At 41.4% G+C, this 427,471-nt stretch overlaps 6 protein-coding genes, 3 non-coding genes and 3 pseudogenes across 28 annotated transcripts in view; 4 read left to right on the plus strand and 8 right to left on the minus strand.

Annotated features, from left to right (window-relative positions):
* KIAA2026 (KIAA2026 ortholog) overlaps positions 1-56,694 on the plus strand; it is a 108,855-nt gene extending 52,161 nt beyond the window's left edge. The window contains exons 5-10 of the mRNA XM_059658715.1: positions 2,687-4,113; positions 15,993-16,072; positions 23,934-24,023; positions 38,567-38,682; positions 50,948-51,135; positions 52,415-56,694. Of these exons, the coding sequence (XP_059514698.1) occupies positions 2,687-4,113; positions 15,993-16,072; positions 23,934-24,023; positions 38,567-38,682; positions 50,948-51,135; positions 52,415-56,043 (5,530 nt within the window). The 3' untranslated portion in view covers positions 56,044-56,694. The remainder of the gene's footprint in view (positions 1-2,686; positions 4,114-15,992; positions 16,073-23,933; positions 24,024-38,566; positions 38,683-50,947; positions 51,136-52,414) is intronic.
* On the minus strand, positions 15,161-15,263 carry LOC132212862 (U6 spliceosomal RNA). The gene has a single exon (XR_009447808.1). It is a non-coding gene; the product is annotated as a U6 spliceosomal RNA (small nuclear RNA).
* Positions 56,695-63,756: 7,062 nt separating the features above from the next.
* Positions 63,757-78,012, minus strand: MLANA (melan-A). Its single transcript, XM_059656714.1, has 5 exons — positions 77,961-78,012; positions 76,268-76,367; positions 71,960-72,056; positions 65,142-65,255; positions 63,757-64,057 (listed from the first exon to the last, which is right to left on the minus strand). Exons 2-5 carry the CDS (start codon positions 76,342-76,344, stop codon positions 63,989-63,991), a joined length of 357 nt encoding a protein of 118 aa, XP_059512697.1. The 5' UTR covers positions 76,345-76,367; positions 77,961-78,012; the 3' UTR covers positions 63,757-63,988.
* A 51,148-nt stretch (positions 78,013-129,160) lies between these two features.
* On the plus strand, positions 129,161-161,868 carry ERMP1 (endoplasmic reticulum metallopeptidase 1). Of its 3 annotated transcripts, none has more exons than XM_059656740.1 (15): positions 129,161-129,625; positions 131,320-131,621; positions 136,571-136,698; positions 137,521-137,626; positions 140,394-140,540; positions 141,187-141,279; positions 143,679-143,891; positions 144,755-144,975; positions 147,212-147,386; positions 148,012-148,202; positions 151,155-151,307; positions 154,147-154,349; positions 155,300-155,415; positions 158,740-158,903; positions 159,030-161,868. In XM_059656740.1, the coding sequence occupies exons 1-15, from the start codon at positions 129,282-129,284 to the stop codon at positions 159,192-159,194; spliced, it is 2,721 nt and encodes a 906-aa protein (XP_059512723.1). In that variant the 5' UTR covers positions 129,161-129,281; the 3' UTR covers positions 159,195-161,868. The 3 variants fall into 3 exon arrangements, with proteins under 3 accessions (XP_059512723.1, XP_059512724.1, XP_059512725.1); XM_059656741.1 differs by having other exon boundaries at positions 144,758-144,975; XM_059656742.1 differs by lacking the exon at positions 129,161-129,625 and adding an exon at positions 129,831-129,992 and having other exon boundaries at positions 159,030-160,426.
* RIC1 (RIC1 homolog, RAB6A GEF complex partner 1) lies at positions 135,733-279,716 on the minus strand. Of its 12 annotated transcripts, none has more exons than XR_009447599.1 (27): positions 279,304-279,713; positions 250,712-250,819; positions 239,114-239,193; positions 229,682-229,789; positions 224,234-224,376; positions 223,833-223,969; positions 214,453-214,544; positions 208,106-208,194; positions 199,744-199,888; positions 197,091-197,139; positions 195,160-195,312; positions 191,318-191,503; positions 186,279-186,317; positions 185,862-185,972; positions 184,960-185,049; positions 183,703-183,863; positions 182,626-182,764; positions 179,560-179,676; positions 178,368-179,096; positions 176,368-176,526; positions 176,146-176,282; positions 174,280-174,587; positions 173,264-173,455; positions 169,451-169,628; positions 169,103-169,291; positions 166,830-167,232; positions 135,733-136,678 (listed from the first exon to the last, which is right to left on the minus strand). XR_009447599.1 is itself a non-coding variant. In XM_059656726.1 (26 exons), the coding sequence occupies exons 1-26, from the start codon at positions 279,445-279,447 to the stop codon at positions 136,636-136,638; spliced, it is 4,026 nt and encodes a 1,341-aa protein (XP_059512709.1). In that variant the 5' UTR covers positions 279,448-279,715; the 3' UTR covers positions 135,733-136,635. The 12 variants fall into 12 exon arrangements, 10 of the variants coding, with proteins under 10 accessions (XP_059512709.1, XP_059512705.1, XP_059512703.1 ...); XR_009447598.1 differs by lacking the exon at positions 135,733-136,678 and adding an exon at positions 165,148-166,520; XM_059656726.1 differs by lacking the exon at positions 166,830-167,232 and having other exon boundaries at positions 279,304-279,715.
* LOC132211936 (small ribosomal subunit protein eS26-like) lies at positions 247,110-247,463 on the plus strand (annotated as a pseudogene).
* Positions 268,561-268,853, plus strand: LOC132212654 (U6 snRNA-associated Sm-like protein LSm5; annotated as a pseudogene).
* A 1,065-nt stretch (positions 279,717-280,781) lies between the features above and the next one.
* Positions 280,782-378,740, minus strand: PDCD1LG2 (programmed cell death 1 ligand 2). 6 transcript variants are annotated; one of them, XR_009447601.1, is made up of 8 exons: positions 377,821-378,740; positions 364,869-364,937; positions 354,596-354,895; positions 346,057-346,326; positions 339,187-339,321; positions 284,196-284,261; positions 282,726-282,824; positions 280,782-281,894 (listed from the first exon to the last, which is right to left on the minus strand). XR_009447601.1 is itself a non-coding variant. In XM_059656743.1 (7 exons), exons 2-7 carry the CDS (start codon positions 364,921-364,923, stop codon positions 282,808-282,810), a joined length of 843 nt encoding a protein of 280 aa, XP_059512726.1. In that variant the 5' UTR covers positions 364,924-365,026; positions 377,821-378,737; the 3' UTR covers positions 282,617-282,807. The 6 variants fall into 6 exon arrangements, 4 of the variants coding, with proteins under 4 accessions (XP_059512726.1, XP_059512727.1, XP_059512728.1 ...); XR_009447600.1 differs by having other exon boundaries at positions 280,786-281,894; positions 364,869-365,026; positions 377,821-378,737; XM_059656743.1 differs by lacking the exon at positions 280,782-281,894 and having other exon boundaries at positions 282,617-282,824; positions 364,869-365,026; positions 377,821-378,737.
* On the minus strand, positions 311,137-311,242 carry LOC132212853 (U6 spliceosomal RNA). Its single transcript, XR_009447799.1, has one exon. It is a non-coding gene; the product is annotated as a U6 spliceosomal RNA (small nuclear RNA).
* LOC132211927 (S-phase kinase-associated protein 1-like) lies at positions 351,942-354,011 on the minus strand (annotated as a pseudogene).
* A 9,115-nt stretch (positions 378,741-387,855) lies between the features above and the next one.
* LOC132212892 (small nucleolar RNA SNORD50) lies at positions 387,856-387,926 on the minus strand. The gene has a single exon (XR_009447831.1). It is a non-coding gene; the product is annotated as a small nucleolar RNA SNORD50 (small nucleolar RNA).
* Positions 387,927-419,769: 31,843 nt separating this feature from the next.
* CD274 (CD274 molecule) overlaps positions 419,770-427,471 on the minus strand; it is a 15,399-nt gene continuing 7,697 nt past the window's right edge. The window contains exons 4-7 of one of the 2 annotated variants that reach the window (XM_059656717.1): positions 425,929-426,213; positions 423,977-424,081; positions 422,405-422,464; positions 419,770-421,244 (exon numbers count right to left, since the gene is read on the minus strand). In XM_059656717.1, the coding sequence (XP_059512700.1) occupies positions 421,216-421,244; positions 422,405-422,464; positions 423,977-424,081; positions 425,929-426,213 (479 nt within the window). In that variant the 3' untranslated portion in view covers positions 419,770-421,215. Of the gene's footprint in view, positions 421,330-422,404; positions 422,465-423,976; positions 424,082-425,928; positions 426,214-427,471 lie in introns of both variants that reach the window. The other variant, XM_059656718.1, reaches the window with a different exon arrangement.

Below are 427,471 nucleotides of genomic sequence, written 5' to 3' on the forward strand. Positions count from 1 at the left end.
GCCTCCTACACTGGTGATTGAGCCTGCAACCCAGGCATATGTCCTGACTGGAACAGAACTGTGACCTTCTGATTCATAAGTCGACACTCAACCACTGAGCCATGCTGGCCAGGCGTAAATTCTTGAGATTTTTTTCCCTTCCATTTACCACTTCTATTTGAAAACAATTTTCCTTGCAGTTCCCTAATTGGGGACAGGGGAAGAGACTAATGTTTCTAGTATACTTTTCTACTGATTATGTGGGCTTTTGAGTCCCAGCTTTGTATCAGGAAGCTTGATTCTGTCAGCTCACCTTAACTAACCCCCATTCAATGAGAAATTAAAACTCTTCAAAATTATAAGTACATTTGAAGAAAATTAAATTTTATTAAATGTAGCATTGTTTGGGTGTTCAGATGTCATCATATATGTAAATGTCAAATCACAAGTGACAGTTAATATTTTTAATGAACTAGGACCATTTGATCAAATAATTTGTTGTATCTATTATAGCAATGTAGTTGTAATGTGACCTCTCAGCCAAAAAGGTAAATGTAGGCATGTTCAGTGAAAGAAATCACTCTGATAATGCTAAAATAGTGTCTTCCTGTGTATTTGTTTTAACAAATTACAATATGATAGTATAAAAAATAGCCAGTGTCAGACATTATACCTGGGTTTTCATATAAAGCCCAAGAATTAGTCACATGTCAGTGTTTTTATACATCATTTCTAGAGGAAGCATTCTCACTTTTCAAAATCAAGAATAAGATAAATTATTATATTTCCCCTCATTTGTTGTTGTATCCTAATCCCCCCCCAAAACTTCATATGATTTAATTTATCTTATACAGCTTTCTTGAAATAAAATTTATACACCATGCAATTTACCTATTTAAAGTGTTAAAATCAGTTATTCTTAGTATATTCACAAAGTTGTACAGTCATCACTTCAATCAGTTTTAAAACATTTCATCACTCTAAAAAGATTGTTAACTGTCACTCTCAATTATCCCTAACTTCCCTAATCCTAGGAAACTACTAATCTACTTTCTGTCTCTATAGACTTCTGGACATTGTATAGAAATGTAGTTACACAATATGTGGTCTTTGTGGATGTCTTCTTTCACTTAGTATCATGTTTTCAAGGTTATCCATGTTCAGTAGCATGTATCAGCACTTCGTTTGCTTTATTGCCAAATAATATTTCATTGTGTGGATATACCACATTTTATTTATCCACTCAGGAGTTGACAGACATTTGGCGTGTTTCCACTCTGGCTATTATGAATAATGCTACTATGAACATTTACATACAAGTTTTTATATGGACATAACTTTTCATTTCTTTTGGGTATAAACCTAGGAGTAGAATTGCTGGATCACATGGTAATCTTAAACTTCTGAGGAAGTTTACAGTGTTTTCCAAAGCAGCTGAACCCTTTACATTGTATAAAGTTTCCAATTTCTCTACCTTTTTACCAATACTTATCTCTCTTATTATAGTCATCTTGGTGGGTATGAATTGGTATCTTATTGTGGTTTTGATATACATTTCTCTAATGGATAACAATGTTGAGCATCTTTTCATGTGCTTATTGTTCTTTTGTATACCTTCTTTGGAGAAATGTCTGTTGAGATCCTTTGCCTTTTTTTTAATCCAGTTATTTATCTTTTTATTATTGAGTTGTAAGTGTTCCTTATATTTTCTAAATACAAATCTCTTATTAGGTATATGGTTTACAAAAATTTTCGCCTGTGGGTTGTCTTTTCACAGTACAGAAGCTTTTAGTTTTGATGATGTCCCCTTTATTTTTTCTTTTATTGCTTGTGCTTTTGGTGTTATGTCTATAAGAACACACTGCCTAATACAGTATCAAAAAAGATTTACATCTGTCTTTTCACATAATTTAAAATTTTTAAATAAAATTTTGTAGCAGTATCAGTAAAGAGATGTTTTTAAGGGGGAAAAAACACCCATAATCAATCTAGGAGTCATTTATTTTTGAAATGCTATAATGCCCTTGTCCATTGTATGCATATTTTTATTTTTATTTTTTGCATATTTTTATTATTGCTATTGTTCATTAAGTACTATGTTGTGTTCTGATACTCTTGTGTTTATATGTCATAGTCATAATTCTAATTTTAAGGCTACATAATATAGCCAGTTTATTTTCTAGTTGTGTAATGCAACTTCTTTATATTATATGATATAATATATTTATGATATATTTATTATATGATAAAAGTGATCAACACAGACACATAACTTTTTGCTTGTACTGAATTATTTTCTTCATATAACTTTTTAGAAATGGAATTATAGGCTCAAAGGATGTAAACATCTTTACAGCTCCTATATGATGTCACATTACTTCTAGAAAGCACTAAAATTCTTTTGTTTAGAAGACATGCTTTAATTTTTTTTTCATATATTTTAAAGTTGATGTACATTATAAGAGTTTTACTTTGAGTGGCAATATTGTCAGTGATAATCCTCTATCAAGAAAACTCATGATGAAGTTAAATGTGTATTTCTTCATCTGAAAAAAAAATGATATAGGCAATGGAACACTTTGTACTGATACTTTAAACTGGACCAGCCAGTTGCCTTGTTGACTGAAGATAAATATGACAAAATTTGTTATTTTATGGCATCTTCTACTTTAAGCAATAATAGTATATTTTGTTAAATTTCCTTTAGGCTTCGGGAGCAGGAGAGAAAAGAAGCAGAAGAAGCTAGTCAAAAGGAAATAGAAGAATGGGAAAGAAGACTTCTAGCTCAAGCAGCTCCAACTTGTATGGAGACCATGTGGGAAATTCCAGCTATTGGGCATTTCCTTTGCTTAGCCCAGCAAATTCTAAACTTGCCCGAAATAGTCTTCTACGAATTGGAACGTTGTCTTCTGATGCCTCAGTGTAATGCTTTTTTATCTAAAATAATGACTTCTCTATTAAGTCCTCCTCATCGCAGACCTACCTTACATCGAAGACCTACTTTGCCTTATAGGACCTGGGAGGCAGCACTGAGACAGAAAGTACACCAGTGGTACACTGCTGTAGGGCAGACTGAAAATCCCAATAACTGTGCTGAGAAACTTGGGTTGTGTCCTCAGTTTTTTAAAGTTCTTGGAGAAGTTAATCCATTGGAAGAAAAACCTTTTCATGAACTACCTTTCCACCAAAAAGTGTGGTTACTTAAGGGTCTTTGTGACTTTGTGTATGAAACACAAAAAGAAGTTCAAGATGCTGTACTTGGACAGCCTATTCATGAATGCAGGGAAGTTATACTTGGTTATGATTATTTGGAGAATGCATACGTACATTTCCCACAGTTCTGTGGTGCAGATGTACGGATTTACAAGCAGAGACCTTTTCAGGCCCCAGAATTTCCAATTCCACCCATTAAAATACAAAGAGTACCTCGGATTAAACTGGAGAAATTGAAGTGTGACTATTTTAGTACAAGTAATGGAGAACATAGGTGTGGTAGATGTGGTAGAGAAGGCCTGCCCTCTGCCTTCAAAAAAGAGAAAGAAATTAATTTGGATCCAACTTGCTGCCATGCTAAAATGAACTTGGATAATCATGACATCTCTGATGAAATGGAAGTGAAATCGAACTGTGAAATTAGAATTCGCAGACCCTGCGAAATTAAGAAAACTGATTGCTGTAAAGAAAATTTAGAGAAACCAGGAAGTCCAGGTGAAGTTACTGGCTTTGGAGAGCCTCTTAGTCCAGGTGAAATAAGGTTTATAGAAAATCACGAAAGATATGGTGAAGCTTCTAGAGTAAAGCCTGAACCCAGTCCATTAAAAGAAAATGCTCTGAAATCTTGCCAAATACATGTAAATGGAAGTCACAATGATCACGCAGAAATTAGCTGCCCCAAAGTTGTAAGGGATATTTTATTAGAGCAGTCATTGCAGAGCCACAAGAAACTCAAGCTAACTAAAATGAGGGCAAAAAAGAAGAAAAAGAAAAAAAAGAAATTAAAAGATGCTTTGAATGAAAACTTACAGAGAAAGCGTGAAGGTCTTCATTCTCTTGCATTCAAGTCTTACAAACCTGAGATCCAGAATAAGTTATTGATCATCAAAAAGAAGGCAAAACACAAGAAGCACAAATCTGGTAAGCTAACACAAATCAGTGAGAATTACATTTATGCATACTTCAAGTTCTTTCAATTAGGCATCTTAACAATGAAATGAACACGTATGTATGCGTGTTGGCAGAACAGAAGAGGTTTTATTATTAACAACAACAATAACAACAAAATACCGGTACAATACATTTGAATTTAATTTTCTTCTGACAGTCTTTGGACATTATGTGTTTACATTTCTTTGGACCAGTTTCTCCATAAGTGACACTTTCCATCACTGATGAGAAGTCTTTATTTTCCTTGGGTAAGGGCAGTTACAATGCAGTGGAAAAAGCACTGATATCAGGGGATTGCATTCCCAGGACTAAAGTTCATAGCAACTAGCTTCTTAAACCAAGGCAGGCCAGATTATCTTTCTGGGTATCAGTTTTTCCCCACATCATACATTTTTCAGTACTCTTTTCAGTTTGTATTTGCATATCCAGAAAAATGTTGTGAAATATAAGGAAAGAGCTATATCAACTAATAAGACAGGAATCATTTTTATAACAGAATTTGTAAGTTTGTCTTATACCTAATGTAAATAATGTATTTGTCACAAGCCTATTTAAAAATTAAAGCAAAAAAATCCGATAAATATGCAGGGTGTTCCCCCAAAATGTGTATGCACTTTGAATGATTATAAAGTCAGTGTTTATTAACATATAGTTCATTTTCAAAATTTAAAAGAGTCTACAGAAATGAATAATTTTTTTTTGTAATTGCCTGTTTTCAAACTGATGACAATTCTTGTCCAGGCACTGGTGATAACACAAAGCCATGGGATCTCAAACATCAAGAATCCTTTCTTTGGTATTTGTGTGCCCTCAATTCATTGACTTTTTTATACTGTAAACTTTATTTTTTATGTATCCCCAAAACAAAAAGTCTAGTGGCACTTTAGGATAAATTTTCTTTGTTCAAAGCTTCGTCTGGCTTCACCCATTTCAAATCAGTTAAACCTGAAAAGAAGTGAAAACTAAGTGTGTTATTAGCTGTTAAAGTGTGTATGCATACCTTATAGTATTCAGTGGTTGATTGCTCTGTTTTTTAATTGCTTTTGCTTTTCCTAATCTTTGCCATTTAATCAGCTTAAATGTCTCATTTATTGAGAGGATAGGCGAGATGAAAGCAGATGATTTAACTTCATTTATTAATCCTAATAAAAAGTTGCCTGATTGGGAAAACCTTGAATTGTTTACTAAAATAAATTGTGGTTTATTGTCTTTATTTGTGGATTTCAGTTTTTTTCATTCCCTCAGTTACAAAGATAATTAAGATTTGGCGATAATTTGATAATGAATTGGCAAATGAGGGAATGAATTTAGTTTAACTGCTATAGTAGGTGTTATACCATAGTTATTTAAATCATTAAATACAATTAAATGTATTTTTAAATGTATATGTAATGTATCATTGATAAAGAAGTAGTATAAAATTTACTATCAAGAACAGGTTTAATTTGTTGAACTGAAAATTGCAAAGTGGTCCACATTGAGCCAAGCAATGAAAAGCTACAATATTTTAAAGTAACTTTCAGCAATAAACCTTTTAAATTTTACAAGCAATCCATTAGGCTATATAAATTAAGTTTGACTTGAGTTCTCTGAAATCTTGGCCTCTGAAATATTAAATATTTTTAAATTTGAAAATGTTTCCAGTTCTAAAATATGTAATACTATTTTATTAATACCATTATTTCCTAAAACCTTTTATTAAGTTTTTATTTATGACTTACTATTCATGTATTCAAAGTTAATTATGAATTAAAGTGGTTTAGAAAATAACATAGTTATTAATGTAGCAGAATAAAAATATTAGTTGATGAGGATTAGTATAAAATGAATTTGTATTGTAAGCAAATGAAGTGTTCCATTTTTGAAATATAAGTTCAGAATGTAGATCAGAGAGAACATTTGAGAACTTCATGTCCAGTTCTAGACAAGTGAATGAAAAAAAGTCAGAAGCAAATTCAGCTAGTACTTGTGTATCTTCTGTGTGCCTTTTTAATTAAGGAGAGAAGTCTTACAGGCATGAAATAGGAGAAAATTATGCACTTGCCTATATACTGTTTTGGTTTTTATGTTTCGAGCAAATTTTAGAGAGTCAAGTCTTCAGTAACAATAATACTTGGATTTGGCAAATACTGTTCTGTTGTTAGCACTGGGTAAGCATAGACCAGCTCTCTTTCATCATCAGTCACTAAGCTTCTTACTGTTTTACATTGTTACATAAAATGTTTTACTAACAACAGAAATTTATTGTACATCATTTTGCCCTGGGCTTCTTTAATAGGTATGAGCTATTATGTGGCCTTTTATCATTAGTTTTGGGCATACTCTAATCCAGTATTTCCTTTCTCTTTTTAAGAGTGAGCTCCATGGTCCCAAGTTTGGGAGCTGTTCCTCTTATAGAGTCACATTATGCATTAGTACAGGTCCACAATGCATTTTATGAAACTCTTGTACCATTTATGTTTGGGGATTCAGAAATCTTCAGATTTTAGAAGGGTGTTAATGATGTATATAGTATTTTCAAAGGAACATCCTCAGTAGAGTTTGGAGCAGCCCTGTAATCAAATACATAATTTCTACAGAAAAGAAAAATGTATTAATTATCAGGCTAAATGAGATGAAGACTATAAAGAACCTCTTAACAGTTCAGGTCAGATTTTGCTACCATATAAATTATTTTTTTAATAAACTTTATTTTTCAGAATCTTTTAGACTTTAGAATTGTGAATAATTGATTCTGTGCCTGTATATTAAGGCCGCTGCAAGGTCTTGAAGAAAATAACATTGTTTTGTTTCTTTAACTTAGTAATTTTCAAGTTTATTTGAACACAGGGCTTTTTTTCCTTTTTCCAAATAATAGTATTGTGTAGAATATGCTTTGGGATAAGCTGTGTCATCCATGACTGATTATTAACCTTAATTTAGGGTAGACTAAATTCTACATGTGGTTAAACTGGTTCCTTTTATGTTTTAATTTTTGGTTCCATCTACAAATTTAGTAAACCTTCCTATTATGAGGGGAGATGGTTTTTAATAGAAGGCACAAAGGCAGATTGGTTTAAAATGATTTGATAATTTTAGTGCACTATAAGAGAATTTTGTAACGTTAAGCATTTTTATCTATTTTTCAGAATGGGAGTGTTCTTTCTGCCTTTTAAAATTTTGAATTCATTTTTAGTTAATTTAAGCCTGTTCCTTACTTTTGGAAACATTATAGAATAGAAAAACATTGGAATTTTCCTTAATGTGCATAATTATAGCATCAGATACTTCTCCTTCAGTATACTTATTTTATTAAATCTGTTCATAACAGTTATATTTTTTCTAGGTTATTTTGGTTATTATCTACACTCTGTTCTATAACATTCTTTTTTAGCCTTGATTAAAATTAAGGATTAAAATTATTAAACTATCAGGAAGTTTAATAATTTCCATAGCAGTAAATCTGAAAAGAATCGTAAGTTGTCAGTGAAAGTGCTTTTGAGAAGGCAAGCATTGCTTTACATAGATTAGGAAGATTAAAAAATATTTATATACCAGTCAAAAAAATGAGGTCAAACTTTTTTTTTTGTAACTTATTTTTAATGTATTTTGTCATCATTGAGTTGATTTTAAGGCTAAGTCCGTTTTCTGAAAAGGCAGTTTCCTATAAAAGTTAAAAGTTTATTTAATGTAAACCTTGGAAAGACCATTGACAGGTAACTTTGAGACCATTAGTTTGTGTTAGAATGCACTACATTTATTTGTTAGAGTATTTATTATAGAGAGCAGAGTTTAATCACTTAAGTTGTAAACTGTATTTGCCACTGGAGGTTAGGTTTATTGCCAACCTTGGGATTATTGATTCTTTGTTTATGACCTTTTTTTTTATTTCAAGAAAAACGATTTTAAATATAATAATATTACATGCAATAAACCCCAATTATTGAAGAAAAATGATCTTATATATAATAATATTTCAAGCAATAAACATTAATATTTCAAGAATCAAAAGGATTTTAAGTATAGTAATATTACCAAAACCTGTACTAACAATATAATATCACAAAAGTTGTAGGAAATATTAAAAATCTGCAAATAACAGGATTACTTTTATTATATTCTAGTATAACCCCCCCCCCCCTTTGGCTCTATTTTTGTTCATCAGTTTATGTTGTTCATTATATTCCACAAATGAGTGAGATCATATATTTATCTTTGTCCGACTGGGTTATTTCACTTAGCATGATGCTTTTAAAGTCTATTTTGTTGGATATGAGTATTGCTACTCCCGCTTTTTTTTACTTTTCCATTAGCATGGAAAATTTTTTTCCATCCCTTCACTTTCATCCTGAGTGTGTCTTTTGCTTTGACGTGGGTCTCTTGTGGACAGCATACAGTTAAGTTATGTTTTTGTTTCCATTCAGCTACCCTACACCTTTTGATTGGAGCATTTAATCCATTTACATTTAGGGTTATTATTGAGAAGTACTTATTTATAGCCATTTTAAATCTGTATGGCTAAGTTTCTCTCTCTGTTTCTTCTCAACAATCCCGTAAAGCAATCCCTTTAGCATCCTGTCTAATAAAAGAGAAACATGGTAATTAGCGTATGACCGCTACCCTTCCCATTGGCTAATCAGGGCAATATGCAAATTAACTGCCAGCCAAGATGGTGGCCGGCAGCCAGGCAGATGGAAACTAACATGAGGCTTGCTTGCTTCAGTGACGGAGGACTCCAACGTTCCCTGCCAGCCCCGCCGGCCTCTGAGCTTGCACTTTGAAACATTGTAACAAATATAGAAGCTAAACAAAACCCCAGTGTGGTCCCTCTGCCTGGTCTGTGGGATCTGGCCAAAACCAGCTCCAACATCCCCTGAGGGGTCCCGGATTGCGAGAGGGTGCAGGCCAGGCCGAGGAACCCCACCAGTGCATGATCGGGGCCGGGGAGGAACTGTGGGAAGACTCCAGGGTGTGTCCAGTCTGTCTCACTCAGTCCTGATCGGCTGGACCTCAGCAGCAAGCTAATCTACCAGTTCCGTGGTCGGCAAACTATGGCTCGCGAGCCACATGCGGCTCTTTGGCCCCTTGAGTGTGGCTCTTCCTAAGCTTTAGGAGTACCCTTATTAAGATAATAACAATGTACCTACCTATATAGTTTAAGTTTTAAAAATTTGGCTCTCAAAAGAAATTTCAGTCGTTGTACTGTTGATATTTGGTTCTGTTGACTAATGAGTTTGCCGACCACTGTATCAGTTGGAGCGTCTGCCCCCTGGTGGTCAGTGCAGGTTCAGCAGCCTTAGCATATCATTAGCATATTACACTTTGATTGGTTGAATGGATGACTGGAAGACTGGACACTTAGCATATTAGGCTTTTATTATAGAGGATTGTTACGTTTCATATTGTCCCACAGTTCCCTTAAGCTGTCTTCCTGTTTTTTCATTGTTTTTTTCTTTTTGGTTCTCTAGTTGAGTGATATTTCCGACTATCTTCTGATTCACTGATTCAATCCTCAGCTTCCCCTAATCAGCTGTGTATTCCTTCCAATGTGTTATTTATTTGTGTTATGTCATTCTTTATCTCAGACTGTTCTTTTTTCGTAGTTACTGTATCTTTTTTCATACTGTTGTGCTATTTTAAATAATCGAATCAGGATCCCAGTACAAGGAAATGAGCACTAAATAAGATCTATCAAATGTGTAAAAAACAGTATATTGGTTTATAGGGAATAACAGAGAAAGTAATGTAATCTACAATATTTGGTTACATCCAGACCGATATTTGTAAAAAAGATTGTATAGTTCTGTGTTGATAGCACTATTATAGCACTTACCTATGTGTGTCTTTATGGGGAAAACTTTTAGAGGACCAACTCAAGATGCCACGGTCAAAGAGAGTAAAAGGATAAACTGTACTCCATATCCTTTTATTTTATTGCCTTCTACTCTCCCACCCTATCCCACCCCCACAAAAGTGAACACTTGTCTATTGTTTAATGTATGCCAGGCACTGTTCTAAGCCTTTATACAAATTGTCTCATTGAACCTTCATAAAAACTCCATGAAGTAGATACTATTGTTATTTCCTATTATATAGATGTTATAGATTAAAAAACTGAAGCACAGAGAAGTTTATTCTGTGTCCAAGGTAACACAGCTGGTAAGTGGCAGGATTAGGAGAAAGGATCTTGCAAGGTAATTAGGACATCATTAAATAGCTATAAAAAGAAACTGACAAGATTTAGATGAAGGAGGTAACTTCAGAAAGAGGAAATTCTAAATCCAGATAAGAATTATTACATGACTTTTCTATCACATTGGCAGGAAAGAAAAAACATTTTGAGAAATATATTGCAATAAGAAGGAGAATTTGACAAACTGACTCAGTATTCTAAATTAAAGGAGAAAAAAAGAAATAGGCGTTCAGCAGTTATTGAATTATATGATAGGGTTAAAAAATGACCAGTATGATGAAAAATTTGCTCAAGAGAATAGGAGGAAATCAGCTGTTTTGTTAAGGCCAAATTGCTTACTTAGAGAACATTCCAGAAATTTCTGTAAAATATATTCATTCAAAACATGCACTTTTAGTAAATAAAGGTCAAGTTTAGAATCCAGTTGTGGCCTCACATTCTAAGTACTTCCCAGATTTGGTATTTAATAATAAAAATGCCCTTTTAACAGTGATTAATGTCTTATTGTCCATTCATTTAAGGTTCCTAAAATGAAAACACTAAGAGAGTAGTGAATGTGTTGGGAGAATTCTTATACATGGGAAGGCCAAATCTAGGAGGGCATTGGAGTGAAAGTGGAAGGCCAAGGGGTAAAGACAGGCAGGGCAGCCAAGTGAATGAGAGGGATAAAGATGAGTAATGAGAGACTGAGGAAAGAGGAGTTGGAGTAGGGATGATAATCATCTTCATTTTTCTAGTAAGTGTATCTGCATATTCTAGAAGACTAGAGTTTTGTGCCTATATTTATAGTGTAAAATATATTTTTAGTTACATTTTTCCTCTCATGCTGGGCTTTCTTTTCTTGAGCTGTTCTAAGCATAGTTTTAAAAAGCTTCATTAGGCTGCACTTGTAACATTAATTACTAGACTATATTAAGGTTTTTATTCATTTTCTTGGTACAAGTTGAGATTCAACTTTTTGCCCATGTCTATGTTTTAAGCCCAAGAATTAGAGTTGAAATTCCGTGTGTGTGTGTGTGTGTGTGTGTGTGTTTAAATGCTTCTTTATTTTTATTTTTTCTTAATATATTTTTACTGATTTCAGAGTGGAAGGAAGAGGGAGAGATAGAAACATCAATGATGAGAGAGAATCATTGATCCGCTGCCTCCTGCATGCCCCCCATTGGGGATGGAGCCTGCAACCCAGGCATGTGCCCTTGACTGGAATCGAATCCAGGACACTTCAGTACGCAGGCTGATGCTCTAACCACTGAGCACTCGGCTAGGGCATTTTTGTGTGTGTTTTAACTGTTCCTGGCTTCAGCACAGTCCTAGATCTGAGAATTACATTCTATTTTGTGGTAACAGGTGACTTAGGGCAGTGGAAGCCCACTGAGAGGCAGTATGTAACTTGCCCTGTATATATCATGCCCTGAAACAAAAACAGATTAGTAAGTAAAGACTGTGAGGTTTTATAGTACACAATGCTCTCTTTTAAAAGTAAGTATTTAATTAAAAGGAAGAACTAATTTTTATTAAAGATACAGGAAATTTTTTGTTTAGATTGTTTTTATGAGTATTATGTAATAGTGAATATGTGAATCTTCCCCTAGTGTAAAGGAATGCTCAGAAATATGTCAAAAGCATATTATATTGCTGAGAAAGTTAGAAAGAACACAGTATTTTATCATTAAAAAGAGCACAGCTTTAACCCTGGCTGGATGCTCAGTTGGTTAGAGCATCATCCCAATATCCAAAGGTTGCAGGTTCAATCCTCAGTTAGGTCACATAAAAGAATCAACCCATGAAGGCATAAATAAGTGGAACAACAAATCAATCTCTCTTTCTCTTTCTCTCTCTCTCTCTCTCTCTCTCTCTCTCTCTCTCTCTCTCTCTCAAAAGTAAATAAAATAACGTGCTTTAAAAAAGGAAAGAGCACAGCTTTGATGTGAGACAAGTCTAGTACAGATACATGCTCCAGTTCACGTTAGCTATAAGTCCTCCATCCATTTATTTGCCTGTTTATAGCGAGTTTGTTTATGTTTTAAAAAATGAGGTAATACCTACCTTGCTGTAGCATTACACAGATTAATTTGAATAGCAAAGCATAGTACCTAACATGGTGCTTGGCAGATTGTAAGAATCAATAAATGGTAACTATGATTTTTGAGAGGTTAGCATTGCATAATGGACCTTGGACTTAGGCGGTAGAATCCCTAGCTGTGGTGCTTACTTACAGTGTAACACTTGAGTAAGTAATCTTTTTTCTCTTCAGTTAGCTCACATTAAAATGAGGAATTGCCTACCTTGGAGGGTTTTTTTGTGTGTTTGTGTTTTTGTTTTTGTTAAGAATTAACGAGATAATTTATATAAATCATGTTTGCTTATTACCACTCCTAGGTCATGTTGTGAAGCTCTTTGGTAAATTGCGTTATTTATTTAAAGTCATTGTCAATGTTTTCCTCAGCCAATATCATATTCAATGGTGAAAAACTGAAAGCTTTTTCTCTAAAGTCAGGAACAAGAAAAGGATGTCCATTCTCACCACTATTATTCAGCATAATTCTAGAAGTCCTAGCCAGAGCAGTCAGGCAAGTGAAATAAATAGAAGTAGATGCAGATGACATGATTCTGTATATAGAAAACCCTAAAGACTACCAAAAATATTTGAAACAATAAACAAATATAGTAAAGTTGCAGGATACAAAATAAATGTACAAAAATCCACTGCTTTACTATATACTAGCAATGAAACTTCAGAAAAATAAATGGGGGGAAAAATACCAATTTCATTTGCAATTGCAACCAAAAGAATAAAATACCTAGGAATAAACTTAAAGGATGTGAAGGACCTATATACCGAAAACTACAAAACTATTAAAGATTAAAAAAGGCACAATGAAATGAAAAGATATTCTGTGTTCATGGATTGGAAAAATCAATATAGTTTAAATGGCTATATTACCCAAAGATTTAATGCAATTCCCCATCAAAATCCCAATGCCATTAAAAAAAAAAAAGAGCAAAAAAAATCATCAGATTTGTACGGAACCAAAAAGACCCTAAATAGCCAAAGCAATCCTGAGAAAAAAGAACGAAGCCAGAAATATCACACTACCTGACTTGCAAATTATACTATAGAGCTATGATAATCATAACACCATGGTATTGGCAGAAAAACAGACACATAGAAGAATGGAATAGGATTGAGAGCCCAGAAATAAAACCACATGTATATGGGCAAATAATTTTTGATAACCCAAAAATACACAATGGAGAAAAGAAAGCCTTTTAAAAAATGGCAGTAGGAAAATTGGAAAGCCACATGCAAAAGAATGAAACCAGAAGCAGTTTGTCCCCATGTACAAAAAATAATTCAAAATGGATCAAAGGCCTAAATATAAGATCTGGAACAATAAATTACATAGAAGAAAACATAGGTACTAAACTTACGGACCTTGGTCTTAGAGAAGATTTTATGAACTTGACCCCAAAGGCAAGGGGAGTAAAGGCAAAAATAAATGAGTGGGACTATATCAAACTAAAAAGCTTCTGCACAGCAAAAGAAACCAGTAAAACAAAAAGGCAATCAACTGAATGGGAGATGATATGTACAAACAACAGCTCAGACAAGGATTTTTAATATCCAAAATATATATAAAGAACTCATACAACTCAACACCAGACAAATAATTCAATTAAAAAATGGGCAGAGAACCTGAACAGCCACCTCTTCCAAGAAGACATACAAATGGCCATCAGATATGAAAAAATGTTCAACTTCACTAGCTATTGGGGAAATGAAAATCAAAACTACAATGAGATACCACCTCACACCTGTTAGAATGGTTCTTATCAACAAGACAGGTAATAAGAGTTGGAAAGGTTGTGGAGAAAAAGGAACCCTATTCATTGCTGGTTGGAATATAAACTGGTACAGCCACTATGGAAAACAGTATGGTGGTTCCTCAAAAAATTAAGAATAGGGTTACTGTATGACCCAGCAATCCCTCTTCTGGGTATCTACTTGAAAAACTCAAACATTTCATTTGCAAAGATATATATACTCCTATGTTTATTGCAGCATTATTCATGGAGGCCAAGATATGGAGATAACCATAGTGTCCTTTGATAGAGGATTGGATAAAGAAGATGTACATATATACTATGGAATACTGTTCATTTGTAATAACATGGATGGACCTTGAGAATATTATGCTAAGTGAAGTGAATCAGTCAGAAAAAGCTAAGAACCATATGATTTCACTCCCATGTGGGATATAAAACTGAAACTGATAGGCACAGACAACATTGTGGTTGTTACCAGTGTTAAGAGGGGATGGCGGCAGGTAGTAAAGGGGGCTAAATATATGATGATGGAAGATGATTTGACTTTGGTTGGTGGGCACACAATGCAATATACAGGTCATGTATTGTAAAAATGTACACTTGAAATCTATATGATCCTATTAATGTCACCCCTATAAATTTATTTTTTTTAATTGTTTTCATGCAAGATCTTACCTGCATAGGATAATGTTTAAAAAGAAGCAATAGGGTGTATGTAGAGCAAAGTTACTTTATTTACTTAAACTCATTTTTCCTTTTGAAAAAAACAGTAACTTTTAATTTTCCCCTACAAATGATTGAGAATTAAATTAACTTTTAAGTATTTACAATTAATTTTTATCCCATTACATAGATTGTAAGCTCCTGAAGGACAGTTTCCATTTTATAATTCTTTGTTATTCCCATAAATTGTATAATGCCCTATATCTCTTGTTGGATAATTAACAATCAACTTATTATTAGTTGATTTTGTTAATTACAAGTGGGGAGAAAACATATTTACTTTTTTCTTTTTTAAAAAATATGGAACGCTTTATGAATTTTGCATGTCATCCTTGTGCAAGGGCCACGCTAATCTCTATCATTCCAATGTTAGTATATGTGCTGCTGAAGTGAGCACAAAACATACTTACTTTTAACATGATCTGAACTATGTCTCATGTCAGGTTAGATACACAGATATACTTCAATCTATGCTATGAATTTTATTTAAGAATATAAATTTATATTTCCCGGTGATTTTTGATTACACAAATGATTAGGTAGGTGCACTTTAAAGAGAGATGTTTACTTTGCTTTACAACTGGTCATTGAATACTGCCAAAGTCAGCACTTGAGGAAAGATTAGATGAGTGAAGAGCTAAAGGGATAGAAAAACTTTGTTTTCTGAGCTATTGAGAGGATTTTTACATTGGGTTGGCTAAATAGGCAATAGTCTTCAGAGTATAATTCTATGCAGGTTCCTGACTATGTAAGTTATTGTTAAAGGTAAGATTTTTTTTTCCTTATGTGACCTCATTTTAAGTTGTGAATTAAATTTTAACTGAGTTGTAGTAATGTGACTCTTTTGATAAATCTTATTACAGTAAATTCTGATACTGTGCAGCACATTGGAGATTGTAATAATTTGGTTCTTATATAAAGAATTATGGCATTTGTTTATGTGTCTGTTATAGGTAGTTATAGTTGAATGTTTGCTGTTACTAGGACTTGTTTTGATTCATCATTTTTATTGGACTCAGTGGAATCCATCTGTTATAATTTAACTTTCAAGGTTCTATGTAATATTTTTGTTAATGAAGGGTAATATTAACAGCATTATGAAGTTTTTCTCTTTTAATCTTGAAAGGAAAAAAATCCATATCTAAAAAAGCAATCACAAAGAAGAGGAAAACTGTCACAAAGTTACCTACTGTACCAGAATTTCAGGTAAGTGTTTTAGTTTTCTCTCAACATTTTTTTTAAAGTTTTGTTTCAGTGTTTGTATTGTTTGTAAAGAAATTAGCTAAATTCCACGTAGCACACACATACTTTCAAAGAAATGTTTCCAACTGTGACTTTTTTCCCTACAAGTACAGACATAGCTGGTACTTATGAGTTAATCTGCTAGTATTTCAAACAAATTTTTATCTCTTACTTTTTTCTGATAGAAATTTCTTTTTTATATACTATACTGTTTTGTAGAGGTAGTTTAATAGAACTATATATAAAAGTAAACGTGTAAATGAAAGTCTTCCAAGAACAAGCCATATATGTGCATGGAAATATTGCCAAGGTAATCCATTTTTATTTATTTTGGCACTGTAGAAATGGTTGAATTGTTAATATGAAAAACAAATCTTTTAACTCTTAGTTATTTATAAACTTTAGAAAGAATATTAAGTAAAGGTTAATTCAATTGTCTTTAAACATTTCTGCAAGAAGAAAAATAATTATATGACAACCATGTGACTATATGAAGAGTTTTTTGTTTGAAGCTGATACTAGAATAAGCAGAATCTCACCCTAATTAAATATTTTTATTTTCTGTTTTATAAAAGATGTTTTCTTCAACAAATGATTCTTTCTTTAAAAATTTCTTTGTATTGGTGTGTCCAGTTCATTTCCAAAAGTTCTATAACCTAATACTTCATTGCCACAAATAAAAATGATGTTAAAATGAGTTTCTATGAGTCAATTTAAGTAAAGAAAAAAATAAAGGCGTAATTTTGAAAATATTGATAGTATGTAAAGTGAGTTTAACAGTTACATATATCCAAAAATGTATACATCTACTTTTCAGTAAAAGTTCTGTTTTTGGGAGTATTTCTTTGAAAGTTATTATTTGGTAAAGTTACTAATTGTTCTTGGAAGACTTTCATTTACACATTTTCTTTTATATATAGTTCCATTAAATTAATATTTTTAAATGAACAAAGAAAGAAACATGTTTTTCTCTTGGTATTTTAAAATAGAGTATTAAAATGTTTTTTTAAAACATAAAGTAACTTGATTCTAGCCTATTCAGTAAAATGTGTATTTACTTTTTATTTAGAGGCCTTTCTATCATTGTTTGTACATGTTTTTAAATGCTATAATAGTATATTATCATTTTTCCATTGTTGTCATACTAGCCTTTGCTATTTCTTTTACTCATTTTTCCCGTAATCCTTCAAAGTATTCTGGCCTGATGTTGGTATTTGTCTCCATTCCTATCTTTAGTGGATGGACTTCTATATGTAATGACTGACATAGACCGAGTTTTAAAATAAGCAGGTGGTATTCATTAGTAAACCATGAAATCAGTGGATTGCATGACCAGCATTTCTTTTATAAGTTAACAAAGTTAAAATAGAAATTAAAAGAGTGTGTTCAATATAATAAGGGTAATATGGTTTCATGAAACTTTGATTTTAATCGTGTGTGTGTGTGTGTGTAACACTGACATGCAATGTATTTTTTACCATGGGTTGTAAGCAAAAGAGTTTTAAAAACACTGTCTTAAGTTAGGCTTTTAGTCAGTTACTAACTATGTACTTACCACTCTCAGAAATTTAAGGTCAAAAGTACATGTTTTGCTAGATTGTGCTATTTTAAATAAATGAGTGAAGGAAGAAAGGGAGGGAGAGGAGAGAGAAAGGGGAATGAGGGGTGGGGGCTAAAGATGGGAAATAGACTATGACAATAGTGGTTCTTATGTCTAGTTTACAGTTTGAATACCATGGTATTATTCATAAAGGAAATTGACACCTGTCTCCCAGGAAATAGGTCATTTGCTTCAAATAAGCAAAGAATAGTAGATAGTATTAGTCAGTAGTAAACTTCGTTAGAGTTTTGCCTCAAAATAATTTTATGTAAAGTTTGTTTTTTTAATTATTTGGAAGTTCCCCAATGTAAGAAGACTGATCACTATTTACTAAAGAAGTGAATTTATTTCCTTCACAAAAGTTCTAGCATTGTGACACCTAACACCTCAGATTCTGCAAATTTTTTTATCCAAGTTGTTTTAAGTATCACATTTCTAATATTAAACATAAAAATACTATATAGAAATGGTTAGCTGGAAGATTTGCTTCATGGTATTTATTCTAAAATGCCTTCTTGTAAGTCCTAATGAATTAAAGTGAATCCTATTTTGACGTCAACGAAACTAGAAATCAAACTTGTCTGCCTGTTTGTGTCCAGAAGAATCCAGGTTTATTTATATACCTACTTAATATCTATATCTCAGTTTAAGAAAATAATTATCCCATCCCTGTTTAAAGTTTACACTGTAGATATTCAAATGGTGGATTGGATTTATTCTTTTGTGTGTACTGTAAAAGAACTAACCATATCTATGCCACTTTTTCCTAAGTGATGTCAGTGGTTCTCAAACTTTAGATAGTATAAAAATAATCTGATACCTTTATTAAAAATGAAAGCTTTTGGGTTTCATCCTTGATTCAGTGAGTTTACCAGTAATCTGCATAGTGGTTAATTATATGGATTCTGGAACCAGGCTGTTTGGGTTTGAATGCCAACTTTACCATTAACTCTGAAACTTAGGTAAGTTACTGAACCTCTTTGTAATTTCAATTCCTCATCTGTACAATGGATAATAATAGTACCTACCTCAAAGGGTTGTTGTGAGGATTAAATGATAGAGCTTACTATTTTCTCTCTTGGTATTATTATTTTTTTTTTTCAAATAAACATGCCATATGCTTTAGACAAAAAAAAAAAAAAAAATACTGTGTTATGAGTAGGAAAATCAATTAGGAATTGGCTCAAGAGCATGTATTAATTATTAGACCTTTACCACTTTTCCAGCTGCTTAAGTCCTTGAAAGAAATCTTAGATTTGGTCATGTTTCATAAGTCATGAAATCTCATGATTAAGCTTATAAGAATTTGAAAAGTGAAAAGAACCAAGTAATATTATTTGCATCATTATATTTAACCAGAAGAAAAAACTTATGCTTAGCCCTACTCTAGTGTTGAGTTATACATTTGGTATATAGGGGAACTTGTCAAATTTTTTTTAGTCAAATGGTTGCAAAAAATTAGGAAATATATTTATTTTAATAAAATTTTTACCAAAAGCCTTTTACTTTAATTTGTGTAATTGAGAAAGAAATCTTATATATGAATTCTCATTTTGTACATAATTATAACAAAGTCAGAAAGTATTTTATTTTTTAGAAAGTATTTTAAAACCTTAGTGTGTCAAGCCAAAATAAGTTTAAACTTATTTTAAAACAAGTTCTTAAAATAGCTTAAAAGCCTTAGTTACCATGACTCTGCTTTTTATTGGTAATCAAAATCTTTCATATAATGCACACTTGCTCCTGTTCTGTATGTCATTTATCCTAAAGGCTGCTTTGCAGAGGAAATTCAGAATCCAGCTAAGACTTTAAGTAAAAGTATTGTTTTAAAATGTAAGCATAAACTCACTGAACCTTAATACCTCTAAAACAACAACAACTGTGTTTCTCCATTTAACCAATGAAGAAACTAAGGAATATGAAATAAAGTACTGCCCTAATGTAAAAATTGGGACCAAAATTAAAATTAGAGTTTTAAGTGCTTCACTATGTTAAGGATCTTTTGATTACATTATTATTTTGAATTGCTACCTCTTAAGATAAGTATTTCTAACTTCAGCTTTTTGTTTCACTTTTAACAGCATGGGTTTTTACTTATACCTTAAAATTATTTTAATTTTTAAATATATATAGTACATTGGGAGAAACATCTGTTTTTAATCATATAGTAGTAAAAAATATTTTAACTTGTTAATCAGATTTATTTTTTACGTCACACAAGATATTCTTATTTGCAAGTTTTAAAGAACTCATTATTGCTGGTATGGTGATCATAAGAAGTGAGAAGGAATTTTCCTGTCAGTTTTAACAGATAGTAATATAATTTTAGCTTAAGTACAGTATAAATTTTTAATTTACAGCATGCATGTAGTGTTTTGCTCACAATTTTCATAATAAGTTATATAAGAATGTTTTATTAGAATGGTAGTGAACATGATCCATTTCATTTGGACCTGTTCATTTTGACTTTTCTGCCTTGTATCCCTTTGTTTTTTTAATATAATTTACTATATTCTTTTATTTTTGTATGCTACCTTACTCCTTTTGGATATATAAAATACATATCTCTCAAACCTACTGAGTTTATAACCCAAAGGGCAAAATTTTTAACTTGAAGTAGTAATAAAGTAAGGAATGAATTATTTTGTAATTTTTCTGAGATGGGGTAATGGGGTTCTTTTGATCTCTGTGGGACTTCTCCTCTACTACGCACACACATTTCTGCTGCTTGAGTTGAAGCGCGGGCCTTTTAATATTTGCCATTTAATAGAAATAAAAGGTTAGATATAGTAAATTAAATCCTAAAACTATAATACATTTCCAGTTGTTAGATTTTGTTTTGTTTTGTTTTGTTTTGTTTTGTTTTGTTTTGTTTTGTTCTGTTTAGAAAGACCCTTTAAAGAACATGGTATAATAGAAGAAGGATGAATCCCAGGTTCTGTGGTTTTCCCTACCAGTGTGTTATCTTAGGTTAGTAACTATTAGTTTTAACTAGCATGTATACACCTTTTTAGCCTAGGCCAAGGTTTGGACCAAATTACATATTTTTGGTCCGTTTAGCTTGTGGTTGTGTCATGGATTGCATCAAGTGAAAGGTTAACTTGAGGGGAGATTGGGACTGCCTTAAAGAGGTTCTTCTTGGGGGATAAAACTCTTCTTGTAACCCCTGCAGTGTGACTGAAAACTGTCATGAATCTTGGCAATGCAGTCCAACTGTAATCTGAGCTGCTGTGGAGCTTTTCCCCAGCCCCTCCGAGGCCCTGAGCCTCAGATATGTTTTTCAAATTCAAGGTAATGAGAAAGAGGTTTTAATAAGGTGTTTTGCTTCATTCAAGAAATGCATCTGTTTTCCTCATTAAGGCGAATTTTAGTTATTGGATTGGTTGTATTTTTAAAAGCATCATTTGAAGTTGAGTTGAGTTTAAATAAAGGCCACAGATATGCCTTACTTTATAAATCAGAAGAACTATAACAGTTGCATAAATCAAATTATTTTTTTTTCAATATTAGTAACAAAATTAGAATTATATTCCTATACAAGAATTTGTAATAGTTTAATTTTACCCTATTTTCGGTATGTTACGTATGTAATACAAATTTATGTAGAGAGAGGTATGTATTAATATACTAGAGGCCCGGTGCACGCTGCAGCAACCACCTCTGCCTCGGCCCCCGCCGCCATGGTGGCTGCCTCTGCCTCTGCCCCCTGCCACTGCTGCTTCATCCAGAAGGTCATCCAGAAGGACGTCCACTCTAGTTAGCATATTACGCTTTTATTATTATAGATAAAGGGTATAAATTGTTATGGAGATATTAAGTCATTTTAAGATAATATAAAAGTAAATATTACTAAAACTTTTGACTCTCAAATTCAACAAAATTTATGTTTAAAAGTCATGTCAGTTATTTTAAGAAACAGTTGTCTTCTCATTGTGCATTTAATTCAGTATTCCATCCCCTGTTTGGAAATTTATCTTTATGAATGTCCATAGTCATTAGTCCTTAGTACCATAGGTTTCAGTGGCTATGCAGTTTTGTAATTCATAATCATTAAATATCTTCCTGTTCAAAAGTGTGATCTGAAGACCATACCTGGGAACTTGTTAGAAATGCAGAATCCTAGGTCCCACCTCAGACCTCATCAAAAACCACATTTTAATAAGATTCCCGGGTGATTCTTATGCACATTAAAGTTTGAGGAGCACTAATTTAGTACAACTAAATAACTGGGTAAGCCACTTGAAAGTGTTATTTTATATAGCTCGTAGACTGTGGAAATCATTCATGGTTTGACTTCAGAACTGTTATTTATTCCTTTAAATTGAATATAAATATTTGTTGACCTCATGGCTAATTGTTAATTAAAAGATCTTTACTTTTTTTAGGGAATGTTTAGTTGTAGGAATATATGTTTTCATTGTAATTATAAGTTTCTAAAAACTATATGCAAAATATGCTATTATTTTTTTTTGTAAAATAAGACAGCTAAGATGCAAGTGAAAATTCTTCTGAGCTTTGCTATCTGTGCAAATTAGAAATCTTTGCTATGATATGAACTAGTATACCAAGTTCAGTGAAAAGGGGTGTAACCAACCATCTGTAAGCTGTGGGCCAAATTTTACATGAGAGTCATAATAGCAGATTATATAGTGGGAAGTTTAGTTTCCACTGAATTCTCACTAAAAATCTGGTGTAGGGCCAACATTGTTCTTAGGCTTTAATAGAAATTGAAGACAATTTTGTTCTTGAGGCACTTACATGGTTAACCACTCCATTGCTTGACTATCAACATTTCTTCCATAACTCTAGACTGGCAAATGGGAATGTGTAGTTTGTAATAAATATTAGTTGTACTGTTTTGCTAATATATTATGTACTGTTTTCTACTCTGGAATTGTTTTGAGTTACTTAATTGTATAATCTTACCTGCTTTGTCAGTTCTGTGAGTTTGAAATTATATAGCTATTTCTAATAATGGTATTTTAATACTAATTATAATTTATATCTTTGATAAATTTTCCTTAGTCTATTAGGTTGAGCCATATTGCCATTTTTGTAGATCAAAGGCATTTCAGCAATTTCATATAATTCAGTCTAATAATAAAGGAAGTTTAAGGGGCTCCTAGTCTCCCATTTTAGTTATTCATTAGTCACTAGGAATAATCTTATTGTAACACTTTTCCTTTTGTCATTTTTGTTTATTTGTTTCTTTTAAAAGAAAGTATGCCTTTTAGGAAAACAATATTCTTACACATAAATTAATGAATAAACAAGGGCTGAAAAATCAGTGAATTAATAGCTTTATAAGTATAGTATATTTTTAAAATTATCACACAGTATAAACATTACAGCGAGACTTTGATTAATCTAAAACTTTTCCTCTGTAGGTGGTTGTAGTTTTGTTTTAAAATATGAGCTTAAATTATTTTAGGAAAAATGTTAAGTATATTAAACGAATTGGAAAAACTCAGTATAATTTTACAAGAACTAAAATGTAGTTACTAATATTTTGTTGCTGACACTTTACAGTTTAAAACTTTAGTAATTAAGTCAAACTAGTTTGATTATTAATAATTAAAAACCAATTATTTTGGCCATTTTTTTAATATTACCAAGTGAAATAAAATGAGCCACACAATTATGAAAGGAAATGTGTGGAGATGGTCTTACTAAAGAACTACTAAGATCATATTAAGAATGTGTACTTAATTTCATTTTTATCTTTGAATATATCACGTGTAGTTGAAGTCCTTAATTAGCAATCCCAACACCAATAATACCGCTTGTTTAATTGTGTAGTTAGCAAACCAAAGCAAAGGTATGACAGTTCTCCAGGGGTGCATTTATTCACCTACTAGGAGACTGCCTGGTGAAGTATTTCTTAAAAGGTGATTCAGTAACCAGTGAAATCTAGGGTGAGTTTCCAGATCTTTGTCATTCTGGGCTGAAAGTTAAGAATGTTAAAGCTACGTGTATTTTAAAGCAAACTGAGGGATAGGGAAGAGGGGTGAAACCACCGATGTTGAAATTTCAGCTATTTTTATACTAAGCCTGAAGTTCATACATCATAAAAATATATTTTAAAGTATAAACTGCAGAGCTTTCTTTGGTTTTAGCTATTACAAATAATTGTGAATTCAGTGTGTGTTGAAACAACTTCTGTTACCACATTTTGGGTGTTTTATATTATGTGTTATCAAGCTGTGTTTTTGTGTTTTATTTTAGCTTATTTGCACTAATCTTGATGAACTCAGGGACTTAATCACAAAAATCGAGAATGAACTCAAAGATCTGGAAAACAGTAGAAAAAAATCGGTAGGTGTTGATCCAAAAGTTCTATCTATTATTGTCAGCATAAAAATTTATTCCTTTTTTCTAAAGCCTTTTTTATCTTGTTCTCCTGGATGACATAAAAATTTGCAATGAACAATAGAAACATTGTTTCTTTTATTCCTCCTGTGTGGTCTGCTTTTTATTTTTAATAGATAAAAATTGTGCCGGAGCAAGTAAATTAATTTTGTTTGCCTGGTTTATATCAGGTATAATTTTAGATATTTCCCAATATACTGGTTGGTCGTTGTCTGACTGGTTGTTTTTTGGGTAATGCTTACCTTGGAAATATTCTTAATAATTATGTGCTTTCTATGAAAGTTTATTGCTTAGTAACATAAAATTTTAATTAGCTGTGACATAAATAACAGATGTAAATTGTTTAATCTTGCCCCAGATGTTTTGGATACATGCCTAAAAATGTCTTAAGAATCTTTGCCAGCTAAAGGTCTTCTTTTAACTTTCACTATATATTCTAAATTCTAAATTAATCCTTATTTCGTATTGTTCTTGAGAATAGAGTATAGGGGCATTATATTTATTCACTCAATACTTGGTAAAACACTCATTTATTTAATCAGTACTACCTATTTAACTGGCATTCATAGTTCGGTAATTTCACAAATTTAAAAATCAATCATCATTTTAAAAAATCGCTTTGTTTTATCCCTTAGGAATGTCATGAAGCCCTTTTTAGGTCTTTGCTCAGAACCTGTTAATCTAGAATTATGTATAAAATAAAGTTAGTGATATAGCAAGCTTTATATCAACAGATTTATAGTAGTCATTTTATATGCTGTTTAGAAAAGACATATTGGTAGCATTCTGAAGGGAGGAGACTGAAGTATCATAAAATTACAACCTTCCAAGATTATTTTAATATAGAAGTGAAACAGCTTTAAGCATATCTGAAGTCCCTCATGTGATACCCCTGAGAATATCGCTATAATCTAACAGAATAATGTTCATAATGATAGTCATCAATTAACAAGAAAATATTATGTTCAATGTATAATCTGAGAATGCAAAAATATATATTATAAAAGTATTTCATTAAAAATTATTTATACCCTTATTAGAATCTTTTATTTTCATATATACACACATACACTTTTTGGTATATGGACATTCTCTTGATTTGGAACACCAAATGGTGCTTTAAAATTTACTTCTGTGATATATTTCACAAACAACATTTATATTAGACTATTTTCTCCTCAGCCAAAGTTTTCAAAAATATATTTGATGTTATATGCTCATAAAGGACTGATGTTCTGTAATAAGAAGAAATAATATTTTAATCAGGGTGTTACAGGTTTTTTGCAGAAGCTGTTTATTTTAGTGTTTATTATTTTCTATACTTTATGACTCCAAACAGAATTTTGTTAAGTTAATTTGCTAATTGGTTTTTATGCTTTAGTAAAACATAATATATCTTAATTTGTTCCCATATTATAAATCAGGGTTTTGTTTTTAAGCATAATTGATTTATGTACTTATTTATATCATGTATTGTAAGAGAAAAAGACTTCTGCACACATCCTAGAGTTTTTCTATGAAGCCATCTACCTCACTTCCATGTGGTATTATGAGATACTAGGGGCCTGGTGCACGAAATTCGTGCACTGGGTGTGTGTGTGTGGGGGGGGAGTGTCCCTCAGCCCAGCCTGCCCCCTCTCACATACTGGGAGCCCTCAGGCGTTGACCCCCATCACCCTCCAATCGCAGGATCGGCCCCTTGCCCAGGCCTGCCGCCTCTGGCCTAGGCGTTCGGCCCGGGCAGCGGGGACCCGCAGCTGCAGCGGCCCCACAATCGTGGGCTTCGCTTTAGGCCCAGGCAAGGGACCCCTAGCTCCTGGGACTGCCAGCTTCGACCGTGCCCAGCTCCCATCGCTGGCTCCACCCCTACTTCCTGCTATCACTGGCCAGGGCGGCAAAGGCACCTGATTCTCCGATCATGGCTGGGGGGCAGGACAAAGGCGGCCCCAGGGCCGCCTTTGCCCTGCCCCCCAGCTCTTAGCTCCCCCCTGGGTTTCCGATCACTGTCAGTGGCAGGGGGCTTCTTCCTGCTTTCCCTTTGGCCTCCCTGCATTGTGCCTACATATGCAAATTAACCGCCATCTTGTTGGCAGTTAACTGCCATCTCAGTTGGCAGTTAATTTGCATATAGCCCTGATTAGCCAATGAAAAGGGTAGCTCGTACACCAATTACCATTTTTCTCTTTTATTAGTGTTGATAAGCATATTGCCTACCTTCACAGGAACAAGTAGAAGAGTGAAAAAAAACTATAAATTACAAATACTTAGCACTCTAGTCCTTGGGGACATGTAGGTTTTAATTGATTAGATTTCATGTCTCTAAATTTTTAGCTTGTCCATGACTCCTGGTATTTGCATATCAGTTTTAAAATATGATTTCTGTTCTTCAAGAAATAGAAGTTCTTGGAATTGTACTTAGTAGGGATAATCTTATTGAGATTACCAACGTATAGGCTGCCTAAAAGGTTTTCATGAACAGCTTATCCCAACCACTTAAATGGCCACGTAGCGTTCTAAAGGAAATATACAGTTAAAAGTTGGCATTTCAGTATCATTTCTTTTTCTTTCTTTCTTTCTTTTTTTTTTTTTTTGCAAAAGCTAATACTGAGTGTGATAAATATTAGTTGCAGGAATTAACTTTATTGAATGTTTATGTTAATATTGAATACCAGTTTATTTGTCTGGTATCATTTGAAATACACTATTCCACATAACTGAATTTTCTACATAACTGAAATTCATCATTCAATGGAAAATTTCCTACCTCCTTGTACTGTGTTGAACACAATTTAACCCTTTCTTGATTATTCAAGTATCATTATGAATACCCATAATTGTACTAATACCCTAAAAATCTGTTAATATCAATAACTAAACATATACCAAAAGGCCTTTATGCTATGTATTATGAAGGTTTTTGTTTGTTTGTATTTTTGCTTTTGTTCTGTCTCTTCATTGTCAGTCTGTCATTTCTTGTGTGTGTCCATGTACTTGCCCTGCCTGATCTATACTGTGGATTACAAAGCAAGTAACGACATTTATTGGAAGTGGGTTCATGGTAAGGACCTGAGGGACTTTCTTAATAATGAAATGCCTGAACTTGGTGATGGTAATAACCATTTTGACTGATTCTTTGCCTCAAGAGCTTCCTTCACTATTGACAGATGAATAAAGTATTAATATTGGTCTTCATAAGAGGATATCACTGCCAAAACTAAAATAATATTTAGAGTCAAAACAGCTTATTATCATAAACTTTCCTATTTACAGTAATGGCTCCAATAACAAAGAGGGTATATTCTTTTTTTTTTTTAATATATTTTATTGATTTTTTACAGAGAGGAAGGGAGAGAGATAGAGAGTTAGAAACATCGATGAGAGAGAAACATCGATCAGCCGCCTCCTGCACATCTCCTACTAGGGATGTGCCCGCAACCCAAGTACATGCCCTTGACCGGAATCGAACCTGGGACCTTTCAGTCCGCAGGCCGACGCTCTATCCACTGAGCCAAACCGGTTTTGGCACAAAGAGGGTATATTCTATATAAACATTCAGTTGTCATAAATGCCATTACTAAAGGTAGAAATTATATGTGTGAGAGAGGATTTAAAATGGATTCATATAAACACTTGGCTCCTTTAGGGAGCTTCTCTGCAAGGCCTTTCCAGACACTTTTTTTACCAAAGCAATAAGGAAGAATTATCCCATTTCCTCGCCCTAGCTCAACATCCCATTAAAAAAAACTTTTTTCCTTGGCTGCGTCGCACAGTTGATTAGAGCATCATCCCAATATCCAAGGTTGTGGGTTTCATCCTGGACAGGGCTCATAAAACAATCAAACAATGAATGCATAAATAAGTGCAACAACAAATGGATATTTCTCTCTCTCTTTCCCCTCCCCCTTCCAAAATTATTTTAAAAATAATTTTTAAAAATCCTCACCCAAGGGTTTTGAGAGAGAGAGGAACATTGATGTGAGAGGGAAACATTGATCACTTGCATCCTGTATATAACCTGACCGAAGATCAAACCTGCAACCTTTTGGTGTGCGGGACAACGCTCCAACCAACTGATCCACTTGGCCAGGGCAATGAAATTATATATATATATATATATATATATATATATATATATATATATATATATGTCTTAACCACTTAGAGGCTTTGCTATTTGCTATTGAGGTACTCCTCGTATTAGAAGATGTACAGTCTTTTAAAATCTAGATTGAGCTACTCGTTCTTGCAAGACAACTAGTTCTATTTATGGTTAATAATGTGAGGAGAGAAAAATGCTTTAAATTTCTTGAGTTTGCTCTAGTTCACTTGATCCCATATTTAATTTAGTAGCTTTTTCAAAAAAAGGCTTAACATCCTGGAGAGATGCTATACCTAATTACCAGAGATTCGTTTAAAGTCAAACAACTGGTTGAGGTAGAGATATGTAGTCAGACAAAGTCCTCTAATTTTTTCTTTCTCATTATCTAGATCATAGGATTCTTTAGTGAGCTAAAGGAAAAATCATAACATTTTATTATTATTACTAGAGGCCCGGTGCACAAAAATTTGTGCACTCGGGGAGGGAGGGGGGGGGTCCCTCAGCCCGGCCTGTGCCCTCTCCCAATCTGGGACCCCTCGGGAGATAACGACCTGCTGGCTTAGACCTACTGCCGGGTGGCAGAGGGCAGGCCCAATCCCTAGGTGCAGCCCCTGGTCGGGCTCAGGGCAGGGCCATTTGGGGAGTTGGGGCACCACCCCATGTCATGCACAGAGCAGGGAGGATCAGGAGGTTGCGATGCCACCCTCAGTCACGCTCAGGGTAGGGCCGATTGGGGGGTTGGGGCACCGCCCCCTGTCACACTCAAGGCAGGGTCGATGGGGAGGTTGCGGCGCAACCCCCTGTCACGCACAGAGCAGGGCCAATCAAGGGGTTAGGGCACTGGCCCCTGTCACTCACAGAGCAGAGCCCATCAGAGGGGTTGGGGCGCCGCCACTCACACTCAGGGCAGGGCCGAAGGGGAGGTTATGGCTCTACCCCGTCACACACAGAGCAGGACCCGTTGGGGGGGGCGGGGGGGGAGGGGGTTGGGGCACCACACCCTGTCACACACAGAGCAGGGCCGATCAGGGGGTTGGGGCACTGCACCCTGTCACACACAGAGCCACAGAGCGATCAGGGGGTTGGGGAGCTCCCCCCTATCAGGCACAGAGCAGGGCTGATCAGGGGGTTGGGGCGCCTTCCCCTGTCCCGAACAGAGCAGGGCGGATAGGGAGGTTGTGGCCCCGCCCCCTGTCGCACACAGAGCCGCAGGGCTATCAGGGGGTTCAGGGGCTTTGGGCACTGCCCCCTGTCACACTGATGCCGGTGCCGGGAGGCCTCGCGGCTCCGCTGATCCCCTTGCACTGGGTGTGTGTCGGGGGGGGGGGGAAGGGGGGAGTGTCCCTCAGCCCAGCCTGCCCCCTCTCACATACTGGGAGCCCTCAGGCGTTGACCCCCATCACCCTCCAATCGCAGGATCGGCCCCTTGCCCAGGCCTGCCGCCTCTGGCCTAGGCGTTCGGCCCGGGCAGTGAGGACCTGCAGCTGCAGCGGCCCCACGATCGTGGGCTTCGCTTTAGGCCCAGGCAAGGGACCCCTAGCTCCTGGGACTGCCAGCTTCGACCGTGCCCAGCTCCCATCGCTGGCTCCACCCCTACTTCCTGCTATCACTGGCCAGGGCGGCAAAGGCACCTGATTCTCCGATCATGGCTGGGGGGCAGGACAAAGGCGGCCCCAGGGCCGCCTTTGCCCTGCCCCCCAGCTCTTAGCTCCCCCCTGGGTTTCTGATCACTGTCAGTGGCAGGGGGCTTCTTCCTGCTTTCCCTTTCACCTCCCTGCATTGTGCCTACATATGCAAATTAACCGCCATCTTGTTGGCAGTTAACTGCCATCTCAGTTGGCAGTTAATTTGCATATAGCCCTGATTAGCCAATGAAAAAGGTAGCTCGTACGCCAATTACCATTTTTCTCTTTTATTAGTGTTGATTATAGTTTTAGTTGAGATATAGTTTGCATTTTGCTTAATTAATATGGAAAATACCATTTTTCTATCTAGGAAGTTTATTAGTTTTCCAGAAAGATAGAATAAAGGTATTAATGAATTTGTCTGATCCTATTGTATTTTAAATTTATTCAACATTATTGCTTTCTAAATCAAAATTAGGAAGATTTTGCCAAGCTTATACAGAAATGGTTATATTTCTGGGTGTTTCATGTGACCCTTTTTTTTCATATTGGCTTTATTTCCTTTTTTAGAAAAATATATTGATTTCAGAGAGGAAGGAAGAGGAAGAGAGAGAGAGAAACATCAGTAATGAGAGGGAATCATTGATTGGCTGCCTCCCGCACATTGGACCTAGCCACAACCCAGACATGTGCCCTTGACCAGAATCAAACCCGGGATCCTTGGGTCTGCTCTATTCACTGAGCCAAACTGGCTAGGGCATTGGCTTTATTTCCTTATGTTTTATGTAATTTATATTTTCAAAGAGGTTTCCATCTTTTTAAATAAGCAAAGATCTGTGTAAAGATTGGGTATAAGCGGGTAGGGGAGGCCGGGGGAATGTCAAGGGAGAAAAAAAAAGGAGACATATGTAATACTCTTTGTAATACTTTAAGAAATAAAATTTTAAAAAAAAGGATATATAAAAAAAAGATTGGGTATAAGGGAAAATTAACATTTGGCAAAAAAAAAAAAAAATCTTATAAGAAAAGAAACCTTGTCTGGATTATATTATGACAAATGATGGAATGCTAGTCTTATCAAATAGATAAACTAAAATTAAAATATAAGAGCACATCTTTTCTAATACACCTTTTAGCAATTAAGCACTTCTGCACTGAGCAGGATTTAATACTTCTAAATATCATAATCAGTATATTAAAAAGCTATAAAATTGTCTATGCTCTTCAATCCTATAGTCCTATTTGGGATTTAACATTTATACCCATTTCACCCTTACCCACCCCCAAAAAAAGTAGTTTACACAATGGTGTGTTCCACAGACTACCTCTAATATTGGAAATTTGGAAAAAGCTCGTATGTCCAACAGTAGGGAGATGACTAACCAAACAGTAATACTAACACAATGGTATATCATATAGCTAGTAAAAGAAAATATCTGTAGATCATTGTTACTACATGGAAATATTTGTGAAATGTTAAATTTTTTAAAACATAAAAATTAATATGTGCGTAATGGTTACAATATATAAAAAGATATGTTAAAAGGAATTAGGAATTTCAAGTAATGAATGAAATTTTTATATGTTCTTACGATCATTTAAATTCATAATACAATAATACTTCTCCTGCCTAATCAAAGTCTATACGTTAGCTAGACAATGTTTTGGGGTCACAGAGTTCTTTATAAGCCAGTGGTTATCAAATCAGGGATAATTATGCACCCCCACCACCCAACCCCTGAGACTTTTTGGTTGTCATAGTTGAAGATGTGGTACTGGCACTTAATGGATAGAGGCCAGTGATACTGCTAAAAATATGCTACATTTTAATGATCCTATAATGCACAGGATAGCCCTCCCGCCCATAACAAAGAATTATCTGGTCTCACATGTTAGATGTGTGGCCATTGCAAAACCCTGGCGGTAAACCCATATTTGTTAAGGACTCTAACCTCTAATTTTGTCTGCTGCTGCCAATTTATTATGGTGATATTTTGAAAATTAGGTAAAAGTCAATAAAATCATATATCATATACCATAATTGAGAATATTTTATTGCGTCATTTACTCCTAATTCAGGCCTGTATTTGATAGAACTTGTGACTATCAATGTTAACATTTACCCTTTATGATTCCATCAGATAATTTTAAAATATTCTTTTTTTCCACTTAAAAATGTTTTTATTAAGATATAATTGAAAAAATTAAAAAAAGATATAATTGACATTAAAACTAAATTTGAGGTGTGCAGTGTGTTGATTTGATACATTTATATATTGCTAAATGTTTAGCTTTAGATCCATCTCAGCTGTCTTCATTATGATTTATGGCCTCCCTTAAGTTTGTTCACCATTTACCTTTTACCTTCCTTAGGAAATGAAGAAGTTACAGATAACATGCTTGTATATTTTCTTTATTCATTTTTAGAAATATGATGTAATATATTTTTAAAAGTGAAGATACAGTAAGGAATGAGAAGCACAGGTAAATGGAAAAATAAAGTCAAATTATGCATAAAATTTCACTTATTATATGAATTTATTTGGACCCAAAAAACATATGGTAAAAGTTTAATATAAGGCAAAGCAGTTATTATACATTCACCTTATTTTCTAAGACCTATAACAAATTTTACTCTATTATAGTGAAAGGTTATGGGACTTTTTCCTCCTCCTTTCCATTTCATATCCCATTTGCTCCCAGTGAGGGAGGCATCAAATCAAAATTATCTTTATAGTTATATGTTTAGAGTACAAATCTATTTTATTAGAGTGTGTAATGAACTTTAGGTATATTCAGAGTTCTGAATATGCCCTAATTTTATTTAATGACTTTAGTTGTAGATATGGTTGCAGTAATCTCTAAATTGTCCTTAAGATTAGTATTAAGTTTTGACAATTGAGTCATTATCTGTATTGTTTTTTTATTCTAGATCTCCTGGTAAACTATTTAATGGTTAACAAAACTGAAAACTATCTCAACTGTTGGGGGATTACTTTGTCTTTAAATAGTTATATTTAAAGCTTTTTAAAAAATTAAAGTGACCTTTTGGAAAACTTGCACAACAGATAAGTTTCTTTACTAATTTACAGATTCCAGTCTTATTAATTAATTAGGAAAATACTAGAGGCCCAGTGCACAAAATTCGTGCATGGGTAGGGTCCCTAGCATCTGCTGGCTGCTGGCTGCTGGCCAGGGCCTCCCTTCATTCCGTTCCACCCCCTGGTGGTCAGCGCACATCCAACTCCCGGTTGGTCAAACTCCTGCCCTTGGGGACAATTTGCATATTAGCCTTTTATTATATAGGATTTTCTCAACATCTTTTGTGTCCTATGCATACTACCAGGAACTTGGTAGGGATCTAGAGATTGAAATTAAGTTCTTGTTCTCAAGGAAATTACTTGTAGAGCTTAAGATTCTATCCCCAAGCCCTGGGAATAAATTATTAACTTTAATCAAGGGTTGGACTAGCTCCAATTTTTTTAAATAAAAGATTTAATCTTTTATTGTCAAGCTGTGTTTATTCAGAAGTCACCATGCACTTGGCTCACTTTCATTAATTGCATGTTTATATGTTATCTGACATGTTCAAAATAATAGTAAGAAAATAAAGCTAGATGACAGGAAATGTGAACCAGAACAATACATGACTGGTAAGACTATAGTCATTGAATTGTCTGAGAATGCATTTTCATTTATCTATGGTAAGTCTACTCTGCTCAACTAAGAAGGATTTGAACCCTTATTAAGAGTGTTCACTATTTCTCCTTACTGCAATTTGGCATAGTTTGAATCCCATCAGGGAAACTTCCATAAAAACAATATTTGAAACCCTCTTTTCTTCCAAAGAAAGTTCTAATTACAAGGGGAAAGGGCTGTTTGGTATTTTTAAATTAGGCAAAGAATTAATGCTATATATTTCCAGAATGGAGTGAGCTTAAAGCAAGGGTTAAACTGGGTAATATATCCTTCTATAGTTAGAGCTTCATAGTGTGGCTTGTATAATATGCCTTAACCTTTTGAATTACATATCTCACATGCTTATTCAAATATGAATAACATTTTAAATATCATATTTTTTCAAAGCCCCAAGTAAATTTATATTATCTTCTATTTAGTAGTGATTTTGCCACCTTTCAATGTCCAGAGTTCTGAACAATTGAATTTAAATCCTGGAGGTGCTTATAAATTAATTAACTTAAAATCAATCAATCAATCCTGGAGGTGCTTACGGCCAAAACTATGAGCTTCATCAATCTGGTAATATTAGATTCCCTTTTCCAATAATAACTCTCTCACTAAGAATGTAATATGTCATACAGTTTTTATTCTACAAATCCAAATGACACCAAAACTTGCAGTTTTATTGTTGATGTAGTTATCTTCCTGTTTTCTAGTTAAATGTTAATTTAGAAATGTAATGGAAATTGCACATATGTTGTTCAATATGGGATTTCTTTAAAATAAAGTACAAATGTTTTCCTTCTCTATTAAATTAGTCATAGGTGAAAATGTGTAAGAGTACCTCAAGAGAAAATACTAGCATGTGATAGCTCATATTAGAACTTCTGGCAATGTTAAAGTACTTTTTAACTTTTTCCATATTATATGCAGACATTTCACTATACCGCCAAACTAGCACTGTTTCAAGGGTCTTTATCAAGATAAATGTGATGTTTTACCCACAAACACATTGGGATTATCTTAGAAAATATTTTTTATCCCTGAAAATAGTGAGAATTCTAATTTTGAGAACAATTTATTTATCCTTATTTATATACCTGTTTATGAAGAAAAGTAAGGGCTAAATTTATATACATAAAGCTTATTAAATATATTTTATTAGAGAAACAGTTATAGCTCTGTTCCACAAATGACCTTTTATTAATCCTTCTACCTACCATCTTTATCTTTGATTCTATATTAATCAGTGCTGACAAAAGATTGTAAGAGTCTTCTAATTTTTATTACATCCATATTCTGTCTTACATGTTTGAAAATAGGGGAACTTGCTGTTTTCCTTATTTTTTAATTCACTTTTAAACTTTAGTTCACTATAATTTTAAGTACTGTTGTAATTAAACAATACATATGAGATTTTAATTTTGCATTACAGAGATACCTACCTGTATATACAGGTGCTTACAACAAGATAGTCTCTTTCTTCTTTAGGAATTGCCTTTGTATAGGCCAAGAAAAATAGCATTATATTATCTGCATATGTAAATCAAGTTGATCAGTCAGCAAAGCTATTGCCTGTGTTTAGTTAATGACCTGACTTAAAGTTCTGGCAATATTTGTTTGATTTTAATATTAGACCCAAGTTAAGGTAAATTGTCACCATCTCTGACTAACTTTTAAAATTTTGTAACTTTTCTTCTCCTTACATTAGTCCCATTGTATACTGTGACACTCTGAGATCATCTCTTATTAGAAAGGGACATATTATTTTAATTCCATTTGGTTTTATTGACCAAAGATGATAAATGAAACAAGCAGGGTGAGTTTCTCTTTTACTACCAAGTAGTTAAAATACCTTGCCTCAAATACCAATCCCAGAGCAGTGATTCTGAACTTGTTAAAACCTGTGTCCCCTTTTAATCAACTTAAAAACTATGGACACCCATACCCCATGGCAGGGTATAGGAATGCCTTTTGTCAGGGTCATATTGTATTCTTTATATGTATCTTATAGTCAAATCATTTTATCAGTCTTTCTATAATTTGTGTTATGTATGTAATAAACTTTTTGTTTGCTTCCCAAATACAGAATGGTTAAATATGCATTTTCAAATGTAAATGAAATATTCCATCACTATCTCAATTTGGGAATATGCAATATAAAGAAAGGAAAGAAGGCAAAAATATGTATATAAAGTTAGAAGGCCATAGACATTCCCAAACAGGTCAGTGGGTAAGACAGAATTATATTGAAGTTAGAAATCTATTCTCTGATTAATATTTACTGACTCCTTCCTGTGTCCATCAGCTAGTTCAGAAGTTTATTTCTGGGCATTGGATTAATTAAAATTTAATAAACCAAAATAAAACCAAAAGATAAAATCTTCCTAATATTTAAAAAATTCTTTTATATAAAAATTAATGTTGCAGTTTAGTAAAGACACAAACACAGGTGACAAATGTCTTGCAATAATGACATCCAGTTACACAGTCTTCCCTTCTTGTGCCTCACTTACCTAGTTCTAAGGTCCCATAATACTAGTAGTCTTTCTGCATTCCCCATCCCATCCCATCACACTAATCCAGACAGCAGCCATACTACCCAAGTTAATTCTGATCTGCCATTCTGCCCCATGTGACCCCCCAGTTAAAAGGAATTCAGCATGCTTGGTGTTCCCTGGCCTTTTCACAGTTTTTCAATTAATTATACCCAAAGAGTATATTCTTTCCACCTTCATTCCTCATTTCTGTTTTCTCTCTGCTATCTTTAACTTAGGAAAAGTTTACTTCTACTCTCACCATTTTATTTTTAAGCCAAATGATAGTTAAGTAGAAAAATAACATTGTTGACATGCCCTGTTAAAGGGAAAAGTCTCCACCTTTCCTATTTTTTTTTAAATTTTCTATTTTTTTTATTGAAATAAAAACCTATCTCATTCCTCAAAGGATTTATGGCAGCTGTCATTTGCCTTTGTACCTTCCTCAGTTAGCTTTCCCTAGATGAAAGTTTCTTCTGGTCAGTTTTATTGTTTATAATTTAACTAGAGGCCTAGTGCACGAATTCGTGCATGGGTGGGGTCTGGCCCGCCCGGCCCCCATCGGGGCAGATGGGGGCTGGGCCTGTTGGGAGGAGAATATGATGGGAGGTTGGCTGGCCGACCTGCCCCAATCGGGGCTGATCAGGGGCAAGCTGATTGGGGGGAGGGGCTGATTGGGGGTGGGGCTGGTCCGGGGGGTGGGGAGGAGGGAAGGGGCATTTGGTTGGAGGCCCACTCTTGATCAGGTGGGAGAGTCTGATCAGGGGCAGGCCGGCAGTGGGGAGGGGCTGCGAGGTTGGCCGGCCTGCCCCACCCCCTGATCTGGCCAGGTTTGCTGGCCACAGTGGTTGTCGTAGCAATCGGTCCTTATGGTTGTTATGGCCATTATGGTCACTGGATTTTTATATATATAGTTTGTTTTCATGAGTTAGAATAAGCACTTCATACTATTTCATAACATTTCTTTTGAGGGCAACTTTTGCGGTATTAATTATTATTAACTTGAAAGTATTTGACAAGAGGGAAGATATATCTACATTAGCATATTATGAAATAAAGTAATTTTTTTGAATTTTTGTCATAATGCTATGATTTATCATGCCACTAAGAAGACACAAGAATGAGTGAGCCTGTTTATGTGCACGTGCACATAAAATCCAACATCTTCCTATTTTTGATAAACAGGAAGATTAATTTTTTAAGATTAAAAAAACCTCAGTGGTAAAAATGTACTGTAGTTATTTAATATTTTTATGTACATAGACATTCTGTTGGTTTAAAATACAAAAATTTTTGAGAATAGGAACTGTGCACTTAATCTCTTAGGTTTATGTGCGACTAAAATTTCCATGACTGAAATCTTGAAGGTTTAGATACATACACAATTGGGAAATTTATGTACAGATTTGGAATACATTTTGCTTTAGGGAGTGGTAATTTTTCTGCCTTAATGTTCTACAAATGTGCAATTGGCTCAACGGTTGCTATGGGATGAAATCTAATTCTTTACATGCTAAATATGATCCATAACATATATAGTAGTGAGTATTTTGTTATTTAAAAAAATAAAACAAATGGGCTATATGGTATGTGAATTATATCTCAAAGCTGTTACCCTCCGCGCCCCGCCCCCCCCCAAAAAAAGAAAAGAAAATACAGTCTTTTTAAAAGAATATATTTTATTGATTTTTTACAGAGAGGAAGGGAGAGGGATAGAGAGTTAGAAACATCGATGAGAGAGAAACATCTATCAGCTGCCTCCTGCACACCCCCTAATGGAGATGTGCCCACAACCAAGGTACATGCCCTTGACCAAAATCGAACCTGGGACCTTTCAGTCCGCAGGCCGATGCTCTATCCACTGAGCCAAACCGGTTAGGGCGAAAATAACAGTCTTTTATATAACAGTAAATGATGATGATGGCGGTGGTGATGTTGATAAATGTATACTAACATTATGGAGAATAGGGTATAAGCTACCTAGAGATATAACTTGAATAATTCTATGGGTACTATTAAAACATATCTTTATTAGAGGTTTTTATAACCTATGTCAGATTGAATTTATATGATACAGTTTTTAAGAGATAGTGATGTAATTTTAAGAACTTGAACTTCAGCATCAGGCTGATGTGAGTTCACCTTATAGGACCTTAAAAACATTTATTATTTGTTAAGTGAGACTAAAGTGCACATACCTCAGAAGGGTTTTCATACAGCTACAGTGCATATGCGCTGTCATACTCACTCCATCTGTCCCTTCTTCCCACCCCCCCCCCCATATATGAATGAAATGCTTTTGAGTAATGCTTATTAGCAAATGGAGGGGTGTCATTAATTACTAAGTCAGTGTAGCATTGCAGTATTGAAAATGATGACAATATATCAAATAAGGTTTATTACAGGATATATCCCCCTTTCTGCAATCTTCTAGAAGAGATACTTATTTCATGGATATTGGTATTTTGGTTTTTACTCAGAACATAAGGGTTGACATTCATTTTTAGATTAAATCTAAGGGATTTACTTTTAAAATTGTGTTTTTAGGGTAAATGGTATCATCGGAGGCAAGCTGTAAAAGAATTGCATAGTACATTGATACGTCTTTTAAATGAACTGCTGCCATGGGAACCAAAATTAATGAAAGCTTTTCAAAGAAACAGGTAACTCAAGCTTTATAATTTGTTTTATTTACTTTAGGGCTCTTAATTTAGGACTTATGAGAAGATGTCCTGGAATATTTAGTAGTTTTTATTGATTTATAATTTAGCAGCTATTTTGAGTGTCTCCTATATACAAGAGACTTCCCAAGCCCTGAAAAAATAATGTTAACAAAACCCTTTCTCTGTGTCTTACATTCTTTTTCTTTATTGTGGTAAAATGCACAGAATTTACCATCTTAACCAGGTTTAAGTGTGCAGTTCAGTGATTTAAATACATTAATAATGTTTTGTTACTATTATCCATCCATCTCAAGAACTGAAACTCTATACCTATTAACTCTGCATTTTCCCTGCTCCCTAGCCCCTGGTAACCACCATTCTATATTTTGTCTCTATAATTTTGACTATTATAAGTCCTTATATAATATACAATATTTGTCTTTTTGTGACTTGCTTATAGAATAATGTTCTCAAGGTTCATTCATGTTGCAGCATATGTCAGAATTTTCCTCCTTTTGAAAGCTGAATAATACTCCATTGTTTGCATTTATCACATTTCCTTAGGTAACAATTTTCATGTTATTTATGAATAAATTGTTATGCACATAGGTGTACAAATATCTGCTTTTAATTCTTCGTTTATATACCCCGAGATGGGATTGCCAGATCATATGGTAATTCTACTTTCAATATTTTGAGGAATCACCATATTGTTTTCCACAATGACTATGCAATTTTACATTCCCTACAAACTGTGTATAATGGTTCCATTTTATCACCAACATCTGCTATTTTCTATTTTTTTATAGTAGCTATCTTAATGAGTATGAAGTGGGTGGTATATTGTAGTTTTGATTTGCATTTTTCTAATGATTAGTGCTATTGAATATCTTTTTATTTATTTTTAAAAAATATTTTTATTGATTTCAGAGAGGAAGGGAGGAGGGAGGGAGATAGAAACATCAATGATGAGAGAGACTCATTGATTGGTTGCCTCCTACACGCCCCCTACTGGGGATCGAGCTTGCAACCTGGACATGTGCCCTTGACCGGAATCGAACCTGGGACCCTTCAGTCCACAGGTCGACACTCTATCCACTGAGCCAAACCAGCTAGGGCTTGACATCTTTAAATATTAAGTCTTCCCACTACAAAAAAAATTAGAGGCCAATATCCCTGATGGACATAGATGAAAAAATGCTCAATATTTAGCATTTTTTCAATCTGAATTGAATATTAGCAATCTGAATTCAGTAATACATTAAAAAGAACATACACTATGATCAAGTGGGATTTCTTCCTGGGATGCAAGGTTGATACAATATTCACAAATCAATTAACGTGTTATACCAAATAAACAAAATGAAGGATAAAAATTATATGTTCAGCCCAGCCAACGTGGCTCAGTGATTGAGCATTGACCTATGAACCAGGAGGTCACGGTTTGATTCCTGGTCAGGGCACATTCTCGGGTTGCTGGTTGGATCCCCAGTCGTGGGTGTGCAAGAAGCAGCCAATCAATGATTCTTTCTCATCATTGGTGTTTCTATCTCTCCCTCTCCCTTTCTCTCTGAAATCAATAAAAATATATTAAAAACAAAAAACAAACCAAAAAAAATGACAGCATGGTCTGTAAGATGGTACAATCCCCATTAAAAAAAATTACATGATCATATCAATAGATGCTGGAAAAGCGTTTTAGAAGATCCAATACTCACCCTATATAATAAAAAGGTAATAGGCAAATTGTCCCTTCAACCAGAGTTTGACCAGGGTGTGGGGGCGGCCCACCGACTGCTGGAGTCCCTGCCCCCAGCCGGCCCCACCCCTGATCGACCCCCACACACACTGACCGGGGGCGGGGCTGGCCAGACCCCACCCATGCACAAATTCATGCACCAGGCCTGTAGTTTATGATAAACTCTCTCGGCACAGTGGGAATAGAGGGAACATACCTCAACATAATACAGGCCATGTATGAATATATGACAAACCTACAGCCAACATCATACTTAATGGGAAAACTAAAAGTGTTTTCCTTAAAATCAGGAACAAGACAGGGCTGTCCACTTTCTCTACTCTTATTCAGCATTACTGGAAGTTCTAGCTACAGCAGTCAGACAAGAAGAAGAAATAAAAGGCATCCAAATTGAAAAGGAAGAAGAAAAACTGTTGTTATATTCAGATGGCATGATACTGTATATAAAGAACCCCAAAGTTTCCACTAAAAAACTACTAGAACTGATAAATGAATTCAGTGAAGTAGTAGAATACAAAATAAATATTCAGAAATCAATTACACTTTAATACACCAATAATGAACTAGCAGAAAGGGAAACTAAGAAAACGATCCCATTTATAATTGCATTAAAAATATGTAGGAAATTTTTAATCAAGGAGGTAAAAGACCTATACTCAGAAAATTATAAGACAGTGGAGCACAAAATTGAAAGAAGATACAAATAAATGGAAGTATGTACTGTGCTCATGGATGGGAAGAATAACATCATTAAAATGTAAAATACTGCTCAAAGTAATCTGTAGATTCATTGCAGTTTCTATCTTAATACTTAATAGCGTATTTCACAGAATTAAAAGAAGTAATCCAAAAATTTATTTTTATTTTGTGTGTGTGTGTGTGACTTTTACACTGCTGAGCCGTGTCCAGCCCTAAAAGTGTTGTTTCCATCTTTCCCTCTGAGTCTCACCTCCTGCATCTCTTTGATGCACTAAGAATGCTCTCTGTGAATCAATGAAGAGATGCAGCCCCCCAGGCATAGAGCTATGACAGAAAATCAATGTACAGTGTGGACAGTTGAGGAGAACCTTAAAAAATGTCTTAAACAAGTCCGCACTCTTCAGTCCCCCACTGCCAGTGATGGAGACAGCTGGCGGGGGGGCGGGGGGTCATACCTGCTAATCGGCACATTCTTTTTTAGTGTCTGGAGGTTTAGCAAAACCAGCAGATGAAAACTATAGTCAACATCATAATTAGAAAACATGTAGATTCACAGATGATTCTGATACTTTTCCCCTCCTGTCCCTATGGTGAGTCTATTTTAAAAATACTGAACTCAGCACTTTGCTTAAATCATGCTGAGACCTAATGTGCATTTTATTTTCTCTCTAAAAGCAACACTTAGCAACTTTTACTTGCTGGCATCATCTGGTACCAAGAACAATGAGAGTAATCCCAAAATTTATATGGAATCACAAAAGACCCTGAATAGCCACAGCAATCTTAAGAAAGAAGAATAAAGTTGGACGTTATTATGCTATCTGATATAAAACTATACTACAAAGCTATAATAATCAAAACAGCATGGTACTGGTATATAAACAGACATATAGATCAATGGAACAGAAATAAACCCATGCCTATTATGGTTAGTAAATATAGGGTTCTCAAAAATGTATACACACATTTTGAAAAATTACAAAGGCAGTGTTTATTAAAATACATTTCATTTTCAAAATTGAGCTATCAGCTGTTAAAGTGTGTATACATTTTTGGGGGACACCCTGTATTTGACAGAGGAGACAAGAACATACAATGGGATAAAGACAGTCTATTCAATAAAGGGTGTTGGTAAAATTGGACAAATAGATGCAAAAAAAAAAAAATGAAACTAGACCACCTTTTACACCATATATAAAAATAAACTCAAGATGGATTAAAGACTTAAATATAAGACTCGAAACCATAAAACTCCTAGAAGAAAACATAGGCAGTAAAATCTCTGACATTTCTCTTGGCAATATTTTTTCTGATAAATCTTCTCATGCAAGGGAAACAAAAGAAAAATAAACAAATGAAACTACAGTGGGGCCTTGATTTGTTCTGTGACTGAGCTCGTAACTCAGATTACTCGTACATGTCAAATCATTAAAGTGAACGAGTGAGACACGTGATGCTGGGCTGATGTTGTGGCGTTCACTGTGACGTTGGCTGCGCCAACTAGCGGTGTGGTATCTGAAGCTGGCTCGTAACCCGAATTTTAGCCCGCAACTCAAAGCAAAAAATCGGCCGAGAGACAGCTCATATCTCGAAAAACTCGTTAGTCGGGACACTCATAAGTCAAGGCCCCACTGTACATGTTTTGCAGAGCAAAGGAAACCATCAACAAAACAAAAAGACAACCTACTAAATGGAAGATATTCACCAGTATACATCCAATAAGGGGTTAATATTTAAAATTTATAAAGCACTCATACAATCCAACACACACACAGACAAAATAAAACAATCCAATTTATAAATGGGCAGCCCTGGCCAATATGATGCAGTGGTTAGTGTCGGCCTGTATACGGAAGGGTCATGGGTTCAATTTTGGTCAAGGACACATGTACCTAGGTTGCAGGTTCCATCCTCGTTCCGGTCAGGGCACATGCAGGAGGCAACCATTCGATGTGTCTCTCTCACATTGATGTTTTTCTCTCTCTCCCTCCCACTTCTTCCCCCCTCCTTCTCATTCTTTCTGAAAATCAATGGAAAAAAATATCCTCAGGTGAAGATTTTTTAAAAAAATATTAAAAACGGGCAAAGAGGGCCCTGGCTGGGTGGCTCAATTGGTTAGAGCATCGTCCCATACACCAAAAGGTTGCAGGTTCCATTCCTGGTCAGGGAACGTACCTAGGTTCCAGGTGCATACCTCCTGATCACATTGCATTCAGGAGGCAACCAATCAGTGTTTCTCTCTTCATAGCGATGTTTCTTTCTCCCTCCCTCCCTCCCTTCCTATCTCTCTAAAACCAATAAAAAATATCCTCGGGTGAGTATTAAAAAAATAATTATTAAAGTACCAATTGCAACAGTATGGACATACCTAGAAGGTACTATCCTAAGTGAAATAAGTCAGTCAGAGAAGGACAAATTTCATATGATTTCACTTATTTGTGGAATCTAAAGAAAAAAATAAATAGAAATAGACTCATAGATAGAGATCAAATTGATGGTCACCAGAGGGGAGGGTGTTTGGGGGCCTGGGTGAAAAAGGTGAAGGGTCTAAGAAGTACAAATTGGTAATCACAAAATAGTCATGGGAATGTAAAGTACAGCATAGGGAATCTATGTATATATCTATGTATATAAAAGCCGAAGTGATCGTTATGACTGGTCGCTATGACATGCACTGACCACCAGGGGGAAGATGCTCAACGCAGGAGCTGCTCCCTGGTGGTCAGTGTGCTTCCCACAGCAGGAGCACCTCTCAGCCAGAAGCCGGGCTCACAGCTGGTGAGTGCAGCTGCAGCGGCGGGAGCTTCTCCCACCTCCATGGCAGCGCTACCAAGCAGCAGGTACAGTGGGGCTGGGATGAGCAGGAGTGGCGAGGCGCCAGCCCTGGCTCAGGCTCCTCCTTGGCTGCTTGCCACTTCATGCACTGCTACATCCCCCAAGTGGTCCCAGATTGTGAGAGGGTGTAGGTCAGGCTGAGGGACCCACCAGTGCACGAATGCCTGCACCGGGCCTCTAGTATAGTCAATAATATTGTAGTAACTATGTATGGTGCCAGATGAGTACTTAAAATATTGGGAGGACCACTTTGTAAAGTATGATTGTATAACCATAATTACTGTACTAGAGGCCTGGTGCACGAATTTGTGCATGGTTGGAGTCCCTCAGCCTGGCTGGCGATTGGGGCAGGCTGGCGGGGGGGGGGGGGGGGGGGACTGCAGGAGGTTGGCCAGCCGCGGGAGGTTGGCTGTGGGATCGCACTGACCACCAGGGGGCAGCTCCTGCGTTGAGCATCTGCCCCCTGGTGGTCAGTGCACGTCATAGCTTCCAGCCCATCATCTGGTCGTAATGATCTTTAGGCTTTCATATAGAGAGATAGCTGAAACTAATACTGTACAAAATAATATCGAATGTAAACTATAATTGAAAAAATACACTGAGTGGCCAGATTATTATGACCACCTGACGTTTGTAGGCAAATTAGCTATTATCTCGCGCTGAAGTTGCTAGAGAGCCAGACCATTATAAATAGGGAAGCAGGTTGTTTACCACAACAGTAGAAGTGATTTTTTTCTGAAGATACGGGTAAACAATGCGGTTTAACAGCCTTTGAATGTGGGGTGATTGTTGGTGCTCGGAGCCATGGAGCAAGTATCAGCAAAACAGCTGAATTCGTTAAATGTTCAAGAGCAGCTGTTGCTAAAGTGTTTAAAGACTGGACTGTCAGCTGAAAATCTGGGTCTGAACATGCCAATTGTGGCCGTCAGTGAATAGTCAATGTTAGGGCAGAACGGAGAGTGGCAACACTGGTACAAGACAACAGAAGGGCAACAGTGCATCAAATTATTGCAGATCTTAATCAGGGATCCTCTCAAATGACGCACTGTTCGCCATACACTGCATCGTATGGGATATGGAAGCTGAAGGCCTGTTCGAACACCTTTGCTGTCGGCAGTTACCAAGATAAAACATCTCCAATTCGCACAGAAACACAAGGATTAGACAGTCGAGCATTGGAAAAAAGTCATGTGGTCCGATGAATCACGTTTCCAGTTGCATCATGCAGATGGCAGAGTGAGAATTTGGCGGAAACAGCATGAAAGCATGCACCTCACATGCATGAGTACAACCCTTCAAGCTAGTGGGGGCAGTGTTATGGTTTGGGGCATGTTTTCCTGGCATGACTTGGGCCTTTTAATTCATGTGGAACAAAGTTTGAATAGCACAACATACCTAAGTATCAATTCTGATCAAGTTCATCCTATCATGTTGATGGTGTATCCCAATGGAGATGGCTTCTTCCAACAAGACAATGCGCCATGCCACGGTGCTCGTATTGTACAGGAGTGGTTTCAAGAACATGAGGGAGACTTTAGACTTTACTTTGCTTAGGTGGCCCCCACAATCACCAGGTCTCAATCCAATTGAGCATTTGTGGGACGAAGTTAAAAGAGCCACCAGGCAGCTGCTTCCACAACCATCAAATCTCACAGAACTGGACAGTGCTATTCATCAGGCATGGTGTCAGATTCCTCGCATCACCTTTCAACATCTCATGGAGTCAATGCCAAGAAGAATCGCTGCAGTATTGAAGGCAAAAGGTGGCCCAACAAAGTACTGATGGGGTGGTCATAATAATCTGGCCACTCAATGTATATCATCTTCCAATACGTGAATATGGTGTGTTTCTATTTACCTATGTCTTCTTTTAATTTCCTTCTTCAATTTTTCTTTTTTAATTTTCATTGTACAGGTCTTTCACATTCTTGATTAATTCCTAAGTATTTTAATTTTCACTTTGATCATTGGCAGTCTATAAAAATACAACTGATTCTTGTGTACTGACTTAATATCTTCCTACTTTGCTCAATTTATTAGTTCTAGCAAATTTTTTAGTTCTTAGTGTTTTTTTACATATAATATCTGTGAACAGAGATCATTTTACTTCTTCCTTTCTAACTTGAATGCCTTTGTTTCTTTTTCTTGCCTAATTGCTCTGGCTAGAATATCTAGTACTGTGTTGAATAGAAGTAGCAAAAGCAAGCATCCTTGTTCCTGTGCTTAGAGGAAAACCTTTCAGTCTTTTACCATTGAGTATGATGTTGGCTGCGGGTTTTTCATGTATGGTGTGTGTTTTTTTAATGTTGAAGTAGTTTCCTTCTGTTTCTCATGTGTTGAGTGTTTTTATTATGAAAGGATGTTGACTTTTGTCAAATGCTTTTTTTGCAATAATTGAGATGATCATGCAGTTTCTTTTCTTCATTCTGTTAATGTGGTGTATTACATTAACCAGTTTTTGTATGTTGAACCATCATGGCATTTCAGGAATAAATCCCATTTGGCCGTGGTGTGTAATTCTTTCCATATGCTGCTGGATTTCATTTGCTTGTATTTTGTTGAGAATTTTTGCATTAATGTTTATAAGAGATAGCAGTCTGTAGTTTTCTTTTCCTGTAGTGTCTTTACCAGGATTTGGCATCAAGATAATGCTGGCTTCAAAGAAAGAGTTAAGAAATGTTTTATCCTTTTGAGATTTTTTGGAAAAGTTTGGAAAGGATTGGTATTAGTTCTTCTTAGATGTTTGGTAAACTTCACTGGTGAAGTAGTCAGGTCTGGGGCTTTTCTTTGTCAAGAGATTTTTTTTGTTAGTGATGTGATCTCCTTACTAGTTATAGATTTAGTCAGATTTTCTATTCATGATTTAGCTTTGGTAAGTTTTATGTTTTTAGGAATTTGTTCATTTCATCTAGTTACTCAATTTATTGGCATACAATTATTCATAGTACTCTGAATAATCCTTTTAGAATTGGTACTAATTGCCCCACTTTCATTTCTGATTTAGTAATTTGAGTCTTCTCTTTTTTTTTTTTTCTAAGTCTAACTAAAGGTCTGTCAGTTTTGTTGATCCTTCAAAGAACTAACTTGATTTTTCTCTGCATTTCTATTCTCTATTTTATTTAATCTTTATTATTTCTGTACTGCTAGCTTTGGGTTTCTTTGTTCTTTTTTTTCTAGGTTCTTATGTTATAAAGTTAGGTGGTTGATTTGAGATCTTTCTTGTTTTTTAATGTAAGCGTTTGTAGCTTTAAATTTTCCCCTTAGCACTGCTTTCATTGTTCCATACTTTTGATATGTTGTGTTTTTATTTTCATTCATTTGTATTTTCCAACTTCCCTTATGATTTCTTCTTTTATCCCTTGGTTATTTAACAGTGTTGTTTAATTTTCACAAAATTGTAAATTTTCCAGTTTTCCTTTTATTGATTTCTAGCTTCATCTGTGGCTTATATTCTAATGAAAGAAAGGGACCAAGTCAAATGTTAGATGATGATAAGTGCTGTAAAGGAAAATAGAGCAGGGTAAAGGGGGATAGGAAATGCCTGGTTTGAATGATGATTGCTCTTTTACCAGGGTGTTGGAGAAATTCCCTGATAAGGTGATGTTTGGACAGAGATCTAAAGGAAATGAGGGCCCTGACCAGTTTGGCTCAGTGGCTAGAGCAGCAGTGGGCAAACTACGGCCCGTGGGCCGGATCCAGCCCGTTTGAAATGAATAAAACTATTGAAATAAAAGACCGTACCCTTTTATGTAATGATGTTTACTTTGAATTTATATTAGTTCACACAAACACTCCATCCATGCTTTTGTTCCGGCCCTCCGGTCCAGTTTAAGAACCCATTGTGGCCCTCGAGTCAAAAAAAAAAAAAGTTTGCCCACCCCTGGGCTAGAGCATCGGCCTGTGGACTGAAGAGTCCCAGGTTCGATTCCGGTCAAGGGCATGTACCTTAGTTGCAGGCACATCCCCAGTAGGGGGTGTGCAGGAGGCAGCTGATCGATGTTTCTCTCTCATCGATGTTTCTAACTCTCTATCCCTCTCCCTTCCTCTTTGTAAAAAATCAATAAAATATATTTTTAAAAATTAAAATTAAAAAAAGGAAATGAGGGAGAGAGCCATGTAGATATCTGAAGAAAAAGAAGATGCAGAAACTCTAAGTTTGGAAGCATGTTTGGCATTTAGAGGAAATGCAAAGGAGCAAGTGTAGCCAGAGTGAGTGACTGAGTGAGGAGGAAAGTGGTAAGACTCAAGAGTGAGAGAAGTAAAGATCATGTAGGTCTTTAAGGACTTTGGTTTTCACTCTGACTGAGATGAGAAGCCTTTGTAGGGTTTAAAGAAGAGGCAGGACATGTGCTTTAAAACTTAATGTTTAAACTCACTCTGCCTTTTGTGTTGAGTTTAGTATGTAGAGGGACAACGATGAAAGTAGGGAAATCAGCTACAGTCTAGCAGTAATCCAAGCAAAAGATGATAGTGGCTTAGATCAGGATAGTAGCAGTGCTAATCACAAGGAGTGGATGGATTCTGGATATATCTTGAAGGTAGGATTTTTTTTTTTTTAATTCTCACCTGAGGATATGTTTCTATTGATTTTTTACAGAGAAAGAGAGGAAGAGAGAGAAACATTGATCAGTTGCCTCCTATATGTGTCCTGACTGGGAATCAAACTTGTGACCCTTCGGTACAGAGGACAACAATTCCAACCAGCTGAGCCATACCAGCCAGGGCAGGATTGGTAGAATTTGCTTAGGGATTTGAATATGAAGTGACAGAAAAAAATGAGAATAAAAAGATGATCCTCAGTGTTTTGGGTCTAAACAACTGGAATAATGGAATTGCTGTTAGCTGAGATGATGGGAACTGAAGGAATAACAAGTTTGGGGCAGAGGAAGAAAGAGATTCAGAGTTTGGATTTCAACATTTGAAGTTTGATATGCTTTTTAGACATCTAATTGGAGTTATTGAGTAGGCAGTTTAGTATAAGTTCCCAGTCTAAGGGAGTAAGCCAGATTTAAGTTTGGAAGTTGTCTGGATATAGATTATATTTAGGCTGTGAAACTGGTAGAAATTACCTTGTATGTGAACATAGATAAGAAGAGATACTGAACCCTGTGGCCTTCAGAGATGGTGGAGATGAGTACTCAGCAGAAGAGACTGAGAAGGTGAGTGTTTAGTAAGATAGGAGGAAACCCAAGAGAAAGAGTAGTGTCTTGGAAACCAGGGGAAGAAAATGTCCATGAGGCCTACTCATGATACATTGAGGAATATGAGGACTGAGGATTTATTATTTAATTTTGACAACATGAGATCATTGATGACCTTGATGAGCTGTGTTAGTAGAGAAGTGGGTAAAAGTTAGGAGTCTGTTCAAGAGAATTAGAGTAGAAGAATTAGAGTTTTGCTATAAAGTAAAGCAGAGAAATAGGGCAGTACCTAGAAGGACAATTGGAGTCAAGCGAAGTAATGCTTTGTGTTTTGTTTTTATTTTAATGAGAGAAATAACATGGTTGTATACTGGTTGAAATTATCTGATACAGAGATAAAAATGGACTCAGGCAAAGGAAGGTAGAATGGTAGAATGATATTCTTGAAGAGGTGAGACAGGATGCTTAAGTAGAGGAGTCAGCTTAGATACGAAGACAGAAAATATGAGTACAAATGAATGTCTGCAGTTGCAAATGAGGTATGAACATATGAAGGTTCTTGTCTGATTACTTCTATTTTCCCTGAAATAAGAAGCAAAGTCACTAGCTAAGATTGAGAAGGAGGGAAATTATAAATCCCATGTAGATATTTCTAAAATGAAATTAATTTTACAGTTACCCTTTGGTAACCCATTCTAGTATCTTACAACCCTTACCTACTTCATAAAACCTTAAGTATTAATTTAAAACTGATAAATTGAGAGTTATTATTAACTAACATTTATTGAATATTTATGTGCCACACATACTATGAGGTAAGCAGTTATTATTCTTATTGTACAAAGACATAAACTGATGCTTAGGAAGTCTTGCCCAAAGTCTTATAGCTATTAAATGACAGAAGTGAGACCTAAACTTCAATATGCAAATATAAGAACTTGTAGCAAAAATACATTAGAGAATGTATGTTCAGATTCTTTTTAAAAACAAAAAAAATAAAGGGTAAAGGTTAGGGGGTAGAACATAGAAACTCAGTTGAAAGCAAAAATGATAATAAATACAATATAATCATTTGGAAATGTTTCCATTTCTCCATAGTTTCATTAAAACATAGCTGTTACATTTTAATGTGAAAAGGATCTCTGGAAGATCACCTTTCTGCTTTGTTTTCTTATGCTTAATAAAGATTTCTTTCTAGTAGACCCAAAAGTTTAGAAAAATTTACTCTCAGGATTAAATGATGGATATTTATTTTGTTTGTTAATCTCTGTAGATAGTTACTGTTTCTTAGAATTTCTTGATTAACTTTTTAATGAACTTTTAAAATATTATAATTAGTCATTTTAAGACTATCTAAAATCAATATTCTTAGAATTACCTTTTTCTCTACCAGTAGCATTTAGAAAGACAAATGGGTGGAATGTTCAAACAATTTATTTTGTTTTTTTGTTTGTTTATTTTGTTTGTTTTAATATATTTTATTGATTTTTTTACAGAGAGGAAGGGAGAGAGATAGAGAGTTAGAAACATCGATGAGAGAGAAACATCGATCAGCCGCCTCCTGCACATCCCCCACTGGGGATGTGCCCGCAACCGAGGTACATGCCCTTGACCGGAATCGAACCTGGGACTCTTCAGTCCACAGGCCAACGCTCTATCCACTGAGCCAAACCGGTTTTGGCAAAAACACTTTATTTTGAAGTTGCAGATATAGTCTTTTCAATTCCTTATGCTATACCCTGGGTTTTGTCTTCTTAAATAATAATCATTGAAAAGACTGAACTAAACATGGGTATTTTGTTTGTTTGTTATCTTGGGCATTCTATTTCAGGAGCCGCCTAAAGAAAGACTATGATGATTTCAGAAGACAGCCTGATCATGATAAATTTACTAGAGAACTATGGACTACTGAAGAAGGTGAAGGAGACCCTGGAAAGGAATCTCCTAAAGTTGAAATCAGTAAGTCTATAGACTCAACAGAACCTCTAGATATCCTGGAGAAAGATCACTTTGATTCAGGTATGCATTGAAAAAACATCAACTATGCATTACACATCTGTAATTCAGTCCCCATTGTTACTTTCAGAATATGGCTATTTAATTATTATCATGGAATTATAATAAATCAAAGACTATTACTTCAGTACTAATCAAAGAAGTCATAAATTTAATAAAAGTTTAATAAAAAACACTTTTTCTTTTAAATCAACACTAAAAGCTCTGAGAAGTTTTAGTATATTATATGGAGATAAAATATCATCTAGTTAATGACATGTATTGATTGGGGAAATCTGATGTTTTGAAGGTGTACTGTGTCCTTAATAAAAGGTTCTTTGAATTTATTACATTTCTGGGAGTTTCTGGAGCCAGTGCTTGACTCCAAACTATATGTGTGTCACTGCTCATTACAGACCACACATTCTTGATCTGCACCTTCTTTGAAATAGGTTCAGCCTCTTCTTATCACTGTGTTTGAAGCACTATTTCTAATGTTTACTTTAAATGGGAACTTGGAAAAAGTCCCTAATACTGTGAAGATTATTTGTTAATAAGGAATGACCAAGATTGATGGCCTAATGATAACTGAGTGGACACACTATTCTTATATTAAAGGCTGGATTAGATTATCTGTAATTCATTTCAACTCATCAGATTATATTATTATATAAATCTAATTAAATTACTTTCTTTAGTTATATGAGGATTAGTATGAAAATTTGTGGTTAGAAATGAATTAACCTGTTGTATTTTATGTCTTTAGTAAATTGAAAAAGAGTAACTTCTTATCAACCCAGTTTGACCAGACATGAACATAAATTTTTTACTGTAGGGGTAATTAAACACCAGTAAAAGCTGGACACTTTTCATCCTTTAGAGTCTCTAAAATTAGATTAGTATGGAGAACCATCTCTCTTTGACATCAAGCTTTTCCTGTGAAGAAGAGAACTAGACTAGATTCCTTTCCAAATCTAAATTCTTAGCCTTTAATTGCTGGCTTAATCTCTTTAAAAGATGTAAAATTTCCTTTTGCACTTACATGGTCAGCAGAATTAGAGAAGTTAACCAAAAATAATTTTCTTGTTAATAATAGGATGTTCTTGAAAATGTTTATTATATCAAGATTACTATGTCAAAGGTCATCTTACCTTAATTCCCATCAGTGGTGCTAAGACTTGAATCACCTTATAAATTTCTTAATAAATCGTCAATTCAAAGATTGACTTTTTAAGAAATAATTGGTCTTATTACTATTCACTTGCAATTTATATTAACAAAATGCTTGTTTTATAATTTTCAGATGATATGAAATTGTCAGAAATAGAGTTTCCTATGGCCAGAAGCAAGTTGTTGAAAAAGGAATTGCCTTCTAAAGATATACTGAAGACACTGCCTAAAACACTTAAGCGACAGTCCAAACAAACTAGTCATCTGGATGATAGCACAAAAGAACTTTCTCCAAGGAAGAAAGCAAAGTTAAGCACAAATGAGACAACAGTTGAGAATGCAGAAGATGATATGCAGATGGACTATTTGGATGAATCAAAGCATACAGAGCCACTGTTTCCAGAGTCATTTGCCTCAGTGGATTCAACACCAGTGTCTACTCTCCAGAAAGGGACCAAACCTATTCAGGCCTTGCTTGCAACGAATATTGGGAACAAAGTGACCTTAACAAATCAACTGCCCCCTTCCACAGGTAAAAGTGCTTCTGTTGTGGAAAAGCCAGTTATATCTCCTCCAGAAGCAAGCCCCATAAAGCCAGCGTTGACCTGCCACACCAGTACAAAAGGTCCTTTACAGATGGTGTACAAAATGCCCTGTGGCCAGTGGTTGCCCATAGATCTTCATAATAGCTCGGTAAAGATTCAAATGCAACCTATGCTGGATCCTAAGACAGGAGAAAAAATCATGCAGCAGGTCCTCATTCTGCCTAAGAATTTTGTGATTCAGCATAAGGAAGGAAAAGCAGTTGCAAAAGAAATACCACCACTTCAACAAAAAGGTACAGAACAACATGGTTTATCTTTCCAGCAGACAGCAAATGTAAACTCTTCTTCAGCAACAGTTCTTGTCAAGTCAGCAGGAGCTGTTTCTTCTACCCATCTACCTAATGCAGTTTTGAACAAGACGATTACACCTTTGTCAAATGTGAATAGTGCTAGACCACAGTCTTTGTCACCTGTAACCTCCATAAGTAATTTATTAACACCATCAGTTAAGAATAGCCAGAGTGAAGTAGGAAAAGTCAAAAATGCAGTTTCAGCAACCACATTCCCCCATCCCGTTGCTTCACCCACCATTTCTTCCATAGTTCAGCCTCTATTATCAGCAACAACACTAAGTGGATCTACAAATCCTGGTAACTCCCTCAACAGTTTTGCACAACAAACTTCTGATTTTTCTGAAGCAAAGCAAGAATTGAAAACTGTGTGTATCAGAGATTCACAGTCAATTCTTGTAAGGACACGAGGTGGGAACACTGGAGTTGTGAAAGTACAAACAAATACAGATCAAAATTCACCCAACAGTTTATCTTCAAGTTCAGTTTTCACTTTTGCTCCTCAGCTTCAGGCATTTCTGGTGCCAAAATCAACAACTTCATCATCCTCTGCTTTTTCACCAGTAGCTGGAATGACTACTACATCTAGTCTTCCACCTTTTGGCCAAACACCAACTTCTGCTTCCATTCCAGCTGGCTTTAATCCATCCATGGGGAAAAATCTCAAACTTACATTAGGACAACCTCTTGTAAGTGATAATTTGGGCCACATAGTAGAGAAGACTTCACACATGCCCTCTTCTCCCTTAAAGTCCTCTATTTCTTCTAGTACTCCGCTATCATCAACAGCAAATAGTTCAGTAAGTGTAATTAGCCTTCCACCAGGAAATTTTGGACAAACCAACGCAAATGCTATTCATACTACAACTAAACAGCAACAAGCAGATTATATCACCAAAAGTTACCCTGTTACAAGATCAGAAGCAACAGTGGCAACAAATGGAGATGTGATCAGTGGGACTACAGTTCAAAAAGTTATGTTGGTATCAGCTCCATCTGTTCTTTCTTCTGGCAGTGGAACTCCAATTAATGTGACAGCTGCACCAACACCTACAGGTGTGTCTGCCCAGAAATTAGTTTTTATTAATGCTCCAATATCCAGTGGCACTTCTACTATTGTGGCAGAACCATTAAAACAAACTCCCCCCTTGAATAAAACATATGTTAAGACTCCAGAGCAGCCTCAGATAGTACTAATTCCATCTACAGTGGGAGCACCAATGAAAATAAATTCATCAACAACTGTGTCTCAGATAAAAGATGTGAAAATTGGTCTAAACATAGGTCAAGCAATTGTAAATACTTCAGGGAGTGTGCCGGCTATACCATCAATTAACATACTGCAAAATGTAACCCCAAAAGGAGAAGAAAAAAGTACCAAGGGCTATGTTTTGCCATTGTCAACAAGTGGTAATTCAATTCCAGTAAGCTCAAATTTTGTGAGTCAAAATATTACTCCTGTTAATGAATCAGTGGTTTCTGCAGCAAGAGCAGTAAACATGTTTTCAGTAACAGGAGCAAATGTATCTTTAGGTTCTCTTTCAGTGACCTCAACCTCTGCTTCAGTTGGGACACGACCTCCTGTTTTAGTCAGTGGAAATGATACCTCTTCAAGAATTATGCCTGTTTTGTCAAATAGACTTTGCACATCAAATCTCGGAAACACTGTGGCGATATCAACTGTGAAAACAGGACATCTTGCATCATCTGTTCTGATTTCAACTACACAACCAACAGTGTCTCCTAAATGTTTAACATCAGCTTTGCAAATCCCTGTTAATGTTGCCTTGCCTACACCTGTGACTATATCCCCTAAAATCAACACAGTCCCACAAGTGGCAACAGTATCAGGAGCCACACGTTCTGTATCTCTTTCTAAAAGACAATCTCAGACTTCTGTCCAGTTTCAATCACCAGGGATTTCAGCTACAGTGCCAACAAATATGAACACAAATAAACCTCAAACTGAATTGCCATCCCTTTCACCGAGTCCAAGTAAAATAGTTAATATTTCCAATGTTGCTTCTCTGCCAAACCAGCCAATATCCCCTGCTTTAATAAAGTCATCCTCCAGTTGCAGTTCTACTCCAGGTGGCTCTGCCATTCACACTGCTACAGCACCATCACATGTAACTAGTGTGGTAGAAAGTCAGTTCAGTGAACCTTGTATTCAGCAAAAAATAGTCATCAACACCAGTACGCCTTTGGCACCTGGTACTCAGATCATGATCAATGGAACCCGGTTTATTGTTCCACCGCAAGGTCTTGGAGCTGGCAGCCATGTTCTCCTTATATCTACTAATCCAAAATATGGACCTCCCTTAGTGCTTAACAGTGGCCAAAGCATTCAGCCTATACCAGTAGATAATCCTGTCCAAAAGACCACACTAACATCTAATAATTTAAGTGGGCAACCGGTAAAACAATCTCTAAGAACCTCTACAAAAATTGTAAACTCTCTTGGGAATGCAAGTTCTCTACCCACAGTGCATACACAACCACAAATCATAAACACAACTGCTCAAGTTTCTGTTCCACCTCCTGTACCAACGGTGTCATTGACTTCAGTAATTAAGTCTCCTCCAAGTACTCTTTTAGCCAAGACATCTTTGGTTTCTGCCATTTGCTCTAGTAATTCTCCACTGCCAAGTAGTACTTCAGTATTTCATTTGGACACATCAGTCAAAAAATTGTTGGTTAGCCCAGAAGGAGCCATTTTGAATACCATAAGTACTCCAGCATCTAAGGTTTCTTCACTCTCTTCATCTCTCTCTCAAATTGTTGTATCTGCCAGTCGAAAGCCTGCCTCTGTCTTCCCTGCGTTTCAGTCATCTGGCTTAGAGAAGCCTGACACAGCTGCATCTTGAATTTAGACTAAACGAGCCAGTTTTTAAATAATGGGGCATTGTTTTGATTCCCATATAAATTTTAACTGTTTATTATACTGTTGAAAACATACTATACTGTGTGTGTGTGTGTGTGTGTGTGTGTGTGTGTGAATGTAGCTTTTCATTAGCTTGCAACAGGCTTTGTTTTCTTGGGGAGGGAAATACCTGTTCCATTTCACTCATTGGTATATGTTCTCTGAGGTTGGTTGTTTAAAGTAGACAGGCTTTTACCTGTCTGTATAACAAATTGAACAAAGTCAAGTTTGACTAGTTTGGATTAAGCTAGCCTTTTGCGCACTTGCATTGACATGTTTCCTCTTGATTTTGGACTATTGCAGCGTGTATCTACAATATGGTATTTTGTGTCATTAGTGAAATCTTATTTTTGTTTCTGTAAAAATATATATATATATATTTATGCATTGTGAAAATGCAGTCCATGGTGTAAAATTGTACATATTCCTAAATTCCTAACAACCTGTACTAAACTATATGTACAAAGAACTATGCTGTCTTATTTATGTTTTGTTTACATAATGTATAGTTTTTTAAGTATTTTAGTAATTTTGGACCAGTGAACTGTTAGCAACAATGCAGAAGAATCTGCATGTAATAAACTGAGTTGCTGTATTTGTTTGTTTGAATACCATTTTTTTAAATTGCGTTCTTGTTCCATTGGGAGAATATATGATAGAAAATGGAGATAGTCCTTTACAAAAAAGAATTGAGGCTGGGAAATTTGAACTAATAGCTAGCATTTGTATAGGCTTTACAGTTTACAAACTGTACTTCCACATCTCATTTGATTTTCACGGTATTCTTGAGAAGGTTAAGTGATGTGTCCAAAGTCACCCAGCTAGTAGGTGGTAGAGTCAGGTTTTGAACGTGATGCTTTACATCCTTTTTCCATGATTTTACACTATTTCTGTTATAAAATTTTACTCTAGATTTCATTATTTTAACTTTTTTCTGTAAGTCCACCACCAAATTCTACATTAATCAAAATAAGTAATCTTTCAGACCAATGTATTTGCTGTCTGTTTATACACTCCAGATAAGTTTTTATAAGCTTTTTATTTTTAAATAACTTTAGATTCACAGAAAGTTAAAATGATAGCACAGAGAGGTCCCTTGAATCCTTTAACAAGTACCCCGCCCCCCCCCCCCCATAGGTTTATTTTTATATTGAGGTGTTGGTTCATAGTGACTAATTTTCCAATTTGGTATTTTTTAAAACATGATTTTTTAGTTTAGAATAACAAATGTAGACACTTCAATTACTTGTAAGTACTCTTTGCTTTTTATTTGTTTTTGTCAACTACAGAGCAGTTACTTAAATTCCATTATAAAGCAATTTTTATTGGTCATTTTATTCTCAGGGTTTTACATTGTGGTATTTCAGGATATGCCTCATTTTACCACTGAGCCAAACCGGTTAGGCTTAGGATATGCCTCATTTTAAATAAAAGATTTTATACTTATTGGATCTTTATATCCATTATCTTATTTGGGACATTGTATATTCATCCACATTCCATTTATTATAATATTGTTAACCTGTGGTTGAAATGGTAGGGAAGAATAGGCCTACAGACTTATTTTGAAACTACATTTAAACTTATTGGTTATCAAAGTGGGCAGTGAGGGTGGATATTCCTGGGAAGTTGCTAAGGGTTCTCAGAAACCTGTATTTGTGTTCTAAGAGCACTTTTACCATGTCTATGTTCAACTCTGTAGTCACCTTCCCTTTCCCTGTCAGTTTAGAAAGACCATGGATTTCAGGGGGAAGTGGGTGATGTTGAAATGCATTACATTCTACATAGGTGGTCCTCAATAAATGAATGTATGTATTTAACTATATTAAGTATGTTTTTTTTAATTAATTTGAGAGAGGGAGAGAAATACAGATGTGAAGAGAAACGTCAATCAGTTGCCTCCTGTCTGGGAACTGAACCCACAACCTGGGTGTGTGTCCTGACTGGGATTGGAACCAGCAACCTTTCAGTGCTTGGGACAACGCTCAACCAAATGAGCCACCCGGCCAGGGCCATGTGCTTAACTTTTAAAGTAAAACCACCCAAAACTGTTTGTCTTTTGTTGAAAATAATTATCTAAGCCACTTCCAGAAATAACTGAATTACCTATTGGTCCCATTTAATCTCAGTGAGGGACCTAAATAATTTATTAACCACTAATTCTTTTCTAACTCCTAAATTCAAAATTCTGATAATGACCTTCGAAGCTCTGTGTGATCTGTTGAACCTTTCAGAGTGAAGTGCTCCCCTCCTCCTCCTCAGGGCTTGAAAGACTCTCCTGTCTTTTAAGTTTCTGCTTACCTCTCCAGCTTCATTTCAACCTACTCTTGCTCAGTGTGCTCTAGTTTTTTTGTTTGTTTGGTTGGTTGGTTTAGTTTTTGGTCCTAGAAAGTTTGAGACACCTCAAGGTCTTCCCAGATGTTTTCTTTGACTTAATGTTCCATTATAGGTTCTCATCACATCCTATATAATAAAGATGTAATATGCACATGGTCATTAGGCTGTGAAGGGACCGACCCTGTAAGGACTGGATCACAGATCAGCAGGAGGGTCGGGCAGCGAGCTACAAGCGGGCAGGCGTTGGACAGCTACAGGAGGGGGAGCAGGGCAGCAAGCTATGGGGGGGGGGGGGGCGGAGCTACAGGAGGGCAGCAGCGAGCTACTTATTCGTAGGACTACTACTATTACATAACTTCCTCTCCTTACCATACCCGAGCCAGCATCATATTGCAGTTACAGATTGAGGTCATAGATTGAGAAGGACAGATCACTCCCTCACAACTGTAATAAAAGCACTTGTATGCACTTATGTAATGCCAGCCCTAGCTGGTTTGGCTCATTGGATAGAGCATCGGCCTTCAGACCAAAAGGTCCTGGGTTCGATTCCGGTCAAAGGCACTTACCTCGGCTGCAGGCTCCTCCCTGGCCCAGGCCCTGGTCAGGGCTCATGCAGGAGGTAACCAGTTGATGTGTTTCTCACATCAATATTTCTCTCTGTCTTTCCCTCTCCCACTCTCTGTAAAAATGGGAAAATATCCTCGGGTGAGGATTAAATACAATGTTTATATGGATCTAATTCTAGAACATTCATGAAATGGTCTAGAATTTTAATAAAACCATCTAGAGCAGGGGTGGGCAAACTTTTTGACTCGAGGGCCACAATGGGTTCTTAAACTGGACTGGAGGGCCGGGACGAAAGTATGGATGGAGTGTTTGTGTGAACTAATATAAATTCAAAGTAAACATCATTACATAAAAGGGTACGGTCTTTTTTTTTTTTTTTTTTTTTTTAGTTTTATTCATTTCAAACGGGCCGGATTCAGCCCGCGGGCCGTAGTTTGCCCACGGCTGATCTAGATCCTCAAAACGCTATCTTAATAATGATTCCATCAAACTTCAATTTGAGCAAATGTAGCATCAAGTAAGTAAAATCAAACTGAAAGAATTATTATCTAAAAATTATTTTTAAAGAGAAAACACGTCCTTTAGAAATTGAGTTGTCTGCTGTAAACCTGAATCAAACCTGCAGATGGCTCAGATACCTGAGTCCTCACAGCTTGGCCTCTCCTCTGGGGACCTGATGATTTAGGGAGTCACCTGATGCTTCCTGGCCTCTGCTGGAAAAGCTGGAATTCAAACTTCTTCAGCCAATATTTTGTCTGTTGTGATCCTTTTCTTTTCTTGTCTCAGTGAGCTTTCTCTCCGCCAAGCTGCCATCCACCTTACTTGAGCTTTTTTCTCATAGGAGGCAATCCAGCTGATCTTCAAGGAAGTGCTTCTTTCCAACTGTCAAACCCATCTTCTTGTAGGAGCCGTGCTTCTAATGTATATGTATTTTCATATACTTCGGGAACTTTCTTCCAGATTGCTAAGCAGTAAATTCTTTCCTCAATTGATTTTTTGCAAATCTGCATTGCACATGTTGTTGACTAGTCCAGCAATATTTGAAGTTTTTGAGTCTCACTTGCAAACTATTTTCAGACTGCAAAGATGTTTGTTTGGACACTGTTCATTTGAACTGTAAGTATTTGTTAATTTAAATTTCTTAACTTTTTAAATAGTCCTTAATCTTTCTCCTTCAAGTCTTTTCAAAGGAACACTTAACAGGATTGGTATATCCCTTCAAATTGACGTCTCATTGACAGTGGAGGGGTTCTCATTTGTTTAATTTTCTCTGTCTGATTTCAGATAGCCATCAACCAGGTAATCATTTCTGAAGAAAGCAGGCAGACTTATCTTTATCACCTTTTCAGAGATTTTAATGGGCTCTCTTTATCATTTAACGCCTCTCTCATTGGTGTTTTCAAGTTGTCAGCTTTTTTTTTCTTTTTTTCTTTTTTCTGTTTCTTCATTTCCCACACTTTCTTTCATCTTACAGCTTCTTGGGATAGCAGTTTTGGGCATTCTTCAAAATGAGTGTTTTTATCCAAGCCATCCGTGACTTCCCTCCGAACTTGCTCGGCATTCCTCAGAGATGATTTTATGATGTTTCGTCATCAGTCACCTGAGATAGAGGAATTTCCATGCATTTTCAGGTGACACTGTCAGTCCTTAAAGCCATGAAATGAAAGTGTAGCCAAAACCGGTTTGGTTCAGTGGATAGAGCGTCGGCCTGTGGACTGAAAGGTCCCAGGTTTGATTCCAGTCAAGGGCATGTACCTTGGTTGCATGCATATCCCCAGTGGGAGATGTGCAGGAGGCAGCTGATCGATGTTTCTCTCTCATCGATGTTTCTAACTATTTCTCTCCCTTCCTCTCTGCAAAAAATCAATAAAATATGTTTTTAAAAAGAAGAAAGAAAGTGTAGGGGGCTTCCTGTTTCCTGTCCTTTTTTGGAAAAGTGCTGTAATATTCTCAAGTGATGACCGGAGCTACCAAACTCAGTACTTGTAGCTGCAGAGGACCGGTCTCCACTAGAGGTGACTTGGGGCTTCATTGGTTTGCCAGCTCCTCACGAACTTGAACCCAGGCGGAGAATATTTTGGCTAGCTCTTTTTCCCTCAAGTTCGCCTGCTCTTTACTCCCTTTACAATCAGAGAATCCGTATCAGAATCTCCTAGGGAAACCATAGAGACTTGGGCCTTGAATCAAACATCAGACAACACCCGGGGGCTGAAGCGGGGCCAGGAGAAGGAGGGAAGACCAGGTTCTGTAAAACAGACTCACTACACAAAGGGGAAGTGATATTATTTATCCAGCACATCTGGACACAGAAAACAAGGCTTGCACCCAGGGGAGATCATCCATGATCTCTGGCTGCTCTAGTCCTGACCTGTTCCTGCAGGAAACCTAGGAGATCAAAGTCATGCCATGCCATTACCCACTAGGCCCACAAGGCAGTTGGGCGAGGGGGGAGAGGGGAGCACGCTGCAGTAGAGGACCCCTGTGCACAGGACCCTGGATGAGGCTTATGCTCTTGTGTTCAAGTTTCCTTGGGCAGCAGGGAAGCCTGATCCTGCCTGCAGAGGTCACAGGGACCTAGCTCCCCAGGGGGCACCCGTCTAGCCCTCATTTGTGTGTGTTCCATCCAGGTGTGCAGGGGCAGAGCAGTGAAGGGCCTCAACAAAGGTATTACTGCCATCCCTGGATTTCAATGTCAGATTTGGCAAAGCCTTAACAGTTCACGGATTTTCTGTGGAGCCAATTTGTCCTCATTCAATCCAAGCGTTCCTAGGTGAGGGAGACTCTTCACTGGTGTCTGTGACCCAGGCTCCTCCCATCATGTGACCCTGCAATCTCCAGCTCCTGGCTCCCAAAATTGTCCCACAATTGGCCCTCAATCCAGGGAGTCGTTTTCAAAAGTGTGGCTGCCTCTGTGTAGGGGGCAGGTCCTTTTGGCTGAGCCTGGCACCCCATATCTATTCCTTGAAACAAAATCTCACTCTTCTAGTTTCTCTCTGGCAGACAGCTCAACCCCCTTGCCCATTGCCTCGGACACTGAGGGACTCTGGGAAAAGAGCCATTTTTCCACAGGGAAAGGAGAGAATGCTCAGCGGATGGTAGATGGGCTGGAGATCTTGGAGGGGTCCAGGGAGCAAGCCATAGGCTATTCTATGAATGTGCAGGTTAGGGCTCAAACTAGGCCTTTCAATGAGGAAAGGAGCTGCCCAAATGCCTGATGGTATTTACTTTGTTTAGAACTCTTTTGTTGTTGTTGTTGGAAAAGGGTGTCGGGGGCGGGGACGACAGGGATGGGGACAGGGCTTATTTTAAGTGGTAAGACTGGACAGTCAGAAAGGGCAGGGAAGTATTTTAGTATTTTGTTGAATGACTTATAGATATAGATATAGATGTAGATGTAGATATAGATATAGATATAAAGTGAATTTTAAAAAAATATATTTGTATTGATTTCAGAGAGGAAGGGAGAGGGAGAGAGAAAAACATCAATGATGCGTGAGAATCATTGATCTGCTGCCTCCTGCACACCCCACACTGGGGATCCAGCCCACAACTCAGGCAAGTGCCCTGACTGAGGATCAAACTGTGACCTCCTGGTTCATAGGTCAACGCTCAACCACTGAGCCACACTGGCCGGGTGAATGACTTTTTTTCAATGTGTGTAATAAGTCTCTTTATTCTGTGTTTTTTTCTCTTCCGTACAATTCGGTCTTTTGTAGGAAATGATGCAGTTCAGCTGCACTGGTGTTTCCAATGACACAAGACGATTTTAGGTGTTTTGGTGACTCAGCACTAGGTAACACTGAGTCACATAGTGAGAAAGTCATTTCTTTCTCCTGCAAGCCTTTTCATTATGTTAAAAGCTTTTCTCCAGCTCTTGCTAATCTCCCTCATTAATAAAGAGAGCAGGTCTCAGGTTGACAACCTTCTGCAACCATTAGTATCTTCCTGGGTTTTAATAAGAATAATTTGCTTTCATTATCTTCATGTTTATAGTTATCCTCTACTTATGAAAAAAGATACTATTTTCCACTTAGGGTGGAAATTTGAGCCAATCATTTTAATGAGCTGGCTGAAAAAAATATTAGATAAATAATAGTATACATGATATGTAGATGTCAACAACAAAAAAATTGTAGTGTTGCCAGTAAATAACGACACTATTCCAGAACCTCTGAGTCTTTGTGATTTCTTCTATATGCTCCTTTAAGAGGAATTTAGGAGCCCAAAGGAACTGAATTGCCATTGGGACATTTAAGGAGGTAAGATGTCAGCCAAACTACAGTGGCTTTTACTTATTTAAATTCTGACACCACCTTCTAGAATAACAGGAAATTCTTGTCATTAATTATTATACCATTGAGCGCTGAAATGAAATGAGATTAGGACTGTGTTTATGTGTTACTTAGGAAAGAGGACCTCCGCACTGCACTGCTGCAGCATCTTGGAATCTCAGCAAACAGAGACATTGCTGACACCTTCCTGATCAGATGAGGCTGCCTGTGTCATCTGGAAGGTCAACCAGCTCTTGGCCTTAAACCTGTAAAGGTATCCTTTGCGAGCACTCCATAACACAAACTCACCTGCTAGAGTTCAGTTCAAGAGGTTGCTTCTTGAAAAATCAGAATAGTACTTGGTTAGTTATTAGCCAAATTTCAACTGAAAAGAAATTGAATGGTCCCAGAACACACATTTAAATTCTGTCCCTCCAGAAATAACACCATAGATGTATTAGCATTACTACTGGCACAGATAGTATCATGCCTCAAAATGTTTATTGACAACATTTTTCCATTTTACTATTTTTCATCATTTCCTCAATTAGTATTGCTAGTTTCCCTACTAAGAATTTAGCACTAAGCTTATTGTTAGTGATGATGGACACTGTTTCTACCGCATCCCGAAGCAGGACATTAAATGTCCACATTCAGTGTAATCCAAAGTGTGAGGCGAATCATTTCAGCATCTCTCAGGGGCCTCGCTGGCTCTCACGGAGAGTAAGGTGGTGGGGACTGCTGAGCGGAGAGTTTCTCGTAGGCAGGTGGGGCATTGGGAACCTGGGAGGATGAGAAAGGGAGAATAGGGCGTTGACCACAGTGCATGTTTCTGGGACAGCCATTAAGTAACATAACTCTACTTTTTCTCTGGACTGAACCTTTACGTGTCCACATCTAATTTCCATCCAACAAGGTAATCATAGTTAAATTTCACAAGCGTGCATGTTGAAACATTGTTGGGGCAAGAGTAGAGAAAAATAGGGCTAAGGGCTTTCCAAAACCTCAAAAACTTATATACAGGGCATCTCCCCAAAATGTATGCACACTTTAGTAGCTGATGGCTCAATTTTGAAAATGTATTTTAATAAACACTGCCTTTATAATCATTCAAAGTGTGTGTATAGTTTTTTGGGGACACCCTATATACCTAGAATATCCTTATCAGTAGAAGTCCCAAGCCCTAACTAATGAATTATTGAACCCTGTTTGCAGGTACTAAATACATTGCATTTTTACTGCAGGTAAAATTAATCTTAATATATTTCATTTAAACCCACATATCAAAATATTATTTCAACATGTAACTGATATAAAAATGATTAATGAATTATCTGTGTTCTTTCCTCATACTAAGTCTTTGAAATCTGATATGTAGTAAAGTGCATCTTAATTCAAACTGCTGTGTTTTAAGTGCTCAATAGCTACATGTGGCTAGTGGCTACCCTATTGTGTAGCACAGCTCTATAAAAATAATAACAGGTCTTTTATTTTCTCCCTCAAATATATCTATGTTCAGGACATAGGACATAGACAAGTATACTAAAAACATAAGACAAAAGGATATTGTATCCAGAACCAAGTTCTTCCTTTGGCTTCTACATGTGAAGCTGTCATTGTTGATCCTGGAAAATCGGTATGAGCGAACACAGTCTAAGAACATTTCTGTGCTTCCCTTGTTTTTTACCTTTCTTATTTTTCATTATGGTAAAATAGACAAAATTCACTATTTTAACTTTTTAGGTGTACTGTTCAGTAGTATTAAATACATTCACCTTGTCCTGGCTTTTAAAATAGGAATAATTTTATTCATTTGAGTTAAAAGCAGCCATACACGAAAACACCAACATGCAGGATCTCAACTTACCACAGGTTCATAATTGTTCTCCAGAAAAGGCAGCTTGCTGTCCTGGTGACCAAGTCCCTCACGTAGGCCTCTTCCTGTAAAGGTACCTTGAGTACCAACGTAACGGCTTTTGCCCTGAAATGTGAATTCACGAAGATCAGTGGGTGAGAAGAAAAGATGGAGCCCATTAAAGAAATGAGAAAGAAGGTGACGTTTTAAGATTGGCTTTTAGTCCTGGTTGTGCCACATACTGTGTCTCCCCTCAGAACTCCAGTTTTTGCATCTGTAATATGAAAATAACATCATCCACCTCTCACAGCTGTTGCAGGAGTTAACTAAAGGTAGAGCACCCAGTGCAGTGCCTGGTACCCAGTTGTCAATGGCTTTTGTAAAAATATTTTTTCTTTTTTTCAGAGAGGAAGGGAGAAGGAGAGATAGGAATATCAATGATGATAGAGAATCATTGATCAGCTGCCTCCTACATGTCCCCCACTGGGGATCAAGCCCACAACCCAGGCATGTGCCCTGACCAGGAATCAAACCGTGACCTCCTGGTTCATAGGTCGACGCTCAACCACTGGGCCACACAGGCCAGGCTCAATGACTATTTTTAAAGGGAAGGGAAAAAGAGTGAATCTAAAAAAATGAACTTCAGAATGAATGCAAGTGGAGTAGAGGCAGGGGCTGGTATGACAGTGAGGACACGCATCTGACCACATGCCAGCAGGGACACACTCTGTGTCTGCCTTTTGCATAATGACAGCAAAATATCTTAAACACTCCGAACGCACGTACTGTGATAGAAATGCTGAGGCTGTGGCCCTGAGCTTCCAAGTCAAGTTGCAACAATGACGACAAGTCAGTCTATGGCTAAGTGATGCACCCTGAGGTTTGGGGGGCGGGGGGAGGGGGGTGGCTAAGAGCTTAGTGCTTTGCATAGGGTTAGAGGGTGATGCTCTTCACCCCTAGAATAGAATGACAACAGTTTGTACAAGACAGAGAGACACAAACTAAAGTAGAGACTGCAGGAGCGGTCCACCCTGGTGAGGTAGAGTCTTTAATCACTGATAATGTTAAAAATTGCTGGCATTTTGTGATAATAAAAAACAGACTAACTTTTAGTTGCTTTTATTATTGTTAAAGTCTCTACAACAATGGTTCTCAAACATGAGCGTGCATCAGCATTCCCTGGAGGGCCTGCTAAACACATTGCTGGGCCACACCCAGAATTTCTGACTCAGTCAGCCTGGGGTGAGGCCCACGAATTTGCATTTCTAATAAGTTCCCAGGAGATATTGCTGGGCCAGGACCACACCAAGAACTACTGCTCCACAGACAATGCGCCTTCTTATTGCCTGTGCCTCATGCAACTCAGCTATACTCAGCGGGACCAGGCAGGTGATGAAGGGGGTCAGGTGAGGCCATAGGAAAGGAGGGAGTGTCTGTCCCATCTGAAGGGATAGCCACTGCCAGTTTTTCCCAGATCTTTTGATTTTTTTTTAAAGAAACTAGAAATCAAGATTTTTGTGTAAAATGTTACTTCAATTTTTAAAAAGACAGGCCCAAACCTATCTGTGGGCCAAATCCAGCCAGCGGGGTGTTAGCAGCGTGCTCTGTGGCTGAGGGAGGCTGGGACGGGGAGGTGTGCAGGGGATCTCTGTGGGCCGAGGAAGACCACGGGGGCGGGGGGGGGGGGGGGGGTCTGTCTGCCAGGTTGCATGAGAAAGGCATCCAGGCAGGTTTCCCAGGGAGGAGTGTTAGGAGCATCAAATTGGACGAGGCCAGAACCCTAATCTTTTTTATATGTATTATTTTGTCTCTCTCTCTTTTTTTAATCCTCCCCTAAGGAATGAGGGTATTTTTTCCCCATTGATTTTTAGAGAGTGAAAGGAAGGGGGAGGGAGAGAAGAGGAGAAACATCGATGTGAGAGAAACACACCGATTGCCTCCTCAAAGAGCCCGGACCTGAGGGGAGGGAGCAAACCTGCAACCCAGGTACGTGTGCCGGTGGCCAAGAATGGAACCCACGCCCCTCCGGTGTGCGGGCTGACACTCTAACACCTTACCATGCCTGCCAGGCTCTTTTTAATCGAATGTTAAAGAAAAAATAATGTCAAACTTATCCCGATGCTTTCAGAAACTAGGGAAAAAAGGAACACACCCCAGCTCCTTTTTTAAAGGGTTGTATAATGTTGATATGAAAAGCAGACAAGGACAGTGGAAAAGATGAGAAAATATAATCTAATCTTCCTTCTGAAAGTGTGTGCAGAAATCCTAAAGAAAACATAAGCAAATTAAGGCAAATACCCTATGTCAGCTGTCTATCATTACACAGTAAACGTCCCTAAATTCAGTGGCTTAAAGCAATCACCCCAAGGGCCCTAATGACATGACCACACAGGGAGGTTCTGCTCCCCCACCCCCCCACCCCCGTCAGCCCAGACCCCAGAGCTACACCTCAGAAAAGCAAAGTAATATTTAATGTGTCTCTCCCTTTACTCAATAATTGCTTTTCTTCTTTTTCTTTGCTTTTCAGATCTCTCACCTGCCATGGTGTGCATGTTAAAATGAGGGTTTCTGGGTCTCGCCACCAGAGCTGGCCCCAGAATCTGAATTTCAGCAAGAAACCCCCAGTGGTGGGCGTGCAGGAGCCCCCGGCCATGCACAGAGAAACAGACACCACAAGACATGGGCGCAAACTCCGCTGTCAGCAGGGGCCTCAAAATGCTCTCCAAGGATCTCAAGGATTGTGCACTAAACTTCCAGGTGAAAGAGTAAAATTGGTAAATACAAAAACCAAGTTCCAGCGCCTTACAAATCATTTTCCCGAAGAAACACACTGCTGCAAAAAGCAGTCTTTCCTTTCAAAGGATGTGTTCCAGGTCTAAGGGAATTGTTTAGCCAAGGAAGAAATTTTAGATCTTAATTCCAACCAACCTGGCTACCATTCTGTGTTCAGGGAAAGTGGACATTCCCAAGCTCAATGAAGGTTGCTAAAGGTGGAGTCACTCCAGACACCCACAGTTTGCATTTATTGTCATGTATGTACTTCTGTTTTAAAATGAAAATGGAATCACCAGAGAGAGACAGGGAGGTGATTATGTAATTAAATGCATTACCTAATGCCCTATTTTACATCATTTTGCCTACATTTCTTAGACTGCTGGTTCCCAACCTAGCATTTCAGGAGTTATAAAAGTCTCAAAACAATATTTTAATATTAATTTTAAAAAATATATGACAGGGAGCATTTTTAGACAGTTGGGAAGCAGGGAATATAAACACATAGAAATTCCAGAAAGCTCAGAGCACCAAAGAAGGCCCAGAGTGATGGAGGCACCGCCGGCTGGACTTGGCCTCACCGAGCAAAAGGCTCCCAGTGCCCGAGCCCACATGTTAAGACTCTCCTACCCTCAAGGTGAGTGAGTTCAAGATGAGAGTGTTGAAGCAGAAAGGAAATAAAAAAAAATTAAAAAGAAAAAACATTGTCTTCTTGCCCAGAATCATCTAGCTAGCAACTGTGGACAGCTAAGAAATGAATACCAACATACTGAGTTTGTAGAACTTTGACTCCTTGAAAAACTAAACCATTGTGATTTTTAATGTACAAACAAAATGAATAAAAACTATATAGAAAAGATATCCTATCTAATGATAGACAAACATGGTAATTAACCATACCTCTGCTACGCTTCCCATTGGCTAATCGGGGTGATATGCAAATTAACTGCCAACCAAGATGGCGGCCGGCAGCCACGCAGCTGAAGCGAACATGAGGTTTGCTTGCTCCAGTGATGGAGGAAGCCAAGGTTCCCGGCCTGCCACGGCCCGGCTCTGAGCTCCGGAAGCAACAATGTTTCAATTATAGAAGCTAAACAAACCCCAGAAACCTGCTTTCAGCCAGCTGGCCTCGGAGCTGGAGCCGCAACAAAGTTTCAATTACAGAAGGTAAATAAATCTCAGAATTAAAAAGAAAAAGAAAAAAAGGAGAGACTGGGAACTTCAGTTGCAGGCTTGGCCCGCCTGAAAACAGCCATCAGCCCCTCACCGAGGCTGGCCAGGCACCCAAGCGGGACCCCCACCCTGATCTGGGACACCATTCAGGGCAAACCAGCCGGCCCCCACCCATGCACCAGGCCTCTATCTTATATAGTTAAAGGGCAATATGCAAACTGACCCTAACAGCAGAAAGACTGGGAATGACTGGTCACTATGACACACACTGACCACCAGGGGGCAGACGCTCAATGCAGGAGCTTCCCTCTGGTGGTCAGTGAGCTCCCACATGGAGGAGCTCTGCTCAGCCACAAGTCAGGTTGATGGCTGCCAGTACAGCGGTGGTGGTGGGAGCCTCTCCTGCCTCCTCAGCAGCACTAAGGATGTCCGACTGCAGCTTAGGTCTGCTCCCCACTGGCAAGTGGACATCCCCCGAGGGCTGCCGGGCTGCCAGAGGGATGTCTGATTGCCAGCTTAGGCCCAATCCCCTGGGTAGCAGGCTTCAGCCAGCAGATGGTCATCCCCCAAGGGGTCCCAGACTGTGAGAGGGCACAGGCCCGGCTGAGGGACCTTCCCCCCACCGTGCATAAATTTTTGTGCACCGGGCCTCTAGTATATTAAATAAAAACAGAGGGGGAAGGAATGGGGTGGGGGAAGGGGACATCTATAATACTTTCAACAATAAAGGTAAATAAAATAAAAACAGATATAGGTCATCTTATATCATGTGTCTAGGTATAGAACAGATCACATGGGGTTTAGAGGAGTTTCAAAGCTAAGGTCACCTCGCAAGTCAATGGCAGACAATGAGGCCAAACCCAATTCCACACAATTGGGTGATTGCTGCGTGTCAGGCACTGTGCTGGTCACAAGGTACAAAGATGAATAAAACAATATTCTCTCCCAGCCTGTGTAGTTCAGTGATTGGACAACCCATGCACCAAGGGGTCCCTGATTCAATTCAGGTCAGGGCACATGCCCAGATCTCAGGCTCAATCCCCAGTAGGGGGCATGCAGGTGGCAGCCAATAGATGTATCTCTCTCCCTTCTTCTTCCTCCCTCCCTCTCTCTCTAAAAAAAATAAAATAAAAAATCAATAAGAACATACTAAAAAAGAAAGAAATATTCTCCATTCCAGTTCATACATGAGAGAAAGAGAAGGGATGGGAGAGGCAAAAAGTAAATAGCCAGTTGCAAGGCAATGTCATAACGGTGTGCTAGAGGCGCCATGGAGCTCTGTGGCAGGAAGCAAAGGCTCCCTCGCTCCCCTTAACGAACCTGCTGTGGCCAGCCGCAGAGAGGTGTCATCCCTGACCCACCCAAGGCTTTCCTAGGGTACTTGGCTTTGGAGTCTTATTCAAACTCAGCAACTTCTCCTCCTTCCCCCGAAATGTCAACACACTGAAGGGCTGCTGCTCGATGGATGTGTCAGCCCCCAAGCTCCCCTGGCTTCATGTTGTATTTGGGACACTCTGGCAAGATGCATATTAAGAAAAGGGGTACATGGAACTGCCCAAGCTTCCTGGCAAGGAGGAGAATTCGAAGCTACAGCCCTCACCTTCCCCTCTGCACCTATGTTTGCCAAGCCACGGCCTGCCACCCACCCCGCTCCTCCCCTCTATCGATTACAGAACCTTTTCCTCGGAGTGAGGAATCCGACTTCCCAACATCTTTTATAAAGATAAATGTTTTCCATTACGTATCAGCCTCAGAAGCCTTCGAATCTGTAATAACAAGAAAGAGACAGGAGAGGGAGCGAGAGAAGAGAAGACAAGAGGGGAGAAGGGAAGAGAAGGGAAGAAAGGAGCAAGGAGCAAATACAGCTCTCCTTCTATTCCATTGCTCACTGCGGATAATGCCTTTGGATGCTTAGGTGCTAGGGTGCTCCCTGGCTTTGAAGCCAGCTTTCTGAAACCTGTAGTTTTTATAGTTTCAAGACTCAGTTGATGGTTTTCATTTGTGGAATATCTTGCGGTCCCAAGACTGAACTGTGCCACTTGCTAGCTTCCTGATCATAAAGGTAAAGAGGGAAAAATCCTACTGGCACCACATCGGCCATCAAAGGAAGATGGAGCCTGTTAAACACCTCGTGGGCCTTTGTGCTGCTGAGGAGGGAATGGCTACCTCGCTGCACTGATGGCTAGGTGGGTTCTGGGTATACGGGGTTGCTTGGTAGAGCGGAGTTAGAATTCCCAGGCAACCGGAGAGGAAAGGGGTGAAGACAGGGAGAGAGGGGCGGCCCCTAAGTGGAGCAGCAGACGCAGTGAGGATCCCCAGGCGGATTGGTAGGACCTGGAGTGTCTCCTTGCTGCTGTTTGCTGTGTAAGAGGACCACAAGCCCTAACCGGTTTGGCTCAGTGGATAGAGCGTTGGTCTGCGGACTGAAGGGTCCCAGGTTCGATTCCAGTCAAGGGCATGTACCTTGGTTGTGGGCACATCCTCAGTAGGGGGTGTGCAGGAGGCAGCTGATCGATGTTTCTCTCTCATTGATGTTTCTGACTCTATCCCTCTCCCTTCCTCTCTGTAAAAAATCAATAAAATATATTTTTTTAAAAAGAGGACCACAAAGCTGCCCTGTGCCCCCCAAACTATCAGTGCTCAGCACACACACGGCCAGCACGCGTTTGTTCTGAGTGGAACCAAAGAGCGGCCAAGTTCCTGGTTGGGGTTGATGTGGGCAGAGGCCATGGAAGCGTTGTAAGAAATACAATGTAGAGAAAGGGCCGGGAACCAGAGCTAGGTGTGATCATGAGAATGTTACCCCATCGCCCAGAAGTTCAGAGGAAGAAGGGGAAGCAGGGCCCCGGCCCTGGATGGGTCCCAGCAGTGGGAGCTTTACCAACCTTCAGGCTCCCGTATCCGTTTCGTCTTCTACAATACCAGCAGCCGAGGAACAGCACAAGTCCCAGGATCACCGTCAGGACGCCAATCCCTGCGATCCTGGCCCAAGAGACAGACAGATCCAGCTTGGTACTTCCTCCACACTGTGACCCCCTGTTCCTCTCTTCACAGGGACTTGCCAGCCCAGCACAGCACCACCCAGTCCCCAAGTAATTTCCCGCCACATGGCACACCGGGCAGCCACCAGGCCTCCAGCACTTGCATCCAGGGGCAGCGCCTCCTCTGGGAGCCTCTCAGGTATGTGCCAACAGGAGCCCTGCTACCCGGAATGGGCACGAGCACCCAAGTTCCTGGTGCAGGAGGTGCAGTAGCAACTGACCCTCATGTGGACAATATATTTTTTGAGGCTGAATTATCTTTTCATTGGGGCTGGTTTAAATCATTTCCCCCACCTATCAGCCCACAAAAAGGAAATGGAAATTAGCATTGACTGACCATCCACTATTAGCCAGGTGCCATGCTAAACATTTCAGCGGTCGCCAACCGGTGGTCCGCGGGCCGCTGGTGGTCCGTGAGGTCCGAAAGGCTGGCAACCACTGTACTAGATACATTAGCTTATTTAATTCTCACAACAGCCCTGGAGGGCAGGCACCGCTTATTGTCCCCATTTCACAGATGAGGAAATACACGCAGAGGTTAAGTGCCTTGCTGATGGTCCCACAAAGATAGCATGGGATTTGAACTTGACTCCCTTGTGCCCTCTCAACCCTATCCGTCCCCCACACCTCGCTCCTTACCCATGTCCTCTCTCCCTTCCTGCCTTGACTAACACATTCTCCTAGACTCAGCATCATTCCTCCCAGTGTGATGGCAACCCATGCTGCCTTCTCTCACAGGCCTCCCTGTGGGTGATCACTGTGTGCTCACCTGTGTCTTCTAGACATGGCAAGAGCTCCCAGAGGCGTTTTGTGTGTGTGTGTGTGTGTGTGTGTGTGTGTGTGTGTGTGTGGTGTGTGTGTGTCTTCAATGTCCAAAACAAGTCAGACACATAGGTGTTTCAAGAAATATTTCTTGAAGCTGGGTGGATGGATGAATGGATGGCCAAACAAATTAATAAAAAAATGAACAAATTCATAATCCATAACAAAACCCATAATCCATAACAAACTCAAATCTATAACACCACTCTCTCTGAAAAATGAATGAACAATTTAATGTCTTCTTAACTATCTAAAATTATGTGGATTTGTGACAAAATGTGACTTTAACCTCTTGTGAGTCAATGGCACTCTGGTGAGAATACAAGGATCAGCAACATACCACAGAGCAGGTTTGGCTTTGGGATGGAGAGAGTTAATAAAGAGACAGAGAGAGCTCAGAAACCGGGCCCTGAGGGCTTAGAACTGGGGCATTCTGTTGTAGGACCGAGAGGACCAGGAGACTATAAGTGTCACAGGGATGCCAGGGCCCAGCCCAGCCAGGACACGTGTCCTGTGTGTGCTCGGCGAGGCAAGCTGCTGTCGGGCCTCCACTTGCTCCAGGAATCCAGGGCAGGTGCTTGCTGCTTCCTCTGGTCCCCCCTGAGGGACTAGAAGGGGCATCTGAGAACGGAGCTGGCGGGAGGCCCCTGGAGCAGCTGAGATGAGAGGTCTGACCTCTCAGCCGGCCTGGCTGCCAAGTCAGAGAGGCCAGATGACCCCTGGAGCCAGGTGCTCTGTGGGTACTGGGTAAGCGCCTCCCAGCTGGCCGGCCGGGCGGGGATCACTGAACAACACAGCCCTGGGCCCAGCCCTGGGAGCAGCGTCCGGCTGCACCTGGAGCAAAGCCGCAGCCTCGCTGAGAAGGGGCAGGAGCCACGCCCGCCTCCTGGGCCCTGTGTCCAGTGTCCCTCTCCAGGCCCCGGGGCTCTGCTTCCTCGGCGTAACATGGCCAGCTCACGGGCACCTGCCTGCCTTTCCACTTCACAGCATGAGCAACGGCAACAAACTGGAGAGTGCAGAGTCCTTTACCTGCGACCCACTAGCAGCGGTGCTCAACCTTCCTAACGCCGCGACCCTCTAATACAGGTCCTCATGTTGTGGTGACCCCCAACCATAAAATTATTTTCGTTGCTGCTTCATAACTGTAATGTAGCTACTGTTATGAATCGTAATGTAAATATCTGATATGCAGGATGTACAGTGGGGCCTTGACTTACGAGTGTCCCGACTAACGAGTTTTTTGAGATTCCAGCTGTCTCTCGGCCGATTTTTTGCATTGAGTTGATAGAGTAATTTGAGTTAACGAGCTCCTTAACGAGCTCGGTCTTGGAACGAATTAAACTCGTAAGTCAAGGCCCCACTGTATTTAGGCGACCCCAGTGAAGGGATCGTTCGACCCCCAGGTTGAGAACCGCTGTTAGAGAAAGGCTCCGCAGAGCTGGGCGGTGATGAGACGGAGCAGCTGCAGGAGAAACAGGGTCTGACTGAGAGACCTTTGCCCAGCGCCACCTGCTGCACCATCACCATCTCAAGTCCACCGAGGGGCCAGGGCCCACCTCCCAGGGGGGTGGCAGGGCAGGATACACTCTGACCTGATGCTGCAGGCCAGTCCCCCACATGCAGCCGAAACCACCACAACTCATCATCTCCACCACCTTCGGGGCTACTCCCTGAGCACCAGTCTGCGCCAAGCCCCCCACATACGGGCTTTTATTCCATCTTCGTGCCAACCTCTGAGGTAGGTGGGATGTTCGTTCCGCAGCTGACACCCCAAGACTTCAGGCTGGTACAGTGCCTCGGGTTGCACACAGGTCAGTGGCAGAACCAGCTTCCACAGCGACTGGCCCCATGGACCCAGCGCGCACGTCTAGAATGTGGGCAGACCCAGCCCGCTCGCCTGGGCCGGTGCTCTGCCGATCACCCTTCGGGAATGGAACTGCCCCATGGAGCGAGCCGTGGGCCCCGTGACGAAGGCAGCTGACTCCATTCCCAGCGGCTGCGCTGGTTCCACTCGCTCTGTGCCCGCTCTTCACACACAGTCACGTTGCACTCACACCCCCAGGGACTGACCGAGAGCGGAAATCACCAGCCTATGCCGCACACCAGGAAAACCCACCCCCAGCTGGGCTGGGCCTCAGAGTGTCACCCCAATACCTCTGCAGAGGAGTCGCCTGAGATGTGGGAAAGTGCAGAACCTGCATCCCACCCAAATGCCCCCCCACCGCCCCCGCCCCCCCCCCCCCTCTCTCTCTCTCTCTCTCACACACACACACACACACACACACACACACACACACACCCGTCCAACCGAATCAGCCTCTCCGGTGGTGTGGCAGTGCCTAGGAAACCGTATCTCTTCAAGCTCATGTGACCTGTGCCCTCACGCCTGCCGCTACGGAGCCTGTTGAGTCATCATGCAGAAGCCGAAACAGCATCCTACTTAATACCATGTGCAATGTAGCCCCCAAAGAGTATCCTTTAGCTCTTGGGACAATTTTTCAGAACATCTGCCCACCCACCCCGATGACCATGCGGGACGTTAGGAAACCCACGGGGCCTTGGGGAGATGCTCCCTCGGTGTCTGGCTGGGTCTGACACTTGCTGGCCCTGCTAGTTCACTCTAGGAAGGATTTGTCAACAGCTCTTTCCCCGAGGGCGAGCCGGCTGGCAGGAGCTGAAGAGAGGATTCCTTGTCTGTCTTGTTGGAACCCCCACTCAGAGGGCTGGCTCCCCTCCTGCCACCACACCCAGACCCGCCCAGCGTCCCTGCAGCCAGTGTTCCCATGACAGCACTTGCTCTTGTGAAATCGTCCTCGTGCCTAACTCTCCCACGAGATCATAAGACTTTTTTCAAGGGAAGCATAGCATCTTGGGCAGGTTATACAGTGCTTAGCTCTTAGAAACGCTTCGTGGATTCAAAATACCGAATGCCTTTCCAGAGGATAGTCATGAAGCAAAGGTGGAATCACAGACCTGCCCTTCATCCTCACTTGCTCTTTGGCAACTCACCTTTGTTCTGTCTGCAGACCACCTTCCGGAGCCTGAGGAAAGAGGCAACTTGCTTCCAGACATGTTTTTTGGCCTGGGAACCCACAGCAAAGGCTGAAGAGCCAAGAATGCAGACCAAAATGGCCAGATCCAACTCTTTACCAATCCTGTCCCCTTGCCTGTTCAGCCTCAGAGAAGCTGGTGTGAGCCCCTTGTGGGACCACAGGCCTCCTCGCTTCATTGCCACCGTTTCACTCTGGAGAAATAAGCACTGGAGAGATTCACGGACAGGCCTGTGCCGGCGGAATTCAGAAGCTGTGTGAGCAAAAGCTTTGAACTTACTCTTTAGCTGTGATGTAGGAGTGGCCGTGCCCTCTCCTGGGGTGCCCATAGACGAGCTGGGCCTCTTCACTGGGCATCTTCACTAGGGACCACAGGACACCTAACAGAGAGGCACACGGGCATCATGTAATGCACCCAGAGCACCCTCCTCCTCACCCCATAAAGACCCCACAGACACTCCCACTCGGTGAGCAGGAACGACAGCTGGGACCTGGTCTCTTTGTGAGAGGATGTGTACCTGCTTCCGTCCTTGCTACCAAGTGGAAATGGCCCAGGTTTCTAACCCCTTCCACCAACTGAAAATTAAGTTCAAAGAAGAAACAAAAGCAAAATGCTTTCAAATTAAGTTATTATTTGGGGGGGGGGGATGTTCTTTATTTGCCTTCAATTTGACTCTATGCAGCGGTTCTCAACCTTCCTAATGCTGCGACCCTTTAATACAGTTCCTCGTGTTGTGGTGACCCCCAACCATAAAATTATTTTCGTTGCTACTTCATAACTGTAATGTTGCTACTGTTATGAATCGTAATGTAAATATCTGATATGCAGGATGTATTTTCATTGTTCGCGACCCACAGGTTGAGAACCGCTGCTAGAGAAACAAGCAAAATGTATTTTTATTATTCCTTCCTTTCCTTGGCCCAAGACTGTGGTTAATAACAGGAGTTATTTCTCTCTAGCGGTATTATTTGATATCAATCCTTGGACAAATAGGAGGCTATGGTGACCTACTGCGTGTGGCCATGCACAGCACCCTCCCAGCCCACTTTTCAACAAAGAAAACCACCCCCTACAGGTGCCTGGTCTAATCCACATTCACCCCCCAAAATGGGCTGAAGAAGCCCATAGCTTGACTTTCATAAAAATTTCTTGTCCCTCCCGCTGAAATCAATTGCTGCTTCTCCCTTGTTCAAGTCTCATGACTGGGATTTAAAGTGTGTGTGTGTGTGTGTGTGAAATTTAATCTATAATTTAATAAAAAATTTAATCTATAATACAAATAGACAAAAAGCTCATGAACGGCAGTGGGCGTGATTAAAGTGTGCTTGTTAAAACCCAACAGCGGTTTCTCTTCTCCCCTTGCTATTATGTATTTTTCTTTCCTCTTATTGTTCTCATGCATTTTAAAGGTCTGGTCCCCACAGAATTATATTAATGAGCCTGTTTGGAACAGCGGGAGAGAAGTGGAGGCAGAGTGGAGAATTCACCACATGACCCCTTCCACAGGGCAGTCCCTGTATAATTAGCCCTTCCCAGGGGTAAAAAAGACATTACAGCTGAGCTCACTGATCAGCTCAGGGGAATAATGTCGGGGTGAGCCCCGTGTTCAAAATGACAGACACGGCACTCCATCCATTCTGGGTTAACTTGTGGTGAAGCTCTGCCTCCAGTTCAGAGCCGTGGGGCAGGGGGCAGGGACAGCAATGCCCCTCCCAGGAGAAGCAGTCCTTCCAGCGACAGACGCTGCTGCTCACAGTGGGCTCTCCCGGGGCCTCTGCTCTGCTGCTTGGCAGTCTCCAGAGAGCATCGAGGAGACTTTATGAACCTTCCGAAGTTGGAGAATGACAAACACGGAGGAGTTCTGTGATGGCCAAGCATCAGGGAGGCGATGAGGGAGGGTGGGGGGTCACCAGGCCCCTGGCCCTGCCCTGAAGGAACAGGCTCCCTGTGCATGAGAAGGCAATGCTCTTACCTTCTGGATGGGGTCGTCCTCCGACTGCAGCTGCCCTGTGTGTGAAGACTGCTTCTCCTCTCTTAATCTTTCTGTTTTTCCCCCTGGTCTTGAGTCCCATGTTAGTCATGAGTTTGGATTTCTGAGGGGGTCATCTGTGATTGCTTAATTGGCGTGAATGGAACCAATTTCATTTCTCCCCTCAAAAAGTCATGGCTCACTATGGCTTCTGTTTTCCTTCATCTTGGGGAAGCCATTTATTTTCAATGCTGGTCCCTCCTCTGTAGGGTCGCTGGTTAAAATACAGGATGATAGTTGCGTTTGAATTTCAGAAGAACAATAATTTTAGTACTTTAGAAGTGATGAACTGTGGCTCATTTATTAGTATAAATATGTCCCTTTTACTGCACGAGACCTATTTTCACTGAAGAGATTATATTTATTTATCTAACATTTCGATGGAACTGGGCCCCTCACAGCCGCCCTCATGCAGCCTCCAAGGGTTGAAGAGCCTCCGGGCTTAGACCTAGAGCCCATCGAGGCCCACCCCCTTCCAGTCAAGAAGAGGAAATAGAACACCCCTAAGACTTCCGAAGCTGAGCTCCCTGATTTCGTTGTGATGTTCTCAGAGATAACTGTCCCCCGGGGAGAGGCAGATAAGATTTTCTCTTTGAAGGTAGAATCTAACGGAAAGCAGGGCTGATTGAACCTGATTATCAAATGTGTAGATGCCAGAGCGTTTCCATGGGACAGACTGCTACCTCTGCTCACCAGCTCTCCGTAACTATCGTGAACAAACCAAACAAAACACCATCAGAATCAGTCAATCTGAGCCTTCTCAACCCTGAGCTCGTAGACTAAATGGCCACTAAGTTCTCCTTCCTCATAACATATGAGGGCCCCACTCCTGCCAAATCCTGTGGGTGTCCAGTGACCATGTGAGATTGTCCTGTGTGAGGACATACTGAACCAAGGCATCACTGGAAATGGCCCGGGAGAGACAGAACAGAAAGAGGGGTGTTCATCCTATTAGGTGAGACAGAGAAAGCCTTTCTGGAAAGGAGAGAAAACGTAAATTGAGATCTACATGAGAAGGAGTCAGCCATAGGAAGACGGAGGAAGAGATTGCAGATGGAGAGAAGAAGCAGTGCAAAGGCCCTGAGGCAGGATAATAGAACATGACTTGGTCTGGGTTCCCAGGACTGAGGCTGATTCAGGAGATTTTGCTCAGAAGTCCGGAAGGATACAAGCTCTCGGTGTCCACGGATTTGGGGAAAGCAGTTTCAAGCTGAACCTTGGGGCAATGCCCAGTAACTCTCACAAAGGCCTGTGGCAGGTACTGTTCTGAGCCAAGAAGCCACAGGTCTGTGTGAACCGGGGCTGGACAGCTAGGCCCCTAGATGATTGGCAGCAAGACCAGTGAGGAGGGAGGTACTGGCCTGGATCTCGGGGAAGGGGAAGCGTCCAGTCTCACTCCAGTCCCCGGGTGCCGGGTGGTCATTCAGGGGCCTTGCGTGCGGGCATTGTTCCAGCATGGAGACTGCAGAGCCGCTGGCATCTTCCCCTCCCCCAGAGGGCGCTACAGGGCCAGACCCAGCACACTGGGGACACTGTGACCTGTCTGGGGCATGCTCTCCAGTGCCTCTGCTCTTCAGAGTTCAGCAAGTAAGGCCGGCTCAGACTGTACAAGGGCTTCTCTTTGGGCCTTTGAGTGGTTTGCAGCTTCTGAGGTACCCAGTCCTGTCAGGGTTAGGTGCCCAGGATTGGCTGGTGGGGCTTCCTCGAATAGGGTTCCCAAGGAACCTCCGCCTGAAAATCCCACCACATCCTGTTTCCTGGAAGTGCCCCCCAAGTTCCCTTTGACTAGGCTCCTAGGCACTGTCCTTGGACTGGCCTAGACTCAGGCTCTATTCTAGGACCAGGCCAGGCCCTGCCTGCCCTCACCCTCCACACTTCCTAGTGACTTGTGACAGCATTGCGCCCCCACCCCCACACCCCCACACCCCAGGCTGACAGCAGGGGCTCCAGAGTCCCAACTGCCTGCACATCATCTCTTCACTCTGTGTCACTTTGGGCAAATCATAAATCCCTTGGAGCCCCGTTGCCTGCATCTAGAAAGTGGGGCTCATAAAAGTACCCACTCCGGAGGTTAGCGGTGTGAGTTCAAAGAGATCCTGCTCACCACGTGTTGGCACAGTGGCTGGCACAGAATAAGTTCAGCAACATCGTGTGAACTGTACCAGGAGGCTGCCTGACCCATTACCCCGTTGGCCCAGCTCAACCTGCCTTGAGTTTAGAAGCGGCCGCCACCTCCCCTGTCCCAGCTCCTGGTTAGAGCTTGTGCCAAGTCACACCTTGCTGGCCACTGCCTGGCGCTCTGCTGCCACCTGGTGGGCCTGGCCTTGCACCACAAGCCCACCTGATGAAGCCGCGCTGAGGGCGGGCACTGATTGCAGAAATGCCTCTTCGATCTTTTCAAAACCTTCTGCTCACAGTGCTCAGGGCCAGGACCCACTGTACTCATCTTCCTTGGGACTTAGAACCTTCTTCAGTGCTGGTCACTGTTCTTAGATCGCCATAGCCTCGGGCTCCGCCCCCGAGAAGCCAGGCCAGGCCCTACTGCCCTCACTGTGTCCCCTTCCAGGGACTTCCTCTTCTCCATCCCCACTCCCCCTCCTCCAGGGGCTCTGGAGTCCAAACTGCCTGCAGTTCATCTTTTCAATCTGTGTGACTTTGGGGTGTGAGTGTCAGGGTCTCCTGGGAGGAATGCAGAGGCCAACAGTGCTAAGGGATTATAAATGTACTAGGGGCCCGGTGCACGAAATTCGTGCACTGGGTGTGTGTGTGTGGGGGAGTGTCCCTCAGCCCAGCCTGCCCCCTCTCACATACTGGGAGCCCTCAGGCGTTGACCCCCATCACCCTCCAATCGCAGGATCGGCCCCTTGCCCAGGCCTGACGCCTCTGACAGAGGTGTCAGGCCTGGGCAGGGGACCCTCATTTCCCCCCATCACTGGTTCTGCCCCCAGCCCAGGTCTGATGCCTCTGGCCCAGGCATCAGGCCTGGGCAGGGGACCCCCAGACCCCTCCGATTGCTGGCTCTGCCCCTTGCCCAAGCCTGATGCCTCAGCCAGAGGCGTAGACCCCCATCACCCTCTGATCACCTGATCAGCCCCTTGCCCAGGCCTGACGCCTCTGCCAGAGGTGTCAGTCTTGGACAGGGGACCCGCATCTCCCCCCGATCACTGACTCTGGCCCCCGCCCAGGCCTGAGGCCTCTGGCCCAGGAATCATGCCTCGGCAGGGGACCCCCATCTCCCTCTGATCGCTTGTTCCACCCCCCGCCCAAGCCTGACGCCTCTGACCCAGGCTTCAGGCCTGGGCAAGGGGACCATCATATCCCCCCAATCCCTGGCTCAGCCCCCCGCCCAGGCCTGATGCCTCGGCCAGAGGAGTTGACCCTCATCACCCTCCAATCACCAATCACCGGATCGGCCCCTTGACCAGGCCTGAGGCCTCCGGCAGAGGTGTCAGGCCTGGGCAGGGGACCCCCAGCTCCCCACGGTTGCAGGCTCCGCCCCTGCCCAGGTCTAATGCCTCTGGCCTAGGCGTCCGGCCCGGGCAGCGGGGACCCGCAGCTGCAGCGGCCCCGCGATCATGGGCTTTGCTTTAGGCCCAGGCAAGGGATCCCTAGCTCCCGGGACTGCCAGCTTCGACCGTGCCCAGCTCCCATCGCTGGCTCCACCCCTACTTCCTGCTATCACTGGCCAGGGCGGCAAAGGCACCTGATTCTCCGATCATGGCTGGGGGGCAGGGCAAAGGCGGCCCCAGGGCCGCCTTTGCCCTGCCCCCCAGCTCTTAGCTCCCCCCTGGGTTTCCGATCACTGTCAGTGGCAGGGGGCTTCTTCCTGCTTTCCCTTTCGCCTCCCTGCATTGTGCCTACATATGCAAATTAACCGCCATCTTGTTGGCAGTTAACTGCCAATCATAGTTGGCAGTTAATTTGCATATAGCCCTGATTAGCCAATGAAAAGGGTATCGTCGTACGCCAATTACCATTTTTCTCTTTTATTAGTGTAGATTATGTCATCTGGAGACCAGGTGGGCTGAGCCCCCAAATGACGCCAGCACCCAGCGATGGGGAGTCAGAGATCTTAAAGGACTCTAGGCGGCTTTTCCGGGCAGGCGGAAAGTTCTCTGGGTGGTCAGGGTCCCGGGAATCCTGGGAAGGTCGGGAAAGGAAGGAGAATGGTCTTAGCAAGTGGACTGTGACCGAAGCGAAAGGGAATGTCCATTGTGAGGTGGCCTAGAGGTCCGTTCCCAGGGGAGGGGGTATCGATTCAACTATTTGATCAGACCTAACAGTTGGTTCTTGCTCCCTCACACACACCCCAGCAGAAAATTCTAGACTGCGATCACTGAAGGACATCGCTGTGAGTGGGTCTGATGCTGCTGCCCTTTCGTAGGAGACGTGGAACAAACAGAACTGGCTGTGTAGGAGGCCGCGAGGACAGGCAGGCACACCTGCGGCGGCCGCAGGGTCCTGGGCCGACCAAACGGCCTTCAGCCCCAGCTCCTGTTACACCTGTGTGATCCTGGGCACGTTACTTAACCTCTCTGAGCGTCAGCAATCCCATCTACAAAATGGCAATAAATACAAATTACAAAATTGCTGTAAAAATTAAATGAGAAAAGCATCCAGCACAGACCGTGGCAAGTTGCTGACGTTTGAGAAAAGCGGATGCCACTGGGACTCTCCTGCAAACGTGCCAACAGCCTTGCGAGGGAGGGATAGCGGCTCATCCCCTCAACTCCCGGTCAGCTGTGGCCTGAGCGCGGCTGCTGCTCATCAGCTGAGTTACTGCCTGCGGAGCCCAGGGCGTGGGGCCGAGCAGCTCCGAAGGTGGAGGCCGTGGTGAGACGGAGACAGACAGAATGAAGTCTGTGCCCATGGGCGCCCCCCAGGAAAGCCCAGCAGCCTGGGGGCACCTGGAGGACAACCGGAGCCCCTCCTCCCTGAGACACAAGAGCAGGAGTGGCCGCTGCTGCCTCAGGCTGGACTTCCGGGAAGGAGCTGGGGGGACGCCGTCACTTTCCACCCCAGTAGGGAAGTCGTCCCAGGAGAACTAGCATGGTCCCCCACACAGGCACAGACGCTGGGGCGGGGTGAGCACCGTGGCCCAGGTCCCCACGCTCCGGTGGCAGAGAGGAGCCCAGTAAATCAGAGACGGGACTTAAACACCCCTGGCCGCTCTGACCAGTGTCCCTGAAGAAGGGTGGGCTTGCAGGGCTGGATTGGAATGACTTTTGAGGTGGAAAGTAGTGAGGGGTCAACCTCAGTGTCCACTGCGATGTCACCCCGGATTCCTGCCCAGGACACAGCGGGAGTATTGGCTCTTCTCGGGGCAGGAGGCACAGGAGAGGGTTCTCGGAGGAAGAAGAGCTTCGTTGGAGTCTGGAAAGGTAAGCAGGGTTCACAGGTGTGAGGTGGGAGGGGGTCAGTCTAGTCAGGACTCAGGGTGCCAGGGGAAGGTGACATCCAGGTGGAGGGGGGACGGCTCAGAGGCTCCAAACAGCCTGGCAGGTTTGGGGAACGGCCAATAGCTCTATCCTGGCTGGAGCGCAAAGTACCAGAAAGAAAGTGCTGCCCCGAGGCCTGGGGCCTGAATCTCAAGGCTCCGGGAGCCCATGCTGAGGCTGACGGACTTACTCTGCAGGCTGTGTTGGGTCACAGAAAGGTTTTTAGCAAGGGAAAAAAAAAATGGGGCTGACCAGACTTGGGGTCATGAAAATATCTTCCTCCCAGGTGGCTGCGAGGCTTACACGTGTTGTTGTGTGTGAACACATTTTGTAAACGGAACACCATGCTAACAGGCGCTCTAGGACAGCAGCTTGTGCTCAAACGCAGGGCGTTGGGCTGGTGGCATGGAGCGGCGGACGGGAGAAAGCCCGGGCTTTGGATTCTGGTTCAAATGCTGGCTACAGCAAGGACTGGTTGTGTGCCCTAAATTACCCAAGACACTCAGCCTCAGTTTCTTCATCTGCAGAATGGGAACACATTAGCTGCGTCTCGGGGAGGCTGTGGGGTGAGGGTTCATGCGTCTGGCAGGGAGTAAGCTCTTGTGTCAGGGTTCTTTGGTTGCTAGCAACAGAAGCTCAACTCAGGCTGCTTAAGGATATAAGGGAGGTTGTGAAGGTGTCCCACAGAACCAACAAAAAGTCTGAGCAAAGCAGGTCTGTAGAAGGAACTGAGCAGCCCCGTGAACACAGGTAGAAGGAATTAATGGGTGATCTTTCCAGTTGTTGCCATTAGGAGGTAATCAGCGCTAACCACGTTCATCCTTGTTTGTCTGCGCACAGTAATTAGATTCCTTGGAGGATCTTGTTTGGGTGGCTGGGGTCTCGTGCCAAATCCGTGCCCGGGCAGGGAATGGTCTGGAGCAGGGGTGCAGGGAGTGTGCTATTTAACACTCCCTCCAGGATGATGAAACAGGGAAGGGGAAATTTCCAGAGGGAATAAGAAGGAAGGGATGCGAGAGAGACAGAGACAGAGCTGTCCCCTACAGCGTTCGGCAAAGGGTGGCCAGCGAGTTACATGGGGCTCAGGCTCGGCTTTCTCCCTGAGCTTCTCCCTGGTCTTTGCTGCATTCTGAGAGAGGAAATCCTGCAGGAGCCTGTGCAAGGCTGCCAGGTGTGCCTAGGGAGCACTGACCGAAGTGCAGGAGGCTGACAGCAGAACCCACCTACCCCAAGCGTCTCTACTTGGGCCTTTCCCATGAGAGATACAGGGGAAAATAGAAGCAGGGTGAATACAGGGGTAAATAGAAGCAGGGGTGAATACAGGGGGTAAACTAGAAGCAGGGTGAATACAGGGGTAAATAGAAGCAGGGGTGAACACAGTGGTAAACTAGAAGCCAGGGTTCAAGTCCTATCCTTGCAGGTTTTGGTTTTGTGCTATGTGACCTTGGACAAGTTACCTAACCTTTTTGAGCCTCAGTTGGCTCGACTGTAAAATGGGGATAATGATTTTTTAAGTTTAGGATTATCCTTATTTGCTTAGTTTCTTCCAGATTGCAATAAGAGACCCAACGTGGCTTCAGATGAGGCAGAGAAAGGTATTCACAGGAAGAACAGGACATTTTCTAGGCTGAGCTTGTCGCTGCTTCGTGGAGGCCCGGGCCAAGCCCGTCTTCATTAAGGAGGTGGTGGTCGCTGTAGCGACGAGTCAGCAAAGGGCACCTCTGCTCCTTCTGAGACTTGCTGTGTCTCACACAGTTAACAGCCTCATTGGGCTGGTTTGTCCCATCCCGAATGGGACACACCCGTCAGACAATGTAGCACCTGCTTGGTGGCTTAAACTCCAGTATTTTATTGTCCCGCAGTCTGGGAGCTACGCCTCTGAAAGCAAGGTGCCACCCGAGCTCCCTCTGAGCCCTGGGAGAACCCTTCCCGGCTTCTCCAGCGTCTGGTGTTGGCTGGGAGTCCCTGCCTCCCTTGACTTGCAAATGCATCGCTCCAGCCTCTGCCTCGGTTGTCCCACGTCTGTCTTCTCTGTGTCCGTCTTCACATGGTGTTGACCTCTGTCCGTGTGTCTGTCTCTCCTTATCAGGACACCTGTCACATCAGATTAAAGACTGACCCTTCTTCAGTAGGACCTCATCTTAACTAACTACGTCTGCCATGATCCTGTTTCCAAGGTCACGTTCCAAGGTGCTGGGGGTTAGGATTTCAAGTGTGTTTTGGGCGATACAATTCCATACAGAACAGAGAGTCTCACAGGCTGCCCAGCGGGGATGTGGTGAGTGTTACATGAGGTGCTATACATACAGTGTCTACCATGATGTCGCAGAAAATAAAGTGGTTTTCCCATAGTTCAGTGGTCCTCACAGTGCAGTCTGAACAAGCAGCCTCAACACTCTCCAGCGCCACCCCCCCCTCGCCTGCCCCTCCTCTCCCCAGACCTGCTGAATCAGAAACTCAGGACAGGAGGCCCCCATCTGCTTTAACAAGTCCTCCGGGTGATGCTCACACAAACGAACGTTGGAGAACCATTGGTTTTATTCAGTTATCTGGCCCGGGCAGAAGTGAGGCTGATGAGGAGAAGCCCTGGGAAAACCCCTCCCAGCTCTGGAGCCATCCTCAGCTTCCCAGGAAAGCCATCCGAGCTGCCCGGCCTGGACCTCCTATTCCTTAGAGCCAGGGTGTCCCTTAGGCTGCCCCTCCCTGGCCTTGGGCCTGTCCACCCGGCGTGTTGAGCCCTCGGTGTTGGGCCAGGTGTGGTCTGCTAGACGGTGTCTTGGTGGGAACATGCCCGACCTCACAATCTGGGGGCAGTAGCTCTAAGGACAGGGGCACGCCCGCCCTTCCACCAGACGTCACCCAGCCCTGCCCGCTGCTCTCTGCAGGACGACGGGGCTGGGCTCAGTGAGTTCTAGGTGATAAGTCCTCTCCTACTAGGGCAGCGGCAGAGACACAGGAGTGAGAGACCCGCCCGGGCCACACAGAGGTCTGTGGCAAAGCCCAGCCCAGAGCCCAGTGTGCCTGGTGCCTCCAAAGAGTTCTTCCCACTCATGTTGCAAGGCCCACCCTGGCCGTGCATTTGCTGGTCCCCTGACATGCTTAGGCAAGTAACCGACATGTTGGTTCTGAACTAAGCAGTGCCACCATCTTTGACGGAAAACGACTGAACAGGAGCTGTCTTTTGGCACCAGAATCGGTGGCAGGAGGGACCCAGCTCTGAGGGCAGAGTGTGTCCAAGGGTGGACCTAGCAGGCCCTCCAGGCTCCCTTTCCCATCCCACCCCCCATGACAGCCTGTGTCCTCTGGCTCCATCTCAGTTCTCCTGACCATGGGACTTTGAAGTTCTAATCTCCAGCCTGGAATTTCCCTGTCTGTGGCGAACAGAGCACAGACATAAAGAAGAAAGCCATGAATCCTTCCCCTATCCCCCCCCTCCCCCTCCCTTCCAGGCTGCTTCAAGCAGGAAAGGCAGGGACAGATGGTGGCGGTCTGGGGCTGCAGCATCTGGTCCAGGGCTCTGGTGCAGCGCCACCTGCGGGGCGTCTGGGACATCAGCACCTCCCGTGCCCTGGGGCCCTGGTGGCTGCTGGCTCCTTGCCTTGGAGTTGATGCTTCCTGTGATCAAAGGCCTCCCTCACTCCCTCACTCGGTCTCTCCTGCTTTTTTCTTTCCTCCGGCCTCCCTGAGAGCTACACACCCACCTTCTGGACAGGATGCTGTTTCATGGGCAGGTGTGGGCCTTCCCCTTCTCCTCTCCCCACCCCGGGGAGTGCCAGGCCTGGGTGCCCTCACAACGCTTAGTGTAAAAGCATGTGACACGGGGACTGTGTGTGAGTGTGAGAGTGTGGGTTTTACTTCAGGAATCCGAAATTTTACCTTCGTTTATCCCTTTTCTAACACTCTTCCTTTCTTTCGATCTGCATTTCTTACCTATGTCATTTTGATTCTCTCTGAAGAACCTCTTTTAACATTCTGTGCCAGGTCTACTGGCAACACATCCAATTTCTGTTTGTCTGAGGAAGTCATTTCTCCTTCACCTTTGCAGGATCATTTCACAGACACAGAATTCCAAGTTGGTTTTTTGTTCTCAGCACTTTAAATGTGTCACTCCACTCTCTTCTTGCTGTCACGGTTTCTGAGAAGATGGATGTGATTCCTGTCTTTGACCCTCTATCGGTCAGGTGTTTTTTTTCCCCTCTGGCTTCTTTCAAGATTTTTTCTTAATCTTTTATGTTCTGCAGTCTGCATATGATATTTGCCTGGGTATAGGGTTTTTATGTTGCTTTCTGATTGGTTGGTTTGGGCTAGGTTTTTATCTGTTTGTTTGTTGCATTTATCCTGCTTGGTGTTATTCTCCGAGCTTCTTGGATCTGTTGTTAATTTGGGGAAATTCTGTCATATTTCTTCAAATACTTTTTCTGTTCCCTTTATCTCTTTCTTCCCCTGCTGGTGATATTTTTAAGAATAACGTAAGAGGTCTTTTCCCCCTTTAAAATGTTGTACTGATGGATGAGTTACTGTGTGTCCAACGTGAAAAGGACTGTTAGGCTTCCAAGCACCATTCCAGCCTCCGCCGCCCTCACACAGGTAGCCTCCCCTCGGCCTTCGCCCGTAGAATGCAGTGGGCACCTGGGCGGGGGGGGGGGGAGACCCTCATTCTCCCACGAAGACATGGTTAAACTTGTCTCCAAGTCCAGCGTCTGGCCTCGTGGGAAACCAGCCCCTCCCCAGGTTTTAGCTCTCCCCGCATCACCTTCATGCTTCTGCCTGTGCTCTCCACACCCGCTGCCTGATTCGTCCTCACTTCGCTTCGGAAGCAAAGACAAGCACCTTCCGTGGTTCTCACCAGTCAGAGCACCACATGCTAACGGTGCTTAGGAGCAAAGGACGCTGATGTCTGCCATTTAGTAAAAAATGTGCCAAAAGTAAGATGGGTTGATGGATGAATACAAGAATACACAGATGATTACATGTGGAATACGTTTAGTAAGGTGTAGTTGGCACATTGAGGTAGTGGGTAGATGAGTGATGGCTGGTTAACGTTTTCAGCTTCCCTGTATATTTGAAAATGTTCACGATCAGATTTGGGGGCGGGGGAGTCCCATACACCAAGCATCTTATGATGTTTGTAACCTGAATGAAAATGGAAGGGGTTGGGAGAAAGGGCTCACAGGCACCCAGCCTTCTGGAAATTTGCTCATTCTGTTCCCTTCCTTCTCCCTGATCCCTCACTTGCAGTAAAACCAACAAAATCCTGCCCCTCTTCTAGCAGGGTAGCTCCATCAACCCCACTCCCTCCTTTTTGTAGACTCGCTAAAGAAACAACGTGTGTTGCCTGAAAGGCACTTGAGAGCAGCCTTCTCTGTCTCCTGTGAGGAACTGTGTCAACCCATCTCCGTAAGCCACCTCAGCTCTGAACTTGACCCACCTGCCTGGAGCAGAACCAGACTTCTAAATCTCGCCTCTGCTTCTCTCTGAACACTGGCTAGCAGGGAGCATGGGGATTTACACTTTTCTCACTTTCGTGGGACTGTTAGACATTGGCAAAGTCTAAGACATCACGAGACCTGTACTTCAAACAATCTTTTCTGTCTCAATGGGATCTACGTCAGTTTCCTAGGGCTGCTGTAACAAATTACCATAAACTTGGGGGCTTAAAACAACAGAAATTCTCTCAGAGGTCTGCAGGCCAAAAGTCCAAAACCAGTTTTGTTGGGTTGAAATCCAAATGTTGGCAGGGCCACCCTCCCACTGGAGGCTCCAGGGAGCACTCCCTCCCTTGCCTTTTCCATCCTCTGGTGGCTGCCAGCATTCTTTGGCTTGTGGCTTCATCACTCCCATATCTGCCTCCGTGACCACGCTGCCCTGTCTTCCATCTATAGTCTAATCTCCCTCGCCTCCCTCTTACATGGGTATTCCTGATTGCATTTAGGGCCTTCCTAGATAATCCATGATAAGCTAGCCATCTCAAAATCTTTTATTTCACACATCTACAGACACCCTTTTTACACATATGGTAAGATTCATAGGTTCCAGGAACTAGGACTAGGATATCTTTTGGGAGCAATGGTTTAGCTACCCCAAGACTGTACACATTCATTATTATTATTATTATTATTATTATTATTATTATTATTATTATTATTATTCACCTCTGAGGCAAGCATTATTATTCCCACACTAAAGATGAGAAAACTGAGGCTCAGAGAAGTCATTATCTAAGGTCACATAATTACCAGAGAAGTAGACATTGAATTGAACTCAGTCTTGTGGCCTTGAACTTAGCATCCTTGACTTATACAGGATGCATTTGCGCCAGTAGCCACTAATGAAGGATGATCATTAACAAATACTATAATCAGACGTGTGTTTGCACTGGCGTGGTTACCATTGGGCTTTCGTAGCTTCACTTCTTCTCACTACGTCTTGGAGTCCTGGAATTGGAAAATATTTGAATATAGGTCTTTCAGAGATCTATTGGGCTTGACTCACTGACCATTCTTTTTATTTTTTTTCAGTTACAGTTTACATTTAATATTATTTTGTATTAGTTTCAGGTATATAGCACAGTGGTTAAACAATCATCTACTTCACAAATTGGTCCACCCAATATTTCAAGTATCCACCTGGCACCATGCAGTTATCACAATACTATTGACTACATTCCCTATGCTGTACTTTACGTCCCCGTCACTATTTTGTAAGTACCAATTTGTACTTCTTAATCCCTTCACCTTTCACCCAGTCCCCCCTCCCCTATGGCAACTATAGTCTGTTCTCTGTAGAGTCTATTTGTTCCTTTATATTGTCCTTTAGAGTTCACATATAAGTGAAATCATATGGTATTTGTCTTTCTCTGACTGATTTATTTCACTTAGCAGAATACCCTCTAGGTACATAGATGATAAGATTTCATTTTTTATAGCCAAGTAATATGCCACTTTATATATATACCACCACTTTTGTATCCATTTGTCTATTGGTGGGCACTTGAGTTGCTTCCATATCTTGGCTATGGTAAATTATGCTGCAATGAACATAGGGGTGCATATATTCCTTTGAATTAGTGTTTTGAGTTTCTTTGAATGTTTACCCAGAAGTAGAATCACTGGGTCATAAGGCAATTTTATTTTTTACTTTTTCAGGACCCTTAATACTGTCTCCATAGTTGCTGCACCAATCTGTGTTTCCACCGATGGTGCAAAAGGGTCTCCTTTTCTTTATATCCTCACCATCGCTGTTGTTTGTTGATTTATTGATGATAGTCATTCTGATAGGTGTAAAGTAATATCTCAGTGTGGTTTTAATTTGCATTCCTCTGATAATTGGGGACATTGAGCATCTTTGCCTATATCTATTGGCCATCTGTATGTCCTTTTAGAAAAAGTGTCTATTTAGGTTTTCTGTCCATTTATAAATTGGGTTGTTTGGTTTTTTTGGTATTGAATTGTATGAGTTCTTTATAACTTTTGAATATTAACCCTTTATCAGATGTATCATTGGCGAATATTCTCTTCCATTCAGTAGGTTGTACAGTGGGGCCTTGACTTACTAGTGTCCCGACTAATGAGTTTTTTTGAGATACCAGCTGTCTCTCCGCCGATTTTTTAGAGTAATTTGAGTTAACGAGCTCCTTAACGAGCTCGGTCTCAGAATGAATTAAATTCATAAGTCAAGGCCCCACTGTATTTTCGTTTTGTACATGGTTTCATTTGCTGTGCAAAATTTTTTAGTTTGATATAGTCCCCTTTGTTTATTTTTTATTTTGTTTCCCTTGCCCCAGGCAATATGTCAGAAAAAACATTGCTACGAAAGTGTCCAAGATTTTACTGCCTATGTTTTCTTCTTGGAGTATTATGGTTTTTGAGTCTTACAATTTAAGTCTTTAATTCATTTTGAGTTTATTCTTGTATTTGATATAAGATTTCTTTTTCATAAAGTTTTGTTATTTTGTATGTATTTGTTCAATTTTCCCAACACCATTTATTGAATAGACTGTTTTATCTCATTGTATGTTCTTACCTCATTTGTCAAATATTAATTGACCATATATGCATGGGCTTTTTTCTGAGCTCTCTATTCTGTTTCATCCATCTGTTTTTATGCCAGTGCCATGCTGTTTTTATTACTATAGCCTTGTAGTATAGTTTGATATCAAGTAGTGTAATACTTCCAATGTGGTTCTTCTTTTTCAAGATTGCTGTGGCTACTTGGAGTCTTTTGTGAGTTCATACACTTTTTTTATTATTCTAGTCCTGCGAAAAACTTCATAGGCATTTTGAAAGGAATTGCATTGTCTATAGATTGCTTTGAGTAGTATGGACATTTTAATGATGTTAATTCTTTCTATCCATGAGCACGGTATATGCTTCCATTTATCTGTATCTTCTTCAATTCTGTTTTTCACTATCTTATAATTTTTTAAGTACAGGTTAAATTTAATTTTAGGTATTTTTTTTTTTTACTTTTGATGCAATTGTAAATGGGATTGTTTTCTTAGTTTCCCTTCCTGATACTTAATTATTGCTGTATGAAAATGCAACTGATCTCTGAATGCTTATTTTGTATCCTGCCACTTTAGTGAATTCATTTACCAGTTCTAGTAGTTTTGTAGTGGAATCTTTAGGGCTCTCTATATACAATATTACACCTTCTAGAAGTAATAACAGTTTTACTTCTTCCTTTCCGTTTTGGAGGCCTTTTATTTCTTCTTCTCTGATTGGTGTGGCTAGGCCTTCCAGTACTATGTTGAATAAGAGTGGTGAAAGTGAACCTCTCTCTCTTGTTTCTAATCTTCAGGAAGATGCTTTTAGTTTTTCCTTATTGAGTATGATGTTGGCTGAGGGTTTGTCATATATGGCATTTAGTATGTTGAGGTATGCTTCCTCTATTTCCACTTTGCTGAGAGTTTTTATCATAAATGGGTCCTGGATTTTATCAAATGCTTTTCTGAATCTATTGAGATAATCGTATGATTTTTATCCTTCATTTTGTTTATGTGGTATATCGCATTAATTGATTTGCACATATAGTACTAATCTTGTATCCCAGGGATAAAAAAAAAAAAAAAACCCTATTGATCGTGGTGTATTTCTGCTGAATTCAGTTTGCTAATATTTTGCTGAGAATTTTTTCATCTATGCTCATCAGGGATATTGACCTATAATTTTCTTTCTTTGTAGTGTCTTTACTTGGCTTTGGAAATAGGATAATGTTGGCCTCATTAAATGAGCCTGGGAGTCTTCTCTCCTTTTTAATTTTTTGGAGTCCTTTGAGAATAACAGGTGTTATTTTTCTTTGAATGTTTGGTAAAATTTACCTGTGAAGTCCTTGAGTCCAGGACTTTTGTTTGTTGGAAGTTTTTTTTTATTATTACTGCTCGATTTTATTAGTTGTAATGGGTCTGTTCAGGCTTTCTGCTTTTTTCAGATTTGGTTTTGGAAGATTATATGTTTCTAGGAATATGTTTATTTGTTCTAGATTGTGCAGTTTGTTGACATGTAGTTGTTAATAATATTTTCTTATAATCTTTTGTGTTTCTGTGATGTCAGTTTTATTTCTCCTCTTTCATATCTGATTTTATTTATTTGAGTCCTCTTTCTTTTTCTTCCTGATGAGTCAGGTTAACGGTTTATCATCTTGTTTATCTTTTCAAAGAACCAGCTCTTGGTTTTATTATTTTCTCTTATATTATTTTTTAAAAATATATTTTATTGATTTTTTTACAGAGAGGAAGGGAGAGAGATAGAGAGTTAGAAACATCGATGAGAGAGAAACATCGATCAGCCACCTCCTGTACATCTCCCACTGGGGATGTGCCCGCAACCCAGGTACATGCCCTTGACCGGAATCGAACCTGGGACCTTTCAGTCCGCAGGCCGACGCTCTATCCACTGAGCCAAACCGGTTTCGGCTATTTTTTATTTTTTTAAATATATTTTTCTTGATTTCAGAGAGGAAAGGAGAGGGAGAGATAGAAACATCAATGATGAGAGAGTATTCTTGATCGTCTGCCTCCAGCACACCCCCCACTAGGGATCGAGCCCGCAACCTGGGCATGTGCCCTTGACCAGAATCAAACCCGAGACCCTTCAGTCCACAGGCTGATGCTCTATCCACTGAGCCAAACCAGCTATGGCTATATTATTATTTTTAAAATATATTTTATTGATTTTTTACAGAGAGGAAGGGAGAGGGATAGAGTTAGAAACATCGATGAGAGAGAAACATCGATCAGCTGCCTCCTGCACATCTCCTACTGGGGATGTGCCTGCAACCAAGGTACATGCCCTTGACCGGAATCGAACCTGGGACCTTTCAGTCCACAGACCGATGCTCTATCCACTGAGCCAAACCGATTAGGACATGCTATATTGTTTTTTTTAGACTCTATTTTGTTTATTTCTGCTCTGTTCTTTATTATTTCATTTCTTCTACTCAGGGCTTTGTTTGTTGTTCTTTTCCTAGTTCCTTTAGGTGTAAGGTTAGATTGTTTACTTGAGATTTTTGAGGTAGGCCTGCAATGCTATGAAAGCAGTCTTCTTAGTACTGCTTTCGCTGTGTCCCATAGATTTTCTGTTCTTGTATTTTCATTTTTTCTCAAGGTATCTTTTGGTTTCCTCCTTAATATCATTGTTAACCCAGTCACTGTTTAGTAACATGTTATTTAGTCTCCATGTGTTTGTGTTTTTTAGTTTTTCTCTTACAATTGATTTCTAGTTTCATACCATTGTGGTTAGAGAAGATGTTTGATATGATTTAAAGCTTCTTAAATTTGTTGAGACTTGTTTTGCAACCCAACATCTGGTTTATCCTAGAAAACGTTCCTTGTGCACTTGAAGAGAATGTATAATTGGCTGCTTTGGAGAGAAATGCTCCGAAAACATCAATTAAACCCATCTGGTCTAATGTGTCTGTGAAGGCGCTGTTTTTTATTTTCTGACTGAAAGATCTATCCATTGATGTCAATAGGGTGTTAAAATTCACTACTATGGCTGCATTACTGTCAGTTCCTGCCTTTACGTCCATCAAGATTTGCTTTATATATTTAGGTGCTCCTACGTTGGGTGCATAAATGTTCACAAGGGTTATATCCTCTTGTTGGCTTGATTCCTTGAGCATTATGTGATGTCCTTCTTTGACTCTTATTATAGCTTTGTTTTAAAGTCTATTTTGTCTGATACAAGTATTGCTCCTTCAGCCTTTTTTTTTTCCATTTGCATGAAATACCTTATTCCATCCTTTTACTTTCAGTCTGTGTGTACCTTTCATTCACAGTCGACAATGACAGATTGAAACACACGCGTGCTATTGGCGCCAGCGAGAGCTTTATATGTATCGCACATGCGTGAGTCCACTTAGCCTTTTATAGATATAGAATAAACTTGTTTAATTAGACCTGCTTTCTGATGTAGCTAAACTTTTTCCAGCCCAGTGAAGCACCCCAACTTCTCTTTCAGGTAATTTGTCAGCAACACAGCAGTAAATATCAACACGAAGCAGACCATTATTGTAGATCACGCAGGGAGAACAAAGGGTAAAATATTTAACTGCAGCAGTGTTTGACTATATTCTGCGCAGTGAGAAAAACCTGAAGTCATTTTTCAAGGTCCACCATTTCTTACTTCTTTTCAGTCGGGTCAAGTTTCTAAACTTTCTAAATCTCTGTTTTCCAGCTAATGAAAAGAAAATAGGATTCTACTGTGTCTCCTATCTACCTACTCCAGAACTACTGTGAGGACCAAATGAGATGAGGCATGGGAAAATGCTTCACAGACATTTGGTTAAAGTGTAAAATGTTTGCACTTGGCTATAAAGCTAGTCCTGTTCCTGGGCTGAAGAATCTCCAAGGAGGCTAGTCGCTAGGGAGAGGAAGCCAGGCGTTGCTACGTGATGTCATTACCGGGCACCCACAGCGACTGTTTCTGGGCTGGGCTGTGGGCCGCATTTTGCACCATGGGGTCTTGGCAGTGTTGGCTGTGATTTGGTGGGGTGTCGCTCTGGGGTGGTGGCGGGGCCTGTGTTCCACTTGGGGGAAGCTGAGTGTTGCTTTGTCGGCACCAGGTCCATGGTGCCATTTCTTTGTAAATGGCCAGTGCGCATCACAGCAGCTCCTGCATTGAGCATCTGCTCCCCTGGTGGTCAGTGCATGTCATAGCAACCGGTTGGACGGTTGGAGGGATATTTAGCATATAAGCCTTTTATATATATAGATGAGTCTTATTTTCTTACCCATCTTGCTACCCTATGCCTTTTGATTTACATTTAAAGTGATTTTTAAATATATATATACTAGAGGCCTGGTGCACAAAAATTTGGGAGGTCCCTCAGCCCGGGCTGTGCCCTCTCACAGTCTGGGACCCCTCGGGAGATGACCACCTGCTGGCTTAGGCCTGCTCCCCAGGGGATTGGGCCTAAGATGGCAATCAGACATCCCTCTGGCAGCCCGGCAGCCCTCAGGGGATGTTCACTTGCCAGTGGGGAGCAGACCTAAGCTGCAGTCGGACATCTTTAGCACTGCTGAGGAGGCAAAAGAGGCTCCCACCACCACTGCTGTACTGGCAGCCATCAGCCTGGCTTGTGGCTGAGCAGAGCTCCCCCATGTGGGAGCGCATTGACCACCAGAGGGCAGCTCCTGCATTGGGCGTCTGCCCCCTGGTGGTCAGTTTGTGTCATAGTGACCAGTCATTCCCAGTCTTTCTGCTGTTAGGGTCAGTTTTCATATTACCCTTTTACTATATAAGATAGAGGCCTGGTGCACGGGTGGGGGCCGGCTGTTTTGCCTTGAAGGGTGTCCTGGATCAGGGTGGGGGTCCCTCTTGGGTGCCTGGCCAGCCTGGGTGAGGGGCTGATGGCTGTTTGAAGCTGGTCACACCCCCTTCAGGGTGGGTGGGGGTCCCCACTGGTGTGCCTGGCCAGCCTGGATGAGGGGCTGATGGCTGTTTTCAGGCTGGCCACCTTCAGGGTGGGGGTCCACACCGGGGTGCCTGGCCAGTCTGGGTGAGGGGCTGAGGGCCGTTTTCAGGCTGGCCTGTGACTGAAGCTCCCAGCCTCTCCTTTTTTTCTTTATTTTTTATTCTGGGATTTATTTACCTTCTATAATTGAAACTCTGTTGCCTTCACTGGCACTCCCAGCTCTGAGGCCTCGGCCAGCTGAAAGCAGGTATCTGGGGTTTGTTTAGTCTCTATAATTGAAACATTGTTGCTTTCGGAGCTCAGAGCTGGGCCATGGCAGGCAGGGAACCTTGGCTTTCTCCATCACTGGAGCAAGCAAACCTGCTGCTTGCTTTAGCTTGCATGGCTGCCGGCCGCCATCTTTGTTGGCCATTAATTTGCATATCTCACTGATTAGCCAATGGGAAGCATAGCGGAGGTATGGTTAATTACCCTTTTTGTCTTTTATTAGATAGGATATATATATATTGATTTTAGAGAGGGAGAGGGAGAGAGAGCTAGAAACATCAATGATGAGAGAGAATCATTGATCAGCTGCCTCCTGCACACCCACTATTGGGGATTGAGCCCACAACCCAGGCATGTGCCTTTGATGAGAATCAAAACCAGGACCCTTCAGTCCACAGGCTAATGTTTTATCCACTGAGCCAAACTGATTTTTGACAGGTATATATTTCTTGCCATTTTATGCTTTATAACCATGTTCCTCTTTTTCTTTTCTTTCTTCTTCTTAAAGAAGTCTCTTTAACATTTTTTGTAATACTGGTTTGGTGATAATTAATTCCTTTAGCTTTTATTTGTCTGGGAAGCTCTTTATTTCTCATTCAATTTTAAATGATAGCCTTGCTGAGTAGAATAGTCTTGGTTGTAGGTCCATGCTTTTCATCACTTTAATATTTTGTGCCAATCTCTTGTGGCCTGAAGTGTTTCTGTTGAAAAATCAACCGACAGTTTTATGGTAGCTCCCTTTTAGGTAACTGTCTTTCTCTTGCTGCTTTTAAGGTTCTATCTTTGTCTTTAACTTTTGCCATTGTAATTTTGATGTATCTTGTTTTGTTTTGTTTTTAATATTTTTATTAATTTTTTTACAGAGAGGAAGGGAGAGGGATCGAGAGTTAGAAACATTGATGAGAGAGAAACATCGATCAGCTGCCTCCTGCACGCCCCCTACTGGGGATGATTCCACAACCAAGGTACAAGCCCTTGACCAGAATCGAACCTGTGACCCTTCAGTCCACAGGCCAGCGCTCTATCCACTGAGCCAAACTGATTAGGGCTGATGTGTCTTGTTTTGAGCCTCATTGGGATCATCTTGTTTTGGACTCTCTGCACTTCTTGGACTTTTGTATCTTTTTTCTTTACTAAGTTTGGAGTAGATTTTAGTCATTATTTCTTCAAATAGGTCCTCAATCCCTTGCTTTCTCCTCCTTCTGGTACCACTATGATGAGGATGTTGTTAAAATTGATGTCCCAGAGGTCCCTTAAACTATCTTCATTTTTAAAAATTCTTTTTATTAAAAATTATTTTATTTTGCCGAAACCGGTTTGGCTCAGTGGATAGAGCGTCGGCTTGCGGACTGAAGGGTCCCAGGTTCGATTCCGGTCAAGGGCATGTACCTGGGTTGCGGGCGCATCCCCAGTAGGGGACGTGCAGGAGGCAGCTGATCGATGTTTCTCTCTCATCGATGTTTCTAACTCTCTATCTCTCTCCCTTCCTCTCTGTAAAAAATCAATAAAATATATTTTTAAAAAAATTATTTTATTTTATTAAAATTCTCTCTTTGTTGCTCTGATTGGGTGTTTTCTGCTACCTTGTCTCCCAAATCTCTGATTTGATCCTGTGCTTCATCTAACCTGAGGTGTATTCCTTCTTGTGTATTCTTTATTTCAGATATATTCTTCTTTTCTGACTGATTTTTTTAATGGTTTCTATGTCCTTTTTTTATGTTTACTATCTCTTTGTTTAAGGTTTTACTGAGTACATCCATTCTTCCCCTAAGTTCCTTGAGTATCCTTATAATCATTGTTTTGAACTCTATCTGATAGGTTGCTTACCTTCATTTCATTTAGTTAGAGATTTCTCCTGTTCCTTTATTTGGGGCATGCTTCTTTGTCTCTCCATTTTGGCTGCTTCTCTAATTGTTTCTGTGGATTAAGTATGTCTGCTTTGCGCCCCCCTCCCCCCCAGTCTTTCTATGGTGGCCTTTTGTAGTAGGTGTCTTATGGGACTGGCACAGTCTCTCTAATCATCTTCTAGGTCAGTAGTTCTCAACCTGTGGGTTGTGACCCCTTTGGGGGTCGAATGACCCTTTCACAGGGGTCGCCTAAGACCATCGGAAAACACATATATAATTACTTATTGTTTTTGTGATTAATCACTATGTTTTAATTATGTTCAATTTGTAAAAATGAAAATACATCCTGCATATCAGATATTTACATTACGATTCATAACAGTAGCAACATTACAGTTATGAAGTAGCAACAAAAATAATTTTATGGTTGGGGGTCACCACAACATGAGGAACTGTATTAAAGGGTTGCAGCATTAGGAAGGGTGAGAACCACTCTTCTATGTGATCCAGGAATGTTTCTTGTGTGGGTCATGTCAACCCTCCTGTTATAGTTGAATCTTGGTTTCTATTTGCCCATGTGTAGGTGGGGTTAATCCTTGGCAGGCTGCTGACTATGAGGATCAACTTTGATCACAGTGTATAACAGTGATGGCGAACCTATGACACTCATTTTTTGGTTGATTTTTCTTTGTTAAATGGCATTTAAATATATAAAATAAATATCAAAAATATGTCTTTGTTTTACTATGGTTGCAAATATCAAAAAATTTCTCTATGTGACACGGCACCAGAGTTAAGTTAGGGTTTTTCAAAATGCTGACACGCCGAGCTCAAAAGTTTTGCCATCACTGGTGTATAAGCTACTGTGTGGGGCGACCCCATGAAACAGGATTTGCCCCAGCAGTGTCTGGTGCCTGTTGAGATCTCTTTTGAGGTGTGCTGCTTGTGGAGCTAATTGGGTTGTGCTCTGATGTGGTGTGAATCTCACCCCAAAATATGTTGATTGTGTGTCCCCTGGAGAGGAACTCAGGTGCAGGTCCATGTCAGACACCACCTGTGAACAGCCCTGGGCTACCTGCTTGTAGCTACAGAGCAATGCACAGGTTGAGAACCGCTGACCTAGAAGGTGATTGGAGAGACTGTGCTGGGTGTGCATGGGATTGGCCAAGTGGCACACCAGCGCTGGCTTCTACCGGCACCAAGCCTCAGGCCAGGTCAGGAAAAGGCCCAAGATACCCCAAGAACCCCCTCCGCTTGCTGGCTTCCTGTTAGGCTCAGTCACTGCAAGAGCCTCTGGGAGCATGTGAGTTGCGTGAAGTAGGTTCTCGGTGAATCACTAGTTTGGGCTGAGTGGTGCTCACCACATTGGTACACACTCAAACTTCACGCCAGTGCCTGAACTGAGGCCACTCAACAAATGTCTCAGGGTGCACCAAGGCCGGCTGCTACCTGCTGGGTACCTGCAGACCTTTGTGGTGGGGTGGGGTTTCTCAGTCTTCAGGGTGAGGCCAGCAGAGTTTACCAGGCCCAAACAGTTCAAGATTTGGCCATGTGAAGGGAGGGCTCTGCACAAGTACCGGTCATTGTGCAGGGGGAAAATGGCCCTCACCCTAGAGCCCAACGACTCATTCTCTCCCTCCTTTTTTTTTTTTTTTAATATATTTTTATTGATTTCAGAGAGGAAGGAAGGAAGAGAGAGATAGAGATAGAAACATCAATGATGAGAGAGAACCATTGATCGGCTGCCTCCAGCATGCCCCACACTGGAGATCGAGCCTGCAACCCGGGCATGTGCCCTGATCAGGAATCAAACCATGACCTCTGGTTCATAGCTCAATGCTCAACCACTGAGCAATATTGGCCAGGCTCTCTCCCTCCTTAAGAGCCTTCCAAGAGAGGCTGCCTAGAGGGCTCAATTTGGCCATAAACAGCTGCCTTCTATGCAGGGCTCAAGCTTGACAAGGGGTGCCACCAGGAGTTGGGAGGGTGGAGCTAGTGGCTCTCCTGTTGGGTGGCAGCACTGGTCAGCCAGGTGAGCTAGGGGTTGGAAATGGCTCTGCCCCAGAGCCACAGAACTCAGTCTCTGACACCTTCTGAGTTCTCCCTCCAGAGGCCTCCAAGAAAGTCTTCACCACGGGCCCAGGCAGCTAACTCCTTTGCAAGGTGTGAGCTCAGCAGGGTGGGTTGACAGGGAGTCAGGAGGGTGGGGCTAGTGCATTCCTCCAGGCTGATGCCACGTGGAGCGGAGTGCTCCACCCAGGAAAGATGATGTCTGTGGTGGTGTGGGAGACGAACTCAGCACAGGGACCCTGATTGCTGTCCCTTCCGTTTTTTCCCTGGAAACACACCACTCAGTCCTTCCTCGCATGACTCCAGTCAGCTCCATCCATCCCCTCTCGGTTGGAGCCAGGGTGAGTGGCCATGAATGAGATGTTGTGTGCTAGTCTTTTAAGAGAGTGCCTGGTTTTCTAGCAGACTCCTATCTCTCCCTGGAAGACAGAATCCCTGCTGATTTTCACAGCCGGATGTTATGTGGGCTTCTCTTTTTGGCTCTGGGGCTCTAGGTTGGGGAGCCCATGCTCCCCAGGGAGGAAGTTTGAAGCTGAGATACTCCTCCAAATTCTCAGCCTCCACCCATGGGTGCAGGGCCAGCTCTTATCATATCTACGCCCTTCCTACCAGCCTTGAAGTGGCTTCTTCGTGATCCTTGGTTATACCACTTCTGTTCAGGCAGTCTTCATTTGGTTATTCAGGTTGATTGTTCTCTAGTTTTAGTTTTGACCTGGGAGGAGGTGAGTGTTACTTCCACCTACTCCACTGCCGTCTTGGATTCAGAACCCTCACCACTCTTGGTGTGTATTAAAATCTTTGTACATAAGCGACACAAAACGTAAATTCCTTTTTAAATGCATATTCAACTTTTTAAATGTTTCTTAATTGATTTTTTAGAGCGAGAGAAAGTGAGAGAGAGCAAGAGAAACATCAGTGTGAGAGAGAAACATTGGTTGCCTCCTGTACCCACCCCGACTGGGGATTGAACCTGCCACCTGGGCACGTGCCTGGACTATGAACCGAAACTGCTACCTTTCGGTGTAAGGGATGATGCTCCAACCGACTGAGCCACTCTGGTTAGGGAGGAAGGAGGAGACCCAGATCTTATTCTTGACTGATTATTCTGCATTTGTAACCATGGGCAAGCCACTTCCATTCCCACAATCTCAGTTCCCTCATTTGTAAGGTGCATAGATTCTGGTGGAAATGGTCAGAATAGATGGTCTCCAGGTCTTCCAGCTCCATTACGCCCTCATTCAATCATGCAGCTGCAAACAGGATGTCCCAGCTAATACACCTGTGCTTACTGGCGTGAGCAGTAGCCCACTGCCAACCATATCATTTTTGCTTAGGGAAGTCATGGCAGGCAGCACTTGGCAAGGAGGTGTCATTCACATTTGTTCAGTCTTCAAACAATGGATCTCAACCCCCGAAGAAGCAGAAAAACTACATCCCAAATGCTAATGCCTGTGCTCATAGAAGACTTCTGTGTGAGAAAAAAGCACACAGAACAAGGTCTCCCAAAGAAACACTTCTGAATGCTACACCATATGAAAATACTCTAGTCCCTTCACAATTTCTTATTTTTAAAAAACTGGAAAAATGGTATAAGAACTTTGCATCGAAGAAACCAATACAATATTTTGTTAGGTGCCACTGTATAATTGTGACGGTCATATTTGATTGATGGATTCTAAGGAAAACTCTATCTCGCGCAGAACACCGGGGTGCGATTTGTAGCTGATTGAGATGGGTCCAGGATTCTCAAGAGATCCCTGGCCTGGCCTGGACTCTTTCCCTTGCTACCAGACAGGGTGTAAATGGGTGCAATTTTCAGGACAGCAATCTGACAGTGTCTCAAAAACCCTAGAGATCTGCTTCCCTTTTTGTTAGTCATGAAGTGATGAACAGATATTTGGCCCAGGCTCCTAATCCCCACATCCTCAGCTTTCTGCTACTGTAGGTGCCGGAGGGAGATACACACGGGGGACACTTACCGTTGACTAGTTTTAGATCTCAAAGCCCCGTGTGGATCCCCCAGGGCTGGAACTTATGGGAGCCCTGAGCACTAATTTTATGCTTGATCTAAGGCTTAGCACCTCTACTGATGGCCTTCACCGCTGTCCTCAAGGCCCATGCCCTAATCTTGGTCCTAGAGGACTCACCACCTGAGAGCAGGAAGAAGCAGGGAAAGACAACACAAAAGAACAGAGATGCTCCTCCCTGAGGCCTTGAGCAAAAATGGACTTAGTCCCCTCCACCCCCACTCCCAACTCCCAGACTTTTCTAGGGCCTGGCCCAGGTCCATGGTGCCACCTCAACCTCTTGGGGAAAAGAGACCCCGAAGGCCATTACCCTTCTCTTTCTCCGTGGAATAGCATGTCCTTCTTCTGAGATCCACCCCTCCGCCCTACCCCAACTCCACAAGGCACATGTGGGAATTTTCATGTTCTTATAGAACCTTCCCTCCTGGCTTGGTGGGTTGGTCCAGGAGCAGGTACCTGATAAGGGAGGTGCTGCTATCCCTGGACATCCTGGTGCCTGTTTCCTGAGACCCAGATCTCTCCCTGCCCTCTCATGCATATTAACTCATTTGGTTTCCTAAAACAACCCATCCTTATTACTAGCCCCATTTTACAGATGAGGACAATGAGGCTTAGGGAGCATGTGCAACTTCGCCTGCAGGCCCACAGCTAGAAAGGGAACAGGAAACACTGTACAAGTTCATGCACCGTGTTCTCTCTACCCACACTGGTCATCTCATCTCCCCCGATTTTCTCATCACCGTCTGACCTGTGGAAAAGAGCCTTTAATAACATTATTAACTCAAAGCAAGTATTGTGGGTTTCAGTACCTTCTTTTCAAATTTGATTGCAGTTTGCCTTAATGTTTCCATGTCTCCAGTTCTGCGAAATGAAAAGTTCAACCATCCCCAAATTAGTCTTTTGAAGTGGTGGAGAGAGAGGTGAGGTAATATATGTGCAGATGATTTCAAAAGCATCAAATTATCCACCGATTCTGGGCTATTATTTCATTTTCATCTTTATTAATAGCATCTGGCACAGTTTCCAGGCCGTGTGGAGGAGCAGCTAGCTCTGTGAAACCCCAGAGCAGAGCCAATTTCATCCAACCTGATATGTTCTATTCAACCTAGAAATCGCAAAGGCGCCTGGGAACCGTTCTACAAATAGCATACTCCTGAGACAGGCCAGTAAGCCAGGACAAGTGGAACAGGGAAACTGAGACCCACAGCTGAACAAACTGGCAGAGCGATTTACAGCAGGGAAAGACTCCTGGAGGCCTCCCTGGAGATAACGTCTAGGCCTCCCCTGTATTTCAGCTCCAGACTCAGAAAAGCAGCAAAACCATGTGGTGACAGCAGGCCCAGCTGCAATGACTAACGGCCCCTGACACTGACCAATCAGTGGAGGCCATGGCCCTGGAGGAGCACACCTAGAACACTGCTGAATACTCTGCCGAAACCCCTCCCCGACCTCCCCTGAGATTCCCGCCTGCAAGAGAGAGAGAAAAGCCTCGAGACAAAGAGCTCATGCCTGCTCTCCTTCCCAGGAGCATGCCGCCCCCACCCCCTTCCCAACAGTCACGCTGCTCCCAAATTCTAAGGAACCCCATGAGGCTCGTAATCAGGGCAGCAATGGGCAGCAGCAGTTCGTCCCAGACAAACCCCCTGAATCTGTCCTCAAGGCCCCCTTTTCTCTGACTTCTTAGCGAGCCAAAGCCGATCCGCCTGGGCTCGATTCCCCAGCCCTTCCTTTTTCATGTCCCCAGCTTTAATAAACGTCCTCTAAAATGCACCTGGGCCCTGGCCAGTTTGGCTCACTAGATAAGAGCGTCAACCTGGGGACTGGAGGGCCCCGGGTTCGATTCTGCTCAAGGGCATGTACCTTGGTTGCAGGCACATCCCCAGTGGGGAGTGTGCATGAGGCAGCTGATCAATGCTTCTCTCTCATCGATGTTTCTAACTCTCTATCCCTTTCTCTTCCTGTCTGTAAAAAATCAATAAAATATATTTTAAAATAAATAAATAAATAAAATGCACCTGGACCCATGCTGTGAAACTTTCCCTGCAGGAAGTCAGGAGCCCACACACTAGTGGCTGACCCTAGGGCTAGGCAGACCCACTCCAGGCCGGGTTCCCTTTCTGGTAACAGTCCCAACACAACTACAAGCGGGTGTAAAAAAATGTTCACCCAAATCAGCCCCTAACTAAAGGGCTTTCCTTTCCATGAGCTCCCTTTGAGCCTTTCCCATGTGTAATGAATACACGTATGTAGAGTGGCATGACTAAGTTTTTAAAAGCTGCTTTTATTTCTATTCTACCACTTACACAGTCACATAATAATTTAAATGTTTATATTTTTTGAAAAAGAAACATTATTCTAAAAGCAATACTTATTGGCAAAAACTTGAAAGATGCAAAAAGAATAAGGAAGAAAATTCAATACTAACTCCAGAACCCAAATATAACCCCTGCTATCTTTGTTTTATAACCTTCTAGGCTCTTCCATTTGTATATATACTTTAAAGGATAATTAGCCATCATACTATGTGTGTGTATATATATATATATATATATACTAGCCATCATTATATATATATATTTTCATTTAGTTTTATATAAAGGAATAGTCAGTGATGGTCATTTTTAATAGTTGCATAACTTTCCCCCAGCTTCATTGAAATTTTATTGACATATAATATGTAAGTTATAGTGTAATGGTAATATATATGTATATATTATTGCAAAATGATTAGGACAATTAAGTTAGTTAACATTTCTACCCCTTTGCATAATTATGATTTGTATGTGTGCATGTGGTGATAAGGTTTAAGACCTACTCTCTTAAAATTTTTCAGGGTATTTAATGTAGTATTGATGGTTATAGTCACCTCACTGTGCATTAGATCCCCACATCTCATTTATCTTATAAATAGAAATTTGTACCCTTTGACCAACATCTCCCCATTTCTCCCACCCTCTGGCCCTTGGCAACCCCCATTCTACTCTCTATTTCTACGAGTTTGACTTTTTTAGAGACCCCACATAAGTGAGACGGTGCAGCATTTGTTTTTCTCTGACTTATCACATGTAGCATGCTGTCCTGCAGGTCTATCTTTGTTGTCTTTAAAGACAGATTTCCTCCTTTTTATGGCTGAATCATATTCGTGTGTGTGTAATCACAGTGATTGCCTAACTTTTAATCCAGCAGTTGTACCATAATGCACTATCCCATTTCCAAGTGGTTGGCCAGTTGTGTTCCCATAAACATCTTCATGAAAATAGATTGTTTTCCCCACAGTAATGTTTTCCCTTGAAACAACTCCCAGGAGAGATGTTGAGTCGAAGATTTGAGCCCATGTTATATATGAAGCAGCGTGACATCTTTCAGCTTATTCATTTTATTTTATTTTTTTTAAATATATTTTATTGATTTTTTACAGAGAGGAAGGGAGAGGAATGGAGAGTTAGAAACATCAATGAGAGAGAAACATCGATCAGCTGCCTCCTGCACGCCCCCCCTCCCCACTGGGGATGTGCCTGCAACCAAGGTACATGCCCTTGACTGGAATCGAACCCGGGACCCTTCAGTCCCTAGGCCGACGCTGAGCCAAACCAGTTAGCAGCTTATTCATTTTAATAACATGTTATTGCACTGGACCCCGGCATCCACACACACATTAGGCACCGACAGTCTCACGGAACTGCAGGGCACCTGCTCACAGACACTCAGAATGGAGGCTCTGAGGGAGGGAACAGAGGTTAATACGGAAACACAGCCTTCCGTCCAACGCCACCCTCTCCTAGCAGGTCAGATCGCCTCCTGGTAAAAAGGGGGCTAAGATTCTTGAGCCTGGAAAGAATAGCTTCTTCCCACCAACAGCTTAAGGTTGGTTGTTAGATTGAATATGCCCGGGCAGGTGGCTCAGCAGAACTGTCAGTCTCGTCTATAAAGCAGCTCTCAGGTGTGTGTTTTTGACAGTGGGTTTTGATGGGCGAGGAAGGGGGCCGTGGAACCTGAGGTGGGAGGATGTTTTGTCTCTTAGTGGAGACGTGTCTGCTCTACGGTGTCCCCAGTAGCCCTTTCCTGCCTGAGTGACGCTGAGTGTCAGCAGAGGCTAGAGGAATGGAACAACTCTCAGAGGTTCTGCTCCCTTTTGAGATGGCCTCAGAGGACAAAGCTATGAGGAGACATGATACTTCACTACTAGTAAAAACGTACGGTACTAGAAGTATATATTCTGGAAGTCAACTTGGTAATAGCTATCATAAATTGTCTTTTTATTTTTTTAATCCTCACCCAGAGGATATAGTTTTTATTGATTTTAGAGAGAGTGGAAGGGAGAGAGAGAGGGAGAAACATCGATATGAGAGAGAGACATCGATCGGTTGCCTCCCATATGCACCCAGACTGGGGATCCAATCCATAACCTAGGTATGTGCCCTGACTGGGAATCGAACCTGCAACCTGTTGGTGTATGGGATGATGCTCCAAACAACTGAGCCCCCTGGCCAGGGCTATCATAAATTTTTTTAATGGGTGTAGACAACAGAAATGCATTTTGCAAGGCTGTTATTTGTAAAAGTGAAAAATTGGAATGTTCAAATTACTTGATAAAAGATTTCAGGTGAAGTATAATAGATCTACATTACTAGACTATTACTCAGTCACAAAAAATGATGTAGGTAAATATTTGTTGATACAAAAAAAGTGCCCATACTGCATTGTTAGGTGAAAGGTACAAGTTATAGAATGATCCCATTTCTGTAAAAAGAGAGAGAGAGAGAGAGAGAGAGAGAGAGAGAGAGAGAGAGAGAGAGAGAAGGCACGTATATGTCTGGAAAGCTATAAATAATTTGCTAAATTTTGATAATGAATAGGTCTGGCTTCTGAGATAAGGAAATTGTGCTTGAGATTATTTTTTGGAGGCTCTGAACATCTCTGCTTGACTTTCAAAGGGCAGGTATGCCCTTGATATTCTCCGGGGCCTTGCACAATGTGTCAACAAGGAGACTTGGGAGGGGGACCTGTATCAGCCCGGAGAAGGTCATGGAGAAGGTCATCTGGGCACGCTGCCCTTGGCACAGCTCAACACACCCTCAACCTCACATAATCCCTGCTGGGTTCATTATCACTGCTGGGTTCATTATCACCACGGTTCTTATCGCTTTCACTTTCTCACCCCAGGAAAAACAACCGCAGTCTTGAAGGGAACTTGCAAGGAGTAAAAATGGAAAATTGATTTGGTCATCCTTGGTGGTGAGGGAGGGGGCGGGGTGAAATGAAATGGGATTACGCAGTGCTAGCTGGTAGTTACAAAACAGGCCCAGGGATGTAGGAGACACAGTCAGGGATAGCGTAATAACCACGTACGGTGCAGATGGGAGCACTCGGGAACCCATCTGCCTGCCCCTCCCCGCACTGCACACCTGAGACTAATACAGAGTAGTGTTGAATGCAAACTGTAATCAAAAACTAAAAATATTAAATGTGGTGGAGATGGAAAAGCAATTCTTGGAATTTGCTGACTCTGATTATAACACAGTGTATTCCCCACCCCCACCCCCCCACCTCCCGCCTTTTAATCTTTATTGTTGAAATATCCTGTATCTTTAAGTCATCGGGTGGCAACATTTGCAGAGGCTCCAGTCTTTACACTCTGCCGCAGCTGCAATAAAGTGCAAATGCGACGCAGAAACGCGGCATGACTACCACTGTGTGTCTCGGGGCCTTTCCCGGGCCTGAGCCTACGGAAGCAGGGTCCTGGTCCTCCCGTCGGAGCACTGAACCCTAACTAAGGGAGTGAGAATTGCCATTGCTCCAGGAGCTGTTTCCAAACTCAAAGCAGAAATTCTCTCAAAAGCATTTTTCTCTGAATCCCTGTACTACCAGAAACAGTGTTTCGACCTCTTCCTCCCGTTTGAGTCTCTTCCTCTTGTACACAAACTCTTGCTCCATCAACCTGCCACATTTAAGGGAAACATGGATTCGGGCTTTCCTGTTGTATTTCACTGGGTTGTCACTGTTTTGGTTCGGGTGCCTGGGGCAAGTCCCTTTATGGAGCCTGAGATCCGTCCCAGGGTCCCAAGTAAATACCCCTCTGTGATGAGATCTTGCTTTGGTGATTGGCCTGTACCCTGAAATAGTGACAGCCGTTGGCCTTAAAGATGATGACGCTGGCCGATGACCCTTGATTTTAAGGTAGGAGTTTCATTTTAGGCACCAATGCTATATGTGAAATGAACGGTGTGGTTGTCTTCTAGGTCTATGTTTAAAAAAAAAAAAAAAAGTAAAAAATCAAGAAGTACAATTGTAAAGACTCAGTCATACACCCTCCCTAGATGTCCCATTTTTACTCAAACCCAGCACAGCCTGTAAGGACATCCTGGGATAGTACTTTGAGTTATTAACTGATTTTTTTCCCCTCCCTGGTAGTTTATTTTCCCTTGGATTTCAACACACACACACACACACACACACACACACACACACACACAGGCTATCCTGTGTTTACTGTCTCTCAGGAATGCAGAAACACCAGACGGAGATCACAGCTTCTTACCAAACCCCTCCCCATCCCCCCCCCCCCCCCCCACTGCAAGAGATTCCCTGACTTAAAATGGGGGCCAAACAACAGAAGCGAAGGATAAAGTTGGTGGGGCCCTGCGCTCTGCTCCCCTGGCCAGACCTCCGCTAGGGGACCGGCCCAGGGGCTCAGGCTGGCAGGCCTTCAAGGGTGTCCTAGGGGCACGAGAAAGCAGAATGACTCCCGGGTGCCCAGCTGGCAGCCTGGGGCAGAAACATCCCCAGCTGAAGGTGCCAGGAAGTCAGAACCCAGACATCTCAGCAGGGATTGGCAGAGACAACGAGCATTGGCCAGTCGAGCCACTGGAGTGAGATCTGTCTCCAGTGCTCAGGGAATTGGGCCCTTGACAAGCAATTGAATGGAGAAACTGAAGACTAGAGCAGGTGTCTGGGCCTGAACTCCCGGCCCCACGCTCTCTCTTCTCCCCCCTGAGCAGGTCGTCCCAGGGTCACGAGCAGAGGCTGAGAAGCAGGTGGTATTGGGATGAGGAACAGGCTCCCGCCGTCCAGACTTCCCATGAGCAGAGTTGGGATGTTCCTCTTCTTGTTGCTCTCGCCAAGCGAGACTCACGCTTTGGAATCTGTCTCTCAGGCAGGATGCTCCTCGCTTGCCCACACCTGAAACCTTGGCCAGACGTAGACCCCACACTTTCTCTCCCTGCCTCTCCCCCAGGGCAGAGCCTGTTGTCCCCAAGGCAACTCAGGGGTCCCAATGCTGGAAGGTCACCCTGACTTGGTCCTTGGTATTCGCCACCGCATTTGCACATGTCCACATACACACAGGAAGTGATCACCAGTGACCTGAGAGGTCCAGAGTGTTCATATGAAGAGCATTTAAGAGCCCAGCCAGCGTGGCTCCGTGGTTGAGCATTGACCTATAAACCAGGAAGTCACGCATGGTTCAATTCCCAGTCATGCCCAGTGTGCAGGAGGCAGCTGATCAATGATTCTTTCTCCTCATTGATGTTTCTATCTCTCTCTCCCTTCCTCTCTGAAATCAATAAAAATGTATTGGGGGAAAAAAACATTTAAGAGAAAATGCAGGCAGAGAGTAGGAATTGTCCTGGCAACTTTCACGGCCACTAGAGGGAGGAGATGTGACGTGTCACTGGTTAAATGGTCAGCAAATGGCTCCCAGCTTCATGCATTCTCTCGGACACCCAAGGTAGCCCAGACATTGGAGACATGACATGAACAGAACACAGCTCCAGCACCCTTGCTCCCTGGCGGTAACACCCACACCCGGAATGCTGGCGGTATCTAAGTGCTGTCTGTACACACTTCGTCTAAGCCCATTAGGTGCCTGGGGAAGCTTTGTGAGGGTTCTTTTCATCCTGACTTTGGAATCTGTACACAAGAGTCGTGTTTTTCTAAGCTATATCTAAGGCTGTGTGTGACAAAGAGACCTTCGGTCTTTTCCCCTGGTTCATGGCACACAGCTCCTAAAACCCTTGGGGTCACCAGAGGAGAGTCTTTTGTATGCTAATGAGATGCCTGGGGGCCCAGGGCCCCTAGAAGGCACAGCATGGGTGTCATCTCCAGAAAGACCAAGGCTTGGCTAGGAAGTGGAACTTTCACCACCCCACCCCCAACCACCTGGGACGGGGGAAGGTCTGGAGATGAGATCATCAGCAGTGGGTGGTAACTTAATCCATCTTGCCTCCTAACACACCTCCATAAAAACACTAAATGCTGGGTTTCAAGGGCTTTGGGGTTGGTGCTGGGAGAGTGACACGCCCAAAGAGGACAGCACTCCTAGGAGGGCCTGGCAGCTCCATGCAGGCCCCTGGCTCTCCCCCCCCCACCCCCCCACCCCCCCAACACACACACCTTACCCTAGGAATCTCAATTTTTGGCTATTCTGGAGTTGTATCCTTTATTTTAAAAACTAGTAAATGTGAGTTAAGTGTTTTTCTGACTTCTGTGAGCTATTCTGGTAAATGATCAAACCAGAGGAGGGGTTCTTGGGACCCCAAACTATAGCCAGTCCGTCAGAAGTGCCGGTGGCAACCTGGGACTTGCGGCTGGTGTCTTATGAGGAGGCAGTGTTATAGGACTGAGCCCTTAACCTTTGGGGTCTCCACTAACTCTGGGTAGTTAGTGTCAGAATGGAATTGAATTGTTGGGCACCCAGATGGCGTCCAGAGAGCTACAGTGTCTGTGGGTGTTGGGGAAAACACCACCGATTTGGTTAGAAGAACTGGGAGTGTAAACAGCTCACCAAGTTTAAATTTAGCTGAATCTGGATGTATATCTGTGATCAAGTTGAATGGCTGTAAATGTGGCTCTGTCGCCTGGCCCAGGGCCTGAGGAATAGTCGTCACCCCATAGATGATCGTAGCTCTCTGTACTGAGCATTGACTATGTGCCAGGCTAATGGAATTAACAAAGTCCTTCATTAAGGTAAGACACAACATAAGGCTTTGAAATAGTTATTACAAGTCAGGATAGTGTCTCCCTTTAACTCTTTCCCTACCCATGGCAGACATTGCTAATCGACTGCAGGTCTCTTCCATTGAGCCTGAACTCAGCTTCATAATCCTTCTCTCAGTGAAAGTTCTATATCCCGTTTGCCATTCCTAAGCCAGGGGAAAGAAACTGGGAGTCGAACAGTCCTTTCTTATTTTCTCTCAAGGTCAAGGGTGCATGACTTTGAGATAAGTCACTAAATTCCTCTGAGCATGTTTTTGCTTATCTGTAAAATGGAGATCATAACTTCCCCTAACTATTCCCATACAACCCTTAGGAGATTTAAATGGTATGAGGGGTGGGAAATGCTTGAAAGATGAAAAGAGCAAGGCACTCCCAAGAGGGTAGCAGGAGCTCCCAGAATTCACAAAAACAAACCGGCATCTTTGCCAGATGACCCCGCTCCACGAAGGCCTGCTCAGAACAGAGAAGATACTGTTTCCAGAGGACTTCCTTCTGACTAATGAAAAAGGAAAAGAAAAGAGGAAGCAAAATGAAAAAGAAGCAAAGGGAGAGAGAAGACACAAGTTAGAGGCAGAGGCTTAGATTCAGCCTCAGATCTGCCTCTGGCCAGACATGCCGTAGAAATTGGTTACTAAGCTTCTCTGGGCCTCATGCTCCTCACCCATTCGGTGGAACGTCCACCTCTCAGGGTTATGTTATTGGAAATGTGAAATGATTTCATGTCTGTGAGAGGGTCTAGGGCCGAGTCCGGCACACAGTAGGGACATGGTGAACTCCCCGTCTTGGTGTGTAGAGGAAACCACAGCTAGGAGCCAGCCCAGTCTCACACAGTGAAGTGAATGTAGGTTTGCTATGTCCCTTCCCTCTCCTTCCCTTCTCTTCCCTTTCCCCCTCCCCTTCCCATTTTCCCTCCCCTTCCGTTCCCCCTCCCCCTTCCCCTCCCCCTCCCATCCCTTCCCTTTCTCCCCCCTCCTCTTCCCTTCCCAGTTCTACTGTGTGTCCACTTGATGTTGAGCTGGGAAAGCCTGTGCCATGATTTCTCTGATCTCAAGGCCACAGTGAGGGTGAAGAGGGCCACTTTGCATGACATGATTGGAACAGCTCCCCAGTATTCCTATTGTCCCACAATTTTACCCTTTTTAAACTTTTGAGTTTCTCTTTAGGGAACTTTGCTTTCAACTCAGAATCTTGAGCTCACGACCGGAGGGTGGGCAATCGAAGGCAGCTGTCGGTTAGAAGCATGAGCTCAGGCAGTGGGAAGCCCCAGTAGATTAGAAGAAAGGGTGGCACCCCGTGGGGCAAGCACAGAGGATGGGGAGCGGTGGAGTGAGTCCAGTCTTCAGGTGCTCCGGGAGCCCTGAAATACCTTGTCTGGCCCTTCTCTACATGTCTGAGTCCTTTTCATCCTTAGGGCCAGTTCCATGTGGCCTTACCCTCCTGGGAGCTCCTACCGTGCTCTATCTGTTCCTCTCATTGGCACTTCTCAGCATTTGAACACATGACATAATCACATTTGTGCACAAACATGGCGTCATCCCTTGCCATTTTTACTTCCCCTTTCCTGGGTTCCAGACACTGACTCAGAGTCCTTCACACCACTAGATAGCCCTCCCTGATAACCCCATGGTCACCCTCCCAGCCCTGATTAGATGTGGGCCCCCTCATTGTTCCCCTGGCGAGTCCCATTTGCCATCCGAGGGCAAGGTCCTTCACTCACTCATCTTTTTCTGCTCTGGTCTGTGCATTCTGTCAGGGCAGGGACATTTCTTTGGGTCTTGACTTTTCCTGGGCACCCAAAACATCAGTAGCAGGTGCTTAGATATCTCCATGGGGACTCTAGCTTCTAACTTTGTAACCCTCTACTACACATCATAGTGTATAGTCTAGTGCTAAGTGCTCAAGAAATGCTTGGTGAATGAATGGGAGAGGGAATGAATGAATGAATGAATGAATGAATGAATGATGAAATGGGCAGATCTCCAAGGTATCTCATGCAAGGCTACGAATAACAAGGGATGACATGCCGCTGCCTCTGGTTGGGCTGATAAAGCAGGTTACGGTGGGGGCTCTGGGATGGAGCTGGCATCAGCAGGGTCCAGATGGACAGCATGCTCTGTTCTCAGGCCAGGATGCGGCCATATCTAGAACAGACTTCGAGCTGGGTGGGGTGAGTGGTGGAAATTTACTGTGGCTTAAGTTAAAGGTCTGTGGTTTTAAAGAGGTCATAGGTCAGGGCTGTCAGCTATGTCATAACATGGAGCCACTCCAGAGGCTTTGCCTGATACCAGCACAGTGAGGCGTCTCCTGAGGGGCCCCAAGGAGTCTTTGGTGTAAGTCATTTGGGGAGGATGCCAGGGTTTGGGCAGTTTCTTTCTCACTGATTTGTGGATGAGGTTGCTGATCCAAAGCCCTGGGTTGTCAGGGGACCCAACCTTGCTCCTCGTTTCTTCTCCGTTCTCCCCTACGCTCTCTACTTCCTCCTGGGAGCCTGCAAGCTAGGGTACAGCCAGAAAAATAGGTTGATTTACTTGGGGGCGGTTACTCTGACTTTGGGATCTAGTATTACCACTGTTCACAGGATTGTGGGTTTCCAACTCTGCACATTAGAATCATGTGGGCAACTTCCCAAAATTACATAATTGCCTGGGCACCACCCAGATTAATTGAATGCATATATCTCTGGGAACAGGCCCAGGAAATGATATATTTTTTTTAATGCTTCAGCTAATTTTTACATACAGATGGGTGGAGACCCATTGACAACTGGATCTACTCAGAGGTTTACAGTGTATATCAGTCACCAGAGGAGCTCATTAAACGTTCAGATTCTCCAGCCATACTCTTCCTCCCAATACCCTAACCTGCCTCTCCAAAGGCCAGAAAATTCCATATTTTAAACAAGAACCCCAGGAAATTCTGATGCAGCCCATCCACAGATTCCACTAGTCCACAAAGCTTGAAGGGGAAGAGACCTGGGCTGTAGTCTGCTCAGAGAACAAACAGCAGGCTGTGTCTCCTTGGGCCTACTACTTAAGCACCCTGGCTCTGTTCCCTCGGTGGTCAAATTTCCAAGGGCTCCCAACTAGAGTGGGAGTTCCTCCACCCACCCAGGAACTGCGATCTATTCATTATGTATTCCCAGTACCTAGATCAATGCCTGGCACATAGTAAGCATTCAAGTAAATTAAAAATGAACTCATATTTTGGAAAGCAGATTAGAAAGAATTAAGTATATCTGTGGTCACCAGGTAGCAGTGTGTGTGTGAGTGTGTGTGTGTGTGTGTGTGTAGGGGGCTGGGAATCCACAAGCCCAGGTGGATATCCTGGGTCTCTGGCTTCATTCATTCCAAGCCTTTATGTGTACGTTTGGAGGCTTGGGTAAAGGACTGACCTAGTTTGGCCTAGTTTCGTTTATCTTGTGTCAAAATGTGGGTGAATTTATATATGTCCCAACAGGCAGATGATTAAGTTTGCCACTGACATGCCAAAGATGAGCTACAACAGAATGATTTATGTTATAGCACTGGGGGGTGGTTCTGAATAAGCTTGTGGCTCTCAATAAACTTGTTATAGCAGCAGGGGTTTCCTTGGCCAAGTGTGAACATTTCTTGGTGGTCTGAGAGAGTGTCAACAAATATCACCTTCAGTGACCAGACCAAAACCATGACCTTGTTTATGTGAAATGCCCAATTAGTGAACACAAAACACACCAAGTGCCAAGAGGAGGGAAGCGGGTGGAGCAGGGAAACAGGGATCAGAGTCCCAGTCTGGGTCCTGGTTCTGGCCCAGGACTCACTGTGTGTCTTAGACCACGTTCCTCATCTGAAAAATGAAGGGGCTGAATCATCTCGGGAGTCCCTTCTGCTCCCCACAGGCTATGGCCACCTGATTGCAAGACTGAAGCTCAGAAAGGCTTCTTCTTCTTTTTTTTTTTTTTTCTTTCTGGTTTTTTTTTTTTTTATTATTATTGCTTAAAGTATTACAAAGGGTATTACATATGTATCCATTTTATCCCCCCGCCCTAGACAGTCCCCTAGCCTCCCCTATCACCCAGTGTCTTATGTCCATTGGTTATGCTTATATGCATGCATACAAGTCCTTTAGTTGATCTCTTACCCCCCTACCTCCTGCCCCCCAACCCTCCCCGGCCTTCCCGCTGCAGTTTGACAATCTGTTTGAGGCAGTTCTGCCTCTGTATCTATTATTGTTCAAAAGTTTATAATGGTCTCTATTGTCCACGAATGAGTGAGATCATGTGGTATTTTTCCTTTATTGACTGGCTTATTTCACTCAGAAAGGCTTCTTCATTCATTTTCTCTGCGAGGTCAGAATGGCCTCTTCTGACCATGGTTAGTCACGTGGGTCCCAGCTTCTCTTTCTGGCACCACCTGCACTCAAATGGATACCCCTGTAAACCCGTCTATTCACTCTTGGAAAGGAGATATTCTAAGTAGTCTCACCAATAATTTCCAATACAGTGGGGCCTTGACTTACGAGTTTAATTCATTCCGTGACGGAGCTCATAACTCAAATTACTCGTATGTCAAATCAATTTTCACCATTACAATGACACGTGATGCTGGGCTGATGTTGTGGCATTCACTGTGACGTTCGCTGCGCCAACTAGTGGTGGGGTATCTGAAGCTGGCTGGTAATCCGAATTTTAGCTCGAAGCTCAAAGCAAAAAATCGGCCGAGAGACGGCTCATATCTCGAAAAACTCGTTAGTCGGGACACTCGTAAGTCAAGGCCCCACTGTACAAATAAAGTTTGTAGACCTCTATGTAGCAATCCCTATTAAACCAGAATTCTAGCTACAAACAACCTTCAAACAACAAGGGGCTTTGGGGAACACAGGTGGGGAAAGGCCATCAGCTCAGTCGTTAAGAGTTCAGGCTCTGAGCATTAAAAAATGTTTGATTCCCTAAATCTATATGGAAATGTCTAACAGCAACATATATATGGCTCATAGACAAACAAAACCAGACTCTTCCCTCCCCATTAGTTCTCACATCAGTAGGTGTATTAGTTTCCTATTTCTGCTGTAAGAAATCATCACAACTTTAGTGACATAAGTCAACCCACATTTATAACTTACAGTAATGGAGGTCAGAAGTCCAAGGTGGCCTGGCTGGGCCGTGTTCCTCCTGGAGGTCCTGGGGGACTCCACTTCCTTGCCTTTCCAGCTCTGAGGGGCTGTTTCCTTGGCGTGTGGCCCCACACCCGCTGACCTGTGCTTCCATCATCACTTTTCTGATCCTCCCGTCTCCCACTTTTTCTTATAAGGACCCTTGTGTTTATATTGAGCCCATCCAGATAACCCAGCATAATCGCCTCATCTCCAGGTCCTTCATTTAAGCACATCTGCAAAGCCCTTTTGTCATATAAGTCAAATAGTCACAGGTTCCGGGTTGAAAGTGTGGACATCCTTAGGGGGCTGTTATTTTGCTTAGCACGCAGACTGACCTTCAAATCCTACCACGGCCATTTATTGTGGGCGTGGCCTTTGGTAGATTATGTCGTTTCCTCTTCAATAAAAGTAGGTCCCTGGCTGGGTGGCTCAGTTGGTTGGAGCTCCATCCCTTACACCAAAAGGTTGCGGGTTGGATCCCCAGTCAGGGCGTGTGTAGGAGACAACTGATTGATGTTTCTCTCTCACATGGATGTGTCTCTCTCTTTCTCCTTCCCTCCTTTCCCCCTTCTCTCTATCTAAAATCGATGAACATATCCTCAGATGAGGATTTTAAAAGATGTTGGAAGAGAATTATTTAAAGCCTACCAATCTCTCTCTATATATAAAGCAAGTGTCCGTAATGACCAGGACGACCAAATGACCGGTCACCATGAGGTGCATTGAGCACCTCTTGGTCCCTCCCCCATGGCCCACAGGCTCCAATCACAGCAAGGCGGGCAGGGTAGTGAGCATGGCGAGCAGCGGTGGGCTGGTGGGCGGGGCTGCGAGCGAGGCAGGCTACTGTGTGCGATATCGAGTGCTGGGCCTCTAGTTCTATATAAAGCTAATCTATCCATAAAGAATAAGAGTAAAAGTGGGTTAATAACAAATCAACCTCAAAGGTTTTTTCTTTTGTTGTGATTGGTTGGTGTTTTGAGGATTAAATAAGGTAATGCTTGTTAAGCATGTGTCATACTGCTTGCCTGGTATGTGTTACACATAGAGGAGAAAAAGTTGGGCTTTAGGTGAAAAACCAACCTGTCTACAGTCATCTACATCTCAGCATCACCGTACAATCAGTGATGATATTCAGGATGATGACTCAGATGTTACAAAATCCTAATCTTCAAAAAGCTTTCATTGTTTGGGTAGTAAATCAGAGAGCTGCTTAGAGAGATTTTTAATTACAAGAATGGGGGAAGTTGCATATTCTCTAGAAATAACAGTGAGTTAAACAGAAATTTTCATTTGCCAGGATTCCCTCCCCCACCGCCCTCCACTCCCCTGGATGATCAAGGTCATGGAGACACAGTAGGGAACGTACTGAGCCTAGTGGGAGGGACGCTATCAGGCTCTCTGTCAAACTTGAGGGGAAACGAGCCCTCTTTTCAGGGGAAGGCATCTGCAACAGTCTTTGCAGCCTACCCATCGGAGTTCCCTAAAGAAAGGGCCTCTGGTTCCATGTCAAACAGGAAAATCAACAATTCTGCCTGAGTGTAGGTGAAATGTGAGATAGTCCAAAATAGAAAAGAGTTTCCATCAACACAAACGGGTTCTGCATTCTTTTAAAAAGGAATGATCGTCCATTAAACAAGAAAAATGATTGATCTTGAGCCAGAGAGATGGGAAAGACATGGGGCAAGGACTAGGGTGTGTGTGTGTGTGTGTGTGTGTGTGTGTGTGTGTGTGTGTGTGTGAAAGAGAGAGAGAGAGAGAGAGAGAGAGAGAGAGACAGAGAGACAGAGAGGCGATGAGACAGACAGGAGCTGCTCCTCTGCACCCTCACCCAGTCCTCTGAGAAATGTGGTTAGATGTGGCTATTACTCATATACGGGTGAAACTTTGCAATGTTACGACATAATCATAGATTACATTTGCAAAGTGCTTTGGCATCTAAAAAAGCTTTCTCATATTTATTTCATCTAATCCTTAGAGTAAGCCCATGAAGTGGCCCAAGGGGGGTTTAACACTCCTGTTTTTACAGATGAAGAAACTACGGCTCAGAGGGTTGAAATAAGTTCCTTAAGTCACACAGTAAATTAGTGACAGATTCTGGATTGGAACCCAGATCCATCCACCCCAGGGGAGGGAGGGTGCAGGGGTGGGGGTTGTCTGATTCTACTCTTGGCTGCCTTCCTATAAGACGATCCCTCTGTTGCCTTCGTGGTGAGTGCAGACTGCTTTGCGGCTCTCTCCTGCCCCTCGCCTCGCCTGCTGTCTCTAGCTTACAAAATACTCTACCATTTTGCCTCACAAAGTGTGGTTCACCAGCATGGTCAAGGCAGCCCCAGCATTATTAGGGAACCTGTCACAAATGCAGGATCTCGCCTACCCCAGGCCTTCAGACCCAGATCCGGGAAGCTCCTATATGTGGTCAAGTTCACATCTGCCCACCCAGGCCTGCCTGGCACTCATAATGGCTTCTCTTCCCTTCTCCCGGACCCAGACAGTGGAGTTGCACTTACTTCCCCTCTCCCTCTGGAACTTCCCCCCATACAGTCAATGGCTTGAGGACCTCAAAAGAACTTGTCCGCCCACTGAGCCCAGCGACCTTGGAGTCCTGGCTCACTCTGGCAAGCAGTTCGCTCAAGGAAGTGTCCTCACAGAAGCACCCAGCGCGCGCTCAGCAAGGTGTGCTCTCCGGGAGGAGAGCACTGAGCCCGTTGTTTGTTCCAGGAAGGACGAGATAAGAATTGGACCTACTACCCTCCCTGGTACAATAAAAGAGAACTAATTTGAGGGTTTTTTTTTCCTTCCCTCCCCTGTGGCAGAGATAACAACAACAACAAAAACTTGGCAGCAAAGAGAGGAGAGATGAGAAGGGGTATGATTAACCCACAGGCAGGCCGCGTCCAAATAATCAATTAATTGGGAGTTAGTTTTGGGAGAGAGAGAAGACAGAAGATAAATGACTTGAACAAAGTTATTCTTTCGTTCTCATGGTTTCTCGCTTTCCTCCCTACTTCCCCAAGCTTTAAGAAACTTTTTTTAAGAGCACAAATAATTGTCAAATCCTCTCAGGGTCACAGGCCAGGGGCATTACAGTTTAAAAATAAACAATAATTTCTTTTTTTAAAAGCCAACACAAAAAGGACACTGAAGCTTGCCCGGTGAAAACAGAAACATGTAAAACTCCACAACACAGGCTTTAGGCTCAGCAAGTCTGAGTGTTAAGCTTCAAAGGCCCAACACTGTCCCCAGGAAGGGGCCGGACAACATAGAGGGGCACATTTTCCTGTTTGTGTCAGCAGGAAACCCAGCTCAACCACCTGTGAGGCCAGGACATACCTGTATTCTGGAGAAAACCAGAAGGCCGACATGCTCCATGTAGCCATAATTTATGGTGGACTGGTTGGAAAGAATGTGGTATTTGTTGATCTTTATCTCTACAGCCAGGATGGCGTCTCTGGAAGGAAGAACTGGGGTTGACATAACCAGAGAGTATGAATGTCAACTGGGAATCTATGTATGGTTTCTTAAAAGGCTGATAAAGAGGGGGAAAAATCTGCCCCTATGTAAACAATGGGGGTGGGCAGGGATGCAGGTAGCACGCCCAGGATTCTTTCAGGGCGGCTCCTTTTAGTCTGACCCCAGGGGCTCCTTGTCAGGTCTCAGCAAAGTGGACTGTAGAGGCTTCTCTTTAGTTTTCACAAAAAAACAAATTTAATCTCTCCTGCTGGCTCCCTGCAGCTACTTGGCCACTGTGTCTGAGCCTGGGTAGAAAGAGCTCGAAGGCTGCAGGGAGGGAGGCTCAGGATTTAGGATGCCAGGGTTTGCCAAGACACGGTATCTAATTTTCAGAACAAGGCATCTTCCTTAATATCAGAACCAATGCGTAGGTTTGACTAAGTCTCAACTCCTGGGAACGCCGTCACAGTTAACAGAAGATTACACTTTATTTTATTTTTATTTTTTAAATATATTTTATTGATTTTTTACAGAGAGGAAGGGAGAGAGATAGAGAGTCAGAAACATCGATGAGAGAGAAACATCGGCCAGCCGCCTCCTGCACATCCCCCACCGGGGATGTGCCCGCAACCCAGGTACATGCCCTTGACCGGAATCGAACCCAGGACCTTTCAGTCCGCAGGCCGACACTCTATCCACTGAGCCAAACCGGTTTCGGCCAGAAGATTACACTTTAAATTAAGAATCTAAGCCGGACTCTGGGGTTGAGCATCGACCTATGAACCAGGATGTCACGGTTTGATTCTAGGTCAGGGCACATACCTGGGTTTGCGGCCTCTAATCCCAATGTGTGGGGCATGCAGGAGGCAGCTGATCAATGATTCTCTCTCATCATTGATGTTTCTATATCCTTCCTCCCTGAAATCAATGAAAATATATTTTAAAAAAGAAAAAGAAAATCTGTGCTGCTGGCACTGGCCGCTGTGTGGAGGAATGCTTGTTGTTTTCCATCGCCCTGAGTTTACTGTAGGCCCACTCACTCCCGGCTTGCTCCCCATAGGACACACAGGAAGAGTAAATACAGCTGCGTAGCCCCAGGGTTGGTCCAAAACCCAGGAGGGTGGAACAGGGGTTTAACTACACAGTTCAGTTTCATGCTTCAGTGCATTTGAAAATTGTACTGTGTTACAGGATGGGAGTGAGAGGGACTAATCCAGTTCAGAACCTTCCGATCTGCATCGGCAGAAGTTTCGGAAAGGGTTCTCCTACTTCTTCCTCGGTTAGTGCCAAATAAACAGAGCAGTGGCTAGAACGGGGTCAGGGAGGGAAGCTTTCGACAAGACTCACCTTTTCTCTGAGAGAGACAGAAAGAGGCCTGGCTAGCTAGATCTGATCCACTCTAGCCCAGTGCACTTTCCCCTGAATCGAGGGGGAAGAATTCCATCTGCAGCCTGATTGTCAGGGAAATACTTTATCTGTAGCAAGTGTGTCCTTGAGGGCTTAAAGGCGAGGGCTCAGAGGCTCCTAACTGGCAGCAGGTGGGAGGAATCCAGTTTCCAGACCTGTTTTGTTTGGCACATGCTACTGTCTCCTCTTTGTAAAATCAGTTTCGAGCATTAACAGAGATAAAGGTAGCATCTGAACTTCTGCCATTTTTTGAAAAAATTAGAAGGTCTGGCTATGCTGAGTCCCAAATTCCTCCTGGGGGTGGGGCTCGGGGTTGCAGGTTACCCCAATCCCCACAATCCTGATCTGGTCTGTTTGATTATTACCTTCTCCTCCCCTGTCAGGAAGTGGTTTGTAAACACTCTGCTCTGTCACTCCTGTAAGTCACAGCCATCTTGCTGTCACAATGGCCCATGTGAGTCAGGAAGGTCTGTTCTTCATTTGGGTTTTAATCCCCGAGTCTCTCCTGCTCCCAGCCTCGCAGGAGACCCTGAAACATTAGCCCAACCTCTGGCTAGGATGTTTGGGTGGCTCCTTGTGGTAAGAGCAATTAGAACCACAGAGTAATCGGGAGCATGCGTTTATTCTTCCTTTGTCCAGTCCCTTCCTCCAGGTTCTTTGGGAACAGGCTCCGAGAGTGTTAAGCTGCAGCGTCCTGGCACAAATGGCAAGCCTGTATCATCTGGCCTCCCCTTTGCTCCTTTCCAGCTATTCATAACGCGTCAAGTACACTGGTCTCACTGCCTCCAGAGTCAGAGGCAGTGGGTGGGTAGGGAACAGAAAGATGAGTTTGGAAGGTCCCCAGGTGATGCCCATGCTACCCGGTCCTCAGAATGAATGCTGAGAGAGATTTGTCATTCTCATCCAAGATCCATTGTTGTCCCTATTCTCCTTTGAGCATCTTGGAAAAGCAGCAGTTGCAGAAGCTATTTTCAGCCCGTAAGGACCCGATGAAGGTCACTGGCTCACAGGCCACGTGAAACAGGTCCAGGACAGAGCCTGCAAGAGGAGTTCGGGGGCTGCAGGAGGAGATAGATCCTCAGCGTGGGGCTCGGGCAGAGAGATGGGGGGGTCTCTGGACACGTGCTTCTAAATGCCCCAAGCCCTGCCAGTGCACACGCACATACTAGTTTTTTAGTAGAGGCAAACAACCGAGCTTCAGCATGGAGTCAGCCTCCCGCAGCCCCTAAACTGCTGAGTCACCCCCTCTGTCTTGGCTCACCTGCCGTGCAGCCCAGGGAGAAATGCAAAGCCCTGGGTAAGTGATCCTCAAATAAATCCCTAGAGATTTTTGGCTTCCTGGGTTTCCCCCCTTTAATCCAAGGAATGTGCTATGAAGGAGGGAAAAGAAAATTCAAAAAAACCACTTAAAAGTATCAGTTCTTCTGCACCACAGGCTGAATTTAAAGAATAATTATGTGAGCATTTTCTCAGAAAATTTTTATTGCTTTAGCAATTGAACCTTCACCCTAAACTTTTTAGTCTAGAAATGTGCTTGAGGAGCACAGGCCAGGAATGAGCTTTTTGACATTGTGTTCCCTTGTTGGATTACATCCATGTTGGAATCAGTTTATAAACTACCTTCCTCAGGATCAAAATGCAGTAGATTTTAAGTGTCTTCCCGGGCACAGGGCTGAGGAGCCTGAGGCTCTTAAAGGGAACACAGCTCATGGTAGAAAAGTTGGAAAATAGAGAAATGAATAAGGAAGAAAAAAAAATTACCCGTAGAGAACGGCTGTCGTTGCCTCAGTGTACTTCCTTCCATCTATTTACTATTCATGCAATATATTCTTTATTCAATCTTGTATCTTTATTTTTTTCTTTCTATTATAACATGAGCATTTTCCCCAACTTATTGAATAGACATTGGTAATGTTGTATTTAACTACATGATGTTTCATACCCTGGATGTACTATAATTTTTTTGACCTTTATATTTACATGTTGATGCAGTTTCCACACATTTGATTTTTATAGATGAACATTCTTTTGCAGTTTTTGTCTTATCACATCTTCAATAGATTACTATATGTGAGAATACTATGTTAAAAAATGTGAATTTTCTTAAAGGCTCCAGGTAGATCTTGTCAAATTGCTTTCCAGAAGGGTCCTTTCAAAATGTACCCCACCTGCATCATATCAAAGTACCTATTAAATAAAATTGTCAGCAGGGCATAGATAACTTAAAACAAAAAACTTTTTCAATGTGATGAGTTAAAAGTCCACATTTTCACGTGGTTCCTTTAATACAAAGGGTAAATGTATCACATATTTTTCTATTGAAGCACTGGTATTTTTCTTATTGATTTTTAATGTATATTAAATTAAATATATCTATTACATTATAATAAACTAGAGGCCCGGTGCACGAATTCGGACACTGGTGGGGTCCAGTTGGCCCACTCCGATCAGTGCTGGGGGACGGGGGGCCCAGTCGAACTCCCAGTTGAGGGGTCAATTTGCATATTAGACTTTTATTATATAGGATTATATAATATATAAATTAAACCTATATGTAGGCAGAGAGAGAGAGAGAGGGACAGTGGCAGAGAGAGTATAAATTATTATTCCCTTATTTTTAAAATTTGTTGAAAAGAATGTTCCAAGTTTGTCATTAGGCTTTTCATTTTTTTTTTTGGCAAATAGAATTTTTTAATTTTGTTTAGTCAACATGTGATTTTTCCCTTTATGATTTAGGACTCTCTTCCATAGAGTCCTTGTCCATTTTGTGTCTTAATTATTATAATTAATTATATTTACCTTATTTCTTATCGGTTAAAAAAAAGTTGTTTAATTCTGAATTCTACTTGATTTGGGAGGGAGGGTAATATGTATTTCTCTCTTTTGGACTGCGACCAGCACAGCTAGAGAGCGGATGACAAGTCCTGAGTAGGAGCAACGGGGGATTGAGAAAAAGGAAGAGACAGACAGACAGAGGCAGTAGGGAAAGCTGGGACCCGGTGGGACAGCTGCCCTCTGATGGAGAGATAGTGACCCAAAGCTGGTGCAGCACGTTTATTTTATACAGTATGATTCCAGGAAGTTTTACTAGAATTTAAGACAAAGGAAATTATGTGAAATCATGGTTAAAGATCAAGCTGCAATCCTTCATTCTTGTAGCTTCTTTGTAATTGTCACTCCTGGCTGAGCCCACATAATTGTGTCAGTTCCTTGCACCTGGCTGAACTTAGATAATGAAACCCACCCCGTGGCACCTGAGCTAAGGGTCAGGCTGACAACATAACTGCCTCTGGCACGGTATGTTTCCAGGACGTGGCTGTCGACACCATTGGACTCAGCTGACTATCAGCTCATGTGCCTTCCCTGGCGCTCTCTACAAATATGGAGGTTCAAATTTGATTTTCTTTCCCCCAAAGAGCTAATTCTCTTCACTCTATTTGTTTCCAAAAGGGCTCTTTAGCTAGAAACAGGTTACTCAAAAACTGAGAGGATCTCCTTTCTAACTGGCCATGGAGAAGGGTAATCTGACATGTGGTTTCAATTAGTAATGCAGCTGGGCTGGTTTTCTAACTCCTATGGGGCCACCAGCTACAGGGAGCTAGGGAGCAGGAGGTAGGACCTGAGATTGAAAGGGAGGTAACAGTGGGGTGCCATCATGCTCTCCCAGGCTCTGCAGGAAAGGGGGATTTACAGATGTGGCCTGAGTACCTTTTAGATGCCCCTTCCTGCCAGGCTGCCTGGCTTATGGGAGGTGCTCCCTGTAGCTGACCGTGGTCTCTAGCTCCTGAATATTCCATTGCAGACCTTTGTAGTTAGGAAGCCCCAGCTTCAGCCCGCAGGGATCTCAAGAACAGCAACAAAAACACCCCAAAAACAACAACAAAAAACGAACCTAAGGCTGATCCCAAAGCATGGTCGTGAGCCTTCGTTGCTGGCCCTTTAAACACAGCTGGCCACCTCAATAAGCACAGAAAACAGAGCTGTAGGCGACAGTACCTGTCTACAATATTTATCCAAGATTTATTTGTCCTTTTGAATCTTTGTTCTTTATTTTTGAATCTTCGGCTCGCTCTGCCCGTCAGTTCTGGACACCTGCTTCTGTTTTCTACAACTGATTTGAATTCCCTTGTTACCTCTTGGTGCGGCATCTCCCTTGATTTTAATGTCACTGTAACATCAGATAAAAGGCATGCTGCCGGCCTCCGCCACAGAGAACTTTCACCAAGCGCCACAGTAGCCCCCGCTTCTGAGGAAAGGTGCACTTAGGCGTGGGCGTGACCTCTGTGGAAGACAGAGACTAACAGTTCACCCGAATCCTGACACCTCACATGCCCTTCCACTCACCTTAGCCAGTTCACTAGGAAATACCAGAGAGACGGCAAAACAGAGGAGACGTGGACATCTCTATGCCCGGAAGGTAGGCCTGGCTTTCACTTTGTCCTAAAGGGATGGACACACAAGGAAAACACAATTCCTTGCCAGGTCGGATGAATTGATCAGTGATCAGTCGCTCACCCGATGGGGCAGCCGAAGCCTTTTCCCATCTTGTTCTGTCCTCATCAGCACTTTGATACGTGGGAACTAGAGCATGTGTTTCAATTCACTGTGCCGTAGTTCCCACATAAATAAAATTACAGCTCAACCGCCTCCAACACTTCAAAGGCCAGATATTAGCCACGCCTTTTATTAGCCTCTATGATCTAGGTGTGGTCATTGTGCTGCTCTGCCCGATAGCAAGACTCTGAGCGATATCATAAAACAAAACTTGAGAGTGAGCTTTTACTGTTTAAAACAGCCCTGGTGTCCTTGAGGTGACCCAGGAGGGCCTCCTGCCCAGGCCCCTGCCTGCCTCTCTGTCCGCACCTCGGTCACTGCCCCCTCGCTCAGTCTGCTTCAGCCACGTGCCCTGAACACCCCATTTCATTTCTCTCTGCCCGGGGCAGTCTCGCCTCAGGTTTCCAGGCCCCATTCCTCACTTCATTCAGGTCACTTCAAATGTCCTCTCCTCAGAGAGCGCTTCTTTGATTAGCCTACTTAAAATAGCAGCCTTGGTCATTCTCAATTCCTTGCTTTATTTTTCTTTGTAGCACTTTATGTGACATTTTATTCACCTGCAAATACACACACACACACACACACACACACACACACACACGTTTATTGTCTCCCAGCTAGAATATAAGGTCTGTGAAGGCAGAAACATTGATTTGTTCTTCTGTGTGTTTTCCCTCCTTGATTGATCAGTATCTGACACAGAGTAGATGTCCAACAACTGGCAGCTTAAAAATATCCAAATGTGACTACCATAGTTTACACAAACCTAGAGAAAATCTGCCTTCCAAGACTCCAATTATAATAACTCATTTTCTCCCACCTTGGGCTCTATGATCATCATGATAGGAAAATGGCTTTTATTCCCATCAGCAAATGATTGTATAAGGAAAGAATTTCTGGAAAATGGTATTTAATGAGTCTCCCGTGTGAAGACCTTTCACAAGTACCAGCAGATGAACCCTCATGGAAGCCCTGTAAGGCAGGCATTATCTCCACTATCACAGATAAGGGCACTGCAACTCTGAGACTCACTTGCATAATGCCATGTGTGCTGAAGGTTCCTGAGTCAGGGACTCAGACTAGCTGGCTCCAGCAGCTGGGCTTTCATTCTACTGCTGATAGTATTCCGTGAGAGGTACACTGCCGGAATATTGTCAGAGATCCTTAACTTACATTATCCATCCAGAAAGAGAGCTCAATGATTTAACCAATAACCCAGCTCCTGGTAGGTGCACCTGGTCTCTAGGTTTTCTGACATCCACCAGGCCCAGCAAGTGACAGCATAAAATAAGTAAAACCTAAAAAAACCCATGAGACACTTGTGCCCGTTGCCTAGGAACTACAGACCCCCATACCTTGTTTTGCTCTGATGGACAGTTGTTTCTGAGCTGCTATTTTCCAAAGATGGTGCGGGCGATAGAGTTTTTGGAAAGAATAGCAAGACAGCCAGTACCGGTTTGGCTCAGTGGATACAGCGTCGGCCTGCGGACTGAAAGGTCCCAGGTTTGATTCCAGTCAAGGGCATGTACCTTGGTTGCGGGCACATCCCCAGCAGGGAGTGTGCAGGAGGCGGCTGATCGATGTTTCTCTCTCATCGATGTTTCTAACTCTCTATCCCTCTCCCTTCCTCTCTGTAAAACATCAATAAAATATATTTTTTAAAAAAGAGCAGCAAGATAGCTGGTTCCTATAAAAGACAATATATATTCATTTGCTAGGCACAGGGCTAGGCACTGGGGACATAGTGATGAATAAGTAAGATAGACATTGTCTTTGGTCTTACTTATCTTACCGGCTAAAAAGGATCTTACTGAGTTAACTTGTGCTGCTGCCGTAACATTGTTACGCTTTCATTTATTTAACCAACAGCTGTTTATGGATTACATGCTGCATGCCATGCTTTGTGTTAAGAGGAGGGAATAAAATGATGAGCAAAGCCAGACATGATTCTTGCCTTCATGGAGCTTACCGTCTAACGAGGAAAACATTAAATAATTCCATAGCATACATGGTGCTGTGAGAGCCTCCCAATAGGGGAGACCGGCTTCCTTAGGTGAGGAGATTCTTGCTTGAGGAAGTACCACTTAAGCTGACATGAAGGTTAACTAGGAGTTAACTCGGCAATGAGGGGAGGGAAGAACATTCCAGGCTGCTCGAACAGCATGTGAGAAGATCCTGGTGGAGAAGGAGAGATGGGTGAGCAGGAAGGATTTTGAAAGAGGCCAGCTGGAGAGCTGAGAATAAGGAGCGCCCTGCTGTCAGGTGGGCCTGAGCAGTAGGTAGGGCAGGCAGGTAGGGTAGTGCACCTTCCCAGTTGGTCTCCAGTTAATGGTCATGGTGCTCCTGCGAGTCCATGCTGGAGACACGGAACTTTGAAGCAGAGAGGCGGCTGCATGGGCGGCAGAAAGACTAGGTGGTCGCTTGTCAGTGCCCCTTCAGTACCCGGATAGAGTGCTGTCGGAGAGCCCACTGATTTAAAGTTCTTCAGCGGTTACTTGTAAGTTTCTCAGCTATTGTGGGAATAGAAGTATTTCCCTTTCATGGTTCTTCATGAGACTCGACTGAGTTAATCTATTAAATCATTTAGCACAGTGCGTGGCTCATGGCAGGTGATCCACAGATAATAGCTATTCTTTTTCTTCAGCTGTTCATGGAGGCAGTGATAGTGCTGGTTTCCTCCCACGGTTAAGATATGTGGAAGCATGAGGCTAGGCCTCCTTTGCGCGGTCCTATTTTTTTTTTTCTTCACTTTAAGAGCCTACAATGTCCAGAGCCGGTTCTGACGCTCCTTAGGAGAGCTGGGCCATTGTCTTCTTCACCTGCCTGGTGCACCACGTGCATTCTTTTAAAAGCCATCTCTCGCTTTCCTCACCTTTGTAGGTGGATGGGTATCTTTCCATTTGGAAATCTCCATCCCACACCCGGCAGGGAAGCCCGGCAGGAGAAAGGCACACCCACCACGCCCAGCCCGGGCCCGCCCTGCCGCGGCGCCCACCGAGGTCCTGCCCGCAGAGCCCGGGTCTCCGCGCGGCGGGACGGGCCAATCAGAAGAAGTTTGGCCCTCTGCAGTTTCCGTCCGCTCACTAGGCGGCGCTGCGGCGGCCCCGGCTGCTCCCGGGCTGTCGCGGGCTGGGGCTGTGGGGCTGGCGGCTGAGGCTCGTGGCCATGGAGTGGGTTTCGGAGTCGGCGGCCGTGAGGCGGCACCGCGTCGGAGGCGAGCGCCGGGACGGCCCGGCCGCCGCGCCGCCACCGGAGCGGGAGGCCCGGGCGCTGGAGACCTTGGTGGACGCGCGCGGCGGCAGCGGCAGCGCGAGGACGCGGAAGCGGAGCGGGGCGGGCAGCGGCGGCGCGAGCGGGGCTGCGCGGACCGGGCTGTCCGAGGCGCGCGCCGCGCTGGGGCTGGCGCTCTACTTGCTCGCGCTGCGGACGCTCGTGCAGTTGTCGCTGCAGCAGCTCGTGCTGCACGGGGCCCCGGGCCACCCCCGGGAGTTCAACGCGCGCCAAGCCAGGTACTGGCCGCCGTCCCGCCCGCGCGTCCCCTCGCCGGAGCCCGGGCACCTCACCTGGTGCACCCACCCCTGCGGGACCGCCCGGGCTCGCCGGCGCCTCCTGACTCCGCGTGGGGTGGGGTGTGGGGTGGGGTGCCCTTGCGCGTCCCTCTCCTGGAGACCCCGTTTCCAGGACGCGCGGCCGGCTTGCATCGCCCCTGAGAAGCTGGTGGTGCAGGTGGGGTGGCCGAGGGGCCGCGCCGGCACGCCGCTCGCTGTGTGCCCCACCTGCAGCCGGTTTGCTGGTTAGCCGTCCCTCATCTTCTGGAGCAGCTTTCACTTCTTACGAACCCCTCTGCTTTCCAAACGAGATGCAGGAGCGTGAAATGTGTGTACCTTGCCGGTTTTGTAAATTCGGTTCCCGGGGAGGTGTCGGAAGGGGACCATGCAGTCAGGGGTCCAACTTTTTTGAGGGTCACAGTCCTCACGTCTGAAAGCCATGGAGGCGCAGCCTGGAAAACTGCACTTCAAACTTTGACAATTTCAGAAGTTCTCAGATTTCCGGCGATTATCCTTGGGTCCCTGCTGTGTAAGGTTTAACTTTTTTTTTTTTTTTTTTTTAAATTAAAAGACACCATTAAGGCCCTGACCGGTTTGGCTCAGTGGACAGAGCATCGGCCTGCGGACTAAAGGGTCCCAGGTTCGATTCCGGCCAAGGGCATGTACCTTGGCTGCAGGCACATCCCCAGTTGGGGATGTGCAGGAGGCAGCTGATCGATGTTTCTCTCTCACTGATGTTTCTAACTCTCTATCCCTCTCCCTTCCTCTCTGTAAAAAATCAATAAAATATATTTAAAAAAATAAAATAAAAGACACCATTAAGTGTGCTAGAAAGGTGATTAAGTCACATGTATTGTAGCATAAATGTAAGCTCAGAATCTTCAGCTAGCTGAGTTTTCAACAACCACTGTGATTTTAAAAACTTTTTTTTTTTGAATACAATGTGCTGGAAGCTTATTAAGGACTTTCCGGAACACCCTGCTCCCCCTCTTCCTTTCTCCCCACTTGGAATGCAGCGAAAAGACAAAACATTTTTTTGTTTGTGTGTTTTAGGAGTAGAGTTAGTTTTGGCCTGAATTGAAGGTATTAGGCCTTGTGTGCACAATCGGAGGGCTGAGTCCATTCCTTACAATAAAAAAAGTTTTGTTTGTTTGTTTATTTAACCTCTTGTCTTAATTGTCTTTGCTCACTGGTTTCCCCAGCCCAGAATCAGTAGCCCTCCAGAGTGTGGCACAATGAAGTTGCACTCTGTGCTGTATCGTCTTCAGCATTTACACATTTTGAATAGAATCTCTAGCCTTTGTATTGAGAGGATTTGCGAGTGGGTGGGTAGAGAAAACTCTGAAGGGATGCATTCGTGGGAGATGAAACGATGGAACGTTCCTGAAATAATAAAAGGCAACCTTTTTATAAAATTATGTTTTATTTTAAAATTAAATTTATTTTTTCCAATTGCCGACATTCAATATTCTTTTGTATTAGTTTTGGGTATACAGCAGAGTGATTAGACATCATCTACTTCAAGTGTTTCCCCCAGAAAGGTACCCCTTTTTTATGTGAGAAGTGAAAGAATGTGTTTTGTGGGGTGAGGGGAATTGTAGAGGAGAAATTGTTCTGTGCTAAGTGTTAATCATCATTCTTTTGGTGACTTCCAGGGATCATCTTGAACACATAACATCCATTGGCCCCAGGACTACAGGAAGTCCAGAAAATGAAATTCTGACCGTGCATTACCTTTTGGAACAGATTAAACTGATTGAAGTTCAAAGCAGCAGCCTTCACAAGATTTCCGTCGATGTACAACGGCCCACAGGCTCCTTTAGCATTGACTTTTTGGGAGGTTTTACAAGCTACTACGACAACATCACCAACGTTGTGGTAAAGCTGGAACCCAGAGATGGAGCCCAGCATGCTGTTCTGGCTAATTGTCATTTTGACTCTGTGGCAAACTCACCAGGTATGGACCTGCTTTTCAGTCTACTTGAAGTCATCCCAGCCCAGAAAGTTTATGAATGCCAAGCTGCTTGGCAGTTCTGGAATATCATTTTCTTGGACAAACCTTTTTAGTTTTGGCAGGTAGGATAATTAGAATAGTGTCGTTTAGTTTAAGATCTAACCCCCTCACTATTCTCTCAAGTGCTTTATTGTTATTATTATTAAACACTAGAGGCCCAGTGCATGGATTTGTGCACTGGTGGGGTCCCTCAGCCTGGCCTGTGCCCTCTTGCAGTCCAGGATCCCTCGGGGGATGTCAGAGGCCAGGTGTGTGGATTCCCCACAGGCCAGGGGGAGGGACCCCACGGTTGCATGAATCCGTGCACTGGGCCGGTTTCGGCCCCATCCCTGCAGGCCAGGCTGGCCTCTAGTATGCATATAAGATCTTTGGTTAATCTCTTCCCACCTTCCCCCTTCCCCACTTCACTCTGAGAATCATCAGTCTGTTCCATGTTTCCATGCCTGTTGTGTTGAGCGTCTGCCCCCTGGTGGTCAGTGCGCATCATAGCTACCGGTCGAATGGTCGCTTAGGCTTTTATATATAGAGATTAGTGCCAGCAGCCCAAGGACAGGACATGGCATGTTGGTGGTAGACTAAAGCAGCTTTATCAGTGTTACCAGTATGTGTCCCTGAGTCCTGGAGTTAGGTTCTGCCTTTTCAAGTGTTTACTCACCTAGGCATTGTACTAAGCTTTGGGGACATGGGATAAAGGGGCAGTTCTTGCCTTCACAGACACAGGGTTTGGAGGACATCTTTCCTAGCAGTTTCTGTCAACCTGTAAAGTGACAGCCCATGGGGATGCCATTCTGTTAGAATACCTCATTAATCCATAAATCTTCCTCTGGAAATACTTTGTCAAAATAGGATACTTGATTTTACGACAGTGCCTGACACAATATTTTGAATGAATGAGAATCCCCTAAATTGAACTTTCATTTAAAAATGTAAGATTCATGAGAAAAATGTTTTTAGTGATTGTGAAAGAGATTGTAAGCAGGGAGGAATAGAAAATTGTAGCATCTTACAATGGAATCATAGCAGGTTAGAGGTAGACAAGACCTGAGATGGCATCTGGTACAAACTCTGCCTCCCTCCGCCCTTCATTTGACACAGGAATAAACAACTGATCAACCAACACTGATCAGAGACAGAGGTAGGACCAGTTGCTGGGTTTCCTGGCCAGTCCTTTCATCTACATTTGAAAGGAAGGAGAGGTAATGCTACCTTTGGCAATCTACTTAACCTCTTCTCTCCTCAATTTCTAATCTGTGAAATGGAGATAATAGTGCTTTTCTATTAGCATTTCCCCCACTATTAATTGTTATTTAATATTAACATTTCTGGGTTGCTTGAACCTACAGCAGGCCCAATAGGATAATCTAGAACTACACAAAATATAAAATAACATTTATTTGCTTGATTCATCCTAGGACATCTTTAATCAGGAAGCCTGCCAATTGCATTTAGAATGTAGCATGCTTTTTTAATTTAATGTTTTTATTGATTTTTTTTTTTGAGAGAGAGAGAATGGAAGGAAGAGGGATAGAGAGAGAGAAACATCAATGAATATCGATTGGCTGCCTCCTGCCCCCCCCCCTACCCCCCCGGCCCCCCCCTCCCCCGCCCAATTGGGGATTAAGCCAGCAACCTGGGCATGTGCTCTGACCAGGAATCGAACTGGTGACCTCTTGGTTCATGGGTCATGCTCAACCACTGAGCAATACTGGCCAGGCTGTAACATACTTTTTAAAAAATCATATATTTCCAAGAAGTTTACCTGATAAAAGCAACTAGATTTGAAAAGAATTTTTTTTGAGTTTTCAACAAAACAGTTGAGCACATTGAGTACAGAATGATCTGGTGAAAAAAGGTGAATTATTGGCTGTCAATAGAGAGGTCAGCAGGACCAATGTGAATTGCTTAGGGTAGGAGAGATTCACATGCATTTGTAGCACGAGAGGAAATGGACATCATCCCTCACTTCCATATTGGCACAATGTCCCAATGACATGTTTATTATGGAATTGTCTTGTTTCTATCAAGTATTTTTTCAAATGTTAAAAAAGTCAGTATATACCCATTTGTTTTTATAAAGTCAGAAAGATCTTTGTGTGCACCATAGAAACCAGTGGTCTTTTATGCCTGTTTCAAAGCAGTAATAAGTGTCACCTTGTCCCCACTATTATGCTTAAATTCTAGGAAGGGACAAATTAACATCAAGGTTATTTAAGAGCATTATATAAAAAAAGATGTGCATACAAATATCAGAAACATAGTGCCAAATGTTATAAATTATATATATGGAGTCCAATAATGAAAGGATGGCATTTTTGTGAGTCATTGGAACTCATTTTAAATTAAAATTTTATAAGATCATCTATACCAACGGTCCCAAGGACATTTCTGCCAATAATAGATTGTTAAAAATAGTTTTAAAAAACACACTCATAAAATAGATGATCACCTACATCCTTTCAGTGGGTGAACTGTTTGAAACATGGGCATTCTTTTAAGTTGTTCTCAGCAACATATCTGGACCTTCAGGATCATTACCAATTAGAAGTAATGTTACCCACAGAAAGGACTTAAATGTCTTCTTGGGTTTGCTGCGTGGTTCCAGGTTGTTGATAGAAGAGACATTGAGTTATTTTAGGGGTGGCTTCAATTTCTGGGTTAATTCTAAATAGAAAGAGATGTTGGTTATCCACTCAGCCGTTATGGATACTGCTCTCTAACTTGCCTTCACTTTCTTAAAGATATTTGACCCTCTCTGGTTCTGTTCTCGGACAACAGAACTATTAAAATGAAGGAAGATAAATGGACAGTTTAACTTTTGAATCAACCCTGTATAGATATGTCTCTTTCAGTTTCCCTTTCTCTTTGAATAAAGAACATTTTTATGGCTTGATTTTTATTTTAAAGTAACTCACAGTCTCAGAGTGTAAAAACCATTAATTTCATTTGGGTCCTGGAAGGTGGCACTTTTTACTGACTGCTACATAGACTTCTGGTTTGATAGCAGTTAGGTAGTCATTACTTAGTTTCACTTGGATTTAAAATGCAATTCAGTATTCACTGCCAAGACAAGTAATAGTAGGTAATAAGTAGTTTCTTCTTGAGTAGGAGTGGAGTCTGGAATTTAACGACCCCACAAGCGTGTTAGCTAGCTGCAGAGCCTGCCTTAAGTTTGCAAAGAGAAGGAAAGCCCAACACTGAATGCAGGCCACAGTATTTTGTAACCCTCACAACACAGCTGTGAGGTAGAGAGCATTAGCCTGCTCTCTAGACCAGGAAGTTGTAGGGTAAACGACAGAGCTAGAATTTATTTCCAAGTCTTTCTTACTTTAACACCCATACTAAATTGCCCAGCCAGGGTAGCTCAGTTGGTTGAGCGTCATCCTGTGCACACGTAGGGAAGGCAACGTATGGAAGGCAACGGATCGCTGTTTCTCTCACACAGCTGTTTCCCTCCCTTTCTCCGTCCAAGCATGACCCTTTGGTAAGAATTGAAAAACAGAACAAAACCCATGCTAAACTCTGTAGTGCTCTGTCTCCCGGTGGGTGAACCTGAAGATGCTATTGTCTGGCTTATTACTGTGCGTATTTGCTTCGATTACGCTTTAAACTTTTTATTATGGAAAATTTCAAATAGGTATAAAAACAGAATTGTTTAATGAACCTGTTTAATGTCACCCAGCTTCGACAGTCTCATCTTGTTTCTTTACCTCCACCCCTGCCACTCTTAATTATTTTGAAGCAGATCTCGGCTGTATCGGTTTCTCTGTATTTCAGTCTAATTCACTGAAAGATAAGGACTCTTTTTTGACATGCTCATAATACTATGAATTACCTCATTAAAAAAAATAATAATTCCTTAATATCATCAAGTGTCTAATCAGTTACTTTACCTCTTATAGTGCTTTAAAAAAAACAAGGCACTAAAGCCATCTTTATAGTCACCTTTAATTCATACGTAAAGCTTCTGAATCAAGTAGTGAAGTAATTTGATGAAGTCCTCTGCTTTATCAGTGTTGGGACTAGGGATACTACTCAATTCATTAGTCTCCTTTCCTTTCCTGTCTTATTAGATTTGGTGTCTTCTTTGTACTTTTTTTTTTTTTTTTTTATCACATCTCCTTGAGGAAATCTTAAAAAATGCTACACCATCCCAACTGACCCCTCTGTAAATGCGAGTGATCTGAAGATTTTATGATTTTGGCAGGAAAACAGGCAGGAAAGGAGTGGGTGGCAGGGGGAGATGATCTAGGAAGCTGTGAGCACTAGAAGTGAGAATATTATAGAGGATGTGGAATAAGGATAAAGAAGGGAATAAAGTACTTGGGGTTGATGAGAATATCAGATTTTATTTTATTTTAATCCTCACCCAAGGACATGCTTTTATTGATTTTAGAGAGAGAGGAAGGGAGATGGAGAAAGAGAGGAACATCTGTGTGCGAGTGAGCATTGATTGGTTGCTTCCTGCAGGCGAACAACCAGGATAGAACAGAAACCTGGGTTGTGCCCTGACGGGGAATCGAACCTTTGACCTTTCTTTGTATAGGATGATGCTACAACCAACTGAGCCACAACAGCTAGAGCAGAGAATGCCAGATTTTAGTATTAATTTAGGTCCAATCTGGTTGGTTATTCAACAGACATTAATATTCTGGCCTAGGTATAGGTCTAGACATTGAGATTAAGTCAGCCAGCAAACCAGACAAAGATCCCTGTTCTCGTGGCGTTTACTGCTGGTGGGTATGCTTGTCACCTGATGGTGACAGGCGGAGCTGTGCTTCTGGCCTTGTGGCTGTGTGATGCTCCCCGATGAGAAAACCCCATTCCTTGCCCTGCTGCTTCATACTGTAAAGATTTTAAAATCTGAGGAGCAAGTCTGCTTTTTTTATTTAAAGGTGCCAGTGATGATGCTGTTAGCTGTTCGGTGATGCTGGAAGTCCTCCATGTCTTGTCAACGTCTTCAGAAGCCTTGCATCATGCTGTCATATTTCTCTTTAATGGTGCTGAGGAAAATGTTTTGCAGGTGAGATTTTACTGTTGTAAGTACTAGGCTTGGATAATAATGATAGTAATAATAATAAACTTATGCATTTATCATAAAATCATATACAGAAGAAATATTGTACCTGGAAGTACTATAAAAATTCTAGTCACTTATATATACATATGAGAGGCCCAGTGCACGAAATTGATGCACTGGAAGGGCCCCTAGTGGCTGCTGGCTGCTGGCACCGGCTGAGCATTCCCTCCCTTCCCTGGTCACCTGCTGCCGCCGGCCAGGGCCTCCCTCCCTTCCCTCAGCCAGCCCCGCCCCCTGGTCGAACTCCCGGGCAAGGGGACAATTTGCATACTATGCTTTTATTATATAGGATGTTCAGCATTTGCAAACTCAACTTAGAACAGGTCATCTTGTCAGAGTTTGGCTCATGTCAGTGTGATGGCATAATTATCACCTCAGGTTTTCTTTGACTGGAGTTTCAGAGGTGTTTTGAGGCAGGCACGCAGCATGAGTACCCAGCCATGGGGATCGTCCCTTCTCACATTTGTTTGTTTTTTGTTCTTTCCTTTGCGTAGCCTCACACTTACTGAGGATGTTGTTTGGCGCCACTCACGGAAACCAGGATGTTTTCTGTGGTGGTGACTTTCCACTCAGCAAACTGCACACAGCCATTATGCATTGAGAGAGAAACAGATGTGTGTCTTTAGATATATTGCCTTTGAAAAAAATGATTATTTTCCTGTTCTTCCCCTTGTCGGCATAGACGTTCTGTTTTTAAGATAACCAAAATAGAGACTTTGATAATCTCAAATTGTTTAACATATATTTGTTTTCTTTCTCATTCAGGCCAGTCATGGTTTCATTACTCAGCACTCCTGGGCCAACTCAATTCGTGCATTTATTAACCTGGAGGCAGCAGGTGTAGGAGGGAAAGAACTTGTATTCCAAACGGGTATGTGAGACTATACAGGGTGGGACAAAGTAGGTTTACAGTTGTGAGTACATGAAACACAGACTGTATTCTTGTATTATTACTTATTAATTATTGTATTATTTCCCATATGAACAACTGTAAATCTACATTTGCCACACCCTGTATTTTATATTTGAATGCAGTTGCATTGTATACTTTAATGTAATTCTTGTTTTTATAAAAATGGAAAGTGTGTGAAAATAAGTTATTTCTCTAATGAAATGAACATTCTTTTTAAAGCATAAGATAGGTTTACCTTGTCTTTGTTAAAATTCTTAACCAAATATTAATAGCACATAATGCTTATATAGTGCTTATTATATGCCAAATGTTCAAAGTACTTCATATATATATATATATATATATATATATATACACATATATTAGAGGCCCAGTGCATGAAATGCATGCACTGGGGGAGGGGAGTCCCCCTCAGGCTGGCCTGCACCCTCTCGCAGTCCAGGACCCCTTGGGGGATGTCCGCCTGTGGGCTTAGGCCCGATTCCCCTGGGGATCGGGCCTAAGCTGGCACTCAGACATCCCTCTCGCATTCCGGGGCTCGCTCAGTCCAGGACCCCTTGCTCCTTACTGCCCGCCTGCTGTGGAGGTGGGAGAGGCTCCCGCTATCGCCAGCTGTGAGCCCGGCTTCTGGCTGAGCAGCGGGGAGCACCGCTCAACCAGAAGCTGGGCTCATTGCTCCTTAGAGCTGGCCCCGCACCCTGCCCACTGGTGTGGGTGGGGTGGGGGGGGAGAGGCGCGATCGAGGACTGGGCTAGCTGGGGTAATGGCCAAGGGAGGTTGAAGCGCCACAGTCACGTCCCATCCCGCCTCTGCGGAGGCACGGGGACCATGCTGCCCCCTCTCCCACTGCCTTTGCAGAAGGGGTGGTGCCAGGACCGGGACCGGGCCCATGCTGCCACCTCTCCTGCCACCTCTGTGAAAGGGGGCGCACCGGGACATGGCTGGCCTAGTAGCACAGGCTCGCTGCCCCCGCCCACTGCTCCTGCCCCCTGGCCACTGGTTGTTCCGGAAGGACTTTCTGCTGTCTGGTCTAATTAGCATATTAGCTCTTTATTATATAGGAGGTATATATATATGCCACTTAATCCTCAAAACACCATGAAAAAAATGAAGGCTAGAAACAGAAAAAAGAAAATGATAAAAGCAAAAACCATGTGATTATCACTTTGTTGAACTTGTAATATGGAATTGTATGCCTCTAAATAAAATTAAATGCATCTTAAAAAACAAAACAAAACCAAAACCCCCCCAGAATACCCAAAATAAAAAATACAAATAAAAAAATAAAAAACTGACTCATGCCATGGAGCAAAGAAACACATAAGAAAGAAAGAAAATAAAAGGTCAATGAGTGGTGGTAAAACAAGTTTCTCTGATGGGGGAGAGCGAGCACATTCAACAAGCAAATCTAGAGCTGGCATACAATTACTTTATCTGTCAACATTAGTCAGCTTTTTGCTAAGTTTTATTGTAACAAACAACCCTGAATCTCAGTGGGTTACAATAAATAGCAAAGGCTTATTTCTTCCTCGTGTTACATTTTGGTTCCTGGATAAGCGAAGTTACGTTTCATGGCTATGATGTCCCATGTGGCTTACTCATTCTGAGATCCAGGCTGAAGGAGACGCCCCAGTCAGGGATGAATTGATCTCGTGGCCAAAGGGATGGACCATGTGATGTCTCTCGGTTAAATTTCATGTCTCTCCCATTCAAGATTAATTTGCCACAGCAATTCATGTGGCTGAGCCTGCAATTAATAGGGTGAAGAAATGTATGTGCTGCTTCCACAGGGAGGCATTATAAGTTACATGGGAGGGAGGCGTGAGTAACTGGGAACAAAAATACATTTTCTCTCACGATCCTAAAGAGAAAACTGCCACATTGGAAAAAAAGTTGTATATGCATGAAGATATGAGTGCAGAATTATTAATAATGATAAAAATTATAAATAGTAATAAGGAACTTTGTGGTATATTCAGTGTTTTGCAGTTATTGAAATGACCATTGTAATATCTAGCAACACAGGAAAAGCATTGAACATGATGTTTAGTGAAAGAGCAATTTACAATTATATATACCCGTGAGTATAGCTACATACACACAATCATACATTTTTTTAAAAAATTGAAGATATGACCCTTGCCGGTTTGGCTCAGTGGATAGAACATCGGCCTGTGGACTGAAGGGTCCTAGGTTCGATTCCGGTCAAGGGCACATGCCTGGGTTGTGGGCTTGACTCCTGGTAGGGGGCATGCAGAAGGCAACTGATCAGTGATTCTCACTCATCCTTGATGTTTCTATCTCTCTCTCCCTCTCCCTTCCTCTCTGAAATCAAAAAAATATTTTTTAAAAATTGAAGATATGAAAATAAGTTATCTTAGGATGATGGACTTTTGAGTGATTTTTAATTTTTAGACAAAAACTTTTTATAGCCATAATCGGTTTGGCTCAGTGGATAGAACGTCGGCCTGCGGACTGAAGGGTCCCAGGTGTTGGATTCCAGTCAAGGGCATGTACCTTGGTTGCAGGTACATACCCACTAGGGGGCGTGCAGGAGGCAGCTGATCGATGTTTCTCTCTCATTGATGTTTCTAACTCTCTATTCCTCTCTCTTCCTCTCTGTAAAAAATCAATAAAATATATTTTAAAAAAACTTTTTAGTGTTATTTTATAATTAAAAATAATTTTATTTTCTGAAATTTTATGTTGTCATGTTTCATTTCAGGTCCTGAAAATCCTTGGTTGGTCCAGGCTTACGTTTCCGAAGCCAAACATCCTTTTGCGTCTGTGGTGGCTCAGGAGGTTTTTCAGAGTGGCATCATTCCTTCCGATACTGACTTCCGCATCTACAGGGACTTTGGGAACATTCCAGGTATTTTGTCAGTTGTGGGCCGCAGTGTGACGATGCTTAATTAATAGCAAGTTTTACATTTTGGAGTAAACAGCATTTTCTGGGAGCACATTCTCTGAGAGCCGTGTATTCTGACTCAGCTCCTGATATTTTCCTTTTCTTTTAAATTCTGCTCCAGTTAAAATGCTTGCCTTTTTTAGAACATGTCATGTCACCTTGCCCCACCGTGTGACAGAAGGACCGAGGAGAACTGTTCAGCAGTTCATTCCCAAAAGATGGTGATAGATCTTCGGGGACTTTCGACTTTCATTGCTGTTTTGCTTTGCCAGCAGCATTGGTGACTGTACAGCTTATTTGACGTTAAATTTGGCTCTGGCCTGGCAAGGCTGTAGATGGCAGAGTTTCGAGGATGTCCCAAGCTCAGCATTCCTGCTCCTTGCTGTGGGACTTGTAATGTGCAGTCGTGTGCCCCCTCACTCGTGTATTGATTACATACCACAGCTATAGATTCTGTAAGCATTTGGAAGGGAATGTCATCCGTAAATGTGACAAAGCAATCATGCTGCTGCTTTGACATTTTGTCTTTTAGGAATTTAATACATTAAACAAATAGGCCTAAAACAAGTGGATCTTTACAGAAAAATGACCCTTCTTGTGTATGTTTTAGGAATAGACTTGGCTTTTATTGAGAACGGATACATTTATCACACCAAGTATGACACAGCGGACAGAATTCTAACAGATTCCATTCAGAGAGCAGGTTGGTATTCTAATTTAGACTTTTTATACGTGTTAAGATGGAATATTAGGGATGACCTATAAATCTATAAATATTTCGTGGCCTGAGCATTAGGGAGGCAGTGTATGGTGTGACTGAACTGGGGCTTTGGAATTAGAGATCTGAGGACTTAAATTTAGCCTTGAAGACTAGTTTAGCAATTAAGAGCATAAGACTCTTCATTGTGGGGAATTGGAAAGGGGTTGACCCAGGGTTATGGTAGGGCTGCTGAGTGATGACAGTCTAGCCAAAATGGAAGCTGTGCATTGGAGGTGGCACCAACACATTTGGGCGGCTTGCCCAGGTGCAAAAAAGTTAGATTGATCCGAGGTTGGGTGGTGAGGGCAGGTGAGAGGGTTATAGGCCACGTGTCAGGAGGACCAGGACAAGGGAGTTCAAGTGCTCCCCCGAGAGATGTGGGGTGGTGAGGGCAGGTAAGTCTGATACTGAGCCTTAAAGAGTTGTTGGGATTTGGCCTAGTGGGGATTACATTCCAGGTAAGAGCACAGCATGGGGTAGGATGTGCTTGTGTGTGGGGTTGTTGGTGAGTAGATTGTCAGATTACAGTCTAAGGCAGTGGCCGGCAAACTGTGGCTCTCGAACCACATGCGGCTCTTTGGCCCCTTGAGTGTGGCTCTTCCACAAAATACTGACTTCTGCACATGGACCATGAGGTTTCAGTCACACTGTACGTGCATGCCCGCATGTGGTATTTTGTGGAAGAGCCACACTGAAGGGGCCAAAGAGCCGCATGTGGCTCGTGAGCCACAGTTTGCCCACCACTGGTCTAAGGGAAGCTGTACTTTCAGCAATAAAGGGAAACGAGGTAGAAGTGTGAGGGTAGAGAAAATTGCAGAAAGCTTTACAAATCATCCAGAAGATGCTGTAGAAATAAGGGGTAATGAAAGGCCTGAGTACATGAATGAATGATGGCTTTAAATGCTGTTAGTCTCATGATGCTATCTGGAGTGGATGGTGGAGAGTGGGGAGAGCCATGAATGAGGTAATTTAAGCCAGGAGACAATAACTTAAGTGTGGAATAATGAAGATCTAGACTGTGGTGCTGACAAAAGATAGAAAGGAAAGGGGAGGGGTAGAAAAGTAGATTCATTTTTAATGTAAATTCAACAAGACTTGACAGGTTAGATAGAAGGGATGAATCAGATGGACGGCAGCAAAGATGATGCCATGGACTGTAATAGGGATGTGGGAAGGTGAGCCTCATCCGGGGCAGGAACAGAGAAGGGAAGGACACCATGAACCTGTGAGACCCACAGGAAGGGGGGGGTGGGGGGGGTGTCTGTGAACCGGCCAGATGAAAATACAGGTACAGTTTAGAGATCTGGGAGGAACTTGGTATATGGGTTTGGGTGTGAAAGGCGTAGAAAATACCACAAAAAGTATGGAGAATGGAAATGTTATTTTGGAAGAGCAAAGCGAAGGTAGAGGACTACACTTGAGCTTTTAAAGTCCCATTAGCACGTTTTTAGGGAGCCAGGAGAGCCAGTATAAGAAACACTGTGGTACGACAGTGTGGAGTCTTAAGTGAAAAGAAGAGAAAGTTAAGGATGGGATGGGTAAGCGGAAGAAATGCCAGTCACTCAGGCTTTTTATTACTCCCGTGTTAAAGCTCAAACTCATTCATCTTTTCATCGACATAACAAACATTCGCTACCTCTGATGTGCCGGGTTCTGCATGATCATGAATCTCCCCGTCATCGCTGAGCAGTCTCTCTCCTCATCCAGGGCTCCTGTTTCTGTGTTTGGAACTCGCCCTCCTCAGGGCCTGCATCTTCACAGTTCTCAGCCTGGACAGTCTCCCCACTGTGCGAGCTATAAATACCACTTCCTCGGGGCTGCTTCTCTGACCGCTCAGACTCCATTAGTCTCCCGTGATATGTTTCTAGGGACCTCTAATACCTCTCCTTATTAATTATTTTTATTCAGATACAATGGACATTGCTTATGAATTCTTAATAACTTGTACACTCACTTGTGGTTTGGTGTCTGTGAGCTTCACGAGAGGTTTTGTCTCTTGGCTCACCACTGAATTGTGTCTAGAGCAGCGTTTGCTGCATTACACATATAGTAAATGAACAGGCACTAAGAAACAGCTATTGAGTTTGTCAGCAGCAAGGGTACAGCTGATCGCAGTAAATACAGTTCTAATAGATGGGAAAGGATGAAGGCCATTTGGCTGAGTTTGTAGGTGGAGAGGAAACGGAGTATGAGCTTGTAGCTTATTTGAAAAATTTAATAAGAAAGTGGGGTCGAGCAATAAGATGGTAGAAAGCTATTTCTTATCACATTCTTGCTAGGTGTTTCTTTACTCGGATACTGGATGGTTTATTCAACTTTGTCTTTCTTTTCTTTACTAATAGGTGACAACATTTTAGCAGTTCTTAAATATCTAGCTACATCTGATGTGTTGGTTTCTTCTTCTAAGTACCGGCATGGGAACATGGTCTTCTTTGATGTGCTCGGCCTATTTGTCATTGCCTACCCCTCTCGTGTTGGCTCCATAATTAACTGCATGGTGGTAATGGCTGCTGTTCTGTACCTGGGCAAAAAGTTGTTGCAGCCCAAACATAACAGTGAGTATTTCCCCCTAAAACTACAATCCTGGCATGGGTGTAGAATTTGCCTGAAGTTTTTTAGTCAGTTTGCTTATATCTTTCCAAGACATTAAAAATCCTAAGAAAAATAATATTTGATTTGTAATGTAAGAAATTTCTTAATGAGTATCAGATTAATGTGTGCATTATATTTTTAGTCTTGGTGAAGCAGACAGTTTTTATGTACTAATGCCCTCCTTAGAAGTACCACATTGGAGCTCTTGAAAAACGGTTTGTACAGATTGACTTTTACTGAAAAGTCCCACTGAAACATCAGGTCTACACTGCGGACCACTAGCACAGTGTTCTGACATATGAATGAGCTGCTGGCAGTTAAATTGGTCCCCTTCCGCTTGAAATGTTTTACAGTCGAAGCTGCTATCTGCTGTTATGAGATAAAATATTCAGCAGCTAATTTAAATAATCCTTAACCACCAGTTATGTTCTGTGCTGCTTCTTTTCCTGTGATAGCTTCTTTTAGCAAAATTTTAGGTGGAACTTTGTTTTCCATTCTTGCTGATAGTTCGACACACAAAGCAACCCAAACGGATGAAGAGCAAGACGACCCATTTTCCCAGTTAGGAATGAATCTGAAGTAGTCCTGAAAGACTTATCTCTGAGTCTTTAATACCCACAAAACTCTCCGTCAGTGTTACTTGAATATTATTATTTTCTACCTTCCCTGTTCTAGTGTTTAACAAATCTTATCCCTGGGTCGTTTCAATACTTTTCAATTACATGGCAAGTTTTCTGATTTAACGCTTGCCCCTTTAACTCTACTGATTGGTTATGAAATTGTCCAATAAAGATGGTGGTCTCCACACTGCGTTTCTCTTCATTAGCAGCTAACTACACGAAGGACTTCTTCTGTGGGTTTGGCATCACTCTGGCAGGCTGGTTCACTAGCCTGGTGACCGTCCTCATCATAGCCGTGTTCGTCTCTCTGATTGGACAGTCTCTCTCATGGTACAACCACTTCTATGTCTCCGTTTGTCTTTATGGAACTGCTGCTGCAGCCAAGATAATATTCATACATACACTTGCAAAAAGATTTTATTATGTGGTAAGTGTTAAGCGCATTTATTGATTTCTTTTGGCTGCCTTCAAGGATTGAAGACAAACTCAGTGGGATTCATTGTACAGTCATGTGCCACTTAGCCATGGGAGGCATTCCAGAGAAGGTCATTAGGCGATTCGATCATTGTGTAAACCTCACCCAGCGCACGCACACAAGCCTAGATGGCATAGCTGCTGCTGTAGCTGCATGTGCTGTGCGCGCACAGAATGGCTGTGCCGCGTTACCACAAACGCTGGGCGGTGCATTGCGATGTCACTAGGCTACAGGAAATTCTCGGCTCCATTATAATGGCGATGGAACTGCCATCATACTGTGGTCTGTCCTTGAATTCCTCATGTGGCTTTTCCCCGGTGGAGGAAGAGCACAGATTATATACATGGCTGATTTGCCTTTCGAGCTATCAAAAACTGTATGGCATGGTCATAGAAAACTGGCTCCCAGAGCTGTGTTAAATTTCTGAAAGGCTTCTTATTGTGAGGTTTTCTTGCAGACTTCAAATGAGGTGACAAAGCTGTAAGTGGTGTTAGGGGTGATAGTTAGCACTGCTGCATCTGCCTCGGTTTTTGTAACCGTGCTCTTGAATCTGCCAGCCCTCCCTGGGCTCACCTAATTGCTTATCTATACTCATAAAAGGGTAATATGCTAATTAGACCAGATGTCTTCTGGATGACCATCTGGACGTCCTTCCTGACAAAGTCGGCCCAGGTGAAGTCACACGCCTCACGGTCCTGGGCACCTTAGGCTACGGCCTGGGCGAAGCCACCCACCCACGGTCACCTGCAGCTGCAGCCAGCCAGGGTGAAGCTGGCCCGGGTCCTGGGTGCCTGTGGCCAGCCAGAAGGAGGGAAACCCGGGTCCTGGGTGCCTGCGGCTGGCCAGAGGAGGGAATCCTGGGTCCCAGGTGCGGGGCTGAGGCAGAGGCAGTTAGGGGTGATCAGGCTGGTAGTGGAGCAGTTAGGGGGCAATCAGGCAGGCAGGCAGAGGGGGTTAGGGGAGATTAGGCAGGCAGGCAGGCGAACAGTCCCAGATTAGGAGCCAGCGGTCCCAGATTGCGAGAGGCATGTCCGACTGCCGGCAGTCGGACATCCCCCGTGGGGTACTGGATTGGAGAGGGTGCAGGTTGGGCTGAGGGACCCTCTCTCCCGTGCACGAATTTCGTGCACTGGGCCTCTAGTGTTTGAATAACTCTGTTCCCCACTGGGCTGTAGGCTGCATGAGGGCAGGGATTGTTTTGTCCTTTATCCCCTGGGCTGAGGCAGGGTCTGACACAGCACTAACACAGTGTTTGCTGCCTGCAAGAATAATGCACTTACAGCTGCACTTAAAGTTTTCTCCTTGGTTTCCTTCGCTTTTTTTAACCTGTATGTTGTTGATGTAGAGTCTGACAGTTTCCCTGGTGTGCTGTTGGGGGCACTGCAGCATCCTATACAGTCATCCCTCAGTGTCCCTGGGGGATTGGTTTCCGGGGGGCGCCCCCTGGGATATAAAAATCCTCAGATACTCAAGTCCCTTATATAAAATGGTGAAGTATTTCACATAAACCAACTAAGCACATTCTCCTTGATACTTTAAATCAGCGGTCGCCAACCTTTTGGACCTCACGGACCACCACTGGTTGGCGACCGCTGCTTTAAATCATCTCTGACTTTACTTACAATGCCTAATACAATGTAAATGTTATGTCAACAGTTGCTGTATTGTTTAGGGAAAAGTGACAAAGAAAAAAGTCAGCGGCATGCTCAGTACACTTCAGCAACAATGTAATATTTAACGGAATTTTTCAATCCGTTGTTGGTTGAATCCACTTAATGCAGTACCCGAAGATACGGAGGGTTGACGGTACCGTCCTTCACAGGTCACTTCTCTAGTTTGCCTGAAATTCTTTGGAAGTTGTGTAAATAGGAAAGCTTCCAGAGGTGAATGTTTTTAGCAGACTCCTTTTTCTATTTTATAACATTTTCAAAGTTTACTTGTAGCCCGGTGGAGGAAAAGCAGAGATTATATACAAGTAATGATGTTTTTTTACCCCATCTTGTTAAACTCCCCTTTCCTGTGCAGCAACTTGAATTTATTGCTTCATGAAAGGAGGTAGCTTTGTTTATAAAGGCTAGATCCCCACTTAAAATGTGTAGCGTCTCTGAGCAGTGGGAACTGTGTTACAATAGAGTATCTTTATGAGTGGCCCATGAATACGACTCTTGAGTATTTTTCTTTCTTTCAGAACGCCAGTGACCAGTATCTGGGAGAAGTGTTTTTTGACATCGCGCTGTTTGTGAATTGTGGTTCCCTTATAGCTCTCATTTATGGAGGATTTTGCTCGGCATTTATCAGTGCTGTCTGGGTGGCGTTTCCATTGCTCACAAAGTTTTGCGTGCACAAGGACTTCAAGCAGCACGGTACAGTGTTTTTGGTTTGGGTACAAATGGGAAAATACCTTTAAATACGTAAGATAAGGCTTTCTGGGACTGTTTCTTTTTTTGATCTCTTTGGGAAGGTTTTTGAAATTGTTGTTTTTTTAATTTTCACATCACGCAGATTTTTCTCTCATACCTCATACCCTATCCCATTTTTACGTTTACGAACACATGCTAATATATTATGTATTTTTTAAAAATATATTTTATTGATTTTTTTACACAGAGGAAGGGAGGAGGGATAGAGAGTTAGAAACATCGATGAGAGAAACATCGATCAGCTGCCTCCTGCACGACCCCCAATGGGGATGTGCCAGCAACCAAGCAAGGTACATGCCCTTGACCAGAATTGAACCTGGGACCCTTCAGTCCGCAGGCCGATGCTCTGTCCACTGAGCCAAACCGGTTAGGGCTGTATTTTGTTTCTTAATTGTACTTTAGCCTCTCTGAGTGACAGTGCTTTATCTCACTGGATAACATGAACCAAAAGGGCATGAGTCACATCTAGCCCAGTTTCTGATAGGTGCCGAGGTACACCAGCACTGTAAAAATCCTTATCGCACCGCCGCGTTTCGGAGATCTGTCATTTCTTTCTCTTTTTCCCTAGGTGCCCGAGGAAAATTCATTGCCTTTTACCTCCTGGGGATGTTTATTCCTTATCTCTATGCGTTATACCTCATCTGGGCGGTGTTTGAGATGTTTACCCCCATCCTGGGGAGGAGTGGTTCGGAAATCCCACCGGATGTTGTGCTGGCTTCCATTTTGGCTGGCTGTACAATGATTCTCTCCTCTTATTTTGTAAGAAAATTTTTCTTCTTTTTTTAAAAAAATATAGATATGTGATGAGTTTAGCCATGCCAAACTGTAAAATAGTGTTGCTGATAATTTATTGAGAAATTCTTAAGCAAAAGAAATAGTGAATGGCTGTGCATAGTGTGGGTTTGGTGTGGTAAGAAAATGCAGAATGGGTTTTTGTTGTTATTTTTGCCCCTCATCTGATTATATCGCTTTTCAAATAACTTTTCAAACTGCCTGAACGTGAATTTTCAGGGTGCGTACCAAGTGAGGACTGGTAGGGTGGCTTAGTGGTGAATTTTTAGAATGATTCCTAATAGTGTGCTTTGAACTTACTCATTGGAGGCTAGTGATAATACATAGCAGTTCTATTGGTGCTTGTCAGAGCGAGTGAAGGAAGACTAATCCGGATGAGGCTCTCTCCGTGACCAGCCGGCTTACAGTTGAGTCTTGTCTCCTCGAGGGATGCACACCGAGGACACCCACAGTGCCTTTGCTTAGCAGTGATGAAAAAGTATCGCAGGCTTGTCCTTTTGCTTGGTCAGAGTTCTGCCCTCGGCGAGAGTCCCGCCCTTGCCACCCGTTTCCCTTCCCGGGACTCTCCAGCGGGAAGAAAGGACATGAGCAGAGTTGATGGCTGGACCCCGTTGGTTAGAACAGGCTCCATGTTGAGTTCTGCCCTGTGAGGTGCAGACACCGTCCAGGACTCCGGATGCTGGCCTGGCCCCGCCAGGGGAGGCAGGTCTCTGTGTGGCACTTCTCGTCGGAGTTCCTAAGAACAAGAAGTACTTACTGAATACCTGTGGGCACACTCTGAAATGTGGGGCTAGGGGACCAAATAGAAAAAGTGATTGTGGCTTTACTGTGTTCTTTCCTCTGTGGAGATGATAGTGAGCTTTTTCATATTTGATTCAGTAAAGGGCTTCTGTGTGGAGGATGTTAGGATCTAGCCACAGCAGGCCAGCATGCCACATGCCGGACCAGCATTACCCACGCAAGTCCCTTAAGTAGCCAGTAAGTAGCTGTATATGCAACAGCATACACAGTCCTGTAGATTCCTATGCACAGTGTTGTTTGCAGTCGTTGTACTAGTCCTAAAAAAAATCTGAGCCAGTTTCAGCCATTTTACCTTTGATATAATGATCAAGTCCTTATTGGTATTTGCAGAGATGGATGGGAAATCCTAAAATGTTTCTTGTTACCTTCAGGGTTTACGTATTTTGGTTTTAATATTAAGCCTTTAAATCCTCTGTACATATTACTAGAGAGGTTTGCTGTTGTGAGGATTAAAGATGGTGGAACATTGTCTTGTAGAGAAGTTCTGATCTAGAGTCAGCTGACTTATGAACTGGATCCCTCAGAGTATTAAGTCGTAGTCAGTGACTGGATATTCAGTTCTTTTCCACATGGAAGGGTTCAAAGTGAACTCTGAGAACCTCACTGTGGAAACTGAAAATGACCCCAAAGCATGGAATCTTGGAAACCATAAGAAAGGGGATTAAAGTATATTATCTTCTAAATTATATTTTCTTAGGAAAGCTTTGATTTTATTAAAAGTGCCTCTTGGCACTAACCAGTTTGGCTCAGTGGATAGAGCGTTGGCCTGTGGACTGAAGGGTCCCGGGTTTGATTCTGGTCTAGGGATATGCCTGAGTTGCGGGCTCGATCCCCAGTAGGGGGTGTGCAGGAGGCAGCTGATCAATGATTCTCTCATTGATGTTTCTCTCTCTCTCCCTCTCTGAAATCAATAAGAATATATTTTTAAAAAGTGCCTCTCGGAATACTTTAAAACCTCATATAATTTTCATTACGTGAAACAGGCCTGCTGCTCTTTGACGCTGCGGGTTGTCATTCCCATTATTTCCTTGTGTGTTGAGTGTTAAGGATAGTGGCTTATTAATAGGGTGAGCCGTTCTCTTTGGTAATGGGAAATGGAAGCAGAAAGCATACTTTGGAGAGCTTTTCTTCCAGTCCTTAGGGATTTATTAAATGTATTTGCTAGAAAGCAGTTGAATTCCTGTCAAGTGATCAGTTAGCAGGTCTCCGGGGATTCTGGCGTGCTGCGGCTGTCATGGTTATGTGGGTTAAATGGGGTAGCAGATTGTTTTGCTAACTCACTGCTTTGAGGCCTGGGGAACTTAGTTCTGTGCTCACAGTAGTAAAAACATAAGATCCTTTATCTAAGACCAGTATTGTTCTGCTGGAGATTACACTGGATGGGATATTGGTACACTGTAGATATAAAGTTCTTTAATTTTATGTAGTAGAGTATATGGTAGGTTATGAATATTTGCTTAATTTTCTGAGTCGTGTGTCCCCAATAACTTTTAATGCAGTGATTTCATTACAGTTAATAAGCTTAGTTAGGATTTTGGCTGCCGCATTGAGATTGAGACACCCGTGCCATTTGGAGGGACACTGTTACTTTGTGTTGTAGTTTTTCCTCACGTGCAGGAGCCAGGCAGAGTCCTGAAAGCCCATCCAGAGGGATCCCACACCTGGGCATTCTATACAGGCATGATGAGTGAAGTGTGAGTCTTGTTGGAATAGGCCTGAAAGCTTACCCCCGTTTCTTTAATAAAGGCCTGATGTCACGAAGTGCTGGTAGTTAAGTCATCTGTGTTAACAGCACGTTGACAGAACAGGAAATAAAATGAGGTCATGGTTTGGTGATGGAGCTACGTCCTCCCGTCTCGGGGCCAACTGAGCAGACACACGGATTGCTGTCTGTCGGGAAGGCTCCGCCGTGGCCGCGGGCGTTCTCCCTCATCCAGGTTCTGACGTGCGATGGGAATCCCTTATAACCAGTGCTGAGTTTACTGGGAGTGTGTTAGCGTGTGTTAGCACCTGCTGATACATTTTCTTCATGATCTGTCGTATAGCTCCTGTCATAAAATAGTTAAAGCCACCTTTCTGCCAGTGGTAATTTTTCCTTTTTTGTGTTTTGTGTTTTAGATTAACTTCATCTACCTTGCCAAAAGCACACAAAAAACCATGCTCACTTTAGCTCTGGTGTGCACAATTACATTCCTCCTTGTTTGCAGTGGAACTTTTTTCCCATACAGCTCCAATCCTGCCAGCCCAAAGCCAAAGAGAGTGTTTCTTCAGGTAAGAGCAGTTTTGCGTGAGCTATTTGAAATTCTGGAGAGGAAAGCCTTGTGTGTTTTGAGCTTCACTAGTCAACAGGAAAACCAACTGACATTCCTACTGTTGACCTATTGGGTTGTACTTGACTATTCTGGGTAAGACAGTGAGGAAAAGACTGACCATCAGGAGGCATTCTTACCAGCTGGATACTTCCCAAGAGACCAAATTGGAAATATCTGCTCGTTGTTTTATCACTGTTCAAATTGTAAAAATGCACCCACTTTGAAAAATAAGAGCAAATATATATCATGGCGTAATGAGCTTTTAGAAGTACAGATTGTAAGAATTCCTGCAGGCCAGTAAAAATCTAAACTATCAACTGGCAAAATAAAATAGGTATTATATTTACTTACTCAATTTATTGATTTTTAGAGAGGGAGGGAGGGAGGGAGGAAGGGTGGAGGTAGGGAGGAAGAGAGAAACATTGATTTGTTGTTCCGCTTATTTTGCATTCATTGGTTGATTCTTTTATGTGCCCTGACCAGGGATTGAATTCACAGTCTTGGTTTATGGGGACGATGCTCTAACCCAGCAGTCGCCAACCTTTCGGACCTCACAGACCGCTGGTTGGTGACTGCTGCTCGAACCAACTGAGCTGCTTGGCAGGGGCCTAAAATAGATATTTTTAAATGCTAGTAAAATTGATCTTAGTTAACACTCAAAGTAATATGTGACAGTGAAAATATAGTGACTTAGAAAGGGTTTAATAAAATGAAATTTAGAATTTTCTTATATTTCAAGTTTTCCTGCAAACGTTTAGAACTGGCTCTATAAAGCAGGAAGAAGGACTAAGTTGCTTTATTTACAGTCATCTCTGTAGGAGGCTGTGGAGAGGCCCAACAGAAAAGCTGAGTCACAACCTAGATAATGATTCAAGGACTCGCATAAGTAATAATATTTGAACTTAAATATCTGAGAGATTTTGAAAAAGGGCCAACCAGTCCTTGTTTATATACTGGAGGACATAGTGATACATTTTATGTGACATTCTTTTTTTTAAATATATTTATTGATTTTTTTTTACAGAGAGGAAGGGAGAGGGATAGAGAGTTAGAAACATCGATGAGAGAGAAACATCAATCAGCTGCCTCCTGCACATCCCCTACTGGGGATGTGCCCACAACCAAGGTACGTGCCCACAACCAAGGTACATGCCCTTGACTGGAATTGAACCCAGGACCTTTCAGTCCTCAGGCTGACACTCTACCCACTGAGCCAAACTGGCTAGGGCTTATGTGACATTTTATAGTTTGCAAAAAACCTTTGGTGAAGAACAGCTAATTAAAAAAAAAAGTTTTTATTGATTTCAGAGAGGAAGGGAGAGATAAATAGAAACATTGATGATGAGAGAGAATCATTGATTGGCTACCTCATGCATGGACCCTACTGGGGATTGAGCTGGCAACCCCGGGCATGTGCCCTGACCAGGAATCGAACCGTGACCTCCTGGTTCATAGGTTGACACTCAACCACTGAGCCACACCAGCTGGGTGAGAACAGCTAATTTTTAGGAGATTTAATATTATCTGTGACTTGCTAAATGTTTTCAATTTAAAAGTATAGTTAACATACAATATTAGTTTCAGGTATACAACAGCATGTCTAATTTTTATAATTAAATCAGTACTGTTTAGGACAAACCATATTTTTATTTTTAAAAACTCCTGTTCTGATTGGAATTGGGGTTTGCGTCAGTGCCAGAAGTTGGTGAACTTTTCCTGTGAGGGGCCAGATAATATTTGAAGATCTTCCAGCTGCTGTTTTTTTTAGAGTGAAAGCAGCCACAGACAGCACCGAAGCCCTCTGCAACCCTTTTTCTTCTCCCGTATGATACTCTTCAGGCTGCTTTCTGCTGTTAATAAAGCTATTCCAGAAGGAACTTGGTGTCCTTTCCCAGAATTCTGTTAAGCACAAGTCCGTCACCTCTTGGTGAGCTCTGATTCCCACTTTTCTCTGCACATGAATTAGTCTCAGGTAACACTGAAAGGTAGATGTGTGTGTACTACATAGGTCCTTATCTAAAAGGAGTTCTAGTGTCCATGGTTTTCAGAATTTATATGAAATTTAAATATATAAATATATTTGTAAGAAAAAAGCGAAAAAAAGTCAAAATGTATTTGTAAGAAATAATAAAACAACCCATCTTTGAGTTTAAAAGAAAGAACATCAACAGTCCTTAAGAAAACCCAGTTGACCCTTATTGATCCAACTCTTTCTCCATCTCTCCCTCTTCCCAGCCCCTAAAGTACTCACCCAACATCTTGAAGTGTGGAGCTAATCATTACCTTAGTTTTCTTTATTTTACCACACATGTATAAATCCCGAAACAACAACACATAGTTTTGCCTGCTTTTGAATTTCTTGCAGGTAAAGCCATTCCACAAACATTCTTCTGCCCCAGAGCACGTGAGAATCTTCCACGTTGATTTGTGTCGCTGTCGTGCGTTGGTTTTCCTTGCTGAGCAGACTTCTGTTGCAGGATGACTCCCCAGTTTGCTCACTTTACTTTTAATAGGCATCTGGGTTGTTTCTGGGTTTTGCTAAGGTGGGCAGTGCAAAGGCTTCTCTAAGGTGCATATTCAGGAGTGGGATTGCTGGCTTGAAGGGTAGGCGCGTGTTCCCTTTGTTAGGCAATGCTAAACCGGTTCCTAAGGTGATCGTGCCAGCACACACTCCCTCCGGCAGTGTGCAAGGTGCCTGGTGCTGCTCCACAGCCACCTCATTTCTGGTATTGTCTGCGGTGGGGATATGGGTGAAGGAATTGAAACAGTAGTTTTCTCATTAGTCTTGTTCTCTTCAGCATATGACAAGGACATTTCATGACTTGGATGGAAAAGTAGTTAAACGGGACTCTGGAATATGGATCAATGGGTTTGATTACACTGGAATGTCTCACATCACCCCCCACGTCCCGGAGATCAACGACACCATCCGGGCGCACTGCGAGGAGAGGGCCCCCCTCTGCGGTTTCCCGTGGTACCTCCCAGTGCACTTTCTCATCAGGTGGGTTCACTGCTCCTCTGCTTCAGTTGGAGGTGGGTTGGTTCTCAGGTCCTATCACTGTATCCACAACGTTATTATTTACACTGGTTTACACCGAAGTCAAGTCCGTTCACACTGCTTTTCCTGTCACTGCAACGGTTCTGTTTAGTGGGATGAAGCACTCAGAAGAGTGGGTTTGCTTTTTTTTCAAATTTAGAAAGTCCTCTAGAAATCTCAGTAGTTAGAAAGGGCAGCCTCCTTCACTGAGCTACTGGACAGCAGTTAAGCATCAAGTTCAAATCACGTATTTCATTTCTGGGGAAAAATTTTGTTGTTGTTAATCCTCACCTGAGGATATTTTTTTTCCATTGCTTTTCAGAGAATGGGAGGGAGGGGGAAACATTGATGTGAGAGAAACACATCGATGGGTTGCCTTCTGCACATATCCCAACCTGGGACAGGGAGCAAACCCATAACTGAGGTATGTGCCCTTGACCAGGAATCCAATCTACAACACTAACCATTGTACTGCACTGGCCAGGGCCATTTCTGGGAAAGTTCTAGTGTTTGGCAGTGGAGGATTAGATGAGAAGAAATAGTTTAGGTAGTGGAATCAAGATCACCTACAATCCTCTGTTCTTAACTTTGGGAAAGTTTTATTCTGCAATAACCTGGGCTTCAGCGGAATTCGCATTATTTATTACTAGAGGCCTGGTGCACGAATTCGTGCACAGGTGGGGGGGTCTGGCTGGCCTGCCCAGATCAGGGGGAGGGGATACAGGAGGTTGGCTGGCTGCCCCTGCCCCCTGGTCAAACTCCCAGTGGAGGGGACAATTTGCATATTAGCCTTTCATTATATAGGATTATATTCATCAGTTTATTTTCATGCCCCAAAATCTGTTTCAAATATTCTGAACACAAGCATCCTAAATATTTTTGAAATAGTGAATATCGAATTCCTTTCCAAATAGGAAAAACTGGTATCTTCCTGCCTCGGAAGTTTCTCCCAGAGAACATGTTCATTTCAGACTTGTATCCAAAGAGCAGACCCCCTGGGATTCTGTAAAGCTGACCTTTGAAGCGTCAGGTAAGTCACACGGCAGTTCCCTTCTTGTCTGTAGTTCTTTAAAATTTTAAGCATGAATGTTTTTTCCTTAGGTTTATAATAGTGACCAGTAGCTTAATGTTTTTAAAAGCAACTGTAGTTGATGATTTTTTAAAAGAAAATTTAACAGGCAGCACTAAAAAATACCCAAACCTTCCTCCATCCTTTATGCACAATTTGGAGAATTTCAGTAAAGGCACGTTCCTGGCAGGCAAGCTGTACATCACCCACCCTATGTTTTGTGATTACAGATGTCAAGAAATCAGAAACTTTTTTTTGACTGTTTATATGTAGGTCTGTCTGTGTACCAGTTACCACACTTTAAATTATAGAAGCTTATAAGTAATGATTGGGAGAGTTAAGATCCTTTGTAGTTTTTTTCATTGTTTTGCAGTTACTTTGAGTTTCCTTATCCATGAACCTGGAATGTCCTTTTATTTGTTCAAACCTACTTTTTTGTCTCTCAAAAGTGTTAATAGAATTTTTCTCTACCTGTATGTCTTTTAACTGGTTATAATTTGTATGTGTGAAGACAATTGACTTCTGTATGTCAATTTTTTATCTTGCTACCTCATTGGATCTTTTATTTTTTTTACTCTTGAAACTTAAGGGTTCTCCAGGTATACCAGGAATTGCCAAACTTTAAAGGGCCAGATAGTAAATATTTTAGGCTTTCCCATAATTGTAAGCCTGACGGAGTGGTTCAGTTGGTTGGAGCATCGTCCTGTACACCAAAAAGGTTGCAGGTTTAATTCCCGGTCAGCATATACCAAGGCTGTGGGTTCAGTCCCTGGTTGGGGTGTGTTCGGGATGCAACCGATGCTTCTCTCTCTAAATTTAATTTTAAAAAATCCTCAGGTGAGAATTGAAAAAAAAATAGATTAATAAAAAACCCCAAAAACATAAACCATTTTTAGCCTGAGAGCTATACAAAAGCAGACCTCAGGCATAGCTTGTTGACTACTGCATATCATCTGCAAATGCAGTATTTCTCCTTTACCAATTCTAAGTGGTTAATACTTCCAGCATTGTGTAGAACAGCTGTGAGATGGTGGCATTCTTGCCTTGTTCTTATACAAAGTCTGTAGTGTTTTCCCAGGATAGATGATTTTTTATCATGTTAAGCATTCATCAGTTGGCACTTCTTGAAATCTTTTTTAAAATAGGGAGTTATTTAAATTTTGTGAAAGGCCTTTTTTTTTTAGTCATCTGTAAAGATGATCATAGGTCTTTTCTTCCTTGGATATTTTGATATGACATATTCCATCAGGTTGTGGCCTGTTATTTTCTTAATGTGATCTTGGATGTTTGCTAATATTTTCTTTAGAAATTTTGCATCATATCTCATGAATTATATTGGTCCGTGTGTGTGTGTGTGTGTGTTTTACATTCTATCGGGTTTAAGTACCAGTGTTATGCATTATAAATGTAAAAACATCATAAATGTGACACATCATGAAAACAGTTGGTAAGTTTTCCTTATTTTCAATGCTTTGGAAGTTTATGGAGCATTGGAACCACTTGGTTGAAAAGTTGGCTTGAATTCCTCTCTGAAACCACCTATGTCTTTTTTTGTGGAGTAGCTTCATAATTTTTCTAGGGTAATTGGTCTACTTAAGCTTTATGGCTGTGTTCATTTTTGGTCGCCTATATTTTTCTAGAGAAATCTCCATTTCATCTGGGTTTTCAGTTATTAGTGTAGAGGTCTTCAAAGCAGTCATGTGATTTACAAACTTCTGTTTATTTTTATTTCTCTTTCTGCATACTTGTTTTTGCTCCACTTCCCTCCCCCCCATGCCTCTTTCCTAATCAAGTTAGCTAGTGGTTGTCTTGTTAATTTAAAATAGTAACAGACTTTTGTTTAAGGTGGATCTGTTTTGTTCTCTTCTCCAGTTCATTGATTTCTGCTTTTATCTATAGTATTTCCTAACTTGTGCTTTCTTTTTATTTTGTCCTTTTACCCATTTTATTGAAAACAATGTTTATTGCTATGAATTCTTCTCTTATCATTGATTTACCTGTATCCAGTAGTTTCTGATATATGTAGTTATTTTCATTATTTAGAAAAATTTCCATAATTATTCTATTTCCTTTTACCCATGAGTCTTTTAAATAGGACACCCTTAATTTCCAGGTAGAAGGCTGTTTTGTTGATAATTTCAAGCTTTGATTTATGATCAGTGTCATTTGTAATCTCAATTTTATAGAATTTTGCTATTTTAATGATCTAATATTTTACTCTTATGAATATTTTATGCTCACCCAAGATGATATATATCCGTATTATCAGCATGTAAAATTTGATACAGATTTCATATGGTCTATTTGACGGATCATTTTGTTTAGGTCTTTTATATAATGTTTTGTTCAATTGGTGTCTTAGAGTGAAATATTATAGTCTTATATACATTTTGCATCCCTTGTGTAGTTTTGCTTCATTAAATAGTTGCTATTTTGTGTACAGAATTAACAGTTTTTATGTGAACTTGCAGCTTTGAGTATCAAAGTACCTTTACTTTTAATGCTTTTTGTCTTGAATTCTATTTTCTCCTGACATCAAAGAGCTCTTTGTAACATTGTGTCCACTTGCCTATAATACCTTTGTTCATACCTTTATTTTCACCCTTTCTGAATCTCTTTAAGTATATTCCTTGAAAATTGTTTATGATTGGTCTGGCTTTGTAAGCCAAGCTGAAAACTTTTCTTTTAGGGGCCGTGTTAGATCTAGTCACATTTTATGACTGATGCTTTCCGTCTTTGTCAGTGTTTTGTAATTACGTGTGTAATACTCCTTTTCCTTTGATGTCTTCTTTGCTCTTTAATTATCTGGCACTTAAGGAGGTTTATATTTTCGAGTGTCGGGGGTGGGGTGTGGGGGTGTAGGGTGTGTGCTTACTGGACTTAGCTCTTCCCTCTCTGGTTTGCTACATGCAGCACTTACACAGTGGCTTCCCACCCCGGTCTGTTTTAGTAAAACCCTCAGTGCCAGTTCTTTTGCTATGGCTGCTGCAGTTAAAACTTGGTCTGATGACGCGTATTCTCTAGATTTCTGAAGAAAGGCTCTCGTGAGTGCTAGAATGTTTCAACGACAGGACTGAGACTTGAGCCCAGGTTTCTGCTGCACCTCATTACTTACCTTATTGATCTACACAGATTGGCAAACCTCCTTTCGGTTTGCAGTGAGTGTCTTTAAAGTGATAAAAGGCATGAACTTCGTAGTCTGGTTTGATGGTGGCTTAACTGCTTTTCTTGCAGATGCTGTTTTAAAGATAGTTATAACGGACCTTTCTTCCTCTTATGTTACAGGACCAAGCCATATGTCATTGTATGTTCGACCCCACAAAGGCTCCACACTTTCTCAGTGGTCTCTCGGCAATGGCACCCCGGTCACAAGTAAAGGAGGGGACTACTTTGTATTTTACTCCCATGGACTCCAAGCCTCTGCGTGGCAGTTCTGGATAGAAGTACAGGTGGGATCTCCCAGCACTGCTGGTGTCACTGGTCAGGTTCCCCGGTGGCAGTTGGCAAGTATCAAATACTCGGGCTCAGTGTGCTGCCTTCACAGAGCTAGAAAACTAACGGCTTTTCTCTGCCAGGTCCTGGAAGAGCAGCCCGAGGGAGCCGTCACCGTGGCCATCGCTGCCCACTACTTCTCTGGGGAAGACAAGCGGTCCCCCCAGCTGGACGCCCTGAAAGAGAAGTTCCCGGACTGGACCTTCCCGTCTGCCTGGGTGTGCACCTACGACCTCTACGCGTTTTAATATTGTGAATGGGCTGAACCAATGCCCTGTGGGATGCTTCAGGGGACATGGTCTCCTTAAGCTACATGGATATTTGTAATGTAAGGCAATGAATTTTAGCGAGTTTTGTGGGCTAGCCCTCTCGGGGCCAAGCACTGTAGTGGTTGTGCTGTGGGGTAGTGACACATGGCCTTTTTAAAACTTGAAAATGCCAGCTTTCTGGCACTTAAGCACACGTGGGTACTACCACTACACTAACATGTCATTTTATACGACCTTACGGACAAAAGCCAACAGACCACTTCAACAGCTGTCCCCGGAGAGTCATGAAAGATGCTGAAAGTACTACAAGACCATTGTTAATGAGACAAATGACATTTCCAATGAAAGCCCAAGACCATTGTTGTGTCATGGATGTGGGTAAATTGCCAGTCACTGGAGTAATGATTCCCCTGGAGGCCTACTGTAGGTCACTAGGAAACTATTACAAAAGGACGGGAAGCAGCTTTGGGCTTTTGAGGCCCCAGCCTGTGCTGGGAGAAGTGTCTGCAGGCAGCTTCTAGGGTGTGCGCTGGAGCCCAGGACCCCTGGTGTGGAAGCCGGTGTTCAGCTGGTGGCTCCTCGCCTTCTGAGGAGTGGTCAGTGCAATCCTTGTTGCAATGCTCGTTTCCCTCTGGAATATCTGTCCCCCCTCCCCACCTTATCGATGCTCTACCCCCTCCTGTTTTCACAGGTTCTCTTGGTCCAGAATGTCAGTTGTTTGTGCAAGTACAGGACTTTCACTTCCTGCCCCAGAGCCGGGTTGCCATGGCGTCTGTTCTGGGGAGGGAGGGTGGGTAATAGTGACTGAGCATTTTATACATACTTATTCTCTTTGTTTTGTAGAAGGGAATTTTCCAAGGTTAATCCTTAAGGGCATAATTTTATTGATGCATGGGGTCCTTATTTTTGTCTGTTTTCTAACCAGCTGAACAGATTGGTTTCTCAGTAACTTAGTCCAGCAGAACTGGCTTCCCTGTAGCTGCTGGGGTTCAGACCCTGCATAATGGCAACCCTAGGACTTAAGAGTGCTTTTTGTTTTGAAGAAGGTGACTGTGAGCATATCACAGCAGTGCCCCTGGGTTCCTGGCGCCAGCAGTGGAAGGGCTTGGTGAGATCCCTGGCAAATTTTGCTAGCTTTCTTTTTTCTGTTAAGAGATGTAAAAAGTTGGACTAATTCTGCATTTACTAAGCATAGGCTCTCCCCCCGCCCCCCCCCCCCCCCACACACATACACAAAACATTTTAAAGAAAAGCTACAATAAGAATTGGCACTTGGACCCATTTGAACAGAAAGATTATAGTAAGTGTGCATCACGGGAGAAAATTCTTCTTGAAACACGATGGGATTTCTGATCATGCTCCTCATATTGCCTGCCTAATTTGTGGCTCTTTAAAACTCACTGGGCCCACAAACAGGGCTGCAGCCACAGCTGAGTGATGACATGCTGGCTGTGACATGCATGGGCACTAGAGCCATTGCTTTTTTTTGACTTTGTAGAAACCACATATTTCTAGCCTCAAGTGCCTGACTCCTGCCACATTTATCTGTCAGGCGGTAATTAAGTGTTTATAGCTTGTATGAAATCACAGTTGTGGAGGAAAAGTTAGAAACTTAATAGCTCAATGAATTTTAAAATACAGTCAGTCCTCCATATTTGAAGGTTCCACAGATGGAAAATATGCAGGAAAAAAAAGTTACATTATTGTTGACATGGACTAGTTAGGCCTACAGTGGTTGTGTCAGTAGTAAACATGTAGACTTTTTTCCTTATCCTTAAAAAATACAGTATAACTGCTGCTTACATTAGGTATTACCAGTATAAGTAATGTAGAGATGATTTAAAGTATATGGGAGGATGTACGTAGGCTATATGCAAATACTATGCTATTTTATATATGGGACTTAAGCATCTATGGATTTGGGTATCCAAGAGGGTGGTTCTAAGGGATGACTGTACAAGCATATTTTTGTGAGTAATCTGAAATTATTTTTAGGTAAAAAAGGCAAAACCCCAAATGTGTTACTTGTGATTAGTTTCCTTTGGGAAGGATGTTACTCCTTTTTTCAGTAACAATCATGGTTTTAGGCTTTCTTTAGTATTATAAAGCTTCCACATTATGCAAGGTTGGTAACAAATCTCTGGGCATGCTTAATCTTCTGGGATGTTGATTTAATGGCAGAAATGGTTAAATAATTCCAATATTCATGGCTCTATTAATAAGCACACCACTGTTAGAACCCCTCTGAAATGAAAGAATTTTGTTTTTAAGTATCTGATCATTTGAATAACCTTTAAAAAAAAGTCTTTGCAAATTCTAAAATACATGATTTCCTACAGAATTTAAATGTAAGTAGCACATTCAGGGAAAGTGTAAATAATTGTGATTTCGAAGGAATTATTTCTTAAAATTTACTGTGTTGTCCTGAAAAAAAATTATTGTTGCATGAAGTATCTGTTTACAGCATGCTAGGATTCTTAAAATGTTGCCGAGGGGGCCATAACCCAGCTTGCTGACTCAGGAAGCTACAGAAAAAATGATTATGTCTGTCCATTACTTTTCACTGGTTTCACTTGAGAATTAATTGTTGCCTTACAATGTTACTGAAATAAACTTTAATATACTAGTTAGTATATTAAAATAGAAAAATATATCTTTATTGTATTCTGTATCCCCATATTTGAAATTTTTTAAAGTCTTATTCTTTTTAATAGCTGTTAGAAGGCCTAGACCGGTGGTCTGTGAGGTTGGTGACCACTGGCCAGGATGGTTCCTGTGGTTATGGTTATAACTGCTATTTTAATGGGCCATGTGAGCAAAGAACTCAAGATGGAAATGTTAGTTTTACTTCAACTGGTATCCTTTTGGCTGTGGAATGAGGCTGTGCATCTGAATTTCACAGAAATTAATGACCAGCTACTTGGTAAATGTTGAGTTTCAGCATATTTAGCAGTTTTAAATCATATCTATTGGCAAAGGAAATCACTGAAGGGCTAATGAAAATGGTATTTTGTTGGATAGAGCTCATTCTAATCTCCACACAAGAAAAGGACATCACTACTCAAAACAGTCCAGTAGAAGGTGTAATAATAGCAGAATGACATTCCTAATACAGTTTACAGAAATTTATGGCCAATAGAGCAAAAATGTACTTAATACCTCTTTATTTAAAAAGCCTAGCCAATTTGGAAGTACATCAATATATATTTTTGATACTACTACATTATTTGATTTGTAAAAATATAACATGTTGATACTTTCATTTATCCCAAGAATGCAAAGTTGGTTTAATACCTGAAAAATCAATGCAATATACCATATTCATAAAATAAAGGACAACTACCATATAATCATCTCAATAGATGACCAATTATTTGGTAAATATTGACAAAGCCTAACACCTTTTCATGATGAAAAATAAACTAATAGATGGGAACTTCCTCAACCTAATAAAGAAAGTAATTTGTGGTTAAAGACTGAATATAATGCTTTCCACCTAAGTTCAGAAAGAAGACAAAGATGTACACTACTCATTTCTGTTGAATACTGTGCTGGAGGGTCTAGCAAGAGGCATCCAGATTAGCTGCAGATGACATGATCTTTAAAGAAAACCCTATGGAAGCCACAAAAACTATTACAGTTAACTAATGAATCCAGCAGTGTTGTAGGATCTAATTTCAACATACTAACAAAGAGTAATTCTATTTGCAATAGCATGGAAAACAATAAAATACTTAGGAATAAGCTTACAAAAGTACAAGATTTTTATAATGCTAACTATATAAAACACTGCTGAAAGGAATTAAAGACATGTCCTAAGACCGACAAACTTATTAAGATGGCAATATTCTCCAAATGATCTATAGATTGAGTTCATATCATATCCCAGCTGCTTCTTGTGTGCACACACATAACTTGACAAGCTGATCCTGCAAGGGACCCAGAACAGCCAAAACATTCTTGAGAAAAACTTAGGACTCACACTTTCAAAACTTCCTACAAAGTAGCAACAGTAATCAAGACAGTGTGGTACTAGCAGAAACAGACACAGATCAGTGCAATCAGCCAGAAATAGACCCATACACTCACTCACAGTCTACTGAGTTTTGACAATGGGAGAAAAACTTCAGTAAATGGTCTGGGACACTGAATCGTCACATATAAAAGAACAAAGTTAGACCCCCTCAGGACATAAATAAAATGAACTCAAATAGATCAAAGACTAACATGTGGAAACTAAAAATCATGAAACCCTTAGAAGAAAACATTGGCATTAGTACCTGCTGTTGCTAACTGAAAGAGAGGATTTTCACTTTTTTGAAAAAAGCTGTTACCGTACTAACGTAGGTCTTTCAAAAAAGCCGAGTGCCACAGCACAAACTTTCAAAAAGCAGGAACACGCTACTCTTGGATAGTGGGGGAATGAAACCTGTATCTGATAACCATCTAGTATCCAAAAGATAGAAAAACTCTTGCAAACCAACGATAGAAAGATAAATGACCCAAATATGAAGTGAGCAAAGGATGTGAACTTTTTTATCCAAAGATACACAAATGGCTAATAATCATGAAAAGACAGTCATAAGGGAGATGCAAATCTATAATGAGATACCACCACTTATTATATTAACGCAGATGGCTATAACCAAAAATACAACAAGTGTAGACTGGAGCCCTCCTCCACTGCTAATGGGAATTAAAAAAAAAAAAAAAAAATAGCCCAGGCACTCTGGGAATATGGTTAGACATTTCCTCAAAGAATTAACTCACATCACATGACTCAGCATTTCCACTCCTAGACAGAACTGAAAACATGTCCACACATGAATGTTCATAGTAGCATTATTCATGATAGTCAAAACGTGGAAACCACCCAATTCCTTAAATAACTAGATAAACAAATATAGTATGTCTATAAAATGGAGTATTATCCAGCCTTGAAAAGGAATGAAGCATTGATACAAAGATGAACATCATGCTCAGTGAAAGAAGCCAGACAGAAAAAAGCCACATATAACATTATTCCATTTATATGAAATGTCCAGAATAGGCAAATCCGTAGACACAGCAGATTTAGGAATATAGGACAACAGGAAAAAGTAATCAAATTGTTAATCTCACCTATTAGAGATGATGCCTGGTGTCCTCTACACTTTTGTATATAAAGTTTTGCTTGGTGGAAATCATATGGTATGCATGATTTTGTATCATTTTTCATGGTAGTTTAAAACATTTTCCATGCCATCAACATGAATCATTTGTTCCAATCTTGCATTGTCAAGTATCTAGGATGCCACCAACTCTTGAGGCTCCTATCCTAAAAAATTCTGCATATAAATAAATATTAAGTCTGCTGAATTTCTAAGTTATTTCATAAGAAAAATTCTAAGAGGTGGAATTATATGATCAAAAGAATATTTATGTGGCTTTTAATACATATACTTTTTGCTGTTACCCTGAGATGGTGAGCAAACAAAAGTTAATGTAATGGTTTTATGGCCCTTTACCAAGTACACATTACAGAAGTAGCAGCAACTTTAATTCAAGCAAAGGTTGACTTTATATCCCCAAATGACTTCTTGTTTTGGTATTAGCAAATAATTTAAACCTCGAATAGTTATACTGAATATTTAAATTCACTGGTTAAAAATATGGCTTAAACAGTTGATACCTGAACCAAACAAGGCAAAAAAAGATTGAGTTTTTAAATATTAAATTGTATTAACAAATTATCAGATAAATTTCCTATAAATTTTTTTTTTTTTTTTTTTTTGCCTTGGGGCCACCCATTCCTATTAGTTGAAAAACAAGTATTTTCTAGAGGACTCATTTATGGCATTAACCCTAGGAATATAGCTCTTATTGACGCCTGCTTGGGACAGTGCAAGATGAACCCAGCAGCTCATTAGGATATTTGAAAAAATGACAGCTGTTTAAATGGTAAATCATTTTTATTGATGGAATATTCACACCAAGCACAAAAGTAATGCTAGGTCTTCTCCTAGTGGACTAGGGCAGAAGAAATTTCAGTTTAGTTTCTTGCTGAGCTCATGATGTACTCACCTGGGAAACAGTTCTATCTTAAGATTCAGGGAAAGGTGGTTTAAAACAAAGGCTTAAATAAAAGTAGCACCAGAAGGACCAGGTCAGGTACCAATAATCACATATTCCACCCATTCAGGAGTTTCTGTATGTGAAATTATTGCACTTGTAAAAAGTAAATGATAGTAAATTACCAAACCCAATAATTTAAAACAGTTTGATGAATTCTGAACTAAGCAATTTCAAAATAGTCTTGAGTTTCCCATCAAAGGAAACTTGGCTAGGACAACTAAATCTAGCCACTTACTTTTAAAAACAAGGATAGAGGACCAAGTTTTATTTCTAAACTCTAATTGCACTAAGAGGAGAGAGGCTGTTTTACATAGTGGTATGAATTTGGTCCACATGAAATACATTGTTGTTATAAAAATAAACAAGTTTGTTTTTGTAAAAAATAACATTGCATTCCTTTGTTCAAATTGCACAATACAAACAAGCTATCTAAATTAATACTGTTATAAGGTAATTAGAAGTACATACACAGGGTATGTGTTTAATCTGAAGCAATTAAGGAGTATGCAGTTTTCATAATGTATGAAAACTAAAATTAAGTCATATCTAGAAATACATAAAATATTTTAAAAATTACAATGAAGAATGCATTCTTTACATACTAATTTTTAGTTAGCCGTGATAATACAGGATTCAGTATATTTACATAAAACTCCATTTTTACTCAATTTACAAAAGCAATAAATAAGAAACTACATTAATTTGCACAAAACCTGTTTCATTTCATGATTGGTGTGACCATTTCTGTTATTTTATGACCAAGCCAATACAATAAACATGTCTTCCTCTATGAAGACTGCTCATATTTGGAAAGAAGAGCAAGCCCTCTCTTTATTCCAAGAGTGACTATAAATGGCCATGCAGAATCCAGCATAAAACCTTACAAATTATAATAATACAAGCCCTAAAAATATGAACAGTGCCTTTGAGTATATTTATACAAGAGTATTCACAAAAAGATAAAATTCTTGATACAAAATAGTTTAGTGGTATCTAACACATAATTAGACAAGAACCCCTCCGACCTCCGGTTCAGCAGGAATGCAGCTGGCACACTGCCTCACAGGTATAGCGCTCCCATCATTCAGGACTGGCATGTGCTGTGCCAGGGCAGACATCTGCTCAGGAGGCCCAGTCAGAGTCCAGTGCTCTCAATCTAGGGCATTCCAGGTAGCTCAGGTACCTGACAAGCTACAGCAAGCACATGAGCATTTATTTTTAAAAAAGCAGTCTGGACACACGCTGAACCAGAAAACGTAAGAAGCTATATGTAGTGAAAAAGCAAGCTCATCTGGGGCAAAACAATCCCTATGGTTTAAGAGCTACCAATCTTAAGAATAAAACCAAAATATTCTCATGTACATCTGTACAGTATTCTTTATTACTTTCCACCAAAGCTTTAAATTTTTTTTTTTAAATGAAAGATGATTTATTCTGATATATTTTTCTGGAGTCAAGGAGATTTCTTAGAGAAGAGTTAGTTAAAATTTAATACCTTACCAGAGTCTCTGAGCTGAGCTCCCTGGTTAAATCATCCAATGAGGTCACAGTGTCCTCAGTTGCACGCACGCTGCTGCTAATTAATACTGCCGTGGTGACGGCACCTCACCGTTGTTAGGACACACAACAGTCGTAAGTCCCATCCTGAAAAGTTTCCTCCTCCTCTGCGCGGGTTGTGTTCTCCTCTTTCCCGCTGACCATACCGCTACCTCCGACCTCGCCCTGGGGGATGCTTCCATGGCCTGAGGAGCCCCTGCTCTCCTCTGCCCGAGGACTAGTCTGTTCAGGAGTCTTACCCACAGTTACTGGCTGGAAAGCTTCAGGATGGACCTGCTCTTCTGTTATCTCACTGAGCTTCTGTAGTTGTGGCTTAATGATGTTCAAAAATGGCTTATATCCAGGACTAAGTAAAGGAAAGAGGAAATTAGTTCACCTGCCATATTCAAAAGGCTCCACAGAGTGTTATATATATACTAGAGGCCCAGTGCACAAAATTTGTGCATGGGTAGGATCTCTAGGCCTGGCCCATGATTAGGATCGATCAGGGCATTCCGCTGTTGGCCAGGGCCTTCCTTCATTCTGTGCCGCCCCCCAGTGGTCAGCGCATGTTATAGCGAGTGATCGAATTCCTGGTGGAACTCCTGAGGGAACACTTTGCATATTAGCCTTTTGTATATGCAAATATACTTTTTCTATTGATTTCAGAAAGGGAGAGATAGAAACATAATGATGAGAAAGAATCATTGATTGGCTGCCTCCTACATGCCCCCAACTGGGGATTGCGCTCGCATCCCGGGAATGTGCCCTGACAGGGAATCGAACCATGACCTCCTGGTTCATAGGTTGATGCTCCACCACTGAGCTACACTGTCCGGGCATTACAGTGTTATGGAAAAATTCGTACTAAACACAGATACAGTAAGGTCAGTGACTGATTATGAGGGGAGAGGAGGCAGCACAGGGAGGTAGGAAGGGAAGGTTTCTTAGGTGCCCTGGCCAGCATAGCATTAGCATGAGTCTTAAATTTCGGCACACTAGGAGCAAATTATCTAATATTACAATTAAAAATCATATTCCACAGTGTAAGGACCAACAGGATTTCATACCTGAAAAAGAACTTGCAGAGAACCTGAATGAATTTTCCAATTAAGGAAAAGTAGATCCAAGTAAGGCAAGCCCCCAAATCCACACATAATTGGTGAGTAAGGGCTAGAACCCCAGATGCCTAACTTCTATCCACTTTTTTTTTTTTTAAACTAAAGTGTCCTTTATTGTATATGTCCTAATAGAGTTTTATTAGCATCCACTACTATCTTTTAAAAAAATATGTTCTTATTGATTTGTAGAGAGAGGAAGGGAGAGGGACAGGGAGATAGAAACATTGATGAGAGAGAAACATAGATCAGCTGCCTTCTGCATGCCCCCTCCTGGGGATCCAGCCCGCAACCCAGGCATGTGCCCTGATCTGGAATCAAACTGGTGACCTCTTTGTTCATGGGTTGATGCCCAACCACTGAGCCACACTGGCCGGGCCATCCACTACTCTTAATTTGGTTTGCTAGTAACTGCCATGGAATTTGGTAAATTCATACAGACTAAGCTTTTATTTTTTCAAGTAGAAATTTTTAGATTATTTTATTCCACAGAACCACAAACCCTAAGTTCCAGTCTTAATGCATAAGCCAGTCAGAAAAAGATAAATATCACATGATCTCACTCATTTGTGGAATATAATGAACAATATAAACTGATGAACAAAAACAGATCCAGAGACAGAGAAGCATTGATCAGACGGTCAAACCTCAGAGGGAAGGTAGGGGAGGGTGGGGGTAAGGGGGAGAGGTCAACCAAAGGACTTGTATGCATGCATATGAGCCTAACCAATGGACACAGACACCAGGGGAATGAGGGCATCAGTGGGGGTGGGTGGGTGGGGGGAGCAATGGGGGGATAAGGACACATATGTAATATCTTAATCAATAATGAAAAAGAAAAAGAAAAACAAAAAAACATCATTTGTGCTGCATCAATTTTAAGTCAGTGATATGCATTCCATTTTAAAACGACCAGCCATCTCACTGGACATCACTCATCTAAATGTTTGGTACAGAACAGTAACTAAAGAACACAGCATTAAAATGAACATATTAAAGCATTTTTATATTGACCAACCTAAAATCTCTAAATAAGTAAACCAGAGCTAAGCCTTAATGGGAAAGGACAGGGTTCACCAATGAACAGCAGAGAAACAAGCTGACAGAACCAGCACTTACCAGTCTGCAGAGGCCCATCGGTCCACCGCATGCAGCCCTGTCTTTATGTTCTGTAACATCTCTCCATCTACCTCTGTCGTCTGTATAATCACCAAAATCTGGTTGATTATTGAGGATTCTCTAAGAATCAAGCCTATGACAATGCACCAGTCCAGACATCCTGCCTCCATGAAGATGTGTAGCAAATACCTGTACAGAAACAGAAACAGAGTAACTGGGAAGGAAATATGGAGCTAAGAAGAATCTAGATGTCAGAGGGGCAATCTACCAGGAAAGTAGCCCCTGCACCTTATTTGCCCAAATATCCCAAGTAGGGATTCTGTACTTTCAGAAGGCCGAGAAACTCACCGCAGCTGGACCTGGGATTTGTGAGGCCCTTTACTGGCCAACTCCATGGAGATGTGCTCTAGCTCTGACTGCGTTAAACTGAGTGTGGAGAAGCTTTCATCCACCACTGTCCAGTCCCCATCCACCATGGAGCTGCTTTCAGTCAAGTCTGTGGCTGAACCAATACTGCATTCATCACCTGATGAAGAAGTGCCAACAGTTATAAACTAACTTCATATGGAAAATGTTTTAACTTTAGTTTTAAATATTGGCTGTTTCTTAGATGTTGATTTCTCTTGAAGAGTTTGAAACTAAAACATAAATCCATTGCTAAAATTCCCAAGCTAGATTAACAGTAGGTATTTTCAATTTATTTTTCTTTTTTTTATTTTTTAAATATATATTTTATTGATTTTTTACAGAGAGGAAGGGAGAGGGATAGAGAGTTAGAAACATCGATGAGAGAGAAACATCGATCAGCTGCCTCCTGCACACTCCCTACGGGGGATGTGCCTGCAACCAAGATACATGCCTTTGACCGGAATCAAACCTGGGACCCTTAGAGTCCGCAGACCGACACTCTATCCACTGAGCCAAACCAGTCAGGGCAAACAGTAGGTATTTTTTAAAAAGCCATTAGAGTTTGGCCAGTGTGGCTCAGTGGTTGAACACTGACCTATGAACCACGAGATCATGGTTCGATTCCTGACCAGGGCACATGCCTGAGTTGTCGGCTCAATCCCCATTGAGGGGTGTGCAGGAGACAACCAATGATTCTCTCTCATCATTGATGTTTCTATCTCACTCCCTCTCCCTCCCTCTGAAATCAATAAAAACGTGTAATTTTAAAAAGCCAGTAGAGAGGTAACCAGGCATTATGTGCCTTCACATGGAAAAACATGCTACTACCTATTAAAAAAAAAAGCTATAATCTGATCAAGTCTTTATTTTTATTTTTTTTTAAAATATATTTTATTGACTTTCTACAGAGAAGAAGGGAGAGGGACAGAGAGTTAGAAACATCAATGAGAGAGATCAATCAGGCGCCTCCCGCACACCCCCCACTGGGGATGTGCCCACAATCTAGGTACATGCCCTTGACCGGAATCGAACCCGGGACCCTTGAGCCCGCAGGCCGACGCTCTATCCGCTGAGCCAAACCGGTTCGGCTGATCAAGTCTTTAGATTCAATTACCAATTGGCAAGAAAAACAGAGGAAACAAACTAAATCATCAAGATGTAATCACCAAAATCCACATTAAGGAAAAATCCATGAAGCAGGTTTCTTCAATGAATAAGTAGAAAGAAAAAAAAAAAAAAGCTGGGGAGGGGAATAATCACTAAAAAGAGAATTAAAAACATAACAATCACAATGTATCAACCTTATTTAGACCTTGAGTCAAGCCATAAAAGACAATTATGAATTAGAAATAATTGGACTCTGAAAGCTTACTGGATATTTGATGGGTTAAAATTTTAGAAGGATGATATGGTATTATGGCTAATTTTTAAAGTGTCCTTTTAGATATAAATACTGAAATATTCACAAAATACATGTTTTGGACTTGGTTAAAAAAATACCAAAAGTGGATGAAACAAATTTGGTCATGAGTTGGTAATTGAAGCTGGGTGATGGATACGTGGATCCATTATCTCAACCTTCATGTCTGAAATGATCTCTAAAAAGTTTCTTAAAAAAAAAAAAAGCAATGGGCCCTGGCCAGTTAGAGTGTCCGGGTTTGATTCAGGTCAAGAGCATGTACCTCATTTGCAGGCTCCTCCCTGGTCCAGGGAGCATACGCAGGAGGCAACCAATCGATGTATTTCTCTCACATGGATGTTTCTCTCTGTCTTTTCCTCTCTCCCCCACTCCCCCCCCCCCCAAAAAAAAAATCAATGGAAAAATATCCTTGGTCGAGGATTAAGAAAAAAGAGCAATGGTACCACCTCATGTCCATTATGATGGCTAATATTAAAAAAACAAACAGCAAATAAGTGTGGGCAAGGATGTGGAGAAACCTCAACACCCTTGTCAACATTGGTGGGAATGTAAAATGGTATAGCTGCTATGGAAATATGATGGTTCCTCAAAAAAAAAAATTAAAAACAGAATTATCATATGATCTGGAAATCCCACTTTTGGATATATACCCCAAAGAATTGAAAACAGTGTCAAAAAGATATATACTTTCATGTTCACTACCACATTATTCATAATAATCAAACGTGGAAGCAACCCAACTATACATCAGTAGATGGATGAACAACATGTGGTATATACATACAATGAGATATTACTCTACCTAATAAAGGAAGTTCTCATGCATGCTACAACAGGGATGAACTTTGAGAATGTTATGCTGAGTGAAATAAGCCAATTACAAAAAGACAAATACTGCATGATTCCACTTACATGAGGTACCTAAGGTAGTGAAATTCATAGAGATAGAAAATAGAATGGCCCTGACCGGTTTGGCTCAGTGGATAGAGCGTCGGCCTGCGGACTCTGGGGTCCCAGGTTCGATTCCAGTCAAGGGCATGTACCCTGGTTGCAGGCACATCCCCAGTAGGGAGTGTGCAGGAGGCAGCTGATTGATGTTTCTCTCTCATCGATGTTTCTAACTCTCTATCCCTCTCCCTTCCTCTCTGTAAAAAATCAATAAAATATATATTAAAAAAAGAAAAGAAAAGAGAATGGTATTTGCCAGCAGTTGGGGAGTGAGGAATGGGAAGTTGTTATGAATAGGTATAGGGTTTTAGTTTGTAAAATGAAAGAGTTCTGGATACTGGTAGAACAATGTGAATGGGAACTGTAAACACTACTGAACTGTATACTTAAAAATGGTTAAGAAGGTAAATTTTTTATGTATTCTACCACACTTGAAAAAAAATAATGGCATCTATAAGCCTACCCACATAGCAGAAGCTCAGCTTATAGTGATGACAGATGAATACCTGGCCATTAAGAAAACTGCAGAAAATCAGATTAGTTACTACTAGTTGCTCCTAATTATATAAACCTAAGCAACATAAATCACTTTAAAAATTCCTCAAATTTTATCTTACCCATTTCTTTCTTTAATTTTTCCCTTTATTGATTTTTAGAGAGAAAGCGAGAGGGAGAGATAGGAGCACCATTGGTGAGAATCACTGATTGGCTGCCTCCTGCATGCCCCCTACTGGGAATTGAGCCCACAACTTGGGCATGTGTCTAGATAGGGAATCAAACTGGTGACCACTTAGTTTCTAGGTTGACGCTCAATCGCTGAGCCACACCGGCCAGGGCTTACCCATTACTTTAAGAGCAGAGGTTGGCATACATATTTTGGTAAAGGGCAAGAATAGTAAATATTTTAGGGTTTAAAGTCTAAGAGGCAAAGTTAAGGATATTATGTAGGAAGTTAAAAGAAAAAAAGAAAATGTCCACATTTTAAAATAAACGAAATAAGAAAGATAAGTGAGTACAATTTTTTATGATACAGGTATACTTATGAGAAAAATGGAATTCTTATATGGGGATAGATAACATTCTGCTTACATGAGATTCAAAGTCAGTGTTTCTGTACATTAAAATCTACTGCAAAAGTTCAATTATTAGTGCTGATTTGTAATAAGATTCTGCCTATTTCATTTTACCTAAAATAAACATGGTGGCCTATAGCCAAGGCCAACTGGCCTTGTTCTAGTGACCCTCACCTGCCTGGCAGATGCTAATGGGTAATCCTCAAGGAAGCATCTTCAGAGAAGAATGAAACTCTCTCTCTGAAGTGCTGCAGCACCTCAACTCCCTCCCAAAGGAACTGAAGAAGAGCTAGGCCTTAAAGTGACACTCACCTTTGTTAGATAAAGGTGACAGGAAGGCGTCTTGCATTTGTGGTCCCTGGGATGAGGCTGTGTCTATCTCATGGTGGGTAGGGCCAATGTTGCTGAGCCAGCTCTGACTTCGCTGGACATTAGAGAGGCCAGCATCTATCTCAAGGTTTATGAAACGGTCAGCTGATTGAGATTTTAACAGCTGCTCTCCCACTGCAAGGCAGGTCCAAAAACAAAAAAATGGAAATTCAACAAGCACACACTGCCATTTCCAATTCAGTCCTTTCAGCTTCTCTTTCCACACTCGCTCAATATTAGAAGTTAAAAGCCAATTACTGTCCTGCACTGCATCCCCCACCCATAAACCAGGGCTATGGGGCTGTAACAAAATGGACTGACTATATAATGCCACCCAAGAGTCATCTAACATCATCATATCTTACTAGAACTAGGCAAAATTTTACTCTGTTCATCTTTGATGTGATTTTCCTTGGTTCTAAGATGACATGAAGTTTCCAAATGCCATAATTAAAGGCTTTTGTTTCAATTTTCTTAAGTGACAATTAGAACAGTCTTCCTTAAAAAGACCTGAACTAAAAAACTTTATCTCTTAACTTTTCTTTCACCAAAGTGCAGTTTCACTTTGCCCTCTCCTAGTTTAGAAGATGGGCTCTCAAAGATGCATTTTTACCATTTCTCTGGAATGAGCTGTCAGGTAAGGAACAATTTAGCTTATTTTGATTAACCAATTCCAAAACTCCTTCCCATAGTAAGTGTGGTAGTTCTATATTCAGTCAGTTCTCAACTTGATAATATGAGATAACAATGGCTATATTTATACATCGGACTTCGAGGTCACAGTCTCTGAGACATAGGCTCTACTTTATTCACATCCTTGATCAAAATGGTGGATGATCTGACTGATGTACGAAAACTTGGCTTTTATGTCTTCCTGAGTTTGGAATGAAAAGACTTCTTTGAATATCAACTAACTGCAAAACGTCTAAGTTCCTGGAGTTAAATACACTCGCCTGTACCTTGACACAAGCTTGCACTACCTGTTCGGAGTTTGCCGTTCTTGAAAGGAGAACTGAGAGAAGAGGCTGGGATGATGGGAAGTGGCCACAGGAAATCTTTGTGGAGTCTCTTCAGGGCTATCACAAAGTTGTCCACCCGGGCAGCTCGGGTACGCTCCTTGCAGAGCCAACTAATGAGTTCAAAGCCCAACTGGGCTGCAAAGCAACCCAGGTCCTTGAGCCGAACTTCTTCTAAGAGACGCCGAGCGTGTCTCCAGAGCATCATGTCAATATACATGTTCTCTGCACAGTCGCTGTCTTTACTCCATCTGTACGTGGGAACACAAGGAAGCTACAGAAAAACCTTTACTGGAAGGCTTCACATACTTTTACGTAGTAGCACTGAGTGTGCTGATAGGGAGGTGAGAGATCCAAGATCTAATTCTGATTGAAGAGGAGGATAAAGTATTAGGTCTTCTCCTCCCTGTGATACCACAACCCGCTGAACAATGCCTGGAACTCAGCAGGCTTTTACAACGTAATTGTAGAATGAATACATGGAATAGGAGAAAACAGGAGGCAAAGCCAAACGAGGCAAGAGGAAAGAAAGGGAGGACATAAATGCTATATTTAATTTAAAGACCAAGGAAAAGAGGGGAGGAAATCAGATCATAGAAACTAATGAGAAGAAAGGTGAAATGCAGTCTCATAATGTGAGTTATGTAGACAACTTAAAAAATACAAATAAAAAAATAATTAAAAAAATTAACTTCACTAAATCCAGTCTATCTCCCCTTCCCCGTGGGCGCTGGTGTGCCCACCCAGTCTGTAACAGTATGTGGTGCTTCCGTGAGAGGCAGCACTGGAGCAGGCGGCCTGGACTCAAGTCCAGCTCTGCACTCACTAGTTGTGTGAACATAACCAAGTTTATGTTCTGGACTCTGTTTCTTCACCTGAATCGTGTGGGTAACAACAGTACCTACCCTTATGTACCCTTAACCGTTGTTGAGAGGATTAAAGACCTACAATGTAAATGCCAGAACCATGCTTGCTTAGCACATAGTGAGCACTGAGTCTGCGTTCGTATTTAAACTCAGGGTATGGCTGAGAAGCTTCTGTTTGCCTGACAGTTGTTTTTAGGTTGCATTTCACGTGTATATAGCCCAAGACTGTGTGTATGTTGCACGTGGGGGTGATATTAATGGCTGAGATAAGAAAAAGCAGTAAACATCACAATAAAAGAAGTTCAGTAAGCTCTGTGTGTCAGGCACTGCACACATACGAACAATATGAAAGGATTAGGGAAGAGAAAAAAATAGGAGCCGAGAACATGCAACACAAGAAGGAATCATGGATCTCACAAACGGGGAAATTCTATTTTATAATGTTCAGTGTGAGTCCGCAGCTGACCTCTCAGAAGCAACAGCCCACCCATGGGGGATGGAGGTTCCCATCTCCAGATGCACTTCCTTGTTGCTCTCCCACTGTTTTAATGACCTCTCCAATCAGAGTCACAGGACAGTCAAGCAAAGGAGGACTGAATTTTATTTATTTTTGTCAAGTAGTACAGTTAGAAAGGAGGATAAAACTGCTGACTGTACGAAGACTTTTGGATTACCTGCAGCTTTATTATCTTCCTTTTTATCCTATAATCAAGTAATTTAAAGGTAATTACATTCAGAACAGGTATATCGAGACCTCTAATACAAGTGGCAGAAAACTGTAGAAGTGAACTTTGGAGGAAGAAGGAAGGGAAGTTTTTTGAGAATTGCAAAAGGAAGTGCAAGTAGATCAAGCAGTTGTTTTCATGAGATCTGACTTTACAAATGCCCTGAAATGCAATGTCACTCAACGCCCTAAAAGCATAATGGCTTTTCATCCTTTTACCTTTTTCCCGAAGGCCCAGATGGCATACTTAGTGTTTTCTGTAAGCTGAATTTACTAGCAGGTACGTTGTCAGCTGACTGGGACAAACTGATGCTGCGATTCCTGAAGAACTCAAATCCTCCGCTTGAACTGGGTTCCTGCGAGAGCACGCAACGTGCAGTGCGGTTAGAGGGGATGCCACACGGGTATATGCCCAGAGAAGCTGCCAAATTTGCAACTAACCTGAGCTGTAGGTGTGGATGGAGGTGTCTCAGATTCTCCAGAGCCAATGGCTTTAAGAAATCGAATCATGTGCCGACATAAGTCCCACTTGCCTTGCTCTAGGGCTGTGTTGAACAGAAGGGTGGCATGTTGCCTGCTTACTGCTGGGACTTCCATATTCTACAAAAACAACCAAGGAAGACAAGCATTCCTTTTATGCTGCAAATAATTTGGGAAAAGATGAGCAACTCTTTATCTCCATGGTTCCCTAAACCCAGATGAGAGATGCAGCTGCAACGCTGCAGTCCCAGTTTAACAGCGAAATTAAAGGAGCACTAGAGGTATCAGACAAGAGCTGAGGTGCATACTGTGCTGCGTAACATAAACTGTGAATATTAAACTCCCACTACATGCCAGAGCGTTATATAAACCTCACACACTCTCTTTCATTTCTCCTAGTGAACCGGCAATATGGGTACGTCATTCCTATTTTACAGATGAGAAAACTGAGTTAAGTAACTTGTTGAAGCAAGAATAAAAATCCAGATTTGCCAGACTCCCAAAAAGCCCAGGTCTGTTCTCCTGGGACAGCTTTCTGAGGATGGGACTTAAAAATCGTTGCTTTGGGCAGTAGTATGTAGTACTGTTACACAAACAGCATCCTAAATAATTCTTTCACAAGTTTATTTATTTGTTATCCTCACCCAAGGACATGTTTATTGATTTTAGAGAAAGAGGAAGGGAAAGAGAGAGCAAGAAAAACATCGATTTGAGAGACATGGATCAGTTGCCTCCTGTACTCGCCCTGACTGGAGATAGAACCTGCAACCTAAGTAAGTATGTGCCTTGACCAGGAGTCAAACCTGCAAACTTTTGGTGTGTGGGACACCACTAGAAACCAACTAACCCACATGGCCAGGGCTCTTCCGCAAATTTAACCTTACTGCCTGCTCTGCCCTTCATGGAATGGTGACTGATAGATAAGTTTAACTGTAATTAATCCACAGCAACTTAGGGATTCTGATAGAACAGAAGTTTCCAATTCCATTGCTTCAGAGATCACTGAAAGTCTAAGGAGTGACCTAAAAAACAACACCTGCATTAATTTGTTTCTAATTTTATGATTCTGTGGCTCTTTCTTTAATCAAGGAATCAGAATTTCATGGCCGTCCAGCCTCTGCTGGAGTATCTCTGGTTTCAATCAGTTGTCACTGTAGACAGGAAATCTGCTTCAGGCAGTTTGAAACCAGGTTTATGGTTAGCTTCTTATATCAGCAACAGAACTTTGCAGTCACTGAAACTTTAGTGCAGCCTGTCAAATCCACATCAGACACACAGGAACAACAAACTATCAAGCAGCCTTGTCAAATATATAATGAAGCAAATTTTCAAGAGTCTCAAAGGACACATTATTTTGAGAAGAACTGCAATGAGAGTCATTACTGCGGCAAGCCTGAGTCCTCTTAACTCACTGTGGGGAGCCTCAGATAAGGTGCTCTGCTATGACCCAGCTCTAACCAGAATCCCTGCATCAAGTCCACACTACAAGGAAACACCTATTATGTATGCTGGGGCGGCTCAAACCCAATAATATTCATGTTATATGTACTATAATACATATGATACTTCTTCAGTATTACTCAAAATAGTATTATAAACTCATCAGTCTGTTTTAGGCCTAATTATGGACAAACAGGATTTTTAAAACTCTGCAATGTTACTATCAAGCAATGAATACATAAGTAAGTGGAACAACACATTGATGTTTCACTCTCTGTCTCCCTTCTCTCTCTGAAAATAAATAAAATTAAAAAACCTGCAATGTTCCTTTTTAATATTCAAAGAAATTTTCTGTTATTTGATAAAAATAAGTTCTTCAAAAGCAAAGATATAAAATGAATAGAAAACAGGACTGAATTAATTCCTTAAACACAATCACAGTGTCAAAACAGGACATTTCTTTTTCCCCCAGAAGTTTAAGATCATTAATTCTTGTACCTTTATAAGAAGAGAGCTGTTACCTGTAAGATAATAAGGTAAGAGGCAGCTGTGTCCAAATCCTGAGCCATCAAACATTCCTCAAACAAGTCCTTGGGGTTTCCGACAGCTGCAAAAAGGTAGTTCCACAGGGCATACTCGGTCTTCCTGGCACAATGCACAACGGTCTGCAGGAAGAGGGGGAACTCGGTGATAAACTTTGCCACCGTGGGAAGCAGAGGGTCGGGAATGGGCTCCCGTGAGGTAGCTTCCTCTTCCAGCACTTCGTGGAGCATGAGCTCCAGCACGTGAGGGAAGTAGGGTAACGCGGAGCAGGACTGGGCCAGGAGCAAGGCCTGCTCCCCGAGGTTCCTGACCAGCAGCTGACGTAGGATGTGGTGGAGGTAGATCTGCGAGGTTCTCTCCACGACACAGAAGGGGAAGAGCACCTCCAGCTGCTCCCTAGCACTGCTTCGAGTGTACAGAGAGTCGTAGAGCACAGTGTCATTGACAGCACCGAGGACTAACGCATCTTCAAACAGAACCGCCAGCGGGTAAATGTTGATGTGGAAAGGCAGCATGATCCGCTGGGACAAGAAGGAATGGGGCTTGCGATGGTCCCTCGGGAAGAGAGGGAGCCAAACTTTCATCCCTGCCCCTCCACAGCTCAGCCAGAGGGCCTCCAGGAGGTGCCGCTTTTGTTTATTTGCTCGACACGTAGTCCATACATTTTCAACAGACTGAGCTAGTACAACAGGAGCACAGAATGGCAGCTGGAAAAGGAGACAAGAATCAGTTTTTTTTCCTATTAAATCTGTAGGTTAAGTTCCTAGGCACTAATTTCCCAAGACTTTCAAAATGTGAGTGCAACTTTTTAGGAAAATTACGGTAACTTATTTAGAATTAGAGTTAATAATAGTCCCCTGGCCTTTCAGAGTATGTGTATTTAAATCTAAAAACCAAAACCTATGAACTTCACCAGTTTATACTATTTTCCCATTAGAATTTGGAAATAATGCCTTAGCAATAACATCTGGAGTATGGAACATTTTATTATTATTTCGGGACCTTATCCTTCACCCTTCACAAATTGTTTTATTCCCTGAGGCTTACGACTATTTTCACGTACTTTCTCAGTGTCCAAATCACAAGACAATACTCTCCTCTTAAATTATTTTATTCCCTCATCCTGATGCCATACATTCTTAACGTTCTAGACGATGTGTATTCACTTACCAGTTTCCTCTGGTTCGGGTTACTGTCCTTCTCCCGGATCTGCGGGCCTGACCGGTCTCTCTGCATCATGATGAGCTGCCCTGCAAGATTCAGCATAATGCTCTCTGCATCACGAGCCTGAAGAAAAAGAAATTGAATCCATACTAAATTTTAGGTATGTTTTCAGCATTTTCTCCCCAATCCCTAAGGTTTACAGTTTAAACGACCAACAATATTTATTGAGTGTGTACCCTGTGTAGCTATTCTGTTAGGCTCTGTGGGTATGTACAAGGAGATTTGACTAGGCTAGGAAATGCTTAACACAATGTAATTAATGAACATGCAAATCAATATAAAATTGAGGGCTGAGCTGAATTATCTTGGAAAAATTGAGACCTTCAGAAGTTCATGAAAATGAGAGTTCAATTCAGTGATCTAGGTGGCATAGCTAGAGAAAGCTTGAAGGATGAGGAAGACATACATGGGTAGGTGGGAAAGGTTTGGTACTCTAATTGAAGAACAAATGTAAATTACATGGATAGGCTGGAACAATTCTTTTGGGAAAGTGAGAACAATCTGTCTAGATTAGGGGTATTATGAGAAAAACAGTGGGTGGTAACAAACCTTCAGTTGTAAAAAGGAAGAGTAATTTGACTAAAAAAACCCCCACAAAACGAAAGCTTACTGATATCCTACACATAAAGGGTAGAAAAAGAGGACTGAAGCAAATTCTTTTTTCTTCAGTTGGACCCATGCATTCAACATTTTCTAATGATAATATTACAATATGTAAGAACAGGTGACCACAACAGCATTTTCAGGCAATTTTAATGAACTCTTCAGAAACCTATAACCCAAAAGAAGGGACAACCTGTATCCTTTAAACCTTAAATCTAAAGGAACCCTACACACCATCTCTTACCTCCCCAAATCCCTGAAAGATTATTCTCATTGGGGTTTCAGAGATAAAAGCTCCCTCTCATGAGGGAGGCATTTGACTGTTGACTTGTTCTCACTGCTAGCTTTTTAAAAATCTTTAATATTAATGAAGCCATGCTTTGCTGTAGCAATCTTGGTCTTCCCTCTGTGAAAGATGTATTCCATCTATTTCCTATTATACAGTTTGAACTCAATCTGTTCTTTACCAAGTTAGGTATCTCCTCGTTGTGAAATGCCCTCCTGAAGCAGGGCACCCAGCACTACTCATGCTGATTGCCTATTGTATCTGAGGTATCAGGAGTCCTTTTTTTTTCCTAATATGAAAATGGCAAACATAATTAAAAGTATGGAGAATAGTATAATGAACCCCATATTCCAATCATCCTAATCCACAATTATCAAGAGTTTGTTGTATTTGTTCTATTGATCCCTATTTTAAAATTTATTTTGCCGAAGTATTTTAAAGATAGCATGGCATTTTATTCCTATACACTTAATCTGCATCTCTAAAATGTATGAATGTTTGCTTATATAATCATAATGCCAATATCACATCTAATAAAATTTACAATTCTTCCTTAGTGTCATCTCTCAGTCCATATTTAAATATCTTTATTTGTTTTAACAGTGTCTCTTTATAGTTAGTCTGACTCAGGATACAAATGAACTTATGCATTACATTACCTGTTATGGCTCGAACGCCTTATTTAGAAGTCTCCTCTTACTATACTTTTCTCTCCCATGTCATTAACTTGTTCTAGCTGTTCTACATTGTGTTTCCTGTGGTGTTAAACTAAAATTCCCTGTATTTCCTGTGAATGGAAGATGACTTTATTCAATTTGGGTTCAATGTTTTTGGTAGTAACTCGTCATGTTGCATCATCCAGGAAGCATGCCACACCTCACTCTCCCACTCTAGTGATAAGACTTATTAAGACTAAGGTATGACCACCTCATTCTTTCACTATAAAGCCACCACCAACCTTTCGTCAGATGATTTCACCTAATAACCATTGCCTGAATCAGTTATTTCCTTCGGCGACTCTTTAATTCTTACATTCCTCCCACATCTTTTACCTAGAATTCTTCTGTAAAACAGAACTTTTCCTTATCAACTAGGACTATCTGGTTACCATGACATATTTTGCAGAGGAAATGGGATCTTTATTTTAAAGGAGTTTCATGAAAGTGCCTTAATAGGAAGCAAAAGACAGACTGAGCAGACAGGGATGACAAATCTACATGGAATTTTTCTATGAAAATGGGTTCCACATTGACATGAAGTTTGGAAACCATTGGTTTGATGTAAGGAGCCTTGGAATAGAAGGTATGCAACCTGGGTCTTGGTGGCACCACTACATGCTTTTACCATAAAACATAGCATTCTCCTTCCTCTTTCCTCATCATTAACTGATGGGAGTCCTCCAGACTTAAATCCATGCTACTTCTTTCCATCTTCTTTGTCATTGCCCAAGTTTGGGCCACTAAATGCAACTCACCTAGATCATTACAATGCTTCCCAGAGACTCTCCCTTCATCCTGTTTTGTCCTACTCTAGTTCATTTCCTCCTTAGAGTACATTTTATAAAGTTTACATGTAGTAATATCCAGCTTAAAATTAAGATAAAGTCTGAAGTCTGTATCAACAACAGGACTCATGTTCTGACATTCTATGCTTCAGTCACCCTGAAACTCTTCCAATTCCCTGCACGTGTCATGTTCTCTCTTATCTATGGGTCTTTGCTCTGCTGTTCCTTCTGCCTCAACTGCCCGCCGCCCCCTCCCCATGCCCCCCCCCCACCCCCCCACTTTACTTAGATAACCATCACTTGTTCTTCAGGTCTCCACGTGAATGGTACAGAAATCTCTGATTGTTCAGACTACTCCGCGTTTTTGTTACACACTCTTAGAGTAACCTGTACTACTTTTGGTATACACCTTACAATTATAATTACTTATGTAATTAGTTCTTTATTATTGAGCAGAAACCATGTTTATTTAGCTTGTCACTGTAACTCAGCATCTACATATAAGGCATATACTAGACACTTAGTATTTATTTAGTGAACAAATAAACAGTTCCCAATATCAACTTAAAAAACTAAATACTGAGATGACAATTCTAAAGAGCTCATAACAGAATGATACCTGCTGTGGCATTTTCAAGGTGATTCCATTCTCTGTACTCACTGATGTCAGAGTGACAGATACTACCAGGAAAGGGTGAGGAATGTAGCGTGACATGGAGACTTCCTGAAGAACTTGGATACCAGCAGTAGTATTTGGACTGTAACAACAAAAGAGAAACCCACACACCTCAAAAACAATGCTAGCAAGGTTGCTCCCCCCATGCCCCGCTATTAAAAGTATTAGTTTTCATACTATGGATGACCCGGATTCCTTCTATCTATTGTTCCCTCTTCCCCAAGTATCCTTTAAGCAGCAGACTGACAAGGTTGAGTCATCCGCAGGGAGATGAGGGAGAAAGAAAGGAAGATGTAAAAGGGAAGAAGAGCTAGGGAATAATGTATAAAAACAGCTTAGCTGGTTGAGAAAGAATATAAGTTCTATCTAGACTAGTAAGATTTCTTAATTTTTATCTTTACATTACTCCTCAATCACTATGCTACTTTACCAAATACACACTTCATGGCTGCTTAAAAAAAGAAACAAACAAATAAAAAACCTGAGAGCAACACAAAACTCGAGAGGCATGATCTAAATGCTGCAAGCCAACCAGATGCCAAGAGGAATGCAGGCAACACACAGCAGCAACAGGACTGCCCGCTTCTCCTGCCCAGACCACAGCCACCAGCTCAGGGGAAAAGGTGCGTCTGCTGAGGACATGCCTCCTAATGCCTTCAGGCTGCGGAGTCCTTAACTTTCCCCACGTGTCCGGGATACTCGGGTAGTGATTGACCACTGCTTTCAAGGTTGTGAAAAAATTAGTATCTGAAAGGTTTACTCCATCACACACTAGATATTTTTTTCAAACGAATCCAGTAAAATTACCCGAAGAAGTTAATGCAGGCTTATTTATTTATTTACTTGTCTTGGTAGCTAAAAAATACTGTATGAATATCACTAATTAAAACTCCTTGTTTTTAAAACAAACAAAAACCCCACTAAATATGAAATTAGAGAAACTGTTTTAAAAAATAAAAACTACAGAGGAAACATGATACACAGGAGCAAAGAGTGACTTGTCATATGCTCTGGACTTACCCCTCAGACTTCTTCTCAATACTGTAAAGGCATATTGAGCAGTCAGCTCTAAACACTACCACCATGTCCCGGAAGACACTAAGCAGTAAGCTCTCTGCTTGTGCTTTGGTGATGTGAGCAAAGGCATTGTCCAGATTCGATGTTCGCAAATAAACTCTCAGCTGCAGAAAACAGAAATAAAGAAAACTGGAAAAACAAGATGCCTACTGGAGATGCTTAAATCCATGCTCTTTATCTACTGATGTTTTTCAAGTAAGAGAAGTTAAAAGGCTAATGTGAGCATTAATAATAAATGGATAATGTTTATATTTTGACAGGGAAGGCTCATTCTACAAATAATCAAAAGATGAAGTGATCAAAACTGAGACTGTACTATTAGATACTCCTTTTAGATCTGAATATTTAGACCTGATTTAAGGAGACAAACAATTTCTCAAAAATAAACACACAAATCAATAAACAACCTTTACAAACTTTTCTTCTTTTAATTTATTTTTTAACTATTTACAAACTTTATAGAGAATGTTTAACAGATAAAAATCATTAGAAAAAGTATCTAGAACTCCTTATTATCCCTTTAAATTTTTTTAAAAGCAGTAACCTGATAAAGGAATACACTATTGATAAACTCCAACATCGAGGAATCTCAAAATAATTATGAGTGAAAGAGGACCAAAAAAAGAGTATGATTCTGTTCATAAACATTTCTAGAAAAATGTAAACTAATCCAAAGTATGAGGAACAAGGTTGCCAGACAATGAGGTGATGGGGAATTGTAGTTGGGTATGTGGGACAGAAAGAAAAATTATAAGGAACCCAAAGGAAACTGTTAGGGGTAATGGATATATTGTCTCGACTTTGGTGATTGTTTCTTGGTGTGTAAATGTTATTACATCCTATATAATAAAAAGCTAATATGCAAATTGTCCCCTCAACCAGGAGATCAACCAGGGGGCTAGGCTGGCCAGCCAACTGTCTGCGGCCCCTTCCCCTGGCCAGCTAGCCCCAGTTGGGGTGGGTGGGCTGGCTGGACCCCACCAGTGCATGAATTCATGCACCGAGCCTCTAGTTAAATTATATACTTAAAAAAAAAAAAGTTGTAACCTGAAATGAAAATGCCATGATTTAAAAACTAATTCTTGATTAAAAAATAAAAAGTTTTATTTATTTTCCAATAAATTACTTTTATATAAAACACAATAGTGCTTAGTATCTTTAAAAATATAACAATGCTATTTTTTGAGAGAAAAAACTTACCTCTTCTTGACGGTCACTTATGTTATAACATGCAAGGACAATAAAATCATTCCACCAGGCTAAGCCTCCTGTCACAATCATATTTTGCTCCTTAAAAGAAAAAAGAAAAATTACCTTTATTTATGCTGCCAGAAATTACATTAATACACTAATAACATATTCTAAACAAATAATGAAAGCTGAAGTTATTTCTGCTCTAGTCTCATATTCCCAATTAAACATTACTCTAGGGCCTTTATTACTGATTCATATTCTATTGAAAAATATGAACATTTCTGTATGACAGAAAATACATCATTCAAAATTATGGGAATAATGCAGCATCATTATTACCACATTCAAAGACCCTCGTTTAAATTCTGGCTTTATCATTTATTAGCTGCTTGATTCTGAATCCTAATTTCTTCTATAAAATGGTAAGTAACAATAGTGCTCTCATTGGGTTGATATGAGGATCAATGCACTAACATATATGAAAGCATCTTAAAGTGCCTGATATTAAATATTAATTTCCGATTTGTTCATGCAAAATTCAACTGCATTTGTATGCTACCCAAATATTCATATCACATGCACATAAGACAAGCAGAAAAATGATCTCAAATTTTGTGGAAATATATCCTGATGATATCTGATGAACTCAATCTAGGATGTAAAAGTAAATCCTCAAGTTAAAAAGTTATAGTCTCTGATCTTAAAGAAAATGAAAGACAAACCAACTATCTCAACACAAAATCATAAAGTATCAAATACTTTATCAGAATTGACTCATACATAATCCAACATCACTTAATATTTGATTTGATTTCTAAATAAGCCAACAGTGATTTACATTGTAGTTATTTCATACTGTAGTCTTCTTTTACTTTAAGAAATCAATTTTTAATTTAAAAAAGACTAACCTGGGTAATGTTTCCAAAAAGTTTCCATTTTTTGGTGAGTAAAGAGTAATGTGCAAAACCAAACTTGCCAACCACAGCAATATTCTGTCCAAGCTTATCAATCGCTGAAAACTGATTAAAGAAGAATAATTAAAAACTCTTCTTTACAAACCTATATTCGTTATTATATATAAAGAGCTTAGCATTGCACCAGGCAAATTGACTATTAATAAATGAAATGTAAAATTTAAAGATCTATGTATTTATATACAACTTACATTTAAGTAAATTATAGACGTTATACACTAACAATGTAAAAAGGATCAAGTATTGAAATCTTTACTTTTATTAATGCACTTAGTGAAAGGGTCAGTTCCCAGAATGCCTCTTAACAGCAAATGCTATCCAATGAAAGTTAACACCAACAAAGTAACTTACCCGTATAGGCCAATTGGTCTCTAGATAGGTGCTGGAAATCTAAAGAAAATAACACATTAGTTTGGTAAGACTTATGAAATGAATTTAAACCTTAAAGCATTAACATTACAATATGAGATTCATTTTCTTATACAATGTTTAAAGAGTGTCCAAATATGGGTATTACTAGCAGAGTACTTGGCATTTACCATTTGTATACCAGCCAATATTTCACATCTTTTCTCTCAGTCATTTCATTCTAAGTTTCTAGACACCAGGCTTTTCTTTATCTTTTGACTCTACAGTTTTTGCTTGTTTTAAATATTCAATACTCAGCAAACACGGACTGACAAAAGATTTTTAGAGATGCACCCACAGGGCCACCAAGCATTGTGTAGATGTTATCTACAGTTTGGGCTTGCTGATTGGACCTGCCCTCAAAACAACCTTACCTAATAAAATTAGAGCCCCTGCAAGAGCTCTGTTTTCATTATTTTTATATTTTTTCATTTCTGAATAAAAAAGCAATGCATGCTTATAAAAGAAATGCTCCTGTTATATCATTGCTCAGGGCTAACCACTGGGTAGTTTTTACTCTATCTCTAAACAAACATCCATGTACACGTAATATTGTGTGTAAGCTACCATTTATTATTGAGGTGTTCAACTTACTCATTTATAAGAACTTTTAGTATATTACCCATATTAACTCTTTATCTGCAACCTAAACAGTAAAAATGCCTCATGTTGTCTTTCTGACATCTGTGTACATGGGGTCTTTGTATCACTCCAATAAGAATTTTAAACTTAACGAATTCTCTATGAGCTATCAATGTAGATTAAGTAAATTATAGCTTTACAGAGACTGTGATGTTTTTCACTAGCCTATTGATTAAGACATTTTCATGAGCATGTGGTGAATAGTGGTGAAAATTAACAGAATGAGAGAACAAGGAAAGAATCTTCTGATCTTGGAAAAAGAGAACCTTCAATTTATTTAAATTTATATCCATTTTACTCAAAGAAAAAGTATTACATATTCAAAAAAAAGAAAGCCAAATTAAAAAGCCAAGAAAATGTCATCAATCCAGTGGGATTCTTTGCATGATATGAAGATAAAACGAAACCAAGTAAAAATAATATGCTGAAAACATCTGCATTAACGTGGACAAAGTTTATTTATAAAACCACTTGTCAGACTTCACTTGTTATCTAGTAAGCCAACCTATATTCTAAATAAATTACTAGCTGTTTGTACATTAGAAAAATTTAACTCCAGTGCTGGAATTAAAGATAACGGTGTCAGCCCTAACTGGTTTGGCTCAGTGGATAGAGAGTAGGCTTGCGGACTAAGGGGTCCCAGGTTCAATTCTGGTCAAGGGCATGTGCCTTGGTTGCGGGCACATCCCCAGTGGAGGGTGTGCAGGAGGCAGCTGACCGATGTTTCTCTCTCATCGATGTCTCTAGCTCTCTTTCTTCTCCCTTCCTCTCTGTGAAAAAATCAATGGAATATATTACACACAAAAAAAGATAAAAGTGTCACAATATATGCTTGAAGAATGCTTAACTTGTATCTTAACGGATATGCCATACTATTCAGCCCAATAATAAAACTCATTTGATAGATGAAATTAGTTCAGAATAATGATAATCTAAGGTCATGAACAGGTGGCAAAATAAAAGATGAAAGTAGTTTTGTAGGAGGCTGTAAGCAAAATTCTTTTTTTTTTTTTTTTTTTTTGATGAAGAAAACAGTCACCTGAAGGATGTATCTGGAATATAAGTGGGCCAGCCACCAATGACACTAAAAGGACCCCCTTCCCCAATATCTTGGTATTTCATAAGCATTTATGAAATGTGTGGGTGGGTAGAGCGCGAGGTGGGTGCCAACACGAGGAGTTTCTAATCATGGGAACCTAGGTTAAATCTTTTATGATCACACTCTGATGAATATCTGTAAGAAACAGTTTATTCTTTTAAACCTCAAAAGTCTCTGAGGTGCCACAAGTGGTTTATTTTCAAAACTCAAAGTGCTTTATTACTCATGTAGTTTTGTATCTGAAGATGTCATAAAATAATAAAAACTTCTATTTTTACCCCAGTAGGTCACCTTTACTGATCTGTGCCACCTGAACTTTGAGCTCTGCCCCTAATAGTGAGAACAAAAAAATGGCAGAAGTAAGGAAAAGCAGCAGCTAACAAAAACTGCAGAAACTCAGGTCAGGATTCCATACTCAGGCCCAAAGTCATGCCCGACCACTGAGAAACTGAGTGCTGGGGTACAGAATCTCTACTCCTAAATTCTTAGGATTCTCTTCAGTCTCAAAGAACCTAATTTTTTCCCCTTAAAGTCATTCTGCTAAAACCCTGTCTCCTGCCTAGACCCACTTCTGTCTGTAACTGGTGAGACTGTGAGAGCCCTCTTCCTAGAAGATTTGATCCGTGCCAACACCACACCTGGTACAGAGGAATGAGAGTAAATCATTTATAAATAAAATAGCCTTTAGAATCCTCGCTGCTGACATGCTTAACACACTGTAGGTGTTTATCTCCCACATTTCATTAAGCTTACTCTTTCCAAATAGTTAGCCAGGTTAACTAGAAAACCAACATTTCAGAACACTGGATGGTAATGATTCGTGCACCTTTCAGAAATAAACATTTATATTACACGAAATGCTGAGTATTAAAATAAATGGCAATCAAAGAAGGAACATACCCTAATACCACAAGCATACTGCTATTTTTGTTTTTAATTTCATATTATTTGTGCTCCATCTGTCAACAAACTACTTCCAAATTTTTAAAAAATGTGTAGCTAGGGAAACTAAATTAAAATAAACAAACACCATCTCTACCAGCAACTAACAACCCTGTTTCTTATAAGTATCTGTGATGTTTTAGTTAAAGGAAAAAACATAACATAGAATCTTCTGATCAGGAAACTAACAAACACAAGGGAAAAAACTTAAACAAAACACCCAGGAATCTAGATGAGGAACAGACAGAGCAGCAGAATTAGCTGGAGCCTATTAGATGAACTCTAGCTGTACAAAAAGCATACAAACAAAGCCACTCTGATGGAGTATGCGGGCATTTATCCTAGACAAGAGCATATGTTGAAGGGGAGAATGTTGTCTTGACCTCTGCTTCTTCAGAAAATCATTACTAATGGCTAAGGAGCTGAAAAGTAAAGCATGAAATTACATGAACATTGTAAAACACCCCACCAAAACATCACCACACTGCACTGACTCATGTAGCTGGAGTGCCAGCAAACAAAATACAGGGTAAATCCAAGTAAAAACATTGCCAAAAAGGCACATTCTAGGTTTTAGCTCAAGGTCAGCAACATATTACATGATTCAGTATTTAGTACCTAGGTTTTGAAATAGGTTAGACTATTACTTTAGCTTACATTATGGTAAGAACAAGTCTGACACTACTCTGCTGTGTGACCTTTGGCAACTCACCTAACTTCCCTGAGCCTCAGTTTCCTCATGTATAAAATCCAGTTGGACTACATGATCTCTGAGGTCCTCCCAGCTCTAAAAATTCTATGAGTCTATTATAACTTAATTGTTGTGGGAGTACAACCCTGGCATTATTTTCATGAATTTTAAGGAACTGAAAGAAATTAGGTAAAGCTAGAGTTAAACGAGTTCGTTTTTCCAAATACTATCGGTATCTGAAGAATAGAATGACAAGAATCTTGCTAGTACCTACTTTGTCTAAAGTTGTAAAATCAGTGTTAAAGGATTCTAATATGGGATACTTCATAGATGGTTAAGAATCACAGAATCACTGAATTTTTGAGCTGGAAGGAAATTCAATTTTTGTTATTGCCTGAGGGATTTTTGAGTTCCAGACCTACCTTCTTTGATCCTCTGCTCTACTTGGCTCTCTGGCAACACAGACCTGGCTAGGCAGAACTGGCATTGATGCTAGGTCAGTGTAGAATGAATAGTTCAAAGTATGGGGAAATGAAAATAGCAGAGAAATGGCTATAGGAGAGAAGGGAGCAGTGGAAAATTTTAGTCAAGGAAGTAGCTGATGCAGTTTTATTTAAAAATTGTTACTAATTATAAAATGGTATGCACAATGTTTGATTTTACTAATGTAAGTTAAATACACTTCATATTTTAGTGTATACCACATGTCAATGTAGGAGATTTTCTTCCTTTAATTTTTCACCTGACCATTCTTCTATCTCTCATCTCTATTCAGAGTCAACTGAAAGTGACATGGGAGCTGAAGTAAGCTAGTGAGGGAAGAGTACAGAATATAGAAGGCAAAGAACTGTGGAAAGAGAAACTGACTAAAACCATAATTCAAGAGTAGGCACTGATGTACCTAAGGCATTTTGATATCAAAAGGTGAAAGAACACTCTCAGGTCTGAAATTGTATATTAAAGTTTCTTTCAAGAAACTTCAATTTATTGATAAAACTAATTTTATTTGGTATCAAAATTCAAAATTTTCATATTAAATGCCAATTTATCACAATTACTATAAGAAACTAATTTAAAGTTGTAGAATGAGTAAATAATTTGGAATAAGATTAAGTAATAACAAAATTAGTAACAATAAAGTTCTATACTGACCAGAAGTCTGCAAATTTGGTTTAAAGTCAAACAATTAACCTCAATATGTCCCAAGGACTACAAGGTCAGCTGCTGCACAGGGTACTAATCAATACTGTTAGTTTCCGTGAAATTACTACATTTTTGCCTATGCAAATTTACAGAGCTAAATTTATATCCCCCAAAAAGTTTGGAAGTAAAACAGTTTTGCTCAGTAAGAGGGCAAAATATAAACTTCCTATTTTTGAAACTGCTTACTGTTAAAGGACTTAAAGAGGGTGGTAATATGCTCTATGTCAAGTGGAAAGAAAGGAAGCAGAAGACAAGAAAACAAGAACATGGAAAAGCAAAAGAGAGACATGACAATCAAAAAGGTCAAAAAAGTTCTCTGTTTTCTAAAGCAACAGAGGAAATATTTAAAAATCTGCTCCAGGTGCTGTCTTACCAAGGATAAGTCAACAGCCAATGAAGACTTACTTGGACCACATGCCAATGTCGATGTCCGAGTAAAGTGCTTAAACTCTGAGACTCAAAACCGCCCTCTGCCAACGAGCTGGGCTTATAGTGAACTGAAGAACTCCTGGGGTTCTGAGTTTGTGAGGCCTCTCCACAGTTCAAGTACAATCGATCCTCCCCCTGAAGCAACACCTGCTCTTGGTTACTCTAGATGAGGGGGGAAAAAGGAAGCAGCAGGGCAAAGAAGGAAATAAAAACAACTCAGTATTAGGTAGGGGGAAGTAAGTAAGTACGTAAATTCAGTTTTATTACAGGAAATGTACCATATATCTTAATGGTCATTTTCCTCACAGAAGACACGACTACAAAATGATCTAATGTACTGTTATATTTCAATACTTACTTCCCAGTGTAAATGAAAATTTTAAGTCCTTTTGTCATATAGATTCCAAAACATGCTCAGGTTTGCAACTGCTATAGCAGTATCTTTGATTACTACTCCAACACGGCAATGCTATGAGACTGTCCATCTGAAAACTAAACCTAACTACTCATTATCTAAGTTTATGAGTTAGTTTCATATAAAATGCCTCATGAACGGTGGTAAGAGAACATGTCTGGTTGAACAGCTTGTGTGTGTGCTCACTTGTGCCCACATGGCAGGAAGGGGTGGGTTGGGGATGGGGTAACATGATGCTGGAGGATCTTTTAGCCACGGGAGGAGGAAGGACAGGCTAAGTCCGTGGTCCTGGTTTGGAACAATTCAATGATCACTTGGTAAATGCTTGGTTAGTGCCAAGGACTGTGTCAATTTCCGAGGATATTTAGACAAATAAGACAGTTTCTTTTCTTAATGATTATGCCCTGGTTTTCAATCAAAGACCAGTGTTCTCCAACACAGGCAAGATTCTTCACTGGCTATTCAAATCAGACAGATTAGTGCCCCAGAGATCCTCACTGTCCCCTTGTAGTACAAATGTCTTGACATAAAGCTCAAGGGTGCTTTTAAATTATTATTTGGGATGGGGAGAACAAGAAATACTCTGTTTTTCTGGGCATCCTTATTCTTTAACTATAGTAGTAAGATAAAAGATTCAGGCTATGTCCACATTCTTTGTCCATGTATTGTAAATTTTAGCTGCACCAAATATTTTAAAACCCATTGGTGGCAGATATTTAGATATGCACTCCTAACATGTAATATATACTATTATAACATATTAACAATCTATCTAATAAAAGAGAAACATGGTAATTGGCATACGACCGCTACCCTTCCCATTGGCTAATCAGCAAGATATGCAAATTAACTGCCAGCCAAGATGGCGGCCGGCAGCCAGGCAGCTTGAAACTAACAAGAAGCTTGCTTGCTTCGGTGACGGAGGAAACCAACGTTCCCTGCCTGCCACTGCAGGCCTCTGAGCCTGCCACTGCAGGCCTCTGAGCCTGCAGTTTGAAACATAGTTACAAATATAGAAGCTAAACAAAACCCCAGAAACCTGCTTTCATCCCGCCGGGATCTCAGAGCTGGAGTTGATACAGAGTTTCGATTATAGAACCTAAACAAACCAGATACCTGTTTTCAGGAGCGGAGGCCTAAGAGCTGGAGCCAGAGCTAAAGCTGGCCCAGAATAAAAAAAGAAAAAGAAAAAAAGGAGCAGTTGGGAGCTTCAGTCCCAGCCTGAAAATAGCCCTCAGCCCCTCACCCAGACTGGCCAGGCACCCCAGTGGGGATCCCCACCCTGAAGGGTGTGTGACCAGCTGCAAACAGCCATCATCCCCTCATCCAGGCTGGCCAGGCACCTCAGTGGGGACCCCCACCCTGATCCAGGACACCCTATCAGGGCAAACCAGCCAGCCCCCACCCACGCACCAGGCCTCTATCCTATATAGTAAAAGGGTAATATGCCTCCCAGCACCGGGATCAGCGGAGCCGCAAGGCCTCCCGGCACCAGGATCAGCATGACAGGGGCAGTGCCCAAACCCCCTGATCGCCCTGCAGCTCTGTGTGTGACAGGGGGCGGGGCCACAACCTCCCTATCAGCCCTGCTCTGTTCTTGACAGGGGAAGGCGCCCAAACCCCCTGATCGGCCCTGCTCTGTGCCTGATATGGGGAGCTCCCCAACCCCCTGATCACCCTGCGGCTCTGTGTGTGACAGGGTGCCGCGTCCCAACCCCCCCACCCCACGGGCCCTGCTGTGTGTGTGACAGGGTAGAGCCATAACCTCCCCATCGCCCTGCCCTGAGTATGAGAGTGGTGGCGCCCAACCCCCCCGCCCCCCCCACGGGCCCTGCTCTGTGTGTGATGGGGTAGGGCCATAACCTCTCCATCGGCCCTGCCCTGAGTGTGACAGTGGCGGCGCCCCAATCCCCTGATTGGCCCTGCTCTGTGGGTGATAGAGGGCGGCGCCCCAAACCCCTGATCCGCCCTGCTGTGTGTGTGATAGGGGGCGGTGCCCCAACTCCCCTATCAGCCCTACTCTGTGAGTGACAGGGGGGAGCTCCCCAACCCCCTGATTGGCCCTGCTCTGTGCGTGACAGGGTACGGAGCCCCAACCCCCCCGATGGGCCCTGCTCTGTGCGTGACAGGGGGCAGCGCCCCAACCCCCTGATTGGCCCTGCTCTGTGCGTGACAGAGGGTGGCGCCACAACCTCCCCATCGACCCTGCCTTGAGTGTGACAGGGGGCGGTGCCCAAACCCCCCTATCGGCCCTACACTGAGCGTGACTGAGGGTGGCATCGCAACCTCCCAATCCGCCCTGCTCTGTGCATGATGGGGGTGGCACCCCAACTCCCCAATCGGCCCTGCTCTGAGCCTGACCAGGGGCTGCATCTAGGGATTAGGCCTGCCCTCTGCCACCTGGGAGCAGGCCTAAGCCAGCAGGGCGTTATCTCCCGAGGGGTCCCAGACTGCAAGAGGACACAGGCCGGGCTGAGGGACACCCCCCTCCCCCCGAGTGCACAAATTTTTGTGCACCGGGCCTCTAGTATATAATATTAATATATGTTGCCGAAACCAGTTTGGCTCAGTGGATAGAGCGTCGGCCTGCGGACTGAAAGGTCCCAGGTTCGATTCCGGTCAAGGGCATGTACCTGGGTTGCGGGCACATCCCCAGTAGGAGATGTGCAGGAGGCAGCTGATCAATGTTTCTCTCTCATCGATGTTTCTAACTCTCTATCTCTCTCCCTTCCTCTCTGTAAAAAATCAATAAAATATATTAAAAAAAATATATATGTTATTTCAGACTGGTAAAACATGAAGAATTTACATTATAATTTGGGGGAATATTTCGCAAAACAGGTTCCTAGGCATATTTTCTTCAATGTATTCCTTAACATTTCATAATTACCTAAGCTTGGGAACTGGTTTTTATACACCAGCTCCTGGACTTGCATAATGTCCACTAGCATGGAAAGGCCCTGGAGACCCACAATGAAGAAATCGCTACAGCTTTAATTCCCTTATTTCACACATAACATAACCTTTTCTTATCCTGTGTAATTGCTATGGGTATTTCTCATAAAGCCTGCTGGAACACACTTTGGGAAATGCTACTGAGATAAAGACTAAATTTTATTCAAGTTATTTAAGTAAATCTGTAAACACTGCTTTTCCTCAAGTTGCTTGTGACCCTTTCTTTTAAAAAAAACAACAGTAGCTCAAAAATAAAATTTTGGTGTAAATTTAATAGCAATTTAAAAAAAACAATACAGAACCACAGAAAATATACAAAAGAAGATAATATGCCAATTTTAAGAGTATACTCAACACGTGTGTGTCCTAGGAAAAGTCTGATTCTAATATAAAAGCCACTAAAAAAAAACAACAACACCCAAAAACAGTTATAATTAAATAAACTTACCATACAAGGGTTTATGGTGAGTGCACTCTTGATAAACTGAAACAGCAGAATGCCAGGCTGTTTAACTATACTCTTGGGCTCAGGCTCAATTTCAGTATTTTGAGAGCCAAATCCGCTGATTACCCATAGGTGATAGCCTTCTGCACCCCAGCTCTGAGGGAGAGGAGGAGGAAGAAAGAGAAGGAAAACGGGGGAAAATCAAAACACTAAAAAGTTTGTTGTCCTTTCTTAGCTTCAAATATTCAAATTCTGAAATAACCAACAGCAGCATGATTAATGACTTTTGAAGGTTAGAGAAACTATGACAAACAACCCAGACAAGAATCTGCATCCACTACAAATACCTACATCGACCACATGCCAGCTGTCTCAGTGGAAACCCCCAACCCTGCTCTCTACCTACAATAGTGAAAACACTACACATCAATCTTAACTCTTCTCCATTAATTTAACTGATTCTCAAATACAAAGACATTCTTTACAGAGGAAGACCCAGTTGCCTATCAGTGGTCGGCAAACTGCGGCTCGTGAGCCACATGCGGCTCTTTGGCCCCCTGAGTGTGGGTCTTCCACAAAATACCACGTGCGGGCGCGCACGTACAGTGCGATTGAAACTTCGTGGCCCATGCGCAGAAGTCGGTATTTTGTGGAAGAGCCACACTCAAGGGGCCAAACAGCCGCATGTGGCTCGCAAGCCGCAGTTTGCCGACCACTGGCCTAGCTGAAGCTTAACCTAAAAAAAAAAAAAAAAAAAAAAAAAGCATCCAAAACAGGTGCAGTTTGTATGGAGTAAAGAAGGATATGGAAGCAAGGTGTAGGGTTTTCACTCCACCTTGGCCAATCTATTTGGTTTTTCAGAGTATAAGTTTCTTCCTCTGTAAAATGGAAACGTTCAAATAAATTCTCCAGGCCCAGCAAATTGTAATATTCTATAAACTCCATGGTAGTAAAAAACAACAACAACAAAAACCAACAACAAAAGAAAATCAGTGATTTCCAATCTGCAAGGCCAAGAAAACAGTAATGGTAAGTCCAAGAATTGTTACAAAATTTCAAAAGTGTAATAGTTTTGCTTTCCTGTGATAAAAGTTGCACAAGCTAGCTAAAATGCTTATTAAGGTCTTAGTTTGTGACTGAACTAACTTAGTGAGGCTGATAACACTGGCTGTTGCATGCCATTCAGAAGCACTGACTGGCAGTTACAGAAATGGCATTTGTTCAAAACCTATTTTAAAATATGGAGGTAGGACTAGACATCAACTGGGGTTCTTGGTTGTGAAAGGTTAGGAACCACTATTCAAGTCCCATGGGGATTTTAATTATTTAAGAAACAGAAGGTCAGGAAACTTCTTCCCATGTAGAGCACTCATAGCACTAACATCACAGAGATGGTACGCAGAGGGACCGCAGTGAGACACTGCTTTTATGTAAAGATGGGTTACACCTCACTCTTTCTAAAGAAACATATGAAAATACTGTTGTGAAAGCAACTACAATTCTCTTGATATACATTTATGGAAAGTTCTAAAACTATGCTCAAATAATGCACAAGAGCATGTCCTCCAGGAAAAATAGTCAATGAGCATTTCATTTCATGTTAAAAGGAGGTCATGAGAAGTGGGTGCTAGTGAGCCACATAAGAAATGGAGGTATATTTAGGAAATAGAGTGGTCTCATTTCACTATGGCACTATGTTCTCAATGATGATGGGGCTTGCTAAGAAAAACCAAAATTGAATACTGAAAGTTGAACAGCTTCCTGATTAAAACAACAAACAAAAACAACCTTTTTTTTTCAAAGCAAGAACTGCATGAAAAGAGTTTGCTGAGACTAAAATAGCTTTATAATTTTATCAGACCAATGTGAGGAGGAAAAAAGAAGAAAAATCCAAGTTTTCCACACTATATCAGTATTTCATAGACAGTACTTACCATAGAATTGATCTTAAGGGGATCTTTTTTGGTACCATCAGACCTATAACTAAAAGAGAATAGAAACTTAATTAAAAAGAGTCATCTAATTATATATAACTAGTGGCCGGGTGCACGAATTCATGCACATTGTAATTAATTAGAAGAAATATTTTAATATTGCTATTTGCTCTTTCTCTATAATAGAAATGTCAACCGAATTCACAATTGACAATGACAGATTGAAACACGTGTGCGATTGGCACCAGCAAGAGCTTTATATGTATCGTGCATGCATGAATCAACTTAGACTTTTATATATATAGAATAAACTTGCTTAATTAGACCTGCTTTCTGATGTAGCTAAACATTTTCCAGCCCCAACTTCTCTTACAGGTAACTGTCAGCAACACAGCAGTAAATATCAACATGAAACAGATTATTATTGCAGATAAAGCAGGGAGAACAAAGGGTAAAATATTTAACTGCAGCAGTGCTTGACTATATTCTGTGCAGTGAGAAAACCTAGTCATTTTTAAGGTCCACCATTTCTTTCTTCTTTTCAGTCGGGTCAAGTTTCTAAATTTTTTAAATCTCTGTTTTCCGGCTAATGAAAAGAAGATAGGATTCCACCAAGTCTCCAATCTACCTTCTCCAGGACTTCTGTGAGGATCAAATGAGATGAGGCACAGGAAAACGCCTCACAGACATTTGGTTAAAGTGTAAAATGTTTGCACTTGGCTAAAAAGCAAGTCGTTTTCTTGGGCTGAAGAAATACTGGGCATTGCTACGTGAAGTCATTACCCGGCGCCCATAGTCGTTTCTGGGCTGGCCTGTGGGCCACATTTTGCGCCATGGGGTCTCAGCAGCATCGGCTGTGATTTGGTGGGGTGTCGCTCTGGGGTGGTGGTGGGGCCTGTGTGTGACTTGGGAGAAGCCGAATGTTGCTTTGCCAGTGCCAGGCTATGGTGCCGTTTCTGTGTAAATAACCCATGGTCAGAGGGATACTTAGCTTATTAACACACACACATACTAGAGGCCCGGTGCATGAAATTCATGGACTGGGGTGGGAGGGGGCGTTCCTCAGTCCCGCCTGCGCCCTCTCGCAGCCCAGGACCCCTCGGGGGATGTCTGATTTTTGGTAACAGGCCTAAGCCGGCAGTCAGACATCCCTCTTGCAATCCAGAACCCCTCACTCCTTACCACCCACATGCTCGCTGCTCCTTACCGTTTGGCTTGCTGCTCCTTAGCGCTGCTGTGGAGGTGGGAGAGGCTCCCGCTACCACCGCTGCACTCACCAGCCGTGAGCCCAGCTTCTGGCTGAGTGGTACTCCCCTTGTGGGAGCACACTGACCACCAGGGGGCAGCTCCTGCCTTTAGCGTCTGCCCCCTGGTGGTCGGTGCACATCATAGCAACTGGTCATTCTGGTCTAATGGTCGCTTAGGCTTTTATTATATAGATACTAATAAAAGGGTAATATGCTAATTAGACTGGACATCTTCCGGATGTCCTTCCTGACAAAGCTGGGGGCTTGGCCGGCCTGCACCCACCCCTGGCCCCTCACCCAGGCTACCCCACCCCCCAGTGGAGGCCCACCACTTCAATCAGGGGTGTGACCGGCCTATAAACCGCCCCAGACCCCTCGCCCAGGCCAGCACCGTCCTCCAGTGGGGAACCTCACCCTCATTGGGGTTGTGGCTGGCCTGTAAACCCTGCAGCCCCTGCCCCAGCGGTCCCGCCCCACCCCTCAGCGAGTTCCCCCCACCCCATCTGGTACCCCCTTCAGGCAGGCCAGCTGGCCCCCACTCATGCACCAGGCCTCTATCCTCCTATATAATAAAAGGGTAATATGCAAATTGACCCTAAAAGTAGAACAACCACTGGACCAGTCACTATGAGGTGCACTGACCACCTCTTGGTATCTTTCCCCAGCCAGCAGGCTCCAATCGCCTGATGGTCACCACTGCAGGGCTGGGGCTGGTGAGCGGGCAGGAACAGCTGACCTCTCGGTCCCTTCCCCCAGCCATCAAGCACCGATCACCCAACGGTGAACGGGGAACTGGGGTTGGGTGGTGGCGGGGGACAGAGCCAGCTGTGGAAGATGGCCCTGATCACAGGCCTAGGGACTGTACCCATACACAAATTTCATGCACTGGGCCTCTAGTATAGGATATCAAAGCCTAATATGCAAATTGTCCCCGCGGGAGTTTGACCGGAAGACCGATCGCTTGCTATGACATGCACTGACCATCAAGGAACTATACGGAACGAAGGGAGGACCTGGCCGGCAGCTGGCAGGCCCTAATCAGCCCTGATTGCTGGTTAGGCCTAGGGATTCTACCCATGTATGAATTTTGTGCACGGGGCCTCTAATTAAATAATAAGCTACTTGAAGAGAACCATATTCAACCTTGAATCTAACATGCTATCACATACACAAAGAGGTTCAATAAATAACTACATTTTTACTGAATAAACAGGAAGTTTTAAGAGGATGGATATTTGCAGTACCAATACATTCTGAACAAATTAATTCTGAACCTTACAAATTGTTTTGGGGTTAATAGTCAAGGCAAAATGGTAGCTATATGACAAAGTTTCTGAGTGTGTGTGTGTGTACTGTCTGAGAGATAGTAGAGTTATTTTATCTAAAATTTGTCTTTATTGACTCACGCAAAATCTCCTCCAAGTGTACAAATCAGTTGAGCTCCAAACACACTCCATAAAGAAAAGCCTCCGCATTCCCAGGTCACCATTACAACACTATTGTCAGGAGACCACCTGACCAATTTAACTGCTCCTGTTTTGTTCCAAATATCTGTTAAGAAATTGTGAGAAGAATTCAAAATAAATGATTGCTTCAGAAATACGTATTTTTTAGTCGGTATTTTCAAGTTGAAATAAACAGAAAGGCATGCCTGCTTCAAATAATGAGATGAATCTGCTCATTTAGGGTTAAAGACTGTAAGGACATTAGCCTTGACCTGACCCCTGACCTAAGCAGAACTAACTCAGTGCCCACGTTATTTATAAGGTTTGGCATAGTATCAGCTTGAATAACTACAACTGTGTATATAGAGTTAAAAGTGTTTGGATTTGGCCCTGGCTGGTATGGCTCAGTTGGTTGAGCATTGTCCTGTGCACTTGAAATGTTGCTGGTTCGATCCCCGAGTGGGGTGTGTGCAGGAGGTCACCAATGTTTCTCTCTCTTTCTCTCAAATCAATAAAAAAACATTTTTTTAAAGGTCTTTGGCTTTGGGTGAATCAGTTTCTATAAAATTGGGATAAGCCCTTCCTTGAATGATTTAACATAAATGTGAAAGTACTTTGTAAAACATAAGGTATCTTAAAATGTAAAATACTTTCCCTGCTATCTTCATGCTCCATTGACAATATCAGAGGGATCCAAGTTAAAACACAACTGAAGTTTAATCTTACATTAGAATTAAGTAATCTCCAGTTTGGATACTCCAGGTGCTCAAATTATCCTTTAATTAACAATTGTTCTTTCACCCTCATATATAGCTACTAAAGGAGAAAATTCCAATGTGTAGTAAATTCCAAATTTTGTTACTGTAAAGTCAAATAAAACATGCCAGCATTTCCATCAGCAAGTCAAGAATATCTATAGTATCAGCTGCTTTAAAATTAAGTTTTTCCACCCTAGCTGGTTTGGCTCAGTGGATAGAGCGTCAGCCTGCGAACTGAAGGGTCCCAGGTTCGAATCTGGCCAAGGGCACATGCCTGGGTTGCAGGCTCCATCCCCAGTAGGGGACCTGCTGGAGGCAGCCAATCAATGATTCTCATCATTGATGTTTCTCTCTCTCTCCCCTTCTCCCTTTCTCTCTGAAATCAATAAAGAAATATATATATATTTAAAAAAAATTAAGTTTTTCCATTTGCAGTATTAATACATTTTTGTTATAAGTACATGTGCTACAAAGCGGAGGTATATAGATTTTAGCCTTATAGAAGACAGGCTCTGTTAACAGAGTAAGAACTTTTTCCCTCTGCCTCACATTAGCAATTCCCAATAAAATCTACATATATAAAACACTAATACGCAAACAGACCGAACGGCAGAACAACCAAACCACCAAACAATGGGTTGCTATGATGTGCGCTGACCACCAAGGGGCACACATGGAACATGGCAGGCATCGGCCGCAGTGGGATGGTAGAGTAGGTGAGGGGGGCGTCAGACCAAGGTGGGGCGCCAGTTGCTGTCACCGGAGAGAGCCTCTGGTAGTTACTGAAAATTCTTTGCTCCCATGCACCATGGTCCTGCCGGGCATTTGCACCTGCTGCTGGCGGCGGCTCCACTCGCACCCATGGTTGGCACCAGAGCTGCCGCTTGCACCCGCTGCCAGTGCCCAGTGCCGGCCCCGATTGCTTGATACCATCAGTGGGTGCGAGCAGTGGGTGCGAGCAGTGGCTGCCGGCCCTGATTGCCCCTCAGGGCTTCTCCAACTCACCCTGCTTCTGAGGGGAGATCAGGGCTGGCAACCGCCAATCGCACCTGCTGCCTGCAATGGCCCTGCCTGCACCCACTGCCAGCGCCAGAGCTGCTGTTCACATCTGATGTTGGCACCCAGTGCTGGTCCCAATTGCTTGGCACTGTCAGCAGGTGGAAGCAGTGGCTGCTGGCCCCAAATGCCCGAGGGCTTCTCCACCTTCCACTGCTCCTGAGGGGCAATCGGGGCAGCAGTCGCCGCTCGCCCTGCTTGCACCCGCTGCTGGCGCCGGCCCCAATCGCTCCATACCAGCAGCAGGTGCGAGCAGGGCTGGTGCCATTAGCATGTGGGAGCGGCGGCGACGGGAGAGGGATTGCCGACAGGTGCCCGGGGACCCGTGGTGGGAGGGGCCAGGCGAGGGCGTGGAGGATGGGCCAAGACCCGCCCCTGTGCCCACCCTAGCCTTGTGGCCCACAGTCCCTTTCAAAGTGCACTGGGCCCCTAATTCATGTATACGAATAACTATGTTATTTATGTAGATGAAAAATAAATGGGAACAAACAAAAGAAACATAATACTTTATTAGTATACTTTACACTTGTCCAGGAGAAACTGAAAACCAAACCAAGAAACATACGAAATCAAACCAAAGATTACAAAATGAAAGTAATCCAAAGTGCAAGAAAAAATAAGGTTTAAATGTGTTCACTGTCACGAAAAGATGTTAATGTTCACAGAAAAGGACAGGTTAGACAGTATTCCTATTATCCTACATAAAAAGAAATATACACACATATGTACCTAATATGTTTATCCATTTCTAAGTTTATGCACATATTAAAATATAGTAGAGATATTAAAAAATGTTAATGGTAGTTAACCTAATTTTTGGGTGGCAGGACTATGAAAAATTTATCTAGCTGGTAACCTACAATGACACAGATTATGAGAATGAGAAAAATGTTAAAAGTAGTTCAGTGGGACAATGGAGAACATCTGTAATACCACCAACAATAAAATAAAAAATAAAAAAGAGTAACACTAAGACTTTTTGTTAACAGGATTGAACTTCCAAGAAAGAAAGAAAGATCTCCAGGAACACAAAGAAAAGAGAAAACTGCCTAGGGTGGGTGGTGGAAGGTGGGGAGAAAGGCTAGAAATACAGGAATAGGAGAAGGTTGGGATGAGACCTAGCAATGACTAGGGAGTTGGAATCCACATTCCATATACAAAAAGCAAAAAGGGTCTCAGGCCAGTACGAGTCTGGGAATCAGAATGGCAGCTGCTACATCATATAAGAACTCTCGAAGCAACATAACTTGTAAAAATCAGCCAGTGGAACCAGAAAAAAAACAAGGATGGCTGTCTCTGTTTAAAATGCAGGACAATACAAATCTCCCTACATCTTACACAGGTTTATAGCCCAAAGTTATAAAGCTCAGGGAGGCAGAGTTCTCCCACAAGAAAGACCACAAGAGTGAGAGCCAGTAGAAACCAAAGGTACAACTGGCACTCCAAGAACCCAAGTAAAGAGAACAATCTAAAAAACACAGTACAGTGTTGCCCAACAGAAGCAATCAACACAATTTCCTGCAGTGACATAAATGTTCTACATCTGCTTGGTCTAAAAGCCACTAGCCACAAGTGGCTCTGGAACATTTAGATGTGACTATGCAACTAAGGAAATAATATTTTCATTTTCTTTAATTTCAATTAGACTAATTTAAGTAGCCACATTTGGCTGGTAGCTACTACACGGGATAGCACAATGTAAGTATGGATTAAAAAAATAAAAACCCTTTCAAGGGCCAAAACCACAATCAAAATATACATTGCTCTGTTCTTGTAAATTGCTGCAAAACTGTCCTCAGAGAAAAATACTACATGTAAGTCTCGGACTGTGCGACCCTCCTGCCAAGCCTGCTGTTTCAACACTGGGCCCCGCGCCTCCCAGCGACTGGGCTCACCAGCGAGTCTCAGACTGCGTGATCCGCCCACTAGGCCCACTGCTTCAACCACAGACCCTGTGCAACTCAGTGCCTAGACCAGGGGTGGGCAAACTTCTTGACTCGAGGGCCACAATAGGTTCTTAAACTGGACCGGAGAGCCGGAACAAAAGCATGGATGGAGTGTTTGTGTGAACTAATATAAATTCAAAGTAAACATCATTACATAAAAGGGTACCATCTTTTTTTTTTTTTTTTTTAGTTTTATTCATTTCAAACGGGCCGGATCCGGCCCACGGGCCGTAGTTTGCCCATGGCTGGCCTAGACCCTTTGGTGAGAGCAAAAAATGGGGAGACAAAGAAACAACTCCCAAAGTAAAGAAAAGGAGGAATCACCAGAAAAGGAACTAAATGAAATGGAGGCATTCAACATGTCAGAAAAATAATTCAGAGTAAGGGTCATACAGTTTCTAAACCAGCTGGATGAGAAAATCAACAACTTATGCAAGAATCAAGAGGAAATAAAGAATGATATAGCTACAATAAAAAACAAGATGGAAGGTTTCAATATTAGATTAGAACGTAGGACCGAATTAGCGAATTAGAAGACAGGACAGAAAAATACACCCACTATAAACAGCAATTGGAGAAAAAAAATTAGAAAGCCAGAGGAGAGCCTAAGTGAGCTTTGGGACAACATGAAACAAGTAATATACACATAACAGGGGTTCCAAAATGACAAGAAGAGGAGCAAGGATTAGAAAACCTATTTGAAGAAATAATGACAGAAAACTTCCCTGATTTGGGAAAGAAAAAAGTCACACAAGCACAGAGAATTCCAAACAAGAAGAACCCAAAAAGACCCACACCAAGACATGTTGTAATTGCATTGGCAAATGTTAATGACAAAGAGAGAATCTTAAAGGCTGCAAGAGAGAGACAGAGAGTTAACTACAAGGGATCTCCATTAGATTATCAAATGATTTCTCAACAAAAACACATCAGACCAGAAGGGAATGGAATGAAGTATACAAAGTGATGCAAAGCAAGGGACTGAATCTAAGAATACTCTATCCAGTAAGGCTATCATTCAAAATTAAAGGGGAAATCAGGAGCTTCACAAACAAAAAAAGGCTAAGGGGGTTTATCACTACCAAGCCAGCAATACAAGAAATGCTAAAGGGACTGTCATTAAAAAAGAAAAAAAAAGAATTATAAATAGAAAAGAAATACAAGGAACACAAGCACAAAGAATAAAAATGGCTACAAACAAATACCTACCAGAAATAACCTTAAACATAAATGGATAAGAAAACATGACCCATATATATGATGTCTACAAGAGACCCATCTCAGAACAAGGGACTCACTCAGACTGAAAAATGCACGGAAAAATATCTTTCAGGCAAATGGAAATGAAGAAAAGGCTGGGGTAGCAATACTTATATCTGACAAAATAGACCTCAAAGTGAAGGCCATAATAAGGAAGGCCTTCATAATACTAAAGGGAGAGATACAACAAGAGGCTATAACTCTAGTAAACATATATGCAACCAATGCAGGAGCACCCAAATAAATAAAAAAAACTCCTGGAAGAGACTGACAGCAATACAAACATAGTAGGGGACTTTAATACTGCATTGATATCACTGGATAAATCCTCTAGACCAGCGGTTCTCAACCTGTGGGTCACGACCCCTTTGGGGGTCAAACGACCCTTTCACAGGGGTCACCTAAGACCATCGGAAAACACATATATAATTACATATTGTTTTTGTGATTAGTCACTATGCTTTATGTTCAATTTGTAACAATGAAAATGCATCCTGCATATCAGATATTTACATTACGATTCATAACAGTAGCAAAATTACAGTTATGAAGTAGCAACGAAAATAATTTTATGGTTGGGGGTCACCACCACATGAGGAACTGTATTAAAGGGTCGCGGCATTAGGAAGGTTGAGAACCACTGCTCTAGACAAACATCAACAAAGCAGCAGCAATCCTAAATGACTCACTAGATCAGATGGACTTAACTGACATCTTCAGAACATTTCACCCCAAAGCTATGAAATATACATTCTTCTCAAGTGCATGTGGGACATTTTCAAAGACAGAGCACATAATGGGACACAGGCAAAGTCTCTCCAAATTCAAGAAGACTGAAATCATATCAAGCACCTTCTCAGATCACAGTGGCGTAATACTAGAAATCAACTACACTAAAAACAATCAAAAAAATTCAAACACTTGGAGGCTGTATAGCATGCTATTAAACAATGATTGGGTTACCAAAGAGGTCAAAAAAGAAATTAAAAACGTCCTGGAAACAAATGACAATGAAAACACAACAATCCAAAATTTATGGGACACAGTGAAAGCAGTACTGGGAGGGGAAGTTCATAGCATTACAGGCCTACCTCAAAAAACAAGAAAAACTGGTAAGAGATTATATAACTCTACAACTTAAAGAATTAGAGAGCAACAAGAAAAGCCCAGAGTGAGCAGAAGGAAGGAGATAATAAAGATCAGAGCAAAAATAAATGTCATAGAGACCAAAAAAACAATATAAAAGATCAATAAAACCAAGAGCTACTTCTTTGAAAGGATAAACAAGATTGATGAACCTCTAGCCAGGCTCAACAAGAAGCAAGAGAGAGGACCCAAAGAAACAAAATCAGAAATGAAAGAGGCAAAATAACAATAGACCCCACAGAAATACAAAGGATTGTAAAAAAACCACTATGAACAACTCTATTACAACAAACTGGTCAACCTAGAAGAAATGGACATATTCCTAGAAAAATATGACCTTCCAAAACTCAATCAGGAAAAATAAAATCTGAATAGGCTGATAACTATGGATAAAATTGAAGCAGTAATCAAAAAACTTCCAGCAAACAAAAGCCCTGGGCCAGACGGCTTTACAGGGGAATTTTACCAAATATTCAAAGAAGAACTAAAACCTATCCTCCTCAGACTATTCCAAAAAATTCAAGAGGAAGGAACATTTCCAAGCTCTTTCTATGAAGCCAGCATTACCCTAATCCCCAAACCAGATAGACACTACAAAGAAAGAGAACTACAGGCCAATATCCCTGCTGAACAAAGATGCTAAAATCCTCAAAAAAACTCTAGCAAATCAGATCCGACGTTACATTAGAAAGATCATACACCATGACCAAGTGGGATTTATTCCGGGGATGCAAGGCTGGTACAATATTTGCAAATCAATAAAAATGATACATCATATAAACAAATTGAAAGACAAAAATCACATAATCATATCAATTGATGCAGAAAAAGCATTTGACAACATCCAATACCCTTTCTTGATAAAAACTCTCAGCAAAGTGGGAATAGAGGGATCATACCTCAACATAATAAAAACCTTACATGACAAACCTATAGCTAACATCCAAGAGATACAAATCAAAACAACGAAGAGGTATCATCTCACACCTATCAGAAAGGCTATCAACAAATCAACATATGACAAGTGCTGGTGAGGATGCGGAGAAAAAGGAACCCTCGTGCACGGCTGGTTGGAATGCAGACTGGTGCAGCCACTATGGACAATAATATGGAGTTTCCTCAAAAAATTAAAAATGCAACTCCCATTTGACCCAGTAATCCCACTTCTAGGAATATATTCAAAGAAACCAGAAACACCAATCAGAAAGGATATATGCACCCATAGTTCACAGTAGCGCAATTTACAATAGCTAAGATTTGGAAATAGCCTAAGTGCTCATCAGCAGATGAGTGGATTCGAAAACTGTGGTACAGCTACACAATGGAATACTACATTGCTGTAAAAAAGAAGGAACTCTTACCACTCAAAATAGCATGGATGGACATGGAGAGCATTATGCTAAGTGAAATAAGCCAGTTGGAGAAAGATAAATATCATGTGATCTCACTCATTTGTGGAATATAATCAACAACATAAACTGATGAACAAAAATAGATCCAGAAACAGAGAAGCATCAGAACAGACCGTCAATTCTCAGAGGGAAGGCAGGGGAATGTGTGTGTGTGTATGTAGGGGGGGAAAGGTCGGGGGGGAGATAAGAGATCAACCAAAGGATTTGTATGCATACCCAGAAGCACAACCAATGGACAAACACTAGGGAGTGAGAGCATGTGCTGGAGGGTGAGAGTGGCCGGGGAGAGGTCAATGGGGGAAAAAGGAGACATATGTAATACTTTAATCAATAAAGAATAAATTTTAAAAAATGCTACATGCTGACCTTTAAAGTCTATACAAAAAGAATGATAAAAAACTGAAGGAGCAATGGAGCATAAGAGGGAATAGTATTCTAACCAGTTCATTAAAAAATTTTTTCCATTGGAGCTGTAACTTGGAAGATGAAAATGTACCCTCCATGTAGAAATATGGGGCATTTCAGGTAAAGAATAGGTGAGACAAAAGCTGACTCTCAAGGACCTGCAGGTATTTTCACAATTAAATGAACCGTAAGACTGCAGTTCCCATCCTGTGCCAAAGTATCCCACAGTGGAAAACTCACAAGGGGTTCCAGGAGATAATTTTCAATCATCTGAAATTAGCATTCACTACACATATCTGTACATTAAAATGTTAAAATCAGAAGAACAAAGAAAACTCACCAGGATACTGTTTTGCTGTTAACTCTAGTTTATGAGACAGCAGCATAGCTCCAGTGGTGTTATCTATTGTATAAACCTGTACAGAACCACTGTAAAAAACAAACAAACTTCAGTGAAAAAAGATAAATGCAAATATAAAAAGCATTATTATGGGAATGCTTATGTACTGCTGGTAAGTATGTAAACTAGAACAAAATGAAACTGTAAATAAGTTGTAGTCATCTCATAAGTTTGATCAGATACATATTCTGTAATCTAGCAACTTCACCTCTAGCTATACCAGAACATCCTTGGCATGTATAATGTTCATCATCGTATTCTGTAAAGTGCAAAACATGGAAATCTGAATGTTCAACAACAGAAAGGAAAATGAACTGTGGTGTAATCATACAGTAATATACCACATAGTCTTAAAAAGAAATAAAATTTAGTTACATGCACTAAAATAGGTAGCATAGGTATACAGTATAATTCTGTTTCTAATAGTAAAAAGCATTCAAAACATAGTAGTTAAATATACTGTGGTAAAAATGCAGCAAAGTCCTAAGGTACACTAACTGCAGACCAGTGACTGCGCTTGTGGAGAAGGGGGCAGGCAGGGCTTCATCAGCTTTGGTAATGTGCTTTCTCATGTTAGATGGTAATTTATATAAATTTTCATTTTATTATTGTTACATCTCATTATTTTTAAAATCTATACACATGATACACGCTCTTTTGGGTATAAAGTATATGTAATTATTTCATTTAAAACATCTTTACAGCCCGGCTGGTGTGGCTCAGTTGGTTGTCATCCCATGCACCAAGAGGTTGCTGGTTCTATTTCTGGTCAGGGTATATGCCTAGGTTATGGGCTTGATCCCCAGTAGGAGGCATGCAGGAGACAGCCAATCGATGCTTCTCTCTCCATTTCCTTTTCTTTCCCCCCTCTCTAAAATCAATAAAAATATATTTAAAAAACAAACATCTTTAAAAGGGTCAAATTTATGAAGGACTAGAAAGCAAAAGAAAATATGTTACTTCTAAAGTACATTTCAAAACTAAACTTAATGATCATTTAAAAAAACATTTCTGCTTATGAAGTTTTTAAAAAATTTTTTAACACAAATATTGTTTGGGGCTGCCAGAATATCCTGGCACTTATGCATGCTTCTCTGTGGCAGGAGAAGTCAGATGGTTCCCACAGCAGCTCTGATCCACTTCCATCCAGGTCCAACTTCCCTCAAGGGTTAGGAATGGGGCAAAATAAAACACCTGCAATAACGGCCCACCTGCAGCTACCTCACAGCTCATTAATGCTCTATTTTTCTCTCTATTTATTTAAAATAATTTCTCTTGCCACATCCTTCAAGTTAACATTAATCTGTTTTTGATTTGGGTCTTTTTTGTATCTTTGATGCCTCAGTTTAATACTCAAATGGGACCCTCTACAGATCTCTGGAGTTCTCTACTTGTGCCACTCTCTCTTTGGTGTCTGTCCTGTGAGTCTCAGGTGCTTTGGTCTCCCCAAACTCTCATTTCCAGGTACTCAACTCAGGGAATCTGCCAGGCTCTATCTTCCAACCTCATGCTATGCCCTGGAAATTCTCAAAGTAATTAAAGCTGGGGCATTTGTAGAGTTTTCTTATTTTGTTTCTCATCTTTCAGGGATTGCTGTCTTTAGTTACCTGATGTCCTATTTCTTGAATTCAAAATGCCTGTTTCATATTTTTGTCCATTCTCTTATTTTAATTTCAGGTGGCAGAGGAAATTTGATCTGTTATTCCATCTCAGTCAGAAGCCAAATGCCTAAATGTATCTTTCCAGACCACCTATCCAAACACCTGGCTGAAAGACAACACTAAGTAGCTAGCAGGTTTCTGCTTTGCAACTGACACACTGTCAAGTGCTAACTCTGGGTTGCTGAGCTCTAACACGTCAGTGAGGAGTTCAAATATTTCTAATTTAAGTAGTAGGTATTAAGTCACTACTTAAAAAGACTGAAAATTAACCCTTTAAGTATTCTATAGTGCCTATACTCTTTAAATTATTTTTCTTTCCATTTCTCAGCCCATTGTAAGAGAACATTTTTTCATTAAAAGATACTATTTACTAATCTTAAAGCAAAAACATCCTATATAATAAACAGGTAATATGCAAACTAACTCTCACGCTCTCACAAGATGGCTGCCTATGACAGATTGGCAGGGGGGTTAGTGAGGGACAACCAAACGACTGAACAAGCAGGCTGTGTGGGGCAACCAGGCCAGCAGGGGGTTAGTGAGGGATGACCAAACGACTGAACAGCAGGCTGCGTGGGGTGACCAGGCCAGCAGGGGGGGCTGTGAGGGGCAACCAGGCTGGCAAGGGGGGCAGTTGGGGGCGACCAGGCTGGTAAGGGGGGCAGTTGGGGGCGACCAGGTCAGCAGGGGGGGGCAGTTGGGAGCAACCGGTCAGCAGAGGGGGTCAGTCGGGGGTGACTAGGCTGGCGGGGGGGGGGGGGGGCAATTAGGAGCAACCAGGCCGGCAGGGAGGGGGCAGTGGAGGCAACCTGGCCAGCAGCAGAGGGCAGTGAGGGGCGATCAGGCCGGTGGGGGGGGGCAGTTAGGGGCGATCAGAATGGCATCAGAGGCAGCGAGGGGCGATTAGGCCGGCAGGGGGAGGGTAGTTAGGGATGACCAGGCAGGTGAGCGATTATGAGCCAGTGGTCCAGGATTGTGAGAGGGATGTCCGACTGCCGGTTTAGGCCCGATCGTGGGGGTTGGGCCTAAACCGGCAGTCAGACATCCCCCAAGGGGTCCCAGATTGGAGAGGGTGCAGGCTGGGCCTCTAGTCTTTCTATAACAGAGATATGGCTACTACCACCATAGGTGATCAAAGTTAGCAGTATTAATACTAGGACAACTCGACATTACTATTACACAATGCCATAGGAAGTACACAACATCATGAATGGCAAAAATGTTTAGCGGAATCTAAACAAACCTTTAAATATAAAGGTAAATGTTAGGTTGTAAGGCTGATCCCCTGAAAATTGGCATCCTAAAAGAAAGATGTCTTCTTACAGGATTCTACAGGAAAACCAATTCCTAGAAAAATACAGCTACAGTCTAGTGCTCAAGGCAATTAATCCTGGTAAGTGATGGCAGATCAGAGCTAAAAGACACTAGGCTGCAATGTCACACAGCTATAACCACAAAACTTACACCCCAGCCCATGATCATGACAGATGGGTTGGTACTCTCCCAACCAATGAACACTTTGTACACCGTAAGAGTCTACAGACACTAAATTCAAAATATCGTGGCATGTGGGGATGGTTTCCCTTTTGGGTGTGTGGCGGTTAACTGGTGAAAACTGAGACGAATGAAAAGCTGAAGGCCAAGACTCTACCTTCATTACCCTGGGGAGAGCTAGAGCACCCCTCCTGGATTCTCACATCGGCCTTGCTAGACCTTTGGGTGCCAGCCCTGAATGTAGGTGATGTGAAACTGTATCTGCCACTGCTCATGTCTCTGAGTTCCCTCTAAATGATGACATGTGAGCTTCCTAGTCATTAACTATATTGGCTCAATGAGAACCAGCTTCAAAGTTCCAGTCAATTCAGGTGTTAGAAAAACTAATTAAATGGCATTATGAAGAAAGAATAGAAATTTAGAATGTGAGACATTCTATAAACAACTGACATGGACTCTTAAAAAAAGTTTATGTCATACAAATAAGAAAAAGAGGTGTAAGGATTGTTATAGGCAAAAGGTGACTAAAGAGAAATAATAATCAAATATAATTCATGAATTTTGCTTGATTATGGTTGGAACAAAGAAGCTATAAAAAAAACCACCTTGGTTAATTTCAGCAAGGCCCTGATCGGTTTTCCCAGTAGTTAGAGCATCGGCCCGTGGGTATTGGGTCATGGGTCCAATTCCCAGTCAAGGGCATCTACCTCAGTTACAGGTTCGATACCCAGCCCCAGTCTGACGAGTGTGGGAGGCAAACAATTGATGTGTCTCTTTCAAATCAATGTGTGTTTTTTTCTCTCTCTCTCTCTCTGCTCCTTCATTCTTTCTAAAAAATAAAATCAATGGGAAAAATATCCTTGGGTGAGGATAAAAAGAAAAATAATTTCAACATGAATTGAGTATCAGATCTTAGTAGGGGTTTATTAATTTTCTCATATGTGATAAAGTTATTGGGTTTTTATAAGAGAATGTCTCTCTCTCTTTTTTTTTTGGGGAAACCAAGAAATAATATAAATGTCCACTAACAGCAAAAGCAGATAAATTATGGTATATTCATACACTGTAACATTATTTATAAATAAATCAAAAACTATTTCAGCTACAGGCAAAGAACTTGGATAAATTTTACAATATTGACTGAAAGAGTAAGACATGTAACATAGAATATAATTCTATTCATATAAAGTTCAAAATCAGGTGAAACTAAATTATGTTCTTTAAGAACACATACATGGGTGATAAAACTACAGAGATAAAGAAATGATTATCACAAAAGACAGAAAATTGGTTACCTTTAAGTGAGTCGGGGAAGGGACAAAAGTTGTGATTAGGATGTAGCCAGGGTAAAACTTGTATTGGCTGACAATGTTCTATTTCTTGGCCCACTTGTGAATAGATATGTGTTTGTATTAAATATATTTGTAAAATGGAATATTTGCAGTATGCACTTTCCTGAAAGTATATTTTTATTTTACAATATGAAAATTTAAAAGGATATTACAAACTTTATGCCAATAAATTTAACAGTGCATATGAAAAAAAAACAATTTTCAGAAAAATATAAATTGCCAAAATTACTTAGGAAGAGATAGACAATCTGAATCTTCTTAAATCTATTCTTAAAACTGAATTAAACCAGTAACACAAAAAATTCCCATACAGATAATTCTAGGTTCAGATGGCTTCATTGACAAATCTGACCACAGAGAAGAGAATGAGAAGGACAAACCCTCCTCAACTTGTTTTATAAGGCAAGAGAGTTACAAACTAGGAGAGTAAGAAAAATTATAGGCAAATGTACTCATGAACATAGACTTTAAAATTCTAAACAAAATATGACCAAATCAAATTTGTGAATATGAAAAAAAAACGCTTTTTCTTCTTTCTTGTACTAAGTTTACTTATATTTCTACATTTACCTCTTTAATAAAAAGCAGTGTGAGAGGATGAAGATTCCTCACTTTACAAAGAGATTATTGAGAGTGTAATGAAGGTGGTGATGAATTATACATGTGAATTATTTATACTAAAAAGATACTTTGACACTTGTACCTGGAGATTATACCAGATGTATGTTCTACAGAAACATTAAGTCTCATTTTTAGGGCAAATGGAATTTTATATTTAAGAAAGTTTTAAAGACTAACGAGCAATATACATACTGTAAGGGATTACTGTAAGTATCTGATACAGGGTGGGACAAATAGGTTGCCAGTTATTCATATGGAAAATACATGTTAATAAACAATAATACAAGAATAAACTGTATTTTGTGAACTCATAACTGTAAGCCTACATCGCCCATCATGTATAATCTTTTTAATTGAGCTAAAATAGCCTGACAGTCAGATATCATTGCTGTTTTCTAATGTATCCCAAGTGCTAATAACTGTGCCTGGTACATGATAGACACACAGATATGTACTGAATAACTGTATTATATTTTACTTCTAAAACATGCATTATTTGTACTAAAACAAGAAACTGATTTTATCTATGAGCTTTAAATTTGCTCCTCACTAAAGCATATCCACTGATTCAAAGACAATGTCAACACTGATGTCTTAAAAAGAAAAGATTATATAAAAAAAGGAAAAAGTATCTTCCTGATCCTGTTAATAAAGAACCTACATTTTAACTGATTAAATTTTTTAAACTTGTAACTCAATTTCTTACCACTGAAGAAAAGCTCACTTTTACAAATTAAGATAATCTCCAAAATCTGCCCTTTACATTGGTTGTTCCAACCTAAAATACTGTTAGATTTGCCCTAGCTGGTTTGGTTCAGTGGATAGAGCATTGGCCTGTGGACTAAAGGGCCCTGGTTTGATTCCTGGTCAGGGCACATGCCCAGGTTGCAGGCTCAATCCCCAGTAGGGGGTGCACAGGAGGCAGCCGATCAGTGATTCTATCTCATCACTGATATTTCTGTCTCTCTCTCCCTCTCCCTTCATCGCTGAAATCAATGAAAATATATTAAAAATAAAATAAAATACTGTTATAGTTTATATTAAGGCTGATTCATAAATTATAATGGGATGACAAACTTGACAACTATATTAGGAACATCTGATGTTTTAAAAAACATTTTTTGCAATAACACTTAAATTGCAGAAGTCTATATATTACCTCGCACAACCAAATGCCATTAGTCGATACTTGTTATTTACAGCTACACAAGTTCCGTCAACAACATCTTGTGGCCAAACTCCATGAAGCTGCTATAATAAAGGAAAGCAGTTAAGGTTTAAAAAGTGTTCTCCAAAACACAATGTAATCAATATAATTCTCCTTCAATAAATGTAGTTCCATAAGGTTTTATCTTATTTGGTTTCAACTGGATAGAAAAATATTCCATCAGAACTACTATCTGAATTTTCTCCCTTAAAACATCAATTTCATTAGTTGTTTCAATAAATATTCCCCAAATGAGCTCAGTCCAATGCTGATCTATTTACAGAACACTAAAAACTGGATATTTGATCTCTAAATTCAAATTAAATGATGATGACTTTCCTGTTAGGATATAAACCTCTTGACAGCACAAACTGCTAACTTGTTCACTATTATTATTCTTATAGTCAACTAGCACATAGCTCTAAGTACACAGCATAATGGTTAGACAATCATACACTTCACAAAGTGTTCCTCCTGATACTTCCAGCACCCACCTGGCACCATACATAACTATTACAATACTGTTGATTGTATTTCCTATGCTGTACTTCACATCCACATTATTTGGTATATTCTTACCAGCAATTCATAATTTGTCAATTGCTGACTATTCTCTATTATTCCTTTGCTTTATGGAATAATGGTTAATAGCATGGTATCCGGCAGCCTGATATCTTAGGTCTACCACTCATTTGCTGAAATGATTATTTCACCTTTCCAAGCTTTGGTTTTTTTTTTTATCTGTAAATTCCTTACCTCTTAGAGTGTTTTAAAGATTAAATGAGAGTGTACACACATGTAAACCACTTAATACAATGGCTAGCATTAAATAAATGAATGTCACTATTATTAAATTTATATGCTATTTTATTCTGAATAAGAAATATAATAGGCTCAGCTCCATTGTGCTTGTCAAATCAAGGACATCTTAGATTATAAATTCTAAGGCAAAGCTCATCATGACAGTTTAGTAAGCACACAAAAATAGCACACTACAATATACACTTTACTTTTAGATGATCCCAATAATAAACATTAGAAGACTCAATATAATTATGACTTTTTTGAAAACATACTACTACTACAGACTTTATTTAATTACTAAATGAGCTTTATAACGTACTATCTAAACATGGAATATTTGCTTCTTTTTGTAGAAATTTAATTTTAAATTTTAATAATAAAACTGGCATTATTTTAGGTTACAAAAAATGGTAACGATTGCATTGAGCATTATTTCTTTGGATGACTGCTTACTGAAATTCATTCCTGCAACAAGTATTTTTCAGATGCCCATTATTCACCAGGCACTGCTCTAGGTGCTGAGGAAACGGCAGGTATTTAAGCACACCTAAATCCCGACTTGTATTCTGCCTTACATTTGTTAAGAGGCTGACAAATTAAAATAATTATCCAGTATATTGGAAGTTGGCAAATGCTACAGAAATAACTAATAAAGCAATTATGTGGAAGAGGGAGTATGGGGGAAGGATGTAATATTAAACGGATTTGTCTGTGAACATGTGTTTTAAGGCAAGTACGGAAGGAGATATATCAAGTACAAAGGCCCTATCAGAGATTGCATTTCTGGTATGTTCAAAGAACATCAAAGAGGCCTGTGCAGAAGGGGTGGAGTGAGGGAAGAGGAAGTAGAAGATGAGGTAACAGCTTTTTCTCCAATTTATATATTGGGAATCATTGGAGTGCCTTTATTTTTTAACCTTTTCAATTATGAATTATAAATACATTAGAGAAAAATACACAAAACAAAAATGTACATCTCAATAACATCACCAAGTAAACACTTGTAGAATTACCACTCTACAAGTGGTAATTGTGAGTACCTAAAGGTCTCCAACAGTGTCCTTTCTGATCAATATACCCTTGCCCCATCACAAAAGTAAGCAATACCCAGACTTAGATGGGAATCACTTCCTTCTTTCTCTTTAAACCATTACCACTTAAACATGCATCCATACAAACTGTTCTTATTTTTCCTTTAAATTTACATACAATAGACTCATAGCACGTATCCTTTTGTGTCTAGCTGCTCTCACCCAATGTTTGTGAGATCCATCCACATTGTTGCACACAGTCTTGTTTGTTCATGCCCACTGTTACCTCAAACACTGGGCTTAGCTCACTAGGCCTCTGGCCTCGTCCAGCCTGGTATTCTTTATTGTCTAATTAGCTCTCCAAAACCTTTAAGCACTTTTAAAAAATATTTTTTCTTCAGCTTTTCTAGTTGCCCTCAGCAGGTTTTGTCCTAATTATACTAGGTGTACCAGTTAATAATGCAGATATTTTTCAATAGATGGAGTTACACATATGTTGATTTGATATGTATGCTATTTTGTTGTATTGACAGCAAGCTTCAAAACTCCATATGTGAAATTTGCTGAAAGTGTTAACATCATAGATATTTTTGCACTTAAAAATGTCGAATTTCATGCCAAAAAAAGAGCACTTGTGGGAAGTTTTAATTCATTACTTCATTTTGAAGAAAAGTGCTGCTGAATACTTTGGGAAGCTTATGGTGAACATGCTCCATCTCAAGATACTTGTGAACGCTGGTTTAAATGCTTTAAAGTGATGATTTCGATGTGAAAGACAAAGAACATCCAGGTCAACTGAAAAAGTTTGAAGACCAACAATTACAAGCATTATTGGATGAAGATGCGTGTCAAACTCAAAAACAACTTGCAGAAAGATTAAACACTGCTCAGCAAACAATTTCCAATCGTTTACAAGTAATGGGAAAAATTTTAAGGGAAGGAAAATGGGTGCCACATCAACTGAACGAAAGACAAATGGAAAACTGAAAAGTCATCATCAGTAAAATGTTGCTTCAACGGCACGAAAGAAAGTCTTTTGTGCATCAAATTGTGACTGGCGATGAAAAGTGGATTTATTTTGGGAATCTCAAACGCACAAAATCATGGGTTGGTCCAGGTCAACCATCAACATTGACTGCAAGGCCAAATCACTTTGGAAAGAAGACACTGCTCTGCGTTTGGTGGGATCAGGAAGATGTGGTGTATTATGAGCTTCTAAAACCAGGTGAAACCATTAATATTGATTGCTACCAACAACAAATAATCAATTTGAACCACACTTTGATTGTGAAATGACCAGAATGTGCCAGAAGACACGACAAAGTAATTTTGCTTCATGATGACACACCATCACACACTTCAAAACCAGTTAAAGACACGTTAAAAGATCTTGCCTGAGAAGTATTAACCCACCCGCTGTATTCACCAGACCTTGCTCCTTCAGATTACCACTTGTTCCGATCGATGGCACACGCACTTTCTGAGCAGCACTTCAAAATGTACGAAGTGGAAAATTGGGTCTCTGAATGGTTTGCCTCAAAACAAGAAAAGTTCTATTGGGACAATATCCACAAATTACCTGAAAGATGGGGAAAATGTGTAGCTAGCAATGGACATTACTCTGAATAAAAGCACTTGTAATGTTTCTCTTGAAATTATCGTGTTTTCTTTGATTACAAAATCTGCCATTAGTAACCAATATACCTCGTACAGTCCTACTGAAGGGGTTTTGAGCAGAGGCGTGGCATAATCTGACATATTTTAATTTATTTGTTAAATATATTAAACAATGCTGAACAGAATTTTTATAAAGCATTTAAATAATATCTAATATAGCCTGGTCGGTGTGGCTTAGTGGTTGGGCATCAACCTATGAACCAGGAGGTCATGGTCCAATTGCCATATGACTGGGTTGCAGACTCGATCCCCAGTAGGGGGTATGCAGGAGGCAGCTGATTAATAATTCTCTCTCATCATTGATGTTTCTATTTCTCTTTCCCTCTCCCTTCCTCTCTGAAATTAATAAAAATATATTTAAAAATGAATAATGTCAAATATAAAGATGCCAATGTGTTTCCTAACTACCGGTAATACATATGTATTGTTTTCTTCTAATTTATATTTTCTATTTATAACATCTATATATAAAGAGCCGGGTTCCATAACTTCCAAAATGACCAAACAGACAACAGAACATTGGAAGTCAGTCCTGAAGTCAGTGCTGGGTCGCCACTGCCAAGGGGGCTGCGGATCAGGCCCAGAGAGAGGCCCAGAGACAGAAGCAGGGTCTGATCCGCAGCCTCCATAGCAGTTATTGATGAGCCCTTGCCTCTCTCTCTCTCCAGGCCTCGACAGCAGCCGTGCCTTTCTTTCTCTCTGGGCCTTGCCAGCAGCTGCGGGGGCTGCTGATCAGCCCCGCCTCTCTGACTTGATACTCAAATCTGGGTGAATTGCGAGGAGCCAATGGCTGCCTAGGAGGCAGAGCTTTTGATGTTGACTGGCATAGAAACCAACCAATCAGAATCTAATCTAGGTGAACTGCAAAGGCAGAACTAAGGTGGGGGCTGAGGAGGGGTTTTAAGGGCAACAGCTGTTTGGTGTAAGGTGTAAGAAAGTGGTTCCATTTTTTAATGACCGCTTTGGCAGTATAGTGCATATGGCTGGCTATCAATCCAGACATAGGGATTATGTATTTTTGTCTGCTAAGAGCATCTCCTCCTGCTGAAAAAGGCTTTTTCTCCCCCATTTAAGCAAGCCTATCCTATATAATCTATCTATACTAATAAAAGGGTAATATGCTAATTAGACTAGGTTGACCGGACAACCGACTTCCTTCTGGTCAAAGCCATGGTGGTGAGAGCTGAGGCAGAGGCAGTTGGGGTCAAGATCAGGCCGGCAGGGGTTAGGGGCAATCAGGCCGGCAGAGGAGGGCAGTTGGGAGCAAGATCAGGCCAGCAGGGGAGGGCAGTTGGGAGCGAGATCAGGCCTGCAGGGGAGGGCAGTTGGGGGTGAGATGAGGCCGGCAGGCAGAGGCAGTTAGGGGCGATCAGGCAGGCAGGCAGGTGAGCGGTTAGGAGCCAGCGGTCCCAGATTGCAAGAGGGATGTCTGACTGCCAGTTTAGGCCCGATCTCACAGTCGGACATACCCCAAGGAGTCCCCAGTTGGAGAGGTGCAGGCTGGGCTGAGAGAAACCCCCTCTCCCCCGCACGAATTTCATACAGCGGGCCACTAGTTTAATAATGCCCATCTATTTTCCATTATATTTTAAACCTTAATTGACTAGAAAAATTTCTTTAACCAAATACTAACAAAAATTGATACTCAGGAAAGTCATTTTCAGCTCTAATATTTTTGTTTTCAGTAAAAAACATTTAAATCCCAACATAATTACAAATATATTTGTACCTTGTAAAAAAAAAAGGTTCTTCAAAAGCTTATTTTTAGTCTAATTTACATACTGATATGTTATTACAAATGTATTAGTTAGTACCTTACTACCTGAATAAAGTCGGTAATGAAAAATAGTTATTAGAAACCTTAAAGCTGATACCATGTAGAAAAAACATACCCTCAAAAACAAGCAATCAAAAACACACCTTAAAATCCTTTCCAGTTAAAAAGAGCACACTGACCACTAATATTTATCTTCTCTGACTACTGGAACAGAAAAGATTTTTTCAAAAGCATTAACAGCAAGAACAAAAAATGGGAGATGAAGTAGTATCAGAAAATCCTGGAAGCTGGAAAGTATAAGGAAGGGTAGAATCCTTAACTGGCAGTAAAGAATGTTGAGAAGAAGCTAAGTTTACATTATAGGGCACACAAAGGCTTGGGAAGTTAGATGTCTCTGAAAGGCTGTACTGAAAGCAGGACTGGTTCAAAGACTGTGTAAGCAGCAGCTGGGTCTTTAAGGAGTACCTCCCCAATTTGAGCTGCTAAGAAACATTCCACCTCCACTCTAACAGAAAACTGGAGGCTTTTCTTTGAAGAAAAATAAACAAACAAACAACCTCCAGTGATCTCTGGACCACAATGAAAACAGGGATAAGTAAAAGTTTACATTCTGAATCTGGACCCTCCAGTCTAACTCTTCCACAACTCAAATCCTAGAATACTTGGTCAGCCAGGTATATACTTTCTGGAAAGGACTGCAGGACTCTCCTCAAATGCACTTTAGATACAGAGATGGGAAAAAAGGAAATAATCCAGTTAGCTCACCATATAGTAAAGATCATAGTCAACCAAACCCCACAGAGCTTATCAACAAACCCAACATTTTATTTTGGGTCTCTACACAGCAACCAAATTCATAAATTAACTGATCATATATGAATTAACCATTCATTGTGAAATAATAACCATTCACATAGAAATAAAGGAGTAAAGGATCCTCTGGATGATGATGGAGAGCCTCAATACACCTGTGTTAAAGGCATGTATAGTGAGCAACACTCCAGACTAGAGCAGGTCAGAGGCTCCAAGAGAAATTTCTTCAAGAATATGAAATGAGAGAAACCAAGATGGCGGCATAGGTAAACACCAGAGTTTGCTGCCTCGAACAACCACTTCAAAAATACAACTAAAAGATGGAACGGACATCATCCAGAACCACAGGAAGGCTGGCTGAGTGGAAGTTCTACAACTAGGAGGAAAGAGAAAAGCATACCGAGACTCAGAGGAGGCGCAGTGCTGAAGTAAAATACTAAGGTGCGGAGTGCATGCGGAGCGGACTGGCAGCTGAGGGCGTGGTTGTTGTTTTCAATCGGGAGGGAGTCTCAGGCTCTGAGCTCCACTTCCGGGCGAGTCTCTAGGGACTCAGACTCATACGGGAGAAGCGGGACTGTCTGGCATCGCTCAGAACCCTAGGGCAGCTTTCTCTCTGTGGGGCTTGTAGCGATTACTGGGACACTGAGAAACAGAGCCTCTGAGGGCAAGACTGAGAGCAGCCATAACTGCTAACCCCGCCCTGTTAATCCCGTGGGACCCGCTCCGCCCAAGCCCTGCAGGGAAACTTTTGCTGGATAGCCTCAGGCAAAGGCTAGATTAGCACCTCCCTAGAGATCCAGGAGCCAGGAAGCCCAGAGGTCAGAGTGGGACCATCCAGTTTGCAACTCCGTGGAACCATAAAAGACACACTCAGGGGGCAGACTCAGTGAGCACCAAAGCCCCATTGAAGCAAGTCTAGCCCCAGAGGGGTGTCTACAGCACAGAAGTTCTCCCACTGCAGACACAGCTGATTCTCACAGCCAATTGGCCCGGAGGTCAATTCCTCACAGTGATAACTACAACAATCAAGGCTTAATTACAACAAGACTGTGCACAAAGCCCACAAGGGGGTGCACCAAGAGTGTCTACCTCAGGTAATTGGGACACTTAGCACAGAAAGGCACTCTATTGACACAGCGAAGCATAAAAAATGCCGAGACAAAGAAACAGGACACAAACGACAGAATCGGAGGAAAGCAAACTGCTGGATATAGAGTTCAAAACCACACTTTTAAGGTCTTTAAAGAACTGTCTAGAAGCCGCCGATAAATTTAATAAGGCCCTCGAAAAGACTGGTGAGACCGCCGATAAATGTAGTGAGATCTTCAAGAAGACTGGTGAGACCACTGATAAATGTAGTGAGATCCAGAAGAAATCTAATGAGACCCTCGATGTTGTGATAAAGGACCAATTAGAAATTAAGCATACACTGACTGAAATAAAGAACATTATACAGACTCCCAACAGCAGACCAGAGGAGCGCAAGAATCAAGTCAAAGATCTGAAATAGGAAGAAGAAAAAAAACACCCAACTGGAAAAGCAAAATGAAAAAAGAATCCAAAAATACGAAGATAGTGTAAGGAGCCTCTGGGACAGCTTCAAGCGTACCAACATCAGAATTATAGGGGTGCCAGAAGAAGAGAGAGACCAAGATATTGAAAACCTCTTTGAAGAAATAATGACAGAAAACTTCCCCCACCTGGTGAAAGAAATAGACTTACAAGTACAGGAAGTGCAGAGAACCCCAAACAAAAGGAACCCAAAGAGGACCACACCAAGACACATCATAATTAAAATGCCAAGAGCAAAAGACAAAGAGAGAATCCTAAAAGCAGCAAGAGAAAGAAAACCAGTTACCTACAAGCGAGTACCCATACGACTGTCAGCTGATTTCTCAACAGAAACTTTGCAGGCCAGAAGGGAGTGGCTAGAAATATTCAAAGTGATGAATACCAAGAACCTACAACCAAGACTACTTTATCCAGCAAAGCTATCATTCAGAAGTGAAGGCCAGATAAAGAGCTTCACAGATAAGAAAAAGCTAAAGGAGTTCATCACCACCAAACCAGTATTATATGAAATGCTGAAAGATATCCTTTAAGAAGAGGAAGAAGAAAAAGGTAAAGATACAAATTATGAACAACAAATACACGTCTATCAACAAGTGAATCTAAAAATCAAGTGAATAAATAATCTGATGAACAGTATGAACTGGTGACTGTAATGGAATCAGGGACATAGAAAAGGAATGGACTGACTATTCTTGGGGGGGGGGGAAGGGGTGTGGGGTGAGGGAAGAGATTGGACAATAATCGTGCACCTATGGATGAGGACAGTGGGTGGGGAGTCAGGGCAGAGGGTGGGGTGGGAACTGGGTGGAGGGGAGTTATGGTGGGAAAAAAGAGTAACTAATGTAATAATCTGAACAATAAAGATTTAATTAAAAAAAAAAAGAATATGAAATGAAAGAACACTTACCTATGTGCTTGAAAAAACAGAGAGGAAATTTACACAACCAGCAGACAGTCTGGGGTTGAGTTAGTGGTAAATACATAGAAACTAAGCAAAGTAAAAGAACTAAGAATTATTAATTCCAAGTGGAAGAAAAAATCTACAGGAAAAGAAAAGTATAGCATCTCACATGGGGCAGGTACTAATATAAGTGTACAAAGCAATATCAATGTAAACAATGAATAGTAATCTAATCAAAACACAACAGCTATGCTGGAAAGTATGTGGTGGAAGCTAGGGAGAGGGAAGTATGTGGTCATTTTCCACAGTTGGAGGTACATAAACACAGCCTAAAAACTAAAAATTAAAGAAAATACACAGAGTAGTGAAGATGAACAGCAAAATACACTGTAAAGGAACAAAAAGTAGTTGCCTACAAGAATGAAAATTGGGTGTGAAGAGAGCAGGGAGGGCAGGAAATCTCATTTTTCTTTAGCGTGTCTAATAGACAATTATTGGTCTACTTATACTATATATATGTGTGTGTATATATACATAGTTTTTATTTTAAAAATTAATTCACAGGTGAATGGGGTGGAGGAGGTTGGGGGGGAAGGGGATCTCTGTAATACTTTCAATAAAGATACTAAATAAATAAAATTAATTAACAATAACCCATAAAATCATAAATTAAAAAATGGGGGAGGGACTTAGTAACAGACTAAAATTACTCAATACACAATAAATAAAATAAACATTCAAAGTAAGCCAGTCATACCTCTGAAGTAAATCTACTGGACATTGGTGTAATAAATCCCACTTTACCATCGTTAAACACCACAGCAAACCCATCAAGTGTGGCACAGTATTCCATGTCTCTGATGTGCACATCTGCAAAGCCCAGGAATGAACCTGCTGATAAAATAAGTACATGAAATATAATAAATAATTCCCTCAATTTTTCCTTAAAAACCCTGTAAGGATAGTTAAAAAGGCAAAAATAATGACCTAAAAACATTAAACAATGCAACCACTCCTTCCTACTGAGACACACACAAACAACTCCCTTGCATAATTAATTCCAAAGTAGAAAAATCAATGTTCATCCACTGCAATATCTAACTAGGTTATATAAAATATTAATCATCTGGTTCTTCCCCATGCAGAAAGTATAACTACCTCTAGATGACTGTAGATCTAATGAAAAGGGTACTGTGGAAAGATTAATAGCTTTCTTTCCATTTGTCATTCCTTCCCAGTGAATAAGATGAAGCTGTCCATCAGAAGTAGCAACCAGGAGATCTTCCAGCACAGACTGCAAACTGTAGGGAAGTAAGCAATTTGTTATCAGTTACCTTTTAAGAGAGTAAACTGGGAAATCAATGAGTATGAATATAATTGCCCTAGAGAATATATTCATTCAGAAAAGATAATGAAACCACTTACAAAACTGTCATTTATTTACAATTTAGTTATATAGTAACTTTATGTGTAATTTAATCTAGAATCAGAAATTCTGGAAGAAATGGAAGACTATGAGCAGCCATAGTCACAATTTGATGAACTCAGTTAAAAACTAGAAATACTGGAACAACAAATTAGAAGATGGAAGGAAGAGTGGTAGCTGACAAAAGGCAGAGAAAATATAAAAAGAACAACCAATGAAAAGATGATGATCTGGAGCCATTGAGCATAGAGTAACACTCCGCTCACCCTATCCAACAGAACTTTCACCAGTGATAAAGTGTTCTGTATCTGCACTGTCGAGCACAGTAGCCACTAGCTACACATGATAACTGCACTCTTGAAATATGGCTAGTGTGACAGAACTGAATTTTAAATTTTGCTTACTTTTAACTAATTTAAACTGAAATGAATTCATTTCATTAGTGGCTACTGTACTGGAGAGCAGTTTTAGACCACTGTGTTTCCAAGGTTATCATGAGTCTCAATTTGTTCATCTACTGAACAAATATTTACTAAGCCTATGCTCTGTAGCAGGTGCTATGCTCTCTGTTGGAGATTCCAAGGTCAATAAAATAAGTTTCTCCCTTTAGAAGAACTCTCAGTTGATTAAGTATTAAAAAGTAATTACAGACAATCCGCGGGTGACGTTGGACTCGACGTACGTCGTTTCGCGGTTACTACATCGCCATTCCCCATCATTTCGACGTATGTACATATGTGCTTTATGTCTTTTATTATTTACTTACCACAAGGAAAGGTCAGGAATTGTTATCTTTCTTTTACTTTTTTTTTTTTTTTTTTACTGTTTTCACTTCATTACTGCTGTGTATGTGCTCCATGTGAGTGATGCAGGTGCTTATGTAGGTGGGTTCCGACTATGGCAAAAATCAAGTTACCAACATAACCCGAGGACCTACTGTATGTAGTATAATCTCAGCACTTATTTATATTTGCAAAGAGATTTATTTATTTTTTTTTCCTAAAATATATTTTTATTGATTTCACAGAGAGGGGACGAGGGAGAGAGATAGAAACATCAATGATGAGAGAGAATCATTGATTGGCTGCCTCCTGCATGCCCCACACTCGGGATCTAGCAGGCATATGCCCTGGCCAGGGATCGAACCGTGACTTTCTGGTTCACAGGTCGCACTCAACCACTAAGTCACACTGGCCAGGCTGCAAAGAGATTTAACATTTACTTACCGAGTGGCAAATAAATGCCTACTTGATTTACTCTTACATGTCCAGGCCCTAGGGCAGTGCTAGTTATATTTGGCAATAAATGTTTGTGGAAGGAGGGAAAAAAGGGGGAATCCATAAAGGAAACTGCAAAAGTACTGGCAGGGAGAAAGAAAAAGAGAATAGGGGAAGAAACAGCAGAAATTAGTACCAAGAAAGCCTAGGAAATAAGATAAATTTAAGAAAGAAAACTCAAGAGTATCAAAGTAGAAACAAGAATGATAAAATGTTGTGTGTCTATAATATATACTCTAATATACACTATTAAAAAAGAGTATAATTCATAAACATTTAAATCTGTAATGGTAAAAAAATGTTTTAATTCTTAAATTAAACCTTCAATTCTTTGGAAAGTTGAGTTCAGTGACTCATTCCCCAAGGATTTGAGACAATACTGAAACAGAGTAGAACATGTCCCCACAACCCAGATCCATCTTTTGAACACGAGAGCATTTGTAATCAAGTAAAATTCCCAGTTTTAACTTTCACCTTTTAAAGTATTATACGTGTTCTTTCATTTCAAATTTATATATTTTTGTGATAAAGTTTATATGTAGCATGTGTTGAGCAGAATACAAAAACTTAAATTTTTAGATCTGCTACTACATGTGAAAAGAGGCGAATGAGCAGAACAGTCATTATTTTACCAGTGATTTTCATTCAGCATAACTCAGCCTAGGTTTTTTTCAAACTATATTTTCTCTCTCTCCCCTGCTCCTATCTTCCTAGAATTACTGCATATGACCAGGTTATCCTGCAGCATTTTAACTGCCTGCTAGGCAAAACTCTTCTGACAAAGTTAACGTAATTAAGAATCTCTACATCATCACCCACAGTGCTGTGAAAAAATATGACCACACATGTGAGTAAACAGGAAAATGTGACCAAGAGTCAAGAGGAAAAAAATCAACCATAAACAGACACACACAAAATCCTGATGTTGGAATTAAAAGATAACGACTTTAAAATAATTGTGATAATGATTTTAAAATGATTTTAAAAATGAGGAAAAGATATATAGCCTCATTTCATTAAAACTAAACAAACTCATTAAACAAAGGCTGAAGTCAGCTGTTAAAGTACTGAATAGTTCCAAAGAAGTTAAACAGGCCTTGTTCCAAGCCATTCAAGTGCCTGTCCATCACTGATTGCCTCACTCACAAAGATCTAACTACTAAAGGATTAATGCTTGGCATCACGGGATATCAGGACCCTGTACCAGTAACCAATACCCCATGTCTTTTCATTTATACTGGTTTTTTTAATATTTTGAAACCACATAAATATACTCTATATCCTCAGTGAGCCTCTCTAATTACTAACTTCATCATGGGCTTTATAACAACTACCTGATATTCCAGAGGTGTTTTTAAAAAAAATATAATTCATAATTATCAATTCTCAAATATGCAAATATATTTAATACCTAATTAATATTAAATACTATATACTACATAGGGCTTTCTTAAGTGCCTAGGATGGAACAAGATATGGAATAAACTATGGTATTTATTATCATTTATTGTGTGGTAATGGTTAGTACTTTTAGCTTTCTATCCTCAATTAATAACAAAATTTGGATGCTTAACATTAATCCCATACTTTTTTTTTCAACAAAAAATTAAAAGATGGCAATAATGTTTGGGGAAAACAAATTTAAAAACACTCAGAAAATAAAAAATAAATTAATTTAAAAAAAAGATAGCAGTACTTTTGCCATCTTATGCCTATAAGCAACAGTGTAACCATTACCCATAACTTTATATGACATATTTTTGGTAGTGGGAAGGATAATTTGTACAAGATGGCAGAAATTCTTTGTTTTAAAGGCTTTTTTTCTATCCCATTTCCATGAACCACACAATTGTTACCACGAGGTGGAGGTAGAACACCATGCTGTACAGTTCCACCCTGTTTGGTACTCACAGACATTCAAAATCCCTTTGCAACAAATTACATTCTTGAAAAGAAATCTATATGCTGAAATAAAATCTGAAGTAAAGAGCAACTTTTTGACCAAGGTGATGAATAATGTGTACTCAATATTTTATAACCCTGATCACATTTAAGCAAACAAAAACCAAACGCATTTTTTTTCTATAAGAAGAATATATAAAAAGATAGATTAAACAAGCCTGTATACAATTTCACTTAATATGGACCAGTATCTGTACTATATTCTAACAAAACAGTGAAAGAAGCTGTTTATTAGAACTGTGAATCAGAAGAATTTTAAAAACATAGGTATTACATTTTTATAGTTCAATATATTTATACTAGAGGTCGTGTGAATAAAAATTCATGCACTGGCGCGGGAGGAGTCCCTCAGCCCAGCCTGCCCCCTCTCATTGCCCGGGAGCCCTCAGGGGATGTCCCACTGATGGTTTAGGCCCGCAGTCTGGCCTCCCTCTGTGGGAGGCAACTGGGCCAATCAGGGAAAGGCGCTGCCCCCATCACCCCGCTGCTGCTGCTGCCACTGCTGCAGCTTTGTCCAGAAGGACATCCTGAAGACATTTGGTTTATATGATCTAATTAGCATAACACCCTTTTATTAGTATAGATATTACATCCATATAGTTCAGTATTTATTAACAGTTTATAGTAAAAAGTCTTTTTCCCAAAACTGTCCTCCAGCCACTCAGTTCTCATGCCCAGTCTTATGTATTCTTCCAGAACAATACAAAGTCTACCACCACGTGCTCCTTTTAAAAAACAAATAATAGCATTCTTGTATAGAGCACACCTTGCTTTTTCTCCCAAAAAACATATTTGGGAAGTTTTTGTCAGTAAAGAATACCCTCACTGGTTTTACAGGTGCATCTTAGTCCCACTGTACAGATATAAGAAAATGTATTTAAACAGATCCCTACTGATAGATATTTAGGTAGTTTTCAACCTTTTACTACTGTTAACAATCCTATATAATAAATCCTATATAATAAAAGGTTAATATGCAAGTTGACCAGTGAAACGACCGGTTGCTATGACATGCACTGACCACCAGGGGGCAGAAGCTCGATGCAGGAGCTGTCCCCTGCTGGTCAGTGCACTCCCACAGGGGGAACACCACTTAAAAGCTGGGCGGTGGTGGTGGCAGGAGCCTCTCCAGCCTCTATGGCAGCGCTAAGGATCCACCAAGGGGTCCTGGACTGCGAGAAGGTGCAGGCCCGGCTGAGGGACCTCCCCCACCCCAGAGCACAAGTGTCGTGTACCAGGCCTCTAGTGTACAATAAAAAACCCTGTATGTCATTCAAAATATGTATTATTATATGTGCAAGATTAATTCCTAGAAGTAGAAATGTGAGGCAAAGGCCATGAACATTTCTAACTTTAATAGATATTGCTTAATCAACTTCCATAGAAATAACATGTCAAATGTGAAGCAAATAAGAAAATAAAATTAAATTATAGGTACAGTAATTTGTTTTTCTATCAATGAATGTAAAATAATTTTTGCTATTTTGGTACTCTGGTCTTCTTATTACAAAACCCTACTGACACTTGGATCAGAAAGCTCAACCTTCTCCCAAGTACAGACATAATTCTCCAAAAGTTATAAAAGCTATAGAAACAAAGGCACTTTCTTTTTCTCAACCTTTACTCATCAGTATCTTTTAAGTAATATGGACTACGTCATATCATTCAAACAACTTATGGATCTTACCATAAATACAAATTTCTAAAATAACATTATAGTTAGTATACCAAATTTATGGGCTTTATTATAATAATTTAAGTATAATAATGTACCATCTATAAATTTTCACATTTTCATAAGGGTTAATCAAGAATTTCTAGGGTTAAAAAAGTTATCCTCAATGAAAAGAAATGAAATCAATCTTCTTATTGATAGTATGATTAACCAACTACATCGCCTACTGTCATCACAAAATGCTATAGTTAACCAAAGTACTGTACCTTGTAATGGGTGCTTGCAAATCCAATACTTTCCTCATCTCTAAAGTTAATGCGGGAGCACACTGTTCTTCCTTAAAATGGGGTGTCCCCTTCATTTGTGGGCTTCCTCTAAAGCATAGCAAAGATAAAGAATTAAAGAAAAAGAAATTGAATTCTTATTCACTAATATATACCCAATTAAATAAAGTAAACTTAATCAGACTTTTAAATCAGGTGTTCATTCTGTAGGTTCTCAGTTGAAAAGTAGACCTACATTCTACTATAGCAGACATATCTGTTTATCAATTAGAAACAAATGCGTTTGACTGATGTAAGTTGTGTTGGAGAGGTGGGAGTGAAGGGAGAACAAAGAATCTAAAGAACAAACACAAGATAAAAGTGAACTCACAAGAGAACAGAGATTTTGTTTTAATTATCTGATAGCCCTTACTGAGATGAGCAACTATGGGAAGACATACACCATTCTATATAGTGCATGTCCAAAGTGATCCAAATCCTTGCCTCATCTTACCTTACTCCATACCTCATCCTTCATTTCTATCCTTTGGGTATGTATTAGAATTCAGTTCAATTCAGGGATGCAATTAGATGTTTCACAAAACACTTGGTAATAAATAGCAAAATGGCTAAATTTGAAAATTTTGTGGCATTAAATGACTGCAACTAGAGTGCTGAATCAATGTCAACATAACCAAGCTGTTCCATGCAGCCACTTAACAGGATTATAAAACTGCCCTGGAATCCTTATCTCCACATGGCATAGGACCATCTTTCTCAATGCCTGTGCTGGAATTTAATAGCTGTCTCTTTTCTTACTATCAGCTATCACATACTCTTGGCAACAATTAGCCTGCCTAAGTCATCTCTCTTTTTCTAGTCATCGATAATCCTGGAAACCAATTTGTTAATACTGTTAAAACTATGTGCAAGGAATCTAACAAGAGCAATAGTTTCCAAAGTACTTCACTTTGTGAAAATTACTTTGATGCTCAGAAAGCTTCTTGCTTACTTTTTGAACTCAGATTATTTTCCATATAGAAGCTTGGTGACAATCTAATGACTGATGTGCTTAGTTTAGGTCTGGAAAATGTATGTTTTATTTCCTTAATATACTAATGAGGTTCTCCAGTTCTGTTCTCTTATTCTGGAACTCCTATTAGGTTAGATATTGAAGCTTAAATTAACTTCTAATTTTCCCTTGACTTTGTCTTTTGTTCTATATCCTGAACTATTTTTTCCAATTCTTTTATATTTGCTTATTATACTTTTTATTCCAGGAACTCTCTCACCCACCTCCCCTTTTTACTTATAGCACCCATGGTTTTCTGCTGTTTTAATTAGTATCTGAGGTTGTTTATCATTTCCTCAAAGTGTTTTTGTTTCCTGCATTGCCTATTTTCTTTGAGTTTCCCTTTTTTCTAATGCCTCTTTTTTAAATTGGCCACTTCCCTAAAATGACTAACAATCTTTGGCCATTAGTTAACAAGAACAAGTTAACAAGAACAAGCTAATTATAAGCTCTGTGTGTTCAAGCTGGGTTTGAAATTTAAAGCAAATTTAGGTAAACTCTGGCTTTTCAATTTTAGAAAAGCAATAGCATGTTTGGGTTGGTAGAAAGGAAATGAGTTAGGTTTAGACGTGATGAACTTGACATTGCCTAGAGATACATCTAAATGGATATAGCCTGCAAGGTGGGCCTGAAGCTCAAGAAAGTGGTACTGCATTAAGGAAAAATTAAAATGTAGAACAGAAGAGAACAAATAACAAAACCCTAGGGAATAAAGCATAATTTAGGTACTATATAGTAATCTAAGGTTTTGATTTATACTTAATGAATAACATCTTTATGAAGTAGATGAAATTACTCCAGTTTTCAGATGAGTAAAATAAAACTCAAATGAAAGACAGCAACATGATTAATCCTGAAAGCTAAGGAAAGCCACTGAAACATTTTATGTACGGAAATGGCATGTAAATTTTATGTCAGCAAATTCATTTAGGGGAAAACTATAAAGATGGTTTAAGAAGATATTACAGCAATCCAAGAGAAAGCTAAAACGAAAGTAGTGTTGCTAGGAGAAGGAAACACCATACAGATTACATCCAAGGAAAAACACACAGGATGCACAGAAGATGGAATAGAGGGGACTTGCTACACACTGGCTAGTAGAGCCATGAGGCAGACAGACAAATAAAATCAAGTAAATGGTGGTGTCATTTACAGAAAAAGGAAAACTGGCCATAGGCTTTCCTGGGATTAAGTTACTTAAAAATAAGAATGAATTTTTTTTTACACTTAAAAAATTTCTCCCTTCTGATTTTTCAACTATAATAGACAGACCTAAAACTTATTTCAATAATATCTTTCAGAATACTCTTCCCTGGGTGTATGTTTTATTTCCTCACCTCTGAGATCTTTTTAAATGTTATGTTCTCAGTGAAGATCCTGACCGCTCTATTTCGAGTTGTGTCCCCACTCACTATCCCTTGCCCTGCTTTATTTTTCTTCATAGAATGTATCTCATTTTCAATTTATTTTACTTATTTGTCCCTGTCTACTAGAAGAACACAGCTCTCTGCATAGTTTTTGCCATCCCCACCCACTTTGTTTCACTGCTGCATCCCTAGCACCTATAATAGTCATGGAGCTTGGAAAAAATTCCATACTTAAACAGAGATGGATGCATGACAATAAGTTTTCAGAAAGAGATAGGCACCCTTATCACCAGGCCTTTATATATTATGTGTGTGTTTTTAAAAAAGCTTTTTGTTTATATTATTACACATCCAGACAGCCTTCAATCTGATAAGAACCATGTGCAGGGCTCTCTGAAGTGGGCAGATCTTTGAACACTTCTATCATTCTTTGGGTTTAGGTGCCAGTCTCTCTTTTTTTTTTTTTAAATATATTTTATTGATTCCTTCACAGAGAGGAAGGGAGAGGGATAGAGAGTTAGAAACATTGATGAGAGAGAAACATCGATCAGCTGCCTCCTGCACACTCCCCACTGGGGATATGCCCGCAACCAAGGCACATGCCCTTGACCGGAATCGAACCTGGGACCCTTCAGTCCTTAGGCTGACGCTCTATCCATTGAGCCAAACCGGCTAGGGCTTAGGTGCCAGTCTTATATCTGTGGTCAACAGGGTATTTATACAATAACATCCCTAACAATATTATTAGTAAGTTCTCATGCAATTATGAGGTAAGCTAATGGATACATAAAATGTACAAAGTTCAGCTAATGGTTGCACATGTACATTAACAGAATACATACATATTGAAATCAAAGTACATTTTGATGTTTTGATAAGATCAAGGAAATAAAAGAAAAGCAGTTATATTCGCCAGAAAATTAACACTAAAAAAAAAAAAAATGTTGAGGGAAACTTTCACATTTATAACTAATTCATACCTCCTTTCTCCTCTAAACTTGATGTAATTTAGTACGTTTCTGGATTTTTGAAAAAGCTGTGTTAAGGTTAGAAACCTCAAGCCTTGATTAGTTATCCTTTTCTTGCTTTCCACCTAGCACTAATTCATTAACAGTCTGCTAAATTCTCAAAATCTAATGAAATATACTGGAGTGGGGGACAGGAAGTTTTGATAGTTGTTTTAGAGATAATATCTACATTTTAAATATTTGATAATTAAATGTACTGAAGTTTAGAATGTACAATTTTTTTTAAAAAGAACTTTGGCATCAATAGGCTAGTCTTTTAAAAATATGAGGTTAACAGTAGAAGTGGAAAGATGAATAAGGGGGGAAATATCTGCATTCATGCAGATAACATATTTGTTGAAATTATTTTCATTATAATGAAATACATTTGATTTGCAGTTTCAAGATCTACTAAACTCATATTTAAGGATAAGTACATCAATATATTCTAAAGCTAAACACACATTTATTTTCTGATTTATCCCTGGCAATTTCTTTTATTAATTTCACTGCAAGTTGCAAGATACAACAAAGAAGCCAGACGACTTTCAGTAGATAAGTCTATCCATAGTCTTAAGGGATAGTTTAATATACAGCAGAATTTATAAAGACACAAAAGATAACAGCGAAACATTCATTAATCAAAGAATAAATGAACTTTGAGGCATAAAAAGTCATTTAATAAGACTGCTATCATTGTTGAAGGCTGACTCCCAACTCTTGCTGGAAACAGCACTCTGGAAACTACGAAAAGATCACGGAGGCATCTGACCTGTCTCAGGTGGAGCACACTGGAAAATGACATGCGGTCTGAGTTAAGATGCTGTCACATAATACTGGGAAGCGGAGGTACTCTAGAAAAACTCGAGTGATGGACTCATAAGATTTAGAGCACAGAAACAAGAGACAATAGTTTCTATAACTGAGAAGACAACTACTAACTATTGGCCTCGATTATGATGCTTCTATTCTTCAGAACTATAATAAACCATTCCAGATCATTTCTCCTCTTTTTTATTCCCTATTTTCCAAATAAATCCTAAAGTAGACAGTTAGATAGGCATAAATATAGTTTAGGCAATGTAGTATTAGTAATAAAGAGCACAGACTTTGAAGATACAACAATTATGTCTGAGTCCTGTGCCACTTCGTAGTGTGACTATGAATGAGTCACTTGGCCTCTCTCTCCATCTCTGCTGTGGTTTGCAGAGTAACTGTACCTAACTACCTTGCAAGATTGTTACAGGGATTAAATGAACTTGAAAAAGTGTGTAGAATAGCATCTTGAACTGCATAAATATTTACAATGACACAAATGATGACAATGATACACTGTCAAAAGTAAAACATTTCTGCCTGGCTTGAATGGCTCAGTGGTTGAGCATCGACCTATGAACCAGGAGGTCATGGTTCGATTCCCAGTTAGGGCACATGCCCAGGTTGCAGGCTCCATCCCCAGTAGGGGGTGTGCAGGAGGCAGCCTATCAATGATTCTCTCTCATCAATGATGTTTCTATCTCTCTCTCCCTCTCTCCTTCCTCTCTGAAATCAATGAAAATATTTTTTTTAAAGTAAAACATTTCTAAAACCCTCCTTAAACCAATATATGAGCCACCATTTTCCAGGCTTTAAAAACCTGAACTTATGTAATCCTCCAAACAATTGAAGAAGAAAGTATTTTTATTTCAATTTTACAAATAGGTTCTGCAGAAAAACTACCAACTCAGACTAAGTAACTCAACTAAAAAAGTGGTTTAAAACACAAATACACAACAGGCTGACTCTAAGTCCTCGCATTCACTTTGCTCTGCAAAACTGTTTCCCTGTAAGAGATTTTTAGAAAGTTTATGCAGCAGTTACTAAGAGTATAACTCTGGGGAAAAAGTACCTTATTATCCAGCCAAATATAAAAAAATAAACAATTACTTAATACATGGTATATATTATATAAAACCACTTAAAATATCAGAAATGAAGTAAGAATTTGGTGAAGGAAAAATACATTAGTGATAACAGCAGCTATCCTTTATTAATTTTCCCATGAGCAGGGCACTTATCTGAACATTTAATATGCATGATCTCACTTAATCCTCGGAAATAATTACTACTGTGATCTCGTTCTATGGATGAGGAAACAGGTTTTGGAGGTATTAAATAACCAAATAGAAGTCATACAGCTGAACAGAGGCAGAGCTGACATTTAATTCCAGGTCTATCTGATGCCAAAGCCTGTTCCTTTAACCACTGGTGATTCATGCTGCTCTAAGGTTATACACATTTTATTGAGCTCATGTACTCAAACTGAAAATCCCAATATGATATGTGAAAGAACACTCAAATGAAAACTAAAAACAATGCTCTTTATTAGTTCTCTAGCCCAACATACACAGTCAAATACAGCCAAGTTCATGCACTGTCAGGACTACTAATTAGTTAAGTGGCCTCCCCCCAAGTCTCAGAAACAGAACGCAAGAAATTCTAAAACTTTTCTGGAACACAAAAGTGATTTTTAAAATACTATTCCAAAACACTGTATATGTATATATGTAAGTCATGTTTGTGAGTTGGAATAAAGAAAACAGTATTTTTCACTGTTTCAAGACCCAGCCCAATTATCCTATCTAATAAAGAGTGAATATGCTAATTGACCCTCACACCACTGCAAAGATGGAGGCACCCACAGCCAATTAGGAGGGAATATGCTAATTTACTGCCCCGCCCTCAAAGATGACAGCACCCACTCCCCTCAGCCCTGCCAGGGCACCTGCCTCCGGAGTCCCCCAGCCCCCTCAGCACCCCAGGGCCAGCCCGAGGTGCAGGCAAGCCTCAAATATTGGCTGTCCAGCCGCCCAGGGCTGCCCGAAGTGCAGGTAACCAGGGCCGGCCAAGGCCTGAGCTACCAGCAGTGGCAGCAGCAGAGGTGAGATGGGGCATCGACTTCCCCTCACCGCCAGGTCACCTCCTGCCCCTGAGGGCTCCTGGACTGTGAGAAGGGGCAGGTCAGGCTGAGGGACACCTCCCTCCAGTGCATGAATGTTCATGCACCGGGTCTCTAGTAATAGTATAAATGACTAGAGACCTGGTGCACAAAGTTCATGCACAGGGAACGGGTCCCCTCAGCCCAGCCTGCATTCTCTCCAATCCGGGACCCTTCAGGGGATGTCCGACTGCCTTCAGGGGATGTCCTGGGGATCGGGCCTAAACCGGCAGTCAGACATCCCTCTCACAATCCTCGACCGCTGGCTCCTAACTGCTCACCTGCCTGCCTACCCTGTTGCCCCTAACTGCCCCCCCACCGCCAGCCTGGTCACCCTTTACTGCTCCCCCTGCTGGCCTGGTCGCCCCCAACTGCCTCCCTCTGCCAGCCTGGTCACCTCACACAGCCTGCTGTTCAATCATTTGGTTGTCCCTCACTAACCCCCCTGCCAGCCCGGTCACCTGACATAGCCTGCTTGTTCAGTTGTTTGGTTGTCCCTCACTAACCCCCCTGCCGGCCTGGTTGCCCCACGCAGCTTGCTTATTAAGTCGTTTGGTCGTCCCTCACTATCCCCACTGTTGGCTTGGTCGTAAGCAGCCATCTTGTGAGTGTGTGAGGATTAATTTGCATATAACCTCTTTAATATATAGGATTACAGTTAAGTTCAGATTATCCTGATTATTGCTTTTTATTGACAGGAGCATGTCTAAAGTGGACTTGGATGCAGTAGCTTAAAATGCACAAGTAAATGACATGTTAGACACTGATTACAAGTTTTTCCTAAAATTCACAAAATTACTACTTAGAATGAAAAAATAATAAGCTTTATATTTAAAATTTCTAAATATATCAACTACCTATTACAATGTCCATCTTAACATACTTTTTCTGCCAAAGGGTCTTTGCATTGAAGATTTTTATTGAAAAATAATCAAATTAAATTCCATCATCAAAAGAATTTGTTCTTTTCAAAAGATTTCCAAAACTCAGAAAAGCTCAATTAACACTACATTTCTTACAAAAAGAAGTGACTAACAGCATCAAGAAAAATCTAATTTCCTAAAACCTATGAGCTACATGATGTATGTTAGCCTTTCCCAAAACGTATTCTCAAGAATATTAACAAATGTTATTTGAACAAACACTTTCACAATGCCATTTTTTAAAAATTGTGGCCTTTTTGTTTTAGATTTTCAAATACATGGATTATTATTATTTTTTACCACAGTAAATATAAAAAATTTTGGAAAGTTCTTATTTTTTTTTTTTTACCACAGTAAATATAAAAAATTTTGGAAAGTTCAAGAGTTGAAAGAAGCTGGAAAATCACTATAGTTTTACCATTTAGGAGCAATAACAATATATGTATTGTTCCAGCATTTTTCTTTAGATGATTTTTTATGTTTTTTTTTTTTTTCAAAGTAGTGGTCATATTACGTATATAATTTTGTATGACTTGTTTCTTCACTAGGTATTATATGATCAGATTCTCAAGTTTTAAGTTTTTCTGAGACATTATATTTAATGATGCATATTATTTTAGAAGAATGTACCACAGTTGACTCCCACCTTTGTGTATATCTACTAAAAGCGTGCAAAATACATTTTACCATTCTTCCACAACTATTTTTATATACTGAAGTGTGTCTTTTAAAACTGTTATAATAATGTTTTGCTTTGAGTTATTGTTTAGAGTAACTAATGCAGGTTAATTATATTTTCCCTTTTGAGATTGCTTTTGCTTATTTATCTTTCGAAACTCTGTGTTACTTAGCAATTTATATGGCTCCTTTATAAAAAGAGTAAGCTTTGGTCCTATTTACTGCAAAATTTTTCAGTTTGTTACTTGCCCTTTTAATGTTCTTTTTCCCCCTATTCTCAGAAATGTAAATTTTCACATAATAAAATCAATTTTCCCTTTAATTTCTTACATGCACGATAAACTTTGGCTATCTTCCACCACTTAGAAATGAGATATTTATCTATATTTTCATACACATTAATGATTTGATCTTTTTTAAAAGATATTTTCTTTAAAATTATATGTTCTTTTATTTCTAAAGTTCTTTCAATAAAACATTCTTTCACTTCAAAAGTAAGGTTAAAAAAAGGTAAGAAGCCCTAACCCAGCCGTGGGCAAACTACGGCCCGCGGGCCGGATCCGGCCTGTTTGAAATGAATAAAACTAAAAAAAAAAAAAAAAGACCATACCCTTTTATGTAATGATGTTTACTTTGAATTTATATTAGTTCACACAAACACTCCATCCATGCTTTTGTTCCAGCCCTCCGGTCCAGTTTAAGAACCCATTGTGGCCCTCAAGTCAAAAAGTTTGCCCACCCCTGCAATCGGTTTGGCTCAGTGGATAGAGCGTTGGCCTATGGACTGAAAGGTCCCAGGTTCGATTCCGGTCAAGGGCATGTACCTTGGTTGCAGGCACATCCCCAGTGGGGGGTGTCCTGGAGGCAGCTGATCGATGTTTCTCTCTCATCGATATTTCTAACTCTCTATCCCTCTCCCTTCCTCTCTGTAAAATATCAATAAGATATATTAAAAAAAGAAAAGGTAAGAAAACAATGCAAAATATACAGAATAACATAGTTTAAAGATCAAAGTCCACGTTCCCTCAAATTCTTTTCTATTCATATACAAAAATATATACACAAGAAAAAGTGCCCTTTCAACTTACTTAAAACATTTCACCTTTCTCCCTATGGTCTCTTAGCAGCTCCTTGATAAGGATGGGAGAATGCTAGAACTGGAGTATATTAATAGTAATTCTGATTGTCTTAAGAAGGGATACGGTACATTCACCCAAGGTTCTCAGACTTATTTAACTACAGAATTCTTTATTCAAGTAATGACAGTTCAAAGACCTGATAATTTTTTAAACACTATTTTGGAAATACTAGCTTAGCTTATTTTAATCACTTTAGACAACCCAGAATTGTAATGTTTTTGAAAATTCAAAGTGTACATATCAAATATTAAAAGAGTGAAAGATGAACTTACTTGGGATACACTGGTTCATAAAGGTATTTGTCCCCTCTTGTAGATGTAATATGAAAAAACAAGATGTAGCCATTTGCCGTCTGAAAGATAAATTTTATTTAAGACTATGAGAACCAGGAGAATCACACAATAATCACTTCCGAAACAGTTCTGTCATACCAAGATGAAGGGAAATAATGAGATGAATGTGTACTGGGTACAGAATTGCACTGCTCTGCAAGTTGCTATATTCCACTCCTTTAGAAAAGTGCTCTCAGCTGTTATTTGGTGATTCAATACTTTAACGTGCTGGGAGGGAAAAATATCACAATGAAACAAAGAAATTCTAAAGTAAACTGACATCTTTCCTTTATTCCCAAACAAATTACATTCTAATTCATGTTACAGTGACTCTCAAGTTGCAGTGGAACAGACTTCCATTTAGAAGGGTGTGAAGGGGAGTATTAAAGGTAGCAGTGGGAAACAGAGTTGGAATGGCAGGTTGGGGCCAGATCACAGGAGACCCTGAATACTAGGCTAAGCAGTTTGCAACGTATTTTGTATGCAATCAGAAGCCAATGCAAGATTTGAAAATAATAATGTAAGAGCTGTGACTTAGCTATACATAATTAAGATGCATTTCAAGTGGAGAAAAACACTAGCTAAAAGTTTTGAGTTCTAGGCAATCTACACAAAATATAAAAACGGCCTCTATTAAGGTCATGGCAATGAGAATAAAGAGAAAAGGATGATAGTAAACTAGAGATAGGACTTAACAGCATATTGGTGACTAGATGGGAATGCAGAATCAAAAGATGCCAGAGTTTTTTCCTATTATAAGCAAGGTTACAATGAAAATACACATATGCCTAAATACACCAGTGCTATTCTGGCTGGTATGGCTCAGACAGTTGGAGTGTTGTCCCATACACCAAAAGGTGGTGGGTTTGATTCCTGGTCAGGGCACATACCTCAGTATCTGGTTTGATTCCCATCAGTGTGGGTATAGGAGGCAACCGATTGATGTTTCTCACCCACATCAATGTCTGTCTCAATCTCTCTCAAATAAAAAAAACACAAAATAAAATAAATAGATAAATACAATGGTGTTAGTATTTGTCAGATATAATCATAGAAATGAAGAGAGTACTTAAAATTGATTTCAATGCTCTTTGTGCCTGAATATCTATTCGTTGTTTAAAATTTAGAAAAACTGCCCTAGCTGGTTTGGCTCAGTGGATCAAACGTCGGCCTGTGGATTGAAGGGTCCCGAGTTCGATTCTAGTCAAGGGCACAAGCCCGGGTTGTGGGTTCGATCCCTAATGGGGAGTGTGCAGGAAGCAGCCAATCAATGATTCTCTCTCATCATTGATGTTTCTATCTCTCTCTCCCTATCCCTTCCTCTCTGAAATCAATAAAAATATATTTTTTAAAAGTTTAGAAAAACATTAGGAATAATTATGGCCCGCCGTAATAACTTGGAACCCTCAAGTAAACAGTTAATTCATAATGTATACTTCATGTCAAAGATTAAGAAAATGTACAATACATTTGAGGAAAAAGGACCATTAAAATTAGTAAAGCTTCAGAATCCAATTACACTTTGGTTACCAGGAAAGTTCACTTATCCAATACCCATTCCATGGTAACATTTATTTTTATTATACCTTGATAGATTATTTTTTAGTATAAATGGCTATTTGCAAAAAGTGGCTGCTTTGCTGAACGGGTAATACAAAAATATCAGCGAACCTTCTCAATTATTACCATACTAGAGGCCCAGTGCACGACATTCGTGCACTGGGGAGTGTGGGGGTCCCTCAGCCCAACCTGTACCTTCTCCAATCTGGGAGCCCTCAGGGGAGCCCTCTCCAATCTGGGAGTTTCTGTCTGTCTTTGCAATCATATGAACAAATTGTCTGAGACCCCAACTCAGTTTGGTCTGTTGCTCACAGAATAATAGAGGCATTTTTTTTTTCTCTGCTTCATTGGTGGAGATTTCCTGGAAGTTTTAGGATATCTTCCCTTTAATTTTTCCTAGACACTGTGACTTTACTTATGTCTCTCACCTTTGCTTTCCCTCCATCCCCCACCGCAACAGTAACTTGCTCCAGGCTCACTTTCTCTAGAGTCTAGGACAGTGGTTCTCAACCTTCCTAATGCTGCGACCCTTTAATACGCCCGGTACTCGTATGTGGGCGTATCTGCATGTGGGCAGACTCGCCTGGAGATGGATAGAGGAGCGGTGTCTTGGTTCCTAAGACCATCAAAAATGTTTTCCGATGGTCTTAGGCGACTCCTGTGAAAGGGTCGTTCAACCCCCAAAGGGGTCGCGACCCACAGGTTGAAAACCGCTGGTCTAGGAGCTCCACGTGCCACCAGAACTATGATTCCCAGCATTCCTGGTGCTACCTGTGCTCTAGGCTTCTGCTTCAGGTCCTGGGGCTGCCACCAGAACTACTATTCCCAGAATTCCTGGTGCTCCCCACACTCTTGGCTTTCCTTCCTGCTCTGTCTCCGTCCCATGGCCTCCCATTCTGCCAAGTCCTCCAAGCCGCTCCACTCTCTGCCGGCTCTCCCGCTCTGCTCTCCAACCGGTAGCTTGGGGGGAGTGACCAAGAAAGCCACGTCCCCACAAGCCACCAGCTCTCTCGCTCTGCTCTCCACCCAGTGCTGTGTATGCAAATTAACCCACCATCTTTGTTGGGTTAATATGCATACTCACTCCTGATTGGCTGATGAGCGTAGGAGAGATGGTCAATTTACATGTTTCTCTTTTATTATATAGGACTAGAGGCCCAGCGCATGAAATCGTGTGGGTAGGGTCCCTAGGCCTAGCCTCCTGTGATCAGGGCCATCTTCTGCCCGTTCGCCAGTCCCCAGGCCAAATGCCACCTCCGCCACAGGGCTGTCAGGCCAGTGGGATCACCAGTTCATCCCTGGCTGCTCGGGGGCTCAGGCCTGCAGGAAAGCGTGTGCCGGTGACTTCACCTCCATGTGTGTGCGCCGGGCCGGCCGCTGATGGAAAGCGCTGCCTGCTCGGGGCAGCTCACACGGGTACCGCTGCTGCTGGAGCTTGAGGTGCTGATGGAAGCTGCGGGGCGCGCCTGCGACCTACCCACCCTGGCGTGAGCAGCCAGCCCTGAGCAGGCAGCACGTTCCATCAGCAGCCAGCCAGTGCACGTGCATGGAGGTGAAGTTGCCGGCACCTGCTTTCCTGCAGGCCTGAGCCTCTGAGCAGCCAGGGATGAACTAGTGATCCCAACAGCCTGACAGCCAGCCCAGTCCTCACGCCACCTACCCCGATTCCCCCGTTCACCATCACTGATCCATCAGAGCCTGCCAGCCGAGGTAGGGACCAAGAGATCAGCCAGTCAGCCAGCTCACCAGTCCCCAGTCCCGCCCCATCCGTCACTTGTGGGATGGGGGGTAAGGACTGCGAAGTGGTCAATGCCACCTCATGGCAACTGGTCGAGCAGTCGTTCCGGTCATGACGCTTATGGCCTCTGGCCTTTTATTATATAGATAGATAATGATTCTTCTGCATTAGTCTACATTATAATGTAAGAAATAAAAACTTAACAATCTCTTTTGTAGGCAGAGGCAAATAAGTTGAACAGGTAAAAATGGTTTACTTTAAGTTAAGTTTCTGGGTTCTGGTGAGATGGAAAGACAGTGGACACATTTTTAACCTTTTCCTTCTCAGAGTACATTTACCAAAATGTGTGTGGATGGGCCTGGAGGATGCTCTTGAGTTCCCGTGGGGTGCTGAGGGACCAGGATGAGGGAAAGTTCTGCTTTGCCACTCCTCGAGGCTCTGGTTCCCTAAGTAAGCCTTAAAAGCAGAAGCCCAGGGCTGAATGTGACTGCTCCCAGAAGTGGATATTGACAGAGCTGTCCACATAATCCCATGACTCCAGCCAGCATAGAGGTTGCACTGGTGAACCACATTGCTCTCAGACCTCAGGGTCTGGAGGAGCCTTCCGTTTAAGGTCCTTCAACTAGGAGAAACTGCCTGAGAATAGAGGAGACTCATCCTAAGCTTCAACACAGGAGAAGAGTTTGTAAGCTGTCTGCCTCTGCAAACTGAAATCTGAGCTAACACCTGCTGGTTTGCATGGCCAGAGAGACCCACAGGAAAGCCTGACCTCTATGGGTGGCAAACAGAATGCAAGAAAGGAAAATTCCGCTTTATGAGAGCTCAGTAACTTTATAATGGAAGACCTAACTACATGGCTAAAATATATGGATCCCACTAATGAGTTACATAGATGAGAGAGAAAAATGCAAGTAAATTAAGAAAAAATATATTTAGGATTTTCAAGAGATATTATTAGAAGATAAGAGTTTTCAGAGCTAAATATTTCCTAATAGAAAAATTCAACAGATGAACTGAAAAAGAGTAATTATTTCTGTGGGAGATGAACCTTTTACTCCAGAAGATTAAATGGAAACAATCTCAGAATATATAAAGATGAAATAATTACTGAAAGTTTAGAGACTTGGAGGGGAAATTTGGGAGGTTTGCAAATAGTGAGTAAAAAATCAAGAAATAACATAGGACACGGCAAATCTTGTTTTATTCTTCTATTATTTTAAAAAAAATAGAAGAAAAATTGCCTATCTGCAGGAACAGTTGAGTCTTCAGAGAGAAGAGGCTGAGATTCAGTTTTAAGGGGGGGGAGGGGGAGGCTGTAGAAGGAGACAGAGGGAGATAGTTTAATTAAAAAAATCTATTGATAATAAGCAGAGATGACTAAATTTTAATGATAAAGAGAAAAATCATTCAGAAAAAAAGAACAGGTTGCCTGCAAAAGAAAAAGAATCAGATTAGCACTAGACCTATCATCACTAACACTGGAAAAGAGAGGGCATTAGAACAGTATCTCATGGCTGGAAAAAAAGAATCTCAATCTAAGAATCTTATACTGAGACAGGATATCCTTTACCATGGTTGAAGAATGGTATGTTTAGACATTACTTATTTCATTTAATCTGTGAAGGGCTACCATATGTGCAGAAAATGCTCCTGGCACTGGAGCCACAATGAAGAAACCTAACATGGAACTAGGTTTGAAAAATAAACAAACACAGGCAACCTGCAGAAGAACAACTGCAAAAGGCCAATAAACATGTGAAAAATACCAAACCTCACTAGCAATAAAACAAAAGAAAATTAAAATGACAAGACCATTTTTTATCAATCTAATGCAGGCATAAATGCAGGGTAATGGGAATCTTAAAAACATGGAAGGAGTAATTCTGGAACTGATACAATTTTATTGAAAAATAATTTGGCAATATTTATTAAAAAGGAGATACACATATACTTTGCCCCAGCAATCCCACATAGGGGTAAGTGCACTAAAGAAATAAATGCACTAATATAAAAGGATACATGTATAATAATGTTTACTGTAGCACTGTGCATAGTTGCCAAATTTTTAGCAAGTAAAAAGTAGCAAAGTTAAATAAGAAACTTCCATACTATAGATTACAAATACTAAAATTAAATTAGAAGTATATATATTAATTTATATAGTCATAGTATACTAAGGATAGTCATAGTATACTAAGTAAAAAAATGAAGTTGCAGAGTAATGTGTAAATTAAGATCCCAATTTTGTGTGAAAAATGATAAAAATTCCTGTGTCTATTTATCAATTTAAAAATACACTCATCTGTAAGTCAGAATCCTATGAAGACATTCAAAATCAAGTGACAGAAGAATGTTGAAATGAAACAATGTTCACAATATGTCAAAAAAGCAGATTATCAGAAAGGATATATGCACCCATATGTTCATAGCAGCACAATTCACCATAGCTAAGATCTGGAAACAGCCTAAGTGCCCATCAGTAGATGAATGGATTAGAAAACTGTGGTACATCTACACAATGGAACACTATGCTGCTGTAAAAAAGAAGGAACTCTTACCATTTGCAATGGCATGGATGGAACTGGAGAGCATTATGCTAAGTGAAATAAGCCAGTCAATGAAGGAAAAATACCACATGATCTCACTCATTCATGGATAATAGAGACCATTATAAACTTATGAACAATAATAGATACAGAGGCAGAGCTGCCTCAAAGATTGTCAAACTGCAGCGGGAAGACCGGGGAGGGTTGGGGGGCAAGAGGGAGGGGGGTAAGAGATCAACCGAAGGACTTGTATGCATGCATATAAGCTTATCAATGGACATAAGACACTGGGGGGTAGGGGAGGCCAGGGGATTGTCAAGGGCAGGAAAAAAAAAGGAGACATATGTAATACTCTTTGTAATACTTTAAGCAATGAAACAATAAAAAAAAATAAAAAAATAAAAAAATGAAATAAAATCACTAAGCCAAAAAAAATAAAAATAAAAAAAATAAAAATCAATAAAAACATTAAAAAAAGCAAAAAAAAGCAGTTTATACAATTTTGTGAGAGCTTTCTATAAAGAAAAAAATTATCTACACTAATAAAAGAGAAACATGGAAATTAACCATCACTCCATCACTCCACCACACCCACCAGCCAATCAGGAGCGAACATGCAAATTAACCCAACTAAGATGGCGGCGACCACGGAGCTGGAGTGAGCAGGAGGCTTAGGTTGCCCCTGGCGATGGAGGAAGCCAAGCTTCCTGCCTGCCCTGGCTGGACCTGGCCTCCGCTCAAAGCTACAAAGTTTCAATTATAGAAGATAAATAAATCCCAGATACCTGCTTCATTCCATTCAAAGAGGCACTGAAAAAAAAAAAAAAAGGAGAGGCTGGGAGCTTGGGTTGCCGGGGGGTGTGGCCAGTCTGAAAACGGCCATCAGCCCCTAACCCAGGCTGGCCAGGCACCCCAGTGGGACCCCACCACCCTGAAGGGGCTGAGGTCAGCCTGAAAACGGCCCTCAGCCCTCACCCAGGCTGGTCACACCCCAATGGGGTGAGGGTCCCCACTGGGAGGCTTGACCAGCCTGCAAACAGCCATCAGCCCCTCACCCAGACTGGCCAGGCACCCCAGTAGAGACCCCCACCTTGAAGGGGGTTTGGCCAGCCTGAAAATGGCCCTCAGCCCCTCACCCAGGCTGGCCAGGCACCCCAGCGGGACCCCCCACCCTGGTCCGGGACACCCTTTAGGGAAAACCCACTGGCCCCCACCTGTGCACCAGGACTCTATCTATACTAATAAAAGGGTAATATGCTAATTAGACTGGGAGACCTTCCAGACGTTATTTTGAACAAAGCCGTGGTGACGGGGCCCTGGTAGAGGCGGTTAGAGGCTAAGAGGGAGGGCAGCTGTGAGCGATCAGGCCAGGATGGGACAGCAGCTGTGGGTGATTAGGCTAATGGGGGGCGGGGCCTTTGGGTGTAAGCAGACCCGCGGGGGGGCCAGTTGGGCACGAGCAGGCCATCAGTGGGGGTCAGTTGGAGGTGATCAGGACAGCAGGGGGGTAATTTGGAGTAAGCAGGCCAGCAGGGGAGCAGTTGGGGGCGAGAAGGCCAGTGGGGAGGGAAGGGGCAAGCAGGCCAGCAGAGGGGACAGTTGGGGGCAAGAAGGCCAGCGGGGGGGGGGGGGGGGCAGTTGGGGGCGAGCACACTGGCACGGGGAGCAGTTGGGGGTGATCAGGCTGGCGGGGGCATTTGGGGGCAAGTAGGCTGGCGGTGGGGTGCAGTTGAGTCGAGCAGGCTGGTAGGCAGAGTTGTTAGGGGCAGAGTGGAAAGGGTGCAGGCCGGGCGAAGGAACACTCCCCCCCCCACCCCCCTGCATGCACGAATTTCGTGAACTGGGCCACTAGTGTTTCAGATAATCTACTTATAAAACTCACAGATTTACCAAATCTGTTCCCCATCAAACATGACATTACCAGTCACTTATAGTAGTATCACTTTGCATTTGAAAACAAATAGACTTCGCCTTAGCCAGTTTTGCTCAGTGGATAGAGCTTTGGCCTGTGGACTAACGGGTCCTGGGTTCGATTCTGGTCAAGGGCACATACCTCGGATGCAGGCTGGATCCCTGGCCCTGGTTGGGGTGCATGACCAAGAAAAGAAGGAATAACAGTCATGCCAAAAAAGGCCGAGGCCATGTGCAGCCTATTCGTTGCACCAACTGCACCCAGTGCGTGCCCAAGGGCACGGCCATTAAGAAGTTTGTCATGGGAAACATAGTAGAGGCTGCAGCCATTTGGGACATCTCCGAAGTGAGTGTCTTCGACGCCAATGTGCTTCCCAAGCTGTACTAGTATGTGAAGCTGCATTACTGTGTGAGCTGTGCCATTCACAGCAAGGTAGTCAGGAATCATTCTCGTGAAGCCCGGAAGGACCAAACATGCCCACCCCGATTTAGACCTGTGGGTGCTGCCCCATGATCTCCACCAAAGCCCATGTAAGGAGCTAAGTCTTTTAAGGAGTGAAGAAAAGTTCTCCGGGGGAAAAATAAATGGAAATTGTACTTCAAAATAAAAAAGGAAAGAAAATTGAGTACGATTTTTCTCTGTAATACACATGCACTACAGAGAATGAAATTAATTTATGGGAATAACATTTTTGTTTAATTGGGATTTAAAGTTGGTGTTCCCTATCATCAAAATAGACTGCAAAGTTTCCTCTATTAATTCTGGTCTGTAATGAAATTTTACATACTTCATATTTGAAAACGTCTTTTCACACAAGTCCTGTCAAATACTGATATCAATCTATGAGCCTATTATTTTAATTGACTATATATAGCAATAGGTAGGCAATTATAGAAGTCGAATAGTTTCCTCTCCTGATGTTTGCCTTTTAACATGTCCTTACCTTGTAGATTAATTACTTCCAGTTGAAGGTGAGGTGGAACACTCCTCGTTTTCATGATTAAATGGATTTTGAAATACGAAAATTTCCTTTGCGATTGCAACAAGGTCTGAAAAATTGTATAATTTGGACTCAGGAAATATATCTACTGCTAATTTTTGTTGAAATAGAAATAGTACTTCTTTCGTTTGAACTTTTGAAAACTGTGGGAGTATGAAAAGCAGTCTGACATTACTTGCGATTCAAAAATCAGTTGTCATCAAATGACTTTACCATATATACATTTCACATACAAGCACTGTTTTGCTTTGTAGTTTTAGATTGAAGACATTAGACAGTAACACCAAGAATGCAGCAAAAGCTATCTTCCAAAGTAATTCAGTGTCTGATAATTATCTGCAGGTGGTTCTTCAAGTTAAAAAAAATTTCTATCTCAGCCCCAGAGCTCAAAAAATTCACAATAAACCTTCACCACTGACTGCTAAGCCATCAAATAGCTGTGGGGTTGAGCAAATCGGGATAGCTTGTATTTCTGAAAAAAAAAAAACCTAAAGTAACCATAGGCTTTAAGTGCTTACATGTGCACAAACTTTGTAAATCTGTCCAACAAAATAATAAGTTTTTTTCTGTCCCACACATATTTTTGCCATCATCAGTTAAAACACACCTTAGTGAATTCTACTTCAGCTTATCCTGAATTAGTGTTTTCTTAACTTCTTTGAAAATCTTTACACCTGATGTGTTCTACCCATGCTATATTCATAGGGAGCGATTCTGTGTCACTGTACACTCTACATTGATTATTCACATAAAAAATTGAGCAGTACTGGAACATTTGTCACTTTATCAAGAACCAAGAAAACTTACTTTGGTTGCACTTCCTTTTTCATTTTGGTGAAGAATTGCTGGTATGATGAGATATTTTTTTCCCTTATTAAATTTCCCTAAAATTTTCTAACTATTAATTTCACTGTGTTGGAAATACTGTGATTAGTACTTAATTAAGTACTAAGTTGGATAATGTTAACTTATATTCTTTTGGCTTCACTCCAGTGTTACTGCATAATAATATTTTGCCATCTAATTCAATAATAAAATAATCCACACTCCAAAGTCTATTTTCCCCTTCTTCTGACATAATAAGTATGCACTAGTAATAAAAATAATTTTTAAAAAGTCACAGTATGGAGATATGCATGGCACTTGAAACACTGAATTTATAAATGTGTTCCTATAATTTACTAGAGTCCCGGTGCACGAATTGTGCACCAGTGGGGTCCCTGGGCCTGGCCTGTGGGATTGGGCTGAAACTGGCTCTCCAACATCCCCCGAGGATTCCTGGATTGCGAGAGGGAACAGGCCAGGCCGAGGGACACCACCGGTGCATGATCCAGGCCTGGAAGGGATGCAGGTTGGCCAGCAGGGGAGGGACAGCGGGAGGGCTCCAGGGAATGTCCGGCCCATCTCGCTCAGTCCCAATCGGCCAGATCCAGCAGCAAGCTAACCTACCAGTCAGAGTGTCTGCCTCCTGGTGGTCAGTGCACATCATAGTGAGCAGTTGAGCAGCTTTAGCATATCATTAGCATATTATGCTTTGATTGGTTGAATGGATGACCGGACACTTAGCATGTTATGATAGTAAGTGCTGAGCAGGAGAGTGAAGAATGGAAGTGTCATCACATGTGGTCACTGTCAGGACTACTCAAGTCAGTTGTTGCAGTTTAAAAACAGTCATAGACAACATGTAAATAAATATTTTTATGCTCCAAGAAACATATTTATAAACAATGAAATTTAAACTTCATGTAATTTCCAAGTGCCAAAAATATTATCCCTCTTTGATTTTTATCAATCATTTAAATTCATAAAAATATTCTTAGTTCATGGTTCATACACAAACAGGCTGCAGGGTAGACCTGGTGTATGGTTGGTAGTCTGCAAAACTCCTACTGTAGGAAGTGAGAAACTAGTCAATTATTTTTGACCATGTGGATCATTTTCAGATGATCAGTCACCAGTATATAGCATGGACTAGAAAAGGACATAAAGTAGAGAGATAAGTCAGTGTAGTAGTTAAGAGTACAGTAAATGGAATCTGAGCACCTAAGTTTAAATTCCTTCTCTTCAATATACACTGTCTATATATAACTTTGGATAAAACTTATTTTCTCAGAGCCTCAATATACTTATCTACTATAAAGTATAATTATATCTACTTTGAAGTGTTGACTTAAAGATTAAAGGAGATGATCCACATAAACTAGTTATAAAAGTACTTATGTAGGAGCTGCTCAATAAATATTTAACTATTTACATTATTGCTAATTCAAATTTGGTAGTGATGACAGTCCAAGAGATGACAGTGACAAAACATAAACTAAAAAGGTAAAGTTAACCAAATTTAAAAAAAATAGAAAAAAAATGCAGAAATAGATCCAAATGCAAATGAGAACTCAGTATGACATAAACGCAAAGTTTACCATTTTTATGAGACATCTTTGGGAATAGAGGGAAGAACTTGTATAAATTTGGGAGTACTGTGTGAATATAGATAAAAGCTTTAAAAATCTGAATTAAATAGACTTCAAGGACAAAATAGGAGTTAGAAGAATAAAAAGAAAAGGATATGGGCACTACATTTAAAATGAGAGGAAGTAGAAGAATCAAGAAAGAAGATATAATAAAAATAATCTGAATAGAAGATTTGGTTCAGCAATTTCTATCACAGAAGATAAACACTAATGGGTATAAAGACTGAAAGGAAGTCACCTAAGAGAATCAAGTTTAATGCAATGTAATAATTTCATAAGAAAACACTGTTAAAGTTGAAAAACCTACTTACTGACACAGCTATCATTGTACTATCTGGCCTCCATTCAGCTTGCTTGTAGGATCCAAACTGAGAAGATGATTTTGCAGGTTCCTTGTAGGTTACGATTAACACACTAGGCTGGAAGAAGAGAGTTGTGTTTTATTAATGTTTTATAAGAATATATACAAACAAATTTAAGAAAATTTATCATGAAGTACTCAAAATATTTTAATGATTCTAAAAGTATAAGACATAACAATCAAATACTAAATCATTAATTACCTTAAATTAGTCCAAGAAAGTCAACTAAAAATAACCAAAAAGAAAGGTAATCTAAATAGGCCTATATTTATTAAAGAAATTGAATGTCTAATTAATAATCATAAAAAAATAAAAAACAGAAATAAGCCCAGATGTGCTTACTGGTGAATTCTACCAAATACTTAAGGAAGAAATTTAAGGAACAAATTCTCCACAATATCTTCCAGAAGACTGAAGCAGAGAGAATACTTCCTAACTCTTTCTACAAGGACAGCATCACCCTAATACTGAAACCTGACAAAACCATTACAAGAATGGAAAACAACAGTCCGATATCACTCATGAACACAGCTGCAAAAATTCTTAACAAAATATTATCAACTCTAATCCAACACTGTATAAGAAGAATTATAAAATACAAACAAGTGGGATTTATTCCAGGTATGCAAGGCTGAATCAACATTTGAATATCAATTAGTGTAACCCATCACAACGAGATAATAGAGAAGCAAAATACCCCAAAATGGCCAATTCAATGTTGAAGGAAAAGAACTAAGTCGGAGGGCTGACATTATCCAACTTCAAGACTTACTATCCTAATATATAAAGAGCCAGGGTCCGTCACGACCTAAATGACTGGACGGGCGACTGAACAGAAGGCTAGGGTCCCAGCCAGAGTGGCGGGAGTTAGTACTGGGTCCCGGCCACCCATGGTGCGGCAGTGGGAGGGAGCTGTGGGAACTGAGCCATGCTGCCATCATCAGGCCTCTGGGTCCCTCCCCCAGCCCGGAGGCTCCGGGGAACCAGAGCCATGCTGCCATTGGACTGGCCTCTTGGTCCCTCCCCCCCGGCCTGCAGAACCAGAGCCATGCTGTGATGGGACTGAACCCTACCCGAGGGGTCCTAGATTGTGAGAGCCTCTAGGCCAGTGGTTCTCAACCTTCCTAATGCCACGACCCTTTAATACAGTTCCTCACGTTGTGGTGACCCCCAACCATACAATTATTTTTGTTGCTACTTCATAACTGTAATTTTGCTACTGTTATGAATCATAATGTAAATATCTGATATGCAGGATGTATTTTCATTGTTAGAAATTGAACATAATTAAAGCATAGTGATTAATCACAAAAACAATATGTAATTATATATGTGTTTTCCGATGGTCTTAGGCGACCCCTGTGAAAGGGTCGTTCAATCCCCAAAGGGGTTGCGACCCACAGGTTGAGAACCGCTGCTCTAGTCTATAATAAAAGCATAATATGCTAATTAGACCAGACATCCTTCTGGACGAAGCCAGGGCTGTGAGGGAAGCTCAGGTCCCGGGTGCCTGCTGGTGGCCGGAGGGAAGCCTGGGTCCCCGGTGCCGGAGGGATGCCGGTGCTGGCAGCCAGGGGAAGGAAGGCCTACTCTTGCATGAATTTCATGCATCAGACCTCCAGTAAAGATATACTGGCAAAAAAAAAAAAAAAAAAAAGAAAAAGAAAATATAGCAATCGAACAAAATAGAGAGTCCAGAAATAGACCCATATAAATATAGTCAAGTGACTTTTAATAAAAGAACAAAGATAACACAATAGAAATTGGATGATCATTTCAACAATGGTGTTGGAATAACTGGACATCCACTTTCTGCACACAAGAAGGTTCCACAGGGTTATCTTGTACTTTCTCTGCTCTTGCATTAGAATTAGCCATTTTTTTCTAGGCAATCCTGTTTCTCTTTTTTTCTGTTAATTCTCACCCAAGGATACTTTCTCCATTGACTTTTAGAGAGAGTGGCAGGGAGGGATGGAGAGAAAGAAACATTGATGTATGAGGGACACATAGATTGGTTGCCTTCCACAGGTGCCCTGACCAGGAGTAGGGATTGAACCTGCAACTCAGGTATGTGCCCTTAACCCAGAATCAAACCACTGAACAACACTGGCCAGGGCTCCTCTTTCTTTTTATTAGAGACCTAGGGGCCCAGTGCACGAAGATTCATGCACTGGGGGTGGGTCCCTCAACCCGACCTGCACCCTCTCCAATCTGGGAGCCCTCAGGGGAGCCCTCTCCAATCCGGGAGTTTCTGTCTGTCCTTGCAATCATATGAACAAATTGTCTGAGATCCCAACCCAGTTTGGTTTGTTGCTCACAGAATAATAGAGGCTTCTTTTTTTTTCTTTGCTTCATTGGTGGAGATTTCCTGGAAATTTTAGAATATTTTCCCTTTAATGTTTCCTAGACACTCTGACTTTACTTACATCTCTCACCTTTGCTTTCCCTCCATCCCCCACCGCAATAGTAACTTGCTCCAGGCTCACTCTGCTCTAGTGTCTAGGACAGTGGTTCTCAACCTTCTGGCCCTTTAAATACAGTTCCTCAAGTTGTGACCCAACCATAAAATTATTTTCGTTGCTACTTCATAACTGTAATGTTGCTACTGTTATGAACTGTAATGTAAATATCTGATATGCAGGATGGTCTTAGGCGACCTCTGTGAAAGGGTTGTTCGGCCGCCAAAGGGGTCATGACCCACAGGTTGAGAACCAGGGGTCTAGGAGATCCGTCTGCCACCAGAACGTTTCCCAGCATTCCTGGTGTTCCCGCGGTCTGGGCTTCCGCTTCAGGTCCTGGGGCTGCCACCAGAACTATTATTCCAAGAATTCCTGATGCTCCACGCGCTCTTGGTTTTCCCTTCCTGCTCTGTCTCTGTCCCATGGCCTCCCACTCTGCCAAGTCCTCCACACCGCCAGCTCTCCTTCTCTGCTCTCCATCTGGTGGCTTGGGGAGCCAAGTTCCCCAAGCCACTCCACTCTCTGCTGGCTCTCCTGCTCTGCTCTCTTCCCGGTGGCTTGGGGGAGCGACTGAGGGAGCCATGTCCCCCATGCTTCCGGCTCTCCCGCTCTGCTCTCCACCAGGCACCTGTGTATGCAAATTAACCCACCATCTTTGTTGGGTTAATTTGCATACTCACTCCTGATTGGTTAGTGGGCGTATCAGAGGGATGGCCAATTTACATGTTTCTCTTTTATTATATAGGATTGTATTTAGAAAACAAGATCTGGAAACAAGATACTTGTTGCTAGTGAGATGTCTTCTAGGTCAGTGATGGTGAACCTTTTGAGCTCGGTGTGTCAGCATTTAGAAAAACCCTAACTTAACTCTGGTGCCGTGTCACATACAGAAATTTTTTGATATTTGCAACCATAGTAAAACAAAGACTTATATTTTTTGATATTTATTTTATATATTTAAATGCCATTTAACAAAGAAAAGTCAACCAAAAAAATGAGTTCGCGTGTCACCTCTGACACGTGTGTCATAGGTTTGCCATCACTGTTCTAGGTCCTCTCAGAAAACACATTGTAAAATACATGTACCTATACTATCCCATATATACACATATACTTCTTTATATTTCTCTCTATATATACAGTATATGCATGTTGTTATACACAGAAATACATGTGGTTATAATCAAGCACAAGGTGGTTCACGCCAGTCTTCTCCCTTACTTACTTTTAACTTTTTTAAGACAGGGAGAAACCTGGCTATTATTTCGTACAATTAATTTAGTTCTATGTTTAACCCTACTATCCTATCTAATAATAGACAGTCAGGGTAACTGACATTACCTTCACTACACCTCCCACTGGCTAATCAGTGTGATATGCAAATTAACTGCCAACAAAGATGGCGGTTAATTTGCACACGTAGGCTCCAAGCGGAGGAGCGAAGACTGAAGGTGAGCCAGAGCAGCGGAGACGGAAGGCGGCTCCAGCCGGGGTGAAGACGGAGGATGGAAGGTGGCTCCAGCCAGAGCGAAGGCCTGGGTCCTGGGTGCTGGAGGAAAACCGGTGCCCGCAGCCAGGAGAAGGGAAGGCCTATTGCATGAATCTCTTCGTGCAACAGGCCTCTAGTCCTATATAATAAAAGCCTAATATGCTAAGTGTCAGGTCGACCGATCAGCCTTTCAACCAATCAAAGCATAATATGCTAATGATATGCTAAAGCTGCTCAACCACTCACTATGACATGCACGGACCACCAGGGGGCAGACACTCCGACTGGTGGGTTAGCTTGCTGCTGGGGTCCAGCCGATCAGGTCTGAGCAAGATGGGCCAGATAAGCCCTGGAGCCTTCCCGCAATCCCTCCCCAGCTGGCCAACCTCCCATACACCTCCCCAGCCCCGATAGTGCACCAGTGGGGTCCCTCGGCCTGGCCTGCTCCCTCTCACAATTCGGGACCCCTCAGGGGATGCCAGAAAGCCAGTTTGGGACCAATCCCGCAGGCCAGGCCGAGGGACCCCACTGGTTCATGAATTTGTGCACTGGGCCTCTAGCATATATAGAATAGTTTGGAATTGTTATCTCTAACCCTATAAGAAACTAATTTACAACCAGAATAGTTTTTATGAATAGCTTTTAGTTTAACCTTAGGATAACCAGTTAAAACACTGTTTTCCAAAGTTATATAGGCCATCTCCTTAACACATTGTGTACCACACAGAAATTTCTAAGACATACGCCAGGGACCGCACGTTTTTGGGCAAACTGCACCTTATTTAAATCATCATAATGCACTTTAGGTGTTGTTTTTCAATAATTATAACATTCTTATTTACAAAAACAATTAAACAATTAAAGTTCCTAGTACTTTTTTAACGTATGGTACTGCGTAAAACATTTTCCTCTATGAAGAGGGACCAAACAAAATTTACATAAGTATCTAGATTCGCTCCTTTTTCCATGGGCATGAAAAACGAGAACACTCATGAGCGGTCCTTAACAGATGGCGCGCGAAACACGAGAAAACTCCTGAGCGGTACAAAATGTGTTAAAAGCTTTCTTTAATGTCTAAAAATGAAATACAAAAGTTTCTAAGAAGCTAACAATACTCCAAACACATTAAAACTCTAGGCATTAGTTGTTTTTACTTCAAATATCAACTAAAAGTTAAAAACAAGTACCTTGGGAGTAGTGACATCAGCAAGATGGCAGAATAGAAAACCTGGACTCTGTCCCCCACACACAGACAGATTCAGCAACAATTCACAGAAAAAAAATCTGCTTCTGAGTAATCCAGAAACTAGTTGAAAGGCACCTGAATGCTGGGTACACATGAAATTACTCATCAACACAGGCCGTGTGGTCCAGGGGGAAGAGCACTGATCTCAGAGGAAATTACTCATCAAACTTGGTAGGGAGATTCAGAACATCCCTGACAGAATTCCTACTCCAAACATAGTGCCAAGAAATCCTCCAATTCCCAGCTAATCCCCAAGGAGCAAAAGACGTAAGCTGCATGTCAAATGCCCCCACCTTTCCACTGGCTTCTGTCTTGCCAGTCTTGGAAGGCTGACAGCACCAGCATAATCTAGCCACTCGAGGGAGAATAGAGACAGTGGCGTGGACGGATAGTCATCATGTCTCATCAGCACTGAGAGAACAGAGAAAAGATTCACAGCTCTTTCCTGGGCAAAGAAATCATTCGTGCACAAACTTCTATGGAGGCTACCCAAAGGAATGACTTCTGTCTTGCTGTTATTAGAGTGCTGATGAGATCTAGAAAAGCCTAGCTGTCTGTGGGGGAAGTGAGAATAGAAACAGAAATTTAGGCAGGCAGTTGCCATAGCCCTTCCTCCTGGCTTAGCACAGAACAAGTAGACAATAAACCCCAGCTCCAAACTTATCTCTGGAGAACAAGATAGTCCACAGCTTCAATGCCCAAACTTTTCTGGGGGCTGCCCAAAGTGGGAGGTGTTTCGGCCTTGTCTTTCACAGGGCACTGATGAAACCTGCCCAATCTAGTGAGAATAGAGACAGAGGTGTACAAGTTGCCACAGCCCCTGCCCAGCTCAGCACAGAGCATGGGGGGAAAACTTCAGGTCCCAGCTTACCCCTAGGGAGGGAAAGAGTTGGATCCAACTTTTCAGGATGCCTGATGAACCATTTCAGTCTCACTTGCTTTAGTGCATTTAGGAAATCCAGCATACCCTAGACACCAGAGAACTGCAAAGAATAAAGGAAGCGCGTTGGATTAACAAGAGGCTTGAGAGGCTATAAGAAATCTCTGGCTGGCTGATGGTGGGAGACATTTAATATATGAGGCTAGTTTCTGAAGAATGGGAGAGGTGGCTGCTCTAACACACAGTCACCAACACAGAGAGTTAATGAAGATGAAAAAAACAAGCATGTTCCAAACAAAGGAAAGAAATCTCCAGAAACAAACTCCAATGAAACAGAGATACATGATTTACCAGACGGGTAATTCAAAATAACCAGCAGAAAGATACTAATAACTAAGGTCAGGAGAACAATGGATGAACAAGGTGAATTTCAACAAAGAGATAGAAAATTTTAAAAAGTTAACAAACAGAAATCATGGAGCTAAAGATAATTATCTCGAGTTCAACAAAAGACTAGATCACGCATAAAAAAAGGATGCGCAAACTCTAAGAAAGGTCATTTGAAATCATTAAATCTTAAGAGTGAATCAAGTTTAAGGGACCAACAAACAGACTAATATACACATAGAAGAGAGAAAAATGACCAGAAAGCTTATTCAAAGAAATAATGACTGAAAACAGAAATGGACATCCAAATCAAAGCCCTCTAAAAAGAACTCAAATCCGCACTGAGAGAAATTATAAACTGTCAAAAGTAAAAGCAAAGAGAATATTTTGAAAACAGAATAAAAAGGCAACTTGTCATCAGGGAATCCTCATAAAACTGTAAGTGGATTTCTGAGCAGAAACCTTGCAGGCCAGAGAGGAGTGAAATGATATATTCAAAGTGCTAAAAGAAAAAAGCTGCCAAACAAGAATATTATTACACCTGGCAAAAATGTCCTTCAAAAATAAAAGATAGTCTTTCCTAAACAAACAAAAACTCAGGAGGTTTTAGACCTACTTACCAGAAATGCTAAAGGGGGTTCTTTATGTTGACATAAAAGGTCACTAAACAGCAATACAAGAGCATAAACAAGTATAAAAGTGGTTGGTATAGGTCACTAGGTAGACAAATGATAGAATATTGTAATACTGTAATGGTTAGGTCACAAAACAAGTCTTAACAAATTTCAGAAGATTGAGATCATATCAACCATCTTTTCTGACCACAATGGAATGCTACTTGAAGCCAACAGCAAAAAACTAGAAAAATTCACAAACATGTGGAAATTAAATATGCTCTTGAACAACAAAGGGATCAAAGAAAAAATCAAAAGGAAACTTAGAAATTATCTTGAAATACAGACTAAAATGCAATATACCAAAATCTATGGGATGCAGCAAAAGCAGTACTAAGAAGAAAGCTTATAGTGGTAAACATCTACATTTAAAAAGATCTCAAACAACCTGATTTTATACCTCAAGGAACTAGAAAAAGAACGAGTCCAAAGTTAAATAAAACTAGAGTAGAAATAAGTAAATAGAGAATACTAAAACAATATAGAAATAACAAAAAAGTCGGTTTTTAAAAAGATAAAATTGAGGAACCTTCAGTTAGACTTGAGGCAGGATGGATAGTCAGATGTTAGGGACATTTGTTGGGAAAAGGGAAACTGTGGCAAATGGTTAGACAAATAGAGCCAAACAAGTCAAGCAATTTGCAACCAGATAGTAAATCATAAGCGCTTATTCTCCCTAACCAAGGTCACTTGAAAACAAATAGTTTACACCTCTCCTCCCCAACCAAAGAGTTAATAGCTTAAATCACCCTGGTCAGGGAGATAGAAAATAGAGGCCCAATTAGAGCATTACTGTCAGCCAAATGCAAAGACCAATGGAGTCCAGGGAGTAAGTAACAAAAAACTCAATGAGAGAGTCAAACAAACCCAAGATAGAGGCAAAGCTGACCAGAAATGACCCTAGTCTCTCTATGGTGTGGCTCAGTTGGTTGGGTGTTGTTTTGTATAACAAAACAAAAGGTGGCGGGGCATGTAAGGAAGGCAACATAATGATGTTTCTCTCATTGATGTTTCTCTCTTTCTCCCTCCTACCCTTTGTCTCTCTTCCCCTCCCCCTTCCTCTCTCTCAAATCAATAAACATATCCTCAGGTAAGGATTAAAAAAAAAACCACAATAAATACCAAAATCTGAGTGGCTTAAAACAACCAAAATTTATATTGTCCCAGTTTGGAAACAAGAAGTCCAAAATCAAAGTATCAACAGGGCCAGGACAGCTCTATGGGAAAATTCTTCCTTACTTTGTGTAGCTTCTTGTGTTTCTTGGCTTATATAAAAACTAGGGGCCCGGTGCACGAAATTCGTGCACTGTGTGTGTGTGTGGGGGGGGGGGGGGGGAGTGTCCCTCAGCCCAGCCTGCTCCCTCTCACATACTGGGAGCCCTCAGGCGTTGACCCCCATCACCCTCCAATCACAGGATCGGCCCCTTGCCCAGGCCTGACGCCTCTGGCCTAGGTGTCCGGCCCGGGCAGCAGGGACCTGCAGTGGCAGCGGGGGCGGGGGGGGTTGGGGGGGGCCCGAGATCGCGTGGGCTCCGCCCTTGCCCCTGCAGGATGCCTCTGGCCTAGGCGTCCAGCCCGGGCAGCGGGGACCCACAGCTGCAGCGGCCCCGCGATCGTGGGCTCCGCTTTAGGCCCAGGCAAGGGGCCCCTAGCTCCTGGGACTGCCAGCTTCGACCGTGCCCAGCTCCCATCGCTGGCTCCACCCCTACTTCCTGCTATCACTGGCCAGGGCGGAAAAGGCACCTGATTCTCGGATCATGGCTGGGGGGCAGGGCAAAGGCGGCCCCAGGGCCGCCTTTGCCCTGCCCCCCAGCTCTTAGCTCCCCCCTGGGTTTCCGATCACTGTCAGTGGCAGGGGGCTTCTTCCTGCTTTCCCTTTCGCCTCCCTGCATTGTGCCTACATATGCAAATTAACCGCCATCTTGTTGGCAGTTAACTGCCAATCTTAGTTGGCAGTTAACTGCCAATCATAGTTGGCAGTTAACTGCCAATCTTAGTTGGCAGTTAATTTGCATATAGCCCTGATTAGCCAATGAAAAGGGTAGCTCGTACGCCAATTACCATTTTTCTCTTTTATTAGTGTTGATATCACTCCAATCACAAGGCAATCTTCTCCCTGTGTGTCTTCACAAATGTCTTCCCCCTGTGCATGTCTTTTTCTGTGTTCAAATTTCCCCTTTTTATAAAGACAATGTCATATTGAATTAGAGCCTAATCTAATGAACTCATTTTAACTTCACTGCCTTTATAGAAAGCTCTGTAGAAAGCTCTGTATGCGAAGGAACCGCTGAGCTAAAGCCAGCCCATCACTGCCTTTATAAATAGGAGCACATTCCTGTACTGGGGGTAGAATTTCAACATATCTTTATGGGGGAACATGCCTCAACCTTTAACATTCCCTCTTTGTAAATGCTCCATAATATTGAGAAGTAGGATGCTAAGAGTAAATAAAAATATCTTATGACTGTATGTCAAACTTTCTGCAATGAGAAAAATGTTTTATATCTGAACTATCTATAGAGTACATGGTTGTCCCATATGACTACTGAGCACCTGCAATGTGGCTGGTGTAAGAAACTGATTTTTTTACTTATTAATAAATTAAAATTTGTAGTAACATGTGACTATTGGTGTCCATATTGGATAGACCAAAGTAGGTTCTAGAGAACTGATGATTATTTACTTAAATAAAAAGACTGAAGACCAATTCAGCCTCAAATATGCTGTGCTAAAGTTCAACAAGTCTCTTCATTACAGAAGTTTAGGAAATTTTGGTGGGCTGATGTACTCTGTAAATCCTCAATAGAATACAGTATGTATCATTTCCCAAGCTTACATGGTTAAACAACTCATCCTTCCCCTAGATTTATCACATAGTATCAAGAGTTCCTGCCTGGCCAGTGTGGGTCAATGGTGAGCATCAACTAATGAACCGGGAGGTCACTGTTCAATTCCTGGTCAGGGCATCTGCTCGGGTTATGGGCTTGACCCCCAAAAGGTGGAAACAACCCAAATGTCCATCAGCAGGTGAATGGATAAATACAAAGTGATATATCCATACAAAGGAATATTATTCACTCATGAAAGGAATGAAGTACTGATACATGCTACAACATGGATGAATCTTAAAGCATTAGGCTAAGTGAAAAAAAGCCAGACACAAAAGGCCACATATTGTATGATTTTGTTTACATGAAATCTCCAGAATAGGCAAATTATAGACACAGTGGGGCAAAAGTAGTTTATATGGAACATAATATAGTAATTAATAAATAATACAGTAAATCCTAAAGATCATTTGTTACAGTACAGTTTCAATAGTTTAAGTCTCAGGATCACATAATTTAAAATACTATAAAACAGAGGTGAAGGAATTAAGACAAAAAACCTCACAGATAAGAGTCTAATGATTACCAGAGAGAAAGGGGGTGGGGGTAGAAGAGGATAAATGAGAGGGATAAATGGTGATGGAAGGAGACCTGATTTGAGGTGATGAACACACAATACAATATACAGATGATGTATTATAGAATTGTACACCTGAAACCTATTTAATTTTATTAACCAACTAGAGACCCAATGCACAAAATTCGTGCAAAGGTCTTGGCCCTCGCAGCCCCAGCTTCATTCAGAAGGTCGTCCGGAAAGTCATTCTGCTGTTTGGTCTAATTAGCATATTAGCTCTTTATTATATAGGATGTCACCCCAATAAATTCAATTAAAATACTATAAAACAAAACTCCCAACTGCTTCTTTGAAATAATTTATTCAAAAGCTCCTACTTAAGATAACAGTAATATATCACTTCCTACTATATATAGCTTAGTCATTGATGACAAGAACTGCAGAACATTCTGGAAGGACAGGGCTTGGACCAAGGCCAACCACTATATAGGGGAAAAGGGCAGCAGACCAATTGGAAGTGGGCATACAGGACTTACTGGAGTGATGGAAATGTCCTGAATCTTGATGGGAATAGTGGTTAGCCAAGTATATACACTTTCCCAGCAAACAAAAGCCCAGGTCCAGAGAACTTCACATGGGAGTTTTACCAAACATTCAAAGAAGAACTAACACCTATACTCCTCAAACTATTCAAAAAATTCAAGAGGAAGGAATACTACCGAACTCTTTTTAAGGGGCCAGCATTATCCTAATTCAAAAACCAATTAAGACACCACAAAGAAAAGAGAATTACAGGCCAATATCCTGATGAACATAGATGCTAAAATCCTCAATAAAATATTAGCAAATTGGACCCAGCAATATATTACAAAAAAAATCATACACCATGACCAAGTGGTATGTATTCCAGGGATGCAAGGCTGGTACAACATTCACAAATCAATAAACGTGATACATCACATACACAAATTGAAAGATAAAAATCACATGACCATATCAATAAATGCAGAAAAGGCAGTTGACGAAGTCCAACACCCATTTCTGATAAAAACTCTCAGCAAAGTGGGAATTGAGGGAGCAAATCTCAACATAATAAAGGCCATATATAACAAACCTACAGTGAACATCATACTTAACAGGTAAAAACTAAAACCATTTCCCCTAAAAACAGGAACAAGAAAGGGATGTCCACTTTCACCACTCTTATTCAACACTAGAGGCTGGGTGCACAAATTTGTGCACGGGTGGGGTCTGGCCGGCCCACCCCAATTGGGGCCGATTTGGCTGGGCTGGCCAGGGGGAGAGGCTGTGGGCAGTTGGCGGGCCGGCCCTACTCCTGGTCGAACTCCCAGTTGAACTCTCAGTTGAACTCCCAGTTAAGGGAACAATCTGCATATTAGCCTTTTATTAGATAGGATAGTACTAGAAGTCCTAGCCACAGCGATCAGACAAGAAGAAATTAAAGGCATCCAAATTGGAAAGGAGGAAGTAAAACTCATTATTTGCAGATGACATGATATTGAATATAAAAAACAGTAAAGACTCCTCAAAAAAAACTACTAGATTTAATACATGAATTTGGCAATGTAGCAGGATACAAAATCAACACCCAAAAATCGATGGCATTTTTATACACTAACTAGAGGCCTGGTGCTTTGTGCACCACTGGGGTCCCTAAGCCTGGCCTGCAGGATCAGGCCAAAACTGGCTCTCCGACATCCCTCAAGGGGTCCCGGATTGCCAGAGGGCACAGGCCAGGCCGAGGGACCCTACTGATGCATGATCAGGGCCAGGGGGACGGGGAGGACACGAGAGGTTGGCCAGCTGGGGAGGGACTGCAGGAAGGCTCCAGTGCGTGTCCAGCCCATCTCGCTCAGTCCAAATCAGCTGAACCTCAGCAGCAAGCTAACCTACCACTCAGAGTGTCTGGCCCCTGGTGGTCAGTGCACATCATAGCGACTGGTCAACCGGTTGACTCTGCCCCCAGGTGGTCAGTGCACATCATAGCAAGTGGTTGAGCAGCCTTAGCATATCATTAGCATATTATGCTTTGACTAGCTGAATGGACAACCAGATGACCGGACACTTAACATATTAGGTTTTTATTATACAGGATAGTGAAATCTTAGAAAGAGAAAGTAAACAAGCAATCCCATTAACCATTGCTGCAACAAAACAATTATAATACAGTGGGACCTTGACTTACGAGTTTAATTCATTCAGAGACCAAGCTCGTTAACTCAAATTATTCTGTCAACTCAATGCAAAAAAATCGGCCGATAGACAGCTGGTATCTCAAAAAACTCGTTAGTCGGGACTTTCATAAGTCAAGGCCCCCCTGTACTTAGGAATAAACTTAACCAAGGAGGCAAAAGATGTGTACTCGAAAAATTACAGGACGTTGAAAAAAGAGGTAGAGGAAGACATAAACAAGTGGAAGACTATATTGTGTTCATGGATTGGTAGAATCAGCATCATTAAAATGTCAATGCTACCCAAGGCAATCTGCAGATTCAATGAAATACCTATTAAAATACCAACAGCATATTTCAGATCTAGAACAAATACTCCAAAAATTTATATGGAACTCAACAAAGACCCCAAATAGCCATAGCAATCTTGAGGGGGGAAAAAAAAAAAGTTGGAGGAATCATAATACCGGATTTCAAGTTATACCACAGAGCCACCATAATCAAAACAGCCTGGTACTGGCACAAGAACAGGCATATAGATCAATGGAATAGAACAGAGACCCCAGAAATCAACCCAAGCCATTAATATTTAATGGTGTTGGGAAACATAGACAGATAAGCATTTCAGTCCAGTGCTATGTATGTACAAAATTGGACATAATTAGAGGTGGAAATTTCTACACACAAATTCTATATAGAGCTGAAGGTAAATAATCTCTATAATTTTTCTCAATTTCGTACCATATAGTTAAATGTCAACTCTGGGTCAGAAGACAATATACCTCAACATCATGATATTAATAATGCAGACTCTAAGTATTACTATATGGCTCACAGTCTTCACTATTACATATTATTTACATGCTATATAAAGAAAAATACATTAATAGGCTTCAGAAAGAGTTTTGTAAAAACTGGGTACTTTTTAAAGTGGACTTAAAAGTTTATTTAACAGAGACTGTTCACTGAAAAATTAACTTAGAGAAGATTACCTAATTTTCATATTCCAGAAAAATAAACATTTTAAAATATACTAAATAGTACACATTATTCTAGTTTGAAATATACATCCATGTTGAAAGAATTTTCTTCTTCCTATATATACTCTTCCCAATGCAGTTTCATAAGTTTTCCCTAATTCAACACAATAACGGTAAAACCCAGACTGAACCTGCCTTAAAGCCTCATTTTCCTCATTTATAAAATGAAAAGGAAATGTATATAATGGGAAGAAAACCATTCCAGTTCAGAGTATCCTTTCATTTAAAGGACATCTATAATAATAAAAGCGTAATATGCAAATCAACTGAACAGCAGAACAACTGTTTGGACAACCTTCTGGACGACCATGCTATGACATGCACTGGCACCAGGCCAGCCAAGGCAGGTGGAATGTGATTGGTCAGGAGGGGGCCTCCGCCATCGCCCCACGATTGATTGCCCTGCAGAGGGAGGCCCAGGCCACCCGACTGGCAGCGCTGCAGTGGGTGGGGGGACCTCTCGCTGTGAGGCAATCAATCTGGGGGCCCTGCGATTGATCGCCCCACAGAGGGAGGTCCAGGCCACTGGCCAGTGACGCTGTGGCGGGTGTGCAGGGCCGGCCAGTGATAGCCCTGCAGAGGGAGGCCCAGGTCAGCCAAGCAATCATACCCCACGCCTGTCGCCCACAGAGGGAGGCAACCGGTGGCAGGGGAAGGGGAAGCAGCACCGCACAGGTGGCAAGCAGTGGCAGCAGCGGGGGCAGGCCAGCTGCCGGCAGCCAGGGGAAGGAAAGCCCTGATCACCAGCCAGGCCTAGGGACCCTACCCAAGGTGTCCCAGATTGCAAGAGGGCACAGGCCGTGCTAAGGGATTACCGCCCACCCCCCCGCAGAATTTCGTGCACCAGGCCTCTAGTAATATACTAAAAGGTTCTGAGTATTGTGCTTGGAATTTAGTGAGCATTTCTTAAACAATCTTTCATGTGAATATAACTATTTGAATATGTTTTTTAAAGTCAGCTGTTGCTAAGACAGCTTTCAAAGAGATTTTTTTTCAAGTTGTATCATTCCTACTTTATATGAGAAACTAGAGGCCCAGTGCACAAAAATTTGTGCACTGGGGGGGGGTCCCTCAGCCTGGCCTGTCCCCTCTCGCAGTCTGGGACCCCTCGGGGGATGACCACCTGCTGGCTTAGGCCCGATCCCCAGGGGATTGGGCCTAGGATGGCAATCAGACATCCCTCTGGCAGCCCAGCAGCCCTCAGGGGATGTCCACTTGCCAGCGGGGAGCAAGCCTAAGCTGCAGCTGGACATCCTTAGCGCTGCGGAGGAGGCGGGAGAGGCTCCCACCACCACTGCTGTACTGGCAGCCATCAGCCTGGCTTGTGGCTGAGCAGAGCTCCCCCTGTGGGAGCGCACTGACCACCAGGGGGCAGCTCCTGCATTGAGCGTCTGCCCCCTGGTGGTCAGTGTGTGTCATAGTGACCAGTCATTCCCAGTCGTTCTGCTGTTAGGGTCAGTTTGCATATTACCCTTTTATTATATAGGATAGAGACCTGGTGCATGGGTGGGGGCCGGCTGGTTTGCCCTGAAGGGTGTCCCAGGTCAGGGTGGGGGTCCCGCTGGGGTGCCTGGCCAGCCTGGGTGAGGAGCTGATGGGTGTTTGTAGGCGGGTCACATCCCCTTCAGGGTGGGGATGCCCACTGGGGTGCCTGGCCAGCCTGGGTGAGGGGCTGATGGCTGTTTTCAGCTGGTCACACCCCCTTTAGGGTGGAGGGTCCCCACTGGGGTGCCTGGCCAGTCTGGGTGAGGGGCTGAGGGCCGTTCTCAGGCCAGCCAAGCCCCCTGGCAACCCAAGCTCCCAGCCTCTCCTTCTTTTCTTTTTTTTTATTCTGGAGTTTATTTACCTTCTATAATTGAAACTTTGTAGCCTTGAGTGGAGCTCAGAGCTGGCCAGGGCGGGTGGGAAGCTTGGCTTCCTCCATCGCCAGAGGCAACCCAAGTCTCCTGCTCGCTCCAGCTCCGTGGCCACAGCCGGCTGAAAGCAGGTATCTGGGGTTTATTTATCTTCTATAATTGAAACTTTGTTGCCTTGAGTGGAGCTCAGAGCCAGCCCCGGCAAGCAGGAAGCTTGGCTTCCTCCATCACTGGGGCAACCAAGCCTCCTGCTTGCTCCAGCTCCACGGCTGCTGGCCGCCATCTTGGTTGGGTTAATTTGCATATAGTTGCTCTGATGGGTTGGTGGGCATGGCTTATGGTGCCGTGAAGGTACGGTCAATTTGCATGTTTGCATTTTATTAGTGTAGATAGCACAGAACAACCTCCACAAAATAAGCTTTAGCATTAAATGTGGATTTGTATCTCAGCTCTGCCACTTACTAAATAATTTCTCCTATCATAAAATTATTTAAGTCTCACTTTTTCTATTCAGAAATAAAATTAAGACCAAACACCAGCCCTAACTGGTTTGGCTCAGTGGATAGAGTGTCGGCCTGAAGGGTCCCAGGTTCGATTCCGGTCAAGGGCATGTACCTTGGTTGTGGGCACATCCCCAGTAGGGGGTGTGCAGGAGGCAGCTTATCGATGTTTCTCTCTCATCGATGCTTCTAACTCTCTATACCTCTCCCTTCTTCTCTGTAAAAAATCAATAAAAATTAAAAAAAAGACCAAACTCCAAAAGTTACTGTAAGAAGTACATTAAATAAGATATATGATTGATAGTGAACAAAAATTGTATCATCCTTGTGCTTCAAAAACAAGTGATACTGCAGATGTAAAGGATATGATAACGATCATAGCAATGGCAAACAAATGAGACCTAACAACTATTAAATATTGTACTATAAATAGCCAAACTGCAAACATACTGTCTCCTTACTACCTACCCTCCACACAACACACACACAAAGGAACCAAACAGCTCAGTCTCCCCAAGGACAAGGCAGCAGCCATTACATGAAAAACTGAATAGGCTTGAAGAGGTAACTAAGAAGTATTTCTTCTAAATGTATGACTGAGAATTATGGCACCAATAACTAATTTGATCAGTTTTAATCCACTAAGACAGGAAAACATAAAACTGCCAGCAAAAGTCAAATTACAACAGCAGAGTAGAAGTTGGCAAGTCCTCTCCCCAAAAAACAAACTTAAAACTAAACAAAGTCAAAACAAATATTTATAATATTTGGAAATTGGTCAAAGGCTCAAAACAAGTTAAAATCCTTTTGTTCATGAAAAACTGCTGAACTTTAGGTAAGAACAGTGGGAATAAGTGGTATTCTTGTTGGGACTGTGCTAATCCCCTCCCCAAAGCTTGGCAAACAACAGAGCCATCAGGATGGACCTGTCAGTGAAAAAATAGCAGCTTTGCTGCTAGAGGTGGGCTGCTTTGATATGGAGTAGAGGGCAATACCCTAACATTGTCAGTTAAAATAGGAAACTCCCTAGAAAACAAGCAGTCCTGCTAACAAGAGGTTGCAGACCCCATTTGGGCAAGGAGCATAACCCTCAACCAGCTAGAAATTTATCACACATCCCTGGTGCACTGGGAGACAATACTTACCAACAGGAAAAACCCTGAAGGACCCAGGCTCTCCACTCATTCCTGTCTGACAGGGAGACTGTGTACATGCAAAGACAAGACAAAGGAAGGCCAAGCTCGCCACACATCACTGGCTCACTGGGAGACTGTTCACAAGGAAATCCCAGAAGGGTCCGGTAGGAAGTAAAAGCTGGAACAGACATACCAACGTTCTGAATTTTGCATCTACTCTCCAACCCATGAAGCAATCAACAGAGAATGGATGCCTTACAAGCTTAAGATATTTCAAAAAAACAAAAACAACCTGTATACACTCACTATGTAAACACAGAGGCAACCCCTTGGAAGCCATGATAAAAATAAAATAAACAGAGATGTGACTCAGTGGTTGCATACAGCAGAGAAGATAGATTTTGTAGGTTAACTCCATGTAAGTTACTAGGAAATACTTAAAAAAAAAAAAGCAGCAACAATGACTCTGGGGGGATTGGGGTGGGGGAAGGGGAATAAAATAGACTTAGGAGCTGTTATAATAAATTATCTAAAATGCCCAATTATCGAAAATCTTGCCATCCCAAATATCGATGGGCACAGGCCACTTCCAGTGTAGCCAAGGCAGCTAACACTACTACTAACCTATTGCAGCTACTGCCTCTAGAGCTTGCAGATCAAGAATTCACACTGCCATGAAGAGTGACAAGGAAACTGTTGGCCTACTTCTAGGATTTGATGACTTTTGAAATCACAACCGAAGGAAGAGAATTACTAAATTAGACCAGATTTTGCTAAAAGGAAATAATATAACAATGCTGGTTCCTAGAGAAGGACCTGAACTATGAATGGATTTCCCTTGACTTATGCTACATTCTGTTTTGCTTTATATGATAAAAAATATATAAACCTTTTTTAAACCTTTCAATGTCTGTCTGGATCTGTGAAACTAAGTTTCCCATTTAAGGGGAATGCTTTTGTAAATGCCATTATTGTAAGTTAATCATGACTATCTTGGAAAAGAGAAGTTTGCTCTTTGAAGACTAAAATAAAGGTAGTTTTGGCTTAAAAAACCTAAAAATAAATAAAATGCCCAATTATCAATCAAAAATCAAAAGAAAATACGAAACTAGAAAGTGTAACCCAGATGGAAGGAAAAAGAAACTATCTCTGAGTAGGCCCAGAATAGCAGATGAATTCAAAACAATTACAAGTATGATAATATATTACAGAAACAAAGGAAAGTATGTTTAAAGAATCAAAGGAAAATATGATAATACCTCAACATGCGGGGAATTTCAAAAAAGAAATAAAAAAAGAACAAATTCTAGAGTTTAAAAGTTTAATACCTGAAATGGAAACTTCATTATATAGGCTCCACTGCATATTTGAGATGGCATAAGAATCCAAAAGCATGAAAATAGTTCAAAAAAGTTATCCATTCTAAAAAAAACAAACAGAGAAAGGACAGAGTGGAGAGAGATCTGTGAAACATCCAAGTGCACCAACATATGTATAATGGGGCTTCAGGAGACAAAATTAGATAAAAATATATTTGAAGAAATGATGATTGCAAATGTCCCAAGTTTGATAAAAGACTTATTAAGCCCCAGCTTCAGAATGCTTGACAAAACCTAAGTGGGATCAACATTTACATACATACACCATACACAAACCACTGAAAGCCAACCATCAGAAAATGTTGCAAGAGCAAAAGTAAAATGCCCGATCACACACAAGAGAACAAAAAATATAATTAATGGATGATTTGTTATCAGAAACAATGAAGGTCAGAAAGCAATAACATGTCATATTTAAATGCTGAAATAGAAAAACTGTCAAACATGAATTCTGTATCCAACAAAACTATTCTTCAAAACTGTAGGCAGAGCAAACATTCCTAGGTAAAGAGATTAGGATTTGTTGCTAGCAAACCTGCCTAACAAGAAACACTAAAAGAAATCCCTCAGAAAAAAAAAGAAAATGACATCAAATGGTATGCAGAAAAGTGTTAATAAAACAGGTCTGAGAATGCTATACTAAAAAGGGTCTGTGTGGCAGTTTTCCTAAAGAGCTAAACATAATTTACCATATGACCTAGCAGCTCCATTCCTAGATATCTCTCCACAATAAATGGTAATATATATCCACACAGATTATAAACAAATGTTTATATAGCAGCATTACTCATGATGGTCCCAAATTAGAAACAATCCAAATACCCATCAACTGGTGAATGGATTTAAAACTGTGATCTATTCATACAATGGAATAATACTCAGCAATAAAAAGAAATACCACAAAAGCATTATGCTAAATAAAAGCCAGACACAAAAGACCACATTATTATATGATTATATTACATGAAATTTCCAAAAAAGTCAAATCCAAAGGGACAAAAAGCAGCTCAGTCAATGGTTTCCGGGATTGGAGTGGGAGCAGAGGATGAATGCAAATGGGGATAATGCTTTTTGGATTACTATAAATGTTCTTAATCTAGACTGTGATGATGGTAGTACAACTCTATAAGTTTACTCAAAATTACTGTGCACTTATACATTCATAAACTTCAATAAAGCCGTTAGACAATTATCACAGCAAATCCTATTGTAAAACCAAAATATAACCAAAATTTCATATGTAAATTTATGATTTATGATTGAAATAAAAAATCACTTTGGGAAACACGTAGGTTTATAATGGCAACTCAAAGAAAAATAATTATTATAATGACCTTAAAAATAAGATACCTTGACTCCAACCAATTAATGCTTGCTGGTCAATAAAAAACAAAAAACAAAAAACAAACAACAACAAAAAAACTAACTTGTAGCAAGTCTGAATTCCAGAATATTTAAAAATATTTTTAAATTATAAATTTATTTTTTCTAATTTCATAAAGTGCATAATAAATGCTTTATTTAGCATTATGTGAGATGCTTTAACACAGCATTTCCTATACCAGCATTTTAGGTGACAAACACTGTATTAAATGTTTAATAATATAGTGAGAAAATTTTTTCAATTCCCTTTTTAACCCTTTTAATTTAGATAAGGAGGAAATCTGTATAAAGTGTTAGTTTACTTGTAAACCTTTCTCATGTATCTGCTAATTGTCCTTTTTAAGAAAAGGGCAAGAGCCTTTTAACAGTGTCTCTCAACCTTCCTAATGCCGCAACCCCCTAATACAGTTCCTCATGTTGTGGTGACCCCCAACCATAAAATTATTTTCGTTGCTACTTCATAACTATAATTTTGCTACTGTTATGAACTGTAAATATCTGATATGCAGGATGTATTTTCATTGTTCGCGACCCACAGGTTGAGAATCGCTGCCAGGAAGCGATTTTCCTAACATTGTTTTCATTGTATGCCCCTCAAACAGTAACCCTCTACTCATACAAGTGGTGCTAGCTTTCCATTTTGTAGTAATGATATAAATTGATGTATTTTGAAAGATAATCTCAAGTTTAAGATTTAGACTGGATATGTACTATGAGAACAGGACAAAAATCATGAATGAGGCATGTGAAGGACCTAAATTCAGGAAACTGCTTCCTATGATGTAAGGCACCAAGTGCACAGAAAACTCAGAATTTATGTTTACCTATAATAAGGATCATGTCAATGATTCAAAAGCACCTAAAGAAGAGTGAAATACCTTTATTTGTTTATGCTGCTTTTTTGTGTGTCTTTCTTTTTCCATAGAATATCCTATATAATCCTATCTAATAAAAGAGAAACATGGTAATTAGCATACGACCGCTACCCTTCCCATTGGCTAATCAGGGCAATATGCAAATTAACTGCCAGCCAAGATGGCAGCCGGCAGCCAGGCAGCTTAAAGCAAACATGAGGCTTGCTTGCTTCAGTGACGGAGGACTCCAACGTTCCCCGCCTGCCACTGCAGGCCTCTGGGCTGCAACCCTAAGCAACTATGTTACAAATATAGAAGCTAAACAAAACCCCAGAAACCTGCTTTAGTCCGCTGGGCTTCAGCCAGCAGGATCGCAACATTGTTTCAAATACAGAAGGTAAACAAAGGCCAGAAACCTGCTTTCAGCAGCGGAGGCCTAAGAGCTGGAGCCAAGCCTCAAAGCTAAAGCTGGCCCAGAATAAAAAAAAGAAAAAGAAAAAAAGAAGCGGTTGGGAGCTTCAGTCACCCGCTAGCCTGAAAACAGCCCTCAGCCCCTCACCCAGACTGGCCAGGCACCCCAGTGGGGACCCCCACCCTGAAGGGTGTGTGACCAGCTGCAAACAGCCATCATCCCCTCACCCAGGCTGGCCAGGCACCCCAGTGGGGATCCCCACCCTGATCCAGGACACCCTTCAGGGCAAATCAGCCGGCCCCACCCGTGCACCAGGCCTCTATCCTATATAGTAAAAGGGTAATATGCCTCCCAGCACCAGGATCAGCGAAGCCGCGAGGCCTCCCGGCACCGGGATCAGTGTGACAGGGGGCAGCGCCCAAACCCCCTGATCGCCCTGCGGCTCTGTGTGTGACAGGGGGCGGGGCCACAACCTCCCTATCCGCCCTGCTCTGTTCATGACAGGGGAAGGTGCCCCAACCCCCTGATCAGCCCTGCTCTGTGCCTGATAGGGGGAGCTCCCCAACCCTCTGATCGCCCTGCGGCTGTGTGTGTGACAGGGTGCGGCGCCCCAACCCCCTGATCGGCCCTGCTCTGTGTGTGACAGAGGGCAGCGCCCCAACCCCCTGATCAGCCCTGCTCTGTGACAGGGTAGAGCCATAACCTCCCCATCGGCCCTGCCCTGAGTGTGAGAGTGGCGGCGCTCCAACCCCCTGATCAGCCCTGCTCTGTGGGTGACAGAGGGCGGCGCCCCAACCCCCACCCCACGGGCCCTGCTCTGTGTGTGATGGGGTAGAGCCATAACCTCCCCATTGGCCCTGCCCTGAGTGTGACAGTGGCGGCGCCCCAACCCCCTGATCGGCCCTGCTCTGTGGGTGACAGGGGGCAGTGCCCCAACTCCCCTATCGGCCCTACTCTGTGAGTGACAGGGGGGAGCTCCCCAACCCCCTGATGGGCCCTGCTCTGTGCATAACAGGGTATGGAGCCCCAACCCCCCTGATGGGCCCTGCTCTGTGCATGACAGGGGGCAGCGCCCCAACCCCCTGATTGGCCCTGCTCTGTGCGTGACAGGGGGTGGCACCACAACCTCCCCATCAACCCTGCCTTGAGTGTGACAGGGGGCGGTGCCCCAACCCCCCAATCGGCCCTACCCTGAGCATGACTGAGGGTGACATCGCAACCTCCCAATCCGCCCTGCTCTGTGCATGACAGGGGGCGACGCCCCAACTCCCCAATCGGCCCTGCTCTGAGCCCGACCAGGGCTGCACCTAGGGATTGGGTCTGCCCTCTGCCACCCGGGAGCAGGCCTAAGCCAGCAGGTCGTTATCTCCCGAGGGGTCCCAGACTGCAAGAGGGCACAGGCCAGGCTGAGGGACCCCCCTTCCCCCCGAGTGCACAAATTTTTGTGCACCAGGCCTCTAGTCCTATATAATAAAAGTCTAATATGCGAACTGTCCCCTCGACTGGGAGTTCGACCAGGGGGTGGGGCCAGCCAGCCAACCTTCGCCACCCCCCCCACCACCCCCACCGGCCCCAGAATCAGGTCACATAATTACCATTTCTTTTTTGTGGTGAGAACATTAAGATCTATGTCCTTAGCAACTTTCAAATATATAATACAGTACTATTAACTATAAATCACAATGTTGTGCATTAGATCCCCAGAACTTACTCATATTACAGGTGGAAGTTTGTACTCCCTGACCAACATCCCTTTTCCTCAACTCACCCAGCCCCTGGTAACCACCATTCTAACCTCTGTTTCAATGACTTCAGCTTTGTTAGATTCCACATATAAGTGATATCATGTAGTATTTGTCTTTGTCTGACTTATTTCACTTAGCATAATGCTCTCAAGGTCCATCCATGTTGTTATAAATGGCAAGACGTCCTTCTTTTTAGAGGCTGAATAATATTCCATTGTGTATATATATACATCTTTATCCATTCATCCAATGACAGATATTTAGGTTTCCATATCTTGGCTATTGTAAATAACATAAACTACTTTTCTAATATAATGTGGACTATGTGTAAAAAATAGTACTTAATTCACCTGCACTGATATAATCCTCTTTAAAGAAGTTTTTCTAAATTTAAACTGAAATTTACCATACCATATTTTTAAAATTACACATCAACACCTAAAAATCTTCCAATTATTAAACCTTCAAAAAATTCTATGCTACACATAGGGCAGATATCCTGAATTCATTTATTTATTTTACAAATACTTATTAAGCACTTTTTATGCAAGGCATTATTAATAATACAAAATAAGATCATTTCTGCCCTCCAGACAGTTATAATCTAGATAGAGAAATAAAGTATGTGGTAAACTTACAATACAGTTTATAAAAAAATGTACATTCTGGTTATGATAAAGAATGACTCATATAGAAAGCAGAATTTCAACAGAAGCTAAAGGATGAATAATATGCTGATAGGCAGAGATGGTGCAAGAAAGCATTCCAACAGGGGAGTGTCTCTGATATCAAACTAGGTAGAGTTTGAACTTCATTCTTTAACCAACACTGAACCCTAATAGACTTCCAAACAGTGGTTCATAAGGAAGGTTCTCTGAAGGCAGCAAGAGAATAGATGTGGAAGAGTAAGAAATGGGAGAGTTGGGAAACCATGGGACAAATTAAATGTCCTTCCTGAGATCACACGGTTAACCACATACCTGATCCTACAACTTGTTTCTCTGAACACCTAACTCACTATTTTCTATTATTAGCATACACCAAGGAGAACAAGATTCTAATTAGAGTTGCTAAAGACACATAATTTACTTCATAAGCTATTTTTATTAGTAATCTTCACAGTGATAACTCACAAATTTTCATTTACTATCATATTAACACACTAATATCTTTGGATAAAATGTTTTGCTACATAAGAGCATGCCCCTTCATCCCTTTCATACTGGTATATAGCCCATTTAGGCTTTCTTTCCCAGGAGGTGTCCAAGAATACTGCTTAGGCTAATATATATATTTGAAACAATCAATGTCCTGAAAATTGAGATAAGACTAATTTAGAATTAGAGCATTCTAAGGTATCATTTTGTGATTCACATTTACATATGCAGACTTCCATATTAACAGTTAAATGTATATTATAGGAATAATTCTAGTATCTCTGGTACAATACAAAACAATTCATTTCACAAAACACTCATGTCAATCATGAATCATAACGTGTTTTAAACAGCAGCTTCATTCTCAAAGCTGACGCAAGTCCTTTGACAATACCCTTGGCAGAAATACATCATCAGTAGTTCCATAAAGTCACATCTCTACCACCCCAATTTAACATATATATACCAAATCTTTTTTAAGCACCCTTTTTAGGGGTTCCAAAATATCTAAATGATCTTTGTTGTAAACTCTTGAGTAGTGTTTAGAACTTCTAAGTAGAATCACAAAGTATAAAAACCAAATTTATATAAAGTTACACTGAAAACAAGTTACCACCTCACACTAAAAATGAAATGAAAAAGCAAAGTATCTACAGAAACTCTTGTTCATTAACACATCTAAATAGCAGTATACTATATTTCTCAAATTTGGAGTCTGGGAAGAATTTTGAAGAGATATGACTCTATAACACTGGGACTCCATTAGATACTTAGGCTATATAATCTATAATAAAAGTATAATATGCTAATTAGACCAGACATCCTTCCGGATGGCCTTCCGGACGGCCTTCCGGACGAAGCTGTTGCCAGCAGCCGGGGGAAGGAAAGCCTACTCTTGCATGAATTTCATGCATCAGGCCTCTAGTAGTAGTTATAAGGAATAAGTAAAAGTTCACTAGAAAATCCATGAAATGTACAGAAGTTATTCTTAGCGATTTCACTTTGTTTCCACAGTTTAATGACTAATCAACCTTTTATACATAACAATTCTTTTGGATATTAAAAAAGCCAGCTTAGGCCCAGCCTGGTGTGGCTCAGGACTTGAGTACTGACCCAGGAACCAAGAGGTCACAGGGTCAATTCCCGGTCAGGGCACATGCCCAGCTAGTAGAGCTCAATCCCCAGTAGGTGGTGTGCAGAAGGCAGCTGATGAATGATATTTTTCTCTATCCCTCTCCCTTCCTCTCTCTCTAAAAATCAATAAATATATATGTGTACATATATATTTTTAAAAAAACCAGCTTAGACTATAAAGGCATGTTTCTTCCACAAGGCTATTTTTCTTTTAAAAAAAGATACATCCTCCTAAGTGAGTTTAACTTACTAACACCCAAATTTGAAGTAAGCAAATTGTATATCCTCTCATCTCTTTGATGTCTCTCTCCTTGTCTCCAAAAGCCTTCAAGCAGCTTTTAAAACCTCAACTATTCCTCAAAACCCTTTAGATCTTCAAAATTCACTTTATTTTATAAAATTACTTGCATATACAACCTCTCCAAAATCAAAGCTTTCATGTTCTCACGCATACACACTATTTTACACCAATTCACTCTAAATTATGTGGGACTGATAGCTCCTCAATTTAGCTAGAGGTGTCTTCATGTTTTAAAAAAGTTTAACGTAAATTTATTTTAACATACACAGTTTCAGTAAGTTTAGACATTTAAAAACCAAAATAAAAACTTTGATTTAGTGGGGGAGGTGGGGGGAGGGGGAAGCATATCTCAAGAAAAGGAGGCTGGAAACTGGAGTCTGGCACCTGTTCTCCATTCACCCAGTTATAGGCACCTGTTCCTCATTCACTCAGTTATATCATTAAAGACCTTAAAATCATCTGGTTCAATACTTCATTTTTAAAGGACAAAGCTGATGCCAAAGAGCAAGACTAACCACTCATAAACCTACAGTACCTTATGGTCTCTCCCCCACCCCCAAGGTATTCTTGCATTTCATTTTACCTTATACTTCTGAACCCATGGCTTCCCTACAATCTAACTTTTTATACACAGGACCTTAACGGTGGTGGCCCCAGGACTTCTGTAGAAAGTAGCTATCTGTATGTAGGGTAGGAGTTTGAATGAAAGGAATATGAGTACTTTTAAATTCTAGACTGTCTTAGATATACATAGTATTTACATGGTAACTCCAAAAGCAAGCAAACACACACAGATATTCTCAATATTCACAAAACTGAGGCATATTTTTGTTTCTTTTACAGAGGATTAAAGTAACTTACAGGCTTCTGGTCTATTCATCCCTCATATTAAGTTGTATTCTGCTAAAAATAAGTTAAGTCTGCCTTTTTAGAGATAAGGGAAGCTAAATATTAGTCTTTTAAAACGTGTTACATTAGTCCTAACCGGTTTGGCCCAGTGGATAGAGCGTCGGCCTGCGGACTGAAAGGTCCCAGGTTTGATTCTGGTCAAGGGCATGTACCTTGGTTGTGGGCACATCCCCAGTAGGAGGTGTGTAGGAGGCAGCTGATCGAAGTTTCTCCCTCATCGATGGTTCTAACACTCTATCCCTCTCACTTCCTCTCTATAAAATATCAATAAAATATATTTTAAAAAATAAAACATGTTACATTAGAGTGAAATCAACCACTAAACCAGCGGTTCTCAACCTGTGGGTCGCGACCCCTTTGGGGGTCAAACAACCCTTTCACAGGGGTCGCCCAAGACCATCGGAAAACACATATATAATTACATATTGTTTTTGTGATTAATCACTATGCTTTAATTATGTTCAATTTGTAACAATGAAATTGGGGTCACCACAACATGAGGAGCTGTATTAAAGGGTCGCGGCATTAGGAAGGTTGAGAACAACTGCACTAAACTTAGAAAACAACTGAAACAATTTAAAATTCAAGGTATAATTATTTTTTTTTCATGTATTTAAAATAATTAGATACACCCAAATAAAAAATTTATTTAACTGGCATACACAATGTAAATGAATTAGTATATCATTTAAGAACCAAATGATATACAATATATATATTCAAAAATGCAACAAGCAACAGACAGAAGTCATGTTGTCGTATTTATAACAGCCTATTTTGTTTTAATATGTATATTTAGAAATTAAATCAGCCAAAACTTAATGGTAAAAATCTGATTTACAGTCTAGCTACGATAGTTATATAAAGGAGATACATTACCAGAAATGTCTAAATCTCATCATCACTTTTACTAGGGTTGTGTGTGAGGATAGCCAAAGACCTTGTAGGCATTCAAATGGCTAAACACAGCAAGCTGGGGGTTTTAACTAATTTAACTAAAACCAGTATTTCACATAGATCTAATAAAGCCAAGGTCACAACCTACTTCCAGATGGTCAAGCAACCTCTGAAGAGAGAAAAACTTCACTCGGACATCGACTAGTACTGCCTTCTTAAAAAAAAAAAAATAGAACAACACTTTTATACCCTATTCTGTAGCTTTGTAGACAGCTCTCAAAAAAATAGTGTATCCCATCCACTATTTACTTTTGCAACTTTTTCTTTTATCTACTCGGTAATTAGATACAAAGAAAAAAAAAAACAAACCAACCCACAGGATTCCCAGAAAGCAAGAACAGAACTCAGCTTCATGCTCTACCCAAATCTTATTCCTTCCAGGTGTGACTACCTCGGCGCAGCGCGGACAGACTAGAGCTCTAGCTCTGCTCCTGTAACTTCTCTCCCGCCGCTCCCCACACACAACCCTCTACCCAAGGGTCCAAGAGCAGCAAAGAAAAGGACTAGCCTCGCAGTGGGGAGATGCCGGGGAGAAGCGAGGAGCTGTAGAACCCGGCCTTTAGGGGGGGAAATGGAAAACTCTGGCGGAGCTGTCGCTGCTGCAAGTTGTCAGAGGCCTGTGAAGTCTGGCACCGGGTACGCAGCCCAACAGGCTTTCCCTGACTCAAACCAACGGCCTTCAAACCGGAGGGCTGGGGACAGGCAGCGGCCGGATTTCTCATGGTGGGAAGTTTAATAAACAATCTGCTCCGGGGAAGGGGGAGGGCAAGTCGGGGCTCAGCCACGGGAGCGCGCGGGGTCTGCCCGGTGCAGGGCGGTCGGTCCAACGCGGTGGCACCGGGATTTTCAGCAGCAGCGGCGGCGGCGGCTGCATCCACCCCGGAACCCCGGCGCAGGACTTGCCCGGACCCGGGTCCGAGGAGGGGGACGGCCTAGCCCAGTGGGTCTGCGCCCAGGGGTCGGGGTCCGGGACTCGGGTGGAAGTTGAGGGCTGGGCGGCACCGGGGCGCGGGGAGGGAGCGGGAGGCGGCGGCGGCTCTACTCACGCGGCTGTACCAGATGCTGAGGCGGGCCGCGGCCAGCACGGCGAGGAGAGTCCTCTGCGGGTCGGACTGGACGTGGACGGGCGCCTCGGCCGGGCTGCCCACCGGGCAGAGCAGCCTCTTGGGCCAGCCGCTCAGGAAATACATGGTCCGCGCGGAGCCGCCGACGCCGCGGCGCCCGGCGGCCCCCAGCCCCGTCCGTCCGTCCCACTCAGCAGCCCGGGGCCAGACGCCCGCCTCCCGCACCGCCGCCGGGGGCTCGGGGCATCTGCCCGCGGGCCGGGCCGGGCCACCGTGATGCCAAGCTCCGAGGGCACCTCCGCGCTGACGGGGCCCAGTGTGGGGGAGGGCGAGTCGGGACTCGGAGGGGCGGAGGAGCGCGGGGGCCCGCCCCGGCCCCGCCCCGTCCTCGGGCCGCGCGGGCGTCAGCACCCCGCGCCGCGTGGGAAGGCGGCCGCGCAGGCGCACTGGAGGCCTCTCCCTGCCCCCGCCTCCGCCCCGGAAGCTCCGCCCTCATCGTCTCGTGCGGCCTCCGCGCGGTGTGCCGACGCCAGCGGTTTTGCCCTCTCCTGCCCGCCTGCACCTCCCGCTCCCCAGCCACCGCGCGCAGGCCGGGCCGGGAGGGCGGGGCGGTCACGTGGGGCTCGGAGGCCAGTCCGGCAGAGCCAGGCGGGACCCTGCGGGGAGACGTCTGGGCCTGCGGTCCACGCCCCGCCCCCGGCCCAGCCCAGCCCAATCAGGCTTCCCCTGTGGACGGGGGCGGGGGGAGGGGGGGACAGAAGAAGGGGAGGAGGGAGACGGGTCACGTGACCATCCCTTCCTGCGTTCCCACGCCGGGTTCCTGGCCGCGACTTCAGTGCCGGGCTGCTGGGTCCTGGGCCCCGAGGTCCCTCCTGTGTGCCAGGGGCTGCGGTGAAAATTGGTGGGGAGGTTCCTGCCCTCGTAGAGTTGACAGCCTCCTCGAGGGAGCCTTGATTCGATCCGTAAATAACCGACGACGCAAGTGCCGGGAGTCCTGTCCTCTGTCCTTCAGGAGTTCTGAATCTAGTATATATTTTTTAGTTCAGTTTGCATTCATCTGTCATTTTACCACGCATAATGTGAGACAAGGCGAGGCTGTCTGGGGCATGTACCCGAGAAGACTTGGCTTTCGTTTTAGAGCTGGAAGGGACTTTAGACATTATGCATTTCAGTGTTTTAACTTCCGGACCACAGGGATCACCTCACCTGTTTCTTTTAAAGCAGTGGTTCTCAACCTTGGCTGCACATTCGAATCACCTGGGAATCTTTTTAAAATCCTGATTTCTGGGGCCCCAAACAAAGAAACAGAATTTCCGGCGGATGAGGCCCAGAAATCAGGATTTTAAAAAGATTCCCAGGTGATTCGAATGTGCGGCCAAGGTTGAGAACCACTGTTTTAAAGCATTTTAGACTCACCGATTACCTGTGAATAGGAGGATAGCACGAGTGGGGGATAGAGTGTGGAGTGGGAGGAAGGGGGTCTAGAATAAAAGATCTGTTTCTCATTGTTTACCTTTTAGTACATGTTGAATTTTTCCATATGTGTATATTGCTTTTCAATTAAAAACATTTGAGTTAGCCCAGGTTGAAAACAAGAGGTTAACTCGAATAAAAAAAGTGGTAACATAAACAACAAAAAACGTCAGTAACTTAATCCATATCAGAGGTAGCATTGTAGCTAGTATTCATAACAAAATATGTAACTTTACATAATTCTCCTAAACATTCGCCGCATTCCTCAGAACGTGATCAAAGAACCAGATTCCTCAAATCAAAGTTGAAACGGTTTCACCACTCGCCCGCCTCTTGTGGTCAGACTGCGAGATTGTGTCTCCTTCCTGGTGGTCCTCCCATCCCCCCAAGCCAGCACAGCAGCCTGGAGTATAGTAAGAATAGTAAACAATGAAAATAATTGTCAAATGAAATAATTGGATGAAACCCTGATCCAGCTGAACTACACCATTAGGCAAATAAAGAAGCCCAGAGAGGTTTCTCGACTTGCCAATATAAAATTGTAGAATAACAGTTGCATCATACTTTCTTCTAACTTACTCAGATTCATTTATGCACTTGGCAGAAAGAGAGGGGACATGAACATAAGTTACATTGCAGCAATTCCACTGGCAATTTTACTGAGACTGTATCTGTCTCAGCTCTTGGTCAGAGGGCCTTTGTTCTCAGACTCCTAAGTGTGAGCATCTTTCTGCACTCCTGCAGTTCAAGGAACTTGTGAGTAACTTATTGCAGCCAGTTTTAACTTCACTTGTTTTGATGACTTTAGCATTTAATTCGTCTGCCACACTCCTTTGTAACAGTTAAGGTTTACAAAATATTTTCAAATGTATGACTTGATTTAGTTCCACAGTAAATCTTCAAGATAGGTGTGATGTCACCCTCAATTTCTTAATGAGGAAACAGGGTCAGAGTGGTAGAAGAGCCTCAGGTCAACAGGGGTGGAAAAGAACTTGTCTTCCTTCTACAGACCTGGTGATTTTTAGACTGGATTGAACTGACTTGTGGTCATTGCTTCTTTCAGTGAGAGGGAGAGGGGGAGATTCTCTGGATCTTTCTCCCTGAGCAAGGGGGGGCGGGGGGGAGAGGGTGTGAGTAAAATATCTGACTCTTCACAACCCTTTACTTAAGAGTTCCCCCATTGTGCCCTAACCAGTTTGGCTCAGTGGATAGAGCATCGGCCTGCGGACTCAAGGGTCCCAGGTTCGATTCCGGTGAAGGGCATGTACCTTGGTTGCGGGCACATTCCCAGTGGGGAGTGTGCAGGAGGCAGCTGATCGATGTTTCTCTCTCATTGATGTTTCTAACTCTCTATCCCTCTCCCTTCCACTCTGTAAAAAATCAATAAAATATATATTAAAAAAAAAGTTCCCCCATTGTGATGGAAACCTTATGGACTGTATTTTTCAACTTTTAAGTATCATTCCAATCTATATATATGAAAGGCTAAGTGTCTGTCTGACCAGTAGCTATGATGCATACTGACCACCAGGGGGCAGACACTCAACACAGGAGCTGCCATGATGTGCACTGGCCATTTAAAAGGAAACGGCACCATGGACCTGGCGCTGACAAACCAATACTCAGCTTCCCCAAGTGGGACACAGGCCCCTGCCACCACCCTGGAGTGACATCCTGCCAAATCGCAGCCGACACTGCCACGAACCCATGGCACAAAATGCAGCCCACAGCCCAGCCCAGAAACGGTGGCTGTGGGCGCTGGGTAGTGACGTCACGTAGCAATGCCCAGCTTCCTCTCCCTAATGACTAGCCTCCTTGGAGTTTCTTCAGCCCAGGAAAATGACTTGCTTTATACCAAGGTGGAAACATTTTACACTTTAACCAAATGTTTGTGAAGCATTTTCACGTGCCTCATCTCATTTGATCCTCACAGAAGTCCTGGAGAAGGTAGATAGGAGACTTGGTAGAATCCTATTTTCTTTTTATTAGCCAGAAAACGGAGATTTAGAAAGTTTAGAAACTTGACCCAACTGGAAAGAAGTAAGAAATGGTGGACCTTGAAAATGACTTCAGATTTTCTCACTGTGCAGAATATAGTCAAACACTGCTGCAGTTAAATATTTTACCCTTTGTTCTCCCTGTGTGATCTACAATAATAATCTGCTTCGTGTTGATATTTACTGCTGTGTTGCTGACAATTACCTGAAAGAGAAGTTGGGGTGCTTCACTGGGCTGTAAAAAGTTTAGCTACATCAGAAAGCAGGTCTAATTAAGCACATTTATTCTATATCTATAAAAGGCTCAGTTGACTCGAGCATGCGCGATACATATAAAGCTCTCACTGGCGCCAATCACACACGTGTTTCCATCTGTCATTGTCAATTGTGAATTTGGTTGACATTTTTACTATAGAGAAAGGGTGAATAGCGATATTAAAATATTTCTTCTAATTTCCTTTCAATGTGCACGAATCCATGCACCGAGACACTAGTGTTCTTTTATAAAATACATTAGCAGTTCCCATATCCTGGATCTTGCTTCTCTTCCTTCCCCTACCCCATCACTATCACACTCTAGTCAAACTTACTAAACTCTATTCTGAACTAAGACTAAATGGATAAAAGAAAATTAATATGTGCATGTTTTCATAAACTAACAGGCTTTCTTTTTTATTACAAGAAATAATTTTGGGCCCAGCTGATGTGGCTCAGTGATTGAGCACCAATCTATGAATCAGGAGATTGCAGTTGGATTCCAGCTCAGGGTACATGCCCAGGTTTTGGCCTGATCCCTAATAGGGGGCATGAGGCAGCCGATCAATGGTTATCTCTCATCATTGGTGTTTCTATATCTCTCTCCCTCTCCCTTCCTCTCTGAAATCAAAAATAAGTGGGGAGAAAAAAAAGAAGAAATAATGTTGGTAAGGGTACACAGGAACATGTACATTTATAAACTCTTGGTGAGAATATAATTTGGTGCAATTTTTCTAAAGGGCAGTTAGCATTACATCTAAAGAAAAAAAGAGAGATCTTAAAAATATGCATACCCTTGGCCCCAATTATTTTTTGCCTATGATTATTTTCTAAGGAAATAAATACTGATATGTACAGAGCTTTAGCTTTAACAGTGTACCCCACAAAGGTGTAGCTAAAAGGAAATAATCTAAATGTTTCCCAAAAGACATTAATTATAGTCCTTCCTTACAATGGAATATTTTGTAAGAATAAAAAATTATCTTGGGAAAGAATATTTAACTATATAGAAGTATTTCACTATATACTCTGAAGTAATGAAAGCAGATTAAAGACAGTATGTAAAATATCCTATGTTCACACACACACACAAAAAGTGCTTAGGAAAAAAAAGGGAAGAAAATGCTCTATAATATTGGTGCTTACCACTGATTGCAGGTGTTTGTGATGTTCTTTTTTGTATTTTCCAATTTGTCTGTAATGAAGTCACGACTTCTGCAATGAGGAAAAAAAGTTACGTAAAACAGAGTTAAATTGCTCATGACTGAAAATGTCCCAATTGTCCTGCTCTCAGTGGGCCCAGCAGTGCTGGCAAACCATTAGGAGTGATGTTGTAATGTGGCATTTCAGGCACAGTCCCAAGACTGGTGAGGAGAGGCTTTGGAGAAAAGGCACCAAGTCACAAGACTGAAAGTAAGCCCTGTGTACTTCACACAGTCACAGACTTCTGATGACAGCATAGGACTGGAACCAGAACTTGGTTCTGAGCACACTACTCCCAGTCTTTGGTGACCTCCGTAAGAGCTGATGATAATATTTACTGACGATGATGTTGCTTTAGTGTATGACTTTTCAATATGCTTTTAATATTCAAACTTATACTTTCATTATGTGCATCTGATGTATTTGCTTCTGCGTTATACTGTGTGTGTGTGTGTGTGTGTGTGTGTGTGTGTGTGTACCACACTATCATATATGTTAAGTGACCACTGAAAATGTCCCTGTTCTTCATATGTATATGATTTATTTTAACAAAAATAGTTCATATGTGACTATGCTGGATTCTTGATTATCATTTTTCCCCTTCTGAAGATCGGTAATGAATATTTCAGCTTAAATGATATGATGTCTGTGTTTTGCTTCAAAATAATCGGGGTGAGTGCAGAAGTTGGAAATATATATGAAACAAGCTTGTCTATGAGTTGATAATTTTTGAAGCTAAGTGATGGGTTCTGGGAATTTAGTGTGTTATTCATGCTCCTTTTCTATATGGTTGAAATTTTCAATAATAGAAAGTGTAAACGTTTAAATTAAAAAGAACTTCTTAGTAACTCTGGTCATTTGTAACTAACCAGTCTACCTTGTCCACAATCCTCCTTATAGTAAAGTGTTAACTATAACTTGAAAACTTTTAATTAACCATAAAGGCAGGATGGTTTCTTATTAATAAGCCTCAATGGAAAATAAAGCGAAGAAGCACCTTGTTCCTAATCAAGCAAAATGGGAAAAGCATCACGATTCTTTCTCTTAACTTCAGTCTTTTTAGATATTAAAACATCGTTGGAGAGCAAAAGATAAAGAGAGAATCTTAAAAACAGCAAGAGAAAGAAACTCAGTTACCTACAAGGGAATACCCATACGACTGTCAGCTGATTTCTCAACAGAAACTTTGCAGGCCAGAAGGGAGTGGCAAGAAATATTCAAAGTGATGAATACCAAGAACCTACAACCAAGATTACTTTATCCAGCAAAGCTATCATTCAGAATTGAAGGTCAGATAAAGAGCTTCACAGATAAGGAAAAGCTAAAGGAGTTCATCACCACCAAACCAGGATTATATGAAATGCTGAAAGGTATCCTTTAAGAAGAGGAAGAGGAAGAAAAAGGTAAAGATACAAATTATGAACAACAAATATGCATCTATCAACAAGTGAATCTAAGAATCAAGTGAATAAATAATCTGATGAACAGAATGAACTGTTGATTATAATAGAATCAGGGACATAGAAAGGGAATGGACTGACTATTCATGGGGGGGAAAGGGGTGTGGGAGATGTGGGAAGAGACTGGACAAAAATCGTGCACCTATGGATGAGGACAGTGGGTGGGGAGTGAGGGCGGAGGGTGGGGCGGGAACTGGGAGGAGGGGAGTTATGGGGGGGAAAAAAAAGAGGAACAAATGTAATAATCTGAACAATAAAGATTTAATTTAAAAAAATATAAAAAAAAAATAAAACATCGTTGGAAACAGACCTGATTCCATTCAAATTAGCAGCCAACAATAACAATTGTTCTGTTTGACTATGTCTCAATGAGTTTCCAGTATAAAAAAATGCTATACCTGTGCATTCTTTATTAAAATAGCAAGAGGAGTTGGAAAGAAGAAACGTTTAACCTTACAATGTGAAGCAGTAAAAAGTTCACCACAATTCTAATCAGATCTTTCTTTTTTCTCCTTCTCTACCTCTACTTCCTCCTCCTCCTCCTCCTCCTCCTCCTCCTCCTCCTCCTCCTCCTCCTCCTCCTCCTCCTCCTCCTCCTCCTCCTCGTCCTTCTCCCTCTCTATTTAGACATATATGCCTTCATTAATTTGGACCAAAATTCATATTCATTGCACTATCCAAATATTATAAAAGGGCAACATTGTTCTTTTTATTATCTTTTTTTTTACAATGTATATTCTTCTAATGTGGTAAACACAAAACAAAATTTACCACCTCAGCCATTTTTAAATGTACAGTTCAATAGCATAAGTATATATCCACATTGTTGTGAAACACATCATAAGAACTTTTTTTCTTGCAAAACTGAAACTCTGTATACATTAAATAACTTCTCTTTTCCCTCTCCCTTCAGGCCCTGATAACCACCATTCTACTTTCTGTTTCTGTGAATTTGACTACTTCAGGTGCCTCAGATAAGTGGAACCATACAGTATTTGTCTTTTTTTGTGACTGGCTTTCTCACTTAGTATATATATGACATTTGATTATCCATTCATCCAGTGGTGGCTACTTGGGTAGCTTCTACATTTTGGCTATTGTGAATGAAGCTGCTATGAACATTGCTGTACAAAGAACTATTCAAGTTCCTGCTTTCAATTCTTTTTGGGTAAATACCCAGAAGTGGGATTGCTGGATTATATGGTAGTTCTATTTTTTAATTTTTTTAGGAACCTCCATACTGTTCTCTATAGAAGTTGCACCATTTTATAATCTTACCAGTAGCTCACAAAGGTTCCAATTTCTCCATAGCCTCACCAACACGTGTTATTTGCTGTTGTTGATTTTTTTTTAATATTAGCCATCTAGATGGATGTAAGAGCATATCTATTTTGGTTTTGATTTGCATAACTGTGATTATTAGTGATGCTGAACATTTTTTCACATACTTGGTCATTTGTATACCTTTAAGAAATCTGTATTGTTGAAAGTATTACGAATGTACCCTTTTTGCCCCCTTTACCTCTTCTAGCTCGCCCTTGCCCTCACCCCAGGCCTTCACAATCCTATTGTCTGTGTCCATGCTGTATATCATTTTTGAAGAAATGCGATGTCTCATCCGCAGGTGTACACCAAAAGATAAAGTTCAAGGGCAAAATTTTGAGTTTAAGTTTTGGATTATGTAATTTTATATTACCATCAATTATGAACATAGTTAATTCTTATGCTGAAAGGATTGCAAGAATCTTACAAGTATGACCTCTTAGAATGGACCTTAAATATTATATAGTCCAATTTCCAGACCCAACAGAAATATAAGAGAATTTCATAGCATGAATTTATATGTATTTCAAACATAGAAATAATTTATAAAACCACTAAAGGATTAATATAAAAGTACATATCTATCAAATTGCATACTCAATAAACTTGATTATGAGTACCTGAAAAGATATATGGAAAAGTGACTGCATAATTTTTAAAAAAAGATTAGAGGGATAGCCAGCAATATATTTACTATAGCCATAGCTAAAAAGTATAATTATTGAATGGTTTTAAAATTTTTTATTCTTAGCATTTTCTTTTTTTTATATATTTTTATTGACTCCCTCCCCCCCAACCCCAATTCCTAATAGAGAGAGGAAGGGAGAAGGAGAGAGAGGGGGAAACACCAGTTCGAGGGAAACATTAACCGGCTGCCTACTGGGGATGGAGCCTGCAACATGGGCATGTGCCCTGACGGGGAATCGAACCAGTGACTTCTTGGTGTGTGGGACGATGCTCAACCAGCTGAGCCACATGGGCCAGGGCCATTCTTAGCATTTTCTAATTTTTAATTTTATAATCAGAAAATAATAAGTGCTATTTTTTAAAATGATGTTAATTAAGGAGATTAGTTTTCCCAAAGTGTGGTCCACTCATCGCCTACATCAGAATTACCTGGCTGTACATTTAAAATGCAGATTCCTTAGCCAAGTCCCAGGCTTCCTTAATCAAAATTTCTTGATGGTATGGCCCCAAGAATTAGCATTTTAAACAAATACCCTGATGATTTCTCATGCATATTAATAAGGTCCATAAGAGTTGATTAATATTAAATAAACTAAAGTACCCCCTCTCAGTGCTGTCTTTATATTCAGGCTAGAATCTTTTTTACTAAATCTCCCAATTCTCCCACCAGCATGTAAACAAATTAGGAAGTCCACTGGATTTCTAAGAAATGTGGGCATGATTCCTCCTCCAGCAATTCTAGATTTTCCTGATTTCCTGATAAAAGAGCTATCTGAAGGATAGAACAACCCTGCTATAGAGACCCGATGAGATCAAATGGTTGAAAGGATCTTAGGTCATTCAATAGCAACATCATGACTGAGCCCATGCTGATGGGCTTCCTGGTCCATGCAGATCACCTTCATGTGGCCCTACTAGCCCTCAAAGCTACTCCTAACTGTTCCTCATCTGTAAAGTGAAGACGGTGATAATACTCATCTTTTCATATTTTTCTTTTGTGTTTGTTTTTTTTAATGCTGGAAACCAAGAGCTCAGAGTAAATCCATGCCCTTAGCAGTATGTTTTGGATTAGCCATGAAGAACTTCCTAATGATTGGTGCTGTTGCACAAATCATCAGCATCTATGTGCTAGCTACTACTTTAAGCACTTGACTTAATATTTACCCTCTAGACAATCACACGAGGTAGTTATTATTATCCCTATTTCTACAAATGAAGAAAGTGAGGCTTAGAGCGGCTCAAGGTTTACAGAGTTAGGAAGTGGTGGTCAAAACTTCAACCTAGAATCTCACCACTTAAAAAACTTCACTATACTGCCTCTTTTCATAAACTTACTTTCCCACTAACTAAATATACACAATACTTCTGGTTTCTTAACTACCTTTTCTTAATTCTTAAGAACTTTTTTCTTACCCAAACTTTCATGCAGAAAAATTAATGAATGAAATCAGGATTTCCACATTCACCTGGAGAATAACACTCTTTGTGTCTTAAGCAAAAATGAAAATAATAGCTCTAACTCATTTGGCTCGTGGATAGAGCATCAGCCTTCGGACTTAAGGGTCCCGGGTTTGATTCCAGTCAAAGGCACCTGGCCGAGTTGTGGGCTGATCCCCAGTGGGGCGCGGTATGGGAGGCAGCCAATCAGTGGTTCTATCTCATCATTGATGTTTCTATCTCTCTCCCCCTCTCCCTCTCTAAAATAAATAAATAAAAATATATTTTTTAAAATGAAAATAACAATGTATGGACAAGGCCATGTAAATTCTTGAAAATAAACAGTAGAAACATATCACCTATGTATGATGTTGAAGGTTATAAATGAATCAAGGAATTAACCTCTAAGCACATTGGATAGTATTTTAACATTATCCTTCATACAATATGTGATTCACCAAATGAAGAATCTCTCCCTACCCAAGTCACTCCCTAAAAACACCCATGTGATGCATTGCAGGCTCTTACTTTCCTTCCAAGATCTCGAGAACTTGATTGTGTTCTTGCCTCGTGCTGCCTTGCCTGTTGCTTCCCATCAGAGGAAAAGCTTCTGCAGGACCCTGCGGAATGGAACATAGTATCCCCACGTCTCCCCTCAATCTACCCTTCCCCAATCCCAAGCAAGCACATTGTTTCCAGAGGCTGTCTTAGGATTCCTCTGTAGAAAGGACAAGAAAATTGACAGGGATGGCAAGAGGTCCTCATGATTTTACTTTGACCATTCTGGAGCAAACAGATGGGTTTATATAAGGGGGTGTGTGGATTACAAAAGGAAGTTGGCTATTGCCTGTGTATACTTTGTTGTTAAGTCCGTGTTCTTCATGGTCAAGCAGATAAAAATCAGTTTACCTGTTAAAAAGCAGTACGGAGAGGGAAAGCGGGGGGGAGGGGGGTGATAAGAGATGAACCAAAGGACTTGTATGTATGTATATAAGCATTACCAATGGACACGGCCCCGGGGAGGGGGCAGGGGGAGCATGTGCTGGGGGGTGAGACTGGCCAGGGAGAGGTCGATGGGGGGAAAAGGAGACATGTGTAATACTTGAAACAATAAAGCATACAAAAATTTTAAAAAGCAGTAAGGTATTATTCAGCTCTGTAACCCAACCAAATCTCTGGTGGAAATATTGTTTGACTGAAATGTGGCAAGCACACTGGGATGCTTCAAGACTCAAGGAATGCAGAATGTGTGCTGCGATCCTCTGAAAATTATCTCGAAATATCCTAATACTGCTCATACAGTTCCCTCTTGTGGCTAGAAGAAACATCTACTTAAGGTTTTATCATCTTATCTACAGGACATTTCTAAGTTTGTTAATCATGAAAGCACTCATAACAATACCCCCAAGCAAAAGTTTTAAAACAAACTTATTCAGGCCATATAATACATTTTTAAAATGTCTAGTTTCAGGCAAAATTTAATGCAGGTACAAATTTGAATATATTTATTCAAAGACAGCCAAGGAATTAAAATGTGTGAATGCAAGTGTGTTAATACTTTACGATGCCATTAACCTCATAAACTTACTTTCTCACTAACTAACTGTACACAATCAAACAAAGCAAGAGTTTCCCAAAGCCCATTTTAGTCCTTGAAAATACATTTGGCACCACTGGAAGTCCAGTTAATAAAAAAAGACCATGGAGTCACAAGTTGAGAAGCTATCCTTTAAGTGTAATAAACTTGGCAAACAAGCTCAATTCAGTTTCAGTTACACGGCACATACATTATTATGTTCAGACTATGGAGGTAAGTTATAAGTCCTCCGGAATTAGACACTGTGCACTTGTCTTTCATTTACTGATTATTACTTCCTCAATACTCTATTGAGAATGTTGGCATTCATTACTAATGGTTGTATTTCCTGGTTTCTTTTTTTAAAATATATTTTTATTGATTTCAGAGAGGAAGGGAGAGGGAGAGATAGAAACATCAATGACGAGAGAGAATCATTAATCGGCTGCCTCCTGCACGCCCCCTACAGGGGATCAAGTCAACATGTGCCTTGACCAGGAATGGAACTGTGACCCCTCTGGTTCACAGGTTGACCATCAACCACTGAGCCACTGTGGTGGGGTGTCTTATTTCTTATTAAATGTTGGACAAATGTAAATAAAGAATGGAGCAAAAGAGAACTTCTGATAAAAGCTCCACCCAACCGAGCTGTCAAAGATTCAATAATCCTCCAAGACCTTTCTCTCCTGTCTCACCAAGACACCTCACCTTCGAGAACAGGGGCCCATCTATGAGAGGCTGCGTCCCATAGATGCAACCCCGGGCTCTCCCTTCCAGCAACGTAGCACCTCCTCCACCTGGGCGCTCCTCCTTTAAAGACCCATCTTTCCTTTAATCTTTGTCTTCATTTTAGTTCCCCAAGAAGCCGACCTTGAGACAAGAATACACCAACAATTAGTTTATTTTGGTGGTGACCTCAGGAAATTCCATCAGGGATGTAATAGAATGGAGGGAAGATGGCCAGTAAAGGCAGTGTTTTCAAGCATGTTGGCACTGTGGATAACAGGTGCTCAGTCCCTCTGGGGAATGCTGGGAATCGGGGTAGGACCCATGTCTCTTAGTTATTCTGCCTGAGAATCGAGGGTGTGGGCAAACGTAGGTTTGCAGTCCTGAGAACATGAAACAGCTTATTTTTGTATTATTATTTATTGATTATAGTATTATTTATTCACGTTACAATGGTAAACCTACGTTTGCCCACCCCTGTACACCAACTCTAATCAATTATTAGTTAAGGGCTGCTCTGGGAGGCAGTAAGTCTCCACACACCCAGCCTCCACGCTCACAGTCGGACCTCTAGCCACTAGAGAAAGCCATTGCAAGGTGCGGCCGCTGCTGGCCGCTGGTAAAGCCCCAAGGAGACATGGGCAGGGCCCCAGCGGCACCTGCTCCACGGGCGTCTGAGATTTCAATCTGGAACACTGAGACCCATTAGCAAAAGCCAGGGCTCACAGAGTAGGGGTGAAGAAAGGTTCTGGAGTCAGACTGATTGTTTCCGAAATCTGGGTTCTTCTCCAAGCTTCAAATTCCACAAAGGGTTGTTGTGGGGATTGAATAATGCAATTCATGTAAAAGTATCCAGTATTGTTTGCAACTGGCACATAGTACACATTCCTGCAAATTCAAGTTATTAATATTATCACTAACACCCGACGACCTTACAGAGACCTAAAACCAGACAGAACCTTAAAACATTCTGCTTGCCCTAGCCATTTGGCTTCAGTGGATAGAGCGTTGGCCCGCCGACTGAAGGGTCCCAGGTTCGCTTCCAGTCAAGGGTACCTACCTCGGATGCAGGCTCCATCCCGGCCCTGGTCAGGGTGTGTGCAGGAGGCAACCAATCTATGTGTCTTTCTTGCATCGATGTTTCTCTCTCTGTTTTTTCCCCTCCCTTCTACTCTCTACAACATAAAAAAATAAAAAATAAACAATGGAAAAATATCCCGGGTGAGGATTAACTAAAAAAAGGGAAAAAAAAGGTACTGTTTGACCAGGCTGCCCAGCAGAGACCCAAAAGTTCCAGTCTTGCTACTGGTACGGTGTGTGCACTGGCACCAGTGAGCAGAACTGATGAAATCTCTGGGACTCTATCCAACTAGTCTTAAAGACATGGCCAGAACCCTGAATTATTCTCAGGAGGAGGGAATTGTCTCCAGCTGAGTGGAGCTCAATAGCAGAGTAGATACATCTCCAACAAAAGTAGGTTCTAGGGCAAGCTCACCTCAGGGTCCAGCTTACCTTCTCCACACTACTTTCCTACCCAGCTACTCAGACAGTGTTTAATTCTTATGTTTATGAGAAAAAGGAAGGGAGGGGAGAACTAATGCTTATCCCTCTACACAGCAAGTTCTAACACAAAAATGTAACTTCCCTTTCAATAAGCAAGTATTTTTGGAATTCCGTAGTTCAGATGAAATTACATGGTTCAAATGTTCAAAGCATTTTTTCTCCAAACTGTTTTCCCTCCACGGTGTGAAGACCAGACTTTTGGAAAGACTCAAACTTTCATTACAGTTCAGCCATACAGGATATAAAAGCCGGGTGGGTCCTGTTTAAGTTTTTCTTTGTTACTAAACATTAATAGCAAGAACAGATTTGGGAAGTGGTGCAGAGGGCATGGGGAGCCCTTTGAAGCCACATAAAGACATCAAACAAAAGGAAACTTAGAGAAAGGTGATACTATTTTCCAGAAATCAGAAAATGCTATTTTTTCAGGTCTCTAAGATAATAAATATGTAGTTTATTTCAGTACAATGTGGTATTTTTCTAAATCAGTTCCTGGTAATGAAGATTATAATTCAAATTGCAAAATTTTAAAAAATGTTTAGCTATGAATACTTACAGACCCTTGATTAAAAAATGTGGCCTTAATTAAAATGAACACACATCCTTCAGAATTGGTACAGATTAGAAAGGAAAAGCTGGGTCTTATATCCCCCTTGATTCATCACCCCCTTGTGCTGGGGCAGAGGACACAGCTCTCTTTCAATGTTGGCCTTAGCCAGGCCTGGTTTTATCCTAAGAGGACTTCCTAATAAACCTCCTGTTCCCTAATCTCTGCCTCAGAATCAGCTTCCCTGAGAACCCAATTTGTGGCAGGTACCCACAGCCCAGCAACACATATCTAGACATCTTAAACCCTCAAGTCTAAACCCAAAAGAGTAGAGTAAGTCAAAGCAGATTATTACTGTCTCTGTGTGAAACTGTCTTGTGTTCAGCTAATTGGTAGTTTTAATTATCACTTTCAGGAGGAAATTTACCTATCTTTTTTTAAAAATAGGTAATATTTTAAAAATATTTTTTTATTGATTTCAGAGAGGAAGGGAGAGGGATAGAGAGACAGAAACATCAATGAGAGAGAATCATCGATAGACTGCTTCCTGTACGTCCCCCACTGGGGATCCAGCTCACAACTTGGGCATATGCCCTGACTGGGCATCGAACTGTGACCTTCTGGTTCATAGGTGGACACTCAACCACTGAGCCATGTCGGCCGGGCCTCTCTTTCTTTTAAGTCACTTCAACAGATTAAGAATGGAAATGCCTTATGACCCAGTGATTTGATTCCAGTTCTGGGAATATATCTGAAGAAACCCAAAAACACTAATTAGAAAGAATATATGCACCCCTATGTTCATTGCAGCATTATTTACAGTAGCCAGGATTTGGAAGCAGCTCAAGTATCCATCAGTAGATGACTGGATTAAAAAAAAAAGCTGTGGGATATTTACACAATGGAATACTACCCAGCTGTAAAAGAGAAGGAAGTCTTACCATTTGGGACAGCATGGATGGACCTGGAGAGGATTATGCTAAGTGAAGTAAGCCAGTCAGAGAGAGACAAGTACCATATGATTTCACTCATATATGGAATCTAAAGAACAAAACAAACAAAATAGACTCATATAGAGAACAGCTGTCTGAGGGGGCAGGGGTTGCAGGGCTGGCTGAAAAAGGTGAAGAAATTATGCAAAAGCAAAACAAAATAAGACACACAAAAAACTCACAGATACAGACAACAGTATGGTGATTACCATAAGGAAAGAAGGTGGGGGAGGTAGAAGAAGGTATAGGGGGAATAAATGGTGATGAAAGAAAACTTGACTTGGGATGGTGAACACACATTACAACATACAGATGATATAGAATTGTACACCTGAAACCTATATAATTTTATTAAACAATGCCACTCCAATACATTCAATAAAAAGGAAAAAATAAATAAGTGAATAAATAAAAAAGAACAAAAAAGCATCTCTGAATAATAACCATATCAGAGCACAACCCAATAAGCACAATGTTTATAGAAATGTGGGTAGTAGAGAATTTTGTTGTAAACTATCTTTAAAAATAGAGTAAAAGTAAAGTAGCAAAAAAAGAATTGAAATGAAAGGAGTGCCAATACTTCTCACTTTGTAAAAAATACATTTCTGAAAAATTGGGCTGAGTCATATTTTAAAGTCAATATTGGAAGTCACCATTTAAACATTGTTATGACAAACTGTTTTGCAGGGGAAAAAATTGCAAATTTAAATCACTGCCTTTCAATTTGCTATTTTATAAAACTAGATTTTTCACTCACTGATCTGATTTAAACTAAAGTATTTGTTTTTCAAAATCTAACACCACAGCAAAACATCAAATACAAAATTGCATTAAGCTCTAATTAATTACTCTTGGCCCAAGGTTTTTAGATACAGAGGGAGAAAAAGGCACTTCTAGTTACATGTTACTATCATATTCTGGAGGAAATTAGCCAAACTCTTTCCCAGTACTGGAACTTTGTTATTTCTCAAAATAAATCCATTAACAAAGACTTATCATTCTCTCCCTTAAATAATTTTAATACTAATACTTTGTTTTGGTAATGGATTTAAACTTTATCCTGGATGGGTAGCCAAAAATAGAGAAATAAAGGTTAGGAACTTACCTCTGCCAAAGAGTGGTTTCTCCCCCTAGCTTAGTAGGCATAGAGTAAGCATGGACAATTTCATACTAGATTTGAATAGAGATTGAGACCTTGGTCTTAGCTCAAAGCAAGCAGTTCGCATTTAGATAAAATAAAAATTTGGATACAATGCCCAAATTTACATAAGATTATATTATAACTAGAGGCCCAGTACATGAAATTCATGCGGGGGGGGGGGGGGGTGTCCCTCAGCCCAGCCTGCACCCTCTACAATCTGGGACATCCCTCCCACAATCTGGGACTGCTGCCTCCTAACAGCTCGCTGGCCTGCCTGCCTGATTGCCCCTAACCACTTCTGCCTGCCAGCCTGATCGCCACCTAACTGCTCCCTTGCCGGCCTGATCGCCCCCACTGCCCTCCCCTGCCGGCCTGGTCACCCTGGTGGAAGCTGTGCGGAGCAGCAACCAGGACCCGCCCCCCAGCAGGGCTGAGGGAACTCGGGCAGTAGACGCACAGAGCAGCTGGCCCCATTCCCGCTAAGCACGTTGCCATCTTGTGACAGCGTTATGGTGTGAAGGTTAATTTGCATATTACCTCTTTATTATATAAGCTGATTCAGGAGGAAATCAGTCCAAAAATCACATCTATTATCCTTTGGATAATAAAAGTACAAGTTGATCTGTTATTGCAAAGCTACCTAAGCCTACTTATGAGACATCATCAAAGGCAATAGTCACAAGTACATAGGTCAGGAATGTCCCTTGGAGAGGTGGAATAACATGTGCCCAGATCCAAAATACCAACATGGACTCTCTTGAGAAGAGTGTCAGATGCATAAGTATCTTTCTTTAAAATGACTCCTAGGTTACAGATCACTTCACTGCTCTAGGCCTCTTAGACTTCTCACGTGAAAAGGCAGGAGGCATTGTGCTCCCAATGCAGAAGGTGGAAGTGAGGGAATGACATATTTCCTTACACTGAGGAGGTCTGTGCAGTCCCACAGTTCCTCCACCTCCTTGCAATCTTCTGCTTCAGCCTTTCCAGCTCGTGGGTCAGATGTGTTTAACTTTAACTCCATGAATGGCACCGAAGTTTAGAAGTGCTGAGAGACTCATGCAGATTCCAGTCCATCCTTGTGGGTTCTAGTGTGTCCTTGCTTCCCTGACGTCACATCCTGACTGCCTGTCCTGGGGACTTGAACTCCAGCACTAGACAGAAGAACACCAGCCTCACACAGACAGTATAACCAGCCCCCATAGCTGCATACAGCCAAATCCCTCAATAAATCCCTATTGTGTTTGTTTTTCACAGTGGTTCTGCTTCTCTAAACAAACCCTGACTGATACATTTGGGTTGGATTTTTAGGGTTTCAGTTTTTACTATTACAAAAATGCCACTGTGAATGTCCATGTTTGTATTTTCTGGTGCACTTATGCAAGAATTCCTCTACAATGTATACCTAAGAGTACAGATTGCTGCATTATAGGGTATTCACATATTCAACTTTGTAAGATAATGTCAAATTCATTTCAGAGTGACTGTGCCAATTTAACTCACACCAGCATTTAACTTCTTAAGAGTCCTCCTTGATCCAAGTCTTTGCAATTACTTAGTATAGTAATACTTCTTAATTTTAACCCATCTGAAGAGTATAATATGGTTTCATATTATAATTAAAATCAATATTTATATAATGCTAATGAAAATGGAGATTTTATTTCTAGTCTTCATATTTTCTCTTCTGCAAAATGGCTATTCATGTCATTACCCATTTTTCTATTTCAGTACTTTTACCTTTTACCTCTTTTCCCCACTTTGTTGTCTGTTACTTCTTGTCTTACAGCGCTTGTTAGGAAATCCTGCATAATAGTTAGTAGAAGTAAAAGGGGTCTTTATCTTGTTCCTGATATTTAAGGGTCTGCTTCTCTCTCTCTCTCTCTCTCTCTCTCTCTCTCTCTCTCTCTCTCAGTATGGTTTGCAGCATCTTCTGAGAAGATCATGTTTTTTTTTTCCCCTCCTTTAATCTGTAATGTAGTCAATTATATTTATATATTTTTTAGTGTTTAACTACCCTTGCATTTCTCGATAAATCCAACTTGTTTATGACCTATTATCTTTTAAAAGTAAACTCCTGGGGTTTGTTTTATTGGCATTTCATTTGAATTTTATAGCTGTTTTTAAAATTGAGATTGGCCATAATATTTCTTTATTGTATTGTCCTTGCTTTGTTTTGATATAAAGGTTATATAGAATGAATTGCATCATAGTCTCATTTTTTTCTCTCTCTCTGAGATAGTTTTAAAGATTGGATTGATCGCTTCCTTAAAAGTGTAAAAATACCTGAGCTTAGTATTTTCTTTGTGGGAAGACTTTGATGACATTTCTTTAGTAGTTGTAGGACAATTCAGTTTCTCTCTCTTTGAGTAAGTTCTAATAAGTTACACTTTTCAAGGAATTTGTCCATTTCATTTAAGTGTTCAAATGATTGACCTAAATTGATACATTTAAAAATACTTTGCCTTATCTTTATGTCCCTTCACTTCTAATGTTGCATATTTGTGCTTTCTCTCTTTTGCTCAATCTCTGCAGATTATTTCTGTATTTATAAAACAGAACTTTTAATTTTATGCATTCTCTCTTTTGTATCTTTACTTTTTCATGAACTTCTGTGTTTATCTTTATTATCTACTTTTTTATACTTGTTTTTTCCTATTGTTCTTTCCCTAATTTCTTAAACTGAACACATAGCACACTAATTTTCAACCTTTTTTCTTGTCTAAAATAAGCATTTAAATCAACAAGTTTCCCTTAAAGAATCATTTTAACTATCCTATTGGTCTGAATCCCATCTCAGACCATTTAAGTGAGGTAGTATTTTTTATTATCACTAAGTTTTTAGTATGTAAAATTTTTCACTATCATTTCTTCTTTGACACATTAATTATAAAACATATGTGGTTTTCAATATTATCAAATATATGGGGAATTTTACAAATTTTTCTTTGCTATTTTTGCCACCCCAGATCCTATCACTTGTAGTTTGCTTTTGTAGAGTCGGTTGTAAGCAGTTGCTTGTGTATCCTTTCAAAAACAGTGAATGCATTTGCAAACATAAATTAATACATATTTATTCTTTTGTTAAAAAAACATGAGAGCATTCTATAACATTGTATTGGATCTTTTTTCTATTACCAGTATATCTTAGAATTGTTCTATATCAGCATCTGTAGATATACTGTATTTTTTTTTATTTGCCAGCATTCCATTTTATAGATGTACCATAGTTTATTAAACTAGTCCTCTGGTAATGAGACATTTCAGTTATTTCCTGTCTTTTGATATTATGAACAATACTGCAACGGGTATATCTTTTACAGGCATTTTTGTCCATATGTGTGATTATGTGGGTAGGACAAATTCCTAGGAGTAGAACAGCTGGGTCAAACAGAATGCATTTTGACACATATTGCCAGACTGTTCTTAAAGCTGTTACACCAAGTTACACTCTCATCATACAGCGAGTGCTCATTTTCCTCACAGAAAGAGCAGACATTTTGACTGTTGTCAATTCGATATTAAAAAGAATACCCTAGCATTGCATTAATTTTCAATTAAAAAAAGAGATCATGAAAGTTATTTTTGAGACTCTTCAGGGGTTCCATGGAAGAAGAAACGTCGGTGTGGCAGTGAGGGGCGGGGGATTCTTGGAGGAGGCAGCTTTTAAGCGGTGTCTGGAATAGAACTCACAGCTGAGTTGGAGGCCAAGGGCAAGACACAGAGGGCGGGAAAATGTCTTACCTAGTTTGTCTTAAGCGAGGAGGGTGGGGGAGCACATCGGAGTAGTGAGAAAACACACCTAGTTGGCAGCAAGGAATCTTGAAAGCCGGGACACTCAGCCCTGACTGTGCATTACAACCATGGGGCGGGGCGCCCGGGGGGTGGGGGGGAGAGACACACCATAAATAAATAAATAAATAAATAAATAAATAAATAAATAAATAAATAAATAATGCCTGAGTCCCATCTCAGACCCATTAAATGAGGATCTCCTGTAGGAGCTTCCTGAAACCCCCCAGGGGACAGTATTTTGCAGGGAGGGTTGAGAATCACTGCATTAAGGACGCGTGGATGATTTACAGTCTTGGATCACATGCTGTTTACCTCTAAGTTTATTTACCAGTTTGCAATATGGGGAACAATCATAACTACTTAGTTCAAAGTTGAATTTAAGTAAATTTCCAGTCACTTTGATGAAGAGAGCGTGAAAGTCCCAAGATTCCCCTGGAGTGAGACTGTGCTCTGACCTCAGTGAGGCACCGCTCTGCCACTAGGTGGAGCTATGGATGCGATTTGGTGAAAAACAGGCTTCAAAGAAATAAGTAGAATTTGGAAACGGGGAGAGACTTAGAAACCTGTTTGCTTTAACTCCCAGTCCCCCCCCCCCCCCCTTTATGTTTCATTTGTAAATTTCTTTTATTGTGTGTACAAAATTGACTACTTTTCAAATAAGTTATCTATGCTTATAGTTATAATTTACAAGGTAAAAAGGGTATTACAATCTCTTCAGTAGATACTCCCTGTCTGCTCTCCAGATCCCCTTGTACTCTGAGAGGATCATCTCAAAGGCTGCATTGACAGTGCCCTCAAACTTGGGCTCCTGGCAGGGTTCTCTCATGGAGCAGCACTGGCAAGAGACCTGGGGGCAGGAGGGGAAGGGGTGGTCAGGGCATTTATTTCCCCAGCTCCTTCCCTGCTGGCTGTGGGCTTATCTAGAGAAGGCTATGGCTTCTGTTCAGTGGCCCCTTCTATGCCTAGAGCTCTCTCTCTGAGTTCAGGTAACCATTTACCTTGTCCCGCAGGGCCTAGGCCTGTAATTATTCCCCAGCGCAGCTAGCCCAAAGGCAGGCACATCACCGTCCTTTATTGGGCACCTGAGCCCTGTCCACACCTTTGTAAGCCATTCTTTCATTAAACTCCTTTCCATTACACCTTTTGAGCGTGCCATGTATTTCCTGCTGGGACCCTAACTAGTATAGGGCTCACTTCCTCCTTTCTCTGTTCCCCATCCACTCAGTGCTCCTGAAGCAACGAATTCCATAGGTTTCCTGTATGCACGCACATACAAGCCTAAAGGAATATATTTTATATTCCCATCACCATTATTTACTCCAATATGTATACTATGTGCCCAGGGAAGCACTGTAGTTTTTTTCTGTAATAATATATTCTAGAAATCACTTTCGAGTAGTATATAGAGATTTACCTTACTCCTTTTCATGGCTGCATTATATTCCATTTTATGCAGGTACAATCATATTTTAGTCAGTCTCCTATCAATAGACATTTAGGTTGTTTCCAGTCATTTGCTATTACACAACATTGCTATAAGAAATAATCTTGTACTTGAGTCATTTCTCCTTAATTTATGTATGAGGAAGATGAAACTGAAAAGGACTAAGTTGCCTGAGGTCAATTCCTTGCAGAGCACATGTCACAGTGACTTGCAAAATGGATCTGAATTTTGCTGAGAGTCTTCCCACAAGATGTACTGCTCTTCTTAAATTTCCACCCTTATGCTTTCATTCCCAGGGAAGTTCCAAGAATGGATTCTAGAGCCACGGTTCCAGGGTATGTTTCTTGACCTATTATTAATTTGCTGTGTGACCTTGCACAAGTCACTTAGCCTCTCGGTGTCTCAGTTTTCTCACCGATAAAATGGTTTCTACCTCAGTGTTGCCGAGACCGTTAAGTGCTTGGAACAGTGCCTGGCATATAGAAAGAGCCATGTAAGCACTGGCTTTATTAGTGGTGTTATCATTCCTTTGGTTTGAGGCTGTGCTCTCATATTAGCATTGAAGCACAGCAAGAGAGAGCTAACTCTTTGCGTCTCATCATTCGTTTATCTTTTAAACTGAGATTATCTGAGAATATGAAATGTTTCTTGAGAGCAGATATGGATGAAGAAATTAGAGCACTGGGGAACCTAAAGTGGTTCTAAAATAGAAGGGAGTTCCTAAAGATAACTTTGCCCACTTCACAATTTCATTTTGGTTTTCCTGTTCATGGGGACCATCAATCGATTTAGCCTCGGGGTGCCTCAGTGATATTACCTATAATTCACAGTTACGGAAAACAAAGGGGTGAAGGAATTAACTTGCCCATAACCACCAGCAACTGAAAATGGAAGGAAAAGAATGCAGACTTCTCTGTGTGCCCTTTCCTTCTCTCTCTCTCTTTCTTACTCTCCTGGCTTGCTATCTTGAGCCTCCTAGGAGGTATAGAACTCTGAATCTAGCAATCACTAAGGTTGGAAGGGCGAAATGATCATGAAACCATCACCATGGAGGTGGTGTCTGGGCATCCTCCTGGAACAAATGGAAAAAGCAAAAGCAAAAGCAACCCTGAAAAAGATCCCAGGAAGAAAGGAAGGTGAATGTCATTTGTACACAGCCCTGCTTCACCCTCATCTCTCCTGCGTCTGCCCTTTTGCCCTGTTATTCATCCAACATTCAATTATTTAATGTATATATTGAGCACCTACTGTCTGCCAGGCACTGATATCTGCACTTTCCTAGTAACTGCAGGGCTTTCTATAGATCTTCTTTCAGATCTCCTGGGAGATCCCCAAAGATCCCTTCCCAAAGCCTTTAAAAGCCATAATCTTAGATTTCTCCCTTTCTAGCCCCAGGCAGCTCATCAGAACAGTAGGAACAGTTGAAGATGGAAGACTCTGTAGTTTCTGTTCTCTGCTCAACTTCCCCTATTTTTTCCCCCCAAGAGAAATCTTAAGGGGGATCCAGGTGCAAGTGGGGCTTCAGCACCCATGGAAGATCCTTACGGAACTTGACTGAGGGCGGGCCTGGCTCTGGTTCTGGTGAGCCACTGAGGTCAAGCGGGGGTGTCTCCCATTGGCTAATTTCCCTTCAAAAGAAAATTGGGGTGAAGAGTGAGTTTGAGGTGCACAGAGAGACCTTCAGGGGAGAGGAAGCAAAAGAGAAATAACACTCTTTCCCCAAACTGTTTCTGACAATTCAGCCCAGTATCCTTTAAGGTTGCAATAGTATCATCACTCTGTGATAGAAAATTATGTTACCACAAAACAGGGATGACAAAGGGAAGGTTCAGAGGGTGGTATGGTGGTGTCTGATTTGGCTTTTAAATTCTACAAGAAGACTGCAGAGAGACCAATGTAGATGCTTACCATGAGTTGGTAGCTCTGCTTAAGTGTTCTCTCTACCTCTTTCCCACTGCTATGTGGTTTCTCTAAAAATGTGGGTACAGGACCAGGAAAGGGGAAAATCAGAGGAAACATTCAAATACTGAGGTTCTACCTTAGTGCTGTCAGAGGCAACTTTCATCTCTGAAAGGATAAAAATTAGCCTTCCTCAGAGTTACACAGCAATCATTGGAAAGAACATAAAAATCTAGACCTTCAATCTCTTTTATTTCCTTCAGAAAGTCTGTTGTAATTAAAGACTGTGGTAATTTAAGCAGGCCTGCAGATTGTTTGAACTACAAAAAAAAAAAAAAAAAAAAAAAGACAAGAAGAGAAAGAGGAAAGAAATCATTTGCAATGAATTGATAGGTAGAGGATCAAATGCTTAGGTTTATCTTAGAAGTAACCCACAGTAAGACTGTTGTATCAAAAAGGGAAGTACTAGCAGTATCAGTGCTTCTCAGAGTGTTATCCATGCATTTGAGCCAATCCCCAAACTGTTACTGGTCTACAAGGGCCTACTTGTCCAGTCCTTCATAAGAGGCCAAACTGTGGACCACAGAGATGCCTTTATATGTAAACACTTGAGGCCTGGTGCACGAAATTAGTGCACGGATGCAGTCCCTAGGTCTGGCCCGCAATCAGGGCCAATCAGGTTCCCTGCCTCCTCCCTTCCCTGCCTCCTCCTTCCCTCGACACCCACATGCCACCACCTCAGTGCCTAGGAGCACTGCCCCCTGCCACCACCACTCGTTGCCATCTGTGGGTGATCGGTGGGGCGATTGGGCCCCTGCCCACAACCACTTCGGCCTGGTGCTGCCCACTCACCTGCTCCACCATCCTGCTGTGGTCCCACTCTCGTCGGGGCCCATCAGGGCCGGCTGCACCTCCACTGCCGCCCGCTGCCAGCGCCGTGTCGCCGATGCCCACCATGGTCCATGCTGCCCCCTGTTGGTCAGCGTATGTCATAGCAAGCGGTCGAACTCCCAGTTGAGGGACAATTTGCATATTAGGCTTTTATTATATAGGATGATTTTGTATGAGTGGGGGATATATTTTTTAAGTATAAACTGTTGGGCCAGATGTGCCAAACAACTTGGGTTTGAAACCACAGGTTTCTGTTAACCTCTAGAGTCTAGACAATAGTTTGTTTCCTCAGGACAGATAGATATGGTGTCTTTACTCCTACCACTTGAGAAAGTTGGTCGATTTTGCCATGATCTGCCTGCAACTGCCTTTCACCACTTCCTTTTTGTGTGTGGCAGTTTTCTAGGTAGAGAGGAAGTATCTACACCTGAGCCCCCTGGCGCTCTGGTTTCAGTTACAATCAGAAGGCAGTGTCCACTGATAGGCAATAATTTATGATTATTTATGTTTTGCTTAGACTAACCCTAAAATACATTTTTCTTTGAGATTTGTGTAAAGTATTAGGAACCCAGGACTTTACCTACTTACTGGCTGTATTACTTTGGACATAGGACTCTCAGCTTCCATTTGTCCTAAGAAAACTGGGGAGAACCCTACCTATTTTACCAAATTGTTGTAAGGGGTTAAGTGAAATAATTTATGCAGCACAGCCCAGTGTAGCATAGCAGATATCCCTATGTGTTCATTTCTTCTTGGATAACTGGGTTGGAGCTTGGGAGAAGAATGGATGCTAGGTAGAGAAGGAAAAGACAGGAATCAACAGAAATAACCTGGGATTGGCAATCTGTAATCCGTTTCAGTCAGCTGGTTCAGGATATTTTTATCCCATCATAGGAAGTAACTTGCATTTTTTACATTATTCACGCTCTGGAGAGGAAACTGCTCTAGATGACTCCCCGGTGCCCAGCGATTTGGTATCATGGGAGTGTGCCCAGTCTCTTTGTGAGGACCATTCAAGCCCCCCACAAAGACAAATGTGTAACAGAGGTGTCAGCCTTCAAAGGTTTGCACTTATAATTAATATCCAAATAACTGAGCCGCATCCCCTCACACGCCCATAAGAAAGCTAGCCTCGACCTCTCCTCCTCAAGGATTTCTGGAAATTCCTAAGGAATGCTTACTTTAGGTAACCACCTGGGGCCCCAGTGGCAGTGGATCTTATAATTCCTCACAACAGAGAACAGACTCTCACATTTAACCCAGTTTTACTAAGGAGATATGGGAATAACACAAAGAAATAGCAATGCAGAAAAGAAGAATATAAAACTGGGTCCTCCAAAACTTCTCCTACCCTGACCTCATAGGAAGGACATCTCCCCTCATCCCTATCTTGCTGCCATGAGACACCTACAGACAAGAATCCATTGATCATGACAGCAAGGAAACCCACTCTCAGGGCTACAATTCTACTCACAGTAAACACAACCATTTTATATAATCAGTGCCTTTTATGTACAGTGCCTTGTGTGAATGCAGCAGGTGCTCAATAAATATTTGCTCAGTGAATGAATAAATAAATGAATGGTCTCAACCTTTCCATTGCAGACTAGAATCTTAGTTTTACATGATTAAAAAGACAATTAAGTCCCCCACCCTTACAATGGAATAATTATCAGCCATAAAAAAAGATGAAATATTGCCATTCATGACAACATGGATGGACCTTGAGAGTATTAAATAAAATAAGTTAGTTGGTAGAGGAAAGTTTAGTTGAGGATAAGATATTGGGAGCCAAGTTGAAGATGAAAGATTCCTGTCTGGTATTGATGTGAAACATGAGTGAGGCTGCGCCTTAGAACCTAGGTACTGCTAGCGGGGCTGAGCTGGAAGGGAACTCAAGAGTCATTTCGTTCCATCCTCAACCCATCCTCAAAAGAACTGAAGTGACTAGTTTGAAAAATCATAGAATCTTAGGATCAGAAGGAGACCTTAAAGGCTCACCTCCTAATGGAAGAATACCTTCTAGAGTAGCCTGAAAAATGGCAATTCCAAGCTATATGAATACAGGGGTGGGCAAAACTAGGTTTACAGTTGTGAGTACGAGAAACACAGAGTTTATTCTTGTACTAGAGGCCCGGTGCATGGAGTTCATGCATGGGGGAGAGGGGTGTGTCCCTCAGCCCGGCCTGTGCCTTCTCACAATCTGGGATCCCTCGGGTAGGGTCCTAGGCCTGGCTGGAGATCAGGGCCTATCCGGGCTTTCCTTCCCCTGGCTGCTGGCAGCTGGCCTCGCCCCCACTGCTGCCACTGCTTGCCATCTGTGCGGCGCTGCTCTCCCCCCCGCCCCAAGCCCAACCACCGGTCGCCTCTCTCTGTGCGAGACAGGCATGGGGTGTGATCACTTGGCTGACCTGGGCCCTCTGCAGGGTGATCGCTGGCCAGCCCTGCACACCCACCACAGCGTCACTGGCCAGTGATCTGGGCCTCCCTCTGTGGGGCAATCGATCATGGGGCCTCCAGATTGATCGCCCTGCAGAGCGAGGCCCTGCCCACCCACTGCAGCACCACCAGCTGGGTGGCCTGGGCCTCTCTCTGCGGGGTGATCGTGGGGCAATGGCGGGGGGCCCCCGACCAATGGCATCACACCCGCCTTGGGTGTCCTGCTGCCAGTGTGTGTCATAGCGTGTTGTCCAGTTGATTTCCATATTACACTTTTTTTTATTATAGACTAGGGGCCCGGTGCACGAAATTCGTGCACTGGGTGTGTGTGTGTGGGGGGAGTGTCCCTCAGCCCAGCCTGCCCCCTCTCACATACTGGGAGCCCTCAGGCGTTGACCCCCATCACCCTCCAATCGCAGGATCGGCCCCTTGCCCAGGCCTGACGCCTCTGGCTGAGGCGTCCGGCCTGGGCAGCGGGGACCCACAGCTGCAGCGGCCCCACGATCATGGGCTTCGCTTTAGGCCCAAGCAAGGGACCCCTAGCTCCTGGGACTGCCAGCTTCGACCGTGCCCAGCTCCCATCGCTGGCTCCACCCCTACTTCCTGGTATCACTGGCCAGGGCGGAAAAGGCGCCTGATTCTCCGATCATGGTGGGGGGGCAGGGCAAAGGCGGCCCCAGGGCCGCCTTTGCCCTGCCCCCCAGCTCTTAGCTCCCCCCTGGGTTTCCGATCACTGTCAGTGGCAGGGGCCTTCTTCCTGCTTTCCCTTTCGCCTCCCTGCATTGTGCCTACATATGCAAATTAATTGCCATCTTGTTGGCAGTTAACTGCCAATCTTAGTTGGCAGTTAATTTGCATATAGCCCTGATTAGCCAATGAAAAGGGTAGCTCGTACGCCAATTACCATTTTTCTCTTTTATTAGTGTTGATTATTACTTATTAATTATTGTATTATATATTTGTATTATTTGTCTTTATTATTATTATTATTATTATTATTATTATTATTATTTGATACCCTTCCTTATGATTTATCTTTTAGGTAACAATGGCTGGTAATTTAATCTACTTTTGCCCACCCTGTATATCCAGCAACCAGGAGATTAACCTTTGATGAATAGCTCTAGTTGTTAGTGAGCTCTTTCCAGCTGTTGGACAAAACTCTACTTCAGTGTAAGTGTACGCACTGAACTTGGCTTTCATGTCTTGGCTTAACACTTCTGTAGGTGAAATACACCCAGCTCCTTCAGGTATTCCTAGTCTATGGTGGTTTCCAAACCCATCACCATCTTGGGTGCCTCCCCCAGATCTATTCCCATCTAACAATGTCCCAATTAGCAAGTAGGGCTCAGAATAGAACAAAATACTCCACATAACAGGCTGTTCTAGACATAGTAGGCACAGCAAGACTATTTGATTCCAGTTCTGAACAGTATCCTACTATCAGTGGTGCTAAAGTTCTTCTTAGCTATTTAGCAATTAGATTTCAGTTTGACCTACATTTGTAATTGTGGCACATTTGTAGTTCATGAGTAGGATATCACTCATATTACTTTATATCAAGCTCCCTTTTCCCATTAACTCCTAACAAACCAAGGTTCTTCCATCTAAAGTAGGTAAATAAAAAGCAAGACTTTATTTTCTACCTTCTTGATCTTGACCTAGAGACTCAACCTGGCATTTTAAATGAGAAAACTCTCATATATGTAAATGAATATTCTCCCTGCTGTATTCATCTTCATATAGCATAAGCTAATCTACTATGTCTTCATACCAGTCACCAGTAAGAGAGAGGTACACAGAAATAAGAGAATTTTTTAAGAGTTGTTTTGTCGGTCCAACCTCCTTTCCCAACCATATTAACTTATTCACATGTATATAAATGCAACCCTTTGTGGTGTGCTGTGATAAAAATCAAGATAGTCTGTGCCTATGACATTTCTCTAAGCTACCAAACTAGTTATGCTACTTAAAAAGATGTAGGGTAAGTTAGTCAAGAAGTTACTTAACTTCTCTAACCCATTTCCTTATCTATAAAATGCCACTATTTGCTCTATTTTCTTTACCAGCTTTTAATTAGGAAGGCTCAACTAGTATAAGACATTTGAAAATGCTTTGCAAATTTTAACTTGCCACAGAAATCTAAATGATGATATGATGATTTGTTACTAATGCTGAATATGAGTGACTCAGGCCTGACTTGCTTCTTTTAATGCTGTTTGCAATGTCTGTGTGAGCCCACCAGTTTCTGACTCAATACTGAGTCTAGGTTTCTCCCTGTTGGACCTAACTCCTCCAACACCTGCAATAGATTCATACTCAGATTGTGGTTCTCTTGCTTCCTTCTGTTGTCATTTTCAGTTTCGGTCCTGGATAGACATCAGGGCTTGTTGCGTGATGCCCAATTCCCTTGTGACAATTTCAACCCTGGGCAGGCTCTTCAATTCAGTGCCCAGCTGGGTGTCCAATACCCAGGGACACTGAGTTTGTTAGAGGAATAACTAAATAACTGAATGAAAGATGAAGGAAGGCCGCTTTCATTCTCACGTTTGTACCTTTACTGTGTTTTTATTCTCTCATGAACAGACAGACAGACAGACAAATACATGCACAGAGAAACAGACAGATAGATAGGTGGCCTGTTAGACAGTTAGGTAGGTAGGTAGGTAGACTGACAGGTAGGTTGAATGAAATCCCATATGGGAAAGCATGATTTAAATGTTCTTGTTATACCATTGTCCTCATTCAAGGCTGATTTTCAGCAGGTACTCACTGGTGTGGTGGCATCACTGTTGGGGATAGAACTGGATAGAACTGCCCCCAGCACCCTGAGTGCTTCACCACCCAGGCCATCCCCTGAGGCTTGTCCTTCCCCCAGGCCTCCTTGATATTCCCACAACCTAACAACCCAGGAGTAACTCCAGGTTCAGCTATGAGCTTCCAGGACGATTCCCTAGCATTTGGATTGGTGTGCATTCAGATTGGTCACTTCCACTGCCAGGCAGGCTGGTGACATTTTTCACTATTAGCCCTGCCCCCATTACTTACCTACTCTCTCCCCATCACTGAAAATCTCCCAGGTCCAGGGCATGTCTCATCCCCTCCTGCTCTCCTGTGCTTCTCCCGCCCAGGCAGAGCTCCCGCCTACTCTGAATTCCTTTGAGTCTTATGGTCTGTTTCTATTCATCAGACACTTAATTGTACCTGGCCTTGCTTCTTTTATACAACTTTTCCTGTGGGCAAGGTATTTCCCCAGCTCCCATGAATTCCTCAAGCTGGAACAGATTGAGTACAGACTGTGTATCCATTGCAACATCTCCTACAGTGCTAAGTGGGGGTTTAAAGTCCTAAAATGGAATCTGATAGAGCCTGGGGACCGTTCCCCACAACAGCCCTGAAAGGGAGGAGATGCTGTCAGGATAGCGCAATGAATCCCCTGTCTCAACGATGAACACTCAGAACAGCAGAGTCTCTGTCAGCCTGGGCTGGAACTTGTTTTGCCTCTCAGGGACCAAAGCCTGGAGCCTGTTAGGCTGACATTTTCCTAACAGCTTTCAAATGTCACATTCCAGCATCCAGCACTCCTTGCTCTTTACTTCTTTTCATTTTAGAACATCAAAAAAGTTTTTGTGCTTTAGAAAGACCCCTCTCCCTCCCTCCCTTTGAATTTTCTGCTTTCAGGAGGGTGGTGCTGGAGGACAACTCCCCAGGGCACTGCTTGAGAAGACGGAGTGGCTCATCCCGTCACATGTGCGTCACATGCCCGTGGCAGCCAGTCATGCGTTGTGTGCAGAGGCAGATGCGGCATTTGGGTAAGCGGGGAGGATTCTGGCAACCCCAGTGCTTTTTCAAACGTTCACCTAAAAAACTCATCGTTTAGTTTCTCTTCAGATTCCCTTAAAAACACAGGTCAAACTTTGCACCTGACGAAAGGGGAAAAACCTGGCTTGTACATATAAAAATTTTGGCAAAAATACCACTGTATTTAATATTTGGGTGACTCTTTAAAAAACATTTTTAAATTTATTTCAGAAAGGAAGGGAGAGGGCGAGATAGAAACATCAATGATGAGACAGAGTCATGTTCCCTACTGGGAATTGAGCCAGAAACCCACAGGGAATGCAACTGTGACCTCCTGGTTCATAGGTCGATACTCAACCACTGAGTCATGCTGGCCAGGCAATGACTTTTGATTTTCGATAGACAGACAATACAATTCTAAATTTCAAAATATTAAAGAAGCTTTAGAACTTGAATAAGATAAGTTAAGACACTAAGGTATAAATATTATTTTTCAGATTTAAAATGTGAAATGTGTTCCCCTGGCTGGTGTGGCTAAGTGGATAGAGTAACGGCCCTCACACTGAAGATGGCAGGTTTGATTCCTGGTCAAGGGCACGTACCTGGGTTGCAGGTGCTATCCAGGGCCCAGTCGGAACACATGTGAGTGGCAACCAGTCAATGTATCTCTCTCACATCAATGTTTCTCTCTCTCTCTTTCTCTCTCTCTCCTCACTCCCTCCATTATCTCTAAAAATCAATGGGAAAAATATCCTCGGGTAAGGAGGCTAACAACAATAACAAAAAATGTTAAATGTGTTTTTAAAACCTTTCAAATACAGAAAACATATAAAGAAAATAAAAGTTCCTAATTATCTTATCACATCAACAGAGACAGTTACTGTTAGTATCATTCTAACTTTAGTTGAGAAAGCAAAGGAGAAGGAAGGGGAAAAAGGAGTACGAGGTTTTAGATTTTCTTTTCAAACGTGTAAAAAAAAAAAAAAAAGGACTCTGGGAGTAATCCCCAAATTTTTAAAAAGAAATGACAGATATTCCTATTCCTAATAACACTTATATTGCCAGAAGTACCATTGCTGGAGTACACATGACAGTGTTTCATTGATCAATGAGCTTTACAGAGTTCAAGTTTTTATATCACAGAGGACAAATACAATATCTATGTGTATACTTTTGATATGGAATGGTTTGTGAATTTCATGTCATCTTTGTGCAGGGGCCATGCTAATCTTCTCTGTATGGTTCCAATTTTAGTATATGTACTGCTAAAGCAAGCACTTAAAATAATATTTTACAAAAGTACTATGCATTACAAAAAAACCTTATGAAATAGAAATAAGGGGGAAAATTTCACACAATCCCACCACTTTAATAAAGTCATTAATATTTCAATATCTCTGAGCGCCTCCTCACACCACCCAGCAAGCTGGAAGGGCTGGGCCCGCACCCCACCCAACCCCCCCCTCCTCCCCACTGACCCCTGAATGGCAAACAAATCAGCACCAGCAGCCCCCTCTTGGCAAATGTGATTCTTCTAGAGAACTGTTGATTGATCAAGGACCGGGATTGCAGCGGCCACTACTTTCCAGCCTTTTGTTTCATTCTCACTTTTTTCTTCTTATTTATTTGGACTCAACACTGCAATTGAAAGCAAGCTATTATAAGACTACCTACTTCACTGCCCCACTGTGATTCTCATTCTCTCTTTCTCTCTCTCTTCTCTCTTCTCTCTTCTCTCTTCTCTCTTCTCTCTTCTCTCTTCTCTCTTCTCTCTTCTCTCTTCTCTCTTCTCTCTCTCTCTCTCTCTCTCTCTCTCTCTCTCTCTCTCTCTCTCTCTCTCTCTCTTTCTCTCTCTCTCTCCCTCTCGCTCTCCCTTTGCTTATTATTCTCACGAGTCAAGAGCTTTTACAGCATGTTGAATACATAGAAATGGCTTTCATGTTGTTAGCTGAGGTTTGAATTCTGCCTCTACTGTGTGGACTTGAGAAAATTAAGTAACTGGTCTCAATTTTCTCATCTGTATAATTTCCTCATCCCTACTCATTGGGTTCTGTGAGCACGGAAAGAGATAATGTGTGAAAACTGAGTGACAGAGTGATAAACTCAGAGTAAGTGCTCAATATATGGAAACTATTTTTTTCACTTAAAATTATATCATAGCAACTATTTCATATTTCTATATAATCTTCCTGTCATTTTTATTGCTAGATAGTAGTATAATGCAAATATACAAATCACTAAGACTAATTAACTTTCATTTTGCTTGACAGGTTATTTCCAGTTTTGGGCCTCTAGATAATACTGTAATTAATCTATTATTTTCCATATAACATACATTTCACTTTAATCTACAGATTTCGTTTAGAAAATCCTTGGAAAAGTATGAACCTTGACATGGTTCTTGCTATACACCAGAGCTTATTTTTTGAGCTCATTTTTTAAACTTAGAAAGTAATCTAAGTGAATATCAAGTTTTGTAACTTGCTCTTTTTCACTTATTGTTATGGTAAAGCTTTTTAAAAATCATATTTTTACATTTGCAATGGACCTCTCCATGGTCTTAGCTTTTTCTATATTTTTGGATTATTTCCTTAGAGTATATTTACATAAGTATAATTAAATGGTATGACAAATCATATGGCCTCTTATCTACAGACAAATCACTCTCCAAAATAATTGTACTAGTATGTGCTGACTTATATGACCACTGATAATTTATGAGTCTACTAATTTAAAACCACATTCTGGAACATTATGTGTTATAATTTCAAAAGCTTTGCCAATGTAATGATTGAAAAGACCTACTTAAGTTTTGCTTGATTTAAATTTTAAATTACCTGTAATGTCAGCATTTCATTTTTTGAATTTTAAAGCACGCGGAACGGAGACACAGGGAAGCTGCTTGATTTGACTCACAGCCTGATTATATTTCTCCTCCATCTATTCAACCCAAACTTTCAGGCATTAGCTGCTTCCTCTGTACTTGCAGCTGTTCTGTTTTAACATGGAATTCTATTTTTACAGAACAAAGCAGAAAACATGCCACTCTCTGAGTTTACTTCTCCTAAGAGGAGCCTGCTGTTGAGAATACACAGTTATAGAAAAGATGTTATAGGAGGCAGCTGATGACCAAAGAACTCTTATAAGAAAAGAGTTTCCTATTGGCATCAGCAAGGTCTTATCTTACCAGGTAAAAGTTCAGAAAAATGATTCTGCATAGTCAGAATAAGTCTGAAAAACTGGATTGCACTAACCAAACTCCTAAAAGACTTTTCTACAATTAAAAAAAAATACAATTAATGTGCAGATCAGAATTTGCTTCAGAACATTCTATTTCCATAGAAAAGTCTATATGAGAAATGAAATTATAATCAGATTCTCAGTATCCATTGAATCAGTATGGGGTGCAGAGAGGGGATGGTGGCTGAAATAATTTCAATGGCTGATGTCATCAAGTATCTGAATTTGATGCATTCATGGCCACTGGAGGGACAGACTGACAGGCTTGGACAGGCTTGGGATTCACTAACACATTTTTCCATGTTGGACTCTTTTCCCTAGACTTAATGCACATTGCCTCCAAATTCAATCCTGTAATATTTGTTCAGCATCTTCTACGTGCCAATCCTTGTATTTGGTGCTAGGACTACATAAATACATAAAAATCAGCTCCTGCTCCCAGGCACCTCACAGGCTTTTGGAGAAAACAGAACACAAATATAATTTTTAAATGCCATAAGACTGTTACAGATCTAGGATCTGATTTCTTGTTACATGGCTGGCTTGCAGAATCTTAAGTCTAGCTCTGCTATGTGAAATGAGCAATTTGTCAAATTTCACTGGGTCTTATTTTGCTTATATGTAAAATGGAGACAATAATAGTTCCTGTTTTATTGAATTGTGAAGTTTAAATGAAATAACACATGTAAAGCAATTAGAACAATATCTAGTATATGGTGTGAAAGTTAGCTATAATGGTAACCTCATGTTGTCTACCAGCAATATTTCAAGCTCAACTAAAGGAGGAATGTATAGTCTAACCCTTCCCAGCACTTCAGCACATCTATATGCCATGATAGTCAGAAATGTATCATCAAGACAGATGGGATGATTAACTTCTGAAAATGTGACATCACAAATTTGGAAGTGGCCTTATATGATAGTGATAAATATTTTTTACAATATGTTCCTGACATCTTGTGCTCTACGTTCCAGGAAAAGTCTGGATCCATTTGGGCACTTTCAACACCTCAACACAAAAGATATCACTTTCTTATGCATCTGTCCCAACATCCAGGACACACCAGGGTTACATTCATTTCTGGTTTCCCAGGCTAGTTTTGAACTCCTTGAAGATAAAGATCATGACATACCCATCTTGAATTCCTGGCCTTTAACATAGAGCCTTGTGGGAAGTAACAGCTCATCAATTATTGATTGATTGAATAAATGGCTTTGGTGTCTGTATCTCCAGCATCCAATCTTACTTTGGGGACCTATCAGGCATCCTACTTTAAGCTCAAATATTCTGAATGGAGCTCCAGACTTAAGACACTACTTACATATCCTTTTTTTTGTTTGTTTCAGTAATTGGTTTAGGAGAATAAACATGACATAAGCTTGTCCAGAGTTCATGTCTCAATTTTTTGGGGGGAATGTTGGAAAAAAACACTCGTTTTGTGTGTGTGTGTGTGTGTGTGTGTGTGTGTGTGTGTGTGTGTGTAGGGCGTTGGTGGATTTGAACATGGAAGGTTTTCTAACTACTGGCAGAGATCCTGTGATCATGAAGGCAGAACTTGTTTAAAAGCAGTTAACAAAATGGAAGCAGAGTGAAGAGATGGTACAAAGACCTTAGATCTTGAAGACATTGTTAGACCCCTGTGCCCATCTGCATCTTTTATTATTCAATTACATAAACCAATATTTCTTTTTTTCTCAAAAGCCAATTTATATCAGGTTTTCTTTCACTTGCAGTCAAATGATACAACAAATTGCAAATTCTTCTATAAGATGCATTTAAAAATAAATTTATTTGTCCTATGCTCATGGCCAAAGTAGGTGCCCAACTGTTATTTTCTTATTCAGTTAATCAACAAATAATATGTTAGGTTTTTATAACCTGGTTAGATGCCACAAAGTTTAAGAAAGTCCCTTGTACTGCAGTCTAACTGGGATTCTTAGTCTCTGTATTTTCCTCTTTCAAGGAATACATCTGTTTACCCAGAGAAGTTTTGATTCAGGAATGAGTTGGTTATTTGTGTTCTGTTCTCAGTTCAAGCCTTTCTTTCTTTACTCTGCGCTGTGGTGGTAGGGCTGGGATTCTCAAACCTCATTTATCAATCTCCCTTGTCAGCTGGTTTCCCATTAAGTTCAGGGGACAGGAAACCCTAAGGGAACTGGAATGTGGGAGGGAATTCCTTACTGTTCCCAGTTCCTGAATGTGTCACTCTTACAGCAGCATTTGATACTAGGAGTGGTGCTAGGAAACAGACTGTCAAAAGTAGGATTCTGGGATTGATTTGCATTGAACTCAGAACTGAACATTTTGCCAATGCAAAATGGGCACTGGCAATCTGTGGCATGCAATAGCATCATGATTTCAGCTCAAATCTTCAGAACATCCAAGTTTTTCTAAGGCTGCCCTAACAGTGACTCCTATTCCTTCTAGTTATAGGACAGACATGACTAAAAACTCAGACCTAATTCACAAACTGACCTAGTTGCACATGTGAAAATTTAGGCAGTAATTTGGAAGGAATAGGACTCTGAAACCGGGAATGGGAACATTTATTTGAGCGGACTTGGATGAAGCTGAGAATCTTGAATTCCCCACATATCCCTGAGAGTGGAAGAAGCCTCTCACTTCCCATTTGAGGATGCTAGCCTTTCTTTGCTTAAAAACCTGTAATAAGTACATATGAGGCAGTTGCTATGCATGGGGTTCCTAACCCTACTGTTGTTAACTCCCGTGGCTTTTATCGAGGGTCAGAACACAGCACATTTGGAGGGACAGGGGCATAATCTGGCTGAGGAGGAAAAGGCTTATAGACCAAAATAATTGCAATATTTTCTTAAATTTATATTGGAGAGCAAGAACTCGGGGGCAACTGTTTCCCAGACAGGGGTCATTGTTCCTATGCTGAGGCCTCCCCATCTCAGAGCTGACTGCCAGCCATATCTGAGTTTCCATCAGCCTGGCTCACACTGTTCCCTCTGCCCTGATGATTGTATGAGACCCCAGCCCATCTAACTTGCAGCCCCACCCAAGCTGTTTGCAGTGGCTTTTCCATATGACTGTCCTGTTTCCAGAGTGGCAATCAGAATTTTTTACTCAAAGTAAAAAAAATCTTTGGTGGTGGTTGACCCTAAGAATTAAACATATGGCTGGACTACCAAAGCAATAGAAATATAACTTGAGTTCTCACAACTGAGAATCACAACTTCTTACATTCCCAGACCTTATTAGTTCACAGATCTGAAGCTCCGGGTTGGAGAGGAAGAAGAGACCCCTTGAGAAAGGACCCTGCAACAATGCCACAAATACTTACTGTAGATCTCCCTCCAAGCCATCCCCAAATCATTCACTAAGGTGTCTGTGCACTGGGAGAAATGGAAATACCCCGGCTTTTCAGGGATTTCTAAACACTGTTCGGAAATGATGCTAATCCTTAGGAACCCCAAATGTCACTGCGGTCCACTGGTCAAATAGGAGCTTATAGTAGTCCCCCTTATCTGTGGTTTCACTTCCCACAGTTTTAGTTACCTGCAGTCAACAGTGATACAAAAATATTAAATGAAAAATTTCAGAAATAACTACTTCAAAAGTTTTAAATTTTGAGCCCTCTTGAGTATAATGATAAAATCTCACACTGATCTGCTTTTTCCTGACCCATGAGTCCATCCCTTTGTCCAGCATATATGTGTGGTATATATTCACTGCCCATTTGTTACTTAGTAGCCAGCTTGGTTATCAGATTGACTGTCGCAGTATCTCAGTGATTGTGTTTAAGTAACCCTTATTTCACTTAATAATGGCCCCAAAGCATAAGAGTAGTGATGATGGAGATTAGGATATGCCAAACAGAAGTTGTAAAATGCTTTAACTGAAAAGGTGAGTTGAGAACAATAAGATACTATGAAAGGGAGAGGCCACATTCACATAAATTTTATTAGAGTATATTATTCTAATTGTTCTATTTTATTATTAGTGTTGTTAATCTCTTACTGTGCTTACTTTATCAATTAAACTTTGTCATAGGTATGTATGTATGTATTTATGTATGGATGGATGGATAGGGAAAATGTAGTACAGTATATATCAGTACTGTCTGTGGCTTCAGGCATCCACTGGATGTCTTGGAACATAATGCCCACAGTTAAGGGGGGGAGAGGTGTGTAGTGGCCAGGTGATAGAGTTTGGGCCTAGTTCCATCTTGTCATGAATCTGTGATCCATGAAGCCATTAAAGATGATAATTAGGGAGAACAGTCAGCAACATAGTTGCTTATGGTACAGTGACAATTTGGGAAAAGAATAGAAAATTACATGTTACAACTAACTATAGCTGAAGGTATGTACATGTCTGGAAGAAGAGCAAATGCTGACAGCAAAAATGAAAATACTTTTGCTTGGATGATGAGATCATAGGTGTTTTTTGGTTTGTTTGGTCTTTCTCAATTCCTTTAACTCTCCCAAATGTTATTTTTGCTTCCCTTTTAAGGGGTACTTTTTTTTAAAAAGACTTAAAACTCATCTAGCTATTTTATTTTAAAAATGGCCATTTATATACTTTTTGGTCAATCATATTAAGGTCATAAAAGGTCAGAAGGTCAAGTGTAGCGATTCTCCTCAATATTATAATGAACACTAGAGGCCCAAAGCACGAAATTCATGCAAGAATAGGCCTTTCTTCCCCCGGCTGCCAGCACTGGCTTACCTCTGGCACCTGGGACCCGGGCTTCCCTCGCAGCCCTAGTTTTGTCCGGAAGGTAGTCCGGAAGGACATCCAGTCTAGTTAGCATATTACGCTTTTATTATTATAAATGCTGTAGTATAGAACATATATCATGCTGCCTTATGGTCTTCTTCCCTGAAGAAGCCTGAATTTTGGGTTACTGGAACTGGGGATCCCTCTCACTATTTGGTACAGTGGGGCCTTGACTTAAGAGTTTAATTCGTTCTGTGATGGAGCTCGTAACTCAAATTATTCGTATATCAAATCAATTTTCACCATTACAATGAATTGAAATGCCATTAATCCCTTCCGGACACCCAAAAAACACCGCAATTGTTTTGTAAAATGTTTTTAAATAAGAAAAATGTATTTAAAAATAACGAATATTGTATAAAAACACAATACTGAACAACAGAATGTAGTGCAATAAACTTGTTTTATTAAGTTTAATGTACAGCATTTACCTTGGAGATCAAACGACTTAAAGATGCTGATAGAGTTGGAGGAGAAAGGCTGAACTGAATAACTGAATAACTGAGTCTTATTTGCTGATTTTTGCCCTTTTCGCCACACTTTCATCACTTTCATCTACAGGAGTTTTCGATAAAAACCTGTCCAATGAGATCTGTTTCATCCTCCCGTTCAGAATATTTCTGAAATGAGTTAGGCAAATGTTATTAAATAGCTCCATCGCACACCCAGTTGCATTTTTTTCTGGGTGTTTCTTTTGAATAAGGTCTGAAAGTTTCTCCCACAGTCCCAACATTTCCTTTATCTCACTTATAGAGATAACCTCCTCCCCCTCTTCCTCCTCCGTGTCATCTATTTCCTGCAAAACCTCCGTGTGCTGCTGTGTCTGTAGCTCCTTTAGCTCCTGCGTTGTCAGTTCCTCGGCGTGCTCCTCGATGAGCTCGTTGATGTCACCTTCCTTTATATCCACGCTCCCTGCCTCACCATGTCTGACAACGGAGTGAATGCCGGTCCTCTTTTTAAAATTTTCAAACCAGCCCCAACTGGCTTTAAACGGCTCGCCGGATGCCTCGTCCACCGAAGTGCCTGGGCTCTGCTGCAGCAAATCAGCGTAAATAGCTCGTGCCTTCTCGCAGATTATAGCCTTCGTCACGGTATCTCCTGCGAGCTGCTTCTCCGTTAACCACACCATTAGCAGCTCCTCCATATTTTCATGGGTAGATGTCCGCTGTTTAGAAATCATTGTAACGCCCTTGGCTGGAGTTGTAGCCTGTATAGACTCCTTCTGCTTCAGTGTGGTGCAGGTCGTGGAAGTGCTGCGCTCGTCCTGCTTCGCCAAGTCGATTACACACACACCTCCGTCATGTTTTTCAATAATTTCTTTCTTTAATTCAATGCACATCATCCGCTGCTTCTTCTCAGCCCTGTCCTTCGCACTTACTTTCTTCAGATCCGTGGTTGAAAAAACAAAGTTCTGCAAAATAACTGCAAGCACAAATGCGAGCACAACACTGATGCTTCAACTAAGAGCTAACCCAGGGGTGGGCAAACTTTTTGACTCGAGGGCCACAATGGGTTCTTAAACTGGACCTGAGGGCCGGAACAAAAGCATGGATGGAGTGTTTGTGTGAACTAATATAAATTCAAAGTAAACATCATTACATAAAAGGGTACGGTCTTTTTTGTTTTAGTTTTATTCATTTCAAACGGGCCGGATTCGGCCCACGGGCCGTAGTTTGCCCACGGCTTACCCCTTAAAGTGAACGAGTGAGACAGGTGAAGCTGGGCTGATGTTGTGGCATTCACTGTGACCTTCGCTGCGCCAACTAGCGGTGGGGTATCTGAAGCTGGCTCGTAACCCGAATTTTAGCTCGCAACTCAAAGCAAAAAATCGGCCGAGAGACGACTCGTATCTCGAAAAACTCGTTAGTCGGGACACTCGTAAGTCAAGGCCCCACTGTATTCTGGAGAATAGCCCCAATCTAGGACCAAAGATGGCAGTATTTTGACAGAAACCATTATGCAACTGGGTTCCTAAGTTCAACACCACCAACCAAGGATTTAGCATGCAAACCACATATCTGGGGGCAGGTGGGGATTCAGAATAGGTGGGCTTGCTTCCTCAGTGGAAAGCCTTATCTGCCTGCCCTGATCTCCACAGCATTAGGAGGTACTGCTCCTCCAACAGGGACCCCAGACCAACCCAGAGGACCTGGAAAACAGCACTGGGACCCCTCCCTTCTGAAGAGGGCAGCCAAATGAAAGGCTTTCAAACCTCTGGGAGCCAACTGGCCTGATGAATATTAAACTTACTGACTTGGAAGGGCCCTGGATGGGCACTTAGCCAAAATTAGAATATCTGGGATACTTTGAAGAATGAACAATTGAGTTTCATTCTTCAAAGGCATTCTTTGATTTATAAAGACGGAGAGTGGAGGAATTTAGGTATTATATGATTTGTCTGTTACTCATTTTCCCACCCCTTCATTTTCATTAACTCCTCATTCTCCTTAGCCTGAGCACCAGTTCAAGAGCTTGCTTTAGGCCCTAAGACACTGTTATACTTGCTAATATACACATTTGGATAGTTCCTGGATCAACTAATGCTCTGAGCTTCATAGCCACTAAGAGGGTAAGTTAAAGTCATATAGAGACCCAGGAAATGAGCTTTCCTTTGGTGCTTTGACCATATGGCTATTCATCTGAAATCTTTTTAGGCACAGCATATTAGCATGCCAGGAATTTTAAATGTGTACATTGATTTCCCACAAGGTTAAAAACCAACAATAATCCAACAGATTGTTTGGAATGAAAGATGTAGTTAAAATAACAACAAAACTACCACTCAACATGATGTAATTACAGATAAAACAAATGCTTTGTGATTTAGACCTCACAAAAATACTCAGTGGCTTTTCTCCATGATTTGTAGTTGGCCACTGTGTACTTAAATGCTTCCTGTTGATTAGAATGACTTAAATGCTTTCAAGATTCCAGTAAACCATAAAGCGCGTCATTTATGGCTTGACTTTGTAGAAAGCCCTGTCTGTGAGCTGATAGTTTCAATAGGCTTTTCCTATAGATAAAAATTACTGGCAATCTGTCCATTTCTGCAGCTAAAGATTTCCATTCATCTCTGTTCTGGGAAGTTTTTGAAAACTTAGGGAGAAATAATTCCCTTTGTTTTTACTCTGACAGCAAAGAAGGAGCCTCGGGACATGAACTGGGGTCCAGGATCCAATGTGGTCCTTTTCTAAAGTGCAATAGTGCTGGCTCAGTCACAGGCTGGAGAGGTGAGAGCGGATGGGTGAAGGGGTGGGCTGCCTGCCTTCCTCTGAGCACATGGTGGCCAGGAGCTGCCTAGCCTTGTTGTAGTCTCCCGATTAAAGTGCTGGGTCATGTACGGCCGTTTGAAAAGTACAAACAAGCTTTGTGAGCTAAGGGATTCTTGTTCAGAGTCCAGAGGCTTCTTGAGGATGTCCTATCAAGTCACCCCAGCTCCAGAGATCGCGTGTTCAAATCTGAGGAGAAAAGTCCATGAACAGGAAAATCACTTTTCTGATTAGAAAATATAGAATTTCTCAAAAAAAAAAAGATTGAAGTGAGAAACTACTGCAGGAAAAAAAGCTCATCTATCTGGAGGCAGCATGGTTCAAAACCTCTCTTTCTAACCCTCTACCACTGCCCTAGTCCACGTCTTCAGCCTCTCTCTGCAGACCTATTGCTAGAGCCTTCTTCCCTCCATTCTCTGGGCTGCAGACAGCTCAGTGATACTGCAGCACAGTTCATGGGGCTTCCCTAGTCAGACGCTTGTAGTTCCCCACTGTGCCAGATAGTTCAGTTTGTTCCTAGAGACTCGGTCTCCACCCTGTTCTATCCCGCTCATGCCCTAGGAGGATGACATAGTAGACTATGTCACTGGCTACCATCCCATTCTTCCCCTCAGCATAGGAGATTGCAGTGGGGAGAGAGTGAGGTTAGGGTATGCGTTCCTCAGCAAGCAACCTCCCAGACAGATTGCAGGTGGACTTTATCCCTCTGTCAAAGGCTACAGTGCCTTGTGGGCGTCCCCTCCTCTTGCTGTCCTCTCCAGGTTCTGGTAACTGCACCTTCCCTTTTCTCCTTCAGGCCTAGGGATGCTTAACTGTTCCCTGCTTTTGCTAATTCCAGGGTGCTTGATATCCCTAACCCTGCTCAAATCTTTGTAAATAGTAAAAACTTGTAAAATTGCTTTGTCACCCCTTCTATCATTTCCTTCGGAGACCTGACTGAGGCAACATGCCCAGTGAAAAAAAATCTAATCTCCTTTGCCTGGAATTTATGACTCATAATTCCCCCAACATTCTTTCCTCTTATCTCACAACTGGCTCTTTTCAACTAAGATCACATGCCTTTTCCTATCGATGCCCCAGTTCTCCCTGCCTCTCTGCTGTATCTCCTATATCCCCTCTGTTTAGATAAGAAGCTCATAAAACAAACAAATAAATACAAATCAACATAGAGATTGGGTCAGTTTCCAGGGGGCATGCAAAAAGCTGATCTCTTTTATTTTAATTTAATTTTAACTTGGACCAATAAGAACAGTTTTTTGAGTACCTTATCTCCAATACTCTATTGTAAGAATCTTGGATAACTAATGTTGTACTTAATTCACTCTTACAATTCCCACACAGTGTACCTGATGCAGAATCCTGAAAATAGCAGAAACTTAATACGTTTGAGAGTGAATGAATGAGTGAATGAATGACTAGCACTATACTAGGAATAATAAGACATTGCGTTTTTCTGTGATTATTTCATTCAAGAAAGTCACTTAACATCCCTTAGCCTTAACATCTCACTACCTTTAAAATGAGGAAGTCAGGTCTGTAAACTCTAACAAACCATAGCTTGATGACTAGAATAAATCTTTTTAAAAGAAAGCATAATATATACCTTTGGTATAAGTATCAACTACTACAGTTTACTGGTTGACATTGTGGTTACTTGTATAAGAGCAAGAAGCCATGGGCCCATATAGCACAAGCGAGTAAGGTTAGCTGCAAGAAGAATTTACACAAATGGAAAGGGCTGTGTGCCATAGACAAGGCCTGAGGTGGCGTGGACTCTAGCTCCAGTTCTACCACTCAGTTATAAGATGACCTTGTGCAAGTCATCTCATCTTTTACATCCTTCCAGGTTGGCTGGGCTAGTAATCTTTGAAAGGCAACTAAGACATTGGTAGGTATTGTTGAAAGGGCATATGGTGTCTCCCTCCCTAAAGTTGACAAGGACCCAATGAAGAGTTCTATGCAATGCACTTGACTACTGGCATAAAGAGAGGTGAGTGGGGAGTAGATAAAAGGACTTCAGAAAGTTAGTTCTTCATCTAGCAAGCATCCATATGTAATTAAAAGTGATACATTGGGACAGCTAAAAATGCATTAAACTACAGAGAAAATTCAGGAAACAAAAGAAGAAAACAATACAAGGTTCCATAACATAAAGATAATAATTATGGAATATATATATATATATATATATATATATATATATATATATCCCATAAAGTCCCTACTGAAATTCTTAAACTCTGCCATCAAGGCAGGGGAAGGAGTGTGAATGCTGGGGAGAGCAGGGGGCAATATAGAAACCATGAGCATGGCTCTGTTTCAATAAGATTTTGTTTATAAAGACTATTGGCCCCTGGTCATAGTTTGCTTAAACCCCTTTTAGCTGATACATATAAATGAATAGTAGAGTGCTAACTCTGGTCGATTCTCATTTAATAGATGCCTAATGAAAGTACACTTTCCAACAGTGGTTCTCAACCTTCCTAATGCTGCGACCCTTTAATACAGTTCCTCATGTTGTGGTGACCCCCAACCATAAAATTATCTTCGCTGCTACTTCATAACTGTAATTTTGCTACTGTTATGAATCGTAATGTAAATATCTGATATGCAGGATGTATTTTCAGGGGTCGCGACCCACAGGTTGAGAACCGCTGTAAGATGTAATAGGCTTTCAAGGGAAGAGGAAGATCCTCACATGCTTTCTAGAAATTTGCAAGTTAGTACTTTGGGAACTGCAGATGTTACTCCTGTAAGCTTTTACCCAACATAAATGCTATAATTAATATACTTATTTTCTTTTAATAAATATATGGCGTACAGGACATTAATGTTTATAACCTGGTCCTGAGAGCCAAATTTTCCTAAATCTTGTAATACTTGTTTTCTCAGAATAAGAAAAAAACAATTTATTTTTTATTTATTTTTTTAAAATATATTTTATTGATTTTTTTACAGAGAGGAAGGGAGAGGGATAGAGAGTTAGAAACATCGATGAGAGAGAAACATCGATCAGCTGCCTCCTGCACACCCCTTACTGGGGACGTGCCCGCAACCAAGGTACATGCCCTTGACTGGAATCGAACCTGGGACCCTTGAGTCCGCAGGCCAACGCTCTATCTACTGAGCCAAACCAGTCAGGGCAGAAAAAAACAATTTAAAAGTAAATGACAGCTCTGGCAAATGTGGCTCAGTTAGCTGGAGTGGCATCTTGTACACCAAAAGGTAGCCGATTTGACTCCTGGTCAGGGCACATACCCAGGTTGCGGGTTTGATTCCTCAGTTGGAGTCCATGCAGGAGGCAACTGATCAATATTTCTCTCACATTTATGTTTCTCTCTCCCTCCCTCTCTCAAACCTTAGTTAAAATGTTGCTATGAAGGTATCTTGTAGATATGATTAACATATACCATCAGTTGACTTTAAATAAAACAGATTATCTTCCATAATGGAGGTGGGCCTTGTTCAATCAGTTGAAGACCTTAAGAGCAACACTTGAGATTTTCCAGAAAAGAAGGAATTCTGGTTCAAGACTGTCATAGAGAGTTCCCAGACTGCTGGCCTGCTCTACAGATTTCAGACTCCTGATTGCACTTTCAACTTTTACCTGAATCGCCAGCCTACTTAAGCCTGCCCTACACACAGATTTCATACTTTCCAGTCTCCTAGTGGCTCTGTTTCTCTGGAGAAGAAGCCTGGGGTTCATTTTGCCTCTAACAACAGGTACCAGGTTTTCTTGGCTGTCTAAGCACTGGGCCCCAGACCTGTCCTCTTTCCATTCCCAAAGTCAATATCTCCATGTCTTTTTTTTTTTTTTAAATATATTTTATTTATTTATTTATTTATTTATTTATTTATTTATTTATTTATTTATTTTACAGGGAGGAAGGGAGAGAGATAGTCAGAAACATTGATGAGAGAGAAACTCTGATCAGTTTCCTCCTGCACATCTCCTACTGGGGATGTGCCCGCAACCCAGGTACATGCCCCCGACCGGAATCGAACCCGGGACCTTTCAGTCCGCAGGCCGACACTCTATCCACTGAGCCAAACCGGTTTCAGCAAATATCTCCATGTCTTGATCCTCCTTGTTCCCAGGGGATATTATCTGAAATGTTAAATTAGTTCTCAATAAAGAGTTAATTGTTGGTGAGCAACTTTATAGAGGAGGAACTTAAAAAGCATCTACTGGGGTGGGTAGGCTCTATCACCCTTCCTCTCTGAAATCAATAAAAATATATTTTTAAAAAGATTATGTATCTAGCTCACAGGAAAACTTGAATCTAAATCTCTTGAATTTTAGTTATACGCTCTTTTGTATAAAAATAAATAATTCAGGCCCTGGCCAACTGGCTCAGTTGGTTGGAGTGTCATCCTGTACACCAAAAGAAAGGTTTCAGGTTTGATCCCCAGTTGGGGAATGTATGGGAGACAAATGATTGATGTTTCTCACATTGATGTTCTCTCTCTCTCTCTCTCTCTCTCTCTCTCTCTCTCTCTCTCTCTCTCTCTCTCTCTCTCTCCCCCTTCCTCTAAAATCAATAAAAACATATCCTCGGGTGAGGATTAAAATCACACAATAAAAACATAAATATTTCAGGCATAAAGCAAAGGGGATCATACAATGGAACATCTGTATCTCTGCCACCCAGTTTAAGAGGTTAAATGTGGTGTTTATAATTTCCGTGCTGTTTTTGTATTTTTACTTCACATGACTGTTTCCATAAACACTACTTAGTGGTTGTTTGCATGTATTTAAACATCTCTATGATAGGCCATATGTTGTCTATATCTTTCTGCGATCTGTCTTTCCTCTCAAAATTATATTGCTCAGATTTAACTAACTCAAAAATACATCTAGCTTTGGTGCTTTCATTTTAATCATTGAATAGCATTCTTCATCTATTCTCCTACTGATTCATATTTTATTTTTTCCAATTTGTTGCTATTAAATGTACCAGGAATATTCCTGTGTGTGATTTCTATGATGTATGTTTATGTGGTGCTGGCCTCTTTACATCACACCAAGTAAGTGCCAGAGAGGGGTGAGGAAGAGAGGAGGACCATCACTCCCTTACCTCCCAGACGCTCCCTTCTCCCCTTAGAAGGTAGAGGGTGCGGGACTGTAATTGGCTGGTGGGGGTGGTGGAGCAGAATTAGGTGCATTTTTTCATTGACTTTTGATTAAGATAGTTACTTTATTTTGAATTTTAGATACTATTAAAAAAGGGTGTGAGTTTTTGTTTTTGTTGTTGTTGTTTTTCTGTTTATAAGGAAATGTACTGGTTAAAAATGGTCATGCTATCCTGTTAATCCAAAGAAGTCACTCTATAATAGTGCAACATTCAGAACGGTGACAGGTTATAGGGTGAAAGATTTAGGAATGGCAGCAAGCCTTTGAGCATTTCTCAATTCCTCGAATAGATGTTTCTGTCTTCATTACTCAAATCCTAAGCCCCTTCCTGACTATAAATTCTCTCTAGCTAGGAAAGAAGTTTTGTGAACTGGTCATTGACAGGCTTAATTAGTGCATGGGCACATTTTGTTTGGTTGGTTTGGTATTTGAAATAGTTTTTGAAATAATGAGGGCATTTTATATAAAAATCTGGCTTTCTGTCTTCTCTAGCAATGTTAGGCTAGTGCTACATTGACAGAGACTATGCTCTCTGATTTGACACAGTCCCTACCTACACCAATAAAAGAGAAACATGCAGATTAACCATACCTTCACGATGCCTACAAGCCATGCCCACTAGCCAATCAGGAGTGAGTATGCAAATTGGTGGGACAAAGATGGTGCAGCCACTGAGCCAGCCAGAGCAGGCAGGAGGCTTGGGTCACCCAGGCGACAAAGGAAGCCAAGCTTCCCTCCTGCCTGGGCCAGCGCCAAAGGAGGGGCCTGTGGGCGGCAGCCACAGAGCAGGCCAGAGTGCAGGGAGGCTTGGGTTGCCGGGGCCAGCTGCTGAGAGAGGGGCCTGCAAATGGTGCTCAGCTCTCACCCAGGCTGGCCAGACCCCGCAGCAGGGACCCCCACCCTGAAGGGGGTGTGGACAGCCTGAAAACAGCCATCAGCCCTTCACCCAGGCTGGCCAGGCCCCCCAGCGGGGACCCTCACATCATGGGTGCGTGACTGGCCTACAAACTGACCCCGCCCCTCGTTGCGCCCCATGCCCCAAGGGAACCCCGACTCTGATCCGGGACACCCTTCACGGCAAACCAGCCTGCCCCCACCTGTGCACCAAGCCTCTATCTATACTAATAAAAGGGTAATATGCTAATTAGACTGGGAGACCTTCCAGGAGACCTTCTGGACAAAGCCATGGTGGCGGGGCCGAGGTAGAGGCAGTTAGGGGCCAAAAGGGGAGGGCAGTTGTGGGTGATCAGGCCAGCGGGGGGTGGGGGGCAGTTGGAAGTGAGCAGGCAAGTGGGGGGGGCAGTTGGGGGTGATTAGCCTGGCAGGCAGAGTGGTTAGGGGCAATTAGGCAGGCAGGCGAGTGGTTAGGAGCCAGCAATCCCAGATTGCGAGGGGGGTCCCAGATTGGAGAGGGTTCAGGCCGGGCTGAGGGACTGACCCCCCCACCCCCTTCCCGGGCCACTAGTTTGATTATACGAGACCTTTTCCACTCATTTCATTACCTGCCTGGCCCTGGTACGCATCTGAGTTGATCACCTCTGCGGTCAGGCCTTTCACTATTTCTTATGCTGAGCAACTGAAGTCAGTTACACAAAGACTTCAAGTTCATGAAATACTAGGGCCTCTCCCATAGAAACTCACTGTAGGCCACGTAGACCAATTTATAGGAATGAAGGATTTCTGTTTCTTAGGAAATGGATGTTTCAGTTTCAGTGTTGAAATTTATGAGTCAAGAAGACGTTGTTGCTGATTCAGAGAAGCTCAGTGTAACCTGACCTCAAGTCCAGCCTGTGCTGCATGTGTTTCCTGGATTCTGTGCACAGTCACAGGATGTGTTGTTTAAAAATATATATTTTTAATGATTTCAGAGAGGAGGGGAGAGAGAGATAGAAACATCAATAATGAGAGAGAATCATTGATCAGCTGCCTCCTGCATACCCCATACTGGAAATTGAGCCTGAAACCCTGGCATGTGCCCTGACCAGGAATCGATCCATTACCTCCTGGTTCATAGGTCAATGCTCAACCACTGAGCCATACAGGCTGTGCAGAATGTATTTTTACAACTGGCTTTCAGGGAAGTGGTGGGAGAAAGAGAAGGTACAGGGGCCAATTTTACTCCTTTGAGTTACATTTTGTGCTTATGTGCTGCCATATCTTATGTGTAAGCTAGACATAGACCCTGTTAGGGTTTCCTAGGATTGTTTCCACAATTAATGACTCTAGAATTTTGGGGATATATTCAGCAGAATTCTAAAATGATTAGCTCTGAATATTTTGAGTAGCAGATGCAGTTATTTAGAAATTTCTGTAATTTGCCTATCATCATTTTGATGAACTCATATGTCACAACACGTGTTATTTTGGCAAGATGGACAGCTATGTGGTCAGCATGCACTGGCGGGAAGATGCCAGTCCTCAACATGACCCAGGCCTGTCAGCCCCCACCCCACACTGCTGTCCCAGGTCTAAACTTTTCATCCAACCAGCCTGAATAGTTTCAGCAATCTAACTTCTCCTGACCTCCAGATTACATCCTTTTCTCCTACAAATTCTAGCTCCAAGTGTGTCAACCTCATGAAAAGAGTTCTATTCCCCCAGCATTATCCTTGACCCACAGTCCTCACTAAGTACTTGACAACTGTTGCAAAAACAAGGGCTATTGATTGCATCACAGCTGAATACCTCCCCCTTGGTGTTAAATTGTAATCATGTTTCTAAATATGTGACCTCACATGTCCTGTGAAGTGTTCCCTAGTAGTGCTTAGCCTTATAGGCAGACCAAAGGCTATTAAGTATTCTGCAGCTGCACAGAAGTTATCATCTTTGTTCTCCAAAAAAGATATGGAACAATGCAAGTTCTAGAGAACAACTAGCTGAAATGCCATTGAATAGGAAGATTCTGTACAGGCCTAAACTATTCAGTTACCCTTTATGCATTAATAGCACAGTGGCTATTTCTTAATTCATGTTGGGAGAGAATAAGAGATGAAAAAGAAAAATCATGACTACTCGTAGCTCTGTTCATTTCCCTGTTTGTGGTTACAACTTTTTGTTGCATCTGAAAAAGAAAAATCCCAGTGATGGAATAAAATTAGTGAGAAAATTGTTCTGTTTATAGGCTAAAAGATGGCGGGGGAAAAAAGTCAATCCAAAACAGACCAGTGGTCAAGAAGATGGCGTAGGTAAATGTGGGACTCACATCCTCCCAAAACCACATCAAAATTACAATGAAACTACAGAACAACCATCATTGGAACCACCTGAATCTAACTGAACAGAAGTCCTATAACTAAGGATATAAAGCAGAAACCACATCGATACTAGCAGGAGGGGAAGAGACTCTGAATGAGCTGGTCCCACACCTACATGTGGTGGTAAAGATTGGGAGGGATATCTTGCTGCTGAGGTGCCCCCTGAGGAGTGAGGGGTCCTAGTCCCATACCAGGCTCCCCAGCCCAGGGTTCCAGTGCCAGAAAGGGAAGTCCCCATAACTTCTGGCTGTGAAAACCAGCTTGGATTGAGGCTGAGGAAGATGGAGAATTCCTGGAGTCTCAGGCAGTTCCTCTTAAAGGGTCCATGCACAAACTTGCTCAGACTTGCTCACTCTGAGCTCCAGTGCTGTGGTGGCAGCTTGAAAGGCATGTGAGGGAAACATTGGGAGGAACTGAATTGTGTGGTATCAGAGCAAGGGCTGGAGGGACAGCTTTCTCCTAGACAGAAGTGCTGACAGAGGCCATTGTTCCTTTGATGAACCCTCCCCTGCACAGAGCTGGCAGGCGGGCTCCATATCTGAGTCTCCATCAACCTGGCTTCACATTGTTCACCCTGCCCTGGTGATTCCCTGAGACTCCACCCCACCCAACTTGCAGGCCCACCCAAGCCATTTTCAGTGGCTTTTCCATACAAACAGCCATCTTGGCTCATGCTTTGGACTTTCCTAGAATCTTTCAAACAAGCAGCATCTGGCCTTGGCATAACCCCTACCTCTCACTAAGTGGCCTCAGTTCCAGCACTGCAGCATCCAGACTTGGTTCGCATCTTGGCCTCTCCTGGGCACCTCTAAGCTCAGCATATTTAGTAGCCATCTGAAGATTGCTCTATAGCTCATGCCGGGAAGGGCACAGGTGGTGGCTGACCTTGGTCTGCGCTTCCCAGGAGGCCCAAGAGTCAGCACACCCTATAGACAGCTTCAGACCACACCCAAGCACCTCCATGAGTGACACACTCAAAGGGCAGACACAGCCAGCACCAGAGCCCCACTGAAGAATGTCCTGCTCCATGCGGTGAGCCCTGCACAGCAGATCCTCCATAATAGTCACAGCCAGTCCTTGCAGCCAATTGACCTGTGGGTGAATCCCTCCCATAGACATGCCAATAGCAATCAAGACTCAAATACAACAGGAGGGTGCACATAGCCTACACAGGGGGTGCACCTGGAATTCCAAGATTGGATAAGGCTGTGCCACTGGGCATCATAGGACACCTACTACGTAAGGCCACTCTACCAAGTCTAGGAGACACAGAAACAAACACAGGGGGGCAGCCAAAATGAGGAGGCAAAGAAACATGTACCAATGAAGGAACAGGACAAGACTCCAGAAAAAGAACTAAACAAAATGGAGACAAGCAATCTACTAGATGCAGAGTTTAAAACACTGGTTATAAGGATGCTCAATGAACTTAGGGGAAGAGCAGATGAAATTATGTTTCTTGTTTTCCTGATAATTTGAATAGAGAGATAAGAAACATAAAAATGGAGCTAGAAAACATTTTTTAAAAGTCAAAAATGAAGAATGACGAATACTTCATAGGGAATCAACAGTAGAGTATATAAAGCAGAGGATCAATCTGCAATTTGGAAGATAAGGAAACAGAAAACACCTAATCAGAACAGTAAAAACAAAAGAATTAAAAAAATAGGAGGACAATGTAAGGAGCTTCTGGGACAACTTCAAACCTACCAACACTTACATCAGGCAGGGTGCTGAAAAGAGAACAGAGAGAGCAAGAAATAGAAACTTATTTGAAAAATGACAGAAAACTTCCTTAACCTGGAGAAGGAAACAGACATACAAGTCCAGAAAGTGCAGAGTGTCCCAAACAAGAAGAATCCAAAGAGGTTCATTCCAAGACACATCATAATTAAAATGCCAAAGGTTAAAGACAGAGATTCTTAAAGGCAACAAGAGCAAAGCTCTTAGTTACCTACATGGGAGCTCCCATAAGACTGCCAGCTGATTTCTCAACAGAAACTTTGCAAGCCAGTAGGAATTGGCACAAAATATTCAGAGTAATGAAAAGCAAGGACCGCCGAAACCGGTTTGGCTCAGTGGATAGAGCGTCGGCCTGTGGACTGAAAGGTCCCAGGTTCGATTCCGGTCAAGGGCATGTACCTGGGTTGCGGGCACATCCCCAGTAGGAGATGTGCAGGAGGCGGCTGATCGATGTTTCTCTCCCATCGATGTTTCTAACTCCCTATCTCTCTCCCTTCCTCTCTGTATAAAATCAATAAAATATATTTAAAAAAAAAGAAAGAAAAGCAAGGACCTATAACCAAGATTATCCCACCCAACAAAGCTATCGTTTAGAGTCAACGGATAGACAGAGAGCTTCCCGGACAAGAAAAAAGCTAAAGGAATTCATCACTACCAAACCAGTATTATAAGAAATGTTAAAGGGTCTTCTTTAAGAAGAAAAAGGAAAAGAAAAGATAAAAATATAAATAATAAAATGGCAATAAATACATATATATAAACAATTACTTTAAATGCAAATGGATTAAGTGCTCCATTCAACAGATATATAGTGGCTGAATGGATAACAAAAACAAGACCCTTACATATGCTGTCTATAAGAGACTCACTTCAGATCAAAAGACACACAGACTGCCCTAGCTGGTTTGGCTCAGTAGATAGAGCTCTGGCCTGTAGACTGAAGAGTCCCTGGTCCGATTTCAATCAAGGGCACATGCCCAGGTTGTGGGCTCGATCTCCAGTAGGGGGTGTGCAGGAGGCAGCCAATCAGTGATTCTCCTTCCTCATTGATGTTTCTATCTCTCTCTTCCTCTCCATTCCTCTCTGAAATCAATAATAATTTAAAAAAGACACAGACTGAGAGTAAAAGAACGGAAAAAATATTTCATGAAAATGGAAATTACAAAAAAGCTGGGGTAGCAATAATTATACCAGACAAAATATATTTTTAAACAAAGGCTATAACTAGACAAAAAAGGACAGTAATTCCACTTCTGGGTATTTATCAGAAGAAACCCAAAACACTAAATGAAAAAGACATATGCATCCATATGATCATTGCAATATTATTTACAATAGCTAAGAGATGGAAGCAACTTACGTGCCCATCAGTAGATAAATGGCTAAAAAAGTGGTGCACATATACAATAGAATATGACTCAGCCATAAAAAAAGAATGAAATCTTGCCATCTGCAACAACATGGATATACTTAGATAGATTTATGAGTGACATAAATCAAAGAAAGAAAGACAAATGCCATTTGATTTCACTTATATGTGGAATCTAAAAAACAAAACAAAGCAACAAACAGACCAGAAAGACTCATATGTAGAGAACATTTTGATGGTTGCTAGGTGGTAGGGGTGTTGGGGGAATGGGTGAAAAAAGTGGAGAGATTAAGAAGTACAAATTGGTAGTTACAGAATAATCATGTAGATGTAATGTACAACATAGGTAATCTAATCAACAATACTGTAATAACTATGTATGGTGCCAGATGAGTACTAGATTTGTAAGGGCTATCACTTGTAAGTTATATAAATGTCTAATAACTGGTTTGTACACCTGGAACTAATGTGATGTTGTATGTCAACTGTAATTGAAAAATAAAAAAGTATTTTAAAAAGTAAATCCAGCCCTAGCTGGTTTGACTCAGTGGATAGGGCATTGGCCTGTGGACTGAAGGGTCCTGGGTTTGATTCCAGTCAAGGGCACATGCCTGGGTTGCAGGCTCAATCCCCAGTAGGGGCCATGCAGGAGGCAGCTGATCAATGATTCTCTCTCTCTCTCCCTCTCCCTTTCTCTCTGAAATCAATAAAAATATGCCGGGGTCCAACCCCAGCAGGTCCAGGGGTTCCCAAAGGCGTAGACGGAGTCGGCGAAGAAGGAAGGACACGGAGACAGTGTTCAGTTGATCAGCAGCCTAGCCAGGATCTCTAGCCAGGATCTCCAGCCAAGTTCTGGTCTGGATCTCCAGAGAGGTTCTGCTCAGGTTCTCCAGGCAGGTTCAGTCACCAGGTTCTAGTCAGGTTCTCTTGCCAATTTCTGTAGTCAGGTTCAGTCCAGGATCTTTTGCCATGTTCTCTCCAGCAAAGTTCTTCTGTCTGTAGGTTCTGTGTAGGTTCTGTCTGTAGGTTCTCTCTTCTCAGTTCTGTCTCCTGAGTTCTGTGTCTTGCTGTCTAGTTACATCTGTATTTATACCAGTTGATTCAATCCTATCAATCTCTATTACAAAGGTTAGGGCGTTTCTTATCTCCATTCCAGGGAGTAAAGATTATGTAGCTTAAGCATGATTGTTCATAGTTAAAGTGATTAATTACCCGCCTGGCACTTAGTTGAGGGGTTTTATTCCCTCCCTAACTTCAGGGGAAAATCCCTACCTGGGGATTCAACCTTTCTCGGAGAGGTGACCTTGGTTAAAACACAGCGCCAAGAAGGTGAGCAAACATATTAAGAACCGTATGCCATATATGCCAGGTCCCTTGAAACAGCAAGGATGGACTGGCTCCCGGCAAAAATACATTATATATATACTAGAGGCCCAATGCATGAAATTCATGCAAGAGTAGAACTTCCTTCCCCCACCCCCCCCACCTTGCTGCCAGCACCAGCTTCCCTCTGGCACCCAGGTCCCAGGCTTCACTCACAGTCCTGGCTTTGTCTGGAAGGACATCTGGTCTAATTAGCATATTAGGCTTTTATTATTATAGATAAAAAGAGTAAATCCAAATAAATTCACATATAGAAGTCTAAATGTCTCAATGGCTTGAGAACTCATTCTGAATAATGAGTAATGTAAAACCATACCCATTGGCAAGATTGTGAACAAAGAAGGCTCCCATTGCCATTCCTTTGTCTGACCCTGACCCCAGGCACTCAGAGGCCAAGGGATTGCTACTTTGGGATTCAGTCCAGGAAATGTCTGGCTCCAGAATTTTCTCTCCCTCTTCTGCTTTAGTATTTACTGCCACTTCCTTCCCTCTGCCCTACAGAGAGCAGAAGATCTGATCAATTAATTTGCACTAAGGTATAAATGACTGATACTGGTTCAAAGTAACTCAGGGTGGAAGCCAAAATTTCTCATAATGGGATGCTGCTCCCCACTGTTTCCCTGGTTTCATTTTTCTCAATCCCTGATTTCACATGTTCCTTTTCACTTTTATTTTCTTCCGGGGCTTGATGCCCATACCCTGCAGTTTCCTGGTTATCTAAATTCAGTCTGCGTCTAATTCTGTTTTTGCTCTGTATACCAGATTTTTAGTAACTCTCTCATGACCATCTTGGGCCTCTAATTCAGCAATGCAGTCTCCTCCAAGAGCATTTGTACTTGAAAGGAGCCCAATGATTAACTCAGAGGGATTGCCCTGGAATGTTGGAGTTTCAGGGGAGCCTCTCTCTAATGCTTGAAGTAAGTGCTCCCATTCTCTGTTGTTCTTATACATCATAAACCTGCATATTTGGCCTTTGGTTTAAATCCCTGGAAAGACCTTGGTCAATCCTTTAGGACAGTGCCACCAAAAGTGTGGTCTATAAGCTGGTGCTGGTAGGTGAACTGTTTATTTGTTCACAATGAGATAAGTACAGAAGTGCAGGGTAAACATTTAGAATATTTTATAGTAATTATTTTACTAGGTTATATTTTTGAATATATTTATTCAAATGTCATTTTATACTTATTAACTCTAGTAAAAATTGGGCTTATTGCTTTATGTCTTTGTTTTTTTCCATTTCATTATTAGTAATTTTTCCATATTATAAAAGTACCAATTCTAACATACTAGAAATTTGAACAAAACCAAAATGGTTCTTTAGCATAAAGAGTTTGAGAAATAGAAATCTAGAGACCTTTTTTGGAAATCTGGTCTCTATAGCTCACAATTCTTTCTGGATTCTTTTCTTGGCTTTGCCACTGGCCCAGCGGGTCAATGAACACGTTGCTCAAGTACTTTGGGTTGAGACCTTTTCTTTCCATTGCCCAAAGATAATCATAATGTAAAATGTATTCAGATTGAGCCAATTTTTATTAAGCACTTTTGCAACGAAGGGCCACAAGTTTTGGAGTCAGACCTGTGTTCAAGCCCAGCTATATAACTTCAGAAATATTTTCTGAGCTTCAGTTTCTTCATTTACAAAGTAGACGCGATTCCCTGCCTCAAGCAGTTTTTGTGAAATTAACTGCAAAGGGTCTAGCACAATGCTGTCCAATAGAACTTTCTGCAAAGATGGAAATTAGTCATATCTGCTCTGTCCCATACAGACCCACGTGACTACTAAGCACTTGCAATATTTAGGCACTTAAAATGTGACAGAGGAATTGAATTTTTATTTCAATTAAATTTAAAAACCACATGTGACTAGTATATTTTACAAAGAAGTTTAGCCTATGTACCTGCATGTAGTATGTTCAATGTTTAAAGTTTTCTTGAAGAACTGTATTTGCCAGGTAATGTTTTAGAGTTAGACACTGGACATATATTGGTGAATAAGAGAAACATAGCCCCTGTACTTATGAAACTTAAAGACTAACAGGTGAAACAGAACTTGACCTTATTTTTTACAATAATGTCAGTATCACCCTGGAGCCCTGATCTGTTGAATGGTCCCTCTTCGTGGGGGATGGTAAATGAACCTTTTATGGACTGGCAACGGCTGCCCTCCCCAAAAACCTCAGTGTGCAGAGCTGGTCGGAGGCATAAGCGGATAAATGTGTTGAGGAGCCAAGGAGCTTTCTGGACAGAAAGGGACTAAAATGGACTCTCTCCAATAGACTGAGGAGTTCAGAACAGAAATGACTCCAGAGAAGGAAGTCAGGACTGGTGTCCCAGGCTCCACATGAAGGTTTGAGAGCAGAAGAGGCTGGCTGCACACAGCTATGGCTGAGGCAGGAAGGCCCTCCACCCTTATCAGCCCCTGAGGGTCCTGCTTTGGGAGTGAGGCCAGAACATGTGAGGGGAGCCAGGAGAGTTGTCATCTTGCATCGCTCTGGTCTGTGTGGGGATCTGAACCAGCAAGGGTACCTTTGCATAGTGGATGGAGACACTTGGAGGGAACAGGGATGTTGCATGGCAGTAGTAGAAACCGCAGCAGCTTAAAACCAGGGCTCTCTGGTGAACTGACTTAGTTCCCCAGTAGCTTTCTCAGAAGCAGCACTGGCTCTGTGGGCTAAGTAAGCCTCCTGGCAGTTTGTGGGAGTTGGGGAAGTACATACTGTAAGAAGGAGACACTGGACTTTTTGCTAAGATGGGAAGGCTGGTGGCTTGAGGAATTAATTGGAAAATGAAAAGAGATGCAATTGCGGTTTTAGCTCAAGCTATTAAAATAGGTCCTATGTACTTGTGTGCTGAGTATACTGAAGGGAGAAGTAGGTGCTAGGCAAGCACCTGACAAGGGAATTTAATGTAATGGGTGTGGTGAGGGGGTAGGTTCGGGGGAGGCTTGATGAAGTGATAGTTTAGTGGAGACTTAATGGATGACACCAACTCAGATGGACAAGGAAAAAGAAAGTAATTTAAGAAGAGCAAATACTATATGAGAAACTCAGATTTGAAAGAGGGGGATAGCTCTGAAGACTAGAAAATCCTTTATGGCTAAAGCATGGGTAACAAAGGTGGTAGTGGTGCCGTATAAAACTGCATACATGAGTCACACTTCCCAATGGGTGTGTGAGCAATGGGAAGTCATGGAAGAGATCAGAACAGAAGAGACATGATAGATTTGAGAAATTAAAAGCTCATGCTAGCTAAAAGTGAAAGTCAATCATATTGGAGACAGCAGGAGTGGATGCAGGGAGATGAGTGAGGAGGGTTCTGCCCTAGTCCAGGTTGAACCTTGGTAGTGGCAGTGAGAATGGATTAATCAACTGCAAAATGTTCATTCCCAGGTCGCTTCCCATTTTACAGATAGAAAAATCATCTCAAAGGAGTCAGGTGATTCGCGCAAGACCATAGAACCAATAAATGATAGTACCAGCTCCACATCTAACCTTCTGACTTTGGTTTAAAGCTCTATCCACAGAACCAGCAGTTCTCAACCTTTTTCGTGACACATGAGTTTTTGTGCATGGCCACCACGTTTCCACATTTGTATCCGTGTATCTCCAATGTAAGAAAGCAGATTCCAATGCACGATTGTTAGAGAGGGAGGTTATTATACAGGCAACCATGATTTCGCTCTGCTTCATTAAAAACAAACAAACAAAAAAAGGAATCACTTGCAAATTTATTCACTGAGCCCTTATTAGTAACAAGCTCTCCACTGCAGTTGGTGCTTGAGCCTTGCACCCAGGAGCTACTGATGTCCTCACTCACTCTAGAGATTGAGATGAGGGATGAAGGGAGGATTTTTCCCCTGCTCTACCTTTGAGTATAACTCCACTTTATTCTCCAAAAGGGAATAAGGACAGAAGGCTCTACTGCTCATTTCTGAGGTGACTAAAGGGTTCTCAGGCCCCAGGCCTGGAAATATGGTATAAAGATAATATTCTAATAAACTGCACTGCATCTGCCATGACTCTGAGGTCACAGATTTGCAGAAGTAATTCTGTTTAGTCAAAGTTTTGTCCAACAAGAACTTGTGATTCCCTCTTTATGGTGGAGCGTCCTTCCCCTCCACTTTTGTCATTTCTCTCTTCTTCCTCCTTCCCTTTTTCCTTTCTCCCTCCTCCCTTCTTTTGACAATGGTTCCTTTAAATCTACCTTAGAGGGGTTTGTGGATATTACCCAAGCTAATGCATATAGAGGGCAATGGGCAAAAATAGAGTATGATAATATTTCATAACAGATGAGAATATAGAAGTTAGATTGTAAATGTGGGAAAACAGCCACCTAAACATCGCCCAATCCTCAAATAGTGATCACCCCAAATTCTATTGAGTTACTCCCAGATGCCATTTCTTTTTCTATAGACAAGGCTGTGTATCAATCTTGGGAAGAGCTGGTTGGGTGCTGACAAAGGGATAGTTTAGGGAAGCACCAGATGGGACTGCAGATATTCAGTCCAGCGCTCCAAGGCTGCAGGCATGCTGTGTCCCGCCCGGCTGGCACAGTAGGAGTGGGGATCTGCTGAAAGACCTCAGGGTGCCACCAAACAAATTACCTCACACACTTTTCTTCTTTTCTTACCCAACCAGGAGATTCAGATTCCTGGGGGTAAGGGGAGGGCTTAGCCCAGCTCCTATCCAGAATGAGGCAAGGAGAGCTGAGAGCTGAAGGAGTTGTCAGAAAGGATCCTGGCATCTTCCCACCAGTGAATGCTGACCACATAGCTGTCCAACATTACCAAAATAACACCAGTCTCATGAGGCTGATGGCACTTCTCGGCTCAAAGAATAAAGCAAATGATTTCAGCCACAGAAACGAAATATTCCTTTTAAAATATTCAGTGTAAGAGTTTTATCTCACTGAAGACTAGAGCCATTTTCTTCTGGGGGAAAAATCATCAGGACAAACCCAAAGCAATTCATAACCATTGAGTGGGTTTGGTATGAAACCGGGAAGCGGGAGGCCAGTGGTGAAAGCAGAGCCCTTCACTGCAGACACTCAGTCCACATGGGTACTGTGAATAAAACTCACCTACCTTTTCTTGAAGAAAGCTTTTGGCAGAGTTGTTTTTTCAGGATTATCATTGTAACTATGAATATTAAAGCAATAACGAAGGAAGGGATGATAATATGAAGCAGCCAAGTTGAAGGGACCTCGGGTTCCATCTCACCTGGGTGAAAGAAAAGCACCACAATTACATGGTAGCTCAGATGTAAATCAACAAGCTGGCCTTCTGAGTGGGTTATAATCAACATGGCCAACTTGCACTGAGCATCTAATTCATGCTAGGTACTTTCTATGAGCCCTGTGTGAACCAGCTCATTCACTCCTCATAACCACCCTAGGAGGCAGGCTCAACTATGACCCCATTTTACTGGTAAAAAAAGTGAGGCCTAGGAAGCTTTCCCAGAGTTATACAGTAAGTGTCAGATCGAGATATAATCTAGGCTGTCTTGTTCCAGATTCCATGCTTTGCATTATTCTGACACATGTATCATATTCTATCTATGTATCTATCTACCTATCTACCTATTTACCTATTATCATCATCATCTCTCTTTATCTTTCCAGTAGGGTAGTCTCTCAGTTCAAAACTGTCTCCCTGCTCCTCTGTCATGGTGCTCAGAATCTATATTCATTACTTATTAAATTTCAAAGAATTATAGGATCCTGTGGAAGAAATAAAATCTTATAGGTAGTATTCACATACAAAATCCAGTCATTGAAAATTATAATAATTAGCCCCTTGTCATAGTTAATGAAGGTCCTGGCACTGTGGAAAAGATGAGTTTAGTAGAGAAGTGGATGAGAAAGTAATTTGGGAGCCTGAGGAAAACCTTATAAAGGGGAGCTATGAATATCTAAAGGTTAGAATGGGGGCCCAGGCTGACCAAAGACAGGGCTGGAGCCAGGTTCACTGCAGGGAAATGGAAGGGGACACAAGGCTGTGCCTTTTCCATAAACCTGAAGTTTGCTTCTCTGTCATGGTGCTCATGGAGTAACTTATACGAAATAAACATAGAAAAACCTGGAAACACTGCTCAGGGGGAAAGGTTCAGTCCTGCCCACTGCCTCCCCTCCCCCAACACAGTGCCTTCTGAGAACCATAGGCAGTTTTAGCTGAGAAGGGCACAGACATCATTTAATCTGAGCCCCTTATTTGAGAATTGACAAAGTAAGCTCAAAGATGAGAAATAATCTATCTAAGGCAGCAGTTCTCAACCTGTGGGTCAAGGCCCATTTGGCGGTTGAACGACCCTTTCACAGGGGTTGCCTAAGACCATCCTGCATATCAGATATTTACATTACGATTCATAACAGTAGCAACATTACAGTTATGAAGTAGCAACGAAAATAATTTTATGGTTGGGTCACAACATGAGTAACTGTATTTAAAAGGCCAGAAGGTTGAGAACCACTGATTCTAAGGTCATCACTGCTAAGCAAGTGGCAAAGCTGAAATTGCAAACCCATATCTCTCTGATCCAAAGCTCTGGCCCAATAGATACTTTTCTCTATCTAAAAGAGTGTGGTGAACACTAAGGAGGAAAAGGAGTAGAAAGGCTGGCTCATCCATACATTGGATAACCCAGCCTTCAAGAAAATATTTTTATTGAGGTATAATGGACATACAACATTACATTTGTTTGAGGTGTACAACATAATGATTCAATATTTGTATATACTATGAAATTATCACCACAGTAAGTCTAGTTACCAAACCTCAATAGATAACCCACATTGATTACAGTCGTCTCCTTCACCCCTAGGAAGTGCTATTTAAGCACTTGCCGCATGTTGTACCATGAGTCAGGGAGTCCTGGGATCCTCACTGTTCCCACAACAGGAAAAGTGCCTGCCTCAGGGCCTTTATGCAGGCACTTGTCCTGTCCAGTTCCCTTATAGTCCTTTCCACATACAAAAGCTTACTCATCCCCGAAGACTTTCTAAAGTTGAACATCCAATGGAACATCAGTCTGCTTAGATTGTAAGTATTTGAAGTGCAAGGACTTTATCTAAGTCACCTCTGAATCCCCTATAAAGCCAAGCACTGCTACATGAATGGTGTCAGTAAGGATTTGTTGGGCTGAATTGACCATCTACTTAGTCCACCTACCCCAATGTTCCTTGTCAGCAGTTACCTTGTGGCAGACTGCCCCTTGTTCCTTAAATCCATTCTGCTTTTCGTCCCTAGTGTTAGCTAGGTGTTAGCTGGACACATGGTTTCTCAGAGACTACATTTCTAAGCCTCCCCTATAAATTGGTGTGGCCAGACATGTAAGTTAATGTCAAGCCAAGAGAATGGGTCTTCTCAGTTTTGGCTTTAAAACACTAAATATGCCTCTTTTTCCTTTCTAAAGGCTAAAACATGGATATGGCAGGGACCCAGCCTTGAGAATTCAACAGGAATAACACCCTGGAGAATGGCAGAAAAAGATGGAAAGAACCTGGACCACAGAATGACTTTATGGAATATAGCTACTTACCTGCTCTGAACCACCTTCTAATTCTGAATATTGCATGAGGGAGAAATATACGTTTGTCTTGTTTGAGTCACTATATTTTCAGGTCTCTTAGTCTATATGTATTATTCTAAAATGTTTTCTAATATTTATATGCTACTTAACAATGATGTGATGCTGTATGGGACAGCAATTTGTTTTATCCTTACTCACAGTCCTATCCACTCACAAGGAAGCCATGCCTCTTGCTAAAGATGCCGTTCTTTTTCCTGTTTCCATCTTTTCTGAGTGCTAGGGACTTTACTATTATATTTCATTGAACAGTCCCAATAGCCTTGTAAGGTGGCTACCATTATTTATCCTCATTCAACAAAGGAGGACAAGGGACACTTCTAGGGTGGCTCAAGTTCTCAAAGCCATAGGTAGCAGAGAGGATTTGAAACTCAAGCCCATCTGACTTCAGGGCCCGCATGCTTGACAACTGCCAGAGTCACTGCCAGGCCTCCTAGAAGGGCTTCTCTGCCAGCCCTATAAGAATCTGGGCTCCAGTCTCACTAGATACCTCCTAATGAAAATGCAACAACCGACTGAGCAGATTGAACTCTGTTTTGAAAGGAAAATCGTCTTACTGCTCCTTAATTTCTGATGGAAAGTTAGGATGCTCGGTCATCCATTCTAGAGTCATGGGAGCACCACCCACCCCCAGAATTTCATTGCTGTCTTTGATTCATCGACTTCTGGAAAAACCTGTGGTGGGTCACAGAAATCAGCACTGAGCAGCTGAACTTATGAGAATGAGTAGAAAGGGGATAGTCATAAGACAACTTAAAATGCCTTTGAGAAATAGAAGCTAGGAACCCGTGGGAGGATGTGTGACTGTGGTTAGGTATTTGTACCACAAGCCAGGGTATCATTTGACTGCTCTGATCTGACTGTCCACACAGTCTGGAGGCTGGGATGATGGGTCTGAGATCATCTAAGACTAAGCCTTTAACCCATTAGTCTGACCTTGATTGAGCACTTACTATGAACAGAGTACTCTGTTTTTGCTTTATCTGGGTATAAAGAAGAATCATGTGAATAATTAAAATACATGGAAAATAAAATAGTAATGGAAGAGAAAAGATAAGTACAGTCACAAGCAAACAAAGAAGTGACACAATTGGTCTCAGGAGGCAAGATGAGGGGAGACTGCTTGTATCCTGGGGTTACCTGAGCTGCCCTAGAGAGAGAGTGGACTTGGAGCTGGTGAATAATGATTTTTATGTGGAATAAAATGCCTGAGCAAAGAGGTCATGGTGGTGGGAGAGGGTCAAGCAAGTTCAGAAAGTACATGGTGAGGAAGGGGAGCTGACTGGAGCAGAGGATCATGTCAGGGGATAGTAGGATGACTTTAAAGCTGGGGAGGATGAGTAAAGCTAGGTTGAGAATTTCTAATTGCAAAGATTTCTCCATCTCCCTGTTGGTTGCATTCATGAGTGATATCCCAGGCTTTGATGCAGGCCCCACAGGTCTCTCCCACAACTGTTGACTATTCAGTCAGGTGTGTTGGCTCCCCAGAGAGAGAGGGGCCGCCTTACTTTATTCTTAACTTCTCACAGCCTCAAGGCTTCCGGAGAAATGATCGGTCTGCCCTTATACTTCTCTAACCCGAAGAAAAAACACTGATGCAAAAGGCAGATTCGAGTTGTTTCCAAATTCATCTTAGCCAGGCCTGTATTTCTCTGTGGAGATCCTTATATAAGTGTTCTAGAAAACCACATTCCATCCAACACTTAACCAAACAGAAAATCCCACATATCAAAGGATAGTCGAGTAAACATAAGGACAGTCGAGGAAAAATAAAGTCCCCTGGGATTGTTAGTATTTAAGCCTCTAAAGAGGTAGTATGAATTGGTTATAGCTCTATTTTCATAAAGAGAAAGTCTGGTGGTCTTAGCTGTGATAAAAACAGAAATAAAGATTATTGAAAAGCCAGCTTGCCTAGTTAACTATTTTCACTCAAAGTTGATCTTAAAAATGATGTTTCTAATGTCTTTATTTCTATCAATATCCTTAGCATGACTCCTCTCTTTACCTCATTTCACCGCTAACATTAGTGTTGGAATTGTATAGAGACGTGTAGGTAGGTAGGGAATTGGGGGCAGTTGGGAGCTTGGAAATTGGACCAGCAGGAAAGAAAAGAATTATTATATTGGTGGAGTAATTTATCTTAATTACCATGAAGAACTTGAAAGCAATTACATAATGGAGGCAAGGAAAACTATGTCTAGAACTCAGGGATCCACCAATTCTGATTCTGGTTACTTCCATGCCCATTAATAACAATGAAAAGGCAATTGTAGCAACCTGAATCAGCTAAGGGTAAGGCAACTAAGGGTTCGAAGTCTGAGTCCCCCAGGCAAACAAACTATTGCATGTGAAGTGCTGAGTGAGGGAAATCTAGAATGTATGGTGGATGAGATAGATGATAAATATCAATTGGGATCAATTGCAGGAGCAGGAACAGTAGTTTGTTCCACCATTTTTTCCATATCATATCTTTTGCAGGTTCCCTGCCTGAAGGCTCAGAGACAGCGGACTTAATGTAGGGCATGCGTGGGCTTGAACAGTACAAAGATTAGACTTGTAGCCCTGCCTCACTCCCTCTCGACTTGATGCCTGAGTTCAGCCACAGATTGGGTAGAATCCTAGTTGGGCTTTGATTCACTTCATGGTCAGTGATTCTGTCAAGTGGATATTTGCCTTCTGTCCTGGGATGACTCTGATGCTACAGATGCTGGGGGAGCTCACTCAGACCATACACATGCACAGCTCACAACTGTCAACCAATGGAGGAGAAAGCAGATGCATTAGTCCTTCCACTTGAAGTCCTATAAGTAAACATCTTAGGAGGCCATCTGTATGCTGCTCAGGGAGTCCTTGCATATTTGAGCTCCTGTTGCCCACATCAACTTCGATAATGCATCCTTATTTTGCTTTTCCTTCTTTCCTCCTAAACCTCTCATTTCTACTCCCTGGGATCAACACCTAAACAATTGCATGCCCAATAGCCCTTATCATAGGCTCAGTTTTGTAAGACAAAGGACAAGAAGTGACATATAATGACAACACAGTTAATTTTCTATAGTCAAATTAGCCAGTACTAGGGAATGTCCTTAATTCTGAGATGATATTCTTTATTTGTATGCTAGTAGAATAATGACTCCCCTCAAAGATGTCCATGTTCTAATCCCTGAAACCTGTGAATATGTTATCCTACATTGCAAGGGGTTTCATAGATGTGATTATATTAAGGAACTTGAAATGGGTCAAGTATCCTGAATTATTGAGTCCCAGTAGTCACAAGGGTCCCTAAAAGGTAGAGAAGGGAGGCAAGAGAGTTAAAGAAAAAGATGTGATGACAGAAGCAGAGGTCTGAGTAATGCAGCTGCTGCCTTTGAAAGTGGAGGAAGGGTCCATGAGCCAAGGAATGCAGATGGCCATTAAAAGCTGGTAAAAAAAACACAAAACAAACCCACAAGAAAATGCATTCTTCCTTGATTTGATTTGAGCTTAGTGAAGCCTTTTTCAGACTTCTGACTCCCAGAAATGTAAAATAATAAATTTGTATTGTCCTAAGCCCACAAAGTTTGTGGTAATTTGTTATAGGACCACCAGGAGACTTGCACATTTGATGATAAATGACTTTGTCTCTTATGAAATGATTGCGATACTAGATGTTAGTTGCTCTTATTTGGCAAATAAATGTCCTTACCTGGCACATAAAAGAATGGTCAGGCTTCAGAAAGCATTTGAAATTTTGCTAGTGTATGAAGTTCTTAAAGTATGGGATTCGGCATAGCCAGTGAAAGCTCTGCAAGATCTTTTGTGAGAGGCCAGTTTTCCTGCAAAACCCCCAAACCATTTATCTGGCAGCAAAGCCAGGAAAGTGATATTCATCCCGCTGAGTGATTAGCTTTTGTGCTGGATATTTTCTGTTTCCTCTTCGGATCCATTATCTACACTTCAACACTCTGTTCTGAGCTCTGAGAGGCTGATCTTTATGGACCAGATCAGTGGACTCCCTCATTCTCTGACTGCCAGTCGGATCTAGCATAATGGGAGGCACCAGAAGGAGGCCAGAGGGTGGGAGGAGCAGGAGGTTGGGATATTTATTCACCACTTGCACCCTTTGGCAGTTGCTGCGAGGGGCAGCGTCCTCTTACTGGAGGGCACCGCTCTGCCACATGGCGCTTTCCCTACAGCTCCCTTCGCCAGGTTTCAGTCACCTCTCCAATGTGGTCATGGCTCCCCTACTGTTGAAGCCCCAGGGTCCTTCACTATCCTAGTAGTTTCTTTAAATCCTGATCATAACTTCATAAGTAGTCCCTTTATTACACTCTCCTCAAATTACTCATTCCAAGTGAAACGTGACTGATAGGAAGGGCAGCTGCTCTTACCTTGAGGGTCAATGATGGCTGAAGTAAGTTCCTTCACATCAGCGTTCCAGAACTCACAGGTGAAGTTTCTGCCAGGGAGCAGCTTTAGGCGCAGGATACTTGTGACCCGGTAGAGGCCGTCAGCGGTCTCCATGTGGCTAGTGTTGGCAGAAAAACTGATATTCGGCCAGGAGACTTCTGCCAGGGGGTACCCTTCAGCCTGGCAGGTGAGCTCTACCTCATCTGTTCCTGGAACTTGAAGGATGCGAGTGTTTATTTTCTTGTAGGAAGCTGGGCGACAGAAGAAGAAAAAAAATAAGTCTTTCTTTTCTGATTCCCGTAGAGCTCTGTACCCAATACCATATGAAATTAAAAAAGTAATCATTATCAATATTAAGTAATAATGCCTTTACTTTTTAAAAACATTTTCTTTGTCCCAGATATGCTATTTTACACACATTGAGTTATTTAAGTATTACAAGACAACAAAAAATGGTATTGTTGATATTCCTAATTTTTGTTGGAGGTAACTGAAGCTAGAGAGGTTGAATGCTTTGTGTGATGAGTGACCTTAGAGTCTGATCTGCAAACCTGGAGTCTTAGGTTAAGCTGAAGGAACAAGAAACAAAAGGACTCTAGTCTAAGTCATGTTCTCCTGTGTAAATTACCAGAGAAGCCCTAGAATAAGGAGAGGGGAAAATCATGTTCTTATCCACTTATTAGTTTAAAAATGGAGGTCATTTCCCATTTGGTATTAATTCTTGTGTATATTGCTCACGTAGTTTAGAACATGGAGAGGAGCAGGGGAGAGTGGCTCTAATTCCTGACTCCTTCCCCTTAATATACATTATGTCATTTAAACTACACAAGGACCTTGTGAGGTAGGTAAAATTCATATTCTTATTTTGTAAATAAGGAAACAGCTGGAATCAGGGATGGATGGAGGAGGACTTGAACTCATGCCCTTCACAGCTACTGTATTCTCAATTTTGTATTGGAATCATCATCAGAGGATGATTCTCTATGCAACTGAAAATGTCTAGGGATGGAGCAATATAGAGGAAGGGTGTTTTCCAGGGGGACTTGGGAGTACCCAGAACTAGTATACAAGGAGAATCAGGTTCTGGACCAGCCTACTGAAGGACTTGAACCAGTTAGACTAACCAGTCTTGGAGCCAAATACTAATAATCAGTCATGCATTCTGAATACTCATTTACTCATTTTGTTACTTATCTACACTTTTCCCTCCTTGGTACAATGTCCTCTTATAGTCATGTTGTAGGTTATTTCTGAAGCTCTGGGGAATTTGGGGGGATGGAGGAGCATAAATGAATTTATAGGAGTAGTGTGTTGTGGGTGAAGGTCTGGCCTGCTTCCACAGGGTAGCTTGGGATAAGAAGCTGATCTTCATGGCCAAGTTGATAGGTGATTTCAGAGCTAGGAGGGTGAGGAATCAGGAGCTGGGCTAAGGCTTGCACCTGGATATCTATCTATCTATCTATCTATCTATCTATCTATCTATCTATCATCTCTCTCTCTCTCTCTCTCTCTCTCTCTCTCTATATATATATATATATATATATATATATATATATATATATATATATATATATATGGAGATGGGAGAGAGATGCTCAACTAAAAGAATCAGCAAAGTTTGGGGAAGGGACAGGATAACACGTCTACATTTATAAAACTTCAAGATGTTGCCACAGCCTCTTGTATTTGGGAAGTGGCTGAAATGGCATCACTACCAGCAACACACAATGAGGAAGCTGGATTGAGGATATTATTCTTAGGAAAAGATGAGTAAATTTTAGAATTTCAGAGGTGGGAGTGGTCTTAAAATACAACTAGCCCAACTTACTGCTCTAGAAATATCTTTAGTAACTTTGGAAGATAAATACCTTGATGCATGCACTTGGAAATATATTCTGCAGTTGTTGGGTAGAAGTTTCATGTATGTTAGTTAGGTCAAGATGGCTATGTTGTTCAACTCTTCTAGTTTTTGTTGTTGTTGTTCCATCAATTATGATAGAGATGACTCAAAGTCTCCAAATATAATTGTGGATTTGTTTATGTCTCCTTTTACACCTGCCAATTTTTGTTTTATATATTTTGAAGCTATGTGTTTGATGTACACACATGTCTTCCTGTTGAGTTGACTTTTTTATCATTATGAAATGTCCCTTTTTATTTTTAATAATATTTCTTTTCTAATATTAGTAACTTGCGAGATAACTAACTTTTCATTAAGTAAATCTATGAATGGAAGCTCTTACTTATAGAAGTAGTTATTGCCATCATTAAACAATAAAAAGTTAAACTTTCATTGAAAAAAGCATCCTTATGCCAAGTCAAATTTTGCCTCATGGTGACTTCGACCATTGGTTCTTGTCTGGTTTAGTAGAACAACACATGGCAATCACAGTAGTTGGAACATGGGCTTCAGAATCTGAAAGGTTTGACTGGGCTTGAGCCAAGGGCTAGTTACACGACCTGTTGAGCCTTCAGGTTTTTCATTTATAAAACTGGTACAATAATACTTATCCTTAATAGGAGTTAGAATGATTAAATGAGTTATGTGACTAAAACATAATAAATACTCAGTTAATGTTAGTAATTATTAGCTCTTCCATATGAGAAGGCAACTTTTCCAGTATTTGAAAACAACTAATGAAACTCCATATAGTCAGTTCATTTGTAGATAAACAGATTTCTTTCTATCAACCATTTCTCACAGGACATAGTTATCAAACCCAGTGCTAGATACCAGTTTTTGGATTCACTTTCTTTTTCCCAATGTAACGTGAGCTATATACCAGATATTATGTAAGCAGTACAAAGTCTAGTGTGACTAATTACCTCCTATGCGCTGAGCACACTTTAGGCCCAACAGGCTAGGGTCATAATATCAATTTTGTTAAATAAATGAACTACTGCCTAGCCTGGTTGGCTGTAACAGACCCCTTGGCACTTGGAGATTCTCTCCAGGTTGACCCAAGACCATCAATCACCCTTTGCTGGCCCTGACTCAACAACTACTAGTTGTTTTGTCTGTTATAGATACAGGTAACTACTACTATTCAACCCACATTTTACTATTTTATGCACAAGGTGTGTGCTGTGTGGGTCCTGGGCCTATTTGTCCTCAGATCCATCTCTCAATTTTTCTCCTCTGCTTTTTACTGCAGGAAGACTGAGTCCTGCAGGTTGTGTATTCTGGGTTCTTGACAGCCAATAGGAACATGATGGGAAGCTTGAAGGGTGAGAGAGGGGAAAATGTTAGGGTATGCTTTGTGTTATACTTGTCTCTCCAGCAACAGCTACATTTCTTCCCTGGCTCCCGCTACCACTGGACAGGCCCACTGGGATTCTAGAGTCTATCATGTGACTCTGGGCCCGATGCTCCACCAACCTGCCTTCCTGTTTTCCCTCCAGCCCACTGGTGGTAGCAGCTTCCTAGGTAGGCTTCTCAGTCTATTCCATCAAAAGATTTCCTGATTTAAATCTCCACTGGTTTAAGTGGTTTCTGTTTTCTTTGACTATATGATTTATAAATTACTGGCAACTCTAGCATTGCTGAAATAAAGATAAGCTATACATAGTATTGTTTGTTTTATCATCATAATGACTGTAACTAAGGTTAAAATAAAAAAGTAGGTTTCCATGTCCTAGCCTCAAACAATTCCAACAAATTTCTAATAATCACTGACAAAAATTTTTTAGGATTGCTCTCATTTGTCTGGAGAGGAACCTCAGGTTAAACAGTTTATAATTCCCAGGAGCTTTTCTCCCCTTCAAAATTCATTGTTCCTTAACTCCCTATTCCCTTCTGTTTCCCCAATGGAGAAAAGACACCAAGATCAGAGCCCCCATCCGTAAGTTCTTTTAGCAAGTGCTTTCTCTGGGCCTAGAGGCTGAAAGCATAGCCATCTTTTCACTACCACATCGCTCCTCTTGGGCTATTTCCTCCCTATGCCCTTTGTCTTCCCTTCTTAGGGTGAAGACCATTTCTCTAATAATTAAGAATGGAAGCCATGCCTCCTCCATCCTCCACTTGCTGAAGTTGCACTGTCTCTCTGGGGCCTTTTTTGTTGATTTGAGGTACTTCTGCAAGTCTCAGCTCATTCCAGGTGTTGGCTGTCTCCCATCCTCAAGTCTCAGCTCATTCCAGGTGTTGGCTCTCTCCCATCCTCATCGTCATGCTTTGTCCAGGCCTTCAGGTCGGTGTGGTCCTTCTCTTCTTAGTACTTGCTCTGTGTCTGTTGGGGATTCTTTGCATAGGCCGGTTCTCAACCTGTGAGCTCAGTTCCTGGGCTGTCCCAGCCTCTCAGGGCCACTGTATCCCCGCCCCGCCGCCCCCCCCCCCCCCCCCCCGCCCGCGCCATGCTCCCTGATCTCCCTTGGACAGGTTTTTCACCGTTTTTGCAGTTGCAAACTGGCTTTTCAGAAGCTACAGCCTCCTGTTACTGTTTCTTCTGCACTCTCCAGCCATCTTACCTTCTATTCCCCCCCCTTTGCTTTTGAAATCTGTTAATCAGTTCTTTTTTCATACATTTAATATGAACTGTTGCCCAGACATTAAAGAAAGTGCAAAAAAATATTTTCAATGTTTATACCATAGGTCAGACATTTTAAGGAAAAAGCTCGTCCTTCCTTTAGTCCTATTTCATGTAAGCAAACCCTAACTAGGGCTCCAGTTCTCCTGCTTCCTTCAGAGATCCCTGATCAGGATAAAATACTCTTAGGTGATAATGGTCAACTTTTTTTTCCCTTGCATTTCTCCGAAAAGAATTGTGATGCAGTGTGCACCCTCTCACATGTTAAGTTGATTCTTAAAGTTTTTAGTGTTTCTAGATTGGAAAAATATATGACATTTAGCAGTTTGGAAACATTTATATTTTTAATAAAACAATTATCTCACTCTTACATATGTACCTAATGTCATCTAGATATGGAAGAAAGTTTTTTATAGACACTGCCATCTGTTGAAAAGTGCATACAAAAATTTTTCTCTAATGGTCAGAGCTTTACTTTGTTTCTTTTTATTCTTTGAACCTTCATTTCCATTCCACTTTTCTATAGGATTTTATCCTAATGCATCATATTTAAAGGTCTTTTATTGATTATTCCATGTTTCTTTGCAACCAAACGTGACATGCGGCTATTAAAATTAAATATTTTTTCTTGTGACTGTAAGGCTTCAAGTGTTCAAAGCTTTCTTCTGCATTGAAATCTAATTTCCATTATTATTAGCACATGTGAAATCAAAACATAAAAATATAAATATTGATAGTTATTAAACATAAATTTTTATTGGAAATGTATCGCTTATGGGATGAATGGGGCTTTCTTCCTGATTTGTTCTTGAATCAGAGGATCCATATGATTTATGGTTGAAATGAGACAAGATTCAACATCAATTCTATTTCTATCTGTCATTTTTTTTAATAACTATAAGGACTAAGGAATCTTGCCCATAAAAATAAGTTGGTGGGGATGGAAGTAAGGCATTTCATTCTTTGAAAGCCTTATGTTTATATGGCAACAATTACTTCATCTTTTATTATCAGGTGCTCATCTATTAGGGCCTCCTTCAATTTTGTTGAAAACAGAGAACTCGATATCTCATCTGCAATAGATTTGTTGGTCATTATAGTTTGGTAAGTTACTAATATTTCTAATTACTCTTTTGTTTAGGGTTATGGAGGTTTTTCTTGTTGTTGTTGTTGTTTTATAGAGAACCCACAATTCAGTTTTATTCAGAGCAAAGAAAAAAGATACTTTTGATCAGGGGTCCTCAAACTTTTTAAACAGGGGGCCAGTTCACTGTCCCTCAGACCAATGGGAGGGCCGGACTATAGTTTAAAAAAAAAACAACTATGAACAAATTCCTATGCACACTGCACATATCTTATTTTGAAGTAAAAAAACAAAACAGGAACAAATATAATATTTGTATTTGCATGTGGCCCGCGGGCCGTAGTTTGAGGGCCCCTGCTTTTGATCAGACTGGAAAAAACGCAGCCATAGGTTTGGAATCTGTACCCAAACTACACATGCAATGAGGACAAAATTCTGCTCATACAATTGGTTTGCTGCTGCATTTGTCTTCTGTTTGCCTAATATTAACAATTCTAAACAGAGCAGGGCAACTAGTATCTGGAACAATCCTTACAGCGTTACAGTGTCAGACACAGCTTTTCACTCTCTTCGCACCACGGGCTCTCTTTGTGTACCTGGGCTTCTCTTCCTCAGTGAAGTCATTTTTGAGATTGAAGGTCTTGCAAAGCTCTTCAGGGGTTTTCCCCTTGATCATTTTGGCAACAGTCTTGTGTGTAACATCAAGCAAACCTTTGATGTCTAAATAGTTTGCAGCCAGAATAAGTTTAAATAGTGTTCCTTGGTCAACTTTGAGCAATTCTTGGTCCCAAACAGGGATATCATCTGTTCGCTTTTCTTTGTTCTCATCGTCCTCAGGAGGAGGAGGGTCATCCTTGTGGTGGGTGCACCACGGAAAGACCTTTTTGATATTGCTGCATTAACATTTGGTAGAGGAACTGGGTCATCATCGCCTTCAACATCCATTCCCAAATCTTCTAACATGGTCTTGATAGTCACAGATTGTTTGGCAATTTCAACATCAGCTTCAAATATCTCTCCATCAGAACTCTGAAATTTAATTGCAGGCATGGTGCTCGGGCTCAAGGAGAGGGCGGGTTGGAGGCTGACGAGAGCGGGACGGTATCAGCAGAATCAAAAGAAAAAAGTGGAGAACAAGGCCACTTACCGGGTTATGGAGGTTTTTACACTGTGGGGCAATGCTCTGTATTCATGATGGGTGACAGGTGGGCTTTTCTGAAGTGGAAGAAAGCAATACTAAAAGAGGAAGTGTTCTAGGGGAACCCCAAGAGCCTTGCCTGGAAGGCACATTCTCAGGCACACTCAGTTTGGGGAAAGAGTACTTGGGGAAGATGAAAATTGAGAAACTCATTTCCTAAAACTGCCTGTGCCTATGCACTTCTTAGATAAAGTCTTTGTGATCCCCATATACCCTAGTTTGGAGACTTTTAACAAGTTAAGAAATTAATTAGTTGTTTAAGTAATTAATTAATATTTAAGAAATAAATCTGCTCCACACCTGAGCCATCCCTGTCTACGTGAGGAAGCAAGCAGAGTGCCTTCCCAAGAATAAAAAGTAGCCCTGAGCCACAGAGAAAAAGTGGGATGTTTGGCCCCTAATTGCCCCCAAATCCTAGATGCTTTACAGCATTCAAATAGAGATCAACAAACGTGGGGGCCATTAGGGGATCATGAAATGTACAGTCTTCTCTCTTCCTGTTAATTGAACTCAGACTAACTTCAGTGTTCTGGAAGTTCCTCCCAGTTTAAGTCTGGATGTAGAAAATGCAATAAAGATAGAAGGCAGGCCCTAGCTGGTTTGGTTTGGTGGATAGAGCATTGGCCTGTGGAGTGAAGGGTCCCAGGTTCAATTCTGATCAAGGGCACATGCTTGGGTTGTGGGCTTGGTCCCCAGTGGGGGGCGTGCAGGAGGCAGCCCATCAATGGTTCTCTCTCATCATTGATACTTCTCTCTCTCTCTCTCTCCCTTCCTCTGTGAAGATCTCTCCAGATTTAGGTTCTTGAATCCTGCTGTAGTGGAAAGAGCCCTGAACACGGAGGAATGGGGACAGCTATTTTTTTTAAACTTTCATTTTATTTTATTTCTAAAATTAATTTTAGAAAGAGAGAAAGAGGCACAGTAAGAGAGAGAGAGAGCGAGAGAGAGAGAGAGAGAGAGAGAGAGAGAGAAACATCAATCTATTATTCTAACCACTCATGCATTCACTGGTTGTCTTCTGCATGTGCCCCTACTCGGGGACCGACCTGCAACCTTGGTGCATCTATAATGCATCTGGTCAATGCTCCAGCCAATGGAGTTACCCTGGGCTCCTTCAGGCCACCCACTTCACTTCTGTGAATTTCTGCTTCATCAGCAATTAATGAGGCTTGGACTAGAGTAGTATCCTTCAAACCTTTTAGACTGACCCAGAGTGAGGCAACAGACACAACATACAACCTCTGATGTATTTTATTCTATTCATTCTGTTCACTCATTTTATTGGGGGAAAACATCTACCTGATTACTACTCACTAAACTGATATTTTAATTCATAAATAGATGGCAAACCCTGGTTTAAATAACTCTGGACTGGGGGGAATAAGCTGTTCTCAAAGAGTAGCTTAATAATCAAGTAATGTTGTTCCTCAAACAAACTGTGAATTAGGCACAGCCAACCTTTGGCTCCTCCCCACCTTTCAAGGACTCATGTCCTGGTTTCCTCTAGCCCCATTTATTCCTACAACTCCTGCTCCTATTTCCCTTACCTCAGTAGCCTGTACTCAGATGTAAAAAGTTATTTCTGAACTGGTACTTTTCCTTTCTTTGAGATAGCTCTGTCTCCTTAGAACCATCCTCCCAGCTTTAGCTCGAGCTCTCTTTAGGTCCTTGTTGGAAAGATGTTTCCACAGACTCCAGGCCCCGAAACTACTCACCTTTGACTTTTAGAGTCAGGTACTTGTAGTCCCAGGAGCTCCTATAGATGATCACGCAGCGGTACTTCCCCGCATCGCTCAGCTGGACTCGGGGGAAGTGGAATAAGGCCTTCCCCAGGGGCAGCTGCTCCTTCAGCAAAGTGGTGCTGTCCGAGGATATATTGTTTCCCAACTTTTGCAAACTGGCTTGTAGATATTCAACATCCAGGTCATCGTCAGAGTAAAAATCACACTCCAGGGTCACATTGCTGCCGTGTTCCGCTGTGTACAGTTCCTTAGGGGTCACCACTCTGAATAAAGCTACACGGAAAACAAGATGTTCTCCCATTGTCTGCATTGACATTTCAGTTCTGTGCAGAGTGGAAGCCAAAGAGACCCAGGCCACCCCGCTTTTCTAGGGGATATCCATCATTATCTGGGCATTGCTTGGGCTCATTTCTGTCCCTTCCCCATCCAGTCTGGGCAGGAGTGGAATTCTCTGCACACTGTTCTGAGGTAGTTCTTTCCTCTCAACACTCCCCACCTGTACACCCGATGGCCCTCCTACCACCTATTATCCAGGCTCATCTTTTTCCATGTGAACCAAATTACAACATTCCCTGAAACAATGTGACTTACCTTTCACCAGTGATAATAATTACAACTATCACAACTATCACGTGTTGAGTTCTTACTATGTGTTAAGCCTCTGCTAACTCATTTATCAAAATGCATTCACCACCTTCAATGAGCCAGGATCAGGAATTTACACTAGAACTTCCCTCATAGCACTTTCTTCTTTTACTTTATTACACATGAAAAAATAGGAAACAGGGAAGAGAAATGGGGCTTGCGAGGAAGATTAGTTGCTGAGTCTGAGATATAACAAGAATTAGAGGACTCTGGGTGCGACTTATTTAACAAATGTATTTATCACACTATGCTTTCTCTTCATGAGAGGAACGCCTGTAACTTCCTCTGGAACTCCCCATAGCACACAGCAGAACTCCCCTCTTGACCGTCTGGGCCTGTGACAAAAATACACTTTCTGCTTGCTTCCCCACTCTGCCTCGTACAGGGGTGTGTGTGTACCAGGGCTGTAGGCATAAAGCATGCTACCTCTCAGACAGGTGATGTTTTTCAGCTAATGTTCCCAAGAGAAAAGAGCAATTAGCAAACATGAATCATGTATATGAGTACCTCAGAATAACTAGGAAATTAATGGTTATTTGGGAAGGCTTTTAAAGCATACTAATGCTCTGGCCCCACTTAGAATCCTTTAAAATTAAATTCTAATTCTTTTGTGAGGCTAGCATCAATTTTTTTTATTTTCCTAATATTTAAATAACATTGAGAACCACTGGTTAGACAAATAAAACACTTGCAAACATCTTTTATCTTCCTGCCATTGAAAGTGTTGTCCTCAGTTTCACCTGGGAGCTAGTTAAGAATGCAGAACCTCAGGGCCTGCCCCAGACCTACAGGAGCAGAACCTGCATCTTAGTATTAATAGTGTGATTGATTGATGGTGTGCACATTAACATTTGAGAAGCTGAGTTAAAACTCTGGTCTGCATTGAGACTTTTAATGGGAAGTAGAAAATAGTTAATATTTATTAAATAAAATGAGCCAGACACTGGGCTACCTTTACATCATCATCTCATTTGATGTTCCCTAATTCCTGCAAGGTAGGAGTTACTACCCCCATTTTACAGTTGGGGAAACCGAGGCTTAAAGAAGTGATACACTAGCCAAGGTCATGGAGTTGGAATTCAAATTTATGTCTCTTGAAAACCTATACCCCTAACAAGTTTACAGATATGACTATATATCCACTGGCATGTATATACTACATCCATGAGTGAGACAGATATTTTTTTATCTTTGTACTAAGGAAAATACATTTGTTTTCTATTTTATATGCCTTGTGGCTATTAAATTAAGCTTCAGCCTAGCATTGCACTCCTGAAGTTATCAGACAAAGGAGAAAATTGGAAAATTTCCATGACTACAAAATTAAGCAGACTAAACAGGTTTTCTCCATTATTTGGGGCCCTTGACTAAGTTAAAGGGTAAAGGACTTGGCCAGGGCATGAAAAATTCACACGTGCAGGTTCTTTAGGCAAATTAAAGCAGTTGCCTTGACTAATGCTGGAGCCTTTGAAAAATTTTATATAATATACACATACTTTAATAATATATTGATCCACTGAATCTACATTTTAACAAAAGATAAAAATCTATATAATCCAGTTCAACATGCATACAATTAGGGTGCACTTATAGTGCTGGCGTCTTTTTGAAAGTTCTTGAGGTAACTTTACATTTTATTTGCAATCAGGAATCAATGGGAGCCAGCACCTGTCACATCTCCAGTAAACACAAAATAAATCATTTGCATTGCCTCCCAAGATAGCTTCCTCTTTAAGCTAATTTTATACTTTTTTTTCTCTTTGACAACAGAACCATAGACTTGTTCCTACTTCCTACCTAATGTGCTTATAAGTTGGGGGGCTGCTTTAGAAAAGCCACAGTTTTTAGAAAACTCTAGTTTCTGGTTCAAGATAGAAGCCTGCTCTGGGCAGCTGACTCATGCACTCCTCTGTATAGGAACTCTGCATGGAGACAGCTTAGAAATCCATCCCCCAACCTGATTCTTCTGTGTTGTATGCCACACAACACAACAGAAGGGCACAACAGAAGTAGTTTTGGAGAATGAAGATAGAATAAGTGGAGTGACCCAGGGTGTAAGCCCTGCCCCAGAGTGACACATCAAGCATCACCATGGTCATGTGCCCCCCCCCCCGCCCTCCGTTTTATCTATCTTTGGAAGATGAAGAAAGAAACATCAATGAAAAGAGTAAAATTTAGGTTACTTTTTCCTCCAACTCATGACAAAAGACAAAAGTAAATATCTTTCTTAAATGTATTACAAGATGAATTACAAGATATTGTTAGGTTTTGAAATAAAACTATAAGAAACTAGAAGCCCAGCCAGTGTTGCTCAGTGGTTGGGCATCAACCATGAACTATGATGACACGGTTCAATTCCTGATCAGGGTGTATGCCTGGGTTTCAGGCTTGATTCCCAGTTGGGGGCATGCAGGAAGCAGCTGATCAAGAATTCTCCCATCATTGATGTTTCTATCTCTCTCTCTCTCTCCCCTTTCCTCTCTGAAATCAATGAAAACATATTTAAACAAAACCAAAACCCTTAACAATAAGAAAATAAACAATCCAATTAAAATTGTTCAAATAATTTGAATACACACTTCACCAAACAAGATATATGAATGGCCATAGGCATGTGAAAATATGCTTATCATCACTAGATATTAGGGAAATGCAAATTAAAACCAAATGAGATATTTCCACACACCTTTTAGACTGACTTAAAAAAAGAAAATGACAATGTCAATACCAAGTGTTGACAAGGATGTGGAACAATTGGAACGCTCATATTTTGCTGTTGGGAATGCAAAAATGGTATAGACACTATGGAAATGTTTAACGGTTTCTTAAAAAGTAAATATATATTTAGCATATGACCCAGCAATCCCACTCCCAGATATTTATTTACCAAGTGAAACGAAAACCTATGTTCCCATAAACACTTACATACAAATGTTTATAGCAGCTTTACTTATGTTGCCAAAAATAGGAAACCCAAAAGTCCCTCAACTGAGGAATGAATAAACAAAATGTGGTACATACATACAGTTAAAGATACTCAACAACAAAAAGGAATGAACTATTGATACATACAACAATATGGATGAATCTCAAATGCATTATGCTAAGTGAAGGAAGCTCAACAAAAAAAGTGTTTAATGAATGGTCCCATTTATATGACATTCTGGAAAAGTTAAAACTATAGGACAGAGCAGAGTGAGTGTCTGGTCTTAAGAGTTGGGGGAGGTCCGGCCAGTGTGGCTCAGTGGTTGAACGTCAACCTATGAACCAGGAGATCATGGTTTGATTCCTGGTCAGGGCACATGCCTGGGTTGAGGGCTTGATCCCCAGTAGGGGTATGCAGGAGGCGCAGGTCAATTATTCTCTCTCATCAACTAAATGTCTTTCTCTCTCTCCCTTCCTCTCTGAAATCAATAAAAATATATTTTTTAAAAAGTGTTAGGGGGGATTTTTGTTTGTTTGTTTGACAAGAGTGACAGAACTGTTCTAAATCTTGACTGTGGTGGTGATTTTGACTATTCATTTGTCAAAACTCATAGATGTTTTTGTAAAAAAGTAAATTTTACCATACATCAATTTAAAAATAAATATTTTCAAAATACAATGAAAATGTTTTCCACTAATTTTTATTTCAAACTTTAAACTTTTTTTATAGATAACACAGTAGAACATCCTCAGAGCACACAAGTAAGAAAAGAGTTCATGATTAGTGGTTTACTTGAATTATACTGAGAATCAATTTTCATCACAATCTTTAGGAGATACACATTTCTTTAAGCATTAATCCAGAAAAAAGAAGGAAAATAACTGTAATGTCCATCAATAGTGGACTATTTAAATAAATAACAGCATGTCCAATAAAATATATATAGTGCCCCTTAAAAATGAAGGATGTCTATATTTGCTGATATGAAAACTATAAAGGGCATGTTTGCCAATTGCTTACTAAAATTTATTTGAATGATTTTTAGTAACTTATTTTATGGAGAAATAAAAAGGACAGATAGGATGGCGCTCCAGAGAGTGTTCTGGGAGGAGGTCATGTTGAGGTGGAGCAGGTGAAGAGTTTCTGGGAAGCTAGCACGGTTCTATTTCTAACCTGGGTGGTCGCATCAGTGTTTACATTTGTTTTATATGGTTTTCTGTATGTATGGTATAAAGGTTTAAATGCAAAAATAATTTAAGATATTGAATTCAGTAAAATATATACTTACCAGTGCTTACTAAAACCCAAGAACTAGAATATTACTAATAACATATATCTACTGTCTCCACCAAAGGTAATCACCTTTTAAATATTGTGTTTATCATTCTCTTGCTTATTTTTTTGTTTTATCTTAAATATATGTATGCCTAAGCAATATTTTGTTTGTAAAAAGGACACTGTGGTGATGTCATCTTCTGTTTTCTTTGTTTTTCCTCAATATTATGCTGCTAAAATTCTTAGATGTAGTTGCATGTTTTTGTAATTAATTTACCTGTATGGCACATAATACTCCATTCTGCTAATATACCATAATTTATGCATTCTCCCATTGATGGGCATTAGGTGTCTTTTTATTGACTAACAATACTGTTATAAGTATTATTTTTAAAGTTTCAAAGTAGAAATTTAAACAGACAGGGTAATACAAAATTATATTGATCCAATTCATTATTTTCCATTTCAGTGAGAGTGCAGGTCTAGGAATGCCAGGGTAATGAGGGCAGTGAGGTCATCCATCAGACTCCCTGATAGCCAGGGCTCTCTGGGCATTGAATGCCATGGCCTGGCGGCTCTCACGTGCTTTTAAAGGATTCTTATATTTTAATAATTACATTTTAATTATACAACTAATCCTCTTGTAGATTTATTTTATTATACAAGTAAATGCAAACAATAACAGCAACCTGGTAAACATACTAAATAAAATTTCCCTTTCACCCTCATCCCAGACCTCATCTGCTTGCCAGAAGTAATCTAATCAGTCCTCAGTGTGTGTGTGTGTGTGTGTGTGTGTGTGTGTGTGTGTGTGTTCCCTTTCTTTCTCAGGTAGCCTCTATGAGAAACTCTGTAATTAAGGGAGACATGGGAGAACCAAGATGGCGGCATAGGTTAACGCCGGAGTTTGCTGCTTTGAACAACTACTTCAAAAGTGAAACTAAAACACGGAACGGACATCACCCAGAACCACAGGAACGCTGGCTGAGTGGAAGTCCTACAACTAGGAGGAAAGAGAAACGCATACGGACACTCAGAGGAGGCGCAGTGCTGAAGTCAAATTCTGAGGTGCGGAGTGCGCGGAGCAGGCTGGCGGCGGAGGGCGCGGTTGTTGTTTTCAATCGAGAGGGAGTCGCAGACTCTGAGCTCCAGATACAGGCGAGTCTTTAGGGACCCAGGCTCAAACGGGAGAAGCGGACTGTCTGGCTTCGGTCAGAGTGAGTGCAGCTTTCTCTCCGAGCCTTGCAGCGGGTGCTGGGACTCAGAGAGGCAGAGCCCCTGGGGACAGGACTGAGAGCCGCCATAACTGCTCTCTCCGGCCCACCCTGTTGATCCTGTGCGACCCGCCCCGCCCAAGCCCTGCACGGAGGCATTTGCCGGATAGCCTCAGGCAAAGGCTAGATTAGCACCTCCCTAGAGGACAGAAGTTCTCTCACTGCTGTCACAGCTGATTCTCATAGCCACTTGGCCTGGAGGTCAAACCCTCCCTGGAATTAGCTACAACAATCAAGATTTATCTATAAGACTGCGAACAAAGACCACTAGGGGGTGCACCAAAGAAGCATAACAAAATGCGGAGACAAAGAAACAGGACAAAATTGTCAATGGAAGAAATAGAGTTCAGAACCACACTTTTAAGGTCTCTCAAGAACTGTTTAGAAGCTGCCGATAGACTTAATGAGATCTACACGAAAACTAATAAGACCCTCGATCTTATATTGGGGAACCAACTAGAAATTAAGCACACACGGTCTGCAATAATGAATATTAAACAGACGCCCGACAGCAGACCAGAGGAGCGCAAGAATCAAGTCAATGATTTGAATTGCGAGGAAGCAAAAAACATCCAACGGGAAAAGCAAAATGAAAAAAGAATCCAAAAATGCGAGGATAGTGTAAGGAGCCTCTGGGACAGCTTCAAGCGTACCAACATCAGAATTATAGGGGTGCCAGAAGATGAGAGAGACCAAGACATTGAAAACCTATTTGAAGAAATAATGACAGAAAACTTCCCCCACCTGGTGAAAGAAATGGACTTACAGGTCCAAGAAGCGTGGAGAACCCCAAACAAAAGGAATCCAAAGAGGACCACACCAAGACACATCATAATTAAAATGCCAAGAGCAAAAGATAAAGAGAGAATCTTAAAAACAGCAAGAGAAAGAAACTCAGTTACCTACAAGGGAATACCCATACGACTGTCAGCTGATTTCTCAACAGAAACTTTGCAGGCCAGAAGGGAGTGGCAAGAAATATTCAAAGTGATGAATACCAAGAAACTACAACCAAGATTACTTTATCCAGCAAAGCTATCATTCAGAATTGAAGGTCAGATAAAGAGCTTCACAGATAAGGAAAAGCTAAAGGAGTTCATCACCACCAAACCAGGATTATATGAAATGCTGAAAGGTATCCTTTAAGAAGAGGAAGAGGAAGAAAAAGGTAAAGATACAAATTATGAACAACAAATATGCATCTATCAACAAGTGAATCTAAGAATCAAGTGAATAAATAATCTGATGAACAGAATGAACTGTTGATTATAATAGAATCAGGGACATAGAAAGGGAATGGACTGACTATTCTTGGGGGGGAAAGGGGTGTGGGAGATGTGGGAAGAGACTGGACAAAAATCGTGCACCTATGGATGAGGACAGTGGGTGGGGAGTGAGGGCGGAGGGTGGGGCGGGAACTGGGAGGAGGGGAGTTATGGGGGGGGGGGGAAAGGAACAAATGTAATAATCTGAACAATAAAGATTTAATTAAAAAAAAAAAAAAAAAAAAAAAAAGGGAGACATGAAATGTCAAAACTTAAAACAAAAACCTGAGGAGTAAGCATTCTAATTTAGGCAGGTATTTAATGTTTGATTGAACTAATATTATCTGCATAAATATAGAGTGGAAAGCAGAGTAGAATTCCAAGTTTGTATAAAAAGCAAGATACAATATGTGTATAGCTTCCTCTTGGTTAATTCATAAACATAATTCAACATACATATTTTTTGGTTTTGTGAATGTCCAGAGTAAATGTTTAATATGTGCCCATAATCAAACTTAATTCCAAAAACCCAATCCTGAGTGGGTGGTTTAGGGATTGTCTGTCATACTTGCTCACCATCATTGTAGCTCAGTAAGGTAGAAAGAACAGTAGCTTTGTAGGAAGCTTGCCCACGCCACCTAATTACTATGTAATGTTTGGTAAATTAAGTAATTTTTCTGAGTCCCAGTTTCCTCATCTATCAAATGGTTATTATTAATGTCCTCAGTAAATATACATTCTCTTCCCTATGCCCTATTAGTATCCCTAATAGTTAGAATCTACTTTCATTTCCTTATGCTACTTATCTTAGAAAGAAAGGTACTACCATGGGAGAAAGATTCAGTAAGGGATACAAAATGATACCACTTGTTATCCTAGCTCACTCTTTTCTTAAGAGAAAATTTAAAACAATAACAAACAAAAACACACATACAAAAAGGTCTAATGTTTCTAAGCTGCAAACCTGCAGACATTGCACAATTCCCAAGGTTTCTCCTGGAGTGCCCAGTCCTTTCAGGGGATGGGGAATAGCAGCTTCAGAACGTTCTTTTGACCTTTGGTTTTCTTATCACTTTACCAGAGGCCCGGTGCATAAATTCGTGCACCAGTGGGGTCCCTCGGCTGGCCTGCAGGATTGGGCCAAAACTGGATCTCCAACATCCCCCGAGGTGTCCTGAATTGCAAGAGGGTGCAGGGCAGGCTGAGGGACCCCACCAGTGCATGATAGGGGTTGGGGAGGGACGTGGGAGGTTGGCCAGCTGAGGAGAGACCGTGGGAGGACTCCAGGGCATGTTTAGCCCATCTCGCTCAGTCCTGGTCAGCCAGACCCCAGCAGCAAGCTAACCTACCAGTCAGAGCATCTGCTCCCTAGTGGTCAGTGCACGTCATATGAGCAGTTGAGTGGCCTTAGCATATCATTAGCATATTACACTTTGATTGGTTGAATGGACAACCAGACACTTAGCATATTAGGCTTTTATTATAAAGGTTGGAAATTTAAAGTTCTATGGTAGCAAGGAGGCATCTTTGCCTTTTACATGTCTCTTAGATCGGAGGGTGCCTTAGAAAGGAAACAGGAAATGTTTCTTTAGCTGGCACTATAGGGCAGGGCTGGAGTAAGCAGCATATTGGGGTGCTCTCCAAGGATGGCCCCGAACAAACCAGGCTGTCCAGCCCAAGGGAGGAGGAGGAACGTGACTGGGTAAAGAGCAGCTTGGGATCACCTGGAAGGTAGGGAAAAGCTCTTCAAAAGGTTATCAGTGCCAAAGAAGCCCTTCTTTCTCAATCAAAGGCAGAATGTTGGGGGACTTCCCAAGCACTGGGGCTGCTATCATTGAGGGCCTAATTCCCTGCACCCACTTCTGTCTCCCTCTCTTACCTCTTGGTGTTCACCCAAAATAACACACTCATGATCCTCACTGCACACACAAAGGGTCTTGACTTTCCTAGGAGAGCCACAAACTCTGAAACTGCTTTTTGCCTTCAACCATGAAAAGTCCTTAGATGGGAAAAAACCTGTGAGCACCCACACCTGCTGGTAGAACTCCTTTCTTCAATATCCAAAGGCATCACATTAAGGTTCATTATTCATTTAAACATTAGGAAAACTCTGATTTTCCAATTCAAGTAATCCACAATTAGCGTTTGAATGAACAATGCTACTGTTGCTTTTTAAAAGAGGAACTGAAATAAATATTCAATAATCAGCAGAATGTCTGCAAGAGACTCTTTAGAGTAGAGGTTCTCAACCTGTGGGTCGCGAGCCTTTTGGGGGTCGAACGACCCTTTCACTGGGGTCGCCTAAGACCATCGGAAAACACATATATAATTACATATTGTTTACAGTAGCAAAATTACAGTTATGAAGTAGCAACGAAAATAATTTTATGTTGGGGGTCACCGCAACATGAGGAGCCGTATTAAAGGGCCGCGGCGTCAGGAAGGTGGAGAACCGCTGCCTTAGAGGAACAGAGTTCTTTAGGTGCCCCCTGACCTTTGTCTCCTCACTCTACCTGTCAGAAGAGAGGAGGACAGCTGCCTGGCACCTCACCTTTCAGGACAAACAAACAATGCCCTCTTGTATCAGTGCCGAGGTGCACGGTCTGAGAGGCTCTGTCTTCTTGTCACCACCTTCATTGGAGAGTGGGACTAGATGAACCGATATTCTCAGTCCCTGTTTTTGTCAGACAGGAACAGGGGCATGCACAAGCCACCATTCTTTTGCTGTGCTTGTAACAGCTAGTAATCACCTTTCCCCTCAAAGAAAGCCTTTAGCCTGAGGACCACATTGTCATGGTTGGCTTCAGCTAGGGGCCATCACCTGCTCCTCTTTCTCAGGCCCCTCCCTTTGTCTGTCTTACCTCTTGTCTGATGAAGCTGTACTCCCAGGCTCAAAATTAGCAGGGGGAGGAACATGTTCTCTACCGGATCTGAAACAGACAATTGAAAGTCTCAGGCCCTTCTGGAGTTTTGCTTTCTGTAGTTTTGCTGGTCTCATGACTTGATGATTTGTTCACTCCTGAAAACAAGGAAATGACTTGTAAACAAATGTGTGGTTTTTTAAAAATATTTTTATTGATTTTAGGGAGAGAGGAGGAAGAGAGAAAGATCGATGTGAGAGGAAAACATGGACTGGCTGCCTCCTGCAAGCCCCCCACCACAGGGGATTGAGCTGCAACCCAGCACATGCCCTGACCAGGAATCAAACCAACAATGCCTGGGTGCACTGGATGATGTTCAACCAACTGAGCCACATCGGCCAGGACTCATAAACAAATCTTTTTTTAAAAAAAAATATATATTTCCCACTTCTAGGAATATATCCCAAGAAACCAGAAACACCAATCAGAAAGGATATATGCACCCATATGTTCATAGCAGCACAATTCACCATAGCTAAGATCTGGAAAAAGCCTAAGTGCCCATCAGCAAATGAATGGATTAGAAAACTGTGGTACATCTACACAATGGAATACTATGCTGCTGTAAAAAAGAAGGAATTCTTACCATTTGCAACGGCATGGATGGAACTGGAGAGCATTATGCTAAGTGAAATAAGCCAGTCAATGAAGGAAAAATACCACATGATCTCACTCATTCATGGATATAGAGACCATTATAAACTTTTGAACAATAATAGATACAGAGGCAGAGCTGCCTCAAACAGATTGTCAAACTGCAGCAGGAAGGCCAGGGAGGGTTGGGGGGCAGGAGGGAGGGCGGTAAGAGATCAACCGAAGGACTTGTATGCATGCATATAAGCATAACCAATGGACATAAGACACTGGGGGGTAGGGGAGGCCAGAGGATTATCAAGGGCAGGGAAAAAAAAAAAGGACACATATGTAATACCCTTTGTAATACTTTAAGCAATTAAAAAAATTCAAAATAAGTAAAAAAAACCCAAAATAAAAGAAAACAAAAAATAAATAAAAAATACATTTTATTGATTTTTTATAGAGGAAGGGAGAGGTATAGAGAGTTAGAAACATCGATGAGAGAGAAACATCGATCAGCTGCCTCCTGTACACCCTCTACTGGGGATGTGCCTGCAACCAAGGTACATGCCCTTGACCGGAATCGAACCTGGGACCCTTGAGTCTGCAGGCCAATGCTCTATCCACTGAGCCAAACCAGTTAGGGCTCACAAACAAATCTTTAAGTGGGCCATGGCAGAGTGAAGCTGGGAAGGGAAGTTATGGGCCTCGGAGAGGGGGAAGATAGGGTAAGAGGAAGCGAGGGCCTCTTTATCAATCCAAATTAGAAGCTCTTCCTCCTTTTCTAACAGACTTTTCTGAATATGAAGCAATCCTCTGACTTACCCACACTGGTGGTTATCTCTCTGTCTCTCCCACAGAGCTTTCCATACTTTCAGGAGTAGGTTCTTGAAAACCAAATCTTGCTTGTCAAATAAATAATCCAGCTGGGCCAGAACTCTGGGTGTCAGGCACTCCGTTTAGTGCTCAGGAGCACAGAACTAGATTCTCAATAAATATCTGACAGCTGACTGAGCAGGGGAAGTAGACAAGCTCTTTTGAGTGCTGTGAATGAGTTTGCCCATCACTTGGGTGATCTCTTTTTAAGAGGTTTAGACAGGGAAAGCAGAGAACTGGCTATGTTGTGTCCCAACCTTTGTCCTGTTTCACCTCTTACACTCCTACCTTTGCTCAAGGTTTTTTCCTCATCCAAGGACTTTTCATGGTTGAAGGCAAAAAGGGACAGGATACGTGACTGTCAGCTAGTTTGGCCTCCAAGAGGCTGTCAACATCGTATTAGCCATGGAACCATTTCTTCAGGGGAAATAAGTTAGAGCCATACATGTAAATCAGGTTAGAAGCAGAGCTGCTCTGAGTACAATGGAGAAGGCCAGTGGAGGATTTGGATCAGAATGACATGATCTCATTTACACTTTTAAAAGAGGACTCAGCTTTGGTATAGATCAAGCACGTCAAACTCAAAGGCTAACAAGGGCCAAATAAACAAGGTTTAAGTTTATATGGGTCACAAAAAAACAAAGCTTCAATTTTCATAGAAATGGGTTTATTTTGATAGAGACATGCTGACTACAAAGGGCTGAAATAAATGAGTAATTGTTAACATAAAATAATAGAACATTTTAATAAAAATTAATATTTTTTTCTTGAACATTAACTAACCAGACACTGAATAACTGCACAAATTAATAAGCGTAACATAAATAAACCTATTTTTCTTGTTCTCTGAAAGCAAAATATTTCCTGTTGCGCACACCAAACATTCTGTCTAAGACTAATGACGTGCCACCCTGACCGGTTTGGCTCAGTGGATAGAGCGTCGGCCTGGGGACTGAAGGGTCCCGGGTTCGATTCCGGTCAAGGGCATGTACCTTGGTTGCAGGCACATCCTGGGTAGGGGGTGTGTAGGAGGAGGCAGCTAATCAATGTTTCTCTCTCATCCATGTTTCTAACTCTCTGTCCCTCTCCTTTCCTCTCTGTAAAAAATCAATAAAATACATATATATTTTTAAAAAAGACTAATGATGTGGCAGTTGGCTGCTAAAATATTCGCTGCTAGTATTAGTGGAGAGAAATGGTGCGCGGACGCGTAAGGGAAATGAATGCAACATGACTATTGTAATCTGTCATTAGTGAACGTTGTAGTTCATTATAAATAATTATGTATAACAGAATATTGTAAAAATTAAGTTAGGAAATTTTTATTAAAACATTTCTTACATACCATTATATTGTTGGGCTGCAAAAATATTCCTTGCGGGCTGCATGTGGCCTGTGGGCTCTGAGTTTGACATGCTTGGTGTAGATAATAGACTATTGTTGGGCAGGAGACTGGGCGGGGTGATCAGTGCGGAATGTTTTTGCAGAAGTGATGATAGTTTGGATTAGAGTTGTGGGGCCAGTAGAGGTGAGAAGTGGTTCTTGTTGAAAGTTTAATATATATATACATATATTTAATTTGTCCTTTAAATTTATTAAAAAATTTTCAACATCTTCATTGAAGTATAATTAACATATAATAGAGAATTATATGTGTAAGTGTATTTGTATGTTTGTGTCTGCATATCTATAATAATAAAAGCATAATATGCTAATTGCCAGGGCTGTGAGGGAAGCACGGGTCCCAGGTGCCGGAGGGAAGCCGGTGCTGGCAGCCACTGGAAGGAAGGCCTACTCTTGCATGAATTTCATGCATTGGGCCTCTAGTATATATTTATACGCATGTATATATATAAAACATAGATGATTCAGTGGTACAATTCAGTGGTTTTTAGTATATTCACAGAATTGTGCAACCTATACCACTATCTAATTTTAGATTATTTTCATCATCCCAAAAAGGAACCCCATACCCATTAGAAGAAACTCCCCAATTCCCCTTCTTTTTCCCTCCAGCCCTTGGCAACCACTAGCATACTTTCTGTCTCTACAAATTTGCTTATTCTGGATATTTCATATAAATGTAATCATATAATATGTGGCTTTTTATGTCTAGCTTCTTTCACCAGGCATATTTTCAAGTTCGTTTATGTTGTAGCACATATCAGTACTTCATTCCTTTTTATATCTGAATAATATTCCAGTGTATGACTATACCACCACATCTTATTTATCCATTCATCAGTTGATGGACACTTGGGTTGGTTCCACTTGTTGGCTATTCTGAATAATTCTATGAATATTTATATATAAGTTTTAGTGTAGACATGTTTTCAGTTCTCTTGGGTTTGTATATATGTAGGAGTTGCTTGTTTAAATGGTAACTCAATGTTTAACTTTTTGAGAAATTGCCAAGTTGCTTATCAAATACATGGTTAACAAATATTTTCTCCCCATCTGCAGATTATCTTTCAGCTTCTTGATAGGTTCTATGAAGCACAAATGTTCTAATTTAATTTAATTTAAAGCACAATTAATTTTGATGAAGTTGATTTATCTATTTTGTCTTTTATTACTTGCGCTTTAGGTGTCATATATAAGAAACCACTGCCTAATCCAAGGTAAAAAAAAAAAAAAAAAAAAAAAAGATTTACATGTATGTTTTCTCCTGAGAATTTTATCACTTTTCTTCTTATATTTAGGTCTTTGATGCATTGTGAGTTAATTTTTGTATGAGGCAAGGCTCCAAATTCGCTCTTTTGCATGTGGACATCCAATTGCCCCTGCACAATTTTGTTTAAAAGATTATTCTTTCTCCATTGATTGTCTTGGCACCCTAACCAAAATCCAATGAACTATGGATGTATGGGTTTATTTTTGGACTCTCAAGTCTACTCCATTGAGCTATGTCTATTTTATGTCAGTACCAGAGACTTGATTACAGTAGTTCTGTGGTAGGTTTTGAGATCAGGAAATGTGAGTCCATCAACTTTGCTCTTTTTCAAGATTTTGCAGATGTCTGTGTGTGTGTGTGTGGGGGGGGGGGGTGGCAGGGGCGGGGGGGGGGGGGGGCTATTGTGGCTCTCTTGCATTTACATGTGAATTTTAAAATCTGCTTATTCACACACACACATCTGAAATTTTGATAGGAACTACACTGTTTCTGTATGTTTATTAGAAAATATAGCCATCTAATAAATAATATTGTCTTCCAATCCATGGACAACATACAATGTCTTTCCATTTGTCATCTATACTTTCAAAGAAGACCTGATGGGAATTTCTCACAGGTTTGACAAAAATTAAAAAATCTAGTAAAATTTCTAGGTTTAGGGCTTGAGTCACTAACCTAGGGCAAATGCAGGTGCTATTTATTAAAATGGAGTAGACAGAGAGAAGCAGATTAGGGAGCAGAAATCAAGATTAGAATATGTTTGAAAAATGTTTGGTTTGAGGTGTCTCTTACACATCCAAGTGAAGATGTTTAGTAGGCAGTTGAGTAATAGGTGGTCTAGAGTTTGGGGGTAGAGATATAAATTTGGGAGTCATCAAAATATAAGTGTTACTTAAAGTCATGAGGGTGCATGGCTTCACCTAAAGGGTGATAGGAAGAAGAGAGTGTCTGAGGACTGAGACATGGGGCATTCCAACATTTATCTATCCTTGAGAGGGAGGCTACTAGCATAAGAGGGTTGAGAGTAGAAGTAAAAAGATAAATTAGCAATATCTTTTCCTTTCTGTATTCTAATGCTTTGACATTTGATGACTCTGGGGGGACTGCCCCTCCTAGAATTAACCAATGTCTCACAACGAAGTTCATCTTCCAAATGCACACCAACCAACCCAGAACCCATACCTCCAACCACCTTCCCCCCCCCCCTTGGTTCCCACACACTGTGCCACTACTTATCCGCCCTAATCACTCCAGGGCCAGGTACCAGAGAACAAGAGACAGACTCTATGCCTCAGAGCCTACTGAAATTATTCAAATTAGCCAATTCTAAGCCTGCCTATCCCACCTTGCCCATTTCTTCCTGTGAAAACCACAATAAAGTCTCCTGCCCACATTTCCCCTTCTCCCTCTGCCCCCATATGGCCCTGATGCTTTCCTGGGTAGCCCCCTGTGGTATAACATGTTCCCTTCTCTTGGGAAAGAGGATACCATTTTTTTTTTCAATGACAGCCATTTCCTGATTTGTTGACCTCACCATAGCTAAATAACAATAAAACCTGGAATTTAAAATATCGTGCTACAAGGAGGGAGCCCCAAACTCCAGAGTTGGGTTTAACAGTGTGGAGGTCATGGGTGGCCTGATCTGTGTGGTGCTGGTGGATCTGGTGTTGGTGAAAGTCTGTGTGGCTTCAAAAGAAAACAGCAGCAGGTAAAGATATGGAGACAACAGAATATAGGCCACTCTTCAGGAAAGAGTGATGAGGCAGTAGTTAGAAGGGAATAAAATGTGAGGTCCACAGTAGACTGTATCCTTGCTTTTATTTTAGGGAAGGAGATAGTACAGCAGGGACAGAAACACAATCACAATTTCCATAGGCAGTCACAATTTCCATGCTCAAGACACACCTTAGCTAGACCTGAAGATCACTTTCCTTATTGAAAATGCAAACATATCCACAAAACATATTATCTTAAGCTGCACCTGCAGGCCTGGGACTTATCCAGCATCCTTACTTCTAGAGAACAAATGGATAGCACATAACATGTAGTTCTGGCAACAGAAAGGACTCCTGGCTCAACCACCACTGGGCTTAACTTCCCCTTCTTCCTTGCCCATCCAAGGGGGCTTTCCTTGCACACTGCCTGCTTGAGCTACTGTTAACTGAGAGGTGGACACTGTTGTAAAGGTACTTTCCAGCCAGCAGCCTTCTTTCTTGTAGGGATAATATGCCCCACATAATGGTTAAGAGCTCTGGTTCTAAAGTCAGGCACATCTGAGTTCAAATCTTGGTTCTAGACATTATTAGCTTCTAAGACCTTGGGCAGTTTATAAAAACTCTTTGTGCCCCATTTCCCTGTAATGCCAGTAAACACCCACTTCAAGTCAGAATCTTGGGTGTCCTCTTAAACCTACTCATCTCTCATCTTATACCTTCCCACTGCTATTGTCTTAATCCAGCTCCTCCTCATTTCTCCTTACACCATAGCACAGCCTCCTCACTGTAATTATTTTAATTAAATCTTTATTGTTCAGATTGTTACATTTGTTCCTCTTTTTTTCCCCCCATAACTCCCCTCCTCCCAGTTCCCACCCCACCCTCCGCCCTCACTCCCCACCCACTGTCCTCATCCATAGGTGCACGATTTTTGTCCAGTCTCTTCCCGCATCTCCCACACCCCTTCCCCCCCACCCCCAAGAATAGTCAGTCCATTCCCTTTCTATGTCCCTGATTCTCTTATGATCACCAGATTATTTGTTCACTTGATTCTTAGATTCACTTGTTGATAGATGCATGTTTGTTGTTCATAATTTGTATCTTTACCTTTTTCTTCCTCTTCCTCTTCTTAAAGGATACCTTTCAGCATTTCATATAATACTGGTTTGGTGGTGATGAACTCCTTTAGCTTTTCCTTATCTGTGAAGCTCTTTATCTGACCTTCAGTTCTGAATGATAGCTTTGCTGGATAAAGTAATCTTGGTTGTAGGTTCTTGGTATTCATCACTTTGAATATTTCTTGCCATTCCCTTCTGGCCTGCAAAGTTTCTGTTGAGAAATCAGCTGACAGTCGTATGGGTATTCCCTTGTAGGTAACTGAGTTTCTTTCTTTTGCTGCTTTTAGGATTTTCTCTTTGTCTTTTGCTCTTGGCATTTTAATTATGATGTGTCTTGGTGTGGTCCTCTTTGGATTCCTTTTGTTTGGGGTTCTCTGCGCTTCCTGGACCTGTAAGTCTATTTCTTTCACCAGGTGGGGGAAGTTTTCTGTCATTATTTCTTCAAATAGGTTTTCAATATCTTGCTCTCTCTCATCTTCTGGCACCCCTATAATTCTGATGTTGGTACGCTTGAAGCTGTCCCAGAGGCTCCTTACACTATCTTCGTATTTTCAGATTCTTTTTTCATTTTGCTTTTCCAGTTGGGTGTTTTTTGCTTCTTCGCATTTCAAATCTTTGACTTCATTCTTACGCTCCTCTGGTCTGCTGTTGGGAGTCTGTATAATATTCTTTATTTCAGTCAGTGTATGCTTAATTTCTAGTTGGTTCTTTATCATAACATTGAGGGTCTCATTAGATTTCTTGAGGATCTCACTACATTTATCGACGGCTTCTAGACAGTTCTTAAGAGACCTTAAAAGTTTGGTTCTGAACTCTATATCTTCCATTGACAATTTTGTCCTGTTTCTTTGTCTCCGCATTTTTTTATGCTTTCTTGGTGCACCCCCTAGTGGTCTTTGTGTGCAGTCTTGTTGTAGTTAAGCCTTGATTGTTGTAGTTAATACTGGGGGGATTTGACCTCCAGGCCAACTGGGTATGAGAGTCAGCTGTGTCTGCAGTGGGAAAACCTCTGTCCTCTAGGGAGGTGCTAATCTAGCCTTTGCCTGAGGCTATCTGGCAAATGGCTCTGTGCAGGGCTTGGGCGGGCGGGTCACACTGGATCAAACAGGGCGGGCGGGAGCGAGCAGTTATGGCTGCTCTCAGTTCCGTCCCTAGGTGCTCTGCCTCACAGAGTCCCAGCAACCACTGCAAACCTCGGAGAGAAAGCTGCCTTCGAGTTCCGACCGAAGCCAGGCAGTCCTGCTTCTCCCGTTTGAGTCTGGGTCCCTAGAGACTCGCCCGGATCTGGAGCTCAGAGTCTGAAACTCCCTCCCGATTGAAAACAACAACCGCCCCCTCCGCCGCCAGCCCGCTCCGCGCGCGCACTCCGCACCTGAGTATTTCACTTCAGCACTGTGCCTCCTCTGAGTCTGGGTATGATATTCTCTTTCCTCCTAGTTTTAGAAAGAATTTCCACTCAGCCAGCCTTCCTGTGGTTCTGGATGATGTTCGTTCCGTCTTTTAGGTGTACCCCCGAATTGGTTGTTCGAGGCAGCAATCTCTGGCGTTAACCTATGCCGCCATCTTGGTTTCTCCTCCTCACTGTAATTTTGACCTTCCACTTTTGCTGCTCTCTGCTCCGTCTTCCACTTTGCAAGGTGGCAGACACAAACCTTGGCATCCTCCTCCACTCCTTTCTTCTCTCACTTGCATCCAATTCATTAACAAGTCTTATACCAGTAGGCCCTTCCTTCAAATGTATCTAGACTCTGACTGTTTTCATATCAGCCTGATTCAGTATTACCTCTTGTGGTGATTACTGCTATAGCCAGACAGCTGGACTCTATGATTCTGACCTGGCCTTCCTACAGTTGATTCTTAACACAGCAGCCAGAAAAATTGTTTAAAAAATATAAATCAGGTGACTCAAAACTTTTGATGGCTCAATATTTCACTGAGAGAAAAATTCTAAATCCTTCCAAAAGCCCAGGTAAGGGGACTGTTTCGAGCCTCCTGCTTCAGAGGATCCCACTGTGGCCATGCCTCTCCCTGCAGTGTGAGGTGTCTACAGGGCTGAGAGGAGTTATCTTGAGCCTCTCCCCATCACATTCTGGGTCCTTGAGATGCTGGAATTTCATGCCCAAAGGCTCTAAGCCCATGTCTAGGCCTGTGCAGTGTCTTCCCCAGATCCATCCCTCCAAAGATGAACCTTTCTGCCAGTGTGCATATCCCCATTAACCAGGCACTTCTTTTCAAAATTTTTCTGCTTGAAACTCCCTTCTGTAAAACTGCCAGAGCACCAGCCCTCTGGCATTCCCAATTCTCCTTATCGGTCTCTCTTTTCCAAAGCATTCATTACATCATATTATACCATATAATATACTTGTTTATTATATTATAGCCTACCATCTTTCATAAGAATATGATTGTTTAAATCAAGGATCTTTGTCTGTTTTGCTTACTGCTATGACTTCAGCCCCTAGAACATTGTCTAGCAGTAAGTAAACACTCTGTCAATATTTGTTGAATACATTACCCCTTTACCTAGCAGGCAGAGCAATCTCCTGAATCCTGACTGGTGAACCCTGACCATGTCACTCCTGTTTGAAAGACTTCAATAGCTCCCATTATTTACAAGGTGCCGTTCTCCGTAGTGTGGCCTGCAAAACCTTCCCTGACCTGGCCCCTCTTGCCTGAGCCACAGAAAAATGCATGCACTTTCCATGACCAGGACCTCATAGGTGCTTTGAGAATTCTAATTTCTCATGTCTGATCTCATCTTATTTTTTTCTAATCTTATTTTTCCTCTATTACAGTTTCTTCAGGTACTTAAAGATAGTATTGCAGCTCTAGACAGTTTAGCACAGTGGATAAAGTGTTGGGCTGCCGACCAAAGGGTCCCAGGTTCAATTTCAGTCAAGGGCACATACCTGGGTTGCAGGCTCCTCCTGAGCCCAGGGCCTTGGTTTGGGCGTGAGCAGGAGGCAACCAATCGATGTGTCTTCCTCACATCGATATTTCTCTCTGTCTTTCCCTTTCTCTAAAAATCAATGGAAAAATATCCTCAGGTGAGGATTAAAAAAGAAAAAATAGTATTGCATCTTAAGTATCTCCTTAAATAGCCTTACATTCTTATGCATTTAACACAATGAATAAGCTTCTCTTAAATGTCTTAAGCTGTTCCTTCTGTCTCTATTGTACCTACTACTCAACTCTAGTGTTTACACTAGTGTAAGTCATTTCTGGTATGTTAAATGGGTGCACTTCTGTTTCCCTGCTAGAACAAGAACTCTTTGTACTTTATTAGGCTCTTAGAACTCTTTTCTAAACCTCTGGTAATTTAGGTACTTTGTTACTAGTAACACAAAACAATGTGGGGATTTCTATAAAAATTGTTGCCTAAATTCTGGCAGAACCAGTGGCCAGAAATGTTCTGCCAGCTGCATTCTTGATAAGACAATTGACATGACTACTGACAGAACAATTGATAAATGATCAGCCACATAGGAAAGAAAGAGAAGCAAAAAGTTGACTATAGTTTTGAGGTTAAACTATTAAGACAATATGGATACCACTGAGAGAAAAAAAAAAAGGAGATATAAGATCAAGAAAGAGGTGATTCTGCCCTGCCAGCATGGCTCAATAGTTGAGCATCAACCTATGAACCAGGAGGTCATAGTTTCATTCCCAGTCAGGGCATATGCCGGGTTGTGGGCTCAATCCTCAGTGTGGAGTGTGCAGGAGGCAGCTTATCAATGATTCTCTCTCATCATTGATTCTCTCTCTCTCTCTCTCTCTCTCTCTCTCTCTGTCTCCCTTCCTCTCTGAAATCAATAAAAATATACTTAAACAAATAAAAAAAAAGGAAAGCTGATTTTTAGAGAAATGGTAAGTTGGGTTTGAGTCATGAAGGCATTCAAGAAAAATGTAAGTGTAGAGTTTTTGACATAATTGAGGGCTAGAGATAAACATAAAGAAGTTATTTCAAATATGCAGATGTTAGTTGACATTGGGGAATGAATCAACTCTCTGTGGGGGAGAATATAGAAGGTGAGACTAGAAAAAAAAGGTCTGAACTCTGAGGATTGCCCCCAAATTTGGAGAATAGGAGTAGGAGCCCAGAGAAGGCAGAGAAGAAATAGTCCTAAGAATAAGAGAAGCTCCCCCATCCCAGTGTTTCAGGCCCAAGGGAGGAAAATCCCAAGAAGATAATAGAGAAATCTGGAGAATAAGAACTGGGAATCAGCCCTTAGGTGTGGTAGAGACAGCTGGAAAGCATTGAGGTGGTTGGGCTGGATAATCTTTCAGAGTCCTTTATCTATCCTGCAATACAGTGAGCTTTTTTGAAGATTAGGGAACACATATAACCCAAATAAATCCTGCTGCCCTGGCCATGTGGCTTGTTTGGTTGAGTGACATCCCAGACACCAAAAGGTTGCAGGTTCGATTCCCGGTTCGGGCATATACCCAGGTTGTGGGTTCCATCCCTGGGCAGGGTGTGTGCAGGAAGCAACCGATCAATGTTTCTCTCTCTCCCTCTTCCTTCCTTTCTCTCTAAAATAGATAAATAAATAAGTAAGTCTTGCTGCAGTGGGGTGTGACAATAGGAGGTAAGGGTGTAGTTGCCTCATTACATGGTAACCCAGGTATTAAGCAATTAAGGCATTTGGTGTATTTGGACATTGCCATGTGGAATAAAAATGACACAACAATCTATGGATCTCTTCCAATGCATTTTAAAGCAAGTCAACTCTGAAACATGACCCATCTCTGAAGATGTTAGCATCATCTCTTTCTCAAATCAACCTCAAACTGCCACCTGTATATTATACAAATAACCCCCATCTGGTGATTCATCTGCCATTTCATCAAATCAATTCATTAAACAACTCAACAAGCACTCAGTGATCACCTATTGTGCTAGGGGCACTTGGGATTCAGAGAACCTAAAGCTCTAATTTAATGAAAAGGCTCACAAACAGCAGGAAGAAGACACCTTGAAGCAGTAGACAAGGAGGATCCTGCTGACAGTAAGAGGTTAGTTAATGAAGATGAATAAACCAGTTATGAGTGGCAAAAGTGATATGGCTCACCATCCATAGAATCTTAGGATCTTAGAAACTTGGGAGGGAGCATTTGACTCCTGATGCAACCATGTGATTACTGCTCACACTTAATATTCTTACTGTGCACTTTGTCAAATATATTGTCCATTATTCCCTTCCACCAGACCAGAGAATTTCAGGGTCAGAAGAGCTTATTAATAGGCAATTTCACTGAAACTTGACCTCCTCACTTCATGTAAGAGAATCCACTGTCATTTCTACTACTAGGTGTACCCAAGTGGCAAGCATTAAATACTTTCAGTTTTCTTCCATTTTACTAATCTTTCATCATTTCACATAGTAAAATAAGCCTTTTAGTAGATCCCAGATCACATTTTTGTTAAAAAACGGTTGTCTGTAGTATAAGTTAATGTAATTACCGTTTTACTTTTGTTTTTAAACAGCTTCCTTTTAGAGCATAGCTTCTAAACACAGGCTAGCCAGGAATGGTCTCTCCCTGCCAAATGGATAACTCAAAACACATCAGACACAGGAAAACAAAATTTTCAGTTCCATTAACCCTTAAAAAATTCTAAGCTGAGATAATCTCAAGAATAGTTCAATTTTTTTCATTGCACGTTTATTTTGTACATAAAAATATCTCACCTCATAAAACTGCCCAACAATAATCATAAGCATAAGGACAAGCAAGAGAAATCCTGCTACTGGGGGAGCAGGCGGAAATTAGCCTGTTTGTGTCCCTGAGCACAGTGTCCGAGGCAGGATGTCTCCTGCCTCCGATGCTGTGGAGAGAAAGGCTGCCCACACTTACCCCACTGCAACAGCCTCATCGTGTTCCACACCACCAACTCAAAGAACCAGAAAAATCTCACCCCCCTGGATACTCACATCAGGACTTGGCACTTGCTCCTCAGGCAAAGAAACAAACAAAAAAACAATAAAAGTTGCTCTTTGCATCAGATTCCTTCATAGAAGCCAGCAAAACAAACAGCCAGAAGAAAACAAAACAAAAACCCCAGGTTGCTGCCTAGACCACTGCAACAACCAGTAGACCCAAGCCAGGACTCCTTCTAGCTGGTCCAGGGGCACAGGAAGATGGACAGTGAAAAGCCATCAGATAATGGAAGTATATTCCATTGAGAAAAGACGTCATTGCAATTAGGTTGTGATTCAAATCACTTCTTAGGAAGGATTGAAGCCCAGCCTACTGAGTTTTGGTTTTGCTTTCAGGATCACTTCTTCCTTGTAAGCAAATAACTGACTGGTATTTGGGAAAACTGGTTGCAAAGTTACTAGAAAAGAAGGGCGAGGAAAGGATGCTAGCATGTTCTAGCTGTGTGCCAGAAATTTTACACAAGTATCTTTAATAGTTTTTTGTGGCTGTATAACAAAAGACCATAAATTGGGTGGCTTAAAACAACAGACACTGCTCTCACAGCTCCCTCATTGTTCTCTCACAGGTCTGGAAGTTAGAAATCTGCAAAGTATCACAGGGCCACGCTCCCTCTGAAGGCTCCAGGAAGGAATGAGTCCTTGCCTCTTCCTGGCTCCCGATAGCTTTCTGTAAGCCTTGGCATCCCTTGGTTTGTGGCTGCTTCACTCCAATCTCTTCCTCCATCTTCACATGACCTTCCCTGTGTGTGTCTCTGAGTGTCCTCTCCTCTGCTTATAATTTATCTCACCTCGTAAAACTGCCCAACAATAATCATAAGCATAAGGACAAGCAAGAGAAATCCTGCTACTGGGGGAGCAGGCGGAAATTAGCTTGTTTGTGTCCCTGAGCACAGTGTCTGAGGCAGGATGTCTCCTGCCTCCGATGCTGGGGAGAGAAAGGCTGCCCACACGTACCCCACTGCGACAGCCTCATCGTGTTCCACACCACCAAGCCTTATAAGGACACTAACCACTAGATTAGTGCCCACCCTGATCCGGTATGTCCTCATCTTCACTAATTACATCTGTAGATACCCTACTTCTAAATAAGGTCACCTTTTGAGGCTCCAGGTGAACATGAATTTGGAGGGAACACTATTCAACCCACTACAGGACTTCATTTCATTCTTGGAGGAACTCGTGGCCTAGATTCTGTTAGACCCATTTTACATATGCCTTTCCTCAGTTGCACAGACAGTCCCAGACTTGGTATTTACGCAGCCACTCCCAACTGTAGCTACCACAATTGTTTCTTATTTGAGGGATGGAGTCAAAAGAACAAGAAGGAGGAAAGGAGAACACTGCCTTTTCAGAAGAAAAACAATAGCCTTGCCAGTGCGGCTCAGTGGTTGAGCGTCAACCTATGAACCAGGAGGTCACAGTTTGATTCCCTATCAGGGCACATGGCTGGGTTGCAGGCTTGATCCTCAGTAAGGGGCATGCAGGAGGCAGTTGATCAATGATTCTCTCTCATCATTGATGCTTCTATCTCTCTCTCCCTCTCCCTTCCTCTCTGAACTCAATAAGAAATATATTTTTTAAAAATCTGAAATCAATAAAAAACTTGTTTTTTAAAAAAATCTCTAAAAATATTCAATAGAAAGAAAAACAATTAGGCAGCGGTGACTTAGAGGCAAGGCGTGGAGAGAAGACAAGAACACATTAGAGAAATGTGGCAAAGAAAACACACCCTGTCTGAGCATCAGAGTTCCATCTCTGCTGACCCCACTCCTATGAGCCCAAGGGAACCGTAGTGTTACCTGAGATGTTGCTGGCCAATGGCACCAGTTATTACCAGTGAAGTTACACCTTGGTTCTTGAGTTCAGCAAAAAAAAAAAAAAAAAAAAAAAAAAAAAAAAAAAAAAAAGAATTCAGAGCCAAGAACTCAAAAGAAAGTTTGCTTAGAAAGTCACAGAAGTAGAAGAATTGAGCCAGCTGGGCTGTGTAGGCACAGAAAACAAGTTAAAGAGGCAGAAGGGCCCTTGGAAAAGCAAAGATAATGTGTCTTGGGGGAGGGGAGTGATAGGGAAAGGTGTGGGCATGCTCTCAGAGGGAGTGCACACCCTGGGTCCTTCATCTTGATGGTTTTAAAGGCTGGGAGTTTAGGGGAGGTCTGAGGGGAGAGTCTCAAGAGAATAGCCAGCAGTTTTATGCTGTTGTGCCAAAATGAGATTTAATCCCCTGACTTCACACATCCTTGGGTGTGGTTGGCACAAATGGCACTAATTGAATTTTTGTTACCTATCTCACCAAATAGGATGATTTAAGCTATTTACCCTCTGGTTGCAGAGGAGAAGTGTAAACAATTTACTTTTAAGTGTCCTTGGTTAGGGAAGATAGGGTTTTGCCATTTACTAGATGACTGTAAACTGCTTGGGCATTTAACTATCTGCCTTAGTTTCCCTATTCCATCTGTCCTGGCTTACTACTAGCCTGTCTCAGTAGGAATGAAATTGGTCATCTAGGTCTATATTCAAGTTGGCCTTTTCTTGCCAGCTAGTTTTAGTCTCACCACTGAAAAGCCCCACAGTGTAGTGGGACCACAGAGGCCTGAGGAATAGGCATACACCCCTTGCATTGCTCTGAGAGTTTAATGTCTACATGGGATCCACACACCACCCGTCAGAGTGCCTGTCCTTCTTTAGGAGGGAGACATACTTGTCACTGTTTCTCTTCTCTGTCTTGTCCAAGTTTCCTCCCACTCTGCCCCACTCCCTTTCTTCTTGCTATAGGCAGTTAGACAGCCCGGTACAGAAGGTCACCAGGGTGGAAAGCTCCAGGTACCTCGCAATGGACAATCCTATATAATAAAAGCCTAATATGCTAAGTGTCCAGTTGTCTGGTCGGCTGTTCAACCAATCAAAGCATAATATGCTAATGATATGCTAAGGCTGCTCAACCGCTTGCTATAACGTGCACTGACTACCAGGGGGGCAGACAGTCAACTAGTCACTATGACATACACTGAATACCAGGGGGCAGACATTCCGACCAGTAGGTTAGCTTGCTGCTGGGGTCCGGCCAATCAGGACTGAGCAAGAAAGGCTAGACATGCCCTGGAGCCCTCTTGTGGTCCCTCCCCGGCTGGCCAACCTCCCACGTCCCTCCCTGGCCCCGATCGTGCACCAGTGGGGTCCCTTGGCCTGGCCTGTTCCCTCTTGCAATCTGGGACCCCTTGGAAGATGTTGGAGAGCCGGTTTTGGACTGATCCTGCCGGCCAGGCCAAGGGACCCGACTGGTGCGCGAATTCGTGCACTGGGCCTCTAGTCAATTATAGGGTGGGACCTCACTCCCAGGGTGACTTTTCCTCCCCTAGCATATAGCTGGTCATGAGGTTTGAACCCCCTGATCTTTCCTCCCTAGAGACATCTATGTTTCCATTGTGTTTTAGCTCTAGGCCCAGAAAAGCAACAATACCAGCTAAGGCTGACCTCAGTTCCAGCAGCATTGAATAATGACCCCCTACCCTAATGCTGACCAATCAATCAGTGGAGACTACAACCCTGAAAGGACACAGCTGGAAAACTGCTGAATATTCTACTGAGATCTTCCCCTGGGGTCTCCCCTAAAATCTCCACCCTTAAAACCTTTAGGATGGAGGACCCTGGGAGCATGCCTAAGCCTTTCCCTCCCTTCCCCCTTTCTTACCCTCACTCCCAAACTCCAAGGGCCTTTCCATTACCTCCATAACTTATGTCCTAAGACCATTTCTTCTAGGAATTACTTCTTCTACCTCTGTTATTTACCAAATAAATGTTCTCTTACAGTTTGAATCTTGACTCTGAATTCTTTCCTAGCCAGAACCCAGGTTGCTGAACCCAGGTTTGGTCTGACCCCACCGGTCAGACACCTGGTGCTGTAGGTTCCCAGGCTCTTCCTTCATTCCGTAGGTTTTGGAAAACAGACTAACCTCAGAGCAGGGGTGTTTTCACAATAAGGCCCTTGGTGTTTTCACCACAGGGCCCACAGACAACTCAAACTAATATCTCAGCATGTTTTCCTGCCTCATAAATCTATATGCCTTAAAAAGATACTGGAGGGGGAGATATCAACATTTTAACAGGGGCCTCTATGTAGAGAACTTGTAGGTGATTTTTTTTTTTTGCTTTCTTTTTATTTATTTATTTATTTATTTTATTGTTTAAAGTATTACAAAGGGTATTACATATGTGTCCTTTCCCCCCCCCCCCCCCGCCCTTGACAGTCCCCTAGCCTCCCCTATCCCCTAGTGTCTTATGTCCATTGGGTATGCTTATATGCATGCATACAAGTCCTTCGGTTGATCTCTTAACCCCCTCCCTCCTGCCCCCCAACCCTCCCCGGCCTTCCCGCTGCCGTTTGACAATCTGTTTGAGGCAGCTCTGCCTCTGTATCTATTATTGTTCAAAAGTTTATAACGGTCTCTATTATCCATGAATGAGTGAGATCATGTGGTATTTTTCCTTCATTGACTGGCTTATTTCACTTAGCATAATGCTCTCCAGTTCCATCCATGCCGTAGCAAATGGTAAGAGTTCCTTCCTTTTTACAGCAACATAGTATTCCATCGTGTAGATGTAACACAGTTTTCTAATCCATTCATCTACTGATGGGCACTTAGGCTGTTTCCAGAGCTTAGCTATCGTGAATTGTGCTGCTATGAACATAGGGGCGCATATATCCTTTCTGATTGGTGTTTCTGGTTTCTTGGGATATATTCCTAGAAGTGGGATCACAGGGTCAAATGGGAGTTCCATTTTCAGTTTTTTAAGGAAACTCCATACTGTCTTCCATAGTGGCTGCACCAGTCTGCATTCCCACCAGCAGTGCACAAGTGTTCCTTTTTCTCCACATCCTCTCCAGCACTTGTCGTTTGTTGATTTGTTGATGATAGCCAGTCTGACAGGTGTGAGATGGTACCTCATTGTTGTTTTGATTTGCATCTCTCGGATGATTAGTGACTTTGAGCATGTTTTCATATGTCTCTTGGCTTTCTGAATGTCCTCTTTTGAAAGGTGTCTATTTAGGTCCTTTGCCCATTTTTTGATTGGATTGTTTAACTTCCTTTTGTTAAGTTGTATGAGTTCCCTATAAATTAGGTGATTTTTTTAGTTTCTTCTTTTTGTTTATATTTTATTTTCTAAATAACTTGCCATGAACACAAACGCACGTTTGTAAAGACATGGAAATAATTTTTAAAAATCAGTAACGGAAAGTTAAATTGCTAAACAGCAACAAGAAAACATTTCAAGAACTTTGCAAAGGGCCTATTTTTGTTTCTAATTTATTTAATTTAGCGTTGTTCCCTTTATATTATTATTATTTTTTTTTTTGTAATGGAAGATCCCTGAGAGGTATAGCTAAATTGTGTGTGTGCTCCTAAAAACAAGACAACAGGCTCAAAATGGAGAGAGTTACACTATGACCTCAATCTCCAAACCAAGACTTAATTATAGTTTTGGCTCTTCCCAAATGGAGTCGTAAACCAGTCCATTAAGAATTGTTTAAACAGGGGCAGGTTGGGAGCTGGCGGTGGTGGTGGCAGTGGCAGTGGCAGTGGCAGCAGCGTGGTGGTTGGTGGCTGACCTATTGCACTGTTCGTTTTCGCTGGAGTGTCTCTAGATGTTGGTTTTGCTGCTGCTCCTGTTCCGCCTTCTGAGCCTCCCGCCTCCCCAGCCCTTAGCTCTGGACACTCCTGCCAGCGGGGTCAGTCTACCACCTTCTGTCCTTTCTGAGAAATGCCACTGATGGCTCCTTTTCGCCTGTACCTGGCACTACAATAGTCACACACTTTGTGTCATTGAATCCCCCCCTGCAGCTGAGACAGTAACAAAGAAGTTAAGGAACTTGCTTAAAGTCACAGTTTCAAAATGCACTACTAGAGCTTGAAGTTGATTGCAGGCTGCCCACTTCGCTTCCACCTTGCTCACCACCAAACTGAATGCCTAGCCAAATGCCATATGCTTTACCAAAGTTTCCACTATTTCTTAAAACCCTGGGAGGGCGGTATTATTTCTACAGCTGAGAATCCCCAGCGACTTGCACAAGAACATCAGCTCCACCTTGTCTGATGGCAAACCCTGGAAATTCACAGTATCACAGGTGGCCTCTGTGTTTCTCTACACCCTCATCCCCGCTCCCCTTTTAAACAGTTTTATTGATGTGAACCCTGAGAAGAAATATATTTTCCAAAGAGCATGGTTAACTGGGCCCAAATTCATAACCAGTCCATGGTTATTGCTAACTGAGGCCTCTCGTGTTCTCTGAATTTCGGGAAAAGTCCCAAGCTGTGCTGTCAGCCTGCCACTGTGCTATTCCACCCGACTCAACCCTTACCAAGGACTTCCTGGCTTCATCTTTCCACCAATGGACTGAGACTTGCCCTATACTATCAAAACTGGACAAGTGTATCCTCATTTGCACCTATATCAACCAATCAGAACTGCTCCGTAATGATCAATCAGAACACACAATTAGGACTGTGCAGATTTGGATTCCTTATATGCATAAAAATGTATCAATTGCAGAAAAAAGTGTATGTCAAATATGTCTCCAGAAAAGGTGCCCCGCCCCTTGTCTCACCGGAGCAAATTCTTTTTTTTAAAGGTTAACCTTTATTTTTATATTTTTTTTGTTATTCCTCGCCCAAGAATATTTTTCCATTGATTTTTAGGGAGTGTGGAAGAGAGAGGGTAAGACAGAGAAACATCCATGTGAGAAAAACACATTGACTGGTTGCCTCCTGCAGGAGCCCCATCTGAAAAAGCCTGCAACCCAGGTATACGCCCTTGACCAGAACTGAATCTGGGACCCTTTGGTCTGCAGGCCGAGCTCCATTCACTGAGCCAAACTGGCTAAGTCAGTGGAGCAAATTCTTGATGGATTGGCTTAAGATTCCATTTGGGGAGCGCCAAAACTATAATTAAGTCTTGGTTTGGTGACACGGGTCATAGTATAACTCTCTCCATTTTGAGCCTGAGGTCTTGTTTTTAGGAGCACACACACAATTTAGCTATGCCTCTCAAGGAGGCTGCATTTCCTGCTTTGCAAGCTGTTCACCTAAATAAAATTATCCTTTCCACATACCTCAGATGGGAAATTTTTGTTGACACACAAAAATCTACACAAATTTAAAGTCTGTTATTTGGTTTTTATATACATAAAATCAAATATGCCCCCGAAATCAGTCTAGTCCAGACAGTGAACATATCCATCATCCCCCAAATTTTCCTTCTGCCCAGTTGTAATCCCTCCTCCTAGTCACAGTCTTCCATAACTACTCCTCAAATAATCATAGATCTGCTTTTGGTTGCTATCAATTAGTTTACATTTTGCATTTTAGAATTGCATATAAGTGGAATAACATAATAACATATTATGGCTTGGGGGGGTAATCGGGCTTAATTATTTTGAGATTCATCCATATTGCTGAGTGTATCAGTAGTTTATTTCTTTTTATTGCTGAGTAATAACCCATTATATGGATATAGTATAATTTATCTATTCACCCATTGCTGGACTTTTAGGTTGTTTTCAGTTTCTAGCTATTACAAACAAAGCTATCAACATTGATGCACAAGTCTTTGTGTGCACATATGCTTTTATTTGGATTAATACCCAGAAGTAAAATGGCTGCCATGTGGTAGGTATATATTTAACTTTTTATAAAACTGCCTAACTATTTTTCAAAGTGGTTGTTCCATTTGACACTCCCACCAGCAGTGAATGAGAGTTCTAGATTCTCCATATTGTCACCCATACTTGTTAGACAGTCTAAAAGGTGTGTAGTGGTATCTCATTGTAGGTTTAATTTGCATTTATATAATGACTAAAAATGTTAAGCATCCTTTCGTGAACTTATTTGCCATCATATATCTTTTTAGTGAAGTGGCAATTAAAATCTTTTGTTCATTTTTAAAAAGTAGGATGCACATTCTCCCACTATTTAGTTTTGAAAGTTCTTTACATAATCTGGATATTTTTTTTTTATATGTGATTTGCAAATATTTTCTTCCAGTTGGTGGCTTGTTTCTTTATTCCCTTAAAAGCATGTTTCAAAGCTGATATTTTTAACTTTGATAATGTTTAACTTATTAATTTTCATTTATAGATTGTGCGTATGGTATCATATTTAACAAATCTTTGACTAACCCAAAGTCCCAAAGATTTTGTTTATTTTTTTCTCTACAAGTTTTATAGTATTAAATTTTAAATCTGTGACTATGATCTATACTGCATTAGTCTTTATATACAATGTAAGATATAAGTTGAAGTTAATTTTTTTGCATATATATATCCAATTGTTTCAACCATTTGTTGAAAAGATTACTTTTTTTTCTGTTGAATTGCCTTAGCTACTTTGTTGAAAATCAATTGATTATATAAATGTGGGTTTATTTATAGAATCTAGTCTATTCATTGACTTATGTAGTGATCCTGACATTGATACCACATGGTCTTGATTACCATAGCTTTATAACTAAGTCTTGAAATCAGATAATTAAAATTTTCCAACTTTGTTGCTTTTTTCCCTCAAAGTTGTTATGACTATTCTATATCTTGTGCATTTTCAAATGATTTTAGAATCAGTTTGTCAGTTTCAACATCAAAAAAGCATCTGCTCTGATTTTGGTTGGGATTGCAATGAAACTACAGATCAATTTACAACAAATTGACACCTTAAACATATTGAGTCTTCCCATCTATGAATATGGCATATCTCCATGTACTTAGGTATTGTGTAACTTCTCTCAGAAATGTTTTTGTAGTTTTCAGTGTATAAGCCTTGCACATATTTTGTCAGATTAATTCCTAAGTATTTTGTACATGCTAGGCTATTGTAAACATTATTATTTTAAAATTTTAATAGTTTATTGCTAATGCATAGAAATACAGTTGATTTTTATATTGATCTTGTATCCTGTAAACTTGTTAAACTTATTAGTTTGAGTAGCTTTTTATACATTTTATAGTATACTAGGGGCCCAGTGCATGAATTCGTGCACCTTGAAAGGAATTATGGGCTGCAAGGCTGCTGTAGGCCACCCTCCATGCCCCCACCACAGCCCAGGTCTCTTGTCTGCCAGCAGACCTGCTCTTGCCATCGGCACTGGCAGCAGGTGCGAGTGCCTGGCAGGACTGTGGTGTGCGGGAGCAAAGTATTTTCAGTAACCACCAGAGGCTTGCCCTGATGACAGCAACCAGTGCCCCACCTTGGTCTGGCACCCCTGCTCACCTGCTCCACCATCCTGCCATGGCCAAAGCCCACCATGTTCCGTGCTCTGCCGCCTGCTGCCAATGCCTGCCATGTTTTGTGTGTGCCACTTGGTGGTCAGCACACATCATAGTGACTGGTTGTTCGGTTGTTTGGTTGTTCCGCTGTTCAGTCTATTTGCATATTAGGATTTTACATATATAGATAGACAATAATGCTATCAGTGAATAAAGACCATTTTCCTCTTCCTTTCCAATAAAAAATAGAGAATTGCTTAGTTAATCTGCTTGACAGACCCTGCCATCCCCTAAAGCAGAGGTTCTCAACCTGTGGGTCCTGACCCCTTTGGTGGTCAAATGACCCTTTCACAGGGGTCGCCTAAGACCATCCTGCATATCAAATATTTACATTATGATTCATAACAGTAGCAACATTACAGTTATGAAGTAGCAACGAAAATAATTTTATAGTTGGGTCACACCATGAGGAACTGTATTTAAAGGGCCAGAAGGTTGAGAACCACTGCCCTAAAGGAAAGTGACTTTTCTATAACCAATTTGCTTTTCCGTCTAGTATAACTTCTTTGTTCCTGTTCCCTCCTGACTATGAAGATCTTTAGTTTCTTACAGCTCCTTGGAGCCCCTTTCCATTTGCTAAATTAGATACTTCCAGATTCATGAATAATTGAATAAATCCAATAAGATTTTTAAAATTTATTCAGTTGAATTTTTGTTTTATTTTTTCAGAACTTATTTAAAATTCATTTTCAAAAATGCTATTGTCCTTATAATGGTCTATCGCCAAAATGAGATCTGTATTAAGTTTTTTCAACAGAAATTCAGGTTTGGGATAGGATCATCATAGATATAAATTTTGTTTTTAACAGTGTGTTGGATGATACTCTGTCATGGAAAATTAGAATTTAGGTCATAGATATTGCATTGTAATAAGCATAATAATGATCTCACCAGTGTAAACAACCAGTCTGCAAGGCCCCTTCCACTTTATAGAAAGAAAAGTCAAGGTAAAGAGAGGTTATGCAGCTTAACCAGGATCACCTTGTGAAGACAAGGCAGAGCTTCCCAGAATATTTTCCTCCAAATGCAGTGCAATACAATGCAATATGTGTAATGCAATGCAATGCGATGCAATGCAATGCAATGCAATGCAATGCGATGTGATGTAAATGTTTATATGAAACACTTAGAACAGCACCTGCCACATAATAGGTACTAAATCACTGTTAACTATTTCAGGTCCAAAAAATAAGTCCACTCTTTCTTCACTCTATTAGGCCTTAGGGAAGCAGGGGTTGAGGGGGAAAAGAACAAAGCCTAAGAGTGAAACGAAATGCACACAGGGTTCTGAAACATGGGCAAGAAGGCAGAGCTCAGGAAGGGGTGAGAACTACAAGGAGCCAGCAGCTTATCTAGAACCAGGCTTAGCAACCTTCTCAAAGTCAGGGACCAAGGTTGTGATAGGAATTTATCTGGAATGTCATGGAAGGGAATGATGACCGGCCCCACTCTTGAAATGGGGATAGGGGATTCAGAGGTGGGAGAAAGTCACAGGCAGCCAGAGGGAAGAGGGCAGAGAGGAATCCACATGGGGGCCACCCTGAAAACTGGTCTTCCTTGACTCACGGTCAGCCCAGGGAATAGAGTTCCGTCACTTATCACACCGAAAGTCAAACGCGTGGCTTGGAATCCCACCTGACCTTTATCTGTAAGGAAGGCCTGGCCTCATAGTGAGGGAAGGAAGGTGTGGGTATTCTGACCAGAGCAACTGAGATGGTTGCTTATTTTTAGAAGAAAAAAGGCTTAGGTTTGGCTCATTTCCTAAAAGGAATTCAGATAAAAGGGGGGCTTACTGTCAGTTTAATGGGTTGATATAAGTTACTGATTAGGTATTTTTCCTGCTCCAGCATTTCCTGAACAGGAAAAAATAACTGCAGAGATAGCTCTGTGTTGAGAAAGAGGTTACTGAAGTCAAATTTCAGTACGGCCTAATTCCTCAGGTGAGTCTCCCAGGTATAGGATTGGGTCAGGAAATGAGAGTAGAGAAGAGGTGGGGATTAGAGAAGTTGAACTAGTTCACTGGCCTTTAACAATGAAAAATAAAAGGGAGGGGCTAGCGACGAGGAGGAGGTTCTGAGGCCTAGAGGGAAGGTATCCTGTCCTCTTCCCCTCTCATTCTTAGGGAGAAGAGGATGCTGGACACACATCCTTGAAGTTGTAGGGTGTTCCTACACAGAGATCAACATCTGCTTCTTGCCTGAAGTTTCTGAAGGGGGAAGTTCACTGGAGTACCCCATACCTGGGGGGCAGGAAGAGCTGTAGGGTTGTTTTCGAAGATGAAGAAAATAGGGGCAGTCTTCATCCCGGGTCGCTGAGCTCTCAGTGACCACTGAAGACCCCAACAGTTTCTGTGATTTCAGACGAAGCAGAAGGAAGTGAAATCAGAGGCACAGTCCTGGGTCCTTAACAAGCCACCGACTTCAGATGGAACCAGACAGAGCCTGGGGACATGTCCCTCCCCACTCGAGGGCAGAGCTGGAAGGTTAGCCTGTTCTGGGAAGAGAGCAGGGGATCTGAAAAGGACATATGATTGGAATTTCAAGTGGGATGGAACTCTGGCAGTTCTCCAAAATGACAAACATAAAGTCACTGTATGACCCAGCATTCTACTCTGAGGTATAGATCCAGGAGAAATAGAAATATCTGTGCACACAGAAACCTGTACATGAATTGTTACAGCAGCATTATTCACAATAGCCAAAAAGTAGAGTTCAACTGTCCAGCAAGTGATGAATGGACCAATAAATTTGGGCACATCCATAGAGTGGAATATAATTCAGCCTTAAAAAGGAATGACCAACTAATACATGCTACAATGTGGGTGAACCTTGAAAACATCATGTTCAGTGAAAGAAGCCATTCACAAAGACCACATATTATATAATTCCATTTATATGACATGTCCATAACAGACAAATCCACAGAGGCAGAAAATAATTAGTGGTTGCCTGGGAGTGGAGGAATGGGGGAGGTAGAGGGGTGACTGACAAAGTGAATGGGGGTTCATTTCGGTATGAAAATGTTTTTGAAGTGATTGCTGTGATTGTTGCACAATTCTGTGCATATACTAAAAACCACTGAAGGGTACACTTGATAAGTACTGCGCGCTAACCGACTGCACCACTGGAGCTCCGAAACCACTGAAGGGTACACTTTAAATGGGTGGACTGTATGGTATGTGAAGTATGTCTCAAAAAGCTATTAGGAAACATGGGACTGGACTGCCATAACATGTGACCTGCACATTATGAAGCCGAACTGAGATAATGATGAAGGTCATTCTCTACCTGGCAGGCTGGGAGGGTTAACAATATTCTTGACAACAGTTATTGGAAAAGTAAAACATTTTAATGGACTCAGTTTGCTCAATCAAATTGGTGACATAAGGATGGGTGGGGCCCCCGACGGTCAGAAGCAAGACCACACCAGCACCAGCTCATGGCGTTGTCTCTCCCCCTGTTTGTCTCTACTTCTCTCTGCACCTCTCATCTGTCCTCCTCGCACTGCTGACTTCCTCATTCTTTCCCTCTAGTCAGAACCTCTTTTCTCTTCCTTGTTGATTCTGCTTTCTCAGAGTTTCTGCTGCCTCAACACCACATTTCCTATCACGAGTCTAGGAACTTCATAACCCTTCAGGGCAGGCCTAACTGCTTCTGTTGTGAGCATCTGATTGGCTGACAGCCTCCCGAAGCCCATATCTAAATCCACCCTTCTTTGGCCCACTGAGCAGTTGTGGGAGGTGGGTCACACAGAACAAAAAAAAAATCTGGCTCCCCTGGGTGCCCTTTTGGACAAAGGGAGAAGGCAGGGAAACTTCTCTCAGAAAGGGGACGGGTGCTCTGACTGAAAGGGGTCATGGGGAGAAGGCAGATGCCTCTGATGGGGGCTGAGGCCTGGAATTATAGTTCAGATTCTCAGAAGGGTTTCTGCCATTGCAGCACCTCTTCTAGTTTAGAGCAGAAGATCAGGCACCTGTCCCTGCATCCCAGCCAAGGTAACCAATACCTTTGTGTCTAGTTAGGGCACAGGGACCCACCTCTTCTCTAGAAACTTACCCAGATCATAAAATTGGTGTCTAGTGGCCATATCTGTGCTATATCACTTTACTTCCTATGCCCATGCTTATCAGATTCTTTTCCCTGGGCATTTGAAGTGGGCCTAAGAGATAGTGAGTCAGTTACCTCATGTGGGAGAAAGTGCAGAATGTAACTGTGGGAGCTGATGTGCATGTGGGAAGGCGGAGCGTATGTTTGCCATGTAGCCGAGAAGTTCTTAAGAGAGTAACTGGAGATAGAAGCAGACAAGAAAGAGAGGCAGCTCTGACTACCATCCTGCTCTTTGTTCCAGTCCCTTCTGCAGTCTGGGTTGTGGTCTTAGCCTCAGATTTGGCTAGATACCTATGTGCAATTATGCTTTTTACTCAAGTGGGTCTCTGTTCCTTCAGACAATTCTAAAACACACAAGAGCTTAAGTGCCCGAGATTCACAAACTGCTGCATGCCGAGCCAGGCCTGACCTCATTTTGCAGGTAGTTGAGGGAAGAATAACAAGGCAGACCTAAGGAACTAAATAATCTACATTCTTCCCAAAATCTCTTCTTTTCCTGATCTTGGCTCATCTCTGCTGGACCCAGAGGTCTGGGCTGGCTATAAGGCAAACCTGGTGTAGTCCCAGCAACCTGGGATCAAAGGATCCCCAGAGCCTTTTTAAAATTCTGAACCCAGTTCCAGTGTCTGTGTGTAGTGTGGGTTTTTCCCATACCACCGATGAAGCAATTTTTGGACACCAACTGTGTGTCTCACAATTCAACTCAATTCTGACACTATCTTTCTGGAAATAGATCAGATTCCATAAGATGCCCTCCAATTCAGATGCCAATCAGAAGTTCAGATATGATCTGTGCTTCTGGCTGGTCAGCTATAGACTGAAGGTTCCCACGACCCCGACCTTGGGTTTGATTAACTTGCTAGAGCAGCTCACAGAACTAAAACAAAAACATTTCCTCACTAGATTACTGACTTATTACCAAGGATAATAAAGGATATGAATAACCAGCCAGATGAAAAGAGACATGGGGCAATATGAATATCCCAAACAAAGGCACTTCCCAAACAACAGAGTTTAGGCCCAACACAGTGGCACATGGAAGTGCACTGCTCCCCCAACCTGGAAGCTCTCTGAACCCTTTCCTTTTATGTTTTTTATGGAGGCTTCATTCACAGCTATAATTAATTAAATCATTGGCAATTGGTGATTGGTTCAACCTCCAGCCCCTGTCCCTGCCAGGCAGTCAGGGGGTGGGACTGAAAGTTCCAGCCCTCTAATCCCATGGTTGGATCTCTTGGCAAGCAGCCCCCAACTGCCGGGAGCCGGTCCATCCTTGCTGTTTCAAGGGACCTGGCATATATGGCATACGGTTCTTAATATGTTTGCTCACCTTCTTGGCGCTGTGTTTTAACCAAGGTCACCTCTCCGAGAAAGGTTGAATCCCCAGGTAGGGATTTTCCCCTGAAGTTAGGGAGGGAATTAAACCCCTCAACTAAGTGCCAGGTGGGTAATTAATCACTTTAACTATGAACAATCATGCTTAAGCTACATAATCTTTACTCCCTGGAATGGAGATAAGAAACGCCCTAGCCTTTGTAATAGAGATTGATAAGATTGAATCAACTGGTATAAATACAGATGTAACAAGACAGCAGAACACAGAACTTAGAACACAGAACTAAGAAGAGAGAACCTACAGACAGAACCTACACAGAACCTACAGACAGAAGAACTTCGCTGGAGAGAACATGGCAAAAGATCCTGGACCGAAACTGGCCTCAGAACCTAGAGACAGAACCTAGCGAGAGAACATGGCAAAAGATCCTGGACTGAACCTGACTACAGAAATTGGCAAGAGAACCTGACTAGAACCTGGTGACTGAACCTGGCTGGAGAACCTGGACAGAACCTGGCTAGAGAACCTAGCGAGAGAACATGGCTACTGAACCTGGCTGGAGAACCTAGACAGAACCTGGCTGAAGAACCCGGCTACAGAATCTGGCGACCGAACCTGCTGGAGAACCTAGCAAGAGAATATGGACAGAGAACCTGGCTGGAGATCCTAACCAGAACCTCTCTGGAGATCCAGACCAGAACTTGGCTGGAGATCCTGGCTAGAGATCCTGGTTAGGCTGCTGATCAACTGAACGCTGTCTCCATGTCCTTCCTTCTTCGCCGACTCCGTCTACACCTTTGGGGACCCCTGGACCCGCTGGGGCTGGACCCCGGCACCCAACCTTGGGTGTGTCCCATTGTTACCTCATTCAAATAACAAAAGACACCTTTGTAACTCTCAACACTTAGGAAATTCCAAGGGTTTTAAGAGCTCTGAGACAGAAATGGACAAAAGAGCAAACACATACTGCTATTTCTTCTTTTTGAAAATATATTTTTATTGATCTCAGAGAAGGAAGAGACAGGGAAAGAGAAACATCTACACTAATAAAAGAGAAACATGGTAACTGGCATATGGCCACTACCCTTTTCATTGGCTAATCAGTGAGATATGCAAATTAACTGTCAGCCAAGATGGCCGCCGGCAGCCAGGCAGCTTGAAACTAACATGAGGCTTGCTTGCTTCAGTGACGGAGGAAACCAACGTTCCCCGCCTGCAGCTGCAGGCCTCTGAGCTGGCAGTTTGAAACATTTTAACAAAAAAACACCCGGAAACCAGCTTTCAGCGAGCTGGGATCTCAGAGCTGGAGTTATACATTGTTTCGATTACCTACTTTTACCAGCGGAGGCCTAAGAGCTAAAGCTCGCCCAGAATTAAAAAAATAAAAATAAAAATAAGAGTGGTTGGGAGCTTCAGTCACCCCAGCCTGAAAACAGCCCTCAGCCCCTCACCCAGACTGGCTAGGCACCCCAGTGGGGACCCCCACCCTGAAGGGTGTGTGACCAGCTGCAAACAGCCCTCAGCCCCTCACCCAGGCTGGCCAGGCACCCCAGTGGGGACCCCCACCCTGATCCAGGACATCCTTCAGGGCAAACCAGCCGGCCCCACCCATGCACCAGGCCTCTATTCTATATAGTAAAAGGGTAATATGCCTCCCAGCACCAGGATCAGTGGATCTGAGAGGCCTCCCGGCACCGGGATCAGCGTGACAGGGGGCAGCGCCCAAACCCCCTGATCGCCCTGCGGCTCTGTGTGTGACAGGGGGTGGGGCCACAACCTCCCTATCGGCCCTGCTCTGTTCCTGATACGGGGGAGCTCCCCAACCTCTGATCACCCTGCGGCTCTGTGTGTGACAGGGTGCGGTGCCCCAACTCCCCCCCCCCCCCACGGGCCCTGCTCTGTGTGTGATGGGGTAGAGCCATAACCTCCCCATCGGCCCTGCCCTGAGTGTGACAGTGGCGGCCCCCCAACCCCCTGATCGGCCCTGCTCTGTGGGTGACAGGGGGCGGTGCCCCAACTCCCCTATCGGCCCTACTCTCTGAGTGACAGGGGGGAGCTCCTCAACCCCCTGATGGGCCCTGCTCTGTGTGTGACAGGGGGTGGCGCCACAACCTCCCCATCGACCCTGCCTTGAGTGTGATGGGGCGGTGCCCCAAACCCCCAATCGGCCCTACCCTGAGCGTGACTGAGGGTCGCATCACAACCTCCCGATCCGCCCTGCTCTGTTCATGACAGGGGGCGGCGCCCCAACTCCCCAATCGGCCCTGCTCTGAGCCCGACCAGGGGCTGCATCTAGGGATTGGGCCTGCCCTCTGACACCTGGGAGTGGGCCTAAGCCAGCAGGTCATTATCTCCCGAGGGGTCCCAGACTGCGAGAGGGCACAGGCCAGGCTGAGGGACCCCTCCTTCCCCCCGAGTACACAAATTTTTGTGCACCGGGCCTCTAGTCCTATATAATAAAAGCCTAATAGGCAAATTGTTCGACCAGGAGTTTTGACCTCTTGCTATGATGTGCACTGACCACCAGGGGGTGGTGTGGAACATGGCGAGCGTTGGTGACATGTTGCTGGCAGCAGGCAGCAGTGGAGGTGCTGCTGGCCCTCACGGGCCCCAATGAGAGTGGGACCATGGTGGAATGGTGGAACAGGTGAGCAGGTGGCGCCAGGCTAAGGTGGGTGCAAGTGGGGGCCCAATCGCCCCGCTGATTGCCCTGCAGATGGTGACTAGTGGCAGTGGTAGGGGGGTGGGGCCGCCGCCCAGCTCCCAGGCACTGAGGGAGCTGGGCGGGGGAGGGGGAGGCCAGCCCTGATCAATCACCCCACAGGGGGGATGGTGGAGCAGGTGAGGGGGCAGTGCCTGGCCACGGCGGGTTGCCAGGCAGGGCTGTGGGGCTTCGAGGCTGGGGCTGTGAGCTGGGGGCTGATCCCTACAGCCACCCCAAGAGATGCACAAATTCATGCACTGGGCCTCTAATCAATGATAAGAGAGAATCATTGATCAACTGCCTCCTGCATGCCCTGACCAGAGATTAAGCCCACAACCTGGGCATGTGCCCTGACTAGGAATAGAACTATGACCTCCTGGTTCATGGGTTGACATTCAGCCACTGAGCCACACCAGCTGGGCCAAACATATATTTCTAATTATAAATCACAATATCACACAGCTGTTTCACCCAGGGACTGCCTAACTAGGGCTGATCAGGACAACAACATGTTCCCAGGACTAAATGAAAGGGGGAATCTACCTCCTGAAGCCAAAACCAATGCCCTTTGGCCTTAAGATTTGGGGAAGCAGATGCACTGCTTGGTCAATGTGGAGGGGATATCTGACCTCAACCTCAGGTAAAGGAAATCATAAGTTCTCACGTGGACTCAAATGATGATTCATCTCCTCACATACAGTCATGGGCAGGAGGAAACAGCTGGCTCATGTTTTGGGGTCAGATCAGTGGTTCCCGAATCTGGCTGCACGTCAGAATCCCCTGGGGAACTTGAAAAAAATAGAAATGTCTGGGCACTACCCCTGACGTTCTCATTCAAAATCTCCATGGATGGGGTCCAGAAATATGCATTTTTGAAACTGATCAGGTGGTACTGAGATAGCATGCCCTAATTTGTGTTTCAACCTTAGGGAATCCCTGGGTTTGATGACACTGATCACATTGATCCTCATACAAAAAAGCGAGTAAAATGGAGAAGAGGCAGGATAGAACCCAAAGATAAATAATGGCTATTTCAACATGTGGGTTACGTTGGTGGTAAAATACCTGAACTAAGACATTTTATAATACATATAGAATGCCTAGAATTTCTTGAATTAGGCAAAGTAAAATAGGGCCTCCTGGTCCCTTCTGCTTGAGTGGTATGTGTGACTAAAAAAGGGGGCACATATTAAACCTGAAAGCCCAGGGGAGGACTGCACAAACTCAGAGACCAAAAATAACCAAATACAGTGGGGCCTTGACTTACGAGTTTAATTCATTCTGAGACCGATCTCATTAAGGAGCTCATTCACTCAAATTCCTCTGTCAACTCAATGCAAAAAATCAGCGGAGAGACAGCTGGTATCTCAAAAAACTCGTTAGTCGGGACACTCGTAAGTCAAGGCCCCACTGTAAGGTGGTCTGAACATAAAAATTCCTAACTAAAAGTGGGTCATGGTGGTAGTCACATCCTAGGCAAGGAAATGTGGCAATACCTAACAAAACTACCAAGACACCCACCTTTGACCCAGTAATCCCACTTCTGGGAATCTACCCTGAAGATATATCCCCAACAGTACAAAATGTGAAAGTACAAGGTTATTCATTGCAGCATTGCTTATAGTAGCAAATATTGGAAATAATAAGCACCATGGTAGGCAGAATGGTGCCTTGCCACACCTGGCCCGTGTGAATCAATAGTTGAGTGTCAACCTATGAACCTGGAGGTCATGGTTGGATTCCCTGTCAGGCACATGCCCGGGTTGTGGGCTCAGTCCCTAATGGGGGATGTACAGGAGGCAGCCAATCAACGATTCTCTTTCATCATTAATGTTTCTTTTATTTTTTTTAAAATACTTTTATTGATTTCAGGGAGGAAGAGAGAGGGAGAGAGAGATAGAAACATCAATGATGAGAGAGAATCATTGATTGGCTGCCTCATGTAGCCAATCCACACTGGGGATTTAGCCCGAAATCCCCAAGCATGTGCCCTTGACTAGAATCAAACCCAGGACCCTTCAGCCCACAGGCTGATGCTCTATCCACTGAGCCAAACCAGCTAGGGCTCATCATTGATGTTTCTATCTCTCTCTCCCTTTCCCTTCCTTCCTCTCTGGAAAAAAAAAAAAAGAATAGTGCCCTGCCAAAAAAAATTCACATCCTAAAAAATAAACAAACTGAATTAACAAGCAAAGTAGAGACAGACTCGTAGATAGAGAGCAGGCAGCAGACAACTCTGGTGGGAAGATGTTTGTTGGGGTGGGTGGAGTGATTGAATAAAAAAGAAAAATGAGAAAGAACTCATGGACACGGAAAACAGTGTGGTGATTGGGCGGGGGTTGGGGTGGTTGAAGAGGGTAAATTGTGATGGGAAAAAATAAAATAAGTAAAATAAAATAAAATAAAATAAGAGAAGAAAAATCTATGTCCTGAACCTGTGGATATATTACCTTACAAGGCAAAAAAGGGAGTTTGCAGATGTGATTAACTAAAGGATTTTGAGATGAGGACATTATCCAGGATTATTAAGACAGGCCCAATATAATCACAAGGGTCCTTATAAGTGAATGATGGAGGCAAGAGAGTTAGAGTTGGAGAGACATGAAGATGCCACACTACTGGCTCAGAGAGGGGGGAAGGGAACATGAGCCAAGGAATTCAGGGGGCCTCTAGAAAAAGCTTCTCACTGTCTGAGAAAGAATTGTAAATAAAGAAGGGTAAAAGCTCCACTAAAATGTCATTCTGGATTGGAATCAGAGGTATCAGTAGAAACTCATGGTTTAGAGTTCAGGGTGGGGCAAAAGTAGGTCTACAGTTGTGAGTACACCAACACAATTTATCCCTATATTGTTATTTATTAATTACTAGAGGCCCGGTGCATGAAATTTGTGCATGGGGGGTGGGGTGGGTCCCTCAGCCCAGCCTGTGCCCTCTCCCAGTCTGGGAGCCCTTGGGGATATTCGACTAATGGCTAGGAGGGAGTGGGCCTAAGCTGGCAGTTGGATATCCTTGGATATCGCCAGGTGTGAGCCCAGATGAGGGCTTCTGGCTGAGTGGCGCTCCTCCTGCGGGAGTGCACTGACCATCAGGGGGCTCCTGCATTGAGCGACCAGTCGTTCGGTCAATTTTCATATTAGCCTTTTATTATATAAACTAGAGGCCTGGTGCACAAAAATTTGTGCACTCAGGGGTGGGAGTCTCTCAGCCCGGCCTGTGCCCTCTCTCAGTCTGGGACCCCTCGAGGGATGACCACCTGCTGGCTTAGGCCCACTCCTCAGGGGGGATCAGGCCTAAACTGGCAGTCAGACTTCCCTCTGGCAGCCCGGGAGCCCTCGGGGGATGTCCACTTGCCAGTGGGGAGCAGGCCTAAGCTGCAGTTGGACATCCTTAGCACTGCTGAGGAAGCGGGCGAGGCTCCCGCCACCACCGCTGTACTGGCAGCCGGCAGCCTGGCTTGTGGCTGAGCAGAGCTCCCCCTGTGGCAGCGCACTGACCACCAGGGGGCAGCTCCTGCATTGAGCATCTGGCCCCTGGTGGTCAGTGTGTGTCATAGTGAACAGTCATTCCCAGTCATTCTGCTGTTAGGGTCAATTTGCATATTACCCTTTTATTATATAGGATAGAGGCCTGGTGCACGGGTGGGGACCAGCTGGTTTGCCCTGAAGGGTGTCCCGGATCAGGGTGGGGGTCCCGCTGGGGTGCCTGGCCAGCCTGGGAGAGGGGCTGATGGCTGTTTGCAGGCTTGCCATACCTCCTTTAGGGTGGGAGGTCCCCACTAGGGTGCCTGGCCAGTCTGGGTGAGGGGCTGAGGGCCATTTTCAGGCTGGTCAAGCCCCCCCCCCACCCCCCGCAATGGAAGCTCCTAGCCTCTCCTTTTTTTCTTTTTTTTATTCTCAGGTTTATTTAGCTTCTATAATTGAAACTTTATAGCCTTGAGAGGACCTCAGAGCCGGCCAGGGCGGGCAGGAGGGAAGCTTGGCTTCCTCCATTGCCAGGGGCAACCCAAGCCTCCTGCTCGCTCCAGCTCCGTGGCTGCTGGCCGCCATCTTGGTTGGGTTTATTTGCATATAGTTGCTCTGATTGGCTGGTGGGTATGGCTTAAGGCATAGTGAAGGTACGGTCAATTTACATGTTTGTCTTTTATTAGTGTAGGTTGTATTATTTTCCATATGAACAACTGTAACCCTACTTTTGACCCACTCTGTCTATATACTTACAGGCAGATGTAGAAATAGGTATGAGTGTATGCATATGCATGGGTTGGTATATGTGCATGTCCTTGCTGAGAGGACCAAGGAAAAATGGCCATAGCAATAAGCCCACCTAGAGCCCTGATCTCAATTTCTAAATACCATTCTCTAACAAAAGGAACCAGACTCCTTGAATAGTGGTTAATTCCAGACCTGGGGCAGGGTTAATAGATGTGGAATATCTGGCCGCAGAAAATAAGCAAGTGTTCAATAAAAGATGGATGTATCAAAAGGACATAGGAGCCAACTAAAAGGAGTTCCCAATAGCCAAAACAATTTAACCAATAAAATAAATAATGATGGGACTGCATTATAACCTACAAAATAAAAAATGTCCATGATGCCATATTTATATAACTAATATAATAAATAATCATGTGGAGAAGATGAGGCTTTTGCAATGAACAAATATAGATGAAATGAAGGAGAAAAATAATATCACAATTAGGCAAACACCCCAGAAATAATTGTTGCATGTAAACCCCACCAATGGATGCTAAAATGAGTGGGCAAAGGACTGAAGAGAAACAAGATATTAACAGTCTCAAAGTATATATCCAATGATATTTATCAGTTAGAAAAAAAAAAAGAGTAACTTTACAGTAGAGAAACCTGGTGGACACTACCGTAACCAAGAGATCAAGATTAAATTAACCAGAAATACGATATCACATCAGGTGTCCTCCGAAATGATGCAACGAATAGCATTCTGTGGTTTAAGAATAACATGCCAAAAAAATCCTCAAAATCACAACCTCAATCTAATCATGAGAAAACCTGGGAAAAACCCTAAGTGAGAGAACTTCTTAATAACTGACTAGTGCTTATCAAAAAGCCGGGGAAAGAAAGAGGAACACCACAGGCTGTAGTTGACTAATAAGACACAACAGTGAAGTGCAATATAAGATCTTGAATTGGGTCCTGGATCATAAAACGGACATCATGAGAACAATTGGTGAAATTTCAAAAGGATCAGTAATTTAGCCAATAGTATATACTGATGCTAATGTTCTGGTTTTGACCATTGTAAATTGTTAACATCAGCTAGATAAGGGCATATGTAAACTTTCTGTACTAGTTTTGCCACTTTTCTGCAAATCTAAAATTACCGTATTTCAAGTAAACATTTCTTAAAATGTGGATTCATTATTTTTCTGCATTTAGTAAATTTATTCAAGAATAAAGACACGGGATTTTCCCCTTATGTTAAATATTAAGGATGTTTATAGAGCAGGGGTGGGCAAACTTTTTGACTCGAGAGCCACAATGGGTTCTTAAACTGGACCGGAGGGCCGGAACAAAAGCATGGATGGAGTGTTTATGTGAACTAATATAAATTCAAAGTAAACATCATTACATAAAAGGGTACGGTCTTTTTTTTTTTTTTAGTTTTATTCATTTCAAACGGGCCGGATCCGGCCAGCGGGCCGTAGTTTGCCCACGGCTGTTATAGAGGCTGCTCTTTTTCAAATCCTACTCTACCTTGTGCACTTCATTGCTGCCCTACATTCTTAATGACCTTAAGGAAGAAAATGAAGTAGAAACAAAACACACATGAGAAGTCTAAAGATTTAAACAGCAGCCTATCTGAAGTTCTTTTAGGAATAAGGTGGAGTATGTGTGCATGTGCACATATTATGAAGATTTATAGAAAAAAAGAAAGAATTGTTAGAGCTATAGGATCATTTTTTAATTAATAGTTTTGTGCCACAACTCTCTATAGAGTAGGCATCCATTAAATGCTTTACTGAGTTAATAAATAAGTGACCTCTCTTGCTCAAGCAATGAAGAACTAAACCTGAATTAAAATTCACCCAGCTCAGAGTTATGAAAATAGAATTACAGTTGAGGGAAGAAAAGAAAAAGAAGATCTTTCTGCCAGTCTATAACAGGATTTATTGGTCTCATTTCAGTTGTGAACAAACCTAAAACCAGTGTGTCCCCCTGGAGAACTGAGTGTAGAAAGTGTCCTGGACCCTCTGTCAGCATGGAAGGACTAGGGAGCCAAGAATCGACTTGGTGGCTTGACTTTTCTTTGTCATTTGTTTATCTTTGTAGAAATAAGTGCCTATGGTACCAACAACCTTTATCAATTATTTTACTTTCATTTCCCATCATGCCTGAACAAAGGGAATATCCAGAAAGTTAAGTCTTAAGAATATTTTTATTAACTCCTCTAAGTGATCCTAGACATGTTAATACCTTGCCCCACCTTTAAGAGACTTGGCGAACATTTTTAGCAGCCTCTTTAATAATCAAGCAACTCATTATATTCTTGGCATTTAGACCCAGTCCTTCATGATGCAGTTCTATTAACTTATATTCATCTGTTTTAACTTTGATAGAGAAAGACACCAGCAGGTAGGCACTATTTTAAATATTTTAGTGGTTCCTCAGTAAGTTAGGTCGTAAAATTATTATATGATCTTGCAATTCCACTTCTAGCTATGTACTCAAAAGAACTGAAAAGCAAGTATTAAAAAAGAAAAGTACAAGAATTTCCAGAGCAGCACTATTCTCAATAGCCAAAAGGTGAAAAAAAAAAAAAACCACCTTAATTTCTATAAACCAATGAATGGATAAAGAAAAGGTGGTATGTCCATACAATGTAATGTTATTTAGCCATAAATAGGAATGAAATACTGATACATGCTACAATATAGATGAACCTTGGAAAGATTATGCTATGTGAAAGAAGCCAGACACAAAAGGCCTTATGTTATATGAATCCATGTATATGAAATGTCCAGAATAGGCAAATCCATAGAGATAGAAAGCAGGTTAGCAGTTGTCAGGGGCTGGGGGGAGAGAAAGAAGGGGAAGTGACTGCTTAAAGGGTATGGATTTTCCTACTGGGTGATGATAATGTTATCGAATTTAAAAGTCACGATGGTTGCACAACAGTGTAAAATGGTGAATTTTATATTATACTAGGGGCTCAGTGCATGAATTCGTGCACCTTGAAAGGAACCGTGGGCCGCAAGTCTGTGGTGGGCACAGGGGTGGGTCTCGGCCCATCCTCCATGACCCCACCCCACCCCTCCCACCATGACCCCCTCCCCCCATCCCCTCTCTGCTGGCAGCCCCGCTCCTGCAGCTGCCACTCCCACATACTGACGGCACCGGCCCTGCTCTCATCCACTGATGGCGTGGAGCGATTGGCGCCAGCACCAGCAGTGGGTGCGAACAGTGCCTGCTACCCTGATTGCCCCTCAAGAACAGGGGGAGGGGGAGAAGCCCTCAGGGGCAATCTGGGCCGGCAGCCATCGCTCGCACCCACTGATGACACTGAGTGATCAGGACCAGTGTCAGGCACCGGCAATGGGTGCGAGCAGCGTCTCTGACGCCAGCAGCGGGTGTGAGCAGGGCTGGTGCTGGCAGCAGGTGCGAGCACTGGTGGGACCATGGTGCATGGGAGCAAAGAATTTTCAGTAACCACCAGTGGCTTACCCAGATGATAGCGACAGGCGCGCCACCTAGGTCAGGCGCTCCCGCTCACCTGCTCCACCATCCCACCACAGCCAACGCCCACCATGTTTTGTGCTCCACTGCCTGCTGCTGACGCCTACCATGTTCTGCATGCGCCCCCTGGTGGACAGAGCATGCCATAGCGACCAGTTGTTTGGTTGTTCAGTTGTTCATTTGTTCTGCTGCTTGGTCTATTTGCATATTAGTGTTTTATATATATAAATGTATTTTACCACAATAAAAAATTAATTTCAGGAGAAGGATTATAGGTGAGGGACATGGGGAGGCTATGAGCAGGTAATGGGGATGGAGAAGATGATTGTGAATGCAAGCACAAGAGTTAGGCCACTATAGCCTTCCTTGTAGCCCCACTGTCTGTGAACTTGTGTTGATAATTCTACTTCTTTTATTCAAGGCAGTTCCGGGTTAAGTCCTCTGATACTTCCAGTTCTTAAACCAACTCTCAGTTGCTTATCCAGCTACCTAAAGATACAAGGTTGGCTGCTTTCCCTCCTCTTCACTGCCTACTCTACATTTTGGGTTCCTTGTCACCACAAGACTGTCTATAAAGCAAACACTGTACTTTCTTGCTTTATTTCTTCTATTTCTTCTATTTATTGAGGTGACATTTATTGAGGAAAGAGTTCAAGATCATAGTAGGCTAAAGATATTAGTAGGTATGGTGTTTCAGTCAGGAGTTTTAAAAATTTCCCCTTAGAAGAACTTACAAAGAACTGTTTTCTTCTACCCCAGTGGCCTATCTCTTCTGTTGGTAGAGTCCTGCTCAGTCCTCAGGGCTCTGAGGCATGAGGTCAATTCCAGCCCAGCTTTAGCTGTTTGCATTTACTCAACATGTGGGAGGGAACCCATAGATAGTCTCAGGGGTATTTTAAGGTCGTAATTATTCAATTCAATGATGGGTTCATTGGTGTTCATTTTATTATGTTTCAAAACTTATAACTATATTCTCTTATATGTACCTATATTTCATGATACTTTTTTCTAAAATAAGAATAGCTTCAACCCTAAGAATGATGCTAGAAGTTTAATTCCTCTAAATGTGGAATATTCAAGGACCGACCTGATCTTCCAAAATGGCTGTAGATGAGTTTATTTCTAAGCTTCCTCAGTTAGGATGAGAATTCAAGTGGCTTTAAGGTTGGAAAGGTCCTTTAACCATGTTGATCTATGTTCTCTTTGTCTTCTTCCTTGAAATCAGAAGATAATAAATAATATTAATAAAGATAAATAATAAAGTATTTCCTGATCAACAAGGAAAACAAATCATCTTAACCAACACACATGTTGAGAGAGTCAGTCAACTCAAGCCACAAGCATTCCTGCACTTTCTTACTGGGTAGGCCAAGGATATAGCCTGACTGCTCTTTATCTGGGCCATTTCTCAGGGTTGTGTTTGCAGTGAGCAGACTTGAGGGATGAAGTAACCTCTTTCACAAAAAGCAGCCTTGCTGACCACTCACCATAAAAGTGGTCGATTTGACAGCTCACTGTACCTCAGTTAAGTCACAAACCTGCTGCATCCACCTCAGTGTCTAGTCCAGAGGTGGGCAAACTTTTTGACTCGAGGGCCACAATGGGTTCTTAAACTGGACCGGAGGGCTGGAACAAAAGCATGGATGGAGTGTTTGTGTGAACTAATACAAATTGAAAGTAAACATCATTACATAAAAGGGTATGGTCTTTTTTTTTTTCGCGGGCTATAGTTTGCCCACGACTGGTCTAGTCCAACTAGGCCCACCTCCATGCCCTCCATGGAACTTGGGGCGCAAAGAAAACATCTCATGCTCATCATGAGCCTACTCAGGCTGCTTGCTGCCCTATGAGTAACAGAGCCTGCTGCCTGCCCCCCTGAAACAGTAACAGACTATCCTGTTTACCTGGCAGTAGGGTAAATCCCAGACCCTCACAGACAGAGCCTGCCTGTTTTGGTGACAAAGCTTAGATGCTGATAGAAGCATGGCATTCTGAAAGAGAAAGGACAAGAGCCCTCAGTAAATGGGCTATTCGATACAAGAAAACTCCCTGAGATCCAGCAGGAAATGCTCTCATGTAGGTGGTGGTGAGGGTGGCAGGGTAGAGTGAGGGTCTCTCACTGTCCTAGGTGTTAAATGAGGCTGAGCAACAAAAGGTAGGGTCAGAACAGGTCACCCAGAGGGTACTTTGGTTGTGGCACATTCTCCTCTTGGGAGAGAAGGATGTTATCATGACAATGGGGCATCAAGCCCCACACCTCAGCCCAAAGGTATGCAGGGTGACTGTGGCTGATGGGTCAAGGGTCTCCAATGCTGAAATAATGGTGTCAGCATTGAAGTTACAGAACTTGGGGTAGACTGCAAACAAAACAAAACAAAACAAAAAACTTGTTTGCTGAGCCTAGTGGTGGGAGGGCCCGTGAAACAGAGTACATGCAAAGGCTCGCTTACTGGCACTGAGCTGCTCTCTCCCTGTCTCCCTCTCAAACTTCAGCAGCTTCAGGGAAGGAGGCTGAGTGTTCTGGGGAACTTCAGGGAGGGGAGAGAGGATTCAGATGCTATGGCTCTGTTGGACAGAGGTACCCAAGTCTAGTTATTTCCAAGCAGAAGTAGGGTGAGCTAAGTACCAGGTTTGCCCAAAGTGACGAGGATACAGGTGTGGATGAAAAAGGGACCCCCTTCTAGACCTGACAGACTCAGGGGAGGTCTGCATGGCAAGCCTTACAAACCCAGAAACTGAAAATAATCACATAGGATGGTCTGAACATAAAAGTGACCATCTAAAAATGGGTGATGGTGGTAGTCACATCCAAAGCCAGTATCTTCCTGACAAAGGTCCGTTTTTTCCTTAATGGAGCCTGTCTACTGTCTTTTTGCATCTAAGATAACATATCTTTGAAATGTCAGAGTAATCATCATTTTCAGACCCGCTGTGCCAGAGCACACACTACAGTGCTACCTCGTTCCCAGCATACCATCTCTATGTGCTGTAAATGCTAATTATTAACTATCCTGTACCCGCCAATGTACAAGAAGTAGTCACATCTCTTTGCAGTTTGCTTTTTATCCAGTCCTCCAGATTTCCCTGCTTTGCTTTCTTCCTCTTAATCTACCACCAATGGATTTCATGTAATTGTACTTATATCTCCTCCTTTGAATTTAATGTATAAAGGAAGCTGCAAAACTGCCATTCTCTGGAGCATTTTCTCAATCCATTGAGATTTTGCTTCCCAGCAGTTGTTCTCAGTTTGTCTCAAACAAACTCATAAAAATTATTTATTGGTTTGGACATTTCTTATGTAGACACATGTTAAAATTAGTGACCTCTTTATTTAATGGCAATTCTTACATGATTTTTTTTTTGCCAGATGAGGTGGAAAACAAAATTTAAAAAATTTGATATGCAAGCATTGCTTTCCTTAACTATTATTCTAGAATCATAAGGCCATGTGGCTTTAATTTCTAGCTACTCATTCCAGAAAGGATGTTTATTATTTGAACAACATTATTTTCCAGGCACTGGGATGCAAGACATTGTCTATGCCTTGGGGGGCTCATGTCTATTGTGGGGAATGGCAAATGAACAGAAATATTGTACCAGGGGGTTAATGCAGGCAGAGAGAATGCCCACTGTCTCCCAGCCTGCTCTGAGGACAATCCCACTGGGTGCAGCTGGGGTCTGTTACTTGGCCTGAGAGGAGGTTGGTAATGAAGGTGAAGGGGAAGTGTAAGTGTCATAAGACAAGTAGTTACTAGGTCCATATATGGCATACAGTGGTGGCTAATTAATTTTAAGATGGGTGGCCAGAGAAGGCTTCCCTGTTTTACAAAAGAGGAAACTGAAGCTCAGAGGGTTTAAGTAAACAGGTGGCCAGGGGGGGCTGAAGAGCCTTCAGGAACAGCAGGGCAGCAGAGAGAAGAGGACAGGATCCTGCTCCCCTCACTCCCTGGCTCCTCAGACCTCAGCCCCTTTCAGCTCCCTAAAGATAAGGAGCCAGTGAACTTTACTTGGAGCAGCACAGAGGTCATGATCAGAGACCTCTGTCCAAAACTCTGTTTCATCTCTCACCAGCCCTGAGTCATTGAACTAATGACTTTCTCTTTTGGTTCCTGTTCCATTGTAACATAGGGGTCATAAACGACCTGCCTTATAGCATTGCTGTATACATGATTTGAGACATGGAAAGTGCTTCAAACAGGGCCTGTTGGTATATGGTAAGTGCTCAAAAAATATTAATTCTATGATTTGTATGCTATCACCTGGTTGGTGTGGCCAACCTAGCTTAAAGAGCATACAGGGGGATAAATGGTGATGGAAGGAGACTTGACTAGGGATGGTGAACACACAACACAATATATAGATGATGTATTATAGAATTGTATACCTGAACCCTATATCACGTTATTAACCAATGTCACCCCAATAAATTCAATAAAGAAGTAAAAAAACACACCTTAGCTTATTTTTCCCCTCATAATTAAAATGCAAAAAGTTTAGGGTTGTTTTTTTTTTTGTGTGTGTGTTTTTGTTTTGTTTTTTGCAGGTTGTAAAATAACATTTTGTATTATTGTAAAATAATTTTAAATGAAAAAAAAAGAAAAATTACCCAAATACCTAACCCTAGAGTTAATTGTTGTTAATATTTTGGTGAATATAATTCTCTATAGCTCTCTGGATATGTCTCTATGAATGCAACTTTAATTTAAAGTGTCCTTATCTCAGAATGCTGCTCAGTGAACTGCTTTCATCACTCATCAAAGATATTATGGGCATCTTTTCATATCAATAATTATAGATCCCATGATTATTTGTAAATCTTAATTAGTATTTCATTGTATGGCTATACCATAATTTACTTAAGCCTTCCCTTGGTGATGGCCACTTAGGTTATTTTCAATATTGTTGATATTATAAAAGAATGGCACCACGAATGATGCTGTACAGTTGGCTCTGAGTCCTAGTCTAGTTGTTTCTTGGAAACACTTGCTGTATGTGGAATCTCTGGGTCAAAGGGTGTGTACCTGAAGACACCGGGCCCATATTGTGGGAAAATAGACTGGCTGGTCAGCCTGCTTGACAGGGCGTTTGTAGCAACTCAGGACCTAGTTGTGGGAAGGCAATTAGGCCAATGAACAGTTTGAGGGAAGGCAAATGGTTGGAGGCTGTCCCTGCCAACAGGTTTGAACATGTTCCTATGCCGGCAGGTAATTTTTCAGGCCTGAGAAGGGACTCTGTGGGAGAATTTACTGACCTCTTTGTTAGATCACCAGTGCCCTACAACTTCTCTGAATATCTGGCTTTTCTAGGAAATCAGGTTAAGGAAGTTCAATTGGCTGAAAAAAAAGTTAAACTTTTGAGGAACCTTCTAAGGATATAATGTACAAGGGAATTTTGCTCCCGTCAGGCTTAGGGAAGATTTTCCCTAGCCCCAAAGTTTCCTCTTCACTTAGCCAGTGATTCTGAGTATTTTTCCTTAGCAAATAAAGCTGGAATGTGAGGCAACAAATAAGAGTGGTGGCCATGACACCAGCAGCTCCCAATGGTTAGAGATTAATGAAGGATAGAGAATGCAGAGGAAATGGCACAGGCTGGATTGCATCAAGGCTGGGCCAGTTCAGACTGGCTCCTGTCATAGGTGGAGGAAGGTGAGGAAACACCTAGAGGTCAGCTACACATTTCATGCCAGCCTCCCTTCCTGATGCTATTCTAGGGTGGAAGTTTGGTGTGGAAGAGTGACCAAGGGATTAGCGGAATGTGCAGTCTATTCCTACTTTTAAACAATTCTTAACCAAAGAGGAAAACAGTAATACAGGTTAACATTTATACAGGTCTAAATATTGCCAGAGCAGTTCTAAGTGCTTTATGTGTATGAACTCATTTAACTCCTACAACAATCCTAGAAGGTAGGTATAGTCGTTGGTCCGATTTTTATAAGTAGGGAAACTGAGGCACAGATTATGTAGACAATTTGCTGGAGATTACACATTGAGTAAATAAGAGAGCTGACATTTAACCCCCATCACCTAGCTCTGGGTTTTCTTTGTTTACTATTCTCTTTATTTTGGTAAAAATGGAATCTGTGATTTCTCTTCAACCAAACACTCCTGAAATAATCCTAAAAAAGAATGTATATCAGGGATAGCCTTAGAGAAGCTAATGGGAAGTGAAACCTTTTAAGAGTGATCAAAAGCTGATAAATAAGAGGACTGAATGAACCCTCTCCAGACCTGGGAGTGGGAAAGAAAAAAATGTTAGTGGCAGAACCCTGGGGATTCATGACATTATCTGACAGTGACATGCTGCGCATTAAGAGTAGAAGGTATGTGGCCATCTTTGCTTTCTTACTCTTTGTCAACTCTAGTTCTTTTACTTTTCCCTCCCTGTTTCTTCTGTTCCTTTTTCATAGACTGTAACTGCTTTGTATCCACACTAGACATATACACTAATGATCTCTCTGGTATGTATATGTTCTGTGTGGGTATATATATCGATTTATATCTATATATACATGCTTACATATTTCATACATAAATAACTTGTCTCCACAAATTATTAATTTTCTAAAAATGTTATTAAGTAATCAGATTTAATAAACATTTTACTCCGTGCGTTGTATGTCTAAGCTTGTGAAATTATGACCTGACTTGTTCAAGAGAACAGGAAAATAGTTGGGTCAAATGAGGTACTAAAGACTGCCAGAGGCCCAGTCAGAAGGCCCAGTCTTAATGCGATTCCCAGAGTGAAGAGACAGGAATTCCGGGAAAAGTGACCAAAATGTGGACAAGCCATCATACGGTGAATGGAAAGGAAGGAAACTGGGAGGATTGGAAGGGCTGATGTGACGAGGGGGAGCAGAACATTTTGTTATGGATATAACAGCCAGGATAGTCACTTCCTGTCATACCTGCACCTGGCAGGCAATACCCTACCTCTCCTAGCAGGAGATTTAAGGATGATCATGGTAGCCACAAGCTGAATTGCAAAAGACATTTGTTATTTGTTATGTATTTTCTTTTTCAATAGATGTGTATGTAGGCATGAGTGTGTGTGTGTGTGTGTGTGTGTGTGTGTGTGTGTGAAATTATTCAATTCCAGCAATTTCTTAAAGTTCAAACCAGAGAATTTTCATAACCATCTGATTTTGAGTAAGTAGTCTCCTGGCTTACTTCATCCTCTCCACATTCACCTTTTGATCCCCTAATTGTAACTCTTCTCTTCATAGCAACCAAACTCAAGGCTTTCCTGACTGTCCACAGGATTTACCAGTGTCAACCTTTCACATAATCTAGGAGAAATATAAAAAAGAAACTTCTTTTCGAGCTCCATGGCCTACATTCATAAATTGTTCTTATTAGAAATTTGGGTTCTCTGCATTCACTTTCTCTAAAAGTCCCAAATTTCTTCAGGACTTAATACTCTTAACTAACCAACTCCCTTGAAAAACAATAAGAAATAGTATTTTTCTTTCTAGGCAATATAATAAAGTCATTTTTTGAATTAAGAAGGATATATATATATCCTTGGATTTAATGACTGTCAACAGTAGTTTAGATGAAGCAGAAGATGGAACCAGCAATTTGAAAGATAAAGTAGCAAATAACACCCAATCAGAAGAGCAATAAGAAAAAAAATAGAAAAAATAAAGATAGTTTAAGGGGCCTTGGGACAAAACCAAGTGTAAGAACATTCAAATCATAGGGGTACAAGAAGAGAAGAAAGAGAGCAAGGAATTAAAAACCTACTACTCAGTCATAAGAAGGAAAAAAATCTTACTTTTTGCTACAGCATGGATGGACCTTGAAGGTATTATGCTAAGTGAAATAAGGCAGTCAGAGAGAAGCAAATAGCATATGATTTCACCTATATGTGAAATCAAATGAACAAAATAATAAACAAAATAGAAACAGACTCACAGATACGGAGAGTAGACTGACAGCTGTCAGATGGGAGGGAGTTGGAGGCTAGGTGAAATAGGTGAAGAAATTAAGCAAAAAAAAACAAAAAGAAACTCAGACACAGACAAAAGTATGGTGATTAGCAAAAGGAAAGGTTGAGGGGGCAGGTAAAAGAGGGCTAAGAGGGGATAAATGGTGACAGAAGGAGACTAGACTTTGGATGATGAACACACAATATATAGATGGTGTATTATAGAATTGTACACTTGAAACATATAATTTTATTTACCAATGTAATCCAAATATATTCAATAAATATGTAAAAAAATAAAAGAATGCAACTTAAAATTAAAAAAAGAAAAGAAAAAGATGGAAAACTTCCCTAACCAGGCAAAGGAAATAAACATACAAGTCCAGAAAGCATAGAGAATCCCAAAGAAGATGAACCCAAAGAAACCCACACCGTGGCACATCAGAATTAAAATGCCAAGGGTTAAAGACAAAGAGAGAATCTTAAAAGCAGCAACAGAAAAGCAGTTAGTTACCTAAAAGGGCGCTCCCATAAGACTATAGTTGATTTCTCAACAGAAACTTTGCAGGCCAGAGGGTTTGGCACCAAATATTCAAAGTGATGAAAAGCATGGACCTACAACCAAGATTACTCTGCCCAGCAAAATTATCATTTAGAATCAAAGGACATAGAGAGGCTCCAAGATGGCAGGAGTGTAGATGGAGGCTACACTCACCTCCTCCAAGGACTAAATGAATTAACAAAGCATTCAGAACACTGCCTAGCATGTATTAGATACTAAATAATACTATTTATTAAATCATTTCCATATGTTCTAGTGCTGTGATATGGCATAAAACAGATGGAACTACAAAAATACCATATTTGGATTAAACTCAATGGGGCACCAAAATACATAAACTAACCCTTAAAGGTTTGATCAAATTTAACTGAAGCAGTAAAGAGTTTAACAATTAAGTTCAAACTGCTTTAAATATTTTCCAGTGATTCAATGGTTTGTGTCTGTATTTCTGACAAATCCTGTTATTTGTATGTGTTTTTTTTTTAAATATATTTTATTGATTTTTTACAGAGAGGAAGGAGGAGAGATAGAGAGTTAGAAACATCGATGAGAGAGAAACATCGATCAGCTGCCTCCTGCACATCTCCCACTGGGGATATGCCCGCAACCCAGGTACATGCCCTTGACCGGAATCGAACCTGGGACCTTTCAGTCCGCAGGCCGTCGCTCTATCCACTGAGCCAAACCGGTTTCGGCTGTGTGTGGTTTTTTTTTTTTTGGGGGGGGTGTTATGCCCTTTACTACTAATAATATGTTTTAATCTTCATGTTTTTAAGGGCAGTGTGAATATCTGGGTCATCCCTGCATTCTACATAATGCCTAGAGGATACAGTAGATGCTCAACAAATGTTCAATAAAAATGATTAAGTTCTCATTTATGGTGCACTCATTTCTGTGTAGTTAGAAACCAAGCTGCATCATTGTTTTGTTATGATTTTGTGTTCAATTTGACACAAATTTAGACAGAATAGACATAAATTTAACTTAAGGTATAAAAAGAGAAATTATTTTCACTAGGAAGCTGTTTGTTCTGAAATTAGCAAAGAATGAAGCATTTTTCTTTAAAAACAAAACAAAATATAGTTTATCCAAAAAATTTACTAAATTTCCCTAAAAATGTTATGTTATGCTACACAACTTCTGTTTTACAGTAGCTCCATAATAACTGACATGGGGGAAGCCAGCTGAATAAAAAGGAATTGATGCCAGAATTTTAAATGTACAAATTGAAAAAGAAAAGAAATTCTAGTTAAACATTATGAAAAATTCCAAAATTATTAAGACTTAGACCATCAACCCAGCAGAACTTTAATTCACAGTTATTTTAACTTTAAAGATAAAAAGAAAAGTTAAATATTTTAACTTAAATGTTTTTAATTTTTAAATATAAAAATTTAATAAATACAAAATTAATTTTAATTAAAAATAATTTTTAAACCCAGCCAGTGGTTAAGTGTTGACCAATGAACTAGGAGGTCGCAGTTTGATTCCTGATTCAGAGCACATGCCCGGGTTGCAGGCTCAATACCCAGTGTAGGGTATGCAGGGGGCAGCCATCAATGATTCTCTCTCTCCCTTCATCTCTGAAATTAATAAAAATATATTTCAAAAAAAGTAGTATTTAAATCATTCATAATAATAACAGTCTGGTTGGATTCATAGCTCTTACACCTTAAGATAATTTAATAAACCATTTCTTGCCACCAGTGATATCAGTAAACAAATTGACTACACCAGGCATTGTTCTAAGCATTTTAGATATGCTGCCTCATATAGTCCTTATTTTATTTCATTCATTAGCAAACAGGCTTAGTGAAGTTAAATTACATATCCAAAGTCATAGAATTAATGAAATTGGAACTTGGGTCTGACCAACTGTAGGTCTTTGAAGCAAATTCCCAATCTTCTCAAATATGTGTACATTTCTCAATAAAGCTAGATTTTTCCCCTTTTCATGGTCACCTAGTATAAAGCAACTTATAGAGCAGTGGTTTGTGTGTTTTTTAAGTTCTCTGCTAGAAACCTGAATTATTTTAATCACTTTTGAAAGTCCCAAACACCCTTAGCATCCTAGAAAGAGATGACTTTGCATGGTCTCATATACATTAGCATTACCTCAAGCTTGCTAAGTTATTTGTGTCCAAAAGGAAGAAAGGTGTTTGACACCTGAAGGCTGCTGTTAGTCATCTGCTGTTGCTGATATTAGGTGTTTTGTTTTTTTATTACTCAAGTGTGACATGGCATTTTCTTTAATTCTCACAACAGTTCTCTTAATCAGTTTCAGTTATGTAAATTTTGTTGTCTTTTGAGTAACTTCTCCATGATCTTTCCCTTTTCAGTTTTTACCACTGCAGAGATTTTTGAGGTGAAACAGCTTTTTTGTGTCTTGTCAAACAAAGGCTGGATGCTCGGTTTAGGGGCAGGCAGCCAAAGTTTCCCACAGAGAAGCCAAGATGCTAAAAGGGGAAGCCTTGGTTGGGGGTTTTTATAGTCACCAATATCCCCTGAAATGCTGACCAAATAGCTTCACCTCAGTCTTATGCAAAAACTTCACATCCTAAACTCAGTTCTCAGACTGGATAAATATAAGTTAGGATCATTTTTGCAAGCTTTCCCAAGGTCCAAATGTTTTAGTTATTTCATATCTATGGAAGCATTTTCATGTCTATTAACAGTGGGTTGATTTGGTTCATTTGTTTGTTTATAATATCATTTACATCACGTGGATCCAAACCCATAGCTGCTTAATCAAAGGCTATAAATTACCCGATCATGCTTCCACATACTAGAGGTGTGCTGAGGTGACACCAGTGAAAAATAGAGGAAAATTAAATGAAAAAAATAATAATTCAAATCAGTTGGGTTCAAGTCCAGACTGAAATCCGGTGGTGGTGGAATTTAGTTGTTTAAACTTCCTCACAACTGATGTTTGTATTGGACTTATACATTGAGAGTTATTATTTCCTTTAAAGTTTATAAAATTCCCTGAAAGGCAAGTAATTGAGCTCAAACTTTTAAAAACTATAGTTTGTTTATTTATGACTAGAGGTCCAATGCATGAAATTCGTGCAAGAGTAGGCCTTCCTTCCCCTGGCTGCCGGCATGGGCTTCCCTCTGGCACCCAGGACCCGGGCTTCCCTAGCAGCCCTGGCTTCGTCTGGAAGTTTGTCTGGAAGGACATCCGGTCTAATTAGCATATTATGCTTTTATTATAGATAGGTAATTTGTTCACAGGATTCAAAAGTTACACCAGTAAAATTCTCCCACCAGGAACCCAATGTGCCACCCCAAAGGCAACCAGTTTTACCAATTTCTTATGCATCCTTTCTGATATATATGTTTTGCATAAATGGCAAATATACATCTATATTTTTTTCCTTTCAAAGGTGCAAAATGTATATCTGGAAAGATACATAGTGCACATAATATATGCTTTAAGTGTACATAGTATACATACTACTAGTAAGTACCTAGTATGCAAAGTAAGTGTTCGTAGTGTACATGTTATATGCTTAATATAACATGTGTACAGTGGCATACTGTCCACTGTTCTATAACTTCCTTTTTAAATGATAAATATATATTGGAGATCTATTTTTATGACAGTGCAGAAAGAATTTCCTTATTTGTTTACATGGCTATCTAATAAAGTATTCTATTGTTTTGCTGTGCCAGCACATTTAATCAGTTCCCTATAGATGGGTGTTTGGGTTGTTTCCAATGTTTTCCTATTATAAATAAAATTGCAATGAATATCCTTTATACATAGGTCATTTTACACCTATGAGAATACAGTGTAGGGTTAATTTCTCTAAATGGAATTACTCTGTCATTTATAATTTTTATAGATATTGCCAAATTATCCTTTTCAGAGGTTGTGCTAATTTAGATTTCCACTAGAAATATAAGGGATCACAGATTTTCTTCAATCATTAAACTTATCTATAATAATAAAAGCATAATATGCTAATTAGACCAGACAAAGCCGGGGCTGCGAGGGAAGTCCGGGGCCCAGGTGCCAGAGGGAAGCCAGTGCCAGCAGCTGGGGGAAGGAAGGCCTATTCTCACATGAATTTCGTGCATCGTGCCTCTAGTCCTTTATAAAAAGAAAAAAAACACACACACCTGCTTTCTACACAGCTATGGTTTGAAAGTTTTGATCCACCTCTTCGCCCCAAATCCTAATCCCCAGAATGATGGTATTAGGACAATGGGGTCTTTGGGAGGTACTTAGGTGGAGCTCTCATGAATGAGATGACTGTTCTTTTGAAAGAGACCCCACAAAGATCCCTTGTCCCTTCTACCATGTGAGGACACATGAGCCAGGAAGAGGGTCGTGACCACAACACAACCCTGCTGGTGCCTTGATCTTCGATTTCCCGAACTCCAGAAATGTGAGGAATAAAAACTTCTGTTGTTGATAAGCTACCCAGACTGTGGTGTTTTGTTATGGCAGCCTGAGTGGACTAAGATGCACATCCTTAGAGGTAGGCACCTCTCCATTCTCCAGGGGCCAAGTGGGATCTGGCCTCCTTGCTGCAGGTTTCCTAGCACCTAGGATTTCCTCCCTCTGCTTAACAGCTTTTGATGTCCTCTCTTCTCACTGTTGTTTATTTTTCAGGGTTTTTTTTATTGCTTAAAGTATTACAAAGAGTTCTTCTCACTGTTTTGAGACATTTTATTAAAGTCTCACATTCCCTAACACTTGAGTTATTACTTAATTCTTCATGAATGTATGTATTGTCTCCTCAGATAAGCTCCATGACTGCATGAGCCACATTTAATGTCTTTCACTTCCGCACAATGCACTGTAAATGCCTGGCCTGTGGAAGATGCCCAGTGAGTAACTGTGAGCCACTGAGCTGCTTGTAGTGAATTGTGGGAAGTGCAGGTGTCATTGTGGTACTTTCTATGTCTGAGCTTTGGCATGGAGCTGGGGAGGGAAATCGATCCTCAGGCTACAAAGAGAGAGAGGGCAGGTAAAGGGAACTACACAGAGAAAAATCAGATTAATATGTTGAGGTATACTGCAATCCTGCCGCACAGCCTTCTTGTTATTATCGGAGCCTATTCAGTTATTATCTTGAAAATTACCCCTTCTCAAAATGTAGGCACAGGAACACTATTTGAACTCATTACAGCACCATCGTAGTCACCCCCAGGGATATCAACACATTGAGAACCTTTGTGGGATCCTTTGGCTAGTCCCCAGCCTAGAGATAATGCAAGTTTAAAGACTGGGTGGATCTTCACCTCCCTTTCCCTCACCTTCAACCAGGTTGCTGCTGCTCATTTCCTCAGGCCTATCTCTGCAATGCGTGTCCCTTAACATTTCTGACCTGCCCTCAACCCTTAGGTCGCACCCTGGTTTGTCATCTGACATGAAAGGCTCTGGTGAGGGATTGAATCCTGGTTGTGAGTGAGATTTCACTCCACGGCTGCCTATCTCCCAAGCCTGACTTTCTCCTCAGCCAAGACAGGATTAGATACTCATTTTCTGCAAGAAGGTATCTCCTACAGAGTTCACACTGAGTGGAAAGAGGAGATGGGGAATCTGTGTTTACCAATAATGTTTCCTCAATGGAAATGGATATTCTAGACTTCCTGTCCATCCAATTGCATTTTTCTATTATAGAATATGTAATCAGATCATTAATAAGTGGGGAAAACGGAGCCAAAATGATAGCTTCACAATAATTAAGAAACTAAGTAGTTTATATTTCAGCCAATATTTGGCTATTTACTGTCCACTCAAAATTAATGTCATAGTCTTATATACAATACTTTTAAATGACCTTTTTACATTTTTTGTTGAGGGAAAAGATGTAAGTAAATAAGCAGCAGGAATTTCAATCAAAACTTTTTTAAAGCTTCCCCATAGTATCACTGTAATTATGCACTTATTTATTTTTGCCTATTTAACGCTCCACTTTTCCTTAACTTTGCTGATTTGGCAGTCATCCAGGCAAATGTGGTTTCCTTGTTTGGAACACCTCCTTGCTGGTTCATGGCATTAAGTGAGATAATATATGTAACTCTTAGTTCCTGGCATAGAATATATGCTCAATGAATGGTAATTATCATGATTGTTAATTATAGCACCCAACTACTAACAATTGCTTCAGTTTGGTCAAACTTTAACTTTTCTTAAAATAAAAATAATTCTGGAAATATTTAAATTATAACAAGGAGTCTGGCCAGTGTGCCTCAGTGGTTGAGTGACAACCCATGAACCAGATGATCACGGTTTGATTCTCAGTCAGTGCACATGCATGGGTTACAGGCTCAATTGCCAGTAGGGGGTGTGCAGGAGGCAGCCGATCAATGATTCTCACATCAATGTTTCACTCTCACATTGATATTTCTCTCTCTCTCTTTCCCTTCCTCTCTCTCTAAAATCAACTATATAGATATATAGATATAAAATTTTTTTAAAAACACCTTGTAGAATCTGGCATATATTCTTAGAAATCATCGTCACCTTTTGAGTGTCTGATTCAGAGAAATGACCAAAAGTCTCTGTAAAGTGAACTTGGTGACTAATTAAGCCAGATGACAGCATTAAAAGTTCTATACTTCCTTGAATGACAAGTGTTGTCATTTGTTGTAAAACCATAAATCTCCCTATGGTAGCACTCTGTACCAGGACTCAATTCTAACCTTGGCTTTGCTCTAGGTTTCTCACTTCCTATTCAGAACCTGAAGACTGAACTACATCCAGCTTCATGTGTGTTGGCTTACATATCCATGTTTACTGATCTGAGAAGAGTACTCGCATAAAGGAAAGCCCCTTTGTTTCCCTGTAGTTCTCTTTACCACTCCATCTCTTCCACTTTCCCTCCCTCAACTCTTCAATTTGGATGGCACAATTCTGACAATTTTTTTTTTTTTGGTATTTTCCTAAAAGAAGCTATTGAGTTACAGAGAATAAAAATTTTCAAAATATGCTTTTAAAAATAATTCTTTTGATATTTTTCATTATGCAGGACTTAAGAGCATGCTGTGTAGACATAGAAGCTATGAAAAAAAAAAAAGAACGAGGAAGATGGCTGAAGATCTTTCAAGTAACTGTCTCCACTGGGATGCTAAATTAGGAGTGGTTTTTATAAGACAAGAAAAATGGTCATGCTGGTGTACCGGAACCACAATAAATAAGAATGTTTTATTAAATTAATGCAGGTGTATACAGTGATTATCAAATGCAGAATTATATATCATTTCTGCCTATGTCATTTACAACAAAACACAAGACAAAGGGCTAAAGTGCTTTATAAATCTAACACCATGAAGGCTTTAAGAATTAGGAATGGAGTGAATAGACTGGATCCTTGCTTGTACATCACACAAACAATGGATATTGTACAAATGAACATGTGCAAAAAGATAAGAGAAGAAATTTTGTTGACATGTGAAAAAGCAAAGAAGGTTTTCCTTGTCATCAATCCAGGTAAATGGCTAAAAGGGAAGGAATACTCAGGGAGCTTCTGAGAAGGCATCTGAATCTCATCACCTTTGGAAAGCAAGATCTTAAGAGGCCTCTGTAGTGATGAAAACTGGCAGGACTCAAGGTTTAAGCATAACTCATGGGTTTTTATTGGCACACATGAGGGTCTAGGGTCAAGGTACTCTACTGGAATTTCCAAAAAGAACATGTAATTTTGCAAGTACAAGATCAAAGTCAAGTTTATACTCAAGAGAAAAGAGGAGAAAACAAACAAAATAACAAGTTGCAGACATGATTCTGTCACACAGAATTAGTAATAAAGTCATCCTTTAGGACTAAATTGACCCAGTTAGAGAGCCCATGGGTTCCATTTTGAGAAAGACAAAATAAACCAAGTCCCTCCTCAGTCATAAAGCAAGTACTCAATGAATTGCTGGTTGTCTAAATGTAGACGTAGTACATATTTAGCATGTACTAAGTCTTATGAAAGACACGAAGAGGCTATAGAAAAGGTGCTCTAGAAACTAACAAGACAATGGTGCCTGACCTCTGGGAACTTCATATTTGTCCCACTGCTACATATAAAATAATATATTAAATAAAAATAGCAAAGTGTGCAGCAGGCATGTAATATGTTACCACACACGTGAAAAACAGGAAGAAAGAAAAATATATGCTATATTGTAGGTGCTCGGGTTACGTCGGAGATCCATTCCTATGGCGCAACGTAAGGAGATTTTCGCCGTAAGTCAAACCCACCTACATAAACACCTATATCACTACATGGAGCACATACACAGCAGTAATGAAGTGAAACAGTAAAAAAAAAATGTTAAAGAAAGGTAACAATTCCTGACCTTTACTTGTGGTAAATAAATAATAAAACACATAAAGCATATATGTACATACATCAAAATGATGGAACTTTTTTAAAAATAAATAAATGGGAGATGGCGACGTAACCACAAAACGACGTACATCAAGTCTGATGTAACCCGAGGACTGTCTGTTTATATATTTTTCCACAAACATTCATAGAATATCTTCAGAAGCATAATAAACAAAAGGCAAGAGTGGTTGCTTCTAGAAAGGCAACCTGGATGATACAAGGATGACGTAGAGACTTTTTAATGTCTCCTAGTTGACTTTCTGAATTTTGAATCATGGAAAAGTCCAAATTCAAAATTCAACTGCATTTAAATAAAAAAGAATTGTTAAATAATACCAGACACTATATAAATAAGCATCAGGTTGCATGACAAAGGCAAATAAATAAGGGGTAAATAAAATGATAGGAAAGGAATTCAAAAGTTATTTTCTACAGTTTTTAAAAATTTGACATCTTAAAAACATAAAAATTATTGATATTGTCTCACAAACTAAAATTGCTTTGATTATTAAAGTATTTTCAGTTGTCCAGGAACACACTGACTGGCCACCAACAGTACCCGCCTCCTTTTGGCAGCATATCTAGACTTTCTCCCTCTCACTATCATTCTCCTCCAACACCTTATGCTATGTCACTGCACGAAGTGTAATAATACATTTTCCTACCGGTCTCCCCATTATGCTATGAGCTCCTTTAGGACAGTACTTTATTTTGCCCACATCTGTAGACTCATTGTCTGGCACAGTGATTGGCATGCAAGGGCATTTCATAAATGTATGCTGAATGAATAAATTAGCAGCTGTAAATTATATTCTAAAAGGACAGTGGATGACAGTCCGGAAAATCTGAGGTCAGCTACTTACCACTCCATCATCCTATACAAACCAATGGTTTGTGTGCTTCCTACATATCAATAATTACAGAGGATACAAAGCACCTGACAAATACTATACATTTTCCTGGACACATACAAGTGATTAAGCAGGAAGTTTAGTTTGGTGACAATATATCTTCCAAAAGAGATCATTCACAACCACACTCACACGACAAGACCCCACAAACTCAAAATAAATAGAAATCACTCATATTTAAATACTGTTACAACACCAGCACTCTCAATCATGCAGAAGACAAATCAAGACACTGATTGAAGGCACTTCTGTAGGAACTGACCAATAAATCAGGGAATCTCAACTTGTTTTCCTAGGAAGAGCGATGGACAATTTGCGTGGAGGCTCATCATTCAGAAGTTTCCTTTCTCCCTTCCATAGGCACTGATGAGTCTTCCAGTCATTTTGAAGTATCAAGGTTTCCTTCGTTCTTTGTTCTCCTCTTCTTTTCCAGCTTCCATTTTCAGTGCTTGAGCCTTCTGAGTCCTACATCGCCTGCAGCCTGGCAGCCTATTGCACACCTCTGGTCATGCTCAGCCCTGACAAACGCAAACCACAGGCTGAGAATCCCTGCTTTAAGACCAGAAGTTTCAATGTTGGATTACGTCTCCTCAAACTGTGCAGCTGGAGAGCAATAATGAGAAATATTTTATATTCGCTAGATGCTATAATACATTTGCAAGAAGATAAAGAAACAGAGTATATTTTTGCTCAAATACCTTTACTTGATAAAGGGTGACCAACCATTCCAGTTTGTCCCAGACTGTCCTGATTTTAAAATTGAGAGTCCCCTAACCTGAGAAACCTTTGGTCTTGAGAAAACTGGGATGGTTAGTCGCCCTAGGATGACCCAAACAACATTCACTAGTTAGCTTTACACACAAAGGAAACCACATAATAAAACCTGCCTGAGCTTGTTCAATCTGATTAGATTACTTTAAAGTTGGGCTTTTTGTGAAGTTTGGTTTCTAAATATATTAAAGCAAATTGAAAACATTATTTCTCTTAGTTCAGTTGGGTGAGATTTTTCTGACCTTTTATAAATATAGATTTTTGTGGCAAAATGGAATCAAGCAGATAGGCTAAGGGTAAGGTTCTATGGTCAAGCTAATGGGCCTCAAAGCCTGATTTTTGTCATTTATCAGCTGTATGTTTTGGTGCAATTTACATGATCTTCTTGGCCCTGTATTCTCTAATATAAAGCAGAGGTAATCCTGGTATTTATCTCCTTCATTTGAGGGGTTGGAGGGAATTAAAGGAGGTACTAACACAGTTCCTGACATACAATTTCTATTGATCAATCTATCTACATAAGTCAACTTGGTCCTCTTGCAGGGAGAAGTTAGGATGCAAAGCAATAGAGACCCAGCAGAGAGAAACTGCCTCCTACCCCAGCTCAAGCCTTCCCCTACACCCCCCAACACACACACAGAGCTGCTCACCATTCTTTACTCTCCAGGCCATCCCTAAACCTTCTCAGACTGCGGGGGCGGGGGGGGGGGGGGAGTGTAGGGGTGGTAGGGGTGGTAGGGGGAGGAGTTCTCACATTAGAGTTGTGAGGCAAAAAGAAGCCAGCAGTTCCAACAGCTAACATTCTTTTAAAAGAAGAGGAATTGTGACTGATAGATTCCTCCTTGTTATTACTTTAGCTTTTTGTTTCCTTTTTCTTCAACTTCTCAATCCCTGCTAATATTCTTACCATTTTGTTTCTTTGAGTTCATGTCTCGAGTGACACATTTTTCCACATCCATCATTCTCACTTGGAAAAAAAAAAAAGTCATTTTTATTTCCACAAAACACAATTCTACATCCCACACAGTGACTCAAGTTTAAATTCCAGGTTCCTACGAAACATTTTTAATCCCTAGGAAATCTGGTAGACTTCTTTATTTCACAGGTCTCAACCCCTGAGGTTAATTCAACAGTTTAGGGCATTTGCTCCTAGATTTTCTTTGTAAGTATATACTTTTATTTTCCATTCTTACCTCAGAGATGGACCATACTCTGAGGTACTTTATCATGCACTGGTTTCCTAGTCATTTCTAATACCAACTAATAATTTCCATAGGAAAATACTCAAAATGCAAGTTGGTAATAGTCACTTCCTTGGACAAATCAACTCCATCTCAGGATCTTCCTATCATTGAAACTTGGTCCTTATATTCTGGCTGTCTGTGTTCTGTTAAGCATTAAGTACTTAGTCTTTAGAATCAGCAACCTCCACTCCCTCAATTACACTACTTTCCCAGATCCCCTCTTAAAGGGTTGTGGGGAATTCCTCAACAATTACTGGAATTCCCTTCCATTTTCTGCTTCCTTATTGACAACAGATAACTCTATGCAAACCACCACTGTGTCCTTTAGTATACTTCTCAAGGAATTGGAGAAATGTTTTCTCTGAGTCATCTTAAAATGGGAAGAAATTATTTGAATAGGCTCATTTTCCTGCATTCAATTGTTGCCATAAGTAAACAGAGAGATAAGCACATTCAAATTATTTAAAAAATTGAATAATCAGCAAAATACTCTACGGTAAAAGTATCTCAGCTCTATAGAAGGACTATTTTTATAACTTAGGGTATCCAGAAACCAGCTCAATATAACAGTGCAACTAATATAAGACTCAAATTCAACTAAAACCAACAGGTAGTTTAGCTTTTTCTCTCCTCTAAGTCTGTGGTTATTAGTTATTTCCATAATAGAAAGAAACTGCGTGATGATGGTCTTCTTCAACCTCTATTCACTCCTGTTCTCCTGCCCCTCACTTCTATACACATGGATCTTCACTCAGCAATACTGCTCAGAGTCCCTGTAACTGCTATTAAACAGTAGAATGTTTTTGTGCCACCTTGCAAAGGCAAGTCAGGTTTCCCTGAGGTCATGATCCAACTGTCACTCCCTCAGAAATGCTCCTACAGTGTGCACTGCTGCCTTCCAATGCTGGTGATGCTGCTGGATAGGAGAATGAACAGGGCTAGAGGAAGAGGTGATATACAGGTTCACATGATGGCATAGCTAAAATCTACTTTGCATAATTAAAAACAAGCCCCGAAAGAAAAGGCTTATAGGAAGGCAGCATTTTATAAATCAGTGTTTCCTGGTGGGGGTACTGCAAGCATTTGGGGTAGTCCCCCTATTACGTGGGACTGCCTGCACATTACAGCAGGTTTAGCATCCTTGGCTCTGTCTACTAAGTACCATTGTGACAACATTAGCACCCCCATACATTTCCCCACATCCCCAGTGAAGACCCTTTCAATAAAGGAAATACCATCTCTCTGTAGACAGAAGACCACTGCCAGGGCTACAAATAACAACAGGATGGCTCCCAGAATTGCCCAGTGAGTCCTCTTATTTCTTGGAATTGTAGGTGGTTCTGAAAATCAAAACGAAACAAAAATAGACTAAAGATAAAATTTTGATGGGAAGGAGTCAAGAGAATAATCATCCTTGAAAGTGATCGAGGTTAGCTTTAGGTTAATTTTCAAAAGTTCCTGTCCCTTGAGTGGCTGGAATGGTAAGATACCTCCAATATGAAAGTGACAGCAGCATGGAAAAGTGGAAGCAGTCCAGGCTTTGGACAGATGGACCTGGGGTTAAATTCTGCTGCCACTCACTAGCTTTGACTTCTCTGACAAGTCCTTTAACCAGCCTACAAGTTGGAAACAATAAGGCTAATGTTTGTAAAGTGCTTAGCACAGTACCACAGTGGGTGGCTGCTTAATCCTAAATGGCAGCCTTGATTAATTCACTTTCTCTTATATTCTTTAATATTGAAGTCAAAAGGCTAATGCACAGGGCAAAGATGCACATGAAGGCCAACTAGCACTGCCAAAGAATGCTCACCTCCCTATGTCTGTGGTCATGATTGGGGACCAATTTTTATCTCTTCTTTTTCCACAGTTTGAATCTCGGGACATCTAATCATTAGTGCCTCTCACCAACCTCCCAATCTCTCTGTCTGCGGTTCCATGCAGGAAGAAAAGGTGGTCCCATGGCACATGAGGCTCAGAGATTGCTAACCTCCCACCATTAGTCATGATCTCTGACTACCTAGTTGAAGTTTTAAAGCCACAGCAGCAGTCCGCCTTCATCTAGTAGCTTACAGTCTATAAAGCCTGTTCATATCTATTTTGAGTCTCAAAATAAGTTTATGAGTTAGATATGCCAGGTATAAAAAAATCCCCAGGTTACAGATAAGGAAACAGACTGCAAGCAGTTCGAGTTATTCTAAGTCATTCCACAAATAAGCTGTCATAAAACAGCTGTTAAATGGCAGGAACCCACTAATGCAGCTCCTACCAAAGTGACTCATGCCCAGTAAGAGCATCTCTTCCATTATCTAAACTCTTTTTTTGGGGGGGGGGGTGGGGGGTCGGGGGGGAACTGGCTGGATTGTATTTTCCTATTGCTCGACGTTTCTACCCATTTTTTTAAGTTGTTTTCTCTGAAGTACCTGAAACTTTACTGTCAACATCTAGTGGGGGGGAGAGCAGTAAAAAGTGCTTCGCAGAATACCTCTAATTTTATTTAACATCATGCTTGCCCACCTCACGTTTTCTGAAGGCCTGAGCCGGTCACCAGACTGTTTCCTGCCTTACCGACTTTACCCACTTCTGTAGGGTAGGGGGGGTAAAAAAAAACCACACACCCCAAAATAGCTGAATCTGTGCAGGTAAAAATCTAAAATCCTTGTCATATACTGTAGCTCAAGTAATCCCATGATAATTTTGCCCAACAGGTTATAACCATATGGGGAAAATGAGGCCTATATAAGTTGAGTAACTTGCCCAGGGACACGCAGCCTTTAGCCCTATGCACTAAGCAGACTGCCCTGAATTGAAATGTCATAGACTACCTTGAGGGAGGCAAATGGCCTGAATTGAGTATTCTTCTCAGGTGCTCCCCTGGATCCCTCAGCCACAACAGCATTTCTGCATGGATGAGATTGCCTGTTGTTGTTTTTTAATCTGTTTCCTAAAGAATATGAACTGTCTTATTCTTCTGAGAGCTCCCAATGCTTTGCACATAGGCTATATTCAATAAATATTTGTTGATATATAAATATTCAATAAATATAGCAATGTGACTTGGATGATGGAGATAAGGAAGCAGGCTGCATATTTATTCAACAAACAGTGAATGCCTACAATGAGCAGGCATCATGTTTGGTACCAGGGGATAATACTAGGCACATTTTAATTGAGACTTTCAAAATATTACCTGGGATAACCAACTCAGATGTACTGTTTTCCTCAAAACCTGTTCTCCGAAAAGTGCAGTAGAAAATCTCATTAGCTGTTGTGTTGACCCTAAGTGTGCTGGTCACATTGAGAAGTTTCTCATCCCTCTCGGAACTGGTGATGATGGTTTTGCCATTCAGGACTCGGTGGTCACTGCTTGTCCAGGTGACTTCAGCCTCAGGGTAACCTTCAGCCTGACAAATTAGTTCGTGTTCAGAGGTGTCCAGATCCACAGAAATTCTTTGGTTGATTTTGCGGTATGGGGCTAGGTCATGAGCAGAAAGAAGAGAAGTCAGGGCTTTCACTTAGCACAGAACTAGACGTGTGGCTTGGTGTTGTCCACATTAGAAAGAATATAAATCCAGGATGGTTCTCATAGAAATCAGCTAATGTTCAGATAGCTTAGCAGTGGGGAACTGCTAGTTCTGCCTTAACTCTTCTATCCATACTTGGGCCAAGTTTGGACTTAAAGGAACAATTATCTTGCTATAAATATCATATTGTTATTTTCATTGGACTCAAAGTAAATATATAGAGTAATAAAGTGATAATAACAATTGAGTTAATCCAAAACTTCAGTTTCACATTTCAGTTTTGAAATGTTTCACGTTTAAAAGGCCATGGTAAGTAAACTCCCTGTGGGGAAGCTGTGTTACCACATGTTTGCAGTGATGGGAAGAGAAGTCTGATAGAGTTACTGTGAAATCATTTGCATATGGAGATGACTCAGGACAGTGGTTCTCAACCTTCTGCCCCTTTAAATACAGTTCCTCATGTTGTGACCCAGCCATAAAATTATTTATGTTGCTACTTCATAACTGTAATGTTGCTATTGTTATGAATTGTAATGTAAATATCTGATATGCAGGATGGTCTTAGGCGACCCCTGCGTAAGGGTCGTTCGACCACCAAAGGGGTCGCGACCTACAGGTTGAGAACCGCTGACTCAGGAACTCTACTTCCTTGAATTATGTAGCTCAAGTAACCTGGACATCAAACTTCTATTAGTGATTCAGCCTCAGTTGAAATTTGGTGGCTGGCTTGCTCTCAGTGCAGCTCAATTTAACCCCTAAAACTACGATATGACAACAACATGGATGGGGAGTAGGATGCCAATTTAGTAATTTATAACACAAAATAGAATAGTCAAGCAAATCAGATGTTGGTCATCTACAGTACTCCACCAGGGGTCCCGCCTTGGAAAAACTATCCGACCCATAGATTTCCTACTGTGTCAAACCATAGGAGAGGAAACTGTAGCTCCACAGGAGACAGTACAGAGCTCAGGTGACCTGGAAGAACACCCTTCCTCACTGCAGAGACAGCTGTCCCACTCTGCATAGGACCTGCAGGCTAACGAGAGACTTACACTCTATACTTCTACCTGACTGCCAGGCTTATGCTCTTCTTCCTATTCCAGATTCCTGGCTGTTTATAGGATGACGTCTTAATAATTTCTTTCATGCATAGAAACACAGTAAAGTGCCTGATATTTGCTGATGGACTGAAGAAAAATTAAAAAT

Source organism: Myotis daubentonii, chromosome 11, assembly GCF_963259705.1.
Source record: "Myotis daubentonii chromosome 11, mMyoDau2.1, whole genome shotgun sequence".
Taxonomy (NCBI): Eukaryota; Metazoa; Chordata; class Mammalia; order Chiroptera; family Vespertilionidae; genus Myotis; species Myotis daubentonii.

Bases quoted from the DNA above. Each gene is read 5' to 3' on its own strand.
- ERMP1 (XM_059656740.1), top strand. From the start codon at position 129,282: ATGGAGTGGGTTTCGGAGTCGGCGGCCGTGAGGCGGCACCGCGTCGGA. The intron at 147,387-148,011 runs GTACAGTGTTTT...CTTTTTCCCTAG, and splicing joins CAAGGACTTCAAGCAGCACG to GTGCCCGAGGAAAATTCATT. The intron at 148,203-151,154 runs GTAAGAAAATTT...TTTGTGTTTTAG, and splicing joins TGATTCTCTCCTCTTATTTT to ATTAACTTCATCTACCTTGC.
- PDCD1LG2 (XM_059656743.1), bottom strand. From the start codon at position 364,923: ATGTTCCTCCCCCTGCTAATTTTGAGCCTGGGAGTACAGCTTCATCAG. The intron at 354,896-364,868 runs GTAAGACAGACA...TTTTCCGTGTAG, and splicing joins ACAGCTTCATCAGACAAGAG to CTTTATTCAGAGTGGTGACC. The intron at 339,322-346,056 runs GTAAGAGCAGCT...TCTTTCACCCAG, and splicing joins AGCCATCATTGACCCTCAAG to GTGAGATGGAACCCGAGGTC.
- RIC1 (XM_059656719.1), bottom strand. From the start codon at position 279,447: ATGTATTTCCTGAGCGGCTGGCCCAAGAGGCTGCTCTGCCCGGTGGGC. The intron at 176,283-176,367 runs GTTAGTTGCAAA...GTGCTCTCGCAG, and splicing joins CATCCACACCTACAGCTCAG to GAACCCAGTTCAAGCGGAGG. The intron at 174,588-176,145 runs GTAAAAGGATGA...TCCCACGTACAG, and splicing joins TCTGGGCCTTCGGGAAAAAG to ATGGAGTAAAGACAGCGACT.
- MLANA (XM_059656714.1), bottom strand. From the start codon at position 76,344: ATGCCCAGTGAAGAGGCCCAGCTCGTCTATGGGCACCCCAGGAGAGGG. The intron at 72,057-76,267 runs GTAAGTTCAAAG...CTCTTGGGCCAG, and splicing joins TCCTACATCACAGCTAAAGA to GATCGCAGGGATTGGCGTCC. The intron at 65,256-71,959 runs GTTGGTAAAGCT...TTCACATTTCAG, and splicing joins ACGGATACGGGAGCCTGAAG to GGCAAAAGCCGTTACGTTGG.